This window comes from Bufo gargarizans, chromosome 4, assembly GCF_014858855.1.
Source record: "Bufo gargarizans isolate SCDJY-AF-19 chromosome 4, ASM1485885v1, whole genome shotgun sequence".
Taxonomy (NCBI): domain Eukaryota; kingdom Metazoa; phylum Chordata; class Amphibia; order Anura; family Bufonidae; genus Bufo; species Bufo gargarizans.
Window position 1 is genome coordinate 392,741,891 of NC_058083.1, and position 576,716 is coordinate 393,318,606.

The 576,716-nt window shown below is 42.5% G+C and overlaps 1 protein-coding gene across 2 annotated transcripts; it reads left to right on the plus strand.

Annotated features, from left to right (window-relative positions):
• The first annotated feature begins 62,472 nt into the window (after window positions 1-62,472).
• On the plus strand, window positions 62,473-432,652 carry TTC27 (tetratricopeptide repeat domain 27). 2 transcript variants are annotated; one of them, XM_044290186.1, is made up of 22 exons: window positions 63,096-63,114; window positions 63,797-63,899; window positions 64,579-64,756; window positions 76,708-76,879; window positions 92,763-92,892; window positions 117,034-117,174; window positions 125,174-125,276; window positions 150,952-151,116; window positions 174,026-174,159; window positions 179,270-179,382; window positions 262,880-262,946; window positions 312,070-312,183; window positions 357,363-357,458; window positions 359,251-359,373; window positions 359,546-359,773; window positions 373,652-373,750; window positions 381,337-381,389; window positions 392,748-392,913; window positions 399,274-399,471; window positions 400,514-400,625; window positions 412,659-412,759; window positions 432,476-432,652. In XM_044290186.1, the coding sequence occupies exons 3-22, from the start codon at window positions 64,672-64,674 to the stop codon at window positions 432,596-432,598; spliced, it is 2,523 nt and encodes an 840-aa protein (XP_044146121.1). In that variant the 5' UTR covers window positions 63,096-63,114; window positions 63,797-63,899; window positions 64,579-64,671; the 3' UTR covers window positions 432,599-432,652. The 2 variants fall into 2 exon arrangements, with proteins under 2 accessions (XP_044146119.1, XP_044146121.1); XM_044290184.1 differs by lacking the exon at window positions 63,797-63,899 and having other exon boundaries at window positions 62,473-63,114.
• The last annotated feature ends 144,064 nt before the right edge of the window (window positions 432,653-576,716 follow it).

Below are 576,716 nucleotides of genomic sequence, written 5' to 3' on the forward strand. Positions count from 1 at the left end.
CTAGCTGTGTTTATGGTTCTTGCTCTTGTGCTTATTTGAATTGTTTGCGCTTTTGATCCTGTCTTGTCTTTTGACCACTCTCTGTTTCGTTTGGTACTGCGTAGTCTGTCTGGTTCTGACCTTAGCTTGTCTTCTAAGAACTCTTTGTCTCTCGTTGGTACTGGTGGTACTTTGTCTCTCGTGGTACTGCGCAGCCTGACTGGTTTTGATGCATTTACATACTACTCTGTATTGCGTTTGTCTGTAGTCCGTCTCGGCACTTATATAGCCTTGGGACTGTCAACCATTTGGGGGCTAGCTATTTTAGGGCTTGTACTGCAAGTAGATGGGGAAAGTGCTGGGTACTATCCTTAGGGCTCACTGTCCTTGTCAGTCCCTACCTACAGTCGATACAGGTGATCTGTAGTTTTTATTGGGGTATGTATGACTTTTTAATACATTTTTATAAAATTTTCTTTGGCAGGTAAAGCGACCATAAAACGGAAAAATTGCCATTTTGATTTATTTTTTCCATTACGCCTTTTCTTGTACGGGATACATACCTTTATACACTAAAGTCTTAAGGACCTAGCAATTCCCATATTTGCATTTTTGTTGTTTACGTCCTGCCTTTCCAGAGCCATAATTCTTTTTTAGTCTTCTGTTCATATTGTCTTTTGAGGGCTTGTTTTTTTTTTTTGTAAGAAAAGTTGTATTTTCTAATGGCTCCATCTTATATTCCATACAAATTAGTGTAAAGCTGGACAAAAAAAATAAAAAAATTGGTGAAATTGGAAAAAAATGATGTTAGGTTCATTCTATGGATCAGTAGGATTACAGTGATTACACATTTTTGATAGTTTTACTTGTTTTTAAAAACTGAAAATAATTATTCTTATGTCTGAGCTGTGTGAGGGATAATTTTATGCAGGGTCATCTGTAGTTTTTATTGAAGTTTGTGGGACTTTCTGATCACTTTTTATTGACTTTCTTTGGGAGGTGAAGCAATGAAAAAACTGTGAATCGATTTTTTTTTTCATTACAGTATTCAATGTACGGGGTGAATATGTTTAGATTTTAATAGCTTGAGTATTTTGGGATGTGGCGATGCCTATGATCTTTATATTTCCGTTGCTTATTTTTTTAAATTGGGAAAAGTGGGTGATTAGTTTTTTCCCCCATAAGTTTAAAAACTTTTTTTTTTTTTTTTTTTTTTAACCCCCTAGGGGACTTGAACATGCGATCATCTGATTGCTTGTCCCATAGACTTAAAGGAATTCTCATTGAAGTCTATGGGAGAACATCTCTGGATGTTCCTAGGTTGAAGGTATCATGAAAGAAGGTTAACCACATACCTTCTGTGAACAGCCCCCTTCACCCCCACCAGAAAGATTCAAGATTATTAATTTAAGGTCAGATTCAATAAGACAAACTGCTTTGTTAAAAGAAACATTGGATGTTAAACAAAACAGTTCTGACCTCAATGCCACAGGGAGAGATAGAGAAGGGAGTTTTTTCCAACCTCTTTCTTGTGACAGTTGAATGGCACCTTCTGCAGTATTATAAATCTCAAAGAGCTCAACAGCTTCCTATCATAATATAAATTTTGCATAGAGTTGACAGGTTCCACCATGCAGTACATGCCTATTATCATGTCCCGGGTAATCCTTAGTGCCAGAAATTTCCATGGTGGCAGTCCATACAGGGCAAGCCATCATTCATCTACAATATCAGGGATATTCCATCAGGGAGTCTCAAAGGCTCCTAGGGTTTTTATGAACATAGTGGCAGAGGTTATGGCACACGAGAAGACTTTCTTTTGGTGGATCAGACAACAGCTGTGGGAGGATTTGCAGATTCTAGAAGAGTTAGGATAATAGGTAAATTGGGAAAAGTTTTCTCTGTCTCTAAATTACTGATGCACTGCTTTTTTCCAGAGGTGAAGAGGAAATCGACTCCCCCATACACATCCACTCAGTTTGGCCAAATGTGTATGTGTATTCATTGAGGAGAAAGCCACTCCCAGACACTTCTGCTGGAGGCTTATCTCCCATGAGAATAAAAAGATCAGGCAAAAATATTTGCTTCAGCCGATATTTCTCTCCCTCGACATCATCACACACAAAAACTGTCAGCCGACAATACCCTAAAGTGTATGACGACCTTTAGTTCTGTGACTAGCCGTGGATTATATGATTTGTCAAAATGGCAGGGCGATTAAAGCGATCTCTTCAAGCCTACTTTTCTGTTCCAATTAAGTTCAGCAATTTTGTTGGCAAGCGTATTGGCTAGGAGGGAAGAGGAGATTTCAGCCTTTTCTAAAACAACACCCCCCCATATATACTCTGGTTTTGGAAGACAGGGTCAACTAAAGGTTGTATCAGATTTCCATAGTTCTCAGGAAATTGTTCTTCCCTCTTTCTTTTAGGACCTGTGGAATAAGATGGATGAGAAATTTCACAGGTTAGTTGTAATAAGATCCCTGGTTAGATACCTTCAGGTTGCTAGGGATTGAAGGATATCTTCTCAGATGTTTGTGCAATTTCAGGGGTGTAGGTTTTGCGATACAAAAATTTTGATTCAATTTCGATACCATAAAAAAGTATTGCGATACTCGATACCATTCGCTACCACGCAAATAAAATAAAATGCCAAAAAAGCCACGTGCATTCTGCATTTAAAAAAATGGCGAATCGCCCAGTTTTTATTAATTTTTTTATATTCCAGCGTTCACCGCATAGGAGATTGTTTTTAGATTTTAATAGTTTGGACTTTCGGACGTGGCAATGTGTGATATGTTTATTTATTTATTTTATATGTTAAATTGGGAAAAATTGATACTTAATATTTTGGTTTTCTTTTTTACTTTTCTTTTTTACTTTTTATTTAATAACTATTTTCCCCCCTAGGGCCTTGAACCTGGGATCTTTTCATCCCTTGTCCTATTCACCCTAATAGAGCTCTATTAGGGTGAATAGGATCTCACAATCTCCCTGCTGCCCTGTGCATAGTACAGTCATGGCCAAAAGTTTTGAGAATGACACAAATATTAGTTTTCACAAAGTTTGCTGCTAAACTGCTTTTAGATCTTTGTTTCATTTGTTTCTGTGATGTAGTGAAATATAATTATACGCACTTCATACGTTTCAAAGGCTTTTATCGACAATGACATGACATTTATGCAAAGAGTCAGTATTTGCAGTGTTGGCCCTTCTTTTTCAGGACCTCTGCAATTCGACTGGGCATGCTCTCAATCAACTTCTGGGCCAATTCCTGACTGATAGCAACTCATTCTTTCATAATCACTTCTTGGAGTTTGTCAGAATTAGTGGGTTTTTGTTTGTCCACCCGCCTCTTGAGGATTGACCACAAGTTCTCAATGGGATTAAGATCTGGGGAGTTTCCAGGCCATGGACCCAAAATGTCAACGTTTTGGTCCCCGAGCCACTTAGTTATCACTTTTGCCTTATGGCACGGTGCTCCATTGTGCTGGAAAATGCATTGTTCTTCACCAAACTGTTGTTGGATTGTTGGAAGAAGTTGCTGTTGGAGGGTGTTTTGGTACCATTTTTTATTCATGGCTGTGTTTTTGGGCAAAATTGTGAGTGAGCCCACTCCCTTGGATGAGAAGCAACCCCACACATGAATGGTCTCAGGATGCTTTACTGTTGGCATGACACAGGACTGATGGTAGCGCTCACCTTTTCTTCTCTGGACAAGCCTTTTTCTTAATGCCCAAACAATCAGAAAGAGGCTTCATCGGAGAATATGACTTTGCCCCAGTCCTCAGCAGTCCATTCACCATATTTTCTGCAGAAGATCAATCTGGCCCTGATGTTTTTTTAGGGGGGAAGTGGCTTCTTTGCTGCCCTTCTTGACACCAGGCCATCTTCCAAAAGTCTTCGCCTCACTGTGCGTGCAGATGCGCTCACACCAAGCTCTGCATTGGTGGCACTCTGATCCCACAGCTGAATCCTCTTTAGGAGATGATCCTGGCGCTTGCTGGACTTTCTTGGACACCCTGAAGCCTTCTTAACAAGAATTGACCCTCTTTCCTTGAAGTTCTTGATGATCCTATAAATTGTTGATGAGGTGCAATCTTAGTAGCCACAATATCCTTGCTTGTGAAGCCATTTTTATGCAACGCAATGATGGCTGCACTCGTTTCTTTGCAGGTCACCATGGTTAACAATGGAAGAACAATTATTTCAAGCATCACCCTCCTTTTAACAGGTCAAGTCTGCAATTTTAACCCAATCAGCCTGACATAATGATCTCCAGCCTTGTGCTCGTCAACATTCTCACCTGAATTAACAACACGATTACTGAAATGATCTCAGCAGGTCCTTTAATGACAGCAATGAAATGCAGTGGAAAGGTTTTTTGGGGATTAAGTTAATTTTCATGGCAAAGAAGGACTATGCAATTCCTCTGATCACTCTTCATAACATTCTGGAGTATATGCAAATTGCTATTATAAAAACTTAAGCAGCAACTTTTCCAATTTCCAATATTTATGTAATTCTCAAAACTTTTGGCCATGAGTGTACACACAGCAGCAGGGAGGTTACCATGGCAGCCAGGGCTCCAGTAGTGTCATGGTAACCGATCGGAGCCCCATGATTACACTGCTGGTGCTCAGATCAGAAGCTGCCACTGCCACCAATGAAGAGGAGGGGAGGGCACCCTGTGGCCACTGCCACCAATGTTTTTAATACTCGGAGGTTGGGGGGGGCACCACCAATTATTTTAAAACTGGGGGGGCGAGCGCACTGCGCCACCAATGATAATTAACCTTTAATACAGGAGGCGGGTGCCAGCAGAGCAGTGACATTTAACCCCTCAGGTGCCACACAGATCGTAGCTTCCTGTCAGAGGCAGGGTGTCGCCTATGTGATTCTGCTGCCAGCACCTGCCTCCTGTATTAAAGGTTAAAGATGACCTTTCATGGGTCCAAACATTGTAAACTAACTATCAGGATATGAAGAGCGGCACCCAGGGATCGCACTGCACTTAGTAATATTCCTGGGCGCTTCTCCGTTCGCCCACTGTGGCCCCCGGTATATTCTCCCGCTCTGTATGCTAATTGCTAGCATCGGAGCGATGGGGAGGAGACTGCCTTTTTTCTGAATGGGCATTCCGTCTTGCTGGCTGTAGCGCTGTCCAATCAATGCGCAGAGCGTCACAGCCAGGGAGAAGGTGAGTTTTTTTTCTCCCTCTACGCTTTGATTGGAGAGCGCTACAGCCAGGGAGAAGGAACGCCCATTGAGAAAAAGGGCAGTCTCCTCCCCATTGCTCCGATGCTAGTAATTAGCATACAGAGCAGGAGAATATACCGGGGGCTATAGCCGGCGAACGGAGCGGCGCTCAGGAATAATAATAAGTGCAGTGAGATCCCCAGGTGCCGCTCTACATATCCTGATAGTTAGTTTACAATGTTTGGACCCATGAGAGGTCCTCTACTATTATTGAGGGCGCAGTGCGCCTGCCCCTCCTCCGCCCCTCTCTCTTCTTATGGGCAGCAGTGGCGGCACAGGGGGGAAGGAGAGAGTGACTCCTTCTCCCCTGTGCTGCTGAGGGAACATGAGCGCGTTGACAGCAGTGCACTCCATGTTCTCTGATGCTAGGCTGTGCAGTAGGGCAGCCTAGTATCGATAAATGTCAAATCCCAAGTATTGATTGGGTATCGATATTTCCATACCCGCAACAACCCTAGGTGTAGGTTACCAGTAGGACTACTGTTAGGACAGTAGTTCAAGGGAAAAAAAATCTATAAAATATATATATATATATATATATATATATCTATATATAAATATATATATATACACAAACCGGATTCCCAAAAAGTTGGGACACTAGTTGTGAATAAAAACTGAATGCAATGATTTGGAGATGGCAAATGTCAGTATTTTATTTGTAATAGAACGTAGATGACAGATCAAACTTTTAATCCGAGTAAATGTATCATTTTAAAGGAAAAATACATTGATTCAAATTTTCACGGTGTCAACAAATCCCCAAAAAGTTGGGACAAGTAGCAATAAGAGGCTGGAAAAAGTAAATTTGAGCATAACGAAGAGCTGGAAGACCAATTAACACTAATAAGGTCAATTGGCAACATGATGAGCTTCTCAGAGTGGCAGTGTCTCTCAGAAGCCAAGATAGGTAGAGGATCACCAATTCCCACAATGTTGTGCAGAAAGATAGTGGAGCAATATCAGAAAGGTGTTACCCAGCAAAAAATTGCAAAGACTTTGCATCTATCATCATCAACTGTGCATAACATCATCTGAAGATTCAGAGAATCTGGAACAATCTTTGTGCGTAAGGGTCAAGGCCGTAAAACCATACTGGATGCCCGTGATCTCCAGGCCCTTAAACGACACTGCACCAGGAATGCTACTGTAAAGGAAATCACAGAATGGCCTCAGGAATACTTTCAGAAACCATTGTCAGTAAACACAATCCACCATGCCATCCGCCGTTGCCAGCTGAAACTCTACATTGCAAAGAAGAAGCCGTTTCTAAGCAAGATCCACAAGCTCAGGCATTTTCACTGGGCCAGGGATCATTTAAAATGGAGTGTGGCAAAATGGAAGACTGTTCTGTGGTCAGACAAGTCATGATTCGAAGTTCTTTTTGGAAATCTGGGACGCCATGTCATCTGGACCAAAGAGGACAAGGACAACCCAAGTTGTTATCAACGCTCAGTTCAGAAGCCTGCATCTCTGATGGTATGGGGTTGCAAGAGTGCGTGTGGCATGGGCAGCTTGCATGTCTGGAAAGGCACCATCAATGCAGAAAAATATATTCAGGTTCTAGAACAACATATGCTCCCATCCAGACGTCATCTCTTTCAGGGAAGACCCTGCATTTTTCAACAAGATAATGCCAGACCACATTCTGCATCAATCACAACATCATGGCTGCGTAGGAGAAGGATCTGGGTACTGAAATGGCCAGTCTGCAGTCCAGATCTTTCACCTATAGAGAACATTTGGCGCATCATAAAGAGGGAGGTGCAACAAAGAAGGCCCAAGACGATTGAACAGTTAGAGGCCTGTATTAGACAAGAATAGGAGAGCATTCCTATTTCTAAACTTGAGAAACTGGTCTCCTCGGTCCCCAGACGTCTGTTGAGTGTTGTAAGAAGAAGGGGAGATGCCACACAGTGGTGAAAATGGCCTTGTCCCAACTTGTGGGGGATTTGTTGACACCATGAAATTCTGATTCAACATATTTTTCCCTTAAAATGGTACATTTTCTCAGTTTAAACTTTTGTTCCGTGATTTATGTTCTATTCTGAATAAAATATTAGAAGTTGGCACCTCCACATCATTGCATTCAGTTTTTATTCACGATTTGTATAGTGTCCCAACTTTTTGGGAATCCGGTTTGTATATATATATATATATATATATATATATATAAAAAGATGGACAGCACTCCAAGGTAATAAAATATACGAAAATGTATTAACCCATGTGGAAAAAAATAGCAGCAGCGACGTTTCGGCTCATCCATAGAGCCTTCCTCAAGCAAATAACACATGTGCCTATTGACATATATATAGGCAAATCAATAAAAAAAAAAAACACAAGTGCATAAGTGATGATAATGACAAGCAATATAGTAAAATTACATCAAAAACATGATTAGAGACATATATTTAAACAGTGATCACATGATTCTATCATAGAGAATACCTTAATACATAAAAATATATCCATATTAAAAATATAATGCATCATAGTGTTTATTTAATGTGTATCGTAATAAGTGCTCAATTAATACCAGGTGATGTGAATCCGTATCATGGTGTGACACATCGGAGCGTGGGAGTGGAGTACATACCATTTAGGTGTGGAGGCGACCCCATGCATACATGATGTCGAAATCTCGGCGTGCTGTAACACGTACTGCGCCTGCGCCGAACTCCGCTAGAGTGCAAACAGGAAACGGTCATGCAGGTTCCTCCCTGAGCCTGCGCACTCGAGCCATGAGCCAGCAGGCGCCATGTTGGTAGTGGTATTCAAGTGCTTATGAGCCAGCACATGCGTATATACATACTGATCCACACAGTGCCATCTTGGTAAAGGTACCTGTCACTAAACTCCTCCTTAGACAGGGATATATGTACATCTTATGGTGTAAAAAGGAGCAGGAAGGAGGTGACATCCTATTGGAGATATCAACCCTCTCCCCTATTGGACCATATATGCATGGGGGCGCACAACACCTCAGTATCGAGCGCGCATACCGTTTGGTCCCATAATTGGCTCCATCACAAAATCTTTGAGGGTTCTCCTCATATTACAGACCACTAACAACATCCATTATTATACTATTGGCACACTTGCAGTACAATGTAAATCATAATAAATTGTATACACGAAGGTCGCAATCCAACCAGAATTAATCCATACATGACGACCACCACCTCCCCACTCTGGTCCACCACAGCATCTATAAGTGAAAGAAAAAGGAAAAATGAGAACAAAAACAAACTTACTTATTTGTTCTACTCATTCAATATAAAATGTGTTATTCTGCATATCACCATATATACAAGAGGTTGGTGGAGCGAAATAAAACAGGGGGTGACGGCAAGCCAACCCTCATACAAACACTGGATTATACTCAACATTAAGACCAATAGGTTTGAAACTGTTGAGTGTATAAATCCAGTGCATCTCCCTTTTTTTTTTTTTTTTTTTAAGTGTTGTTCTATTGCCCCCTCTCCTAGGGAGGGGAACATGGTCAATAATCCAACACTTCAAATCTTTCTCTACATGATTACAGTCAGTGAAATGCTTTGGTACAGGTAAGTCACACCGTTTCTTACGTATGGACAACCGATGGTTACTTAATCGAGTTTTGAGATCTGTGGAAGTCTCCCCCACATAGAGCAGATCAATGTGTCCTTTCTGTCAATATTAGATACCTTCTCTCTGTGTTTTTAATAAATTGTATGGGTATCCCCTCTTCCAAAATCTTTCAGTCATAGTATCTAGTGTGGTATCAAGTATGTTGTCATTGGAAACGATACGCTTTGCCCTCAGAAACTGTGAAAAAGGAAGATGTTTGATCGTGTCCCTGGGATGATTGCTATCAAAGCGTATGATTGTATTTTTGTCCGTAGGTTTGGTATATAAACTTGTATGTAGTCTTCCTTCCTGGTACCTCACAGCGGTATCTAGAAATTTTATCTCCACTTCTGAGTGTACCAATGTGAATTGAAAATCCACATTGACACTGTTTAGTGCCGTGTGGAACTCCAGCAATTGCTTGGAATCACCAGTCCTTATGAGAAAGATGTCGTCGATATATATCACCACCACCCCAGAACATGTCTGAAGTGGTGGGACAGATAGACGACATCCTCCTCGAATACCCTCATTAAGATATTGGCGTACGTTGGGGCCACATGGTACCCCACCGCCACATCTCATTCCTGCTTGTAATAACTGTCCTGAAACAGGAAATAGATATATCTCAAAATGATGTCAAGCAATCTGAGAATAAAGTCTCTTGCCATAGTGAAAAGTGTGGACATATCTAACATACGTTTTACTGCTGTGAGACCCAGGTCATAATCTATGGAGGTGTATAACGATGTAACATCAAACGAGGCTAGAGTAATGCACTGTGCATCAGGTATCTCAATAGCCTCCAGTTTGCATAAAAAGTCAGTGGTGTCCTGTATATATGATTCACCCCCTATAGAAAAAGTATGTAAAAGCATGTCCAAGAATATAGCCAAGTGACTAAAGATGGAGTCAGACGCCGAAACTATAGGACGGCCGGGGGAATCAACAAGGGAATTGTGCACCTTAGGCAGTACATATATCACAGGTGTGACAGGATGGGGCACTGTAAGATATTCACATAGACCCTCATCGATGACCCCCGCCCCCACAGCATCGTTCAGACAGTCTTTGATGACCTTGGCTATAATGAACTTGGGATCAGAGTCAATACTCTGATAGACATTGGTATCACCTAGTTGTCTTATAATCTCAGCAATATATTTGGAAGTATCCATGATGACCACCGCACCCCCCTTATCAGCTGGCTTAACTCTAAGGAGGGGGTCGTGTCTTAATGAATCCAACGCTTCCACCTCCAGCCTAGTGAGATTGGGGTGTTGAAATCCCTTGTTGTCACGAGTGGACTTCAAGACCTGCAATTTCCGTTTTCACAGGGGTATAAAAGCTTCAACAGCAGGTTCACATACGACAGGTGTGAACCCACTCTTGATGGACAGATCAAACATTTTTAAGGAAAGTTCACTGGATTGTGGAATATTAACCTTTGATTTATCGCTAAACCAAACCTTAAGCTTAATATTGCGAAAAAAAGCATTCAAGTCAGCATCCACATCAAACAAATCTACCAAACTGTTAGGACAGAAAGAAAGTCCCTTGCCCAGGACACTCACTTGCGCAGTTGTGAGGACCCTCGAAGACAGATTGATCACGGTCATCTCCTCCTGGATATCTGTGTTTTGTTGACCGCGATGTGTGTTTTGTTCCTCAATCTTCCAAGCTCTGTAGTGTCGGCAGGGCCGGTTCTAGGTGAAATGGGGCCCTAGGGTGGAAAACAATAAGGGCCCCCCCCCACATGGCACACAATAGAATTATATATATATAGTAGTAGCTGTGGCCGGTGCTGGGGGCCCCTAAGGAGTCGGGGGCCCGGGGGCAATTGCCCCCCTTGACTCTATGGTAGCACCGGCCCTGAGTGTCGGCGACCACCCAGTCTTGTCCGGGGTTGTCTGTAGTGTTCTTGTCGAACTTCCATTATATGGATTCACATCACCTGGTATTAATTGAGCACTTATTACGATACATATTAAATAAAAATTATGATGCATTATATTTTTAATATGTTTACCAAACCAAAGCTAGACTCAGAACAGCGTAGTTTAAACAAGTACAAAAGCTTTTATTGGACATACATTTGTTAAAACATACATATCCATATATATGAATAAGCAGCACAAAGCTACACAGGATAATACTAACGGATCTGTTGTAAGAAAGGTAACAATGAATAATCCCAGACTGTGCAGAGTGTATCCAGACACAGCCCACAATCAATACAGTACAAAGTGCATAGTGCTTATTGTAAACAATGATCAAGGGAAAATACATAAATAAATACAGACCAAGTCCTCCCGGATCCCTACACGTGTTTCGCGTTTTGCTTCCTCGGGGGATACTGATGGTGTGTGTTGCCTGTTCCTATATAGTCTGCCAATTGATTGGAATAAAGATCACCTGGGCTTCAGGTAAAAACCGGAGACCGGAAGTGAGGTGCGTTCCACACTGGAACGCACCATCACTTCCGGTTTGGTCGGTGTCCGGACACCCGATTTCTACATAAATAATCAATGCGTTCATAATGTAGCCCATCCTAGCATCTGAACATGAGAGTCGAAGCGCTGGACAATCGGAATGTAGGAGGAGGCGGCAGGCAGGGGCACGAGGAAGACCGCTCCACATGCAGGAACCGGATGTCTAGCATGCGGTCCACAGTGGAACGCATCGCCCATATCGTGCCGGCACAGCCGCCTCCCACAACTCCGCCCAGAATGATGTCACATCCCATGGGTTGCTCAAACCTGCAATGCGTTTCACCCTGGAACGCAAATGGCATTTCCCCTTCCTAGACTGTACGGGGATCGATTCAGTGGTCAATTCATTCACTCTGGGGTCCAGATAGAATATATGGGGGTGAATCTATATAAATATTCAGCTCACAATGGATGTATATTTAGGAGACTTACCCAAGTATAACAACAGGGCAGTATAAAATACATTTCATTATATCTTTAAAAATCGATATACAAGTGCTATACATTACATAACAATTCATGAATATATATCACATCGATCGGGGAAGAGATCCAATATTCACTAAAAGACTATAATCAGTGACCAAAAAAGTGAAAACAATTAAAAGAAAGGGGGGAATAGAAAAGTGATATATAAATATATTTAATGAAAATAAAAAGTGCTATAGTGATCAGTGAAAAAGGGTGAATAAAGTGAGTGAAAGTGAAAAAGAAGAAAAATGTATTATCATGAACATACATATATAATTAAGATGCTTCTAATTCATAATATATATCACAAATGTGAACACCCCTATTAAAATGAGAGCAAATTAATAGCTCCACATTGGACGCTGCAAAAATCATTAACCATTTTCTGTGATTGTCGGAGCCCTTCCTGTACTCCATGTATATAATGTCCATATTAATACTTCTTGTTAAGACGTTCTCCAATGGGCCAAGTTATCCACACCTCCACAGATGTTGATATCTACTGTGCGTGCATATATCATGACAGACAGCCTCACGAAAAAACGACCAAATAAAGTTAACCTATCAATGCAGAAAAAAACAATTTTAAAAAACATGTGTTAAAAAGGTCAGAGGGATACTGTGGGAGAGAAACATCTTCTTGACGGATCCGGTAAAGCATATTGAGAAAGTTCATATGTGGAGCCGATATATTGATGACGTCCTTATGATCTGGCAGGGCAACATGGATGATCTACAAGAGTTCATGACACTCCTGAATACAAATGATGTAAATATCCATCTTACTTATAAGATGGGGAGAATGCAAATGGCCTTCTTGGATGTGGCCCTGAGTGTTGACAGTGATGGTTTTATCCACACAGATTTGTTCCGGAAGCCGACCTCTGTGAACAGTCTCCTCCGTGCCGACTCCTATCACCCAAACAAATTACTTGATGGTATACCAGTGGGACAGTTTTTGAGGCTGAAAAGAATCTGTTCTAGAGATGAGGATTTTGAAAAACGATCAACGGACCTAGCCAAACGATTTAAAGACCGTGGATACAGTGATCGCTCGGTGAGGAAGGCGTACCTGCGAGCTAAGTACAGCAAAAGATCGAAATTATTGGAGGATCGGGTAAAACAGGAAAATGGAAGTAAAGTGGTGAGGTTTATAACATCATACAATTCTGGACATGAAGAACTCACTTCTGTTTTGCGGAAACATTGGAATATATTAAGATTGGACCATACTTTACGGAGTTATGTACCACATCATCCCTCCTTAACCTTCAGACGTGAAAAGAACCTAAAGGACATTTTAGTCCATAGTCATTACGAGGGTAAGATCACAGGGAATCTTTTTGGCTCTAAGGGCCCCAAATGGGGTTGTCGTCCGTGTGGAAAATGTGTGGCATGTCCCAACATTTTGTGTACGAATGCTTTCACAGATTCCACCGGACGCAAAAAATATGAGATCACACATACGATCTCATGTATAACATTGGGGGTGATCTATGTTGCCACCTGTCCCTGTAATCTATCCTACGTAGGAATGACGTCGAGACAATTTAGACGAAGGACACGAGAACATGTGCTTGGAATTCTGGGAGCAAAGGAGGAAGATGATGTTCTGAACCTGAAAACGGTCCCCCGACACTTCAAGACCCATCACAATTGTGATGCCTCCCTTTTAAAGGTAAGAGGCATTGATAGGGTATTGATAGGTGGGAGGGGGGGTAATTGGAAGAAAGTCCTTGCCCAAAAGGAGGTCAAATGGATCTTTGAGTTGAACACCGTCATACCATTTGGTCTAAATGAGGCCCTAAGTTTTTCGCCATTTTTAGGCTAATTCCATAATGTATATTATTAAATGTATATTATTAATCTCTCTTGTGAAATCCTCTGTAGGTCTAAGTGGTGTGTATCCCTCTGACCTTTTTAACACATGTTATTTAAAATTGTTCTTTTCTGCATTGATAGGTTAACTTTATTTGGTCGTTTTTTCGTGAGGCTGTCTGTCATGATATATGCACGCACGGTAGATATCAACATCTGTGGAGGTGTGGATAACTTGGCCCATTGGAGAACGTCTTAACAAGAAGTATTAATATGGACATTATATACATGGAGTACAGGAAGGGCTCCGACAATCACAGAAAATGGTTAATGATTTTTGCAGCGTCCAATGTGGAGCTATTAATTTGCTCTCATTTTAATAGGGGTGTTCACATTTGTGATATATATTATGAATTAGAAGCATCTTAATTATATATGTATGTTCATGATAATAAATTTTTCTTCTTTTTCACTTTCACTCACTTTATTCACCCTTTTTCACTGATCACTATAGCACTTTTTATTTTCATTAAATATATTTATATATCACTTTTCTATTCCCCCCTTTCTTTTAATTGTTTTCACTTTTTTGGTCACTGATTATAGTCTTTTAGTGAATATTGGATCTCTTCCCCGATCGATGTGATATATATTCATGAATTGTTATGTAATGTATAGCACTTGTATATCGATTTTTAAAGATATAATGAAATGTATTTTATACTGCCCTGTTGTTATACTTGGGTAAGTCTCCTAAATATACATCCATTGTGAGCTGAATATTTATATAGATTCACCCCCATATATTCTATCTGGACCCCAGAGTGAATGAATTGACCACTGAATCGATCCCCGTACAGTCTAGGAAGGGGAAATGCCATTTGCGTTCCAGGGTGAAACGCATTGCAGGTTTGAGCAACCCATGGGATGTGACATCATTCTGGGCGGAGTTGTGGGAGGCGGCTGTGCCGGCACGATATGGGCGATGCGTTCCACTGTGGACCGCATGCTAGACATCCGGTTCCTGCATGTGGAGCGGTCTTCCTCGTGCCCCTGCCTGCCGCCTCCTCCTACATTCCGATTGTCCAGCGCTTCGACTCTCATGTTCAGATGCTAGGATGGGCTACATTATGAACGCATTGATTATTTATGTAGAAATCGGGTGTCCGGACACCGACCAAACCGGAAGTGATGGTGCGTTCCAGTGTGGAACGCACCTCACTTCCGGTCTCCGGTTTTTACCTGAAGCCCAGGTGATCTTTATTCCAATCAATTGGCAGACTATATAGGAACAGGCAACACACACCATCAGTATCCCCCGAGGAAGCAAAACGCGAAACACGTGTAGGGATCCGGGAGGACTTGGTCTGTATTTATTTATGTATTTTCCCTTGATCATTGTTTACAATAAGCACTATGCACTTTGTACTGTATTGATTGTGGGCTGTGTCTGGATACACTCTGCACAGTCTGGGATTATTCATTGTTACCTTTCTTACAACAGATCCGTTAGTATTATCCTGTGTAGCTTTGTGCTGCTTATTCATATATATGGATATGTATGTTTTAACAAATGTATGTCCAATAAAAGCTTTTGTACTTGTTTAAACTACGCTGTTCTGAGTCTAGCTTTGGTTTGGTAAACGTAATTGTTCTAGGACAGCGACAATATCAGGGCGTTTGTTTCGCTCTGCGCTTATTTGGGACTATATTTTTAATATGGATATATTTTTATGTATTAAGGTATTCTCTATGATGGAACCATGTGATCACTGTTTAAATATATGTCTCTAATCATGTTTTTGATGTAATTTTACTATATTGCTTGTCATTATCATCACTTATGGATCTATGGATGAGCCGAAACGTCGCTGCTACTATTTTGTTCCACATGGGTGAATATATTTTTGTATATTTTATTACCTTGGAGTGCTGTCCATCTTTCCATTTATATATTGAGCTATCAGCCTATGCCCCAGGACATAGCACCTGTCCAGTTTTTAATATTCTATTTTTCGGTGCTGCCAATTTTTTCCTTATATGTACACACTGCCTGTCCAAAAAAAATGAATCGCCACCAAAAATGTTTTGTTGGACTCCCTTTAGCTTTGATTACGGCACGCATTCGCTGTGGAATTGTTTCGATAAGCTTCTGCAATGTTACAAGATTTTTTTCCATCCAGTGTTACAGTAATTTTTCACCAAGATCTTGCAGTGATGATGGTAGAGTTTGACTGCTGTGCAAAGCCTTCTCCAGCACATCCAAAAGATTCTCAATGGGGTTAAGGTCTAGACTCTGTGGTGGCCAATACATGTGTGAAAATGATGTCTCATGCTCCCTGAACAACTCTTTCAAAATTTGAGCCCGATGAATCCTGGCATTGTCATCTTGGAATATGCCCATGCCATCAGGGAAGAAAAAATCCATTGATGGAATAACCTGGTCATTCGGAATGTTCAGGTAGTCAGCTGACCTAATTCTTGGAGCACATACTGTTGCTGAACCTAGACCTGACCAACTGCAGCAACCCCAGATCATAGCACTGCCCCCACAGGCTTGTACAGTAGGCACTAGGCATGATGGGTGCATCACTTCATCGGCCTCTCTTCTTGCCCATCACTCTGGACCAGGGTAAATCTGGACTCATCAGTCCACATGACCTTCTTCCATTGCTCCAGAGTCTAATCTTTATGCTCCCTAGCAAATTGAAGCCTTTTTTTCTGGTTTGCCTCATTGATTAGTGGTTTTCTTACGGCTACACAGCTGTTCAGTCCCAATCCCTTGAGTTCCCTTCGCATTGTGCGTGTGGAAATGCTCTTACTTTCACCATTAAACAGAGCCCTGAGTTCTACTGTTGTTTTTCTTCAATTTGATTTCAAACATTTAAGTAATCGCCAATCACGATCATTGAGGATTTTTTTCCCCTGCCACATTTCTTCCTCGAATACGATGGGTCCCCAATCTCCTTCCAGTTTTTAATAATGCGTTGGACACTTCTTAACCCAATTTTAGTAGTTTCTGCAATCTCCTTAGATGTTTTTTCTGCTTGATGCATGCCAATGATTTGACCCTTCTCAAACAGACAAACATCTTTTCCACGACCACGAGATGTGTCTTTCGTCATGGTTGTTTAAGAAAGCAGAAGCAACTCATTGCACCAGTTGGGGTTAAATAACTTATTGCCAGCTGAAAGATAATCGCCCATGCAGTAATTATCCAATAGGAGGCTCATTACAATTTGCTTAGTTAAATCCAGGTGGCGACTTTTTTTGGGGACAGGCAGTATGTATATATATATATATATATATATATATATATATACACATATAGCAATAGGCAGCACTCTCAAATGGAAAAAAATAATTCACCCATGCAGGACGCAACGTTTCGGCTCTATACTGGAGCCTTTCTTTTTTTTTTTTTGCATTTGAGAGTGTTGTCTTTTTGCTATTTTTGTTTATTTGGGCAATAGTCTTGCACTCCGTTTTGCCTTCTTTTATTTTTATGACTATGAAAATTGTAGATTCACACTGAAGGCATCAAAACTATGAATTAACACATGTGGAATTATATACATAACAAAAAAGTGTGAAACAACTGAAAATATGTCATATTCTAGGTTCTTCAAAGTAGCCACCTTTTGCTTTGATTACTGCTTTGCACACTCTTGGCATTCTCTTGATGAGCTTCAAGAGGTAGTCACCTGAAATGGTTTTCACTTCACAGGTGTGCCCTGTCAGGTTTAATAAGTGGGATTTCTTGCCTTATAAATGGGGTTGGGACCATCAGTTGCGTTGTGGAGAAGTCAGGTGGATACACAACTGATAGTCCTACTGAATAGACTGTTAGAATTTGTATTATGGAAAGAAAAAAGCAGCTAAGTAAAGAAAAATGAGTGGCCATCATTACTTTAAGAAATGAATGTCAGTCAGTCTGAAAAATTGGGAAAACTTTGAAAGTGTCCCCAAGTGCAGTCACAAAAACCATCAAGCGCTACAAAGAAACTGGCTCACATGCGGACCGCCCCAGGAAAGAAAGACCAAGAGTCACCTCTGCTGCGGAGGATAAGTTCATCCGAGTCACCAGCCTCAGAAATCACAGGTTAACAGCAGCTCAGATTAGAGACCAGGTCAATGCCACACAGAATTCTAGCAGCAGACACATCTCTAGAACAACTATTAAGAGGAGACTGTGTCAATCAGGCCTTCATGGTAGAATATCTGCTAGGAAACCACTGCTAAGGACAGGCAACAAGCAGAAGAGACTTGTTTTGGGCTAAAGAACACAAGGAATGGACATTAGACCAGTGGAAATCTGTGCTTTGGTCTGATGAGTCCAAATTTGAGATCTTTGGTTCCAACCACCGAGTCTTTGTGCGACGCAGAAAAGGTGAACGGATGGACTCTACATGCCTGGTTCCCACCGTGAAGCATGGAGGAGGAGGTGTGATGGTGTGGGGGTGCTTTGCTGGTGACACTGTTGGGGATTTATTCAAAATTGAAGGCATACTGAACCAGCATGGCTACCACAGCATCTTGCAGCGGCATGCTATTCCTTCCGGTTTGCGTTTAGTTGGACCATCGTTTATTTTTCAACAGGACAATGACCCCAAACACACCTCCAGGCTGTGTAAGGGCTATTTGACCATGAAGGAGAGTGATGGGGTGCTGCGCCAGATGACCTGGCCTCCACAGTCACCGGATCTGAACCCAATCGAGATGGTTTGGGGTGAGCTGGACCGCAGAGTGAAGGCAAAAGGGTCAACAAGTGCTAAGCATCTCTGGGAACTCCTTCAAGACTGTTGGAAGACCATTTTAGGTGACTACCTCTTGAAGCTCATCAAGAGAATGCCAAGAGTGTGCAAAGCAGTAATCAAAGCAAAAGGTGGCTACTTTGAAGAACCTAGAATATGACATATTTTTAGTTGTTTCACACTTTTTTGTTATGTATATAATTCCACATATGTTAATTCATAGTTTTGATGCCTTCAGTGTGAATCTACAATTTTCATAGTCATGAAAATAAAGAAAACTCTTTGAATGAAAAGGTGTGTTCAAACTTTTGGTCTGTACTGTATATATATATATATATATATATATATATATATAATCGAAGAAATAGGACTGCACTCCAGATATTGGCGAAATCAAGTGGTTTTATTCACCCATATTGTGGCAAATCTTGCGACGTTTCAGCTCTTGCGAGCCTTTCTCAAGCATAGAGTAAGTGAAAGTGAACACATATAAAGCGTTACAAAAAGTGTTACACCCATCGGGGTGTGGTTACAATCAACTTAATTACAGACATGTGTTACAATTTTAAAGTGCATGTTTAACATAGTAACTAGTGGAATACATTTTTCCATATCAGGATATAGTTCCTTTACACACAGAATAAAAATATATCCAGGACCAGTGTTCCAATTAGAATCATAAAGTGTTATAAACATACTGAATAGGGATCCCAGGAGAAGACTCAGCAAGCCATGGAGCCCACATATACCATCACGTATCTTTAGCGTCTCGATCTCATCAATGCGCATGCCCAGTGTGACGACATCATGTGAGTCGCCATATAAGATTGGTGCGCATGCGTTCTACCCAGTAACATCTCGCCGCACCATCTTGGTTAATGGAAAATGGCCCCGAGTTACACTATCAAACAGATATTCTTTGGACTATATTTTACTTAACATTGAGTTTCTACAATTGGAGGTTTCCTCACTTATGGATGAATTGTTGGATGTTGAAGGTGCTTTGCAAGCACAGTTATCTGCTGATGAAATTACACAATATAAAGAGGAGAGTAAAGATCAACTCGGTAAATTGCAAATGGAGTTGGAGGAGGGAAAGAGGAACAAATGGGTCCGTGATACAGACGACTACAAACGAGGCGATATATATACATGGCAATCGGATACACCATCTATGGGCTCTAACCGCAATAAAAAAAGTCGGAGATTTATGCAACCACCCCCAGATGAGAATAAATCTTTTTTAGGGGACATTCTGGATATAAAGGAGGGAAAGGATCAAGGACAAGGCGAGGAGGCCGCAGGTATAAACGGAAAAGGGAAGCAGCGATACAACCGGACCAGACTACAATCGACGAAAGTACCACCCCAGAGAAAGAGACAATAGTCTTCAATTTGTCTTCGGCTGAACTGACTGTAGCCCAACATAGTGTCCTCTCTAAAGGGCTTACATTTTGCCCAAGATCCAAGGTAAATTGGTTCGATCTAGAAATGGATCTAAATGATTTCTTTCGATCTATTAAACTGAAGGTTTTCTTTAAGCATCATACTGTTGACACACTGACACATACAAGTGAATTTTCACTCAAGAAATTGGGTTTAATGAATAAAAGTAATTTTCTTCCTTATGTAGATGAACCTGCTGTTGAGGCCTATATTGCCGCAGTCAAAAGGGATGTCAGGGAGTTAAAATCCCGTTTTGGTGATATAGAAAAATTAAATAAACCTAACCTGACGACTGCGGAAGTAGAGGCCCTATCCCAACTTAGAAGCAACCCCCAATTAACTATTAAACCCGCCGATAAGGGGGGTGGGGTGGTTGTTCTTGATACATGCAATTATGTTAAGGAAATTGAACGTCAACTCCGTGATACAGATGTGTATGGTTTGTTACAGCATGACCCTAAATTTCAGATTATGAATATTATCAAAAATATTTTGTCCGATGCTGTGGCCGGGGGCATTATTGATGAAGGGCTAAGGGAATATTTAACCGTGTCTTCTCCCATTACTCCGGTTTTATATATCTTGCCCAAAGTCCACAAAACTCTTGTGGACCCCCCCGGCCGCCCCATCGTCTCTGGTACGGACTCTGTGTTTAGTAAAATCGCTATGTTTCTTGATAGGATTTTGCGAGAATTCTCGACGGCCGGTAAATCATATATTCAGGACACTGGGCATTTCTTACAGCAACTGAGAGCAGTTGATACAGCTGAGTTGCAGACTGCTACTCTCGTGTCCTTTGACGTTGTATCTTTATACACGTCAATAGGACACGAGAAGGGCATATCTGCTGTGAATAAATATCTGGATGGATCGTCTATTACACAACAGTCCAAATGTTTTATTAATATCCTGCTGAGACTTATTCTGGAAAATAATTATTTTCTTTTCCAGGATACCTTTTTTAATCAAAAACGTGGCGTTGCGATGGGGTCCAACGTGGCCCCCACGTACGCAAATATTTACATGCGGCACATGGAGGAGGACTTCATCTATGTATCCCACCACTTTCAGTATGTTATTGGGTGGTGGCGGTACATAGATGACGTCTTCCTCCTGTGGTCAGGCTCAGAAGTGCAGCTGACTGAGTTTCATGCATATTTAAATAGCATTGATTCTGACCTCCAGTACACGGTGTCTTACTCCAAGATTGAACTATCCTTCCTTGATACCAATGTCAGATTGGTTGATGGTTCGATCAATACAGGCCTTTATGTGAAGCCAACTGACAGGAATACCACTTTAAGATACGAAAGTAGTCATCCTCGTAGTTTAATTAAACATCTTCCACATTCACAATTTCTACGTGCTAAACGCATAGTGTCGGAGCAGACTGAGCTAATATCCACATTGGATATGATGGTGGATAAATTTAAGAGAAGGGGTTATCCCCACCGATTGCTATCTGCCCAAAAAAATGATGTTTTACAGAATAGCCCTGAGAAAATTACCTCTAGCCTACAGAGGACCCGCAGAATACCTTTCATGTCCACATATTCTGAGTGCAGTGTGGAGATGGGACGTATTCTAAAGGATAATTGGAACATCCTCAGTAGGTCCATAAAAGATATACCTGAATTGAATTCCCCTCCTCTCCTATCATACCGAAAAAGTAAAAATATTAAGGACCATTTGGTTAGAGCGGATGTAGGCCCTAAAAAAATCTGCATACAACGGACATTGTCTAAATCGGGACATGGTTGTTATCCATGTCTCAATTGTGTTAACTGTCGCTATATATGCAAATCTAGATCCTTTACACATCCTACCACACATAAAGAATATCCCATTAGGTTTCACCTTAATTGTTCATCTTCTTATGTGATTTACGTGTTAGCATGTCCATGTAATTTAATTTATATCGGTGAAACGTCTACAGAACTAAAACTAAGATTGAATAACCATAGGAATTCAATAAGAAAAAAACGTGCCGATTTACCGGTCTCCAGGCATTTTACGTCCCTTGGGCATTCCGAGCGGGACTTGAGATGCTGGATACTAGACCATGTTGAGCAGTGGCGTACCTACCATATAGGCAGACCACGCAGCTGCTATGGGGCCCGTGAGGAAGAGGGGCCCGCAGTGGAGGAGAGGCCCCGCCCCCGTCTATCTTCCTGTCTCCCGTCCGCTAGCCCCGCCTCCTAGCCCCGCCTCCCGTCGGCTAGCTCCGCCTCCCGCCTGTTAGCTCCATTATGCCTGATTCCTCTCTGGATTGCCACTACCCCACCAGTAATGAAGTAAGTGACCACTCAGCTTTCCCAGGCTATTCCTCTGCACATATGTCATTCAGAACAGGAGGAAAGCTGGGTGCTATTATGTAATGTTCAGCTTTCCTGATGTCCTGCATGGCACAAGTGCAGAGGCATGAGAAGATATGGGGGTAGGTGGGAGTTGTGTCACCCAGCTTTCTCAGACTATTCTCATGTCTCTCCACATGTGCCTTGCAGGACAGCAGAAAAGCTGGATGCTATTACATCATGCAATGTCCCTCAGATTTCCTGTTATCCTGCAAGGCATAAATGCAGATAAGAACACGGAAAGGCAGGGGGGAGGGGTTCACCCAGCTTTCCCAGAGACTCCTGTCTGCACATGTGTCCTGCAGGATAGCGAGTAATGACAGTGTCTCCCAGCTGTCCTGCATGACACAGAGGATATGGGAAGGGGGGCACTCACTTCCTCAAACTTTTCTCATGTCTATGCGCATGTGCATGTGCCATGCTGGACAGCAGGAAAGTTGGGTGGTATTACATCATGTAACGCCCCAGATTCTTGTCAATATATGCTGAACACCTGACCTATCAGATCCCATTCTCTATAAGGCGACTTTCACACTTGCGGCAGGACGGATCCGACAGGCTGTTCACCATGTCGGATCCGTCCTGTGGCTATTTCGCGCGACCGCCGCTCCGTCCCCATTGACTATAACGGGGGCGGAGGTCTGGCGCAGCATGGCGGTGCACGCGAAACCCGCCGGACTAAAAGGTACTGCATGTCTGACTTTTTAGTCCGGCGACTTTCGCCGTGCACCATATAGTCAATGGGGACGGAGCGGCGGGACTAGGAACGGGCATGGGGGCCCAATCTAAATTCTTGCTATGGGGCCCAATGATTTCTGTGTACGCCCCTGATGTTGAGCTCCCAAGGAGAGGTGGAGACCGTTTGGCAATTCTCAAGAAAAGAGAACTGAGGTGGATTTATGATTTAGATACTCTGCACCCCAGAGGATTAAATGTGGAGTTTAGATAGGTGTCTGTTGATCTGTCGCCTGCCCGTCCTTTCCACGCATGTATGTGTTGCGCCTTTTCCACGTATGTAATAGGTGCATCAGAATTGTGAAAGTAATATATGCAATTGCACAACTGACAGATTTGGAAATTAATACATATTCTTTTCTTGCCTTTTAGAATTTTTAACCCTCACAGTGCTGGGTACGGACCCCTGGATTTTGACTCAATGGAAGCGGTGCAGCCCAGTACCAACTACAGCGTCCTATTGTGTATGCGCTACTCCAGATATATCATTAAGCTCCAGTATGTTTTTACTCTTTGTAAGGGTGAGGGATTATCCCTCCCAGACTGCTTTATTTCCAGCAAGAGGGCCAGACACGTCGGTGGGGTGCATGGAGATGTCCCCCCCTGACGTGTACGACCCCACGGTCCGGTGTCCTTCCCGAGAGGTGGGGACCCCGGTACTGAGGCTGGTTTCTGTAGGAGATCCCTGCTGCGGTCTGCAACACTCTTTATGAATCTCATTTTATAGTTATGGCTCCTAAAATATATTGGGAGGATATTTACTCAGTTTAGTTACCATCTATATGATGGGCGCAGAGCTGTAACTCGGGGCCATTTTCCATTAACCAAGATGGTGCGGCGAGATGTTACTGGGTAGAACGCATGCGCACCAATCTTATATGGCGACTCACATGATGTCGTCACACTGGGCATGCGCATTGATGAGATCGAGACGCTAAAGATACGTGATGGTATATGTGGGCTCCATGGCTTGCTGAGTCTTCTCCTGGGATCCCTATTCAGTATGTTTATAACACTTTATGATTCTAATTGGAACACTGGTCCTGGATATATTTTTATTCTGTGTGTAAAGGAACTATATCCTGATATGGAAAAATGTATTCCACTAGTTACTATGTTAAACATGCACTTTAAAATTGTAACACATGTCTGTAATTAAGTTGATTGTAACCACACCCCGATGGGTGTAACACTTTTTGTAACGCTTTATATGTGTTCACTTTCACTTACTCTATGCTTGAGAAAGGCTCGCAAGAGCTGAAACGTCGCAAGATTTGCCACAATATGGGTGAATAAAACCACTTGATTTCGCCAATATCTGGAGTGCAGTCCTATTTCTTCGATTATATTATTGGGGACTGCCGTTATCCCCCTTGGATTTTGCACCCATTTTTTATGGTTGGTGCTCCCGCTGGACTTTCTTTTTCTATATATATATATATATATATATATCAATCAGAGTCTGCCTTGGCTGACTGCAAGTATAGAGATCCCTACTATATATATATATATATATATATATATATATATATATATACATACAGTGGGATGTGAAAGTTTGGGCAACCTTGTTAATCGTCATGATTTTCCTGTATAAATCGTTGGTTGTTATGATAAAAAATGTCAGTTAAATATATCATATAGGAGACACACACAGTGATATTTGAGAAGTGAAATGAAGTTTATTGGATTTACAGAAAGTGTGCTATAATTGTTTAAACAAAACTAGGCAGGTGCATAAATTTGGGCACTGTTGTCATTTTATTGATTCCAAAACCTTTAGAACTAATTATTGGAACTCAAATTGGCTTGGTAAGCTCAGTGACCCCTGACCTACATACACAGGTGAATACAATTATGAGGAAGAGTATTTAAGGGGGTCAATTGTAAGTTTCCCTCCTCTTTAAATTTTCTCTGAAGAGTAGCAACATGGGGTCTCAAAACAACTCTCAAATGACCTGAAGACAAAGATTGTTCACTATCATGGTTTAGGGGAAGGATACAGAAAGCTGTCTCAAAGATTTCAGCTGTCTGTTTCCACAGTTAGAAACATATTGAGGAAATGGAAGACCACAGGCTCAGTTCAAGTTAAGGCTCGAAGTGGCAGACCAAGAAAAATCTCGGCTAGACAGAAGCGGAAAATGGTGAGAACAGTCAGAGTCAACCCACAGACCAGCACCAAAGACCTACAACATCATCTTGCTGCAGATGGAGTCACTGTGCATCGTTCGTTGTATGCGAGAGTGATGCAGAGGAAGCCTTTTCTCCACCCACAGCACAAAAAGTGCCGCTTGAGGTGGGTTAAAGCACATTTGGACAAGCCAGCTTCATTTTGGAATAAGGTGCTGTGGACTGATGAAACTAAAATTGAGTTATTTGGCCATAACAAGGGGCGTTATGCATGGAGGAAAAAGAAAAAAGAACACAGCATTCCAAGAAAAACACCTGCTACCTACAGTAAAATATGGTGGTGGTTCCATCATGCTGTGGGGCTGTGTGGCCAGTGCAGGGACTGGGAATCTTGTCAAAGTTAAGGGACCCATGGATTCCACTCAGTATCAGCAGATTCTGGAGACCAATGTCCAGGAATCAGTGACAAAGCTGAAGCTGCGCCGGGGCTGGATCTTTCAACAATACAACGACCCTAAACACTGCTCAAAATCCACTAAGGCATTTATGCAGAGGAACAAGAACAACGTTCTGGAATGGCCATCTCAGTCCCCAGACCTGAATATAATTGAAAATCTGTGGTGTGACTTAAAGAGAGCTGTCCATGCTCGGAAGCCATCAAACCTGAATGAACTAAAGATGTTTTGTAAAGAGGAATGGTCCAAAATACCTTCAGCCAGAATCCAGACTCTCATTGGAACCTACAGGAGGCGTTTAGAGGCTATAATTTCTGCAAAAGGAGGATCTACTAAATATTGATTTCATTTATTTTTTTGTGGTGCCCAAATTTATGCACCTGCCTAATTTTGTTTAAACAATTATAGCACACTTTTTGTAAATCCAATAAACTTCATTTCACTTCTCAAATATCACTGTGTGTGTCTCCTATATGATATATTTAACTGACATTTTTTATCGTAACAACGAACGATTTATACAGGAAAATCATGACGATTAACAAGGTTGCCCAAACTTTCGCATCCCACTGTATATATATATATATATATATATATATATATATAGTAGGGATCTCTATACTTGCAGTCAGCCAAGGCAGACTCTGATATATATACAGTACAGACCAAAAGTTTGGACACACCTTCTCATTCAAAGAGTTTTCTTTATTGTCATGATTATGAAAATTGTAGATTCACACACTGAAGGCATCAAAACTATGAATTAATACATGTGGAATTATATACATAACAAAAAAGTGTGAAACAACTGAAAATATGTCATATTCTAGGTTCTTCAAAGTAGCCACCTTTTGCTTTGATTATTGCTTTGCACACTTTTGGCATTCTCTTGATGAGCTTCAAGAGGTAGTCACCTGAAATGGTTTTCACTTCACAGGTGTGCCCTGTCAGGTTTAATAAGTGGGATTTCTTGTCTTATAAATGGGGTTGGGACCATCAGTTGTGTTGAGGAGAAGTCAGGTGGATACACAGCTGATAGTCCTACTGAATAGACTGTTAGAATTTGTATTATGGAAAGAAAAAAGCAGCTAAGTAAAGAAAAACGAGTGGCCATCATTACTTTAAGAAATGAAGGTCAGTCAGTCAGCCGAAAAATTGGGAAAACTTTGAAAGTAAGGGCTATTTGACCATGAAGGAGAGTGATGGGGTGCTGCGCCAGATGACCTGGCCTCCACAATCACCGGACCTGAACCCAATTGAGATGGTTTGGGGTGAGCTGGACCGCAGAGTGAAGGCAAAAGGGCCAACAAGTGCTAAGCATCTCTGGGAACTCCTTCAAGACTGTTGGAAGACCATTTCAGGTGACTACCTCTTGAAGCTCATCAAGAGAATGCCAAGAGTGTGCAAAGCAGTAATCAAAGCAAAAGGTAGCTACTTTGAAGAACCTGGAATATGACATTTTCAGTTGTTTCACACTTGTTTGTTATGTATATAATTCCACATGTGTTAATTCATAGTTTTAATGCCTTCATAGTCATGAAAATAAAGAAAACTCTTTGAATGAGAAGGTGTATCCAAACTTTTGGTCTGTACTGTATATATATATAAAAATCCAGAAAAACGAGCGGCACTCCAATGGATAACCTTTTATTCACCCGGGTGGTGCAACGTTTCGGCTCTAAACTTGAGCCTTTTTCAAGCAAAGATACAACTCAAGCAACAGCATTATATACAGGTGAATCAATTTACATATCAGACATGTGATCACACTCCACCCAGTGGGTGTGTTAAAAATTGTGACAATGATGTATTAAAGCAATACAGACATATAATATTAAAAGTGTTAACATATAATGATAAAAGTGCAAATCAAGAAGAGAGGGAGAAGAAACATGAATCATACATGTCATGTGTGTTATAAACATAGTGAACAAAAAATTGTCGATCAGAAACACAAAGCTGATCGATCGGTATATCAGATCCTTATATAACTTACAGGGGGAAAAAGCAGAGAGGTGAGGCGATCGCACAGACATACCTAAAGAGCAGGGAGACCCATTTCATGCCGTTACCTAGCGTTGTTTACTTCTCATTGCGCAGGCGTAGCGCAGCACCAATTGGGGATGTAGACAAGAGGGAGGCATCCAGCGTCATCGGACTAGGCCGGCGCTCCGACGTCACCTCAGCGTCATCTTACCAAGCCTGGATGTCTCTCTCCAGGCGCATGCTCAGTAAGAAAAACTTACTCTCAGCGCCATCTTGCTCTCTGGAGAGTTACCCATGTCCCGTATAGCTCAGTGTTCCGCATCCAACCCACATTAAGTCAGATATGTACAAATCAGAGAGGCAGTGAGCTCCCTTAAAAACAGGGTGTCCACATACACTATCCAGGCGAAAACCTGCTACAACCACGAGAACCGCGGTTCATGCAAAGATATCACCAAAGTCACTGAGTCGCCATATCACCCGAGAGGGATCTCCTCTTGTGGTACACAGATGCCACAGAGTACAGGTAGCATGTTGAGAAATTACCATTACCATCACCAAGGCTGTTATGTCGAAATAAACTAATCCCACGGTGCTCACCAGACCAGGCAAAATAAATATGAAAAAGATACAGTAAAAAATAAAAACAAAATACAGAGCATGTAGAATGACCCCCTCATGAACGGTATGCTGCGACCACTCCATCCAAACTTGCAATTCCTCCTGATGTTAAATGTGTGTGATCTATGTGAAGAAAGACAGAGAGAAAATTATTAATAAAGCAAGAAAAAATTAGAAAATTGAGCTGTATAACTCTCCTAGTGTATACACGGAACACTGAGTTACATCCAGCCTAACAAAGGAGGCAAGCCAACCCTCACAGAACATCACCAAAATTATATTCTACATTTAAACCATGAGGTTTCAAGCTGTCCAACTTGTGGATCCAGCTGAGTTCTCTACGCTTCAGTATCCTTGACCTATCCCCACCTCGCCTGGGTTGAGGTGTATTGTCGACTATCCAACACCTCAAATCACCTTCCTTGTGTTTGGCTTCTGTAAAATGCTTGGATACCGGTAGATCCATCCGTTTTTTCCGGATACTCAATCAATGATTATTAAGGCGGGTCTTAAGCTCAGTCGTCGTCTCGCCTATATACAATAAATTACACGGGCAGGATAGCACATAGACGACATAGCTGGAATCACATGTTAGATGAAATAGAATACCAAAGGATTCACCAATACTAGGGTGCATAAAATTCCTCCCTTTGCGGATGTATTTGCAGTTAACGCAATTCAGGCAAAGGAAACAGCCCAAACCAGATTGCGTTAACGTGGTCTGTCTCAAGAGCCCTTTTGAGCCAATATCGGATTTAACTAGCTGATCCTTCAAGTTTCTGGATCGACGGTAGGAGAGCAGTGGTGGACATTGAAATTCTGGGATTTCTTTGAAGCATGAGCCTAATAGACCCCAATGTTTCCTCAGAATCCTATTTATTGAGGAGCTATGCTCACTGTACACTGAAATAAACGGAATTCTATCCACCTTACGGACAGCTTTCCGTTTTGTCAGTAATTCGGCCCTGTCCAGACTGTGAACCCTATCAATATGCTCTTTTAGCAACCGTTTGGGATAACCCCTATCCTGAAATTTAAGGGCCATAGAATCCAGGGTCACATCTAATTTAGTCTCCTCCGACACTACACGCTTAACCCTAAGGAACTGGGAGGAGGGTAATGATTAAAGAATTTTCCTTGGGTGAGAGCTATTGAAGCACAGAAAAGTGTTAGTATCAGTGGGTTTCGTATATAGCTCAGTATGTAACACTCCTTCTTTTAACACCACTTTAGTGTCCAGAAACTGGATCTCAGTTTTGGAATGAATGAGAGTAAACTGTAGATCCGGATCATGGCTCTTGAGAAAGCCATGAAAATCAGCCAGATCAGCCTCGGAGCCTGTCCATATGAGGAAGATGTCGTCGATGTATCTCCACCACCTCAGCACATGTCTGAAGTGGTGGGATAAATAGACGACATCTTCCTCATAGCAACGCATAAAAATATTTGTGTACGTGGGGGCCACGTGAGACCCCATGGCCACACCACGTTGTTGCAAGTAAAATGTATCTTTGAATAGAAAGTAGTTATATTGAAGCACAATTTTGAGCAGATCAATGATAAACTCGGAAGCATGCGAGGTAAATGAGGACATCATTAACATTTTCTCCACTGCCTGGATACCCCTCTCATGTACTATTGAGGTATATAATGACGTGACATCGAATGATGCGAGTAACACTGAAGGTACCTGTGATAAATCAATGCCCTGGAGCTTAACAAGAAAATCAGATGTGTCTTGTATATAAGAAATCTTGCAGGACTTTGTCAAGAAAGATAGTTATTCCGCTAAAGATCGAATCGTGCCCGAGACGTACCCCGGGGATCGATGAGGGTCTTGTGAATCTTGGGCAGCACATATACACGATAGGCCGTCCGGGGATCGATGAGGGTCTTGTGAATCTTGGGCAGCACATATATCACAGGAGTGACTGGATGTGCTACCTCAAGAAATCACAAAGACCCCCATCGATAATGCCAGCGGTCATAGCCTCCCTCAGACATCTGCGTATGGATATCAGCTATCATAAATTTGGGGTCAGAGTCAAGGGCCCTAGTACACTTGTGGATCTCCCAGTTGTCGCATAATCTCATGTACATACTTATCGGTATCCATTACCACGACCGCACCCCCCTTATCCGCTGGTTTCAAAGTGAGGGTGGAGTCGGATCTGAGGGATTTTAAAGCCTCAGTCTCAGTGGTAGTCAGATTAGGGTGTCTGAAGTCCAGGTCCCCCTTAGAGGAGGACCGGAGCTCAGAAATCTCCCGTCGGACAGCACTGATATAGGCTTCCACTGCAGGTTCATTGATAGCTAGTACAAAATTGCTCTTTTGGAATAAGTTGAGAGAACCCAGAGTAAACTCACTGGTCTGGGGTTTCGCAACTCCATCCTTTTTGTGAAACCATATTATAAGTTTAATACGACCAAAAAAAGAAAATAAATTAGATTCCAATTCAAACCAATTTTCGTGTGAACTGGGACAGAATGAAAATCCCTTTGACAGGACACTCACTTGAGCGGAGGTTAATTCTTTGGAGGATAAGTTGACTACAGTAATTTTCTCCTCCCTGCACTCATCTTGGTTGTCGTGGGTCGATTCTTGTTGCTTCTTGCCTGGGCCTTCCGTGTCTGCGACCACCTCTCCTGATACGTCGCCGTGTCTCTCCGGCATTTGTGGAATTTTGTCTAAAAAAGACTGCTCATCACTTGGAGGTGCCCGAGTTGTTTTCCTCCGCCTTCTCACGTCCCTCTGTTGGGTATTGTGCTGTCTCTCAGTCTGCCAATTATAAACATTGCCTTTTTTTGTAATCATCTGTGTCCCTACACCACTTTGTTCTTTTGTTCTCCTCCGATTCCAAATGGAACTGCTTCATTTGAGTAGATATTTGATCCATATATTTAGTAAAGTCCTCAGGGGATAAAAGAGACTGCAAATTGGACTCTATGTCCCCTATTTCACAGTGCAAAATTGACAGTTCATGTTGCAAATACTCAATGTTGAGCAAAATAAAGTCCAAAGAATATCGATTAGATAGAGCTTCAAACTTCTTGCAAAACACCGGATTACTGTAAAAAAGGTTTGGTCGAATATTAGATTGCATCCCTCTGGGGATCCTCTGTGTTCTGTGGTATTCCCCAAGTGTAAACGAAGGGATACTATGCGTTTGGAGATGTTCTCAGACTTCCGTTTTAACTCTTTAGTAGAAGGGGTGTTGAGGAAGGTGGCATCTCCTCCTATGTCACGCAAAATGCGCTCAGCACAACCACTAGGTGAAGCAGGTTCAAAAGTAGACATAATGAAAAAGTTGAATGTATGAAAAAATGTATAAACACCGTGCTCTGCCAATAGGCCACAAATAGTTGAAGAAAAATGGCGGCACTGGTTAAAAAAAACACAAAGTTTAGGTGCACGTCCCAAGGGGAATAGGCTTCTTACCCCAATGATTTGCACTTTTATCATTATATGTTAACACTTTTAATATTATATGTCTGTATTGCTTTAATACATCATTGTCACAATTTGTAACACACCCACTGGGTGGAGTGTGATCACATGTCTGATATGTAAATTGATTCACCTGTATATAATGCTGTTGCTTGAGTTGTATCTTTGCTTGAAAAAGGCTCAAGTTTAGAGCCGAAACGTTGCACCACCTGGGTGAATAAAAGGTTCACTTACTTTTATCCATTGGAGTGCCGCTCGTTTTTCCAGATTCGTTCATTGGGGTAAGAAGCCTATTCCCCTTGGGACGTGCACCCAAACTTTGTGGGGGTTTTTTCAACCAGTGCAGCCATTTTTCTTGAACTATATATATACGTTTGGACACACCTTCTAATTCAAAGAGTTTTCTTTATTTTCATGAATATGAAAATTGTAGATTCACACTGAAGGCATCAAAACTATGAATTAACACATGTGGAATTATATACATAACAAAAAAGTGTGAAACAACAGAAAATATGTCATATTCTAGATTCTTCAAAGTAGCCACCTTTTGCTTTGATTACTGCTTTGCACACTCTTGGCATTCTCTTGATGAGCTTCAAGAGGTAGTCACCTGAAATGGTCCTCCAACAGTCTTGAAGGAGTTCCCAGAGATGATTAGCACTTGTTGGCCAGCTCACCCCGAACCATCTAGATTGGGTTCAGGTCCGGTGACTGTGGAGGCCAGGTCATCTGGCGCAGCACCCCATCACTCTCCTTCATGGTCAAATAGCCCTTACACAGCCTGGAGGTGTGTTTGGGGTCATTGTCCTGTTTAAAAATAAGTGATGGTCCAACTAAACGCAAACCAGATGGAATAGCATGCCGCTGCAAGATGCTGTGGTAGCCATGCTGGTTCAGTATGCCTTCAATTTTGAATAAATCCCCAACAGTGTCACCAGCAAAGTACCCCCACACCATCTCCTCCATGCTTCACGGTGGGAACCAGGCATGTAGAGTCCATCCATTCACCTTGGATGGACTTCACGGTGGTTGGAACCAAAGATCTCAAATTTGGACTCATCAGACCAAAGCACACATTTCCACTTTAATGTCCATTCCTTGTGTTCTTTAGCCCAAAACAAGTCTCTTCTGCTTGTTGCCTGTCCTTAGCAGTGGTTTCCTAGCAGATATTCTACCATGAAGACCTGATTCACACAGTCTCCTCTTAACAGTTGTTCTAGAGATGTGTCTGCTGCTAGAACTCTGTGTGGCATTGACCTGGTCTCTAATCTGAGCTGCTGTTAACCTGCGATTTCTGAGGATAGTGACTCGGATGAACTTATCCTCAGCAGCAGAGGTGACTCTTGGTCTTCATTTCCTGGGGCGGTCTGCATGTGAGCCAGTTTCTTTGTAGCGCTTGATGGTTTTTGTGACCATTCAGTAGGACTATCAGCTGTGTATCCACCTGACTTCTCCACAACGCAACTGATGGTCCCAACCCCATTTATAAGGCAAGAAATCCCACTTATTAAACCTGACAGAGCACACCTGTGAAGTGAAAACCATTTCAGGTGACTACCTCTTGAAGCTCATCAAGAGAATGCCAAGAGTGTGCAAAGCAGTAATCAAAGCAAAAGGTGGCTACTTTGAAGAACCTAGAATATGACATATTTTCAGTTGTTTCACACTTTTTTGTTATGCATGTGTTAATTCATAGTTTTGATGCCTTCAGTGTGAATCTACAATTTTCATAGTCATGAAAATAAAGAAAACTCTTTGAATGAGAAGGTGTGTCCAAACTTTTGGTCTGTACTATATATATATATATATATATATATATATATATACACCCTGTTCCAAATTATTATGGAAATATTTTTTCATTTACCTAAATAATTGATGTAAATAACAGTCAGCATAATTCTTATGTTATCAACTATTAAGAGTGCAATTCAAATTTTATTGACCAAACCTCCTAGTGAAAACAGTAATTTTTTTAAACATAAAAAACTTACAATGCACTGTTCCAAATGATTACTTACATTAAGTTTCAAAACACTTTATATGTGTATATATAACGCTATTTCAATCAAACTTTTAACTTTTTAAATATTTTAACAGTTCACGTTAAATTTTAACATAGGACCCCATACTTTATAGCAGCTTCACAAGTCTTGCATCCATTGAACTTGTGAGTTTTTGGACAGTTTCTGCTTGAATTTGTTTGCAAGATGTCAGATGGGCCTCCCAGAGCTGCTGTTTGAATGTAAACTGCCTCCTACCCTCATAGATCTTTTGTTTGAGGATGCTCCAAAGGTTCCAATAGGATTGAGGTCAGGGGAGGATTGAGGCCACATCGTGACTCTCTCCTTTTATCCCCATAGCAGCCATTGATGCAGTGGTATTCTTTGCAGCATGAGATGGTGCATTGTCATGCATGAAGATGATTTTATTACGGAAAGCATAGTTCTTCCTTCTGTACCAGGGAAGAAAGTGGTCAGTCAGAAACTCCACATACTTTGCAGAGGTAATCTTTACACCTTCAGGGACCCTAAAGGGGCCGACCAGCTCTCTTCCCATAATTCCGGCCCAAAACATGACTCCACCACCGCCTTGCTGACGTCGCAGCCTTGTTGGAACAGGGTGGCCGTTCACCAACCATCCGCTACTCCATCCATCTGGACCATCCAGGGTTGCACGGCACTCAGTGAACAGGACTGTTTGAAAAATTAGTCTTCATGTATTTTTCCGCCCAATGCAGCCATTTCTGCTTGTTAGCATTGGTTTGTGGTGGCCGAATAGAAGGTTTATGCACAGTTGCAAGACTCTGGAGGACCCTACACCTTGATGTCCGTGGGACTCCAGAGGCACCAGCAGCTTCAAATATCTGTTTGCTGCTATGTAATGGTATTTTAGCAGCTGCTCTCTTGAATCAATGCATGGATCTGGCAGAAATCTTCCTCAATGTGCCTTTATCTGCATGAACCCATTTGTGCTCTGAATCAGCCACAAATCTCTTAATAGTGCGATGATCACGCTTACGTTTTTGTGAAATATCTAATGTTTTCATACCTCGTCCAAGGCATTGAACTATTTCACTCTTTTTGGCAGCAGAGAGATCCTTTTTCTTCCCCATATTGCTTGAAAATGGTGCTCTGCTTAATAATGTGGAACACCCTCCTTTAGTAGTTTTTTCTTTAAATTGGGCTCACCTGCCACTCTAATTATCACAGGTGTGTGAGATTATTTTCAGTGATCAAAAGAGCCCTGAGACACAATGCCATCCATGAGTTAAACTGAAAAACTAAATGGTTAATCTTTGTGACACTTAAATAGAATTTGCATAATTTGGAACAGGGTATATATATATATATATATATATATATATATTTACACACACTCACCTAAATAATTATTAGGAACACCATACTAATACGGTGTTGGACCCCCTTTTGCCTTCAGAACTGCCTTAATTCTACGTGGAATTGATTCAACAAGGTGCTGATAGCATTCTTTAGAAATGTTGGCCCATATTGATAGGATAGCATCTTGCAGTTGATGGAGATTTGAGGGATGCACATCCAGGGCACGAAGCTCCCGTTCCACCACATCCCAAAGATGCTCTATTGGGTTGAGATCTGGTGACTGTGGGGGCCATTTTAGTACAGTGAACTCATTCTCATGTTCAAGAAACCAATTTGAAATGATTCAAGCTTTGTGACATGGTGCATTATGTTGCTGGAAGTAGCCATCAGAGGATGGATACATGGTGGTCATGAAGGGATGGACATGGTCAGAAACAATGCTCAGGTAGCCCGTGGCATTTAAACGATGGCCAATTGGCACTAAGGGGCCTAAAGTGTGCCCAGAAAACATCCCCCACACCATTACACCACCACCACCAGCCTGCACAGTGGTAACAAGGCATGATGGATACATGTTCTCATTCTGTTTACGCCAAATTCGGACTCTACCATTTGAATGTCTCAACAGAAATCGAGACTCGTCAGACCAGGCAACATTTTTCCAGTCTTCAACAGTCCAATTTTGGTGAGCTTGTGCAAACTGTAGCCTCTTCTTCTTATTTGTAGCGGAGATAAGTGGTACCCGGTGGGGTCTTCTGCTGTTGTAGCCCACCTATCTTTCCCATTCTGACATTCAGTTTGGGGTTCAGGAGATTATCTTGACCAGGACCACAACCCTACATGCATTGAAGCAACTGCCATGCGATTGGTTGACTAGATAATCGCCTTAATGAGAAATAGAACAGGTGTTCCTAATAATTCTTTAGGTGAGTGTGTGTATAAATATATATATATATATATATATATATATATATATATATATATATATATATATATTGGGAAGTTGCTCTGGAAGGCAGAGTGAGTGGACACAGTACAGAGGCACAAAAAAAGTTCTTTACCATAATTCAGTGTTTATTCCCACTTGGCAGGTTTCAGAGAGCAGAAAACAACTTCCCATTAGTTTTAAGTCCTGGTGTTCAGTTCACACTGTGCTGTGGGTACAGCACATAGAGATCAAGTTCTGGTGTTCAGTCCACACCGTCTTGCAGGTACTGCGTATAGTGGTCGTCAGATCTGCTTAAAAGGTTAAAGACAGGTTGCAAACATGCATCCAGGCACAAGCACCTTAACACAGACAGGCTTACTGCACTCCAGTTGGCTTTTAAGACAGGCATCCGCAAAGCCTGGATCGGCACACGAGATCCGGTCCGGTGCTTGACCTCGCCTGCCTGTCAATCAGTCTCAGCAGCTTGTGATTCTGGTGTTCGTTCACACCATGCAGCAAAGAAGAAGTCCTTGGACAAAGCAGAATCCACCTGCTTTCACACCAACAAGGTAGCAGGCCTTAATCCAGGCCCAAACTCCCATGTCCCAACACAGAGACTGACAGAGATCTATTGTCAGAGAGGAGTAATCCACACCACCTGACAGTGCTGCCTGTGTTTTGTAGCCCAAAACCAAGACCCGGCCTGAAACGTGGGGAGTAGTCACCCACCCAGCACTTTGCCTACTCCCAGTAACAGTCGTCCTGGATCAGCTATACAGCCATACTAAAATAGTAAAAAGTGTCAATCAGCATTAGCTGCCGCTGACACCTGAAAGTATCGGCTCTTACTTCACTGAGGCCAGAAACCTTGGTAATACATACCTTGCGCCTTCCTACAATATATACACATACTCAGTGACATGCAAAAAATTGGGCACCCCTATTCAAAATTACTGTTACTATGAAAAGTTAAACAAGTCTTTAAACTCTTGTTTGAGGGATTTTCAACTTCCTTGCAAAAGTCTTCCAGTTCGTTGAGATTCCCAGGCCGTCTTGCATGCACTGCAATCCACAGATTTTCAATAATGTTCAGATCAGGGGACTGTGAGGGCCAAGGTAAAATCTTCAGCTTTGGTATTTTGAGGTAGTCTATTGTGGATTTTGAGGTATGTTATCATTATCCATTTGTAGTAGCCATCCTCTTTTCAACTTCCCTTTTTTTTTAAGTTTGTGTTATGTTTGCTTTCAGAATTTTTCCAGAAATTTCATTTAATCCATTCTTCCCTCTACCCTTGAAATGTATCCTGTGCCATTGGCTGCAACACAACCCCAAAAGCATGACTGATCCACCCTCATGCTTAATGGGTGAAGAGGTGTTCTTTTCATTAAATTCTGTGCCCTTTTTTTCTACAAACATACCCTTGCTCATTGTGGCCAAAGAGTCCACAGGACTTGTTCCAAAATGCATCAGACTTGTTTCGATGTTCTTTTGCAAACTTCTGATGCTGAATTTTGTGGTGAGAACTCAGGAATAGAGATGGCCTTGCAGTTCGCCCGGCGGTCGTTTCGCGGGCGAACATATGGCGATATTCGTGCCCGCCATATTCTTTTACATTGTGAAGAACTTTGACCCATGACACATCCATCAGGTGGTACAGGACAGCCAATTGAGACATTTCAGCACATGGACATACCCCCTACGTTATAAATAAACCTGATCTGGCCACCATTTTACATTCAGTCTTTTGCCAGTATAGGAAGAGGTTGATGTGTGGAGCAGGGACAGACTGTTAGGGACACCAAACACTAGCTAATAGAGCCACAAAAGTCCTTTTAAGGACTAGTATAGGTGTGCTATCGATAGTTAAGACTTACTGAGTGGTGTAATATACTTATAATATACTTTCTAACATATAAAGTATATTATAGTGCAATTGTGTTGTGCAGCAGTTGTGTGCGGTTCTGCTGCGATACTGCAGCCACAGAGTGCCAAACGCTATTGGAACAAATAATTTCTACTGGTGTGATTTACCAGTTGTCCCCCCAAAACCACTGATTGAAGCAGGGGTGTTATATAGCAATTATATCCTTTCTATACAGTGCATTTTGGTAGTGCAGCATTTGTTTGCGGTTTAGCTGCGTTACCTCAGGTACACAGAGTGACAAACGCCATTGGAACAAATAATTTCTACTAGTGTGGGGCTTTTAAAAAAAATAAAAAAATTTTTAAATACATACGCACTGCTGGTGAAAGCGTAAAGTGGCCTATTTCAATCCACCCAAAAAAAGGTAACATTTTCAGTTCACTTCTGCAGTTATTTCTGTTAAAAGCGTATAGTGGCCTATTTGAATCCAACAAGAAATATATATTCCCAGGTCACTTCTGCAGTTATTTCTGTTAAAAGCGTATAGTGGCCTATTTGAATCCAACAAGAAATATATATTCCCAGGTCACTTCTGCAGTTATTTCTGGTAAAAGCGTATGGGGGTGTATTTCAGTACTACAAGAAAAATATATTCTCAGCTCACTGTTGCAGTTATATCTGGTAAAGCCTTTACTGGCGTATAGCAGTAGAAAAATAAATATACATTCGCTGCTGCACTTATATCTTGAAAAACATTTATTGACGTATATAAGTAAAAAAATTAAAATAAATTCAGCTTTTACTGTTGAAGTTATATGAGGTAAAGCCTTTAGTGGCGTATTTCTATACAAAAATCAAGATATATTTAGCGTTCAGCGCTGCAGTTATTTGTGGGAAAGTCCTTTTTGCGGTATGGACTGAATTACGTTGTGTTAACATTTAGTATTTACGTTTCACACACTGCGCACTTACGTTAAGACGTCCATAAGAGCGGCGCACCAATACAGGTTAACACACTAACCCTGCACAAAATGGAAATAATTCACACCAGCCCGCATCTATCTACGGTATTGCTTACTGGACACTACAGGGACTTTTCTGCAGCTCAGAAACCGCATGAAAAAACTTGCATACTTATATGCAGTAAAATCTTTTGTGAATTATTTCGGTGGAAATAAAAATTTCCACATCCTCCATTAACCCCTTAAGGACACGGCCCTATTTCACCTTAAGGACCAGGCCATTTATTGCAAATCTGACCAGTGTCATTTTAAGTGCTGATAACTTTAAAACACTTTGACTTATCCAGGCCATTCTGAGATTGTTTTTTCGTCACATATTGTACTTCATGACACTGGTAAAATAAAGTCAAAATATTTTATTTTTTTGCATAATAAAATACCTAATTTACCAAAAATTTTTAAAAATTAGCAAATTTCAAAGTTTCAGTTTCTCTACTTCTGTAATACATAGTAATACCCAACAAAATTGTGATGACTTAACATTCCCCATATGTCTACTTTATGTTTGAATTATTTTGGGAATGATATTTTTTTTTTTGGGGGATGTTACAAGTTTAGAAGCAAATCTTCAAAAACCCAATTTTTAGGGACCACTACAGCTCTGAAGTCACTTTGCGAGGCTTACATAATAGAAACCGCCCAAAAATGACCCCATTCTATAAACTACACCCTCAAGGTATTCAAAACTGATTTTAACCCCTTAAGGACATAGGACGTACCGGTACGCCCTATTTCCCGAGTCCTTAAGGACCAAGGACGTACCGGTACGTCCTGACTTTAAAATCGGCATTCCGGCGCCGCAGGGGTTAATTTGAACAGGATGCCGGCTGAAATCATTCAGCCGGCATCCTGTTAAAACGCCAGGGGGGGTCATGTGACCCCCCGTGTCGGCGATCGCAGCAAACCGCAGGTCAATTCAGACCTGCGGTTTGCTGCGCTTTTTGCAGTTTCTGATCCCCGCGGTCCCTGACCGCGGGGATCAGAAACTTTAGAGTGCCTAAAATCAATATAGTACACCCCCCCCTGCACCCCTGCATGATTTGATGGCGGCGGGTGGTGCAGGGGGGGTGTCGCAGGCGGTGGGGGCGTTGCGGGAGGCGGGCGGTGCGGCAGGCGGGATCGCGATCCCCCGCCCGCCTCCTATTGCGTAATCGGTGGTGTACAGTGGGTATACCAGGGTGCCAGCACAGTGCTGGCACCCTGGTATAAACGGCTGACATCGTTGATGCGATGTCAGCCGTTTAACCCTTTCCATACAGCGGTCCGTACGGACCGCTGTATGGAAAGAGTTAACAGTAAGAAGGAGCTCCCTCCCTCTCCGATCGGGGGGCTGCTGTGCCTTTGCAGCCCCCCCGATGGGAGAGGGAGAGAGCCCCCAGGCAGCCCCCCGAAGCCCCGTCCTCACCCTTCCCCGTCTGCGAAGTTGTGGCAGACGGGGAAGGTTCCCATGGCAACAGGACGCCTGCTCAGGCGTCCTGCTGTCCATGGTGCTGAACAGATCTGTGCTGAAAGCATAGATCTGTTCAGTGTAAGTAAAATACAGTACAGAAACCTATATAGGTTCTGTACTGTATTTTACAGACATCAGACCCACTGGATCTTCAAGAACCAAGTGGGTCTGGGTCAAAAAAAAAATAAAAAAAAGTGAAAAAAGTTAAGATAAAAAAAAAACATTTATTACTGAATAAAAATTAAAAAAATAAAATAAACTACACATATTAGGTATCGCCGCGTCCGTAACGACCTGATCTATAAAACGGTCATGTTACTTTCCCCGCACAGTGAACGCCATAAAAATAAAAAAATAAAAACTATGAGAAAATTGAAATTTTGCCCACCTTACTTCCCAAAAAAGGTAATAAAAGTGATCAAAAAAGTCGCATGTACGCCAAAATAGTACCAATCAAACCGTCATCTCATCCCGCAGAAATGAGACCCTACTCAAGATAATCGGCCAAAAACTGAAAAAACTATGGCTCTTAGACTATGGAAACACTAAAACATCATTTTTTTTGTTTCAAAAATAAAATCATTGTGTAAAACCTACATAAATAAAAATAAAGTATACATATTAGGTATTGCCGCGTCCGTATCGACCGGCTCTATATAAATATCACATGACTTAACCCCTCAGGTGACCACCGTAAAAAAAAAAAAAAAAACTGTGTAAAAAAAGCAATTTTTTGACATCTTACGTCACAAAAAGTGTAATAGCAAGCGATCAAAAAGTCATATGCACCCCAAAATAGTTCCAATCAAACTGTCATCTCATCCCGCAAAAAATTAGACCCTACTCAAGATAATCGCCCAAAAACTGAAAAAACTATGGCTCTCAGACTATGGAGACACTAAACAATTTTTTGATTTTAAAAATGAAGTTATTGTATAAAACTTACATAAATAAAAAAAATTGTATACATATTAGGTATCGCTGCGTCCGTGACAACCTGCTCTATAAAATTACCACATGATCTAACCTGTCAGATGAATGTTGTAAATAACAAAAAAAAAAACGTGCCAAAAAAGCTATTTCTTGTTACCTTGCCGCACAAAAAGTGTAATATAGAGCAACCAAAAATCATATGTACCCTAAACTAGTACCAACAATACTGCCACCCTATTCCGTACTTTCTAAAATGGGGTCACTTTTTTGGAGTTTCTACTCTAAGGGTGCATCAGGGGGGCTTCAAATGGGACATGGTGTCAAAAAACCAGTCCAGCAAAATCTGCCTTCCAAAAACCGTATGGAATTCCTTTCCTTCTGCGCCCTGCCGTGTGACCGTACAGCGGTCTACAACCACATATGAGGTGTTTCTGTAAACTAAAGAATCAGGGCCATAAATAATGAGTTTTGTTTGGCTGTTAACCCTTGCGTTGTAACTGGAAAAAAAAAATTAAAATGGAAAATCTGCCAAAAAAGTGAAATTTTGAAATTGTATCTCTATTTTCCATTAAATCTTGTGCAACACCTAAAGGGTTAACAAAGTTTGTAAAATCAGTTTTGAATACCTTGAGGGGTGTAGTTTCTTAGATGGGGTCACTTTTATGGAGTTTCTACTCTAGGGGTGCATCAGGGGGGCTTCAAATGGGACATGGTGTCAAAAAACCAGTCCAGCAAAATCTCTGGCTTCCAAAAACCATACGGCGCACCTTTCACTCTACGCCCCGCTGTGTGGCCGTACAGTAGTTTACGGCCACATATGGGGTGTTTCTGTAAACGGCAGAGTCAGGGCAATAAAGATACAGTCTTGTTTGGCTGTTAACCCTTGCTTTGTTAGTGGAAAAAATGGGTTAAAATGGAAAATTAGGCAAAAAAATGAAATTCTCAAATTTCATCCCCATTTGCCAATAACTCTTGTGCAACACCTAAAGGGTTAACGAAGTTTGTAAAATCAGTTTTGAATACCTTGAGGGGTGTAGTTTCTTAGATGGGGTCACTTTTATGGAGTTTCTACTCTAGGGGTGCATCAGGGGGGCTTCAAATGGGACATGGTGTCAAAAAAACTGTCCAGCAAAATCTGGCTTCCAAAAACCATACGGCGCACCTTTCACTCTACGCCCCGCTGTGTGGCCGTACAGTGGTTTACGGCCACATATGGGGTGTTTCTGTAAACGGCAGAGTCAGGGCAATAAAGATACAGTCTTGTTTGGCTGTTAACCCTTGCTTTGTTAGTGGAAAAAATGGGTTAAAATGGAAAATTAGGCAAAAAAATGAAATTCTCAAATTTCATCCCCATTTGCCAATAACTCTTGTGCAACACCTAAAGGGTTAACGGAGTTTGTAAAATCAGTTTTGAATACCTTGAGGGGTGTAGTTTATAGAATGGGGTCATTTTTGGGCGGTTTCTATTATGTAAGCCTCGCAAAGTGACTTCAGAGCTGTAGTGGTCCCTAAAAATTGGGTTTTTGTAAATTTCTGAAAAATTTCAAGATTTGCTTCTAAACTTCTAAGCCTTGTAACATCCCCAAAAAATAAAATATCATTCCCAAAATAATTCAAACATGAAGTAGACATATGGGGAATGTTAAGTCATCACAATTTTTGGGGGTATTACTATGTATTACAGAAGTAGAGAAACTGAATCTTTGAAATTTGCTAATTTTTCCAAATTTTTGGTAAATTAGGTATTTTATTATGCAAAAAAATTAATTTTTTTGACTTTATTTTACCAGTGTCATGAAGTACAATATGTGACGAAAAAACAATCTCAGAATGGCCTGTATAAGTAAAAGCGTTTTAAAGTTATCAGCACTTAAAGTGACACTGGTCAGATTTGCAAAAAATGGCCTGGTCCTTAAGGTGAAAATGAGCCTGGTCCTTAAGGGGTTAAAAACTTTGTTAACCCTTTAGGTGTTGCACAAGAGTTATTGGCAAATGGGGATGAATTGAGAATTTCATTTTTTTGCCTAATTTGCCATTTTAACCCATTTTTTCCACTAACAAAGCAAGGGTTAACAGCCAAACAAGACTGTATCTTTATTGCCCTGACTCTGCTGTTTACAGAAACACCCCATATGTGGCCGTAAACTACTGTACGGCCACACAGCGGGGCGTAGAGTGAAAGGTGCGCCGTATGGTTTTTGGAAGCCAGATTTTGCTGGACTGTTTTTTTGACACCATGTCCCATTTGAAGCCCCCTGATGCACCCCTAGAGTAGAAACTCCATAAAAGTGACCCCATCTAAGAAACTACACCCCTCAAGGTATTCAAAACTGATTTTACAAACTTTGTCAACCCTTTAGGTGTTGCACAAGATTTAATGGAAAATAGAGATACAATTTCAAAATTTCACTTTTTTGGCAGATTTTCCAATTTAATATTTTTTTTCCAGTTACAACGCAAGGGTTAACAGCCAAACAAAACTCATTATTTATGGCCCTGATTCTGTAGTTTACATAAACACCCACATATGTGGTCGTAAACTGCTGTACGGGCACACGGCAGGGCGCAGAAGGAAAGGAATTCATTTTTAAAACCAAAAAACTTGTTTAGTGTCTCCATAGTCTAAGAGCCATAGTTTTTTCAGTTTTTGGGCGATTATCTTGAGTAGGGTCTAATTTTTTGCGGGATGAGATGACGGTTTGATTGGCACTATTTTGGGGTGCATATGACTTTTTGATCGCTTGCTATTACACTTTTTGTGACGTAAGATGGCAAAAAATGGCTTTTTTTACACCGTTTTTATTTTTTACGGTGGTCACCTGAGGGGTTAGGTCATGTGATATTTTTATAGAGCTGGTCGATACGGACGCGGCGATACCTAATATGTATACTTTATTTTTATTTATGTAAGTTTTACACAATGATTTTATTTTTGAAACAAAAAAAAAAAATCATGTTTTAGTGTTTCCATAGTCTAAGAGCCATAGTTTTTTTCAGTTTTTGGGCGATTATCTTGAGTAGGGTCTCATTTTTTGCGGGACGAGATGACGGTTTGATTGGTACTATTTTGGCGTACATGCGACTTTTTTGATCACTTTTATTAACTTTTTTGGGAAATAAGGTGGGCAAAATTTCAATTTTCTCATAGTTTTTATTTTTTTATTTTTATGGCGTTCACCGTGCGGGGAAAGTAACATGACCGTTTTATAGATCTGGTCGTTACGGACGCGGCGATACCTAATATGTGTAGTGTATTTTTTATTTTATTTTTATTCAGTGATAAATGTTTTTTTTTATCTTAACTTTTTTCACTTTTTTTTTTTTTTTTTACCCAGACCCACTTGGTTCTTGAAGATCCAGTGGGTCTGATGTCTGCATAATACAGTACAGAACCCTATATAGGTTTCTGTACTGTATTTTACTTACACTGAACAGATCTGTTCAGCACCATGGACAGCAGGCGTCCTGTTGCCATGGGAACCTTCCCCGTCTGCCACAACTTTGCAGACGGGGAAGGGTGAGGACGGGGCTTTGGGGGGCTGCCTGGGGGCTCTCTCCCTCTCCATCGGGGGGCTGCAAAGGCACAGCAGCCCCCCGATCGGAGAGGGAGGGAGGTCCCTGACCGATGACAGTTAACCTTTTCCATACAGCGGTCTGCACAGATGTCAGCCATTTATACCAGGGTGCCAGCAATGTGCTGGCACCCTGGTATAACCCACTAGACGCCAATGATTATTCAAGGGGAGGTGGGCGGGGGATCGCGATCCTGCCTGCCGCAGCGCCCGCCTCCCGCAGCGCCCCGACCGCCTGCGACCCCCCCTGCACCACCCGCCGCCATCAAATCGTGCAGGGGTGCAGGGGGGGGGGGGGTGAAAATCTAATTTAGGCACTCAAAAGTTTCTGATCCCCGCGGTCAGGGACCGCGGGGATCAGAAACTGCAAAAAGCGCGACAAACCGCAGGTCTGAATTGACCTGCGGTTTGCTGCGATCGCCGACACGGGGGGTCAAATGACCCCCCCCCCTGCATTGTTACGGTATGCCAGCTGAATGATTTCAGCCGGCGTCCCGTTCCGATTAACCCCCGTGGCGCCGGAATCCCGATTTTAAGTCAGGACGTACCGGTACGTCCTGTGTCCTTAAGGACTCGGGAAACAGGGCGTACCGGTACGTCCTATGTCCTTAAGGGGTTAAGGCTACTTTCACACTAGCGTTCTGGGCTCCGCTCGTGAGTTCCATTTGAAGGCTCTCACAAGCGGCCCGGCACTCATCAGTACTACCCCAATGCATTCTGAGTGGATGCGGATCCGCTCAGAATGCATCAGTCTGGCACCGTTTGGCCTCCGCTCAGCAGGCGGACAACTGAATGCTGCTTGCAGCGTTCGGGTGTCCGCCTGGCCGTGCGGAGGCAAACAGATCCGTCCAGACTTACAATGTAAGTCAATGGGGACGGATCCGTTTGAAGTTGACACAATAGGGCTCAATTTCTAATGGATCTGTCCCCCATTGACTTTCAATGTAAAGTCTGGACGGATCCCATGGTCTGCTTCATAGGAGCGGATCAGTCTGTGCAGACACAAGACGGATCCGTTCCGAACGCAAGTGTGAAAGTAGCCTTACTTACTCTTCTCTTCATTAACATGGGACACACTAACTTTACCCCCCCTCCTATATATCTGTTAAAGGAAACTTTAGCATGATACCACAATACACTTGATATGACATTTAGCAAGAGTTTAAAGGGAACCAGTCACCAGGATTTTGTGTATAGAGCTGAGGACATGGGTTGCTAGATGGCCGCTAGCACATCCGCAATACCCAGTCCCCATAGCTCTGTGTGCTTTTATTGTGTAAATAAACCGATTTGATACATATGCAAATTAACCTGAGATGAGTCCTGTATGTGAGATGAATCAGGGACAGGACTCATCTCAGGTTAATTTGCATATGTATCAAATCGGTTTATTTACACAATAGAAGCACACAGAGCTATGGGGACTGGATATTGCAGATGTGCTAGCGGCGATCTAGCAGCCCATGTCCTCAGCTCTTTGCACAAAATCCCGGTGACAGGTTCCCTTTAAAGTGCCCACATATAGCACATAGTGGGACACTGCATCAAGATGTGGATCAGCCAGGATTTCAACACACCAATGCAGGGGTGGCCAACCTTACAGACACAAAGAGCCCCCCCCCCCCCCCAAAAAAAAGAGGAGCCACAAGCTATACATTTACACACAAGTCACCATATTTTTCACCCTACAAGATGCACCTAGGTTTTAACAAAGAAAAATAAGAGAAAAAATAATATTTTTAATCTGATCTGAAGGTCTGATAAAAAATATTTTTTTCTTATTTTTCATTAGCAGAGAAAAAAATATATTTTTCATCAGACCTCAGATCAGACTCCTAAATCAGATCCCCAATTCTCATCTGACCTAAAATAAGATCCCCAAACCTCATCAGACCTCCAAATCAGACCCCTAATGCTCGGATCAGACAAAAAATCTGATCCCCATTGCTCATATCAGCTCCCCATTGCCCAGACCAGGACCCCCCCATGCTCAGATCAGAACCTCCTATGCTTAGATCAGACCCCCATGCTCAGTTCTATGATTTAAAAAAATCTCTTCCCTAGCCTGATCAGGCACTAGGCTCCTGCTTGGGAACCTGCTACTCTGCAGGTCTGACACGCTCTCAACTGTGACCCGATGAGCACGTCAGGTTATAGTGCGTGTCCCCACGTACTACGTTCTCACACTGTGTGCATCAGGAACAACTGGAGAGTGAACCGGAGCTGCAAAGTAGCAACAGTGCCCGATCAGGAAAAGAGATGAGCATGGGGTGGAGAGTGAGCCGGCCTGACTGCTTCCCGGCTCCACAGCTGGAGCTGTGGAATAAGCAAAGAGCCGCATGCGGCTCAAGAGCCACAGGTTGGCCAACCCTGCATCAATGCCTGATGCATCAGACTAGATCATCCATGGTGCCACACCAACATTTTGACAAAAGAGACCGTTTTTTTCTGGCTACCTGCCTCAGCTACTATACTAATGCTGTTACCCGCCTGATGCCAAGTGCTCCTTCTTTCACACACCACCTCCACACTGTCAGCTTGCCTCTCTGTGGCCTACTGATGCTGCCATGTCCACACTATGTCACCTTGCCACTCTGTGGCCTCCTGGTACTGCCATGTCTACACCATGTCACCGTGCCACTCTGTTATATCATGCTGCTGCCATCTCTACACTATGTAACCTGGCCACTCGCTGGCCTCCACATACATACTTTGCGATTGTGCCACTCGGTGGCCTCCTCATACTGCTGCCACCTCCACACTGTCATTGTGCCACTCTATGGCCTTCTGATGCTGCCGCCACCTCCAGACTTTGTCATTGGGCCACTGTGTGGTCTCATGCTGCTTCCACCTCACCACTCTGTCATAGGGAACCTCTGTGGACTTCACATGCTGTTCGCACCCTCCCCACTTCATGACTGGGCCACTATTTTGGCTTTCGGCCTGGTTGACATCATCATTTATCTGACCTTTCTTCTGATCTTTCATAAGGAAGGAAAAATGAGACGCACAACGGATCCTGTCTGTGTAGCAGCTGTACGGCCTGTATGGTCCCATCAGATTGGCTTATGATTTGGTAGACAAAAGCAGGAGTGGGTACAAAACACAGAAGACATGCAAATAATCCATTCACGTGTCACCTCGGTTTTAGATCCAGATTTCATTGGCATTAGCAATACTGAGCAAATGCTGACCGAGTGAAGGCGCATGCTCCAAAGACAGGATCCGTTTTTTGTGGGTTATTGTTTTGACGGATCAGAGAAAGGGCAAATTAGTCAGTGACGTCAACACAAACTTACTGCTGACACCCTCTCCACTCTGTTAGGGGGGCTCTACTTGTATAAACGTTTAATAGAACAGGTTCTGATAACATCTATGTGGAATCAGCTGACGAGGGTGTAAAATAGACACTAACATCAATGCTAGCATGAGAGCGTCTGACGTAGGACGCTAGGGCTCCGCCTCCGCTTCCTCCCCTGCCTCTGCATGCTGACAGCCCGTACCGACGGAACAGCCGAACAGCTGATGGGCCGGGAGTCCGAGACGCCGTAATGCTGAGGCCGCCCTGTTTTTTGATGCCGGTGTTGGTATCCTGACCCTCGCTCCGCGATGCAAGGAGTCGCCAGGTGGTGAGTCGCCATAGCGGCTGTGTTGTGGAAGAGAATTATGAGTGGAGGAGCTGGCGTGCTGAAAAAAGGCACTCGGGATGCTGCCGTTGGAGTCTGCTGTTGAGCCTGGGGTTTTGCCTGTTATGGATCCCTGTTGTCCTTATGGGAGAGTTTGACCTGGATTGTACTATCTGACCGCAGTGTCGAACGACAGGTCCTTTAAACTTGGACACAGGACCATCAGGGGTGATTAACTCGGGGGGTACAGTTTGTATTGCCTCCTACTGCAACCCATGCTCAATTTTTGCCCTTAGGTCTGCCCCCACTGTGAAGGCGTATAAGTAATAGGGGTGATATCTCCGGTGATGGCAGCTGATAGAGGGTCTGTTTTCCACGGTGACTGTGGTTGTGAGGATGGGTGTGCAGTCTGAGGCTACTGCGGACTGAAGGAAAAACGATATACAACCCTGTCTTCCCCCAGGTTTCATAATTAATGACATTGTGTCTCCCCGACCTACTGAACTAACTATTTGTACCCTTCGATACGTCTGGACCTTATGCCCTGTGTTACAACTCCGTAAGGAATCCACCTCTCCCGGTTAAAAGTCCTGATTAACATTACTAACATCACTAACTTTTCCCCCTATGAACTGATTGTCTCACTATTGGATTGATTTTGAACTGATCTTCTCACTATTGGATTGACTTTTCATGTTCAAATATGGAAATAATTTATTGTTTATATTCTGATTGTGATTAATTTAAGAAGGGGGTTATATCTGTTTCCTTCGGGCTTTTAAACTGCCCTGGTATTGAGAGAGGGGGGAGGGGGGAAAAAAAGAGGGGGGAGGGGGGAAAAAAGAGGGGGGAGGGGGGAAAAAAAGAGGGGGAATAGGGAGGAAAAAAAAAAGAGAAAGAAGGGAGAAGAGGGAGGAAGTGAAGGAGAAAGGAGGGAAAGAGGGGGAAAAAGGGAAAAAAAAAAAAAAAAAAGTGGAGAATTGAAATGCCGTCTAAGAAAAGGGAGGAACCGCGTGGCCCTGCGGGAAGCACTGCTAGGAGATCAGCCGTAGGTTTGGAAAGTGGGTCTAAACAATCGGGCCTAAATAAATACCTGGTTCCGAACTCACCAGGGCTAAGATCCCCACAAAAAGAAAAAACTGTGGATTCTAGACCGCAGGGTCTAACACATGAGACGTCAGTTGAAGGGGGAGAGGGAGAGAGGGGAACCCCAGTGACATATACAGAAACAGATGTAAAAATGGTGCAGGATATACTCGGTACGGTTTCACGGATGGAAAATTTAATGGGTAATCTGGTAACCCAGCTTGGGGCAGTACAGACAGATGTTATGGTTATACGAGCGGAGATGGAAAAAGTAAGGCAGCGGTTGCAAGAGATGGAAAAAAAGATTCCCTCCTTAGAGAAATCCGTTCAGAAATTAGAGAAGGAAGTGACATCTTTAAAACAGATAAACGCTAAGATGGAACAAAAATTGGTAGACCAGGAGGATAGATCAAGAAGGTCAAATATAAGATGTGTGGGGATTCCAGAGCGAGCGGAGGGAGAAAACTGTACTGAATTTATGGAGAGATGGTTAAGGGAAAATAGTAGAGAAGGTACTCTTTCTCCCCTGTTTTCCATTGAAAGAGCACATAGGGTCCCCACAAAAAATAGGGTGCCAGGAGATTATCCTAGACCGATACTGGTGAAATGCCTACTATCCAAGGACCGAGACGGAATATTAGCCGACGCTAGAACCTCAGAAAGATACTATATACAGGGGGTAAAGATTAAACTTTTTCCAGATTATTCATTTAGTACTAATGCACAAAGAAGAGAGTTTATATCGGTTAAAAAAAGATTAAGGGAGGCAGGTATAAAGTATAGTTTATTATTTCCAGCAAAACTAAGGGTGGAATATAATGGCAAGCTCGTTTTCTTTCGGACTCCGGAGGAAGTTAGCGAATGGGCGGACGGGGAGGGTCTTTGAGGCCGGGGGGGGGGGGGGGGGGGGGGAGGTGATAGGAGCCAATATGCTAAGATATGGAGTCGCCCGGACTGCCGACCAGCAGAAGGGGGGACTACTTGGATGGGAGGGTATATGGAGGGTTTGGGGGGGCGGGGCGTGGAGAGAGAATTTTTTTTTTTTTTCCCCCCTTCCTGGATAGATGGTTAGGGTCCTTTCATTGAATGTGAGAGGGCTCCGTGAGAGGGTTAAAAGGTTTGCTATCCTTGAGTGGATCAAGAGGTTTCTGCCAGCCGTCGTCTGCCTCCAGGAGACACATTTAGATAAAGAATCAGTAAGGTGGTTGGAGAGGAGATGGATGGTGGCGGGATATCATTCGGTATATACTACCTATTCTAGAGGGGTTTCGATTTTGATACATAACAAGATTAAATTTGAGGCTCTGGCATGTGAGGCCGACGATTGTGGCAGGTACCTCTTTCTACATTGTTATGTAGAGGGGGAAAAAAACGTACTCGCAAATATATATATTCCACCACCATATAAATCAGATGTTTTGTATCAATTGTATAGATTTATGTTGAATAAACAGGAATGTATGTTGATTGCGGTTGGCGACTATAACGCGGTTATGGATCCACTCAGGGATAGGATGTCTAGTAGAAGGGGAGGAGCACAAAATGTAGAGTTATGTAAATTAGTATATGCATTTAATTGGGTAGATGTCTGGCGGGTGCAGAACCCGGATGAAATTATTTATTCTTGCTACTCAAAAACACACCAAACCTGGTCGAGAATAGATATGATTCTGGGAAATAAAAATCTAATATCCCAAAATAGGATTAGGATAAAGTATATACCTATGGCTTTATCGGACCATAGTGCAATGGTAATGGAATTGGATCTGAATAAAAATAATACCTTGCCGTTGTTTAAGTTTAACCCCCATTGGCTATTATTAATCTCAGATAAAGAGAGTATAATGGAAGAGTTAAAACTTTTTTTCATGGAAAATAATGGTTCTGCCGGTAGACTTGTGGTTTGGGACACTTCTAAGGGGATTACTGTTCAAAAAAGTAAACTATTGGAAAAAAAATACTAGAGAGAACGGGAAGGTATTGGAAAAAAAACTACAAGAGGCTGGAATGGTATGTATGAGATACCCTACCGTACTTAATAAGAGAGTTTGGGAGGAAGAACAAGAAAAGTTGAGGTTATATCAATTAGAAAAAAGTAGGAAAGAATTGCTCCTTCAGGGGATTAAGTTGGCCTCGGAGGGTGAAAAGGTCGGTAAAATATTAGCAAATATAGTGAGAAATCAAAAAGGGAAATCATGGATCGGCGAGATTAAAAATAAAAAACGGGAAAATTACTCACCGTACCTGAAGATATTAAAAAAGTGTTTGGGGACTATTTCCAAGAGCTATATAAGTCCAGGGTACAATACTCAAAACAAGAGTTCGATTCCTATTTAGATAAGATTGCTTTTAATAGGATATCTGAGGTCCAAAAATAATTTTTGGAAAAAGAAATAACGGTGGCAGATATAAATTTAGCTCTGGGTAAGGTTAAACTTGAGAAACACCAGGTGGAGATGGGCTCCCCTTTGAAATATATAAAACCTTCTCACAGGTATTAGTTCCAGAATTAAAAATAACACTGGACGAGGCTCGAAAATTAGGTGACTTACAGAGTTCTATGAAGGAAGCAATTATTACACTAATCTTAAAAAAGGGGAAGGAACAAACAGACCCCGGCTCATATAGGCCTATATCCCTTTTGAATACGGATGCGAAAATTTGGGCAAAAGTATTAGCAGATAGGCTCTCTAGGGTTATTAAAGAAATAATAAATAAAGATCAGACAGGTTTTATACCGGGTAGAACAATATACTCTAATATAAGAAGGCTATTCCTTAACATTGAAGCTAATAGATCAGATGCAGGGGAAAAAGCGATACTCTCATTGGATGCCCAAAAGGCATTTGATTGCATTGAATGGGAGTATCTATGGGCAGTATTAAGGAGATTTGGCATAGGGGAAGGATTTATAGGGTGGATTCAGTTAATTTATCGTAACCCTAGGGCTAGAGTGGTTGTGGATGGGAGCCTATCCCCCCCCCGTTTGCCCTATCACGTGGCACAAGGCAGGGATGCCCTCTCTCCCCATTGTTATTTGCAATTGCAATTGAACCCTTGGCAAATATAATAAGAAACGATATGGAGATTAAAAGTTTTACATATGTGGGTGGAGAAGAAAAATTGTTGATGTATGCAGATGATATTTTACTTTTTTTGCAAAATACTGGGGAACAGTTTAACAAAGTAGTAGAGATAATAGATAAGTTTGGGTTTTTTTCCGGTCTAAACATTAATTGGGGTAAATCACACATGTTATTATTAGGAGAGGGGCAATTACAGAGAGACACACGGGTGCACGTTTTAAAAAGACACGAAAATTTCAAATATCTCGGTATACAAATCTCCGGAAACATAGAAGAATATGAAAAATTAAATGTTCTCCCCTTAATAAAAGAATTAAGAACTAAAATACACATATGGAAAAGATTACCATTGTCAATGCAGGGCAGGGTAAATTTAATAAAAATGGTCTTTCTCCCAAAGATACTTTATGTACTGCAAAATGCCCCAGTAAGAATACCACAAAATATTTTTAAACTATTTGATAGACTAATGGGGGACTTTATTTGGAAGGGTGCGATTCCTCGGATAAAGAAGGAAGTCCTTCAGCTCCCAGTGCAAGAAGGAGGACTAGCGCTTCCCAATCTATTTTTTTACTACTTAATAACACAATACGGGAATATAAAGGATAGTTTAGATAGTCAGATGGGTAGACAAGAATTAAATAGATGGGGATGGAAAGAAGAATTTAATCACTTAGAGGTGTTGGAGTCAGGTTTTTTTGGGAAAAAAAATACTAGTAATAGGATATTTAATTTGCTAGAATACGTATGGGGGGAAATTAAGAAGATATTGGAGATTAAAGGGTTTTTGAAGTATACACCGATATGGAAAAAATCTTAATTTAAAGGAATTGGAAACAATAAGAGATTATATAGATTGGGAAAAAAAAGGAGTGAAATATCTAGAACAGATTTTCGAGGGAGATAAGCTGAAGGACTTTAATATAATGGTGTCGGAATTTGGGATCCCCCATAGTGACATGTATAAATATTTCCAGCTCAGGAATGCATTGCGGATAGTGGTACAGGAGGATAGGTACCGAAGGGAAACATCAGATATGTTGGACAAGTTTATTGTAGCAGGGGAAGGAGGTGGAATAACTGCAAAGAGATAAAGGATCTTGATGGAGGAAAAAAGAAAAACAATTACAATGCTTGCCGTGAAGAAATGGGAGAAAGATCTAGATTCCTTTACAGAGGAAAAATGGAGAGATGCCCTTAGAAATTATGCGACAATTTCGGATAGGGGTTCGCATAAGATCTCACAATTCTTTATAATACATAGATTACATCGATCTCCATGGATGCTAAAAAGAATGGGGGTAAGACCAACAGATAAATGTCCAAAATGTTGGGAGGAGAGAGCTGATTTGATGCACTGCTTTTGGAGGTGTCCCAAGCTTCATAGATATTGGACAGAAATTATGGAAACTGTGTTTTTGTTATTGAAGGTCCGATTGCCAAATGACCCAGTAATTTGTATTTTAGGGGCAACTGAACATTTGAAATTAAATAAAAATATACGATTGGTTTTGAACAAAGTATTATTTCAGGCTAGAATCCTTATACTTAGGAAATGGATAAAGGTAGATCCACCGACGGTGGGACAGTGGAGGAAAACAATAGATAATTTAATTAAAGAAGAACGTGGGACGAAGAATTATACCAAAAAGTCATCAAATCTCGACCAGGTCTGGAAAAATTGGGTACTTTAGTTTTTACTTTTATTTTTTTTTCTCTCTCTACGCCTGGGGGTGGGAGGGAAATGGGAGGGCGGGTGATGGGAGGTGGTTGGGAAAGGGGAGAAAGAAAGAAAAAGATGAACAGTAATTATCATCTGTCAATAATTTTTTCACGTATTGTTGGGGTAATGTTTTTCTAAAAAAAAAAAAAAAAAAAAAAAAAAAAAAAACATCAACCTATAAGACAGAGTTCATACTTATGAAGGACAGATTTGTCAAATTTAAGTATACTTTCTTAGAATTTTAATCAAGTTTTAGTTTAATAAAATGAATGTTAAAATATTTAATAATAAAAATGTAATGTTGCGTAAGACAGGAGAGAATCGGCCAGTCTTCTGTTTATTCAACGACGTGGTGTTGTGATGGAGAAAGCATTTCAACAATTAAATTACTCTCCACCTGGAGCCGAATCCTGTCAAGATTGATGCAAGTGCGGTATTGGCTGCTCATCCAGCAAGATAATTCTTGGGGAACCTGCTTGCCAGGCTTAGGCCTCTACTAGCGACAGACAATGAGAAGAAGACAAAGCTTCAAGATTGCTTGGAGCCCGTAAGAGTTGCGAATTTAATTAAGATTCAAACCAACCAGGGCCCAGTCACTTCGTCAGAGGTTCCCAGTCATCATGGAATGGAAAGGAGGGATTCCTTATTATATTTAATAATAAAATGTTTAATAAATATTATAATAAAAATTAAATTTTTCCTATCACAGGAGGAGGAGGACATCCTGTGGTGCAAGGAGATGGAGATGGTCTTCGGATTCCCACACAGATGTCTCAGAAATGAACCGCGGCTCCCAAAAGCAGCTCCTGGGAAGATCATGGAGCGTCTCGATCATCCGTTATCTATTCGCCCCACTTTACTTTGGACGTGTGTAGAACTCGTATGGGCCCCCAATGCTGCAGATTGATCATGGAGACACAGAATTTTATAATATATATGGCATCAATTTCATAATAAAATGTTTAATAAATGTAATAATAACTTTACATTTTTTTCTTAGGAGAGAATCGGCCAGTCTTCAGTTTATTCAACGATGTGGAGGGTGTTGCGATGGAGAAAGCATTCCAAAAAAACTATTCCTCTACACCTTGAGCCGAATCCTGTCAAGATTGATGCAAGTGCGGTATTGGCTGCTCATCCAGCAAGATACTTCTGGGGGAACCTGCCTGCCATTCTTAGGCCTCTAAAAGCGACAGACAATGAGAAGAAGACAAAGCTTTTTCTTTTCTGTACATTGAATGAATAATTTGTATTGCCTGTACTCCACTGGCCTGCAGTAAAATTGATATCTAAAGATCGCCTAATATACCTCCAGCCACATAATCACTTGATGCTTTCTATCCGGTGAATGCCTAATGTTTGGGACCTGTAATCCCATTGCTTAAAATAAAAAAATTCTAGGCTCCAGCAGAGCACATTTTTGAGAGTTTCAATTTAAGACGCATAAAAAGGGCCTCTGATTAAAATACATATTTTTTTTTGTGGGAATTTTTGCCATTGAACCCCCTCTGGTATGTCACTGTCCATGTTGTGGGACGATTTGTCCACTTCTTGTAATTATTTGGTGGCTGCAAATATGAGCTGAAGGTTTTTCTGGTTTGGCTGCCATTAAAGTGAATGGGGCCCGCTGCGAACTTGCGGTTCGCGAACATTTGATCGCGTTCGCGAACCGTCCCAGCCGATGTTCGTCCATCATTACCAAGGAAAGGTTTTCTTCTGGTGACTCTTCCTTAAAGGCCATATTTGTGTCGGCAAACAGTAGAACAATGTATAAAAAAGGTCAAAGGTTTGAGCAGCTCTCACCTGCCGAGGATTCCACTGTGTAGCACGGAACAACTCCTTCACCCGAATCAGGAGAAATACGAAGTATGAAGAAAAAAGGGGATTTTGTCCAGCTTGTAGTTGTGGTAATCCAAAGGCTTTTATTCAATAATCACGTAAGTATAAAATCCAGGTACAAGAAAGCAGGTCTACATGTTTCGGGCACAATTCAATTTTAGCCCTTACTCATGACGAAGCCTTTGGATTACCACAACTACAAGCTGGACAAAATCCCCTTTTTTCTTCAGTAGAACAATGTACAACTCCAGAGTCTGCTAAATCTTCATGTAGGTCTTTTGCAGTCAAGTGGGGGTTCTGATTAGCCTTTTTAGCAAATCTAATCTCAGAAAATTTTCTTGGTCTTCCAGATCTTCTCTTGACCTCCACTGTTCCTGCTAACCGCCATTTCTCAATTACATTTTGAAATGAGGAAATGGGAACCAGAAAATGCTTTGCTTTCTTCTTATAGCCTTCTCCTGCTTTGTGGCCTTAATTTTAATTTTCAGTTTGGCATGTTGGGCATCTGCTTAAAAGCCCATGGCTGCTGTTTGAGGACACGATTAGAGGAATCTGGTATTTATAAAGCTTTGAAATTTGCATTACCTGACCTTTCCCAACGATGATTGTGAACAAGCCTTAAAGGGACACTGTCGCCTAGATTTCACTTACTGACCTATTAACATCACCCCATCAGTCTCTACGATTTATAGTAAAATATACTAGTATTACTGCCCTGTGTCTTGTAATTGGTCTATAAAAATCGCTTTTATTAATATTCTAATTACCTCAATAAGGAGCCCAAGGGGCTGTCCCTCCGGCCATTGGAGCCCAGCACTGCCCCACTGCTAATTTATTCACTGCTCATTGCCGACATAATGTGTTTGTTGTGACCGAAATCTCGCGCATGCACCGTGGATATTCATGCCAGCGCCCGCGCGGTGTCGTGGCATCGGCCTCACAGAACAAAGTGCGCATGCGCCAGCTTTGATCGACCTGGAATTGCGCGAGATTTCAGGCGCAACAAACACATTACGTCGGTGATGAGCAGTGAATAAATTAGCAGTGGGGCGGTATAACACGCTGCCTGCAGATTACTTCACATTTCCATGGTGCCAGGTTCCCTTTAACCTCTTATGGACACAGGGCGTACGTGTACGCCCTGCTGTCCTGGTACTTAAGGACACAGGGCGTACTTGTATTTCCGATCGGAACTGGGTGCCTGATGAAATCAATCAGCAGGCACCCTGGGTCAATGCCGAGGGGGGTCCTGTGAACCCCCGTATCGGCGATCGCTGCAAACCGCAGGTCAATTCAGACCTGCGGTTTTCAGCGATTTCGGATGTTTCTGATCCCCTCGGTCCATGACCAACCGCCCACCCTCCCTCGCATTTTCAGGATGGCCGAGCTTGTAAAGCAGAGTATCAGCACATTGCTGACACTCTGCTTGAAACGGCTGACATGATCACACAGATGTCAGCCATTTAACCCCTTCCCTGCCACTTCCGAAAGCGCTGCAAACCACATGTCTGAATTGACCTGCGGTTTGCAGCGATCGCCCATACGGCATTGACCCAGGGTGACATTAAGTACCAGGACATCAGGGCGCTGTATGGAAGAGGGATGCTGTGCCTTTTCAGCCCCCGATTCTTGACGGGATCATGGGGGGGCCCCCCACATCACCCGCTGCTCTGTTGAGGCAGTGGGTGATGGTTACCATGGCAACCGGACGCCCTCACAAGCTTCCAGCTTTCCATGGTGCTGATCAGACCCACTGGATCTTCAAGAACAAAAAAAAAACATTTATCACTGATTAAAAATTTTAAAAATAAAATTCCTTACACATGTTTGATATCACCGCGTCCGTAACGACCTGATCTATAAAACGGTCATGTTACTTTCCCCGCACGGTGAACACCATACATATTTTTTTTAAATAAAAACTATGATGAAATTTAAATTTTGCACACCTTCCTTCCCAAAAAAGGTAATAAAAGTGATCAAAAAATTCGTATGTACACCAAAATAGTACCAGTCACCTTATCCCCCCAAAAATGGCTCTCAGACTAAAACATGATTTTTTTGTTTCATATTAGGTATCGCCGCGTCCGTAATAACCTGCTCTATAAAAATACCACATCACCTCAAACCTGAGATGAACACCGAAAAAAAAAAAGGTCAAAAGCCATTTTTTTGTTTCCAAAATAATATTATTGTGTAAATCTTTAAAAAATAAAAAAAGTATATATATTAGATATCGCCACGTCTGTAACGACCAGCTCTATAAAAATATCATATGACATAACCCCTCAGGTGAACACTGTTGAAAATGTAATAAAAACTGTGCTAAAAAAACATTTGTTTTGCCACCTTACATCACTAAAAGTGCAAGTGCAACACCAAGCGCTCAAAAAGGCGTATTCCCCCCACAATGGGGCCAATCTAACAGTCACCTCATCCCGCAAAAAATGATACCCTACATAAGACAATCGCCCAAAAAATAAAAAAAACTATGGCTCTCAGACTATGGAGACACAAACTTTTTTTTTTGTTTAAAAAAATATTATTTTGTAAAACCTAAATAAACAAAAAGGTATACATATTAAGTATTGCCACGTCCGTAAGAACCTGCTCTATAAAAATACAACATGACCTAACCGCTCAGATGAACACTGTAAAAAAAAAAAAAAAACGATGTCAAAAAAGCTATTTTTTTGTTACCTTACATCACAAAAAGTGTAATAGCAAGCGACCAATAAGTCATATGCACCCTGAAATAGTGCCAAACAGTCATTTCATCCCTCAAAAATGATACCCAATCACCTAAAAACTGAAAAAACTATGGCTCTCAGACTATGGAGACACTAAAACATGATTTTTTTTGTTTCAAAAATGATATTATTGTGTAAAACCTAAATTTAAAAAAAAGGTATACATATTAGGTATCGCCACGTCCAGAAGAACCTGCTCTATAAAAATAGCACATGATCTAACCTGTCAGATGAACGTTGTAAATAATAAAAACGGTGCCAAAAGAGCTATTTTTTTGGGGCAAATTTTCCATTTTAATCCATTTTTTCCAGTAACAAAGCAAGGGTTAACAGCCAAACAAAACTCTATATTTATTGCCCTGATTCTGTAGTTTACAGAAATGCCCCGTATATGGTGGTAAACTGCTGTATGGCCACACGGCAGGAATGCCATATGGTTTTTGTAAGGCAGTTTTTGCTGGACTGTTTTTTGACGCCATGTCCCATTTGAAGCCCCCCCCCCTGTAGAAACTCCAAACAGTGACCCCATTTAAGAAACTACACCCCTTAAAGGGAGTCTGTCACCTCCATATGGCCATATACAGCGCTTACATGGCTCTGTAGCACATCTATACAGGATTGTAACGGTACCTTTGTTCTTTTCTTTAGACTTGCACCAGCAGGAAAAACTAAGTTTAATTCATATGCAAATGAGCACTCGCAAGTGCCCAGGGGCGGCGTTCAGTGTGTAGGTGCCCAGGCTGCCCTGCCTTCTTTTCACTTTACTCCTCCCCAGCCTCTGCCTTTGCCCGCCCTCCAAGTCTCTTTCCTCATCGATAGGGCAGAGGCTGGGGAGGAGTAAAGTGAAAAGAAGGCAGAGCAGCCTGGGCACCTACACACTGAACGCCGCCCCTGGGCACTTGCGACTGCTCATTTGCATATGAATTAAACTTCGTTTTTCCTGCTGGTGCAAGTCTAAAGAAAAGAACAAAGGTACCGTTACAATCCTGTATAGGTGTGCTACAGAGCCATGTAAGCGCTGTATATGCCATATGGAGGTGACAGACTCCCTTTAAGGTATTCAAAACTGATTTTACAAACTTTGTTAACCCTTCAAGTGTTCCACAAGAGTTAATGGCAAATGGAGATGAAATTTCTGAATTTCTATTTTTTGTTACTTTGCCTCACAAAAAGTGTAATATAGAGCAACCAAAAATCATATGTACCCTAAAATAGTACCAACAAAACTGCCACCTTATCCCGTAGTTTCCAAAATGGGGTCACTTTTATCGAATTTCTACTCTAGGGGTGCATCAGGGGGCTTCAAATGGGACATGGGGTCTAAAATCCAATCCAGCAAAATCTGCCTTCAAAAAAACCAAATGGCGTTCCTTTCCTTCTGCGCCCTGCCGTGTGCCCGTACAGCAGTTTACGACAACATATGGGGTGTTTCTGTAAACTGCAGAATCAGAGTATTAAATGTTGAGTTTTGTTTGGCTGTTAACCCTTGCTTTGTTAGTGAAAAAAATATAAAAAATTTAAATGGAAAATCTTCCAAAAAAGTTAAATTCTTAAATTTTATTTTTATTTCATTTCCCATTAAATCTTATGGAACGCCTAAAGGGTTAATAAAGCTTGTAAAATCAGTTTTGAATACCTTGAGGGGTGTAGTTTCTTAGATGTGGTCACTTTTATGGAATTTCTACTTTAGGGGTGCATCAAGGGTTCTTCAAATGGGACATGGTGTAAAAAAAAAAAAAAAAAAGGGCCATCAAAATCTGCCTTCCAGAAACCATATGGCGTTCCTTTCCTTCTGCTCCCTGCTGTTTGGTCATACAGCAGTTTACGACCCCATATGGGGTGTTTCTATAAACTACAGAATCAGGGCAATAAATATTGAGTTTTGTTGGCTGTTAACCCTTACTTTGTTACTGGAAAAAATTGAAAATTTGCCCAAAAATTTAAATTATGACATTTTATCTCCATTTGCCAATAACTTTTGTGGAACACCTAGAGTTTGTAAAATCCGTTCTGAATACCTTGGAGTAGTGTAGTTTCCAAAATGGGGTCATTTTTGGGTGGTTTCTATAATGTAAGCCTCACAAAGTGACTTCAGACCTGAACTGGTCCTTAAAAAGTTAGTTTTGGAACATTTCAGAAAAATTTCAAGAGTTGCTTCTAAACTTCTATGCCTTGTATCTAGGGATCGACCGATTATTGGTTTTACCGATATTATCGGCTGATATTCAGGATTTTGAACGTTATCGGTATCTATTTTGCCGATATACCGATAACGTATGGGGAACAAGGATCGTGTGATCCGTGCTCCCTCAGCAGCACAGGGGAGAAGGAAGCAGGGTCTCCCCCCCCCCCTGTGCCGCTGCTGCCACCAATGAGAGGAGGGAGGACAAGAGGAGGGGCTGTGGCCACTGCGCCACCAATGAAGATAACTCTCTCATTCATTCATATACAGGAGGCGGGAGCTGGCTGCAAAATCACATAGCCGTATTCCGACCTCCATGACAAGTAGCTGCGATCCGTGGCAGTTAACCCCTCAGGTTGCGCCCCCCCCCCCCCAGTATTAAAACATTGGTGGCGTAATGCGCCCCCCACCACCCAAGCCCAGTATTAAAAACATTGGTGGCCCAGTGGGACACTGGTGACCTCTCCCCCCAACCCCAGTATTAAAGACATTGGTGGCACAGTGCGCCCCCCCACCCAAGCCCCCCAGTATTAATCATTGGTGGCAGTGGCCACAGGGTCCCCTCTCCCCTCAGTGGCAGTTCTGATCGGAGCCCCAGCAGTGTAATCCTGGGGCTCCGATCGGTTACCATGGCAGCCAGGACGCTACTGAAGCCCTGGCTGCCATAGTCAGCTACCTGCTGTTGTGTGCACAGGGCAGCTGGGAGAGTGTGAAGTCCTATTCACCCTTATAGAGATCTAACAGGGTGAATAGGGCAAGGGTTCTAGTCCCTAAGGGGGCTAAAAGTAGTAAAAAAATAAAAATAAAATAATAATAAATAAATAAAAATAAAAACACACCAAAATATTAAGAATAAATGAAAAAAGAAAGATTTACAAAAAAAACTACACAGCAGATTTGTGTAGGAATTTTTTTTTCTTCAAAAATGAAAATTCACAGAATATCGGTAGAAATTATCGGCTATCGGCCTAAAAGTTCCCAGAATATCGGTATCGGCTCTAAAAAAAAATCAATATCGGTCAATCCCTACTTGTAACGTCCCCAAAAAATAAAATGGCATTCCCAAAATGATCCAAACATAAAGTAAACATATGGGGAATGTAAAGTAATAACTATTTTTGGAAGTATTACCATGTATTATAGAAGTAGAGAATTTTTTTCTTAAATCTGTTATTTTGTTTTATAAATAAAAATGTTTTGGTTTTTTTACTCCATTTTAGTGTCATGAAGTAAAATATGTGACGAAAAAAACAAACAATCTCAGAACGGCCTGGATAAGTCAAAGCGTTTTAAAGTTATCACCACATAAAGTGACACTGGTCAGATTTGGAAAAAATGGCCTAGGCAAAAAGGTGAAAATGAGCCTGGTCCATAAGGGGTTAAGCTAGATAAAAAAAAATAAAGAAGTTCTTGATCTAACCGCACATATCACTGGAGTGGTTGTGGGGGGACTTACCTACAGTACCAACATTGGGGCTCATGACCGTATGTATTTGCAGTCCGCCAAAAATATGGATGATGTCCGCGTGACAATGTAACAATGCCTGTGCTTGTCTGCAAAACAGACAAGAATAGGACATGTTCTATCTTCTTTGCAGGGACACGGAGCGGTTGGACGGATGTGGACAACACACGGTGTGCTTTCCTCATTTTTGGAGGACCTATTGAAATTAATGGGTCTGCACCCTATCTGCAAAACAAAAAACACGGAAATGACTCGGAAACAAAATACGTTGGTGTCCACGAGCCCATAGTCACAGCGCTGACCACTTAGGACACAGGGACCCCCCCTGACCCAAACCGACTGCATTGTCAGCTGCTTTATATACAGAGGTCTATTGCACTGTAGTCTCATCACCATGAGGCGGTCCATGAGATGCAGCTGACAACCGGATGGAACCGGTTCCCTTCACCAGAGCTTGTATAGTGGACGGCTGACGCTGTACTGAGTCATTTAGCGTCCTTTTGGAGGAGTAGTTGTTCAGTAACTACACATCCCATCTTCCACGCGGTACGCAGGAGTACTCTGTCAAAAGAGTACACATCCGCAGCGCGTCCTCTCCTCGGGTCACGTGACCGCTCCCAGCGTGCTCCGCGGCAGTGTCATGGCGGCGCGCTGAAGGAGGAAAGCAGCACATGTGTACAGGTGAGAGCGGCTGCCCTGTCAGGTGTAGGAGCTGTGTCAGCGCGGCCTGTCAGCTCTGTCCAGTCTCTGATGCCGGACCTAATAACCCTGGCGTGGGCAGCAGGAACTGAACGTGTCTTACAGGCTGCGTGAACACATCTCTCTGGATCCCCAGCTGATCGTACTGAGTCCTCCCCTTGGTCCTGGATACTGGTCCCAGGAGTCTTGTTTGGGAGTGTAAGAAATGCTGAAGTTCAGTCCCTTTCCTGATATATGAGGCAGGGGTGATGCCAGCCTATACCATAGGTCCAGTGACCCGTCTGGTGGTAGCATGCCCTTCCTCAGATAAAGATGACTAAACAATAACTCTGCATTACATTAAGGCTACTTTCACACTCGCTTTTGGTGCGGATCCGTCTTGCATCTGCAAGGACAGATCCACACCAATAATGCAAACGCTTGTATCCGTTCAGAATGGATCGGTTTGCGTTATTCAGTTATTCAGGTTTGCTAAGTCAAAACGTATTGCAGCTCTGATTGTGCCTAGGCCATAGGACCAATGAATGTAACCTCGCTGGCCTAGGGAAAGGATCCCGCTGATCGGCGGAGGTCCCATTTGTTGGACCCCCACGATCGGATACTGATGACCTTTGCATAGGATTACTATTGGCTTGGTCAGACCTAGCGTACATTGTTTCCATAGGGAGGGAAGTCTTCAGCTCAGGCTGTGTTGGGGGAGAAAAAAAAAGGTGCGAAAGCGCAGCACGTTACGCTTTTCCGGCCCACAGAGTCCATTAAAAATAAATGTACGGTAAACGTATTAATTCTTTTTTATTTTTTACAATGAAATTCTGCTGACGTCTGAGGCATTCGTTTAACATATACACTTTTTGTATACATTAAAGGGGTTTTTAGGGATTTTAATATTGATGACCTATCCTCAGGATCATCGGGGATCTGACACCTGGCGCCCCCACTGTTCAGCTGGTTGAAGAGAAGGCGCGCGCTGTTCAAGCTCTGCCGCCTCTCCATTGTTTACCTGCTTGCTGTAGACATCACAGTGGTGAGCCGGTGTAATTACAAGCCGTCCCATTCACTTAGATGGGACGTCTCCTTCTTATTTAAGTGTCCTGGAATGAGCCGTCCCATAGAAGTGAATAGGATGGCTTTTTGTAATTGCACCGGCTCACAAGCAGGTAAACAATGAAGAAAAGGCAGCGCTCAAATGGCGGGCGCCTTCTCTTCAACCAGCTATTCAGCGGGGGTGCCAGGTATTGGATTCCCACAGATCTGATATTGATGACCAATTCTGAGGTTAGTTCATCAATATTAAAATCCCAGAAAATCCCTTTAAGACATAAACGTGATGTGAAACCAGCCAGACGTTGTCTTGTGTAAACTGTGGTCTGTGAAAGCGCAGCAGCTTCAGGACGCTTTATTTCCATGATTCTGTTATGTACATGAATCCAGTTATATGTGTTGCAGGCATCTGAGAATTCCCATCGAGACGTCATCAACACTTCTACTGCCCCCATCGGAAGTCTTCGCACCTGTGTCGTTCTTCACTCTTCTTTCTGAATGTCGACTGATCTGGAACTAGATGTGCTCAGGGGCTTTCAACCCTCACGACAAAATCATCCATATGAGACGGAAGGAAATGCCGGTAAGAAATATAGCAAAACGGCTCTAATTGGTAAAAGTCAGAAAAGGAGACTCGCCAGAAGAGGAAAAACCGGGATGAGTTGAAAGAAGTGAATTGATATCTTGCATTTCCATATGTTCCCCCGCCTTGCGAATATACAGTCGGATTCACTCTTGCAGCTGTTCAGCTTTTTTTTGCACACCACAAATCTGTACCTAAGATATAAGGGGAGAACACAGTGCAGACATCTCTGAGCATTCAGTATAAAAACACATGGCATTCTGATTCCTAGCTTTCACCTTTCATTGGTTTCTTGCAGGGCATAGTCAGCATGTCTTCATGTCAGAGACAGCCAAACGGCCATACAGAAGGCAGAGATGGTTTATTACCATCCCTGTACAGGGTTTAGCAAGCAGCCATTACCGTTCCTTCTCCAGTCACAACGATCATGTGATTGTGGGAAGCTGCAGGAGTTGAGATCAACTCTGTAGTGTTCCTCCAGAGTCTGCATTTTCCATTCAACTGAGCAGCCATGGTCACAGGGGAAATCGGCAATGGAAAAAAAAATTGCTGAGGTCCTTTTCTCAAATATGTTTGATGGGCTTGATTTTATTTTTTTATTTTATTTTTTTATGGACTGGCAGGTATATTTAGTAGTAGGACTTGCCATTCCCTCCCCACTCCAGTCCATTTTCCTCTAGGAAAGGGAAAAAGGGAAAATAATAGCATTTTTAATACAGAATACATAGTACAATAGGGCTGGAGGGGTTAATAAAAAATAATAAACTCACCTCATCCACTTGTTTGCACAGCCAGGCTTGTCTTCTTTCTTATTCTTTGATGACCTGGGAGGAAAAGGACCTTTGGTGACATCACTGCGCTCATCACATGGTCTGTCACATGGTCCATCACCATGTTGATGGACCATGTGATGAGTGCAGTGACTTCACCAAAGGTCATTTTCCTCCCAGGTCATCAAGGAAGAAGAAAGAAGACAAGCCGGGCTGCGCGAACAAGTGGATGAGGTCAGTTTGATTTTCTTTTTTTTTTAACCCCTCCATCCCTAATTTACCTAGCATTCTGTATTAAGAATGCTATTATAATAATAATAATAATGATCGGGTCCCATTCATGCAGCCCCATTCACTTCTATGGGGCCTGCGTTGCATGAAAAACACACAATATAGAGCATGCTGCGATTTTCACACAACGCACAAGTGATGCGTGAAAATCACCGCTCATGTGCACAGCCCCATAGAATTGAATGGGTCCGTATTCAGTGCGGGTGCAATGCGTTCACCTCGCGCATTGCATCTACGCGGAAAACTTGCCCGTGTTAAAGGGGCCTTGGAAGCCTCTGCCTGATGTCATTGCCAACCCTGTCCACACGTGCTCATCCTGACAAATAATTATGTGTTTGTATATATTTGGGGGGAACAGTATGTACAGTAAATAAATGAAAAAAATAAAGCAAAGTTAAAAAAAATAAACACTGCTAGCCCAAACCACAAGGACCCAAAACATTATGTCCCATATACAACTACCGTAATGAAAAAGGGGACACAATTTAATGAGGTTATCTGACGAAATAAAAAAATCAATAATCAAGCCCTTGATTATTGTAAAATAAAAAAAAATAATACTATCCTTTTTTTGGGCTTTGTTCTCTCTGCCACCTGTACGGTTCTCTTTCTGCTGCAGGTCACTGAGGACAGTAATTGGCTGCAGCAGTCACATGCCATACACCTGCACGTCACCATTGCAGTCTTTGAACAAGCAGAAGAAGAAGGATCGGAATTGGAGTATAGCATACTTTTTTATTTTATAATAATTGGGGGTAGAGTTGCATCGGGTATTGAAGTATCGATACCCACTCAATACTTTTAGACCCAGATCAATACAATACTGGGTTTTACTATTTAATGATACTAGCGCGTGCCATGTTCTCTTCAGCAGCACAGTGGAGAAGTCCCTCCCCACTGTGCCACTGCCACCAATGGAGGAGGAGGGGAGGGGCTGTGGCCACCGTGCCACCAATGAATGTAATTACCACAGTAATTCAAGTGTAGGCAGCGAGTGCCGGCGGCGATATCGCATACCCGGCCTCAGGGCACAGCGATCCCTCGAACCGTGGCAATTAACCCCTCAGGTGCCGCACCTGAGGGGTTAATTGACGGGGATTGCAGTGCCCTGTCATAGAGGCCGGGTGCCAGGTATATGATATCGCCGCTGGCACCCGCTGCCTACACTTAAATTAATGGGTTAATCATATTCATTGGTGGCGCCGTGGGCCCCCAACCCCAGTATTATAAATTATAATCATTGGTGGCAGTGGCCACAGGGTCCCCTCTTCATTCCTCCCCTCTTTATTGGTGGCAGTTCTGATCGGAGCCCCAGCAGTGTAATCGTGGGGCTTCGATTGGTTACCATGGCAGCCAGGACGCTACTGAAGCCTTGGCTGCCATGGTAAGCTCCCTGCTGCTGTGTGTACAAAGCCCCAGGCAGCAGGGACAGTGTGAGATCCTATTCACCATAATAGACTCTATTAAGGTGAATAGGACAAGGGTTCTAGCCCCTAAGGGGAATAATAGTAAGTAAAAAAACAAACAAACAAAAAAAAAAAGTTTAAATCACCCCCTTTCCCAGGTTTATATATCAGTCAGTCTAAACAAACTGCATCAGTCTAAACAAACTGCAGAGCCCCTTTAAAGCAAGGTACTTACCAATATATTGTGATTGTCCATATTGTCTCCTTTGCTGGCTGGATTCATTTTTCCATCACACTATGCACTGCTTGTTTCCATAGTTACGACCACCCTGCAATCTAGCAACGGTGGCTGTGCTTGCATACTGTAGGAAAACTCTATAGTGTGCAAGCACAACCACTGCTGTTGAATTGCAGGATGGTCGTAACCATGGAAGCTGCATATAATGCGATGGAAAAATGAATCAAGCCAACAAAGGAGGCAATGTGGACACTCACAATACATTCTCTCAAGTAATTGTGGCTGAAATACAGCCTGTGGAGATATACCACATAGCTGATCTGGACCTGCAAAGGCCCAGTAGCTACTGCAGCTTCCTGGGACCTGGTAGTCACATGACCTCTGGGACTGGAGAAGAAATTGCTACCAGCTATAGTCATTGGGCTGGAGAAAGAGTTAGAATGGTATGAAGGATATTCACCTCAGTGATCTTTTGCTACTCCTCTTCCAGTGCTTACTGGGTCCTAGATGGTCTCTGCCTATTGGTTCTATTGACTTCTATTTCTATCGCATTAATCTCCTGCGTTCTATGGAGAAAACGTTTTTTTAACTTAACTTACACTCAGAGCTGAACCCGGACATATCCCCTTTTTCGCCTAGGCAGCTCCTCTGAGTGGAGCATTGGAGCATTTCATGCTCCGATGCTCTCCCTTGCCCTGCGCTGTATCGTGCAGGGCAAGGGCTTTTTTGTTTACATGTTACACTGCTAGGTGGAGGCTTCCGTCTAGCAGTGTTGCCGGTGACGTCACCGGTACTAATGGGTGGGCTTTAGCGATGCCTTAGCCTGTAAAACCCGGTCAACCCCTCTGTTATAATGCTACATTCCATTCAGGCTTGTCGGGGGGAAAAAAAATCTCCAAAGAATGCAGGAAGTGAGTGTGATGGCAATTGAAGTCATTCTTACCATTTTTCTCCCCTGATGCTTCCAGCCTAGCGTTTTGGTCTTGCAGCGCTGTATTCACCTTCCTGGCTGCAGCAGTGACGTGCACACCGGGTCACGTTTATGGGACGTCGCCGCTTCAGCCAGGCAATTAAACTAGAGTAAACTTTTATATTAGACCAGTGGTCCCCATCCTTTTTTTTTTTTTTTTGCCAGGGACCGGTTTCACACAACTATTTTCTCATAGACCGAAGTAGGGGCTGTGGTAATTGAAAAAACAGTAATTAATAAACCCGTATAGGCCCCCAGTCAGTGACTTACAAATCAAGCGATGCCTCCTATGACTGGAGTTCTTCTCTTTCCTTTTTCCATAACTTCTTTCTGTATAACTAAACAAACAGAACACAGATATATTTAGTATTATTGCCTCCTTTTATGCCCCTACTTAGTAATCATCCCCATTTAGACCCCAGTAGATATATGCCCCCTCTCAGTAGTGCCGTATGTACATTTGACGCCCCCAGTAGTGCCTCTTTATATATACAGTGGATATAAGTCTACACACCCCGGTTAAAATGTCAGGTTTCTGTGATGTAAAAAAATTTGACAAAGATAAATCATTTCAGAACTTTTTCCACCTTTAATGTGACCTATAAACTATACCACTCAATTGATAAACAAACTGAAATCTTTTAGGTAGAGGGAAGAAAAAATATAAAAATAAAATATGATTGAATAAGTGTGCACACCCTTAAAGTAATACTTTGTTGAAGCACCTTTTGATTTTATTACAGCACTCAGTCTTTTTGGGTATGAGTCTATCAGCACGGCACATTTTGACTTTGCAAAAACACTCCAAATCTGTCAGGTTGCGAGGGCATCTCCCGTGCACAGCCCTCTTTAGATCACCCCACAGATTTTAAATCGGATTCAGGTCTGGGCTCTGGCTGGGCCATTCCAAAACTTTAATCTTCTTCTGGTGAAGCCATTCCTTTGTTGATTTGGATGTATGCTTTGGGTCGTTGTCATGCTGAAAGATGAAGTTCCTCTTCATGTTCAGCTTTCTAGCAGAAACCTGAAGGTTTTGTGCCAATATTGACTGGTATTTGGAACTGTTCATAATTCGCTCTAGCTTAAAGGGAACCTGTCACCGGGATTTTGTGTATAGAGCTGAGGACATGGGTTGCTAGATGGCCGCTAGCACATCCGCAATATCCAGTCCCCATAGCTCTGTGTGCATTTATTGTGTAAAAAAAAACACTATTTGATACATATGCAAATTCACCTGAGATGAGTCCTGTTCCTGACTCATCTCACGTACAGGACTCATCTCAGGTTAATTTGCATATGTATCAAATCGGTTTTTTTTACACAATAAAAGCACACAGAGCTATGGGGACTGGGTATTGCGGATGTGCTAGCGGTCATCTAGCAACCCATGTCCTCAGCTCTATACACAAAATCCCGGTGACAGGTTCCCTTTAACTAAAGCCCCAGTTCCAGCTGAAGAAACAGTCCCAAAGCATGATGCTGCCACCACCATACTTCATTGTGGGTATTGTGTTCTTTTGGTGATGTGCAGTGTTGTTTTGGGGCCAAACATATCTTTTGGAATTTTGGCCAAAAAGTTCAACCTTGGTTTCATCAGACCATAACACCTTTTCCCACATGCTTTTGGGAGACTTCAGATGTGTTTTTGCTAAATGTAGCCTGTCTTGGATGTTTTTCTTTGTAAGAAAAGGCTTTCGTCTTGCCACCCTACCCCATAGCCCAGACATATGAAGAATACGGGAGATTGTTGTCACATGTACCACACAGCCAGAACTTGCCAGTTTTCTTCTCGTCTTTTCATCAATTTTGGAGGGACGTCCAGTTCTTGGTAATGTCACTGTTGTGCCATATTTTCTCCACTTGATGATGACTGTCGTCACTGTGTTTCATGGTATATCTAATGCCTTGGAAATTCTTTTGTACCCTTCTCCTGACTGATACCTTTTAACAATGAGATCCCTCTGATGCTTTGGAAGCTCTCTGTGGACCATGGCTTTTGCTGTGGGATGCGAAAGAAAATTTCAGGAAAGACCAACTAAAGCAGCTGAATTTTATTTGGGGTTAATCAGAGGCACTGTAAATGATGGCAGGTGTATACTGACTCCTATTTAACATGATTTCAAATGTGATTGCTAAATTCTGAACACAGCTACATCCCCACATTATTTTTATTTTTTTTGTTTTCTTCCCTCCACCTAAAAGATTTCAGTTTGTTTTTCAATTGAATGGTACAGTTTATAGGTCACATTAAAGGTGGAAAAAGTTCTGAAATGATTAATCTTTGTCTAATTTTTTTACAGCACAGAAACCTGCCATTTTAACAGGGGTGTGTAGTCTTTTTTTATATCAACTGTATATAGTGCCTCCCGTGGACCAGTACCAGATGAGTCACGGCCCAGTACTGGTCTGCGGCCCATTGGTTGGGGACCTCTGTATTTGACGAGAACTCATTTTAATTTCATTTTTCTGTTCTTCCTCCTTGTTCCTTGTGATTGCTAGATCTTTTGTTGCTAAAAGGCTTCTAAACAAGGAATGTAAAATAAATAAATTGCACAAAGTGACTACGGTGACAGACATTTTTCTAAATGACCTGTCAGTAAACCTGTAGACTACGGACAGCATCTCATTAGCCTTAAATGGTTGCTTACAATTAGTATATAACTTTTTATAAATATAGACGTATAGACTTAATGGAGTGGGGGACTTAAATCTTAAAGCGGGCCTGGAAAAAAACTAAAAGTGGCCCTATGTTGTAGGTTGGTCTGAAACTGAAAGCAGGGAAAGCAATGCCATATTGCGACACAAAATACGACCCCAGCAAAGCCACATAATACAATACAGCACAATATACTTCCCCAGCAGAACCAAATACCACAGTGCATCACAACATAATGCCCTATCAGCACTTAACACCATCCAAGGATATGCCACGTTCAATCCTCCTACTTCAGTAGCCTTAGGATGGCAATAAGTCAGGAGGGCACCTGCTACTGCCGGCCAAGTGCATAAGTTCTTGACGCTCCCAGCATAAATTAACAGTGGGAGCATCAGACCATTACTTCTGGCTGTGAGGAGGAGTCAGGCTGAACCCTGGGCATTGGCCCACTGGGAAGCTTTCCTGTATGTTCTAGGACCATCCTACCCCAGGTTGTTCAATAAAAAAAAAAAGTAGAACAACTGCAAGTGTTATAAAACAAAGAAAGGAACTGTACTCGCCTCTTTTTTCCCTATGGCAAACCAGCACTGAACGGGCACCCGTTACGATCTTTGTTTACAAGTGTCTAGTATGTGACCATTGTAGACAATCTCTAGCTGCAGTAGTCATGTACCCTACATTTACTGGCATCACCTGCCTCAGCACTGTGCAATAAACATGTCATCACAAATGACTGCCAGAGCTCTGGATCGGTGAGAGATGTAGAGATGATTGCTGTTTTTCTTTTTTTTTTCTCTAATAATTTTAATAAGTTTATTCCGTCTACATGTTTAGTTGATGTTGCCCCATTTTTCTTTCTTTCCTTAGAAGCATCTTTAGGTCATCTTACGTTTTCCGTAGTCTCGTGTCACCGGCTGCTTTAAATCCATCCATTACATCTATGCATATGAATAAATGCATCTTTTGATATTTTAAAATAAGTGCGTTCATTTCTGCTTGGCTTTCTTCCAGTTTGCTTGCTTTAAAACCATTTTCTGCTTGAGAAGCTCAGGCAACATAGACATTAGAGATCTGACAATGGTTTTGCAGGTCTTCTTTTTTCCATAGAGAAAATGCTTGATTGCACACTTAAAGCTCTGAAGCGTGTGCTTAGCAAGCAGGCAAGTACTGTATAGTGACAGCATGGAAGAGTCCTTAAAGGGGTTCTCCGGGAATTAAGAAAATGAAAATACTTAACTATTACTTTATTATAAATATATTTCTAAATACCTTTCATTAGTTTTAATGGCTTGTTTTGTCTGGGGAGCAATCATCAGTGGAAATAAAATGGCCGCCATCCTATTAGTACACACAAAACCTGTCCTAATCACACAGGAGGACAAGTTACTTCACAACACTGAGGTAAAGTGCTGTCTCATCCTCCTCTCTGCTCGTCGGGGATAATGATCCTTGAAACATCTGCTAAGAACTTCAGCTGAATCTCTGTTCCAGTGGAGTTCATGAGGAGACATAAAGTACAGAGGATGGACAGGACAGACTGTAGTAATGTAGGGCTGTGGTAATGGAGACTGCATACAAGTGCTGCTGCTCATTACCCACACCCCCACCATCCTCTCCGAACTTCGTGTCTCCTCATGAACTCCATTCCTACAGAGATGCAGCTAATGTTCTTATCAGCTATATTCAGGATCATAATCCCTGACAAGTAAGAGAGGAGAATGAAAACAGCTCTGTAGCTCAGTATTCTGAAGTAACTGTCCATCTGTGTGATTGGGACAGATTTTGCGTGGACTTATAGGACGGTGGGGCTGATTTATTTCTCCTAATGATTGCTCCCTAGACAAAATGAGCCATTATACACAATGAAAGTTATTTGGGAATATATTTATAATAAAGTAATATTTAAGTATTTTAATTTTCTTAATTCTCGGAGAACCCCTTTAAGTCACCTCCAATTATTTAATAAGAACATTAGATTTAGAAGGAAATGAGATAAACATGTATAACCTTGACCAGAAGTTGATACCGGTATATGTATGAGGAGTGGAATATGCTTCCTCGTATTGACTACCTCCATGATAGTCAGGAATGTGAGTGGCCAGGACCAATTAAACACTTTCACTTTAATCGTATTCTATCTACTGTAGTATATTCATAAGGGACTGCTGTAACAAAAGATGGAAAATCCATTATGTATTTTATTGAGTCCAGATCTGGAGATAGGTATTATAGATGGGCATTGTTAAAAGTAGAAATATGTTTTAAAGATGAATGGAAAGTAAATAGCAATTATGAGTAGAACATTGTAGATACTGATACATTGGTTAGTCCATAGACATGTTGATGTTTTTAAAGGGGTATTCTAAAGGCTAAATATAAACCATAGTCCTCACCCGTCTACATCATCATTAAGTACAACTCAAGGTTATCACAGCTGTGCCATAGTACTCAGGATATAGTGCTCTTTGAGTTCAAGGTTCTCCAAGCTCTACAGATTGCAGGCAGGAATATCTTCAGCAGTTATGCTGGTTCCAGTAATACTTCTCAAGAAGACATGTTTGGTTTACAGGAGTCTTGAATTTGGGATCCTCAGACACAACCCAGTACAGTGTAATTCTGCAACTTCTTATGGCCCAATGACAGGTTTCTTGATTCTCATAATTGGTAAAATAAAACAATCTCATCAATTAAAAATATCTGCCCAACCTTGAGTTTTTTCCACCTTGCGTTTCTTCCACTTGGACCGCAGTTGGTGTGGGAACTAGCAGTTGGACCCCCACTGATGTAGCAATCATCACCTATCCAGCGGATAGCAGACTTATGCTTCAGGATGAAATATGCCTTTCATTTTTTATGTGGTACTAAAAAGAAAACACAGCAACTGGTGCTTTGAGTTCTTGGAAGGTCATGTCAGTGCAATGCGAAAATTCATACCTCCACTAAATTCATAAATCACAGAATGTCTGAACCTCTTTGGTGCGACTAAGCGATTTCTGACACAATGTTCTTAAAGGGGTTGTCCCACTAAAGGGGTTCTCTGGGCCTCATGATAGGTCATCAATATCAGATCGGATGGGGGCTGACACCCCACACCCCCGCCTATCAGCTGTATGAAGGGAAGGCGTGTGCAGTGTGCACATGTCTTCTCCCTTCTCTCTTCCTGCTCACTGCTGCTATGTCTATGGCAAAGCAGTAGCGAGCTGGAAGAAAGACGGCAAGTGCACACTGCGTGCGTTTCTCCTTATACACTTGATCGGGGGTGTCGGGTGTTGGACCCATGCCGATCTGATGTTGATGACCTATCCTGTGAATAAGTCATTAAGTTTAATAGCCCAGAGAACCCCTTTAAGGCATCCACAGAATAGGGCATAAGTGTCACGGATGTAGTAGGGGAGAACACCAAAAGACGACAAGAAGGAAGGGAAAAGACACTAGGCCTCACTGCTAGGGAAGAAAAAGGGTCACCACCTATAAAACCCTGCTCCTGGCCCTAACTCCTATACGTATGGGCACCTCTCGATGGTAGAGATGCCCAAACATGTGAACCTAGAAAACCCTGGTGGCCCTCGGATGCCCTAATGGTAATGACAGGGCAGAGACAACCCACTCCTTCCCTGGTGAAGGAACCAGCGTCTCGCTGAGGCCTAGTAAACAACAAAGGTGTGTGTGTGGGGGGGGGGGGGGATACAAAATGCAACAAGCGGAACACTTAACTTCTGAGGATGATGGATGAGCAGGACTTCAACTAGAACCACACTCCAGCTCTTCCAAAAACCAAATAAAGGTATCCAGAGCAAGGAATGATGGGTAAAGTCAGACTAAATAGGGGGAGGTAAAGGTCACATGATCCACACCTGAACAGGAGGTGTGGACATACAAGCAACACACAAAGTGAAACCAAAAAACAAAAGAGGTTGTCAGATCACTAATGTTTAGATAATCTTTCAGACCTTCTAAAACTTGTCACCAGTGTGACAATAAGTGTCTGATTGGTGGAGGTCCAACTTCTGGGGTCCTGCTGGTCATGTGAAGGGGGCTTGTGCTCCCTGTTTGAATGGAGTGGTGGGCACATGCATGACTGCCGCTCCATTCAACCTAGGGAGCACAGGACTTATTCTCTTGATTATCAGAGAACCAGGGGTCAGACCCTTGCAGATGGGATACCTACATGCAGCAATCTCCTCCACAATATAGGGGGGAGCGATTTTTATTCCATCACTATTCCCTATACTGGCCAGCAGCGGATCAGGATTAGACGCCACGATCTGCCACTTGCAAACAGGTATTTTTTAACCTGTCAAAAGATTTGGATTGCCCAAAGAACATACGTTTGCTCGTTCTTCAGGCAATTGGCGGCAGTGTTACAATGCCAGATGATTGCTAATGAGCGTTACTATAAACGCTTGTTAGCGATCATCTGTTGAAATATCGGGAGGTATAATACAGGCTTTAGGGGAGCTAAGGATTGTGCATATTGGATTTCATCTGACTGATCCTTTTGTTCCCGAGGGGATAAGCTGCTGTCTCTGAACATTGTTAGTAGTAGAAATGTATCTACAGCTCTACATGTTATGCCCATAGAGCAGGATATATGGACATGTAAAGAATCGGTGCCGTCCCTGCTGCTGCAGGCCCTGAGATCAGAGCTAGACAGTATGTGTCTTGTGATGCCATTTTATACTTTGTGATTTTCCCATTTTTGCATTGCAGACATGCTGTATTGCTTTAACTGGCTGCTAGATACCAGTGTTACGTATAACCAATGTATTTGGTCACGGGGGTAATGGTCAGGAATTATCTAAAATATAAATATTTTTCTGCGAACAATTTTCCAGCACCTCTCCGTACTAAACAGCCACAGTAAAACTTGTGATCCTTACTCACTCACATTTCAGATAAGACCGCCGTTCATCATTATCGTAAATTGCTCCCAGACATTCTTCCTTTATAGGGCTATTTTTCAGAGCGTTCGACTCTAGCAGCGGTCCAGCAGGTGGATGTGAATTATGGCTGCACATTATTCCAGGGCTCTTGAGTTTGTCATAATGTTAGATTTTCTTTACTGACCCAGATTTTTTGTGATAAAGTCTTCCCTTGGGCAGTGGCTATAACTGCCCCAAATTGATCGCTATTGTTATCAGACTGCAGCGTTATCGACTAATTCTAGTTTTATTTGACTTATTAGTGCTAATGAGGCTCTTTCCTCCCCTGCCGAGTTATCAGTGGATAAATCCCAGCAGCCATTACTCTTTCAGAGAGATCCTCTGACAAATAAGTTTTTTGGGGTTATTTTTTTTATGCTTTAAGAAAATGGACACCTTTTGGTGTATTTTTTTTTTTTATTTATTTTTGAATTTTGCTCATTTTTAGCTGAAATCATTTTTCAATTGGCCTTTATTAAACATTTTCTGTGTTTTTTCCTCTACTGCTTTCATTACACCTACAGACTAGTGCTGCCTGCCTCCTGCTGAATCCGTCAGGCAGCTGCTGTGACTGCTCAGTCTGTAGTCCTTACCGCTGAACTTCTGACAGCTCCTAGGCTCATTATAAAGCTTGGCTTTGTTTAAACGCTGTTGAAAAGTGTAGTCAACTACAATTCATTTTTCTTTTTTCCCCCCAGAAATCATTGCACTATTTAATTTGCTATTTGAAGGTAATTATGAGGGTATAGTGCTGAGTCCATTGATGCAGAAGATTTTCGAAACACCAGAACCAGATGAAAAGCTAGACTCGTATCTAGAAAGACAGATTTCTGCCTTCCTGGACTCACCGGCAGAGCTGAACACTGACAGGTATTTCATCAGCCATTACATTGTTAATACATTTTATCTGTATTCATATTTTTATACTTTTGTTTTATGCCATTACATAATACTTGTCACCCCCATTCTCTGGATGGATTATAAATGTTATTTGGGTTCAAGGTATACATTTTTTTTCAAATGACTAGCATTGCCTCAGCAAATGGCATTTATTATGTAGAGAAAGTTACTAAAGTATTGTGATTGTCCATACTGCCTCCTTTGCTGTCCGCATTCATTTTTCCATCACATTATACACTGCTTGTTTCCATGGTTACGACCACCCTGCAATTTAGCAGCGGTGGTTGTGCTTGTACACTGTAGGAAAAAACGTCAGCCTCTTTGGTGGCCAGGAGCGCACATAGGCACGCATGCGCAGCAGCTCCCATCACCTTGTGTCTGTGCTGTAGTGGAAACAAGCAGTGTATAATGTGATGGGGAAAAATCAATCAAGCCAGCAAAGGAGGCAATATGGACAATCACAATACTAGTGCCTTGTATTAACTTTCTCTACATGATAAATGCCATTGATAAAGTGAGACAGGCCGTTTAACCTAAAAAAAAAGCAAACACCAATCCATTTAATCCCCCATACTTCAGCACTGTTGGTTGTCCATGCCATTTACTGGCCTCAGCAGTCTTGTCTGTAGTGATTGACTGAAGCGGTGACGTGTTTAAAGGGAACCGGTCACCGTGAAATTGGGGTGTGATCTATATATTTATCTGATATACAGTTTTATGGGGAAACATTCATTGTAAGTTGTGAACCCTCATAACCTATATATTTCCTGTAAGTAGACAAACTGATGATGGCGCTTACCTTGATGTACTGTTGTGCACCTTGTCCACCTTCAGGTAACCTTCTGGCAAACAGGAATTATAAAAAAAAAAAAAATGTATTAAAACAAACAATTGGGCCTAAAATGTACATCCAAGCAGAAGTTTACACATAAACATGATGTAAATGTAATGTATTATAGGGGTGCAAATCTGATATACCGCAGGGTTTACATCAATAGGAACTTAAGCTCTTAGAAACACAGGAACAGAGGCCATGTGATTATATGGTCATCTTCCATATGTGTTAAAAATGTATACTGTACTTGTCAAACCGCTACAAGGTTACCAAAATCTATAAAACATACTGTGTGTATATATGTGTGTGTATAATACACAAAACCACCTTTATGCAACATTACAGCAAACAATGATTATTAGCAAAAATTATACCAAAACTTCTAATTTGTAAATAAAATTGTATCTGCTCCAAACTGTAAGATATGAGGAGCTCATACATACCATGCATGTCTATGTTCAATGCTGCATGTATTAAAGGGTTTCTGTCACCAGAAATGCCTAAATTAAACTTGCTGACATTAGCGATGTGCTAAGGAAGTCGGCAGCTATTGAGCGCCCTTATTTTACTAAGCCTGCGCCGAACGCGGCGCAGGCGCGTCATTTACCATGCACTCAGGGCCGGCAGGTGGATGCGAACGCTGCCTGGCCCTGTCAATCAAGACTTGGAGGGAGGTGATAGAGGTGGGAGAATGGAGCCTCTAGGAGCAGGAGCTTCTAGAGGCTAATTTGAAGATTATAAAAGTTACATTTATGGAGTAACGGGGGAATGGATAAAACTAGGAATAGGCTAGTTAGGTTCAGCTGACATTAGCACATCGCTAATGTCAGCCAGTTTAGTTTAGGTATTTCTGGGGACAGAAACCCTTTAAAGACATGCAAAAACTGCAGGAAAGCAGCAACCAACTTTTGCATACAAGTATTGGGAATTATGACGCATATAATTTTTCCATCCCTCTAAACAAACTGTAATCCTAAATAAATTTCTGTTATGGACTCGGCACCTGAACCTCCTATGAACTATGGGAGGTCCAGGTGTTGCATCCGTCATATAGTCATAGACACAGCCCCTGGATTACACCTGTCTGAAAAGCAGAATATTGTTTAAAAGAAAAAATAAATGACTTTTCTGATTAATGAAAATGTTTTCCATCTGTCAGAAATATATTAGGTATTCCTCTCTAGTGTGACTGTGTAATGGGTATTGCTAGAGAAGTGGACTGTCTATTTTATTGTTATAGATTGGGTATGGACAGGATAGGTACTGTGTAAAATGTAAGCTGAATTGATGTTCGTGTTGTGTTTTGTGCAACTTATTTGGCACCGTTATCTAGACACTGGTAAATGTCTGGGTCATGGCGTCAATAGATGGCCTAATTAGGTGCAAAGGACGATTAGATGAGTAAGCGCTAAGAAAGTATGCGACTTCCGGTTCCGGCAACAGCATGGTGAGACGCATCTAGAAGCAGCTCTGTGGGGTCAAAACTCTACACCCTAAATTCCCGATACCACCAGGTTGGTGGTCACATATGGAACGATTCCTTTTAAATATGGGGAGCAGGAACAAATCAAAAGGTCAAAATAAGCTGACAAAGACCGTAGTGCGGGAAACAGAAATGGCGGAGGAAGAATCAATACTCTCACTGACACAAACACCTAGCATTAGAGAAGACCTTGCATACAAAGACCGAGAATCTGGGAGAAGAATCGCAAATAGATTATAAACAACTGGCAATTGAAGTAGCATATATTACCAGATTTACAGGAATCTCTGGCTAGCACAGTGGGGTCAACACTTCAAACCCTCCAAGTCACTGCAGCAGAGCATGGAGTCAGAATAGAAAGCATTGCGCACAGAGTCCAAACATTGGAAGACTCCTGCTCTAACATGAAGTCACACCTTGAGACAGCTCTACGTGACAACAAAGCATTAAAATAAAAAGTAGATGACCCCTCAGGAACAATCTGCGATTCCCGACCAAGACCTTATACACATCTGCAAACATGACATACCAGCGGCGCAGGGAGTACCAGGGCGGTGCAAGGTAGAAAGGGCGCACAGAAAAGACCCAGATCTGAGATCTGGAAAAGATAAAAACCTAAAGGCTCCAAGGGCATTAACAAGGCGCCCCAGACCAGTGATCGTAAAATACCTGGACTTCACCGATAAAACAGCAATTCTACATTCTTAAAAGCAAAATAGGACCGCGCTCGAGATCAAAGGCCAGAGAATGCTAATTTCTGGAGACTATTCATCAAAAGTGCAAAGGAGAAGAAGGGAATTCTCAACCTTGTGCTCAGAATTATATGTAAGACATACTAGATTTGCCCTTCTATACCCAGCACTCCTAGAAGTCTTTCATGCAGACGGAACCTCCACTACCTACACTTCTATTAAAGAAGCACAAAGCAGTCTGGGTATAAATATCCCAGAGCAACAGCATCGAGGAACACCATCAATGCGGAGGGAAAGACCATTCGCTGGAGTATATACAGTCAAGCCAGCTACCTTGGAAGACGCATCACACCACTAAGACGAGGCATTCAGATTGGATAAAGTAAGACAGACCACCAGTTGGCCCCCAGAATCGACATGAAAGATCCCAGGCAAGCGGGCAACGACTATCAAAAAGCTGCTGCAGCCAGATATAATAGATGTATTCTTCAGATGCGAGTCATTACACACAGAGTATTGCGGGGGTAAGATAATAGGGAAGAGATGTCGAAACTATGGGAGGGGGCTATACAGTGTACAGTAAGTTACTACGCCATGTTGGAAAAAGGAGTCTCCAACAGTCAGACAAGATGGCTGCCCTCCAAATGTAAGGTGGCCACATCAGGCTATGTTTTACATGTACCGAAGATAATTTTTAACCTTTTATGTTTTTATGTTTTGTTATGCAACATGTTCTAATATTTCTAGGGAAGTGGTATAGTTGGGGAAATTCACAGCAGATGATGTGGCTGATAAACAGTAAACCATATGGGGGCTAATCTAACAGAAGATTACAAGATATATTATGCGGGTAGTGACATGAAACGTGAAGGGGTTGAAATCCCCGCAAAAAAAGGATGATGGTGCTACGCCACTTAAAAAGATTAAGGGCAGACGTGGCTTTACTCCAGGAGACACATCTGAGTGAGGTAGACAGTGTCAGAATGCAGAAATTGTGGGTGGGAAAAGTCATTTGCTCCCCATCCATAAGTTCCAAAGCAGGTGTACTGAAGGACTGCTATAAAGATGAGGAAGGGAGAATGCTACAGGTATGTTTACCCTCTCCATCTGATGACATTAGTATCTATAATGTGTATGGGCCTAATGATTCTAATTGTTTGTTTTGCGCAGTTAGGACAGACTCTTTTAAAAGATACCTGCAAAAAACAAATAATAGCAGGGGACATGAATGCAGTATATAATCACTCTGAGGACCGAAGCCAGTCTCAAGGCAAACGGGTTATTCCGAGAGGCAGGGACACCTCGCTTCTGTCAAACCCACTCCCTATGTGATATATGGAGAACTATACACCCTGAGGGAAGGGAATACACCCACTATTCTAATGCCCACGACTCCTGGTCTAGAGTAGACTATATCCTCTTATCAGCTACCCTATTGAATAGAAGCAAAGCAGTATCAAAAGAGGATGTGGTAATTTCAGACCATGCCCCAGTTCAAATTACCTTAGCAGACACGATATTGAGAGGTTCCGACTACATATGGAGACTCCCTACCGCCTTGGGCCGTAATAGAGATTTTGATATGGCATAAAAAAATTGGTGGGAAGAATATATCCGCTTTAAGGCTCCATTTACACGTCCGCAAATGGGTCTGCATCCGTTGCAATTTTGCGGAATAGGTGCGGACCCATTTATTCTCTATGGGGACGGAATGGATGCGGACAGCACACAGTGTGCATCCGCATTTGCGGAGCGTGGCCCCGATCTTCTGGTCCGCAGCTCCTCAAAAGATACAACATGTCCTATTCTTGTCCGCAGCTGTGGACAAGAATAGGCATTTCTATAGTGTGTGCCGGCCGGGATGGTTGCGTATCCACAATTTGCAGGTCCGCAGCACATCACGGACGTGTGACTGGACCCTTAATGTATAAACGAAAAACTCAGTTACTATAGGAGACAGGAAAAGTGTTTATGCGGGGTAAAATAATAGCATATGTATCAAACATCAAAAAGCAAACAACTGAGAATCTAAAGAAATGTAGCCAATCCCTTAAGAACACTTACACAAATTATCAAAACCCTCAAACTAAAGATAAGTGGATCAAAGCAAAAACAGAGTATGAACAATGGGTGCACAAAAAGGAATCTATTTTTCAGACACAAAACGAAGCCCAATTACAGTTGCAAGAAAAAGTATGTGAACCCTTTGGAATTATATGGATTTCTGCACAAATTGGTCATAAAATGTGATCTGATCTTAATCTAAGTCGCAACAATATAATTGTGCTGAGTGTACCTATATTATAGTTACTTTAAAACATAACTTTTATTTTATCAATATTTTAGAATATATGACACTTATAGTGAAACAATGTTTCTGTCACACTGCTTCTTTGAGGATAGTGTCAGGCGTGACCAGAGGATACCGATATTTCTTTGGGCAGCGGTTTGCTTAAACTAATAACACACAAAGAATTAAATGTTACCATGTTTTTATTGAACACACCATGTAAACATTCACAGTGCAGGTGGAAAAGTATGTGAACCCCTAGACTAATGACATCTCCAAGAGCTAATTGGAGTGAGGTGTCAGCCAACTGGAGTCCAATCAATGAGATGAGATTGGAGGTGTTGGTTACAGCTGCCCTGCCCTATAAAAAACACACACCAGTTCTGGGTTTACTTTTCACAAGAAGCATTGCCTGATGTGAATGATGCCTCGCACAAAAGAGCTCTCAGAAGACCTACGATTAAGAATTGTTGACTTGCATGAAGCTGGAAAGGGTTATAAAAGTATCTCCAAAAGCCTTGCTGTTTATCAGTCCACGGTAAGACAAATTGTCTATAAATGGAGAAAGTTCAGCACTGCTGCTACTCTCCCTAGGAGTGGCCATCCTGTAAAGATGACTGCAAGAGCACAGCGCAGACTGCTCAATGAGGTGAAGAAGAATCCTAGAGTGTCAGCAAAAGACTTACAAAAGTCTCTGGCATATGCTAACATCCCTATTAGCGAATCTACGATACGTAAAACACTAAACAATAATGGATTTCATAGGAGAATACCACAGAGGAAGACACTGCTGTCCAAAAAAAACATTGCTGCACATTTACAGTTTGCACAAGAGCACCTGGATGGTCCACAGCAGTACTGGTTAAAGTTATTGCTGCCAAAGGAGGTTCAACCATTTATTAAAACCAAGGTGTTCACATACTTTTTCCACCTGCACTGTGAATGTGTACATGGTGTGTTCAATAAAAACATGGTAACATTTAATTCTTTGTGTGTTATTAGTTTAAGGAGACTGTGATTGTCTATTGTTGTGACTTAGATGAAGATCAGATCACATTTTTTGACCAATTTGTTCAGAAATCCATAAAATTCCAAAGGGTTCACATACTTTTTCTTGCAACTGTATTTAAATATGGGAAAAAATATAATACCGCCCCAATTTTATCTCTAAAAAAGACAAAGAACAAAGGATGTACTCACACGAAACCTCCCAAAATAAAGTATTAAAGGATTTCTACTCCAAACTGTATTCAGGACAAATGGATCATCCAGAAGAAGCAAATAAATGGCTCCAGAATAATGCTCTACCCAAAATAAATCCAGCAGACTTGATCACTTTAAAGACTCCAATTACACTGGAAGAAGTGGTGGGAGGTCTAGCAACAGGAAAGGCTCCAGTCCCTGATGGATATACAGGGGAATTTTATAAAATACTGAAAGACACTATTTCACCTTTACTAACATCTATGTACAATGACTATATGTCAGGACAGGAGCTATCGGACCTAGCACGCACTGCGTATATCAAGGTGCTTCCAAAACCTGGGAAAGATCCCCTGATGGAAGCCTCTTACAGGCCAATATCCCTCATAAACGTGGACATAAAAATGTCCAAAATTTTGGCTACCAGACTAGCTAAATGAATGCCTGGACTCTTGTCACCAGCACAGGCAGGATTTACGCAAAAAAGCAGTAGTAACAAATATTAGAAAGATATTAGCGGTCCTAGATGAGATTAAAATGCTACCGAGAGTAGGACAGACCCCGGCCATACTGGCTATCGATGCATTTGATAACGTGGCCTGAAACTGGCTAAACAAAGTGCTGGACACCTATGGCACAAGTATACACCCCTGGCCATTTATCCCCCAGATTTGTACTACTCAAGGGCACCCGACAAGGATGCCCTTTATCCCCCCCTGCTCTTCAATCTGGCCATTGAACCACTATCTATCGCCATTGCTACTAATAAGGAAATATGAGGAATTAAAGTAGGTAAAGCTGAAGTCGAACATGCATTATTTGCAGATGACTTATTAGTAGTGTTCCTGGCTTATCCGCAAGCGGACCTGGTAAAATTATTTGGAATGCTTACCCTTTTTGGCTCATTCTCTGGCTTTAAAGTGAACATCTCGAAACGTTATGTCTGTCGCAAATAAAAAATCCCAAGTCATGGAAATCACTACCAGTACAGATAGGGCAAAACCCCTGAATCCTTATCACCTAAACTATCCTGAACTAATCAAACGTATTACATCAGACTTAGACGGAAGCATCTCCCCCTATCATTACTAGGAAAATGTCATTTAACTAAAATGATTTGCTTCACAAAACTATTGTATCAGTTACAGACCATACCATTACTCTTGAAACACACAGACATAAACGCTCTCCAAACAACTTTTCGTCACTTTATATGGGAAGGGAGAAGACCAAAAATCACATTGGCGACACTGATGCTCAACAGGGGGAGGGAGGAACAGGATTCCCTGACATACGACACTACAAGCTTATTGAGACATTGATTCGACTGGATTAAAAAGAACCTCCCAGTTTTCTAACTTTGACGTGGAATCACAATTGTCACAACCATGGAGTCTTAGTGCACTATTACACACTAGAAACTCAGCCTTCCCTTTAGAACTCAAGAAGAGCATATTACTTAAAGACACAGTGGCAGCATGGAAAGCTACGAGAAAAATGTATCATCTACCCTTACTTATCACAAAATACCTTCCCCCATGGAGTCATCCGGAATTTCGAGCAGGCTCATTAAACAAGCAGTTTCTGGAATGGCAAGTTAATGGTGTCCTAACTGTAAATGATATGTGGGACAAGCAAATGTTCCAATATTACACATTTCCAGATTTATGTACCCTATACAAACTAGATTCAAAACCTTATCTAGCTTACCACCAAATATTGGGATTTTTAAAAGGGAGACTAATAAACAATTCAGTGGAATTCTCTCTGAATGAATTTGATGACATAATTTTTCCCAAACACACCACAATCTCCATCGCCTTCATATATAGGGAACTCAGGAAGCGCCATTCTGAAAATGTGAGAAACACTCTTTTTTTTTTTTTTTAAAAAGCTGGGGCCAGAATCTAAAAACACAGAAGATATGTTGAGAGGGTGGAAAAATGTGTGTCACGTGAAATATGGAGGGAAACACATTTTAAGCTCTTACACAAAGCAATATATGGATTCAACATAAAAATTAACAAAAACATATCTAGCAAGGAAAGACGAACATCTTGCCCCAAATGTAAACTCCCGGAAGCAGATCTATATCACTGTACCTGGGAATGCCCACAAATAGCAGGTTTATGGGAAAGAGTGGTACAGGAATTAAACAAAAAACTCCGGACAAACTTGGTAAAAACTCCTGAGGAACTCCTTTTACACATAACTGCTTTCCAAACTCCTTTAGTGATGCATGTGATCTTGATGGCCACTAAAAGATGCATTCTTAAACGCTGGTTAACACCTGCGATACCAACAATGAAGGCGATCATAGATCATACTAAACTATGTCTTTTAGCAGATAAGTGGGAAACAGACCGAAGCGGAGACAAAGCATAGAGAGCATACCACACAAAATGGTTAGAATATATTCAAGCATTTTATTCCACCGAGCAAGCAAATGAGCTGATATAAACAAAAACTATTAGGGGATTTAAGCATAAAACATACAGAGCATCACCAACACTTCCATTAAGTAGATGACCATTTGATAATAGATACAAATAAGATTCAAATTGAGCACTCGTAAACATAAATAAAAACTTAGAAAAGGAAAATTCAAGCTGCATCATAGTTTGGGGGAGGGCTGGAGAGGTAGGGGTATATTAATGTTTTGTGTATTGCTCTTATGCACTTTGTAAACAAGGAATATATGTTTTGTTACTGATCTGAAATATACAATTGAATGTAATGTGAAAATTGTTTGAAATATATATATATATATATATACACATACATACAGTCAGGTCCATAAATATTGGGACATCGACACAATTGTAACATTTTTGGCTCTATTCACCACCAAAATGGATTTGAAATGAAACAAACAAGATGTGCTTTAACTGCAGACTGTCTGCTTTAATTTGAGGGTATTTACATCCAAATCAGGTGAATGGTGTAGGAACAGTTTGCATATGTGCCTCCCACTTGTTAAGGAACCAGAAGTAATGGAACAATTGGCTTCTCAGCCGTTCCATGGCCAGGTGTGTGTTATTCCCTCATTATCCCAATTACAATGAGCAGCTAAAAGGTCCAGAGTTCATTTCAAGTGTGCTATTTGCATTTGGAATCTGTTGCTGTCAACTCTCAAGATGAGATCCAAAGGGCTGTCGCTATCAGTGAAGCAAGCCATCACTAGGCTGAAAAAACAAAACAAAACCATCAGAGAGATAGCAAAAACATTAGGCGTGGCCAAAACAACTGTTTCGAATATTCTTAAATAGAAGGAATGCATCGGTGAGCTCATCAACACCAAAAGACCTGGAAGACCACGGAAAACAACTGTGGTGGATGACTGAAGAATTCTTTCCCTGGGAATGAAAATGCCCTTCACAACAGTTGGCCAGATCAAGAACACTCTCCAGGAGGTAGTTGTATGTGTGTCAAAGTCAACAATCAAGAGAAGACTTCACCAGAGTAAATACAGAGGGTTCACCACAAGATGTAAACCATTGTTGAGCCTCAAAAACAGGAAGGCCAGATTAGAGTTTGCCAAACAACATCTAAAAAAGCCTTCACAGTTCTGGAACAAGATCCTATGGACAGATGAGACCAAGATCAACTTGTACCAGAGTGATGGGAAGAGAAGAGTATGGAGAAGGAAAGGAACTGCTCATGATCCTAAGCATACCACCTCATCAGTGAAGCATGGTGGTGGTAGTGTCATGGCGTGGGCATGTATGGCTGCCAATGGAACTGGTTCTCTTGTATTTATTGATGATGTGACTGCTGACAAAAGCAGCAGGATGAATTCTGAAGTGTTTCGGGCAATATTATCTGCTCATATTTAGCCAAATGCTTCAGAACTCATTGGACGGCGCTTCACAGTGCAGATGGACAATGACCCAAAGCATACTGCAAAAAACAACCAAAGTTTTCTTTAAGGGAAAGAAGTGGAATGTTATGCAATGGCCAAGTCAATCACCTGACCTGAATCTAATTGAGCATGCATTTCACTCGCTGAAGACAAAACTGAAGGGAAAATGCCTCAAGAACAAGCAGGAACTGAAGACAGTTGGAGTAGAGGCCTGGCAGAGCATCACTAGGGATGAAACCTAGCGTCTGGTGAGGGCTATGCGTTCCAGACTTCAGGCTGTAATTGACTGCAATGGCTTTGCAACCAATTATTAAAAAGTGAAAGTTTGATTTATGATCATTATTCTGTCCCATTACTTTTGGTCCCTTAATAAGTGGGAGGCACATATGCAAACTTGTAATTCCTACATCGTTCACCTGATTTGGATGTAAATACCCTCAAATTAAAGCTGACAGTCTGCAGTTAAAGCACATCTTGTTAGTTTCATTTCAAATCCATTGTGGTGGTGTATAGAGCCAAAAATGTTAGAATTGTGCCAATGTCCCAATATTTATGGACCTGACTGTGTGTATGTGTGTATATACACTCGCCTTAAGAATTATTAGGAACACCTGTTCTATTTCTCATTAATGCGATTATCTAGTCAACCAATCACATGGCAGTTGCTTCAATGCATGTAGGGTTGTGGTCCTGGTCAAGACAATCTCCTGAACTCCAAACTGAATGTCAGAATGGGAAAGAAAGGTGATTTAAGCAATTTTGAGCGTGGCATGGTTGTTGGTGCCAGACGGGCCGGTCTGAGTATTTCACAATCTGCTCAGTTACTGGGATTTTCACGCACAACCATTTCTAGGGTGTACAAAATATGGTGTGAAAAGGGAAAAACATCCAGTATGCGGCAGTCCTGTGGGCGAAAATGCCTTGTTGATGCTAGAGGTCAGAGGAGAATGGGCCGACTGATTCAAGCTGATAGAAGAGCAACGTTGACTGAAATAACCACTCGTTACAACCGAGGTATGCAGCAAAGCATTTGTGAAACCACAACACGCACAACCTTGAGGCGGATGGGCTAAAACAGCAGAAGACCCCACCGGGTACCTCTCATCTCCACTACAAATAGGAAAAAGAGGCTACAATTTGCACAAGCTCACCAAAATTGGACTGTTGAAGACTGGCAAAATGTTGCCTTGTCTGATGAGTCTCGATTTCTGTTGAGACATTCAAATGGTAGAGTCCGAATTTGGCGTAAACAGAATGAGAACATGTATCCATCATGCCTTGTTACCACTGTGCAGGCTGGTGGTGGTGGTGTAATGGTGTGGGGGATGTTTTCTGGGCACACCTTAGGCCCCTTAGTGCCAATTGGCCATCGTTTAAATGCCACAGGCTACCTGAGCATTGTTTCTGACCATGTCCATCCCTTCATGACCACCATGTACCCATCCACTGATGGCTACTTCCAGCAGGATAATGCACCATGTCACAAAGCTCGAATCATTTCAAATTGGTTTCTTGAACATGACAATGAGTTCACTGTACTAAAATGGCCCCATACAGTCACCAGATCTCAACCCAATAGAGCATCTTTGGGATGTGGTGGAACGGGAGCTTCGTACCCTGGATGTGCATCCCTCAAATCTCCATCAACTGCAAGATGCTATCCTAACAATATGGGCCAACATTTCTAAAGAATGCTATCAGCACCTTGTTGAATCAATGCCATGTAGAATTAAGGCAGTTCTGAATGCAAAAGGGGGTCCAACACCGTATAAGTATGGTGTTCCTAATAATTCTTTAGGTGAGTGTATACTATGTGTGTGTGTGTGTGTGTATGTATATGTGTATATATATATATATATATATATATATATATATATATATATTATATGATCTGATTGATGGGGGGGGGGGGAGGGGTGCATGCTATCCAGCTGACTTACTGGTCATGGAGATAGCAGTCACTTATTCTGGAGTTGGAGAAATATGTAATGACTGGAAATAAAAGGGAGCAGAAAGCCTGAACAGTATAAAAGGAGGGGGACACATGTAAATCCCAAGTGATAGTTCATTTTTAAAGGGAACCTGTCAGCGGCAAAAGCCAACCCAAACAGCCAGCAGTACCTTCAAGTAGCCGGCAGTGAGTTTCGAATGATGATTTTCTTACTGCATTCTGATGAGACAGAAGTATAAAAAACGGTTTTAGCCTCCGTCCGCGCTATTTTCCAGTCAGGCTTGAAGTCATTGGGGCAGCAGCCTCCTTGCTTCAAGTCAAGGTAACCGCACCCCCTTCCCTGCCTCTTCGCTGTGACTGACCGCGCTTATGCCGACAGCCGGCAGTCAGTCACAGAAGAAGTGACCGGGAAGGAGGAGCGGTTACCTTGACTTGACGCAAGGAGGCTGCTGCCCCATTGACCTCAAGCAAGCCTGACTGGAAAATAGAGCGGACGGAGGCTAAAAGAACGTGTGTGTTTTTTTTTTTTTTTTTTTTTTTTTTTATATATATACTTCTGCCTCATCAGAATGCAGTAAGAAAATCATCATTCGAAACTCTCTGCCGGCTACTTGAAGGTACTGCTGGCGGTTTGGGATGGCTTTTGCCGCTGACAGGTTCCATTTAAGTGGGGTGGTCCTTTTAATGAATAAATTATACTATAGTTTGAAATGATAGTCAGCACAAAAAGAACTGTAGCATGCATAACAAGTTGGTGTGTATCAGACCATATTCTACCCCAGAGCCGTTTAAGGCCACCAACAAGGAGATACAGCATAACATACGACGCACAATGTGAACAGCAGCATGGCGTGCAAAATGCTTCTGTATTGCAGTCTGTAAAGCAAGCAGTGGAGTCCATCAATTAACGACCACCACCCTGCCTATCTTCTCTAACCTTATAGGACCTGATCATCCCTGATAATCCATCTTTGAGTCATGTCCGACAGCCTGGTTGCTATGGAAACCCTGTCTAGAAACCGTGGTCTTTTTAATGGGGTTTTGAGGCAGTATGTCCCCAGCAGTCGCATGAGTGTAGAGAGGCCAGAGACTTGGGCACCATTCTGACTTTGGTTACTGTTATGGTCGTGTTTTTCTAAAACAAGCATAGACGGGGAACTTCTTTAAATAATGGCATACTGCAGTCCGGGGCCTGGCTGATATTATATCCATTATAAGTCTTCTGTGCGCAAGCACATTATTAAATCGAGGATTTCCATGTATAATGCATTTCACAAGATGTGTGCAGCTACCATATGGCCTGCATGGAAAGTCCTTGGGTCAGAGCGGTCCTGATTCCTCCTGGGGTCTTGAATTATTTAGCAGGTTTGGTCTTTTCATTTGTTTTGCATTGATTCTTAAGAATGCCTTGAGGAATATAGATTTTTATGCTGCATTTGGATTCCTTGCACTCTGTGTTATCTCCATAATTTCAATATTTGGACTTTATATCTATTAAACTTAGTATAATATAATATTCTGCAAACCTATATGTCCAAAAAGAGGTTTTAACCTCTAGCATTTCTTTTATGCTCTTGGTCTTTTACCTTTGTAACCCATGTATCCATTCCCTGTTTACCGTTCTCCCACTATGTCATACTTACCAACGTGTAAAATGTCAATATCGGGAGACTTATGCCCGGAAATATCACCTCTAAACACCCACTTTTGGGTGGAGTTTGCATAAGCTTGCCCCTTTTACGGTCTGGATCATGGCATCGTCCTGATAAAATCAGGAGTGTTGGTGAGTTTGTCACAGAATGACAGATTGCCCCCAATGTTTTTCTTACAAAGAAACTTTCAGTTAAAGGGATGTGAATTGCAGTGTACAATTTTGTTTCAAAATATTTTTTTTTGCACCTGTATGTATAGCAACCTTTAAAGGGGTATTACGATACATACATACATGTTATTCCCTAGCCACAGGATGGAGGATAACTATCAGATCAGTGGGGTCCTTCTGCTGAGACCCCCACCGACCATAACGGGGCCCCGTACCCCCTGCAGACCCCTTGCTGCTCCCTTAAAATGACTGGAACAGCCGTTCGCACATGTGCACGGCCGCTCCGTTCATTTCTATGAGTACAGCACTTGGCTATCTCTGGAACTCCCATAGAAATTAATGGGGTGGCTCTTCGCATGTGTGTCCGGCCTCCCCGGGCATTTTAGGGGAGCAGCAAGGGGCCAGCAGAGGGTACGGGGCCCCGTTATCGTGATCAGTGGGGGTCTCAGCAGTAGGAACCCCAACAATCTGATAATTATCCCCTATCCTGTGAATAGCGGATAACTTGTACTTACCGAAATACCCCGAAGTCACAGTAAACTTAGAAAATGCACAAAAAAATGCCCCAGCCAGTCTCTACTAGACTGTTTGGCAAGTTGATCTCCTGCCTTTAGTGGGAGCAGTGCTGCAGTGATGAGCGCTGTTGCAGTGTGATTCCGGTGCTGATTTCTGTTGATGGAGCTACACAGAACAGCTGAATGGCGGGGCTATAAGGTGTTGGACCCCAGCCAATCCTGAGAATATAAAGTCTACACTACCCCTTTAACTTTTACAGTATGTGACACAGTTAGGGGTTGTGTCTGGCAAGGCAGGTATTTTCCTCCTAGCATGGGCGGCTCGGCTGGTTTCCAGCCAGGTGAGGGCAAATATCGGACCGGAGTTTAAAGGGAACCTGTCACCAGGATTTTGTGCATAGAGCTGGGGACATGGGCCGCTAGATGGCCACTAGCACATCTGCAATACCCAGTCCCCATAGCTCTCTGCGCTTTTATTGTTTTAAAAAACAGTTTTGATCCATATGCAAATGGGGACTGGGTATTGCAGATGTGCTAGTGGCCATCTAGCAGCCCATGTCCCCAGCTCTATGGCCAAAATCCTGGTGACAGGTTCCCTTTAAGTGTCGGTCCGGGTTTGGCAGCACCTGGCTGTCCTTAAATAGGCAGCTGGGCTCAGCAGAAATGTCTCTGTTTTGGGGATCTGAGGCTTTGTGCCATGCTGGAGGGCTGAGACCCGCACGCTGGGGAAATAGGTCCCCTAAAGCCTGCTGTGGACTACTGGAGGCAGAACTTGCCAGCAATGTGACTTGTGTTATGTGAACTTTCCATTGTGTCTGAATTAACACCAAGACTGCAAAGTTACGTGCTGTTTTGTGCAATTGCCTCAAGTGTGAAAAAACACTGACGTTTTGAGTTAAGAACTTGTATTTTGCCTCTGTACTGCGCCCGCTTACCCTATCTACCAGAGCGAAACCCCACAAGTATAATTCGTTTCTGGTCTAGAACGGGTTCTAGATATATTGCAGTCAGGGACGAAATAATAATCTACGTATGTTCAGAGTTTTGTCAGGGTTTAAACTCCTCTATGTCTAGAGCCAAATCACAATATATCATATAGTAGCCCCCTGGGTGGCACATTTTAGGTTTGTAATTGTGGACTGAATATTATAGGAGTGCAAAGGGGTAAACAGTGATATTTTTTTTATTTTTTTTTTGTAGACAACTGCTGGTGTTCCTTTTGGGCGTTAGCAGCCTTCATCTCTTTGTGCAGAGCAATTGGACTGGACCCCCTGTGCTTTCAGAGCCTCACGATTTTTTGCCCGCACTTCTGCTGGAACGCTTTACAGAGGTATAATATAACGACGTCTACATTTTAGAATGTACTTTTTATTTTATTTGATCATACTAATGTTGCATCTACATGTGTATGCTGGCATAATAGATGGATATTACACATGCAAATGAAGTAATATTTCATGCGCTATAAAGGTTAAGTTGGCTTCTTATTATTGGTTTTCTCCGCAATTTCAAGAAAGATGAGAGCAGAGATTAGCTTCTGCTCTTCTCACTAGTGTTACTTAGCTTATACAAGATTATTACAGTGAAATCATTAAAGAAGCAGTCCAGCATGTCATCTGAGCAGGCTTTAGGGAGATGACGTGTTATGATGCATTGCTCGCCTATATTAAAGGGTTTACCAAATATTAAAGGGGTTGTCTCACTTCAGCAAATTGCATTTATCATGTAGAGAAAGTTAATACCAGGCACTTACTATTGTATTGTAATTGTCCATATTGCCTTCTTTTTTGGCTGGATTCATTTTTCTATCACATTATACTCTGCTCGTTACTACCACCTGTAATCCATCGGTGGTGGCCGTGCTTTTACAATTTAGGGAAAAGCACTGGCTTCTCTGGTGGCTGGGTCCATGGGAGCTTACATAGGCACACATGCGCAGCAGCTCCTGACCCCTGCAAACGAGAAGTATATAATGCGATGGAAAATGAATGAATCCAGCAAAGGAGGCAATATGGACAATTACAATACATTAGTAAGTGCCTTGTATTAACTTTCTCTAATGATAAATATGCCATTTGCTTAAGTGAGACAACCCTTTAAGTGGCTACAATATTATTGAAGACACCTGTATCAACTTATTTGGACTTCCTATTCCAGGACCATGGGTCTTAATTTGAAGATGGTGCTGTCCATTCCATTTCATCCCAAATTTGGATGGGGTTAAACTCAGGGCTCTGATCAGGACACTTAAATTTCTTCACACCAAACTCTCTGATCATGTCTTTATTGACCTTGCTTTGTGCAAAGGGAGCACAGTCATGCTAGGACAGAAAAGTGCTTTTCCCAAACTGTTGTCATAAAGTTGGAAGCATGCAGTTGTCTAAAAGTGAAATTTTTGTGGACTCTCCTGTAAAATCTCTTTCTCGCTCGTATTATTGGGGGACACAGGACCGTGGGTATAGCTTCTGCTGCCACTAGGAGGCAACACACTAGGCTAAAAAGTGTTAGCTACTCCTGTCGGCTATACCCCCTCCAGCCTGGAGAGAGCATATCAGTTTGTGCACAAGCAGTAGGAGTAAAAGAAAACGGGAATGAAAAAACAGAACAATAACCAGTGGGTCCGAACCCAGAACTGAGGACCCCACCAGTCAACCAACCGCCGTCACCTGCGGCAAAATTAGAGTAGAAACAATTCTCAGTGAGAAAGATTTTACAGGCGTGTCCAAAAAAAATCTTGTTTTCTCGCTTGTATCATTGGGGAACACAGGACCGTGGAGGTTCCAAAGCAGTCCACAGGTAGGGAAGAAGCCACACGCCCATGGAAGTCAGTCGCAGGGGCCTAAGACTCCGCAGCCCGCAAGACCTTGCGGCCCAGAGCAGCATCCGCCGATGCAAAGGTATGCGCCTGGTGGAACTTGGTGAACGTGTGCAGGGAAGACCAGGTTGCTGCCTTACACAGCTGCAAAGATGAAGCCTGGTGGAAACTAGCCCAAGAAGCGCCCACTGCCCTGGTCGAGTGAGCCGTGATACGGAGGGGCGGTGCCTTTCCCCGGGAGCGGTATGTCTCGGCAATAGCCAAGCAAATCCACCTGGCAATCATCATCTTGGAGGCTGACAGACCCTTGCGAGGACCCTCAAGAATAATGAACAGAGAGTCTGCATGGTGAAACGACTCCGAAGCGGATAAGTAAATCCGCAGGGCACGAACCACGTCTAGCTAAAAACTGATATGCTCTCTCCAGGCTGGGGGGGGGGGGGGTATAGCTGGCAGGAGGAGCTAACACTTTTTAGCCTAGTGTCGCCTCCTAGTGGAAGCAGCAGCAGCTATACATTCGGTTCTGTGTCCCCCAATGATACGAGCAAGAAAAGTATTTTTAGATTGTCTTGTTTGGGGGCATACACCAAACCCAGCTTTTTCCTTCAGACTTGCAAATAAAGAAATGGGGTTCATCACTTCAAAGAACACATCTACTGCTCTTAAGTCCAGTGGTGGTCTGCTGGAAACCACTATAACCAAAGTTTGGCAGCCAAGTAAGTGTGCCTCGTTATTGCCAGTTCTCCTATCAACAGCAGTGAAGAGTGACTGCACATATGCCAACATTTCTATGCCAAGAAAGAAGGGAGGTTGCACTCCTATTCTTGGGATTTTTTTTGAGCCTTTATTGCATTTACACGTCTTTCTTGAGAAACGCATTAAAGAAGGGAAAAAACCCTGTAAAATAAAAAATAACATCTAAAGGGTTTCTGTCATCAGACACATGGACTTAATCCAACTCACCTGGGACTTGAGCCCTTGACAGCTGAAGCTCATGGTATTGGTCCTATCATCCTTCGTTCCCACATTCCCAAGAAAATTGCACTTTTGTAATATGCAAATTGGCCTCTAGGAGCAACAAAGGTTGGTGCCGTTGTGTCATCTTGCTCCTAGAGGCTCTGCTTGGTCAATCCCCATCTCTTTACTGCGTATGTGCCAGACACACTGATGCAAGACTTCAGGGGCAGGCATGAATATGTTTTCACTGCCTGGCCTGTCAGTCTTAGCAGTGTGGGCACAGCTTGAAGAGGAGTGAACAGTACCACCCTTGTTGCTCCTAGAGGCTTATTTTCTGGGAACAGAGGCTGATGGGACAAAGATCATGATCTTCAGCTGTGAAGGGCTCATGTCTCAGGTTTTAGGTCCATGTTTCTGATGACTAAGCCCTTTAATATTAGGTGTTGACTGCTCACATTACCCTTTACATTTTCTTTTTGTTGTTTGAATGACAGCTTTATTTTTTGTCTGCACTGGTGCACATTTTTGGGAGAGGGCACCACTTCATAAGCACCTGACAGCACATACCAGAGGGCTGATACAAATCTTCATATCATAGATCAAGGTTGCACACTATGTGCCAATCCTAAAAGCTCTTGATGACAAGAGACCTGATATATAGGAAATGCTTTTTTTTCCTCCTCTGCTGGCTTGGATAGATACAGCCTTTGGTCATTAATAGTCCAAACACATAGCCGCCTGGTAACCACATAGCTGAGTGGTAGTAGAAGAATGATATAGAACCGAAAGGCAACGATAAGTATATTTGATGACTTGTTTGTTCAGAGAGATAGGACGTCCTAGCACACAAGCAAGGCTCACAGGGTCTTGAACCATGACGTGCGATTTCCATATGAGCCCAGCTGGAATAAAACTGAATTAACCTTATCTGGAAAGTGAATAATCTCGTTTTTTTGATGAACGCTCAGTGCTTTTGATTATACTTAATTGAAACTTTGTATTAGTGAAATGAAAAAGATTTATCACTTTGCTCTTGTTCGTATCCACAAGGTCTCTCTTGTCTAATTTATTCTGAGCCAGTTCTATCTCCATACTTTGTTTGCCAAGAGTGGCGAGTCCCCCCATGAATAAACTGTTGATAATAAGCTGTAAAAATGTCTGGTGGATTAAAAATTAGGCTTTGGGCTGGAGACAAGGTGGATCTAATCAGCTGTACTGGAAATAGAACATTTAGGTAATCACACTTGCAGGACAAAGGGCTATATGTTTTGCAAGCATAGATCATTATTTTTTCATTTCTTCCCTGCTGGTTAGATGACTCCGCCACGTGCTAAGAATATCTTATCCTTGTATATGAACGCGAGTGTTACAGCTGTAATAAATGTAGTGTTCTTATAATATGTTTTATGCAGTTTACATTATCACCAAATTCAATTACATTCCATGCTACAGAAACTAGAAAATGTAGTCTACCTGGAAATCTATGGATTGTAGCAGGTTAACTCACCCTGGTGGTCCAAGGTCCCCTAGCCCATATAGCCATATAAATTATGTCTGTCCCTCCATCCTGTGTAGCATATGTCGTTGTGAATTAGTAAGTGAGTCGTTTTCTTGAGTCTTGGCACTATTATTGTCCGATAATAGAGATTGCCAAAGGCCAAAGTTTGGGCTTCACTATTGAGCTAAATTTAAAGATAACATTTCTGCGTCTAATTTTCATATGGTCCAGTGTTCTGTATCGATTTCTTTTAAAGGGAACCTGTCATCAACTTTATGCTGACCGTACTGAGGGCAGTATAAAGTAGTGACAGAAATGCTGATTTCAGTGGCATGTCACCCATCAGATAAAAGTAGGTGGTTGCTGAAAACCAGCATCATAATCATTGCAGCCCAGGCCTGGAAAAGAGTCAAATCTACCCGAGAAGAGTCATGGTCATTCATAATCTCCTGCTCTCCCTGACAGTCTTCTACCTAGTTTTCTCCCTTTCTCTCTAGGAGAGCACTGCCAATCGTCAGCAGATGGGCGAGGAGAGCAGGAGATTAGGAATAACCATGACTCTTCTTGGGTAGATTTTACTCTTTTCCAGGCCTGGGCTGCAATGATTAAGATGCTGGTTCTCAGCAACCACTTACTTTTAGCTGATGTGTGACACACCGCTGAAATCAGCATTTCTGTCACTATTTTATACTGCCCTCAGTGAGGTTAGCATAAAGTTGATGACAGGTTCCCTTTAAATTAAAAATTAAAATCCAGTTACATGCAACAGTCATTAAAGAGGACCTGTCACCAATCCAGAAAAGTGAGATACTTATGTATTCTATTTGACCATGCTTACTTGGCATGCTTCCACTTATGATTATGTGCCCAGCGCAGCGGCCTTCTCCTGGTTTACCGTCGGCCCAGTGACTTCACGACTAGTATCAACTAGCGTGGGCAGGGCTAAGCTCTGTTCACTTGAATGGAGCTTAGCCCTGCCCACTCTAGTTGATACTAGTCATCACGTCAGTGGGCCGGCGGTAAACAGTGAGAAGGCTGCGGCTCTACTGGAGCGCTGCTGCCTTCTCAAACAGCTGATCGGCGGGGCTCCCGGGTGTCAGACCCCCGCCGATCAGAAGCTGATGATCTATCCAGAGGATAGATTATCAGTTAAAACAAAGTGCAGAACACCTTTAAGAGAATGATTAAACAGCTCATATATTCCTTCTTCCTTTCCATTTGTTCTTTTTTTTATCTTACAGTTAAAACTGAGACATAAGAAATGTTTTCTCTGTGTTCCAGGCCAAGCACTTAGCGACCCCCCCCCCTTTCTTTCTTCTCACTGCCATGTGTCTGGCTGGAGCAGGAGCCTCCCTGCTGTGTTAGATTGTTAAACCATGCCCTTTTGCTTATCTTCACCCCTTCAGTCTTCCACATCTGACGATGAAAGAGATCATGAAGAGATTAAACAGTTAGCCATTATCTACTTATGGATGGGAAGCTCACAGTAGGCTCTCCAGTCCTAACATGGCTGCTGATGAAGGGGCATGTGACAGACCTGTACATCATCAGCCTCCACTGCGTAACGCTGTGCAAAACAATTTACAGATTTAATCAGGGTAGATTATTCATGTCTATCTATTCATAAACTTTTGTAAAGATGCTCCAGATTCGGAATTTCACGTGGAATACAGTTATTTACTAAAATGTGACAGGTCCTCTTTAAGGCCCTTGGACCACCGGTCAACCCACCACTGCACTTGACTTTATTGACATCAATTTATAGTCATTGGCACTGTTTATGGAGGGGTTTTAGGCTATCTCTCCCCCTTATGTATATTTAAGGAAGCCGTAGCCCTGACCATTATTGCCCTGTCTATTACTCTAATGGCAATAGCGGCGATTAGCTGTTTGTTCGATTTGTAAAGATGTGAAACGGCAAATCTGAGCTGAAGGTTCGTATTCAGTAAGATATATTGAACATCACATTTGTTCTACATGGTTTATTTTTATTTTGTCAGCAATAATATGTTCTAACCAAAGGATTACATTATATTGTACTGGTAAAAAGGAATATCACTGGAAATGATAAAACCGGTAAATGGTATTTGACATATGCCCCCTTATTCATAATTCAGAGCTTCACTGTGTGAATACAGACATATCATTAGGTCTTTCTGTTAGTTTTCTGTTAACATGATTTAACATGTAACATTCCTTATGTGCATTAATTCTATTTGCGTATGCCCTAAAAATTGCCCTTTTCCACATTATTTAAATGACTCTCCATCTTGTAATTGAAGAACTTGTCTGTTGGTCTTCCATGGTGTTAACGCTGCTAAGGCTTCTTTCACACTAGCGTTAGGCTCATTCGGCAGGGGTACAGCCTGGCGGATCTGTACTAACGCTTGCACACATGTGCTGCTGGAAGCCCGGCCCCATTACTATAATGTGGACAGGCGGGAGATGCGGTCGCAGCATGCTGCAGTATTTGTCCGGTCGCCTCTTGGTATGTTTGCCGTGCTGCTGCTGCTGCATCTCCCGCCCGTGTGCAAGCGTTAGTACGGATCTGGCAGGCTGTTCCCCTACCGGATGAGCCTAACACTAGTGTGAAAGAAGCCTAACATGACTGGTGTATTTTATGTATTATATAATGATTTTACTTGTTAAGTGTTCTTGCATGGCAAGACCACTTACTGTTATCTCACATATATATTCTTATTATAGCCAAATTTACCACCCTAACTCCTCCCACAGTTTTACACTACATAGACAGTAATATACCGGATGTGGATTGTTCCCGATTGGTGTCCTATTACTTTATGGAACATTTCGCCGAATGGTTCACAAAATATTGGCATTTTTGTGGTGAAATTGGTCCCATAGGAATGAATGGCGGAATGTTCAAAACTAGAGTGTGAGCTGAAAAATCAGGACATGACTTAAACTGCCACCACTCCCTCATTTTCAAGCCCACCTACACAAATCTTATATGTATATAAACTTTCAGCTATCCCTGCTACCACTAAAAATGTCAACGGCTAAGGGTACTTTCACACTTGCGTTGTTGGATTCCGGCAGGCACTTCCGTTGCCTGAACTGCTTGCCTGATCGGGCAAACTGTATGCAAACGCATGTCATTTTTTCTGACTGATCAGGCATTTTTCAGACTGATCAGGATCCTGATCAATCTGAAAAATGCCTCATCAGTCAGAAAAATGCATTGCAATACCGGATCAGTTTTTCCGGTGTCATCAGGCAAAACGGATCCGGTATTTATTTTTTTTCTCATTTTTAAAGGTCTGTGCATGCTACGGTTTTCTCTTTTTTGCGTGATCAGTCAAAATGACTGAACTGAAGACATCCTGATGCATCCTGAATAGATTGCTCTCCATTCAGAATGCATGGGGATATGCCTGATCAGTTATTTTCCGGTATAGAGCCCCTGTGACAGAATTCTACGCCGGAAAAGAAAAACGCTAGTGTGAAAGTAGCCTAAGCCATTGTCCTGATAGTTTTCAAAATATGAACATTTGTTTCCAACTCACGCCGCCCATTGACATTCATTGAAACTCCACTCTAGCCACCTCACGTTTGAAGGGCAATTTCTTAACTGCGACTGTGCCTTCATTTTTAATATTTCAGAGACCTACTATGCATCACAATGTAGGTCTGGGTCTTGTGATTCTCTTCGCTGTAGGATTTATAATTTTTAAACTGCAACCGTTTGAAGATGACAACCGCCAGTGAAGGGACCTCTCTTTACTGGTGGGACTGGGGTGTACTTTCTATTGCTGTGTCTGTACAGAAGTCTGAGGGGCTCTTGTCTCTATAGGAACAGATGTGGGCGGGGATGTCATGTGACTGCTCCTCTGAAGATGCTTGCTGCAATGCATGCTGGTTACTCTGCCCACTCCATAAAGTTACTCTGCCCAGTCCAGCCTTTCCACAGTTACTCCAGCCACTCCAACCACACAACAGTTACTCAAGCCACTCCGCCCACTCCAGTTGTAGACTACTGGTGGAGGCAAGAACACTTCACACGTTTTCCCCAGAAATTTTAGCTTTTCTAGTTTCAAAAGATACTTAATCAAGTATACTCATGGGTTTTAATGTAGTGTTGGACGAGAACATGTGTACATTAATAATATGTGTCACAGTGTTATGAATTTTCTTGTGTATTCTGCTCCATCTCGGGCATTTGTGTGGCTTTGACTTCAATAAGGAAAATGTGATTAGTAAATCACAGCTTTAGCTCAGAATGGAATAATTAACCGAATAATACTCACTTCTCCGCTGCCCTACTGCTCCTGTGCCGCTGCTTCCTCGGTCCCCTGCCGGTCTCAGTCCTTTCTTCTAATTATAATGTTTTGACATGGACACGTGTTTCTCTTTCAGTCAATCACAGGCTTCAGTGGTGTCTGCTGCAGAGGTGACATTTCCATGTTAAAGTGGAGGCTAGTATACAGAGATGGGACACTCCCTTTAAGACAACCATTTACGTTAAATAAAATCTGGCAGAAAGCCCCCAACTTTGGCAGTATCAGCCAACCATTTAATATGTGGGTCTCTTGATTATTCTCCAATAGTATATGTCGTAGGAAAAAGCATCAGTCATTTTTTTTTTTTGCCCCGTCCATTGTTTCTGCAGGGCATAAGCCACAGGTTATAAGCAAAGAAAGCACGCATTTATGGCAGAATATGGAGGAATAGTTGATGGGGAGTATTAAAATTTCAATTTTTTTCGGTTTTTGTAAATATTTAAACACTTTTTTTTTTTTTTTTTTTTTAAACTTGTACTTACATGGCTTCTTTGAGCCATGAAGGCCCTTGGGGATGATTTGATGAGCTTTTCTGATTCAATGCCTAACTGAAAAGTGAATCCTCTGGGTTGCCATGGATGGAGATCAGTGCCTCTGGTGTGGAATACATGGCTGGTGATTAAAAACCGGTTCATAGCAGCAAAATCAGGAGTCGGAAATTCCTAATCCATCAGAAATAATGCTTATACTGGTCATGTGTTAAAGCTTAGATTGCCAGCTTTTAAACAAGACCAGGCCAGGCCCATATCTCCATCTTCTACAGAGCCCAAGATATGAAGGCTGAAAGCACCCCTCCCCACCTTGCTGCAGCTTAACTGTTAGGTCCTTTTTCCAAAGCCCGAGCAGAGCTTGGGCAAAACTGTTAGTGGGTTAAATTGTGACATCTGTATTAAAGAGTGGCTGAGGTATAGTACAGTCAGAAGAGGATATGTAACCTACAGTCGGACACTTGGAAAGACTTCATAAGATTACGATTCTTTGCTGTGTGGAAAACAGAGTTCTACAATCTCGGCTCAAGCAGTGATTAGGATATATTTGCGGGGCAACATAAGCAAAGGCTTAGTAACTTGATTATTGTTTGCTTTAGTGGCAGTGTTGATTTTATGAAGGCTGAAGGCACCGAGACTGCACACACATTCAGCATAATGCAAGTGTGTGCTGTTGTATTATGCTCTGTGGCAGCTTGTCAGTCCTTATCATTTTCATTTGGCTTCTTTTGTTCACAAAATACCCTACAATCTGCAAAATGAACAGATTCCAATGATTAAGTATAAGGGATGTACTCCAAGAATTTTGTAAAACTTCTCTGCTATTTATTCCATTAATGTCGATGTCTTTATACACCATGTGAGGGCCATTATAATAATAAAGAGGACTGTATAATAATCTGCCAAATTTGAATGTGGCATACCTCCAGCCTTAAGTGAAGACTTGACTGTGGCCCTAAATCTCAAATGTACTTTGTATGTAGTTGTTAGGCAGTAGGGATAGAGCTGTAGCTATGGGGCTAATATCTTTCTCCTGATCATCCAAGGACTCCTCACCTCCTCCATCTCTCAGCTCTTTCCAGCAGTCAGTAAGTACTGATGCAGAATACTGACCCAAAAATGGCTACATGAAAATGTCCTGAAACGCACACCTACAGCCGACAGCTATCTCTTCTGACTTCCGCATAAACATGTACACTCACTCTCGCTGTACAGTAGGGTTCCACTGGGTATCGAACTTTCGATACCCAATTGATACTTTTGTACCCGGATCTAGTCTAGTATCTTTTGGAGAACATGGTGCGCGCCGCCCTCTCATCAGCTGGCACAGTGACGCGGCCACCACTGCCACTGATTAAAAAATCAAGGGGAGGGGACTGTGAAGCTGTCGCTGGCCACCAATGAATATAATACTGAGGAAGGGGGGGGGGGGCACTGCACCACCAATTAATATAATTAACTCCTAAATACAAATGTACGCGGCAGGTGCTGTACGAGGCGATCCGGTCAAAATCGCGCCAATTAACCCCTCAGGGGCTGACTATCACTCAGCCGGCACCTGCAGCGTACATTTGTATTGAGGGTTTAATTATATTCATTGGTGCCGCAGTGGCGAACAGGCCCCACAGCCTCCTCAGTATTATATTCATTGGTGGTGCAGTGGCCACAGGGCCCCCACCCTAAGTATTTTCATTGGTGGCTCAGTGTCAGCTTCCACTCGGAGCCCCTGCAGTAGGGCTCCGATCGGTTACCATGGACTAGAGATGAGCTAAGAAATTCTACATAATTATTTTGTCCAATCAGCAGGACTGTTAGAAACATTTTGTCCAATCATCAGTGCTTCCTTATTTGCATAGCCCTGCTGATAGGACAAAATGATTCTGTAGACTTTTATCTCATCTCCAGATAGGGCGGTTCTAGAATGGGCCAGACGTTCCATAAAATGTGGAATGCACGCAGCTTTTTTGGTGTTTTATTTCTCTTTCGCGTGGTATCGAATTGTATCGAGTATTTCAATACTTTTTTTATGGTATCGAAATCGAATCAATGCTTGATAGTATTTTAAAGAGGTCACTATGTTGCCTTCCAGTATGAAACCTCAATCAATTATAATTTATATTTATATACATACTGTGCAAAGGTTTTAGGCAGGCGTGGGGAAAAATTCTGCAAAGAAAGAATGCTTTAAAAAATATAAGTGTTGATGGTTTATTTTTATCAGTTAACAAAATGCACTTTTGATTGAACAAGACAAATCTTGGAGAACTAACCACAGATCTGTGGCTGTAGACTTGCTCAAATCCTTCTGTCGCTTCATGTAATTCCACACAGGCTCGATGATGATGAGATCAGGGCTCTGTGGAGGCCGTATCATCACTGCCAGGACTCCTTGTTCTTCTTTACCCTGAAGATAATTCTTGATAACATTGCCTGTATGTTTGGGGTTGTTGTCCTGCCGCAGAATAAATATAAATTTAAAGGGAGAAAGCCGGAGTGAAGCATGATGTTGATGATGGGAGGAAACATTGTAATCTTAGGGGTGGAACTCAGCAAGGTAAAGGGGAGCAGTGCAGGGGAGCACTTTGAAAACCCAAGCCTCCCCCTCTGGGCACTTTGGAGCCATTAAAACTACTTTTTCCCGACAATCCAGACATTGTCAGAAGAGTGAAAGGTCTGTCTATAATGCATCTGCCAGCCAGTACATGTGGTTTAATAGGTAAAACATACGGTAGGTGACACTCCCTTAAAATTATTAATATTTCTATTTTTGAAAGCATTCTTACACTGCAGCATTTTTCTGCAGTGTATGGGACTCCAATGAGGCCAGTGTAGAAGTAAAGCCTGATTTACATGTCCTGTTCTTGACATAATGTACGTCCGCATTACTCTGATGTGTCATGTCCTGAATGCGGTCAGAGTAATACGAACTTAAAATATGTCCAGAACATGAACATGGGAATCTTGGCAGCACACTGAACCTACAGGCATAAACAGGAACCAAAGACCCCTACTGCCCGCCACAATGGGAACACCATGTATATATGAAAGGTTTGAAAAGGCTTTTTGCGTTACACATGATGGGAGCCAATCCTATTTTTGCCTCTAAATGTTAGTATTGTGGCTGTCTAAAGGAAATGTTTTTTTAATAATGAAAAATAAATGAATTTCATATTCCCCATAATGAGATCTCCTCTGCAACTATCATTTACTGCAGATGTTTTACGCATTTCCTGTATTTGGTGGATATTTTATATTTGCCAGTAAAGTGTTAAACCGTATAACCTTGCTTTATCTTGTATTACCATGTAGACTACATAACATCAGGTCAGCTCAATCAAGCCTTATTAAAAAATAAAAGTCAGGAAACCCCGGGGTTGAACGCTTGTTAATATTTTATCCTTTTCACTGGCGCTCAGCCTGTCTAATGCAAAACCCATTAACTGCTTTTATTCGCTGCAATGCATTGCAAGTCCCTTATGCCAGATAAAGGGTTGAACTAGCTGCAAAAACACATTGATTTCCTCACTAAAAAGGAAATATGACATTTTTATTCTCTCAGTTGGTAGAAGTAGAGCAGGTGTGTGTATTTTTTCATACACTGCTAGAAATGTACTTTTATGTCGTAATTTCTGCCATTGCTATTCACATTGTTATTAAAAAGAAACATACTTTGTTTTATGGCACAATTTCTTCCTTTGCTATTCACATTATTAAGCCATTTTTAATCCAATTTCATTTTTGTAGCAGCAATACCTTAGAGGTTGTGAAGCAATGTATATTTTACCGATACTGTATGAATAAAATACTGTACGAGCACTCTTACTCTTGCCATAACTCAGACTCTGCTCACACTCTCATTATATTTGGTTCCAATCTACATAATCTGTAACCTATCGATATAACTTCCCCATTAAGGGATCCCTTTTATTAAGGTCTAGTTGGCTAGTTTACATGGTGGATTTTGCAGTGGCAAAATCTGTCTCCTATTCTACAGCAAACCCCCCCCCCCCCCCCACACACACAATTTCCCCATTTTTTGCCACACTTTTGCCTTACGCAGTTTTTCCTTTTGAACACTGTAGACCAACTTGCGGGTTAGCCTCACTGAATAGAGCTAAACAGCAGGCGGACACTTGGTTTCCATTGGTCTCTGTGTCCGACGTGTCCTTTCTTGGTGCGATTGCGGCAGCGTGAAGTACAGTGCAGCCTCCCATTGAAAATAATTGGAGGATTCTGTGCGGTTGTCGGTGGCTTGAATCCATTCCAAACTCCTCTTGCAAAAAAACTCAGTTTGAATCTATCCTTATGATAACAGATTTATCTACTGTGCAGAATAATGCTGTGATTACATCAATCATAGTTGACTGCATTTAGTGCCATACATCTGTCTAAACATCATATATTGTCTAGTCCAGGGGTAGGAAACCTTTTTGCTGCCGAGGGCCATTTGGAAATTGAAGAGAAGCGCCGTAATCTCTCCCAGGCGCACTGGCAGATGCATCGAAGTGCGCATGCACCATCTTCCTGGCCTCTGCCAGTGCGCCTGTGCGAGATTACAGCCCTACTGAAGGGGGGGGGGGGATATCTGTGGACGACACTGAAGGGGGGCGTATCTGTGTATGACACTAAAGGGGGGGATATCTGTGTATGACACTAAAGGGGGGGATATCTGTGTATGACACTAAAGGGGGGGATATCTGTGGACGACACTGAAGGGGGGGGATATCTGTGGACGACACTGAAGGGGGGGGGGATATCTGTGGACGACACTTAGGAGGATCTAGGGAGGGGTGGGAGGTCCTGGAGGGGTGTTTGAGTGGGAGCTCTGGAAGGGGTGGGAGGTCCGATAGGTATGTGGGGGTGGGAGATCCGGGAGGGGGGGGCCCATAATTATTATTTTTTTTTGCTATGGGGCTCAGTCATTTTTAGCTACGCCCCTGATTGTTAAGATTGGGCAGGCACTGGAGCAATAGAAAGCCCTGCTGTAGGAGAAGCCGGCGGGTGATGAAAGGAGGAGGGGCCTGCTCCTGGTAGTGTCGGGCACACGGCGCAAGCATGGCGGTGGAGGATCTGACTGAAGCCTAAAGACCAGACATCAAGGTAGACCTGCAGAAGAAGGTGACAGCGCAGTATGTGATGTATACATGTGTGTAATGTATGTAGTGCAGTGTGTGATCGTCACATACTGCACTACATACATTACACACATGTATACATCACATGCCCCCTCACAGTAATAATGCCAAGATATGTGCCCTCTTCACAGATGTAATGCTCACACATGCCCCCTCACAGTAGTTATTCCCAGATATGTTTCCCCTCACAGTAATAATGCCAAGATAAGTGCCCTCTTCAGTCGTAATGCTCACACATGCCCCCTCACAGTAGTTATGCCCAGATATGTGCCCCCTCACAGTAATAATGCCCAGATATGTGCCCTCTTTACAGTAGTTATTCCCGGATATGTGCCCTCCTCACAGTAGTTATACCAGATATGTGCCCTCTTCACAGTAGTAATGCTCACTCGTGCTCCCTCACAGTAGTTATGCCCTGATATGTGCCCTCCTCACAGCAGTTATACCCTGATATGTGCCCTCCTCACAGTAGTTATACCCTGATATGTGCCCTCCTCACAGTAGTTATACCCTGATATGTGCCCTCCTCACAGTAGATGTGCCCCCTCACAGTAGTTATGCCAGATATGTGCCCTCTTCACAGTAGTAATGCTCACACGTGCCCCCTCACAGCGTTTGCATTTCTTTTTGGCAAAGCTACCTGGTTCTGGCCCGCAAAATTTATACCAAGTCTAGTGCGGCCCTCAGACGAAAAATGGTGGGGCACCACTGCTCTAGAAGGATTGTGTTTTTCAGGTTCTTAAGACAAAGCGCTGGCCTTTTTCCTAGGCTTTTGTGTCTAAAGGCACAACAGAAATCTTTTACTAAGAAGTTTAAAGTTTGTCTGGACAGCACTTGTTTATATGCAAGGACCCTAATAATATACTGGTCGCTAGGGCATGCAGTGACCCAGATGTTCAGCTGTTACTTTTAAGGAAATAGAAATCGCCTTTTACACAGCACCCATTGAAATCAGGGTGCCATTCATGTAAGACATCAGCAAGGTCCTCAGAGGTGGAAACACTCTTTGCTCATTTGTGAACCTTATTAATGAATGCATATAACCAGCCTGCAGGTGTCTGTGACTATTTTATCTTGTGGATTCACTTTACTGACTAAACTTTCAAAGAACTGTCGAACTCTTGTGTTCTACCTTCAGGAAGGAACCATGCAGAGAAATTGTTGGCAAAAGGGATAGGTAAATATACTTAATCAGGCCTGCAATTGAATTTCGTAAAATAGATTCACATCCTGTGGCTTTTAAAATTGAAAAGAATGACCAGCTGTGCGTCAGATAGAAGAACTTCTATATTCACAAGACGGCTGGCAGTAGAATTTTTCAGCTTCCATGGATTTCTTTTTTTTGTATATTGGATTTCTTTTGTGGGCAAAAACCTATTATCGTGCTGCTGATGTCACAGAGCAACTGCTTAACTTCCCAGGAATATTATTTATATTCGAACGTGAGATTTTCTTTGTAGGTGGGTTGTATGTGCTTTTGGTGGGTTTGAACTGATGGCGGTCTGTGCATGACACTATTATGGGGGATCAGTGGATGATGCACTGTTATGGGGTGGGGGATCTGTGGATGGCATGATGGTGGGGGGGGATCTGTGGATGGCATTATGATGGGGATGATCTGTGGATGGCACTGTTATGTGGTGGTGGATCTGTGGATGACACTGCTATATGTGTCATCCACAGATCTCCCCCCCCCCCCCCATAACAGTCCCATCCACAGATCCCCCCCATCATAATGCCGTCCAGAGACCCCCTCCCCTCCATCATTATCCCATTCAGATTCCTAGGTGTCAAGGAACCATGAACCAGACGTACAACAAGAGATAAGTGGAAAATAAGAAGGCTTTATTGAAAATCAAGCCGTAAGCAAAAGTCCAAACGGATGGCTAAACCGAAGCAGGGTCTTGCGTAGACAGAGGTCAGGAACCAGAAGGGTAGTCAGACGAAGCCTGGATCAGGAACCAGCAGGGTAGTCAGACGAAGCCAGGATCAGGAACCAACGGGGTAGTCAGACGAAGCCAGGATCAGGAACCAACGGGGTAGTCAGACGAAGCCAGGATCAGGAACCAACGGGGTAGTCAGACGAGGCCAGGATCAGGAACCAGAAGCAGCAGCAGTCTTAGAAGCATGTGAACACAGGAGGACCAAGCAAGGAACTGAAGCCACAGACCTCCTATATATATGAGCTAGGCATCCAGCTCCTCCCAGTGGGAAGGAGAAGCCGCAGGGTGGGAGGCTACAAGAAACCCAGAAACCAAGATGGCCGCCAGCACATGTCAAACGAAGGAGAACAGTGAGAAGGTAAGACCATGACACTAGGGAGGCACTGTAGTAGGCCGGGAGAGCGGCGGGGCCGTGCATGCACTGTACTCTGGCCCTGCAGCTCAGTATGTACTGTATTATACGTTGGGTTAATCATCAGATCTAAACTGAATAATGATGCGCTTCCCCTGCTCCCCATGTGTACCGTACTTACATGTCATGCTCCTGTAGTAAGCACTAGCAGGCAGGCCGGGCGGCCGTAACTCACGGAGGTCACGTGCCTGCTCCGCCTACTTTATGAATGAAGTAGGCGTAGCAGGCACGTGACTACTACAGTCCCTCCTCCCTCCTCACTAATACATCGCAGTCTGCGATGCTACAGCAGCGCAGACTGCGATGTAAATTGCCAGCATTCGCCCCATAAGACGCAGGGGCACTTCCCCCCCCACTTTTGGAGGGGAAAAAGTGCATCTTATGGGGCGAAAAATACGGTAGATTAAGGGATTTTAACAAATCTTGGTTCCTTAAGCCTTAATGAATAGTGGGACTTGCACTATTTGTTAGGGCACTCAAGTTCACACTGTGACAGATCCTTATGGCTGTCACTGATATGAGAACACTGGCTTTTATTACAGGGAAGTGGTAATTTACATGCACCCCACTAGTAGTCACTATAAATGTTTCTACAAATAGATTGAGATCTATGACTGGATGTATTCCGCAGCGTTTGCCTGTGTCTCTAAATCCTTTTGTGCAGTAGATTTTTGCCTAGTGTTCTTAGATTGTGCTTCTGCTGTGAGTTTTTGTTTGACAGCTACCTTTGTTAACCATATTATCTGACATCAGGCTGTTTGTTACCCTTATCCAATTGTCTAGAGAGTCCTCCTCTAAGCTTTTTTTTTGGCAGTAAAAAATTGTGGAGAATTAATGTGGCATTCCTGGAAAGTATTTAGATCAAACCTTGGGGCCAACTTGGGTCTTACACCGTAGTCCTGATGTGGCCCACACCTTGGCATTTGGATTTGGCTGAGTATTATGTTACGTAATTTTTGATTTCACCTCAACCTATATAGCTGTAATGTTGTATTTATTCAAATTCCATTTGTATCCATGGACTCTCAATCAGGATGGACTTCTGCGATTGAACATGTCTCCCCTTATGTGTGAGGCCTTTCATCCTCCCTCTTATGTGTTACCCTTGTTAAGCTTGCATTTTTGTGGTGTCATCATTGGCCACATACTATTGATTACAATACTTTGTATGAGTTTATGATGCCTGTATTTTCTTCTAGTATGTAAATTGTTGAGAATTGAGATAATTATTCACAGGGCTGGACTAAAAAGCACAAACCTTACCAGCCCACATACAATAAGCTAACCCTCAGTATCTAAACTGAAGCCAAACCATGCATAAAGAAAGTCATGTCTGAAGGCACCCCTTAGGCTACCCTCACACCAGCGGTAGCTAAAATCTGGCTGGCTGTTTCGGCAGGCAAGCAGAGGATCGGCCATACTCCAACTGCAGCATACAGCGGTTTGTGTCCGTTGGGTTCTCCGCTTGCCAGCCGGATGTGGACAGAATGTCCGCTGGAGCCATTATTCTTAATGGAGCCAGCGGACATTCCGTCTGCATCCAGCAGTGCTGGATCCGGTGAATTCCGTCAGGCTTTTTTCTGCTGAAACAGTCTGCTGGAATTCACACCGCTAGTGTGAAACTACCCGTAGTGTTCCCTTATGCTTACAGGTTTAGGAATAACATAACAAACAGTTAAACACTGATATGTTAACATTGTTATGACTCATTAAACATTCAAAGCTTACCTGATCCATATACAGGTGCATCTCAATAAATTAGATTATCATCGAAAGGTTAATATGTTTCAGTAGTTCAGTTCAAAAAGTAAAACTCTTATATTACATGGATTCATTACATATTTCAAGTGTTTATTTCTTTTGATGTTGATGACTATGGCTTATATCTAAATAAAACCCCAAAGTCAGTATCTCAGAAAATTAGAATATTTTGAAAAAGTTTGATATTGTGGACTCATGGTGTCACACTTTAATCAACACAAAATACCTGCAGAGGTTTTCTAAGCCTTTAAATGGTCCCTCGGTCTGATTCAGTAGGCTACATGATTATGAGGAAGACTGCTGACTTAACAGTTGTCCAGAAGATAGTCAATGACACCCACCACAAGGAGTGTAAGCCACAAAAGGTCATTGCTAAAGAATCTGGCTGTTGACACAGTGCTATATCCAAACATACTAATGGTAAGTTGGGTGGGAAGAAAAAGTGTGGTAGAAAAAGGTCCACAAGCAACAGGGATAGCGCCAGCCCTGAAAAGATTGTCAAGAAAAGACCATTCAAGAATTGGGGGAGATTTACATGGCAAATGCAGACATATCCAGGACATGGGCTACAACTGTCGCATTCATTCTAGTACCAATACCTGGTTTATTAATTATGGTATCACAGTGCTTGATTGACCAGCAAACTTGCCTGACCTAAACCCCATTTAGAATCTGTGGGGTATTGTCGAGAGGAACATGAGAGACACTAGACCCAACAATGCGGACAAGCGGAAAACTGCTATCAAAGCAACCTGGGCTTCCATGACACCTCAACACTGCCACAGGGTGATCACCCCCATGCCTTGCTCCTTTGATGCAGTAATTTATGCAAAAGGATCCCCAACCAAGTATTGAATGCATATACTGGACATACTTTTCAGTAGGCTATATTTCTATATTAAAAATTATTTTTTTAATTGGTTTTATTTTAATATTCTAGTTCTAATATCTTAAGATACTAACTTTTGAGTTTTCATTAGCTATAAGCCATAATCATCAACATTAAAAGAAGTAAACTCGTGAAATCTATCTAATATATGTTTTACTTTTTGAACTGAATTACTAAATTAACTTTTCGATGATGTTCTAATTTATTGAGATGTACCAGACCTCTGATTTAATTCACATGCCAGACCCCTAAAAAAATTCATACCCCTTAATTGTAGGCACCAGATCCTTAAATCGAGACCCAGAATAAAAAGAAAATGTTAAATTGTTCAGTTCTTAGACCAGACCTCTCCATATAGTTGCCCTCCACACTCCTGGGCTTTTCGGCTGCAAACAAGTTTCTGATGGTGGATGGTAGCTCTCAGAGCTGAATAGGGGCCCAGATAAGAGCTGATTTTATGAGCAGCCCGCCGATTCTTTATCACATTCCTCTTGCTGTGCAGAACCGTGGAATATACGCCTTTTAGAGCAAGGGTGCACTTCTTGTGCCCCAGGTTCCACATGAGGCTTGCCATGCCATTTTGTGTAGCTCTATCCATCTGGTCACTTTGGTCCTTTACAGATCCTCTTTTCTCTGACATTTTTTGTCAGACAGACGAAAGGTGTCACATAACAGGTAACAGAACTAATGGTGCACTCTACGCCTTAGTGTGGCCATCTTAATTGTTGTTTTATAGGAGTGGTGAAACACTCAAGTGTTTCACCAACTCATATAAACTACAATGGAAAGAGCTTTATGCATGCATGATTTCTTTCTTTATATAGTGCGAACGGGAGAGATGGAGACCCCCATTCTCCAATGGGAGAAAACTAGGAAGTAGAACTGGCACCTATGAGACATTTATGGACCGTACTTTCAATATGCCAAAAATCTCTCAAATGAAAATACTCCTTAATCACGGCCTTTGGTATTTGGTTAATGTAAGTAGCAGCATGGCCTTTGGACCAGAATAAGTTTTGTATCCCTGCTGTGGAGTGTGCACCTTGACTTGTCCAGCAGGGAAGTATGTGTCATCTTGGGTAGGTTTTGGACCCTTTAACGGGCTCAATCTATAATATTGAATTATTTCATATTTATTCTTTTAGGCGGATATAAGTTGTGGTTAAGCACTTTTATTTGAAACTGTAGTCATTGCTTACCAATTACATTCAGCTGGTTATTTTGACCATTTTTTGTGATTTTGGCTTATTTGGTTCATCTGATACACTTTCTAGTCCCACTGTTAGTCTCTTACATGGACACGCTCAGTACCCCCAGAGCTCCTACCCCATGTAAAAGGTTTATATATAACTGCTCTGTCTTGATAGAGAAAGTATTATTAGCATGATCTTGAAAAAACTACTAAACATGTAAATGTGATTTTAAATAGAGCAAACCAATCTGGGAGCACATTTCATGTCCTGAGTCTGCATTGTTATTTCTGGTGTGTGCTTTCTTTCTCTGTAATGTTTCTGTGTGCTATAAATTCAGGACATCGCTAGAGGCATCACTCATATTTTATAGGATGAGACAACCAGAGCTGGGTCTTCCCTCTGAAAACCTATTTTTATTTGGCTGTGTTGATGCCGCAAGGCAATCGGCTGGGAAAAGAGAGGAGAGATGGCTTTAGGAAAGCTGAGTACAGAGAAGTCTTAATACTCTCCAGTTGTTTTCAGATTAAAAAACAGTACTGCTTTCCAGTGATTCCGCTAGCATTCTCATTCTGAAATGTGGCCGGCCTTTCCTAGAGAAACCAATCACACTAGTTTTTCTATCATTTTACCACATTTCACGCTTGTTTCAGATTCACGGAAAATAAAGAAAAGCACATATATGCTTAATAAATAAACATCTGCAGATTACACTACCTTCATGGTAATCCTCCATCAATTTGAAGACACTATCCAGTTTCTTGACTGTGCAGCCAAGGTAGGACTGGTGGGAGCTAAATACCCCTTTTCCCTTCGGCATATGTTCTGATTCACTGCTTCAGAGTGGATTCGGAAGAAGTGGAGTAAAGTAACATTGGAAGGAGCGCATACATTGCATATGTCTCATGGTCTTCACCATCTTGGGACCTACGTTGCCTCCAGCATCCACCTTCTGGCTCCTTGCATCTTCATTCACCTAGTCATCCTCTTTCAACATAGGTTGCCCGCCCAGGCCAGTTACTCACTTGCCATATAGGCTGTTTATGCACTGCTCATTTCTGCAACTCGAACGCTTGGAAAAATAGGGGTCCTGTGAGTCGGCATTCCTATACATCCAAAGAGAGGGTTTCAGGCATGTGGTTCTCTCAGTTGAAGGAGTTATTGATTTTGCTGGCTATAAATTTCTATTAGACTCCAGTGGACATGGCCACCTGTATGTGCTGCCTTCTTTCCTGTTTGGTTGTGATGAGGTTATGTGAGAGTTTGGTTACCTAACACATTTTTCCCAGAAGCCACCACCCTGGTGAGGACCGGGTAAAGAGCCCTCTGGTTCAAAAATCACATTTGGGGTCTATTCACACATCCGTAGTGTATTGCGGATCAGCAAATTGAAGATCTGCAAAACACCCGGCCGGCACCCCCGTAGAACTGCCTATTCTTGTCCGCAATTGCGGACAAGAATAGGACATGTTCTATTTTGTTCCGGAGCCGCAGAGCGAAAGTTCGGGGCTGCGCTCCAGAAATGCGGATGCGGACAGCACATGGAACTGAGCATGTGTATCCACCTCATTGAGGTGGACAGAGAAATATGGAAAAGAACAAACGGCAGATGGCAATATACAGATACATTTTATTGAATAACTTAGGGCTCTTTCACACTTGCGTTCTTTTGTTCCGGCATAGAGTTCCTTAGTTGGGGCTCTATGCTGGAAGAATCCTGATCAGTTTTATCCTAATGCATTCTGAATGGAGAGAAATCCTTCAGTTCAGGACCGGAACGTTTTTTGGCCGGAGAAAATACCGCAGCTTGCTGCGCTTTTTGCTCCGGCCAAAAATCCTGAACACTTGCCGAAAAGCCGGATCCGGAATTAATGCCCATTGAAAGGCATTAATCCGGATCCAGCCTTAAGCTAAACGTCGTTTCGGCGCATTACCGGATCCGACGTTTAGCTTTTTCTGAATGGTTACCATGGCTGCCAGGACGCTAAAGTCCTGGCAGCCATGGTAAAGTGTAGTGGGGAGCAGGGGAGCAGTATACTTACCGTCCGTGCGGCTCCCGGGGCGCCCCACGCGCATGGATGATGTGATCGCATGGACACGTCATCCATGCGCATGGGGCGCTCTGACGTCATTCTGGAGCGCCCCGGGAGCCGCACGGACGGTAAGTATACTGCTCCCCTGCTCCCCACTACTACTATGGCAACCATGACTTTAATAGCGGTCCTGGCTGCCATAGTAACACTGAACACATTTTGAAGACGGATCAGTCTTCAAATGCTTTCAGTTCACTTGCGGTGTTACGGATCCGGCGTGTAATTCCGGCAAATGGAGTACACGACAGATCCGGACAACGCAAGTGTGAAAGAGGCCTTAGCGGTAATGCAAAATTTTGAATTACATGCAATTATATTTTAAAAAAATAAGATCCAGGTGCGGTTTGAAAAATTTAGAATATTTTTTCGTGGGACAACCTTTAATGTGACTTTTTTTCTTAAACTGGAGGGTCCTCGCTTTTCATATAGACTGGCTTGATGTTTTGTTTTTTTCATGCGTTTTAGGCCTCATGCACACGACCGTTCCGTTTTTTGCGATCCGGAATTGAACGGGTGACGGCAATATAAATGCCTATTCTTGTCCGCAAAGCGCGGACAAGAATAGGACAGGTTATATTTTTTGTGTGGAACGGAGCCACGGATGCGGACCGCACACGGAGTGCTGTCCGCATCTTTTGCGGCCCCATTGAAGTGAATGGGTCCGCATCCGAGCCGCCAAAACGCCAGCTCGGATGCGGACCCAAACAACGGTTGTGTGCATGAGGCCTTATGCTGCTTCTTTAACCCAAATTGCCACTTGTGGGATGCTGCAGTCTGAAAATGCCAATGGCATATATTGCTATGAATACTGCCAGGATTGCAGTAACTAACAGCCGCTACTAGAGTGCAAATAATGAACTGTTCCTTTTTGGTATTGTATTTAAAATGCGTATCTGGCTGTGGTCTTTAAAATTATAGGTGCCCATCAGTTATTAAAGAGGACCTTTCACGGGTCCTAACATTACAATATTTTTGCCTGACAGGGCTTTATTAGGAGATGTCCGAGCACTTTTTCTTTTTCACATTGGCTGTTCCGTTCCCCCGCTGTGTCCCCCATTCACTTTTGCCACCCTGTATGCTAATTAGCAGCATTGGTACAGGGAGGAGGAGACGGCCGGGTTTCTCAATGGGCGTCTCCTTCTACCTGGCTATGACTATCTCCACTGCAATTGGGCAGCTCAGAGCCAGGGAGAAGGAGACGCCCCTTGAGAAAAGCTGCCGTCTCCTCTTTAAGCTTTTCGCTGTAGATTTATTTTTTTATTTTTTTCAGATTAGCAGCTGTGTATGTGTACTAGTCCATTATGGACTTTGTACATGGAGGTCACACATATCAAAGAACAGTGAAAAAAGGGGACATCCTAGAGGTCTACTTTAACTGTCATTGTGCATGGAAGTATAGATTTCATTGTTAAAAGGGTTGTCCAAATTTAAATAAAATGTAAAAAATTGTGAAGGTATTAAAAAAAATAAAAATAAACTATACTCACTATTTCGGACCCCTTTGCTCCTGTGCCTCCCCTGGCGGTCCAGAGCGGTCAGTTTACCCTCTGTGTTAGGATAGTTTCACACTAGCGGCAAGGAACTCTAGCAAGCTGTTCCGACGAGTGAACAGCCTGTCGGATCCGTGCTGCCGCTAGTGCACGCGTGCCCTCGGGCTACCGCTCCGGCCCCATTAACCATAATGTCATGTCGTAGTTTTATTCCGGCCGCCTCTCTGCATGTTTTCCGCGCTGCCGCCGAAACGCCGGCCCGCCCCCATTATAGTCAATACTGCCGGCACGGTAGTCCGGGGGAACGCCGTACTAGCGGGAGCACGGATCCGGCAGGCTGTTCACTCGCCGGAACAGCCTGCCGGAGTTCCTTGCTGCTAGTGTGAAAGTACCCTTACATGTATGATCTTGAAGCAATATCTAAATTCTTCACCAGAAGGTTTTTTTGCTGGGTTAATGTTCACATTCTTTAATCCTATGTATTAATGTTGTTTTCCAGGATAAAGCTCTGAGAGCTGCAATTCTGGGCACGCTTGTTCTTGATGGAGAATCAGTCTACAGCTTGACAGCCAATCCAATCTTCTTACTTCTGGCCAGAGTAATCCTTGTGAACCTCAGGAACAAGCTCATAGCATTCCAGGTAAGAAATGATCTGCGTCTGCTGATGTGCTCAGCATGGACACTTTCCTGTCACCTGTCCTTTCAGACATTCATCTAGCACGCCTACTATATCCTTCCTGCATATTGACTAATACATTTTGTTTTGTCTATATGAAGAAAATGTAAGACGTTTGCAAATATATTTGAGTTATTATGCCTATATCGTTACTGAAATTGAATCTGTCATGACCTGTAAGTAAAGGGCTAGATATCCGTACAGACGTAGTCCTACAGAGAGTTCTCCTGTCCTGAAACAAAACCGTTGGCAGCTACTGAATACTTTTTACTGTACAAATGTTATTATTCTTATGTGCTCTGTAAGGGAGAAGAACATCTAGGAGGTGTACATTTTAGGCACTATGATTAGCACTGGTACATAGGGTGTTATAGGTGAACTTTAGTTGGCACATTTACACCATCATTAATTTAGGGAAGCTGTGAATGACCTTATTGTATTACCACTTTGGATGATGGTTTGGCCACCACCAGTATAAGTGCACTGTCATTGACAATATTACTGCCCCTTGTGGCTATATCTCTATAAAGCAGGATTATAGATTCTATGTGGCTGGTACTATTACAGGGGTACATTGGGATTAAAATGGGGTCAACGAAACTATTGTGTGTGGACGTGGCTGACACCATTACATGGACATGGAACCGCCAGTTCTAATTTGGTTGGTATTATCTTGTACTGTTAGTTGCTATAATTTTAGTACTGTATAGCACGTTATGGTTTGTACCATATGATTACATTGTTTGAAACATTGCTAGATACTCTTTGATAGTGTTATTTGGTTATGATAAAAGGCTACGTACACCTTTTTGGAAGCAATTTTTTATGACTGCATGTTACACTTTTTTTTTTTTTTTTTATTGGCTTTTTTTTTTTTATATCGACCTGTTTTATCTCTAAACTATTGAGAAGTCATAAACACTTATTTCAGCCACATTCCTATCAGTAAGATAAGAACTGACCTATAATGAGTGTTTATAAGGTCAGAGAGCAGAGATAAGGAGTCAGTCTGCTCCTCAGATGACGGAATATAAAGAAAATCTAAAGCGTTCTACTAGAGCATGTCAGCTCTATACAGAAAAAAAGGACACCATATTTTTTATAAAAAACAATTAACCAAATTTTTTTTTTAGCTCAAAATGAGTACAAGGCAATAATAAAACGAATTGCCCCCCAAAGGTGTACGTAGCCATTAAGAGGATTCTGTATAGCATTGCTTCTAGAGGAGAAAAGCTCTGTACTTACATTGTCCTACCACAATTGTTTCAAAGAACTGACAGAGAACAGTCATTGCATGCTCCTTCCCTATATGCCATGTTATGAAATCGGAGGTGTATAGAGGGTTCAGTAAACCCCATTATATTCTTCCCCTTTTAAAAAACTAAGCTGTTATATGGTCATGTCTACGAGACCACAAGGTGAGCTTTTCTTCCTGTAGGAGAAAAAAATAAAATAAAGGAGAGAAAAAAAGACGTTCAAATTATTAATTACTTGTAGAAACAGTAAAGAAAAATAAATGATATGATATTTTGGCCAAATTGGTTTCTACTTGTACTACTAACCTAATAAAAGTAAATGCATTTTTCACTGTTGTATTACTGTGGGCATTACCTAAGTATTCGTAACGGTGAAATTTTTTGATCTTGGATCATTGTGGCCGTGTAAGAAACGTTCTAATGGGTGTAGCCATACGTGTAGTACAGTCCATTTAACACGGAAGCAATGTCTTGCTTTTACTTAAAAGTAAAATCACAAAGACCAAGAAAGCGGCAAACGAGCTTGAATCTTGTGATGACAGATTTCCATTTTCATTCATCTGTTCACAGACCAGCCATTTGTATCAAACAGCAGGGAAATAATCTTTATTTAATGTGGAAAAAGGCTTGCTTACTAAGGTGCAAAATCCCTCATGAGCCTGGCACATTCTGTATTTAAAGGGAACCTGTCACCTCCGGCAAGCCCTATAAAGTTTAGTAATACAAATCATTGGTATGGATCTGTACATGTATGTTGATACACCCCCCCCCGTCCCCACGCTGTGCATGTGCAAACCGGCCATGGAATGCATTGAGAGGACTCCTGTGCATGAGCACATAATGGAGAGGACTCCAGGAGAAGTCTTCTGTATGCAGTCCACAGCCAGTTTGTTGGTGTGTGGGGAGTATCAACATATAAATGACCTGGAGTCAGGTGATCTATACTGATCACTGTACTTTGTAGGGTGTGTCCCTTTAAAATGCCGCCACTGGAGAGTTTCTCTTCTCTTCATTAGAGTATATCTGCTGCAAACTGCTGAAATAAAACAATGCGTTTTAAAAGATGGAAAGTTAAGATTTTGGACGCGCTTTTAAGCTATTTATAAAGAAAAGAACTGACCCTTTTTTTCAAGGGGGTGTCCGCCCCTGGTTAGAATTGCTTACTTTCACCTCACGTTCTTGCCCTACGTTTAACATATAATTTGGGGGGGGGAAAAAGGATGCAAATGCATAGTACACAGATTTTTTTTTTATACTAGAACTCTATAGTGACAGATGCCTTTGTATGTAATCCCTCTGAGGCATCCGTTTAACATATACGTGAATTGTAAGATAAAAACGTGATGTGGATCCAGCCTTAGAATGGCAGCAGGATCAACTCTATTAAAGGGATTACCCTTGAAAAGATATGTCTGACGTTTCCTCAGGGTAGGTCATTAATATCAGATCTGCGGGGTTGCGACACCCGGGGCCCCCGCAGATCGGCTGTTAGAAGAGGCCTTGCGCACTGCAGCCTCTTTACTGTAAATCGGTCACATGGCCTAATTGCTACTCAGCCCCATTCAAGTCAATAGGGCTAATCTGTAATGCCAAACATTAACACTGTACAATGTACGGCACTGTCCTTGGAAAGCTGCCGGATGCCTGCATCATAGATTACACTGTCAGTGCCTAAACAGTACGGGCTCATTCACATAACCGTAGGCCATCCGTGCCTTTATTGCGAACCACAAACAGCAGTTGACTTGAATGGATCCGCAGTCCACAAGATATGGTGCGGGACGGAGGCATGGATTGGAAGTCTACAGAAGCACTATGAAGTGCTTGGCTTTGTTTGGGTGGAAATTTACATCATTGGCACGTTCAAATAAAAGAAAGCATATGCTCCTCTCTGATCCCCAGCCACTCCCTTTTCAACACTATGTGGGTCCCCCGCCAGTCTCTACTTTTTATTCCCTATAGACACAGAAAATGCAACCTCACAACTAATTGTGTCCAGAGGGACCGGGAAGTAGAGGCAGGCGGGGGACTTGGAAGCTTTTGGAATGGAAGTGACAGGGGATTAATGAGGTGAGTATGACGTCTTATAATTTTTAAGCAATTATAGTCCTTTTTTTTTTTTTTTTAAACTTATCAGAGGACCACTTTATATGTGATAATTAAGCCGAAGGTAACAATCGAGGTTTCTATAGCAGTGCTTAAAAGAAGTGTGTCCGCAGTTTGAACGCTATGACCTCACAGCAAAATGGGTCTCCAAACACCTTTTAATCAAAGAAGGAAAACATAAGAACATAAATGGTTCTTATGATTGGATGAATGAATCTTTAGAGCTCATGTGACGTTCACACAGGTACAGGACTGATTACGTGTACTGTGCAGGTAACAGAGTTGTCTTGTAATGGGCCGTACACCCATGTATCCATCACATTACCAGGACTAGTGTTAAGCGAACTTGTGTTTTAAGTTCGGCGTCTAAAGTTCGAGTTCAGGTTATCGAAGTATCCCGTTATGGATTCTAAATTCCGTTATGGTCCGTGGTAGCGGAATCCATAATGGGATACTTTGATAACCTGAACCCGAACTTTAGACGCCGAACTTAACACACAAGTTCGCTCAACACTATCCAGGACGTATTGAATGACAGCAAGCAAAGGTCTTGAAAACCATAAAGAGGTGATACAGAATGCTGGAACTTTTCATTATACATAGAATAACCGTTGTTTGCTAAAAATGTATTACCCCTTTAAGTGTTTTTTTTATAGTTTGGGCAGCTGTGAAGGCCTTTAGATTCCTTGCTTGATGGGTTTGATGATTGTCATTTTCTCATGAATTGGTATTCGGATATAAAAAAAATTCTGCCAACTTGTGCTCTTAAGCTGACCTAGAGATTAGATCTCAGATTGTCCGATATTTTGTCATTTTGAGTTCATTGGCTACCAGTTTTATATTCCCAAAGGCCATACAGTAAAGCAGCAGCATGCAAGGATCCGAGTGATACTGGTAGCCCATCATATTAAACGCCTATCTCTTGTCACTTCCATCACGCCTTGTCAGAGTGGTATCACCACACCTTGTAATATCCGTTTGTTGTGACACCGCTCTCTTGTGTGTTGACCTGCTTTAAGTAAAGAGTGTCAGCTTGTAATTTTGTGATTTTCCCTTCAAACCAAAATCCCTCTGTCTACTGTCCTTGGAGTACTCCAGGAGAATACCAATGATTGTCTGCTCGTATTGAGCATTTTCAAACACTTTAATTTTCTGCTCATGACTGTGTGGCCTCAGGCAAGTCTAAAAAATAATAAAAAAATATGAATATAAAAGATTCTCTGTTGTTTAAAGTGTAAATTGCATTTTGGGAGTGTTGGTCTTTGTAGAATGCCGGCTGGATTTCTTCAAATTGTGATATACTGTTTAAATAATGCGGCTAGAGAAGAAAGGCTATAATCTAATGGATTGTACTTTATTTCACACTAATACATAGTTTACTTCTTGTATTCATGTGCAATTTATATGCATTTACTTGATGTGATTATCTTTGATCTGCTAAATGACACTGCTTATTTTTCTTGTATTATTTTTATAGAGTAAGGCCTCATGCACACAACTGTGGTGTGTTTTGCAGTCCGCAAAACACGGAAGCCGCCCGTGTGCCTTCGGTAATTTGATGAACGGAACAGACGGCCCATTGTAGAAATGCCTATTCTTGTCCGCAAAACGTACAAGAATAGGACAGGTTATATATTTTTTTTTTTTGCGGGGCTACAGAACGAAGCAACGGACACGGACAGCACATTGTCTGTGAATGGGTCCGCATCCGAGCCGCAAAAACTGCGGCTTGGATGCGGACTAAAACAACGGTCGTGTGCATGAGCCCTAAGTCCAGATATAGGGCCAGATTTATCATTACACTTACATCTTACTCCACTTTTACATATAATGGTCCTTTAATACTGTGATAAATGTGGTTTGACGGTAGAGGTTTATCCTTCAGTAAGCGGCTTTACAAAAGTCGCATGTCTTTACGAAAAAGTTGCATATTCTATTAAAAAGTCGCATAAGATAAGCATGGTCCTCACTGGAGTGAAATCGCACAATTTTTTGCGACTTTTTAAAATTGTTGCAATAGTAAATCTGTCTAGAGATTCATTTGCATAAGAAAACACGCCCACTTTCAGAAAACTGGCGAGCATAGCGCAGAGCCAATAAAAGTTGCAAATGTTTGCGCAGTTTTAGCGATTGCGCAAAAATTTGCGATTTTTTTCACTCTATTATTTTGACTTGAGCTAATGATAAAGCTGGCCCATAATTTTTTCCTACTTGTCCCTGTAGTCTTTTTAAGATGTCCCTGTACAATTGGCACATTGAGTTTCGGCAACTTTGTTGGATTGACTATTTGTACTGCCATATATGCTCTGCCCCATGCATAAGTCTTAAGGATATGTGAAATCTGAATCCATAGTCTTGTGTTTCTACTGTAAATTACTGTTTCACATTAAGCAGGCAATATAGTTTATCAAATATGGCACAAGTTCGATACCACTAAGTAACTATCATATTTGATGGAAAAAATAGCGCTGCATGTAAGCAGTGACCGACACCTCAATTGGTCCCAACGGACCCCATTATAGGTTAGTGAGATCTGTCAGTCACTGTTAGTGTTTGTCGCGTGATGGATCTGGCACTGCATCATTGTTCTCACCTGATGTGGTGTAGTTTGCGCAGTGGGGCAGGTTTTGAGAGGTATTGTCCATTGGCATTGGTGCAGCAGAGAAAGAAAGACAGATGGAGTAGGGTTATAGAGCTAGTGCAGCAGAGTTAGGCTACTTTCACCCTGCCGTTTCTGGGTCCGCCTGTGAGATCCGTTTCAAGGCTCTCACAAGCGGCCCTAAACGGATCAGTTTAGCCCCAATGCATTCTGAATGGATAAGGATCCGTTCAGAATGCATCAGTTTGCCTCCATTCAGCCTCCATTCCGCTCTGGAGGCGGACACCAAAACGCTGCTTGCAGCGTTTTGATGTCCGTCTGACAAAACGGAGCCAAACGGATCCGTCCTGACTTACAATGTAAGTCAATGGGGATGGATCCGTTTTTACTGACACAATATGGTGCAATTGAAAACTGATCCGCCTCCCATTGACTTTCAATATAAGTCAAAACTGATCCGTTTGCATTTTTTGTTCATTGTAATGCAAACGGATACAAGCGTTTGCATTATAGGTGTGGATCAGTCTGTGCAGATACCAGACGGATCTGCACCTAACGCAGGTGTGAAAGTAGCCTTAGAGAACAAGTTTAGTGGAGTGGGTGTTCCGGTATAGAGGAATTGTGGAGCCGATGCAGCAGGGCTGGAGATCCTATGGTGTTGAGTTGTACGGAAGACAGATTCCAGAGTTGTAGCAGAGTAAAACTGTCTGTTGATATAGCAGGCTTGTAGCAGAGTAGAACTGGTGGCCGGTGTATAGCAGAGAAAACCTGATGGCTGGTCTAGCAGCATTGTAGTAGTGAAAAATTGTTGGCCAGCGTAATGGAGTTGTAGCAGTGTACAAATGATGACCAGTGTAGCAGGAGTATCTTGAGGCTGTTCTTACAGAGTGGTAGCAGAGTTGAGGAGGCTGTACTGCCGCCTGATAAGTGGTGGAGCTGCTGGATACTATGAAGAGCATGTTGTGTATCTTAGGCAGTTTGTGGGTAGCTACTATCTTGTTGTAAACCCACATCTCCAAACTGAGTAAAGAAAAGGTAGTAAGACTAGTTTCCATATGTCCTGGTTGGTCAACGTTTCCTCCATGTATTCCAGACAGGAACGGCCATTGTAGCTAATGGCGCCCTACACCATGACACCTGGTGTCTTCGTAGTATGCACAATGCCAGTAGACGCTCTCCAGCCCTTCTGTGAACTCTGATTCGGCATCATTAGTACCAAGGCAGAACCTGCTTTCATCACTGAACACTGCTGTTTGCCATTCATGCCTCCAATGGACACGGCACATGTGCAGACACTCTTGAAAAAGATGAAAGGTCAGTGACAAACGAGCTAGTGGAGAGCGTGAATGCAGTCCTGCTTTGAGTACTCAGTTTCTTCTGGTCGGGGTGATCATTGCAGGGGCTATTACAGAGGCAGTTTGTGGTAATGTGGCTGTCCTTACAGCAGCTCTTCTATCTTGCTATCCATCTGTCTATCTTGACATCCAGAACCCTCTCTATATGTGTGAGTGCCCTCCTCTGACCACTGTTGTCACCAGTGGTGTGCTACGAAAAATTCTCGTCCAACTCTTTCTGAGATTTGACGGATGGACCCGTTTCATAATCTGTTAATTGCACAAATGCCTTCGTCTGGCAAGCATTGTGAACATTTTAACAACACCCAAGCAACAGTTCTGTAAGAGAGAAGACTGAACATAGTGCTGTCAGAAAAACAGTGATACCAGACAAAAATAGTCTTTGGAGCATCTATACAGTATGTAAATTATGGATCTTGGAACTGTGAACACTACATGTGACACCCTACAGCATACACCCTACGGCTTTTTATCTTAACTTTCTCTAGGTGTTCTTTTTCCATTTTCTGGTACTGTATTTACCATCTGTCATTGTACCTGTCTTTATATGCACATATATTTTATTACTACAGCTTTTTTTCTTGTTATGCCCTTACATTTTGCACATTTTGGGTCATCATTAACAATGCATCCATCTCTCCTTTCAGATGTTACCTTGGTGGACCCTAAGATGTGTGAATATTCACCAACAGCTGTTGGAGGAGCGTTCTCCTGAGTTGTTCTCCATTGCACAGACCAGCATGGATGGAGGTTAGTACTTTGCCTGGCACTCCATATGATTGCCAAAGGATGACATAAGTTTTTTATTTAAGCTTGAAACCTAGTGTAACTCTTTTCTATTTTACAAAAATGCAGACAAAATAGTTGGTTCAACCAGTTATTTACTCATATTTATGCTTCACAAATATGAGGATATAGCACTTTCTAAATAATCTGTATGCTGGATGCATGTTACTGTTGAGGCAGAATCAATTCTCTGTATGAACTCTCACCAGTAGAACAAGTAGCAATATCAGGGCTTCCAAGATCCGATGCAAAAAAAAATGGCTTTATTCCTTATATGTGTGAAACATTTTGGCTCTGCAATGAGCTTTTCTCAAGATTCAGTTTAGGTGTATGTATTGTATACATACAACATTTCTCATGTGTCACATAGTAACATTTGTGGATCCGTGCTCTGTTGTCTTCCACTACCTATAAAAATACTGAATTATCTGATCTAGCCATAGTATTAGCTTGAATTTGGAGCTCAGTCAAATACATTTTAGTTTTTCATTTAAAGAGGACCTTTCATAGTTTATTAATTGAGATACATACCTTTACTTACTGATGCTGCCACCCTGCCTGATTTATTTATTTATTTTAAATATCGCTCCTGCACCCCGCTGTGTTCCCCGTAGTTTTCCTGTTTAGTATGCTAATACTAAGCATCAATACAGGGAGGAGGAGACGCCATTTTTTTTATTTTTTTTTATGGGCGTCTCCTTCTCCCTGGCTGTGCCTCGTTCCAATCACAGCGGAGAGCGTCACAGCCAATGAGAAGGAGACGCCCATTGAGAAACCCTGGAGTCTACTCCTCACTGTACCGATGCTCAGTATTTGCATACTGAGCGGGAAAACTACGGGGGAACACAGCGGGGCGCGGTAGCGATATTTTAAAATATCAGGCAGGGTGGCAGCAAGTAAAGGTATTTAGCTCAATTAATAAAAAACAATGAAAGGTCCTCTTTAAATAAAGCTTAAAGTTGTTTACCCACTTAGCACATTGATATTATATCACCAGCTTATGACATTACTGTCACAGTGGGGAGTGGGGGGAAACTCCACACCGTACAATGTAGGTTGGCGGGATATGCCACGAGGCCTGGAAACAGGAATAAAGAGAGCAGGTCACATTCTAACACATCCCTAAATCCTAGCCCTGACCTCTTAAAGGGGTTGTCCGGGTTCAGAGCTGAACCCGGACATACCCTTATTTTCACCCTGGCAGCCCTCCTGAGCCTGGCATCGGAGCATCTCATGCTCCGATGCGCTCCCGTGCCCTGCGCTAGATCGCGCAGGGCACAGGCTCTTGTGTTTTCAATAACACACTGCCGGGCGGTAACTTCCGCCCAGCAGTGTGTTCGGTGACGTCACCGGCTCTGAGGGGTGGGCTTTAGCTCTGCCCTAGCCGTTTTACTGGCTAGGGCAGAGCCAAATCCCGCCCATCAGTGCCGGTGACGTCACCGGGCTGCCTGTCAGCCCCATAGAGAGCCCGGTATGTCACCGGAACTCAGAAAAATGCCTTTGCCCTGCGCGATTTAGCGCAGGGCAAAGGAGAGCATCGGAGCATGGTAAAGGTATTTAGCTCAATTAATAAAAAACAATGAAAGGTCCTCTTTAAATAAAGCTTAAAGTTGTTTACCCACTTAGCACATTGATATTATATCACCAGCTTATGACATTACTGTCACAGTGGGGAGTGGGGGGAAACTCCACACCGTACAATGTAGGTTGGCGGGATATGCCACGAGGCCTGGAAACAGGAATAAAGAGAGCAGGTCACATTCTAACACATCCCTAAATCCTAGCCCTGACCTCTTAAAGGGGTTGTCCGGGTTCAGAGCTGAACCCGGACATACCCTTATTTTCACCCTGGCAGCCCTCCTGAGCCTGGCATCGGCGCATCTCATGCTCCGATGCGCTCCCGTGCCCTGCGCTAGATCGCGCAGGGCACAGGCTCTTGTGTTTTCAATAACACACTGCCGGGCGGTAACTTCCGCCCAGCAGTGTGTTCGGTGACGTCACCGGCTCTGAGGGGTGGGCTTTAGCTCTGCCCTAGCCGTTTTACTGGCTAGGGCAGAGCCAAATCCCGCCCATCAGTGCCGGTGACGTCACCGGGCTGCCTGTCAGCCCCATAGAGAGCCCGGTATGTCACCGGAACTCAGAAAAATGCCTTTGCCCTGCGCGATTTAGCGCAGGGCAAAGGAGAGCATCGGAGCATGAACTGCTCCGATGCTCATGTCAGGAGGGCTGCCGGGGTGAAAATGGAGGGATGTCCAGGTTCAGCTCTGAACCTGGACAACCCCTTTAACTGTATGAGCGAACCCTAATGGTGGGAGGGCTCATACCCGGAACCTCGGGCCCTACTAACTCTAGAGATCCCTGGTAATAATGTCATAGCTAGGAAACGACCTGTTTATCCAGGAGTCTCCAGCAGGCCTAGCAACAAGGAAAGGGACAGACAGTAGCATAAACCAGATTGGCAGGTAAGCACCCAGCGCAAACAACACACACTGGAACAACAGCACTTACCTGCCACAACAACTGCTACTGACTAGTGGTTTCCCCTTCGGGAAACCCTGGAGCCCACTTCCGCATGCAGGTGGTCAATGCGATTCCCCCTCCAAGGAACCCAGGAGTCCCCTCACAGGACGCACAACACACAGGGAAACGCCTTGCATACATGCTGGACGAACAACACCAAAAGAACAGACATGAAACAACAGCAAGACGTACACCACACCCTGAACATAAACCCACACCAAACATCAACACAGGTAAGGTAGGGAAAATGGAGGATACGTAAAGGATGACAATCTATGTCCAGCAAGGTGGCCCTAAAACTGGAAAGATGGTAAGGTCCAGGATGGCAGCATAACTCCAGCTCCAAGAAGCTGAAGTCCCACTAACCTCAGGCGCAAAGCCCAATTACTATAAGAACCCACACCCAGCTCCATCTTGCTCACATTTTAACCGCATGCCCACTCGAATGGGAAGGGACAACCACCTTAAAGGGGAAGTGTGGAAACATGCTAAAAACTACACGTAGCCACTGGCAACAAGCATGCACAGCTAAAGTGTCACGGTCCACTATCACCAGATCATGACACAGCCGTGACAATTATAGATTTTTTGGTGGGTTTCTGAGACTCCTGCTGATTGCTGGAGCTAAAGACAGTGGCATTGGCTTTTTTTAGATGCCATAGGTCTATTGTCTCACTACTTTATTTTTTAAATGGCCATGAGTCCTTATCTCAAGGTAATCCCTTTTAAAAAGGTTGGTATATGGATTACACATCCTCAGGATAGGTCACCAATATCAGAACAGCAGGGTGCTCGGAATCGGCTGTTTTGAAGAGAACACAGCACAGTTACACTCCGGCTGTTCCTTCTCATTGAAGTGAATGGGGACTGAGGAGCTGAAATTACTGTTGCTTGCCACTGTTATGTTGACGGCGAGTAAGGCTCTCACAATCGGTCCAAAACGGATCAGTTTTGCCCTAATGCATTCTGAATGGAAAAGAATCCGCTCAAAATGCATCAGTTTGCCTCCGTTCCGCCTTCATTCCGCTTTGGAGGCGGACACCAAAACGCTAAGTCAATGGCGACAGATCCATTTTCTATGACACAATCTGGCACAATAGAAAACGGATCCGTCCTCCATTGACTTTTAGTGGTGTTCAAGACGTCTTGGCTATGTTAAAGATAATACAAACGTATCCGTTCTGAACGCGAGTGTGAAAGTAGCCTAAGTAAAAAGTGAAGAATGCTGCATTCTCTTCAAACAGCTGATCGGTGGAGTTGTCGGGAGTTCAGACCCCAGCCAATCTGATGTCATGACATATCCCGAGGATAGGTAATCAACACAGGAAACCGGCCAACCCCTGTAAATTCGCACCTGTCTCTAGTTTTATATCTTGCTTACCATCAAGTTAGATTACTGTTATGTGAAGGTAAGTTTTTACATAAGTTTTCAACAAAATGGCGTCATAGAAAACTGAAGATATTTTGTGAACAAGCTATTTAAATTTGTGAATGAACTTGTAGCTTGACGCCTTTAGCTGTCTACTTAGAGGCCACCTGAAGATAATATCTAGAGGTGTCTTAAAAAGCCTTATTTATATTGAGAGCTGGAATTGCTGTTCTTGTCTGATAGGTGGTGAATGATGGAACTGTCTTTTTTGATGATGATAAAATGAGGTTGTATTCTGAATGCTAATTGTAATGTGATAACGTGAGGATGCAGTACTTATTGCAGTAATATCCATTTATAACAGTCTAGGCAAACAAAGTAAGAAAAGCCAAAGAGGGGGAATTTGTCATTAAAATATGCCAGTTTTCTGGTGTTAATTCTTTTTTCAAACTTCGCATTTACAAATTTCTCCATTCCACTTTTAATAAAAATTTTGTGCTAGTGCCGTCTCTCCGCCCTCCTCACTACTTTTCTGACGTAGAAGAGCACTGAAATCTACGCCAGCCAATGTATATATATCGTACTGTGCAAAGTGTTAATAGTTTAATGAACTTAATGAACAAAAGAGAATTGTAAATCCAATCTGTATTTGGTATGACCACTCTTTGCCCTCAAAACAGCATAAATTCTTCTAGGTACACTTGTACACATCTTGGATAACTAACCACGGATCTTGCTCAAATCCTACTGTCTCTTCATGTTATCCCAGACAGACTTGGTTTTAGTTGAGATCAGGGCTTTGTGAGGCCATATCATCCTTTCCAGGACTCTTCTTTACGCTGAAGATAGTTCTTAATGACATTGGCTGTATATTTGGAGTAGATGTCCTGCTGCAGAATATATTTGGAGCCAATCGGACACCTCCTTGATGTTATTGCATGATGGATAAGTATTTGCCTGTATTTCTTAGCATTGAGGACACTATTAATCCTGGCCACGTTGAGGACACTATTAATCTAGTAGTCAGCCAAGAAAACTTAGTGCAGCAGATGAAAGATGCATCATGCTTACTTTCATTTTATATGGGAAGAGTTAAATTATAAAAAAATCTTTTAGTTGATCTAGTTTGCTTTGGAAATTTCCTGGGACGCATTATTTTATCCTAAGTTAGTTAGAGTTCTCCAGATTGCAGGTGTAGGCACAGTGATAGGAATACCTCTTTACATGTTATAAGTTGTCCTGTTACCTAGCTTGGAATACCAATATTTTTTCCTATGGTCTGTGCAAATTAACTACAAAGCTGCTAATTCTAAAAGGTAGAGAGCATTTAAAGGGGTTGTATAACTACATATAGTTTTTTAAATATCCCCACTCAGTGGGACCTGTTTAGGGACATTTGGTTCCAGCTCTGTGGATCTACCACTGTCTTCACAGCACTTCTGTCTCCACATGTAAACCACACTGCATACTGGAAGTTTATTTGTGGGGCAACAAAGCACAGTGGTCTTCACAGTAGTTCCACAGAGTTGGAACTCAGCATCAGGTAGCAGTTAAGTTTGCTTCCCTCCATAGCCTCCACTCAAAACTATATGAAGTTAGACAACACCTTTAAGGATACCAAGAAAAGAATGCAAAACCACCCTATATCGAAAGATACAGAAGATACTGTCTCTCCAGTGACACTTCTCCTGTCAACCATTGACCTGAGTCGTCGTTAAAAGCTCTTTATCCTCCAAACCAAAAGTACCAGTTTAGGGATAGTACTGTTTGGGAGTTGTTGCTCCTCATCAGTACAGAAAGGGGTTCTGATTGCTCACTATTTGCCAGGCATTCCCCTGTACCATGTAGCTGATCTTTTCCAATACAGTCATCCATCTCATTGCTTGCATAGGAGATCTCTCTCTTCAGACCTGAGACCTGATAATTTTTTTGAGAAACCCGATTATCATATGTTTATCTATCTCCCTCTATCTCTCTCAGCAGTCCCACATGTAAAGAGCACTTTACTTATCACATTCTTTTTACACACGCATTTTATAGTTCTGATTTTATTTTTATACATTTTTCTACCATGTAGTATCTGCTAATAAAACCTCCCGTCAGATGTGTAGAAATGTTTTATTTTTAGCCTTCTGGTTGACTTTTACAAGAAACTCTAGGGTGTATAAGATTAGAGATTTGTACATGGAAGAATAATGTGGGCAAAGGAGTGGATAGGAAGCAAGCAGTGTTACAAAACATGATTAAATTCCAATGAGGGAGTTTAGGTTTTCCTAAAACATTGTTGCGCTTTGAAGTTTAGGTGATAGGAATAAGAAGAATGCTCCAAAGTGTTTGTGTAGGTGGAGGGAGAGCAGACAAGGTTGGGTGATGAAAAACATAAGTCCTTGGTAGACGAAGGATTTATAGAGACAAGAAAGAGGAAATAATATGATCCAGCATTCTTGAAAGTGATTTTAATCATAACTTTAATTCAAATGCTGGAAAACAGACAGTTCTATTGTTATAGGGTTACAGTTATAAATACAGATAGTACTTAATTGTGTGTTTCATCCAACATCTCTCATGCGCTGTGCACACAATGAAACCGGAGAGGCGAATAGCCTCGTGTTGTCTGACTTTCCTCCTGGGATGTTATATGGATAAATGGAGAATATGTGCAGATAGATATCAAGTGAAGAGATGGTTACAAATACAAGGTTGTGTCTGCATGGAGAGCTCCGAGAGCATTTATCATAAAGGCTTTGCTCGCCTTCCTAGAACAGTGTTGGGTGATGACATTGACCATTCTGAAGATTACACTTGAATTACTTTTGTCCCATTTTTATTTTCTTTGAGATAATTATATTTGGAGAAACTTTTGAGATTTATTGTGCTGCTTTTTATTCCCTAGCATGTTTTCTTACTGTTTATCTATTTAGAATACGTTACCTTTCTATAGGTCATCCATCTTTCTAGAAAGTATTTGTGAGATGTGTTAATAAACTTTAAAGGTGTAGCAAATCCTACGTGGTGCAATAAGATATCCTGTTGTTCCTGCTCAGATTCATTGGCTGTTTCTTACATTGTCTTCCCTACCATAGTTGACACTCTGTGCAATGGGATTTGGACATCGGTGGCAACTACAAGGTATACAGTACTGTTGTGTGTATCTCTGCCCAACACTTTTGGGCTATGTTCACATCTGCAAGTTTTTTTGTTTTTTTTGTTCTAGGAACAGAAAAAGAAAAAACCTGAATGTTGGAACTGTCATATAACAAACTGAGCCCGATGGACCCCATTGTCCCCATTAGGATACTTCAGGATTCTATCGGGGAACCCAACAATTTACCAGACAAAACAGTGCAGCATGCTGCTCCTTTTTTTCATACTTTTTTAGTCTGCAAGAGAGGTCATGGATCCTCAACATGGATATATACACTGCGTAATGTGAACCTGTATGAACAATTTTTGGTTGTTCATTCCATTCATTCGAAAGAGCTTAGAGTGGGATAAGAAAGTAAAAGACAGGATATTCATCTCATGGATCCACCGTTACCTCTGATCCGACTGTTACCGATCCCCTCTGATCACTGCTTCCTGGTCCTGTCTTAATATGCGGGAAATGCATGACGGTGCCTGCTCAGCCAATTATTGGTTGTCATGCCAGCCCTGCAGCATTCCCAAACATGCTGTTCCTGGAATCCAGCATACTCCAAACTATGTATCCTGTCATGGAGTCTGGTTAATTATTGCCTTCTATTGTAACTTGTGACCCCATCGGTATTGGGTGACTTTAGACTTACCCTACACTCACTGTTCTTTTTTTTCCATTCCTGTTTTTTTAACTTGCCTGTTCCTCCTTATGAGTACTTCTTGGTATCGTGAATCATGGTGGTTTCTTGACTATCAAATTATGGACTTGTCTACAGATAGAACTTTGTTGGGTTGCTTGCTATTTTCTTTTGCACCTCTACTTTGCATTGATGACAAAATACATTCAGATGATTCAGAGACTCGCCATAATAGCATCAACACTGGTTGCCCTCTCTTGCTGAAAGAGATATTGAGGCTGTTGATGTATCTACACAATGACTTCTTCTAAATGAGGATTGATTCCAGACGAAAGTTAAAATCAAACTATTTCAGAATGGGGAATCTAGAAGTTGAGAATAAGCAGATTGTTGACAGTAGAATGTACTAAATGATATATGTATACGCTTGTAAAATGAAGGTCAACTCCCTTCCTGTTAGAGATTCTCCCACAACCTATTTAAAAGGAAATTTATCAGTCTTTCCAACCTTGCTCTGTTCTCACAGTGCTTTATTTTTTATTTTTAATACTTTTAGGGGAAATTCACATATATGGGTATCATAAAACTAACTTTTCACAGTGTGCTGGTTAGACTCTGTGTGTCCTCTAGGGTAAGTGCAAACAGCCGCACACATCATGATCAGACCATCTCCACCCTCTATAGCCAATGGAGACACAATTAATCCATGGGCTTGGTCAGCAGCAGCGTGGCTGGGCCAGTTTGGCCTTACTGGTAATGTATTGTCTCATGAAGAAGTGGGCAGGTGCCTCTCTAATGGGTGCTACACAAACAGCATAGCCATGGGAGTCATGAAATCAGCAGAGTGCTGCTCGATCGGCCATTTCCGTAAACATGACCCCCGCCCACCACCCTTGTCTGCAGACTTGGCCTGAGAAAAATCCAGGGTATATTGAAGAAACACAATGTCAGGGAGAGAGAGAGCAGCAAATTGTCCTCAGCTGTGAACTGTAAACTGCTTCCTATCTCTAAAGCATTATGTAATCTGCAAACCATTGGAAACATATTTCTTTTGAAATCAGGAATGATATATACTCTGGCAGTTATACAAGTTGCAGTGGACCATAAGTCTCTGAAGTTGAGGTCTGACAGCCTTGATAAAGAAAAGTACATGAAATACATTCACCACTGCACTTTCTGTTCACAATATGTGTTTGTGATGATTTTGTAGACAACGCATTTGTGAACTTTTTTTAGGCTGGGTTTATTGAGTTGAACTTGCTTTGTTAGATGTTTACAAGATATAATTCACACTGCAGATTTTTGTATTTATTTTTTTACTTCATTTTAAATTGGTACTATCTTTAGAAAGGTATTCATTTTGTATGTATTTACTGATTTGTGCATTATTAGCAGTTTTAAAGTGGTGGTCCAGAATTTTGATTTTAATCGCCTATTTTCAGGACAGTATGAAGAGGATGTGGCTCCCTGTGAGCGCTTAGGCCTCTTTTTTTTTAGGCCATGTAACATCGCATTCATTGGTCACATGTTACAAATGGATAGTGCAAGGCGTTGTAAGCTGCGAGAAGGCCACAGTCTCCTGAAGCTTGCCAGAAGTCAAATCCCTACCGATCTGATACTGATGACCTATCCTTGAGGATAGGCCATCAATATGAAAATCCCTTTAAAATTCATTTATTTGGCTCCTCCCCACTTATGATGGCATTGGCCTAAGGTGGCGCTGAGACAAACTGTCACCAAGATATATGTTTATTAGTTCTGATTCATATGCACATTTAGTTGGGCAGGCCTTTGGCAAGAGGAAACAAAAAAAAATGGACAAGAAAAATCCATCATTCTCTGAGTCTATTTTAAATTAGTCAATTATTTCTCTGCATCCCATGTTACATTTCATTGAGTGTAGTACTGTCTACATCGCCACGTTGTACGTTTTGGCCTGCATGGTGCGACTGTTCCTCTGTAAAAATAAATAATATGAATGGATTGGGGCGCATCAGTTGGACCCCCACTATTCAAACATTTATGACCTATTTTATTCTGGAAACTCCCTTTAAAGTGAAAGTATTGTCAGAAATGAAACCCAGGGCTTTTATGAAAGTTATGCACTGGCTGCTCTTATGGTATGTTGGCACATTAATACAAGTTTGAATCGTATCCTAGAAAAGCATGTGTCTCTATTTAATTAGATAAATCTACAGAGCCAATAATTAGAACAAATTCCTTTGATCCCATCCTTTTATCAGGCATCTGTAGGCTTAAGTATTCCTGCTCCAAACATGACTGTTGGCAGCCCTCACTTGAGAGGTTTGTGGTTACTTGGATTTCTAGTTGGCCTTATGTGATGGTGACATCATTAAAATGGCACTAGGCTTCTACATCCTTGTCTTTCTATGTTATTGTAAGTTTATATCCCAAGGAACCCAGCTAGTCTGCCTCAGTAGAAAGTAATTAAGGTGACTGCCACTCACTTCATATTTCCAGGTCAGCAAGTACAAAACATTCTCCCTTAAGGTAGCTTCAAAATAGTTTCTTATTTTTTCACTTTATTTAACTCTCTTCCCCTGGTTTCAAATGCATTACTGTCTTATTATTCAATCTTATCTGGAATACCTAGGGCAATCCTAGTCTTAAATAGTATGACTGTGTAGATTACCTTGAGTTCTCATCTCTTGAAACATATTAATCTATACTGTAGCCTAGTCCAAAGGATAAAGATTGATTAGTCTGTCTGTCTAATCAGATACTTGGCATGGTGGCAGTCTGAAAATCTTGGCTAGAATATTGAATTATTTAGGGAAGAGGTGGTAGTATCACCAAGAAGTCTGTCTCTTAATGTATCCCAACACGGGTCATAACTATATGGACACAAGTATTGAGACACTTAAACCCAGAAGAACTTTTATAGCAACCTATTCTAAATCCATAGGTTTTAGTATGAAATGAATCCACCTTTACAGCTAAAACAACTTCCACTTTTTTGGGAATGGTCATACAATGATGTTGGACAAAAGGGCCTGCTTTGCATTCCCCGTTGTGGTTCATCCCAGATTTGTTCGATGGGGTTGAGGTTAGGGCTCTGTGTGGGCCAGTTAAGTTCTTCCACTCCAAACTTCACCCAACCACACCTTTTATGGACCTTGCTTTGTGTTCTGGGACAAAGTCATGCTGCAACAGAGAAGAGTCTTCCCCATACTGTTTCTATAAATTTCTTAAAGGGACTCTGTCACCAGTTTCTAACCCCCCCTTTTAAAACTATTGTTCTCTCCATGGTGCCCTTGTCATTACAAAGCTGTTGTTATAAGATAAATCCGCCGTCTAGTTTTGATAAAAATCGCTTTTATCTAACCTGTCAATCTTCTGGATAAGGTGCCCAGGGCGTTTCTGAAGGTCTGAATCTGCCGCTCTCCGCCGCCGCCGTTGGTGCCCAGCTCCTCCCATGATCCTTTCAGCGCCACCTGGATGTAATGAAATCCGCCTCCGGCTCTCCTCAGTGCCCCCTCCTCCTTTTCAAAGATCCCGCGCGTGCGCACAGGCCTGTGCCTGATGCGCCCGTGCGCACTTTTAGATTCTGCCTCGTTGAGCGAAGCGCGCGCGCGTTCGCGCGCGTGCGCACTTCGCTCAACGAAGCAGAATCAAAAAGTCCGCATGGGCGCATCAGGCACAGGCCTGTGCGCACGCGCGGGATCTTTGAAAAGGAGGAGGGGGCACTGAGGAGAGCCGGAGGCGGATTTCATTACATCCAGGTGGCGCTGAAAGTATCATGGGAGGAGCTGGGCACCAACGGCGGCGGCAGATTTAGACCTTCAGAAACGCCCTGGGCACCTTATCCAGAAGATTGACAGGTTAGATAAAAGCGATTTTTATCAAAACTAGACGGCAGATTTATCTTATAACAACAGCTTTGTAATGACAAGGGCACCATGGAGAGAACAATAGTTTTAAAAGGGGGGGTTAGAAACTGGTGACAGAGTCCCTTTAAGCCTTCAATTATTCAAAACCTGTTATTATGCTCAAGCATTAAGATGTCCCTTCAGTGGAACTAAGGTACTTATGCCAACCACTGAAAACAACCCAATAGTATTTCCCCCCTGCCACCAAACTTTACGGTTGGAACAGTGCAGTCAGGCATGTATTATTCTCCTGGCATTCACCAACCCATCAGGCTACCAGATAGAGAACCGTGATTCGTCGCTCCACAGAATGTTGTCACTGTGCTGTGTCCAGTAGTTGGATTCTTTATTCTACTCCATCTTACACTTGCATTGTGCATAGTGTTGTAAGGCTTGATGCAACTGCTCAGCTCTGGAAGTGGAAACCCATGTCATGGAGCTCCAGGTGTGCAATTTTTGTGCTGCTGTTAATGCCAGAGGAGGTTTGGATCTCTGGAGTTGACTACTTTTATGCACTACGCGCCTCGGCGCTTGGCGACCCCACTCTGTTACGTTACCACTTCGTGGGTTACTGTGGTTCCTAAATGCTTCCACTTTGTAATAATAGCACTCACAGTAAATTTCATGAACTGTCTTGTTTCTATGGTGGCATCCTATTACGTTTCCACATTCAAATTCGGTTAGCTCTTTAACGCAACCCATTATGTTTGTAAAATATTTGTAAAGCTAGACTGCATAGCTAGGTGCTGGATTTTATAAAACTGTGGCATTGGGACTGAATAATAACCTGAATTCAGTGATTAAGAGATGTGTCTAAATACTTTTATCTATATAATATTTTTCTTGAGTCTAAAGGACTACTAAGCCTTTTTAGAAAATGGCCCCAAGTGTCTAACTGAGATGGCAGACGTCAAATATATGTTTTGGTCCATTGGTTCTCTCAGTGGCCTTTGAGGGAAGTAAGGGATTTAGTGCATTGAATATTTGGTGTTTTTGGGTTCCAAGGGAACCAAAAGTGGGATTGTTAGGCAATGGTAAGGCATCTGCTGAGAGATGCAGTGGAAAGACTAGCATTTGCTATAATTCTATATCAAGAGAGTTATTGCCAAATATTGGCTTCAGGCTGATCCACCCATTATGGAAAAAAAAATGTTTTTTAAATAACGATGTTCTTAAGGAATTTGAAAAACAGTAGGGCAAGTGGATAGATTCTTTAGGGCTTCTAGCTTTGGTAGGAGTAGAATCTTCAACTTAGTTTCGAGGTCACCCTCTCTGAGGAAACATATTGTTCACTATAGTCGGAGTACAGTCAGTCATCTTTTGACCGTTACATACGTTTTTAAAAATAAGTGATACAAAATAATAGCACACTATGCTTTTCCATCGTGCAGAGTCCAGTAAAAAAACGTATACCCTGAACCCGAGTTCGGGAAACGTTTTTTTTTGTTATAGTATGATTCAATTTCTGAAGTTATTATCCAAAGTCTCACGAGACTTCGCGAAGTAATAACTTCTGCTCATCGGAGCCAATACATTCTAACAGTATTGAAACAAAGTTTTATGCGAATCGACTTTGGATGTTTCATTCGAAATAGATTCGCTTATCCTTAGTCAAGATTATCAAGGAGGGATGGCTGTTTATTAGGAAATTGACTATTTGGTTAGATTGGCCTTAGAAATAAATGAATGTTATTTTCCTGACAGATCCCACATTGCTGCTTTGTTTCTCCCAACTAGGCTGTGTTTACCCAACTGTAGTAGTGATATCTTGTCGACAGCATGTGACCACTGCAGCCAATCACTGGTATCGGCTATATACCGACGAGGCCAGAGATTGGCTGCTGTTATAATGCATATTTGACGTGATGTCACCGCCCCAGCCAAATAAGCAGAGTATGTTGTCGCTAGGTCAAAATGATGGAAATCTGTAAGTACCAGTTAGGGGTTTAGAAGTGGTATAAATTTAGTGTTAATTTTGAAGGTCTTCACTTCACATTACAGCTGCTGTGGCTATGTGTGTCTGGCTCGCTGCGCCGCTGGCATAATCTTTGCACACATTAAGTTTGCAGGAGTGCGACCCCCCAATCAGGGGCAGAACTACCACCATAGCAGCTGTAGTGGCTGCTGTGAAGCCTGCAGCAGTATGGGGGGCCCAGGCTATAATAGATGTCTGCCATCCATTACAGCCCAGGCCTCATTCCCTGACTGACTGTGCTATCCCCAGCATGTCCGATGCAGTAGCATCATCATGCCTGCTGGGCTAAGTAGAAGAACAGAACCAAAACAGGCCTCAATAAACCAACATTACATCAAGGCATAAATGCAATAACCAACATATACCTACAATATTGTTCACTCGCAAACAACGACACATGCCCAAAATAGTCATAAAAATATTAATCCATTTTATTGCATGAAAAGTCCATATACATAGCATATCACAATATAAAAATAAGAATGAAGAGGAAACAGACGTATAAATGTGCCAGAATCACCTAACCTATGCTGCTACTACCCTCAAACAGATGTTACACATGTCCAGTTTTCATTATTTTTTTTCTGTTTTCACTTGTTTTTGTTGTTTTCTTGGTGTCTTATTTTTTTGCTTTCTCTTTCATCCTCCCCACCTCATTACTATATATAATTTTTTGTTTCCCTTGCTGAATAATTGCTTTGGGTCAGCATCACTTATTAGTGTTATTACACATTCCCTAGCTATGTACTTTGTATGGGGATATACCTATATTCTGGGACATACCCATGTGGTATAATAGGCTGGCCACTATGTGATATTTATGCTTTATAGTGCACATATCTATATCTTGATTACGCTAGACATATGCTATGTATATGGACTTTTTATGCAATAAAATGTATTTATATTTTTTTTGAATATTTTGGGCATGTGTCGTTTGTGAGTGAACAACATTGTAGGTATATACAAGTAGAAGAACAGACCTGCAGAATCCAGATGTCATCTATTAGCTACATCCACTAGAAGTCAGAGGCTTCTGTGCTGTAATTCGTTGACCAAGGAAGAATTCTCGCCATGTCACCAGCTGCTTGGTTGCCGTGGCAACAGAGCTCTGATCTAGATCTGATAGCGGAAGAGCGGCAGCAGGTAAAGTTTAGGACTTTGGATGTAAAGTTTATCATGATCTCCTAGTAATAATTCCAGGGTGACATCAGTCAGATTACCCACAATATATGTTAAACTTACCAGCCTAAAGTTTCCAGAATGTGTTTTTGACCTCTTTTTGTATATTGGCACCTCATTTGCTAAGCGCCAATCCTGTGGAACAGGCCCTGTCAATATAGAGTCATTCTCTATCAATTCTCTTAGGATATGGGGGTGTGTGCCATCTGGACCCAGTGATTTTTCTGTTTTAATCTTCTTAAAGGGAACCGGTCACCTAAAAAAAACGCATATAAAACTGCCAGCATTACCTCATAGTAACCCCCAGTCTGTTAATAATCATATGCTTGATCGGTTAGTCTGATGCTCCATAGGTTCAAAAAACAATGTTTTAAGCGCCATCAGCGCTATCTTGCCGGTAAGTTTGAAGTCAAGGGGGCAGCGGCTTCCTTGGTTCAAGTCAAGTTAAGCACGCCCCCTAACCGTTCCCTCTTTTATTAGATTGACAGCCTGCAGTGCGGCCAGGAACGCATTAAATCTCGCGCGTGCGCAGTGCGCTCCGTGATAAGATGTGATTCGGTGTACGGCTGCCGCTGTTAGCCGGGTTCCAGCAGCGCACTGCGCCAGCGTGAGAATTGTGCGATCCCGGCCGCACTGCAGGCTGTCAATGTAACAAAAGAGGGACGGTTAGGGAGCGTGCTTACCTTGATGTGAAGCAAGGAAGCTGCTGCCCCCTTGACTTCAAGCCGACCGGCAAGATAGCGCTGATGGCGCTTAAAACATTGTGTTTTGAACCCATAGACCATCAAACATATGATTATTAACAGACTAGGGGCTACTATGAGGTAATGCTGGCAGTTTTATATGCGTTTTTTAGGTGACAGGTTCCCTTTAAGATGCTGCTACACTTCTGTTCTGGTCAGAAAAGCCACATTTAATTGAGAGTTTACTTTAACACCCTCATTTCAGCTGACATTTCAGTTTCCTCAGTGAATACAGTGAAGAAAAATCATTGAATTAATTTTTGTCTTCATGGCTGTCTACAACACTCTTTAAAGGGCCAACACTTTCAGGTTTAACGTTTTCACCATTTATATAACCAATAACGTTTTAGGGATAGTTTTGCTCTCTTTGGCAATAAGCATCTCTGTCTCCAGCTTAGTTGTCTTTATCCATTTTTACATCGCTTTCTTTTTGTTATTTATTGTCCTCTTTACATTTCTATTTATCCACATTGTTTTTTTCTGTACTTGACCCTTACATTCCTATATGGTATGTATCTATTACAATGATAATTTAGGATGCTTTGAAAATGTTCCCATTTTGTGGCTGTATTTTCATTTTTGAGGACTTTGTCTTAGTAAAATTTTGCTTTTCGGAAGTTCAATGTTCTTGTGCCTCCCTGAAAAAAACAACCTTTTTAATGAGAACTGGATGTTTATCCTATTATGATATCTACATGGGACGTTGCGCACCGCCACTCTGTTTCCCGCATTACCGAGCTATACATTGTGTACGTTTATCCTATTATGGTCATTATTTCCCAGGTGTCTCCATCCTTCACCTCTGTTCTAGGTCTGTTGGTTAATAGATACCTGTAGTATAGTATGGTTAAGTACTGTGGGCCATCCTTCTATTTAGATCTTGTACCCTATAAGTTAACCGCTCCGGTGATCATAGCCATCATGCAGCCATATCTCAGTTATTTCCACTATGTCAAAGTTCTCTTCAGACATTGCCAATTCCATTTCACCAATTTTATTAGTTAGGCTTCTGGCTCTAGTATACATACAATGAAAAGGTTTTTGGACGTTTTTGTACCCTACATCTTTCCCTTTGAACTGCTCTAGTCCCACCCTAGTTCCATTACCTTGCCTGAGGTCACTATCTGCACTTCCCCTCCTATAATGTAATTACCCCCCCTTTCCCGATCCCTAGTTTAAACACTTTCAACCTTCTAGCCGTCTTCTCCCCAAAACAGCAGTACTTTTCCCATTGAGGTGCAGCCCATCCCTACTGTAGAGCCTTTAGCTGACAGAGAAGTCACCCCAGTTCTCCAGGAACCCTTAGTGTGGGGGCACTAAGGGGGCATGACTTCAGTGTGGGGGCACTACAGGGGCATAACTGCAGTGTGGGGGCAATAAGGAGGCATAACTACACTGTATAAGTATTGTGAAGGGGGCATAAATACTAAGTGGGTGGGGGGCTGTATGGGTGGTCTTGAACAATTCAATTAAAATGTGAAAAGCTTTAGAACATAGTAACTATAGCAATTATCCAGATGACTTGTGGTACACTATCCGCCACATTGACTTGCCTGTTATGCCTTGGGCCCAGCATCAAGCAAACATCCATTCCTTTCATATAAAACTTTGTTCAGCAGTGAGAAGCAAGCTGTGTGACATGCCAAGCAGAGCTGCCTAATGTAAAATATCCTTTTGCCGCAGATTGTAATCTTTAATTTTCAACTTTTTTATTGATATGCCAACTTCAATACTCGTCAGAAAGCAAAAGGTAATTGAAGGTTCTTATCCAGAAATCACAAAATCTCTCTCAAGGAGAATTTTGTTACAGGGCTTTTCTGCAGCTTCGTTCTCGAGATGTGGTGCCCTTCATTTCATGGTTTTTAAAGTGTTCCTGCCACGAAAACATTCAAATGAATCTATCACCTAAAATGAACCTAGTCTTTTTATACAGTATGTGTAAATGGCTTGTTAAAGCTTTGGGGTTTATATTTTTATGCATTTGGTGATGGTGTAGCATACATGTGTTTTCAATGTATTTATTTATTTTTCCTCTGATGGACTCCCCCCATTTAAGTTCACAAAGAAAAATATATAGGGGAGATTTATAAAAAAAAAAAAAAAACTGATGTAAAGGAAAACCCATAGCAACCAATCAGATTTAATTTTTCAGAGCTCCTTTGGAAAATAAAAGGTGGAATCTGATTGGTTGCTATGAGCAACTAAGCCAGTTCTACTTTACACCAGTTTTGAAAAATCTCCCCCATAGTCTCTACCAGTTTTCACAAAGTTAAAGATTTTACTAAACAATTGTCAAACCTGACATATCTTAGTATAATATTTTAATGGAACCAGTAATTGCCCTCCGGGTACTGTTGTGAAGATCCAGTAGAACCTATGATGCCCTCCATTCCTCCAGTGCTCACTGGTTGTAGCTGACACACTAGCCCTTCATCCTGTGCACCAGATACAACTTGAAAAGGATTGTATACTGAAATGTCGTCATATATTATCTGGGTTACATTACTCTATGCTGGAAGGACCAGAATTTGTACATTTACTTTATCACTTGATGTCACAGAAAAAAAATATTTTGCTCACTATTAGACAAGGAGCGTGCCCTAGAATTTCTTGCCCTGCAGGTACTGCCAGCTCAGTGCAGGAGCCAGGTTACAGCAGCCTGTATTCTGTAAGTGAAGTGCTGAAAGAGGCTGCTTTGGTGTGTCAAATTACATTGACGATTGCTAATTTTTAACAGCACTAACCATAACTTTTTAGAAACAGGAGTAAATTTCCCCCTATGGCTTTCCTCATGCCGACATTAAGCACTAATCATGATCTGTAGAGCTGCTACAGAATAATCAGCGTTAAAGGGGTTATCCAAGACTCCTAGAGTGGCCGACCCACGGTGGTGATCATACTTACCTGGTCCCCGCTGCTGGGTTTGGTCTCCATCTCTGCACGGCCAGCGGGCCGGCCACTCTGGTGGGTTTGTTACAGTCTTGGATAACCCCTTCAATCTTGATTAGAACAGCTCTACAGAACTTGATTAGTACTTGATACTCGCATACCAATAGGGAAACCCATAGGGGGAAATGTATTAAAGTGTAACCATCATGTTTTCATAAAAAAATCTATTTTGGCATATGTTACTGCTGCTGCAACATTATGCTTGAAGCAATCTTTAGTTTCTTCACATACCACTGTTTTCCTTTAGTTTTTCGCTGAGTTATGGCTGTTTTAACCTCTGCAATATGAGGATCTTCTCAAGATGGCTTCTCTGCCAGTTCTCTGAGGCCAAAACTGCCTTCTCTCACTTCCCATACACACTTGTTGTAGCCAGCATCTTCCTGCCAGCCAATCAGATTGGATTACTGAGAGACACGCCTCCTCTTTCTGAAGCCTAATGTTCCTCTGTCTTCTGTTTATACTAAAGGCAAGACAGACAAGCCATAGCAATGGTCTTTTAAGGGAACAGGGGATGTTAAAATGGTTGTCCGAGTTATTTTTTTGTTCTTTGTATGTTTCTAACTAATCAAATGTCAGGGGTTTACAATTCACTTACTTCATCTGCAGTGGCTCCTTTCTCAGATTTCACTGAGGGTAACATGACCTGTGATGTCAGCTTCTCTCCCTGCTCTGATGATGTCTGTTACACAACCCTTCAGAATGCAGGTCTGTGTCTGTGCACAAGACGTCGCTGTGATGGCCACGCCCCCCCCCCCCCCTCACTGGCCTAGCTGCTCCTGTCTGCCCTGTGTCTCCCTCCCACTAGATTCTTCAAGAAAGTTTAACCCCTTTCTACCATCACAGCACAGACTCAGGGCTGGAGGCTTTGCTGAGCAGCTGCAGGCAGTGAAGAGACACAGGATCTGCCCTACTCATTCTGCAGACACAGAGCTGACAGACTGGAGGAGATTTGCAGAGTATTGCACAAAAACAGGTAGGGAGATGATCTTGTGTGTATCAGCAGTGTCATTATACAGCTGGCGCTTGTAGGATTACACATACAACATGTTGCTGAGTATCCCAGCAGTCAGACGTTTCTCTCAGGGCAGCACTTTTATTCTCTCCCTTTGCAGAGCGCGGGGAGGGGCACCCATATTCATGAGGAAAACCTCAGAGATTGTTGTTGTTGCAGATAAACAAAGGGCCAGAGGAGAACTAGGGAAATGAGGAAATATATATTTTTTCTTGCCTAAAACTTGCTTAGCTTAGTTATGTATTGCTGACCATCAGATTTACAGTGCTATATATTTTTTACATAAAAAAATATATAGCACAATAACAGCTTACATTTTATAACATCTTACATTTTATTGAAAGCTGTTATTATAAGGTAATTACAGATCTTTTGACAATTATTTACAGACTAACGCAGAAAACTGGTGCAAATTACACCAGAAATCTACTTCTGCTCCTGGCTAGAATAGATTTAATTTCTTGTACACTGACAGTGAAAAATACGCCAAATTTATTAAGAGGCATCACGGCGTACACAAGGGTGGCCTTAATAATTCTCCCATAGTGTCAAAAGTTTTTTTTATTTTATTTTGTTTAGTGCTGTACTAAGCCTGTTCATCTTTGAAGTCTTGTTTAGGATTTCAATATTAATGACTGACTCTCATAATGGGTCATCAATATCTGATCGATGGGAAGTCCAACTCTTGTTGTGGCCTCTTCTTCCTATCTTTAGAATAGGTCATCAATATTTCACTCCCTGAAAAACCCTCCAGTTCCAGGTACAATTTAGCATCCCAATCTAGCATCAGATGTGGAGAAGTGCACGCCAGCTGGTACAATGCTGAGGCAACCAAAGGTTAAGAGCTTGTTGCACATATCATTATGGTTCTAGGGTGCAATTGGGAAGAAAAGTCCTGATTTACTCAAGCACGTACATTCATTGGTAAGATTCCAGCTGTACACATACAATATAAAACATGTTATGACTGGGGTTTGTCTTGCATGCAATTCAGTACAAAACTTTACCTTTATAATATATATATATATATATATATATATATATATATATATATATATATAAAAAAAAAATTGGTTCAGTATGTCTGCATCGACCTCACCATGCTCTACTCTGGAGACTGGAAATACATATTTCTTTTTTCCTTCCTTTTTAAGAGGTTAACTGATTTAGAAGTATACCTCAAGGCTTTATAAAACTGTGTGAGAACATCAGGCATGCTCTACTTTACAAGTCTTTAGTCCTAAAATATATTCTGCAAGAACAGCAAAGCATCTACACATGAAGGCAGCATACCATGAAATCACCAGTAAGGCTACTTTCACACTAGCGTTCGGGCGGATCCGTTCTGAACGGATCCGCTCATAATAATGCAGACGGAGGCTCCGTTCAGAACGGATCCGTCTGCATTATTTTTAGCATAGAACAGCTAAGTGTGAAAATAGCCTAGTACGGATCCGTCCAGACTTTCAATGTAAAGTCAATGGGGGACGGATCCGCTTGAAGATTGAGCCACATTGTGGCATCTTCAAACGGATCCGTCCCCATTGACTTACATTGAAAGTCTGGACGGATCCGCACAGGATCCGCACGCCTCCGAACGGCCAGGCGGACACCCGAACGCTGCAAGCAGCGTTCAGCTGTCCGCCTGTCCGTGCGGAGGCGAGCGGAGCGGAGGCTGAACGCCGCCAGACTGATGCAGTCTGAGCGGATCCGCCTCCATTCAGACTGCATCAGGGCTGGACGGCTGCGTTCGGGTCCGCTCGTGAGCTCCTTCAAACGGAGCTCACGAGCGGACCAGCGAACGCTAGTGTGAAAGCAGCCTAAGCCTGGACTTATCATTCATAGATGTGTGTTAGTTTACCGGCTCATCTTATTTAAGGAACAGCTCTCAAGGGTCCACCTGGCCGGTTGTTGGAGCAAAAATAAATTCCAGTAACTGCACATTAGGTCACTATAATAAATAAGTAATGCCAGTTGTGTCAGACGTTAGAGATTGCAGGTTATCTGTAGGTCACATTTATAGTATAGACTCTACAGTAGTATTCTCATGGAAATCTCAGGTTTGACGATTTCTAACCCGTGAAGCCCTTACAAGAGCCGTATAATAAGAGTGGACAGTATTAAATCATGTGAAGCAGACCTCAACAGCATTGTATATCTCTATTGCTACCCTGTAGTTAGAGGTGCTGTCAGCTCTCCTGATTTGTCTGTTTTAGTAATTAATTAGATTTCCCATAATAAAACAATTCCTGAGGAGCATCTTATTATTTTTTTTATTTATTCTGCTTTGTGCTTATGAATACATTTCCAACTGGGTGTTACCATTTGGGGTTGTGCTCCTGACCAATTTTTCCACTCTCCAGTCAGTGCTGCTTGTGTGAGACTATGTTGAGACCTGCCCCGTTGAAACGGGGAATGGTAGCAGCCAGTTGTCAATTTATCCATACATTACTACACAACACAGTTACAAGAAATGATGCCCCAAAATAGTTATTTAAGGGTACTTTCACACTAGCATTTTTCTTTTCCGGCATTGAGTTCTGTCAAAAGAGCTCAATGCCGGAAAAGAACTGATCAGGTATATCCCCAGGCATTCTGAATGGAGAGTAATCTGTTCAGAATGCATAAGGATGTCTTCAGTTCAGTCATTTTGACTGATCAGGCAAAAGAGAAAACCGTAGCTTGCTGAAGACTTGCCTGAATGCCTTTTTCCATAAGAATGTATTAGTGCCGGATCGGGCATTCAAAATACCGGAATGCCGGATCCGTCCTTCCGGTCTGTGCATGAGCAGACAGAAAAAAAGGTGAAAAAAATAAATGTCGGATCCGTTTTGCCGGATGCGGCAGGCAGTTCTGGCGACGGAACTGCTTGCCGGATCACTCTGCCGCAAGTGTGAAAGTAGCCTAATGCGGAATACGAGAACACCTGTATGCCTCCATGCCCAACCATATGTCATCTTTTATCCAGGCTAGAGGCGCTCCAACAGGGTACTAGAGCCTTCTTTCAGTTGGACAGTTTTCCCAAAATAAACTTACAGTATCCTTTCGCTCTAATACCGTAATCTCCTACAAGTATCATCATTAAATTAACACATAGAAAGTTTCATTTGATTCTAACAACTGCTTTTTGGTACGTGATTTTAATTATTTTTTTTGTCATTGAGTATATTTACTAAAACAGGCATGTCGGGAGTGGTGACAGGCCCACTTTAAAATGGTTCTCCGGGAATTAGGAAAATGAAGATGCTTGTATATTACTTTATTATAAATATATTCCCAAATGCCTTTCATTAGTTATAATAGCTCATTCTGTCTGGGGAGCAATCATTAGGAGAAATAAAATGGGTGCCGTCCTATTAGTACACACAAAACCGGTCCTAATCACACAGCAGGACAAGTTACTTCACAACACTGAGCTAAAGAGCTGCCTCGTCCTCCTCTCTGCTCCGCTTGTCAGGGATTATGATCCTGAATACAGCTGACAAGAACTTTAGCTGAATCTCTGAAGGAAATTGAGTTCATGAGGAGGCCTGCTGGCAGCTCCCTTTGCAATTGCTTACCATTGATGTCTCAGATGTGCTCATTGAGAGACAAGTCTGGAGATGCTGCACACCGTAGTAAGCAGACGTTTTTTCTAGACTGTTGCTGTATACTCTTTATACTGTACAGTAAGATGTATTGGACTATGACCTGCGCCCTATCTTAGACTACTGATAATAATGAATCAATAATATTTCCTCGTAATTTTTGACTTCCCTGGTGGTCTAGGGTATTGATGTGCCAGATTCGGCTGTGCTGTTCTGCTCTGCACTGAACATACTGTACAAACTGGGCCAGAGGACTATGTGGCTGTCACTGAATTGTAATAGTTTTTGCAGCTATCTTCTTGATAAGTATGTATAATATGCATGGTTGAGTTGTGTATTTGCTCAGGATCACTAATTTGATTAAAATTTAATAATTTGGAGGAAACCAGACACTTGTCTGTTTTCGTCCTAATGATTCTGACCGCAAAGAATAGGTGTAAGCATGTATAACAGCAAAATGAAATCCTTGCCTGTCAGGCGCTCACTGTACATCAGCCATCCCTGTCTGACAGCTGGAGAGCTTCTGTCTGCCAGCTTACCAAATCCATACTTCAGCAGCCTTTCTCAAAGACTTGTCCACTAAGCTCTCGCACAGCTCTCCTTTCTTTGTCCCCAGCCAGAGACCTGCTTCTGACTGCTACACACCTAACTTTAAAGGGCATCTGTCAGCAGATGTGTGAAACTGGCTGACCTGTTGCATGTGCACTTGGTAGCTAAAGGCATTTGTGTTAGTCCCATGTTAATCTTATATGCTTGCATTGCTGAGAAAAATGATGTTTTAATATGTGCAAATTACACACACACACATATATATATATATATATATATATATATATATATATATATATATATATTACAGTACAGACCAAAAGTTTGGACACACCTTCTCATTCAAAGAGTTTTCTTTATTTTCATGACTATGAAAATTGTAGATTCACACTGAAGGCATCAAAACTATGAATTAACACATGTGGAATTATATACATAACAAAAAAGTGTGAAACAACTGAAAATGTCGTATTCTAGGTTCTTCAAAGTAGCCACCTTTTGCTTTGATTACTGCTTTGCACACTCTTGGCATTCTCTTGATGAGCTTCAAGAGGTAGTCACCTGAAATGGTTTACACTTCACAGGTGTGCCCTGTCAGGTTTAATAAGTGGGATTTCTTGCCATACAAATGGGGTTGGGACCATCAGTTGCCTTGTGGAGAAGTCAGGTGGATACACAGCTGATAGTCCTACTGAATAGACTGTTAGAATTTGTATTATGGCAAGAAAAAAGCAGCTAAGTAAAGAAAAAACGAATGGCCATCATTACTTTAAGAAATGAAGTTCAGTCAGTCCGAAAAATTGGGAAAACTTTGAAAGTGTCCCCAAGTGCAGTCACAAAAACCATCAAGCGCTACAAAGAAACTGGCTCACATGCGGACCGCCCCAGGAAAGGAAGACCAAGAGTCACCTCTGCTGCGGAGGATAAGTTCATCCGAGTCACCAGTCTCAGAAATTGCAGGTTAACAGCAGCAAAGATTAGAGACCAGGTCAATGCCACACAGAGTTCTAGCAGCAGACACATCTCTAGAACAACTGTTAAGAGGAGACTGTGTGAATCAGGCCTTCATGGTAGAATATCTGCTAGGAAACCACTGCTAAGGACAGGCAACAAGCAGAAGAGACTTGTCTGGGCTAAAGAACACAAGGAATGGACATTAGACAAGTGGAAATCTGTGCTTTGGTCTGATGAGTCCAAATTTGAGATCTTTGGTTCCAACCACCGTGTCTTTGTGCGACGCAGAAAAGGTGAACAGATGGACTTCATGCCTGGTTCCCACCGTGAAGCATGGAGGAGGAGGTGTGATGGTTTGGGGGTGCTTTGCTGGTGACACTGTTGGGGATTTATTCAAAATTGAAGGCATACTGAACCAGCATGGCTACCACAGCATCTTGCAGCAGCATGCTATTCCATCCGGTTTGCGTTTTAGTTGGACCATCATTTATTTTTCAACAGGACAATGACCCTAAACACACCTCCAGGCTGTGTAAGGGCTAGTTAACCATGAAGGAGAGTGATGGGGGTGCTGCGCCAGATGACCTGGCCTCCACAGTCACCGGACCTAAACCCAATCGAGATGGTTTGGGGTGAGCTGGACCACAGAGTGAAGGCAAAAGGGCCAACAAGTGCTAAGCATCTCTGGGAACTCCTTCAAGACTGTTGGAAGACCATTTCAGGTGACTACCTCTTGAAGTTCATCAAGAGAATGCAAAGAGTGTGCAAAGCAGTAATCAAAGCAAAAGGTGGCTACTTTGAAGAACCTAGAATAGGACATATTTTTAGTTGTTTCACACTTTTTTATGTATATAATTCCACATGTGTTAATTCATATTTTTGATGCCTTCAGTGTGAATCTACAATTTTCATAGTCATGAAAATAAAGAAAACTCTTTGAATGAGAAGGTGTGTCCAAACTTTTGGACTGTACTGTATATGCCCGAGACATAACTGCATGCTGAGTTTTGCAGCTATCTGATATTTCTGTCTGGATGAGTTATCTTTATTTTTTTGTCGATGAGTGTATATACCATGTTTTCTCACATTTTTGCTCCTATTCATCAAATAATACATTTATTTTTATTTTTTTTAAGTCCCAAAAATTGAAGACCTGTTTTTGGAAAAAGGAGGTCAAGACTTGCTTGTGCAGCTACATCTTGAGTGTGGATATGTATGTCTCTATTTCTATGAATACAAGAAAGCGAAGGAGCACCTTAACCGAGCAAGGAACGTGGCCAAGCTTCAAGTTAATTTGACTGGTAAGAGTCAGATGTCCCATATTGGAGGCACTCTGGTTGTTCAATCTAGTCTAATGTATGAAACTAGACATCTATTGGACAGAAAGAAAATGCTCATGAGTTATAAAGGTGTGGTCCAGATGACCGTTATTTCCATCCATGGGCTATCCAGATTTTATCCGCTCACAAGCACATCAAAGTAAGTAGTACTGTTCACACTCCAGTTTTCTTCAGTTAAGAATCAGCATCCACTATTCTTGTTTGTTATCCTTCAAAGACCAATTCATTTAAATGAATGGGTCCACACAAAAAACCACACAATGGAAATCATAATGAATACTTGGATCTGGCTAAGAGACAAAAGTCTGCATTTACTGGTAATACAAAGGACATAGAGGGAGATTTATCAAGACTCCCATTTCCGACGCCAGTCTTGATCTCCTGGGTGCTTGAGTGAGATGCCCCTAATTTATTATGAAGCACAGACCTCGTAATAAGTTTGGCACATCTATAGCTCCCAGTGTGCCAGAAACTCAAAACTACGCCAGCTAGGTGGTCATAAGTGCACACTACCACCTCCATGATGTACGGGCCAGCCCTTTTAGTTGTTCTTAAAGTAAATAGAAATATTAAAATTAGGATATGCATTTTTTGTAGCAATTTGTTTGTGCCAACCTTTACTACATTCCTAAAATAAAATGTTTCTATGTGTTAGCACATATCGAGAGACCATCTGAAATGTTCAAACACGAATTCATTGTGTAGGAGCAAATACGTATGCAGATACTGAATATCACTGAGAAGTTATGCCCCTTAGTGCCCCCACACAGAGGTCATGTCCCCATAGTGCCCCCACACAGTAGTTATGCCTCCTTAGAGCCCGCACACAGTAGTTATGCCTCCTTAGAGCCCGCACACAGTAGTTATGCCTCCTTAGAACCCCCAACTCAGTAAAATGCCTGCTTAGTGCCCCCACAGTGGCCATGTACCCTTTCTGCCTCCACACAGTAGAATTGCCCCTTAATGTCTCTACACAGTAGTTTTGCTCCTGTAGTGCTGGCCCCTTAGTGCCCTCTTACAGAAGTGCTTCCCATGTAGTACCCCTTAAAGTAGTGCTGCCCTGTAGCGCTATTCAATTATAAAATACTAATAATTAACTAGTATTAATTCCCCTAGCCCTGTTCCCTCGATGAATGGAGCACATCTCGCTCTCCCCAGCATGCACAATGCAGTGACGTCAACGTGCCTTCAGGGCTCAGTAGGAGAGTGCACAGGCCCTGAGGATGATCCTTGTCTGTGCACTCAGCTCAGCATGCACGATCATGTCACTGTATCGCGCTTGCTGTAGAGAGCACATCCGAGGAATGAGGCATGGGTCTTCATGGATGTCAGACACAGCAGTGCGTGAGTCCTGCTATGTCCATTATGGCCCAGAACTCGTTGGCAAGTACACACACAGTGATCTGTGTGTACTAACAGGATAGACCTGAGCCCACCTACCACTGCAGCCCCTTAAGCAGCCGCTGTGGTGGTAGTTCTGCCACTGCTGAAGCACTTGATATGTTAGGGATGGATGAAAAGGGCCCAATTAACATATTGTATTGAATAGAAAGGAAAGTTGCTAAATTAAGTATAGGACATGAACAATGTAATAAAATTCCTATAAAAAGATACATAAGCTAAGAAAAATGTGAACAGTTGTATAATATCATCAAAGTCTTCATCATTTCTTTTAAGATGAGGCTCCTAGTTCTTGGTGAATTCTTCTTTGCTCAGCTAGTGCCAGTTGAAGGATGGAACTGAGCATGTGCATTCATCTCAGTGAGCGGGGCAGAGTAATTAGAAAAAGAGCAAACAGCAGGTGGCTCTATACAGATAGATTTAATTGATTATCTCCGTGGCTATAATACATTTTTAATTACATGCAAAGAAAACGGAAACAGAGATTTAACCCCTTCCGGACACATCACGTACTATTACGTTATGGAAGCCACTGCGTTCCTGCAATTTGATGTAATAGTATGTCATGGTGACCGGGCTGGCACCGGAGCGGTGCGCACGCGATCCCTGGTAGCCGGACCCCTGCTGTATCCGCCGGCATCTTTGTAAAAGCAGATGCCGGCGGATTAACCCCTTCTATGCAGCAGTCCGAACTGACCGGGACGTAGAAGGGGTTTGTGTCGAGTGAGGGAGCACATCAAGTTCCTCGATGTGTAAGAAGGCAACCCAATGCCGTGCAGAGGCTGCCCATTGCCTTGCACGGCATCGGGGACCTGCCTTCTATGGTTGCCGAGGAGATCCAGCCTCAGGCTGAGTCTCCAAGGCAACCTGTTAGTGTATTACTCACTGTAGCACACAAACAGGTAATGCATTACAATATTGATGTATTGTAATGCATTGCAGAGGGGATCAGACCCCCAAAAGTGAAAATCAGAAATAAAGTAAAGAAAAAAAAGTTTTTAAGTTAAAAAAAATAAAAATAAATGCCCCTTTCCCCTTATTTTATAATAAAAAACGGAAGAAAAAACCCCCACAAACATATTCGGTATCACCGTGTCCTTAATGACCAGCTCCTCTATAAATATATCACATGATCCACCCTGTCAGATAAACACCATAATTTTTTTTAAAAAGGTGTAAAAAAAAAAAAGCCTTTTTTGTCACTTACATCACAAAAAGTGCAACACCAAGCAATCAAAAATCGTATGTCGTACAAAATGGTATCGATAAAATTGTCACCTCATCCGGCAAAAAATGTGCCCCTAACTAAAACAATGGCCCCCCCAAAAAAAAAACTATAGCTCTCAGAACACTGACATCATTTTTTTGTTTCAAAACTGCTAAAGTGAAATACATTAAAAAAATATATACATATTAGGTATCGCCATATCCGTAACAACCAGCTCTATAAATATATCACATGACCTAACCACTCAGGTGAACACCGTAAAAAAAAAAAAAAAAAGTGTAAAATTTCTCCTTGCATCACAAAAATTGTTGCAAGCGATCAAAAAGGCGTATGCCCCCCAAAATAGTACCAATAAAACCGTCACCTCATTCCACAAAAATCATACCCTGTCTAAGACAATCAGTCAAAAAAAATAAAAAAGGCTATCACTCTCAGACAATGGAGAAACTAAAATATGATTTATTTATTTTTGCTTCAAAACTGCTATTATTGTGTTAAAGTGAAATAAATAAAAGTAGACATATTAGGTATCGCCATGTCCGTAACAACCTGCTCTATAAAAATATCACATGACCTAACCCCTCATGTAAACACGGTAAAAAAAAATAAATAAAATTAAATAAAATAAAAAAGGCATATACCCGCCAAAATGCTACCGATCAGTCACCTCATCCCGCAAAAAATTTGATGTTACCTGAGACAATCGGTCAAAAAATAAAAAAGCTATGGCTCTCAGACTATGGATACACTAAAACATCATTATTTTGGTTTCAAAAATGCTATTATTGTGTAAAACTTAAATAAATAAGAAAAAGTAGACATATTAGGTATTGCCCTGTCTGTAATGATGTGCTCTATAAAAAAAGTCACATGACCTAATCTCTTAGGTAAACGCTGTCAAATAAATAAATAAAAACTGCGCCAAAACAACAAATTTTTGGGGTCACCTTACCCCATAAACTGTAATAATGAATGATAAAAAATCATATGTACCCAAAAATGGTACCAATAAAAACAAATTCTTCCTGCTAAAAACAAGCCCCTGCACAAGACAATCGGCAGAAAAATATAAAAAATTGTGCGTTCAGACAATGGAGATACAAAAACCTAATTTTTGTAAAACTGATGCTTTATTATGTAAAACTGAAACAAACATTGTAGAAAGTAGACATATTTGATATTATTGCGTTCGTAACAACCTGCTTTATAAAAATAGCGCATGAGCTAACCTGTCAGATGAATGTTGTTAAAAATAAAAAATAAAACTGTGCCAACGTAATATAGAGCTATTAAAAATCTTATGTACTCCAAAATAGTACTAATAAAACTGGCACCGGTAGTTTCCAAAATGTGGTAACTTTTTTGAGTTTCTACTCCATCAGGGGGGCTTCAAATGGGACATGGCATCTAAAATCCAGTTCAGCTAAATCTGCCTTCCAAAAACCATATGTCGTTCCTTTCCTACTGCGCCCTGCCATGTGGCTATACAGCAGTCTACGACCACATATGGGGTGTTTTTGGAATCCGCAGAATCAGGGTAATAAATATTGAGTTTTGTTTGGCTGTTAAACCTTGCTCTTGTACTGGAAAAAATTGATTAAAATATAAAATCTGCCCAAAAAGTGAAGTTCTGAAATTTCATCTCCATTTTCCATTAATTCTTGTGGAACACCTAAAGGGTTAACGCAATTTGTAAAATCAGTTTTGAATACTTTGAGGGGTGTAGTTTCTAAAATGGGGTCATTTTTGGGTGGTTTCTATTATGTAAGCCCCACAAAGTGACTTCAGACCTGAACTGGTCCTTAAAAAGTGGGTTTTGGAAATTTTCTAAAAATTTCAAGATTTTCTTCTAAACTTCTAACGTTCCTTATAAATTAAATGTAATTTTCAAAATGATCCAAACATGAAGTAGACATATGGGAAATGTAAAGTAATAACGACTATATAAGGTATCACTATCTATTATAAAAGTAGAGAATTTGAAAATTTGGCAGTTTTTCTAACTTTTTGGTAAATTTGGGATTTTTTCACAAATAAAGGTGAAATATATTGACTCAAGGTTGTGACTATCATGAAGTACAATATGTCACAAGAAAACTGTCTCAGAATGGCTTGGATACGTAAAAGTGTTCCAAAGCTTTTCAGGGGGTGGGGGGGGGGGGTATGGGGCCCCCATTCTCGTGATTGGAGAGGGTCGCAACGGTAGGACCCGCACCGATCCAATAGTTATGCAGGGGCTAACTTGAAACAACCAGTATACCCCTTTAAATTCTTATAACAGCAGATTAGCCCTGAAGCCTTAATGCATCTATGGAAGACTTCTTACTGACAATGCTGGAAGACTTCTGGATACCGGCTGCTGTCTGGTGGAGATGCAGGGCGCAGCCTGTACATGTTTGAGGACTTGTCACATATCCGGATATGTATGTTTTTAGTAATAAAATTTTTGGAGCATTTTATAACTGTATGTTGTGCCATTCCTCTATTATTTCTGCTAGAAGTTTATGAATAAATTGGCAGCAATCTGGTCTGCAATAAAGGTTCAACTGGGTTTTACCAGTTGGGGAGGAACTTTATTTCAGGCTGCTCACAATTTTTTTTCATAAGCGTCTAGGACCAATATCAGCTGATCTTGGGAGTGATGGGTGTCAGACCCTCATCAGTTTGTCTCGAGCAGCTTCATACGCTGTGTTGTAGCCATATTGCGTTACTGCAGCATCCCATTCAGATGAGAATAAAGAAGAAAACGCATACCGTACCTTTATAAGATGGTGTATAAATTTTTTGAGCCTCATTCACACTACTGTATGTATTTTGCGGTGTGCAAATTGCGGATCCACAAAATATAGTTGTTGTCCGTGTTTTTTGCTGACCTATTGACTTAAGTAGGTCTGTGGCCTGCATTTTTCAGCCAAGTATAGGACATAGGGTTGTTGCGGGCATTGAAATTTCGATACCCAATCGATAATTTTGTCCCGGTATCGTATCGGGATTTCGATTTTTTCGATACTGGGCTGCGCAGTCTAGTATCACAGAACATGATTCCCTCAGCGACACAGAGGAGAAGGAAGCAGTCTCTCCCTCTCCCTGTGCCGCCGCTGCCACCAATGAGTGGAGAGGGGCGGGTGCCACCATTGATAGCAGGACTTTAAATGGGTCCGGACTTTTTTAAGTAGCAGGCTACATAGAGTGGCGCCCAGGGATCTTCCTGCACTTGCTATTATTCCTGGGCGCCGCTCCGTTTGCCCGCTGTGGCCCCCATTACTGTCTCCTGCTCTGTATGCTAATTACTACTGTCGGAGCAATGGGCAGGAGACCTCTGCTTCTCTCCTGGGCGTTCCTTCTCCCTGCTGTAGCACTGTCCAATCGCAGCGCAGAATGTCACAGCCAGGGAGAAGGAACGCCCAGGAGAGGAGCTGATGTCTCCTGCCCATTGCTCCGATAGTAGTAATTAGCATACAGAGCAGGAGACGGTAATGGGGTCCTCAGCGGGCGAACGGAGCGGCGCCCAGGAATAATAGTAAGTGCAGGGAGATCCCTGGGCGCCGATCTATGTAGCCTGCTCATGAAAGGTCGTCTTTAACTTTTAATACAGGAGGCAGGTCCCGGCAGCAGAATCGCATAGCTGGCACCCTGCCTCTGACAGGGAGCTGCGATCACCTGAGGGGTTAACTGCCGCTAATCTGCTGCCGGCACCCGCCTCCTGTATTAAAGGTTAATTATCATTGGTGATGCAGTGCGCCCACCCCCCTCAATCCCCCCAGATTTAAAATTATTGGTGGCAGTGGCCAGGCCATAGGGTCCCCTCCCCCTCATTGGTGGCAGTGGCAGCTTCTGATCGGAGCCCGAACAGTGTAATCCTGGGGCTCCGATCGGTTACCATGGCAGCCAGGACGCTACTGAAACCCTGGCTGCCATAGTCAGCTACCTGCTGCTGTGTGTACTATGCACAGGGCAGCAGGGAGAGTGTGAGGTCCTAATAGAGCTCTATCAGGGTGAATAGGACAAGGGATTAAAAGACCCCAGGTTTCAGCCCATAAGGGAGGGAAATAATTATTAAATAAACTGTAAAAAAAAAAAATGTTTTACATATAAAATATAAACGGTAAATAAATAAAAATATCACATGTCCCCACGTCCAGAAAGTCCAAACTATTAAAATATTTTTAAAAAATCTACGCGGTGAACGCCGGAAAAGAACAAAATAAAATTAAAACTTTTTGGTGTTTTATTTTTTTCCACGTGGTATCGAATGGTATCGTGTATCGCAATATTTTTTTTATGGTATCGAAATCGAATCTAAAATTTGGTATCGCAACATCTCTAATAGGACATGTTCTCTCTTTTTGCAGAACGGACATACGGATGTTGAAAGCTCACAAGCCAATGGGTCCACAAAATAAATGCAGATGGCACACGGACCGCATCTGCATTTTGCGGATTTGTGGTTTGTGAACCTTAAGGCCAGTTTAAAGGGAACCTGTCACCGGCATTTTGTGTATAGAGCTGAGGCCATGGGTTGCAATAGCCAGTCCCCATAGCTCAGTGTGCTTTTATTGTGTAAAAAAAACTATTTGATACATATGCAAATGAACCTGAGATGAGTCCTGTCCCTGACTCATCTCATGTACAGGACTCATCTCAGGTTAATTTGCATATGTATCAAATCGTTTTTTTTTACACAATAAAAGCACACAGAGCTATGGGGACTGGGTATTGCGGATGTGCTAGCGGCCATCTAGCAGCCCATGCCATCAGCTCTATACCCAAAATCCCGGTGACAGGTTCCCTTTAACACTGCATTGCACACAGCGGTGTTTGTCTGGCCGCTTCTCAGCATGTTTGCCGTGCTGCGGCTGGATCTCCGGCTGGTCCCCATTATAGCGAATGGGGCCAGGCGGACTTCCGGCAGCACACGTGTGCAAACGGTAGTGCGGATCCAGCAGGCCGTTGCCCTGCTGGACAAGCTTAACGCCAGTGTGAAACTGGGCTAAAACAGCCATGATCGTGTTCATGAGACCTAAGGTTTACTTCTGAATTCATCAGCAATGAATGATGATATCAGTATTTGTGGCGGTATTTTTGTTGTAGCTATAATTTTATGATTTTGTCTTAGTATTTGCCAGAGTCGTGGTGCAAGTTATATAGTAGGTAGGATTGCGGCAGATATTATGTGTTATTATCATATCATTTATGGATAAAGATGGCGTAAATTGTCTTTTGGATGTGTTTCTGAATTCTGCAGTTAGAATGTGTATCCACAGCAAAACCAGAACTGCAGCCAAGACACGGTGGTCGGTCCTGTAATGTTTTGAATTAATTCAACGTGGCAAATGACAGAGGAATGTTCTGGCATTGGAATATTTAATGGAGCAATGTACAGAAATGCCAGAATCTCGTCAGTGGTGTTCTTCATAGAGGCCTCTAGACAAGTGGTTGGGAGAATATTGCATTATACTTTACAAGAATTTATGATAGTTCTTAAGTATATAAAAATGTTACTCTGTATTTAGGTGTTTAATTTGTATAACCCCCGCACTCCAGCTTCTGTGAAACCACAACTCCCAGCATGCACATGGACATGGCTGTTCTTATAACACCCATAGAAGTGAAAGGAGGATTCTGGGAGTTGTAGTTTCAGAACAGCTAGAGTGCCGGAGGATGCTGATCCCTGCGATAGAGGATAACAAACTCGAGAGTCCTATTTCCTCGAGCTGATAGAGCGGCATTCATTCTCTGAGACCGCCGGAAATAATTGAGCACTGTACTCTACAAGGAGCATATTGGACCTGCCACTCCATCAGATCGGGGGAATGAGACACCTGTTCTCTGATCCCTACCAGTCAGTTAGTTATAACTGATCACTTCAAAACTTGGCACAACCCCTTTATCCTAAAAAAAAAAAAACAGCACAAGAGATACCATTTTTATATGAGCCCTCATATTACCACTAACCCATACCCATGGCAGAACGCGTTATAGTCAAATGGCTACCGTATATGAAAATGTACATGTAGTATATGGGAATTATATAAATGAAATGCCTAAATACAGAGTAACTTGGCATTTTTTGGGTCTCCTCTTCCCTGCACTAGAGCCAGTGGCGTTATTTTGGCTGCAGTGGTGATGTCCTGCACAATACTGCATCTGCTCACTGGCCTCATCGGTCTTGTGTCATACACTTGTGCTCTAGGCTCGCACCTCTGCAGCCAAAACAAGGAAAAGGAGAAGCCACACTGGATTGGAGTGGGCTGGGACGGTGAGTTTAAAGGGGTTTTCCAGTTTGCATCAACATCCTTTAAAATAATCATTTATGAAGGTAGCTGTAATTTTGTAATATATTTCTTTTATATTTGTTGCTCCCATCCTCTGTTCTGGGCTGTGGTCACATGATCATGTCCGTGCATCTCTTTAATATTTCCAGTGATAATATGTCCATGAGCATGTCAAAGCAGCAACAGGGGCAGTGATAGGGGAGTGTCTATGTAACTAACTGGGTGGGAGGAGCTATAAACTAGCTGGGCGTGGTTAGGATTGGTGCTGGAGCTGTGGGTTTGGTTGGATACCACAACAGGAGGTTTTACATAAAGGATGCAAACAAACCAGAGTGAAAACAGTTCAGCTGAGTCCATGTACATGTTGTAAGCAACTAGATGAGCATATCTATTAAAAAACCATAGTAATTCTGGAAAATCCCCTAACAGTCACATCAAAATTGGAAAAACACCCCCCAAAATTTTTATTGTAGATTTTGATTGATGGGTTAAGGGGGATTTGTAACATGCATAGAAGTCCATGTCATTTGTTCCTGGGATATCTACAGGTAAAACAGGTAGACAGGATCTTTTTTTAATTTCATCTCCTCCTGTAGCCTGTCAGCACTCCCTCACTGCACCCACCCTCCTCCAGGCTGGCTGTGATCACAGCCAAATGAAAAGGGGGCTAATTTAACCCATTATATCTCGAGCTTAGTAGCACCTACAGATGTGCTCCTGATCTAAGTTTTAAAAGACCAAGATCACAAATTCTAGGTGAGATACAGCTATTAAAAATTATAGCTAGGTATATATAGCTTTCACTGTGACCCATTTTTAACAGCTGTAATTTGTAGTAACTTGTTTAAATGTTTAGATTATCAACATTAAAACAAGACCAAAATTGTGGCTGTAGCTCAATGACAGACTAAGCAATAGCCTTCAGAAATGCCTCCCTTTTGGAGCAACACAGCTCCCGAACAGTGTTCAAAACAGTATTCTCCTTTCCTGCAAGTGCTTTTTTTTTATGAGGTCCCTAGCAGTTTATAAAAATATCTTGAACATCCCCTTTAATGATAAAGGTACATTTTTGTTTTATGCATTTTTTTATTACATTGTTGTCATCTAAAGAATTTTAATTTATATTTTTATTTCACCCCTTTCTATGTGTTTAGATATGAAAACATTACCTCAGTCCCAATTAGTCCTTAAGAGATTTCTGACCATAAAGAATAATGTTTAGTCATGTGTTACTGTTGCTTGAAATTTATGCTATAGTTATTCAAGTTGTGCTATATGTGATGTTTCACCGAGAAAAGAGAGTTAAGAGTCAGATTTCTTTTTGTGGTATATACAGTACCATGTATCCACATATGTCCGGTTATCCCCTTCTAGCACATTGATGTATTCCATGTTGTATTTAGAGCTTTAGTATTTGTATATTGCTTGAACTTTACATGTATATTGTAGCTGCCATCTGTTATTGTTAATTACTGATAAAACAAGAACACTAGGGGTCGCCATCGGGCTTTTGTCTCCCATCTGTGTAGTCAAGGCCATCATTTAGTAATCAAAATTTCTTAGCATTTACTTTACTCTTTTGTGGGCAATAGCTACATATCCACCTTGGTTGCTTACTTGTATATTCATTCAGTAGTTAGGATACTTACAATACCTTTAATGGGGATTACTGTGGTTTTTAACAGATATGCTCATATACATCTTCCCCATGATTTTTTTTTTCAATTTGGGCTCTACTGAACCATTTCCTCCATGTAAACAAATCACTTTGGTTACATCCTGTATGTAGTTCCTGTTGCTGTTTACAGGCATTCCCATGATGCACTTCACTGTCAGAAACCACAGCCAAATTCAAGAATTCCAACAGTCTTTTTTTAAATACTTTGGTGGGTAAGAAGCCAGGGTTACCCCTACGTTCTTCACCAGAGCCCACCACAAGGCCAAATGGGCTTGGATGCTAAGGACCCAGGTTATGTCTGCAAAGTATTTATAAGAAAATTGATGCAAGCTAGCTCGAAGCAGACCTACTAGAATACGTGGTTTGCAAATAGTTGTAGCGAAACAGGGTCTGAACCAGGAGAAATGGATAATGCCAAAACAGCAGACAAGAGGTTAATCCAGAAACAAGAATGGGACTAATTGCGGCATTGTTGGGATGGAATGACCAAATATAGTAATTGATAACTTTATTGATGTAATGGCAATGCATTTCAGGATTGAAAAGATCCCTTTGTCTTGCCTGATGAAAGCATCTGTTGGATTCCAAAATGCCTTGTCATGCTATATCACCAGTTTTATAGTGGCTAGATTCTGGTCTTGTTTTAAAGCTTAGCTTGACTGATTTCAAACAAAACCAAGCTCACATTTCATATTTAGAGTTAAAGCAACTATTCCCCCTTCATCTGGCTGTGATCTTGGTCAACGTAGAGGAGGAAATGGGACCGGTGGGAAACTGCTGACAGGCTACAGTTAGTAGTTAGAGAGAAGAAATATCCTCTCTCTCTGTGTTACTGTACATGACCCCAAGGGGAGGATAACGTGGACTATGAACAAAGATGAAGGAAGGTCACACAGCTCACCATTGTACTACTTTGCAAGGTCTAAAGCCCGGGAAAATGTGACTGTGCACAGAGAAGCTGCTCCGGAGACAGTCCAATATTGATAAGAAAAATCGAGCACTGCATCTCAATAAAATGATTCTTTATTCGTCACTTCTTAAAAAGATCCATTATGTGCGAATTCACATGCTACGCGTTTGTCGTCCTTCATCATGGTATAAGAAGTGAGAAGATGAGCACTTGCTCATCTAGTCACCCTCTGCGCCAAATTTTGATGCCATGACCCAGACATTTACCATCATCTAGATCGTAGTGTCAAACACTTAAAACCCCACACACATAATAAACTGTCCATTTTACACTGTCTGTATCCTGGCTATACCAGATCTTTATCTTACAGTAATAGTCATAATGATTATCACTACAGAGAAATCTAAGATATTTCCTTTTATATATGTATGACAAAGATTTCTGACAGTCCCCCTACTGTCCCCAAGAAGCTATCGTTTTCATTTACTTTTACACAACAAACCAGATTTGCTGAGCTCCTGAACATGGAGGCAGGACTGAAATACGTGTAGAGTATTTTTCCTGATTTGATTCTCTGTAAGAGTTCTTTTTTTTTTTTTGCTCCATTATTATTTTTAAAATGACAGATTTTTTTTTTTTCTTTTTGAAAACAAACAAGAATGCTGCAAAACTCAGTATGAACAAGCCACTGGTGTCAATTAACACCCCGTGTTAAGCCACAACTCCTTTTTTTACCCGTCATCTAGGGTGGTATATTTTATTGGAAAAGGTGGCTACTCTCGATACACTGCATTTGTAACAACTCGTCCTATGAAATTAAAGGGATTCTGTCACCAAGTTTTGGGCTATAGAGCTGCGGACATGCTAGCGGCAATATATCTGTCCTATAGGGCTGTGTGGTTTTTATTTCTTTAAAAAAGGATTTTATAGATATGTAAATGAGTCTTGTATGTGTCCAAGGGGCTGTACGAACCTTACTTGTGCCCAGCCGTGCCCAGCCACGCCCGCCTGTGAAGGAGCCCAGCACCGCCTATGTCCTCCGAATCTCCTCCTTTCATCTACTATAGATTGCCGTAATCTCGCGATGCGCGAGCTCGCACATGCGTGGCATCAGCCTCGGGGAAAGAACCGCGCATGCGCTATTTCGGCAATCTATAGTTGATGAAAGGAGGAGATTTGGAGGACATAGGCGGTGCTGGGCTCCTTCACAGGCGGGCGTGGCTGGGCACGGCTGGGCTCCAGGAAGGTTAGTACAGCCCCTTGGACACTTACAAGACTAATTTACATATCTATAAAATCTTTTTTTATAGGACAGATATATTGCCGCTAGATCGCTGCTAGCATGTCCGCAGCTCTATAGCCCAAAACTTGGTGACAGAATCCCTTTGACATTAATGGGTCACAGAAAACACAGTAAAAAAAATAAAAAATTACCAAAATTGTGTTTTCTAGTCATCTCATCAGTGAAAAATAGAATAAAACGCAATCAAGAATGATACCAATTAAAACTACAATCCATCCAACTTAAAAAAGCAAGCCCTTTTGAATGATTTAGACAAATATTGCCCTGTGTAAAAGGCCCTAAGTATTCAATCTTGATTCCCAAAAGAGATAAGCAGCTCTAATTGATACTGCATACCCCACTTTCCTCATTGCAGTAGCCATTCATTCAGGCAATTAGTTGTGTGGATTCCTATATTTGACCATAAAAAACATTTAGCAGGGTTGTTCAGTATTTTATATTGGTGGCCCCTGCTTAGGATATCTGATCTCATCAATATTTAATTGGCTGACACCTCGCACCACCACATATCAACTTCATCATCGTTGTGGAACTACACAGCTTTGTCCATTTTGTAGCAGATGGAACCACTACACAGCGGATGGACTTATGTTGTTATGGCACCAGATCTACTGTGGAACAGCTGTTCAGTAGGGGTGCAGGGCGTTGGACCCTGCCAATTAGATATTTATGACCTATCCTGAGGATAGTCTATCAATATAGAAATACTTGACAGCCCATTTAAATGAAGTTATGCCCATTTAAAAAATGAAAGTCAGACATAATATAGTACATGACAATGTCCTTCTAACAAAACTAGAACCAATACCTCACATGGATCCAGAGATCTTATTGTCCTGTTGACTCTGGTCAATTATCTTGGTGGAGCAATGTGAGAGAATACCTGCTTTTCATGTAGATCTGTCATTCGGCATCTCCAAGGTAAATCACTGCAATGTTGGATGGTTAAGTGCAATGTGGCAAGCAGGGACTTCCTTATATTGTTTGCCCCCTACTGACCAATGTGTCTGATTGAAAGCTTTGCGTAACATCCATGAACTTCACAAATGGTCATGCTATGTGGGTACATCTAGTGACTATTACCTTCAAGGGCGTAGTTATGGAGGGTGCCGAGATAGCAGTTTCTACCGAGCCTAGGAGCCTGAGGTGCCCAAAGACCCTTGTGCCACATAAGAAGGCACCAGTATTATAGAAAGTGCATGCTGGGAAGGTTCTGTCATAGATTTTGCACCTCTGGCTAGAGGGTAGGGGTTAGGTCTGTGATGGATAACCTTCGGCACTCCAGCTGTGGTAAAACTACAACTCCTAAAATGCACATTTGCTTGTCTGTTCTCAGAACACCACAGAAATGAATGGAGCATGCTGGTAGTTGGGTAGATCAAGGGGAGCCATTTCAATTTTTCCCTCAGACAGAAGGAAGGCTATGTGCTCCCCTGCCGCTTGCCACAAAGCACTGAGGGAAGGGGGCCCAAGTGAACTATTGCACCAGAACTGATGAGCCTTTAGCTACGCCCCTGATTACTTTAAAGGGGTTATCTCAACAAGACAACCATTTTTTAAAACCAAGCTGTCCCATCAGCTTATTTTTATGTATATATTTATGGTGCAACTGTCTCATGAAAAATTAACTTTGAGCAAGGAAGAAACTTTTTCCCCCTTTTTTTATTGTGGTGGAAAACGTCTGTTTTGCTTTTGTTTTGTAGTTTGAGTTGTTATGCACAGTAATACAGATAAATGCTTCTTTATCCATTTAATGATCATCTACTTATCCCTTCCAGTCATACATTCATAGCTAAGTGATACATTGTTTAACGACTGTCATATTTCCCAACTGGCATAAATTTCTATTGACAAGTTTATTTTATAAAACTTTGACCCTTGAAGTAAAAAAATAAATAAATCTCCAGCTAACAGAAAACTATGTTTTAGCTACAAAGTCATCCTCCTTATTCTCCACACCTTGCTTAGTAGAGTAAAATCAAACTAAAATCAAAGTCTTGCTTGTGATTCACCACTGAAGTCTTCAAGGCAGTTGATGTTTAAAATCACTATAATTGATTGTATATAATGGATAGCGGACAGGTCTGCCTCAAACAGAAAAATTGACAGGCTTGGGTCAGGAGAAACAATCGGTCAGGCTTAGTGTTTGAGTAAGTGCTAATCCTAAAAGCCTCCATGGAGGAATGGTTGCCATTGGCATGTTTTGCCCTCAAACATGTTAATCTTGTCATCTAATCCTCTTCTAAGAAAGAATCTGTGTTGCATTCTATGTCATCTCCTATTATTTGGTATTCTGTGCATCAGACTGTTCTTCTCTGTGCAAAAAACAAAGTTAGACCAGCACCTCCAAAAATGTTAAATAAATAAATAAAGGGGTTCAGGTGCACGCTACCATAGCTGCAGTGTAATGGCAAACAAGGACTACAAGTAGCAGCACACTGCCATGCGCTAAGACGCATGCAAACATAGGAACATGAATAAATGTAAATTGCATCACTGCTATGCCATACGGTCAAAATCAGACAGTCAAAATTGTGTCCGGCCCATCTACCAGCGACAAGGTGGCTTCTAACAGAAGGGACCTACTCTATCAAACTTGCCTCGCCTGGGCTAATCAGAGTATAATTTAGCAGGATTTTACATTGCCCTGAATTTTGTAGGCCTGCTGGCCTGTCCCTTTCCCTGCCCACGCCATGCCCACTTTTTTAGACCTGGAGTAAGTAGGGAGAAGTTGACTGACTGTTGCGCCGAAATCTTCACCTGAAATATGCCTCATATAGACGTATTTCAGTATAATAAATGACCCAGGCTTCTGTTTACTCTGTTTCAGGTGGTTGTTCAGCTTTCAAGTGATTTTTAAAGAGGACCTTTCACCACTCCTGACATGTCTGTTTTAATAGTTTCATGCATTCCCCATGTAATAACAACAATTCTGGAACATCTATTATTATGGCTCTTTGTTGTGCCGTTCCTGTATTATTTCTACTAGAAGTTATGAATGAATTGCTATTAGCCTTCAGTAAAGGTACAGAGGGGAGGTAACAAGTTGGAGGTGTGTACCTGCACAGTCTGAAAATGACAGCACTGATTGGATAGAGTGAGTCTGTGCACGCACACGCCACCAACTTGTTACCACCCCTCTGTACCTTTACTGAAGGCTAATAACAATGTATTCATAACTTCTAGTACAAATAATAAAGGAATAGCACAACATAGAGCCATAAGAATAGAGGCTCCAGAATTGGTATTACACGGGGAACGCATAAAACTATTAAAACAGACATGTCAGGAGTGGTAAAAGGTCGTCTTTAAATAACCCTCCAATCGTAGTAGGTAAATATGTTTAATTTGACATATTCTGCTTGGTGGGATTTTAAAAAAGAACTGAAAGCTGGGCGGCCATTTTAAGGCCGACACCACACTATATTTCTTCAATATCACTGTGGGTGATGGATCAGTAACCTCCGGCACTCCAGCTGTTCTGAAACTACGACTCCCAGAATCCGCCATTCAATTCTATGGGAGTTTCAGGAACAGCCGAGCAAGTGTGCATGCTGGGAGTGCCAAAGGTTGCGGATCCCTGCTGTAGGTCATGGAATCATGCCACCGTTTCAGTGGCTAAGTTGCCTCTTAGTGCTCCCGTAACCTGTCTCCATGATTTGGAGACCTGTCGTTCTCATAGGCTGGCAGTCTAAAAAGTTGCAGTACAGATGCCCATGTGTGACAGATCAAAGAGTCGAGTACAGATCAAACTGTCACGTAACAGATAACTTTGAAAGAAAACTGTGGTCTGTGGTTTAGTGGACACCAACACTGGCTGGGGTTTCCAGGTTCTAATGCAGGCTTAGTTTAGCATCTGACCTTTGAACTGGTTTTTAACTCGATAAGGGTAGAAGAAATTTGTCCAAATCAGCGTCACAGACCACCTTTTTAATGCCATTAATTAGACACAACTGTCACAGCATCCAACAATTGGCAAAGCATTGTGGCAAATTGTGTCCTCTAATCTACTTGATCGGATATAGTCTACAAACACTGTCTGGTTGTTGTAGTTTATTCTAGTATATGTGGATCTTAAGTTTTTAATATGTGGTTCCTTGACATCATAATAAAGACATTGTTATTTATGTATGTTGTGAGTAAAAGTGGAAAAAATTATCATTTCAGCACACAAAGAGGTCTTTGCAGCCAAGGGATGAGTGAGTACAGTGCTGGCTCTGAAGTTGGTATTTCTCAGGTCAGAACTTTCCGGTCTGTGAGGAATGGCTTTAAAATGTTTCTCTTTTTGTTAATTAGAAATGTTTTTTAGAGATAGATAAAATATATTACTTAGTAACTTGAAGAACAGGGCACTGCTATGACCATAGAGCAGGTCTCACATGCGTGATGGCTATGGGATCAGTGCTTGGCTATTTTTGTAAGTCTCATATCACTGAATGGAGGTGTGACTGTGCATGCTTAGGAATACACTTTAAGCCATTATATATTTTGTGGACATCTATTATGAGAAAGATATACCAATCAACCATAGCATTAAAACCATATGCCTATTATTTAGTAGTTTCCACTTGTACCACCAAAACAGAAGATCCTAAAAGTTCTATAAAGTGGTTTGTGGGAACTCCATGGATCAAACTTGTTTTTCAAGCACAGCCCACTGATGCTTAAACTGACTGAGAAATAAATTAAAGGCTAAGTTAATGCGTAATAAAGGGGTTGTCCAGGACTAGAAAAAAAGATGTCTGTTTCCTTCCAAAGACGGAACTAGAACTGTCCACAGGTTGAGTGTGACATTACAGCTCAGCTGAGCTGCCATACCAGGCACAATCCATGGACAGGTGTGAGGCTGTTTGGAAAGCAGCCATATTTTTCTAATTCTGGACAACCCCTTTAAACTCTGTCATGTCCCTCAAACCATTCCTGAACAAGTTTTACAGTGTCAGAGGGTGCATTATCCTGCTGAAAGAGGACACTGTTATTTGGGAATAATGCTGCCATGAAGGGGTATGCTTGCTCTTCAGTAATGTTTAAGTAGGTTATATGTGTCAGGGTATGAGCCACATGTATACCAGGACCTAATTTCTTCAACCAGAGCATTGCCCAGGGCATCACACTGCCTCCACCACCGTCTTGTCTTCTTCCCAACCTAGTGCAACCTTGTGCTATCTCTTCCCTAGGTAAGCATCACATGGTGTAGAGAAATAGATAATTAGTCAGACCACCTTCTTCCATTCTCTATGTTCAATTTCTGATGTTTATTGCACATACTAGGTGCCTTCATTAGTGGATAGGGCTGCAGCTATTGATTATTTTAGTAATTAAGTATTCTATCGAATAATTGAGTACTCTAATGAGAAAAAACTAATTGAAAGAACATTTTTCTTTATAAAAACTCATTAGCCCCCCGTGCCATCAGTCCTCAGCGCCATCAGCCCTTCAGGTCTTCAGTCCTCTGTGCCATCAGCCCCTCCGTGCCATCATGTCCCCCACTCCCCCATTGCCATCAACCCCTCCGTGCCATCATGTCCCCCACTCCCCAGTGCCATCAGCCTCTCGTGCCATCATGTCCCCCACTCCCCCAGTGCCATCAGCCCCTCCATGCCATCATGTCCCCCAGTGCCATCAGCCCCTCCATGCCATCATGTCCCCCAGTGCCATTAGCCTCTCCATGTCATCATGTCCCCCACTGCCATCAGCCTCTCCATGCCATAAATTCCCCCACTGCCATCAGCCCCTGCATGCTGTCATGTCCCCCACTCCCCCGGTGCCATCAGCCTATCCATGCCATCATGTCCCCCACTCCCCAGTACCATCATGTCCCTCAGTGCCATCCCCCTAAATGCCATCATGTCCCCCAGTGCCATCAGCCTCTCCATGCCATGTCCTCCCAACATGCACTGAGACCTGACATCACAAAGCGTCAGGCAGCACACGCTGACGATGTGTGGACGCCAGGTCCAGGACAGTGCAGCGTGGTGCTGATGGGAGACCACGGAGCGGTGAGTGAAAGGCTTCACTTCACTCACGCTCTGTGGTCACATAATCAAAATGAATCCTCGATGCAGGAAAACTGCATCGAGGATTTTTTTGTGTCAATTAAATTGAGTAATCGTTGCAGCCCTATTAGTGGACATGGTTCAGTGTAGGCATTTTACCAGCTCTGTAGTTACACAACTACAAACTTTAACAAGCTCTAATGCACTGGATGTTCTAGCACATTTCTGTTATAGCCTGCTTTGACTTTTTGTTCTGTATTAGCTCTTTTGTGTATTTGGAATAGATGGGCTAGCTTTCACTCCCACTTGACCATTGAGTCTTGTATGCTAATGACCCTGTCGCAAGTTCAACAACTGTCTTTCCTTGGGCCACTTTTGGTAGATACAAACCACTGCTTTGAAGATGTTCTGACCCAGTGGCCCCTCCCATAACAATTTGGCCCATTTCAGAGTAGCTCAGGTCCTGACGCTTGCCTGTTTTAACTGATTCCAACTTAAATAACTGACGGTTCATTCGTTTGGTACTTTATCCCTCCAATTTATGGTTGTTATTGTCATAATGAAATTTTTCCTGAATATATTTTACCTTTTTTCCCGTTCATCACGCTACTAACGTAAATACAATATTCCACAATGCTGAACATTCCATGGTACTGCTGTACATATTTGTATATGAATTTATCTTTCTGTCATTATTGCAACATTCTACAGTCATCAGGTTATGCCAACTAGGGCCCGAGGCACATTTTCATAAGGGACGTCTTGAACTGCTCTAATTCTAAAAAGTCTTTCCCGTTATGAAGCCTCTAAGCTGGTTAAAAAAATTCTCTTTAAGATACACAACAGATCATAAAGATAGTTCTTTCATTTCATTAGGCACGACAGGAGGTTAACTACCAGTATATATGCTGTTGTGGAACATGCTTTCCTGTATTCTAAAGCGAGATCTTTCTAGAAAGCGTGAGTCTTGTGATGGTCACATGCGTCTGATAATGCAGCTGCTGCACATTTCCCTGTCTGAAGGTATTTGCACCTGGTGACAATAATTAGGCCAGACATCTGAGCACTTTATGCTTATTATGTTTTTTTTTTTTTTTTACTGAGGATGGAGTAAGATTTATAGATTTTATTAAAGAATAATAAATGTGTCAGGGCATATGTCACTGGCTTCCTTTGATGAGATTTTCTTTAATATTAGGATATTGCAGATACTATTTGATAATTCCAGCTCTAGAGTAGAAGCAATTATGTGGGCAATGGGCACCCAAACATCAAATCCAAATAGTCTTGTGGAACTGATTACAAAAGCAAGGACATTAAAGGAGTATTCCAGGTACAACAAGAAATTCCATATCCACTTGATAAGGGTTTTTACTGTCAAAGGGGTTATCCAGCCTTTTTTTATTTTTAAACTTACACCCCAGCCTTTATTACCTATTCCCCACTGCTCTAGTATAGTTTCCAGGCTGTCTTGACTGGTCTTCTCATGTGTAAATCTCTGGATGTACATTGTCTTGTGTGCCGCAGCAGCTGTCTGGCTTCAGCTGTGATGTATCCTCAAGCAGCACATGACCCAGTAGTGACATGCCACTTGGGGACACGTGACCACTGAGGTCAGTCATTGGCTGCAGCGGTGCACGTGACCCATTCCATCCAGAAGACCAGTAAAGAGAGTGGGGGAGCTGTAATGGAATGGTGTGGAACAGATGAGTATGCATTTTTCACAGGTATCACAGGCTGGGTGGAAATTTTAAAAAAATCCCCCAAAAATCTGAATTTATTAAGGGTTTACTGCTGGTACCAGCATTGGACACAAGAACTGTGGTTCCATGTTCCCCTTTGAATTTAGTGTCATGCAAACATGTGCACTGAGGCTCCATTCAAACTTATGCAACTGGCTGAGATGGTCGAGTAGAGTGCTTGATTCTTTTTGGCAGTACCATTTAGTACCATGAATGGAATGGCAGAATGCATGCTCTACTGCCGCACCTCCGTAGTAGAGACAGGAGTCTCCTGTTCTCCAGATCTGAAGTTGTCCCAGCATTCAGATCTCCACTGATATTTAGCGGTATGGCCTGGGTTGACATTGGCATTAGTGCAGTGAGGTTGAAGCCAAGCCAATGCCGTAAATTGTTCTGCACCAACCTTGGTTTCCTCAAAACCAAGAGACTGTGTTGGTCTACTGGATGTCACTAGAGCTGACTTGCAACTCAGGACTCATGACCACTACTTATACTTGTACCACCCACTTATCTATTTACAGAGGTATAAATGCCATTTTATAATTTAATTTTTGTCTATTATCTTAAAAGTGGCATTTCAGAGAATAAATGTTTTACAAACCCATAACGATCCTCTACAATAGCATGGCGGTGGTTTAGAAGCCTCATATGTAATGACGTAACCTTTAAATGCTTTATTCTGGTCAGTACACAGTCATTTTTCATTTAATAATGTAGATATTTTATGCATAGGAGCTAGTGGAGCCCTATTCTTTTTTCTGTTATTTTTTTTATTGCCTTAAGTTCTCTTAGAGCATGGCAGCATGCATTCATTACAGTGGCGGTCCACGGCCACTGATGTTCTACTCAATAGTTCAGGGTTTTCTATATCCCAGCTCCGCAGATCCTACCTCCTCCTCTCCTCTTCCAAGCAGACCCGGCTGCCAGAGTTGCTCTGTCCCTCTACCAGGCTGTGGCTTGCTTACCAGCACGGCCTCTCTTTGTCTGCCTCTAGGGTGTGCTCTCCCTCCAGCTCTTAAACGGACAGCATGCACATACTCTAATCTGCTCCAGCCTATGGCTGGCTACCTTGGGGTATCTAAGGCACCTTCACTTGTGAAAAGGTGCCTAAGCAATAGGTTCCTAACTTGCTAGTATTCTGCAAAGGTGTGCTATATTCATTGTATGCCTGTTTCCTGGATTGTGACACTCTGCTTCCTGACCTGACCTGTGCCTGTCCTCCATATTTACCATTCGCTGCCCACCATAACATCCACATATTCCGCCTATCCTGACCTTGGCTTGTCCCTGACTCTAGTTTTGCCTGACCCCTCAGTGTCCTGCACTGGAGTCACTTGACCCCCGTGGGTCAGTTGTCAGTCGTACAGAGTGCTTCAGGTGGTAGCAGCCCTGCAGAGAAGTCCAGAAGTACAGGGCTTAATGGGTGGAAACCAGGGGACTTGCCCAGGATAATGCCCTGAGGAATACCCCAAAGTGAAAACTGTTAGGTTGACTCGGTGGTTTGATACTCACTGCCATAACAGCGGCAGCATATGTATATTTGCACCATTTAATTAAACCTTTTGCTTCTGGCTGCCTATACACCTTGTGTGCCTGTCAATTGCTTGTATCATGTATTTATGTCTTTAGGTTGTAAGTATCGGTGTGCATGATCCAAGGATCTATATAATGATAGCAGGACTCCCCTCTGTTCAGTGAAATAGCTGCAGATGTGCCCTGTTATGTACCTCTTGTATTACACGTACCATGTGTTTGCTGCAATTAAAAATTGATTTTTGTCTGAGCAATAACAAATTCCAGAACAGATAATATAGAATCACACGAGCAAGGCACTTCCTCGCCGTCATAGCCATTTATTTTTAGCTTCCATCAGCACCTTTATTACAGACGCCGCACAGAAATAAAGCGTTCTATACACAGGAGAGCTGCCGTCATAAGACCATTATTATTTTTCAATTAAAATCCAGTATTTCGTAGGGAGCAGACTGGTAACATTTGTAATTATTCTTTATGTCAGACACATTCAGAACAAAGGACTGCGCGATCTGGCATGTCTCATTGTGCTGTGTGGGAGAGTCCCCGTGGAATGATTAGGTGTGAGCGGTATAGAAAGATTACAATGCTGCACAGTGACTAAGTAACAGACCTGGTCACTTGTCACCTGCAGCGTCCGTGGATGCGGGCACCTGGCACACTCCTCTCTTTCCGCACTGGAAGAGTTAACTGTCTCAATGGCGGCATTTTCTTTCTCCTGTAAAGCAAAAGGCAGAAAGAGGAACTGGGACCGTTGCCTGACAGGCAGTAAATTGATGTGAATTGTGTCTTCATTTCCTGCAGGTGCTTTGGGAAAACGGACCCGGTTTCAGGAAAACGACTTGGCTCAACTTGTTTTAGATGTTCAAAGGGAAGGAGATTCCTTGTTACGCAATGGACTGACGCCCGCTCCAACCCCTGTAGACAACCTGCCAAAGGTATGGAAAGCAAAACGATCACTTGTGCTTGCATCTTGAATAACCAGTTAATGACCACAGTGCAGTCCCTTCAACCCTTTCCATTCTTTTTCTTCTGTGACTGTAACGGAGGCTGCTGAACGTTGTCAGAGACCAGTGTGATATTTTGTGTTCCGCAACTGTCGCCCAGTATTGCTGGCAGCATGCTACCAGTATATTGCTTATATTGGTTATTAAGACACAAAGTTCTGAAATAGTTTTAATAATCAAACTAATAGCTACATTTTGTGCTTGGTGACTATTAAATGTAGGAGGGTCATCTAGACTGTATCAGTCGCAGGTGTATGTTCGCTGGGGAAGGGGTTTACATAGATGGTACATTATTTCACATCTTTAAGTGTATAGTGTTTTATCAAAATCCATACTCTTCCTTCTTTCATTGTCCTTTAAGTGACAAAGTCTGTTCCATGCATGGTAGGACATTTATTATCTATCTATCTATCGCTCATATATCTATCTATCATCTTTGTCTGTCTATATATATTGTAAAGGAGGTACACCCAATAAATTTATATATATATCACCCTTGGTGTCCCATAATCATATTGAAATTGATCTGCCAATTGTCAGACATGTTGGTACATTAAATCATTGTTGTTATCCTGTATATGTGCAGGTCCTTCTGAATGAGGTCTATTTACTTGTCTTTATCTACACGATGGCCAATGTTTAAAATAATAGTAGAGAGAAATGTGGCCCTTTTGTCATGAGCAGATCACATGTGGTAAAGTGTAGTATTCTCAGCAGGGCCGGTGCAAGGATTTTTGCTAACACAAGCGAAGCTACAATTTGGCACCCCCCCCCCCCCCGTCACATCCCCCCGTTACATCACCCCCGTCCCCATGTCAGATTTCACCGCATCAATGTCTCATTTCTCCCCCTCTATGTCACATCACTCCCTTTTTTTTACATCACCCTCTTCGTGTCACATCAGCCACTATGTGTCACATTTCTTCCCCCTCCATGGCACATCATCCCCCCATGTCACATTTCTTCCCCTCCATCGTGATTTATTTAAAGAGGACCTTTCATGGGTCTAAACATTGTAAGATATCTATCTGTATATGTAGTGCGCCACCCAGGGATCTCCCTGCACTTCCTGGGCGCCGCTCCGTTAGCCCACTGTGACCCCCGTTACCGTCTCCGCCGCTGTAAGATAATTACGACTATCGGAGAAATGGGGATGAGACATCAGCTTCTCTCCTGGGCGTTCCTTCTCCCTGGCTGTAGCGCTGACCTATCGCAATGCAGTGCATCACAGCTACAGCCAGGGAGAAGGTGAGTTTTTTTTTTCCTTCTCCCTGGCTTTGACGCTCTGCGCTGCGATTGGACAGCGCTAAAGCCAGGGAGAAGGAACGCCCAGGAGAGAAGCTGATGTCTCCTCCCTGTTGCGAAGTTGGTAGTAATTGGCATACACCGCTGGAGACAGTAACAGGGGCCACAGCGGGGCAAACGGAGCGGCGCCCAGCGATATTAGTAAGTGCAGTGAGATCCCTGGGCACCTCGCTACATATACAGATATATTTTTAAAAAAGTCCCCTGCAACCTAAGGCAGCCGCTTGGTCTGCCTTATTATAGCGCCGGGCCTGATTCTCAGGATGACTAAGGCTACAGGCACATGACAGTAAAAAACTGCTGCATGAAGACCGTTCTCAGAACCATTGCCGGCTATGAGACTATTCACATGGCCGTCAAAAAATAGAACATGTCCTATTTTTTGTCTGTTTTTATAGCCACATGAACCCCATTGAAATCAATAGGATCGTTTTTAACTGCTGCTTAGACAGGAGGGCACCCATCTAACGTCCATTAAAAACTGGTACACTAGGACAATATGGCCTTTAAGGGGTTAAAAAAAATTACTCACCTCATCCACTTGCACCCGCAGAGGCATTGCTCCTCCCTTTATTGAAAAGGACCTGCGTTCAGCGTGATGACGTCACCACTCGCTCATGCTGAGCACAGGTCCTTCGGCAGGTCCTTTTCAATTAAAAGAGGAGCGGCTACTATGGGAGACATTATTACTGCTGGAGCCACTATGTGGCTCATTATTACAGATGGGGACCACCATGGGGACATTATTGTCCGCAATTGCGAACAAGAATAGGACATGCTCTGTCATTTTTGTGGGGCCGCGGAACAGAACTACAGCATGTGCTGTCCGCATCTTTTGCGGCCCCATTGAAATAAATGGTTCCGCAAAATTGCAGAAAGGATGCGGACTCATTCATGTGGTCGTCTGAACGAGCGCTAAAGTTGTATTTGCACTTAGTGGTTGAAGTGTGGTTAAAAACGCATCAAAACCACCTCCAGTTTTACTGTGATTTGACACAGGTTTGTGATGCGGTAAATGACTAGGTAGTGTTTACAGGTGAAACATGCTGAAATATGTGTGTCATTGGGAATGCTGAAGACGATGCAGTGTGGTCTGCATGTGGATCACTGCTAATTGTTGGTCCGCACCTGTACATACTATTTGTCCAGGCAGCGTAAAAGATGGGAATAACCATATCATTGAATTGAAAAATGGCCTTCAGTATTAATGGGTTTTTATCCACAATACAAACTTATACCCTACTCACAGGATAGGAGAAAGGTATATGATTAGTGGGTGTCCGACTGCTGGGACACCGGGCAATCACAGAAATAAAGGTCTCATGTCCCCATAGGAATGAAGTGGCCTGTTTAGCGCGCACGCTACTGCTGCATCCACTCTTCATGGGACTGCCAGAAATAGCCATTTGCTGTGCTCTGTGATCCCCAGAGGTCCTTTAGGGAATGAATGTATAAGCAGTGCACAAGCTCGACCTGTTGCTCTATTCATACATGGACATGAGATCCCCCTTCTCATGATCAGTGAGGGTCTGCCAGAGTATGTGGCACTCTTTGTGGGCTTACATTTTGGCTCACAGAGGGTTGTCCCAAGCGGGAAACTCCTCTATGAGGTCTATAAAGGTCTACAGGTATGGATTGTCTTAGTGAGATTAAACATTTAGTAACATATAACATAGTACATAAGGACGAAAAAAGACATTTGTCCATCCAGTTCGGCCTGTCATCCTGCAAGTTGATCCAGAGGAAGGCAAAAAAACCCTGTGAGGTAGAAGCCAATTTTCCTCACTTTAGGGGAATAAAAATTCCTTCCCGACTCCAATCAGGCAATTGGAATAAATCCCTGGATCAACGACCCCTCTCTAGTAGCTATAGCCTGTAATATTATTACACTCCAGAAATACATCCAGGCCCCTCTTGAATTCCTCTATTGTACTCACCATCACCACCTCCTCAGGCAGAGTTCCATAGTCTCACTGCTCTTACCGTAAAGAATCCTCTTCTATGTTTGTGTTCAAACCTTCTTTCCTCCAGACGCAGAGGATGTCCCCTCGTCACAGTCCTGGGAATGAATAGATGATGGGATAGATCTCTGTACTGTCCCCTGATATATTTATACATATTAATTAGATCTCCTCTCAGTCGTCTTTTTTTCTAAAGTGAATAACCCTAATTTTGATAATCTTTCAGGGTACTGTAGTTGCCCCCATTCCAGTTATTACTTTAGTTGCCCTCCTCTGGACCCTCTCCAGCTCTGCTATGTCTGCTTTGTTCACTGGAGCCCAGAACTGTACACAGTACTCCATGTGTGGTCTGACTAATGATTTGTAAAGTGGTAGGACTATGTTCTCATCACGGGCATCTATGCCCCTTTTGATGCAACCCATTATCTTATTGGCCTTGGCAGCAGCTGCCTGACACTGTTTTTTGCAGCTTAGTTTGCTGTTTATTAAAATTCCTAGATCCTTTTCCATGTCAGTGTTACCGAGTGTTTTACCATTTAATAAGTACGGGTGACTTACATTATTCCTTCCCATGTGCATAACTTTACATTTGTCAGTGTTAAACCTTATCTGCCCAAGCCTCCAATCTATCCAGATCGTAGGTTCATTTAACAGAAGGACACCTGGTTCTCAAAGGCTAGGGCTGGCAAAGAACGATGTTCAGACACATAGCTCTTGTCCATATACACAGGATATATATACATTGCCAACTCACATTTCAAGCTTATAAGTGAATGTGACCTATGCAGCCGATTTTAGTATTAACAAAGTATAAACCGGTGTGAAAATCTATGGTCATGATCATGGCCCCTCAGTATCTTCAAACTACCTGTGAAATTGGTCCATATATAGGGACTGATAGGAGATGGGACAAGCATCCAGTGTATACAAAAAACTTATCCTTGGGGCTTTATTCACCCAGTGGAGGCCAAAAGAATGTGCTTTTGGCCTCTGTAGGGCTTGTTTATTAGGTCCCTTTATAAAACAATGTAGTACAAAAAAAGCAAACAAACATGTAAAGTGTGGTATACTTTTCGTGTACAATGGGAACCTGTCTGTATGTCTATACATTGGGATGGATCTCAGCCTTCCGTGAGTGGTATACTTTGGTAGAACTTCTGACGTAAGCTCTCAACGTGATGTGACCAGAGGTTACAGTAGATATTGGAGACCTCTCACAGTAATATTTGTTTTGATGTAATATGATTTATGGAAGGCACAAAAAGTCACTCTACATAAAGATTGCAATAAAGAGTAACTTGTGGCATAATCCTAATATTTAGGCTGTTTTCCAGTGTAGTTCTACATCTTTGAGTTCATTATTCCGACACTTCCATATTTCCTTCTGCATTCATACGCTGCTGTTTGATCCCCTTGATCCCTGTATTTTTTTGCATCAGGATAGGCAAATTGCACTATTCTTGCCTTCAGATATAATGGAGCCCTTTACAGAAATGGGAAAGCAATAGCATGAATAGAGCTTAGTTGAGCAATATCTGTGAAGAAAGCCATAGATCCCAGGGTAATATTTTTTGTCTGCAAGCAAGAATTACTAGCTGCATGAGACGCTTTCAGACAGTTTTGTATCTGTATTATCTATCCGCATTTTAGTTTTAGGGCAAGAAGGTCAGGCTTTATTCAGTTATCTGTAACCAGACCAAATTTTTGCAAGAATAGTTTTGTGATGTTGCAGTATCTTACATTTATGGTTTTAATTATGATCTTTTCACTGACAGAACCATGAGTTACAGGATGACACGGTCCTTAATAAAATCAAGTTAGCAGATCCAGATCAGTTCCAGATGCCTGATCTGTGTGCGGAAGAGCTGGCTCTGATTCTTGGGGTTTGGTAAGTGGTTAATGATTTTATTTTCATTTTTATTTTGAACAAAATTCTTTACTTGTATGAATGTAATGACGTCTGTAAGTACTAAAACACTTTTATATGTAGGTGTCCTATTTAAGCCACGGGGGAATTGGGAATGAACCAAGAAGATGAAATGATAAGACTTCCAAACATATCTCCCCTGTCTGTAGGATACACTGCTACAGTACATTTGGCAGTGCAGGACAGTATTTTTCTGCAATTATGATGACATTATAGATGACAATACAACAGGGGAAAAAAAAAAAAAGATGTAGATAGATGCGGCTACTATGCTACATGAGTTGTGTGACCCGTCTTGCTCACGATTCCGAGTTCAAGTCACCTTGAAGTTGGGTTCATACAGGATTGTCCCTGTTGTGCCCCTGAGGCTGCCCTTGTGTACAAGCAGAGCACGTGCCCCGAAAGGAGCGGCCCTACCTCTCAGTGGCTAAACCCTCTACTGTCGCCTATGTGGTCCTGAAGATTCTTCAACAACTCTCCCTAAAGTTACAACCCGTTTCCCCAGTTCAGATAAATTGTTCTTCAGGGGAGCAAAGTTTGAATGCGATCATAAAGACGTGTATAATGATGGTATCTTGATAAAATGGAGCGCACCACCACTTGCTTTTACTCTAGTTCTTAAGCTACAGTATATAAAGGTGTTCTTGATTAAAGTAAGCAGCTTACCTTGTCTAAAGGGCGGTGAAGTTGCTCCTTAGAGTCATGGTACTCAGGCTATAAACATACCTGCTTGATTAATACCTCTGTGGACAGCATATGTCATCGGAAGCCTGTTCTAAATCCTGCACACGTATCGTTGTCCTCTGGTTCCAGCACATGCACAGTAAAGCCCTGTGCACTTGCATCAGCTTTTTCAGTGCACTGCATATGCGTCACAAGCTGCTAGCCTGTCAGAAAAGGATTTCTGGTGAAAGCACACCCAGCCTTTCATGCGCATGCACTGGAACTAGAAGACAACCTCTCGTTTGCATGACTTCAAACTGACTTGAGATGATGTATCCCGTCCTCAGGGATGTCAGTTCAGCTAGATTGGGTCTGTTTAGAGCCTGGCCACCCTGACACTTCTGCTGAGTGACTCCAACTCCATAACTCCTGTAAGTTAAAGGGTTATTCCCATCCCAGACATTGGGGGGCATATGGCTAGGCTATGCCTCCAATGTCTGATAGGTGCGGGTCCCACCGCACCTATGCTTAGAACGTAGCCCACAAAGTCCCCGAGGACGCACCGCTCATGTGCGCCCTCTATTCATTCCTATGAGAGCACTGAAAATAGCAGAGTGCTGGCTCAGATTTTTCCGTCAGGCCCCATAGAAGTAAATGGAGCGGTGGCTACTCCTCCCATTTATTTCAATGGGACTTTTGAAAATTCCTGAGCATGAATGGAGGGCGGCCGCGTATGCGCGGTGCTTCCTCCGGGACTTTGTGGGCTTCGTTCTATGCATAGGTGTAGGTCCAAGAAGTGGGACCTGCACCTATCAGACATTTGGGGCATATCCTAGCGATATGCTCCCAATGTCTGAGATGGGAATAACCCTTTAATTCATATATGCACATGCAGCTACTAGGGCTGCACGATATATCGCAAAATTAATCGAATCGCGATAATCGGCAAATGCGATATGCCGATTTGGCCGACCCGAAAATGCCGCGATTATATATGAAGGGGCCCTGCGCACATAACTGGCTCTGTGTGTAAAGTATTTTACTAGTGTGTGAAACAATCTCTCTCCTATTGATAACAGGTCCAGCCTCTGTAATGCTCACTGTCACGATGAATGCACTGCAGCGAACAGCAGCGAGCGGGAAGGCCGGCGCGTGACTGACGTCACTTAGTAACGCTCCTGCTTCCTGAAGTGGGAGGAGCGTTACTAAGTGACGTCAGTCACGCGCCAGCCGGCCAGCTCGCTGCAGTGCATTCATAGTGACAGTGACTACAGAGGCCGGACCTGTTATCAATAGGAGAGAGATTGTTTTACACACTAGTAAAATACTTTACACACAAAGCCAGTTATGTGCGCAGTTTTGGACACAAAGAGCCATGAGGGGGACCAGCATAAGATGCTATATGTCTTATGCTGGCCCCCCTCATGGCCCTGTGTGTCATAGTACACATCCCCTATAACAGCGCCCTCCACAGATCCACCCCATAACGGCGCGTCCTCCACAGATCCACCCCATAACGGTGCGTCCTCCACAGATCCACCCCATAACAGCGCGTCCCCCACAGATCCACCCCATAACGGCACCCTCCACAGATCTACCCCATAACGGCGCCCTCCACAGATCCACCGCATAACGGCGCCCTCCACAGATCCACCGCATAACGGCGCCCTCCACAGATCCACCGCATAACGGCGCCCTCCACAGATCCACCGCATAACGGCGCCCTCCACAGATCCACCGCATAACGGCGCCCTCCACAGATCCACCGCATAACGGCGCCCTCCACAGATCCACCGCATAACGGCGCCCTCCACAGATCCACCGCATAACGGCGCCCTCCACAGATCCACCGCATAACGGCGCCCTCCACAGATCCACCGCATAACGGCGCCCTCCACAGATCCACCGCATAACGGCGCCCTCCACAGATCCACCCCATAACGGCGCCCTCCACAGATCCACCGCATAACGGCGCCCTCCACAGATCCACCGCATAACGGCGCCCTCCACAGATCCACCGCATAACGGCGCCCTCCACAGATCCACCGCATAACGGCGCCCTCCACAGATCCACCGCATAACGGCGCCCTCCACAGATTTTTTTGGAATAAAACCCTTTTTTATTTTCAAAGAAAAACATTTTTTTGCATTATCCCTTCCCAAGACCCATAACTTTATTTTTCTTTCTATGGAGTTGTGTGAGGGCTTGATTTTTGTGGGACATGTTCTATTTTTTTGCGGAACGGAAATATGGAAACAGAGTGCACATGGAGTACCTTCCATTTTTTTGCGGACCCATTGAAGTGAATGGTTCCGTATACGGTCCGCAAAAAAAGGAATGGACATGGAATGAAAATACGTTCATGTGCAAGAGGCCTTATCCTGAGGAAACTACACAGGGTATGGAGCCTTTTGTTTCCAGTTCTGTCTATTATATAATTTCTGACACTGGGCAAAGCCGCTAGGTGTCTGACCTTGACAGATCTGATATTGATGACAGTCAGGATCACGGACTTAAATTCAGGATGGGAGGCTGCAGGGTCACGCTGGACCTCCCTTTTCAGCACTCCGTCATCCAAAACTAATCAATCTTGGCTGCCACCACTTGTCATATCAGGCTGAAGTTTTAAGTAACGTCCAAGTACACTCTACAACTGCTAACATTCACAGGTTAATACCACATATAGGTAAGGCTACTTTCACACTAGCGTTCTGCTGTCCGCTCGTGAGCTCCGTTTGAAGGAGCTCACGAGCGGAGCAGAACGCTTCCGTCCAGCCCTGATGCAGTCTGAATGGATGCGGATCCACTCAGACTGCATCAGTCTGGCGGCGTTCAGCCTCCGCACGGCCAGGCGGACAGCTGAACGCTGCTTGCAGCGTTCGGGTGTCCGCCTGGCCGTGCGGAGGCGTGCGGATCCGTCCAGACTTACAATGTAAGTCAATGGGAACGGATCCGCTTGAAGATGACACCATATGGCTCAATCTTCAAGTGGATCCGTCCCCCATTGACTTTACATTGAAAGTCTGAGCGGATCCGCTCAGGCTACTCTCGCACTTAGAAATTTTTCTAAGTTATTAATGCAGACGGATCCGTACTGAACGGAGCCTCCGTCTGCATTAATATGATCGGATCCGTTCAGAACGGATCCGATCAAGCGCAAGTGTGAAAGTAGCCTAACTCTTCTTCTAAGGTCATGGAATTGTTAGAACACAAGAAGGCTCTTATTAAAGTGAATTTTTAATATAAAAGGACAATGTGTGCAAACAATGGGGTTATCAAATACAACATAAAATATACAGATAATGCAAAATAACAGTTTGGGAAATAAAAGCGAGATAAAAACAGAACTTAATATGTTATGCAACGGGTAAGTCAGGTTGTCTGGGGAAGCACAAATATCGGTCAGTCCATCATTCTAGTGATCCCTAAAGAAATAACAGGTTAAAAGGTCTGTAGATTCCCCCCACAACCCTCCGCGGCCTATGATGTAAGAGGAGGCCAGTGAGTATGATAATGACCTTTTATGACCTTTGCGGCCCATCAGGTCTGCCTCAAAATCTTTGTATTGAAATATGTTTTCGAGCATGCATCCTAGCAATTTCATATTATCTCTATCTACTCCGTCCTAATGTCCCACACATATGCGTACCAAGCATGGCGAAGGTAATGGCAGGACAGCTGGAGTTATCTAATTGCTCCCTGTTACTGATCTGGGATCAATTAGATTTTTATACCGTAGAAGCATATTCATGGCCTGAGTTCTCATGTGGCCCAAATATGGATTAGTCCATATATTTCTTTGATGTATATCGCAAGATAGGGGTTTCATGTGTGACCTCGGCTGGAGAGGACGCTAGCCTGACCCCTTTAACTGTTCTGGTCTTTGTAAAGCTTGTACTTGACCCTCACGCTATATTCACGTTTTATGATAGGGGTCTCTGGTCTCTGTGAAGGGGTTCCATCTTACTGTTTTTATGGCTACAATCTCTTGAGCTGGCTTTGGGAAGGGAACATGGATGCGATTATGACCCAATCCTGGAATGTAAAGGGAAGGTTTGCCTACTCCTAACAATACTTTTTTATACCTGAGGATAGGTCAACCATTTCTAGGTCCTGGAAAACACTTTTAAGGTCCACATATTCCTCCTTCTCCCACAGTTGTTCCAGCAGTGTCCTGTTTTCTTCCCTACCCATGACTAACAGCAGTGTCCCCGCTAATAATCACAGCAGTGTATTTTACCCTTTCCCCGACATGCGTACCGCACACATGCTCCTATAGTGTGCCATCTGCTTTATGGCAGTTACATATGGGCAGACTGCTGCTTCGTGTAGCTCCTGTTTCCTGTAGCAGTCTCCTTGCTTGCTTTATGTCTGGCAGAAGCAGATTGTGACTCCATTTACTGGGAATGATAGAGACTGATGAAGCAAAACTTCATCCATTCTTCTGTAGGTGGAAGTGTGCCGGATGCTCATAGGGTTGGGAATGGGGTCTGGTCGCTACGGCAGAGTGGCAGCAGAGTTTTATCTGGCTCTGGGCTAAACACATTTTTTCTTTTTCCCTTTTTGCTGTCATCCATGTTTATACTCCAGTAATTATCATAAGGATCTGTTATGAGAATATAATAACATTGCAGCATGTTTGTACAAAATGCAGTGTTGCAGCAAGTAATCAAGGAAGTAGTCCAATCCAATCTGATGTACACGAATTTAATGAAAACGCAAATCAACTGATCAAAAATAAAGTCTTCCCCAGTGGCTCACTTCAAAAGATTGCTTCCGACTGCATTAGAATTTAATCTTTAATTCAATTTCACACCTGTAGCAACTCATTGCCAGTTTACTGAAACTGTATGCCAAAGCAATGTGAATAGCCCCGAAAAACTCAGTAACAGAATTGTTAGTCACATTAAAAAAAAAACTCCAACTAGTATTCAAAAATTAAATCACATCTCTGATGGAGAATTTATGATGAGAGGAATTTTTTAAGTCAGTTTTTCAGGAGTCTACGTTGCTGTGCAAGGGCCTGTTAACATCTCCATTGGGGGCTCAGTTCAGGACCTTCATCGCAGATTCTATAAAAAAAAAACAGCAGGAAGAAACCCCTATGCACAAAAAAGCAGGATCCCAAATGGAAACCTAACAGACTATTATAGTCAGTGGGATCTGTTTGTCTCCATTCGGGTCAGTTATGTGCCGAACCTGCACATCTGTTATTTTCATTGTTCTGCTCCTCTAATGGACCAGAACAATGGAAATAGATAATGGTGGTGTGAGCTCACCATAATTTTCTCAGAACTTAGCAAATGTCAAATAGTATTTGATATGTTTGCTGCATCTTTAAAGAATTGTCCGGGAATAAATAATGCCCATAGCCTGTCGCCTCCAGGGCAAGGAACATGCTTACTTGCTCCCCTCCACTCTGATCATGTACGCTGGTTCCCTCATGTCCATCTTCTGGTCCGTGACTTGTTTATTTTCTCCCGGGCATAGGCATGGTCACCTGCCCGCCACAGCCAACCACTGGCTTCAGTGGTTATGTGTCGCTTCTGAAACGTCTACGCTGAAGCCAGCGGTTGGCTGTAGCAGAGCAGGTGACTATGCCCATGGTGGGGAGGAATTAAACAAGTCACAGACTGAAGATAGGCACACCAGAGCCATCCCGCAGGAGTACAGTGGTGGGGAGCAGGTGAATGATTCTTTCCCTAGCAGAAGCAGGCTGCAGGCATCTGGGAAAAATTTAATCCTGGACAACCCGTTTAAGTCTATCACTTCTGTCTGAGATGTTACTCCTCTTTCTAGGCCATCTCTTTACTGGAATAAGATTGCAACAGTTTTTGAGACTTAAAAATTCACAATTGATAAATCATGTCGACAGGCTAACCACACATACTTTCACATCCACTTTACAAGACTGATGTGAGTGGAGTAAAAATGCAAAATGGTGTGACTTTTTTGACCAACTAAACCCAAAAAATGGACAGTGCTTTGTTTTGCAACTTTATAAATCCAGAATTATGGAATGCATGGATTAACCACTTCCCATCTGGGCCATTTACCCTCTTCCTGACCAGGCCTAATTTTGCAAATCTGACATATCTCACTTTATGTGGTAATAACTTTGGAACGCTTTTACTTATCCAAGTCATTCAGAGATTGTTTTCTTGTGACACATTGTACTTCATGCTAGTCATAAATTTTAGTCAATATATTTCACCTTTATTTATGAAATAATCCCAAATTTACCAAAAATTTGGAAAAACTTCTCTGCTTTTAAAACAGAAAGTGATACCTCATAAAATATTTATTACTTAACATCCTCTATATGTCTACTTTATGTTGGCATCATTTTGGAAATGTAATTTTATTTTTTGGGGACTTTACAAGGCTTAGAAGTTTTGAAGCAATTCTTTAAAAAATTTTGAAACGTGCCAAAACCCACTTTTTAAGGACCAGTTCAGGTCTGAAGTCACTTTGTGGGGCCTACATACTGGATACCCCCATAAATGACCCCATTGTAGAAACTACACCCCTTAAGTTACTTAAAACCGATTTTATAAACTTTGTCAACCCTTTAGGCGTTCCACAAGAATTAAAGGAAAATGGAGATCAAATTTTAACTTTTTGGCAGATTTTCCATTTTAATCCAGTTTTTTCTTTAACACATCGATGGTTAGCAGCCAAACAAAACTCAATATTTATTACCCAGATTCTGCGGTTTACAGAAACACCCCACATGTGGTCATAAACTGCTGTATGGGCACATGGCAGGGCGCAGAAGAAAAGGAGCGCCACATTGTTTTTAGATGCCATGTCCCATTTGAAGCCCCCCCTGAAACTACCAAGAAGTGACCCTATTATGGAAACTATGGGATAAGGTGCCAGTTTTATTGGTACTATTTTTGGGTACATATGATTTTTTTGATCGTTCATTATAACACTTTATGGGGCAAGGTGACCCAAAAATTTGTGGTTTTAGCACAGTTATTATTTATTTATTTATTTTTACAGCGTTCACCTGAAGGGTTCGGTCAAGTGACATTTTTATAGAGCAGATTGTTACGGACGTGACAATACCTTATATGTATATTTTTTCTTATTTATTTAAGTTTTACACAATAATAGCATTTTTTAAACAAAACAATTATGTTTTAATGTGTCCATGTTCTGAGAGCTATAGTTTTTTAAAAATTTTTGAGCGATTTTCTTATGTTGGGGCTAATTTTTTCCGGTATGAGGTGACAGGTTTTATTGGTACTATTTTGCGGGACATATGCCTTTTTGATCACTTGGTGTTGCACTTTTTGTGATGAGGTGACAAAAATGGCTTTTTTTTTTTTTTTTAAATGGTGCTTATCGGACTGGGTCGATCATGTGATATATTTATAGAGCAGCCCGTTATGGACGTGGAAATACCAAATATTTTTTTTTTTCCTATTTTTAACTTTTTTTTTTATTCCTTACTTTTTTTTTATTCCTTCCTTAACTTTTTTTTTTTTTTTTTAACTGTTGATTTCTCCTGTAACTGGGGCTGACCTAGTAGCCCCAGTTACAGGAGAAATACACCCCCCCCAGAGAGGCTGTACAGCCTTGGTGCAGGGCTGATCGAGGTCTGTGAAATACTTTACAGCTCCGACACTCACCCGGCTTCGGCGGTCACATAACCACTGGGCTGGAACAGGAAGCGCATAGCGCTGTGTATGCAGCGATCTAGAAGGCAGGGACACCTGGGAACTGTCCCTGTCTTCTCTAAGGGTTGCCCTGCTGTCACTGACAGCTGGCAACCCGTTTAGCAGCTGCATGATTAGCCTGCAGCTGCAGTCTCTGAATGGACATTTTAAAACGTCCATTCAGAGATGGAGAACCACCTCCCGGACGTTTATATTCGGACGGGAGGTGGTTAATAAAGCCCTATATTTAGAGTGAGCAGATCCCAAGCTTAAGCTGGTGTAAGAGACTTTGCTGGTATACGAGCTAGGGCTGCAGCTATCGACTATTTTTGTAATCAAGTATTCTATTGATTAATCGAGTACTCTAATAAAAACTAATTGAAGAAACGTTTTTCTTTATAAAACTAATCATCCCCCCCCCCCCCCGTGCCACCAGTTGCTTCCCCCCATGCCATCAGGTTCTCCCTTAGTGCCATCAGCTGCTCCTAGTGCCAGCGGCTGCCCCCTCAGTGCCACCAGCTTGCCCCCCAGTGCCACCATCTCCCCCTCCTAGCCATGTTCTCAGTGCCAGTACTTACCTTTCCTGTAGGGGTGTCGCTCCACAGCTCCTCCATCTTCTTCTCGTAAGTAATAGCAAGCGCTTCACTCCCGCCTCCGTGGTTACATGGCACAAACTAATCCTCAAGGATTTTTTTTGTCAAATTGCTCTATTCAATCGAGTAATCTTTTCAGCCCTAGTTTGAGCCTATAATATAATATCATACTAATGTTTTTGTTTCATACACTGTGGCCCAGAATTGTGTCTCTGTGCCACAAATCTGTCTAAACAAAGTGGTGGGATCTATTGTGGCATGGTTTCATGGGAAAAGGGGTAGGGCCTAATATACATAATTTTGCACCACAACTCTGGCATAAAAATCTTTCTCTAAGTAGGCCAACCAATAGTTGGTATACAGTCAGAGAAAAGTGTCTATTCCGTACCAAATTCATCATCCAGTCTGAGCCTCTGTGATAAATCTGGTGCAGCCCTAGGCACTCTAAGGCTAATTTCACACTGGTGTTTTTACTGCATCCGGCATGGTTCAGTAAAAACTCTTACGTTACTTATAATACAACCATCTGCATTAGTTATGAACGGATCCGGTTGTATTATCTTTAACATAGCCAGGACGGATCCATCATGAACTCCACTGAAAGTCAATGGAGGACGGATCCGTTTTCTATTGTGGCAGAGAAAATTGATTTGTCCCTATTGACTTGTATTGGGGGTCATGCCGGATCCGTCTTGCTCTGCATCCCAGGACGGAAAGCCAACTACAACATGTTGTGGTTTGCTCTCCAGTATGGGAACGCAACTAAACGGAACGGAATGCATTTTGGAGCATTCCGTTCTGTCCAGTTTTATCTCCATTGACAATGAATGGGGACAAAACGGAAGCGTTTTTTCTCCCGGTATTGAGCCCCTATGACGGATCTCAATACCGGAACACTAAAACCCTAGTGTGAAAGTAGCCTAAGGCTACTTTCACACTATCGTTTAAATCCGGCGTTCAATTCCGACACCGGAACTGCCCGCTGGATCCGGAAAAAACGCGTGAAAACGGATTACATTTGAATCCTGATCAGGACTTTGATCACAATAAAAAAATGCATTGGAAAAAGCAGATCCGCCATTTATGGACTTCACATTTTTCGGGTTTAACATGCATAAGCCGGATCGAAACACACGGCGCCGGATCCGGTGTTAATGCAAGGGAATGGGAAAAAGGCCTGATCCGGCGTTCAGTCAAAGTGTTCAGGATTTTTGGCCGGAGGTAAAAATACAGCATGCTACGGTTTTCTGAAAAGCCTGATCAGTCAAAAAGACTGAACTGAAGACATCCTGATGCATCCTGAACGGATTACTCTCCATTCAGAATGCATTAGGATAAAACTGATCAGTTCTTTTCCGGATTTGAGCCCCTAGGACGGAACTCGGCGCCGGAAAAGAAAAACGCTAGTGTGAAAGTACCCTAAGACAGTCCGCAGCTGATAAATACAGTAAATTTGTAACTTATGTAATTACCAAATGGTCCTCTGTATGTTGCTTAATGCTCTAATTTAAAGTACATCTCTACTCACAAAGAACGCTAAATCTGTAGTTCGAAATTTAGGGCTGATACCAGAAGATGATATAGAAGAGGTAGGTCAGGCTGTTGGATGATAAAGTCTTACTATTAAAGCCCCTAAGCAGATGAGGCTTTGTAATTTCTCTGACAAATTAGTTGTTTTACTATTGAAATCCTGAAGATGCTACACTATCATTTTACTACGATGTACACTGCAAAACCAGGATGCTTGCTACTTAAATAACTTTCTCTGGCAGATTATTATTACCTATTTTAAAAAAGAACCTCTCAGAACATAATTTAAAAAACTAAATGTAAAGTTAATGTTAACCTTACCGATCCCCACCACTCCCATTTTGATGCTTAGTGGTCTCTCACCGTATCTACTTCCTGGTCTTTCTCGACACAGGAAATAATTGCTTAGCCAATCATTGGCACTGTGCAGGCATTCCTTTATGTTGAGAAGGACCAGAAAGTTGAGACCAGTGGGGGAAGAGAAAAAGACAGTATTGGAGCAGTGGGGCATTAGTAACAATGAGCATGACTTCTTTTACTACTTTACATCTTCCTATGCCTTAAAAAAATAAAATAAAATTCATTGACAGACAGCCCCTTTAAAATAATTGAACCCTTTTGCTTATTACAACCCAAGACAGGAATTTTATGCATTAACATGTACTTTCCATGTGTCCAGCTGCACGCTTCCTCAGGCATTTATGACTATGAAGTGTTACGTGAAAGGGAAAAGTCTCTCTACCCTGGGCAAGACTTGCCTTTTCTGTTTGGAGTTCCCTTTGATAAGGAGATTTCCATGGAGTAATCTGTGGTTTGGCAGCATGCTAGGTGGGGATTGGATGCCTTTGCCTCAGGTTTCCCAACCCTTTCATTACCACAGTAACAGCAAAACAAACTATTTCCCTACTACAGAGTTTTTGAGTCACTCATCCTAGTAATTTACAGGATCGGGCTCTTCCGTTTCATATTCTCGCTGTGCCAAAGTTAACATGTCAAGCTGTATACCTAAATAAATAAAGTTATATGAAAGAACGTTCACCACTTCCCCCTTCCAAATGTCCCCATTACTGCTTATTGTGACCGCGAATGATCCCGGATCCTTAGACATCCATCCAGGTGTCCCCTATTCGCATATTGTAAGAAGGGGTTGCCCGAAGCTGGACATGCTGTACAAGAAAGATGGTACCTTTAACGCAGCTGCCATCCTTGCCAGACCAGTGCCATGAATGACGCCTGACCGTAGTGAATGCGAAAGTGAGTACTACATTAACCATCGTACTTCTCCTTCCTTTAGTATCCACTCCTGTTTTGAGAAAAAAACAACAACCACCCAATAAAAATAATACGCTCGAATCCAGCCCTACTTTAAGTCCCAGGTTCTGTATCTAAAGATGTTTATTATATTATGCTCTCACTCCATCAAAAACAGATTAAAAATAAACCTTTAGGTTCTTTTAAGTAGTCTAATTATTATCATATATATAGTTACTTAGGTTTTAAAAAGAACTTGGTCCATCAGTTTCAACCTTTCGGCATTAATTGTACGTTCTTAATTGCTGGATTCATTAGAACCCTAATGATTGTCAACTATAGGCAATTGTCTGCCACTGTATAACCAGCATACACTTTAGGTGGTAAGACAGCTGTGACTTCTGTATCTGAAATATTCTTTGGGGAAGAATAAATTTTTATTATGGAGGGCTTTTTTTTAATTATTATTATGGATATTTTTTACCCGGAAGTATCAGCTCCCGAAGCCGAATGTAAGCTTTGGCAGAGGTGCAGTCATGAGGTTGACAAGGCTGGACAGGATGTCCCGCCTGTCAGTCATATGGCAGGCTGGATATCCTCCCTCAGGTGAAGAAGGCTGGCTAATGAGCTGAATACAAACCGAGATACAGGGCAGAACTGTGCGTTCTGTGGCTTCGCAAAAATATAGAACATGTCCTATTCTTGTCCGTTTTGCGGACAAGCATAGGACATTGTTACAGAAGTTGAAAAATATGGTGGCATGCACACAGCAGGGATACGTGATTAGCTGACCACATAACACTTAGTACATTTCATGGATTTTTGTTTAAAAGCAAAAAAAAAAAAGTGCATAAACAAATACCAGGATAAGAACCATAAGACAGTTAAAATGTGTAAACTAGTCCAATGGCAATGGGAACATCTGTGCTTACAATGCATTCAAAAAGTCTTCAGACCCTTTCACTTTTTGCACATTTATGTTGCGGCCTTGTGCTAAAATACAAAAATACGTTTTCTCCCCATCATTCTGCACTCAATATCCCATAATGACAAAGTCAAAACAGAATGTTCGAAATCTTTGCTAATTAAATGAAAAATCATTAAGTATTGCATCGATATACATATTAGGATCCTTTACTCAGTACTTAGTTGAAGGAACTTTTATTACAGCCTCCGGTCTTCTTGGGTATGATGCCACAAGGTTTGCACATCTGGATTTGGGGATTTTCTTCTTTCAAGCTCTGTCAAGCTGTTGGTGGACAGCCATTTTCAGGTTTCTCCAGAGATGTTCGATTGGGTTCAAGTCAGGGTTCTTGCTGGTCCACTCAAGGACATTCACAGACGTGCGCCTAAGCCACTCGTGTGTTGTCTCGGCTGTGTGCTTAGGGTCTCTGTCTTGTTGGAAGGTGAACCGTAAGCCCAGTGAGGTTGCTCCATACAACACCTTAACACCAATCATGTACATGTACATGATTATGCGTTAAGAGGTTAAATACGTCTTCTCATAAAGACAATCTCTGTGAATGTGCCTATTAACCCTAACTACAGAAGTTTCCAACGTTAATAGCACAACTATTTGCCTAGGTCAGATCTTGCAGGTGAGAAATTTCATAAGCGGACTGGTATCCTAAGGCCTCGTTCACACTTCAGTGTTTGGTCAGTGATTTCCATCAGTGATTTGTGAGCCAAAACCAGAAGTGGAGCCTCCACAGACATGAGGTAGAAGGGAAAGATCTGCTCCTGTTCTGTGTTTAGAGTTGCACCTGGTTTTGGCTCACAAATCACTGATGGAAATCACTGACTAAACACTGAAGTGTGAACGAGGCCTAAGAGTGCCACTTTAAAAGTCACTAAGCTCTTTGCTAAAACTCATACTACTACTCGTGTTTGTCTTACTAAGATGACATGGCTGTGTGTTGGATTTTATGCACTAGGTATTTCTGAAACACCTGAACTCGGTTATTAGAAGGGGGCTCCACATACTATGGTGATATTACAGGAATGGACGATGCCAGTAAATGGCCTCTGTGCAAGAAGTGTGTCTGGACCACACATATCAAAGCACATATCACACTGTATCCATAGCACAAACCGTGTGGACTCATACTGCATACACCATGCACACAATGGGCATGCACTGCACATATCACACAGACTGCACACACGGCGCACATATGACTTGCCCACTGAACATATGCCACACACCCCATACACATTTTGCAAACACCATTCACGTGCTGTACATACTTGCACTCTGGAGACATTCACACACCCCACTAAAGCACTGGACAAATGGTGCAACAACCACTTACACACTGGACACATGCCACACATCAGTCACACGCTGGACTCAAGACAAACAGAGATGCCACTAATAAATTAGACATGCTGCATACAGCTACTCATACAGTGCTGCTAAAACTTTGTGAAGCCCTCATAATTTTCTGTATTCCTGCATAAAGTTGACCTAAAACTACAACAGATTTTCACATGAGTTCTAAAAGTAGATAAAAATAACCAGATTAACCTCCTAACAGTCACTTTAAAATTTGAAAACCCACCCAAAAATGTCACTTTTTTATTGTAGATTTTTACAATGTGTGTCACCACCAGACATCTGAGAAGCTCTGACAGACGTCCTTCAGAACCTCCTCCTTGAGGTTCCTTTTTGTTTTGCTTTCATTTTCTCATCTCGTTAGCCTCTCTCAGCTGTCATGTAGTTGCACTGATTGCATCCCTTTTAAATCCCTCCCCATACTGCATCACTTTGCGGTTTATAAAAATTTATAAAGATAGACCAGGCACTCTATATATGTAGCCAACCAGTGAGATATTTATTATATAAAATCAATTATTAAAACAATAAGATAAAAAATAGCATAAGATAGCAGCAGCACAATATATAGCAATAAATAGCAACAATATGGTAGCAACAGACCATAGTGTAGCAGCAATTGGCAATAGTATCAGTAGAAAATGGTGTAGCAGCAATTAGCAATAATATCATTCAATAGCAGCAATTTATAGCAAGGATCATCGTGGGTTAAAGTCCATTCAAATAAACCGCAAGTATAATTCAGGAGCTCCTTTAAACTGGGCCCTTCCTCGTGGACCACTGAGTAAGGGGCCACGTCCCCGAAACGCGTCTGGGCTATACCTTATGTCGGCATGCTGATAGAAAGTCTCCCCTGGATTTAAACCGAAGTTCCTGGAACTAATAAACTCCGGCGGCACTCGAGTCCAACGAGCGCTAGATTCGCTGACGAGACGGAATACAGAGCCAGCTGAGACCAACGAGCCGGTATTGAAAGACGGGAGTAAGACAAGAACAAGGTAACAGTGAATAAGCCTATATAACTGTGTGTGGGACGCCACATTGCGGTATACACTGTACCCTCTAGTCTCTCCCGCTATACCGTGAATTAACCAGGAGTGGAATTTTAACATAAGACCTTGACCACTGAGGAAGGAGCAAGTCTGTGCTCCGAAACATGTTTGGGTGAACAAGCATATGAAGGTTTAAAATTATACTGCTGGAGCGCTCCATGAGGAATCGAACTCACGATAACTGACTAAAACGGAACCCCGACAGCTGAAATAACTAAGAGGCGATCCGAATATTGAAGGGGTGGAACTGATATTTAACAGAGACGCCGCCATAACATGTGGCACGCCGACGTTCTGAACAAGCTGTGACCGGAGGTTCCGCAATACAAAGGTCAGTCTGTTTTCATATCAGGAGCGGGACGCCGCACCAGAGAACAGCTGAACTGTGAGTAATCCAAGCACTGAATTGTGCACCAACGGAACATTCCCTATCTTCACATATATTAAACAAGTGAGACTATACCTGAATGTCTTGTCCACATAAAGAGAAAGATATTTAGCGACTAACTGCTGGCAAGTAAATAGCAAAGCTACAACTGCTACAATTGCTATAATAACATTGTTGCTATATTGCTGCTACATCGCTGAGTTATCTAAACAGTGGAATATGCCATATGGGGACTGATACATGGAACCATTGCCACTAATCCAAGTTTTAAAAATGTTCCTGCATTTTACTTATACATATATTCATTGTTGTAATATTGCTATTATCTTGTAATTGTTATTGCCATTATTGTTATTTACTATTGTCATATTGCTATTGCTGTTAAAACTAATCCCACATTTAATCATTTTTTATATGAGTATTGTGATTGTTTTATGTCAATATTTTAAATATTTAATAAATTGTCCTCCATGAACCCATAAATAGAGTGCCTGCTCATTAACATTTTTAACATAAGACATTGCCTTGACCCAACATTTGGGTAATTTATTTGAAAGAAAGACATTGGCATTACTGCAGTTTAAAGGAGCTCCTGAATTATACTTGCGGTTTATTTGAATGGACTTTAACCCACGATGATCCTTGCTATAAATTGCTGCTATTGAATGATATTATTGCTAATTGCTGCTACACCATTTTCTACTGATACTATTGCCAATTGCTGCTACACTATTGTCTGTTGCTACCATATTGTTGCTATTTATTGCTATATATTGTGCTGCTGCTATCTTATGCTATTTTTTATCTTATTGTTTTAATAATTGATTTTATATAATAAATATCTCACTGGTTGGCTACATATATAGAGTGCCTGGTCTATCTTTATAAATTTTTACAACCCCCTTGTGGCTGGGTGGGCCACTGAGACCAAGAGCACCTGTTCCGCATTGTCTAATTGGAGTGATCCACAGATTTTCTTTTCTACTTTGCGGTTTATATTACTTCCTGGAGTGTGTGCATGCTGATGCTACTACTCAGTCTTCTACAGATTATAAGTTTTGTTCGTTCATTTGTGTTTTCCTGTTTGCTGGATCCCAGGTGACCCTGACTTCCTCCGTATCAAGTGTAGGGAGCCGGTGGTCGTGTCCCCTCACTATTATAGGGTGTTCAGGTGTTATACAGTCGAGGTACGAGGATATGCGATCATCTACCATTGGGATTTTCACATAGGCTGAGCAGTTAGGGAGAGAGCCAGGTCTGATGCAGGGCTCTCCCTTTTGTTCCTTAGTTTTGGATCCAGTCAGTCGGATCTTCATTTTGTGTCTTCTAGTTTCCTGTACACCTTCTGTGACATTATAAACCGCCAAAACCATCTGAAGCATGGATCCGGTTTCACTTTTGACTGAACACATGCAGGGTCTTTCATTGGAGGTAGCAGATCTCCGTAAGACTCTTTCTCAGTTTCAGGTGACCGGTTCAGCTTGCGTTCATGGAGTTTGTTCTGAGCCTAAGATCTTGCTCCCGGATACGTTCTCCGGGGTTAGTGAGAATTCTGTTCGTTTTAGAGAGGCTTGCAAACTCCATTTTCGCCTACTTCCCCATTCCTCTGGTGATGAGGAGCGGAGGGGGGGGATCATCATATCGCTGCTCAGGGATGACGCTCAGTCCTGGGCCTTTTCGCTGCCGGTGGGGGCACGGCCCCTCTGTTCAGTGGATGAATTCTTTTTAGCCCTGGGTCAGATATATGATGATCCGGATCGTATTGCTCTGGCTGAGTCTAGACTACGTCTTTTATGCCAGGGTAAACAGTCCGCAGAGATATACTGTTCAGAATTTTGGAGATGGGCAGCTGATACTGGTTGGAATGATGCTGCACTCCGAAGTCAATTTTGCCATGGTCTTTCAGAGGGATTGAAAGATGCATTTGCCTTTCATGAGAGACCTACCTCCTTGGACTGTGCCATGTCTCGGGCCGTTCGTATTGACAGGCGTCTTAGAGAGAGAGGAGAGATCACTCCTTCCTGTCATACTCAGTCCAAGGACAGTGCGGCGGTCTCATTCAGTGCACAGGGGTCTCAGTCGCAGGAGCCCATGCAGCTGGGTTTGATTGCCTCTGACAATAGAAGATTCAGCCCTCATAGGAAGGTTTGTTTCTGTTGTGGGGGTATAAATCATTTGGCAAATGTTTGTCCCTCTAGGAGATTCAGGCAGTTTTTTGAGAGTAATAAAGTAACAAAAAGAAAAAAAATCCCCTAAAAACGTTCCATCTGTTCCACTATTGGCAAGGTTGATGCAGAAATTGAAGGTTTTCCGTTTGCTTGTAGTTCCTGTTTTGTCCTACCTGCCAGGTTGGCGCTAGAGAGCAAGAACATTTTTTGTGAGATTTTTGTAGATAGTGGAGCAGCTGTCAATCTCATTGATGATCAATTTGCTATAACTCATGGTTTCCAGGTATGCACTTTGGGAAAGGATATACCTGTTTTTGCTATTGATTCCTTTCCACTTTCTCAGAAATCGTTAAAGGGTATAGTTTACAATATCCGTTTGATTGTGAGTGATACTCATGTTGAGGATGTCATGTTTCGTCCTAAGCGGGTTGCCTACTCCTCTAGTGTTGGGGCTACCCTGGCTCACTAAACATAACCCCACCATTGATTGGCAAGCGAGGCAAATAAATGGTTGGAGTGACTTCTGCAGAGAGAATTGCCTCACGACATCTGTTTCTGAGGTTTATACTAAGACTGTACCATCTTTTCTCTCTGAATTTTCGGATGTGTTCTCTGAGAGTGGTGTTCAGGACTTGCCCCTGCACAGGGAGTACGATTGCCCTATTAATCTCACCCCAGGCGCCAAGCTGCCTAAATCTCGTTTATACAATCTCTCCCAACCTGAAATGGTCGCTATGCGTGCTTATATCTCTGAGAGTCTGAGAAAGGGACACATACGACCCTCGAAGTCACCTGTTGCCACTGGTTTTTCTTTGTTAAGAAAAAAGATGGTTCTTTAAGACCATGTCTGGATTTCAGGGAGCTGAACAGTATCACAATTCGCGACCCTTATCCGCTTCCTCTGATCCCGGACCTGTTTAACCAGATTGTTGGGGCTAAAGTTTTTTCCAAGTTGGATCTAAGAGGGGAATACAACCAGTTCAGGGTCAGAGAAGGAGACGAATGGAAGACGGCCTTCAATACCCCTGAGGGCCATTTTGAGAATTTGGTTATGCCTTTTGGTTTGATGAATGCTCCAGCCGTCTTTCAGCATTTTGTGAGCAGCATTTTTTTTTATCATTTAATGGGGAAATTTGTATTAGTGTATCTAGATGACATTTTAATTTTTTCTCCTGATTTCAAAACTCATAAGGAACACTTACTGTATGTCAGGTCTTGCTCATCCTGCGGGAGAATAAATTGTACGCTAAACTGGAAAAATGTGTGTTTGCGGTTCCAGAAATTCAATTTCTGGTGTTTCTTCTCTCCGCTTCTGGTTTTCGCATGGACCCCGAGAAGGTCCGCGCTGTGCTTGAGTGGGAGCTTCTTGAGAATCAGAAGGCGCTGATGCGTTTTTTGGGTTTTGCCAATTATTACAGGAAGTTTATTTTGAATTATTCCTCTGTTGTTAAACCACTCACTGATATGACTAGAAAGGGGGTAGATTTTTCCTCCTGGTCGGTAGAGGCGCGTGAGGCCTTTTCTAATATCAAGGAGAGTTTTGCTTCTGCTCCCATCTTGGTACAACCTGATATTTCTCTACCCTTCATAGTTGAGGTTGATGCTTTTGAGGTGGGTGTGGGTGCGGTCTTGTTTCAGGGTCCTTCTCCTGCCAAATAGCGACCGTGTGCCTTTTTCTCGAAGAAACTCTCCTTCGCAGAGAGAAATTACGATGTGGGAGATAGGGAGTTGTTGGCCATCAAGTTGGCTTTTGAGGAATGGCGCCATTGGCTAGAGGGAGCCAGACACCCTATTACCGTGTTTACTGACCGTAAGAATCTGGCCTACTTGGAGTCAGCCAAGCGTCTGAACCCGAGACAGGCCAGATGGTCTTTGTTTTTTTCAAGGTTTAATTTTGTTGTCACGCTCCGCCCTGGGGTTAAGAATGTAAAGGTGGATGCCCTGTCACATTGTTTTCCGGGAGGTGGGAATTTTGAAGACTCGGGTCCCATTTTGGCTGAAGGTGTGGTGGTCTCTGCTCTTTAACCTGAATTGGAGGCAGAGGTTCAGGTAGCCCAGTCAGAGGCTCCTGATCTTTGTCCTTCTGGGAGGTTGTTTGTGCCTCTCGCTTTAAGACACAAGATTTTTAAGGAACATCACGATACTGTCCTTGCTGGGCACCCGGGGGCAAGAGCCACAGTGGATCTCATCGCTCGGAGATTCTGGTGGCCGCCCCTTCGTAAGTCGGTTGAGGGTTTTGTGGCAGCCTGCGAGACCTGCGCTCGTGCCAAAGTCCCTCATTCACGGCCATCAGGTCCTCTCCTTCCCTTACCCATTCCTTCCCGTCCTTGGACACATCTGTCCATGGACTTCATTACGGACCTGCCTCATTCCTCGGGGAAGACTGTGATTCTGGTGGTGGTGGACAGTTTTAGCAAAATGGTGCATTTCATTCCTTTTCCTGGCTTGCCCAATGCTAAGACGCTGGCGCAGGCATTTATTGATCACATTGTCAAATTGCATGGTATTCCTTCAGACATAGTCTCTGATAGGGGCACACAGTTTGTTTCCAGATTCTGGAAGGCTTTCTGTTCTCGCTTGAGGGTTCGGTTGTCATTCTCTTCTGCTTTCCACCCGCAGTCGAATGGTCAGACAGAGCGCGTCAATCAGAATCTGGAGACATATCTGCGCTGTTTTGTGGCGGAGAATCAGGAGGATTGGTGTTTTTTTGTCCCTTGCTGAGTTTGCTTTAAATAACCGTCGTCAGGAGTCCTCTGATAAGTCACCATTTTTTGGCACATATGGGTTTCATCCGCAGTTTGGGACATTCTCTGGAGAGGGGTCTTCTGGTTTTCCTAATGAGGACAGATTCTCCTCGTCTTTGTCATTTATTTGGCAAAAGATTCAGGATAATTTAAAGAGCATGAGTGAGAGATATAAGCGTGTGGCGGATAAGAGACGTGTGCCTGGTCCGGACCTGAATGTTGGTGATCTGGTGTGGTTGTCTACTAAGAATTTCAAATTGAAGGTTCCCTCCTGGAAGTTGGGTCCTAAGTTTATTGGGCCTTACAAAATCTTGTCCGTCATCAATCCTGTTGCCTACCGTCTTGATCTTCCTCAGACTTGGAAGATCCATAATGTTTTTCATAAGTCCTTATTAAAACCTTATGTCCAACCCATTGTACCCTCGTCTTTGCCTCCTCCTCCGATTGTGGTTGATGGTAATCTTGAATTTCAGGTATCTAGGATTGTGGATTCTCGTGTTGTCCGCGGTTCTCTCCAGTACCTCGTTTATTGGGAGGGTTATGGTCCTGAGGAGAGGATGTGGGTCCCAGTGACGGACATTAAGGCCACTCGTCTCATCAGGGCTTTCCATAGGTCCCATCCTGAGAAGGTGGGCTCTGAGTGTCTGGAGTCCGCTCATAGAAGGAGGGGTACTGTCACCACCAGACATCTGAGAAGCTCTGACAGACGTCCTTCAGAACCTCCTCCTTGAGGTTCCTTTTGTTTTGCTTTTATTTCCTCATCTCGTTAGCCTCTCTCAGCTGTCATGTAGTTGCACTGATTGCATCCCTTTAAATCCCTCCCCATACTGCATCACTTTGCGGTTTATATTATTTCCTGGAGTGTGTGCATGCTGATGCTACTACTCAGTCTTCTACAGATAAGTTTTGTTCGTTCATTTGTGTTTTCCTGTTTGCTGGATCCCAGGTGACCCTGACTCCCTCCGTATCAAGTGTAGGGAGCCGGTGGTCGTGTCCCCTTACTATTATAGGGTGTTCAGATGTTATACAGTCGAGGTACGAGGATATGCGATCATCTACCATTGGGATTTTCGCATAAGCTGAGCAGTTAGGGAGAGAGCCAGGTCTGATGCAGGGCTCTCCCTTTTGTGCCTTAGTTTTGGATCCAGTCAGTCATATCTTCATTTTGTGTCTTCTAGTTTTCTGTACACCTTCCGTGACATTGTTTCTGCTGTAAATCGGCAACTCAAAAGAAACAATTGCATTTTTAAACCCTTAGTGACATACAAACCGGATTCCAAAAAAGCTGGGACACTATACAAATCGTGAATAAAAACTGAATGCAATGATGTGGAGGTGCCAACTTCTAATATTTTATTCAGAACAGAACATAAATCACGGAACAAAAGTTTAAACTGAGAAAATGTACAATTTTAAGGCAAAAATATGTTGAATCAGAATTTCATGGTGTCAACAAATCCCCAAAAAGTTGGGACAAGGCCATTTTCACCACTGTGTGGCATCTCCCCTTCTTCTTACAACACTCAACAGACGTCTGGGGACCGAGTAGACCAGTTTCTCAAGTTTAGAAAGAGGAATGCTCTCCCATTCTTGTCTAATACAGGCCTCTAACTGTTCAATCGTCTTGGGCCTTCTTTGTTGCACCTTCCTCTTTATGATGCGCCAAATGTTCTCTATAGGTGAAAGATCTGGACTGCAGACTGGCCATTTCAGTACCCGGATCCTTCTCCTACGCAGCCATGATGTTGTGATTGATGCAGAATGTGGTCTGGCATTATCTTGTTGAAAAATGCAGGGTCTTCCCTGAAAGAGATGACGTCTGAATGGGAGCATATGTTGTTCTAGAACATGAATATATTTTTCTGCATTGATGGTGCCTTTCCAGACATGCAAGCTGCCCATGCCACACGCACTCATGCAACCCCATACCATAAGAGATGCAGGCTTCTGAACTGAGCGTTGATAACAACTTGGGTTGTCCTTGTCCTCTTTGGTCCGGATGACATGGCGTCCCAGATTTCCAAAAAGAACTTCGAATCGTGACTCGTCTGACCACAAAACATCCTTCCATTTTGCCACACTCCATTTTAAATGATCCCTGGCCCAGTGAAAACGCCTGAGCTTGTGGATCTTGCTTAGAAATGGCTTCTTCTTTGCACTGTAGAGTTTCTGCTGGCAACGGCGGATGGCACGGTGGATTGTGTTCACTGACAATGGTTTCTGGAAGTATTCCTGAGCCCATTCTGTGATTTCCTTTACAGTAGCATTCCTGTTTGTGGTGCAGTGTCGTTTAAGGGCCCGGAGATCACGGGCATCCAGTATGGTTTTGCGGCCTTGACCCTTACGCACAGAGATTGTTCCAGATTCTCTGTATCTTCGGATTATGTTATGCATAGTTGATGATGATAGATGCAAAGTCTTTGCAATTTTTCGCTGGGTAACACCTTTCTGATATTGCTCCACTATCTTTCTGCACAACATTGTGGGAATTGGTGATCCTCTACCCATCTTGGCTTCTGAGAGACACTGCCACTCTGAGAAGCTCTTTTTATACCATCATATACTTTTTATACAATCATGTTGCCAATTGACCTAATTAGTGTTAATTGGTCTTCCAGCTCTTCGTTATGCTCAAATTTACTTTTTCCAGCCTCTTATTGCTACTTGTCCCAACTTTTTGGGGATTTGTTGACACCGTGAAAATTTAAATCAACGTATTTTTCCTTTAAAATGATACATTTACTCGGATTAAACGTTTGATCTGTCATCTACGTTCTATTACAAATAAAATATTGAGATTTGCCATCTCCACATCATTGCATTCAGTTTTTATTCACAATTTGTTTAGTGTCCCAACTTTTTTGGAATCCGGTTTGTAATAAATTTTAGCCTTAATGACCAATAATATTTTCCAGCAGTCATAACTTTTAAATTTTTTCTTCTAAATTCTTTTTTTTATTTTGCAGGATTAGTTGTAGGTTTTTTTAGGAACTTTTATTATTTTATGGAAATATTAAAAAGCTACAATTTTTACATTATTTTGTGAATTTTTTATAATGCGTTCATTGTGTGGTAAAAATAACAACATTTTTTTATTATGTGGGTCACTACAATGAAATGATAATGCCACATTTCTATATATTTTTACTATTTTTCATTTCCTCCTGCAGGCTGTTAGCTCTGAAACTGCTCCCCCTCCTCCTCTACACTGAAGGGGAGGAGGGGCTGCTTCAGCTGCTCATATCTCTGGTTTGGTAGCAGGTAGAGATATGGGTTTTGTATTGTTTGAAAGCTGGCATTAGAATGAGAGCATTATCTTCACTACATAGGAAGATATCACGGTTAGAATTTCCGATGCAGTGAATACAATTGAAAGTGACAGTAAAAGCAGGTTTTACCCGCGATGATTCCCCTTTCCACTTCTACCCTAGCTAAACAGTTAAGTACTTTTCTCACAGCCCGAGCTGAGCTTGGGCAAAACAGTTAGGTGGTTAAACAGATGGGTAAAAATATTAGATTTGGTAATTTATTTATTGAGGAAAATGATCTAATATCACATGTGTGTGAGTGGTGAAAATATGTGCTTTCTGTATCTTGTCTGACTCCCTTGTGTAGCAATAACTGCAACTTAACAGTGAGGTTTTTATGCTTGAACAGTCTATATGCTGGAATAGCTTTCTGGCTCTTCCTGTTGACCTTTACCAAACTGCAGATGGGGAGCATTATTTTTTTTGGAGAGCAGTGGCCATGCACATTAGCTAATATGAGAAAGACCTTTAGTTGCTTAGCGGTTACATTGGGTACCTTTGAGACCTCGTGGGCTATTAGACTCCTTACTCTTGTCGTGGTATTTTTTGGTTGACCACTCTTGAGTAGGGTAATAATGGTCTTGAATGGTCCTCCTTTTGTACCCAATCCATCTGACTGGTGATTGGTGGAGTCCAAACTCTTTAGAGACGGGTTTGTAATCTTTCGCAGCCTGATGAGCATCAACAACACTTCTTCTGATGTCCTCAGAAATCTCCTTTGTTCATGCTATAATACACTTCCACAGACGTTTTGTGATCCGACTTTGCTAGATCACTGTTGGTTAACTAAAACAGGTTGCCCACTCACACCTGATTGTCATCCCATTGAAAATACCTGATTCTAATTTAACCTTCAAATTATCTGCTAATCCTAAAGGTTCACACACTTTTGCCGCTCACTGACGTGATATTGAATAATTTTCCTCAATAAAGTCATATGTTTGATTTGGTTATCTTTATCTACTTTTAGCACTTGTGTGAAAATATCTTGTAGTTTTAAGTAAAATTTATACATAAATATAGAAAATTTTGAAGGGTTCACCACTGTACATTTAACATTACACACCTATCACTCGCGCTGCAAACATCAATCACAACAGATACTATAAGTCCGAGAGCTGTGCATACCAGCTTTCTTTTGTGGCCTGCTGAATCTTTCGGAAGACATCCATATTGTACCCTCCACGCCTTACTACCAGGACTGAAACCCAAACGTCTAACTGCTCCTGCTGTCTTGGTGGGCCCACCTTCAGGGCCCAATGCCCATAAGCATAGGCAGTATGTCCACCCCTGCTATATGGTGTACATTTGTAATAATTTTCTTTTCTATTGTACAAATTAATTTTCAAAAATCCTCTCTTTCTATGGAGCTTATAACAGTATAAACAGAGAGCTCCATTTGTGTCGTTAACAAGCCACCTTTGACCTCAATGATGACATTAAATAGGTGGATGTATTATTTTCCTTTAACCTCTGTACTACAATAGACCTCTGTGTTGTAGGTCATTTCCTTTAATCCCCTGAGCTGTCTGTGTAATTTGATGATCGTTTTTGATCTCTAGAGTATGAAGTATTTTTTGAGACTGAGCACTTTGATATTCCTGAAACTAAAGATATCCAGGTTCACAAGCTGACCACGGATGGATTTATGAATGTCTGGGCCACTCTGCAATCTTGCACAGTATTTCTTGTCTCTTCCAAGTAATGTTCCCATACATTCCTGCGAGGTGAAATAAAGGGGATGCCTTGTTTTTTCATATTGATGACCTATCCTGGGGATAGGTTATCAATATCAGATTGGTGGTGCTCCGACTCCCAGCATCTGCAGCGATCAGCTGTTTGAAGAGAACTCATGTGAGCTTTTAATTCTCTTCACTGTTTACATGGTCACTGTTGGCATTGCAGCAATCAGCAGGTATAACTACAATTGCCCTGTACCATCCAAGTGAATGGGACCCCGGAGCCTCAGTGTCGACAGCGTGCAGGTAAACGGTGAAAAGAACGCAACGCTTGTATTAGTGCTGCTTTCTCTTCAAATAGGTGATTGGCGATGGTGACGTGAGTCGGACCCTCGCTGATCTGATATTGATGACCGATGTCCTATGGGATCAAAGATGGATTAGTCATTTTTGACATGAAAATTGTGTTTTGTCATTTATATAGAAACCATGCATTTAATATACTATGTGATTTTGTTGAACAGCTGTACATTGGTAACAATGCGTGGTTCATTTGATTCATCATAGATTGTGCTAATTCAGCGCAGTTTTAGTGGTTATAGTTATTTTAATTGGCGTATTCATTACTATTACATTCTTAGTACGTTATGATAGAACTGTAGAACCCCGCCTGCAAACTTCACAATAACTTCTTTCAAATGGGTCACTACACACTGCATGGCTACTGCACCCAATGGGGAGGACCCACCAGCCGTACAACACCCCCTGGCTCTGGGCCACACCCAGTGAGCTTATGCAGATTGATGAAAATGCATACTAACAAGCTTGTGTTTTTCTGCATTTCTGGTGTTTTTTTTTTTTTTCAACTTACCGGTACTTTTTTTCAAATCTCATGTAGTTTATCTAATCCACAAATTATACAGTAAATTAAGACTTTAGTAATATCAAAAAGATGCAGATATAATATATTTTTACAATAATTGCGTGTCCCCGGCCCTCCAAACTGTTCCAGCTATCATTGTGTGCTTAGAGTATTTCCACTGAAAACCCAGAATGGCCTTGAATTAGGGCTCATGCACATGAACGTATTTGCTTTCCGTGTCCTTTCCTTTTTTTTTGCGGACCGTATGCAGAACCATTAATTTCAATGGGTCAGCAAAAAAAATTGAATTTACTACATGTCCTATTATTCTCTGCATTACGGACAAGGATAGGACTGTTCTATTAGGGGCCAGCTGTTCCGTTCCGGAAAAATGGAATGCACACGGACATCATCTGTATTTTTTGTGGATCGTTGTTTTGCGGAACACAAAGTACATTCGGTCGTGTGCATGAGCCCTTAGTAACATACAAGATAGCCAACTTCATGAAATAAAAAAAAACTGGCATATGTCTACTGTATTCTGCTTTGCCCCCAATTTTTGCAAATGTATTAATTTTCTCAATTTATGAATTACCACTTTTCAATTAGCTTTTCAGACAATGCTGACATGCTGACCATTTCTCAACATGGTGTTGCGTACGTAATATACCGTATTTGAGATAACAACATTTCCACGGAGTTCAGTCAAGGGAGTGTATGGGAAAACAGGCAACTTCATTTACCTTTATTGATCCAGGGGAAGGTGGGAAAAACACTATATGGTATAAGCCAATCTCCCCTAAAAGGTTACGTACATTAAAGTTTAGTTTTCATATTTTAGAGCCTGCTGAAATCTGGATTTACTAACAAAAAGGATGAGCACTCATTGAGTCCATTCTTTCCTGGTTTCCAGATCAAAAAGAATAAAAGTACATGTATATTTAATACACATCACTGTGGACCATAAAACTGTTGTAATTTAAAGTCTTGAAAAAGTATATATAATTGTCAAATCATTATATAGGTCAGGAGCTTAATGAGGGATAGGAACAAGTCCTTAGAGACATGTCAATTGCCCAAAATATCACGAGATAAAACACAGGTCTTATGAAAATCTGGCAAAGAAACAGGGATCCTACATCTGCTTGAAGGAAATATGTAAATTGAAAATTACCTACTGTTTAAAGCAAGTTTTTATTTGAATCATTATTTTAAAAAAATTGTGGTTTTATTTTAGCCATTTCACAATCTATATAAAAAACAATCTCAATCTTGCAGCCTTCATATATCAAGGGGAGAAAAATAGAACTGGATCGCACATCCACAATGCTATGCTTAGATCTAATTAAACTCGCTCCTCAGTGCAATATTAAAGTGTAACTGTGAGGAATATGGATTATTATTTAATGCCAGCCATGTTCTCACACCAGCCCTCTGCTGTCTGATAGCAGAGGGAGGAGCACCGCAGGGGGTCCTGGCTTCAAACAAGCCACTCGCTTACACATAGCACCTACTCCAGCCAGCCAGGAACCCAGCTAATTGAACAGAAAAACCTCTCTGCAGGGAATCTAAGCCATTCACCACTTCAATCAAAAATTATCAGACATCATGGAATCAGCGATTCATAAGGAATTATGAATCGCACGGCCATCACAGGCATAAACCAGATATATATTTGCGATCCTGTGACCAAGACGGTCAGGCTCCTGCTCTTGGTTTGGTAATAGGATGCCAAGGAGGGGAGATATACATATCTCCCCACAGAGACCAAATAACCGTACCAGGTTTGGACTCAACTTGTACCTGGAACCCAGGCCGTTCCTTTAGTCCTAGAACCATCTCCCTGTGACCTTCTTGTCTAGAGCTATGAGCCCTAATGGGTTTTGGGGGTCGTTGGGCTGCTCGGACCAGCAGGGAGGGGAGGGGCCGACTACAGTTGAAAAATTACCAGGCAAGCAAAATCCAGAGTCTTTTCTCTGAAGGGGGGGGGGGGGGGGGGGTCACATCGTGCCATGTGTTTAGAGGAACCTGCAAACTGTTGACATCACTGCCTCCCATGTGACTAGAGCTAAGAACTCATCACAACCCAAAGGACTTATCCATCTGGTAAACTGACTTTTTGCTTTGTTTAATCCTGTTTGTACCATATTACCTGTATTTGCAACCTCAGACCACTGTATATATTCTTTGTGTGTATAGTGTTATTTTTAGTGAGCCCTTAAGGCATTTAAATGTATAATTTAATCTTGTATCTCGAATCGCGAATCCCCACGTCCGTGTTTCGGCCTAGTTATATGCTACTGCGTGTTGGTTTCTCACCCTATATAATCCTGTTAGCGGACCGGGCTTATATTAAACGAGAAACTGGTGGCAGTATACCTGGGCTGAGGAAGCGCTGTGGGGCAGTGAAAAGGCTCCCTCAGCTTGTTGCCTCTCTGTGCCCGTGTGCACAGGAGGTGTCTGTGAACACTGTACCAAGCTGACCTTACCTGCTCCTCAGGGACGGCGTAACGTCACGCCTTGGTAACCAGTGACTATACTGTATCTCTCTTGCTTTATGTATTTGACGTCCGGCAGCAGCGAGGTGCGATATTCGTCACAGTACCACCCCCTATACTGCATGCTGTACATTTTGATAAAAAGGCATAAGCCCACTCACCACGTCAAGGTTGCCTCTTTGACTGGGACCTACTCTGACAAAAAGGAGCAGCAGAATGCGGTGACAAAGCGGCACTGCCCTAGTAGGCGGCAGGACCCAGGAGTCAAACAGCAACCCTGCTGTCTGACAATGCCACCCATGGCACTGGGTCCCACCAGCACGGCGCCACAAAAACAAAGGCCACCACGCAGTACTGCACCATGTGAACAGTTGTCTAACACAACATGTCCATTGATCTTGCAGCCTTCATACTGACTACTGAACCTCATAATAGGCTGACACTTTCGTTTCTATAGAGGTCACATCTTATCACAGACAGGATTACATCATATGGGTAGCACAGGATCACACCGTTCACTATAGGTGATGGTCGCAGCTCACCTACTTCTGCTTTATATGCAGTGACCTCTGCATAGAACATGTCCACTCTACAGAATTCTTTTGTTACATACATTCTCATGTTACTGTGTTCTCCATGCTTTTTTTTTTACCAGTACAGTGGTTAATTCTTTCTTGTGATTAACTCTGCTACTACTCGGCCTGAAAGAGCTTATCAGTCCTGCTAAGAAAAGTAAGGCCAGATTCACACTTCAGTCTGTCATGTTTTCATGTGCGTCAGGGTCCAAAAGCTGGTTTATCACTTCCGAAGTCACAGCATCATAGATACCTAGGATGCTGTGAGTTTGGGTCAGTTAAACTTGTGGTTGGGCCATTATACAAATGATAAATCTCACCAGATAACATGTTTGGCATACACATTTGTGAATCCAGCCCAAGTCATATCTTTCATTTACTGCCTGAAGATAATTCCTTGCCAGTCTAACTACCCATTTGTTTTGGGGTGTGATTCATATCCAGTGTCTGACCTTGGCTTGTCTTTGACACTCCTGTTTATGCCCTTCTATGCTTGGTTCTTTTTGTATGTCTCTGGTTGTTAACCTTTCCTTATATTTATTGCTACCTTTCTTACGATGGCTCCTAGCTAGCCAGTGACTACATATAGCTGTTATGCTACTTTACCACTACCAATGGCAGACTACTGTGATTTGAGGGTTGCCTGCATTGAAGTTAAGATCTCTGCATTAATACCGTGGAATCCATTAAAGGGGTTGACCACGATATACATTTTTTGAATGTCCTCTTAATGGGACATTGAAGAGACCTTACCAGCTCCTTGACGCTCCATTAAGGCTGCCTGGCTCCAAAGCTGTCTTTACCAGACCTCCAAGTCCTTACCTATAAATGTCCTGCACAGACTGGTCACATGCTCCAGTGCAACCAATTGCTGGCTATGAATATGGCACATGAACCAGCGGTGAAGTATCCCAAATCATCACATGACCCAGCATTAGGGACATGTCACGGCTGAAGCCAATTATTGACTACAGTGGCGATTGTGACCCAGTGGATCTGAACTGGAATACCAGAGACAACCAATGGACAGATGAAACACTGATTATGAAAGAAAGCAGCCATGTTTTTCTAATCCAGCACCACCCTTTTAAGTCTGTTAAGGGCATTGTCTGCAATGTTTTCAAGACATGAAGACTTACATTGAGATTATATTTAGTAACATTGTTATCGTTGGCACCAACTAGAACTGTGGATGCTTTAACGTTATGGTAATGATTTGTACTGGCCTCTGTTCAAAGCAGATAGGTGTTGGATATGAAATATATAACTGGTTTTTGTACACTGTGAGATTAAGGACTCAAAAACCTTGAGTTGAAATTGGCTTGTAAACAAAACTTCTAGTCAAAATCAGAAATGTCTGTATTTTATGAGATTATCAGAACTGAAGATAATTGTGATTTAGACCAAGATAAATGTGTATTAAAAGTAACCAGTGTACAGATTTCTCATTAGATTACTATGTACTGTATTTTTTGGTTTTTAAGACGCATCTAGGTTTCAGAGGAGGAAAATGGGAAAAAATGGGGTGCTTTTTCCTTCAGTGGAACAATAGAGCTTTAGGAAGTGCAGGGGCGTCAAACGGCCGCTGGCTATGTCCAGATGTTGCAGAGACCATTCCTCATGACTGAGGGCCCTCGTCTGTGCGGTAACGACTGGGTTTTTCAACAGGACACCGCTACAGTACTCAAGGCCCACAGGACAAGGGACTTCTTCCAGGAGAATAACCTCACTCTTTTGGCACATCCTGCGTGTCCCCTGATCTAAATCCAATTGAGAACCTTTGGGGATGGATGGCAAGGGAAGTTTACAAAAATGGACAACAGTTCCAGACAGTAGATGGCCTTCGTGCGGCCGTCTTCACCACTTGGAGAAATGTTCCCACTCACCTCATGGAAACGCTTGCATCAAGCATGCCGAAACGAATTTTGGAAGTGATGAACAATAACGGCGGAGCTACTCATTATTGAGTTCATGTTTGGAAGTTGGATTAAAATTTTTTTTTTTTGTGGGGGTGTTTAGTTTTTTTTTTTTGAAGGTGTGATCCTAAACTTTTGAACAGCTGAAAAACAGCCTGTTTCAGTTTATTCATTGTTTTCATTAAATTGAATGTTCAAAAAATGTCTCGCTCCCATTTCTTCTTGTTGCATGTTGAAGCTCTACTTGGAACCTTGATTTTTTTTGGGCATTTTTAAAGTAGTCTTAAACTTTGGATCAGGACATAGAGATATCTATCTATCTATCTATCTATCTATCTATCTATCTATCTATCTATATGTATATAACCTGGAAAGCCCCTTAAGGGTCCATTCACACGTCCGTTGTTTTTCCTGATCTGTTCCGTTTTTTGCTGAACAGATCTGGACGCATTCATTTTCAATGGGTCCTGAAAAAAATCGGACAGCACAATGTCATATTTATTTTTTATTTTTTTCAGGACCCATTGAAAATGAATGGGTACAGATTTGGTCCAGATCTGTTCAGCAAAAAACGGAACAGATCAGGAAAGAAACAACGGACGTGTGAATGGACCTTAAGGGTTCTCATTTCTGTTTATTTGATGCAAAGACTGCACTGTTAAATATATGTATCTGTGGCAGTCCCAATATCGGTTATCAGTATCGGAAACCAGACAATCCCTTTAACTTGTTTCTTTTCCTTTCTCTGTCCCCTTGTTTCTGCCTATTTCAAAAAATTATAATAAACACAGAGATAAAATAAAAAGACGCAGAAATGGACTTTAGCTATAGCATTCAACTCTCCCAAGTCCTATATACAGGTACATAGTGGATGAATGACTGTTAGCAATAGAGAACTGCAGCTACCTGAGTTCAAGTTAACAAACCAGTCTGCACAACATCATACAAATCACAAACACTGCAAGAAATACACAGAAAACACTCTAGACCTTAACACGATACAGTCATGGAACTTCAGATCCCAGAATACACAACAAAGTCCAAACTATCTGGAATGGAATTCTCCTAGCGCACACTATACCTGACAACCAGAGGAACCTGAATATATATAAAGACTCAACAGTCAAAAACTCCACCGTAATCAACTAGATATGTAGAAAGAAAACCATAGGGAGTCCAGCTTCCAAAAAAGTGTTGTACTTTATTCCAAAAATATATTAAAATCCAACATGGCAACCCGGTCTACGCGTTTCGGATCTGCTAATATCGATCCTTACTCATGACAGGTTGCAAACACAAAAGCTAGGGCTTTTATAGCTGAAGTTACTAATCACAGACAATTGGGATCAGCAAACAGAACACACCCCCATTGATATCACATTAAAAAGTTGGAGATACCACATTAGTGTAGAGACATATCTTTAAAATAAACATATATATAACGCCTCAAAACAAATACAGATATAATAAGAAAAATCAATAGTGCAGAATCAAATCAGGCTATGTCAGGCTTTAGCAGAGTTGGCATGGCTCAATATGTTTGCGAGCACAGCAAGTGCAGTGCAGGGGCCCGCATAGAGTTGTTGCGATTACAAATTTTTGACTCTATTTCGATACCATTCGATACCACGTGAAAAAAATAAAACGCCAAAAAAGCCACGTGCATTCCGCATTTAAAAAAATGTCAAATCGTACAGTTTTTATTTATTCTTTTTTTACATTTTAATAGTTTGGACTTTTCGGAAGTGGCGATATGTGATATGTTTATTTATTCATTGTTTATATATTTTATATGTAAAATTGAGAAAGGGGAAAGGAGGTGATTTATTTTTATAGTTTATTTAATAACTATTTCCCCCCTTATGGGCTGGAACCTGAGATCTTTAATTCCCTTGTCCTATTCACCCTGATAGAGCTCTATTAGGGTGAATAGGACTTCACACTCTCCCTGCTGCCCTGTGCACGGTACACACAGCAGCAGGGACCTGACTATGGCAGCCAGGGCAGACTAGCAGACTATGGCAACCATGGCAGCGTCATTAATGCCATGGTAACCAATCGGAGCCCCAGGATTACACTGTTGGGGCTCCGATCAGAAGCTGCCACTGCCACCAATGAGGGGGAGGGGACCCTGTGGCCTCTGCCACCAATGATTTTAATACTGGGGGGGTTGAGGGGGGCGCATTGCGCCACCAATGATAATTAACCTTTAATACAGGAGGCGGGTACTGGTAGCAGATCAGCGGCAGTTAACCCCTCAGGTGCCACACCTGAGGGTTTAACTGCCGCTGATCGCAGCTTCCTGTCAGAGGAGGCAGGGTGCTGGCTATGCAATTCTGCTGCCGTCACCTGCCTCCTGTATTAAAAGTTTAAAGAAGACCTTTTCGTGAGCAGGCTACATAGATCGGCGCCCAGGGATCTCCCTGCACTTACTATTATTCCTGGGCGCCGCTCCTATTGCTACTATCGGAGACATCAGCTTCTCTTGTGGGCGTTCCTTCTCCCTGGCTGTGACGCTCTGCGCTGCGATTGGACAGCGCTACAGACAGGGAGAAGGAACGCCCAGGAGAGAAGCAGATGTCTCCTGCCCATTGCTCCGATAGTAGTAATTAGCATACGGAGCAGCAGACGGTAACTGGGCCACAGTGGGTGAATGGAGCGGCGCCCAGGAATAATAATAAGTGCAGGGAGATCTCTGGGCACCGCTTTATGTAGCCTGGTAACTTAATGTCCAGACCCATTTAAAGTCCTGCTATCATTGCTGGCGCAGTGCGCCCTCCCCTCTCTACTCATTGGTGGCAGCAGCGGCACAGGGGGAGGGAGAGACTGCTTCCTTCTCCCCTGTGCTGCTGAGGAAAACACGGAGCGTGCTGACAGCAGTGCGCTCCATGCTCTGTGATACTAGACTGCGCAGCCCAGTATTGAAAAATGGAAATCCCGGTATCGTATCGATACGGGACAAAAGTATTGATTGGATATCGAAATTTCAACAACCCTAGGCCCGCATACACATTGCTCCACCTGGCTGTGCCCACTTTGCTAAAGCCTGACATCCCCCCCATATCGAAACTCTTTTTGCTGCCGATGCTTAGTGTGCCCCAGCACCCCCACCCCCGATCCCACAGTTCATGGGCACACTATCCTGTATATGAGCATCAACAGCAAGCAGAGTTCATGGGGTGGGGGAAGGCTGAAGCACACTGTCCTTAACCTGATAATCCTTAAGTTAAATACAGAACACAGTGCCCCCTTCCCCCAGGAACTCTGCTTGCTGCTGCAGCAGGTCCCCCTCTTCCCAAACTTTTTTTCTACATAGAGGCACAGCACTGAACTCAACTTTGTGCAGGCAGTGGCAGTGCCACACAGGGGCAGGCAATGCTGGGGGCTGCTGGACTTTGGAGGCTAGCTGAAAGCTGAAGTAGGCATTGCCAGGTCCCACCCACTCGGTTCTGTCTGCTGGTGCGAGCGATAAACTAGCCAATCAGCAGCAGGAACTTACCCTGCTAAATGCTGATTGGCCAGTGCAGCGCCCAGCAGAAAGAATAGAGCGAGCCCTAGCCGGGCTGCAGTGCTGGCATGGACATCGTTGCTGGCACTTGCACTGTGTGTGCACACAATGGGGAAGGGGCTGGGGGGCCTAAGAAGAGGGGAAGCAGGGCCCACTGGATCTGCATCATACATAATGTCTGCAGACATTGTAGGGGGCGGGGCCTTACATGTACTCTGAGCCCGCCTGCCACGAGCCCCATAGCGGTTGCGTGGTATGCCGCTATTGGCGGTGCGCCAATTGTGCTAGACCAATGAACATCCAGCACCAAAATTAAAATGACATATATTCAGAACTTAAGAATTAACTTTTTTATCTTCCTAATTTAGCGATGGTCTAAAATATTTCCCTGTTGGACATTTAAGTTTCTTTACACTTTAAACGTTCAGCAATCCCTCTTGGACCACAAACCATGTGGAGAAAGGAGTGACAGAATCTAACCAGGTTTAAGATATTTTAATTATTTCTGCAACATGAGGAAAATGTGAACTTTCAACCCTTTCAGTGAACTTTCTCAGGTATAAATTGTAAAAATAATTCTATACATATAAAATACTTAACTTGTGATTTCAAGTGAATTACATGTGACAAAATTCTTATTTTTTTTTATTTATTCATTATCCAAATCATTTGATTTTTTTAATTATTTAATATTTAGCATACAGTATATGAGTGAATCTTTATAGATCTATTGAAGAGATTGTGTCTTCCCCTGTACATTTGTTTCTGACATAAAAGCTAAAGGAAATATTTAGGGGGACATTTATGAATACCGGCGATTTAGACGCTGGCCTTCTGCCCACCTGTGCTGGCGGTTCATCTGCCTAAGTTATGTAGAGGCAGCGTCCTCTACATAACTTAAGCCAATGATGGCTAACCTCCGGCACTCTAGCTGTGGTGAAACTACGACTCCCAGCGTGCTCCATTCATTTCTATGGTGTTCTGAGAACAGTCAAACAAGTGTACATCTTGGGAGTTGTAGTGTTACCACACTTGGAGTGCCGGAGGTTAGCCATTCCAGACTTAGGCAGACTTTACACTTGTCTAAATCTGAACGGATCCTTATCCATTCAGAATACATTAGGGCAAAACTGATCCGTTTTGGACCGCTAGTGAGAGCCCTGAACGAATCTCACAAACGGAAAGCCAAGACACGAGTGTGAAAGTAGCTTTAAAGAGGAAAATGTCACGGATTGCGGAGCAGTCTGCAACGGATATACGCCAAAAAGTGGCATATATCTGTTCGTAAGTGACCCCCTTAATCTTTTAATATCTCATTCAGTTTTTTTTTTTTTTTAAAGGAATAAGCAGGAAGGGCGTTGAACCTGCTCTTAGAAGCTTCATTTGCCCACCTCTTTTCACGCCCTTCTTCTCTTGATTGACAGCGCCAGGCAGCGCTGCTCTCCTCCCACCGGCCGTGTCTGCAGTGTAAATCACTGTGCAGGCGCAGTGAGGGAAGGACGCTCTCCCTGCCTAACTGCTGATGATTGACAGTCTTCTACCTAGTTTTGTCCCTTTCTCTCTAGGAGAGAACTGTCAATCATAAGCAGATGGGTGAGAGAGCAGGAGATTATGTATAACCATAAATCTTCTCAAGTAGATTTGACTCTTTTCAAGGCCTGGGCTGCAATGATTATTATGCTGGTTCTCAGCAACCATTTACTTTCAGCTCATGAGTGACACACTGCTGACATCAGCATTTCTGTCACTAATTCATGCTGCCCTAAGTGAGGTCAGCATAAAGTTGATGAAAGGTTCCCTTTAAAGTAGGGAAGGGTTAACCCTCCCTGTTCCATCGGTTTATAGAGATATTCCAGTTATAGCCTAACCTGCTTTCTTCCCCATAGTAACTCGTTAATAATTATCTCAATTAACTTAAAGAACTTATCTCATTCTGAAACCTACAGTTACTATCTATACAAACGCGATGTGGAGCAGCACAGCACAGTTGGACTCCCACCAATCAGATACTGATGACCTACCGTATCCTGAGGATAGGTCATAAGTTAAAATACAGTTAGGTCCATAAATATTTGGGACATTGGCACAATTCTAACATTTTTGGCTCTATACACCACCCTAATGGATTTGAAATGAAACGAACAAGATCTGCTTTAACTGCAGACTGGCAGCTTTAATTTGAGGGTATTTACATCCAAATCAGGTGAACGGTGTAGGAATTACAACAGTTTACATATGTGCCTCCCACTTGTTAAGGGACCAAAAGTAATGGGACAGAATAATAATCCTAAATCAAACTTTCACTTTTTAATACTTGGTTGCAAATCCTTTGCAGTCAATTACAGCCTGAAGTCTGGAACGCATAGACCTCACCAGACACTGGGTTTCATCCCTGGTGATGCTCTGCCAGGCCTCTACTGCAACTGTCTTCAGTTCCTGCTTGTTCTTGGGGCATTTTCCCTTCAGTTTTGTCTTCAGCAAATGAAATGCATGCTCAATCGGATTCAGGTCAGGTGATTGACTTGGCCATTGCATAACATTCCACTTATTTCCCTTAAAAAACTCTTTGGTTGCTTTTGCAGTATGCTTTGGGTCATTGTCCATCTGCACTGTGAAACGCCATCCAAAGAGTTCTGAAGCATTTGGCTGAATATGAGCAGATAATATAGCCCGAAACACTTCAGAATTCATCCTGCTGCTTTTGTCAGCAGTCACATCATCAATAAATACAAGAGAACCAGTTCCATGGGCAGCCATACATGCCCACGCCATGACACTATATGATGATGTTCCAGAACTGTGAAGGCTTTTTAAGGCTACTTTCACACTTGCGTTCAGAGCGGAACCGTCTGAGACGGATCTGCTCATATAATGCAGACGGTGGATCCGTTCAGAACGGATCCGTCTGCATTATATTGTAAAAAAAATTCTAAGTGTCAAAGTAGCCTCAGACGGATCCGTCCAGACTTTACATTGAAAGTCAATGGGGGACGGATCCGTTTGAAAATTGAGCCATAGTGTGTCATATTCAAACGGATCTGCCCCTATTGACTTACATTGTAAGTCTGTACGGATTCGTTTGCCTCCGCACGGCCAGGCGGACACCCGAACGCTGCAAGCAGAGTTCAGATGTCCGCCTGCTGAGCGGAGGCTGAACGCTGCCAGACTGATGCATTCTGAGCGGATCCGCATCCACTCAGAATGCATTAGGGCTGGACGAAAGCGTTCGGGGCCGCTTGTGAGAGCCTTTGAACGGAACTCACAAGCAGAGCCCCGAACGCTAGTGTGAAAGTAGCCTTAGATGTCGTTTGGCAAACTTTAATCTGACCTTCCTGTTTTTGAGGCTCACCAAATCTTGTGGTGAAGCCTCTATATTCATTCTGGTGATGTCTTCTCTTGATTGTTGACTTTGACACACATACACCTACCTCCTGGAGAGTGTTCTCGATCTGGCCAACTGTTGTGAAGGGTGTTTTCTTCACCAGGGAAAGAATTCTTCGGTCATCCACCACAGTTGTTTTCCGTGGTCTTCCGGGTCTTTTGGTGATGCTGAGCTCACCGATGCGTTCTTTCTTTTTAAGAATGTTCCAAACAGTTGTTTTGGCCATGCCTAATGTTTTTGCTATCTCTGATGGGTTTTTTTTTTTTTTTTCAGCCTAATGATGGCTTGCTTCACTGATGGTGACATCTCTTTGGATCTCATCTTGAGAGTTAACAGCAACAGATTCCAAATACAAATAGCACACTTGAAATGAACTCTGGACCTTTTATCTGCTCATTGTAATTGGGATAATGAGGGAATAACACACACCTGGCCATGGAACGGCTGAGAAGCCAATTGTCCCATTAATTTTGGTTCCTTTAACAAGTGGGTGGCACATATGCAAACCGTTGTAATTCCTACACCGTTCACCTGATTTAGATGTAAATACTCTCAAATTAAAGCTTATAGTCTGCAATTGAAGCACATCTTGTTTGTTTCATTTCAAATCCATTGTGGTAGAGCCAAAAATGTTAGAATTGTGTTGATGTCCCAATATTTATGGACCTGACTGTTCCTCCAAAACCCCTTTAATCAGTTTGGGTGAAAATCTGAAAAGGCTGGACAAAAGCCTTCTCTAGTGAAACCTTAAATATCAAACAGAGCAGCACTCCAAAATATCTTCACAGAAACATTGTTTATTCACCAAATGTTCAGGAATATTTTTCTCCCTCTATGTGTGAGAACGTTTCTATAGGGGGACTGAAACGTTGCTGATTATTGGGTGAGTAGACCACGTTTTGAAGTGCTGCTGTTTTTACTATTTTGGATTTTTGCATTTTTGTCTAGATGTTTGCATTTTTTTGCAATGGAAATTCCATGAAGATTTAACTAAGGCTACTTTCACACTTGCGGCAGTGTGATCCGGCGGCCAGTTCCGTCGTCGGAACTGGCCGCCGGATCCGCCGATCTGCCGCTGACTGAAAGCATTTGTGAGACGCATCCGGAGGCGGATCCGTCTCACAAATGCATTGCAAGGACGGATCCGTCTCTCCGCTTGTCATGCGGACAGACGGATCCGTCTTGTACATTTTTTCACATTTTTGCCGATATGCGCATGCCGGAACGACGGATCCGGCATTCCGGTATTCTGAATGCCGGATCCGGCGCTAATACATTGCTATGGGAAAAAATGCCGGATCCGGCGTTCAGGCATGTATTCAGTTTTTTGGGCCGGAGAGAAAACTGTAGCATGCTGCGGTTTTATCTTTTGCCTGATCAGTCAAAACGACTGAACTGAAGACATCCTGATGCAAACTGAACGGATTACTCTCCATTGGGATATACCCGATCAGTTCTTTTCCGGTATAGAGCCCCTGTGACGGAACTCTATGCCGGAAAAGAAAAACGCTAGTGTGAAAGTACCCTAAGTAAACTACTTTTATTCTTGACCTTCGTAGGTCAATCTGAAGATGATAGGTCAAAAGATGAGAAAAAGATAGTTACACTTTTGTGTAGTTGATACTTATCTATATGCAATGATTTGTGTCTTTTTGGTGTTTAGAAGTAAGTTAGAAGTGCTCAGTTGTGATTTATTAGCTGGTAGATATCTAGTACATCATTGAAGACCTCAGTAGTATGCAATTAGAGTTTAGGATATGGCCCTTCAAGTCAGTCATGCTCATATTTTACTTTCTAATAGTCCCAGAGAACGAATATACAATGTATACCACCTGGAGATTATAAAATGCCATGTATTTATTGTTTAATTTCCACAAGCCTGAATATGAGTTGTATACGTTAGCCTAGTTTAGGTTGCATTTAACAGAGTGACAAGCAGCTTAGGTAGATTTCAAATAAAGCATGTCAACAAGCACAGTCAGATCACACATATGCTCTTGTCCATTTTTATTTAAATATGTTATGACATTAAAAATAATCAGAATTTTTCTAAGGTGCAGTCATGTCTCTTTTTCCATTATATCACTGGACTAATATTAGAGTGTAACAAGACGAGGATAAACACAAGAGAAAACTATGGGTCGATTTATCAACAGGGGACAATTTGACGTTTGTACTCCAATTTGTCTATTTGTGTAAAGGTTATGGTCTGTGAGCCTAATTTATTAAAGTGTCGCACAACACATTGAATTTAGCACAGGCTAAACTGTCACATTCTGACTTATTTTCACCTACCACGGGTGATGCAGGTCAGGAGTGGAGAGCAGTTGAAACAATATTTTGAGACAATACCTATGCTAAATAAGGAAAATGTATTCCACATTAACTCCCACAGACACAAATTTCTAAACAACTTTGGCCTGTCACAGACTATTAATACATTTCTTAGAAATAAAACAATTTACTACAAAATAAAGACCAGTCCAGTTTGATACATCAAGGCCTATGTCTATCCCATAGTGCTTAGAAGTGAACGTTATATTTGGCCTTAGGCTATTTTCACACTTGCGGCAGAGTGATCCGGCAAGCAGTTCCGTTGTCGGAACTGCCTGCCGGATCCGGCAAAACGTATGCCAGCGCTAGTGTGAAAGTACCCTTATAATATTGCATGTCAGTAGCAGTCAAGTAGATTACAGTCTACTAGTAGACCTCTGAGAGTCACCTAGTAGATCCTTATGTCAGACTAAAAACTTTCCTAACATGGTTTCCAAGTTGTGTTTTTCTTTTTTATTTCCAGGGTGTTACTGAATGTACTGTTTGATTTTCTCAAATTAAAAGGGTTTTCTGATATTTTAATATTGATTACCTATCCTAAGCATAGGTCATCAATATCAGATTTCGTGAGGGTCCCACGTTCGGGACCCCAGCCAATCAGCTGGCTGAAGAGAATGCCCCGCTCTGTGCAATCGCAGCCTTTCCTTCATTGTTTACCTGCTCTCAGTCGACATTTCAGGAAAGGGCAGGTGTAATTACATGACGTCCCATTCACTTCCTATTCAAGTGCAAGGTGACGGCAAGCAGGTAAACAGTGAAGGGAATGCTGCGCTCACATGGAGCACAGCATTCTCCACAACCAGCTGATAGGTGGGGGTCCTAGTTGTCGGACCCCGCCAATTCTATATTAATGACCTATCCTGCTGATAGGTTAATATTACAATCCTGGAAAACCTTAAATTATTTGTTATATCAGCTACCCATAATGGCACAAAAATAGATCCCACACTGAAAAAGTCTGACCACCCCGTCTGCAAACACACAGCTATGCAGTCTCCATAAACAAACACTGCTGTAATATGGTCCATGCTGAATAGCTCAGTGACTTTAAAGGGGCTGACCTCCAAGCCTAAATAAATTCAAGGGGTTCTCGGGCAATTCAAGACAATGAAAATACTTAAATTTGACTTTATTATAAATATATTCCACAATGCCTTTTAATAGTTATAATTGCTCATTTTGTCTAGAAAGCAATCGTAAGGAAAATTAAAATGGGTGCCGTCCTATTAGTATTATTTGATTTGATTATTTTATGCACTTATATAGCGCTACTATATGCCGCAGCGCTTTACAGACATTAGCATCACACTGTCCCCCATGGGGCTCACAATCTAAGGCCCCTATCAGTACCCAGAGGAAACCCACGCAAACACTGGGAGAACATACAAACTCCATGCAGATGTTGCCCTTGGTCGGGTTCGAACCTAGGACCCCAGCTCTGCAAGGCACCAGTGCCAACCACTGAACAACTGAGCACACAAAACCTGTCCTAATCACACAGGAGGACAAGTTACTTCAGAATACTGATCTATAGAGCTGCCTCATCCTCCTCTCTGATCTACTTATCAGGGATTATGATCCTGAATACAGTTTAATATGATCTTCAGCTGAATCTGTAGTAATGGAGTTCATGAGGACACATGAAGTACACCGAGGACAGACTGTGGTAATGTGGGAATTGGTAATGTCTCCTCATGAACTCCATTCCTACAGAGATACATAAACTGTATTCAGAATCATAATCCTGACAAGTACAGCAGAGAAGTGGATGAGGCTGCTCTTTAGCTCAGTGATGTGAACTAACTTGTCCTCCTGTGTGATTAGGACAGGTTTTGTGTGTACTGATAGGAAAGCGGACACTTTATTTCTCCTAATGATCGCTCCCCGGACAAAATTAGCCATTATAACTAATGAAAGGCATTTGGGAAAACATTTAGAATAAAGTAATACTTAAAGGGAACCGGTCACCTGGATTTTGGGTATAGAGCTGAGGACATGGGTTGCTAGATGGCCACTAGCACATTCGCAATACCCAGTCCCCATAGCTCTGTGTGCTTTTATTGTGTAACAATCCCGATTTGATACATATGCAAATTAACATAAGAGTCATATCTTACTTGTGTGACCAGAGAAGAGTCATATTTTCAAGCTCTGACTCATCTCAGGTTGATTTGCATATGTATCAAATCGTTTTTTATACACAATAAAAGCACACAGAGCTATGGGGACTGGATATTGCGGATGTGCTAGCGGCCATCTAGAAACCCATGTCCTCAGCTTTATACCCAAAATCCTGGTGACAGGTTCCCTTTAAGTATTTTCATTTTCTTAATACCCAGAGAACCCCTTTAAGGACTGGAATGTGTTTGAAAAAAGAAAGCCACTCAACTATTCACCATTGCTTAATTCTTTATTTCTCGTCCTCTGTGAACTCATAGTGTTGGTCACGTGCACCACCGCAGCTATTCAGTGGTGACGTGTCCCCAAGCAACACATGACCACTAAGCCTCTGCAGTCACCTGCCGCTTAGGGACACATCACTGCTGAGGCCAGTGAGTGACCTCTTATGGGACATCAGGCTTCCAGGGACAGGACCCTCAGTGTTGGAATGTAGAAGTGACAAATAGGTGAATGTGGTAGACCACAAAGACTCTCAGAGCTGATCACCAATCCTCTGTTGCATCACTTGCAAAGTTACTGGCTGCCTCTAGTCATAAAATCAACATAAGAACTTAGTATTGGGAGCTGCATGAAATGAGTTTCCATGGTTGAGCAGCTGCAGACTAGCATAAGATCACATGCCCAGCATGTATGGGATTTGGTCTACTTAACCCTGGGTTCACACCTGAGCGTTCCTCAAACGCACGTTTTACGCGTGTTTTTGTCGCGCGTTTTTATGCGCGTTTTTTGTAATAGTAAACGCGCGTTTGACGCGCGTTTGTGTCATTGACTGCAGTGTCCTATGGCCACAAACGCGCGTCAAAACGCCCCAAAGAAGCTCAAGTACTTGTTTGAGCGTCGGGCGTTTTACAGCGCGTTCGTACGCGCTGTAAAACGCTCAGGTGTGAACCCAGGGTAAAGGTTTTCACAGTGGATGTCTTGTGTAACGATTTTTCTGTATTCCATTTCCCTTTGCACATTGTAGGGTAAGACTTTTTTTATGATTTTATTTTTTTGTAGATAAATATTGAAAAGCTTATTCCACCTCCATTGCATATTGCTTTTTTATGCTTTTTCTGTAAGAGTAAAATGCTTTTAACGTAATGATCGCTATCAGGATATACTGCTCTGTACTATTCAGCAAGCTCCCTATTAAATTAGCCATTTGACTTGCCTCTCTATGTTCATCTGCTAGCAGTACCACAATGCCTACTAATGTATTCAACAAATACATTTGTACACCAGATTTGGCCCCAAGTTTATTTTTACTATGGGATTTTAGAGATTTCCTTACAGAAAGCAGGACCATGCAAGTGGCTTTGATTACAACTTGCAGAGTTTTATATTACCAGTCGGAACTTCCTAATTTAACATAAATGAGAGTGCTTGAGATAGAAATGAAATGTTGCATTTCGGGAATTAAGTCTCATTTATGGGATAACTTGAAGTTTGTGTCGGTGAAGGTGCTTTAATATGAATCCAAGTCTTTGTCTAAAGAGAACATTTAAAATAACTCGCTATTTTAGGCATTTTTTCAGCAGGTCAAGTTCAAGCAAAATTCCCTTTAATATAGGCTCAAATGAAGAAAACACCTTTGCAGATGTGTGATATTTGTTTACATTGCCATGTTAACATATGAATCGCCATTGTTAAAATATATTTACTTCTTCCCGACATGTGCCGCACATGTATTGCGCAGTGGAAAGTGAGTTCCTGACACGTGCGATACATGTATTGAATGATGATCCCCGGTACATGCGCTTAGTTAATCAGCGGCAGGGATCCAGCTGGCGGATTAACCCCTTAGATGTAGCAGTCAATGCTGACCACCGCATCTAAGGGGTTTGCAGATGGAGGAGGATCCTTCTCTCACCTTTTCAGCTCCCTGGATATGCGATTGCAGGGTGCCAATGGCAGCCCCAGGTCTTGCAAATTCCTTGGAGCCTGCCATCTATGAAAGCCTATGAGGCCCAGCTCCAAGGCAACCCCAAAAATAAAATACCATTTTTCAAATTATGCAAACATAAAATAGACATATGATGAATGTTCATCAATAACTATTTTATGAGGTATCACTATCCGTATTAAAAACAAAGAAATTTAAAATTTTGCAGTTTAAAAAAATTAATAAAGGTGAAACATATTGACTCAAACTCATCACTAGCATGAAGTACAATGTGTCAGGAGAAAACAGGCTCAGAATCGGTTGGATAAGTAAAAGCATTCCAGTGTTATCACCGCATAAAGTGACACGTCAGATTTGCTAAATTTTCCCACATCAGGAAGATGAAAAATTGCTGTGTTCTGAAGGAGTTAAAAAAAATTCACAGTGGATTTACCTTTTTTTTCGGAATTCCAGTGTATATGTCCCTTTTTATTTCAATGTTTTCCTTTGCTTAATTTCAATAAACGTCTTCTTCCTACATATTGTTTTCTTTTTTAACTTTTTTTATTTTTATTTAGATGATTACTGTTTATCCATTTTCCTATACATCCTTCTCAACCTTTGTTCCTCGACCCCTGTCCTACTTAGTGAGGTGACTGCCGCATCCAGGAGGAGAGAGAATGGACTGGTGGGCATTCACTTCTGTGGAAGTTGAGAAAAAAAGTCAAGGTTAAACAGGTTGTCTAAGATTTTAATATTGATGGCCTGTCCTCAGGATAGGTCATCAATATCAGATCTGCAGTGGTCCGACATTCCACACCGATCATCTGTCCGAAATGCTCACGGCTCTTTGGTGAGCTCTTTCTTCATCTTCCTGAGCCAGTGATGTTACGTTCATGGTTCTCATGGCGTATGTGCAGCTTAGTCCCATTCAAGTGAATAGGCCTTTGCCCCAATACCAAGTACAGCCGCTATACAATGGATGACACTGTGCTCGGTAATCTTCAAGGAGGCAGTGGGGCTCTGCCTCAAACAGCTGATTGGCAGGTATAGCTGATCCTCAGGATAGGTTGTGAATATCAGATCAGCGGAGATCTGACAACCAGCACTCGGGCCATTCTGATATTGACCACCCATCCTGAGGATAGGTCATCAATATTAAACACCCATAAAACCCTTTTAAGTTAGGTGTTTTGGGAGGAGTTGCTAGATTTGTATATTCATAAATATATACAGTTGCAAGAAAAAGTATGTGAACGCTTTGTAATGATATGGATTTCTCCACAACTTGGTCATAAAATGTGATCTGATCTTCATCTAAGTCTCAACAATAGACCATCACAATCTGCTTAAACTAATAACACACATATAATTCAATGTTACCATGTTTTTATTGAACACACCATGTAAACATTCACAGTGCAGGTGGAAAAAGTATGTGAACCCCTAGACTAATGACATCTCCAAGAGCTAATTGGAGAGAGGTGTCAGCCAACTGGAGTCCAATCAAAGAGATGAGATTGGAGGTGTTGGTTACAGCTGCCCTGTCCTATAAAAAACACACACCATTTCTGGGTTTGCTTTTCACAAGAAGCATTGCCTGATGTGAATGATGCCTCGCACAAAAGAGCGCTCAGAAGACCTACAATTAAGAATTGTTGACTTGCATAAAGCTGGAAAGGGTTATAAAAGTATCTCCAAAAGCCTTGCTGTTCATCAGTCCACGGTAAGACAAATTGTCCATAAATGGAGAAAGTTCACCACTGCTGCTACTCTCCCTAGGAGTGGCCGTCCTGTAAAGATGACTGCAAGAGCACAGCGCAGACTGCTCAATGAGGTGAAGAAGAATCCTAGAGTGTCAGCTAAAGACTTACAAAAGTCTTTGGGATATGCTAACATCCCTGTTAGCGAATCTACTATACATAAAACACTAAACAAGAATGAATTTCATGGGAGGATAGCACAGAGGAAGCCACTGCTGTCCAAAAAAACCATTGCTGCACGTTTACAGTTTGCGCAAGAGCATCTGGATGTTCCACAGCAGTAGTGGCAAAATATTCTGTGGACAGATGAAACCAAAGTTGAGTTGTTTGGAAGAAACACACAACACTATGTGTGGAGAAAAAGAGGCACAGCACACCAACATAAAAACCTCATCCCAACTGTGAAGTATGGTGGTGGGGGCATCATGGTTTGGGTCTGCTTTACTGCATCAGGGCCTGGACAGATTGCTATCATCGAAGGAAAAATGAATTCTCAAGTTTATCGAGACATTTTGCAGGAGAACTGAAGGCCATCTGTCCACCAGCTAAAGCTCAACAGAAGATGGGTGTTGCAACAGGGCAACGACCCAAAACATAGAAGTAAATCAACAATAGAATGGCTTAAACAGAAGAAAATACACCTTCTGGAGTGGCCCAGTCAGACCCCTGACCTCAACCTGATTGAGATGCTGTGGCATGACCTCAAGAAAGCGATTCACACCAGACACCCCAAGAATATTGCTGAACTGAAACCGTTCTGTAAAGTGGAATGGTCAAGAATTACTCCTGACCGTTGTGCACGTCTGATCTGCAACTACAGGAAACGTTTGGTTGAGGTTATTGCTGCCAAAAGAGGTTCAACCAGTTATTAAATCCAAGGGTTCACATACTTTTTCCACCTGCACTGTGAATGTTTACATGGTGTGTTCAATAAAAACATGGTAACATTTAATTCTTTGTGTGTTATTAGTTTAAGCAGACTGTGATTGTCTATTGTTGTCACTTAGATGAAGATCAGATCACATTTTATGACCAATTTGTGCAGAAATCAATATCCTTCCAAAGGGTTCACATACTTGTTCTTGCAACTGTATATCGTGTGTGTGATTTTTTATTTTTTTTTGTGTTTTTTGTTCCTCTGTCTTATAGTATGCCGTCTTAAATTTCATCCAAGCTCAATAGCATTGTTTAACGACTGCTGAATATTCTTTGCTGATCACGATCTGTTGTTTTATACCAGCACACTGGCTAGTGTTGTGTACAGAGGCTATATTTTAAATGTGTATGTCCAAAAAAGAAATGTAAACTCAGAATGATGCAAGTGCTAGACCTTGACCACAGACATGATAGTCTCATGTATGATTAGAAGAAAGTGTCCCAGAAGTGAACAGAGGAAACGCAAGGAAAACTGACTTTTTGTAGATGTTACCCAGGTTGGGTTTACCCTGGACAAAATGTTGTTCATATATATTTTAGTGGTTGCATTTGTTTTTAAATCTTTTTATTTATTTATTTTTTTACAGTTTTGGATTCCATTGTGAGTTTTGGTTTTAATGTTACATTTCTAATACTGTGATGTAGCTTGAGTTTGTTTTAATTGGCAATGCATACTGTTAAAAAGGGTCCAAGAGCAGTGATTTGCCTACAGATTGATCCAGCACAGTAATATGCAGCTTTCTGGCAGCTGCACCTCTTAGTACTAACATAATCTATTACTGTCACATCAATCTTTAAGATGGAAGTCCTGTGAGATCTGATCAGTGTGATAGTGATCCCTGACATTCCCAAGTGATGATGACAGCTTTTCCAGACACTGATTGCAGCCAGAACCTGATTGTAATGAATTGGCTAAAGACTGAAAGCTGTTTTAACATATGAACAAGATAAGCAAATGTGACATGTCCTTGAAGTTGAAAAATGAGTGGTATTGCTTGAGGAAAGTTCGATTTATTTTGATGGGGCTGGACACAGCACCATTACCTCATTATTTATTTTGTCTTCTACTACTGTAAAATCATTTGTGTATTACTCAAGTATTTAACCCCTGTTTTAAGCAAATACATTATGGAATTCAACTGCTTGATACTACATAACGGGGCTGAAGCTTTCTTGTTTTAGGTTATAGTATTGTATGAGCGCTTTGGGTATTGGGATCTGGTACCCCAGTCATTTATTGGTGAGCTTCAATAGGTGGTTACAATGCTTGACTGATATATTATAGAAGTGTTATATAAGAACTGCTGTTGACAGTCATTTTGAGTTTATTTCTACTAAAGGAAAGGTATCTCATACATTTTTAACTAATTAAATCCAGATACTACTAAATATTATTTTTTAAAGGCTAGGTTCACCTTCGGGGACAGTTTTTTTTATGATTGCATTTTATTTATTTTGGTCTAAAAATCTTTTTTTTCAATTGGTCTTTATAAAAAATATTGAGCCATTCTGTTACAAAGGGTTAACTGTTTTTCTAGCTGTATGACTGGTACTTTCACTTATCTAATAATCCTTATCTCTAAATTACTAAAAGGTCATAAACACTTATTTAAGCCACATTCTTATCTGTAAGGTAAGAATTAAGCTTTAAAGGGGTTATCCGAGACTAACAAATGCTCCCCCATATGCTGGGCCCCTCACACTGAATCTACTCACCTGGCTCCCCGCACCTCTCCTGGTCCCGCCAGCCCCTCTGCTGCTTCTCCCCGTGCGCGGATGAAAACATCAGGTGTCGGGGGGAGCCAATGGCAGGCTGTGACGGGGGGGGAAGCCTCCCTAGCATCGCTGGTGACTCTGGGGAGGCTCTTCCCCATCACCGCCTGCCATTGGCTGCTCCCCCCGACACTGGATGTTTTCATCCGTGCACGGGGAGAAGCTGCTGCTGCGGTGCGGGGAGCCAAATAAGTAGATTCAGCGTGAGGGGCCTGGCATATGGGGTAGAATTTGTTAATCTCGCATAACCCCTTTTAATGAGTGTTTATGTCAGAGAGCAGTGATAAGGAGCCTGTCAGCTCCCTGCCTGACAGAAAAGAGAGAAAATACAGATCCTGCTAGTAGGTAAACTCAAAGCTGTGCTAATCATTTTTGTTAAAAACCAATTGGAATAATGATTTTTATCTCAAGATGAGTACAATGCAATAATAAAAAAATTGCCACCAACGGTATACATAAGTTCTTAATATTTTTTTATTTTTTTATTTTCTATACATAATTATGTCCATTGATGGCGCCTGTGCTGCAGTTCACAGCATTCAGAACCACCTGTATTCTAGAGATGTTCATGTGATTCTTTTCAGTATATTCCTGGCTGCTGTATCCTCTTCACAGTGAAATCTGATCTGTAGCCCTTATCTCTATGCTTCAGAAAGCACATAAACTCTACTTTAAATCTAACTTCACATTTGCGGCAAAGCTATCGGCAGGCTGTTCTGGCATAGAATAGGGTGCTGGTGTTATCTGGATCAGGCATAGCTGGATAGTGCTGTGTGCCCTCTGGACCCGCTTGTCTATAATGGGACCAAATAGAAATCTCTGCACGCAAAAAAAAATTCGGGCCACATCCCGGCAATTATGCTGGGGAGCTGCAAGATCCCAGTATATTCAATGAGGTCCGGAGGGTGCATGGCACTATCTGGCTTTGTCAGATCTGGAGAACACTGGCAGGCTGTTTTAGCAGAGAACAGCCTGCCAGATAGCTTAGGCAAACTTCACACATGTGAAGTTATTAACAAATTGATAAGAATTCAGCTTGAATGACTGTTTATGAGCTTCCAGGATAAGAGAACTGAGGGTTACTGACTGTCAAACAGCTCCTGTGAAGGACTTCAGTGTGAAGTGGACAGAACAGCCTGAAATATACGTGAAAAGTTGCAGGCTGCAGAGGACACACAGTGCAAACTTCTTTCTCCAAATACCATGCAGTAAAAAATATGTCTTTAAATGTGTCCGTAGCCTTTAAGAGGCCACAGAGAACAATAGACACTTTAATACTTCATATGTCTCATTGTTGTGCTGTAACCTCTGTTAGAAAATTAGTTTTGTTTGTGCAATTGCAGTTGTCCTGAAAGATGCCCTTATTTTAAAGTGGGTGCCCTGATGACAGCTTTACTATAATCAATCAGGGAAAATATTGATTATGGGCTGTCCTCATGGCTTTTTATGTTTTTCTTTGGGACTACTATACTGCCATTTTAAGGTATAATATACCTGAGATTGATTCTGTAAAAAAATAAAATAAAAAATCTAAAGATTGATATGATTCTGCATTTCGCCTCTACACTAAGATTAGTCAGTATTTTCTGCCACATTAATAATTTCTCTTTCAGCCTTAATGACAAATGAATTATAGCTTCAGATATCCGGGGCCAGAAGTTATGCATATGTTATCTCAATAACAATTAATTAAGGATGTCTATTTGTCATGATCTATGTATACTAGTCAATTAGATTTTCCGAGTTCCTGCAGTAAAGTCATTTATGTAAACATACGCCGTATCCCATAACAGAAATGACTTGCTCTAAATGCACTAAAAGCGATTTAATAAACCATCTACTCCTCCAAATAATGTCATTATATTTGTTTTTATAAAATGGCATACAAATCCATAAATATATTCAATGCTGCAGTCACGGTCCCTTTAATTGCAGTAATATGGGGCCCTCGTGTAAATAACAATAGTATAAATATTATCTATTAGAGAGTCTTTCTTGAAAGAAACAATAATTCCTCTGTAGCTTCTAGTTGATATGTATATGTCCTCTTTACTAAAATCTGAAAGACTAATCATTTATAGTTATCAAGATTATATATTGATGTTTCACTTGTTTATAACTTTCTACTTTCCAATGTGGTATTTAACCACTTCAGCCCCGCTAGCTGAAACACCCTTAATGACCAGGCCACTTTTTACACTTCTGCACTACACTACTTTCACCGTTTATCGCTCGGTCATGCAACTTAACACCCAAATGAATTTTACCTCCTTTTCTTCTCACTAATGGAGCTTTCATTTGGTGGTATTTTATTGCTGCTGACATTTTTTGTTGTTAATCAAAATGTAACGATTTTTTTGCAAAAAAAGGACATTTTTCACTTTCAGCTGTAAAATTTTGCAAAAAAACGACATCCATATATAAATTTTTCGCCAAATTTATTGTTCTACATGTCTTTGATAAAAAAAAAATGTTTGGGCAAAAAAAAAATGGTTTGGGTAAAAGTTATAGCGTTTACAAACTATGGTACAAAAATGTGAATTTCCGCTTTTTGAAACAGCTCTGATTTTCTGAGCACCTGTCATGTTTCCTGAGGTTCTACAATGCCCAAACAGTAGAAAAACCCCACAAATGACCCCATTTCGGAAAGTAGACACCCTAAGGTATTCGCTGATGGGCATAGTGAGTTCATAGAACTTTTTATTTTTTGTCACAAGTTAGCGGAAAATGATGATGATTTATTATTATTTTTTTTTCTTACAAAGTCTCATATTCCACTAACTTGCGACAAAAAATAAAAAATTCTAGGAACTCACCATGCCCCTCACAGAATACCTTGGGGTGTCTTCTTTCCAAAATGGGGTCACTTGTGGGGTAGTTATACTGCCCTGGCAATTTAGGGGTCCAAATGTGTGAGAAGAACTTTGCAATCAAAATGTGTAAAAAATGACCGGTGAAATCCGAAAGGTGCACTTTGGAATATGTGCCCCTTTGCCCACCTTGGCAGCAAAAAAGTGTCACACATCTGGTATCGCCGTACTCAGGAGAAGTTGGGGAATGTGTTTTGGGGTGTCATTTTACATATACCCATGCTGGGTGAGAAAAATATCTTGGCAAAAGACAACTTTTCCCATTTTTTTATACAAAGTTGGCATTTGACCAAGATATTTTTCTCACCCAGCATAGGTATATGTAAAATGACACCCCAAAACACATTCCCCAACTTCTCCTGAGTACGGCGATACCAGATGTGTCACACTTTTTTGCTGCCAAGGTGGGCAAAGGGGCACATATTCCAAAGTGCACCTTTCGGATTTTGCAGGCCATTTTTTTACACATTTTGATTGCAAAGTACTTCTCACACATATGGGCCCCTAAATTGCCAGGGCAGTATAACTACCCCACAAATGACCCCATTTTGGAAAGAAGACACCCCAAGGTATTCCGTGAGGGGCATGGCGACTTCCTAGAATTTTTTATTTTTTGTCGCAAGTTAGTGGAATATGAGACTTTAAGGAAAAAAGAGAAAAAAAAAGAAAATCATCATTTTCCGCTAACTTGTGACAAAAAAAATAAAATTCTAGGAACTCGCAGTGCCCCTCACGGAATACCTTGGGGTGTCTTCTTTCCAAAATGGGGTCATTTGTGGGGTAGTTATACTGCCCTGGCAATTTAGGGGCCCATATGTGTGAGAAGTACTTTGCAATCAAAATGTGTAAAAAAATGGCCTGCAAAATCCGAAAGGTGCACTTTGGAATATGTGCCCCTTTGCCCACCTTGGCAGCAAAAAAGTGTGACACATCTGGTATCGCCGTACTCAGGAGAAGTTGGGGAATGTGTTTTGGGGTGCCATTTTACATATACCCATGCTGGGTGAGTGAAATATCTTGGCAAAAGACAACTTTTCCCATTATTTTATACAAAGTTGGCATTTGACCAAGATATTTATCTCACCCAGCATGGGTATATGTAAAATTACACCCCAAAACACATTCCCCAACTTCTCCTGAGTACGGCGATACCAGATGTGTCACACTTTTTTGCAGCCTAGATGCGCAAAGGTGCCCAAATTCCTTTTAGGAGGGCATTTTTAGACATTTGGATCCCAGACTTCTTCTCACGCTTTAGGGCCCCTAAAAAGCCAGGGCAGTATAAATACCCCACATGTGACCCCACTTTGGAAAGAAGACACCCCAAGGTATCCAATGAGGGGCCTGGCAAGTTCATAGAATTTTTTATTTTTTTTTGCAAAAGTTAGCGGAAATTGATTTTTTTTTTTGTTTTTTCTCACAAAGTCTCACTTTCCGCTAACTTAGGACAAAAATTTCAATCTTTCATGGACTCAATATGCCCCTCAGCAAATACCTTGGGGTGTCTTCTTTCCAAAATGGGGTCAGTTGTGGGGTGTTTGTACTGCCCTGGCATTTGAGGGTCTCCGCAATCATTACATGTATGGCCAGCATTAGGAGTTTCTGCTATTCTCCTTATATTGAGCATACAGGTAATGAGATTTTTTTTTCCGTTCAGCCTCTGGGCTGAAAGAAAAAAATGAACGGCACAGATTTCTTCATTTGCATTGATCAATGCGGATGAAAAAATCTCTGCCAAAAAAAAAAAATGGAGGGGAAAGGCGTCTGCCAGGACATAGGAGCTCCGCCCTACATCCATACCCACTTAGCTCGTATGCCCTGGCAAACCAGATTTCTCCATTCGCATCAATCGATGTGGATGAATAAATCATTGCCGGGATTTATTTTTGTTTATTTTTTTTTATATATATATATATATATATATATACAAAGTGTTTGCCAAAGCATAGGAACGCCGCCTCCTCCTCAGCTCGTATGCCTCGGCAAACGTATCTGTCACTGCAGAGGAGAAAATCCCGTCTTGCAGCGCCGCATACACCGACTTGCGTGTAATCTGACAGCAGCGCAATGCTTCTGTCAGAATGCACATCGGTGCTGCAGCTGGTCGATCGGTTGGTCCACCTGGAAGGTAAAAAGACAAAAAAAAAAAAAAAGAAAAAACCAGGCCGCAACGCAATAATTTTATTAACTTTGCAACAGAACATGTAACTTTAACTTTTTGAACTGAACATTAACGTGTTTGCTTACTGGTGTGTTTTTTTTTTTTACCTTTATAGAACAAACCTCTCCTTCCCCATGGGTCAATGTGCAAAGCGCAAATCGCCCAAAGATGTGGCGAAGTGCGTTATGCACTTTGTCCCATGTGAAAGGAGACGTTTGCAGCAGCAGTGAGTGAATGGGCCCTAATAGCCCTGTGTGCCTGTCCTGGTGAGATGATCCCTATGCTAATAGTGTACCTGTGAGTGGTACTTCCGGAAACACTCTCCAAAGCATAGGGCAGGGTGGTCCGGACAGTCAGGACAGAAATAGCGGGTGTCACGCCTTATTCCACTCCTGCTACAGACACGACATCTTTTTCGGGGTGACTGTTGGGTTGAGGTACCAGGAACGACATTGGGGAAATGTCGCTCGTGTAGACGGCTAACTACACTGGTGGTTGGGGCCACGGAACCTCCTGGATACAGGAGGTTCTCGATGATCTCTTCCTGAAATTTGAGGAAGGATCCAGTTCTCCCAGCCTTACTGTAGAGAACAAAACTATTGTACAGAGCCAATTGAATTAAATATACAGACACCTTCTTATACCAGCGTCTGGTGCGTCGGGAAACTAAATACGGAGACAACATCTGGTCATTGAAGTCGACCCCTCCCATGTGGAGGTTATAGTCGTGGACTGAGAGGGGCTTTTCAATGACACGGGTTGCTCGCTCAATTTGTATTGTCGTGTCTGCGTGAATGGAGGAGAGCATGTAAACGTCACGCTTGTCTCTCCATTTCACCGCGAGCAGTTCTTCGTTACACAGTGCGGCCCTCTGCCCCCTTGCAAGACGGGTGGTAACGAGCCGTTGGGGGAAGCCCGCGCGACTAGTTCGCGCGGTACCACAGGCGCCAATCCGTTCTAGAAACAAATGCCTAAAGAGGGCCACACTTGTGTAAAAATTGTCCACATAAAGATGGTACCCCTTGCCGAATAAGGGTGACACCAAGTCCCAAACTGTCTTCCCACTGCTCCCCAGGTAGTCAGGGCAACCGACCGGCTCCAGGGTCTGATCTTTTCCCTCATAGACCCGAAATTTGTGGGTATAGCCTGTGGCCCTTTCACAGAGCTTATACAATTTGACCCCATACCGGGCGCGCTTGCTTGGGATGTATTGTTTGAAGCCAAGGCGCCCGGTAAAATGTATTAGGGACTCGTCTATGCAGATGTTTTGCTCTGGGGTATAAATATCTGCAAATTTCAGGTTGAAATGGTCTATGAGGGGCCGAATTTTGTGGAGCCGGTCAAAAGCAGGGTGGCCCCTGGGACGGGAGGCGGTGTTGTCACTAAAGTGCAGGAAACGCAGGATGACCTCAAATCGTGTCCTGGACATAGCAGCAGAGAACATGAGCATGTGATGAATCGGGTTCGTGGACCAATATGACCGCAATTCATGCTTTTTTGTCAGGCCCATGTTGAGGAGGAGGCCCAGAAAAGTTTTAATTTCGGAAACTTGGACTGGTTTCCACCGGAAAGGCTGGGCATAATAGCTTCCCGGGTTAGCGGTTATAAATTGTGTGGCATACCGATTTGTTTCTGCCACAACTAAGTCTAAAAGCTCCGCAGTCAAGAACAGCTCAAAAAATCCCAGGGCCGAACCGATCTGAGCTGTCTCAACCCGAACTCCAGACTGGGCGGTGAAAGGGAAAACTACAGGTGCGGCTGAAGTTGGGGACTGCCAATCAGGGTTTGCCAGCACCTCTGGGATTCTAGGGGCTCTACGGGCACGTCTTTGCGGTGGCTGCGACGGGGTCACTACTGCACGTGCCACCGTACCAGCTTCAACTGCCCTTCTGGTGCTCGCTACTTCACCAGGTTGTACGGCAGTGCTGGTACTAGGTCCAGGAAGGGCTGGGCTGCTGGTGTATGCCTCACCACGTAATCCGACAGCACCAGCCCCACTCTGCTGCTCTTGAAGCGGATCCAGCGCAACCTGCGGTCTAGCGACACGGGGCCGGGTACGCCTGGTTCTATCAGGGACCTCAGCCTCCTCGTCCGAACTTTGGGTCAGAGAGCCACTGCTTTCTACAGGTTCGTATTCTGACCCGCTGGATTCATCAGATGAGGGTTCCCACTCCTCATCCGACTGGGTCAGAAGCCTGTAGGCCTCTTCAGAAGAATACCCCCTGTTAGACATGTGGGCAACTAAATTTAGGGGTATTCCCTGAGACTACCCAAGAAAAAAAAGCAAGCCTGTCTTACAAAGGGGAGCCTAGCGAAGTACCGGAGGCCGCTGCGGTTGATAAAAAATATCAAAACTGATTTTTTTATCGCCGCAGTGCGTGTAAATTGAATGTGCAGCGATCAAAAAAAAATATTTTTTTTGTCACTGCGGTGGGGCGGGTGTGGGCGAGCGATCAGGCCTGATCGGGCAAACACTGCGTTTTGGGTGGAGGGAGAACTAAAGTGACACTAGTACTATTATAGATCTGACCGTGATCAGTTTTGATCACTTCCAGATACTATAAAAGTACAAATGCTGATTAGCGATACTCTAATCAGCGAATAACGGACTGCGGTGCGGTGGGCTGGGCGCTAACCGATCTCTAAACTACCTAACCAAGGGGCCCAAACTATACTGAAACCTAACGGTCAATACCAGTGAAAAAAAAAAGTGACAGTTTGCACTGATCACTTTTTTCTTTTCACTTGTGATTGAAAGGGGTGATCAAAGGGTTAATTGGGGTGCAGGGGGGTGATCTGGGGCTAAAGTGTGATGTTTGGTGTACTCACTGTGAAGCCTGCTCCTCTGCTGGATCCAACCGACGAAAAGAACCAGCAGAGGAGCAGGCAGCCATATAACAGATCATATTTACAAATATGATCTGCTATCTGGCACTTTGATTGGATTTTTTAAAAATCAGCAACCTGCCAGCCAATGATCACGGCTGGCAGGTTGCTGACGAAATACTCCTGTGCGAAATGCCGGCGCGAACTGCGCATGCGCGCGCGCATATTCGCGTCGTCTCGCGAGATGACGCGTATATGCGTGACTCTGCGCAGCGCTGCCTCCTCCGGACCGCACATCTGCGTTAGGCGGTCCGGAGGTGGTTAAAGGGAATCTGTCAGCTCCAAAACACCCCCTCAAATTAGAGTAAATGATGTGTAGTGTAATTTGTGTTATGTCATTTTTATCTTCATACTCACTTGCATTCTGACGCTGGTGCTCCAACAAACCAGAAGTAAAATGCTTTGATAGGACTTCTCTTTGAGTCCTCTCCATTATGTGCATGTGCACAGGAGTCCTCTCAATACATTCTACTGCTGGTTTGTTGGCGCACAGCATCAGAATTAAAGTGAGTACGCCGATAAAAATGACATAAATGGACCCTGTGTCGCTTACCCTATACACTGCTTAATCTAGTTTATGGGGTGTTTTGGAGCTGACAGAGTCCCTTTAACACGTCTCACCTCCTTTCCTTGAGGGAGTGCTTTAGTCAATATAATGTGTCCTTTGCTTTAAATTATAAATCCCACATTAATATGTGGCATTGATGACAGTCTTATATATATTATACAAACAAAAGCATCGGGCTTCATAGCATGTCTCGCCCTCTCCTTGTTTAGCAGAGGTGACTTTGCACTACTGATCACCGATCTCGGCTCCTCAACAACACTTCTCTGTCGGGGTATAATTATAGGATTTTCTAATAATATGATGCTGTCTAGATATTAATATACTTTACAATAAGGCTAACGGGTACATGGCAGACTGTGCACTGGTGGCTAACCACCATGTTTGCATTGTTTGTGAGCAGTCTCCGGCATTTTATATACACAGTATCCCAGACACTTTTTGTTAACAGCCAGGACTAGCATTGCTATTAGAGTAGGATATGTGCCATATATTTGAAGTATGAATATTGAATATATAGTATGGTATTCATACCTCATTCATATCAGCAGCATACCAGGCCTGGGGCTTTGCAGGTATTGCAGCACAGCCCTTTTACTTAAAAGAGCAGTCCCATCTAGACATTTATGGCATATCCATGGAATATGCCATAAATTCCCGATATGTGTGATTGACATCTCTGGGACCCACTCCTATCCTGAGAACAGAGACCCATCTCCTGCTGCAGGGAATGGAGCAGGTGATGGGGCCTGTGCTACAGATTTAAGCGGTCCCAGAGGTGGGACCTGCACCTTTTGGCCATTTATGGCATATCATGTGGATATGCCTTAAATGTCCAGAAGGCACAACCCCTTTAAAGGGAACCTGTCATCAACCCATACTAATGGTGGCATAAATGAGACACAGGTGAGTTGATTTCAGCGGTCTGTCATTTATAAGTTAAAAGTAAGTGGTTGCCGAGAACCAACTTCACAATCATTGCAGACTGGGCCGGGAAAAGAGTCCCGGCCACCTGAGAAGAGTCCCGGTTATTCATGAATTCCTGCTCTCCTGCCCACCTGCTGATGACTGGTAGTCTTCTACCTAGTTTTCTCCCTTTCTCTCTAGGAGAGAACTGCCAGTCATCAGCAGGTGGGCAGGAGATTATGAATAACCAGGACTCTTCTCCGGTAGATTTGACTCTTCGAGGCCTGGGCTGCAATGATTATGATGCCGGTTCTCGGCAACCACTTACTTTTAGCTGATGTGTGACACACCGCTGAAATCAGCATTTCTGTCACAATTTTATGCTGCCCTCAGTGAGGTCAGCATGGTACCAGTGGTCATATTGCCATGAATCAGTGAGTTATGACATATCCCAGAAATAACCTGCTCTAGTGGTGATTTTAATAAGACTGAATTATGACTGGTAGAGATGGAAGCTGGCATGACTTGACTCTGCCTTGTATTTGTAATGTATATACAGCAGATCGGCAGCAAATTCTCATGAGGATAGCTATTTAAAGGGGTAATCCGCGCAGTTTCAATTCATAACAAATGACATGCCACTTGTTTCTTTTGCAATTTTTTTTACACCATGCAGTCGGAAATATGTGCAGACATTTTCTGATGTCTGTGAATGGGAGTGCATAAACAGCATTCACTTGAATGGGATGCAGATCTCTTGCAGATTTTTGTGCTGAAATCCCCATGTACTCCAACATGTGTGAACATACCCTATATCCCGCAACCACCGCATGCTAACCTGTAGTAACAGGAGAGTGAGACACCTAATGATGTATATAGTTGCCTGGTCTGATGTAGTCCCAGTAATTCCATCTTAGCGTACTTTCACACTAGCGTTTACGTTTTCCGGTATTGAATTCCGTCATAGGGGCTTAGTACTGGAAAAAAATGCTTCAGTTTTGTCCCCATTTATTGTCAATGGGGACAAAACTGAACAGAACGGTTCAGTTTAGTTGCGTTCCCAGACCGGAGAGCAAACCGCAGCATGACCCCACATGCAAGTCAATGGGGACGGATCCGTTTTCTCTGCCACAATAGAAAACAGATCCGTCCCCCTTTGACTTTCAGTGGAGTTAATGACGGATCCGTCTTGGCAACGTTAAAGATAATACAACCGGATCCGTTCATAACGGATGCCGATAGTTGTATTATCAGTAACGGAAGCGTATTTGCTGAAACCTGCCGAATCCAGTAAAAACGCTAGTGTGAAAGTAGCCTTACTAACATGTATTTTTTTTTAATTGCACATTCATGTTTCACTCCACGCTGTGATCAGTGAATGATGAACATCGAAAGTGGAAGGGCTGGCATATTTTAAAAATTAAACTGCAATCAATTACAATCACTTTGGAGTAGTCTGGCCAAAAGTGTGTTCTTCATTTCTAAATGTATAGTCTAATAAGTGTAGAATCCGCTATGTGCCAAGCTTAAGGAAATGCTCACTTTTCCCTCCAGGACAAATTATTGTGGAATGTAGCATTATAGACGTATGAAAGTGGTATGCACATTAATCGTAACTAGACCTAATTTATGTGCACAAGAAATTGGATTTGGCAAACTGACTCGTAGCCAGAGTTTCCTTTATTTAATACGCTTGCTCTCTCACTAAGCCATTTAATTGCCCAACGAACATATTTTTTGTGTCAGCTGCAAAGGGTATTCTTGGTGAGAGCTTGCTTTTTTTTTTTTTTTTTTTTTTTTATCCAGCGTGTTTATTCTGTACGTGCCATACATTCCATATTTTCATAAAATTACACTTTAAAATTACTTCATTGCCTTGGTAGCTGAAAGAATATGTAAAATAAGGGTTTATTTAATTAGATTGTATTTATCAGTATGGTTTCAGAGGGTCAGGTCTCAGGGGTAGATGTTAAAGCAGTCACACATCATTCCTTCCAAATCCCCTATAAACATACAGTCAGGTCCATAAATATTGGCACATCAACACAATTCTAAAATTTTTGGCTCTATACACCACCACAATGGATTTGAAACGAAACGAGCAAGATGTGCTTTAACTGCAGATTGTCAGCTTTAGTTTGAGGGTATTTACATCCAAATCAGGTGAATGGTGTAGGAATTATAACAGTTTGCATATGTGCCTCCCACTTGTTGAGGGACTAAAAGCTTCTCAGCTCTTCCATGGCCATGGTCATTTCAAGTGTGCTATTTGCATTTGGAATCTGTTGCTGTCAACTCTCAAGATGAGATCCAAAGAGCTGTCACTATCAGTGAAGCAAGCCATCATTAGGCTGAAAAAACTAAGCAAACCCATCAGAGAGATAGCAAAAACATTAGGCATGGCCAAAACAACTGTTTTTAAGAATGTTCCAAAGAAGGAACGCATCGGTGAGCTCAGCAACACCAAAAGACCCGGAAGACCACGGAAAACAACTGTGGTGGATGACCGAAGAATTCTTTCCCTGGTGAAGAAAACACCCTTCACAACAGTTGGCCAGATCAAGAACACTCTCCTGGAGGTAGGGGTATGTGTGTCAAAGTCAATAATCAAGAGAAGACTTCACCAGAGTGAATACAGAGGGTTCACCACAAGATGTAAACCATTGGTGAGCCTCACAAACAGGAAGGCCAGATTAGATTTTGCCAAACAACATCTAAAAAAGCCTTCACAGTTCTGGAACAGCATCCTATGGACAGATGAGACCAAGATCAACTTGTACCAGAGTGATGGGAAGAGAAGAGTATGGAGAAGGAAAGGAACTGCTCAGAATCCTAAGCATACCACCTCATCAGTGAAGCATGGTGGTGGTAGTGTCATGGCGTGGGCATGTATGGCTGCCAATGGAACTGGTTCTCTTGTATTTATTGATGATGTGACTGCTGACAAAAGCAGCAGGATGAATTCTGAAGTGTTTCAGGCTATATTATCTGCTCATATTCAGCCAAATGCTTCAGAACTCATTGGACGGCGCTTCACAGTGCAGATGGACAATGGTCAAAACCATACTGCAAAAGCAACCAAAGAGTTTAAGGAAAAGAAGTGGAATGTTATGCAATGGCCAAGTCAATCACCTGACCTGAATCCGATTGAGCATGCATTTCACTTGCTGAAGACAAAACTGAAGGGAAAATGCCCCAAGAACAAGCAGGAACTGAAGACAGTTGCAGTAGAGGCCTGGCAGAGCATCACCAGGGATGAAACCCAGCGCCTGGTGATGTCTATGCGTTCCAGACTTCAGGCTGTAATTCACATGAAGACACACCCCCTTACCCCCCGGCGTTGTGACAGGATGCCCGCTGAATGATTTCAGAGGGCATCCTGTCACAATTAACCCCCGCTGCACCGCAATCTACTTTTAAACTTAGGACGTACCGGTACGCCCTAAGTCCCTAAGGGGTTAAAAAGTGAAAGTTTGATTTATGATTATTATTCTGTCCCATTACTTTTGATCCCTTAACAAGTGGGAGGCACATATGCAAACTGTTGTAATTCCTACACCGTTGACCTGATTTGGATGTAAATACCCTCAAATTAAAGCTGACAGCTAAAGCACATCTTGTTTGTTTCATTTCAAATCCATTGTGGTGGTGTATGGAGCCAAAAATGTTAGAATTGTGTTGATGTCCCAATATTTATGGACCTGACTATATGCATAGCTGGGCCGAACGCAGAAGTTATTTTCAGTGGGCAGGGGAAACAAGCCAGTGCCAAACTCCTCTGGGAGTGACTTACCGTATCTACCATGGAAACATAGGATTGGATCCTAATGTACACCATTTTTCTGTCCCCCAATATCTGCCATCGAAGGGGAGTCTGGATACCTACATATACATTAGTCAGCCAGTCCCACTGAATTTGGTGGTTCTGGACAACGTACAGCTAATGTAAATGGAGACCTTTAGCCTTCTGCTGTCCGTATAAGGTGCCCTAGAGCCGAAATCAGTTGAAGGCAATTCAAGGTGCTTTCCACGTGGTATTAACTGTGAACTTTAGCATGTCTTTTTTAGAATCATTTTTTATTTTTATTTTTTTTAAATGAATGAGATCACTAGAAAGACTTGTGTGAGCAAGATTTTGAAACTGCTTGTGAGTTGAAGTGAGCAACTTTTTGATACGCAATTCATCGGCCATTGAGTTATTTGTGCAATTCATGTTTCATCCGAAGTCGATTCGCTCATCCCTAATTTAAATCCCAATCTACCTACACCTATTGTTGTGTCAAACATTTTTGGTTTATGGAGTAAGGGACCTAGTGACTATTGATGTGCTGAACTTGTTGAGAGAAGAAATAACTTCAGTGCACTTTAATGAATTAATGTATGATAGGAGTTTTGAAGTAGGATTCAAAGAACATGCACATTCATTAGAACAATATGATTAGGACAATACCTATTATGATATCATAATCTTTTTAATATGTCCTAAAACCAATGAACGGGAAGATTTAACTCTTCTTGCAAAGCTGTCTCCAAAGGTTTTGGGTGTAGCTGGTTATATATAGCTGTCCCTTCTATGACTCCTAACAATTCAGCTGTGTTAAGGCTCATGCACACGATTGTTGCCTGTTTTGCATACCGGCCATGTGCATTCCGCATTTTGGGGAACTTAATGGCCAGTCCCTAATAGAACAGCCCATATCCTAGTCCGTAATGCGGTCAAGAATAGGACATGTTCTATAATTTTGCATATGGCATGAAACAGTGCTGTGTGCTGTCCACATCTTTTGCGGCCCCAAAATATGTGGAGGAGGGCAGTCACTTTAAATTGGCCAGTGCATTTGTCATTTCTCTAAATGCTTTTATGTGTGCTTACAGCATTTATGACAGATTGTGCCTACAGCACTTTCACATGTACCAACTTGAACAATATGAATGACCTGGGCCAGTAGTAAGCACATCCACCAGATTGGTAACATTATCTTTAGTACATGTGAAGGAGCCTTCATTTAGAATTAGCGCTGGGATTAAAGCTCCTGCAATCTAGCAGGAGCAAGTCGGGTCCCAGCTGAAAGACACAACAGGACCCTGAGGAGAAGATAGGAACGGTTTATTACCGCTTCTGTCTTCTCCTGTGTCGGCAGGAGAGCGCTGAACGAGCGCATGGTGGAGGAAGCAGGAAGCGGAAGAGCCCCCTCCTCTGTTAGTCCCGTCGGTCACATGACCGCCGAGGGTGTCTGGAGCAGGGGCAGGAGCAGAGCTGCAGGGTCTAAGGAGACTCCGATCAGCTCTTCCTGTGTGTCATGCCCCAAAAGGCGGCTGTTTTCCCCTGTAACTGGGGCTCCTGTGGATGCCCCAGTTACAGTGGAAACTGTGAAAAAAAAAAAAGTCAGTGTCCTCTGGAGGTCTTTTAATGACCTCCTGGGGGACATATTATGTGCCTAAAGAATAAAAATATAAAAAAATGCAGTCGCTAACAGAAACCGTCACCATAGTCGCCTCGTTCTCTCAAACCTATACATGTTATATATGAAAACGATCATCCCAAAATAGGGAACCCATTGCAATTATTAATTTTTGTGTCAGTTTTAATATTTAAGAAATAAAAAGCTATAATTAAAAAAAAAAAACTTTTTAATAATAATTAGCGGTTTTCCTCCAAATGAAACCTAAAAAAACACATTCTGATAAAAAGTCCTAAGTCCTAATTTCAAAGCAAATGAAACCTAAAAAACTCAGTGCAAAGTTGTTGTTAGCCTTAGAATTGCAGGCGGAAAACCTGCAGTATGTTATAGTATCAGAAAAGTGAATGAGATTTTACAAAATCTCATCTACACACTGCAGGAAAGAAAATCTGCAGTACAGATGATTTAGCAAATTTTAAATCAACAGCATGTCAATTTATGCAGTGGACTTCAAGCAGGTATTTCAAACTTTGCAATACATAACGTGAAATCTGCAGAAAACCCACATCAGGATCCACAACAAAATTGCATTGTCTTCAGAATTACTGCAAAATCCTCAGCAGAAAACCTGTCCCATCCATACCGAAGAAAAAGTGGCGAAAAGGGACTTTCTAACATGTTCGTTGAGCATAGTCAATACACTGGTGTTCTAGTCTTTTTGAACCTCCGTTTCAAATTTTTCTATCCTAGATGCGTTATTTATCAGGGGATTAGGCAACAAGCTTATCCTTGATTACCTTTTCAATTTCATAGTAACCCACTTGGACAGCTTTATGATCTCCAGAGCATGTGAAAGAATTAGCAAATTGTCAAGATTTCTGCCACACATGAAAACTGTAAAATATTCTACTAAAGTTTCAGCAAAAAGCACAAAGACAGGTCATTGTAAGTTCTGAAAGTTAGTCCTCAGCTGGTGCACGCTACCTTCTCCTGGTGGTTATGTCCTCCAACGTGAGGCTGACACTGCTGTCCTCTGGCCATCCTTGCTTTCTAAATTTAGCTGGTAGATTGTTTTAGAACATTGGAACCACATAGTCCTTGAAATGTTTCATAACTCATAGGCAGATGTGGAGTATATATTAAAACCCTCGGATTATGCTTTTAACCCATAAATCACAATTTGTTATAGCTTTTCAAATAATTTCTGTTCCTGTTGAGTCTTTTTGCCCAAATAATCTTTATTTTGCTTATTTGGACCTATAAATAGCTGTTGGTAGCAATGTATGATCAATAAAACTATGGGGTTATCCAGGATTGTCTTGGTTTTTAAGTCCCCCCCCCCCCCCAACCCACCAGACCTATGAATGGAAGCATACATGCGTACCGCCCACTGCTCAGTTTTGGCTCCATGTGTCCCGGGTGTCTGCACTTCAATTCCGGCATGTAAACTTCTGTCACAGAGGGGGGCTGAAGTGCAATGAAGACCGTCTGGGACCCACGGAGCTGGAACCGAGCAGGGTTGGAATTTAAAAATTATCGATCCTGGAGAACCCCTTTAACAAACATTTTTAGTGCATAGGCAGATCCTTGGGTTATCCTTGGGATAAATAGATGATGGGATAGATCTCTGTACTGACCCCTGATATATGTATACATAGTTATTAGATCTCCCCTCAGTTGTCTTTTTTATAAAGTGAATAACGCTAATGTTGATAATCTTTCAGGGTACTGTAGTCCCCCCATTCCAGTTATTACTTTAGTTGCCCTCCTCTGAACCCTCCCCAACTCTGCTATGTCTGTCTTGTTCACAGGAGCCCAGAACTGTACACAGTACTCCATGTGTGGTCTGACTATTGATTTGTAAAGTGGTAGGACTATGTTCTCATCACGGGCATCTATGCCCCTTTTGATGCAACCCATTATCTTATTGGCCTTGGCAGGAGCTGCCTGACACTAGTTTTTACAGCTTAGTTTGCTGTTCACTAAAATTCCTAGGTCCTTTTCCAGTCAGTGTTACCAAGTGTTTTACCATTTAGTATGTTTGGGTGACTTGCATTATTCCTTCCCATGTGCAAACCTTACATTTGTCAGTTTTAAACCTCATCTGCCACTTATCTGCCCAAGCCTCCAATCTATCCAGATCCCTCTGTAGCTGTATATTGTCCTCTTCCGTGTTAATTACTTTACACATTTTAGTGTCCTCTGCAAAAATGTATATTTTACTGTGCAAGCCTTCTACAAGATCATTAATAAATATATTGAAGAGAATAGGGCCCAATACTGACCCCTGAGGTACCCCACTAGTGACAGTGACCCAATCTGAGTGTGTACCGTTAATAACCACCCTCTGTTTTCTATCACTGAGCCAGTTACTTACCCACTTACAGATGTTTTCTCCCAGTCCAACCTTTCTCATTTTATATACTAACCTTTCATGTGGTACAGAGTCAAATGCTTTGGAGAAGTCCAGATATACGACATCCATTGATTCGCCGCTGTCAAGTCTAGACCTTACCTCCTCATAGAAACTGATTGAATTAGTTTGACATGGCCGATCCCTCATGAAGCCATGCTGATTTGGCGTTATTTGCTTATTTTCATTGAGGGTACTCCAAGATTGCATCTCTTAGAAAACCTTCAAACAGTTTACCCACAACAGATGTTAAACTGAGGCTACTTTCACACTGGCGTTTTGGTTTCCGTTTGTGAGATCCGTTTCAGGGCTCTCACAAGCTGTCCAAAACGGATCAGTTTTTCCCTAATGCATTCTGAATGGATAAGGATCCGTTCAGAATGCATCAGTTTGCCTCAGTTCCGCATCCATTCCGCTCTGGATGCAATTGTGCCTAGACTTTGTCTTAAAATGGGCCAAAATTTGGCACATTTCTGTTGCATGTTGTCATATTAAGTTTTTGACCTCTTTATGAATCAAATGTGCCACAAATAATAATCCACTGTGCCTATCTTGCCTGGTTAAGTGGTGTGGCTTAGCAGAAATGACACGGCATAAAGGGGTATCTTCTGAGGGTAGTTGCCTTGGCAGTCGGACGCTGCTGTGTTCCATCAAAATTAGTGGGTTTGATGATGTACATCTAATTTGTATGGCCAGCTTAAGTTCACATTTTAAAAATGATTAATAAATCTGCCCCAAAGTGTACGGGAAAACTAAAAAGTAGGAGATGCCATTACCTGTTGTGAAAAGCGGCAGCTCCCTTGGCATTGGTAGATAGTAGTATTGTGCTACAGAGTGATGCTATTACAGAGCCAATCGGCACCATCACTTCAGTAATGCAGAGGCAATTGTAACCCTAGGTGACACAATATGGGCTTTATTATTTTGATGGGCTTTATTATTTTCTTAAAAAAGACGCAGTGAAAATAAATCAGGCTTTAATGTTAAAGGAGTTGTCCCATCTCATTGTTTCTATGGTGAGATGGGGCGAAGTGCTGGCGCTGGTGGCCATGCCTATGAAAACAACCGAGCAGGCAGGTTTCGATGGCACGATCTGCTGCCGGCAAGCGATGATTTAGGTGACTGTACCAACGATCTTATTACCCGATCAACGAGCGTTTTACTTGTTCATCGGGTAATTCACGGCAATGTTACACATGCAAATTGTCACTAATGAGTGTCTGTACAAATGCTCATTAGCAGTAATCTGCCCAAACATCAGACCGTGTAAAGGGCCCTTAACTCCCGAGTTACTGAAGCAACGTAACCTGTTCTGCTACGCTGTTGCATAGCCCCCATTCACTACGATGGGAGTTACGGAAACAGCAAAGTTTCCGTTCACTCAACTGTTTAGGTGAGCCCAGCCACCTGGTGCTAACTCTTAGTCCCATCTTGCCATGGAAACAGTAAGTTGGGACAACCCCTTTTAATAGATAAAGTCAAAGATACAAATAGGATATAAGTCCCAAAGAAATTAATTTTTCAATGTGCCACATTTCATTTCAACAGAACATAGTGGAAAGTTCTGTTCCAAGCTATAATTTCTTTTTATTTTTGTCCTTTTGTATTTAACGTTCAGCAGCTAAAAAATTGGTCTTCCAGATCTACACCAAATGTTTCTGGTCTTCAGAGATTAGAACATGTCTTATCTCCATAGCATTCAGCTCCAGTCCTTGGCTCTAATGATTAGACTTGACTTATGAAGTGGTTGTAAATGACAATGACAGACGTTACATTTTAAATAGACTCTAAAATCTGAATTTCAAGCATTTGCATATCAGGGGATTTATGCTAGTAAAACTATGTTAAGTTTCTGGGGAATGATTCTTATGAACAGCCCATGAATAATTCAAAGAATGAGATTGAAGAAATTTAAGTTTACCTTCATTTTTTGGTGTCAACATATTGTTACTGAAGAGTTAGGCATGAGCTAAGTATCATTGACATTGGTGTTGGCATACATGGGGACGTGTTCATATTCGAGTGGTAAACAGCCTGTCCTAGTTAATGCATGACGTCAATGCTTTACTTTGTTTTTGCCATTTCTTTATATCACCATCACTTTACACATTATTCAGGGCCCTTGAGACACGGTTTAAGATGAGTGTGATGGTTCAGTGATGATGGGATGTGCTTATAAAGTGCTATAAAAAAAAAAGTCACATTCTACATTTTTTAAATTTTTACACAATGTAAAACTAATCATTGCGGACATGCGCAGTGGGCCCATGGAGATGCCGACAGGTATGGCCATTATGGTGATGCAGCGAGAGGTTGCCTAATGAATAACAGGTACACTTGACTTTGAAGCAACATTCTCATTGGTAGCAGTGACTGTTTGAATTAACACACAGGTGATATTAAGTAGGATGTTTTGCTTATTGGCTATATTTTGTCACATGGGGGGCTTATTACGGTATTTATATGTTTAATGAATTTTGTACCAGTATACTTGAGAAAGTCTACTGCGTAGCCAAAATGTTGTGTATTTGTGTGTGCACAATTGGTCCCCAATAAAAGTCACACTGGATATGCTGCTGTGAAACCTTTTTCTTATCTACTTGCATACTTGAGTGGATGATCATTTAGGTCAGGGATGCTCAACCTACTGCCCTCCACTTGTTGCAAAACTGCAACTTCCAGCATGCCCTAATAGCTGTAGGCTGTCAGGCATGCTGGGAATTGTAGTTTGGCAACAGCTGGAGGGCCGCAGGTTGGGCGTCCCTGATTGAGGTGATTGACACAATCAAATTTTGAGATTTAAAGCCTATGACAGACCAGCATTATTATGCAGCGAATATTTGTACAAATTAATTTGCATGTGATAATTTACTCACTATTATTACATCGTTCACCTCATCGAAAGATCACACGATGTACCTTTACGATACCACAATCTAATAATGACAAACGATAATTTAAAGTATTTTTTGGACTATAAGACGGGGAAAATGGCTGTGCATCTTATGGTGCGAATACTAATGATAGCTTAATCAGTTTGCAGGAGGAGCTGTGAGAGTAACCCTGTGCTGGCTGTTCTCACCTCTCCCTCTTCACCTTCTGGGTGCCGCACTGCACGTGTCCTGACTGTGTACAGGTCACAGTGCAGTGCAAGACTGACAGAAGACTAGGTGGTGGTATCAGTGCAGGAGAGGTAAGTTCGCTTGGGGGTCTGATCTGAGGTCTGATGGAACTTGAGTGTCTTATCTGAGGTCTGAGAAGGAATGGGGTCTGATGGGATTCTGATCTGAGGTCTAAAAAGGAATGGCGGTCTGATAGAGCTTGGTGGATGAAGCTTTTTTGGTCTCCTCTGGGTTCTGAGGAAAAAAATATTTTTTTTTCTTATTTTCCTTCTCTATATCCTAGGTACGTCTTACGGTTCGGTGCATATTACGCCGCAAAAAATACGGGATTTGTTTGCATACATTATTTTAAAAACGTTTTTGTATAATCTGGTCATTTTCCACCATGAATTATTAGCATTCATATATTAACAATAACTATCTGAATGTGTCATAACCGTTTTTTAAATATTACTGAATTTTTTAGGTGTCTGGTCCTTGATTGTTTTTTTCTTATCTGACCTTTAATGAAATGGCACTTTTTGTTTCAATACAATTCAGTATGGTTTCAACAGTTAGCTTTTTTTTTTTCCAGCATTAGAAGTGATAGCATACTGCTAGGGTAGGCCAACGTTTTTTCAGGTGATGGAAGCCAAGTTTTACAATATGTGTCACCAGCCATATTTGCGTTGTACAAACTAAGGCCTCATGCACACGACCGTTGTGTGCATCCGTGGCCGTTGTGCCGTTTTCCGTTTTTTTTCACGGACCCATTGACTTTCAATGGGTCCGTGGAAAAATCGGAAAATGCACCGTTTGGCAGCCGCATCCGTGAGCCGTGTTTCCTGGCCGTGAAAAAAATATGACCTGTCCTATTTTTTTCACGGCCAACGGTTCACGGGCCCATTCAAGTCAATGGGTCCGTGAAAGAACACGGATGCACACAAGATTGGCATCCGTGTCCGTGATCCGTGGCCGTAGGTTTTAGTTTCATACAGACGGATCCGAAGATCCGTCTGCATAAAAGCTTTTTCAGAGCTGAGTTTTCACTTCGTGAAAACTCAGATCCGACAGTATATTCTAACACAGAGGCGTTCCCATGGTGATGGGACGCTTCTAGTTAGAATACAGTACAAACTGTGTACAAGACTGCCCCCTGCTGCCTGGCAGCACCCGATCTCTTACAGGGGGATATGATAGTACAATTAACCCCATCAGGTGCGGGGTTAATTGTACTATCATATCCCCCTGTAAGAGATCAGGGCTGCCAGGCAGCAGGGGGCAGACCCCCCTCCCCAGTTTGAATATCATTGTGCGGCCCCCCCCTCCCCTGTTGTTAACTCGTTGGTGGCCAGTGTGCGCACCCCCCTCCCTCCCTCCCTCTATTGTTTTAATACATTGGGGCCAGTGTGCGCGCCCCCCCCCCAACCCCCCCCCTCCCTCCCTCTATTGTTTTAATACATTGGGGCCAGTGTGCGCACCCCCCCCCCCCTCCCTCCCTCTATTGTAATAATAGCATTGGGGCCAGTGTGCGCACCCCCCCCCCCCCGCGATCATCGGTGGCAGCGGAGTAGAAGATTTTCATACTTACCTGGCTGCTGGCTGCTGCGATGTCTGCGTCCGGCCGGGAGCTCCTCCTACTGGTAAGTGACAGCAATGCGCCGCACAGACCTGTCACTTACCAGTAGGAGGAGCTCCCGGCCGGACACAGAGATCGCAGCAGCCAGCAGCCAGGTAAGTATGAATCTTCTACTCCGCTGCCACCGATGATCGGGGGGGGGGGTTGGCGCACACTGGCCCCAATGCTATTATTACAATAGAGGGAGGGAGGGGGGGGGGTTGGGGGGGCGCGCACACTGGCCCCAATGCTATTATTACAATAGAGGGAGGGAGGGAGGGGGGTGCGCACACTGGCCACCAACGAGTTAACAACAGGGGAGGGGGGGCCCACTGGCCACCAATGAGTTAAAAACAGGGGGGGGGGTCTGCCCCCTGCTGCCTGGCAGCACCTGCCAGGCAGCAGGGGACAGTCATGTACACAGTTTTTTTGTATATTCTAACCTGAAGCGTCTCCATCACCATGGGAACGCCTCTGTGTTAGAATATACTGTCGGAAATGAGTTTCACGATGTAGCTCATATCCGACAGTATATTCTAACATAGAGGCGTTCCCATGGTGATGGGGACGCTACAAGTTAAAATATACCATCGGATTGGAGAAAACTCCAATCCGATGGTATAACAGAACTCCAGACTTTACATTGAAAGTCAATGGGGACGGATCCGTTTGAAATGGCACCATATTGTGTCAACGTCAAACGATCCGTCCCCATTGACTTGCATTGTAATTCAGGACGGATCCGTTTGGCTCCGCACGGCCAGGCGGACACCAAAACGACTTTTTTTTCATGTCCGTGGATCCTCCAAAAATCAAGGAAGACCCACGGACGGAAAAACGGTCACGGATCACGGACCCACGGACCCCGTTTTTGCGGGCCGTGAAAAAAAACTGTCGTGTGCATGAGGCCTAATACTGATCTTTTATTGTCACCTAAATGTCAGCCATATACCGTATACTTTTTTGGGTTGATTTACTTCTTATTAAAGGACAACAGAAAGAAAACCTAGTTACATAGCTAATACGGTTGAAAAAAGACTTAGGTCCATGAAGTTCATCCAAGGGACAGATGGGGATGTGAATGTGAATTTTAGAGAAGGTGTGTAAGACCCAGATTTCTACACATTTTCATAACCATTAATGTCATTTTACATGTGACAGCTTTTCTCCATATTTTCTGTACAGTCCAGTTATATATTTGTATAGGTTAAAGGGGTTTTCCGAGATTTTAATGCCTCCATTCACACATCAGTGTTTTGGTCAGTGATTCTGAGACAGAACCAGGTGCGCCTCTAAACACAGAACAGGTGCAGATCTTTCCCGTATATCTTATGTCTGTGAAGACTCCAATCCTGGTTTTGTCTTACAATCACTGATGGAAATCACTAGCCAAAACTGACGTGTGAATGAAGCTTAATACTGATGACCTGTGCTCTTGAAAGGTCATCAATTATCTGATCGCAGCCCTTCTCAAACAGTTGATGGGTGGGGGTCTCAGAAATCACTTTGAATCATTTCCCCCTTTTCCTCATAACTAAGACCCTCCATGCCCCTTATCAGTTTAGTTGCTCTCCTTTGTACTTTTCCAGCTCCAGGGCATTCTTTCTATGGACTGGTGCCCAGAACTGAACTGTATATTCCAGATAAAGCCATACCAAAGTTTTGTAAAATGGTTTTATTATATCCCTGCCCCATGAGTCCATGCCTCGTTTAAGCATGACAATATCCTGCTAGCCTTAGAAGCAGCTGATTGACATTGTATGTGGTTATTTAATCCATTATCTACAAGTCCAACCAACTCTTTCTCTACAAGTGACTCTCCCAGTGTTACTTCCACTAGGAAATATGATGCACAGAGATTATTACTGCCCAGATGCATAACTTTACATTTATCCACATTGAACCTCATTTGCCAAGTTGATGCCCAAACACTCAGAGTGTACAAGTCAGCTTTAGTTTTTGGACATCTTCCTTAGAATGCACAGTACTACATAGCTTGGTGTTATCTACATAAATAGAAACTGTGCTATTAAACCTATAATCTATATAATTATATAATTCAGCAATGAATGTTGGCATATACCATTTATAACCGAGGAACATTCAGAATAGGAATCATTGACCATAAGTCTCTGGACACAATGCTGTAACTAGTTTTCAATACAATTGCAAACTTACTGGTCTATAATTACTTGTGGAAGATCTAGAGCCCTTTTTGAATATGAGCACCACATTGTCCGTGCTGTGGAATATGTAAAGCACTGCAGAATATGTTGATGCTATATAAATAAATATTATTATTGTTATTATTTGCCTTGCACCAGTGACTTGGCACTGTACCAATCCCTAGAGAATTATGAACAGGCACAGAAAAAACTGAACTGAGTTCTTTTGGGTGTAATCCATCTCTACCTGGAACCTTATTTACCGTTACCTTTTTTTTAAACTAAGCTTAGACCATAGCTACAGTTAGGCAATTGACTATATTACTGGAAGTACAACAGCCCTGGCACCACCAATATCATCTCTTTTCTCCTCTTTTGCATATACAGAGCTAAAAAATAAATAAATTAGTAACTCTCTTTTCCTTATCTTAAGTGACCATTCCCCCTTTTTTAGGGAACCTACCTGCTCCGACCTTGTTTTTTTTAGCATTTATATATTTAAAGAATTTTTGGAGATTTGTTTTGCTGTCTTTCGTCACCTGCAGTTCATTTTGTATTTTTGTAAATGTTATCTCTTTTTTACAGATTCTATTAAGCCTCTTGTAAATTCCAAAGGATACAGCTCATCCCTCAGATTTGTGTTTTTAAATGCCTTTTTTTTTGTCATTTATTGCCCTTTTTACAGTAGCTATAAGCCACGTAGGGATTAATTTTAGCCGTTTATCTTGACCTACAGGAATACATTTTACAGCGTAATTACCCAAGGTGGATTTAAAGCTCTCTCATTTATCCTCTGTACTGTTATGTGACAATAGATACTCCAAGTCTATGCCCTGATATGGTGCCTTCAACCCAGGGAAATTGGTATTTTCAAAATTCAGTGTTTATGCTCTCCCAGTCAGAGTTTGCTTTTCAGAGTTCAGGGGGAATATTGTGATCACTATTACCTAGTGTTTCACTAAGGGCTCATGCACACAACCGTATGCCCTCTGAGACATATGGTCTGTGAGCGAGCTATATGTCCCGAAGCAGCATACATCGTGCGCACGGGAGCGCACAGCATCATAGGTTACTATGATACTTAGTGCATCGGGCTGTCCGTGGGACTTTTGTCCTGCACTCATATGATATGTGCACAGTATCATAGTAACCTATGATGCTGTGAGCTCCTGTGCGCACGATGTATGCCGCTCCGGGACATATGGCTCGCTCACGGAACATATTTCTCGGAGGGCATACGGTTATGTGCAAGATCCCTAATGGTAACATTTTCAACTTCTATATCCTCTGTGATGTTAGGGGGTCTGTAGTTTACACCAAGTATTGTTTTTTCAGAGTTCATTTCCTCTTTGTAATGCCATCCATAAGGTTTCAACATCCTCACCCAAAATTGCCTTTATTTCACTCCTCACAGACAGGCACACCTGCTTTTCTGTTGGCCCTGTCTTTCCTAAAGAGTTTAAAACCCTCAATATCAACAGCCCAGTTATGTAACTGACATTCATTTTTTTTACTTGCAGTACTGTATACATTTTTATCGGTCTAATATATAGTGGTCTAATATGTGGAATGTTTTGGCATCCAAGTTCTCCAATTTGTTAGACTTAAAAATTTTGCTAATCCATAGCATCCATGTAAAATTTTATTTACCTTTTCCCAGAAGCAATGTACTTTTTTTTACACATTAACTTTTTTGTTTTAATATGTCATTCTATGAGAAAGAAAACAGAGTCAGCGCCTCTAGTATAATAGCCTAAAGGGTTTCTTCAATATAGGTAAATGAATTTTTCCGGACGCTCACTTTATATCATTAAGAAGTCACAACTGCTTATTGTGCAAGTGGTTTACGGACCTCCGCCACCTACTAGTCTCCTGTGCTGTTGCATCAGTCTTCCCCGACTAGCAGTGGACACAGAATTCACAGTGATGCTTGTAGAGAAGAAAAAGAGAACTTCTGAGGAACAGTGCAGTCACAGAGCATAGGGGACCACCAGGAAAATGAAGTCAATCATATACTTTATTTATGGAACTATAATGACGCGTTTCAGAGGCTTAAATACCTCCTTCATCAGACAATTGTCTCCGAAACACATTGTTATAGTTTCATAAATAAAGTGTATGATCGACTTCATCTTCCTGGCTGTCCTCTATGACCTGTGACAGCCTCGTTCCTCAGAAGTCCTTTTTTAATTCTTCACAAACATCATTATATCCTTCTATGGGAGATTGTAAGGAAAGTCATATGACGTCTTACGAATTGGCCTTGTACTGTCTACTATGAGAAAATTGGAAAATTAACATCTGTAATTGTAATACAAGCAGGGGCGTAGCTAAAAACGACATTACAAGAGAACATGAAGTACCTAATCTTTTGAAATATTTATGGTATTTAAGTCTTATCCACGTGACATCATTCTTTAGTTAAAGTTACATTGACTGTATAACATCACCAAGAGTGCTAACAGTGCTTTAGACAAAAAAAAATAAAATAAAAGGAGCCATTGGCTTTTAAACTGAAAAATTTAGGAGCCAAATTACATTTTTAGTCTCCAAATTGAAAATATATATAATTATAATTTAACCACTTTGCATCTGGGCCATTTCCCCCTTCCTGACAGAACCTAATCTGAAAATCTGACATGTCACTTTATGTGGTAATAACACTTTTACTTATCCAAGCCATTCTGAGATTGTTTTCTCGTGACAAATTGTACTTCATGATAGTTGTAAATTTGAGTCAATATATTTCACCTTTATTTATAAAATTATCCAAAATTTAGAAAAAATTTAGAAAAATTAGAAATTTAGAAAATTTCTATTTCTCTGCTTTTAAAATATAAAGTGATACCTTATAAAATATTTATTACTTAACATTCCCCATATGTCTACTGTCCATTTCTTCTTTTTTTTTTTTTTTTTCTCCGGACGTTAGAAGGCTTCGAATTTTAGAAGCAATTCTGAACTCACGTTGTGAGGCTTGCATAGTGGTAACCCCCCACAAATGACCCCATTGTAGAAACTACACCCCTCAAGTTACTTAAAACTGATTTTACAAACTTTGTTAACCCTTTAGGTGTTCAACAAGAATGAAAGGAAAATGGAGATGACATTTCTAAATTTAACTTTTTGGGCAGATTTTCTATTTGAATCCATTTTTTTTCTTTGACACATCGAGGGTTAGCAGCCAAACACAACTCAATATTTATTACCCTAATTCTGTGGTTTACAGAAACGCCCCATATGTGGTCGTAAACTGATGAAAGGGCACACGGCAGGGCGCAGAAGAAAAGGAATGCCGTATGGTTTTTGGAAGGCAGATTTTGCTGAACTGGTTTTTAGATGGCACGTCCCATTTGAAGCCCCGCTGATGTACCCTTACAATAGAAACTCGCAAAAAATGACCCCATTTTGGAAACTAGGGGATAAGGTGCCAGTTTTATTGGTACTATTTGGGGAACATATGATTTTTAATTGCTCTATATAAATTTTTTGTGTTTTGGCAATGTTTTTATCTTTTATTTTTACAACATTCATCTGACAGGGTAGATCAAGTTGTTACGGATGCAATGATATCAAATATGTCTACTTGCTTTGTTTTAGTTTTACATAATAAAGCATTTTTTATTTATTATGTTTGTGTGTGTTTTTTTTTTTTTCCTGCCGATCGTCTTGTGCAGGGCTCGTTTTTTGCAGAAAGAGTTGGCGTTTTTATTGGTACCATTTTTGGGTATATATGATTTTTTGATCATTCATTATTACACTTTATGGTGCAAGGTGACCAAAAGATTTGTTGTTTTAGCACAGTTTTAATATTATTATTTTTTAGGTCATATGACATTTTTATAGAGCAGATCGTTACGGACGTGGCAATACCTAATATGTATACTTTTTCTTATTTATTTATGGCCAGTAATGTCCCCCTAGTGGCCCCCTTATGGGCAGTATTATTGGCACTTAGAAAAAAAAAAAAAGCTGAAATCTTATACTCACCTGTGTCGTTTCGCTGGCACTCACTAGCTGCTGGTACAGCCCGGGATGGTGCGACGCAGACGTGCACACCTCACTGCTGTGTGTCCCGGCACAGGCGGGCGTGATGATGTCATCACACCTGCCTGCGCTAGGATTTTATTACCAAATAGACCTCAGGCCTGTAGAGTCGTTGATCTGCGGCGGGGCAAGGAATTTTTGGCTCCAATGCCCCTCCGCAATATTCAGCTACAGCACAGCAGCCCTGTCGCAAATGGCGACATGGCTAAAAAGTCTTGTTGTCATCTGCAAATTTCAAGGCGCTTTGGGGACCATTTTGGTCGCCACCTGGAGCGCTGGCTAATAATATACCATTCTTTTAATTGTTAACATTTTTTTGAAAATAGATGAATTTAGAAAGAGTATTACAAAATTGTCCTATCATAGAAATTCACTAATGTTACACATACTAATTTCAAATTCAACATCCCATTTACAGGGGTGTGGATTTTTTTTTTTTTAACTACTTGTCGAGAGGCTAAAGCAGGGGTTCAATCTAATTGTCCCTCATGACAATCTACTTGTCCTGATACAAAAAATAATTTAAAATAAAAACCATATTTCAATGCACCGCCATGCTTCCTTATGCAGGGAGGTGGCTGGCTTGCGTTCCAGTCTTTGTGGTGTGAAATGACTCTAAGTTTAGTCCTCGTTCACACTAGATGATTCTGTCCAGAATGCACTACATATCAAGCGATCGGATGCACGGGATCGCAAGGCACAATTATGCTTGAGGTCCGGTCAAAATGCTGCTTGCAGCATTTTGTTTGGACTGGACCGCAGGCATAATGTGCCTTGCGATCCTGTGCAGCCGATCGCCTGAGATGTAGTGCATTCTGGACAGAATCATCTGGTGTGAATGAGGACTAAACTTAGAGTCATTGGGCATGGTTCAACAGGTTGGGCATGGTTATGGTGCCAATCACTTCAACAGACCACTACGCCCTCTCCTGCCCCACAGTATAGTTAGCCGGCTACAATGCGGTGCAGTGCATTCTGGACAGAATCGGGCCGGAACGCACTGCCTGGTGTGAACGAGGCCTTAATGTGATCACAGATCCCTGTCAGATGTCGAGTGCTGGGAATGTTTCTACAATGTTTGCCTTGGTGGGCAGTGTGCCCTCCCCAGTATTAAAATCATTGGTGGGCAGTGCGCCCCCCCGGTATTAAAATCATTGGTGTGCAGTGCGCCCTCCCCCCTCCATCATTCGTGGCAGCGGCAGTTCCGATCCATTACACTGCTGGGACTCCAATCGGAACTGCCGCTGCCACCAATGATGGAGGGGGGAGGGCGCACTGCCCACCAATGATTTTAATCCCGCAGCAGGGCTGAGCTACCTGCCCGGCGCCCGGAATTGCATGTCCCGGGCGTCTGGCGATACGATTTTCACACCCCTGATTTAGCATTATTATGCAGTATTTTATTCTGCTAAAGGAATTGTGTTATGATCATGTACCTGAAAGTAGATCCTATACTCTGCAAATAATGTGATGCATTGGTTACGGAGTCTAAGGAATCTCATGGTCTTTACACTAACCCCTGAAAAAATTTGAACTTACAGATGCAGCCAAGCTAAATTTGATTGTTAAAGCGTTAAGTAAAGAATGGCAAGAAAAAGATAACTAACTTTTCAATGAATTTCTATGGCTTTTGTCACGGTTTAGCTCGGCTGCATCTGTAGCTGCGGGAAGATTCTCAGGTCGCAGTCCCGGTTTGTAAGCGGTAGCACTGATGGAGCTGTGGTGTGGTCCACTACAGAATCATGGGTCCTCACCAGGAGGTCAGTCAGAACATGGCAAACCAGAGGAATGAGAACAGTCCGATATTCTACTTTATGTGTTGACCTGTCCTGCTCCATACCAATGGTAGCTGGCAAACCACTGATTAGAGCAGCTCTAAAATTACTTCTGTCTTGTATTAGAAATGCTCTGCATATTTTCTTGCAGTGTCAGCTGCAGCATTCCTTGGGTGCCCGTGTTGCTACTATGACCTCATTGTTAATATTTCGTAGATGAGTATTTCTATGTCTGTCAGTATATAACTGTGCACACACATAAATGCAGCTGTTTGCGTGTAGAGATTTTAGAAAGTAACATAAACACTGTTGTCTGACCTCAGAGTCAATCACATCTCACACAAGTTCTTATCATGCGATATAGTTGCTTTTTTTCAGTCTTATGTAGGCTCAGTTAATTCCATATCTACGCTGTAAAAATCGCTCAATGTATGCACCAGATTTGTTGCACCAATACATTGACCTGTATCCCATACAGTTGTGTTAGGGAGTCCATGGTACAAGCTTTTTGTTTTGAAAAGCGTGGCTATTTCCAGGTAAAAAGCGTGTGGCAAGTCCCACACTTGGCATATTGCATTTCTATTAAAGGCCATGAAAAGATTTAAGGTATACATTTTAAGATTTCCTGGAGTAGACCGAATATGCAGCTGGTGGGGACTTAGTCCTATTCTTTTGAAATAAAGTAATATTTATAGAGCATCACAAGATTGTGCTGTCAATGGCTTCAGAGGGCTAGAAAAGAGGTGGATGTGCATGAAGGTTGTCATGCCATTTCTTTTGCTGCACAATTTTGGAATTTTTGAACATGTGGGTTACTTTACTCTGAAGGGTAAAAGGAGTTGTTTCATGGAGACAAAGCATGACCATTGTGTAATGTCTGATATTGGTTGTGCTGCAGAATACAGTATATTGGTACAGTATAAATATATATATATGCTGTATATATTAATATACAGTATAATTAATATATTATCCCGCCATATTCAAGCAATCAAATCAAAATCATATAGGGGGTCATAGCCAGGTCTGCGGCAATTGGTGTCTGTATTTGTGCAGTTACTTGTGGTTGTTTGTCACTGAAATCAGGATACAGCTATGTATTATAACATAGTTGTCACCTTGTAAACACCTGGAATAACACAGTTGTCACCTAGAAAAACGTTTAAATCTGCCTTTTCCCCTCTGTAGCCCGTTGTTCACAGATGATCTGGGTGGTGGTTCTGCTGCCTGATATCATATAATGGCCGTGTATAACCATGGGTGATGTCCCTGGTATTCAGCACTCAATGCGGAGTGATCTTCACTGCTCTGATTCTGTTTGCACTGATTGGACAACGTTAGAGGACCATCCACTTGTCTCAATTTAGTCACCTTTGTATATCGTGTGCCAGAACTATCGGTCACAGTTGTTCAAGAATGGAAGGAGGGAGGAAGGGAAATAGTAATCAGATTAAGCAAATATGACAGGTTTCATTTAAAGGGAATCTGTTGGCAATAAATCACCCCCCAAACTAGAGTAAGATGTGTATACTGTAAGTGATGCAGAGTCCGGTTATGTAATTTTTATCTTCATACTAACTTGGATTCCAACACTGTGCTCCCACAAACCAACAGTAAAATGCATTGAGAGGATTCCTTCTTGAGTCCTCTCCATTATGTGCATGAGCTCAGGAGTCCTCTCAATGCATTTTACTGCTGGTTTGTGGGAGCACAGCGTCAGAATGTAAGTGATTATGAAGACACAATTCTAGTGCGGTCTGGCATATTTCTGATAGGTTCTCTCCCCTTTACCGTATAGAGAGACTGTTATACTCAGTGTCCCTTTCCACTTTGAGAGATGGAAAAATGTAAAACATAAATTTCAGATTTCATATATTATTATTCTTTATGTGTGTTACTCGCTGTACTGTAGAAGGGGTCGTGGAGTGTTCTGACCACTTCCAATGTTTTATTGTCATTTTATGTAACCTGCAGAATAAAATTGGCTGGCTCACATTAAGTTATTTGTGACTTTTATTAAATCCCCCTATACATACAAAAGTCTATAAGTTCTAAAAATGTCTACACAAGGAATACTGTACAATTAATATATTCTTAAAACCTTATATATAACATTTAATACATTAGATGATCCAGGTCCCTGAATGCAGAGATCTCGCATGGGGGGCTTAGCCGGTCCCGGTTTTTTTTGTAAGTCAGTCAGTGAGTGAATGGCCACATCGCTACATCCGTATCCTGCAGTAACTTTAACTTTAAATCGGCGCTCATCTCTTTACTACCTTACACTGAGCTGCATTAACAGGCAGTGCGGGCGGCACTCACTCACTCACTGACATTACGCGCCTGCTCCTCCCACTAGGCCGCGCAGGCTCGTGACGTCAGTGAGTGAGCGCTGCTGCCCACACTGCCTGTTACTGGAGCTGAGTTTAAGGTAATAAAGAGATGAGCGCTGATTTAAAGTTAAAGTTACTGCAGGATACGGAATAAAGTATATAAATGTGGACTCCTGTGAGCGGCGGGGAGGGGGATCTGAGGATGGCGGCACTGTTATAGGGAGGGGGACCTCCATAACAGTGTCATCCACAGATCCCCCTCCATAACAGTGTCATCCACAGATCCCCCTCCATAACAGTGTCATCCACAGATCCCCCTCCATAACAGTGTCATCCACAGATCCCCCTCCATAACAGTGTCATCCACAGATCCCCCTCCATAACAGTGTCATCCACAGATCCCCCTCCATAACAGTGTCATCCACAGATCCCCCTCCATAACAGTGTCATCCACAGATCCCCCTCCATAACAGTGTCATCCACAGATCCCCCATAACAGTGACTGGAGCAGACCTGCTGATAAACACACCTAGGCCACCACCAGTCAAGGTAAAAACTTACAGTTGTCAATAATGTAATGTAGTGTAGGGGGTCATGTGATGTTTTGAGGCCAAAATGGCACAGATGACCACTAAGAATATCTAGAATATCTCAAATTAGCTGGTCAAGTAAAATGTTGCATGCAACAATCATTAAATAGGTAGCCGATAAAAAAAAGGGGCTGGTCAAAGGGCATGATCAAATAAAATAAAACTACAAGCGGCTATAAAGTTAGTGGGATATTTCCTTGTGAACAGAGTTCTGCTTATATAGTTCAAATATACTGTATACCTTTTCAGATATGCTAGACAGAATCCCATCGCTATAAATGGCTCAGAGCCCGTATATTCTACACCTGTGCTTCAGCGCTCTGTGTGCTGACTGTAACGTCTGTCCACATATAGTGAAATGGTAGACGCTAAGTTGGAAACGCACTAGATTAGTGTCAGAAACACAGTGGATTATTGCCGTATTATCCTCTCAGTAGTTTGCAGTCCATGAGTGCGATATCTGACCGCCGCACCTCCAGCAAAATTCATGTGCTTCTTCAGATATATTGTGATCAAGGTGTAAGTGATAGTCTGTCCACATATGCTGAAGTACTGAAGACTGAGCTACATACACACTGGGTGGGTGCCAAATGTAATCCTTTTGTTATTACTCACGGACGTTTTGTTTGTTTCAGTTGCTTACAGCCCGTGGTAGCGATATCCAACCGCAGCAGCTCCAGTAAAGTTCATGCAGTTCCTAGATGCACTCAGTGTTCCAATAGGATAAGCAGAATAGATCCACATAAAAGTTCATAAATGGGTTGCTGTTCACTGTATCCACAATTTGCCGCCACCAGACGCGTTTCGGAACAGTGTTCCTTCCTCAGTGGTATAAAACAAATAGATGTAATACGGCACTAATTCACTGTGTCTCTGAGACTAATCCAGCGTCTACCATTTCACTATATGTGGACAGACGTTATAGTCAGCACACAGAGCGCTGAAGCACAGGTGTAGCTAAATATTCGGGCTCTGGGGATTCTGTCTAGCATATCTGCAAAGGTATATATTTGAAATACGGTATATAAGCAAAACTCTGTTCACAAGGAAATATCCCACTAACTTTATAGCCGCTTGTAGTTTTATTTTATTTTTTAGGGTACTTTCACACTAGCGGCAGGATGGATCCGACAGGCTGTTCACCCATCCTGCCGCTATTTCGCCGTACCGGCGCTCCGTCCCTATTGACTATAATGGGTACGGGGGCGGAGCTCTGGCGCAGCATGGCAGTTCGCGGTGAGAGGCCGCCGGACCAAAAAGTCAGACATGCAGTACTTTTAGTCCGGCGGCCTTTCGCCATGCTGCGCAGGAGCTCCGTCCTCATTATAGTCAATGGGGAGGGAGCGGCGGCATGGCGAAATAGCAGCAGAATGGATTCGTCCTGCCGCTAGTGTAAAAGTAGCTTTACGAGAGCTCTGCGTTTAGGGACCTGGATCATCTACAGTACAGTATTCCTTGTGTAGAAATGTTTAGAACTTATAGACTTTTGTATGTATAGGGGGGACTAAATAAAAGTCACAAATAAATTACCGGGAGCCAGCCAATTTTATTTTGCAAATTGCAAATTATATTTCAGCTGAGGAGTGATCAGCGGGCTGGGCATCCTCAAGTCCGGTGTTTCTATCTAATAGTGATCATTTGAATTCTCTTCACAGCATTGATTTACAGAAGAATAACCCAGTGCACAAGCTAACAGAAGAAGAGCTGCTCGCCTTCACGGCAGTAAGTGCTTGTTTTACTTTACATTTCTTCTGTGGATAAAAAGTGTAATATATATGGAAATCAGAAACAATATTCTAATTCTGGTTCTAATGTTTGATGATTTATACATTCAGCAATGTAATAATTGAGTTTGGCAAGTTTTTAGTCGTGGAAGAAACTATTGGACACATTTATTATGACTAGTGTTTTAGATGCCGGTCTTAATAAATCCCATAGCTGGACCAGGGTCCGCCGAAGTTGGGAGGAAGTGCCGGCCTCTCCACAACTTCGGCGCATCCAGCTCCAGTTCTGAATGTAAGAAAGCTTCCTAGATGTCTTACATTTAGACTATTTTCTACACCTAAACCAGGCATAGAAAATGATGAATGAGACGGCTGGCCCGTCCCCTTCCCCGCCCACATCACGCCCACAATTTTAGACCTGGCATGAGCGGGGAGAAGTTGCAGATAGCGTCGCAACTAACCGTTGTGCTGCCATCTGCTCCTGGAATACGCCTAATATAGGCGTATTTCAGTATAATAAATGACCCCTTTTATGTTCTCACCTCTCTTAGGCCTCTTTCACATTTGCGTTTCAGAGCTCTCTGGCAGGCTGTTCCAGCAGAGAATAGCTCGCTGGCGCTCTCTGGGTGTTACCACATGCCCACTGGCCCCATTGACTGTAATGGGATCTGGAGGAGATCCAGCTGCTACCCAACAAATATTCCAGGTTTCGAACGGACAAAAGAACGTTGGGATTTGCGGAACAAAAACAGCTGCATGCATTATAGTCAATAGGCACCAGCGGGCATGCGGTAACATATGGCCATGCAGGATCCAGAGACCTCTTATTGCTAGTGTGAAAATAACATTACTTATCTCAGACATTATGGTCTTAAAAGGCAAGGCTTCTTTTACACCTGTAGCAGGTCTGGCAGACAATGCTAGGAGTCGATCACGCATATTTGCCGGGTAGCGGTCAGATCCTGCAAAGCACCCTTTTAGTTTATGGGGTCTGGAAGGAAGACGGTAGTATCTGGCAATGCCGGATCCTGTGCATAGGGGATAGCTTTTACCAACTGGAATACCCCTTTAAGGGCCATCATTATTGTTAGGTGTCACTAAAAGGGCATTTTTACTCTATGGGGGGGCACTAAGGGGGCACTATTAGTGTAAGGTCGTCAGAATGGGGATTAGAGGTATGGTTTAGGGGATAACTATTACCTACCGGAATACCCCTTTAAGTGCCCCCTTAAAGCAGGGTTATTCCTTACTTCCACCAAACAGTATGATGCTCCTTTAATACCCCTGACACAGTTTGATACCTCCACACAGTATGATGCCCCTAAATGCACCCTACCAGCAGGATGATCCCTTAAGTGACTTCCACACTGTATGATATCTCCTTAAAGGGGTTGTCTCACTTCGGTAAGTGGCATTTATCGCGTAGAGAAAGTTAATACAAGCAACTTACTAATATACTGTTATTATCCATATTGTTTGTTTTGCTGTCTGGATTCATTTTTCCATCACATTATAGACTGCTGATTTCCATGGTTACAGACCACCCTGCAATCCACCATCAGTGGCCGTGCTTGCATAATATAGGAAAAAGAACTAGCCTATGTGCACTCCCATGGTCCCGGCCACCAGAGAAGCTGACGCTTTTTCCTATAGTGTGCAAGCACAACCACCACTGATGGATTTGAGGGTGGTCTGTAAACATGGAAACGAGCAGTGTATAATGTGATGGGAAAATGACAGCAAAGGAAGCAAGATGGATAATAATACATTAGTAAGGGGCTTGTATTAACTTTCTCTACGTGATAAATGCCACTTGCTGAAGTAAGACAACCCCTTTAAGTGGCCCCCAGAGTGATGCCCTCTAAGTGGCCTCAAACATTATGATGCACCGTTAAATGATGTCACTACAGTGCTGCCCCACACAGAGTGATGCCCCCCCCCCCCACCCCCCTAATAGCATAAAGGTCTCTTAAGTTGCCCCACACAGAGTGATGCCCCATTAGATTTCCCACCACACAGGTATGGCTCCATTATAGGCACTCCCCTTTTAGTGGCCTCCCAGAGTGATGCCCCCTAAGTGGCCTCACACATTATGAAGCACAGTTAAATGATGTTCCCACAGTGCAGCCCCACACAAAGTGATGCCCTCTTAAGTGGCCCCCTTAAGGAAAGTTCCCTTAAGTTGCCCACCCACACAGAGTAATGCCCACTCATATTGTTATGCCTCATTACAGGGAGTGCAGAATTATTAGGCAAATGAGTATTTTGACCACATCATCCCCTTTATGCATGTTGTCTTACTCCAAGCTGTATAGGCTCGAAAGCCTACTACCAATTAAGCATATTAGGTGATGTGCATCTCTGTAATGAGAAGGGGTGTGGTCTAATGACATCAACACCCTATATCAGGTGTGCATAATTATTAGGCAACTTCCTTTCCTTTGGCAAAATGGGTCAAAAGAAGGACTTGACAGGCTCAGAAAAGTCAAAAATAGTGAGATATCTTGCAGAGGGATGCAGCACTTTTAAAATTGCAAAGCTTCTGAAGCGTGATCATCGAACAATCAAGCGTTTCATTCAAAATAGTCAACAGGGTCGCAAGAAGCGTGTGGAAAAACCAAGGCGCAAAATAACTGCCCATGAACTGAGAAAAGTCAAGCGTGCAGCTGCCAAGATGCCACTTGCCACCAGTTTGGCCATATTTCAGAGCTGCAACATCACTGGAGTGCCCAAAAGCACAAGGTGTGCAATACTCAGAGACATGGCCAAGGTAAGAAAGGCTGAAAGACGACCACCACTGAACAAGACACACAAGCTGAAACGTCAAGACTGGGCCAAGAAATATCTCAAGACTGATTTTTCTAAGGTTTTATGGACTGATGAAATGAGAGCGAGTCTTGATGGGCCAGATGGATGGGCCCGTGGCTGGATTGGTAAAGGGCAGAGAGCTCCAGTCCGACTCAGACGCCAGCAAGGTGGAGGTGGAGTACTGGTTTGGGCTGGTATCATCAAAGATGAGCTTGTGGGGCCTTTTTGGGTTGAGGATGGAGTCGAGCTCAACTCCCAGTCCTACTGCCAGTTTCTGGAAGACACCTTCTTCAAGCAGTGGTACAGGAAGAAGTCTGCATCCTTCAAGAAAAACATGATTTTCATGCAGGACAATGCTCCATCACACGCGTCCAAGTACTCCACAGCGTGGCTGGCAAGAAAGGGTATAAAAGAAGAAAATCTAATGACATGGCCTCCTTATTCACCTGATCTGAACCCCATTGAGAACCTGTGGTCCATCATCAAATGTGAGATTTACAAGGAGGGAAAACAGTACACCTCTCTGAACAGTGTCTGGGAGGCTGTTGTTGCTGCTGCACGCAATGTTGATGGTGAACAGATCAAAACACTGACAGAATCCATGGATAGCAGGCTTTTGAGTGTCCTTGCAAAGAAAGGTGGCTATATTGGTCACTGATTTGTTTTTGTTTTGAATGTCAGAAATGTATATTTGTGAATGTTGAGATGTTATATTGGTTTCACTGGTAAAAATAAATAATTGAAATGGGTATATATTTGTTTTTTGTTAAGTTGCCTAATAATTATGCACAGTAATAGTCACCTGCACACACAGATATCCCCCTAAAATAGCTAAAACTAAAAACAAACTAAAAACTACTTCCAAAAATATTCAGCTTTGATATTAATGAGTTTTTTGGGTTCATTGAGAACATGGTTGTTGTTCAATAATAAAATTAATCCTCAAAAATACAACTTGCCTAATAATTCTGCACTCCCTGTAGATTGCCTACCACACAGTGATGCCCCCATCATAGGTACGCCCCTTTTAGTGACCCCACACAATATTATTCCTCCTTTAGTGGCCCCTCACACAAAGTGATGCCCTCTTTAGTGCCCCCCATCACACAGTTATAGCCTTACCTTCCCTGTCACAGACTTATGCCCCCTTAAGTGCCTCCAGTTAAAATAATCCCCTACACCACATTCTCCTGACGAACAGAGCAAAGCATGTCTGTGTGTATGTTCTGCTGTCTATAGCTCAGCGCAGCAAGCGTGATGACATCACCACGTTGCACCAGCCATCACTGAACCATGGAGAGCAGAAGAACAGTGAAGCAGGTTGCTATCGGCTCCCTGCTTCACCATTGTATTCAACTTTATCTGCATACTGAGGATGCAGATACAGTTGAAGAAGGGACACATAGAGGTCCAGACAGCTGGCAACCACGGTCGGTCCACCAGTTTAGTACCCCTGTTCTAGGAAATGGTAATCCAAATCTCAAGCCTAAGGCTGAATTTCCATATTCAGGTTTTTCACCAAGTTTTTGAAGCCAAAGCCATGAATGGATCATAAACAGATGATACGTATGAAGCATGGACTGAGTCTTTTCTTCCTTTTGAATCCACTCCTGGTTTCAAACACCAATACCTGAATGTGAAAACCTGGCTTAAAATATCATCTACATATTTTATAAATATTGGCTTCATAAGCTTTAAGCAATTCACTTTCAGGGTCCATTTATTGAGGATAGCAAACAGCAGATAATTCAGTGTTTTGAGTAATGGCAGGTGCTGATTCTCCTTGTGGAGATTCTGCTGGTAGGGAGACAGGGCAGTGCTTCTTTGGAAGAAGTATGCAGAATAAGTTTCCCCCAGAAGGAAAACACTGTCTCTGCAGTGCCACCTACAAATGCCCCCTATATATAAAGTTTGAACATTTACAATTACAAGGTGGCACTACAGCTCTCTTTTTTCTGAAGAAGAGTTCTCCTGAATACTTTTCTTCCTTCTGAAGGCGAGTTCTCCTGAATACTTTTCTTCCTTCTGAAGGCGAGTTCTCCAGAATACTTTTCTTCCTTCTGAAGGCGAGTTCTCCTGAATACTTTTCTTCCTTCTGAAGGCGAGTTCTCCTGAATACTTTTCTTCCTTCTGAAGGCGAGTTCTCCTGAATACTTTTCTTCCTTCTGAAGGCAAGTTCTCCAGAATACTTTTCTTCCTTCTGAAGGCAAGTTCCCCAGAATACTTTTCTTCCTTCTGAAGAAGAGTTCTTCTGAATACTTTTCCTTCTGAAGGCGAGTTCTCCTGAGTACTTTTCCTTCTGAAGGCGAGTTCTCCTGAATACTTTTCTTCCTTCTGAAGGCAAGTTCTTCTGAATACTTTTCTTCCTTCTGAAGAAGAGTTCTTCTGAGTACTTTTATTCCTTCTGAAGGTGAATTCTTCTGAATACTTTTCCTTCTGAAGACGAGTTCTTCTGCATACTTTTCTTCCTTCTGAAGGAGAGCTATTATGCATCGTATTTGAATAATTAATGAACTTGACTCCACATATATCCTTTTGCTGCCTTACTTGTGTTATAAGCTGTTATTTTCAGCATTGAGAGCCAATCCTTTTATGTCAACAGGCTTATCAGTATTTTCTAACTAATCACTTGTGTTATCTAGCTGCCGACATATGCATGTTTAATGTACTATACATTTCCATCATTGTTAAGGGAAACACATTTCCATTAGGGCACAGTGAATGCCGTACTTGGCCCCATTTTCTTCCATAGTTCTTAAAAGCATAGGAAATGCTTCTGCAGAAAATATTCTTTGTTTAAGGGTGTTAGCTTTGCCCTAATTCTCAGAGGCCAGTGGGCATCGGAATATTAATACTGGTACTCCCATAACCAGGTCCTTGCAGTAGCTCAATCTCTTCAGTGATAAGGCCCAGTGTGTTTCAAGCCATATCAGGAAACTGAATGAATCATTGTAAAAATACTCTATATTGTTTTATATCGGCACCCTGCCTTTTAACTCTGCTCTACAGCCTGTATCAGTGCACCTATCTGCGTCGTTTCCCTACAGGTCAGCCAAATCTATCCCACTTCCCAGTCATTTTAATTTCCCATCATTGTTACCCATGTGCACTTTTTTCCTCTAATACAGGTGTTTGTTTCATGTTTCACTTAAAGGCTCATTTGGATAATTTGATGCTGACCAGGCAATGTTCCCATTTTATTCTAAGATTACTCTTCAGCTGCTCCATGGCACATTTTTTTTGTTTTTTTTGTTTAGTTTAATTCTTTTTATTTCAATTTTATAAAAACATATACATTTATACACGGATCACAACAATTCGACAATGAGAAAATCCATAGCACATTTTATAATCCACTGATTTTGATATCTTAGGTATAGGTTTAGTATTGCTGAAATTTGCTACATGCCATTTCAACTGATGGCAACTAATCACAGTGTAGCTTTTACTTGGTCGCACAGGGCAGTTTTTCTTCATTTATTTGTTTATTTTTAGACCTTTTTGATAAACGAAACCCAAAGGATTTTCCTGAACCTACTCTTGTATGGTTTTGTGTGTCATTTACAGTCACTGACCACTTTCTTAAAAGGGTTGTTTCATCTCCAAAACTGGGCTCCCAAAGTGAAGGACAGCACACTGCACATGTGTGGCATGCTTTCTATCAATCTCTTTGGGAACTGCACTGCTGTTTACGGAAGTCCCACAGCAATGAATGGAGAGCACACTGCACAAGCATGGCCACCCTTTGAGGATAGCCGAGTGTTGCCTTGGCTATTTCTGGCAGCCCCATAGCAGCAGTGAATGGACAGGTGGCCATGCATGCGCAGTGTGTTCTTCATTCATTGCTGTGGGACTTACGTAAACAGCAGTTCCCATAGAGATTGTTACAGAGCATGCCACGCACTGTGCTGTCCTTCACTGAGGGGCCCCGTTCTGGAGGTGGGACCCAGACTTATCTGACTTTGAAGGCATAATCTAGCAATATGCCTTCAATGCATCAGATGAGTCAACCCCTTTAAGTAGTAAAAGGGGTTTCTGAGACATTTTTTTTTCTATTTTCTCTTGTTCTAAACATTCCAGATAAATGCACTTTGTAATGTACTTACGTTTCAAAATCTACTATTCGTAGTGTATCTTGTGAGTTATGGGATCACGACTTCAGTGTTTATCACTTTCATGATGACGTCCCATGGCTGGTTGCTTGAAATCCACTCAGCCAGTGTAAGGGTCGTCATCATGATGTCCTATATAGAGGGCTAAATCGCTAAATGCCTATAATAAAGGGAGGTTAAAGCAACTATGGGGGAGAAATGTGCAGAGCAGACTGACTCTGTGGTGTTTGATGACGTAAACTGTAGGTTTTAGTGCCACGTCCCACAACTGGAACAAAACTCTGAAAACAAAGCTTTGGTGATAAAAAAAATTGTGAGGCCTTGATTATTGGAATCCCCAGTGATCTCAAGAATGAAGGATCCCCGAATCATATGTGAATGGAGCGATTGTACGCATGTTGGTCCACTGCTTTATTCACTTCTATGGGACTGACAGGGCACCGTCTACCTCAGGCCCATGGAGGTGAATGGAGAAGTAGACTGACATGTGTACTACTGATCCTTTCAGAGAGGACACTCAGGACCCTTCATACTCTAGATCACTGGGGGTCCCAGTATTCAGATCACCTATCCTGGCTTTAGATAATAAATACTATTCGTGGAATAGCCCTTTATTATAAAAATTTCTAATCAGATGATAATATGGTAACAACTCAGTGCATCAAATCATGCAAAAATGGTCAAACAATTCAGTTGTAATTCTAATAAAAACCACCGATCAGAACAGAACGAAGAAGAAATGTGATCTGTACGAGTTGCAGAATGATTTGTAACATCTCAGAAATTGCTCAGCTGCAGAACAGACTCTATCGACAGAACTTCTGTCCCACATGGAAAGTAGATTTTAGATGTCTGGTCTATTTTAGTCACCTGGTGTTAGAAATCATATCTGCTGCATCCCTTTGAGGGTAGGATCAGATTTGGCATAAACTATATCCATGGATCCAATATATATGTTGGCTATGTCAGCAGTTTAAGCTTAATGGTAGGGAGTCAGAATGTTTCCAGGACACTTTATAATCCATGTCACCCTAGTAAAAAGATGCACCTAATAGCATGGTACTAAAATACATTTATTTTTTCAGCGTTTCCCTTTTTTAAAGGGGTTATCCAACCCCTCATATGCCCGGGCCCCTCACACACAATGTACTTACCTCGCTCCCCGGCACCTGCATCGCTTCTGATCCCCACACGCCCACCGCGCAGATGAAAACATCCGGCGGCGGGGGTGGGGTTGGACAGGCAATAGCAGGCCGTGACAGGAATGAGCCTCCCTAATGTCACCCGCGATGCTAGGGAGTCTCGTCCCCGCCTGCTACATTGTGTGTGAGGGGCCCGGGCATTACAGGGGTTGGATAACGCCTTTAAAGGGGTTGTCTGAACATTTGTTATTGATGGCTTGTTCTCAGAATAGGTCATCAATATCTGATCAGTGGGGGTCTGACGCCCAGCATCCCCGTCGATCAGCTGTTTCAAGTGACCATGGCGCTCTTGTAAGCGATGCGTCACGTTCACATGACCTATGTGAAGCCAAGTCCTATGCATGTGAATGGGCCTGAGCTCTAATACCCGGCACAGCCGCTGTATAATGTACAGCTTCAGCGCTCACTGGAGCTCTGTGGTTAGAAGTGCTGTTTTCCATGTTTGTGTGGTTTCCTCCCACGCTCCAATACATATACTAATAGGTTAATTTAGATTTTGAGCCCTAATGGGGACAGAGACTGAAGCTGCTGATGACAAGCTCTGTACAGCTCTGTGGAAATGTTGATGCTCGGTATGTAAATTAATAAAGTAATAATACATTGCAAAATTATTATCATAAATACGAGGAACAGAGTGAAACGACTGTCTGATTCCCATACCAGATGGGAGAGTTTACAGATATGCTGTGCCTCTAGCTTTTCAAGTTTTATGCTGTACATTGCAAGTTGATTATAGGATGTATTACTGTATGTGGACTAATACTTATATGTATATTATATGTACATACATCATTGAACAGATTGTTAAATATCTTTTGGTTAAATTGCGTGAATTGTCCCATAATACAGGGCCATATGGAAGTACCATACAATGGCGCACACAAAATGCCTAGTCAGCAGTCCGTAGTCCAGGGACTTCTTGTGCCTCAGTGCAGGCTATATTCACACTACTCATTTATGAGGCTTCACTGATGATAACCTGTTGATCCAGGGATCTGTTTCCAGTGATCTGAGTGCTTAGACCCCCACTGATCACTAGAACGAGGAGAGTCACATAACATGCTCTCTCTCCTTTCTGCCGGAGGGGGGCACAATAGAAAGTCTATGGTCCCATCTAATTTCCATCCTCTGCAGTCAGGAGAGACAGCGTGATATGCGAGCACTTCTCTTTCCTCATTCTAGCGATCGGTGAAACCCCCACTATTTAAAAGCTTTGATCGGTCCCTCAGACGTTTCAAAAGCTATTTGAAAGCTCTGTGTTAAAGGGGTTCAGAGCTGAACCCGGACATATCCCCTTCTTCCCCCACTCAGCCCCTCTGACATGACATTTCATGCTCTGATGCTCTCCCTTGCCCTGTGCTATATCGCATAGGGCAAGGGCTTTTTTAAAAAAATATTTTTACACTGGTAGATGGAGGCTTCAGCCTAGCAGTGAGCCCAGTGACTTCACTGGCACTGATCGGGGGGCTTTATCGCTGCCCTTGCCGTTTTACTGCCCATTAGTGCCGGTGACGTCAAGGTGCTCACTGCTAGGCGGTAGCCTCTGTCTAGCTTACCCATGGAGAGCCCGGGACGTCACCAGATTTCCAGAAAAAGCCCTTGCCCTGTGCGATTTAACGCAGGGGAAGGGAGAGCATCGGAGCATGAAATTCGCCGCTGCTCATGTCAAAGGGGCTGAGTGGAGGAAGAAGGGGATATGTCCAGGTTCTGCTCTGAACCCAGACACCCCCTGCAAATGAATAGATCCAGTATTCATTCAGCAGGTCTATTTTTCTGATACTTTGCTCCAAATGCCCTGTATATACGTTACCTTTCCCTGGATAGAACAGGATGTGTGCATGCTGTGAATTCTGCCATGCTTAATGTCTTATAGTTTCAGCCATGTGCAGCAATCCTTGTGAAGCTGTGTGTGTGTGAGCAGGCATCTTCTCAGCCTACATGTAGATTGCCAGATCTGCAGGCTGGTTAGATGGTTGTCATACATTCATCTGAAATCTACTTAAATTTACAATCCTCTTAGATCCTCTCTTCTAAACATTTGTTTTTGACATGGACGACTGCTAAATTGTTGTTGTTGTGTAGATTCAATTAGATGGTGTTTTGGGTCATTATCTATGTCGAAGGCAATGCTCAGTGCACTGTGAGCAATCAAAAAGCAATATTGTCTACATAAAAAAATGTTTTATTGTAGAAAGAAAATTGTAAACGTATTGAAATTTTTCATTTAAAATTGTAATTGTTCAACTGTATTAACTGTTTCATATATACAGTTCATTTCATATTTTTTACCATGTTGAGTAAAATGAAATTTTTACCTAAGGAGTTGAAACGGGCAGTCCACTAAGGTAAAATGGTTTATCTAAATGGAAGGATGGGTTAAAAAAAGAAGCATTACTCACCTCACCAGTCCCCTGCTGCCACTGCTCTGACACTTGCCTGCTTCCAACTGTTCTCCATTTCCTGGTTCCCGCTTGACACACAGTAGTAGGTGACCCATCTCAACCAGTGATCGGCAGAGCAGGTATCTCCAGGCATTTCCTGCATGTCAATAAAGGGACAGCCCCTTTAAAGACCATATCTTTTAGATACATAAAGTCTCTTTAGAAGACATTGTACATGGAAACTGTACATTTTAACATTCAATTTTTAAAGGCACATTTACTGAAAATGCCTTAATCCAGTTTTTGGAAAAACCACAGTGATGAGTGTGATCAGGGGACCAGCAGTAATGCCCTGGGGCCCTATTACTTCTTTTCAAAAATATTCAAACATCATCTTGTTCATTCTATCAGTTTATATACAGTATATGAAAATGCTACCCGTAGGTGGGTCTCAAGATAACCAAAATGCACCACATGCAAGGAAGAAAGATTTTGAATTGTTAACTTCACATCCAACCTATCCAGTTTCAGGGTCTAAAATAATGCTTGGCAATCCAGCTGTCCTCTGTCTGATATGAGAAGGCCTAAATAGTACAGTATATTTCTGAATCCTGCTCATCTTAGTTAATTAAAAGTGCAGAATGTTCTATATATGCAATAAAAATGAGATGTGTTCCCCATTCTATTTTTAATATATTCTACAATTAGGCAGAGTGTAGAAGTATACACTTATGTCAGCAAGTACTTTTCAAAGGCTTGACAATCAGAAAACACATAAATGACTTTTATAATTTACTAAGGTGTTTGTTTTGTGTATAATGTTTAATTTTCTTGTTTAATGGGAATATTAAATCTTATATTCAGTATCTTCTTACATTTCATTAAACTGGCTGTCCCACAAACTTAAAACTTTTTTTATTCACTTATCTGGAAGAGTTTCTTCCTTTTCTGTGGTTGGTCAGCAGCTCACATGAGACATTCAAGCACTGGTAGGCAGGATGCTTTGCAGAAAGCTCTTGTTAACACCTTTCTTCACTTGCATGAAAGATAGTTCCTCACATATAGCCACAGAGATACATATGGTAGGTAACTCCCTATAATTTCCTCATCCACTATCTGTATACTTCTATGAATTTAGAAGTAGGGATGAATGAGGAAAGGTGTCTGTAACACTTCACCTTCTTCTCTATGAGATCACTACGGGGAGGGGAAGGGAGCAGGCAGTCTACTGATTGTGTTAGTCCACCACTGAATATAGGAGACAGTGGACCACAAGGATAGACAACATAGGGCACTAACAGAGGGGAAAATGTAATGTACTGTATTTTTCGCCCTATAGGACGCACCTACCCATAAGATGCACCTAGGTTTTAGAGGAGGAGGAGAATAAGAAAAAATATATTTTTCATTAGACCTCAGATCCGACCCCCAGTTTTAATCAGACCTCAGCTCCCGCTCCAATGTTAATAGGACCCCAATAACACCTCAGATCAGACCCCCAATCAGACCTCAGCTCAGACCCCAATGTGAATGACCCCCAGAGCTCAGATAACAGCCCTATTCAGACTTCAGGTCAGACCCCCAATGTAAATGACCCCCAGACCTCAGATAACAGCCCCATTCAGACCTCAGATCAGAACCCCCCACCCACCCCCCAATGTAAATAACCCCCAAACCTTAGTACAAACCCCCTGGCTCAGAGCAATTAACATAAATAAATACACTTGCCTCTCCTGCTCCGGACGCCGCTGCCTCCGCTCTTAGGATCAAGCTCTCTTCTTCTTGCCACGGATTCTGCTGTGACCTGACACGCACACGCTGACATCCTCACGTTGTGCACAGTCACAGTACAGCTGACGGCAGAGGACCAGGAAGTGGAGAGTACAGAGACCAGGGAGCGCTGCATTCACCACTTTCCGGTCCTCCGGTACTAATAAGCTCTTCCGTAATGGAAGCGCTCATTAGTATTCATCTCATAAGATGCATTGACGTTTTCTCCACGTTTTGGGAGGAAAAAAGGTGTGTCTTATGGGGTGAAAAATAAAGTAATTTTTATTGTATATAATAAAACATTATTAGAAATATCTATACATTGCATACATACGCTATTTGTGAGAGAACCTCTTTAAAGGGAACCTGTCCCCGGGGATTTTGTGTATAGAGCTGAGGACATGGGTTGCTAGATGGCCGCTAGCCCATCCGCAATACCCAGTCCCCATAGCTCTGTGTGCTTTTATTGTGTAAAAAAAAACAATTTGATACATATGCAAATTAACCTGAGAGGAGTCCTGTCCCTGACTCATCTCACCTACAGGACTCATCTCAGGTTAATTTGCATATGTATCAAATCGTTTTTACACAATAAAAGCACACAGAGCTATGGGGACTGAGTATTGCGGATGTGCTAGCGGCAATCTAGCAACCCATGTCCTCAGCTCTATATACAAAATCCCGGTGACAGGTTCCCTTTAAGCCATGTCAACAGCTATGCTCTTTTGGCTTTTGGCTGCCTTTTCCCCAACCTTTTTCTATTGAAATCAGGGAGTATTGCATATGTCCCATAGTAAATTTCAAAATGTGACCCTTCCAGCAAGAAAAACATACACATGCTGGGACAATATTGCCAAGGTCAGACTGGCACACCAGAGTAACAAATTCACCTGCATACCAATGCTCGGTCACAATAATAGACTCCAAAGTTTTCTCAGAAGACAATCCAATTTCTAATGCGACTTTGGAGCTTATTTCTGAATAGTTGATACACAAATAATTTATGAGACCTTTTCACTGATGTGATAACATGTATGGACTTTATTAAAAGTAGACATACACTTAATCTGTATAGTTGAGGGATGACCTTCTTTGAATCAATTCCTCTGGTGGTTACAAGGAGCACCAGTTGACTTAGTAAATTGTATGATCTCATTGTTGGAACATATACTGTAAAGCACAATATACTAGGCTGCCTCCCTGTAATAATGGTCATAATAAATCAGTGGTAGCCTCTAACATGATTTTTCATTTAGCGTATGTACGTGTTACTCTATTTATTGAGGTTTGGCATGAGAACCAGACTTTTTTATTTATTTTTTAATATAAGTGATGTAATACCAGTGACATTTTTAATAAATTGTTAATAATTTTTAAGCAGTGGATTACTAGCAAGAGCGTAACTGTAGATTGTGCAGGGGTTGCAGTCCAATTCAAGCTCTGGAGTCTGATACGGCCCAAAATGTCTCACTGTTTGATAAGAAGACACCAGTACTATAAATGGTTGATAATGGGGAAAGGGGGGGGGGGGGATGTTTCATATTTTGTATTAGATGTAAAAAGCTCGTTATGGAGCCAACAGTTGGCCATTTCTTTTCCTTTGTATGTGTACTTGATATACTTGTTGTATCATTCATTTTTATGCTTCAATAAAATAATGATTGAACCGTAGATGTAAAAAGCTCATACTGTTGCTAGACTGTTCCAACAACCCATGACTCCACACTAGAGCTGAGCCAATAATGGAAAAAACAAAACAAAAACACCAGCCTGATTAACCGACGGTGCTTTTTTTGTTTGTTTGCACGGTTGCACAGTGGAGAAGGAGGGAAAATGTCCCTCCTCACTATGACGCAACGTCCACTGCCACCAATGAAAAAGCCCAGTGTCCCGTTGGGGAAGTGTCTGGGAGGGAAGGAGGGGGGAAGATTAGGAAGGCAGGAGAGAGGGAAACTCAGTGTCCTCACGGTGCTAAATGCTGATAAAGTAAAGGTTCTTTAATAATGTCATTGCCATGTGACCAATAACATCATCCTGTTAGTGATCTCATGGCAATGACATAATCAAAGGTCCTATAACTTGCAGCAAGATCTTCTTGGATTCTGATAAGGTAAAGGCCCTTTCTTGCTGTCATTGACTTGTTACTAGTCACATGGTGATGACATCATCAAAGGTCCTTTAACTTAACAGCATCCAGGAAGATCTTGCTGCAGTAGGCTTCCTGCAGTTTTACAGGTATGTGCTTTATGCTGTGTGCATGTATTAATGCGAGGCACATGGTTTTATTACATTAGTGCCTCCACATCCCTCATATTAATAGCAAGTGACCCCATCATGTCCTCATATAATGGGCTACATGGGGTTAATAATGGTGTCACTTACTACTCACACCAAATCCTGTCATTTAACTCCTCAGATGCCGCATTCAACAGCGATCGCGACATCTAGTAACCTTAAGGCACAGCTCAGCAGGGAACAATTCAGAATCACATTCACCCTAATACATCTCTATTATGGTGAATGGCACAAGTGATAAACAGATCCCAGGTTCTAGCCCCCTAAAAGTTATAAAGTTAAAAAAAAAAAAAAGCACAAAAATATTAAAGTTTAAATCACCCCCTTCCCCAATTTTAAATCAAAAAAATACTAAACATATCAGGTATCGCTATGTCCAAAAATACGATAAAAAAACACAATTCAACTTTTTTTCTGTCAACTTGTCTGCCCCAAAAAAGCTGAATAGCAGTGATCAAAAAGTCATACGTACACTAAAAATGGTACCAATAAAAACTTCAGTTTGTCTTGCAAAAAACAAACCCTCATACAGCTCTTAAAAAAAAAAAAAAAAAAAAAAAAAGTTATGGCTACCAGAAAACGGTGATGCAAAGAAAGATCCCCTATAGAGAAAAAACTTGTCTTAAAAAAAAAACAAAAAAAAAAAACTCAGAACTAAAAACAATTATGAAACCATTGGCGGTATAACACCCTGCGCTAAACCACGCCCCCAAATAATCTTTCAATAATCAAAATTAGAGTTACATGTTCAATTAATTGCAATTTTCATCATAATCACCCAGCCCTACTCCACACCCAAGCTAGTGTACTATTATAAACCCCTGCTTTAGCTTTGTATTTTGCAAAAAAATTCACTGTGTTCCCATCTAAACTTTTCATCTTAGCATTGTGTGTAACATCTAGTACACAAGTACATACACAAACAGAAGATAAACTGAGACTAAAACGGGTATAGTAGCAAAATATAAATATACCTTATTGAGTGATGCATAAAAAAATAATTATACATAATGAAATGCATCCTTTAAAAAAGGTGGACTACACCTGAGGGGACATAACGTAGTCACACAAAAATAGGGGAAAAGGGCAGTGAAGCAACCAAAAAATGAAGACATATATCGAGCACCCTGACACATAAGGATATCACATCTATTCGGCATAAATGTCAAAAAAGACAGTACAACTATAGATCTCCAGGCATACATATGCATATAAAAGACCTATCCAATGTGTCTAGAAATGTCACAAATGTCTAGATCTTATTAGTATGCACTTACATGTTTCCACATGGACATAAAAAGCTGCCTGTGCACTATAAACAAAATCCCACGTGAAGACATGCATGTGAATAACAGTCAATCACTTTAATGGTCCCATGCATGTGAATAACAGTCAATCACTTTAATGGTCCCATACACATAGTATCATCCGTCTCATATATAGAGAACCAGATCCTATAGACATGTGTGAGCATGCACATCAGTATCATAAGGCAAATAGGGCTGTTGCCAGTGCTTTAAGTAGAGCCATATATGAATGTAGCGGGGATTAATCACCTAGATGCCCGCATCCACTCAGAGATCAACCCCTGCAGCATGCACAAAGTAGCTAATTATGCCACAAGAAAAGTGATAGTTGCAACAAAAGGTAGCCTCACACTATAAGGTTACATACCCATAGGAATAGAGACCTATCCAACTCAGGAGAGCCACGTACCCCGACGCGCGATACGGCTGCGATGCCTTCTTCTGGGGGATTTTTATCTGATGCATTACATTATGTCTGATTGATTTTTTTATGTATCACTCAATAAAGTATATTTCATATTTTGCTACTATACCCGTTTTAGTCTTAGTTGTTTATCTTCTGTTTGTGTATGTTTATGTACAGTGAGTGGGTACGTTATTATAGGGTACTCTTATCACATAGGATCGCTATTAGTGAACACAAATCTATGTGTATTCTGTGACTGTTGTATTTTACACAGGTACATATGTTAACTACCCTCCTGCTATACTGTATGTTAGGATTTTGGGGATACTGTATCTCCATATGGAGAGCACTTATAGGCCATACATGCTCCTCTGAAATTCTGGGAGGGAAGGGATGCAAATGAGTTGTTAGCAAGCTCTGCCTCTAATGCCACCAGATGTAAGGCATCTACCCCTCCATCCTTGATTGATGTCCCATAGCCAGCTCCACGGGCAGGGTATAACGTATCCTAGGCAGTGGGATGTCATCTGAGCCAGGAGGGGCATGGCACTGCATAACGCTTTAGGTAAACAGCACCTTCCAGTCTTGATGGGTATTTGTGGACTAAATGGAGCCTTGTACAGATTTACAACACCCATGGGAAAGGATAAATGGGCTGAATTAAAGTGGGATGTCGTCTTTAACATAGCATTTACACGAGCACTACGCAACCCAGTATATGCAAGTCTTAGATCATACGACCTATATTTCTACTCTACACATACAAATGAGACATATGAATATTTTTACAATTTATTTGATATTTTCAGAATATATTATGCAAGAGCCATTAAAGGGGTTGAGTCACTTTAGCAAATGGCATTTATTATGTGGAGAAAGTTAATCCAAGGTACTTACTAATGTATTGTGATTGTCCACATTGCCTCCTTTGCTGGCTGGATTCATTTTTTCATCACATTATACACTGCTCATTTCCATGGTTACGACCACTTGTAATCCATCAGTGGTGGCCGTGCTTGCACACTAGTCGGTAGCACGGTCCCAGCCACCACACAAGCACGACCGCTGCTGATGGATTACAGCAGGGTTCCCCAACTTCAGGCCTCAGGGCCCACTTGACTGTCAGGATTTAGGAGTATCCCACAGAATGAATACCTGTGGTAAATCCTGATGGATGGAAACAGCTGTCCTATACTAAGGAAATCCTGAAAACATGACCGGCAGGTGGGCCCTGAGGACTGGAGTTGAGGACCACTGGATTACAGGGTTGTCCTAACTATGGAAATGAGCAGTGTGTAATGTAATGGAAAAATGAATCCAGACAGCAAAGCAAGCAATATGGACAATCACAATACATTAGTAAGTGCCTTGTATTGACTTTCTCTACATAATCAATTCCATTTGCTAAAGTGACACAACGCCTTTAAGTGATTTATCTTAAATGAGTGGACGAGCTCAGAGCTGCTGTATAATGTGACATTAAATCAAGCTGTAGAGGAAACATCATCTTCATTCCTACTTTAGTTGTAGATCTTGCCCAGCATATTGATGTAACCTGTGCTCCTGCCAAGAGGTGCGTTCACAAATTTGGCTGACCTCCTTCGCAGACCGGGAAAACTCCCAATGGCACTAAAGATGTATGCATTAGCTTGAATGTTTCATTCACCAGCCAGACTTGGATCTTGGGACTCCCAGCTTATAGCATATTTCAGACACTGTTTATTTTCCATGTAGCTGGCTGTACATTGTAGTAGTTCACTTTCTTGGGTTTGTGTATTATGTTAACTAATTGCACCATTATACGTAGTCGTAGATCTGCATCCGTAGTAGTTCTAATCCTGGACACGTACTCTGCCAGTTCCTACATTAACATCCTGAACCATAAACCATTTATGTGTAACGTATCGGATAACAATGTAGGATGATCACTGTCATCATTTGTATTTCAGTAAAAGGGGTACTCCCATCTCACACATGGATGGCATATCACTAGAATATGCCAACAATGTCAAATAGGTGTGGGTCCCACCTCTGGGATCCGCTCCTGTCTCCATAATGGGCCCCCCAAAGTGAAGGAGAGCTCACCACGCAAGCATGGTCACCCTTTATTCCCAGCTATGGGACTTACGAAAATAGCCAAGCACGCTCACTCGCTATTTTCAGAACTCCTGCACATTCGCCGTGTGCTCTCCTTCACATGGAAGGCCCCGTTCTGGAGATAGGAGCAACGATATGCCACCAATGTCTGAAATGGGTATAACCCTTTAACGATTACATAAATGGTTTATATAGATGGCTACATTATTTAGGCACTTTAAGTAAAGGAGTTGGCCCATATCCGACCTTGATGGCATATTGGTAGGATACGCCATCATTGTCAGATACCAGATGGGACCTGCATCTATCTCCAGAATGGAGCCCTGAAGTGAACGGAGAGCAGCATGCATGGACACCCTCTGTATACCGTTATGGGCTCGACTATTTCTGGCAGTCACATAGCAGTGTTTGGAGTGGTGGCTGTGCTAGCGTGGTGCACTCGCCATTCAATGTTATGGGACCAGTGAACACAGCCCAGCTCGCTCACTCAACTACTTGCTGAACTCTCTTAGCAATGAATGGAAAATAAGCCACACTTATGTGCTCTCCTTTTACTTCGGGGCCGTATTCTGGAGATAGGTGCCGGTCCCACCTCTGGACCCTGCTCCTGTCTGACCTTAATGGCATATCCTAGTGATATGCCGTCAATGTCTGAGATGGGACAGCCCCTTTAGCAGTTTACAGGCCCAGGTCCATTAGGATAGAGCTTTAGCTACAGTCCCTTTAGGTAGTCTGAAACCCACCTGCTATCACATCATTGGTTCAGGCTGCTGCGCGCTCCCTCCCCGCTGCAGCTCTGCTTCTGTTTCTTCCAGTGGCAGACTTTTAAAAATGTATTTAAAAGTATCACTATATTTACAGATTTGAGTGCCCCACTTTTACACTAGATCATTGAGAGGAACTTGCCAGACCAAACTTATACTGTGTTAGTGTGCCATAGAAAAGTTTAGAATGGGCCCACACCATAGAAGATGTCCATTATGTGTCGTCTTTAACCTGACATTCTTTTCTGTCACTTCTAAGGCCTCATGCGGCCATGGGCGTATTGTGGCCCGCAAAGGGGGGTCGGCAATCTACGTCCGCTGGCCGTGTGCACCACGCATCACGGATGCGGACCCATTAACTTGAATGGGTCAGCAATTCCAGAGATGTGGAACGGAACACCGGAAGCACTACAGAGTGCTACCGTGGTGTTTCTTTCCGTCGTTCTGCACCGCAAATAAATATGACGTGTCATATTTTTTTGCGCTGCAGACAGACCAAGGACCCTTTCAAGTTGAATGGGTCCAGCCCGCTGCACGGATGTTGCCCGTGCGATGGGGACCGCAATTGCCGTGTGCATGAGGCCTAATAGTGACCGACTGTTGCCAAGAGGGCTTCTTAAAATTGGCCAAATATAATATTTTATAATTAATTCATGCTAATAAACTGCCATAAATATATTAATAAATTGTATTAAGTGAGCACCAAATAAACTGATTCATTGCATATAGTGAATTATAAAGCTCTGACTGCCTGCAGCCACCACCAGGGGGAGCTCAGTGCTTATGAATTCATACAAGTGCTATAAAACTCAATAGCAGCTGTAAAGACCTCTATGCAGGAGTCAGACAGCAAGAGAAGCCTTTCAGTGCCTTGCCTACCATGCACCACAGGCCCCATAGCAATGCTGTGATCTGCCTCCATGGAATTTGCTCTAATGCCAATTGGACAGTGTCAGAGTATGCAGAAAGAGGGACCCTAACTAGAATTCCTAGAGCCCTATAGCAAAATAAGATGGGGCCCCCACCACCTAGTGTAGGAAATTTAAAGCAGCATAATTAGCAATAATTAAAAGTATGAATAATAGCCTGTATATCTGAAAACCCACATGATTGCAAAAAGCCACCATATTATTATTTCCCACAAAAAGGTACAATGTTCTTGCACTTGATTCCACCAACTTCTGAGCCCCATAGTGAGTGCTATGGCTGTAGTTACGTCCATGTTCAAAAGCATACCCAATCGACAAGTAGAAGGGTATTTATTTATACAATTCTAGGAGGATTAACAGAGGAACAGCACAATGCAACCTGGTTATCCTTTTTCGCACTGCAGCTATTTTTTTATTTTTTATTTCCCCTGTATGTATACTTGATGACGGATCACAATGTTTAGAACAGGCACGTCATTTATTCACTCTGGATGCAGTTATGTAACATCATCGTTTCCCTACCACTGCATGTTCTTTATATATCTTCTAGCTGTGATTACCCCACCAAGACTGGGCATGTGAGGGGACAACTAATCACTGGCACGCTGTGTAGCTTCATGGGCATGGTGCCCTATTACCATGCTTTCCTGCGTGGCATGAGGACAACTTTCCTCTGCGCACGCTGAGCTCACACCTGTTGTGGGGAAATTTGATTACTCTAATAAACTGACATAAACTTCTGCCGTATGCTGCTCTGAAAAATGGATTCCCAGACACAACATGCTGTGAATAGTGCGCGGTCAGATGTGGTGCTGATCGTACAGGGTCATAGGGAGCCGTTTAGTACTCCCTGGACTTGCTCATTTACCAGCTATTAACACTGTACTGTGCCCTTACAATTTGCTGCTGCATTCGTAGTTCCTGCCGTGTTCACGGTCGGCATCATGGATTATGTTTTAAGGCTTGGGCTACACTGCGACATTTGTCTCCGCACGGGGGAGGATTTTAGTGCCTGTCATGTCGCAGTCGCATGTCGCATGTCGCAGTACGTCACCATAGACTAGTATTATAAAGTATGTTGTGCGATATGAATGTTGCAGTGTGGTTGCACCCTATATGTCGCCGTGTAGCCCTAGCCATCTGATAGATCCATTATAATCAGCAATGATGCGGTTGACGGATCTGTTACAATTCTTTATGATCCTTTTTGCATTTTTCCCCCCATTAGCCTTTACAGTGTTTTACCATGCATTATAAATAAAATGATAACTTTGTTACGCAGGTCCTTATGATAAGGGCAATACCAAATTTGTGTATTTTCTTGTTTTACTGCTTTTACGCACTAAAAACACCTTTTTTTTTCGGAAGATAACAGTAATTATTTTTTTGTGGCTCCACATTCTTAAATATAGCCTTATGATGGCTTGCCTTTATACATTATAGGCCTCATGCACACGACAGTTGTCTATTCCGTCATTTTTCACAGTTTAGCGGAGGTCCCATTCATTTCTATGGAGCTGTGAAAAAAAACTGATGGTCCTCCATTTTTTCTCCGCGTCCGTGATTCCAGTCCGTCAGATATAACCTGTCCTATTCTTGTCAGTGGAAAATGGAGGAAGGACCCATTCAGGTCAATGGGTCTGTAAAAAAAAAAAAACGGATGCACAACTGGTATGTCATCCGTGTCCACGTCTGTCCGTTTTCTTTCTGTGCTCCGGGGGCCTAAGCTCCGCCCCATGCAGCGATCGGGGGAGCTGTTCGTTGTATGTAAAAGCCCTGGTCTCTTTGAAGTAACCAAAGCTTTTATAGCTGTAGTTCATATGGAGCCCTGCAGGTGGCAGGATCAATAAGGACATAGCGAATCTGCAATGAATTGCATTGGCAGTGCATTGCAACGTGTTGAAGAAGCAATCTAACAATTGCATCTTATAGGCACCTAGGGTGACTTAAAAAAAAATTGTTTTTAAAAATAAATGTGCAAAATATAAAAATTTCAAATCTCCATAATAAAAATAAACAATAAAACTTAAACATCATAGGCATCTCTGCATCCCAAAAAGCCCCAACTATTAAAATACAGTATAAAGTTATTTATCCCGTACAGTGAACACAGTAACAGAGAAAAAGTCAAAATAGCCGATTCATTATTTTTTCATTGCTTAACCTCCTGAAAAAATGTAATAAAAAGTTATCAAAAAGTCATAAACACTCCAAAATGCTACCAGTAAACTCTACAAATTGCCCTGCAAAAAAATGAACCCCCACAAAGCTCCATAGACATAACAAAAAAAAAAAAAAAAAGTTATAGGGGTCAGGATATTGCGATGAAAAGTTTTATTTTTTTCAGTAATAAAACACAAGAAAAACAATATAAATGTAGTATCGTAATTGCACTGATCCAGAGAATGAAGCTAAAGGATCTGTTTCATAGGGAACGCTTTAAAAACTAAACCCATAAAACTGGCAGAATAGATTTATTTTTTTCCAATTTCACCCCATTTCGAATTCTTTTTTCCAGGTTCCCACTACATTGTGTGCGATATTACATGATGTCCTAAAATAAAAATATTAAACTTGTCCTACAAAAAGAAAAAACAATCCCTCATACGACTATGTGAATAGAAAAGTTTATTAGTTCAGAGCTTCCGCCTAGCAGTGATCCTGGTGACGACAGCGGCACTAATGGGCAGTCTTTAGTGCTGCTAGGCAGAAACCTCTGCAGAGCATGCCCATCAGAAGCCCGGTACATCACTGGATCTGAAAAAGCTCTTGCACTGCGCTATACAGCATAGGGCAAGGAGGAGCATCGGAGCGTTCCCCTCATAGTTGCTGAATGGCAGAAGAAGGGGTTATATCCCGGGTTCAACTCTGAACCTGTACAACTCCATTGAATTGAATATATTTTTAGAGTGTTAGTCCAGTCCCCCAAGATGACTTGAACAGACATCCTGTTTAAGACCATTTTTAGGCCCCCTGCAGTACCACCTATCCTATGATTGCCATTGACAGTGGCTTCTGAACTTTTAGGGCTATTTCACATAGGCCAGTTTGCGTCCGGATGTGATACGTGCAGCAGAAGCTTAACATCTGGATTGAATCCTGACCCATTCATTTCAATGGGTCTGTGTACACACATCATCTCTGCAGTCAGGAAAAATCACAGCATGTTCTATACTGTACGTTTTTCATGCAGCTCTAGCTCCATAGAAGTGAATAGGGCTTGGGTTAAAAACAGAAGGCATCCAGATCCAATGCGTTTTTCACTGATGGTTGCTAGTAGATGTAGATTGTTATTCAGTTTTTCTTCATGTGTGTGAAAAACACATGCAGTTCGGATATAATCCAAACACAAAAACGTACACACTGAACGCCATCCAATTCCATTTTTCAAGTCCTCATATGGCCGTGTAAAAGGAAACATAAAAATGTTATGACTCTAGGAAGGCAGGGAGTGAAAAACTGAAAATCACAAGGTCCTCTAAGGCCCCTTTCAATTCCGCGCGGGTGCAATGCGTGATATGAACGCATTGCACCCGCACTGAATCTGGACCAATTAATTTTTATGGGGCTGTGCACACGAGCGGTGATTTTCACGCATCACTTGTGCGTTGCGTGAAAATCGCAGCATGTTCTATATTGTGCGTTTTCCACACAACGCAGGCCCCATAGAAGTGAATGGGGCTGCGTGAAAATCGCGAGCATCCGCGATTTTCATGCACGGTTGCTAGGAGACTATCGGGATGGAGACCCGATCATTTTATTATTTTCCCTTATAACATGGTTATAAGGGAAAATAATAGCATTCTGAATACAGAATGCATAGTACAATAGTGCTGGAGGGGTTAAAAAAAAAATATTAAAAATAATTTGACCGGCATCGCTTCTGTCTCTTTCTTTGCTGATTGTAGTTAAAGGACCTGTGGTGATGTCACTCCGGTCATCACATGAATCCATCACCATGGTAAAAGATCATTTGACGCACCATGTGATGAGCGCAGTGACGTCACCACAGGTCCTTTGACTGCAATCAGCAAAAAAAGATACAGAAGAGATGCCGTCTGCGCGAGCAAGTGGTTTAAGGTGAGTTAAATGTATTTATTTCTTTAACCCTTCCAGCACTATTATACTAAGCATTCTGTAGTCAGAATGCTATTATTTTCCCTTATAACCATGTTATCAGGGAAAATAATACAATCTTCAGAACATCAATCCCAAGCCCGAACTTCTGTGAAGTTCGGGTTTGGGTACCAAACATGCCGATTTTATTCACGCGTGTACAAAACGCATTACAATGTTTTGCACTCGTGCGGAAAAATCGTGCATGTTCCCGCAACGCACCCGCACCTTTTTCCGCAATGCCCGTGTGAAACCAGCCTAAGTGTTAAAGCAATTTTTCAGCACTTTAATATCGATTGCCTACCACAGGCATGCTCAACGTTACGGCCCTCCAGCTGTTGTAAAACTACAACTCCCACAATTCCTTGCTGTAGGCTGTTCGGGCATGCTGGGAGTTGTAGTTTTACAACAGCTGGAGGGCCGCAGGTTGAGCATGCCTGGCCTACCACACTCCCACCATCTGTTGTATTGTGCTGTTGCTTTGCCTTTATTTTTCCTTTGGTTTGAAGTTGAATTTGGACTCTTTGCACCTTTCTGCTTTCTTATTGCTTGAACTTGCTGACAGATTGCCAGTGTTTCATCAGCTCCTTAGAATTGAAAAACAATATGGCTGCGCTTCCACAACACAGAACGTTGCAAAGATCTTGAAAAATAGGTATCTTGTTAACGTCAGTTTTATGGCAATTTTTACATTCTATTATGCTTTCTTTTATTAAAGAAAAGAGTATAAAAAGCAAAAGGTTTGTAAACCAGAACATGGTCCGTACCTCACCTTCGGTACCCAATAGAATAACATGATTTTCTCAATCTGATGGGCTGTGATTTCATGAACTGCATTACACAGGATTATGTTATGCTTTACGTTAAGACATGTTTACGCTACACACTTTGTTTGTAGTGTGTAACCATGGAAACACATACGTCTACAGAAGAGCTGTAAACACAAAAACATCAGGATATACAGTGTTTATAACTTTTTTTATGTTCATTACATCCGCTCAATAAAAAAAAAAACCTTAATGCAAAAGTGTACAAAGCCTTGGAATTTATAATTTTGGGGGGGGGGAAAAATCTGTATGGTAACCTAAAAATTGTCAGTGTGTACTGTATTTCATCATGGATTGAGGAGTTTAGTGTTTAGTTTAGAACCGGCTACAGGAAAAGTATCAGTGCGGCGCGGGGGCTGCATCTGTTTTGTGTCACTATCACAACTTGCTTGTTACTTTTAATATCATGTTACAGTGTTACGTGGTTTAGCTCCACTAATCCATTAACTCTTCTCTGTATACAGTATATGCCACTTTGATTTCTCTAGAGATACAGTGCTGCGTAGGTATTCATAGTGATTCAATTATTCTACGCTCCTATTTCTTGGAATATTGAAAATGGCGAGATATAGAATGCGATCTCTCAAATATATGGCACAATTATTACATTTCAGCTTTCTTGTTATCTCATCCTGCAGCCATGCAGAACAGAATACTAGTGGCTCTGGGTTTTATTGAAGTATAGATTTTACGAATACCGGACAGTAAAGCAGAGGTTGGAGTAGAGTGGGATTTCAGGATCTAGCCCTGAGATTCCTACTTATATAGGCTTTTATTATTCTTTATTGGTTGCACCAAATACAAAAAGCAGAGCTTTATGTACTGCAATTTGCTGTGACTGTAAGGGTACTTTCACACTTGCGTTTTCTGGTATTGAGTTCCGTCCTAGGTGCTCAATACCAGAAAAAAACGGATCAGTTTTATCCTAATGCATTCTGAATGGAGAGCGGATTGTTCAGGATGCATCAGTTCAGTCCCTCTTGCAGAGCATGCTGCAGTTTTCTCTCCGACCAAAAATCCTGAACACATGCCGGATCCGGCATTAATTTACATTGAAGTGTATTAGTGCCGGATCCGGCATTAAGTGTTCCAGCAAAACGGATCATTATGCGCAGACCTTTAAAAATGCAAAGAAATTGACACCGGAGAGACGGATCCGGTATTGCAATGCATTTGTGAGACGGATCCGGATCCATCTCACAAATGCATCCGTTTGCGTCCGGGTTGCTGGATCCTCTGCCGCGAGTGTGAAAGTACCCTTATAGGGCTGTGTTCACATATCTCATTTGGGACATATATTCGGCATACACATTTAAGTGGGCCACAGCATATTTTTACTCAAGTATATGGCATGTTGGTGTGTATGTTAGAAACTGCGTTTGGCGTTTCTGTTTCTTCCATGCGAGTGCAATCAGTTTTGGATACAATCTACATCTCTTAGCAACCATCAGTGAAAAACGCATTGCATCCAGATGCCTTCCGTTTTTTCATGCAAGCCCCATTCACTTCTATGGAACTAGATCTGCGTGAAAAATGAATGGGTCAGGAATCGGTCCGGATGCTATGCGTTTGCTTCACGCATCGCAGCCAGATGGAAAACTCGCTCGTGTGAAAGAGTTCTTATGGAGTGATGACATATCCGAGTAAATGACAGCAATGGCCATCAGAATTTCTATATCCTGAGTGAATGGATTGTTTTAGTCATTAATTATGAACTGGGCATTAATACAGAAACAGTCATGTTCTACAATATGTCTTGATTGTCCAGGCGTTGTCATACTAGAGCTATATAGTCTAAGGCAGTATTAGTGGGAGTCAGGGCTGGGAACACTAGGGGGCTCTGGATACAACATGTTTGACAGCGGCCAGCACTGAGCTGTTTGAAGTCTGGATGGAATTTTCTTTCCTCTCCATTGAAGACATTAGACGAGCCATACGGCCTGGTCTGATATATGGCCTTTTGATCTTGTATGTTTAAATGTCACTCAACGCTCAGGCCTTGAGTCTCTGAACACATGTGAACTTGACCATTGGTGTCACTTCCTGGGGCGCCCGATAATGTTCGTCAATGTTAGTTTTCTGTTTGGTGTCCTCTCTAAACACTAACAGAGTAATAAATTGCTGCCTTTCTTCTGCAGAGGCTCGCATTCTCTTCAGAAGCCTTTGGCAAAGTTGTATAACACTATAGTGTCACACTACATTGTACGTCACACAATTTTGAAGAGGTTAAAAAGGACCTGTAGCCTCTCCAGACATGTCTCGCTTTAGTAATTAACTTGCATTCTTCATTTAAAATTCAGGAGCATTGTTTCATATAGCTGTATGTTGTGTCATTCCTCTATTATTCCTTCATGAAGTTCATAAATGAATCCTCAACTACTGTCAAACTGCAAGTCTCCCCCCCCCCCCCCCCCCCCCCCAATGATAACACCCAGATATAGATTTGTTTGGAAAAATAGAGGTATGGCACAACATACTATGCAAAAAATATCCTTCACGTAGAATGCAATTATTTACTAAATCTGACGTCAGGAGAAGTGACAGGTCCTCTTTAAAATGCTGATGTAGATGCACTTCAATATAGCGTCTGCTGCCCAGGCAAACATATTTGATCTTCTGATGATATCATTGACTGCTTATCATTTACCAGACAATATACAGGTGTGTTTACAGGTGACACAGTGTCATCTGCAAGAAATCAGGGATGGGCTGGATTGTCATGTATCGGCGCCTGTGCAGTGGCTGCTCCAAGGCTGAACCAGAGCTTCTGCCCTTGCTCTGCTAATTGGGAAAGCAGCACAGGCAGGAAATTGTCAGGGTGGGCTAAATCCCCGGCCTTGTCAATCTCTGAGGCAAGTGGGCACTTCACCTGAAGAAGCTCTGGTGATGAGATGAATCGATTAGATCAGCTCTACTTCAAACCCTCGCTTCTTTTTTTTTTTTTTTTTTTCACATTCTGTGATGTTGCAGCCTTGTGCCAAAATAAAATTTTAAAAAAATCAAGTTTTTCTCATCATTCTGCACTAAGTACCTCATAATGGTAAAGTGAAATGTTTTTGAAATCTTTGCTAATCTATTGAAAAGGAAAATAAAAAATATTACACGGACAAGTATTCAAAGCCACCTTCTCTTCAGATCCTCTCAAGTTCTGTCGGGTTTGATGAGGACTGTTGATGGACAACCATGTTCAGGTTTCTCCAGAGATGTTCAATTCGGTTCAAGTCAGGGTTCTAGGATATTCACAGAGTTGTCTGTAAGCCACTCCTGTGTTGTCTTGTGTGTGTGCTTAGGATCATTGTCTTGTTGGAAGGAGAACCTTTGGCTCAGTCTGAGGTCCAGAGCACTCTGGATCAGAGGTATTCTTATTTTTGTTAAGAATATATCTGTTCTTTTTTCCATTCAGCTTTCCCTAACTGTGATCACTCCACTGTAAAACACCCCCGTAACATGATGCTGCCATCACCATGCTTCACTGTAGGGATGATATTGGGCAGGTGATGAGCAGTGCCTGGTTTACTCAAAACACAATGCTTAGAAGTAATCCCAAAAGTTCATTTTTGGATTCATCAGACCATAGAATCTTGTTTCTCAAAGTCAGAGTTTTTGCAAACTCTAGGCAGGCTTTAATGTCTTTTACTGAGGAGAGGCTTATTTCTGACCACTCTGCCATAAATCCCAGATTGGTTAAATGATGCAGTGATCGTTGACCTTGTGGAAATTTCTTCAATCTGCACACAGGATCTTTGAAGCTCAGCAAAAGAGACCATTAGGTCTTTTGCCAGGGCCCTTCTCTCCAAATTACTTAGTTTGGCGGGGCCGCAATCTCTCAGAAGAGTACTAGTTGTTCCAAACTTCTTCCATTTAAGAACTGGTCTTGCCCTTCTCCCAGTTTCTGCCTCCACACAATCGTGTATCTGAGTTGTACAGGCAGTAGAGCCTCATGGCTTGGTTTTATGTTCTGGCATTATTAGCTGTGAGACAATATACCATATTTTTCAAATTATAAGACGTAAAGGTCAGATCAGACTCCATTCTTCATCGAACCTCAGATCAAATCCCCAAACTCCATCAGACCCCCAGACTCCATCAGCCTCAGATCAGACCCCCCTTCCCCCAGCCTCAGACCAGACCCCTATCAGACCTGCAGATCCAGCACTCACCCTCCCTGCTCTTCTTCTGGCCTGTGCTGCACTGTGACCTGACACGCACAGCATCAGGTTATAGTGCGCACCTACATGCAATAAGTCTTGATGCTGTACGTAGTCAGCATACAGTGCTGAGTAGGGTCCGGAAGAAGACCTTGAAGGGTCCCTCACTGCTCCCCGCGCCTCCTGCATGCTGATGTCTGCTTCCATTATGTCATAAGCTTTCAGACTATAAGACGCACTGCAATTTTTCCCCAATTTTTGGTGGGGAGAAAAAGTGCATATTATAGTCCGAACAATATGGTATGTAGACAGTGGTGTGTCTTTCCAAATCATGTCCAATCAACTGAATTTACCACAGGGAGACTCCAGTCAAGATATAGAAACATCTATAGGATGATCAAGATAAATGAGAGGCCCCAGATCTAAATTTCAAGCGTCATCACAAAGGGTTTAAATAATTGTCCATGCAAATGTTTAATTTATTTTTTTCTAATAAATTTGCAAAACAATTTTAAATACCGTTTTTCCTTTCTCATTATTGGGTACTGGTGCAGATTAATGAGGAAAAACTAGATTTTTTAAAATTTTAGCACAAGGCCACAACATAACAAAATGTGAAAAAAGTTAATCTGAAGACTGCATTTAATAAGTTTTAGGCCATAACAATGCTGCAAAGAATACTTTCAAAAATAGAAGTGTTAATAGTTTGTTTTTATCAATTAACAAAATAAAACATGAATGAACAAAAAAGAAACAACACAATGGGGGACATTTAGGAAGCCCTATACGCCAAGTGTGGCTTTATAAAGTTGTACGTTAAGGTCCCTTTCACACGAGCGAGTTTTCCGCGAGGGTGCAATGTGTGACGTGAACGCATTGCACCCGCACTGAATCCTGACCCATTCATTTCAATGGGGCTGTGTACATGAGCGTTGTTTTTCACGCATCACTTCTGCGTTGCGTGAAAATCGCAGCATGTTCTATATTCTGCGTTTTTCACGCAGCCATGGCCCCATAGAAGTGAATGGGGCTGCGTGAAAAACGCATTGCATCTGCAAGCAAGCTAAGAGATGTTGTTTGTAAACGCATCAAAACGCATTGCACCTGCGTGGAAAAAACTGAACAACTGCACGCAATCGCAGACAAAACCGACTGAACTTGCTTGTAAAATGGTGCGAGTTTCACTGAACGCACCCTGAACGCATCCGGAGCCAATCCGTCACGCTCGTGTGAAAGGGGCCTAAGGCGCACAGCACCTTAGTTTGCGACTTTTTGAGCTTCTCTGCACTTTTCTAAAGTGCCGCGGAAGGGGGCGGGCTTGGCTTCGTGCTGCATTTACTATAACTTTTGCCAGAAAGTGGCGGACGTTATAGCTGAAGTCTATGCCAGCCTATAGCTGTTGTAGACTTGACTTTTTGGTGCACAGCAGGTGAGGGGTGTGCCTGATTTATTAAGAAGCTTCTGCCTCTTAATAAATTAGGCACATCTCACGCCAGTGCAGGAGGATCAAGTCTGGCGGATGGATCCGCCAGTCTTGATATATCTCCCCCTTTGTGTACAAAATGGCATCAGTTCTGGGTACACCTGGAGAACCAACCACAGATCTTCTGTGGATGTAGGCTTGCTCAAATCCTTTTCTCTCTTGAGCGCTCCGTACAGTATTAAAATGTATTGGCTCCGATAAGACAAAGTTATTACTTAGTGAACTCTTGCGAGACTTTAGGCAATAACTTCAGAAATTAATTTTTAATGTAAAAAACCTTTGTACCAAACTCTGGTTCGGTTCCAGGTGGTACCTTGGAACCTAACCCGAATTCGGTACCAAGGTTTTTTACAGTAGAAATTAATTTACGAGTTATTACCCACATAAGAGAAGATTGTTGCATGTAAATGCAAGTATCCTCTCTGCTCAACAATCAGGAAATTTCCAGGAACGAACAGTTTGTTCCCAATCATTGTCTGTGCATTGACATGAGTAAAGGGGCTTTTATTATGCCACAACCAAGATATGATCTCCCAATGAATGAGCATTTGCTTGTCCAACGTGTGACTGCTGGCACGTTTACACAGGGATTTCTTTGGAAACAAGCTCTCCTAGAAACATTCCATTCCTACACCTGCCCCTGTTCATCCTTCTTCCTGTCCACGACATGTTTTCTTCTGCCCAGGTATGGACATGGTTATGTGTGCCACTGCAGCCAATGACTGGCTTCAGCAGTCATGTGTCCATATGCGGCATGTCACCATAGAAACCAGGCATTGGCTTTAGTAAGACCATGTCCATACAAGCCAAAAGAAAAAAAAGCTGGTGATCGGAAGGTGGAGGACAGGAGACAACATGCAAGACCGGAGCGGGAGAGAGCAGGTAAGTAAAAATCCTTCAATAGTGCATGCAGGCTACCAGGACATGGGTAAAATGAATATAATTATCGGAAAAACGCTTTAAGAAATAACTGAACGTGCAGTGCTCGGTTAGTTTCTGTGTAATTTAGATGCGTCATGAAACGAACCACTATAGATAAGGCCTGATTTTTGCCTCACTTTATTTGGATTATATCGGTGACGTCATTTGAACTTTTCAACTGTGTAGACAAGTAGTTATTATGAGCTCGTGTCATCCCTCTCTCCTGAAATATGTAGTTGTGATTCATCATATAGCTCAACAATAAAGATGAAGCTGTGTCATTCTGGGTATGTAGCTAGCTTCAGTGAAAAAGCCCCCTGGCCACTTATGGCAGCACCTGCGTGCCAAGAGCCTTACGAAATACCGTATCCACTTACACACTTAGTTATGATTCCTTAAATGCAGTTGAAGTTGGTCATTCTCCCCTATAATTACTTTTTAGCATTCAGGAAGGTTTGATGTGTAGAAGAATATGTTGTGAAATATTAAACATTTTCATGTAAAATCATTAAGGCAGCAGATAATGCCGAAACTTGCTTTGTGCGAATTCTAGCAGTTACTGTACATAAGGTTTAGTAAAACCACAGCGTCTTTGCCACAGTTTTTTTTTTTTATTGCATCAAAAACATGAAACGGTACATACACTACTTGTGAACACTGCCTAAAGCTCATTTCACACATGCTTAAGGGCTCATTCACATGACTGTATGGTCGCCATGTCCGTGAGGCGGACTGCTATTTGCAGGCTCTGGCCGTGTGACCTCCATGCTGCGGATGCAGACCTATAGTCTTGAATTGTCCCTCTATCCGCAATATACAGAAAAAGATAGGACATGTCCTATCTTTTGCGAATCGGAAGCCCTCGAAAGCACTTGTGCGTGCTTTGGATCCGTGACTTCACACCACAAATGATAGGACGTGTCCTGTCTTTTTGCCATATCTTGTGTATCGTGGATCCATTCAAGTCACATGGCTGGTGCCCGTGTTTTGTGGACTACAGCACGGGGACGGTGAACATATGGTCGTGTGAATGAGCCCTAAAGAGAGTTTGTCATCAGAACTTGGCCTTTTGCATAAAGCAGGTTTTTATACTTTAGGCCTAGTGGCCAGTGTGAAAACTGCAGGATCTTAGGAGTCCAAAAATTATATAGGTATGGACATGGAAAATAAAATAAAAAATCACTACAGGTTCCACTACAGGAATTGAAAAAAAGTCCGTTTTCAGTGCACTATGGGCAAAGCTGATCTGTTAGGTGCACCATCACTTTGCCAATAATGCCACCCAGCACCTCCTCCTCTTCTTTGATTGACAGTCCTTGAAATTTCAGAGGCAGTAGCATTGATCCAGGTGAAGCAAAGTGCACCGAACAGAGCTGCTCAGCCCACAGTGCACTAAAAACCTTATTTGCATAAAAATTGTTTCTCAGAAACAGAGGACCAGATTTGAAAGAGGACCTTTCACCACTCCTGACATGTCTGTTTTAATATCTTCATGCATTCACCGTGTAATAACAATTCTGGAGCCTCTATTCTTATGGCTCTATGTTGTGTTATTCCTTTGTTATTTCTGCTAGAAGTTATGGAAGAATTGCTAGCAGTCTTCAGTAAGGGTACAGAGGGAGGTAACCAGTTGGGGGGGTATACCTGCACAGTCTGACTCTATCCAGTAAGTGCTGCCATTGTCAAACTGTGCAGGTACACCCCCCTCCAATTAGTAAACACTATCGGTGCCCTTACTGCAGACTGCTAGCAATTAATTCATAACTTCTAGTAGAAATAATAAAGGAATGGTACAACATAGAGACATAAGAAAAGAGGCTCCAGAACTGTTATTACATGGGGAAAGCATGAAGCGATTAAAACAGGCATATTAGGAGTGGTGAACGGTCCCCTTTTTAACCAGAAAGGTTGGGACATATACCCTGTATGGTGGCATGCTTACTTTAAAGACTCCCTTTAAGGGATTTGTCAGGATTAGGTCTGGTTTTGCATCCTATCTAAGTTTAAAGGATAAGGCTGAGTTCACACGGGCGAGATTTCCGTGCGGGTGCAATGCGGGAGGTGAACGCATTGCACCCGCACTGAATCCGGCACCATTCATTTCAATGGGGCTGTGCACATGAGCGTTTTTTTTCATGCATCACTTCTGCAATGCTTTAAAATCGCAGCATGTTCTATATTCTGCGTTTTTCACGCAGCCCTGGCCCCATAGAAGTGAATGAGGCTGCGTGAAAAACACATTGCATCTGCAAGCAAGTGCGGGTGCGATGCGTTTTGCACTAATGGTTGCTAAGAGATGTTGTTTGTAAACCTTCAGTTTTTTATCACGCGTGTGAAAAACGCTTCAAAACGCATTGCACCCGCGCTGAAAAAACAGAACAACTAAACGCAATTGCAGACAAAACTGACTGAACTTGCTTGCAAAACAGTGCAAATTTCACTGAACGCATCCTGAGCCAATCCGTCACGTCCGTGTGAACCCAGCCTAACTGTCGTATTTATATATATATTTTTTGGAGTATTGGATTGTGGTGATTAATATCTCCTTGGTGGCCCCATTTCAACTTTTCACTGTGTATTCAATTATCCCTTAATTCCACAGTTTTGTTCCCTGTACTGCCTACTTTTACCTGTGCTTAAAATAGTGTTGCTATGCATGGTCCTATCTGTTGATAGACGGAGCACGCAGAGTGCACGGTCAGATTACTGACAGCCAGGGACTGTAAGTAAATTATTAAAGCCAGGTCCTCCCCAGCAGCTGATAACAGTGCCTGGGCTGTGTGCACTTCTCCCTGTCCCTGCGCTTGGCAGACGCTCCCTCACTCAGCAGAGCTGGAGAAGGCAGAGTTGGAGCAGCGCAGACCAGAGAAGGGAGATCTGCCATCTGCTCAGTGTATAAATGAAAGCAACATGTGGTAAGAGGACCCCTTTGTGCTGCAGGAGATTAACCCTTTAGGGGGGGAGGGCTCTGGTTACTGACACTTTTTTTTTTTTTTGGGGGGGGGGGACTATTGTTACTGGCTAGTGCATGTGAGGAGCTCAATGCATTGTGGGTAGTGAGGGCAGGCGGGATTAGCCTCAGGGTGAGGGCAGTGGCGGCCATCTTAACTGAATAGTAAAATTGCAGTTTTATGCAGACTGGTTGCTAAGGGCTGAATCTTATTACATATGGGGTAAGTCAGTCTAATAGTAACTGATTCTGGAATATCATGTTATTAGTAACTACATATATGAAAATTGAAATTAGGGTCTAAATGTAACAGTTATCCTTTAAAGCCTCATGCACTTGACAGTATCCTCTTTGCAGACTGCAAAATATGGATGCGATATGTGTTCTATTTGCATTTTTGCAGAACAGACATATGGACGAGGAAAGCACACGGATGATCCATGTGCTTTCCGCATCTGTGTGTGCATTAAACAAAAAGATAGAACATGTCCTATACTTGGTGCCAAAATGTGGACTACAGACCTATTGGAGCCAATGTGCCTGCAAAATATGCAGATGCAATATGGACGGTAGCCACAATTTGTGGACCGCAAAATACATATGGTCTTGTGGATGAGGCCTAAGGGGACAATCTACAATACCAGTCTCATCAAGACCTGTGTACTTTTTCACTTTGCTGCAACTTGTATGAATGAAGTGAATCGTAGCTGCTTTGACTTTGTGTTACAACTTCAGTTTGCCTAACGATCTCCAGTATTGGAGATGGCATCTACGGAAGCCAAAATGCAATTAATGAGCGTTGGCTCCGGCTATGAGTGTGTGTGGCGCGTCCAATTTCATGTCTCTTTACAAAAGACACAGCTTTTAACCTTTAGTTTTTTATTCAGTGCTTGATACCAAAGGGAAAAAACAATTAATGTGAATAGAACAACGCTTGCGCTGGTTAATGGATGTTCTCTGCATTGTCAGTGTTAAACCAAGGGAATTTGCTGGAATCACAAACTCGGAGGCAATTTGTATAGCTCTTGCAAACAAGGAACTCATCAGCTGAACTTCTCAATGCCGTGGTGTGTCCTTGGGAACACTTAGTCCTGTCAAAATGAGGCGGTATAAAATAGTGACTGTAGTTATGCAGTAAGACTGTACTATTTTGAGATGATACTATTACATTGAATTCACATATCTGGTGCTTCATTCAACTCTATGGAGCTTCTGGACATGGGGGAATACCAGTGCTTGGCTATCTCCGGCTGTCCCGTATGGTTGAATGAAGCCGCAGACTCGCATATGTTCCTGCCGCTCCATGCAGACAGGGAACACGTGCCCCACATCCTAGTGATCGGCAAGAGCCCCAGCAGTCAGACCCCACTAATCAAACACTGTGAATAGGGGATACATTGTCATCAAGAACAACTCCTATAAAGCATAATTGCAGCCAATAATGAAAGCCTAACTATCATCCTTAAAGCGAATGTCTATGCACAATTGCATAGTTAGCGACAAACTTTGAAATCCCTTTTATACACATGGGGGGGGGGGGGATTTATGTTGTAGAACAGTTGCAAATGACTGATCCGTGCTGCCATAGATTTCATTCCGCTGCACAGAGAGACGGAGGAGGCAGGAAATTTATGACTAGGCCTGTGGCTTATCATAAATGACATGCCTCCTCCATCAGCTTAGGCCCTAGAACTCAGTGCCATAGAGTTAAAAGAGATTGTCCATTCTGGGCTTCTTAGTTCTCCGCTGGTCACCTCCATTTGGTGTCTCTGTTGCTTGCTGTGCCAAACATATGAAGTATATTCACCTCAATTCTCTTTCATTTACGACATGCTAGACACAAGTATTTGTTTGTTTTTGCACCAGATTTTGGTTTTGCACTTACTTTGTACCAGTTTTTAAAACCGGTTTAGGACATAAAATTATACCAGCTCCAAGGTGGTTTATAAAGTGGTGTAACAGTCTGACAGTATAAAGCCCTGTGGCACATTGTGTCCCGAATAGGGATTTTTGTGCCGCATTGTGTCGTTTCTTTACCACTTTCTAAAACAACATCACAGATTTAGACACATCTCACAATCCAAAGGATACATTTGGTACGGGCACAATATTAAATTGCTAAATCTTAATATATCTTCTCTGTTGTATGGGCTACATTCATTAAAGGGATTGTGTCACCTCTTTTTACCCTATAGAGATGCGGACATGCACAACTAGATCGCCGCTAGCATGTCCGCAATATACCTGTCCCATATCTCTGTGTGGTTTTATTGAGTGTAAAAAATGATTTATATATATATGTAAATCAGCCTGGTAAGGAGCCCAAGGGGCTGTACTAACCGTTCTGGAGCCCAGCACCGCCTGTATCCACAAATCTCCTCCTTGCTCACGAAGTCAAATCATCGTAATCTCGCAATGCGCAGTTACTTCCCTGAGGCTGATGCAAGCACTGTGCATCGCGAGATTACGGCGATCTGAGTTTGTGAGCAAGAAGGAGATTCCTGGATACAGGCGGTGCTGGGCTCCTTCGCAGGGGGCGTGGCTGGGCTCCAGAACGGTTAGTACAGCCCCTTGGGCTCCTTACCAGGCTGATTTACATATATATAAAATCTTTTTTTACACTCAATAAAACCACTCAGAGATATGGGACCGGTATATTGCGGACATGCTAGCGGCGATCTAGTCGTGCATGTCCGCATCACTATAGGGTGAAAAAGAGGTGACAGAATCCCTTTAACATTTCATAGGCTTGATGTACAGCAGTGATGGTCAGTTCTCAGTGTTCGCCAGCTAACACATACGGGCTGCCATCTTTAGTAAGGTAGACTCACCTGTCTGGCGATGTACAGGTAAGCCCATACCTGTGCCGCGAGCCGGTCTGAAATCAAATGCGGTCACCGGGAACAGGCAGTTCTGAGAACAGCCGCCGGGGGCCTTCATCGGGCTGTTCTCGGAACTGCCTGCTCCCGGTCACCGCATTTGATTTTTAGACCGGCTCGCGGCACAGGTAAGGGCTTACCTGTGCATCGCCGGACGGGTGAGTCTACCTTACTAAAGATGGCAGCCCGCATGTGTTCACTGACTAACACTGCAAACTGACCATCACTAATGAACAGTTCGGTACACCCTAAAGACATGTTCTAGGTAGTACCTGGTATGTTCACTTTTTATAAAGCAAAAAAAGAGGAGAGAACATTAGTAAATCAGTTGCTTTCAATGTCCAACGTTCTGAGTGTTACCCAGCTTTCTACAGACAAATTGTCCTTCTTATATAGGGTCACATCTACACCTGCTCAATCTCTCCAACCATTCTACCCATGTAAGGGCTATGGTTCATTCTATCCATGAACTGGACAATCCTGATGAGCAGAGCTGTAGGTTGCTTTCAAATATGGAGCCACTGCACTGTTTCATACTTGCACATCTATTTCAACAGTCCTTAAACGTGGTCAAAATGTTGTTCAAAACCTCAATACACAATGATTGTGGGGAATTCTTTATTATATAGGTCTTAGAAGGATGATAAAGTAATGCCAAGAAATTGTAGATGCTTTCTTTTGTAAGGAAAATATGTTTTGTAGTAGCTCCACAATGGTATGAAGAAGGTTGGCCTTTGACTTTTTGCCTTTTAATGGCTGATCTACAATTTGCAGGTTTCAATTCTGAAATGCCCAAAGAGCCTTGCAACTGTTAAGGAATGAATGGGAGATGTTAATGAGTGGCAGATGAAGGACGTAGCTTCTCTTTCACCGGGTGGTATACACAGTCTCAACTGATGTATCCTCAATGGAAAGAATAGGGAAGGGCTGTGAATTTTCATGAGTTATGGCCGCCGTTTCACTATTCAATTGACATGTGTCAGGATGTGGGAGGAGACGATGCTTTGTGAGTCAAATCCTGTCTTGCCATCATGGAAATAAGTCTGGAAGTGCCATTGTGTTATCCCATGTAATAAATGACTGTACATCACGTAAGAGCAATGAGAGCAGCATTGTAATCACCTCCCGGTAACCACTGTATATTTATAGGCAAATCAATACAAATCACCTCCTAGTGCAGGCCACCTCCAACGTGTGAATACAAGTTCCTGGAGAACCAGGTTTTTTTTGTGTCTTACATGTTCATAGGTTTTTGTATGCAAGATGATCATCTGAAAGACCGGTGAGAAATCAGTAATTATTGGTGTTTCAGTTACAAAGAAAATGACAGTGTAATTCAGAAATAGATCTGCTGGTGCCACTGATTGACTATGGTATGAAGTTTCTGGCACACAGTGAGTAATGGAGGAGATATTCTCTAGAAGCATTTGTATGGAGGGGTTGTTCACCCCTAGGGCTTTTTTCTACAGACCTCCCAGTGATGGTAATCATACTTACCGGAACAACCTCCTTACTACTGGGTTCCAGCTCCATCGCTGCCCCGAAGGTTCTGCAGGTCCCAGATCTCCCAGCGTCAGCATCCGTTTTGGATCGGGTCATGTGACTGCTGTAGCCAATGATTCATTTAACCTATTAAACAGGGATTCACATATATAGCCCTAAAGGAAAGCCTTGCAGAAGGCTATAACGCCATGTGAATGCAAGCTTAGAAGGTTCTCATAAACCTGCACAATAGTTTTAAAAACACGCTGGAGATGTATAAAAGAGTCCAGAAACAGGGAGAAGAGTCCACTGTGTGGCTTCTCCCTGCTCTGCTCAGCTTGGTTTGCATACAGGAACTTGTCAATGGAGGGAGCCCTGAATATCAAGCTAAGCAGTTTATGAAACCAGGTGGTGGACTCTTCTCCGTATGTCAAGCTGATTTCTAAAACTATGGGAGAGGTTTATGAATCTGTCTAGGGGGGGGGGGGGGGGGGAATTGATGTTGCCTATAGCAACCAAATCATAGCAAGCTCTCAATTTACATGAGCACCATCGGAAATGAAAGCTGTACTGTGATTGGTTTTCTTCTAGTGTCGCACATCTCGGTGCACGATTTCTAAGAAACGATGCATCATGGCTCTTTGTATAGAGGGAGCCTGTGGTGATTTCATGCTACCTATAGTTCTGGCAGCATAGACCTGATGACAGGTTCCCTTGAAATGGTGTGAATTAAGCTCTTTAGAGTCATCAGTCAGACAGGGTATGAAGGTGGTGACTTGTCTGACATCGTGGACCCCCGCTGTTTAGAGAATGAAGGGCACCAAGTCCCTGTTCTGAACCAGAAATCAGGACAGACATGCACCATCACTCTCTGCAGAGATTAATGGGAGCGTCAGAGCTGGTTGAACAAGCTGGTTTCCGACTGCCCCATTTACCTCTGTAAAAAGGGCAGCACATACACACACTGCTGATAACTGGGTCTTAGGGACGCTTTTTCTCATCAGATTTTAAATACTGACCGATTGGTTCTAAAACTAAATAAGGAGTTCACGTGGAACAAACCTTTTGATTTGGTTCTCAGCTTTAAAATTTTAGTTCATGATATTAGTATTAAGGGAAGAAAATCACCAGTGACCACCAAGCTCCCTTTACATCGGAAGAGCATATTTGTGAGACATATGAAGCGGATCTGCACTAAACAATTCCTCATATCTTAGCTTGTGGGTGTGCCGTGGGTGAATGTTGAAATTTCAGCTTTGGAGTCTGGTTATAATTTAACCCCTTAAGGACTCAGCCCTATTTCACCTTAAGGACTTGGCCATTTTTTGCAAATCTGACCAGTGTCCCTTTAAGTGCTCATAACTTTAAAACGCTTTGACTTACCCAGGCCGTTCTGAGATTGTTTTTTCGTCACATATTGTACTTCATGACACTGCTAAAATTGGGTCAAAAAAGTTAATTTTTTTGCACAAAAAAATAAAATTTTTACAATTTTTTTTGAAAAATTAGCAAATTTCAAAGTTTCAGTTTCTCTACTTCTGTAATACATAGTAATACCCCCAAAAATTGTGATGGCTTTACATTCCCCATATGTCTACTTCATGTGTGTAGCATTTTGGGAATGATATTTTATTTTTTGGGGATGTTACAAGGCTTAGAAGTTTAGAAGCAAATTTTGAAATTTTTCAGAAATCTTCAAAATCCCACTTTTTATGGACCAGTTCAGGTTTGCAGTCATATTGTGAGGCTTAGATAATAGAAACCTCCCAAAAATGACCCCATTCTAGAAACTACACCCCTCAAGGTATTCAAAACAGTTTTTTCAAACTTTATTAACCCTTTAGGTCTTCCACAAGAGTTAATGGCAGATGGAGAAACAATTTAGAAATTTCTATTTTTGGGAAAATTTTCCAATATAATCAATTTTTTCCAGGAGTAAAACAAGGGTTAACTGCCAAACAAAACTCAAAATGGGTTGCCCTGATTCTGTAGTTTGCAGAAACACCCCATATGTGGTCGTAAACTACTGTTTGGCCAAACGGCAGGACATAGAAGGAGGGGAACACCATATGGGTTTTGGAAGGCAGATTTTGCAGGACTGGTTTTGTTTATACCATGTCCCATTTGAAGCCCCCTGTTGCACCCCTAGAATAGAAATTTCAAAAAAGTGACTCCATCTAAGAAAGTACACCCCTCAAGGTATTCAAAACTGGGTTTACAAACTTTGTTAACCCTTTAGGTGTTCCACAAGAGTTAATGGCAGATGGAGAAACAATTTAGAAATTTCTATTTTTTGGAAAATTTTCCAATATAATCAATTTTTTCCAGGAGTAAAACAAGGGTTAACTGCCAAACAAAACTCAAAATGGGTTGCCCTGATTCTGTAGTTTGCAGAAACACCCCATATGTGGTCGTAAACTACTGTTTGGCCAAACGGGAGGACATAGAAGGAGGGGAACGCCATATGGGTTTTGGAAGGCAGATTTTGCAGGACTGGTTTTGTTTATACCATGTCCCATTTGAAGCCCCCTGTTGCACCCCTAGAATAGAAATTTCAAAAAAGTGACTCCATCTAAGAAAGTACACCCCTCAAGGTATTCAAAACTGGGTTTACAAACTTTGTTAACCCTTTAGGTGTTCCACAAGAGTTAATGGCAGATGGAGAAACAATTTAGAAATTTCTATTTTTTGGAAAATTTTCCAATATAATCAATTTTTTCCAGGAGTAAAACAAGGGTTAACTGCCAAACAAAACTCAAAATGGGTTGCCCTGATTCTGTAGTTTGCAGAAACACCCCATATGTGGTCGTAAACTACTGTTTGGCCAAACGGGAGGACATAGAAGGAGGGGAACACCATATGGGTTTTGGAAGGCACATTTTGCAGGACTGGTTTTGTTTATACCATGTCCCATTTGAAGCCCCCTGTTGCACCCCTAGAATAGAAATTTCAAAAAAGTGACTCCATCTAAGAAAGTACACCCCTCAAGGTATTCAAAACTGGGTTTACAAACTTTGTTAACCCTTTAGGTGTTCCACAAGAGTTAATGGCAGATGGAGAAACAATTTAGAAATTTCTATTTTTTGGAAAATTTTCCAATATAATCAATTTTTTCCAGGAGTAAAACAAGGGTTAACTGCCAAACAAAACTCAAAATGGGTTGCCCTGATTCTGTAGTTTGCAGAAACACCCCATATGTGGTCGTAAACTACTGTTTGGCCAAACGGGAGGACATAGAAGGAGGGGAACACCATATGGGTTTTGGAAGGCAGATTTTGCAGGACTGGTTTTGTTTATACCATGTCCCATTTGAAGCCCCCTGTTGCACCCCTAGAATAGAAATTTCAAAAAAGTGACTCCATCTAAGAAAGTACACCCCTCAAGGTATTCAAAACTGGGTTTACAAACTTTGTTAACCCTTTAGGTGTTCCACAAGAGTTAATGGCAGATGGAGAAACAATTTAGAAATTTCTATTTTTTGGAAAATTTTCCAATATAATCAATTTTTTCCAGGAGTAAAACAAGGGTTAACTGCCAAACAAAACTCAAAATGGGTTGCCCTGATTCTGTAGTTTGCAGAAACACCCCATATGTGGTCGTAAACTACTGTTTGGCCAAACGGCAGGACATAGAAGGAGGGGAACGTCATATGGTTTTTGGAAGGCAGATTTTGCTGGACTGGTTTATTTACACCATGTACCCTTTCAAGCCCCCTGATGCACCCCTAGAGTAGAAACTCCATAAAAGTGACCCCATCTAGGAAACTACAGGATAAGGTGGTTGTTGTTTTGGGACTATTTTAGGGGTAAATATGATTTTTGGTTGCTCTATATTACTCTTTTTTGAGGCAATGTAACAAAAAAATTTAATTCTAAAAAATGTTCTACATTCGCTATTTAGTTTTGTGGAACACCTAAAGGGTTAACATAGTTTGTAAAGTAACTTTTGAATACCTTGAGGGGTGTAGTTTCTTAGATGGGGTCACTTTTTTGGAGTTTCTAGTCTAGGCTACATCAGGGGGGGCTTCTAATGGGACATGGTGTCAAAAAAAAAAACTGTCCATCAAAATCTGCCTTCCAGAAACCGTATGGAGTTCCCTTCGTTCTATGCCCTGCCGTGCGGCTATATAGCCATTTACGACCACATATGGGGTGTTTCTGCAAACTACAGAATCAGGGCCATAAATATTGAGTTTTGTTTGGCTGTTAACCCTTGCTTTATTACCGGCAAAAGGGATTCAAATTGAAATTTTGCCCAAAAATGGGTGTTTTGGCACCGTTTTTGTTTTATATTTTTAACACCGTTCATTCGAGGCGTTTGGTCAAATGTTATTTTTATAGCGACGACTTTTACGCACGCGACGATGCCCAATATGTATGGCTCTCAGACTTTGGAGACACTAAGCAGGCATCCTAAAAACTGCGGCCCTCCAGATGTTGTAAAACTACAATTCCCACCATGCCCTGCTGATGGCTGTAGGTTGTCTGGGCATGCTGGGAGTTATAGTTTTACAACATCTGGAGGGCCGCAGTTTGAGGATGCCTGCTCTAAAACTAATATTTTTTTGGGGAAAAAAAATTGTTTCTGTGTCTCCAAAGTCTAAGAGCCATAGTGTTTTATGTTCTCTAGTGGACTGTTGGGGATTATAAAAATTTAGTACTCCATGGAAGTGTGATACTCCCTGAAGCAATCGATAACGCAGAGGCCCGGATGATCGGGGCACGTGTCACATTGAGTGGTGGTGTCCTTCCGTATCCCCCTCTTGTGACACACTCTGCATCTTTTTTGGGTTCGTCCCTTCTTTCCAGTATGGGGGACCACACCTGGAAAGTGTTGGCCAGGGACGATCCGGGCGCCTCCAGTTCCCGAGGTACTCCGGCCTGCTCTTTCCCGGTCCGAAAAGATCAGGTCTTTGAGGACTGCCTCATAGAATTGGAGGAATGTCCCTGTGCTGCCAGCGCTTCGGGATAGTACAAAAGAGTTGTACATGGCAACCTGCACCATGTAGACCGTAACTTTTTTGTACCATGCCCGGGTTTTGCGCATGGCATTATATGGCGTGAGGACTTGATCAGAGAGATCAACTCCTCCCATATACCGATTGTAGTCGACGATACAATCGGGCTTGAGGACCGTTGCCGCGGTACCTCGCACAGGGACTGGGGTGGTGCTGTTACCGTGGATTGTGGACAGCATAAGGACATCCCTCTTGTCCTTATACCTGACCAGCAACAGGTTTCCACTGGTAAGGGCACGGGTCTCACCCCTGGGGATAGGTACCTGGAGGGGGTGGGCAGGGAGGCCGCGCTGATTTTTCCGCACGGTCCCACAAGCGAACGTGGATCTGGCGGCAAGGGACCTGAACAAGGGAATGCTGGTATAAAAGTTATCCACGTACAAGTGGTAACCCTTATCCAGCAGTGGGTGCATAAGGTCCCACACGAGTTTCCCGCTAACACCCAGAGTGGGGGGACATTCTGGGGGTTGAATACGGGAATCTCGCCCCTCGTACACACGAAATTTGTAAGTGTACCCTGAGGTACTCTCACAAATTTTGTATAGCTTCACGCCATACCTCGCCCGCTTTGTGGGAATGTATTGGCGGAAACTGAGTCTCCCCTTGAACGCAACGAGAGACTCATCAACCGCGACCTCCCTTCCAGGTACGTAGGCCTGCTGAAATGTGGCCCCAAAGTGATCGATGACCGGCCGTATCTTATACAGCCGGTCATAGGCAGGATCACCTCGGGGTGGACATGCTGCATTATCGGAATAATGCAGACATTTCCGGATGGCCTCAAACCGGGGACGTGTCATGACCATACTGTACAGTGGGGTCTGGTATAGGACGTCCCCACTCCAGTATTGCCTGACACTGGGTTTTTGGACTAGACCCATATGCAGCACGAGGCCCCAAAATGTCCTCGTTTCGGCTGCACTGACCGGCGTCCAGCCACCGGGTCTAGCCAAAAATGAGCCTGGGTTTTGAGCGACGAACTGTTGGGCGTACAGATTCGTCTGCTCCACCATCAAATTCACCAGTGGGTTACTGAAAAAAAAACTAAAAAAGTCTATTTCAGTAAACCCCACTGTGGGAATCTGGATTCCAGGATTGCCAGCGAAATCCGGAATCTCAGGCTCAAAGTCCACTGGGGGACACCAGCTAAGTTCATCGGCAGGGGGCTCCGGTGAACTTATTTGGTGGGCCGGGAAACCAGTACGAACCCCAGGGCGGCTCGTACTAGGGTGGGCCACAGGATCCCTAGCATGTGTGGCCCCTGGCTCCGCCTGGCGGCGTCTCCGCCGCCTTGGTGGCTCATCGTCATCCGATGATGATGAGGAGGATGCGGATGACAGAAGGAATGTGGGGTCATCCTCATCCTCACTGGGGCTCTCGGAGTCGGAGGCAATCTGGGCGTATGCCTCCTCGGCCGAGAACACCCGGCGGGCCATGGGTGTGTGTGCGTGTAGGTGTGCGTGTGTGGAAACCTTTATTATATGTGCGTGTGTGTGGGGGCAACGGGTGTTCGCGTACTAAAAAAAGGAAAATAAAGGGGCAAGTGTTAGGAAAAAAAAAAAAAAAAGTTCAAAGTTGCTGATCAGCGGTACAACGCTGATCAGCGGTGGGGCAGGCGATGCGCTAACAGTGGACGGACGCTAAAGTGCCGACCAGTCAGCGAACGCAGAAAAATAAAAAAAAAGTGGTGGTAAGGGGGCTAGTGGTGAGGGGGGGGGGCTGGGGGAGGGCTGGTGGGGGGATGGGTGGGGGGGGGGTGGGGGGGGCTGGTGGTGGTGGGGGGCTGGTAGGGGGGGGCAAGTGGCAGGGGGGGCTCTGGGGTCTGATAGATGGATCAAAAAAGTTTTGTGTAAAAGTTCTTTTTTTTTTTTTTTTTTCCTAACTAACTTTTCCCTTCTTTCCCTTCCTAATGGTGCCTCTCCCTCACTGACCCTAACCTACCTGAGTGGCGATGGGTGCAGGAGGGTGATGGATGCCGATTAGGGGGACACAGGAGCTGGTGCTGGACGATGCTGCACGGTCAGGGTGCTGGACAGGAAGAGGAGGGGAGAGAGGAGCGCAGGAAGTTTGAATCTCGCGCCTCTCTCCCCTGCACCAATCAGCACCCTGGACAGCAGTGTTCAGCACCAGGGCCAGCACCGCCTCCTCAAATCCTCGGACTGCGATTGGTGGTGTAAAATTACGCCACCGATCGCAGTCTTTTTCCGGTTCATCGGGTCACAGCACACCCGAATGGACCGGAAACGCAGAAAACCGCAGGTCTGAATGGACCTGCGGTTTTCTGCGATCGTCTATACGGGGGGGTCAAATGACCCCCCCCTGCGTTGTTACGGGATGCCGGCTGAATGATTTCAGCCGGCATCCCGTTCCGATTAACCCCCGCGGCGCCGGAATCGCGAATTAAAGCCATGACGTACCGGTACGTCATGGGTCCTTAAGGATTCGGGAAACATGCCGTACCGATACGTCATGGGTCCCTAAGGGGTTAAAGGAGTTTTCTGACCCCAAAATTATGACCATGAAGTGAGCAGTACACGGGTCATTAATAACCCTCTGTTCCTGTACCAAAGCTGGCCGGACCCCACCGCTGTCTACTTTCTGGTCCAGCGATAATGCTTCAACACAGAGGGGACATGTGACTACTGCAGCCAATCACAAGCTGCAGAGTTGACCTGCCACAGCTGGTGATTGGCTGCATTTGTCACATGCTCCTGTGTTGCCACTTAATTGCTGAATCAGGAAGGAGAGATCAACCATCGATCTGACAGCATCAGTATGGGACCGGTAGAGGAACCCATGAGGTAAGTATTATTATTTGTATTTTTTTAAACACCACTATTAGTAGTTTTGAAAGTAATTTTTTTCCGGCTGGAAATCCCCTTTCAATCAGCGGTACTGTTATATTATAAAACAGAAGTCCCATGCAATGCTGCTGAATTGGATTCTCCTACTACAAAGTCAGCAGATACTCTTTCCGTATTGCATCCTTTTACACTGCTGCCACATTTGAGGGTTTTTTTATGTAAGCACTTTTACTTTTTATGGTGAGTAATACTCTAACATTATGTTCTGCTGGTGGATGACTTTTTGTCCCATGAGCATTTCTGTAGTAAAAAGCTGTTGACACCCTAGGAAGGGCAGTGGATATCCCTGAGCAGAAAACACCCACTGAACAGGAACACAAGTGCTGCTATCATTTCCTAGCCTCTCGCATGAATCTGATAAACTTTTATTATGTATTGGATCTTAACTATGTGTTCACCATTATATTTTATGCCTTAATGGGGTTGTGCCATGAAAAATAATATACTATTATATTTTTCAAACCTGGAGCTGAATACTTTTGTAATTGCATGTAATAAAAAATGCGGTATAGCCGGTGAGCTATTCAATGAAACGTGTCTGGGTAGTGCCACCTGTTTCTTCAGTTCTTTATTTCTTGTGCACCTCACTAAGGTTTAAATCGTCACCTGTCACCAGCAATATGTACTATTGGAAGCTGTGGCAGTTACAGGGAGAGAACTGGAGCAGAAAGGACACGTCCCTGGGCTGTCAGCCTGAAATAAATCTAGCAGAACAATTAAAGCAATAAATGGGGATATCCCTGGACCCATGTGAGGTACAGGGCTGGTTCTAGCTTTGTTAGAAAAATATATGATGTCCGATTTTCATTTTTTACATCAATCATACCATAACCCCATCTGAAAATGTATGGAATAACGATAGGACAGTGATGGTGAACCTTTTACAGACCGAGTGCCTAAACTGCAACATAACCCACTTATTTATCGCAAAGTGCCAACACAGCAATTTACCTTGAATACTACAGTCCAATATAGTATATCTTCCATGTACTTTATCATTTATCAACAATATCCTGCCTACATTCAGTGCACTGCACGTGCTGTTCATGGTGCGCCCTGCGCTAATGACTGACAGGAGAAGTCTAAGGCGTATTGGTACAACATAGACGTTTTCCAGGGTGTGGGTGCCCACAGAGAGGGCTCTGAGTGCCGCCTCTGGCACCCGTGCCATAGGTTCGCCATCACTGCGATAGGATATGCCATAAATATCTGATGGGTGTGGGTCCCACTTCTCAGGAAGAAGGCCCCACATTGAATGGAGAGCACGCAGCACAAGCATCACTATGGGACTTCTGAAAAATTAAATTTTCTGAAGTCTCATAACAATAAATGGAGATAGCAGCTCATGCATAGCTTGATCTCCATTCTCAGTGGGGCCCCATTGTTAAGATAGGAACAGGTCCAGATGGGACAACCCCTTTAATAACCAGACACCTTTACCTTTATCTCTATCGTGGCTGCAGATCCTGTCCTGACCAGGGGTCTAACGATCAGATCTAACAGTGTAAGCACCACTCATAAGACCCACAGTTGGGCTGGGGTTTGTGTCTGCAGCAGTACCCGTGGCTTTATTTAGGTCTTTTCACACTACTTTATTGGCTTCTGTTCAACGTTTATGCTGTGAAAAACTCCCAGCGTTAAATTGTGCAGTGCCATCTAACTTCTAGACTATTGTGAAATCCATTTAATGCATACATTTTTAAAGGATGTGTCTGGATGGAATGGTGCAGTCTGCTCTGCTATTCCATCCAGCAAAAAAAGACAACAACAGTTTATACAAGCCAAATAGAGGCCAAAAGCCTCTGTCTGGTGAGTGAGGGCCTATGGGTTTGTTTAACGTATGTGCCAAGAATAGTGCTGAGCGAACTTTGTGTTTCAAGTTTGGTGTACAAGGTTTGGGTTATCTAGGAATTCCGTTATGGATTCCGCTACTATGGACCATAACTTATGTGGCCCGTGGAACACAAAGTTCGCTCATCCCTAGCGAAGAACCTTTGTTAACATTTGCTAACACTCTTCAAACACTCGTATGAAACTGGCCTTGGATAAATGGAATCAAGCTACAAAAAAAACACCTTCCACTCTGCAGTACTCAGAACATGCTTGCATGTCCGTACCAGTATCGACACACCCTGTGATCGGATTGTGGGCAAGTTCTTTTATTAAATTGAATGTATGCACATTTTGTGCTAATTTATGCATGAAATGCATCTTTGGTTGTTTGTATAGAGAATGAAACCCATAGGATGGCATATTATCTAGTACTGTATATACAAGCTGTTGAATTTCTCATAATATATATTTTTTCAGCATAATTATTGTCTTGCTAATATCACATATGTAATTATCTCCTCCAATTTCAGTGTTTACTGTCGCAACCCAAATTTTGGGCCATCCAGACCTCTGCATTAATTTTGAGGACCAAATTAGAGAAGGGAAGTTCTCGACGAGTGGAACGAGCAATGATGCAGACGCAGGTAAGAGCAGTCATCTATAGTATATATCAAAACCTTTTCCTGATCTAAAGAGTATCATATTCAAATTGACCGTATCGATCCCTGGCTATAAAATACCAATATTGGTTTTGCAGCTCTTTATCAAGCCCTACGACTTCTTTCTATCATTGGTGGTGGACGATTAGCAGAGCTGTCTATTTATGCAAGAAAAAGTGTAGGATTATTTTACCTATCTCCTGATCATTTATACACACAATATTTAAAGCATATATCTACCTTTGGACTAGGGGTGCACCGAAATGAAAATTCTGGTCCGAAACCGAAAATTCAGGATACCCCTTGACCGAAACCGAAACTGCCTTTTTGCCCAAATACTTTTAAAAGACCCCCCACCCCATAACAGTGCCATCCACAGACCCCCACCCACCCCATAACAGTGCCATCCACAGACCCCCACCCACCCCATAACAGTGCCATCCACAGACCCCCCCACCTCATAACAGTGCCATCCACAGACCCCCACCCACCCCATAACAGTGCCATCCACAGACCCCCACCCACCCCATAACAGTGCCATCCACAGACCCCCACCCACCCCATAACAGTGCCATCCACAGACCCCCCCCACCTCATAACAGTGCCATCCACAGACCCCCACCCACCCCATAACAGTGCCATCCACAGACCCCCCCCCCCACCTCATAACAGTGCCATCCACAGACCCCCACCCACCCCATAACAGTGCCATCCACAGACCCCCCCATTGTACAATTAATAGAAAATAGCGGGGAGGGACTGGGAGGAGGAGCTGGGGTCCGGTGCGTTCACTGTGCTCCGGCCCCCAGCTCCAGTAGTTATAAAAAGTGTGCAATTACTACGGATTCTATTCATGAGGCCCCCTCTACGCACATCCTACTCACAGGGCTGTTATCTTAATGCTGGCCGGCCGGGCAGACGAGCGGCAGCGTCACGACTGACGTCACATGCCTGCGCCGCCTCCTTCATTCAGAAAGTAGGCCGGGCACATGACGTCCGTCGTGACGCTGCCGCTCGTCTGCCCGGCCGGCCAGCACAGCCCTGTGAGTAGGATGTGCGTAGAGGGGGCCTCATGAATAGAATCCGTATTAATTGCACACTTTTTATAACTACTGGAGCTGGGGGCCGGAGCACAGTGAACGCACCGGCCCCCAGCCCCTCCTCCCAGTCCCTCCCCGCTATTTTCTGCCGATACGTACAAATATCGGCCGAAATGGATTAGGTGCATTTTCGGCCGATATTTTCGGCTGCCGGAATTTCTGTGCACCCCTACTTTGGACATCATTGTACTGTACTGTAGCAGTTTAAAATAAAAAAACATTACTCTTCCATCTCTGAAGATGCTTTCATGATATATTAAACCTCCACAAATTTGTGGAACTCAGTATTCTATAAAAATAATAAGCTGTATTAAATATTACATGCTTTATAAAATATTAAAATCAACATTATACAGTTTTTTATGGATCCTCAGTAAATTATCAACAATGTAGATACTCAGAAAAAAAGGGAAATCTACCCACGTAATTAACTACATGAGAATATTGGTTGCAAAAAATGAAGTGAACAGTCTACCAGCAACTGAGAATCAATCCTTACCATGATATCATACCAAAATGTAAGAAGATATAAGTAACTCCATGATTAAGCAAATAACTCCACCCTGCAAGGGACAGGGTGCCTTGTCCCCAAAACACGAGTGACTTCATCAGCAGTGGCTTCTGAAAAAAGCAGCGGTGGAACAAATGAGAAGCTGAGATCTAGGTCTAGCCCCCATAAAAGATTGGGGTCAGTTTACTAGTGTGATTGTATATAGACACAATTGCACCAAAATGGTCACATTTCTGGGGTATAAGGTCACATCAGGTTTATTTATGAAACAAATGGGCCAAAAGGAATAATCCTCGGTGCTTAGCTTGCATCTTTCAGTTTTCCAGCTCGACAGGGTGAAGGGGGCCTACTGGAAAGGGGATGTGGCCTAGCAGAAACCAGGCATGGCTTAAAGTGCAATAACATACGCCAAGAAAGACCATCAATAGTTGTTATAAAGTTAGAAAACATGATCTATCCATTAATCAGATTTATCATACGTATGAGCCATTGTGATAGACTTGACTGATCTTTAGACTGTCTAGTCTACATATACACTGTCTACATTTTAAACAGAATTAGTACATTTGCCTCATTGTTTAAAGGAGTTGTCTCATCTCAGACAATGAGGGCATATCTGTAGGATATGCCCTCATTGTCTGATAGGTGCGAGACCCGCACCTATATTGAGAACGGAGTCCGAAAGTGGTAGAGGTAGTGGGGAGAGCGCTTTGTAGGGGCCAGACCGGAGTCCTCCAGCCACCACTTTGCAGGGCTCCATTTCTGATATGGGTGCAGGTCCCAGCAGTGGTAACCGCACCTATAAGACAATGGGGGTATATTTTAGCGATATGCCCCCATTGTCCGAGATGAGACAACCCCTACATACCTGTAGGAGGACAGATATAAACTGGATTTATAGAGTAATATCACTAGTATTGTTGAGCGAACTTTGTGTTTCAAGTTCAGCGTGGAAAGTTCGGGTGCAGGTTATCTAAGAATAACTTATGGTTCGTGGTAGTAGAATCCAAGACTGAATTCTTAGATTAACCGAACTTTGTATGCCGAACTTTAAACACAAAGTTCGCTCAAAACTAATCACTACATTTTCTTCATCGAAAACATGTGATTATCATCAATAAGCAGTTTTGACTTAAAAGTTATGGCAGCAGATTGTGAACCAGCATGCACTGAATTACTATTTGCACCTAATATTTAACTTGTAGGCATTGAGCTTGGAGTGCAGCTTTGTATTGTTTAGCTGATGTCCATTTTACTTCGGCATACACCCTGTTTTTAATTTTCTTAAAGTATTTTGTTTTGTCTGGACATATCATTCCTGGCAAGCGAGCTTGGCTCTGAGTATAATAATATAATGCCTATTCATTGCACTGTTGTGTAGATCGTATATTAGAAAGACTTGGCTCGGGTTCAGCGCACTTTGAAAGCATTACATTGTTCCTAGATTTGTTTTCAAGTCCTTTTCTTTTGTCAGTTCAGTGCCAGGGTCTATGCATTACTGCTCGCTGTCTCTGCATGCACAAGCCAGCCGCTTTTTGTCTTGCTTACAGTGGAAACAAATGACTCCTCCCTGTAATTATTGGATGTAATCATATTATTTTCATGAATTTGACAGGTGGAATTTCTGAGGCATTGTCATTACATGTGCAGTACAGAGGAGAAACGTTTAAGCTCATTTAACTAATGCTGACAGTATAGATGGATGTCCATGGAAGTTATTTCTCTGTCGACACTTCCTCCTATACTAGGAGAATGAGAAAATTATTGGTTTTAGTGACCAATCTATACAAATCTCTGTCCATTATTTGTAACCGAAAATACAGTTATGGCTATGTTCAGTAGTGATGGTTTTCCTGTACAGAATCCGCACCAAAATTTCAGTTTTAAAGAACATCTCTTTCACAAGTTTTTTTTTAAATAAAAGCAGTTTTAAAATAAAATAAAGTTGCAATTACCCTAGTAAAGGAAAATGTTATGAAATCCCAGAAACATTTCTCTCTCTTGTTCAAAGCGTAAGATGCCTATGTTTAAAGTAATATTAACCACTTCAGCCCCGCTAGGTGAAACCCCCTTCATGACCAGAGCACTTTTTACACTTCGGCACTACACTACTTTCACCGTTTATCGCTCGGTCATGCAACTTACCACCCAAATGAATTTTACCTCCTTTTCTTCTCACTAATGGAGCTTTCATTTGGTGGTATTTTATTGCTGCTGACATTTTTACTTTTTTTGTTATTAATCAAAATGTAACGATTTTTTTGCAAAAAAATGACATTTTTCACTTTCAGCTGTAAAATTTTGCAAAAAAAAACAACATCCATATATAAATTTTTCGCCAAATTTATTGTTCTACATGTCTTTGATAAAAAAAAAATGTTTGGGCAAAAAAAAAATGGTTTGGGTAAAAGTTATAGCATTTACAAACTATGGTACAAAAATGTGAATTTCCGCTTTTTGAAACAGCTCTGACTTTCTGAGCACCTGTCATGATTCCTGAGGTTCTACAATGCCCAAACAGTAGAAAACCCCCACAAATGACCCCATTTCGGAAAGTAGACACCCTAAGGTATTCGCTGATGGGCATAGTGAGTTCATAGAACTTTTTATTTTTTGTCACAAGTTAGCGGAAAATGATGATGATTTTATTTTTTTTATTTTTTCTTACAAAGTCTCATATTCCACTAACTTGCGACAAAAAATAAAAAATTCTAGGAACTCGCCATGCCCCTCACGGAATACCTTGGGGTGTCTTCTTTCCAAAATGGGGTCACTTGTGGGGTAGTTATACTGCCCTGGCAATTTAGGGGCCCAAATGTGTGAGAAGAACTTTGCAATCAAAATGTGTAAAAAATGACCGGTGAAATCCAAAAGGTGCACTTTGGAATATGTGCCCCTTTGCCCACCTTGGCAGCAAAAAAGTGTGACACATCTGGTATCGCCGTACTCAGGAGAAGTTGGGGAATGTGTTTTGGGGTGTCATTTTACATATACCCATGCTGGGTGAGAAAAATATCTTGGTCAAATGCCAACTTTGTATAAAAAAATGGGAAAAGTTGTCTTTTGCCAAGATATTTCTCTCATCCAGCATGGGTATATGTAAAATGACACCCCAAAACACATTCCCCAACTTCTCCTGAGTACGGCGATACCAGATGTGTCACACTTTTTTGCTGCCAAGGTGGGCAAAGGGGCACATATTCCAAAGTGCACCTTTCAGATTTTGCAGGCCATTTTTTACACATTTTGATTGCAAGGTACTTCTCACACATTTGGGCCCCTAAATTGCCAGGGCAGTATAACTACGCCACAAGTGACCCCATTTTGGAAAGAAGACACCCCAAGGTATTCCGTGAGGGGCACTGCGAGTTCCTAGAATTTTTTATTTTTTGTCACAAGTTAGCGGAAAATGATGATTTTTTTTTTCTCTTTTTTCCTTACAAAGTCTCATATTCCACTAACTTGCGACAAAAAATAAAAAATTCTAGGAACTCGCCATGCCCCTCACGGAATACCTTGGGGTGTCTTCTTTCCAAAATGGGGTCACTTGTGGCGTAGTTATACTGCCCTGGCAATTTAGGGGCCCATATGTGTGAGAAGTACTTTGCAATCAAAATCTGTAAAAAATGACCGGTGAAATCCGAAAGGTGCACTTTGGAATATGTGCCCCTTTGCCCACCTTGGCATCAAAAAAGTGTCACACATCTGGTATCGCCGTACTCAGGAGTAGTTGGGGAATGTGTTTTGGGGTGTCATTTTACATATACCCATGCTGGGTGAGAGAAATATCTTGGCAAAAGACAACTTTTCCCATTTTTTTATACAAAGTTGGCATTTGACCAAGATATTTTTCTCACCCAGCATGGGTATATGTAAAATGACACCCCAAAACACATTCCCCAACTTCTCCTGAGTACGGAGATACCAGATGTGTGACACTTTTTTGCAGCCTAGATGCGCAAAGGGGCCCAAATTCCTTTTAGGAGGGCATTTTTAGACATTTGGATCCCAGACTTCTTCTCACGCTTTAGGGCCCCTAAAAAGCCAGGGCAGTATAAATACCCCACATGTGACCCCACTTTGGAAAGAAGACACCCCAAGGTATCCAATGAGGGGCCTGGCAAGTTCATAGAATTTTTTTTTTTTTGCATAAGTTAGCGGAAATTGATTATTTTTTTTTTTCTCACAAAGTCTCACTTTCCGCTAACTTAGGACAAAAATTTTAATCTTTCATGGACTCAATATGCCCCTCAGCAAATACCTTGGGGTGTCTTCTTTCCAAAATGGGGTCAGTTGTGGGGTGTTTGTACTGCCCTGGCATTTGAGGGTCTCCGCAATCATTACATGTATGGCCAGCATTAGGAGTTTCTGCTATTCTCCTTATATTGAGCATACAGGTAATGAGATTTTTTTTTCCGTTCAGCCTCTGGGCTGAAAGAAAAAAATGAACGCCACAGATTTCTTCATTCGCATCGATCAATGTGGATGAAAAAATCTGTGCCAAAAAAAAAAAATGGAGGGGAAAGGCGTCTGCCAGGACATAGGAGCTCCGCCCTACATCCATACCCACTTAGCTCGTATGCCCTGGCAAACCAGATTTCTCCATTCACATCAATCGATGTGGATGAATAAATCATTGCCGGGATTTATTTTTTTATTTTTATATATATATATATACAAAGTGCTTGCCAAAGCATAGGAACGCCGCCTCCTCCTCAGCTCGTATGCCTCGGCAAACGTATCTGTCACTGCAGAGGAGAAAATCCCGTCTTGCAGCGCCGCATACACCGACTTGCGTGTAATCTGACAGCAGCGCAATGCTTCTGTCAGAATGCACATCGGTGCTGCAGCTAGTCAATCGGTTGGTCCACCTGGAAGGTAAAAAAAAGAAAAAACCAGGCCGCAACGCAAAAATTTTATTAACTTTGCAACAGAACATATAAACTTTAACTTTTTTAACTGAACATTAACGTGTTTGCTTACTGGTGTGTTTTTTTTTTTTTTTACCTTTATAGAACAAACCTCTCCTTCCCCATGGGTCAATGTGCAAAGCGCAAATCGCCCAAAGATGTGGCGAAGTGCGTTATGCACTTTGTCCCATGTGAAAGGAGACGTTTGCAGCAGCAGTGAGTGAATGGGCCCTAATAGCCCTGTGTGCCTGTCCTGGTGAGATGATTCCTATGCTAATAGTGTACCTGTGAGTGGTACTTCCGGAAACACTCTCCAAAGCATAGGGCAGGGTGGTCCGGACAGTCAGGACAGAAATAGCGGGTGTCACGCCTTATTCCACTCCTGCTACAGACACGACATCTTTTTCGGGATGACTGTTGGGTTGAGGTACCAGGAACGACATTGGGGAAATGTCGCTCGTGTAGACGGCTAACTACACTGGTGGTTGGGGCCACGGAACCTCCTGGATACAGGAGGTTCTCGATGATCTCTTCCTGAAATTTGAGGAAGGATCCAGTTCTCCCAGCCTTACTGTAGAGAACAAAACTATTGTACAGAGCCAATTGAATTAAATATACAGACACCTTCTTATACCAGCGTCTGGTGCGTCGGGAAACTAAATACGGAGACAACATCTGGTCATTGAAGTCGACCCCTCCCATGTGGAGGTTATAGTCGTGGACTGAGAGGGGCTTTTCAATGACACGGGTTGCTCGCTCAATTTGTATTGTCGTGTCTGCGTGAATGGAGGAGAGCATGTAAACGTCACGCTTGTCTCTCCATTTCACCGCGAGCAGTTCTTCGTTACACAGTGCGGCCCTCTGCCCCCTTGCAAGACGGGTGGTAACGAGCCGTTGGGGGAAGCCCGCGCGACTAGTTCGCGCGGTACCACAGGCGCCAATCCGTTCTAGAAACAAATGCCTAAAGAGGGCCACACTTGTGTAAAAATTGTCCACATAAAGATGGTACCCCTTGCCGAATAAGGGTGACACCAAGTCCCAAACTGTCTTCCCACTGCTCCCCAGGTAGTCAGGGCAACCGACCGGCTCCAGGGTCTGATCTTTTCCCTCATAGACCCGAAATTTGTGGGTATAGCCTGTGGCCCTTTCACAGAGCTTATACAATTTGACCCCATACCGGGCGCGCTTGCTTGGGATGTATTGTTTGAAGCCAAGGCGCCCGGTAAAATGTATCAGGGACTCGTCTATGCAGATGTTTTGCTCTGGGGTATAAATATCTGCAAATTTCTGGTTGAAATGGTCTATGAGGGGCCGAATTTTGTGGCGCCGGTCAAAAGCAGGGTGGCCCCTGGGACGGGAGGCGGTGTTGTCACTAAAGTGCAGGAACCGCAGGATGGCCTCAAAACGTGCCCTGGACATGGCAGCAGAGAACATGGGCATGTGATGAATCGGGTTCGTGGACCAATATGACCGCAATTCATGCTTTTTTGTCAGGCCCATGTTGAGGAGGAGGCCCAGAAAAGTTTTAAGTTTGGAAACTTGGACTGGTTTCCACCGGAAAGGCTGGGCATAAAAGCTTCCCGGGTTAGCGGTGATAAATTGTGTGGCATACCTGTTTGTTTCGGCCACAACTATGTCTAAAAGCTCCGCAGTCAAGAACAGCTCAAAAAATCCCAGGGCCGAACAGATCTGAGCCGTCTCAACCCGAACTCCAGACTGGGCAGTGAAAGGGAAAACTACAGGTGCGGCTGAAGTTGGGGACTGCCAATCAAGGTTTGCCAGCACCTCTGGGATTCTAGGGGCTCTACGGGCACGTCTTTGCGGTGGCTGCGACGGGGTCACTACTGCACGTGCCACCGTACCAGCTTCAACTGCCCTTCTGGTGCTCGCTACTTCACCAGGTTGTACGGCAGTGCTGGTACTAGGTCCAGGGAGGGCTGGGCTGCTGGTGTATGCCTCACCACGTAATCCGACAGCACCAGCCCCACTCTGCTGCTCTTGAAGCGGATCCTGCGCAACCTGCGGTCTAGCGACACGGGGCCGGGTACGCCTGGTGGTATCAGGGACCTCAGCCTCCTCGTCCGAACTTTGGGTCAGAGAGCCACTGCTTTCTACAGGTTCGTATTCTGACCCGCTGGATTCATCAAATGAGGGTTCCCACTCCTCATCCGACTGGGTCAGAAGCCTGTAGGCCTCTTCAGAGGAATACCCCCTGTTAGACATGTGGGCAACTAAATTTAGGGGTATTCCCTGAGACTACCCAAGAAAAAAAAAGCAAGCCTGTCTTACAAAGGGGAGGCTAGCGAAGTACCGGAGGCCGCTGCGGTTGATAAAAAATATCAAAACTGATTTTTTTATCGCCGCAGTGCGTGTAAAGTGAATGTGCAGTGATCAAAAAAAAAATTTTTTTTGTCACTGCGGTGGGGCGGGTGTGGGCGAACGCACGTGTGGGCGACCGATCAGGCCTGATCGGGCAAACACTGCGTTTTGGGTGGAGGGCGAACTAAAGTGACACTAATACAATTATAGATCTGACCGTGATCAGTTTTGATCACTTCCAGATACTATAAAAGTACAAATGCTGATTAGCGATACGCTAATCAGCGAATAACGGACTGCGGTGCGGTGGGCTGGGCGCTAACTGATCGCTAACTACCTAACCAAGGGACCTAAACTATACCTAAAACCTAACGGTCAATAACAGTGAAAAAAAAAGTGACAGTTTGCACTGATCACTTTTTTCTTTTCACTTGTGATTGACAGGGGTGATCAAAGGGGTGATCAAAGGGTTAATTGGGGTTCAGGGGGGGTGTTCAGGGGCTAAAGTGTAGTGTTTGGTGTACTCACTGTGAAGCCTGCTCCTCTGCTGGATCCAACCGACGAAAAGAACCAGCAGAGGAGCAGGCAGCCATATAACAGATCATATTTACGAATATGATCTGCTATCTGGCACTTTGATTGGATTTTTTAAAAATCAGCAACCTGCCAGCCACGATCATTGGCTGGCAGGTTGCTGACGAAATACTGCTGTGTGAAATGCCGGCGCGAACTGCGCATGCGCGCGCGCATATTCGCGTCATCTCGCGTCTTATTCGCGTCATCTCGCGTCTCGCGAGATGACGCGTATATGCGTGACTGTGCGCAGCGCTGCCACCTCCGGAACGCACATGTGCGTTAGGCGGTCCGGAGGTGGTTAAAGGGGTTGTCCAAGTTAAAAAAAAACTACTTTCCCAGCAGTGTTAAATGGAATAAAATAACAAAGCCATACTTTTCTCTCCTGCCACTTCCTACGCCGCGCTCCAGTCCTCTCCTCTAGGGTTTGTTTTCCTGGCTGAAGCGGTGGCATCCCGTACATGCCTCATCACTGTGCAGCCAATCACTGGGCGCAACATGTGACTAGTAAGGCCAGCGATTGGCTGCAGTGGTGACGTCAGTGCTGCAGGACCATAGTGCATTGCTGGAACTGTCAGAGAAGAAAAGATGTGAGTATGACTTTCTTATTTTATTACATTTACTGCTGTTGGGGAAATATGTATTTTAAGGCTATGTACACCTTTTTATTATTGCATTGTACTTATTTTGAGCTAAAAAATTTTTTTTTTTAAATATTGAATCCTTTTTTGTCTACAGAGCTGAGATGCTGTAGTAGCTGCCTGTCGATTTTCAGTCATCTGGGGAGCAGACGGACTCCTTATCTTTGCTCTCACATTATAATCACTCATTAAAGCTCAGTCCTTATCTTAATGATAAGAATCTGGCTTGAATAAGTGTTTATGACCTCTCAGTCGTTTAGAGATGTCTTATTAGATGACCGGCACTAAGTGAAAGTACCAGTCACACAGTTAGAAAAACAATTAACCCTTTGTGACAGAATGGCTCAATATTTTTAATAAAGGCCAATGGAAAATATGATTTTTAGTCAAAAATGAGTAAAATGCAGTCATAAACAAAAATTGCCTCCAAATGTGTACTTAAAAAAAAAAAAAAACTTTAACACAGAAATTGTAGACCAAATGAGACAAAAGAAATAAAGGTAAGCCTATCTTTGAGGAGTGTTTATTACAAGCTCTAGAAGTGCCACTACAGTAAAGTCTTATAAACTGTTGAACGTTTGAAGGGTTATGTAAGAAAATCTAGTTGGCAGTGAAACAGATATAAGCCCATGATAGGAGGAGGAAGAATTGTGTTGGGATAAGGTTTAGAATAAGAGGGTAGTTCGGCTGCTATTGTATCTTCTATTTGCATGATACAATCAGATTCTACAAATCAGTGGTCTCAGGAGGAGGATTGCTCTGACTTTCAGGTACCCGGGATTAGTCAGGTAGCTGTAAGAAAGTGGTGGAGCGTGGTGGGTGTCCTTTATGCCTTGTTGTTGGTATAAAAAGTCACAAAATGTGGCACAAATGACATTTTGTGCAAATATTTTTCAACTTGTTATATTTAAAGCCATTCTTGCCATGAGGTTTTTAAATGGGCAGAGCTTAATTAAAGGGATTTGGGCCATCGTGGTTAAATAATTTACAGAAAACTGTGATGAATTATAGCTGGGCTAGATTACTGTTTCTGCCACACAAACAGCAGAAGATGCAACAAATGTATTGAAAGGCATACACCTTGTAATAAATTGCTCAGATTTTCCTCTAGTGGGCCTTTCACAAAGACTGGTGTATGAAACGCCAGTCTTTAGTAAATGAGTCCTATTGTTTTTAATCATAGAAACATAGAATGTGTCGGCAGATAAGAACCATTTGGCCCATCTAGTCTGCCCAATATATCTGAATCCTATGAATAGTCCCTGGCCCTATCTTATATGAAGGATAGCCTTATGCCTATCCCATGCATGCTTAAACTCCTTCACTGTATTTGCCGCTACCACTTTTGCAGGAAGGCTATTCCATGCATCCACTACTCTCTCAGTAAAGTAATACTTCCTTATATTACTTTTAAACCTTTGCCCCTCTAATTTAAAACTGTGTCCTCTTGTGGTAGTTTTTCTTCTTTTAAATATGCTCTCCTCCTTTACCGAGTTGATTCCCTTTATGTATTTAAAAGTTTCTATCATATACCCTCGGTCTCTTCTTTCTTCCAAGCTATACATATTAAGGTCTTTTAACCTTTCCTGGTAAGTTTTATCCTGCAATCCATGGACCAGTTTAGTAGCTCTTCTCTGAACTCTCTCTAGAGTATCTATATCCTTCTGGAGATATGGCCTCCAGTACTGCGCACAATACTCCAAGTGAGGTCTCACCAGTGATCTGTACAGCGGCATAAGCACTTCACTCTTTCTACTGCTTATACCTCTCCCTATACATCCAAGCATTCTGCTGGCATTTCGTGCTGCTTTATTACATTGTCTTCCCACCTTTAAGTCTTCTGAAATAATTACTCCTAAATCCCTTTCCTCAGATACTGAGGTCAGGACTGTGTCAAATATTCTATATTCTGCCCTTGGGTTTTTACGCCCCAGGTGCATTATCTTGCACTTATCCACATTAAATTTCAGTTGCCAGAGTTCTGACCATTCTTCTAGTTTTCCTAAATCCTTTTCCATTTGGCGTTTCCCTCCAGGGACATCAACCCTGTTACATATCTTTGTGTCATCAGCAAATAGACAAACCTTACCATTGAGGCCTTTTGCAATATCACTTATGAAGATATTAAACAAAATTGGTCCCAGTACAGATCCCTGTGGAATCCCACTGGTAACATGACCTTGTTTTGAATGTTCTCCATTGACTACAACCCTCTGTTGTCTGTCACTCAGCCACTGCCTAATCCACTCAACAATATGGGAGTCCATGCTCAATGACTGCAGTTTATTGATAAGTCTTCTATGTGGGACAGTGTCAAAAGCCTTACTAAAATCTAGATATGCGATGTGTACTGCACCTCCACCGTCTATTATTTTAGTCACCCAGTCAAAAAAATCTATAAGATTTGTTTGACATGATCTCCCTGAAGTAAACCCATGCTGTTTTTCATCTTGCAATCCATGGGATTTTAGATGTTCCACAATCCTATCCTTTAATAGGGTTTCCATTAATTTGCCTACTATTGATGTCAGACTCACTGGTCTATAGTTGCTCGATTCCTCCTTACTACCTTTCTTGTGAATGGGCACGACATTTGCCAATTTCCAATCTTCCGGGACGACTCCTGTTACTAATGATTGGTTAAATAAATCTGTTAACGGTTTTGCCAGCTCACCACTAAGCTCTTTTAATAATTTTGGGTGTATCTCATCAGGCCCCTACTTTAATAGGACTTGATATAGTAGACAAGAATGCCATCTCCAGTGTGAATTGTACATGTACACAATAAATATAATTATATAGAAACCTCAGATCGTCCAGCAGTGGCCTTAGACCACCACCACAAAATGTTTTCCATAGAACATCTATCAGTCCCTCCGCCCTGGCAAAGATCCGAGTGGGAGGGAAAAATGGAGTGAAACTAAACTGGCATCTTACACCATCTGGCAAGTATTTTATAACTATTTTCCTTTATCTTGCATGAGATGAATAGTCCATGATTCAATAAGAAAGCTATCCAAATCTGTTGTGGACAAAGTCCTCCCCAACTCCCGTTTCCAGCATGCAATATATGAAGCAGGAATGTTTGTCTCCTCCCCAAGTAAAAGGCTGGAGGTTACTGAAGATAACACTCATTCACATTTTTTAAATGTCTTTCTACTGAAGGTTTGAGGGCGTATTGTTGATTTGCTGTGGATTTTGACAATACTTTTCACCCTTTGCAATGTAAAGGGTGAAATCTGGGATAAAGTTGCAGCGAGATCTACCTTACATGGATTTTCTGCAGCTCTTGAATGTGCCCTTATACGTTGTGTTGGGGTATTGAATTTGCTCCAAGGTTACATGTTATTTATGCGGTCATGTGTGTTTCCACCCATGGACCAGAAGAAAAGCAAGTTAAAAGTAAAGCACACCTACAGTTTTCTCAGACAATAAGTAAAAGAAAATATTAAATTGCAATAAAGAAACCAGGTTTCTGTAACCCTCTACTCTACTCCGCAGTGCATGGAGAGAAGGCCAATGCTAATGATTTACATCTCCAGCTCCTGCCTCCTCCATAGATGAGATAGTAATGATATCTATTAGGGATCGACCGATATTGATTTTTTAGGGCCGATACCGATAATTTGTGAACTTTCAGGCCGATAGCCGATAATTTATACCGATATTGTGGGAATTTTCATTTTTGAAAATAAAAATAAAAATTCCCACAAATCTGCTGAAAATTAATGTTTATTGTTAATGTGTATTTTTTTTGTAAATCTTTCTTTTTCATTTATATCTAATATTTTGGTGTTTTTATTTTTGTAACTTTTTTTTTTTTTTTTAACTAACTTTTAGCCCCCTTAGGGACTAGAACCCTTGTCCTATTCATCCTGATAGAGATCTATCAGGGTGAATAGGAGCTCACACTGTCCCTGCTGCTGTGTGCTTTGTGCTGTGTGCACACAGCAGCATGGAGCTTATCATGGCAGCCAGGCTTCAGTAGCGTCCTGGCTGCCATGGTAACCGATCGGAGCCCCAGCATTACACTGCTGGGGCTCCGATCGGAGGAGCAGGGGAGAGGGGATCCTGTGGGGGGGCGCACTGCGACTGGGGTGGGGGGGCCCTATGCGCCACCACTGGTTAATACTGGGGGGGAGAGGGGGCGCACTGCGCCACCAATGCTTAATACTGGGGGGTGCTTGGGGGGGGAGGCGCACTGCGCCACCAATGCTTAATACTGGGGGGGGGGGGGGGAGGGGCGGCGCACTGCGCCACCAATAAAGCTTAATCTCTAATTTATTCATATACAGGAGGCGGGAGCTGGCTGCAGGATCGCATAGCCGGCTCCCGACCTCTATGAGCAGTAGCTGCGATCCGCGGCACCTGAGGAGTTAACTACCGCAGATCGCAGCTACAGCTCATAGAGGTCGGGAGCCGGCTATGTGATTCTGCAGCTCCCGCCTCTTGTATATGAATAAGTGAGAGATTAAGCTTCATTGGTGGCGCCGTGGCCATAGCTCCTCCCCTCCTCTTGTCCCCTGTCCTTTCATTGGCGGCAGCAGCAGCAGCACAGGGGGAGGAGACACTGCTTCCTTCTCCCCTGTGCTGCTGCTGAGGGAACACGGAAAGCGCTGTCAGCAGCGCGATCTGTGTTCCCCATACGCTATCGGAATATTGGCAAAATAAATGCCGATAGCGTTCAAAATCCTGAATATCGGCCGATAATATAGGTAAATACGATAATCGGTCGATCCCTAATATCTATTATTTGACATTTTTAGATAAAGTTTCAGACTGCAGTTTCTACCTATACCATAGGAAAAAGCATTACCATAGTTAGTTGTTTTGGACACATCTTTAACACTGTTAGCCCATGTTCACACATAGTTGTAGTCCTACACAGTGGTATTCAATACAAGTCAAAAGTTTGGACACACCTTTTCATTCCATGATTTTTATTGTTTTTTTCCCACATTATAGACTCATACCAAAGACATGAAAATGAAGAAGGAACACATAAGGAATTAAGTAGTAAACAAAAGTGTAAAACAAACCAGAATATGTATTATATTTTAGATTCTTCAAAGTAGCCTCCTTTTGCTTTGATGGCAGCTTTGCAAACTCTTGGCATTTTCTCAATCAGCTTCATGAGTTACTCGGCTGAAATGTTTTTCCACTAGTCTTCAAGGAGTTCCCAGAGATGCTGAGCACTTGTTTGTTGGCTGCTTTTGCTTAAAGTATAACTGTTGTGTGTGTGTGTGTATATATATATATATATATATATATAATATATTTTTTTAATTTTTTTTGAGTATTGGATTGTGGTGATTAATATCACTTTGGTGGCCCTATTTCAACTTTTCACTGTGTATTCAATTACCCCTTAATTCCACATTTTTGTTCCCTGTACTGCCTACTTTTACTTGTGCTTAAAATAGTGTTGCTAGGCAGGGTCCGTCTATCTGTTGAAGGACGGAGGATGCAGCGTGCAAGGGCAGATTACAGACAGCCAGGGACTGTAAGTAAATGATTAAAGCCAGGTCCTCCCCAGCAGCTGATAACAGTGCCTGGGCTGTGTGCACTTCTCCCTGTCCCTGCGCTTGGTAGACGCTCCCTCACTCAGCAGAGCTGGAGAATGCAGAGTTGGAGCAGCGCAGACCAGGGAAGGGAGATCTGCCATCTGCTCAGTGTATAAATGAAAGCAACATGTGGTAATAGGACCCCTTTGTGCTGCAGGAGATTAACCCTTTAGGGGGGAAAACTCTGGTTGCTGACACTTTTGGGGGGCTATTGTTACTGGCTAGTGAGGGCAGGCGGGATTAGCCTCAGGGTGCGGGCAGTGGCGCCATCTTAACTGAATAGTGAAATTGCAGTTTTATGCAGACTGGTTGCTAAGGGCTGAATCTTATTAAATATGGGCTAAGTCAGTCTAATAGTAACTGATTCTGGAATATCCTGTTATTAGTAACTACAAATATGAAAATTGAAATTAGGGTCTAAATGTGACAGTTATCCTTTAACAGTCTGGTCCAGCTCATCCCAAACTATCCCAGTTGGGTCAAAGTCTGGTTATTGTGGAGGCCACGTCAGTTGATGAAATTTTTTTTTAATGAAAGTGTGTCCAACATTTTGGCTGGTACTGTATGCCCAAATACCCCAAATTGGTATTCAGAAGTGTCCCATGATGAATTACTTTAATAGGTGAAACTGAAACAATTCATTTTTGGATTCCATTTGACTTGTTTTCCATTCTTTTCCATCAATTTTTTTATATACATAATAGATTGGCAAATAGTGTGGTAGACTGCACACACATTCAAACTTTATGGGAGAGCTGTAATCGCTTATCTTCGGGAATCCCATAGACTTTGAATGGAACAGTGGTGTGCATGCACGACCACCACCCAATTCAAACAGAGAACACAGGGCCCCTGTTCATGTCCCTTTTGAATAAGGGGACAACCTGTTATTGGAATTTCCCTTCAAAAATTGTTCACATATGCAAACTATAGCCTGTCTCACCGTTTGTATGCTGTAAAACAGCAGTGGGGGCATACATAGAGAATCAGCTCCTCTTTTCAAAGTGTCTTCAGCATATAATCTCTACCCAGAGCCCCAAAGCACTAGATATGGAAAACCCAAGGTAATGTTATGAAAAGGTTTTGCTCATAAGATCCATCAACAGCAATCCTTATTGATTGTTGATAGTTCCCGGCAGTAAAATATATTTATTTACACTTTGTTGGTAGATTATAAAATTTGCAAATGAAACAATGAATTCAATCCACTTTCCAGAGTTGCTAGATTGTACGTTTCGCAGAGCTTTACCTTTAGCATACTGCTAAATGTATAATTTTGGCATGCCAACACTTGCAGATTTCCCTTTGCACATCTTATCTGGCTTGCCAAAGTCTGTGTCTATTTATAATGTATTTTTTCCATCAGGTAGATTTTGTTTTAAGCATGGTTTGATTTAGTTTCCTTTACAAAACCATAATGGTTTTAGACCTAAGAACATCCTGTCGGACACCGATTTATAAGGCCATGCTGGCATGAAGATAGTATTGTCAGAGAAGATTAGGTTTCTTTCTCTGGTAGAGACATACGAGGCATGCCCTGTTAACCTGCTCCATAATGCTAATGCTAAGTCCCAATAAACACAGTTATTGGTTGCCCATCGTTTTGCCCATTGCCATGTGTTCCACCATCCATTAAGAGATGCCCCAAACTCCACAAGGCTTTTTTCACTGACTGTCTGAAAGACGGTGCTGTAAGAAATACTTTACTGTTACACACTTCTGGCTCTATATAGTTGAAAACATTTCAACACTGATTTGTGGTAAAACCATAAAGTATCCGATTGTTGCATAAAGGTTTGGAACATGTTAAAATACATTTTTTGGCTGCTGCCAGACAGGGTATTGTTTTGCCTTCACTCTGGGCTCAATCTTCATCTTAAATTGAAGTAAAAAGGCAGTTCAGTTACATTTAGGTAATCTAAGGACGTGAATTTACTCAAGAGGTTATAAAGTGCTCAGGAATGTAGCAGGAACAAAAATACCACTAGATATGTTGGCTGAATATCTGTCAGTTTGTAAAACCTGCTAGGTTATAACCAGTGGTCAAGTAACTAAGGGCAAGCCTAGTCTACAAACATCTTTTAGTGTATTTATTAACATCATTATTGACTGTGCAAAAATGGCAGGGGATTTACAGGATTAGAAGAGCACTTCTGCTTTTACCCGAAAATAGTGTCATGCAAGTAGTGCATGTATTGCAGTTTAGCGCCATTCAATTGAAATGAGATGAGCTGCAGTGCCAGAAAGAACCAATCAGGGTTATTGCTGTCTTGAGAAGAAAGCAGCCATGTTTTCTAATCCAATACAACCCCATGAATTAGTTGTTCAGCTTTTGTTTTCAACTTGTACCCTGTCCTGGAATACCTATGAAAAAAAAATCTCTCCTCTTCCCCACTGCTCCATTCCAGCTCCCTGCCTCTATTTACTGGTCTTCAAGTCCCTTACTGGTAACTTCTGCACAGATGGGTGGTGATGTGTTCCAAAGTGGAATGTGAGCCGTCAGTGATGTGCCACATGGGGACACGTCACTGTGTAGACCAGTCATTGGTTGCAGCGGTGCATGTGCTCTTGTCCGTGCGGAAGTTGACAGATGGGTACTTGAAGACCAGTAAAGAAAGGCAGGAAACAGAGTGGTGGAGAGCAGGTGAGTATGGATTTTTTATTAGGCACTGCAGACTAGGGTGCAAAGTAATACAATTTTGTATTTTGCACTTTAAAGAGGATCTCTTGCTTCTCCTGACTACTTGCATTCCCCGTGCATTAACAATTCTTATAACTGCTAAGTCAGAGAGGAGCACGTAAATGGTCCATAAAGCAGTTGTCGGGGCAGTACCAATTATTTACAAAATCCTCAGAATGATCTAAAAATCACCTCACTGATCCCCGCCAATGCTGCTTACTTGGGTCTTTGCTGATCTCCACTTTTTGGTCCAGCCTTAACAAGCAAGAAATACCCACTCAGCCAATAACAGGCAACCCATTGAGGTCACCCACCTCAGTTTTCCTTCACCATTCATAGGCTTTTGTAAGTATTGCGCCCCCAGTACCCAACTGTTACTGTAAATTTTGTAAATGGAAGTTTTCCTCTTGAATTAAAAGTGCCCGATAACTTTGAAAACATACATTATCTCACAAAAGTGAGTAAACCCCTCACATTTTTTTAAATATTTTATTATATCTTTTTATGGAACAACATTGAAGATATGTTGCAAAAAAGACCGGCACTTCGCAGTAGATATCTTTTAGTATGGTGAATTTATTGGTCGCATATTACAGCATAGTGACGTGTTTCAGCACCAACGTGCTTTCATCAGACTGTGTATATACATCTTAACATTGATTCTTTAACTAGACGACTGAAATACAGAGGAACTGATGACATAGGGCTCCTCCCCTTATGCAAATAGAAGAATAAAAAAAAAAATCTAAAGCTCAGCGCTGTAGTAATGGTATGCAATAATATATAGAGTGTGGAAAAAGGATATAATCCAATTCATCAGATCGTTCAATTCCACTGGAAGAAAAAGAAATAGCTTACAATCTGTATACTCAAGAACTACAATTAAGATACAGGATACATCAAAGAAAACAAGACACATTGTATTCACGATTAAGGCCTCTGGGTTCCATCGTTTGCAACCAAAGGATCCAATGTGCCTCTCTCTTCAGTAGTAATCTATTTCTGTCACCACCACGATGGGGTAACGGGACACTCTCAATGATTTGGTAGAGCAATTGTGCTATGTTATGTTTCTGTTGGTGAACGTGGAAGGGAAAAGGAAGTAATAAATTGCCTTTACTGATGGTAGATTTATGTTTACTCAGTCTATCCTTCATTCTCATTGAGGTTTCCCCCACATATAGCAAACAGCATGGACACTTGAGAATGTAAACCACAAATCTACTATTGCAATGTGCCCCGTATTTGGATACTTTCACCCGATTGTGGGTGAGAAAAATGCGAGCCCTTGATAACACTGGAACAGTTAACACAGTTAAGGCAAGGGAATGTACCTTGTCTAGGAGAGGATTATGTACTCTGTCTCATTTCCATTTTATTGCTACCCACATCGGCCCTGACTATTTTATCTCTGATGTTGTCAGCCCGTTTGTAACACATCATGGGCGGTCTTTGAAATTCACCTATCTGTGGGTAGTATTTGGATATAATTTGGCAATGTTTATTAACAATTGCCTTCAGACGTTGGGTCCAAGGGTGGTATTTAACCACTAAAGAAATGCGTGAATCCTTTTTATCTCTGGCTACCTGTGTATTCTCTTTATTTTGCATAGTACCTGCCTCCAATTCAGCCTTGGGAAGCGCAAGAGAACACCCATCTGTGCTGTTGACATCACCATGCCCACTGTTAGGCAGAAGTCTCCGCTTAGCACAGTAATGAGAAGCTTGTTCCATCACCACCACAAGCAAACAGATCCTTAAAGGGGTTGTCCAAGTTATATTTATTGATAACCTATCCCGAGGATAGGTCATCAATATCGGATCGGCGGGGGTCCGGCACCCCCGCCGATCAGCTGTTTGAAGAGGAGGCGCGCTCCGTGCTAGTGCTGCCTCCTCTTGATTGTTTACCTTCTAGCCGTTACATCTGCATTGGTGAGCAGGTGTAATTACACCCAAGCCGTCCCATTGAAATGAATGGGACGGTTAGGTGTAATTACACCTGCTCACCACTGCAGATGCAATGGCGAGAAGGTAAACAGTGAAGAGGAGGCAGCGCTAGCACGGCGCGCGCCTCCTCTTCAAACAGCTGATCGGCGGGGGTGCCGGGTGTCGGTCATCAATAAATATAACTCGGACAAGCACCAAGCCTAAAAGAGCAGTATTTTTACCAGTTAAAGTCATGTAAAGAATGGGATTTAGAGTGTTCCTATATCTGATCTGTGCTATCCTATATATAGCTACACCTGTAATGCTGGACCTCCTGCAGAGAGTAGCAGATATGTCCTTCAGAAAACAGTTTTCCATTATTTTAAGCTGGTCTTCGACCAAAAAAAAAAGAAAGCAATATTTCTTTTTTTCAATTGACTCAACTAGATAAGTATGAAAAATGACTTCACAGGTTATTGACTTTTGTTGAAGAGGCAGAACTGCAACGTAAAATGTGTAAATGTCCAACGGCCATGTTAATGATTTGTTTACCACTATTAGTATGAGGAAAAGAAGCTACATCCTCTACAAGTATATTAGGAAAGCTTCACACACAATTTTTTGGAGGTTTTGAGGCAGATTTCTAGCCAAAACCAAAAGTGGATCCAGCAGTAAGGAGAAGTATAAGTCCTATCTTTACATTTCTGATTTCTTTCGAATCTACTTCTGGCTCCATGTGAACCCACCCTCAGTCTAATTGATGAATTCATTTATAAATTAATTCTTTGTTTTATTGCAACTAAGGACTTTTTTCAGATAGCTCCAGCAGTCAGACCCCACCAATAGGGAATAACTTGAAATAACCAGAATACCCCTTTAACAATTTCCCCACCCAAATTGATTGATAATGTCCCAAGGCAAGTTTACACAGTGCAATGTACAGCCGATTGTCGGGAAGGAAGCGTTCCTTCCCGACAGTCGGCTGCCCATTCAGTGAAGGACAATGCTGCATTTACATGCAACGATTTCCTTCAATGTGTGAAGAGGAGCTCTCACTTTTGTGATACATCCCCATACATAATCATTGTTGCTGGGCAGTAGATCGCCGTTCAGACCACACGATCTGCTACCCAAAAGCTATGCCTGCACAAACGACGGGATCACCCTATGAAAGAGCGTTTTGCTAGTTTATCGGGCGATCAAAGGCACATTTTCACAGGCAGTTTGTCAGGAACTCCTCTTTCACACGGGCGTTGTGGGAAAATGTGCGGGTGCGTTGTAGGAACACTCGCGATTTTTCCGCGCGAGTGCAAAACTTTGTAATGTGCTTTGCACTCGTGTGATAAAAATCGCGCATGTTTGGTACCCAAACTTCTTCACAGAAGTTCGGGCTTGGGATCGGTGTTCTGTAGATTGTATTATTTCCCTTATAACATGGTTATAAGGGAAAATAATAGCATTCTGAATACAGAATGCATAGTGAAATAGCGCTGGAGGGGGTAAAAATTTTTTTTTAACTCGCTTTAGTCCACTTGATCGCGAAGCTGGCATCTCCTTCTGTCTTCATCTTAGCTGTGTGGAGGAACAGGACCTGTGGTGACGTCACTCCAGTCATCACATGATCTTTTACCATAGTGATGGATCATGTGATGACTGGAGTGACGTCACCACAGGTCCTGTTCCTCCACACAGCACAAAAGACAGACAGAAGAGATGCCGGGCTGTGCGATCAAGTGGATTAAGGTGAGCAAAATTATTATTATTTTTATTTTTTAACCCCGCCAGCGCTATTGTACTATGCATTCTGTATTCAGAATGCTATTATCTTCCCTTATAACCATGTTATAAGGGAAAATAATAATGATTGGGTCTCCATCCCGATCGTCTCCTAGCAACCGTGCGTGAAAATCGCACCGCATCCGCACTTGCTTGCGGATGCTTGCGATTTTCACACAACCCCATTCATTTCTATGGGGCCTGCGTTACGTGAAAAACGCACAAAATAGAGCATGCTGCGATTTTCACGCAACGCATAAGTGATGAGTGAAAATCAACGCTCATGTGAACAACCCCATAGAAATTAATGGGTTGGGATTCAGTGCGGGTGCAATGCGTTCAACTCACGCATTGCACCCGGGCGGAATACTCGCCCGTGTGAAAGGGGCCTAAGTCACTCCTCAAACCACAAATTGTTCAGCAATTTATGACAATAATGAAAGTTTTTTCCCCAAATCTGTTAACGCTTATCTTCCGATAAATAAGGTTTCCGTTCTTATTTGTTTACTATTGAAGTATCTTGATCTTTGGATTATATTTAAAAAATTCCATGATGTTGGGATTCTCAGTTCTACTAGATAAATGTAATCCTTTTAAACAGCATAAGGGCCTCTGCTGAGCTTCTCCTTTTTGTGCTCATTGCCTTACTACTTTCTCAGGTTAAGACACCTATTATCTACGTATGATTGTCTATTAAATGCCAGATTGGTATGATTTACGGCAGCTCTAAATTCATTCCAGGAACAATTTTGTTTTTATCAGTAATATCTCTGGGGAATCTAATGCAAGGATGAAGTGGAGACCTTTTTGTGGCCGCAATGCAGTGCCCTGAAGATCCAGTTTAACTTGTCTCTATCAATTTACCTTTCCCAAATCAGCTGTACATTCATAAGGACTGCACAGCATACATACACAATTCCTTTTTTTTTCTGCCATAAGATTTTCTAATAAAATATAAAACAAATGGAATAAAAAGTTAGAATAGTGAATTTTTTTGTGTTGATGTCAGACTCATGAAAGATGTCATAGTCAGTAAAATGTAGAATATAAAGCCATGAAAAGTGTAGAGATGGGATTTAATTTTTTTAAATAATTGCTATATAATAGTCAACAGTATTTCTTAAAGGGCACCTGTCATCATGATCAACTCTATTAAACCAGGCATAATGCCAGATAGGGTTGATCATGCAGTTTTGCCATCATTGATCTAAAAAATTAAAATCATACATACAGTGCTGCCCATAATTATTCATACCCCTGGTAAATTTTGACTTAAAGTTACTTTTATTCAACCAGCAAGTAATTTTTTGATGGGAAATGACATAGGTGTCTCCCAAAAGATAATAAGACGATGTACAAGAGGCATTATTGTGGGGGAAAAAAAACATTTGAGCAAAAAGTGTCCAGTCCAAAATTATTCATACCCTTCACAAACTGTCACAGTCTGTGGGAAAATCAAAAGTTCTATACCATTCCAAATAGTCCAACCTGTTCTAAAGCATCCTAATTACCCTGATTCATTGGGAACAGCTGTTTTAATCAACTCAACAGGTGAAAAACAGCAGCTCTCTGCAGTTGGTTTGTGGACAGTCATGGCTAAGACAAAGGAGCTCAGTGAGGACCTGCGGCTGCGCATTGTGGCTGCTCACAAGTCAGGAAAGGGCTACAAGGCTATTTCTAAATGTTTTCAAGTTCCAATGGCTACAGTGCAAAGTATTATAAAAAAAAATACAAGATGTTCCGCACTGTGGAAAATCTCAGAGGAAGTGGTCGGAAGCCATAAGTGACACCTGTGCTGGCCAGGAGGATAGTTAGAGAGGTGAAAAAGAATCCAAGGATCACCACCAGGGCCATCCTGGTGAATCTGGGCTCTACTGGTGGCAATGTCTCAAGGCAGACAATCCAACGGACACTGCACACTGCTGGGTTCCACGGGTGCAGACAAAGGAGGATGCCACTTCTCCAGATAAGACACACAAAAGCTTGCTTGGCCTTTGCAAAAGCTCATCTGGACAAAGAAGGCGACTTCTGGTCTTCTGTGTTATGGTGGGATGAAACAAAAATTGAATTGTTTGGTCACAATGATGTTTTCTTCATTTGGCGTACAAAAGGAGAACCCAAAGAACACCATCCCCACTGTCAAACATGGTGGTTGTTTTTCAGCCAATGCACCAGGGAACCTAATCACAGTAAATGGCACCATAAAAAAAGAGCAAAACATGAGGATTCTCAACGACAACATCAGGCAGTCTGCAGAGAAACTTGGCCTTGGGCACCAGTGGACATTTCAGCATGACAATGACCCAAAGCACACAGCAAATGTGGTGAAGAAATGGTTAGCAGACAACAACATTAACGTTTTGGAGTGGCCCAACCAGAGTCCAGACTTGAATCCAATTGAGAATCTGTGGAGGGAGCTAAAGATCAGGGTGATGGCAAGAAGACCCTCCAACCTGAAAGATTTGGAGCTCATTGCTAAAGATGAATGGGCAAAAATACCTGTGGAGACATGCAAAAAGCTGGTCTGCAATTATAGGAAGCGTTTGATTGCTGTAATAGACAATAAAGGCTTTTCTATTGATTATTAAGAAGGGTATGAAAAATTTTGGACTGGACACTTTTTGCTCAAATGTAAATCAAAAGCTGAGAAATGTTTTTTTTTTTTCCACAATAATGCCTCTTGTACATCGTCTTATTATCTTTTGGGAGACACCTATGTCATTTCCCATCAAAAATTACTTGCTGGTTGAATAAAAGTAACTTTAAGTCAAAATTTGCCAGGGGTATGAATAATTATGGGCAGCACTGTAGGTAGTACATGACAAGATATAAGAGGCGTGAGAAGTGTAGTGATGTCATCTTTAATATTAATAGTAATTATGTCATATCATTAAAAGAGTGGCTGTCATGTTTTATATTCAGTAGTGATATAATAGCCGTGAAAATTGGAGATTAATTATACTGGTTTCGTATTTAGTAGTGATGTCATAACCCAGAGTTATATAGTGCAATGATAGGATTAATAGGTTTATTAATGTAGTCACAGGCATGAACTATGTACTCCGGCGATGTCATCCCCAAAGGAGAAACTAAACTTTAGTGTAATCATAATATATAAAATGTCTAATCATACATGTTTCTTGTTAAAGGATCTGAGAGCATGAATCTTGGCTACCTATGCCAAAATATCGGCTTCGGGAGATCCTTTTTTTTTTTTTTAAATCAAATAAAAGGTGTTTTTGGTTACTAATTGCTATAGAGCACTGCTGTGAAATGTACCGAGGCTTAAAGAAAATATGGTACTTAGTTGCTGTTTTATTCCATGTCGTGTCAGTTTTGACATCCCCTCCCCCCCCATTGTGCCTTTAATCTTGATCAAAGGAAGCTCGTTTTAGTATTTGGTAAATAATTTCCCTTGTTTGGGTTATATTAGATCTGAAGAATGTAATTATACTCATTAGCTATTAAAAGGATTGGCACCACTGCGCCTTAGAAGTTTTATTCTTTCGAAAACCTCAGTGGAATTTTACTATAAGTGAGAAATAATAAAGTATAAGTATATATACGTATAAAAGTTTTGCTATTCTAACTTTGAGTTCTAAGACATTTATTAAATGTGTTTATAGAAATTCATGTCGGTTTTAAGTTTCCTGTTATTAATTTGCCTCATTCACCAGGGATTGACCCTAAATGTATAGACCACCTCTTCAATGGAAAGGGGAAACGGGATCTACTTGTTTTTTGGTGGTGGCCCCTGCTACCATTATAGACCTTATGATGCTGCCAACTCCTATTCAGTTGCTATATAAATATATAGATGGCTGCAAATTCCCATGTTCACAGCTTATTGTCAGGAGTTTCAATATCCAAACCAGAGTTTATTAGATGATCTCTACGCCAACTTCCTTTCCAAAAGGGATTGTAGTCTACCCCTTTCATTTTATGGCTGCCCATACACTTTAGATAGCTGTAGGCCACCTGACACCCCTCTAAGCCATGCAGACTTGCACTCTTTTGAGAAGCTGGTTGTTTGGTCTAAGCATGGCTGTCTGGTCTACTTTTCTAGGGAAAGAAAAAATGGAATTTGGAGCTCTGTAACAGAAAAAAACAGAGCTCTGACCCATTTAGGTAAGAATAAATCACGATCATTTCTGTAGTATTTACCCCTCCATTGAGCCCCCAATTCTGCTACCCCCACTGCACTCATGTGACCATGTGGACTGGCTGCAGTTTCTTCTGCTGAGGTCCCGAATGGGTGTGCTCCTGGGTCTTCCTGTTCAGCATTTACATTATGTGGCTGAATTTGGTACCCTTGGACTCAGTATTGCAGTACCCAAACAGGGATACAGTGTCTTAGTATACCCATTCTGCCTCTTAATCATTGACTGTGACCAATCAATAGCTAGTAATGTGCATGCCTCTCCTATATAAAAATATAATACTCCTCTCCTGGTACACTTCATTCGCCCCCCCTCCCAAGTTCATACAATTTCATTATAACTTTTTCAGATTATTCATGGCGAAGCGGCATGCTCTACCTTGCCGAGTTAAATGTGGAGTATTTTCTTTATGCTGCTTCCAGTGTGTTTTTTATTTTATAGTTTTAATCTGAGGAAACAATAAGAAAAAAAAAATCATTTTAAAATGGATAAAATATTATACATATTATTTGTATGAATGATTGTAACTGAAATGTTTTTAAGTTGTTACTCAGTGGTGGAGTTTTTGTTTAATGCAAAAAGTCTGATATGTTTGAGACTTAAATGTTTTTCCACTACACACCACATTTCCACTGGCACATATTTTTAAGTATATAATGTTCTTGTGCCTGTATCCTGCCAGGATATAGAGAACAATACTTTGCTTATCAGCATTTAAAATGTTGTTCTTGCATGAAAAAATTATTTATTCCACATCATATTCTGTATTGTTGCTAGCCTCAGATTTTTCATTATTATTATTCAAAGCATCTCTGGCCGTAATAAACTTAGGGCTTGAATACTTTTTGCCTCGTAAGCCAAAATGAGCAGGCTGTGTAATAGTTTATGAATTTAGTCTAATATTTAATAAGCTTAGAAATCACAAAGGAGAAAGCAGAACCCTCGTCAAACAGCTATTCTCTCCTGTAGACTTAGAGAACAGATGTTCCTTGGACATTTAGAATTTTTTAAATTGAAAATGTTTAAAAGCTATTAAGATCGAGCCACATCTTTAACCTATACCTATATTACTAAACATACTGAGAAAGCACACTATTTTTGGAATTCTTATAGAGGTGAATGTTGAGAGTGGTGCATAAGAGGCCATCTTTGGATTCATTGCCACCACAAGATGATCTCCATTCTTGAGATAGATATGATGACCTATCAGACATTTATAACATACAGTGGTAATTGAAGGTTTGTGCTTAAATTTTAACTAAAACCACATCAGATTTTCACAAAGGTGCTAAAAGTAAATTTAAAATAAACCTATCAAACAATTGAGTCAAAATAGTAGACTTGGTCATTCATTTATTGAGGAAAATTATCCAATATCACATCAGTGAGTGGCAAAAGTAAGTTAACCTTTAGGATTAGCAGATAATTTAAGGTGAATACATCTGAGCGAAGCGCACTGCCGATCATTCTCGCAAGACTTCGGTGAAGAAATTCGACATTTGATTTTACTATTTGAAAACAGTTTTAAAACTGCAATCTGAAGTTTGCTTCGGTACCGGCTGTGTCGGATTGCACTTTTAAAATCGAATTCTGAATTTCTGGGGACTTAACAAATTTCACCTCAGCGGAGCCCATACATTTGAATGCTGTACAGGTTTTCATCCAGCATTCAAATGAAGTTTGAATCCTAAAGGTGAAATTAAAGTCATATCCTTTAAATCAATGGAATGGCAATCAGGTGTGGGCAATGTGTTTAAATAACAGGTGCATATGACTTTTTGTGATGTAAGGTGACAAAAAAATGGCACAGTTTTAATTTTTTGGGGTGTTCATCTGAGGGGTTTGGTGTTTGGTCATGTGGTATTTTTATAGAGACAGTTGATACAGACGTGGCGATATCTAATATGTCTACTTTTTTTCCCTATGCTTTACCTTTTTTTTTTACTTTATTTTGGGAAAAAGATGCTTTTTTCCCCCCTTGAAACGTAAAATTTTTTTTTGTTAAACTTTATTTTATAAAAATTGTTTTCACTTAATTTTTTGTCCCACTCTGGGACTTCAACTTTTGGGGGTCTGATCTCTTTTACAATGCATTAGAATAGTTCTGTATTATAATGCATTGGCTGTAAGTCTATGACCAGGGTAATACACTTACAGCTCCCTGTCTTTTATGACACAGCACTAGGGAAGGGGTATGGGCGTCTGAACTAAGTGCAGCTGATGGGGTTAACTGCTGCAGCTAAGGGGGAAGGGCAGGCACAGCTCACTGGTTACACGGCTCCCCAAACATCAGTGAGCACTAAAGAAGGGGTATGGATGTGTGAGGGGGACTAAAGGGGTTAACTGCAGCTGAGGGGGAAGGGCAGGCTAACTCACAGTTCCAATCTCATCAGCACTGGAGAAGCAGAATTGCAAGCAGCTCCGTTCCCATCAGCTGTGTGTTTACTCACAGTGACAGTTTAACTGCAGGATGAGAATGTTCCTCCTGGTGCCTGAAGTACCTGCAAGTTAGGACGAGTATTCTCGTCCCAGCTCCTAAAGGTGTTAAAAGACCGTTGCTATGGCTTGTCTGTCTCTGGCTAAGAAGACAGGAAGATGGAGGGGCGGTCCGTCACACTGCATGCCTGCATTAGGCTTCAGAGTGAGGAGGCGTGTCTCTCAGTAATCCAATCTGATTGGCTGGCAGGGAGCTGCTGGCTACAGCAAGTGTGTATGGGAAGTGAGGGAAAGCGGTTTGGGCTTCATAGAACTGGCAGAGGAGCCATCTTGAGAAGGTCCTTATATTGTAAATGTTTAAACAGCCGTAACTAAGGGAAAAACTCAAGGAAAACAGTGGTATGTGAAGAAACTAAAGATTGCTTTATGCATAATGCTGCTGCAGCAGTAACATATGCTAAATTATTTTTATTTTTTATGAAAACATGACAGTTACCCTTTAAATAAAAGTAATGCTTCTTTCACGCCAACGTTATGAGTTATATATATGAGCCCTCTGGATCTGGCATTGCTGGATCTTAACGCAATGCCCGCCAGCTCCACTGACTATAGTGGGATCTGGCAGAGAGTCAGCCTCTGCCCGGCAAATATGCCGGGATTCAGCCGTACAAAAAACGCTGCGCGTTGAATTCTTCCTCTTCAAGATTACACTGTGGGTGATCTCAGAAGTCTTGTCAGCGCAGTGTAATTAAAAGTGCTTGTTCCATTCAGGGTCATTCATTAAGCCTTGTTTAATAAGGTTGATCCTGCTGATGCATTTTAACTTGTTTTAGTCAATGGTGCTGGAGTGCTGTATTAGAAAAAACAGGGCTCTGCCCGCTATTAATATATAATAAGGAATTCATCGGTGCAAAATGTTGGACCTTAAATCGCATGATGTTAAATAGTGGACATTCACTTAAAGGGATCCTGAGGGCTGCATGGTGTCGTGACCGACCCACTGATTTCAGCAGACTGTCACTTCTTACCTACAAGAACATTCAGTATTTTTTAAGTACTGACAGGCCGAACCTTGCAAGATGAGTCCAATGAGACTCGTGGGCCCACCCTCCCCTGCCTTCTGTCCATGACTGGCAGGTTTCTTTCCTATGCATAACAGTAAAGAAACCTGCCAGTTATGGTGAGGAGGGCATGGCCACCAGTCTCATCAGACTCATCTACCTCAAGATGCACTGTGAAATTCGGACTGTAAAAGTGCGGAATGCTAGCCCACATCAGTATGCTATGCTGCCTTTAACAGGTTCCCTTTAAAGGTAAAATTATAAATGAATGTCGTTTGGAACTGCCAGAAGAACCTCTGCAATATCTGAATGTAATGAGAAAATTTATTTGGCCAAGCTTATATGCAACATTAAATTGTCTGTTAAGAAAAATAATCTATAGCTGGATATATGGTATTTGATGTATCTTAATTGTATGTTGTATGCCAAATTGAATGGACTCAGAAAAGTTAATAACTTTGTCATTTACGTTGCTAAACTTCATAACATATACGAATGACTGCCAAATTCATTAACCAAAATTACTTATCAAGAAATATTTTTAAGTTGATGCAAATCTTTATCTCCCTTACCACTCAAGTATAGGAGTTTATAGGGCATTCACACTTTAAGCACTGGAAGTTTCTTCTGCATCATGAAGCTTTTGACAGACTTTCAAATTTGCTGAAATATATTGTGTTATATTAACGTTAGGCAATACACTGTTACCGGTGCCATAAATTAAGTTTTAACAGGTAGTAAAGGACATGTCGGGATGCATGGATTGCTAATCCTTATCAGTGCCTGGGTAGCAATGACATGAACTAGTTCTATATGCATGATATGCCTTGTGGAAGGCCATGCTCTCTTATCTTGGTCTAGGCCAGGGATGTCAAACACGAGGCCCTTCAGCTGTTGCAAAACTACAACTCCCAGCATGCCCTAATATCTGTAGGCAGTCCGGGCATGATGGAAGTTGTAGTTTGGTCCAGGCTAATCTGCATTCCCTATATATTGGCTCTAATCTCCTCAGATGTTCTCTCAAAAGTTTGTAAATGTTACCTGGATACTCCCAGTGTATACCCAACCACATGCTGTATATGTTCTATTGGAAGAGTTCCTATATTCTTTTATATAGACCAGGTTCTGTATGGGCACCGCAGCTCCACTCTGTTCACTTGAATGGGGCAGTCTTGCTGTTCTCTGCTAAGCACCTGGTATGTTGCAGAACTGTCCAGAGAAAGTCTTATACGGGCAGCACCGCCTTTTGTCCTACTCTGATTGGGACTTCTGGATACCTCGGTGGCCCAAATTTTCTAATGTGTTTGCATCTAGAATCTGTTTAAAAATGGGCGTAATTTGGCTTAACTAGAGCTTCTACATTGTTTTCGAACTTGCTCACTAAAGTGGGTGGGGCTTAAGATGCAACATTTTGCGCCACAATTTTAGTGTAAAAGTCCATCTCAAAAGTAGGCCAACTAATAGTTGCTATAGTGTTAAACAAAAATGTCCATCCCTGCACCAGATTCATCATCCAGCCTGAGCCTGAGTCCTGCAGGTCAGCTCCTCTTTGAAAACAAGGCGCCTTGTAATGATTTGTTATACTAATTGAGATGGTTTGTTGTCACATAGCTATGTTATTCAAACCTGGCTGGCCCTTTAACATCCGTTCCCCAGGTTGGACCTATACCATGAGAATGGCAGGTGGTTTATGTTGAAATTTGGATATTATTCCCTTTCTCATTTATTATTAGAGCGCAGTTATGTACATGACTAGTTCTATAACAAATGAGTCTGATAAACCTACAGCAGTGGCGTCTCTAGCTTTCAAATTTTGGGGGGGCACACTGGGGGCCAGGACAAAAGTAGGGGGGGCAGCTATAACAATGATACATTTACATAAGTATGCTTATAAATGCTGCGATACTTTACCCAATACCTAAAACCGCAATAGGGAAGAAAAACCCCAATCACTCAGATTTTAACATGTCCTAGCTGCCTGGGGATCTGTGGATGACACTTATGGAGGGGGATCTGTGGATGACACATACCGTTTATAGCATCTGATGCTATGTGTCATCCACAGATCCACCTCATATCAGTGTCATATCGGGATCCCTCTCCCTATAAGGCCCCATTCACACATCCGAAATTTGCGTAACGGAATTGCGGACCCATTCATTTCTATAGGGCAGCACGATGTGCAGCCGGATACGGAAAGGCGGTCCCGCACTTCCGGGTCCGCAATTCCGTTCCCGAAAAAAAAATGCGGACCCGCACATTGCCGCTGTTACGGACGTCTGAAGGGAGCCTAACAGTGTCATGGCACAGATCCCCCCCCCCCCCCCCCCCCGGTAACAGTGTCATGACATCCAAAGACCCCCGATCCCCCTCCCTATAACACTATAAGAGTATAATCTATAGATCCCTCCCCCCCTATAACAGTGTAATGACTCATGACATCCACAGACCACAGATCACCCTCCCACCGCTCACATTTGAACATGATTTCTCTAAACGGTAAACACTGTAATCATCCAGGCTGCTCTGACAGTAACTTTAAAGGGGTTCTGCACTTTCATTTAACTGAGATGATCTATACTCTGGATAGATCTTCAGCTTCTGATCGGCAGGGGTCAGACACCCGGGACCCCCGCCGATCAGCTGTTTGAGAAGGCAGCAGCGATCGAGAAGCACCGCAGCCTTCTCACTGTTTACCGCCAGCCCACTGACTGACATCACGACTAGTATCAACTAGCCTGAGCGCGGCTAAGCTCTGTCACTTGAATGGAGCTTAGCCGCGTCCACGCTAGTTGATACTAGCCGTAACTCGTGACATCACTGGGCCGGCAGTAAACAGTGAAAAGGCCGCGGCGCTACTGGAGCGCCGGTGCCTTCTTAAGCAGCTGATCGGCGGGGGTCCCGGGTGTCTGACCCCCGCCGATCAGAAGCTGAAGATCTATCCATAGTATAGATCATCAGTTAAATTAAAGTGCAGAACCCCTTTAACTTTTAAATCAGGAAGATTCAGGGGCAGCCGCCAGCCAGCTCTCCTCTCAGACTCAGTCAGATCTAATCTCTCTAGTTAGAATAGAAAGACACTTAGTCAGTCCACTCAGTCACTAGTCACTACTTGTATGTTGTACCTTATTATTATTAAGTTAACCTGCTACACACCGTCTCCACTAGGTCAGGCTCAGTCCAGTCTGTTCGGTATCGGTAGGGCCACGCCACGCCACACACTGTCTGTTCTCTAGTCTGGGCCTGGCTGGCTTAAAGGGCTTCTGTCACCCCACTAAAGTCATATATATTTTTTTGGCAACTTAAATTTTTTATAATGCGATATATTAATATATAGTGCTCTTACTCATTTTTCTTAAAAAAACAGACTTGTATAATATGTAAATGAGCTCTCTACCAGCAAGTAGGTAGCAGCCGCATCTTCCTTTCATAAAGACGCCCCCTTCTCATGTTGATTGACAGGGCCAGCGAACGCGCTCGTCCTCTGGCTGGCCCTGTCTGCGTTCAAAATCTGGCTCCTGCGCTGTACCAGTCTTCAGTTGGCGCAGGCGCACTGAGAGGAGGACCATCGCTCGGCCGCTCCTTCCTCAGTGCGCCTGCAACGGGTGTAGATGTAACGTCATCGGCGCAGGCGCATTGAGGATGGAGCGGCCGAGCGAGCGTCCTCCTCTCAGTGTGCCTGCGCCAACTGAAGACCGGTACGGCGCAGGCACCAAATTTTGAACGCAGACAGGGCCAGCCAGAGTACGAGCGCGTTCGCTGGCCCTGTCAATCAACATGAGGAGGGGGCGTCTTGCTGGTAGGGAGCTCATTTACATATTATAAAAGTCCGTTTTTTGAAGAAACTACCCAACCAAAATGAGTAAGAGCACTATATAATAATATATCGCATTATAAGGAATTTAAGTTGCCCAAAAAAAAAATATGACTTTAAGCAGCTGCTGCCAGTAGATGAATGAATCGGAATCAGCTCGTCTCACTGCCACTGAGTCTGACTCAACTGGTCAGGTCCTGGAGCTGGGGGCGGAGCCGGGGGCGGCGCGGCGGCGGTGGGTGGAGACTAGAGAGTGAGACCGCAACTGCACGAGTCCGAGACAGATCATCAGATGTGAAGAAGATGTCTGGTAGGGCTGCCAAGTGCCTACACAGTGCACAGCAGCGCAGCACAGACCATCCACCACCAAAATGAATGGGGGACATTTTAGTTGGGGGGGCACAGCTTGATGTAGGGGGGGCCGTGGCCCCCTCTGGCCCCCCCCCCCCCCCCCCGGCGACGCCACTGACCTACAGTAATAACTCAGCCATCATTAGTATAATGCAGATGACGCAGTGGTATCTAGAAATACACATTAAGCTTGTATGAAATCACTAATACTCATTTTAAAAGTGAGGGGGACTTGGCATGGTTTGCCTTGACGTCCATAATTATCCTGACTCATCTTCCATTTATTAAATTATCCTATTCTGTGCTCATCTCTGGAAAAGAGTGATTTATGAGAGTGAGTTAACCCCTAATTGAGTTCCTTGACTTTCAACCTTGTGTATAAAGTTACCTTTTTTGGTTTTTTTGCAGCTTGTGCTTGTAGCCTGTGTGCGCTGTATCTGCCAGACCCTCCCTTTCTTTCGCTCGCTCTACATTTATCTGCTTCATTCTATCGGTCAGGAAAATTCATTAAAATAACACAAACATTTTAGTGTTTGTAGCAAGGTCAGAAGTAAGGAAATTCCCATTTATACGGTAACAGCTTTCCACCATAAGTCACTCGTCTGCCTGGTAGAAATATGTGTTATTCTGCTGGAACTCTGCTCATGAAAGAATTTGTGACTTCTGAGTACAGTAGAAAGTGCCCTGGAATCTGAGCCTACTGCGTTAATGGAACAGGTACAAATGTAACATTGCTTTTTTAAGATTACCTGTCTGTGACTATAATATGATCTACACTTAATGTTAATAATTTTCGATGCCTATGTAATAATGGAGAGAATCTGATAATCCTGCACCTCTCCGAAGACCATGGAGAGCATATGTTAATGCAGTTGCACCAGTTTTACAGCACAGTTGAATAGTGTTCAGGCTCATCGTCATATTTATTATTGTAGTTAAGTTTCGTCAATCAAACATGTACTGTGTTAGTAAAATAGAATACAAGTATATACTGACATACCACTCCGGTATGCCGATATTAGTAGATATGCTTCACTGTGACTTTTAGTATTGACAGTTCTCCATAAGGGAAGGAAAAGACCGGCACTCACTTTATCTTCAAAAAGTTTTTCTCTTTATTCGCCACGCATAAAATGTTCAGTGACGCGCGTTTCGGCTCTGCTGCGAGCCTTTCTCAAACCAATGGCATATAACAGAGTCACACAATATAGGTGATTTAAATAGACCGCCACAGCGGAAATGACATCATGTAGTCATGGTAATTTAGATAAACAAAATGGAGTGAAAAGAAAAAAAGAGAGAAAGCAAAGGGGGAGGGAACAAAAGGAAAAAGGGAAAAACGAAGTAACAATTTAAATAATCAGATACACGTGAGAAACAGCCCAATCGCAACAACATCAATGAAAATGGTAGTAATCATGGATTCTTATGAAATTCTCTAAATAATCGTAGTAGCTTGCAATTCAGATGATGCGGTTGGGGAGTTCCTCACGTTTTCTGTAAAAATACAAGAAAACAAAATATAAGCTTAACATACATTTAAAGAAAACAAACATCTACAGGAAGCTATGGAGATCATACTCCCGGTTTAACCCCATGGGTTCCAGTGTCTGAAGTGTATGAATCCAATAGGATTCACGCTTCTTTAACATTTTTAAACGATTACCGCCTCTTCGAGGTTGTTGTACCTGCTCAATGATTTGAAAGCGCAATTGCGCAATATTGTGCTTACAGCGATCAAAATGGTGAGGGACTGGTAGAAGTAAATTGTTTTTTCTAATAGTGGACTTGTGCTTGGAGAAGCGGTCCTTCATTCGCATGGATGTTTCACCTATATATAACAGTCCACAAGGGCACTTGAGTAAATATATGATAAAACTGCTATTACATGTGAAAAGGCCTCGAACTGGAAAGCGCTTGCCTGTATGGGGATGCGTAAAATATTCCCCTTTAATTACACTTGAACAGTGTATACACCCTAGGCAAGGGAATGTGCCCTTTCTAGGAGTAGATAGAGTCTTCTGACGCTTCTCAGTTTGAGCACTGCCCACATCTGCCCTCACTACCATATCGCGGATGTTTTTATTACGTTTATAACATAATAATGGAGGATTTTTAAACTCCTCAATAGAGGGATAAGCTCTGGACAAAATGTTCCAATGCTTAGAAAAAATAAAGCGACACCTGTTAACCCATGGGTGGAACTTAGTGACAAACGGTATACGTGACCCCCTGGACTCCTGTTTAGGGGTCAAGGAGGTGACCCTACTTCTCTCACTATCCAGCAGTGCTGTGGGATACCCTCTATTCTCAAATCTCATAGACATTTCATCAAGACGTTTTTCTTTCACTTCAGTATTGGAAACAATCCTACGTACCCTTTGAAATTGGGAATGGGGTAATGCTTTTTTTACTGTGGGAGGATGATAGCTTGAGAAATGGAGAAGAGAATTTTTGTCGGTATTTTTGATATACAAATCAGTCACAATTGACCCACCTGCACCCTTAATGACCAGGGTGTCCAAAAAATTAATCTCATGATCACTATAATGCAGAGTAAACTGCAGCTCGGGCCAAATCGAATTAAAAAAATCTGAAAAGGCACGAAGGGATCGAATGCCGCCCCGCCATACACAAAACACGTCATCGACGAATCTTCGCCAAAAAATACAATGGATTTTAAACAGATCATTGATGTAAATATACTTGTCTTCAAACCATGACATGTATGAATTTGCATATGGCGGTGCGGCATTCGAGCCCATCGCGGTCCCACAGCACTGCTGGTAGTAGGTGTCCTGAAATAAAAAATAATTTTCAGTTAAAATAATTTCAAGAAGTTTCAGGAAAAATTCTTTAGCACCTTCACTGTGAGAGGAGAAGGATAGAAGCCACTCTACAGCCCGTATACCCTTCCAGTGAACAATAGAAGTGTACAGAGAACAAACATCGAAGGTTACTAATAAATCATCATCCTGTAACACCAGGGTCCCAACCTCACGCAAAAATTGATTCGTGTCAAGCAGGAAAGACGGCATATTTTTGGTCAGGGGTGTCATAACCTTTTCAAGTAAAATAGCTGGTGGAGACAAAATAGAGTCAGTCAAGGCCACAATAGGCCGACCCGGTGGCTGAGACAAAGATTTGTGCACTTTGGGCAGTGTATAGAACACCGGTGTTACAGGATGATGATTAATCAGATATTCTCCCAATTTGGGGTCAATAATCTGCTGTGAAATAAATAAATCAACCAAAGTACACAATTTCTTTTTTATAATGTATACCGGATCGCCATCCAGTGGACGATATACATCGGTATTGGCCAGCTGGCCCAAGATCTCATTAACATAGTACTCCTTGTCCATAAGGACAAGAGCACCCCCCTTGTCAGCAGGCTTGAAAATCAGGCTATCGTCCCCCAAAAGCGCAAGTACAGCAACGACCAGTGACACTTGCTTATCATTGAAGGACTTTGGACTGAGAACCAAGAGTCATTTTCAACCACCTAAGTGCTATCATCCTGTTGAAACGTTTATTTTATTGGTCCAACGTGACATGTCAAAATCTTTGCAGGAGATACGGCAGAGTGGATTCCATGTAAACCACAACTTGTCGCGCCTTGAAAAGCAGGCTATCGATAACCTATTGGGGGACGATAGCCTGATTTTCAAGCCTGCTGACAAGGGGGGTGCTCTTGTCCTTATGGACAAGGAGTACTATGTTAATGAGATCTTGGGCCAGCTGGCCAATACCGATGTATATCGTCCACTGGATGGCGATCCGGTATACATTATAAAAAAGAAATTGTGTACTTTGGTTGATTTATTTATTTCACAGCAGATTATTGACCCCAAATTGGGAGAATATCTGATTAATCATCATCCTGTAACACCGGTGTTCTATACACTGCCCAAAGTGCACAAATCTTTGTCTCAGCCACCGGGTCGGCCTATTGTGGCCTTGACTGACTCTATTTTGTCTCCACCAGCTATTTTACTTGAAAAGGTTATGACACCCCTGACCAAAAATATGCCGTCTTTCCTGCTTGACACGAATCAATTTTTGCGTGAGGTTGGGACCCTGGTGTTACAGGATGATGATTTATTAGTAACCTTCGATGTTTGTTCTCTGTACACTTCTATTGTTCACTGGAAGGGTATACGGGCTGTAGAGTGGCTTCTATCCTTCTTCTCTCACAGTGAAGGTGCTAAAGAATTTTTCCTGAAACTTCTTGAAATTATTTTAACTGAAAATTATTTTTTATTTCAGGACACCTACTACCAGCAGTGCTGTGGGACCGCGATGGGCTTGAATGCCGCACCGCCATATGCAAATTCATACATGTCATGGTTTGAAGACAAGTATATTTACATCAATGATCTGTTTAAAATCCATTGTATTTTTTGGCGAAGATTCGTCGATGACGTGTTTTGTGTATGGCGGGGCGGCATTCGATCCCTTCGTGCCTTTTCAGATTTTTTAAATTCGATTTGGCCCGAGCTGCAGTTTACTCTGCATTATAGTGATCATGAGATTAATTTTTTGGACACCCTGGTCATTAAGGGTGCAGGTGGGTCAATTGTGACTGATTTGTATATCAAAAATACCGACAAAAATTCTCTTCTCCATTTCTCAAGCTATCATCCTCCCACAGTAAAAAAAGCATTACCCCATTCCCAATTTCAAAGGGTACGTAGGATTGTTTCCAATACTGAAGTGAAAGAAAAACGTCTTGATGAAATGTCTATGAGATTTGAGAATAGAGGGTATCCCACAGCACTGCTGGATAGTGAGAGAAGTAGGGTCACCTCCTTGACCCCTAAACAGGAGTCCAGGGGGTCACGTATACCGTTTGTCACTAAGTTCCACCCATGGGTTAACAGGTGTCGCTTTATTTTTTCTAAGCATTGGAACATTTTGTCCAGAGCTTATCCCTCTATTGAGGAGTTTAAAAATCCTCCATTATTATGTTATAAACGTAATAAAAACATCCGCGATATGGTAGTGAGGGCAGATGTGGGCAGTGCTCAAACTGAGAAGCGTCAGAAGACTCTATCTACTCCTAGAAAGGGCACATTCCCTTGCCTAGGGTGTATACACTGTTCAAGTGTAATTAAAGGGGAATATTTTACGCATCCCTATACAGGCAAGCGCTTTCCAGTTCGAGGCCTTTTCACATGTAATAGCAGTTTTATTATATATTTACTCAAGTGCCCTTGTGGACTGTTATATATAGGTGAAACATCCATGCGAATGAAGGACCGCTTCTCCAAGCACAAGTCCACTATTAGAAAAAACAATTTACTTCTACCAGTCCCTCACCATTTTGATCGCTGTAAGCACAATATTGCGCAATTGCGCTTTCAAATCATTGAGCAGGTACAACAACCTCGAAGAGGCGGTAATCGTTTAAAAATGTTAAAGAAGCGTGAATCCTATTGGATTCATACACTTCAGACACTGGAACCCATGGGGTTAAACCGGGAGTATGATCTCCATAGCTTCCTGTAGATGTTTGTTTTCTTTAAATGTATGTTAAGCTTATATTTTGTTTTCTTGTATTTTTACAGAAAACGTGAGGAACTCCCCAACCGCATCATCTGAATTGCAAGCTACTACGATTATTTAGAGAATTTCATAAGAATCCATGATTACTACCATTTTCATTGATGTTGTTGCGATTGGGCTGTTTCTCACGTGTATCTGATTATTTAAATTGTTACTTCGTTTTTCCCTTTTTCCTTTTGTTCCCTCCCCCTTTGCTTTCTCTCTTTTTTTCTTTTCACTCCATTTTGTTTATCTAAATTACCATGACTACATGATGTCATTTCCGCTGTGGCGGTCTATTTAAATCACCTATATTATGTGACTCTGTTATATGCCATTGGTTTGAGAAAGGCTCGCAGCAGAGCCGAAACGCGCGTCACTGAACATTTTATGCGTGGCGAATAAAGAGAAAAACTTTTTGAAGATAAAGTGAGTGCCGGTCTTTTCCTTCACTTGTACTTGGACTTCGGCCCTGGACTCGTGCACCACGCCTACAAACGGAGTGCCGGCTGACCCTTGTTGTAATACTTCAGTTCTCCATAAGGATCGGCCATTACTAGCAGGTTGTTCTCCAACACTCTTGAGCACTGCGCCCTGTTCCCGAGCCTACAGTTCTGTGGCTACTTCTGATGAAATAGCAAAGGGTTTTGATCAGAGGCGTAGCTATAGGAGAAGCCTCTGGATTGGGTCCCGAACTCAGAAGGGGCCCATACAGGAGGAGGACTAGAAGATTGTATTGTCTGGGCACCCTCAACTGTATTGGCAGTGTGTTAAGTGACCTCACCGGCTCAGATGGGCGTGCTTCAGCACTGGCCTAGCCATTTTACTGGCTAGGGCAGCGCTAAAGCCCACCCATCAGTGCCGGTGACGTCACCGGGCTTCCTGGCAGCTCCATGGAGAGCCCGGTTCGTCACCGGAACTCCTGAAAATGCTGTTGCACGATTTACCGCAGGGCAAAGGAGAGCATCGGGGCATGAACTGCTCCGATGCTCAAGTCAGGGGGCTGCCTGGGTGAAAATGGAGGTATGTCCGGGATCAGCTCTGAAACCGGATAACCCCTTTAGTTTTCAGCATCAGTTGATAGGTAACAACACTTTATGACTTACTAATTGTGATTATCTGTAATGCCCTGTTTTTCTGCACTCCACCGAGATCATGTGATATTGTCTGCTGTGTTGGATCTTTGACGCTCAAGCTGGGAAGGAGAGGTAGGGACCTGATACTATAGATGCTCTCCATGAATCTTGCGCCAGGATGTAAACACAGGGTATGGCTTACTGATCGCAGTTATGCTGGAGGAGTCAAAATTCACTCAGAACTTTATCATCCGACTGACTTTATGCAGTAAGTAACCATAAAACCCAGTTAGGCCACATTAGCGTTTTCAATTCCGCTATGGAGATCCGTCATAGACTATTTAAGACATAATACAATCGGATCCGTTCATGACAGATGCATGCGGTTGTATTATTATAACTAGGGATGAGCGAATCGACTTCGGATGAAACATGTGAAGTCGATTCTCATAAAACTTTGTTCTAATTCTGTACGGAGCAGGAGCTCCGCACAGTATTAGAATGTATTGGCTCCGATGAGCCAAAGTTATTGCTTTGCAAAGTCACGCAATAACTTCATAAATTCATTTGTACTGTAAAAACCATTTCCCGAACTCTGGTTCGATTCAGAGGTACCAAGTCGATTTGCTCATCCCTAATTGTAGCAGAAGCTTTTTTACAGATCCATGATGGCTCTGCAAAAAATGCTAATGTGAAAGTAGCCTTAAGTGTATTTCCTATTTTATATAATTTCACAGGTGAAAAGTACATACAATTTTTAGTAACTTCGCAAATACTTTATCTTGATTTTGGGAAAATTTCTACTGCATATCACTGTTTTTGAGTCGCATACTATTTTAGTTCCTATGTATAGCTTTTAGATTTTACCTTTTCTAAATTTTACATTAAGCAACAAAGAGTCTGCATTTCACTGTCATACTCATAAGTCAGCTTTAAGTGCCCTGATTTCCTACTGAGCGTGTGGTAAGCTTGTGCTTATAGAGAGCAGCCAGTCTGAAGAAGCAGAACTGCAGTATACAGAATGAATAAAAGTGGTGACTGATCATAGAAGTGCTTAGGCGCAGTCAGAAGCACAACCTAGGCAGCAGACTACTATCAAAAATAAATGTGCATTGGCAGATTTTTAGGGATTTGCAAACGGGGGTCAGATAATATTTGCATGTTTCTGGACAGTGGGCCGCCAGAATTAATTTTACTGCTCGGCCCAGTCTGACACTAGAGGTGGAAATAGCCACAATAAATAATGGCTAAGAATTATTTAAAGGTACTTTGTATAATTTTTAAGCTCATACCAAAAATTTGCATCTACTTGAAATAACAGAAATGGATTCTAAGGTGTGTCAGTGACATGACCAAGCAAGCCAGTTCGTATTTCCTGAGGTTTACTAGCTTAAGTATAAGAATATACAGCCTGCATTAAAAAATTTCATGTTCGTCTGTTAAATGTTATCCTTAGTTTGAAAAAATTCTCCTTGCAAATTGCTTGAGGCTTTCCCGTTAAGGTTTTACTACCTGAAGTGTGGAACCGGTAGTGATTAGAATAATGCCTTGGTTGTGTGCGCGTTGTTTTAGCACATAATAAACAGCACAGGGCTGGTTTATAGAGCGGGAAATACATCTAATTTACTCAGCACAGTTCTAGATATATTGCCCTAACAACGGCACATTTTTCCCGTTTGAGTTAGACAATTAAAGTTTTGCTTATACATTACCTTTCAGAGCCGGCTCCATGATGACTTTTTAATTGCTTTTATGTGGTATATTACAAACATATGGTATCACTCAAAGATTTGTTCAAAGGTGGGGGAAAATGTGGCAAAGTCAAGCAACCTCCCTTTAATTAGTGTCAGATTCCTGTGAAGTAACGCCAGACTGTACAAGCACTACTCCAATCACTTTGTTACTTAGCAGTCCAGTTATACCTCAATTTGTACTGACTGGCTGGGTTTTGGGGGCTCTCAATTTGATGAAGAGCTTATGTCAAAAACATTTTCCTCCTTTCACCAGAATGGAGACACTCCTTTTTGGAAGGAGGACCACAAGAGTGTTCCAGAAGGTGTACATTTTCCTTCGATTAAGAAATAATTAATGGAAAACAAGAGAAATCCAAGTAATTCACAATGTCAAAACAGTGTAAGGATTTCTCGCTCTGTCCTCCTCTCCTAAAAGTTTGACTTAAGTTTATAATAAAAGCTCATTTCTTTGGGCATTGTTCATAGCCAAACATATTTAGGTGTCTCTTTCAGTGCATGATGTATTTTGTATATTTTTTCGGAAGCAGAGCATCTACCTGACCTAGTATGCATGCATTTGCAAGAGCCAAAAATTTAATTTCAATAGTATTTTTAGAAGCAAAAAATGATAGGATTATGAAACTATATAAATTGAAATCTCCAGCTCTATGAACCACTGGTGATTACTTAATTGGAAGGGTTCAAAGTTTTAACAAAAGAAAATGTAAATATTCAGTGTGTCCTGAAAAGTTCTGCAACTTCAATTTAAGTTCCCCACCACTCAACATCTCTGCTCTTGCAAGTTGACAAACAAACCTATTCACCTGAATGGAGCCACTCTGTTCCAGGGAACAGCAGTGAAGGGGTACAACACTAAACCAGAGCTGTTTATCCTTCATTCTTTGGATTGGTGGGGGTTTTAAAGGTCAGACTCCAGCGGTCATAAAGTGATAGCTTCCCAGCGATGTGCCTGCCGCAATGGGTGGGATTTCCACTGTGGATTGTGTTGGTTATTTTGTCCTCTGTATTGCAAGGGAGAAATGTGTGATGAAAATCAGTTGCATAACTTGCAACATACTGTGGATTTAAAACCTGAACTGCAGGTCAATTTACGCTGCAGATTTTTTCTTTCTGATGTATGTATAGGAGATTTCTAAAATTCACATCCATTTGTCACGGGTAATTGGAAAGGGAAAACCACTAGATACACACAAAAGGAAATGGACAACAGTCTAGGCCTCAAAAGCTAAAGAAGAAGGATGGTGACCTCCTAGTAATCCCTAGGCCTTTCCCTAAGGCTGGGTTCACACCTGAGCGTTTTACAGCGTGTTCCTACGCGCTGTAAAACGCTCAACAGGCAAAAACCAATGTTTCCCTATGGGCCTGGTTATCATCTGAGCGTTTTACAGCGCGTACGAACACGCTGTAAACCGCCCTATGCCCCAAGAAATACAGGAGCTTCTTTGGGGCGTATTGTCGCGTGTATTGTGGCATTTTTTCATTGAATGCCTCTGTGGTTAATCACACACATGCGTGTACTGCGCACGTTTCCAAAATACAAAAACGCCCCAAAATACGCCTCAAAACACCTGATAAAAGCGCTAATCGAATACGCTCAGGTGTGAACCCAGCTTTACTCCTGCCAGTATGAGCAGATCCTGATGGTGGAAATTCTTATATGCCGGATACCTATGCCCTGCTAAAATTGATGAGCCCTAGGATAGGTAGCGCGAGTTGAGACCGCTGGTTCCTTCCCAGATGAAGGAACCCGCGTCTCCCTAAGGCCTAGAACCAAAACACAGCAGAGAACAACAAACAGACAAGGCAAATAGTACTTAGCTTTTAGATGTATGGAGAAGCAGGAGATCCAAGACCAACAAGCTCTAGCAACTCCAAGAGAAAATATCAACCGCATGGTCAGCAGTGTGAGGCAGACCTAAATAGAGCCTCATCACTGATAACAAGCAGAACCTGAGGAGAGGTGAGATCCTGCCAAACAACAACATACAAAGAGGAAAACAGAGAGACCTGTCAGATAGCCTCACGTGCAGCAAGTCTATCCGATCTTCTCACCTCTGTCACGGGAGGGACCGTGACACATTATGCAGCTACTGTGGAACACTGCAAATTTGCCAAGTAATTAGGCTGCGTTCACATCTCAGTTAGAGATGATTGGGCAGCCCAGTCTGTCTGGCTATGTGAGGGGCAAAAAATGCCGAATCCTGGCATTTACCTGGCCAGATCCCAGTCAATAAGTATCTGGCGGTGAACTGTTGAATGCGGCAATGCTGGATCCGGTGAACGCTGGCAGGCTGTTCACTTCCAAAACAGCCTGCCAGAAACGTTCACCGAAGATGTGATTGTAGCCTTACCTGGAACCATAATTTCTACATTAAGACAACATAGGACGACATAGGGTTGGTTGTGAGTTGCTCAGCTCCCCCACTGATTCCCTATGGAAAAATATTGTAAACCACTTTGTAACCAATGTTAGAAAAATTTAAAGAATGTATTGGATGTTTTGGTTTGGTTAAGGAGATCCAGAGATAGATGCCATGGAGCCCAATTCTTAATAAGAAATAGCTTAAGCGGTTACTACGTTTCCTAAGGTATTTCTCATCTTGGGAAAACAATTATAGTATGTATTACATGTCTTGCTTTGGAGATTCTGTGAGAGTACACTAAGGAAGGTGTCAATTGCAGACATCATTATTTTTAGTTTAACCTCATAACATTCTTTTTGGGTTATTGATTTCAGCTAACTATAAATTACAGATAGTGTTGAGCAAACTTGTGTTTTCAAGTTTGGTGTACAAGGTTCGGGATATCTAAGAATTCTGTTATGGATTCCGCTACCACGGACCATAAGTTATGGTATCCATAAAGGAATTCTTAGATAAGCCGAACCTTGTACGCCGAACTTGAAAACACTAATTTGGTCATCCCTAATTACAGAGTCTAATAGTTTTTCTTCTGCTATTATCAGGCTTTAGCCGACCAGTTTGAAGAAAAGAGCCCTCCAGTCACTGAGCGCATGAAAGTTTTCTTTTGCTCTAACATGCCCCCAATCTGGGATATTCAAGTAGGTGAAATGTTGGATTTTGTGTGAAATTGGTTTGAATTCTCTATCGTTTTATTGTTCTTGTCACTCCTGATTAGAAAGGTAGTTCTACCCAGAATAAAATGATGTGTAGAGTGCCTTCCTCTTGCAGACCTACATATATCCCACGTCATAGATTGAAGAAGAGGGCACATAGATTTCTCATTCCTACTGCTATTAATAACTACACAGATTGCATAGATATTGTATTTGATTGCGGCACTTTTTAAAAGATCTGCCTTGTGTAAGTCACCAGCATACAAGTCACTTATTTTCATATTCACATATAGCTGTTTACATTTTAAAAGTAATTTTCCAGAAAATGACCTAGTCTAGTTTTATTTATTATTGCCCCAGGCTAGTTTCTGTTATAAAAAAAAATGCTAACTTCATGTTTGCGACTTTTTAAATGCCATTTTGCCTATATCTAGGCCTAACTGGAGTTTATAGGCCAGTGGGCTTGGCACATTTATTAGCTCTGAGCTGCCGTAGATTTCAGTCTAGGCGCCTGGACTGGTGGTATCATAAATTAGGGGCATCCTCTGGCAGTGCAGGGGATTTAATAGACCATCATAGATCTTATGATAAATTCCCCTCACAGTGTTTAAATAATGTTGAGTACATTTTTTTTGTTGGTTGTTTTATGATCATATCACTATATGAAAAAAAAAATCTTGAATTATTATAGATTCCACACTGAGCACTCACAGTAGGCTAACACTTTGTTGTTTTCCCCTGTAGATTAAAAGCCCTATTACACCAATAGATAATCGCTAAGATGATCACTAATAGAGATGAGCGAACTTCTGTTTTAAGTTCGGCGTCTAAAGTTCGGGTTTGGATTAGCGGAGAATCCCGATCTGGAACCGGATATGGATTCCGACTTCCGTTGTGGTCCGTGGTAGCGGAATCAATAATGGCCGATTATTGATTCCGCTACCACGGACCACAACGGAAGTCGGAATCCATATCCGGTTCCAGATCGGGATTCTCCGCTAATCCAAACCCGAACTTTAGACGCCGAACTTAAAACAGAAGTTCGCTCATCTCTAATCACTAATGAGCATTTGTATGCGATCATCTGGCAGTTTAATACTTCCGCTGATTACCCGATGGACGAGCAAACGCTCATTTATTGGGTAATCAGGATCTCTAAAAATCTTTGTTTGCTGGCGGAAGATCATGCCGTGTAATAGGCGCTTTGCTGCTGGCAAACAATGATAAGTATAGGGACAAGAGATTGCATTAATGATCGCTCATCTCTATATGGAGGAGGAGGTCACCGCATGTAATAGCAGCAGTCTCCTCCTCTAGCGAGCAGGTGATTGACGGGAGAGAAGGCTTCTCTCCCGACAATCACCTGGCTGATTTCAGTGTAATAGTATCTTAACTTTTTAAAGTCATCTCTAGGGATAAGAGAAGCGAGCTTCAGATCCTAGATCTGAAGTCACTTTGCTCAAAACTTCAGAATAACACTGTACGGAGATCTGTCTCCATACAGCATTAAAATGTATGGCCTCCAAGACTTCGGTGAATAACTTCAGTGCTTGATTTTTAAACTGGAAAACCATTTTAAAACTTGCATTCGAACTCCGCTTCAGTTCTGAGGTACCAGTAAATTTGGGCCATTACCTTGCTAATCTTTCACGCTTATTGTTTGTGGGTATCCAGGCTCTATCCTCTGATCACTGCTTTACTGTGATCTACTTTTTGGCTACAATTCCCTATAAAAGGTGAAATATTAAATATGTGTTTGTTTTTGTCCACTTTAAAGCGACAACTTGCAGGTTTACTATTTGAACTGGGATGCACCAATTCTGCTCTGCAAATTTTTGAGAAGCTGGAAATGTGGGAAGATGTTGTTATTTGTTATGAACGAAGTGGACAACATGGAAAGGTAAGAAAGCAACCAATTGGACCAAGAGTCATAATAAACTGAATAAATCAGAAATAACATTAATCAAATGTAAATGTTTTAGCAAGATCACCCTCATCACTATGCTTTGACATTTGATCTCATCAGTAACATGTTTATCTTCTCTAACATTTTTTATCTTTATTTTTACTAGTCTGAGCAAATTGTGAGACAGGAATTAGAAAAAGAGGAGACACCACACCTTTACTGCCTCCTTGGAGATGTTCTGCGGGACCATCAGTATTATGACAGAGCATGGGAAATGTCAAAACATCGCAGTGCCCGTGCTCAACGATCCAAAGGACTTCTCCATCTGCGGAATCGCGAATTCCAGCAGTGTATAGAATGCTTTGAAAAATCTGTGGCAGTTAACCCAATGCAGGTAAAGTTGAAAAATGGCAATCACTTTGTGTTAATACAACCCCAATTCCAAAAAAGTTGGGAGGCTGTTAAAATGTAAATAAATGTAAATGAAAGCCTTATGGCAGCAACTTATCTAAAAAAAAAAGTTGGGACAGGGCCATGTTCTTCTTGCCAGATTTTTCTTTTCAGGATGAGCCAAATGTTTTCTATTGTTGAAAGCTCTTGATTTTTCTTCTGCGATGGATGCAGTGTGTGGTTTAGCATTGTCTTGCTGAAATATGCAAGGCCTTCCCTGAAAGGGACGTTATCTGGATGGAAGCATATGTTGCTCTAAAACCTCTTTTACTGTTTAAAATTGATAGTGCCTTTCCACATATGTAAGCTGCCCACACCATATGCACTAATGCAACCCCATACTATCAGAGATACAGGCTTTTAAACTGCATGTTGATAAAAGGCTGGATGGTCCCTCTCCTCTTGACTCTGCAGAACACAGCATCTGTGGTTTCCAAAAATAATTTAGAATTTTGATTCAGCTGACCACAGAATGGTTTTCCATTTTGCCTCAGTCAAACTTAAATGAGTTCTAGTGTAGAGAAGATTGCGTTTCTGGATCATATCGACAAATGGCTTCTTTTTTATATGATACATGTTTAACTTGGATTTGTGGATTGCACATCAAACCAAGGGGGGTTCTGTAATCCATATCCAATGTGCATACTATATCTTATTTGTGATCTTATTTATCTAACCAGACTAATAATGGTCAACCAAAATTATTGTAAGGGCGTCAAATGTAGCTTATTCATGGGGCCACACAATCACCTTTAGCCATGTTTGAGTCATATGGTAGGAGCACACCTAAATAAAGTTCCAAATCTGAGTTTCTGGCATCTGTTGTTGTTTTTGGTAAATGCAAAAGGAGGAAACATAGACCAGAAGCACATAAACATACACACAACTCAACTTTTGCAGATGGGAAAGATGCCATGGTGCCCCCATATTGGGAGGAGAGCAGAGTAGCTCATCTGGTTTTTATGCTTAAGAGCACTCAGTATACTCAGTATCAAATGAATTTGGCAGCACAGCAAAGCCAAATGTGAAATGCCTGAATAATACTAGAGACAATTACTTATTTAATCTTTTATTTGACTTAAGTTGACTATGCCTTTAAATAGCATTGAAAATTCCAGAAATTGATGTAATGGCATTAGACGCCTCTGATAAGATAACGGACATCATTTTAGTTAATTGGAGGTTTACCTGTGGCGGTATTGTAAGGCCTACCTTCAAGCCCTACTTGCCTCTGTGCTTGACATCATAGGAAAATCAAAAGAAATCGACAAACATAAAATGCTTTGTTGAGCTCTACAAGTCATATACCTCATTGGGAGCAATTTCCAAACACCTAAAGGTACCATGTTCCTCTGTTCAAATAATAATTTGCAAGTTTATTCTCCATGAAACCACACAGCCATCACACCGTTCAAGAAGGAGACACATTCTCCTAGAGATGAACGTTCTTTGGTGCGAAAATGCAAATCAATCCAAGAACAGCTAACGACCTTGTGAAGATGCTGGAGGAAACACATGCACAAGTATTGATATCAACAGAAAAATGTGTCCTGTATTGATATGACCTAAAAGGCTGCTCAGCGATAAAGAATCCAGTGCTCCAAAACTGTCATAAAAAGCCAGGTAGCCATTTGAATCTGGGAACAAAGATATCACTTTTTGATGATCGTAATGTCTGGAGAAAATGTGGGGAGGCTTGCAAGCCAAAGAACACTATCCCAACCGTGAAACATGGTGGTGGTAGCACCATGTTGTGGGAGTGCTTTACTGCAGGAAGGATTGGTGGACTTCACAGACTAGGTAACATCATAACTACAGCTGAGCTAATAATTTTGTATGAATCAAATATGTTAAAAAAAATCTTCCTCCTTGATCAGTGAGGGGCTGGCCATGCTGCTCAAGAGACTTCCTTCTCCCCCTTGATTGATAGGGCCAGACATCTCCCATGGCCCTGTCAGTCTTGTGCCTGCACCATTACTCTAGTTGGTATCACACTATCTTAATAGCACTCATGCCAACTGTGCATGCACCTTGATGTGAGCAGCTCATGTGCAGTCTGAGTCTACACTGGTCAGATAGCAGCAGCAGAGCCTCTGCACTTGTGCCACTACTTGGAGCAATGGCGCAGGGGTGAGATTGGACCAGGTGAGATGTCAGGCTTCGTCAGTTGGGGTTTGGGGGAGGGAGTCTCTCAAGCAGAAGAGCCAGCACCTTGCTGCTCAGGGAGGCCAATTATACGAATTGATCCACTCATCACTATTTATAAGGAAAGACAAGATAGATGAAAGAAATTAAAGCTTGTGCATAAATGTGTCTTCCTGTCCATAGAACATTTATGGGCAGTATTGAAAAAAGTGTGTGTGAGCAACAAGGCTTACAAGTCTAAATCAGTTATACAAGTTCCGTCAGGAGGAATTGGGCTACAATTCCAGCAACTTCTTGTGATAGTCTTGTGGAAGGCTACCTAAAACTTTTGAATACTAACCACATGTATGTAGACTTCTGAGACACTGGGAATGTGATGAAATAAAACCTAGAATAAATCATTGGCTAGTATTATTCTGACATTTTACATTCTTAACATATAGTAGTGCTCCTAAGTATTCTAAGACAGGGAATGTGCATTAGGATTAAATGTCAGGAACTGTGAAAAACTGTTGAATGCATGTGGCTAAAGTGTATGTAAACTTATAACTTCAGTTGTATGTATGTGTACATATAGATTTTTGTTCCTTTCTCTTGGATTTGAGAAAAATAATAATCACATCATCTGAACTTACAGTTTAAACATGGTTTCACATAGCATGGTAGACTTAGAATAACACTATTGACTGGCAATGTCTCCTGGAATTTTGGTCATTTGAGTGACAAAGTATGAGTTCCAGTTTATATAAGGGTATGCATTATCATTGAATCGTAAGAGGATTTTCCAAAGGTAAAGAGTTCAGTTGTATATTCCATTTTCATAAAATGTCAGTAGGTAAAGTTTGTGTTACTTAAGACCAATAACAGTTGGATTAGAATTTGTTTGAAATTTAAAAGAGTAGCCTGATAAAACATAACAAGCAGCATGGCCCTTTTTCTGAAGAGCCCTACAAGTCGGATAGCCAAGGTAAACTTTGATATATAGTTAAATAGATAAAACCACATAGCATTAAAGGTTCACTGAGTTTTTCCCAAATTTTTTATATGTCATGGTAACAGTGTTTTAAACGGTGGGGGTCTGAGTGCTGAGACCCCAACTGATTGTTAGAACGAGGAGAGAGAAGTGTTCGCATAGCACACTCTCCATCTCTCTCAGCAGTGCAGAAGATGGAATCAGGATGGACCCATAGACTTTCTATTGGGTCTGCCTCGCTTCCTCTTCTGCAGCGTTTAGAGAGAGTGTGATATGTGAGCACCTCTCTCTTTTTGTTCTACTGATTGTGGGAGTCTCAGCTCTCAGACCCCCACCAATCAAGACCTTTGATATGTCACTATGGCAAAGCAAAAGTTTTGTTAAAGCCAAGTGACCATTTAATTTTTAGGACTACATCAATATGCTTACTCTCACTCTCTCAATAATAGGAATTGTGTGGTATCTACAACATACTCTCATTGAGAAAAAAAATAACCCCCAGCTATACTGTAAATGTGGGATTGCTGCAAAACTCTGCATGCAGTTATGTCTCAGGCAGATATGTAAATGTTTCAAGTGCGGTCCAATTAGACACTGGGTCTTGCCCCGAGTGCGTAAAAGTGTTTTCCCCACTGGCCTATAAAAAAAAAGCTCTCAGAGACTGGTTTTACACAAGCTAGTTCAACGCGTTAAACCCGCAGTGTGTGTCTGCTGAAGCTCCCACACTGACCTCCCTAGCACTGTCGGGGTCACATAATACTGACATAATGTTGTCAGTGTTATACAATACGTTCCAGAACTCTAAGGGTTACATAGAATCATAAATCAATATAATGCTGTGCGACCCCGTCAGTGTTAGGGAAGTCAATACAGGAGCTTCTGCAGACACACACTGCGAGTTCAATGCATTGAACTCGCTCATGTGAAACGAGCCAGAGACTACTTTTGGGTAGTGTACCTCTTGGCAAGAGATTCTTGAATGTTAGACATGCCTCTATGACACACTCAAATATTTTGCCTAGTTCACAGAATTTGAGAGGGGGCACATCAGTGGACTGGGAAAAGCTGGATGGGCGCTTCAATGAATTGCCACCATCTGGACCATTCTGAGCTAGCTATTAGGAGGTATTTGGAGCAGTGGTAAAGTGAGGGCAAGCAGGCTCTGGACATCCCTGACAGACTACCAGTAGAGAAGATCGTTTTCATCTGCCGGCAAATGTGAACATTTCCCACAGTTTCATTGTATGCTATGCAAACACAGGTGGCTCCTTCATTACACACCCCTGTCTCTGCCCAGATCATTTCCACGTGGTCATCAGAAGGAAATTTGGTGTCATGGCCCCCATTACGTTTGTCCTTCTATTGAGAGCCAGCCACTTTCACCTTTGTTTGAAGTGGTGTCATGAACGAGAAACCTAAACTGCTATGGACTAGAATCTTATCTTTTTTAGCAATGAATTCAGGTTTTGTTTGGGATTCCAGGAGGGACAAGTTTGAGTAGGGAGGTTCTCATGGTTAACGCTTCAATCCTGCCTTTGCTATGGAGTGACCCACTGCCCCAGCTGCTGGTGTAATGATCAGGGCAGCCGTCAAATACAGAAGTCGGTCACCAGTAGTAGAAATACGAGGGACACAATAGCTCAGCCATATTTGCAGGACATCCTGTGTCCATGTGTTGCCACTGATGGCAGGACTTCCAGCTGGCATTTTTCAGTAGGATAATTCTCGCACATGCATAGCAAGGGTTTCCCAGGAATGTCTCTACCAGGTAGCAACACTTCCTTGGCCGCTGTTGGGTTGCCAGATTTATCAACAATTGAGCATGCGAGCTTTGGCAACCTACGAATGTGCAGGTTCTACAGGCCCAGCTGCTTTCTTGGCAAATGTGCTGCAGGATAAAATATGGAACCTGTATGCCTCCATGCCCTACCACAGGGCTGGCCAACCTGAGGCTCTCCAGCTGTTGCAAAACTACAACTCCCAGCATGCCCAGTCTGCCTACAGCTATCAGTCTACAGCACGGCATGGTGGGAGTTGTAGTTTTACAACAGCTGGAGAGCCGCAGGTTGGCCAGCCCTGCCCTACCATATCTCATCATGTATCCAGGCTAGAGGCGGCTCAACGGTGTACTAGAGCCTCCTTTTAATTGTACAGTTTCCCACAATAAACGTATCCTTTCGCTCTAATATCACTTACATACACTCACCTAAAGAATTATTAGGAACACCATACTAATACGGTGTTCGACCCCTTTTTGCCTTCAGAACTGCCTTAATTCTGTGTGGCATTGATTCAACAAGGTGCTGATCGCATTCTTTAGAAATGTTGGCCCATATTGATAGGATAGCATTTTGCAGTTGATGGAGATTTGAGGGATGCACATCCAGGGCACGAAGCTCCACCACATCCCAAAGATGCTCTATTGGGTTGAGATCTGGTGACTGTGGGGGCCATTTTAGTACAGTGAACTCATTGTCATGTTCAAGAAACCAATTTGAAATGATTCGAGCTTTGTGACATGGTGCATTATCCTGCTGGAATTAGCCATCAGAGGATGAGTACATGGTGGTCGTGAAGGGATGGACATGGTCAGAAACCATGCTCAGGTAGCCCTTGGCATTTAAACGATGGCCAATTGGCACTAAGGGGCCTAAAGTGTGCCCAGAAAACATCCCCCACACCATTACACCACCACCACCAGCCTGCACAGTGGTAACAAGGCATGATGGATACATGTTCTCATTCTGTTTACGCCAAATTCAGACTCTACCATTTGAATGTCTCAACAGAAATCGAGACTCATCAGACCAGGCAACATTTTTCCAGTCTTCAACAGTCCAATTTTGGTGAGCTCGTGCAAATTGTAGCCTCTTTTTCCTATTTGGTGGAGATGAGTGATACCCGGTGGGGTCTTCTGCTGTTGTAGCCCATCCGCCTCAAGGTTGTGCATGTTGTGGCTTCACAAATGCTTTGCTGCATACCTCGGTTGTAACGAGTGGTTATTTCAGTCAACGTTGCTCTTCTATCAGCTTGAATCAGTCGGCCCATGCTCCTCTGACCTCTAGCATCAACAAGGCGTTTCCGCCCACAGGACGTTTTTCCCTTTTCACACCATTCTTTGTAAACCCTAGAAATGGTTGTGCGTGAAAATCCCAGTAACTGAGCAGATTGTGAAATACTCAGACCGGCCCGTCTGGCACCAACAACCATGTCACGCTCAAAATTGCTTAAATCACCTTTCTTTCCCATTCTGACATTCAGTTTGGAGATCAGGAGATTGTCTTGACCAGGACCACAACCCTACATGCATTGAAGCAACTGCCATGTGATTGGTTGACTAGATAATCGCATTAATGAGAAATAGAACAGGGTGTTCCTAATAATTCTTTAGGTGAGTGTATATCATCATTACATTCACACGTATAAAGTTGCATTTGATTCCAAACATCTCCTTTTTAGTGCTCTTTTTTTTTCTTTTTTTTTGCAATGAGTGTGTATATTTATGTGTGATTAGTGTAGGATTGATGCTGGTGCCACTGCGTGGGATGTGCGTAGGATTTCAGATCATCCACTTTTAACTGTTAGAAAAAAATATCAGCAATCTGTAGCTCAATGGAGACATGCAGAGATAGAAGGGAAAACTTAAAATGTCCCTGGTTTATAATTAACTGTACACTGTTTTAGAGATATGATACAATCGTTCAACCAGAATGGAAAATGGTGTCGCAATGGTATCACAAGAGTCGATATGCATCCGATCACTTTCTGTAATCAATCATACAGCATTTGCAGGCAGATTTCAAATCTATCTGCTGCCCATGTATTTATACAGTTCCAGATTCCTGCATTTAACATGAGGACAGACACATCTCAACTTTTAAATTATAGGAAATTAATTCTGTGTATTCACAAAGGTTCAAAGTAATTTTAGAAATACAAAACACATAGCAGAGTATAGGCCAAGACGGAATTTCATCTTTTTATGGCTTTTTAGGGGCACCACTTCATAACATAGTAGGTTTACTGCAGTCATACAGTATGTAAAATATTGCAGTGATCTATGCCGAGTGATGAGCTTAGACCTACAGATGGATTTGTGTTCATTTCGAAAGCTGTATACACAGTATGTGTGCTACCTTCACCGTCAGATCAGCCGCTGTGCAGTCAGAAATAACAGCATGTGTCTCTCTAAAGTTGATTTATTTTACGTGTTTGTCTTGCACACGTGTTCTGTCAGCTGCTGTACGTGTTAAGATCTTATCTCAATAGATCTGACTACCTGTTTATCTAAGGAGCCTTGTGCAAAGGCTTTTCTTTTGTCCTATAGCTCCACGTGTATGTCGCTTCAAAATGTCTGTATGCTTGTACGTTAGCGTATTACATTGGTATGTTGTTGTTATTTTATCACGATCTTGCTTGTCATTTAACCATTTGTTAATTGTTGCTTTTGGGTCATGTCTTGTATTATATGCAGTCAGAAGGTTTTATTATTTGGTCTGTAACATTCTAAGGCTAAGTTCACATCGTAGGCTCCTTTAGCGACCTCTGTCACAGATTCCATTAAAAATGCTGCACTATTTTATCCGGTAAAATGCTGGGCTCCCTAATGAAAACCCGACCGTTACCATTATAGTTAATGGGGACTATCGGGTGCTGTTTGTTTCGGTCAGTTGACAGAAATGCCTCTTCTGTTCCTTTTGTTCTGCTTCTGTAACGGATCGGAACCACGAAAATGACGAGCGGAGATGTCAGCTGTTGCTTTTCATATACAGTCACACACAGTTTCTGTAGAAATAGACATAGGGGGTCATTTATAAAAGAATGGCACTACCGGAAGATGCACCTAATTTATGACGAGATGCCTAGCTCGAAATCTGCCTGGAGTAGATTTGAATTGTCATTTACGCCAGGAAACTGGTATGTTAGTGAGTCTGCCGAAGCTGATGGCTCTGCCACACCACCCCGCCACATAGAACGAAGCAAAAAGTAGAATGAAAGCTATAAAAGTGTAGCTCCACTTGTATTGAAACTTGAGACACAAGCATTTTACATTTCGGTAACTACCTTGGCAACAAACTAAAATCTGCTCCTTTTTAATGATCAGTGAATGCTTTTAAAGTGGGAATTTGTAGTGTGTAGCTAATGTGTAGGCACATAATAGGCACATTAGTGCCCTTTACTAACTGCCAATATTCAAGTAAGTGCATTGATTATGTCTATATTCAGGTAAGTACGCTGAGAGGGTTGGGATTTGGATCCACAAAATTTTCCTATAATAAAACTGATTTGGGAATGAATATGTGATGTATGCAGACATAAGTGATCCTAAAAGGTTTGCAGACATTTTAGCCCCTTGTGCCTACAGTTGTATTGCATATACGCAGTCAGTACGAGGAGGGGCATGTATTAAAGAGGATCTGTCCCTTCTCCTGGGATGTTTTGTTTAGTAAGGCTACTTGCATCCCCCATGCAATGCTAGTTCTGGAGCATTTTCACATAATTCTTTGTTATGTCATCTGTTATACTTTCTAGAGGTTTATGAATGGATTGCCAGCAGTCTGCAATAAAAGTCCAACTGGGTGTTACCAGTTGGTGAGGTGTGTGCCCCTCACAGTCTGATACCATCCAATAAATTTTGCCAGTATCAAATAGTGCAAGCACCCCCTCCAACTGGTAACAGGTATGCAGACTGGTAACTTTTACTGCAGACTGCGGCAAACATTCTGTTTTAAATGGGATGATCTGCTGCCCTGAAACAGTGATTTTAGGTGACTGCCACAAATGCTAAAAATGCTTATCCATGAAATTGACTCCTCTGAATGTTAGTTAATGTAGTGCTGGCATTCCGTGCCCACTGCTGCACCATTTGCAGGCAGGGGCGCCATGCTACTCGCCCAAGCGGCCTTTCCATTCTGATGGTGGTCCAGTCCCACTCTAGCCAGCGGTGCTTAAAGTGTCTTCTGCAGACTGTGGCCTGCATACTGTTTCTAAGGCCTCCAGACTTATACTATGGGGCGTGCTCGCTCACTTTCCTCCTCTTAAACGGCCAGCACGTGCATCAAAATTGTTCCCCAGTCTATGGCAGGCCATCTCTGGGTATACTAGGAACCGTCCCTGAGCTTTGCCTGAGCTTAGGTTCCTAGTTTCTAATTTACCAGCGAAGGTGCATGCTACTGTCTGATTGCCCATGTACTGAACTTCTGTCTGACATTTGACCCTGATTCTCCACTGTATGCCCTGACCTTAGCCTGTTTCTCATATTGACCCATTGCCACCTGTCCTGACCTCAGCCTGTCTCCTGACTACAACAATTACCTGACCCCTCAGTGGTTCGCAACAGTGTCTCTGACCAGCATGGGTCAGCCACCAACTACACTGGGACTATCTCAAGAGGTGGCAGCCTTTTGGCTCCCCTGCATCGAAGACCATATGCCTGTATAAGGGGTTAAAGGGTGAAAACCAGTGGACTACCAGAATAACACCTTTAGAATTAGCTGAAAGTCAAACTGGTTAGTTGGTATAGTTGGTTTATCCAAGTCGGATATTTTTGAGACTGTCACAGTCGCAGCATGTTGAATTTCATCACCATTGACTATCATTGCAAAATACAATACAGTACAGAAACCTTTGTTTGCAATTAGAGAGGTCAGACGTTTCCTGTAGTTCTTGACCAAGTTTGCACACACTGCAGCAGGGATTTTGGCCCACTCCTCCATACATATCTTCTCCAGGTCTTTCAGGTTTCTGGGCTACATTGAGTTTCAGCTCCCGCCAAAGATTTTCGATTGGGTTCAGGTCTGGTGATTAGCTAGGCCACTCTAGGACCTTGAAATGCTTCTTATTGAGCCACTCCTTAGTTGCCCTGGCTGTGTGTTTCGGGTCATTGTTATGTTGAAAGACCCAGCCATGACCCATCTTCATTGCTCTTACTGAGGGAAGGAGGTTGTTTCGATACATGGCCTCATCCATCCTCTCTTTAATACGGTGCAGTCGCCCTGTCCCCTTAGCAGAAAAGCACCCCCAAAATATGATGTTTCCACCCCCATGCTTCACTGTTGGGACGGTGTTCTAGGGGTTGTACTCATTCTTCTTTATCCAAACACGGCGAGTGGAGTTGATACCAAAAAGTTCTATTTTGGTCCTATCTGATCACATGACCTTCTCCCATGCCTCTTCTGGATCATACAGATGGTCATTGACGAACTTCAAACGGGTCTGGACATGTGCTGGCGTGAGCAGGGGGACCTTGCGTGTCCTGTAGGATTTTATTCCATGACGGCATAGTGTGTTAAGGTAATCTCTGTGGTTCCAGCTCTCTTCAGGTCATTAACCAGGTTCTCCCGTGTAGTTCTGGGCTGATTCATGACCTTTCTCAGAATCATCCTTACCCCACGAGGCGAGATCTTGCATGGAGCCCCAGACCGAGGAAGATTGGCAGTCATCTTGTGTTTCTTCCATTTTCGAATACTTGCACCAACAGTTGTTGCCTTCTCACTAAGCTGCTTGGTTATTGTCCTGTATCCCATCCCAACCTTGTTCAGGTCTACAATTTTGACCGTGGTGTCCTTAGATAGCTCTTTAAACTTGGCCATGATGGAGAGGTTGGAGTGTAATTCATTGATTGAGTGTGTGGACATGTGTCTTTTATACAGGTAAAGAGTTCAAACAGGTGCAATTAATACAGGTAATGAGTGCAGAGTAGGAGGACTTCTTAAAGAAAAACAGGTCTGGGAGAGCCAGAATTCTTGCAGAATTCTGGTAGGTGATCAAATTCTTTTTTTATGCAATAAAATTCTAATAAATTATGTAAAAATCATACAATGTTACTTTCAGATTTATTTTCTATATTTTTTTATTTTTATTCTGTCTCTCACAGTTGAAATATACCTACGATAAAAATTACAGACCTCTTCATTCTTTGTAGGTGTGAAAACTTGCAAAATCACCAGTGTATTGAATACTTATTTCCCCCACTGTAGCTGTAGCCTTTTTGTTGCGCAACACGTCACCATGTAGCTGGACCCTTAACGTGTACTTAATCTTTTTCTCTTTTTTTAATTAAGTTATTCTAAATTGTCCATAATTTATATTTGTAATGCACTTTATGTACTTATTTTACCACGTTTTAGTGACCAAATAGGCACCTGAAGTTCGCTGCCATGTCCTAAACTTTAGATGGCTAGATCACTAAAGTAGTAACATAGGTAAATAAGCAACGTTTTTAATCAAAAATTGTTCAGGTTAGGTACACTTTATACATAAATGGAATACAGGAGTAAATCCACCTGCAAAACTAAATTTATAGATGCCAGATGTGTAAAGAGATGCTTATAGTCTACTGCTGGTTGTACAGAGTAGATGTATAGACATTCTGGATAGTTCTGTGTGTTGGTAACACATAATTTTATTAATAAATGTGTGTTTTAGCAAAACTGTAATATATTATTTAGCACTGCCTTTATTATTTTACCAGAGAGGTCCACTTGTGAAAGGAGATATCCACTAAATTTGGAGGTGGTTCCATGCTGCAAAATATCCACTTGAATATTTTTAAACTTTCATCTTAAGTAGCAATAGTTAATGATGAAAACGCATTAGTGTTGTGCATTCTGCACGCTTGTGGAATCAGAGAGTTTCTGCTTCTAACACATGACTGTGAGCTCTTGTAATGACTTATTGCTGGAATTGAAACTTACAGTTTCATAATAAATAGCTGCAGTAGGTTCCCACTTAATCCAGCAGTCAGTGTGTTGGAGCAATCATGGTTGAGCTCACTGCTATAAATCCTGACAACTCCTCATTCACTTGAAGTCTTTTCAATGACTGAGCATGACCTCTGAAGAGTTTATTGCAAAGTAGATGTTCTTCTAGTTTGCCTATCTGTTTTCACCAATATGTAATCTTGGACTGGCACGTACAGTAGCTGTGACCTCAGGAAGTATCTTGAGGCCTCAGATCTCCAGATTTCACTATGCTGTGAATGTGTCAATTGCTTCTAGACTTTCTTTTGAATGTGTTGTCCCATTTCTATTTATATATCAAACAATTTATTTGAAATGATGCTCACTACTCTGTGTAATCTGAATCATAGTAATGTATAAAGTAGTAACTGTTGTTCTGACTTGATTGAAACTTTAACCTGCTTTAGTAGGACCCCTTATGTCCTCCGTGGTCTAGTTTTATATAGTTTTAAGATATGTACAGTAAGGGCACATTTTTATTTTACTCAGTTCCCTGTTTTATGTCAAAGATTTGCAATACACAGTTGAATGGAGGACACATCCTTTCTTCCCTCAGGACACACTCTGGTATTGGGGCTCCTGCCTGGTGGTAGTTGGGGTCCCCTTGATGGTAGATAATTGTCAGAGTGCAAGGCAGGAGGGCAGGTGCAGTGGGCCAGCAGATGGTGGAGGCAATGACAAGTCGATTTTAGTGATAACAAAGAACAGTCTCTTTACTGAGGATAATCAGAGTTGCAGTACAAACAGAAGCAACACGCACTGTTCTAAAGTATATCACTGTTTAGTCTTCTCCCAATAGCTGTTCATGGGCAGCAACAATAACTTTGCTATTCTTCCAAACTGACCACAGGCATGCAAAACTCTCACAATCAGTACTGCAGTTCCTACGTTGGGGTGCAGGTCCTCAAACAGATGGCCGATCTGTTATATGTGTGGTGGGCGCTCTCAACACATACCCTCTCCACAAACAAAGTATTTTGGCATAAATGAGCATACCTTTACTAACATACACAGACCCTTGTGATCCTAAATAGTCTGCACGTATTTATTTTATTTCTCCCAGGAGTTTGACACTTGCGCTCAGCATAGAGGGATGGAGAATCCTGATAGGAAACTGCCCAGGCACATGCAGTTCCTCTCACTAAGGCTTCTTAGGCCAGACTAATTGGCTGATGCTATAAATTATCCATCTCCTCCCTCAAAGTGTGTGTCTGGGGGTGGGAGGTCAAACCTTCCTCCCTATGAGTAGGGCACAATAAACTAAATAGTGCTATCCATACACAACCCTTGGGATCACATCAAAGTACAGAAGAAACACATTGCCGGAATGTTAAACCTTTGTAGAGTTCCTCTGGGGTACATCTGATAAATTTGACACAAAGTATGCCATCTCAGAGTTGAGGAAAACTGGCTTCAGATATTACCCTCATGATAAATTCTCTCCAAAAACTTTAGAAACTATTTCAACATCTGAGCTTTACACAGACCATGACATTAGTTACCAATCATAAACTAATTTCCCAATATATAAAATGGATGTAGCTGTAAACCACAAATACATATATAGAATGTCCTTCATGTCTCATCTTTATTGTTAAAGGGGTTTTCCAAGTTATTTTTAAAAAAAAAGTTGCCCAAAGCAGGGGAGATGTTCTAAAATAATAAAACAGACTGGAGGTGAGGACTGGATAGGCAGTACTGGTGAGTATATGTTATTTTATTATTCAGAACATCTCCCCCTTTAGACCACTTTTTTACAAATTGGAAAACCCCTTTTAAAGGGGTTGTCTTAGAATAGAACCTGTACCTAACTAGCTTACCAACAAACCAATACAATGTAGTATTTTGGGGCATTCAATGAGAACCTTGCATTTTGGTTAAAAGTATTTGACCATGGGGTACAATGAGGTTTAGGCAAGATTGTGAGAATACCCCTTTAATGTATCCTGTTTTGAATTTACAGCTTGGAGTTTGGTTTTCACTGGGCTGCGCCTATATCACCCTACAAGGATACGAAGGGGCTGCAAGAGCTTTTCAACGTTGTGTTACCCTGGAGCCTGATGTAAGTGACATTCAACCAAATTGACCTGACCTAACACATCATAAAGACATGTCAGAAGATCACATTGGTGGTCCTATGAAGCTTGGCCTCCAATTTGGGCAGTCTTTAGAAATTTGTGTCCAATGAGATGACATAACATTATAACCAAGGAGCTTTTCAAAATCAATATGCAGAAATCTGCAAACTATTCCTGAGACATTTGGGCACTCTGAAGAGCACCATAACCTACCTTGCCTAAAAATTGTTGTTCCAAACGCAGTGACATGTGAGATCATTTTTTAAATGGGTTCACTGTACTATAATTCCTTTGTATCTTCCCTCCCTTACTAGTTTAGTTACAAACTGCTGAAACACTAGGTGGCATTATGGTAAAAGACTAGGTGACGTTATCGTGAAACACTAGGGGACGTTATGGTAAACACACCATACATCATGGTGTCTTACATTCTAGTATTGTCTTGAGTATGAGTGATTTTCCCAAGATAAAGAATTTCTCATTCTTCACGTTGCTGTAGCTGATTGTTTGTAATTAAGTCTAGGGAAAAGGTGTTACTGTCCAGTTGGCTTTGGTTTCTTCCAGATAGACAGATATTTGGCCTAATGTCGCAGCAAATCAGTGTCTTTGACTAAAGTCTTGTTCAGAGCCAGAAATTGGAACTGCTACTTTCTTGCAGTTGAATCGAGATACTGAAATTTTCTGTTAGATTTCTCCACAATGTGAATGCCTTATGCACATGATACTTGATTAAAAGTTAAAAATGTAATTTAAAATCTAACTTTTTATGGTACTCAGGACCTGATCAGGCCCATCTGTATATATTCAGATCTATACCTTTGGCTGAGATGCTTACATCGCATATTTGTTTCTCAATTATCTTTTTTATTAAATATCAAGAAAGAAGAGGATACATCAAAGATAATCCATTAATGTAGCTATAAGAAGAAATACAAAACATCATATCCTCAAAACCCACATTTAATCTACCGCACCATGAACCCTCCCTCCCTCTGGTCTGTTGTGCATCCTTTCCCCTTTAATTATTACATCCTTGGTTTCGGGAAAGCAACCAGGGTCATGATATATTTAGGTAATTCATCCCCCTTCATACTCAGTGAGGAGACTTCCCCCAGAATCTTACATATTGTTTTATTTTCTCGGTCTCATCACTCCTACTAAATGACCCGAATTCTACCATTTCTCAATTAGGGGGCTCCATTTTTAACCAGTTACATAATACGATCTTTTTAGTAACCACTAACACTGTATGAATCAAAGACGCTGCTGAATTTTCTGGTCCATTAAATAAAAGCACACATCCAATATAACTCTCGTTTTGATTAATACACCTATAAAGTGAATAATATCTTGCCATCTATATATATATAAAGAAGGACGTATGTATGTATGTTCCGCGATCACTCAAAAACGCAACCATCGATTTCAACTAAACTTGGTATACACATCCCTTGCTACCTGGAAATAAATCTTGTGGGGGTCACAGCTCTCTAGGACGTACCGTTCCTGATATATTACCAAAAAATGACCTGCATTAACCAATACAAGCCTGCAAGTCTTTCTCTTCATATCCTAACTGCGATACACACGGTCACATGTCCCTTATCAGCCAGTAGAAGCTTGCACGCCCTTAGTCTCCACATACGCACAGTTTTACTCCAGGTTTCCATAACAACCCAGCCATTTTTCTTCACTGCTGTGGGTCAGCTTTAGGCTAGGGCTACACGACGACATGTGCTGCACGACAATAAGTCGCACGACACATATGGCACAACTACACTGCTACTTGTGTTGCGCTACATTGATGTCGCACCAATGTCGCGCGCCAATTTTTATAATGCTATGGTGTTGCACAGCGACATGCTGCGACTGAGATGCGACAGTCGCAGAAAAATATATCTGGATGGATGTTTTGCAACTGTTGTGTCGCAGCATGTCACATGTCGCAGTGCGACACCATAGCCTATCATTATAAAAATTGTTCAGACAAAATGTCACACGACACATGTCGTTGTGTAGCCCTAGCATTAAAGGGGCAGGGCGCTGTGGGGGTCACTGTTATAGGGACGAACACTGCGGAGGTCACTGTTGAAGAGGCGTTCACTGTGGATGTTACTGTTAAGGGGGCAGGGGCCACTATTAAAGGGACAACTGTTGTGGCTGTCACTATTAAGGCAGCAGGGTACTGTGAGGTCATTGTTAAGGGGGCGGGCCCCTGAGGAGGTCACTGTCAAGGGAGTGGGGTGCTGTGAAACTCACTGTTAAAGGGGCAGGCTGCTGTGAAACTCACTGTTAAAGGGGGCAGGCTGCTGTGAAGGTCAAAGTTAAGGTGATGGGCTGCTGTGGAGGTCCCATTTTAAAGTGGCGGGGGCACTGGGGGGGTCAGTGTTAAGGGGTGGGGGACTGTGGAGTTCACTGTTAAAGGGGCGGGGTGCTGTAGAGGTCACTGTTATGGGGGATACTGTTGATATCTTTTAACGACACACACGAACATTAAATGAAATATACCCGTGCCCAGCCGGGTCCTTCTGCAAGTAATCTAATAAAAGGCCCACATTCCCCAAAACAATGATACAATGTCTCTTGCGGTTTATTGCATTTGGGACAAGATTGTGTATAGTCCTGAAAAAATCTCTCTATTAGGATAGTAGTCAAAATATACCCGATAAACAATCTTATAATGCATTTCCCTCATTGTTTTATAACACTGTTCAAACATCTTTGCGTAATCTATCATTGATGGATTCTATAGGAGTTGAAAGATTCATCTCCTTCTTCCATGCTGCTGCATGGGTAAATTCTCCTTTCATTAAGTTTTAAAACCCTATAAATCTAGGTCATGGATAAAGATAGTTTACCAGCCAAGAAGGTATCAAACTGGGAATTGTATTTTGAGATAATCTGCTTTTCTTAGGGCTCTTTCACATCTGCGTTCTTTTCTTCCGGCATAGAGTTCCGTCGTTGGGGCTCTATGCCGGAAGAATCCTGATCAGTTTTATCCTAATGCATTCTGAATGGAGAGAAATCCGTTCAGGATGCATCAGGATGTCTTCAGTTCAGGACCGGAATGTTTTTTGGCCGGAGAAAATACCACAGCATGCTGCGCTTTTTGCTCCGGCCAAAAATCCTGAACACTTGCCGCAAGGCCGGATCCGGAATTAATGCCCATTGAAAGGCATTGATCCGGATCCGGCCTTAAACTAAACGGCATTTTGGCGCATTGCCGGATCCGACGTTTAGCTTTTTCTGAATGGTTACCATGGCTGCCGGGACGCTAAAGTCCTGGCAGCCATGGTAAAGTGTAGTGGGGAGCAGTATACTTACCGTCCGTGCGGCTCCCGGGGCGCTCCAGAGTGACGTCAGGGCAACCCACGCACATGGATGACGTGATCGCATGGCACGTGATCCATGCGCATGGGGCGCTCTGACGTCATTCTGGAGCTCCCCGGGAGCCGCACGGACTGTAAGTATACTGCTCCCCCGCTCCCCACTACTACTATGGCAACCAGGACTTTAATAGCGTCCTGGCTGCCATAGTAACACTGAACGCATTTTGAAGACGGATCAGTCTTCAAATGCTTTCAGTTCACTTGCGGTGTTACAGATCCGGCGGGCACTTCCGGCAAATAGAGTACACGACGGATCCGGACAACGCAAGTGTGAAAGAGCCCTTAGACATATCCGTCTTCAAATGCTTTCAGTTCACTTGTGTTTTTCCGGATCCGGCGTGTAATTCCGGCAAGTGGAGTACACGCCGGATCCGGACAACGCAAGTGTGAAAGAGGCCTAAACCTGCTTCTATAAAACTCTTTTAATTGCTTGTACGTGAAGTAATTTCGACTTGGTATCCCATATTTTGGTGTCAGTTTTTCAAAACGTATAATACGCCCCTTGGTCAATAATGTCCCTTGCCCATGTTAATCCTTTCTGTTCCCACTGTTGAATGACCGCAGGAATAATTTTTCTAGCAATGCTCAAATATTTACTGATCTTCAGTTTTTCAGATGCATCATAAGGTAAATTACAATATTTCCTTATCGGTATCTATGTCTTCCTGGTGTCAGATGTCGATAACATATTTTATAGGGGCTTATCTCTTTCTTGTTTCCATGTAGAACAGTGTTCCTCAACTCCAGTCCTCAGGGCCCACCTGACGGTCATGTTTTCAGGAGTTCCTTAGAATTGAGCAGATGATTTTGAAAGCATCAGGACTGGTCCATAAAATCATTCTCAAAAGATGTTCATCCAAAGTTGACATAAAGTTAATACTTGTCTGATCTGAAATCTCAAATGTTTCTCTGGAAATTTTACTTATGTTTGCCTTTTAAAAGTACTGTATCTAGAGTTGACATTTACCTGGCTGTTTATTGTCCTCTCTTGCCACATCTTTTAGAGGTCTCCCCATGGTTTTGAGTAGTCGATGGGCACACATGTTTTGTGTAATAATTCAAGTCGTTTTTTTAATGCAAAACTTAAGAAATAGTTACAGTATGTTCCTTTTTCTGCCCTTTTCCTTTAATAACTTTGAGTAGTGTCCCATAAATCTACACCTATTAAATATAATTCCATTGCCAATTTTTATCTGTGTGCGATGCTTGGCAGAAAATGTTTGGGTGACTTGCAGGACCACAACAAGATAAATAAGGCATTACATGGTGCCTGTCCTCTGAAATTAATGGCCTGTACATGTAAGTTTGTGACATCCAGAATAAGACATGTTTGTACGTGATCTCTGCTCCCACTAATAGATGGAGGTCACAAATGACTCAAAATGCCCTAATAGGTATTTAAACCAGACAACTACCTCCTTCCCGGCCGTCCCACTTAAATTTACGTCGATCGACGCTTGCTGCATAGTTGTCAGATGCCTATTGTTTTGAACAGCAGGCACCCAGGACTAATGTATGCAATTGACTATAACATTTAACCCCTCAGATGCTGTGGTCAAATTTACCACGACATTTAGAAGGGTAAAGACCAGGAGCGCGCGCTCCTGGTGACGATCGGGGGAGCCGGATGCAGTGTGTGGCAGGAGTGGTAGAGGGCTGCCACACATTAGTTCCTATTGAGAGCCTGGCAGGGCTCCATAGGAACACGGTGTAATCCCATAGCAGTCTAATGATTGCTTGCTATAGTTCCCTTGGGAAACTACTAAAAAGTGTGGGGGGAAAAAAAGTTTTAAGAAACTACAAAAATTCAAAACACTTCCCTAAAATTAAAATAGAAATGCATAAATAATTTTAAAAAATTTACATCATGGGCATCACCACATGTGAAAACACCTGTACTATTAAAATATAAAAATATTTATCCCCCTATGGCAAGCGACAAAACAGAAAAAAAAAAATGGCCTATTCGCCGTTTTTTGGTCACTTCACCTCCCACGAAAAATGTAATAAAAAGTGATTAAAAAGTCATACACACCCTCCAGAATGGTATCAATGAAATATATAGATTGTCCCACACAATTTAGCCCTCACACCGCTCCGTAGACAAAAAATTTCAAAAGTTATGGGGTCAGAATATGGCAATGCAAAGTTTTACATTTTTTTCAGTATTAAAGCACAAGTAAAACTATACATATGTGCCATCGCTGTAATCGCACTCACCTGGAAAATAAAAGTAACTGGTCAGGTTTACCACATAAGAAACGGTGTAAAAAAAAAAACCCATAAAAACTGTGGCATGTTTTCTTTATAATTCCACCCCATTTGGAATTTTTTTCCCACTACATGGTATGCAACCATAAATGTGCCATTAGAAAGTGTGTCTTGTCTGCAAAAAACAAGTCCCCATTTGTGAATGAAAAAAGTTATGGCTTTGGGATGGCTGGGAATAAAAAATCAAGAGAAAAAAAAAACTGAAAATCACCTGTCCCTGAAAGGCGATTTATTGCTGTTTCAAATCTTGTGGTAATTCCATACACTGAACAGTAATGGCCTCCTTCCTCTAAGACCGCCACAAGGCGCTGCCTCTCAGTGACAGCAAGTTTGGAGCTGAACCTACCATGAGCTGTCACTCAAATGAAATGGTTTGTCTGTGATGAGACATCCCCTTTAACTCCTTCAAGACTCTGATTTTCTGATATTTGCATTTTAGTTTTTTCTCCCAGGAGCCATAAGTTTTTATTTTTCCATTCACATAGCCATATGAAGGCTTGTTTTTTGCAGGAAAAGTTGTGCTTTCTAATGGCACCATTTCATAATGCATACGATATAGTGGGAAGCTGGGGAAAAAAAATCCAAATGGGTGAAATTGGAAAACAAAATGCAATTTCACCAGTTTTATGGGATTCTTTTCTACGGCATTCACTATTTGCTAAAACTAACCTGTTACCTGCATTCTCTTTGTCAGTACAGTTATGGCGATACCACATTTATATTGTTTTCATAGTGTTTTAATACTGGGAAAAAATAAAAATGTTGGGAAAAAAAATTCTCTGCTTTGCCATATTCTGATTCCCAAAACTTCTTTATAGTTATGTCTACATGAGTGAAGGCATATTTTTTGCGAGGCAATCTGTAGTTTTTATTGATTCCTTTTTGGAGTGTGTATGATTTATTTATTTTTTTATTCTAAAAATCAACAAATCGGCATTTAGATTTTTTCCCCCTGTTATGGCCATATGGGATAAACATATTTATATTTTAATAGTACGTGCATTTATCTTATTTTTATTATGAGGAAAGGGGGTGATTTAACATTTTTAGATTTTTTTTTTAAACTTTTTTTTTTTACTAGTTTTTTTTATCCTTAGGGGACTTGAATATGCGATCTTCAGATCACTTCTCCCTTTTACTGCAATGAATTGCCATTGCAGTTTATGGGAGATTCATTATGTTGCTATGGAGCCCTGCCACCTGCAGGCCTCTAAAAGATCTACAGCTCAGTTACTTCAGAGAGTAAGAGGCTATTACATAGTACGAACGACTTTCCCCAGGTGCCGTGGTCACAATTAACCATGGCATCTGAGGCGTTAAATGTCTGCGGTCACAATTAACCAAGGCATCTGAGGCATTAAATGTCTGCGGTCTTCAATCACAGGTGGTAGCCCCAGGTGTCTGCTGTGTAAGGCGGGCACCATGTTTAAAGACCCATGGTCGGGAAGAGGGTAAAGAATATTTAAGCAATTTGAAATTATGCATTTAGCGTGGAAGGTATATGTGTGTGTGCAAGTGTCACTATTGTACGTCAGGCAGGGTTGGGTCAGATTTATGCAGAAATGCGTTATCTTGCACTTATTTTACATGGGGTTTGTACATATGTATTTCGGGTGTTTTGTGTAGACATAATATAGAGGTTCACAGTCACCATTTCTATTTAATAAGTCTTTAAATGTTCCACAGCTGCCAGAAGGCAGCGCTATCTGCTGAACTTTTCACACATCCCATGGGAGAAATGCATGAAATTTCAGGTTTTGACTGTACATATGAATGATTTAGAGGCTTCCTATAAGATAGGTGTGATATTTTATGCCATTTGGGTCACGTTCAGAGGGATAAAAAGAGATACTTATCATAACAGATTGTTTCTTGGATTTTATATGTTCTTTTTATTTATTTTGTTTCAGAATGCTGAAGCCTGGAACAATTTGTCGTCTGCATACATCAGATTAAGACAGAAGTAAGTATCTTACTGTATAACTTTTCTAAAGATACAACAATACCGTTGTATATTTGAGGGTTGGAGCTTTTTTCTTATACGCAACACCCGTGTATTCAATAGTGGATTTATATAACTTTGCTAAAATCAAAAAGTCTAACTAGAGTTTTTCTGATCATGCATTTAGCAAACTTACAAACTATGAATATTTTGTCTATTTGTGTATCTTTCTATTTGAGATAACAAAAAAATGTCTTGCGAGGTAAAGAGGCAGTGTTAGAATCTGCTATGAGCTACCACTGGAGACCTGGTCCCTGTAGTCCAGGAAGAAAAATAAAATACAAATAAAATCAATGTCCCAGGGCTCTTTGTATAACAAAATGACATGGTTATAAAAGTTCTCACCACTCCTTTAGATGTCTCATAGTCTATGCAGTATCACAGGTTGCGTACTCTTCTAGTGTTTTGTAGAGGTGGTCATCCTTCTTATGTGTCCTTCTACTGAAACACAATGGGAATTGTTTGGCGAGCTCTAGTAGTGCCACACAACTTCTTCCTCCTCTGTTGTTCTGAACTCTCTTTGTTCAGCACAGTCTCGGGTCTTTGGTTCCACCCAAATCTGCACTGGGAGATCAAGGACAAAGGCACTTTGAGTAGCACCTTTTGATAAAATTCAACACATTTTAATGGCCCTGCGTACTTTAGAATAAGCCCACAACATGTATTGGGCTGAGGAAGCTTAAAAGTTGATCAAACATTAAAATGGACTGTCTCCTCTCGACTAGTTTCCCTGTACCAGCTTCATTAACGGATTCCTTTGAATCCTTTAATGCTCTGTATAATTAAAATGTACCGTAGTTCCCCTATTTTGTAGTGGTCTTCGCAATGGATCCTTCGGAACAGATTTTATTGTATTATCTAGATTGGAAAAGATTTTTCTTTTGCTTTGGATGGTGACTGCTTATATAAAGTAATACGTTTTCTAATATACAGTTAAATCATGGTGGCCCTGATTTGCTTATAATATAGATTACATAAATTTAGACAGGCTGTCTAGACCCGCACCAGATGTATCACAGGGGCTCAGGCTGGATGCAGGGATGGACACTTTTGACTAACTCTATACAAACTGTTTGTTAGTTTACTTTGAGACAGAACTTTACATCAGAATTATGGCACAGTTTTGGCACAGAATAGAGCATCTTAGGCCTGCTGTTTTAACCAGAAGCTCTGCACCAGTCCAATAAGCCCTGTCCTGTCTAAAGCAAGTCGGAAAAGTATGTGGAAACCCTAGTTGAGCAAATTTGCTCCTTTTTTAGACAAATTTTAGGTACAGACACATTAGTAAATCAGGACCTTTGTGTTTAGCTTCACCATTTCGGCTATCTCTTAGAACATCTCACCATGTGGGCAGCATGGTGGCTCAGTGGTTAGCATTGGTGCCTTGCAGTGCTGGGGTCCTAGGTTCGAATCTGACCTAAGACAATATCTGCATGGAGTTTGTATGTTCTCCCCATGTTTGCGTGGGTTTCCTCCGGGTACTCCGGTTTCCTCCCACACTCCAAAGACATACTGATAGGGACCTTAGATTGTGAGCCCCATTGGGGACAGTGTGATATAAGTGCATAAAATAAATAAATAAAAAATGAATCATACATTTGAAATGCCTCCATACATTTGTCAGAAATATGAAAGCGCTTTGCACTTTAGTAATGTATAACAGCTGTTGCATATGAGTAATGGACAGCATACTCTCACTTTATTCACTTTAAGAGCAAAGATCAGACAAAGGGTTAAGGTCTAGTTTAACTTATTGATTGAACAAATTTGTGATTCATTATCATCAGTCCATTTCCCAGGTCTCTGTTCACACCACCATTATTTCTGCTGGTAAATTCTTCATAGCACACATTACGTGCTAATGAACATGACCTCAGGCTTGTCTCCTGCCATGGATGTTGATAGGTTGGCTTTTTGCACTTGCATTTTCTTTAGCACAATCTATCATTGTGTTTTAAAAATATGCCATAATGTTAAATCTGAGAAATGGAAGGATTGAGGTCTCCTTATTTCATAGCTTTTACTCGCCAGCCATAAAAATGATCGATGATGTTGTGAAGCGGCTTTCAAAACTTGGTTAAGTTCTCTCTTCAGATCTGGAGCAGGGAGTAGCTATGTAATGTAAGGCACCCCTGTGTAATGTGTTGGTTCATGAAAAGTACAATACAATGGATATTGGTTGCTCCTAGTAGCTGTTGAAAGTTCTGTGCAAACATGTGCTCCATATTTTCCTCTACGGGCTTAACATGTTACGTCCATGATGCATAACAGGTTTAGCGCAGAAGAGAGGTGCCCAAATTGCCATTTACCAGGTTATGTGAGAGACTCTATATGAATGCTGGTCGACTTGTATATTGTGGATTGCCACTCGTTATTGGCTTGTGTAACCGGACCCTTATTAAAACCAAGAGTTGACCCCTGTTGTAGCAAACTGCATTTCCACTTTCAAGTCTAAATCATGCAATAAATCTTGCAGAAACGATGGGACCATTACCTCATTTTTGTCTGGTCTGGCTTAAAAGTAAGAGTGTTTCTCTTTATCCTGTCAGTGCCCACACTCATGGGGAACATTTCAAAGAGGCAGAGCGTAAAGAATGTCAATTAGGCATGTAGACGACAGTTAAACAGTGAGCATTCTCTGAACTTCCAGGAAACTTGCTTCAACATGAAACAATGGCTTCTGATTAGACTAAATACAGCAATACTCTGATATCAAAGTACGAGCCGACCTTAAACACAAAAACTTCCTGGCTCATTCAGAACAACGATATTTTGTTACAGCCCATGTTCCTACAATCATGGTCGCATTCTTAAATTTTGCGAAGAAAAATGGGGGTCAATTACTAACAGAAATTTGCCCATTTTCGGTGTATTTCTGGTGTAGATTGAGGTACAGAGCAGATAGGGCATGTGCTTTGAATCTTTGTCAGGGGAGGCACCGACAAGCCTCTCTGCTTTGGCCAGGCTAAAAAAAATAGAGTGCTAGGGCAGCCTGCTGGACCTGTGTACCAGGTGAAGCTTACAGTATATGCAGGTAAAATCTATACTCATTTACCACTGATCCCAACTCATCTCTAGTATTGTGCCCCAGAGCTGCATTCATACTTCTGCTGCTCATCACTGGAAATATTTCACAAGCTGTTTGACATGCACAACTTTAATATCTTAGCTGATCAAATGGCATTTATTATATCATCTGTACATCTCCTGGTATAAAGACTACACTTCCCAGAATGCAACTTAGTTAAACAAGCTCTATTGAGATGCTGAACAAGCCGCTTGGGTTGGAGGATAAGCCCTACTGCCAGCAGAATAGGTAATTCAAAAACTATAATACAGCCTTGGATCCATCCAGTGTATAATGCAATATATATAATAGTATACTTAAAAGTTACTCAACTTTTTATGTAGAGTCATTTTACTGTACACTATATGTGAACTCTAAAATGGTATTTGTTTTGTGAACAATTTGGGCTTTTTACTATGTGGGGACTTTCTCTCTATTTGGTTTCCTTCTCCCAAGTGTTAGAATTTTTTAACTTATTCTTCTAAAGCTACATTTGTTTTGGCTCTTGTTTCAATCATGATCGGCCATAAAAAGATGAAATAATAAGAATGAATTATTGTTTACTGCTATCTCACTTTGAAGTTACTCAAAAGATAAGATAGTGTAATAGGTAGACTGACGTAAGAAAAATGGAATGAAGCCCTACCTCTGATAGCAGTAACGCTGAGTAATAATGTGTTTGGGGTTTAACAGTTGTTTTTGTTGCATTATGTTTATTACACCTCTAAGCTAAGCTATTGAGTAACTTTGACGTTGGGATTGAATCCCACTGCATATAGGGATTATACAAGTGAGGACCTATCCTCAGGCCATCACTGTCAGATCGTTGAGGTCCAATACTACCCCCAGGTGAGTTGTCCTGATGCCAGAACTACACAGCTCCTTCTGCTGTATAGTGAACAGAGCTGGTTACTGAAGTGCTGCTTCCATTCACTTCAGTGGGAACAGCGTTGTAGTAATCTCCTCCTTCCAGTACAAAGTAGATGGAGCTCTGTAGTTCTGGCGCCAGAGCTACTGCAAAACAGCTGATCGGCGGGGGTGCGGGGTGTTGGACCACACCTATCAAATAGTGATACTGTAGGTCATATCTTGTAAAATGCTGGACATCCTGTTTTAAGATGTAAAAATCAAATGTTATGTGGTGCTGTCTTAAGTTTCATATATGTTGGGCTAAAAAAAATTAAGAATCTAGTGGGGGGTGGATATGATGATTCTTGCTAATCCAATAAGTGTAATCTGGGGAAGTAGGATGAGAATGAAAGGAAGGAAGGAGGAAGAGAGTGCTTGCAGGATTAAGAGCAATGCAAGTAGCAACAAGAATCATTACCAAGAAATGGAAGTTGAGTTTTGAAGCTTAGGTCTGTGGCACAAATTTCTTGGTAGTGTTTGAAAAACAATTTAATGAAAATAAGTCCCAATTGAATATATTTTTTGTGGTATGGCCCTACTGGGAAGAGAAATATGTCAAACATTTTATATAAAAACAATTTATTTTTCCTTTTTTATTTCATCATGTAAAGGGCTTATTACAGCCCCGGAAATTAACGGGTTTCTGCACTTTCATTTAACTGATTATCTATCCTCTGGATAGATCATCAGCTTCTGATCGGCAGGAATACGACACCCGGGACCCCCGCCGATCAGCTGTTTGAGAAGGCAGCGGTCCTCCAGCAGCGCTGCGGCCTTCTCAAACTGCTGATCGGCAGGGGTCCCGGGTGTCGGACCCCCGCCGATCAGAAGCTGATGATCTATCCAGAGGATAGATCATCAGTTAAATGAAAGTGTAGAACCCCTTTAAAGGTATTGAGCCACATCATTATAGTACAGAACATCAGTTTTTGATAAGTAGGCATCTGACCTTAAACATCAGCTGCACTCCCTATATTAGTTGTACATAATAATGTAGCTTGCCCCATTCAAGTGAATGGGACTGAGCTGCAGTACCAAGCACAGCCACGTTATGTATATGGTGCTCTGCCTCTGTAAGCAATGAAAAGGTCCCTTTGTTATGCTGATCATGGGGTTCCGAGCTTTGGAACCACATATCAGACATTTCTGGCCTGTTATGGAGAAATCTTTAAAATGACAAGTTGCATTGATATTGTGCTGTTGTAAGTGCAGTTTCAGTGCATATTGTGGTGATGCCAAAGTCAGAGCAAAGGTACCTTGGGTAACTTTCTGCATTAGAATCCACTAACTCAGCCGTCTGTTTTGCATTAACCCTTTTGCGACCAAACCTTCCCAAAGCCATAACGTTTTTGACGCTTGGGGGACATATCACTGTAGTGGGCGGTCATTGGCTGCAGTGGCCACATGACCCATGTCAAACCGGATGTTGACGCATGGAGACCCAGACCTGCAGCGACAGTGAGGGAGGAAAGGAGCCGGAACCCAGCAGCAGTGATTAGGTAAGTATGATTCCCTTAGCAGGTATGGCAATGCTGGAAGCGTTTGCCCGAAAGTCCAAAGTACAGAATGTGAAAAGTGATACTAACTCTCCACAATATCCCGCCAGTTTGTGAAAGTGCACAATGTTCTTATTATTAGATTGACCAGTCATCACTCGAGGTGCTTGTTGATGATATGGCCCTAAGACTTGACATAACACATAAGAATTACTGTTACCATAAGGTCTTTTAATATAGGTTTGTTTTACAAATTGCAATGCATGTTTCATCAAGAAGTCAAGGTCAGTAACATCCAGGGACACTAATCTACTAGTCTGAAACGACATTACGCCATCAGATATTTCATCATCTGCAATTAACATGTTACATAATATTAGTTTATTTTATTTGTAATGCCTGTAGTAACCCATAGTGTTTTCTTTCTCTAATTAGCTCAATTTACCAAGCTTAATCAAATAGTGAAGTCATACTGAACCTTGAATAAGCTTTTTCGAATTTGTAGATGACACCATCATAATTACAGACTATTTTCTTTCTATTTGTTAAATCAGTGGCTAAAATAAATCACAGCAAATACACTTTTATTATGTCAGTGTTTATGACATTCACATACCGAGCACCTTCCATCACATACGGGCCAAATTTATACATAACCCGTAGCAACATACCTTGAAGCTAACAGACAGCCTAGTTGCTTCAGTTTGTTCTTCCAGTTTTATTCAATGGCCCTTTCCCTGTCACATTGTGCCACATCTATTAACATACAAAGATGGCATCTCCTCACAAGCTGAGCGGGCCCCATAGCTGCCGGAAGCCTGCTGTTTTACACAGCAGACACCTGGAACCATTTACAATGATCAGCGATAATACCGATTACAGACTTTTAACCCCTCAGATTAATTGTGACCATGGCTTCTGAGAGGTGAAACTCAGGAGGTCGAGGGAACCCTTTGGTTGCTATGTTAGTCTTGGTCCTTTCGAAGGCTCTGAGGTGTACCCCAAAGTGGCAGGGTTCCATAGGAACACAGTTAATTTCCCGAAGCCTGCAATTTAAAATCATTGCTGTCTATGGAAGAAGCGATCACATGGTAAAGCCCCCTAGAGGGACTTAATGAGTGTTAATCCCCCCCTTCTCCATATAATAAAAAATTAAATGGGCAGTTTGCAGGTTTTTTTGGGGTTGCTATACCTCCCCAAATTTTTTTAATAAAAAGTGATCAAAGTCATTCACACTCCATAATGGTATCAGTAAAAATTTTGATTGCCTTGCAAAAAATGAGCCCTCATTTTGCTTCATGAGGTTAAGTATACAAAGTTATGAGTCACAATATGACAAGGAAAAGATCAGTTTTTTTGAACGTTTTTTCTTTCTTTCTTTTTTTTATACACAAGAAAAACTATATAAATGTGGTATTGCTGTAATCATATTGACCTACAGAATGAAGGTAACAGGTCCAGGTCAGTTTTACCGCATAGGAGACAATGTACAAATGAAACCCATAAAACTATGGCGGAATTGCATTTTTTTTTCCATTTTCCCACTGCAACCTATGTAATAAAATGATGCCATTAAAAAAAAAAAAAAACCTTTCCCACAAAAAAAACTGAAAATTGCTTGGTCCTTTAAGGAGTTGATTGATAAGTTCAATGCAATGCTGTAGGCTGCTCTTCCACTCTTCACTCGAAGAGCATACACGTGCTTTCTCTGGCTCTTAAAAGGCCAGGGTCCATCCACCTCAGTCTTTCCAAGCCAATTTCTGGCCACCTTAGGGTACTTGAGGCACCTTCCTTTGTAGGAAGGTGCCTTAGCAATAGATTCTAGTTGTCCAGTACCTTGCTAAGGTGCACAATTGTCTTGTTTTGCCTGTCTGTGTACCGACCTCTGCCTGTTTTTCATACTGACCTTATGCTGCCTGCCCTGACCCTCGGACTGACTTTAGATTGCATGAACTCTGTCTGTCCTAACCTCGGGTTGGTTTTACCTGATCCCTTGCAGGGATGGCCAATCTGCGGCTCTCTAGCTGTTGTAAAACTACAACTCCCACCATGCCCTGCTGCAGGCTGATAGTTCTGAGCATGCTGGGAGTTGTAGTTTTGCAACAGCTGAAGAGTTTCAGGTTGGCCATCCGTGCTTTGCAGTGGTGTCACCCTTTGGGTCAGCAGCCTCTGAACTGAGACTACTACCGGCCTGGTGGTTCCACTGCAGCAGAGTACAGATCTCTTTATAGAAGTTAAAGGGTTAGGACTAATAAGGCTTGCTGGAAAAGGTGCAGGTGCATTGCGGGAACAGGCGCGATTTTTCCGCGCGAGTGCCAAACATTGTAATGCGTTTTGCATGCGCGTGAGAAAAATCAGCATGTTTGGTACCCAAATCCGAACTTTACCCAAACCCGAACTTCTTCACAGAAGTTCGGGTTTGGGATCGGGGTTGTGTAGATTGTATTAGGGAAAATTATAGCATTCTTAATACAGAATGCTTAATACAATAGCGCTGGAGGGGTTTAAAAAAAATAATAATATGGAACTCTCCTTAATCCACTGGCTCGCGCAGCCGGCATCTCTTCTGTCTTCTTCTTTGCTGTGTACAGGAATAGGACCTTTTGATGACGTCACTCCAGTCATCACATGGTCCATCACATGTTCTTTTACCATGGTCACCGGAGTGACGTCACCACAGGTCCTTTTCCTGTACACAGCTAAGATGAAGACAGAAGAGATGCCGGCTGTGCAAGCAAGTGGATTAAAGTGAGTTAAATTATTTTTTATTTTTTAACCCCTCCAGCGCTATTGTACTATGCATTTTGTATTAAGAATGCTATTATTTTCCCTTATAACCATTATTTTCCCTTATAACCACTTGCTTGCAGTTGCTTGCGATTTTCACTCAGCCCCATTCACGCGTTGCCTGATAAACGCACAATATAGAGCACGCTGCAATTTTCACGCAGCGCATAAGTGATGCGTGAAAATCACAGCTCATGTGCACAGCCCCATAGAAATGAGTGGGTCCGGATTCAGTGCGGGTGCAATGCGTTCACCTCCTGCATTGCACCCGTGCGGAAATCTCGCCCGTGTGAACTCAGCCTAAGGCTGCCAAGATAACGCCCTTAAGAGTAGCCTAAGTCAAATAAGTTAACAATGCACAACGGATCCACATCTGGTTCTGTAACAACAGTTTGATCAAAATTGTTACGTTTATTTGATGTGAATGCAGTAGTGAGGTATATTTTCTCCACATATAGTGGAAGTGCACAGGACTCTGCCAGGATTGAATATGGGTAGACTACCCCATTTTAACAATCTCTAATATTAATTTATGCAGTTCTCTATGGACAAATACCAAGTTCTAGACATTCCTACGGATATATTTCTATTACTTTTCTGCTAAAAATACCCATAGCACACTCCTAGAAGAAACCATCATTGATTATAGATCTGGTTAAACTAAATTAAACTGGATTATGGTCAAAGATTGGAAATTGCCCAGTATCCTTCTGGATCATTAACTTTCTAACAAACATGGTATCAGTATTTCCAAACCATAAGACTGTAAATTGCTCTGATTTACTTTAAGGAGGTGTGAAAGTCTAGAGCAGCTGACTTTTTTCTTTTTCATCTTCTGCCCTGGTAAGCAGTTTGTAGGCCCATAGGTTAACTTTATGTATGTGTGGGTGGACATTCTCACCCTTTACCCTACCTCATGTTGCCCATTTATGGTATACCGTATGTCTTTCTCTCTGTTTTGTCTTTATTCTATGTTAATGTTTCCAGGGGAGCTTGAAGTTCTGCCTTGACTGGACCCTACTTCATCTCCTTTTTACCTGTAACCCTACAAGATAACAGGGGAACTTTTGGTCCTATATGTGTGTATGCATAAGCAGGGCTACCTGTTTGTTTTTATGTGTGTGTGTGGGGGGGGGGGGGGTGTTTATGGGTATGGGATGGGATGTAATAAACATCATGTTTCACCACTTTATGCCTTTATGTAAACTGATTTCTTAAAGGGAACCTGTCATCAACTTTATACTGACCTCACGGAAGACAGCATAAAATATTGACAGAAATACTGATTTCAGAGGTGTCACTCATGAGCTAAAAGTAAGTGGTTGCTGAGAACCAGCATCATAATCATTGCAGCCCAGGCCTGGAAAAGAGTCAAATCTACTTGAGAAGAGTCATGGTCATTCATAATCTCCTCGGGAGAAAACTACAGGTGAAACCCAAAAAATTAGAATATCGTGCAAAAGTCCATTTATTTCAGTAATGCAAATTAAAAGGAATTACATTAATGCAGCTTAAAATTAGAATTTTGTGAAAAGGTTCAATATTCTAGGCAGGGATCAGCAACCTTCGGCACTCCAGCTGTGGTGAAACTACGACTCCCAGCATGCACACTTGCTTAGCTATTTTCAGAACTCCCATAAAAGTGAATGGAGCATGCTGGGAGTCGTAGTTTCAACACATCTGGAGTGCTGAAGGTTGCTGACTGCTGTTCTAGGCTCATAGTGTCACACTCTAGTCAGCTAATTAATCCATTTCCCCTGAGCAAAGGGTACCTCAAAATTGTGACTTTGGTGTTTCATAAGCTGTAAGCCATAATCATCCAAATTATAACAAATAAAGGCTTAAAAATATCTCACTTTGCATGTATAGAGTCTATCTCTTATGTTAGTTTCACCTTTTAAGTTGGTTTACTGAAATAAATGAACTTTGCACGATATTCTAATTTTTCGAGTTTCACCTGTAGGAAGAAGACTGTCAGTCATCAGCAGGTGGGCAGGGAGAGCAGGAATCCATGAATAACCAGGACTCTTCTCAGGTGGCCATGACTCTTTTCCAGGCCCAGTTTGCAATGATTGCTATGTTGGTTCTCGGCAATCACTTACTTTTAACTTTTAAATGACAGATCGCTGAAATCAACTCACCTGTCTCTACTTTATACTGCCATTAGTATGGACAGCATAAAGTTGATGACAGGTTCCCTTTAACCATTAATGCTTTATGTATTGCTTTCTCCGAAAAAAGCTTAATGTTTATGATTATTTTATCCCAAAATTTCCAGTGAGTCAATGTTATGATGGGATTAATACTTATCTATCCTTCATTTTCCCATGACTATCCTTCTAGCTTTCCGTGTCAGAATGGAGACGTGAGAAGTGATTGCCTTCACTATTGACTTAGACTGTGCTGACGTTTGGTGAGGTGTCAGTACAGTCTTAAACTACCACTTTCCCCAAATTAGCCCTGGTAAGAAGCAAAATCTGTCAAAATTGTACTAGTGGTGATCATGTTAAAGAGAGGATGCCAGGGGGGAACATAGGTCTCCTTCCATTTAAGTCACCATGATTCTGGATTATTATCTGCAGTGATGCATGAGTAGCACTGAACATAAGGAGTCCAAATTGCCCTGTTTTATTTTCCTAATGCACCTGTTCCCCCACTGTCAGTACTCAAATCTTCCCTGAAATACACAGTCAGGACTGCTGTGCTGTTCTAACATAATGGAGAGGACTTCTGTGTGCATGCACTGCAGTCTCCACAATGTATTTCAGCGCAGCGTTAAACACTGACAGCGGGGAACAGTGGGCAGTAGGAAAATAAGAAGTCACAATCTGGACTCCTCATCTGCAGTGCTACTCATGTATTACAGCAGATAATAGTCCAATATCATGGTGACAGATGCCCTTTAAATTCATAATGCTCAATCTGAAGTACAAGGTGCATTTGTTACGTTTCTTTTCATTATGGTGGTGCAGAGAGTTGGGTGGAAGGCTGGTCAGGAATAGGAAAGTGGTTTGTATGGTGTTCTAATAATTAAGAAATTGCCTTCTCTTGTTTTCTTAGGCACAAGGCTTTCCGAACACTTCAGGAAGCCATCAAGTGCAACTTTGAGCATTGGCAGATATGGGAGAACTTTCTGTTAACCAGCACAGATGTGGGAGAGTTTGCAGAAGCAATTAAAGCTTACCATAGACTAATGGACCTTCGAGACAAATATAAAGATGTGCAGGTTGGTAATTTATCACACGTTACTGCATCTTATGGCACTTGAGGTTATGGAGCCATTTTAAATGTTATATATATATATATATATATATATATTATTGGTAGATTTGTAAGCTTTTGTGGGCAGCATTCTCTGACACTCCGTAGCAGTCATTGTACTTATTTTTTAATTATATGATAGACATTTTGCATATGCATAGCACCCTGGAATTAATAGCATTTCAATAAAAGAAAATGAGCTATTTTTTTTTGTCACCTTACATCACAAAAAGTGTAATACCAAGCGATCAAAAAGTCATATGCACCTTAAAATAGTGCCAATAAAAACAACATCTCATACCGAAAATGAGCCACTACATAAGACTGTTGTCCAAAAAATAAAAAAAATATGGCTTTCAGAATATGGAGACACAAAAAATATTGAAAAAAAAAATGTCTTTTATGTAAAACTGAAACAAACAACCCCAAAAAGTTGTCATATTTGGTATTGTCGGGTCTGTAACAACCTGCTCTATAAAAAAATACCACATGATATAACCTGTCAGATGAACATTGTAAATAACAAAAAATAAAAACTGTGCCAAAACAGCTATTTTTTGTTACCTTGCCTCACAAAAAGTGTAATATAGAGCAACCAAAAATCATATGTACCCTAAAATAGTACCAACAAAACTGCCACCTTACCCATTAGTTTCCAAAATGGGGTAACTTTTTGGAGTTTCTACTTTAAGGGTGCATCAGGGGGTCTTCAAATATGACGGGGCAAGTTAAAATTATCCCAGTAAAATCTGCCTTCCAAAAACCATATGGCGTTCCTTTCCTTCTGCGCCCTGCCATGTGCCTGTACAGCAGTTTAGGACCACATATGGGGTGTTTCTGTAAACGACATAATCAGGCTAATAAATATTGAGTTTGTTTGGCTGTTAACCCTTGCTTTGTTACTGGAAAAAAATGGATTAAAATGGAAAATCTGCCAAAAAAGTTAAATTCTGAAATTTCATCTACATTTTTCTTTAATTCTTGTGGAACACCTAAAGGGTTAACAAAGTTTGTAAAATCAGTTTTGAATACCTTGAGGTGTGTAGTTTCCAAAATGGGGCCATTTATCTTGGTTTCTATTATGTAAGCCTCACAAAGTAACTTTGACCTGAACTTAAAAAGTTGGTTTTGGAAATTTTCTGAAACATTTTTATTGTCGATAAAAGCCTTTGAAACGTATGAAGTGCGTGTAATTATATTTCTCTACATCACAGAAACAACTGAAACAAAGATCTAAAAGCAGTTTAGCAGCAACCTTTGTGAAAACTAATATTTGTGTCATTCTCAAAACTTTTGGCCACGACTGTAGACTTAACACCAGTCTGCATTATCAAATTACCGTGAAAATGTAGCGTCCTAGTGTAACGCCTGGCATGCTGACACCCTATACCTGCAGTGCCTTGACACTTCCTTCAGAACAAGGCTGAACAGATTTCTACCATATAACTGTTCGCTGCACTTTAGGTTAGCGGTATGATAATGGCCACATGTTCAATATTTTGGGAACAGATTATTTCCATCAATGTGTTATCTAATATTTAAAGTAATAAAAAGGTTTGCCGTTTTTATAATCATTTTGTACATTTTTTGCAATGCCTCCAAAATTAAAATGAATCAGATTTGCCTATAGTCCTACAGAAATATAGTTACAGTCTCCAAACACATCCTGTGTGTAATCATGTAGCCATAGTATACACCTTTCCATCTGTTTTGCTAACCTAAAAACAGTAGAAGAGGAGGTACCGGTAGATCGAAGAGAGACATCAGACTACACAGAGGTTTGTTTGTAGTCTGTAATCTTAGAGGCACACCCTCTGGCAATACGTGACGTAGACTGAAATCTGTGCCAGCGTTGGCGCTGTCTACACAGATAGTGGCATATTAATCAACTGTTTGCAGAGTTGCTTCATTACATCCCTTCAAATAATGCCAACCGGCCTTCCACTTTATATGAGTATGGGATTTCTTTAATTTCTTTATAAGCAAAATAACCCTTAAACGTTCTTTAAGATATCTGTTGGAATAAGGGTACTTTTACACTTGCGTTTTTCTTTTCCAGCATAGAGTTCCATCACAGGGGCTCTATACCGGAAAAGAACTGATCAGGCATATCCCCATCCCCATGCATTCTGAATGCATTCTGAATGGAGAGTAATCCGTTCAGGATGCATCAGGATGTCTTCTTCAGTTCAGTCATTTTGACTGATCAGGCAAAAGAGAAAACCGTAGCATGCTACGGTTTTATCTCCGGCAAAAAAACTGAAGACTTGCCGGAATGCCGGATCCGGCATTTTTCCCCATAGGATTGTATTAGTGCCGGATCCGGCATTCAAAATACCAGAAGGCCGAATCTGTCGCAGAGAGGTAAAAATGTGAAAAAAGATACAAGACTGATCCGTCTGTCCGCATGACAAGCAGAGAGACGGATCCGTTCTTGCAATGCATTTGTGAGACGGATCCGCATCCGGATGCGTCTCACAAATGCTTTCAGTCACATCCAGATCGGCGGATCCGGTGAGCAGTTCCGACGATGGAACTGCTTGCCGGATCACACTGCCGCAAGTGTGAAACTAGCCTAAGACTCTATTCCTGCATGGTAAGAAGCAGAATGCTTGGTTCACAGCTGAATCATAAACACATAACATATTCAGCTATGTATTGATTGATGCAGACCAGTTTTTATTTAAATGCCCCATGAATTATTGATCATTATTTGATATAGTTTATTACTCATGCTAAAAAAGTTGAGCTATTTTATTAGTGTAATTATTCATTGAGTCTGTAATTATTGCACTGCTGTCGTGGTAAAGGTTTTCTCCCATCTAGTGTTGCAAATTGATTTATTATGTGCAAAATTCAGTCCTGAATGTTGATCTTGAGGACTGCAGCTGCAGGCGCATTGTACTCCTGTGATCAGTTATCTAAGTCTATTTGTATAGATTCAACATATCCATGGAGATTCCTGTATGGAACTGAAGCTGGGCTTACAAATGCATTATCTGTTGGCCAAACACTTGTTTATAGCAATAGGCAGTTGGGAACAAGCCACTGCCCTCTCCCGCCGGAACAAAAGGTTAGGCATGTTGACAATAAACTTGGTGACTTCTTCTTACCCCATCATCTAGTGCTGATGGAAGTAGGGAGGAACCCATACACAGTAGACCATCTTCAAAGTTTGGTTCTGGGGCAGCTGAATGTTAAATGATGAATATTAAATGGTCAATGACCACAGTGAGGAGGTGTTTGAATGGAGTGTTTGTTGAGCATGTATGCGGCCACTCCATTCAAGGTCTATATGACTGACGGAGATATCTGAGCGATTGTCAGTCACATTGACTGTGAATGGAGCAGCATGTGTTACTGCCACTTCATTAATTACTGTAGCAAGGAGGAATTTAGGGGATAACACCCCCCGCACACACATTTTAGTGAGGCACCCAATAATAAGACTGAGGATCGGTGATAATTGTGAATTGTGGAACAACCCCTGTAATACAAAGAGGAAAATTTATCATAAGCCAGTGTTTGACACCAGTCTTAGATCGCCCCAGTGCTGCTGCAGCATGCGCTTAATTTGTTATTAGGCACATCCTCTGGCAATCCGTGACCTAGACTGAAATCTATGTCACGTTATAGTTGCCACAGATTTCAGTGATCATTTATACCAAACGACTGGTGTATATGATGATAAATCTGATAGGCCAGAAAGCCAAGCCCACCCTACCTTTTCCGAAAGTGGTGAGGGCAGTGTAGAGACACCACTTGGGCCTAACTTTAGGTGCAGTAATATTTAAAAAAGTCGAAAATCCAGGGTTAGTTAACAGAGACGACCCTTCTTACAACGCAGCCCTGGCAGATGGCTGACTTTGTCAGGAGAACCCTTGTTTGACCATATATTTCCCCCGATAAATACATGGCTATTCATGTAATGCACAAATGGCTCAGGTTCACCAGAGCAGCTCTGGATTCCTAAGCAGGAGAGCCAGCACTATGGTGTGCATTTACTATAATTGGGCATGAGGACAAGGCACACACTGGGCAATTGGACAATTATAGGGAAGGAATCTTTCCTTCCTGATAAGTGCCTGCTCGTCATTGGAGAAAAGAGCTGTGTTTACATGGGGACAAGCGATGGCCACCACTCATCCTCATACAGATTCCTTGTTTCTGACCAGCAGATCACTGTTTGTGCAGCACGATCCGCTGTCAAGAAATGATTATTTAATGTGCTGCATAAAAGATTTTTTCACTCGATGAATGAGCAACACGCAGCAAATTTACACTGGCCTTTGACCGGAAATGAGCATTTGTGTCAGCCCAACAATTGTGCTGTGTAAATCCACCTTAACAGTTCTTATAATCAGGGCTGTGGAGTCGGTAGATAAATGCTCCGACTCCGACTCCTCAGTTTTTTGTACTTCCGACTCCGACCCCGACTCCGACTCCTCTGTATTTAATATGCAAATGTATTTTATACATTCCTTGAAGGAAAGAAAGAAGTTCTTCTAAGCTCTTCTAGCACAGAGAGGTAGTTGGGCAGAAGCTGCTGCCTTCTCCTTTGTGTGCTGATCTTCTGCTGAAGATAGGGCAGTGGGAGGATCCAAGAAGGGACATTTATTTTAAAACATGATTTCCCTAGAAGAATCCCATAGTCATGTTTAAAGTTTAAGATAACATTCTGAGTTTACACGTTTTATAGCCTTAGCTGAATGACAGCAGTTTTTCCAATGGTTTACAGCAGGGATGTCAAACTCGTGGCCCTCCAGCTGTTGCAAAACTACAACTCCCATCATGCCTGGGCATACTACAGCTATCAGGGAATGATGGGAGTTGTAGTTTTGCAACATCTGGAGGGCCATGAGTTTGACATCCATGGTTTACAGCTTCAGTCTTGAACTATTGACCCTCCATTCCCTTCACTTATACAAGTGTCTCTAGTCTTGCAAAACACATATTTACTTAATCCCTTATCAGTGAGAGGCTAGGTAAACCATGGGCATTGTGTTCCCTGTAACATCAGAACACAACACAATGGAAAGTATATGTATTGCCACTCCTAATTGTGCATTGCGTGCCATATAGTGAAGCATATGAAAAGCATGCTTCTTCACATCACTGAACGCGTTTGTTTTGCGGTTACGTGAGGCACTGCATGCATTGGCCTTTATTCTTACAGTAGAGAAGTCATTAATTATAACTGTTTATGAATTCGGACATTTAAACTTGCTTTTTTATTTTTTTATTCCAATTTAAATTTAGTAGGAGTCGGAGTCGGTTCATTTTTTGCCGACTCCGACTCCAGGTACCCAAAATTGACTCCGACTCCGACTCCGACTCCACAGCCCTGCTTATAATGTCACCAAACAACCAGAATAATAATCTTTATTATAGCACCAACATAGACAGTAGCATTGTACAGCTGGGGATATGACACACAAATGAAATGACACATGAACAAGCAATGAAACTAAAGGGAGAAATTAGTCCTCCCATGAGAGCTTAAAGAGGACCTTTCATGGGTCCAGACATTATGAAATAACTAGCAGGTTATGTAGGGCATAGTGCAGGGATGTAAGATCGCTTACTAGTTTGTCTGGGCACCGCTCAGTTCGCCCGCTGTGCCCCCCGTTCACTTTTCCTGCCTGGTATGCTAATGAATAGCATCAGTACAGGGAGGAGGAGACTGCCCTGTTTCTCAATGGGCGTCTCTTTCTCACTGGCTGTAGCGCTGTCCAATCACAGCAGAGAGCGTTAAATCCAGGGAGAATGTGAGCTTTTTTTTCTCCCTGGCTTTGATGCTCTCCACAACAATTGGACAGCGCTACAGCCAGGTGGAAGGAGACACCCATTGAGAAACAGGGCAGTCTCCTCCTCCCTGTACTGATGCTATTCATTAGCATACCAGGTGGGAAAAGTGAACGGGGGCGGAGCGGCGCCCAGACAAACTAGTAAATGATCTTACATCCCTGCACTATGCCCTACATAACCTGCTAGTTATTTCATAATGTCTGGACCCATGAAAGGTCCTCTTTAAATAGGCTGTCTCACCTGGAACATTGGTGGCATATCGCTATGATATGCCACCAATGTCAGAAAGGCGCGGTCCCAGTCTTTAGAACAAAGCTTCCAAAGAGCATACTGCGCATGCGCAGGCTACCTCCTTTCATTTTTATAGGTATCCCAAAAATAGCTGTGTGTGGGACCTGCACCTATCTGTGGCATTCGTGAGGACAACCCCTTTAAAATCTAAATGATCGTTCCAAGATTTTTAATTTATCCTTAAACCACCTAGAAAAAACACAATTGGTATGTTCATTTTTGGTAGGTCCTGAGGATATTGGTAAGAGCAGTAGTGGAAGGAACTGAGGATCGTAAAGGGGAATCCACAAGTAACCTGAAGACCAAGTTACAGGAACTGTTTGGAAGAATAACAGCACGGGACTCTAGTGATGCTGATATTTGGAAAGCATATGCCAAACTGTATGGGAATGGGGAAAGTGAAAAAGCTGAAGAGAATGAAAAGGTAATGTTCAGTGTTACGTACATATTTCACATTGACATTAAATTGGGATTTTTTTTTCCCTGTCTAGTAAAATCTGTTTTCTGAGGATCATCACTGGCAATGTATCGCTATTGTCCAGACTGCAGAATTGGAAACATAATTGGGGCTTAAGCTGGTGCCTAGTGTTTGTCTGGATGAGCTGCACTATGACATTTATGTCTGTTTTCCATCTCCCAAGTTGCTGTCTTTTACATTTAATTCCATGGTTTGGATATTCTAGTTTTTGACCGATCCATATTCTGTATGTAGAAGTGTTCTGCTTAGCTGTAATTGTTAAGTAACATGGATGATATCTTACTGTCTAGACTATTTTTTTTTTTTTTTCAGAAGCACACTTATAATCCTTTCTCTGTTGAGCGTATACATTTAACATCTGTCGTACAGCTGTAGAACGCAATTTCTGTTTAACTCTGCTCTAGTCATATATTTTTCATAGGCTTTGTGATATATAAAAGCTGAAAGCCATTAAACGCACAAAGAGCCAAATCAAAATCCTGATCTAGACAATGTTAAATCGTAATCAGGACATGTGCTTCACATGAAGAATACCGTATATTTCTAAATTTAACACAGAACTACAAAACATTTTTTGTGTTGGGTCTAGCCTAAGGGCTTTTGGGAATGGGTTATGGGCTGGTTTTGGCTATTGTGTATCAGTTCTGTACAATTCCCTAATAATGTTGAAATGGTGGCCACCCACAAACAGCCCCTTTAAAATGAGATCAGCTGATCACTGCAGGTCTGAGTTGCTGTTGATTGCTCATTTCTGCTGCAGCAGCACCTACAGGCGAAAGGGAGTATTGCATGTTGACCATTCAAATGAATTGCTATGTATGTAATAGAGATGCTGCTCCCGAGTATTCAGAATGGTTTCTGTTAAATTGTGTCCAGAAAGGGGTGTTGGTGGGTGGATTCTTTTATGGAAAATAATTGTTCTCTATATAAATCATTATAGATGATGAGGAGATGCCATAGTGTCTACTGATTTCTTTCATTTCTTTAGGCTTTACAGTTCCTAACAAAGGCTCATAAATGTGATACTCAGAAAAGTGGCTGGGAAAATGACATTTCAGCATTCAAGGAAATAATTAGAGGGGCAATTGACCTTGCTCATGGTAAGTTTGTGTTAATATGAAAGGGATTGCATGGGATTTTAAAAGAATGGCTTCATGCAACAAACAAAAACAAAAAGTAACCAATATTCATCTGTTTGATCCACACAGCTTCAGGGGCGCTGCATCGGTAGTCCCTGCCAGTCTCTTTTTCCTTCCCTGCTTTGGTGACATGTCATGCCATACATCCATGGGACCGCTGCTGTCCCTATATAGCACAAGACTGCTGAGGCCAATGATTAGCTGCAGCTGTCGTATGGATGTATGTGACGTCATCACTGAGGGCAAGAAAACAAAGACAAAGGGGAGGGGTTTAGTTTTCTTTATTTTGTCACATTTCCTGTCCTGCATGTTTTTTTTTTAAATCTTGAACAGCCCTTTAATACAAGTACTTGACTTGATTTCTGGTGTGCTTCTCTGTTGTGTTTGTGTCCATCCTAAAGATTATTCTCCAGCCTAGAAAGGTTCATTTAACATTGCCAAATGCCAACACCTGATAACTTGGTAGTAGAGATAAGTGACGTTTTTAAATATTCGATTCAGCTGCTTCGCCAAATTTTACAAAAAATGTGCTTCCTTTTTTTGTAAGTAGCGGATGCAATGACAGGGAGCTGCAATAGTGCCGCTCTCCATCATTGTACCCCTCAGATGCTGCGCTCATACATGATCGCAGCATCTTAGAGTAATAATACAGTGTAAAATTAACATTAAAAAAATGAAATCATACTTACAATACCGCCTCTATTTGCTCTGATGGGCCGGCCCCTGCCATCTTGCTTGAAGATCTTGCGTGAAATCTCGCACGGCCCGAGATGACATTCACAGCGGCCGGCCCGTCGCGAGCAAATGGAGGAGACAACTATGAATTGTTTTTGTTTTTTACACTATTTCAGGTTAAATCGATTTGTTATATATTACAACAAAAATGGGTGACCTTGTTAAAGGTTAACTTTTAATAAACACTAGATATAAAATAATGGCCTATAAGTACAATAATAGACAAGAATATGTGCTGCACGAATGTGCCTAAATCACCAGTGCTCAGTAAAAGAGGAACAGTCTTAACACAGTCTTTCAAAGTGGTGCCACCACTGGGGTCTCCATGATTGCAGTGCTGGGTCTCTGACCCCCTTATCTTATTCTAGTTGACCTGGGCTTATACCTGTCAGAGGAGCACCATAATCACCCTATTGAGGGTGACTTCAGTGTATAAATAAAACTCACCTATCTGGGTATCCCTACCAATTCCCCTATGCAGCCTAGTGACTGCCCAGCTTCGTCAATAGAGGTGGGGGGAGACCCCAGTGTCGGACCTGTTCGCCCCTACGCGTTTCACTGGCCGTCGTCAGATCACCAGGGGACCATCAATCCAGGCTGTGTTTAAGTAGTAAGAGCATCAGACGTATAGTGCAGGATTTGGAAGCTGGCACCATACATAGGTTCGCCTGGTGTCACTAGCACGAAGCACGAGGAAATTCTGCTTCATAACAAACTGATTTTATCCTGAAATTCAGATCGAATTCCACTTTGTTGGATTCGATTTGCTCATCTCTACTTGGTGGGAAGCCAGGGTCTACCAGCACGGTCAATGGGCTTCCATATTTAAAGTGCATGTTTACTGAGCTCATAAGCTGAGCTTATGAGGAAAGAATTGAAAAACTGAAAATGCGCATTTCAACATGAGAAGGCACATGCCATTATTCTGGAGGTCTTCATAAGTGTCTCATTCACCATATGGCTGCATGTTGAGGTCCCAAGCAGCATTTCTCTGCACCTCATTATCCCAATAAAATATGGAATGGTTCTCATAACTGTCTGCTATAACCTGACAATAAATTGTGGTGATTTGTTGTAATGCACTATTGATGAGCAGAAAGTAAATATCAAATAAAATTGGCACTTTGGTTTCGGTTTTAAGAAGATGCATTATTATAATTCACTTTAGAAGGTATATTCACAAATGTTAAAAATAAAAGCCTGCCTTGCAGATTATACGATATTGTATTTTCTAAAACAACATTTTTAAGAACATTTGTCAAAATAAGTTTAATATTACATAAATCAACAAAATCACTCTAGATGCCCAGGTGAAAAACAAAAGAATGCAAAAAAAATAAAAATACCAGGGATGAGTATTGTACGGTGGGAATAATGAAGTAACACACATGGAAATTTGAAATTTTCTATTTGGAACCATCTAACTAAGACCTCATGCACACGACTGTTGTTTCATTCCGTGTCCGTTGTTCCGTTTTTCATGATTTTCTGCGGACCCATTGACTTTCAATGGGTCTGTTGAAAACTCGGCTAATGCACCGTTTGTCATCCGCGTCCGTGATCCATGGTTCCAGTCCGTCAAAAAAATATAACCTGTCCTATTTTTTTCACGAAAAATGGTTCGCAGACCCATTCAAGTCAATGGGACTGTGAAAAAGCGCGAAGGCACACAAGATTGTCATCCGCATCCGTTTTTTTCCTATCATTTGCATGGCAAACCTGACTTTTTTACTTTCCTTCATGTCTGGTGATCCTCCAAAAATAAAGGAAGATGCACTGAAACAAAAACGTATCACGGAACAACGGAACCCCATTTTGCGGAAGGTAACACGACAACGGCCGTGTGCATGAGGCCTTAAAGGGACTAGCCAATCTCTACCTATAATTGTAAACTTCCCATAACCAGTAATGTTTTATGTATGCAGGCATAGGCCTGTTCTATACTCCCCCAATATCAGCAACATCAGCACCGCAGCTCTGAATTATCTACATCCATAGGACACAAGATTGTGGTGACCACATGCATGAACGCTTTCTTAAATTGGGTGCAGCGCTAAGCTGTGTGCAAAGATATATAAAAAGGGAAAGAAGAAAAAATATGGAGTTACCAAGCATCTAACAAAAAGTAAGGGAGCACATAAACCTGTCCTAAGTAGTCTATAGATACATTCAAACTCACAGCTGGTATTAGAACCAAAACATCTTTGTGATGCAAGATTATTATTTTTTTAAGGGTTTTCCTTCTACACACATTGATGGCATGTCCGTAGAAAGTGGCATCATTCTCCGATAGGTCCATATTTATACATTAAGTATCTGAAACACACTTGGTTTTCATATACAGGTATACATGCGTGCTGGTTGTTGGGATCACAGGCAGGAAAATTGTCTATAAAAGCATCAATTGAACATATTATTCAAACTGTAAATTCCTTAAAGCTAATGGAAATCACAATCCAGTATTATGATTGATATCGCAAGTGTAATCCCCAGACCTGATACTACAACAGACTAATAAATGATGCTGAGAAGTCTACGCTCTGGAAAACTTTCCAGCCATATGCTGCCAGATTGTGCCTGACAAAGTGGATTTGCTGCTTGATATGTAATTAGATTGAGGAGCAGGAAAAGTAACCCATATGTTTTTGTTTTACTTACATGTTATTGTCATCTTAACCAGATGTACATATAAAATACCCCAAAGGTCTAAGCATACATCATGATTTAGGTTCACATGATGCAGCAGGGCCTACATATTAAAGCAGGATTAGATGTGTTTTATTAATACCGACCTCTTATGAAGTCTTAATATCAGATGTGATGAAGAGGACCTTTTACCTCTCCTGACATGTCTGTTGTAGTAAATAATTGTGTTCCCCATGTAATAACAATTGTGGAGCATCTTTTCTTAGGAACCTACATTGCATCGTTCCTGTAGCATTCCTGTTAGAGATTTATGAATGCATTGACAGCTAAGTGTTACCAGTGGTGGGCAAGACCCTGCACAGTGTGATGAACGCAGCCAGTGTCAGACTGTGGAGAGACACCCCTATGCTGAAGGGAAAGGTAACACCCAGGTGTCAATTTATTCATAAATTTTTAGAAGGACCAAAAGGGACCACACAACACAGAGTTCCGAGGCGAGATCCTCCAGTGTTGTTAGCTCATGGAGGACTCAAGTGTTAACTAAAACAGACATGGCAGGAGAAGTGGCGGGTTATCTTTAAAGTATAATATGTTCTTCTCCTTTTCAGCTGCATTTATTTACTTCATTTTTATTTTTATGTGACATTCACCTTAAATGGCTGTTCCAGAAGGATACATTTTTTTCAGTATGGAGCAGAATAAGTTAAAAACATGAAGCATTACTTGCAGGGGCGGATTAAGTGCATGATAGGCCCAACTTCCCCCCCCCCCCCCCCCCTCCATTTTAGTTTATTTTTATTTATTTTTGTATGAAGAGGCTGCAGTGCTTTATGAGCGCCACAGTCTCTTCTTAGGCCACATGACATCTTCAGACAAAAAAAAACACCCCAAATTGGGTCCTAAATTGAAAAATTTGGTTGTCAAATTTAAAATACATATAATTGTAATAAAAAAGACATGGAGGAGAATACAGCACCACATACCTGTTACATCCAGTGACATCTCCTGTCATGTAGACCTTCTATTTCCTCTTCTCCTCCATTTGACCCAGACCACCATGGCAAATTCTTTTAGCCACATCTCGTCTCTACAGTTTGTAACACAGACACGTTAGATTTCTCAATTTTTCCATCAACCTCCTCATCCTGGTGTCCCCACAGTGTCATCCTGCCACCCCCAATACTGTGCCCGTTGTGCTCCCCAATGCCCCAGGAACTATACTGCTGAAAAAATAGTGACCCTGATAGATATAATTGGGGTAATTTATCAAACTGGTGTAAAGTAGAACTGGATTTCCAAAAGAGCTGTCAAATATGAAAAGTGGAATCTGATTGGCTGCTATGGGCAACTAAGCCAGTTCTGCATTACACCAGTTTGATAAATTACCCCAAATGTCCCTATAGTGTCCACAGCAGCTATAATGTCCCCTAGAGACCCCCAGTAATAATACCACCCTCTATTGTGCTCCAGGCAATAATCCCTGTATAGTGTCCCCAGAAATAATAGAATTGCCCCTATAGTGCCTCCCCAATAGCAAGACCCCCATATAGTAATTTCCACCACACTGCCCCCACATAGTAATCCCCCCATAGTAATTTGCTCCCACACAGTAATTTACCCCAAACTGCCCCCATATAGTAGTTTGCCCCCACACAGTAATTTGCCCCACACTGCCCCCATATAGTAGTTTGCCCCCACACAGTAATTTGCCCCACATAGTAATTTGCCCCACACTGCCCCACATAGTAATTTCTTCCACACTGCCCCCACATGGTAATTTCCTCCACACTGCCCCCACACAGTAATTTCCTCCACACTGCCCCCACACAGTAATTTCCTCCACACTGCCCCCACATAGTAATTTCCTCCACACTGCCCCCACATAGTAATTTCCTCCACACTGCCCCCACATAGTAATTTCCTCCACACTGCCCCCACATAGTAATTTCCTCCACACTGCCCCCACATAGTAATTTCCTCCACACTGCCCCCACATAGTAATTTCCTCCACACTGCCCCCACATAGTAATTTCCTCCACACTGCCCCCACATAGTAATTTCCGCCACACTGCCCCCACATAGTAATTTCCTCCATACTGCCCCCACATAGTAATTTCCTCCACACTGCCCCCACATAGTAATTTCCTCCACACTGCCCCCACATAGTAATTTCCTCCACACTGCCCCCACATAGTAATTTCCTCCACACTGCCCCCACATAGTAATTTCCTCCACACTGCCCCTACATAGTAATTTCCTCCACACTGCCCCCACATAGTAATTTCCTCCACACTGCCCCCACATAGTAATTTCCACCACACTGCCCCCACATAGTATTTTGCCCCCACATAGCAATTACCCCACACTGTCCCCACATAGAAATTACCCCACACTGTCCCCACATTGCAATTTCCCCCACACAATAGTTTCCCCCACATAGTAATTTGCCCCCACACTGCCCCATATAGTAATTTGTCCCCACATAGCAATTTCCCCACACTGCCCCCACATAGCAATTTGCCCCCACACTGCCCCATCTAGTAATTTGCCCCCACACTGCCCCATCTAGTAATTTGCCCCCACATAGTAGTCCCTCTCATAATAATTTGCCCCCACATAGTAGTCCCTCTCATAATAATTTGCCCCCACATAGTAATTTGTCCCCACATAGTATTCCCTCTCATAATAATTTGCCCCCACACAATAGTTTTCCCCACACTGCCCCTACATAGTAATTTGCCCCCACATAGTAATTTGCCCCCACATAGCAATTTCCCCACACTGTCCCCACATAGAAATTACCCCACACTGTCCCCACATAGAAATTACCCCACACTGTCCCCATATAGCAATTACCCCACACTGTCCCCACATAGCAATTACCCCACACTGTCCCCACATGGCAATTTCCCCCACACTGCCCCCACACAATAGTTTCCCCCACATAGTAATTTTCCCCCACATAGCAATTACCGCCACACAATAGTTTCCCCCACACTACCCCCAGATAGAAATTTGCCCCCACATAGTAGTCCCTCCCATAATAATTTGCCCCCACATAGTAGTCCCTCCCATAATAATTTGCCCCCACACAATAGTTTCCCCCACACTGCCCCATCTAGTAATTTGCCCCCACATAATAGTCCCTCTCATAATAATTTGCCCCCACATAGTAATTTGCCCCCACATAGTAATTTGCCCCACATAGTATTCCCTCATAATAATTTGCCCCCACACTGCCCCATCTAGTAATTTGCCCCCACATAGTATTCCCTCCCATAATAATTTGGCCCCATACAGCCCCCACATAATCGATTTATCTTCCCTAATAGGTCCTCCTGTGTCCCCCCCAAGTAGGCAAATGAAATAAAAAAATAAAAAATGAACAAAAAATGAAAAAATAAATACTCACCTATGTCCAGGGCCAGGCGCTTGCTCGCAGAGGAAGGCGGGCAGGATGAGTCAGGCGCGTCACAGTGCTGCTTCCCGGCACAGGCGTGCGATGACGTCATCACGCACGCCTGCGCCGGGATTTCACTACCGCATAGGCCTCAGGCCCACAAGGCCTATGCGGTGAAAGCCGGTGATCAGCGACGGGACAGGGAGCTATGCGCTCCCGTGCCCCGCAGCAGTATGTGGGCGTTCGGGTCAGCGTTGGGCCCCCCCAGCGGTGCTGGGCCCGGGGCTGCCGACCCGAACGTCCCTATTGTAATCCGCCACTGATTACTTGTCCTCACTGATCCTGCTCAGCCAATCATTGGCTAGGTGGTAACCCATCTCAGTCAGGCTTCTTCAGCCATTTTGTCTGTTTTGAGCCAGAACCAGGAAGTGGAAATCAGTGGGACTCACCAGAGTGACTTCCAGACCAGCTTCGGCAGGTGATCAGTGAGGTTAAGCAATGCTTTAGTTCAGATAAGTCCTTTCTATTATAATTAATAGTATAAAAAAAAGTATTGATAACAAACCATGTTAGAAAGTTGGGAATTTAGAAAGGAATTTAGCGTGAGTGATTTATACAGGAGCAAAGAAATTGTATGTTAGGGATTAGGAGGCGCTTCTGTCAGCATTGCAATAATCTTTAGGATTTAGGCTAAGAAGATCTAATAGATTCTAGCATATTTTTCTTGACAGAATAAATGGGCTCTAGGCTCTGCTTCAGGGACTTTGTTACATTTAATTTCCTTACAAATCCAGCCCAGTGACCTCACTTTATACTAATATACATCACATATTAGTTTAGATTTTTGTATTATAGAGGGAAACCCCTAAATGGAATTGAACATAAGAGTGTAGTGTACTTCAAAGAAATAGGCATTGGTTAGCTTAAACTGCTGCCATTACCTTTGCTTTAGGAAAAATGTCAAAAATACCTAAGGGGATCCTAGGCTTGAGTGCATCTCATAAAATATAAAGCACGTGGTGCGCATGTGGTCTGCATTAATCATACTTTATTAAGATGTAAGGAGCGGGAACTAGAAACAGTTATACAATTGACTTCTCTCTTTCATTTGGCCATTGACCCACTTGAAAGGACAGAGATCTGTTCTTTGTTCTTCTGATTAATTTGGACCATTCTTTTGATCCACATAAATACATCTCCACGATCTTCTGAACCACTTTTTGTCTTAACAAACATACAGTTCTTGCAGAGTTGTGACCCATTAACACATATAGTTTTCATACTATCTTAAGGACAACCAAAATGTATCATCTACTCCAAGAAATCGTTTAGCTAATGAATATATTTGGAGGTCTAGCTTGGAGGACCTAAAGTAGCTATGAGAATACTTTGTCCTGCAGACATTATTGGGCATCTTTCAGCAGATTTGTACCTATGAAACTAGCTAACCTGTTACATGTGCGCTTGGCAGCTGAAGGCATATGTGTTGGTTCTGTGTTCATAATTACCTGCATTGCTGTGGAAAATTAGGTTTTAATATATGCTAATGAGTCTCTAGGAGCAACTGGAACATTGCTGTTATGCCATAACATGATTGACAGGAAAAGGTGTGATGATGGTTTCCTTATCAAATTGGAGAGGGTTCAAGCAGTTGCCGATATATCTGAGTCTTTAGGTATAACAGCAATGCCCCCGTTTCTCCTAGAGGCTCATTTGCATATATTAAAACTTTAGTTTTCTCAGCAATGCGGGCATATGTGAATATCGAATCAACACAGATGCCTTCAGCTGCCAAGTGCTCATGCAACAGGTCAGCCATTTTTATAGGTACATATGTTGACAGATGCCCTTTAAGAGATTTGCAGGTCCATTATTGTGTTACAATGGTATGGCCAAATTTTTTTCAAATGACATTGTCATTAGAAATAAGTAAAGGATTCATAATGTAATTGAATTGCTAAAATAGACTAATATACGACAATATAAATTCCGAATATGTGCAGTCAGTGTCTGCTGAGGGAATTGAGCTAAATGTTTTTTGGACAGATTTCCATTAGATACTACCAAAAGTACAAAGAAATGCAACAAATATACAGATATGTTCACATACAATCCTACAACTGATATTTATATTAGTACAAGTGAAATCAACATCCATAGTACAGCATTTAATAATGCATGATAATAGGAAATGGATTTAGATGTGAGAATGTGGTTACTCCCAAAACTGAGAAACTTTGATTAGAAAAAAAAAAACTGCCCAGGAACCCTAACTGTCTGAACTGAATTCTTCCTATTGTCTGATCAGATTATGAACGAAAAATAGGATATTTACAATATATTTATAATTATAGTAAAAAGTCATGTTCTTAATGGTCCTTGTCAATAACAGCAAGGTCATGATTTCCAAGAATTTATGTCTTCTCAAACTAGTTATGAAATGTTATCTACTCTTTCCATCTTGATTATCAGTCAAATCCTCTGCCAAACATGTGCCCCTGTCAACATCCATCGACCTACTACATTTGACTTTTAGAAAGTAAAAAAATACTTCTGAAGAAAGTCCACTTTCAGACACTCTTTCTATCATTCCAAAACAGCAGTGTATATATATATATATATATATATATTGAGGAAAATAGGGACTTTGCAACTTTTGTGACTTTTTGAATTTTAGCTATGATTATCTGTGTCGAGGAGTTTCACTCCAGATTTATGACTGGGATGTTTTAAAAAGTTGCAAAAAAGACACAAACTCAATCCAATAGGGGGATGGAGTAGCAAAACTGAATTAGCATTTCTAGACCACGTAGTTAAACAGGCACCAAATTTAACAAAGAACGTGTGACATTTGACATGCAAAGTTGGCCAGCACAGTCAGAAGAACTGACTTCATTGTGTGTGCTGTAGTAGTGAGCTCTCTCCACTGCAATGTAGACAGTGCTGCTCCAACACCAACGTTTAGTGACGGAGCTATATCGAACATCTATAGAAAAGTTTCAGAAAACATGATTTTTTGTCACCATGCAGTTTTCCTATTATGGGCAACATATCCACTGTTTAAAAAGGGAGATGTGCTGCTGAGAAACAAGCAACATATGTTCTCATTCATGATCTGATCAACCGAAAAATTAGAGCTTGCTCGTGTAATGGGCGATTGGCCATACCTTCACATGGAGCAATGAACAGGGAAGAGTGTTGTTTGTTCCTGATCATTGGCCAATGTAAAATAGCCCTTAGCTAATTAAAGCAACCCCTTGGTTCAAGAAAAATAATTCACATTCAGGGAACTAGCAAAATATGTACTTGTTACCTCCCTTTTATCTTTTCAGCTGCAGATCTGCCATTTCTCGGGCTCCTCCAAGATGGCCGCACCACTTCTCAATCTGTTTGATGCGCACTGACACTTCCTGCTGCCCTCAGATCGGCCAGCACTGCTTTTATGAGAGCAGGACCAGACAAGAAGGAGGAGTTTTGGACTACCAAATGCACAGTGTACATCAGGTAGTCTGAGTAGCAGTGTGGCCAACTTGGATGGCCGAAGAGGAGCCCAGAAATAGATGAAAAGATAAGAGAGTTGATGGAAATGTATTTTTCTTGAAATTTATTTTTCTTCACTTTAATGGTGAATGGTTGGTCAGGTTCAGTTTGTCTAGCATTACAATTTCTTCAATCCCTTAAGGGTACTATCACACTAGCGTTTTTCTTTTCCGGTGTTGAGTTCCGTCACAGGAAAATAACTGATCAGTTTTATCCTAATGCATTTTAAATGGAGAGCATTCTGTTCAGTATGCATCAGTTCAGTCCCTTTTACGTTTTTTGGCCAGAGAAAATACCGCAGCATGCTGCAGTTTTCGCGCCGGCCAAAAATCCTGAACACTTGCCGGATCTGTCCTTAATTTCCATTAAAATGTATGTGTCTTAAGTGCATTAAGTGTTCCATGCGCAGACCTTTAAAAATGCGAAAGAAAAAAATATTCCGGATCCGTTTTTCAGGATGAGATCGGAGAGACGGATCTGGTATTTCAATGCATTTGTCAGATGGATCCGGATCCGTCTGACAAATGCCATCCATTTGCGTCAGGATTGCCAGATCTGGCAGGCAGTTACAGCAACGGAACTGCCTGCCGGAATCCTCTGCCACAAGTGTAAAAGTACCCTAACACATTTGGACGTACAATTTCTCACAGACGTAAAAATTCTAACAGCCCTGGCAGAAAGTTAAATCTGTTCATTTTTTGTGTTCTCTTCCCTTTAATGTGGTTTTCAAAGGGAATGTTCACAAGGTTTCCGTTGTGGATTTCTCTCTCTCGAGATTTGTCTTTCTTAATTGGTTCATTAAAACTGCTACCAGGCATCCTGTAATTAGTTTTTGTCTTACAGTTACTTCCTGCCGCCAGTTCACTGTGTCAACCACATCAGAAAATATGCACAGCTCTGACTACAGCCGTGTATCACATATTTCACTGACCTGTGTTTCTGTAACCTGTCATCAGCAGAATCTGCAATAGCTAATTACTTCATCCATTATAAACGTGTAACAGGCCCACAGTGCAGCTTCTATGCATACACTCAATATGTCATGACTGTGCATATGATTCATATATTACCACACTCCCGGGATGGGAGTCCTGATGCAGTTTATTTGTCTGATGAACTAAGGCTTTCTCAACACTTTGCTTTGTGGACACGTATGATTCTAAGCATGCAGATGTGTTTCTCCATACAGTGCAGGTTTACAGGTCTCTGCAAAAAGTCGAAACCTAAGAAATTGGAAATGAAAATTCTCATTGGCCATCCTAAATTTTGTTCGGATGGTCTTGATGTTCTGCTTCCTCTTAGGTCAACTGTACTATAGTAATTCTGTAGACTAGTTTGACATGAGGTCTAAAAGTTCCTCCAAAGGACTTCACCCTTATTCAATCTAAAATATCCAAAACTAGTGAGTAGCCAAACACTCTAATCCCCCAATGTCAATGGAGACTTAGGATTTTCTTCATGTTGTACAGGTATAATTTTCTCAGGAAATGTGCTAGATAATGTCTTGACATACCTAGAACCTTAACTTTGCTACATTCTAAGCTCTTTCTATGCTTCTTCTAGTTTTCAGTGTTGCTTTTAAAATACAATGCCGAATACACTCCCTCTTTTTATAAAATATTCTTTCTTCTATATTTTTAATTATTTTTATTTTTTTCTACTTTATTTTTCAGTGGCAATAAAATGCAGCAAAAATAAGTCTAACCCACAGGAAGCTGTGCAAATGTTGTCCTCAGCTCGTCTTAATCTACGTGGGCTGTCTTCAAAAGCAAAGGTTAGTCCTCATTTAAGTCTTTGCTAGCTTATAAAAGTTCCAGCCATGAGTTCTCCAGTTGACTCCAACCACACAGTGCCACCAACACAATGACGATCATAGATCCGAAGTAGATTTGTTCAAATCCATACAGCATTATATGTATTGTCTCCGTGGAGCCAAAGTTCGTCTCGGCCGAAGTTGCATGAGAGTTCGGTGAATTACTACTCTATTCATGTCTGCATCTTTAAAAGCAATTTAAAATAGCAATCTGAACTGGGCTTTGGTAGAGGCTGGTACTTCGATACCAAAGCCCACTTCGGATTGCTATTTTAAATTGTTTTTAAAGACACAGATATGAATACAGTAGTAATTCACCGAAGTTTCGCGTGACTTTCATAGAGCTAATACATTTTAATGCTGTACGGAAACGGCATTAAAGTCAAGGTATTTGAATGTATCAACTTCAAATCTGTGATCCAAAGGTCGATTCACTCAAGCCTAACGATGACCCATAAACAGTACCAGCCATGCATTGCAGCTCCCAGTGGTTTCATCTGCACACTGCTGAGTGTTGCTCCTCTACTCTCTGATATGACTGGTACAGTCATGTGAGCAGCTAATCGGTGGTGTTTACATGTATCTTTAACCCTTTAGTGATTAGCCTTTTTTGTGGCTTAAAGGAAATCTGTCATCAACTTTATGCTGATCTCACTGGGGGCAACATAAATTAGTGACAGAAATGCTGATTTCAGCGGTGTGTCACTCATGAGCCAGTAGTAAGTAGTTGCCGAGAACCAGCATCATAATCATTGCAGCCCAGGCCTGGAAAAGAGTCAAATCTACTTGAGAAGAGTCATGGTTATTCATAATCTCCTGCTCTCCCGTCCATCTGCTGATGACTGGCAGTTCCCTCCTAGACAGAAAGGGAGAAAACTACGTAGAAGACTGTCAGTCCTCAGCAGGTGGGCAGGAGAGCAGGAATCCAGGAATAACCATGACTCTTCTCAGGTGGCTGTGACTCTATTCCAGGCCCAGTCTGCAATGTTTGTGATGTTGGTTCTCGGCAACCACTTACTTTTAACTTATAAATTACAGACCGCTTAAATCAACTCATCTGTCTCTACTTTATTCTGCCGTTAGTATGGGCAGCATAAAGTTGATGACAAGTTCCCTTTAATGATCAAGCAATCTTTTTCATTTTTTCATTGTCTGCTTCCAAGACCTATCACATTTTTATTTTTCCATCAAGTTAGCCATATAGGGCTTGTTTTTGTAGGATTCTTGCAAAATAAAATAAAAAATTTAAAATGTTTTTTATCGCCATATGCCTAGCCCCATAACTTTTTATTTATCTTTCTATGGAGCTGTGTGAAGGCTTAATTTTTTCAAGATAACCTGGAGTTTTCATTGGTACCATTTTAAGGTACAGATTTTGATCACTTTTTATCTTTTTCGGCAGAGAATAAGCAAAAAAACTGTAGTTCTGGTATTGGTTTTTTTATTTTGCAGCGTTCACCTTGTAGAAAAACGTTGCATATAAATTATGTAGTTACAGACACAGTTATACCAAATATGTGGAGTTCTTAATGTGGAGTTACAATTTTTCCATTGAAAAGCACTGTTGTATTTTTTTTAGCTTTTTTTTTTTTTTGTTTCATAAAACTTTATATCTTATTTTTACCATAAGGGGACTTTGACAGACAATTTTCTGATTGCTTACATAGTACACTGTACTACTTACTATATACTGTTACTGACACTGGTGCAGCCTGATAATCATACACTGCAAGCAGACCTGGGGGCCTTCATGTGAGAGCTGAGCTCTTGGACCAGTGCAGTGCTTAGACTAGGGCAGCATAAAGCCTAAGGCATGAAGCGCCGTAAAAAAGCATATTGGTGGTCATTAGTGTTGAGCGAACTTGTGGTTTCAAGTTCGGCGTACAAAGTTCGGGTTATCTAAGAATTCCGTTATGGATTCCGCTACCAGAGACCATAACTTATGGTCCGTGGTAGCGGAATCCATAACAGAATTCTTAGATAACCCAAACCTTGTACGCCAAACTTGAAACCACAAATTCACTGTACACTAGTGGTCACTAATGGGTTAAAGACTTTTGCTGAGATTTCTGAGTCGTGCAGAAAGAGAGAATATAGCTGCCATCAAATTATGACAATCTAAACTCAGTGTGCTTTCACATACATGTCTTTCTGAACAAGCATGTGTCCATATGGTTGGGTGCTCATGTTTCTATAGCCACAGGCTATATTAATTCTGTTTATACTATATACTATAGAGACATCTCCAGTGAATTGATATCTCTAGCAAAATAAATACTGCTAAGAGGGGATGATTGATCTATTTACAACAGACAATAATGTTGCAAAAGGAGAACTAATTGATAGACAAAGTGTTCTAAAAAATAAACAAAGTCAATGGAGCTTCCAGGAGATTTACTAGTAAAATTAGGATATCCCTTTGAGATTATAATTAGAGTTGAGCGGACACCTGGATGTTCGGGTTCGGCAGGTCCGGCCGAACTTGAAAAAAAAAATTGGGTTCGGAATCCGAACTTGAACCCGAACCCCATTGAAGTCAATGGGGACCCGAACTTTTGAGCACTAAAATCGCTGTTAAAATGTCGTGGAAAGAGCTAGAGGGCTGCAAAATGTGCTTAAGAGCATGGCAAATGCTCTGCAAACAAATGTGGATAGGGAAATGAATAAAAAAAAACATAAAAGACCTTAAAAAAAATAAAAATTAGGAATGATGTAGGAGGAAGAGGTTGAGGAGGCGGTGGATGTGGCGGTCTAGGTGGAAGCGGCAGCGAAGGAGGTATAGGTAGCCAACACAGATGTGTGTTATTTTGCATTTTTACATAGGGGTATCCCTCAAAATATTGGGACATATAAAAATAAAAAAAAGGAATAAGTGCACTTGAGTACAAGGATGGATGGTTGAGGCTGTTAGAACTGTCTATTCTGAACAAGGTACAGACAAGTCCTGAGGGATCCAAGCCTGGTTCATTTTAATGAACGTGAGCTTGTCCACGTTGGCTGTGGACAGGCGGCTGCGTCTGTCTGTAATGACGCCTCCTGCCGTGCTAAATACACGTTCAGAGAGTACACTGGCTGCAGGGCAGGCCAGCAACTCCAAGGCATACAGGGCAAGCTCTGGCCATGTGGACAATTTGGAGACCCAGAAGTTGAATGGGGCAGAACCATCAGTCAGTACGTGTAGGCGTGTGCACAGGTACTGTTCCACCATGTTATTCAAGTGCTGCCTTCTGCTAACACGCTCCATATCAGCAGTTGGGGCCGGTTGTTGCGGCGAGGTGACAAAGCTTTTCCACATGGCAGCCATGCTAACCCTGCCTTCTGAGGTGTTGGCGCTGACACAGCTGCGTTGGCGACCTCTTCCTCCTCCCCTGCCTTCGCCTTGTGCTTCCACTTGTCCCCCGGCGTCAGTCGGGAATGCTCTCAGAAGCGTGTCTACGAGCGTGCGCCTGTAGTCGCGTATCTTCCGATCACTCTCCAGTGAGGGAATTAAGGACGGCACATTGTCTTTGTAACGGGGATCCAGCAGGGTGGCCACCCAGTAGTCAGCACACGTTAAAATGTGGGCAACTCTGCTGTCGTTGCTCAGGCACTGCAGCATGTAGTCGCTCATGTGTGCCAGGCTGTCCTCTGTGGACAAGCTGTCCTCTGTGGGAGGCGTATCGTCTGCGTCCTCTGTATCCCCCCAGCCACGCACCAGTGAGATAACCCCTCTTCCTCCTCGTCGTCCTGGGCCACATCCTCTTTCATCATCCCCCTAAGTGTTTTCTCAAGGAGACATAGAAGTGGTATTGTAGCGCTGATAATGGCGTCATCGCCACTGGCCATGTTGGTGGAGTACTCGAAACAGCGCAACAGGGCACACGGGTTTCGCATGGAGGCCCAGTCATTGGTGGTGAAGTGGTGCTGTTCCGCAGTGTGACTCACCCGTGCGTGCTGCAGCTGAAACTTCACTATGGCCTGCTGCTGCTCGCACAGTCTCTCCAGCATGTGCAAGGTGGAGTTCCACCTGGTGGGCACGTTGCATATGAGGCGGTGAGCAGGAAGGCTGAAGTTACGCTGTAGAGCAGACAGCCGAGCGGCGGCAGGATGAGCACGCCGGAAGCGTGCACAGACGCTTCGCACTTTATGCAGCAGCTCTGACATGTCAGGGTAGTTGTGAATGAATTTCTGCACCACCAAATTCAGCACATGCGCCAAGCAAGGGATGTGCGTCAAACCGGCTAGTCCCAGAGCTGCAACGAGATTTCGCCCATTATCGCACACCACCAGGCCGGGTTTGAGGCTCACTGGCAGCAACCACTCGTCGGTCTGTTGTTCTATACCCCGCCACAACTCCTGCGTGGTGTGGGGCCTGTCCCCCAAATACATCAGTTTCAGAACGGCCTGCTGACGTTTACCCCTGGCTGTGCTGAAGTTGGTGGTTAAGGTCTGACGCTGACCGCATGAGGAGGTGGTAGAAGAGGAGAAGGAAGCAGAGTAGGAAGAGGAGGCAACAGGAGGCAAAGAATGATGCCCTGCGATCCTTGCCGACAGAAGGACGTGCGCCAAACAGCTCTCTGCCTGGGGCCTAGCCGCCACTACATTTAACCAGAGTGCAGTTAGGGAGATATAGCGTCCCTGGCCGTGCTTACTGGTCCACGTATCTGTGGTTAGGTGGACCTTGCCACAGATGGCTTTGCGCAGTGCACGCTGGATTTTATCCGATACTTGGTTGTGCAGGGAGGGCACCGCTCTCCTGGAGAAGTAGTGGCGGCTGGGAACGACGTACTGTGGGACAGCAAGCGACATGAGCTGTTTGAAGCTGTCCGTCTCCACCAGCCTGGGTGACAGCATTTCAGAGGCCAATAGTTTAGAAATGCTGGCATTTAGGGCCAGGGATCGAGGGTGGCTAGGTGGGAATTTACGCTTTCTCTCAAAGGTTTGTGAGATGTTGAGCTGAACGCTTCTGTGTGACATGGTGGAGATGCTTGGTGACGGAGGTGTTGGTGGCACATCCTCTGTTTGCTGGGCGACAGGTGCCAACGTTCCTCCAGAGGCGGAGGAAGAGGTCGAGGCAGCAGAAGAAGAGGGAGCAGGAGGGGCCTGAGCCCTTTCTTGGTTTTGAAGGTGCTTACTCCACTGCAGCCCGTGTCTCGCATGTAGATGCCTGGTCATGCAGGTTGTGCTAAAGATCAGAATGTTAATGCCTCGCTTCAGGCTCTGATGGCACAGCGTGCAAACCACTCGGGTCTTGTCGTCAGCACATTGTGTGAAGAAGTGCCATGCCAGGGAACTCCTTGAAGCTGCCTTTGGTGTGCTCGGTCCTTAGTGACGGTGGCCAGTAGCAGGCAAATGGTTTTGGCGATGGCTGCTCTGCTTTTGCACCCTGCTCCCGTTTTTGCTACGCTGTTGGCTCGGTCTCACCATTGCCTCTTCCTCCGAATTCTGAAAGTCAGTGGCACGACCTTCATTCCATGTGGGGTCTCGGACCTCATCGTCCCCTGCATCGTCTTCCACCCAGTCTTCCTCCCTGACCTCCTTTTCGGTCTGCACACTGCAGAAAGATGCAGCAGTTGGCACCTGTGTTTCGTCATCATCAGAGACGTGCTGAGGTGGTATTCCCATGTCTTCATCAGGAAACATAAGTGGTTGTGCGTCAGTGCATTCTATGTCTTCCACCCCTGGGGAAGGGCTTGGTGGATGCCCTTGGGAAACCCTGCCAGCAGGGTCTTTAAACAGCATAAGAGACTGCTGCATGACTTGAGGCTCAGACAGGTTCCCCGATATGCACGGGGGTGATGTGGCAGACTTGTGGGCATGGGTTTCAGGTGCCACCTGTGCGCTTTCTGCAGAAGACTGGGTTGGAGATAATGTGAACATGCTGGATCCACTGTCGGCCATCCAATTGACTAGCGCCTGTACTTGCTCAGGCCTTACCATCCTTAGAATGGCATTAGGATCGACAAATATCGCTGTAGATTCTGGCAGCTACTGGGACCTGAGGTAGTAGTTTCAGTAGGATGTGTAGCTGTGGCAGAATGGCCACGTCCTCTCCCTGGACCAGAGGCTCCACCAACACCACCACCACGACCGCGTCCCTTATTAGATGTTTGCCTCATAGTTAGCGTTCACAAAGCAAAGTAAAAAGTGGTTAAGTCTGTTAAAAATAATTAACCGCCAATAAAAACCCTGATGTAGGGTATTGCACTCAATTTTTTTTAAACTCTATATGACAGCGGTATTAGTGGCCTAAATTTTACAGTAACTTATGCACGTCTAATACCAGATGTGCAGTATATCGGAGGGTTTTTTCACCCCAGTAAGCACAAAGCCGTATTTCCGGCCTAAATGTGACAGTCACTTATGCATGTCTAATCCCAGATGTGCAGTATATATCAGAAGGTTTTTTCACTCCAGTAACCAAAAAGCCGTATTTCTGGCCTAAATGTGACAGTCACTTATGCATGTCTAATCCCAGATGTGCAGTATATTAGAGGGTTTTTTCACCCCAGTAAGCAAATAGATGTATTTCTGGCCTAAATGTGACACTCACTTATGCACGTCTAATCCCAGATGTGCAGTATATCAGAGTTTTTTTCACCCCAGTAAGCACAAAGCCGTATTTCTGGCCTAAATGTGACACTCACTTATGCCAGTCTGATCCCAGATGTGCAGTATATTAGAAGCTTTTTTTCACCCCAGTAAGCACAAAGCCATATTTCTGGCCTAAATGTGACACTCACTTATGCACGTCTAATCCCAGATGTGCAGTATATTAGATGTTTTTTTGATGTTGATATTGACAAACTGAAGTAAAAAAAAAAGTTCGTTTTCAGCAGTAGTTGGCTCAGGGCAGGCTTAAAAAAAATTGTGCACTGCACCCACAAAACACATATGCTGTAGACCTCTGAGTAAAAAAAGCAGTTCTTGATAAGATTTCTCCCTGATCTCTCCCTCACAGCAGCCTCTCCCTACACTAATACGAGCAGAGTGACGGGCGGCGCTACGTGACTCCAGCTTAAATAGAGGCTGGGTCACATGCTGCAGTTGGCCAATCACAGCCATGCCAATAGTAGGCATGTCTGTGATGGCCTTTTGGGGCAAGTAGTATGACGCTTGTTGAACTTTTACGTAAATAACAGATTAAAAATCTGTAGAAAAATAATAGATGTGATTTGAAAAGAGGACATAGCTTACTGTACATACACAGAATATATATATATACCACTATCTCAAACATTCAGAAAAATTAAAAGGATAAAATAAAAACAAAAACACATATGAGCTTGGAATATTTTAATGTCACATTTAAGGATTTTTTGAAACATTAACACAATTTTTTTTGTTTATTAGTACTTTTAAAGTTAAAAATAAAGGTTACATTTTAGACAATAGGCCATAAACAGAATTAATATAGCCTATGGCTATTGAAACACGAGCATTTAAGATATTCTGGGCCAAAAAATGGGTCGTTTTTTCAAGAACATATGGTTGGGTGCTGCATAGGAAAGAACTGCGTGCCTCAGGATGTGCACCCCTGTTCTTAGTGAGCAGTGACTAATGGGATGTATAGAAGTACTGTACATTACATTACGGAATGTTGATCTACTTGGAACTGTGCGCTGCATTTGGTTAAGCGTCCCTGGTCGTAACAAAGTGAAAGTTTGATTAGCTGGTGTGGGTTAATGAGGTAGTGGCGCCTCTCCAAGTGACTGCTCTGTATGATTTTAGTATTACCCTGAACACCAACTAAACCCTCTAATTATAAGAGAAAACAGGAAATTCCATTCTGTTGACCATTCTCGGTCTTGTTTCCTAATTATGATCTTAAAAGCTGGGAGGTGCTCTTATAGACGATGCAAAATTGCATGTTTTTTATCATGGTTCTTGGTTTGCTTTTTAGAAACTTCACAATCTGTTCAGGTGATTTACTAATGATTGATTGTAGAGAAGACTCTATAAACTCTGAAATATCGGCACTTGGGGAAAGAATTAGCTATTTTGGTTCATACTGATTGTCAATTCATTTGCTTTCTAATTGGGGTAATTCCCCTATAGTGCCATTGTTTAGAAAAATGATCCCAGTAATGCCCCCTATAGTGTGCTTCCCAAGTGGATAAGTAAAACAAATATCTAATACTCTTTTAAGTCCCATTCCATGCCAGTGACTGCTGTACAGGACACAGTCGTCTTCTGGCCTGCAGTCTGAGATGCCTTTATCCCCACGCAGGTGGTCGCAATGACATCATCTCTTTGTGACCGCCAGCACCGTTCATACACTGCCTCATAGGCTTCATGCCTAGTGGCCTGAGGCCTATGAGCCATCAGCTCCTGTGCCCTACCGCAGTATTTAACTGTATCACTGATCTGAGCAAGGCAATTAATGCTAGAAGCATCAGGTTGTTATGTACCTAGCTGTCGTCCCTGAGGCGGGCCTGGGAGTCCTCTTAGGCATTGGCGCAGGAAAATAAAATAATGATGAAACTCACAGAGAAAGAGAAGAAACTGTGGAAATGCCTCTTGGAAAGAGGCAACGAGTACGACTTTACTGAATTTGCTGCCAAGAAGAAGTGGCACTGATATTTCAAGCATTAAGCCCATCATAAATATTAACAGAAAGTCCTTTTGATTATGCTGGAAATCAGCTGAACCTATAATTAGATTAGATACAATAAGCTGTCATGCCCTGGTTCTGCAGCTTCTCGGTGGCCATAGATTTCAATAGGCTTGCAGGGGTATGGAAATTTTTAAGAAAACTACTTGTCGAAGGACTAAAGCGGTGGCTCGATCTACTTGTCCATCATGACAATCTACTTGTCCTGATACAAAAAATAATTTTAAATCAAAAACCTATTTCAATGCACCGCCACGCTTCCTTATGCAAGGAGGTGGCTGGCTTGCGTTCCAGCAGAGTTGAGCATTCTATCAATGCCCCTGGCTTTGTAAGGGCTCTGTCACTTCTCCTCCCCCCGAGCCGGAGACGTGACAGAATCTTTAAGTGCTCCACCCCTCCAGCTCTGTCATTTCTTCTTCCCTACGCTGTCACTACACCAAAACCCCCCCGCTCTGTCACCGCGGCTGCGTCACTGCTCTACGCCCACTGCTCGGTCACCGCTAGTTTTCGGGACCTGAACTTGACCCCGAACCCGGACCCCATTAAAGTCAATGGGGACCCGAACTTCACTTTATTTATTATTTTCCGTTATAACATGATTATATAACGGAAAATAATACTATTAGCTTTTTCAGATCTGAGTTTTTACGATCGTGAAAACTCAGATCCGATGGTATATTCTAACACAGAGGCGTTCCCATGGAACGCTTGAAGTTAAAATATACCATCGGATTAAAGAAAACTCCGACTTGATGGTATATTCTAAACCCGAGGCGTTCCCATTGTGATAGGGACGCAACTCTGACAGGGCGCTGCCATCCGCGGCACCTGAGGGGTTAATTGCGCGGACGGCAGCTCCCTGTCAGAGATCGGGTGCTGGGAATGTTTCTACAATGTTTGCATTGGTGAGCAGTGCAGCATTGTAACTCGTTTGTGCGGCGCGTTGCTTATGCTTATAGCAATGCGCCGCACAGACCTGTGAGTTAGAAGAAGAAGGAGCGCCGGGCGGCCACAGCGCATGTAAGTATAGTGCTGCTGAGTAACTAACCATGGCAGACAGGACTTCAGTAGCGTCCTGGCTGCCATTACACTGCTGGGACTCCGATCGGAACTGCCGCTGCCACTAATGATGGAGGGGGGAGGGCGCACTGCCCACTTATGATTTTAATACCGGGGAGGGAGGGCGCACGGCCCACTAATGCAAACATTGTAGAAACATTCCCGAAACCCGACCTCTGACAGGGAGCTGCCGTCCGTGCAATTAACCCCTCAGGTGCCGCAGATGGCAGCGCCCTGTCAGAGGTGCGTCCCCATCACCATGGAAACACCTAGGGTTTAGAATATACTAGGGTGGATTTGATTTAAATCATAGTTTTCTACATAAAGACTAATTCTTGCTGGTATAACTTATAATATGCAAGGAGATGAAGATTTTTTGAATAACAACTTTTCATATTAGTTTGATTAGGTTGATTCTGTATTCATAGGTTTGTAGAAGTTAGGATTAAAGGGGTTCTGCACTTTGTTTTAACTGATGATCTATCCTCTGGATAGATCATCAGCTTCTGATTGGAAGGGGTCCGACACCCGGAACCCCCGCCGATCAGCTGTTTGAGAAGGCAGCGGCGCTCCAGTAGCTCCGCAGCCTTCTCACTGTTTACCGCCGCCCAACGACGTCACGACTAGTATCAACTAGCGTGGGTGGAGCTAAGCTCTGTTCACTTGAATGGAGCTTAGCCGCGCCCACGCTAGTTGATACTAGTCGTGACGTCAGTGGGCCGGCGGTAAACAGTGAGAAGGCCGTGGGGCCGCTGCCTTCTCAAACAGCTGATCGGGTGTCGGACCCCCGCCGATCAGAAGCTGATGATCTATCCAGAGGATAGATCATCAGTTTAAACTAAGTGCAGAACCCCTTTTTCTCAACTCTGTTCATGTTCTAACATTTTTGCTGTGAAGAAGAGGCATGTGAACTCTGCTGAGTCAAATTCAGTTTTGAGAACTGCAAAAGTAAACCAAGCATCTGTGATAATATCTTGTAGGCAGAGAAACTGCCCAATAATCTTACAAAAACCTCTGGAAGAGCATGACATTGTGAATGGATTAATGGATTTTTTTTACCCAAAAAATTAAACATATACAGCCTTATTGTACATAATTAAAAAACTAATCTTTATTTTATGATGGAATAACCTTTAGATGGTAATATATTTTCCTCAAAAAGCATTTTATATAAAAAAAAATCTGAATAAAATTTAAAAAAAATCTGATATTATTATTATATATATTTTTTTTTAAATCATTGATTTTTATCCACCCTGGAATAGACCATCGGATCGGAGTTTTCTCCAATCCGAAGGTATATTTTAACTTCAAGCGTCCCCATCACCATGGGAACACCTCTTCATGCCCAGCTCGTCGCCGATGCACTGCTCTGGTAAACAAAGCCATCTCAGCCCTGCTACTTGCCCACAGCAGAGTTAAGCTACTGAACAAACTACCTGCCCGGCGCCCGGAACTGCATGTCTCGGGCGATACGATTTCCACACCCCTGGCTTGGCCTTTGGGTATGATCTTAAAGTGTACCTGGCGTTTCATTTCTTATTCCCTAATGGTATAGTACAGTGATGGGCAAACTGCGGCTCTCCAGCTGTTGTAAAACTACAAATCCCATCATGCCCTGCTGTAGGCAGACTGGGCATACTGGGAGTTGTAGTTTTACAACAGCTGGAGAGCCGCAGTTTGCCCATCCCTGGTATAGTACACCCTGCTGTATAAGTGCTGTTGTGCTTTAAAATTAGATAATTTTCAGTTTTACCTGCTAATAACTCCCACAAATGCATGTTACTATCCTATTCAGCAGCCTCTTCTCACAGCGTTGCCATGTGCAGTCCGTCTTCTCAGTAATAGGGTCCATTCACACGTCCGTTGTTTCTTTCCTGATCTGTTCCTTCGGGAATAATCGCGGGTAAAATCTGCTTTTACTTCCAGCTTCTTTCACAGCATCCTGATTTCTATCATTGATATCTTCCCCTGTACTGAACAGATTTATGCCATTCTGGTATTGTCAGAAAGCTTGGAATGTCAGCTTTCAGACAATACAAAGTCCATACCAGCTCCCCCCTCCCTGTCAGTCTGGAAGAGAATGAGGGACAACTGGCTATTAGGAGGTTAAAAGAAATGCTTACTGATTTAATGTAATTGCAGGGCTTGTCTCTGGTTAGCTGTATGTGAGGATACACACTGCTCTGGGTACTGTGGGAAGTTTTCTGCAATCTGATTGGTCCTGAAATAGTAAGTGCTTATGGGAAGTGAGGAAAATACAGGATGGCCTCAAGGAAGGGCAAAGATCATCACAGGAAGTGCAGCAGAAACTATCTTAGGAAGTTGCTAAAATAGAGGCACAGAGAAATATGGTTGCTAAGGGCTGAATACAGACATCAGAAAGGTAAAATTAGCTGATAAATGCAGCTTCATGAATATCTTCCCTTCAGCATCACATATGTTAGGAATTTCATTTTTGGTAGTGAAATGGCAGTTACACTTTAAAACCCTTGAGAATCAAAGTTGATGGAAATAATTTAGTGTGTTATACAGTAAATGAGGGATATATTTCTGCAGTTGTTTAGAACCAAAAAAGGAGTTTGGGAACAGTTAGTGATTATACATTGAGTACCTTGCACCTATACTCTTCTGTATCAGTTTTACCTGGAAATATATAATTACATCAGCAAAGGACTTATTATCAAGACATATTTATGTCTGTCTTTGTTGTACTCCATAACAAGGGAAGGAAGAAGGAAGACATCCACAGCAGTCAGGCTCCTTAGAGCCAGACGTTACTTCCTAAATGAGTTTGTCTTTAGCTAAACTAAAACTTTAGTGAAGACTTTCATGCTCCTCATAATGATAGACACACTTCCTCTTTTGAATATGATACCAGGAATATCTTGTGACATACTATTTCTTGACTTTATTGTTAATAAGTTGTCCCGCAATAGTTGTCACCTTCTTAAAAGGAAGCTCTGGTTTGGAGCTACTGTTGTATTAGTCAGTGGACCATTGCCCCTAATCTTAAATTGTTAGTCGGTTACTTCTCTCTTGCAATATTGTCTCCTTCTAGCTGGTTTGCAAAGAAGAAGACTTTTGATTTTGAACAGCTAAAACAAGGAGACCATGATGTGATAGGTTGCACTGTATGTCCCTATAAGGACATAAGTTTAAAGGGGTTCTCCAGCCGATAGTTTTTACTAACCTGCCGAACAAAGATTTTTAAGATACTTCATACCCATCCCTCACTGCGTGATGCCGCTGTCTCCGCTGCACTTGCGCGGGCTGCAAGCTTTTCCGCCTAGCTCCAAGCCAGATGTGGCCACTTTTTTTGCCCTTTCAGCAGTAAATATCAGCTGAACAAGAAAATAATCACTGACATCCGGTCAGGACCTTGTGAGTGAAATGCACAATGACGTGCCAGGATACAGCACCAGTGGTCACATGCTGCAGTTGTCACATGCTGTATCCAGGCATGTCACCACTTTCCTTTGTAAACAAACAAAGAACCGGACAAACGCCTAAGACAGGGACCAGCAACCTTCGGCGCTCCAGCTGCTGTGAAGCTACAACTCCCAGCATGCAAACATCCTCAGCTACTCTTCTAACTCCCATAGTATTCTGGGAGTTGTAGCTTCTGAACAGCTGGAGTGCCGGAGGTTGCTGATCCCTGGCATAAGAGAATGGCATATAACATGTTTTTTTTCTATTTTAGACTTGAGTGGACACCTGGATGTTCTGGTTCGGCCAAACTTCACAATAAAGTTCAAGTTCGGGACCCGTGCTCTACAAACAAATGTGGATAGGGAAATGACTTAAAATAACATAAAATATGTAAAAATAGAAAATAATACTCTCGATCTAAGAGGAGGATGTCCATATGGAGTAGGAGGTTGAGGAGGTGGGGGATGTGGTGGTGTAGGTGGAAGCGGCAGAGGAGGAGGTAGCCAACCCAGTTTTTTTGTTTAAATTTTTTATTTTTTTTGTTTAAATTAGGGTACACCTCAAAACATTGGGAAATATAACCTGTGATAACCTGTGATAACAAACGTTCAGATAATACACTGGCTGCAGGGCAGGCCAGCACCTCCAAGGAGTAAAGGGCAAGCTCAGGCCATGTGCCCAATTTGGAGACCCAGAAGTTGAAGGTGGCAGACCCATCAGTCAGTACATGTAGCTGTGTGCACACATACTGCTCAACCATGTTGCACGTCCCCGTGACATCCACGATTCAATTGGATATCTTCTCTACCAACTTTCAATGTTCTTTTCTGCGCCTACCATGGTGATCACGGATAGCGGGGAATCAGGGTTCCACGCCGGAGAGGTAGCGTGAGAAAGGGATAACACATCCAAGGGAGGTCAATGGCTGAAATGTGATCGACTGGAAATGTGGGACAAGTTGTTAAAGCGGAAGGATCGAATGAAAGGAGGGGGTGCTCGTCTATTAAAGACTTTTTAGAAATTTAAGTCCCTGTCATCTATGCAGAGCAAGGGTTTTTCATCAGACGATTTTTAAAAATTTAGGTCCCTGTCAACTAGGCAGAGCAGGGGTTTGTTCACGGCAAAACTGGGTTCATGTCACCCACCAATTGAACAGACTATTTTGCAAAAATTAGGTCCCTGTCACCTATGCAGAGCAGGGGTTTATATATACGGCAAAAATGGTAAAATGTCACCCAAGAATGTAATAGACACTTTTGCACCTTGCTCCCTCTTTTGCTGTGCTGGTGCCTCTGTGCAACCACCGCCTCTTCCTCCGAACTAGACAGGTCACTTGCATGACCTTGATTCCATGTGAGTTTTAGTACCTCATCATCCTCCACATCATCTTCCACCCACTCTTTACCCCTCCTTGTCGGTCTGCAGGCTGCAGAAGGCCGCAGCAGTTGGTACCTGTTTTTCGTCATCATCCGAGACGTGCTGCGGTGGTCCTCCCATGTACTCATCCTGAAACATAAGTGGTTGGGCATCAGTGCACTCAATCTCTTCCACTTCTGGAGCAGGGCTATGTGGATGGGAAACCCTGCTAGCAGAGTCATCGAAAAGCAGAAGAGACTGACTTGGCTGTCTCAGACTGCTCGGCTGATTTGCAAGGGGGGGGCTGAAAGACTGATATCCATGGGCTGCAGGTGCCAACTCTGATCTTTCAGCAGGAGACTGGGTGGGAGACAATGTAAAGGAACTGGAGGCACTGTCAGCCACCCAATCTACTATCGCCTGTACTTGTTCTGGACTCGTAGAGCCGCATTCAGCCCTACCAAATAACGCTGAAGGTTCTGTCGCCTACTCGCACCTGAGGAAGGTGTTTCACTTGTGCCTGTGTAACTGGCACAGATCGACCACGTCCTCTCCCTGCAACAGGAGCTCCACCAGCAGCACCATGACCGGGGCCATGTCCCTTATTTGACGCTCTCCTCATTCTTTGCGTTCACCCACCAAACTAACAGATGGTTTATGTCAGGCGACAATGTAACCTCCAATAGTCAACAATTAAGTTCACTGAGAGTAAGGCAGTGCCGGTGTCATTAAGAGGAAACATTTCTTGAGGTGACACAACAGTGTGACAGGCGAATTTAATACAATTACCGTATTTTTCACCACATAAGACGCTACCCCCCCAAAAGTGGGGGGGAAAATGCCCCTGCGTCTTAGGCTACTTTCACACTTGCGCTTGATCGGATCCGTTCTGAACGGATCCGATCATATTAATGCAGACGGAGGCTCCGTTCAGTACGGATCCGTCTGCATTAATAACTTAGAAAAATTTCTAAGTGCGAGAGTAGCCTGAGCGGATCCGTTCAGACTTTCAATGTAAAGTCAATGGGGGACGGATCCGCTTGAAGATTGAGCCATATGGTGTCATCTTCAAGCGGATCCGTTCCCATTGACTTACATTGTAAGTCTGGACGGATCCGCACGGCCAGGCGGACATCCGAACGCTGCAAGCAGCGTTCAGCTGTCCGCCTGGCCGTGCGGAGGCGAGCGGAGCGGAGGCTGAACGCCGCCAGACTGATGCAGTCTGAGCGGATCCGCATCCATTCAGACTGCATCAGGACTGGACGGAAGCGTTCTGCTCCGCTCGTGAGCTCCTTCAAACGGAGCTCACGAGCGGACAGCAGAACGCTAGTGTGAAAGTAGCCTTATGGGGCGAATGCTGCCATTTTACACCGCAGTCTGCAATGCTGCAGCATCACAGACTGCGATGTATTAGCGGGGAGGGAGGAAGGGCTGGACTCCGGGAACTTGCGGCAGGGCCCAGTACAGTCACTGTACTCTTACACCGGGCCCCGCTGCTCACAGCAGTATTTCTAAATCGTAATTCTTAACCTCTTAATAACTTTAACTGAAGTTGCCCTCTCCCCTGTATCAGCACTTACTAACGAGCATCCGGAGCAGGCAGAGCATCTGGCAGCATTACGTCACTCACTGACGTTGGGCGCCTGCTCCTCCCACTTTATGAATGAAGCAGGCGGAGCGGAAGCATGACGTCAGTGAGTGACGTTATGCTGCCAGCCGCTCTGCCTGCTCCGGATGCTCGTTAGTAAGTGCTGATACAGGGGAGAGCACAATTTTAGTTAAAGTTATTAAGAGGTTAAGATTTACGGTTTAGAAAATACTGATGTGAGCGGGCCCGGTGTATTGGGGGACAATGTTATGGCGGGGGAATCTGTGGATGACACATATATAGCATTTAGTAAAGGTTTGAAACCGCGCTGCTTCAGATTCAGTCATACGATGCACAAGTGTATGAATCAGGGTATTGGCCTTCGTCCTCCTCTCCCAAAGGGTTCGATCCTCCTCAGATCGCCTCCTCTGTAGGATTAAATGACCGGCATATAGTGAAGTACCCTCTTAGTTGTTGGTAAAAACGGTTTTATTCTACTCACAGACAATGGTAGATAACAGGCATGTCACAATAATAAAATCGATTTCGCTCTCTGGCTTCCTCAGGGGCGACAACTGCGCATGTCCACAGCTGGGCCCTTTAAATAGCCCAATCTCCCATTCTCTAGCTATGGGAGCCATAGCCCAATCAAAGCATTTAAAATACATCAGTGAAATACTATACTTTTTACATATCCTTAATAGGGAAATTCATCTCGCCACAAAACAATATCAGCCGCACGCCAAATATGTCCAACAAAGAAATTGATTAAAAATCTTTTACTTATACACTATACTTTTCACTATCATGTTACCGCAGCCTTGTAATATATATAAACCTCATTAATACATTCTATTGTCCCTTTCATCTAGACCGCATTTGCGTATTGCATACACCCTCTTTTTCACAGCTTTTATTCTGCATTCTCAAAAGACCTCTCAGTTTGTAAACCGTTCGTACTTTTTACAATTCATCACGCCCTCACCTCATTTTCTCTCCACCCACTGTTAGTCACTTTACTCCAAAAGGACTCGACTCCACCTCTTTCCCATTCATGACGCTCATATCACATGATCCAACCGCCCAATCAACAGTCACTCCTTATGACGTTTCTTGAAAAGGTCCTCTGTACAAGGTAAAACCTTTATGGATTAATTCCCCGTGAACAAAACTTTTTATTCTATACTAAACACGGCTTCAGATCGAACTCTATGTTCAGACCACTCGGTTGCAAGGTCCCCAGTTGGTAGATCCATTGTACTTCTTTTCGGTTAATTTGTAACAGCTAATCACCTCCTCGCCAGTGTGGTTTAACCACTTCCACTCCAGCAAACTTCAGGCCCCGCGGGTTCTTACCATGCATGAGCTTGAAGTGAGCTGACACACTGTGGCTCATCAGTCCTCTCTTAATATTCCCTATATGTTCCTGGATCCTCACTTTCAATTTCCTCACTGTTCTGCCTACGTACAACCTTTACTATATGACATTTCAGTGTGAATTACCCACCACACTACACCGGAACCAGCAGCGCAAGTAATTGTCCGTGTTCTGGGACACAGGACTGACATTTTCTATTTTATTTTATACATATATAGCATTGTCATCCACAGATCTCCCCCATAACAGTGTCATCCACAGATCCTCCACCCCATAATAGTGCCATCCACAGATGCCCCTCCCCATATAAAAGGGCCATCCACAGACACCCCCATAACAGTGCCATCGACAGATCCCCCTATAACAGTGCGTCATCCACAGATCCCCCATAATAGTGTCATGCACAGACCACCATTAGTTCAAAAGCACACCTTTTGGTTAAAAATATTTATTTTCTTACTTTTCTCCTCAAAAACGTAGGTGCATCTTTAAGGGTGAAAAATACGGTACTTCACAGTCACAAAAAATGTTAATTTGTCAACCAACAATGTAACTGCAGTATTGACTGGTTGTATTTGACTGTGACAAATGCAGCAAAGGACCCAGATGTAGGGTCTTGCACAAAATGGGTATTTTTTTAAACCCAGAATATAACTGCAGTATTTAAGGCTTGTATTGGACTGTAAGAAATGCACCAAAGGCCCGAAAAGTAGTGTATTGCACAAAATGGGTGTTTTTTTTTAAACTCAGAATATACAGCAGTATTTAAAGTTTGTATTTGACTGTCACAAATGAATCAAAGGCCCCAGATGTAGAGTCTTGCAAAAAGTGGGTGTTTTTTTTAAACCCTGAATATAACTGCAGTATTTAAAGTTTGTATTTGATTGTCACAAATTCAGCAAAGGACCCAAAATGTATTATCTTGCAAAAAATGGATGTTTTTTAAACCCTGAATATAGCTGCAGTATTTAAAGCTTGTATTTGACTGTCACAAATGCAGCAAAGGCCCCAAATGTAGGGTCTTGCAAAAAATTTGTGTTTTTTTTTAAACCCTGAATATAACTGCAGTATTTAAACCTTGTATTTGACTGTCACAAATGCACATATGCTGTGCTGGCTCACTGAACTTGCACAAAATGGCCCCCAACGCCAACCTAACTAACAGTCGGATAAAAAGCAATTTTTCTGTATCACTGGGCTCAGGGGCAGGGTAGAAAAATGGTGCACTGCACCCACAAAACAAAATCGCTGTAGATCGCAGAGTTAACAAGCATTTCTGATAACAGATTCTTTCCTATCCTGTTCCTCACAGCAGCAGCATCCTATCCCTACACTGATCAGAGCAGAGTGACATGCAGCGCTACGTGACTGCAGCTTATATAGAGCCTGGGTCACATGCTACACTGGCCAATCACAGCCATGCCATTAGTAGGAATGGCTGTGATGGCTTCTAAGGGTACAAGAGTTAAACACTTGCTGATTGGCTGCTCTGCAGCCTTTCAAAAAGCGCCATTAAATCGGCGAACAACAAACTCGAACCTTTACAGTTCGGGTTTGCTCAACCCTATTTTAGACTATTGTAGAGGTTGTCTAAGATTTTTTATAATCTCACACAATCCCTTCCACAAAAACACTACAAGACACAGTAGGGATTCTTTGGAGGATTCTGTCACCTTTGATGACAAGAATGGCACAGCAGGCAGCAATACTCTTGCCATCAAGAAACACCAACATTATAAGTCAGTGGAGTCCATTGAGCACCATTTGGATCTGTCATATGTAAGATCTGACAAACAGAAAATATGAATAGAGCCTGAATTATTTAGAATATAAGTCTTGTATGTCATTAAGTTTCACTGCAGTGAACCTTCATGGTCTAGTTATGGATGACAAGAGATATTATATCAGTAGAGGTTACAAGTTCAACAATCATCCATTAACAGTTCTTGGACTGTGATCTCAGATTGGACTGCTCATAAGCACTGCACTTATACTTGCCAATCTTGGGCCAGTTTTACAGTGCTCACATGTCATGCCCATGCAAGCTACAAGTTTTGGTCCAGTCTAGAACATTTATCATTTGGTATGAAATACCTTTAAACTACACAATTTTATTTCTATAACATAAATTGTCCTTTTGCCATGATGTCATTATGATTATTATTAGTTTTATTATTATTATAGTTTTATTATTATAAAGACTTAGAAGTCATCTGTCTGCATTGACCTCTAAATCCTGACTTTATTATTATCTTTCCAATTTCTTGCTAGCAACTTTTCACAGATGTGGCAACTGGTGAAGTATCTTCAGAATTAGCAGATGACGTGAAAGCGATGGACGGTCTTATCACAGAGATGCAAGAGAGCAGCAATCAGCTGCGGAATCAATACTGAGCGAGATTCAGGACAAGGAAACCTATTGTAGAATAAATGTTTTCTTTATAAGAACCATGGTATTTCTGCTTCTTATTCTCACACTGGTTTGTAATCTGCTTGAGAGTCATGTGTTTGGCCTATATGTAATAGTTTTGGACACCCTGGAATGACTACAATTTTATTATTTATAAGGCACTTATTTGGGATTAGTTTTACATGAGTGCATCAAGTAATTGGCGAGGTCCACCGAAAGAAACTGCTGATAGCTGGGAAAGCTTCAAATGTCCTTTCTATGTGACAGGAAAAGACACGATTTCGAATTTGACTGTTTAAATTTAAAACATGTTTAAAGCACCAGAATGTTTTCTATAATTATGGTATTATTGTACTTTATTTGTGTTTGCAGAGTGCTGTTGCATTGTCTTTTTTTCCTGTATGTTTCTAGCCATGCAGCGTGCACCTGCACATTGGGATGTGCTGACTGACCCCCTTTTTTTTTTGCAGTTGTACTAGAGCTGGAGGTTGACTCCTGTTGGTCTTGCACCCCTGACTAGCCTGTGTGTAGCCTGCTCTCATTGTATTTATTGGAAGACATTTAGCACCAGGAGAAGTATAGAGTGGGCTTAGCATTCACGCTGGTACCTGCATCCCTGGATTTAATGGAGGCCGTTATGGCACCAAAAATGGTAAAAAGCAAAGTGGACCCATCATGCATGTGGAACCTGCACTCCCAGAATCTTTTTTTTTTTTTTTATTAACTAGGGCTTTAATGCTTTAAATAAAATATAGTATTTACATAGTGGTAAAAAGAATATATCCTATATATTCTACAATGTTTTGCAAGTAGGAAGTGCAGGTGCGATTTTTTTTTTTTTTTTTTTTTTTTAAGATAAAAAAAAAAACACACTTCTTCTGTCTCTTCTGACAGTATCAGGAGCTCAGGCTGCTGCTTTCTGTCCCTTGTCCCTCCCCGTGCTTTACACTTAATTGCTTCACACTGGCTACTGTATATTAGCAGTGGTTCAGTAGGATGTCAGTGCATTGAGTGCTGATTTCAATTGCAATAAGGATACAATAATTACACACTTCAAGCAGTGAAGCCAACAGTGAGAAACAGATCAGGTAATTGCCACGCATACACTGAGTGCTGGAACTTTCTAAATTACATAACACTGTAGTTTCTAGTCTCAAAGAAACCCTTTAAATCACTTTTCTATCAACCATTGGCACTGGTCCATTCTGTTTTCAAGTACTTTCCCGCTGGGTGCCATCTTCATCAACACTTTCACCATGTAGAATTCATACCATCTATAAACTTTGGGACTTTCCAGCTCACTGGTTGACATGCTGTTGTTTTGCTTTTCAGTAGTCATTAGCAGGAGTTTTAGGGTTGAAATGTACTGTTTGTGAAACCAGAGTAAGAAGTCCTGCATAGGATGATGCTAATTTTTAGCATGCATCTATTTTTGCTGTCTCAGTTCACCTACAATAGTGATATCCGCCACAGATAGTTGTTGTAACATGTCCGTAGCTATGGCCATGTGGCTAGATGATATTAGTCATTACATAGCTAATAGTACTGCACCAAATTCACAAATTCTTATGAGATATGCCAATGAGCATTTACTAACAAAGGTAAGGTGACTGAAACATGAACCTGCAAGGAGTCATTTTCCTGCTACTGTGTTGAAGCAAGAAAAAGAGCTTGTTGACCTTACATCAAGTTCTTCTGGTCCCTACTCTGAAGTCTACTGGTACATCTACTGTTTGCCCCTCACTGTTATATACTGTAGACTGTACCAGTCATTTTTCCGATTCCTGGAAAGAAGGTATGCAAATAATCTATTAACAATCTCTATCTCTAATGCTACCAGATGTAAGGTAGCTATCGTATAAGTCAATGATCGACCCTTTAAATAGGTCTTGAGTCATGACTTGGATAATAATTGAAGGGGCTATCCCATGACTAATGTAAAAAAATAAATATTAGACATCATATAGGACATGACAACCTCTTTCTAACATAGCTAGAACCAGCCCTGTACCTGACCGGGATCGATATCAAGCTGAAAGCTCAAGGGCAGTGTCTTTTCTGCTGCAGTTAAGGGGGCGTTTCTCAGCTCTCCCTATCAGAACTTAGGAGACCGTTGAAGGATGAAGCTAAGCATGTGCGGCCTTCTCAGTGAGCAGATCAAAGAAATAAGAAAACACAAACTGCAGAGGACGCTATGCAGATGCATTTTATTGAATAACTCATTGACTATGCTAAATGTTCAATTACATTCAATTACAAACATATTCAGATCCAGGTGCTGGCTTCAAAACTAGAATATTTTTCATGGGGCAATGCCTTTAAAACATCATCTCATTTGCAGACAGTTGTTTCAGGGAGATTGCCCCTCATCAGAGCAGAGAACGCGCTCCATAAGGAGAAACTGTAATCAACAAATTCTGATTCCTTGCATGCTGGTCTATCAACAGAAACTTGTGATGTATTTGTTTTTACAAATATATCTGAGTTCATAGGTCAGTCTTCATTATTCGTAGACTACATGAGTAGTCTATCAATATCATTTTAGTGCTTCAGACTTCAAAGGGTTTTCCCACGAACAGCATTTATCAACTATACACGGGGTGAAATGATAAATGAAATGGTAGTGTGTCTGAAGTGTAGACAGCAGTTTACCTACATGTACACAACAACTCCATTCAGACAGAAGACTCATGGAACCACATTCTCAAAATCACTGGAAGTTCCAGTGGTAAGACCCACAGCAATCTCACATTTATAACCAAACCTGTGGATAGGTGAAAAATGCTCTTGGGATAACCCCTTCAATTTCATTTTGATACCCCTGTATCTGCTGGTGGTCTTATTTTTCACTTCAAGTTGCAAAAAAAAAAATCTAAACTTAAAATGTTTCCAAGATCTGAAGGTGGAAGCGTGGTCACCACAGTGGTTAATTGAACCATCATTTCTACATTTACCACATTATATCCTTACATATAACTGTAGAAGATGATCTTGCTATAATAATGATCAGCCACAGGTTTCCTAGAAAGTGTCTGCTGAACAGAAGTCTGGAGAGCCGAATAAAGTACATTCTAAAAGCTTACGCTAGTACTAATCTCCTTAGATAAATCTTCCTAATTGACTAGGAAAATACAGCATAAAGGTCTTACTGTAATGGCTGCCAGATGAATAGGTCTTCAGTAGACAGTTTCAGTTTACATTTCTGTATAACTACCACAGTACTTCAGAGTTAAAAAAGTAACATTTTGCAAACATAAGATGACTTGGGCTACTTTCACACTTGCGTTGTTTTCCGGCATTCAGCAGAGGATCTCAATACCGGAAAAAAACGTTTCCGTTTAGTCCTCATGCATTCTGAATGGAAGGAGATCCATTCAGGATACATCAGGATGTCTTCTGTTCCAGTAGCCTTCCATTTTAAGACCAGATGCAAAACCACTGCAAGCTACGGTTTTGTCTGGTTATAAAGATGGAAACAAAACAGATCCAGCACTGAAAACAATGTAAGTCAATAGTGACAGATTTGGTTTTTTAGGAGCCTAAAAAACTGGATCCATCACCCATTGATTTTCAATGAATTTAATGACAGATCCGTTAGTTTCCATTTTGATTTCACACAACCGCATCCTGATGTACAAAATCAAAACAGATCAGTTTAATTCAAGTGCTGAGTTCCTCTGCCAGATTTCAGTATCTAAATTAACATCGCAAGTGTGAAAGTAAGCTTACCCACTATTTTCAATGAATTTAAATGTTTTTGATTTATCCTTCACCCATGCGAATAGGTATCTTCATCCACTAGCATTAGGAAACACATTACAGTGATAATTCCACAAAATCGCTGAAGTAAAATACAGTGCCATTATAGGGCTATTGAACCTGTGACCAGCTAAAATTTAAATTTTTGCCTCTCTGGATTTCAGCAACCATAACTTTTATAATTTGTTTTCATTGTTGTGGTTGTATATGCCCTTGTTTGATGCAGATTTTTATTTTTTTTTTACTTTTTTGGGATACATCTACAGAAGTGCTTGCAAGTTTGTGAACCCTTCAGAACTTTCTGTATTTTTTTATACATTTACTTTCTGTATTTCAGTCCTAAAATAGATAAATATAAATCTGTCCATGGGCTGAGTCTCAAGAGAACGTGTGTCATGCAGTAAGACAACAAGCATACAAGTTGTTCTACCAAAGAATAGTTAAAGAATCATTAAGTTAAAATTTTGGAACAGCCAAGTCAAAATCCTGACTTTAATCCAATAAAAATGTTGTGGAAGGACCTGCAGTGGGCATGGGAGGAAACCCAACTACTTAACAGAGTTAAATCTGTTATGTACAGAGGAATGGGCTAAAATGCTTCCAAGCCAATGTGCAGGACTAATCAGCAATTACAGTTGCAGTTATGGCTGCACAAGGGGGTCACACCAGATACTGAAAGCAAAGGTTCACGTACTTTTGCCGCTCACAGACGTGATATTGTATCATTTTTCTTAATAATTAAATGACCAAGTCTATTATGTTTGACAGATTTGTTTGATGTGGTTAGCTTTATCTACTTTTAGGACTGAAAATATGAAGCAATTTAGGTCAAATATATGCAGAAATATAAAACATTTGAAGGGTTCACAAACTTTCAAGCGCTGCTGTGGGAGTTGATACATAATCTTAACCGACTGTGTGTTAAGGTTTATTTTATTTTTGGTACGTTTCTGTTAAAGGGTAAACTTTGGGCTAGCCATCAGTAGTTTGTCCTACACTCCCCGGTCAGGGCTTTCCTAGGGTCCCCAGAAGGTTCCTGATACGGTATCGCCCCTATCGGGGCGGCCATTCCGTTGTAGGCAGGGCATATAGAAGAATAGGGTCATTGATAGGGAAAGACTATTCAAGTACTACCTACCCTATGAGATCCTGATTCTACATTGTCCACTAGGAGCATTGATTTTGCATTAACTTTTTTCCTCCTTTTTGTGTATGATGTTTGTTTTTTGCTAACATGGTCTATTTGGGGAAATTTTATTTGTTTAACATGAATAAAGGCAAAGTTTTAAGTTGTAGGCTGGTTTCCTGTGAATATGTTTGAATTGAAAATGGATAGACCAGGCACTCAATATATATTTCTATAATGAGATATTTATTTCACACATTGATAAAATGGTAAAATTTATAATCCACCTAAATGATAAAATATATACTGTGGCAGCAACAACAATAACAATTATGGCAGCAATAATACATGCAACAGTGTATCACAAGTAGCAAAAGAGTGATAAATCGGTAGCGATGTTTGGATCCAAAATAAATCGCATGTGTGTCTATAGAATTAGGTTGATAGCAAAAATCGCAGCATGAATGGCAGCATAAATAGTTCCTTATAGAGAACCATAAGGTGAACTCAGAATCCAGGAAATTTGAATAAAGACAGTTCCGCTCCTACCTCATAGGGCTATAGAAAAGGTTAGTAGTTCACGGATCCTTTCGGTCTTTGCAAACTGACCCCAGGTACAAGACAGTAAGCGCTCGTGGTGGTGTCCCACTCACTTGCACAATATTACCTTGGTCTAGTCGCTTTGTTCCTCTGAGGTATTAGTGAGTATGTCCGATCAGTGAGTAAGTCCGTAACAGCTGACTCTGAGTGCAGTCTCGTCAGCGTACTTGGTACAATCGGGTGCGGTATTTGCGAGGCTTCAGAGGTCTATTTACTTCAGCAGGCTGTTCTGAAACTCTTATGTTTGGGGCAAAGATCCTACACCGCGCAGGATCTTTGCCCCAAACATATGAGTTTCAGAACAGCCTGCTGTTGTTTCTTCCTGGCTGTGCTGAAGTTGGTGGTGCAGGTGTTGCGCTGACGTGATGAGGAGGTGGTAAAGGAGGAAGCAGAGTAGGAGGAGGAGGCACAGCGAAACGTCCAGCAATCCTCGGTGGTGAGAACAGCTTTTCCTATGAACACTGGTGGAAAGAGTCAGGAGTCATCTTCTCCTCAGCAGACGGGTTTAAAGGTATTCTTTTCACAAACGACCGACATCTCCTCACAAGAGGGCAGTAGACACAGTTTCCACACGGGATGTTCGTCTGTGCGCCCTTCTCGCATAGTTCCACCAGCTGGAAAAATCTCCCCTGGATCCGAATAGACCTCTGAAGTAAAAGCCTCGCAAATACCGCACCCGATTGTACCAAGTACGCTGACGAGACTGCACTCAGAGTCAGCTGTTACGGACTTACTCACTGATCGGACCTACTCACTAATACCTCAGAGGAACAAAGCAACTAGACCAAGGTAATATTGCGCAAGTGAGTGGGACGCCACCACGAGCGCTTACTGTCTTGTACCTGGGGTCAGTTAGCAAAGACCTAAAGGATCGGTGAACTACTAACCTTTTCTATAGCCCTATGAGGTAGGAGCGGAACTGTCTTTATTCAAATTTCCTGGATTCTGAGTTCACCTTATGGTTCTCTATAAGGAACTATTTATGCTGCCATTCATGCTGCGATTTTTGCTATCAACCTAATTCTATAGACACACATGCGATTTATTTTGGATCCAAACATCACTACCGATTGCGATTTATAACTCTTTTGCTACTTGTGATACACTGTTGCATGTATTATTGCTGCCATAATTGTTATTGCTGCTATAATTATTGTTGCTGCCACAGTATATATTTTATCATTTAGGTGGATTTGTCATGGTCTTACCTCCTTGCTGTTCTCCTTCGTTTGACATGTGCTGGCGGCCATCTTGGTTTCTGGGTTTCTTGTAGCCTCCCACCCTGCGGCTCCTCCTTCCCACTGGGAGGAGCTGGATGCCTAGCTCATATATATATAGGAGGTCTGTGGCTTCAGTTCCCTGCTTGGTCCTCCTGTGCTCACATGCTTCTAAGACTGCTGCTGCTTCTGGTTCCTGATCCTGGCTTCGTCTGACTACCCTGCTGATTCCTGATCCTGGCTTCGTCTGACTACCCTGTTGGTTCCTGATCCTGGCTTCATCTGACTACCCTTCTGGTTCCTGATCTCTGGTTTCGCAAGACCCTGCTTCGGTTTAGCCATCCGTTTGGACTTTTGCCTTACAGCTTTATTTTCAATAAAGCCTTCTTATTTCCACTCATCTCTTGTTGTACGTCTGGTTCATGGTTCCATGACAGGATTATAAATTTTACCATTTTATCACTGTGTGAAATAAATATCTCATTATAGTAATATATATTGAGTGCCTGGTCTATCCATTTTTTACTATATATTACTTGATTGTGGCTGGGTGGGCCACCTAGACCAAGAGCACCTACTCCATCTTGTCCAGCTGAAGTGATCCACAGATAATTTACTGCTATATTTGAATTGAAGACCATCACGAAATATATTAACTGCCGACGGGTTATAGTCGGTACTGTGAATGTAAGTCTAATATGTGTAGGTTTTTATGTAATGTGTGCCCTATCAAATGTATTTTAGTAATGGATTTTTTTGCCAACCTTTTCCTTAATATTTTATTACAATTTTACATGTTTATTTATTTATTTATTTTTTTTATAAATCTTTTTATTATATTTGAAGATAAAACAGAAGTATTGCAAAACATAAGACCCAGATATTCACAGCATATATAAAGGTCCCATAAGTAAACAATAGAACGTCTCCCAACAGTAGGGTTTATAATCAAGTCATATAAGTGCGGTATATTACAGTATCTTGATTAACACTGGCATGAAAATTAGAAATATAGCTATAACAAGCAATTATACATAGCAGTAGTGGCGTTAAATCACCTATGATGTACATAATATGAAGGAACTTTTAAGTTCTAGGGTTTATAAGGATTAAATAGCAGCACTCATAGGCACTTAAAGAGCAGACACATTTTAGTAAAATATAGTTTGATAAGCTTTGGAGTACGTTTATTTTTAACTTATATACTAACATACTCCAGTTTGCTAATACACTATATTCTAGACCAGTGATGGCGAACCTATGGCACAGGTGCCAGAGGCGGCACTCGGAGCCCTCTCTGTGGGCACCCGCACTCTGGAAAAAGTCTATGGTGTACCAATAAGCCTTATACTTTTCCTGCCATTTATCAGCGAAGGGCGTGCTATGAACGACAGTCAGAGCACTGAATGTAGGCAGTTATTATAGCTAAATGATAAAGTAAAGTTCCAGCATAGAAAAAGACCCCTAAAATCACGATTTTAATGATATACCTTAAAAAGATCCCGATTGGACCTACTATACAAAACGCAAAAAAGAAAAAATACATACAGGGTATGTGACCGATAAATAGCATCCAGAGACCAGATAATCACCTGGGGTACGGGAATAATTGTCCCTATATCTACCCCTATCCTACAACCTCAGCCCAGGGAAGGCTCCTGATGGTGGGGGCCCACCGTCCGCGTGCCTAGACTACTATCCCTCAAAGGTCTCTAAAAGGGTATATACAGAGATTGTTCTAGCGTGTCCCAGGTATGAGGTTAGTCTAATAAAGTACCATTGGTACACCAATTAACTGGATGAAAAAGAAAACAAAAAGTACAGACACATACAAAACATATAGATAATCAGGGTTGACCTTATAGTCATACACCTGGGTTACCTTGACGCGTTTCCCCCTAGGCGATGCTATGGGATCATCAGGAGGTATAATAGAACACTGTTAGTCCATACAATGTTAATGCAACAAGATAAGTGCTAGCTTATAGCCAGGTCACAAAGACAAAATCAGATAGTCGCTCTACATATAATTAATGTCTCCTTGCAAGTATTGAAGTGGAGCCCCTTTATAGTTCTATACCACATGACAAAGGGCTCTGTGCAGTGGAATATTTTTTAAAGACTAGGGGGATACACTGCAAGACACAATGGCTTTATTCTGAGGCTTCTTGAGTTCATACTGACCCACAATTTCTTTCTATTCAATGGGCGTTTCTTCCAACAGCTCAGGGGGACGGCAATGGGGAGCCCCTGTGCCCCTTCCTATGCCAATCTCTTCCTGGGCTGGTAGGAGGACATCTACATCTTTCCAGACCAGAATATGTGGTGGACAGACAAAATCATAGTCTGGACACGTTATATCTATAATGTTTTTCTGGTCTGGAAAGGTGGGTCAGATGAATTCAACAGGTTTGTTACCGAGCTTAATGAAAATAATATTGGTCTTCGATTTACATCTGAGATTAACCCTAAGACGATCGACTTCCTAGATGTCCGCGTCACGATGACTGGTGACAAACTGACTGCTGATAAATATAGAAAGGCGACCGCCACCAATTCCCTCTTGCACTGGAATAGCCACCACCCGGTTCCCCTCAAACGAGGGATACCAAGGGGGCAGTATCTCCGTGCACGACGGAATTGCTCGGACAATCAAGCCTTCTTTAAGGAAGCGAGGAAATTGCTAACGAGATTTAGAGAGAGGGGATACCCTCAGAAACATCTTAATGAAGCCTTCAAAAATGCAGTAATCCAGGATCGAACTAGTCTGTTGGTCCCGAAACGGAGAGACCAGGATAAGATCCAACCACCTTGCATTATTTCAACCTATGACTCAGCCAATCAGGATGTCATGAAGATACTCAATAGATATTGGCCCATATTGTGAATGGACCACGATCTATGTGGCATCCTGACGGAAAAACCATGCGTCAGCTATAGGCGGGGCAAGAGCCTCAAGGACCGTCTCGTCCACAGCCATTATACTCCCCCTGTCAGGGAGGGCACTTGGCTGGACCGTAAGCCGGTAGGAATGTTCAAGTGCGGAGCATGCAAGGCATGCAAATATATCAACCGCCAAAACAATAACATGCACGGTCACTGGACAAGTTTTTAACATCAGGGATTTTTGTAGCTTCCGCAGTAAAGGGGCAATATATATTTGTCAGTGTCCCTGCCCAAAGGACTACATAGGGAAAACGATCAGGGAGGTACGGAGACGAGTATGTGAGCACGTTAACGATGTCATAAAAAAAAACGTTACTCCGGTAGCCTCACATGTTAATGAAGTGCATGGGGGGGACCCTCGATGCCTTAAATTCTCTGTATTGGAACTGGTCTAACCGTCACCCAGAGGGCAGGGGCGTACACAGAAATCATTGGGCCCCATAGCAAGAATTTAAATTGGGCCCCCATGCCCGTTCCTAGTCCCTCCTACTATGCGCCCTGGCTCCTCTCACTACCCTCCCTAACTTCTCCCCTGCCCCACCTCATGCAGAAGTATTTTGTTCTACAAAATGGCAGTACTCATGCCGGAACCCAACAGACCCATTAGGCTACTTTCACACTTGCGGCAGGACGGATCCGACAGGCTGTTCACTATTTCGGATCCATCCTGCGGCTATTTCGCAGTGCCGTCGGACCGCCGCTCCGTCCCTATTGACTATAATGGGGGCGGGGGTGGAGCTCCGGCGCAGCACGGCGGTGCACGGCGAAAGTCGCCGGACTAAAAAGTCAGACATGCAGTACCTTTTAGTCCGGCGGCTTTTGCCGTGCACCGCCATACTGCGCCAGAGCTCCGCCCCCGTTATAGTCAATGGGGACGGAGCGGCGGCACGGTGAAATAGCCGCAGGACGGATCCGACATGGTGAACAGCCTGTCGGATCCGTCCTGCCGCAAGTGTGAAAGTAGCCTTATAGAGAATGGGATCTGATAGGTCCCGGCGGTGTTCAGCATATATTGACAAGAATCTGGGGCGTTACATGATGTAATACCACCCAACTTTCCTGCTGTCCAGCATTGCACATGCGCATAGACATGAGAAAAGTTTGAGGAAGCGAGTGCCCCCCTTCCCCCATCCTCTGTGTCATGCAGGACAGCTGGGAGACACTGTCATTACTCGCTATCCTGCATGACACATGTGCAGAGACAGGAGTCTCTGGGAAAACCCCTCCCCCCTGCCTTTCCATGTTCTTATTATCTGCATTTATGCCTTGCAGGATAGCAGGAAATCTGAGTGACATTACATGATGTAATCGCACCCAGCTTTTCTGCTGTCCTGCATGGCACATGTGGAGAGACATGAGAATAGTCTGAGAACGCTGAGTAACACAACTCCCACCTACCCTCATATCTTCTCCTGCCTCTGCAATTGTGCCATGCAGGACATCAGGAAAGCTGAGTCACATTACATAATAGCACCCAGCTTTCCTCCTGTTCTGAATGGCATATGTGCAGAGGAATAGCCTGGGAAAGCTGAGTGACACACACACACACCTCTGCACTGTCCTCACCTAAAAGTGGTCACTTACTTCATTACTGGTGGGGTAGTGGCAATCCAGAGGAAATAGGAATCAGGCATACTGGAGCTAACAGGTGGGAGGCGGAGCTAGCCGACGGGAGGCGGGGCTAGCAGACGGGAGGCAGGAAGATAGATGGGGGCGGGGACTCTCCTCCACTGCGGGCCCCCCTTCCTCACGGGCCCCATAGCAGCTGCGTGGTCTGCCTATATGGTAGGTATGGGACTGGGACAAGAAAATATTACAGAAGGAATGTGTATGGATCCATCGATTTAGATCCCAGGCCCAGGTTGACGTTCACCTGTTTCTTATGAGTGTGACTATTTCTGGGATGTCCTTATCCTTTCAAAAGCCAAGCTTTGTGTGATTTTTTTCAGTGTGCTGAAAATTAGGCCACATGCGTAAAGCATGAAATAATATGAAATATCATTATGGACATTAGTGACCCGTTATCAAGTCATTGTCTTGAGATGACCACAGACTGTGGACATTCCCCTCGAAATTATATATAATCGGGATAACTGTGATTCAAATATAGCTGTAATGTATTTAACGCATCCTGTGATCCTGCATGGAATTCTTGTTCACATGATTGCTGCTACATTATACCGTTTAATGCCCATTATCCTGTGACTTCTCCCCCCTCCCCCCCAAAATTATGTCCCCCCTTCCATCATTCTCCTACTTAACCTGTCATCAAAAATAGGTGGTATCCACTATACTTGATTATGGCAGATGTGGCTATATTTTTTCAGGATTATATATATGAAGTAGGATAAACTAAACACCAAACTTCATTGTATGGACAGGGACATATTATAAACAGTATAAACTAAAATAAAATCTCATTGCATTGATTGTAACCTATAGGACCGACATGCACTGATAACCTACAGAAATGATCCATTGGGGGTGGAATTGCTGTATGGAACGCATTTGCGTTCCAAAGATCGTAGACACAGGAACCAGAAACAGTATCCCTGGACCGGAAGTTACCTCCTGGAACGCACTTGCGTTCCAAAGACCGGACTGTAGTGCATCTGCACTGACCGGATTAAACTGTTGGACTTGAGGAACCGGAACAGCCACTTGGTGGAATGCATATGCGTTCCAACAACAGGAAGTGGGGCCAGTCCGGAAACAGTGTGATTTACCAATGAGGCGAGTGGCGCTAATGGGCAGCGCTTTAAATACAGCTGCAGCATGAGCAATAGATCGCCTACCAGGTGGAGCGGTGACTGAGGGGAGGCCTTCATGATGTAAGTTTAATCTATCTCGGACTGTGTAATCATAGTTCCTTGATGTATTGGTGTGACTCTGGTGTAGCATCTGTGGTGATTATATCCTCTGATTTCAGTGTGGGTCTTACTAAGACTCTCTCACAGTGAGACAACAGGGATGATGTCCTGCTGGGGTGTATCATAGCTTCTAAACTGAGTTTACACTAAACAATAACGGACTCTGCTTATATTAGTCATGGATAATGTACTGATTTGGGTGTATGATTATTTCTTGCCCAACAGGATGCGGAACACACTTCTGGTCTCAAGAAGCTTGACCCTGGCACCATAACCACACATGATATTGTCTGTCCGTGACTGGCATGGAATCGTGCCACAATGCATGTGTATTGGCCCTGGAACAGCCCCCTGTATCAATTATATGTAGAGCAACTATCTGCTTTTGTCTTTGTGACCTGGCTATAAGCTAGCAGTTATCTTGTTGCATTAACATTGTATAGACTAACAGTGTTCTATTATACCTCCTGATGATCCCATAGCATCGCCTAGGGGGAAACGCATCGAGGTAACCCAGGTGTATGACTATAAGGTCAACCCTGATTATCTATATGTTTTGTATGTGTCTGTACTTTTTGTTTTCTTTTTCATCCAGTTAATTGGTGTACCAATGGTACTTTATTAGCCTCACCTCATACCTGGGGCACTCTAGGACAATCCCTGTATATACCCTTTTAGGGACCTTTGAGGGATAGTAGTCTAAGCACGCGGACAGGGAGCTTCCACCATCAGGAGCCTTCCCTGGGCTGAGGTTGTAGGATAGGGGTAGATATAGGGACAATTATTCCAGTACCCCAGGTGATTATCTAGTCTCTGGAAGCTATTTATTGGTCACATACCCTGTATGTAATTTTTCTTTTTTGTGTTTTGTATAGTAGGTCCAATTGGGATCTTTTTAAGGTATATCATTAAAATCGTGATTTTAGGGGTCTTTTTCTATGCTGGAACTTAGATATCACGGGGTAGAGAGAGAGTATATATCAATGTTTATTGATTTTGCTGGAATGATAAAGTACATGGAAGATACACTATATTGGTATTCAGGTTAAATTGCCGTGTTGGCACTTTGTGATAAATAAGTGGGTTTAGGTTGCAGTTTGGGCACTCGGTCTCTAAAAGGTTCGCCATCACTGTTCTAGACTGAGCACCTGCACTGCCTGCTGCCAAAAAAGTGGGCTGTTGTTTATATACATATATATTTTTATATGAATGCTTGTTTTTCTATTATTTTTATAATGTAACTTTATAGCAGCTGGAGTTTTCTTTTTCTAAAACTGAGCTCCAAATCCAATGCATAGAGCTAGAGAAGAGAAGAGAGAACACCGAAGAGGAAAACAATATAGGGTTAAAAATATTAGCTTTATAGCACATCATAAGTAAAAATCACACATATTTGGTACACACAAAAACACCATGTAACATACGGGAACCTCAATGTCACGTGACCCGGGTTGTGACTTCTAAGGGTCTATCTATTCTACATACTCAATCTCTCACCCCCAACACACAGGCCTCAGATTGAACCTAGATCACACCCCGACGCAGCCTTTGATGCACTCCAACACGCTGCCACCATCTATGCCTTTTTAATTAATACACCAATTAATTAGGGGCTCATAGAAAACCCCACAGTGCCCCACTCGCAAGCAGGCTCACAGTAGCAAAGACCACACTTACAGAAAATACAAGGTGACACAGACTGCACTCATACACTTAAAAAGGAGGTTACTGGGCTCATTCAGGGCACAAGGCAAAACCATTAAAGATGTGCTCTAATGTACTAAAGATACAGTACTTTTATACAAATTACAAGAAATAAGAAACATACATAAATGTGCACAAAACTGTTTATTTATAAAAATAAAAGCTTAAAAACAAAGGTTTCTACTACTCTGTCCTCCTGAGGGAGCAGCGCAAAACACGTGTTGGGGCTGATGTTTGCGGTGCCTACTGGGTCTCTATATCTGTATTACTCCATTGTGGCCTTATTACTTATGCTACCTGCATTTTATGACATATCTGCATTGTATGATGTATCTGCATTGGTCCAACTGTGTTAATTTTGACCCTTGTAGGTGTCTTGTCACGTGGTGTTTTTTTGTCATGGCCGTATGTTGCTTTACACATCTGATCCACAATTTTGCAGATTAGATGCGGACCCATTTATTTCAATGAGAGCCTTTTCTTCTGTTGCATGGCTATGCAAAACAAATAACACATGTCTTATACTTGTCAGTGAAAATCAGGACATGGCTCCATTGAAGTCTATGGGTCCACAAAAATGCGGAAGACAATCCATTTTTTGCAGACATGCTGAACTGTCTGCAAAAAGAACGGATCCACATTTTTGCGTACAGCATACGGCTGTCTAAATGAGCCCTAACTGATATTGTTTAATAAGAGTTTAATGTATGAAAAGAATGCAGCAATTCCATCTAGTGGTGACTGAAGGTAGCCAGAATTTTCTCATTAATTATTTATTAGCAGTGCTGCATGAGAAAACCATAATTTTGACTACTATAAAAATTTTGTAAGAAATCGATTGCAAATTTGGACCCTTTAAAAAAAAAAAAAAAAAGACATTCGAAGGGAGGACTTTGGCATTAAATAAAATGTAAAAACACAAATGCAATCACACTCTGCAACCAGCACTCTGCTCTGCCTCTATGCTGGATGTTGAATGAGGCATTAGTGTACATTTTGGCCAAAGTAGTATATGTAGTATATATTGGAGGCGTGGCGATCTCCATGCAGTCATGCACACCTGACCAGTTGGTCTGCCCTGGAGACTGGTTTTAAAGTCTGTATAAAACTGAGTCTGCTTTTATAGCGCCTACCAGTAGCCATTTGGCTCCAGGAGAAGTATATAGTGGGCTCAGCATGCATGTTGGTACTTGCATCCCTGGATCCGATGGAAGCTGTTATGGCACCGGACAGGGTTAAAAGCAGAGTGTGTCTGGCGTGCATGCTGTACCTGCGCTCCCTGGACTTTGTGTGGCTGTCATGGCCCATAACAGGTAGGAACTAGTGTTAGGGACCACTCATAGAGGCGACCTTGACATGGTGAGTGGCTTATTACGCTTTGGCCAAAATGTACACTAATGCCTCATTCAACATCCAGCATAGAGGCAGGGCAGAGTGCTGGTTGCAGAGTGCGATTGCATTTGTGTTTTTGCGTTTGTATGTGTATTTCGCCATAGCAATGTGCACCTGCATACAGGGTTATGCTGATTGAACCCCCCACATTAAATAAAATGTGATGTCATACAATGTGATATCATACATTTGAATTATTACAGCATCTATTGCACTCCTATCACTCAGTTGAAAACTTTAAGGCCCTTTCACACGGACGAGTATTCCGCGCGGATGCGTTGCGTGAGTTGAATGCATTGCAGCCGCACTGAATCCTGACCCATTTATTTCTATGGGGCTGTGCACACGAGCAGTGATTTTCACGCATCACTTGTGCGTTGCGTGAAAATCGCAGCATGCTCCTCTTTGTGCGTTTTTCACGTAACGCAGGCCCCATAGAAATTATTGGGGTTGCGTGAAAATCGCAAGCATCTGCAAGCAAGTGCGGATGCGGTGCGATTTTCACGCACGGTTGCTAGGAGACTATCGGGATGGAGACCCGATTATTATTATTTTCCCTTATAACATGGTTATAAGGAAAAATAATAGCATTCTGAATACAGAATGCATAGTAGAATAGCGCTGGAGGGGTTAAAAAATAATTAAACTCACCTTAATCCACTTGATCGCGCAGCCCAGCTTCTCTTCTGTCTTCTTTTGTGCGATGTGCAGGAAAAGGACCTGTGGTGACGTCACTCGATCATCACATGGTCCGTCACATGATCTTTTACCATGGTGATGGATCATGTGATGGCCCATGTGATGAACCGAGTGACGTCACCACAGGTCTTTTTCCTGCACACAGCAAAAAAGAAGACAGGAGAGAAGCCGGGCTGCGCAATCAAGTGGATTAAGGTCAGTTTAATTATGTATTCAGAATGCTATTATTTTCCCTTATAACCATGTTATAAGGGAAAATAATACAATCTACAGAAGACTGATCCCAAGCCCGAACTTCTGTGAAGAAGTTCGGGTTTGGGTACCAAACATGCCGATTTTTCTCACGTGCGTGAAAAACGCATTACAATGTTTTGCACTCGCGCGGAAAAATCGTGCATGTTCCAGCAACGCCTGACAGAGGCCTAATACATTTGTCCCTCAGTCTCCTTGCTAATCAAATGTAGACTTATAAATTATAGTTCTGATGCCTTTTCTGGGCTAATTTAACATTGCTTATCTCCCAGGAATTCCATTTTTTATTTTTTTTTGCAGCACTTTGCATCTGTAAGCATTAATGTAGGTTTATAAAAATGCTGCATTACAGGAATAGGGGACATGCGATGGAAATCTACTTAATTCACAGTATCCCACATTACATTCTTTCATGATTCACTAAAATGCCTTTCTCATAAATGGTCTACTGCTGAAAGATTATTCTAGCCTGTGAGCAAATATACTAACTGCATTCATTGTGTAAATGGTTTACATAATCACAAAGCTACAGAGTTGGAAGTATAATCTTTTAGTGTAGTGGTAAAGTGAGGTTTTCTTTGAATGCAATAACAGTATCGAATGGTAGAGATAACGGTTGCTAGATTATGCAAGGCTTTCATGACCTACAGCTAAAAGATCCTTAACTACGCTGAACCTCGCTTCTATGAAAGAGCAAAGTGCCCAGAAAAGCAGAAATATTGTTTGAAAGGGAGGGTTGGGATGGGCTCTTTAGACAATAACTTTCTGTTAGATGGGTTCCTTATAGGATATGCCCACCTTAGCAACAAAATGTTGTAGTTCATAATGCACAGTATGTAAATGAACAGCAAAGCAACTTTGCAAAGTCTTGAATAAAAGTTTCCTAACATTTTGTTTCTACAGTTCCTATACAGATCTATGACCCTCCATGGTAACAGAGAGCAAACACGGCAAAGTCTTCTCTTTCAGTCATGCTTAGGGTGCTTTTACACTTGCGTTTTTCTTTTCCGGCATAGAGTTCCGTCCTAGGGGCTCTATACCGGAAAAGAACTGATCAGTTTTATCCTAATGCAGGCATGTCCAAACTGTGGCCCTCCAGCTGTTGCAAAACTACAACTCCCAGCATGCCTGGATAGCTTACAGCTATTAGGGCATGCTGGGAGTTGTAGTTTTGCAACAGCTGGAGGGCCGCAGTTTGGACAAGCCCGTCCTAATGCATTCGGAATGGAGAGCAATCCATTCAGGATGTCTTTTGTCAGTCTTTTTGACTTTTTAGGACGGTGATAATACCGCAGTTTGCTGCAGTTTTAACTCCGGCCACACTTGCCTTTTTTTCCATAGGAATGTATTAGTACCGGATCCGGCATTCAAATTCCCGCATTGACGGATCCGGTATTCCGGTCTGCGCATGCACAGAAATTTAAAAATGTGAAAAAAATAAATACCGGATCCGTTTTGCCGGATGACACTGGAAAAAACGATCCGGTATTGCAATGCATTTTTCTGACTGATCAGGCATTTTTCTGACTGATCAGGATCCTGATAGGTCTGAAAAATGCCTGATCAGTCAGAAAAAATTACATGTGTTTGCATACAAATTGCCTGATCAGGCAGGCAGTTCAAACAATGCAAGTGTGAAAGTACCCTTACTTTCATCCAGCCTCTACTTCTTGCTAATATACATTCCATAGATTAGAGAGACATAGGGGCCAAATGAAGGAGAGTAAGACTGCAAGATTACATCTTAGATTTTGTTGCCTGTTACTATGCAAATGCATAGATCTACATAGGAGCTGTGCTGTATGCACCAAATGAGACCAAACCTTTTATCAGAAAATATTTTGCAAAGTGTGTGTATTTTTGATTTTTAAAGAGGTAAGTATTGTTGCAAAGATGGACATAGTGTTTGACAACTAAATGATCACAGGGTGTTCACACCAGGGTTCAGATGGTAGTCTGCAGGTTAATGTGAGATGCCAGGTCCATTAGACCTGAAACCACATTCAAATTTGTACCCTTAAGTACAGGGGGTTGTCCCGTTACAAGAACTTGGATCGTGGAAGTGTCTGATCAACAGAAGTACGACTGCTGGGGTCCCTGCAGATCAGAAGAATGGGGGTATGTGTTCCCTCAATATACTGGAGCTCCAGACACGCATGCATGTCTTCTGATCCAATCAACTCTTTGGGACTCCTAGAGATAGTTGAATGCTTATACTTGCCTATCTGTGGCAGTCCCATAGAGTCGAATGGAGTGGCAGCGAGCATGCTTGTATGCCGCTCCAGTCAAACATGGGAACACAGGCCCCTGTTCTCATCATTGGCTGGGGACCCAGCAGTTGAATCTATGCTGATCAGACTCTTATTTCCAAGCGTAGTAATGTGAGAATCCCCTAATTAAATGTTTTATCAACTAGACAACCACTTTAACTTGGTTGAACTTGATGAAGGCGTTGTTACGATTGTTGATTGTTAGTGAGGCTATTTATCCCTCCTTCCCCCAGTGGCCTGTGCGGGTTATAGTTCTTTCCTGTGAGCTCTGGATGTGTAGTGGATCGTCTGCTCCAGCTCTGCTCTAGATAAGTCCTCTCCGTTATTTTCCTTTGTGTCTTTTATCTAGGCCTCTAGGGAGACGCTTGCTTCCTCCGGGTTTGAAGAAGCAGGTTGCCTCTTCCCTTTTCCCTACTGCTTAGCGTTTGCCCAGGGTGTATAGGTTTAGGCACGAGAGCATGTGCATATCCACCATTAGGGTATGCACATGGGCACAGAAGTTTAGGGAAAACTAGGAGGTGACCCTTTTCTCCCTAGCTTTTGGCCCTAGTCATTTATTCTGTTTGTTTTTCTGTGTTTGGTTATTTCCCCGCTTACCTACTTATCGTGACAGGTGACTTGAATACATGCCTAGTGCCAGGGGTGTAGCTGGAAGGGGGGCCCATGCTGAACTCTTGTACCAGTGCCCATGAGCTTTTAGCTACGCCCCTGCCTAGTGCAATGCCTGGGAACGCACTGGAAGACACAGGGATTTTAAACCAGTGCAGGTCAGAAGTCGGGCACCACCTCTTCAGGACCTAGGCATGACATAGTGTGACACATTTACCTGCAGGGTTCTTCTAAATACAGTGCTATGCATAGACTGGTAAAATGTTTTAAGCAACAGAAAAAATAATATTCATTAAGTACATAGATGGTCAGACCAACACTTCTGTACAAACTATGCGCAATTTGGCCATGACTTCCAACACTGGGAATGGTTTCTACGTCAAGGAGCTGAATATTTTTCATTTTCCAGAAGCTTGCCAGAGACCATATGGCAAGTAGACATTTCTCCTGCCTATAGCAATTCTGCCATAAGCTGTTTTGTGGGAGAGGATGAGGATATTCCCTAAAACTAAATACACACCATGATGTTACAAACCCTATGTAGAAAGTGTTGATGTATGTGACAGAATCGCTGTGAGTCATGTTGGCATATCTGCCTTTGAAGAGAAAAGTAGCTTTTTTATTTTGTTTAAAAGGGTTGTCCAGGACTTTCCTTTTAATGGTAATGATGGGTAGCAAAGGCCATCAATAATTGATCAACAGGAGTCTGACAACCCACAGCGCTCTCAATCAGCTGTTTTAAGTAGCTCTAGCATCGGAATAAATAAAAAAAATCTCCCATCCATTTAGTAGTGGACATAGCTGGTAACTGCAGCTCTGTCAGCCATTGAAGGGAATGGGAGCAGCACTGCAGTTACCAGCTCCATCCACTACACAATGAACGGAGCTATTTTAAAACTGCTGGTTATCAAGGTTAAGGGAAGTGGAGGACCCCAACTATCACTTAGCAATGGACCATACTTGGGGTAAAGCCATCAGTTGTAAAAACCTGGACATTCACTTTAAGGATTTATTCACATTTGCAATGGAGCCTCTGTTGCAAATTCCACCAGATTTAATGGGAATAAATGTACTATAAACATTGCAAGTTGATGGAATCCGCCAGGCATCTGGTATCCGTTGTAGCAGCAGAGTGCAGTGGCTTCTATTTGGAATGAAATTCACAATTCAAGCGTCATTGTGACCTAAAAAATTGTCCAGGGTGAAAAAAAAATGGCTTCTCTTGTCCCAAAAACAGTGCCGCTCTTGTCCCATGGACTACAGTTGTGGTACTGTTAAAGTTCAGTGAATTAAATTTTTACTTGAAGTCGTATTTTATTATAAAATTAATGATTTCAGTATCACAACAATGCTGCACATGTTCGTGTTTTTGACTGATGGCATTACAGTCATATATGGTACAGCTGTGCTCAAAAAGGGTCAACTGCACAAATAAAACTGATACAATGTCTGAATAGCCATGAATCGTCCTTCTGTAACTTCGGACTAACACCAGTCACCAGACAAAACATCCCAAATGGCAGCCATGCTGGAAGACCAATATCAATTGCTGTAGGGAAGGGGTTATTTAACCAGGATTGGAGTTTTATCTGATCTTGGACACTAGTGCATGAGCATAGCTTATAATCACAGCTTCCCTCCCACGGTTTTTCATGTAGGCACTGTCATGCATGCGTACATTGCATTGTGGGACAGAGTGCTGTCCTTGACAGCAATATTATCGCTCTGGCATGAAGATGATACGACTGTGCCATTAGTCTAAACAACTCTAATCTATTTGAAAAAGACACCCCTGAACTAAATCAGGATTTTGCAACAGATTTTCATTTCGTGTATTTGTGTAACACTCCGTTAGAACACAATTATTTTATGTAATTTTGTGTTGCCGTCTCAAACAGATTTCACTGTACAGGCAGACCTTTAAAAAGACCCATGGTAAAATGTTTAGCTGTCTTCTAAATCCTTGGATGTGTCTATAGCGAATCCGAACATACAGTAGATATATCCAGCAGTGCCTAGACATGCTCTAGGCACGGTTCTAGAGGTAAGTGCAAATCCCAGAGTGGGACCCTCATCTACAGTATAAGACATTATGGCGTATCTACATGTTTGAGATGGGAACATCCCTTTAATGAAGATCTTCTATAATCAAAATGCTGCCAGAAAGTGTAGCAAAAAATACCAATGAAAAAATTATATGATTTGATTGAAGCCATGTCATTTGTAGGATCACATAAGCTTATTCCATTGATAAATATAGTGCTACTAGCAGAAGGACCCGGTTTCGCACGGGTATATTTCATCTATTTAAAAGATATCGACAGTATCCCCCATAAGAGTGACCTCTACAGCACCCTGCCCCTTTAAAATGGGACCACCACAGCAGCTCATCCCCTTAAATTTGACCTTCACAGCAGCCCGCCCCTTTAACTGTGAGTTTCACAGCACGCCACTGCCTTGACAGGGACCTCCTCAGGGGCCCGTCCACTTAACAGTGACCTCCACATTACCCCGCTGCCTTAAGTGACCTTACAGTACCCTGCTACCTTTTAACAGTGACCTCCACAGCAGTTGCCCCTTTAATAGTGGCCCCTGCCCCCTTAACAGTGACCTCCACAGCGCTCTGCCCCTTTAACAGTGACCTTCACAGCGGCCTGCCCTCTTAACATTAGCATCAACAGTGAACTCCCCTTTAACAGTGACCTCCACAGCGCCCTGCCCCTTTAATGCTAGGGCTACGTAACGACATGTGTCACGCGACATTTTGTCTCAACAATTTTTTATAATGATAGGCTATGGTGTCGCACTGCAACATGTGACATGCTGCGACACAACAGGTTCAAAATATCCATCTAAGATGGATTTTTCTGCGACTGTCGCAGTCGCCACATGTCACAGTGCAACACCATAGACTATCATTATAAAAATTGTCGTGCGACATCAATGTCGCAGTGTAGTTGTGCCCTATGTGTCGTGAGACTTATTGTCGTCGTGTAGCCCTAGCATAAAGCTGACCTACAGCAGTGAAGAAACATGGCTGGGTTGTTATGGAAACCTGGAGTAAAGCTGTGTGTATGTGGAGACTAAAGGCCTGTGAGCTTCTATTGGCTGATAAAGGAACATGTGACCGTGTGTATGGCAGTTGGGATATGAAGAGAAAAGACTTGCAGGCTTGTATTGGCTAATGCAGGTCATTTTTTGGGAATATCTCAGGAACAGTAAGTCCTAGAGAGCTGTGACCCCCCCACAAGATTTATTTCCAGGTAGCAAGGGATGTGTATACCAAGTTTAGTTGAAATCAATGGTTGCGTGTTTGAGTCATCGCGCAACATACACACACATATATATATATATATATATATATATATATATATATACATACATACATCCTATATACACTGTCTACGGAAAAAGTACACTGGATGTCACTGATATTTTTTGGGATGCGCACACTTTAAACAGTAGATTAGGCGCGGATAATTTAACTGTCCGCAGTGGACACCATCTACGGAAAAAGTACATATATAGATTAAAATATTGCCTTTCAGCTTGGTATGATGGCTATTCTATATTATCATTTGGCTACTTGGCCTGGTGATGTTGCTGGATATTTGCTGTTTTTATATTGCTAAAGTCTACAGAGCTCATTAGGATTCTTGTCTTTTGTAACATTCAATTATTTAATTTACCCGTGTCCAATACAAATGATCTTCTCTGTAGACCTGTTAGGCTAGGTCTACACAACGACATTTGTCACGCGACAATAAGGGCACAACTACACTGCAACATTTGTAGAGCAACATTTTGTTGCACCAATGTCGCGCTACAATTTTTATAATGGCAGTCTATGGTGTCGCACTGCAACATGCTGTGACTGCGACGTAACATGTTGCAGTGCGACACCATAGACTGCCATTAAAAAAATTGTTTCGCGACATTAGTGCAACAAAATGTCGCGTGACAAATGTCGTTGTGTAGACCTAGCCTAAAAGATATGGCCTGACTGATTAAAAAAACCTTGTAGTCAGGACTCATGTGACTATGTATAAGTAGCTTGTGGTTGGGAGTCTGTATTTGTTTTTAAAATGATCTCACAGAAACTCCCTATAATAAATTGGAAAAGTGCTTGAGAATTCCCAGAGGAAAGCAACAAAACTCTGTTTACTGTATGACCTACCACAAGTGCCTGCTCCTCTGTAATTTGTTTGACTTGTCAAGAAAACACTGGGGAAATTTTTCCTTTTGAGCAATTCTATATTTGTGAACCTAATGAGGGCTTAGTGTCTGGGAACCTATGACTGCTAATCTGTCAAGTCATTAGTCAATGTTAGATTATGAGCTGTAGAACATGTTGAGAAATGTTACACCACCTTCCAAAAATAAAAAAATATTTCCCTTTTAATATTTTTATAATATATATAAAAATCACAACAGCTTTCAAACATTACCCCAAAAAGTCAAGTAACCCAAATTACCCCCCCCCCCCTCCAAAAAAAAACAACTGGGCTGTGGAGTCGGTAGATAAATGCTCTGATTCTTCAGTTTTTGGTACTCCCGACTCCTCTGTATTTAATATGCAAATGTATTTTATACATTCCTTGAAGGAAAGAAAGGCAACATACAGCTGTTCCACCAAGTTCTTCTAAGCTCTTATAGCAGAGAGAGGTAGTTGGGCAGAAGCTGCTGCCTTCTCCTTTGTGTGCTGATCTTCTGCTGAAGATAGGGCAGTGGGAGGATCCAGGAAGGGGCATTTATTTTAAAACATGATTTCCCTAGTAGAATCCCATAGTCATGTTTAAAGTTTAAGCTAACAATCTGAGTTTGCAAGTTTTTATAGACTAAAGCCGCATGCACATGACTGTGGTGTGTTTTGCGGTCCACAAATCGCAGATCCGCAAAACACACATGGCGCCCGTGCGCGTTGCGCAATTTGCGAAACAGAACGGACAGCCTTCAATAAAATGCCTCTTGCTTCTTTTAATTTTAATGTAGTCGGAGTCGGTTCATTTTTGCAGACTCCAGGTACCCAAAATTGCCTCAACTCCTCGATTCCGACTCCACAGCCCTGAAAAAAACCTCTCAAGTTATACAAGATGAGATCCAACATTTTATCGAATGGTTGAAAAACATGATTGGACCATATACTTGGATGACTGAACTAGTCATTGGCTATTTAGATCCAGATCATCAGCAGGCATTAAAGTGGCCATACACACATATATATGTGTAATTATTATTAATGTTGAGTGAAGCGAAACATTCAAAGTGAAATTCAGTCCAAAGTTTAGGAAAGCTTTGATGCTAAACGAATCTGAATCTCCTCGCGATTCGTGGTAGCAAATCAGTTTAACTAAAATGACCGCTGCATATGTGAAAGTAAAAGTAGAGGAGACAAGCCTGGGGACACGACTTCACCCATAATGCCGTGCAGCCAGCCAGATGTCAAACCCTAATCCCGCGCAGTCTCCAGACATGGCAAGCCCTCGTGCGCTAGGGACAAATAGTTTTAAAGAACAGTATTGGAGAAGGAGACTGCAGGGAGAGTGTATTGCCGTGTACATCACTGTGCAGTGCACCAACATTCATAGTTAATCCGTTCTGTTAGTGATCCAGTTACTGTGCCTCAGTATTAAAGGCAGGTGGAATATATCGCCATGTGCATCACTGTCAAGTGCACTGACATTCATAGTTAAAGGGGTTATCCAACCTTATAAATCCCCCCTCTGTCATGCTCGTGTGTGGGAGGAAAACACCACACAGAGCATAGGAGAGGATACCAGAATAAGGCCTGGAAACTAGGGAAGAAAGATGGACACCTCCTAGAAAAAATCCTTATTCCAGTCCTGACAGCCTAACAGTATGAACAGGCCCCAAAGATAGGCAAGTTCATACACCGAATACCTAGAACCCTATCTCACCCTATAGGCTCTGGAACTAATGTCCGGACTGAGTCTACATGTTACTCCAAAGGGAAGAACGAACAGAAGTCTCCCTCACAGGCTCGGACTGGCCCACATGGGTACAGGTGAATCCCCCAGTGGGCCCCTAGTCTCACACCCCCTGCGCAAGTGGCACATAACACAGTAGACTTACTGCACTACAGACATACAGTTGCAAGAAAAGTATGTGAACCCTTTGAAAAGATATGGATTTCTGCACAAATTGATCATAAAATGTGATCTGATCTTCATCTAAGTCACAGCAATAGACAATCACAGTCTGCTTAAACTAATAACACACAAAGAATTAAATGTTACCATGTTTTTATTGAACACACCATGTAAACATTCACAGTGCAGGTGGAAAAAGTATATGAACCCCTAGACTATTGACATCTCCAAGAGCTGATTGAAGTGAGGTGTCAGCCAACTGGAGTCCAATCAATGAGATTGGCGGTGTTGGTTACAGCTGCCCTGCCCATTAAAAAACACACACCAGTTTTGGGTTTGCTTTTCACAAAAAAGCATTGCCTGATGTGAATGATGCCTCGCACAAAAGAGCTCCCAGAAGAACTACAATTAAGAATTGTTGACTTGCATAAAGCTGGAAAGGGTTATAAAAGTATCTCCAAAAGCCTTACTGTTCATCAGCCCACGGGAAGACAAATTGTCTATAAATGGAGAAAGTTCAGCACTGCTGCTACTCTCCCTAGGAGTGGCCGTCCTGTAAAGATGACTGCAAGAGCACAGCACAGACTGCTCAATGAGGTGAAGAAGAGTCCTAGAGTGTCAGCTAAAGACTTACAAAGGTCTCTGGCATATGCTAACATCCCTGTTAGCTAATCTTCGATACGTAAAACACTCAACAAGAATGGATTTCATGGGAGGATACCACAGAGGAAGCCACTGCTGTCCTGCATGTTTACAGTTTGCACAAGAGCACCTGGATGTTCCAGCAGTACTGGCAAAATATTCTGTGGACAGATTAAACCAAAGTTGAGTTGTTTGGAAGAAACACACAACACTATGTGTGGAGAAAAAGAGGCACAGCACACCAACATCAAAACTTCATCCCAACTGTGAAGTATGGTGGTGGGGGCATCATGGTTTGAGGCTGCTTTGCTGCGTCAGGGCCTGGAGGGATTGCTATCATCGAAGGAAAAATGAATTCCCAAGTTTATCAAGACATTTTGCAGGAGAACTTAATGCCACCTGTCCACCAGCTGAAGCTCAACAAAAGATGGGTGTTGCAACAGGACAATGACCCAAAGCATAGAAGTAAATCAACAACAGAATGGCTTAAACAGAAGAAAATACGCCTTCTGGAGTTGCCCAGTCAGAGTCCTGACCTCAACCCGATTGGGATGCTGTGGCATGACCTCAAGAAAGCGATTCACACCAGACATCCCAAGAATATTGCTGAACTGAAACAGTTCTGTAAAGAGGAATGGTCAAGAATTACTCCTGACCGTTGTGCACGTCTGATCTGCAACTAAAGGAAACGTTTGGTTGAAGTTATTGCTGCCAAAGGAGATTCAACCAGTTATTAAATCCAAGGGTTCACATATTTTTTCCACCTGCACTGTGAATGTTTACATGGTGTGTTCAATAAAAACATGGTAACATTTAATTCTTTGTGTGTTATTAGTTTAAGCAGACTGTGATTGTCTATTGTTGTGACTTAGATGAAGATCAGATCACATTTTATAACCAATTTGTGCAGAAATCCATATCATTCCAAAGGGTTTACACATACTTTTTCTTGCAACTGTATATTCAGTGTACAGCACCTCAACCAGCCTATGTTCATATAAAAAAAGTAATACATTATTAAAGAAACTCCCCAGCTTATTATAATAGACATGATCAGAGTTTAGATGATTTCTAGGTATAGAAGAAAGCTACCAGTGTCCTCTTCTCCCCAGGACCTACCTTCTCAAAGTTGCTGCAGGGACCCCCATATTCAATCATCGGGTAGCATCTTGCTTCTGTGTGAGCAGGTAATATTTGAATGTATCTGTACGGTGGGCCCCCAAAATAAATGTTACTGGTGGGCCCTAGGCACCCCAGTCAGACATTGCTCCCTCAGGCGTAATAACAAACAACAGGGAAAGGCAACACACACATCTAATAAACAAAATACAAAAGGGAAAGGAAAAAATGATCTTCAATGAAGCTTGGGTAGCACCAAGAACTCAGCCGGGAATCGAACACAAGCTTACCACAAGTCCAACAGAAGCTATAATGAGACGTCCGGTTCCGGCGCGCGCATGGCCAGCCGCTAGTGAGAAGCGCTCCGCTCGGTCAGCCCGAAATCAGTGAAACCGCCGCTTATCGCGACTGATGGGCTTGGTTTTCAGGCGCCATCTGTGCGCTTTCTGCAGAAGACTGGGTGGGAGATGCTGCTTCCGTTAATGCAGAATACGGGACTGCACGACGCATGGCGGTACTACCACCCGGAAGACCGCGAATATACCCATTTCTCTCATGCCCAGGGGTCATGGTCCAGGATTGACTATCTTTTAACATCAACGAACTTGCTATCTAGAGTGAAAGCGGTAGAAATTACCGATCTGTTAATCTCGGACCATGCCCCAGTGGTTATGGAGCTCATGGACACAGTCCCTAGGGGACAGGACTTTACCTGGAGGATGCCACAGCATCTGTCAAAAGACAAGGAGTTCACTGACAAATTAAAAGGATGGTGGTGGGAGTATGCGCAGGATAATGCAGAACATGCAGCAAATCAGGGCTTATTCTGGGACGCGGCTAAGGCTGTACTGAGAGGCCGGATAATGTCATACACGATAGGCAAGAAACGCGAGGCGAGAGAAAAGTATGACCAGATTTTTGCAAAATCCCACAGACCCCAATAAATTGACCTGGGTGACGGCTAAACATAATTTCGATTATTGCCAGGAAACACGGGAAAAATGGTTTGGGGACTACCAAAGGGTGAAATTTTTCCGCTTCGGTAATAAGGCGGGTCGTTTACTAGCCAACTTAACACGCCCCTTCGCCGCGCAATCTATGCTGCATCCCCTGAAAGATAGAGCAGGAAAGTTATGCACCCAGCCGAAAGAGATGGTGGATATCCTGGGAGAATTTTATCAGGCCCTATATTCTAGTGATCCATTTGATCCTGCGGAAGCAAGGAATATTCTAGATAAAATTGACCTACCACGATTGCCAGAGGAACGGTTAGAGGCCCTAAATGGGGAAATAAAGGAAGAGGAGGTCAGGGCGACCATAAAATCCCTCTCAAACTGTAAAGCACCGGGTCCAGACGGGTTTCCCGCAGAATTTTATAAATCAATGAGCCAAGAATTGGTCCCGACTCTGACCAAATGGTTTAATAGCGTTATGCTGGGGGGGAGCCTGCCTGAAACGGGAAAGATGGCCTATATTAAGGTCCTCCCGAAACCAGGGAGGGACCTGACCCAGCCGAGTGCGTATAGGCCTATCTCTTTAATTAATCAGGATGTCAAGATCCTGTCCAAACTTTTAGCCAATAGGTTGGCAAATTGCGTACCTGAACTGATTGGCCCTCATCAAGTGGGGTTCATGAAGGGCAGATCAGCGGTTACAAATATCCGCAAAGTCTTAGCCAGTCTACACACGCATGGGGAGGTGAAAACTGTGCCGTGTCCAGCGTTGCTTGCTATTGATGTCGAAAAGGCTTTTGACAATGTCAACTGGCAATGGCTGGACATGGTGCTTGACAGGTTCAATGTTACGGGTCATTTTAGAAATTACCTGAGGGCGCTGTATGAGGATCCCCAGGCGAGAGTAAACATACCAGGCTTCCTATCCAAGTCTATTGTACTGGGCAAGGGAACCCGTCAAGGCTGCCCCTTGTCCCCGTTACTCTTTAGGAGGAAGGCAGGCTGAGGATGGGAGGGGAGAAAAGTTAAAAATGATGTGGAATGTTGATTTTGAGAGATGATCAAAGATATCTGCTTGTGCAACGTTACCTACCAAGACTGTCATCAATCTCTGTATGGTCATATGTATTGTATGCACTCTTCCACTTCAATAAAAAGAAGTAAAAAAAAAAAATAAGCTATAAACTGCATAGTGGGAGAAACAGCAATAAATAGAGAGGGATAAATGACCACAATAGCCACACCTGCGGAAAGAAGGCGTGGCAAGCACCAGAAACAACACAGACGTCATTTGATCCAAAAGGAAAACATGTCAGATAAAACCACGTGTTGCCAGTCTTACAGATCTCTTGCCACCTGTCACGAGAACATCCGTATGTCTTGGTACATTTGTGACACCCTCCTCTAGCACATACTTACCTGCTCCCTGGCACCTCCATCCCTGCACGGCCACCACTGAATCTCCCTGTTGCGCGGATCAAAACATCTGGCGACTGGGGAAGAGCAGCCAATAGTAGGCCACGACGGTGACCAGCATTTCTAGCTTAATGGGAGACGCTGGCTGGTCACTGCTGCAGCCTGCTGTTGGCTGCTGCCCCCGTCGCCAGATGTTCTGATCAGCGTGACGGGGAGATGCAGCGGTGGCCGTGCAGGGGTCCCGAAGAACATGGGTGCCGGGGAGCAGGTAAGTATGCTCTAGTGGAGAGGCCCGGGCATTCTAGGGGTCATTATAAGGATTGGATAAACCCTTTAATCCTTTCTGTTACTAATACAGTTACTGTGCCTCAGTATTAATGGCAGAAGTAATATATTGCCGTGTGCATCACTGTCAAGTGCACCGATATTCATAGTTAATCCATTAGCGATATAGTTGTTATACACTATGGCCAACAGACAGTTGCCTTGCCCCTCCAAAGGAACGAGCAGTGGCAAAAATTATGCTGTACCCGACGCATATAGCAGCAGAAGAGGGGGTGATAGTAACCACAGCAACAGGCCAGAGCTGTTACTATCATTAGAGATGAGCGAATCGAAGTTGACGAAGTGGAATTTGATCCAAATTTCTGGAAAAATTTGATTCGTACCAAATCCGAATTTCCTTGCGCTTCGTGGTACCGAATCTAATTTTTGCCTAAAATGGCTGCTGCACATGTGAGGACATGGAGCAAGGAACTCTGGGAACTCGGGATCACCTATAATGCCATGCATGCAGCCAATCAGCAGCCAGCCCTATGATGTCACAGCCCTATAAATAGCCTCAGCCATCTTGGATTCTGCCATTTTCCATTGTACTTAGTGCAGGGAGAGACGCAGGTGCTATTTACAAGTTCAGGGAAAGATTATTCAAGGTGTAGGGAAAGGAAAGGGAGGAATCAATCCATAGCATTTATGTAGAACAGTGTTCAGTAGGGGAGGTTACAGCCTGGGCTTCTAATACTCATGTGTGCTCCTGAGTTATACCTTGCTCCTGGATTCTGCTACTCGTCTGATCCCTGTCTGCTTGCCTTGACTCTCCTGTTGCCGACCCGGATTGCCTGACCTTTTGCCTGTCTGACTACTCCACTGCCTCATCCTTCGATCCTGCGCTGTTGCTCCTGGTAACGACCCTGTCTGCCTGACTAAGCTTGATCTTCTGGTACCTTCTCAGGTACCTCCTGGTCCACCTGGACCAGCTACCTCGTGTGCCTACCCTCCTCAAGAGGTAGTGAGTGCGACCTGGTGGTCTATCCCCACCATCAGAGATACTGTGAAGAATCGAGGGGAACACTTAGACAATGCCCTTAAAGGAGGTGGGACACGTGGCACAGTGGGTTCACACCCGTTGGTTCGAGACAGGTGCAAGTGCTGTTTGATACAGCCATTAACGGGGTATATTATAAGGAAATATTTCTATGTCTTATTTGCACTTCTGCGGTGCAGTTATATGTTCTAAAGCATATTTTGTGGCTTGTATTAGTGAGGAAAAAAAGGGCTTATTAGACGTTGTGTGGTGAAGTGCAAAAATGACTGCCCTTTTTGGCGTGTATTAGTGGCACCAAAAAAATGTTTTATTTGCAGTTGAGTGGTGCTGTTATATGTTCTAAAGCACTATCTGTCATATATTAGTGACAAAAGAAAAATATATTTGCTGTTCAGCAGTGCAGTTATATGTTCTAAAGCCCTTTTTGTAGTGTATTACTGGAAAAAGAAAAATATATTTTCCGTTCAGCGGTGCAGTTATATGTTCTAAAGCCTTTTGTGGAGTGTATAAGTGGAAAAAATAAGAGCCTATTTGCCGTTCAGCAGTGCAGTTATATGTTCTAAGGCTTTTTGTGGAGTGTAATAAATTATATGTTCTAAAGACTTTTGTAGAGTGCCTATTTGCCGTTCAGCAGTGCAGTTATATGTTCTAAAGCCCTTTTTGTTTTGTATAAGTGGCAAAAGAAAAATATATTTGCCGTTTAGCGGTGCAGTTATATGTTCTAAAGCCCTTTTTGTTGTGTATTAGTGGCAAAAGAAAAGTATATTTGCCGTTCAGCGGTGCAGTTAGAGGTTCTAAAGCCTTTTGTGAAGTGTATAAGTGATAAAAAATAAGGGCCTATATGCTGTCCAGCGGTGCAGTAATATGTTCTAAAGCCCCTTTTTGCGAGGGGCGGAGCTTGGCAGCAGAGCGAGACACACATGCCGCTGTGAGTTCTGCTCTGGGTCCTGTGAAAACGAGTTTCTATTGAGCGTTTACAAGCCAGAAGACACTCTGGGACCGAACAAACCCGACACCGGGCACGGGGAAATTGACAATTTGTCCGCAAACAGAGCGTGGCAGGAGGCAAGCAGGCTTCCAAGATGGCGCCGAGAGCGGAAACCCCAGCAGCGTCGGAGGTTTCGGCAGACTCCGACAGAGAAAGCGACCATGAGCAGGAGCTGGAAGGAGAAAATCTGCTGATATCGCAGAGGTTTATGAAGGAACTCCTGGCAGACACTATTTCCCCCCTCCGTAAAGACCTGCAGGACTTTAAGCGTGATCTCAGGCAAGTGAAGGAGAAGGTGGAAGGGGTGGAAAGTCAGCAAGAAGCTATTATATTGCACAGCGCGGCGGTGGCTGGCAGCCTAGACAGAACACAGGCGCACATTAATCACCTGTATGAGATGGTGGAGGATCAGGACAATCGCGGTCGCCGCAATAATCTCAGGCTGAAAGGCCTGCCGGAAGACATAGGGCCTGAGGCTTTGAGGGGTGCGGTGACTGAAATGTTCACAGCACTGGTGGGCCCCGATTCTGTGGGGGATCTCACCATGGATAGAATACATAGGGCCTTGTGCCCTCCTCCGAAACAGGGAGAACCTCCAAGAGACGTGATATGCCGGCTATCCAGCTTCTTATCTAAAGACCAGATAATGAGGGCGGCCAGATCCAAGAAATCTATTCCTTTTGGAGATGCAGAGGTGCAGATCTTTCAGGACTTATCCCCGATCACCCTTCAGAAAAGAAGGATGTTGAAACCGCTCCTGGATGTTCTAAGAGGCAAGAGCATTACTTATCGCTGGCTCCATCCTTTCGGATTACTGTTTAATGCGCCAGGCCAAAAGTTAACTGTGCGTTCTCTGGCAGACATTCCATTAGTATTCAATGTTTTGGGAGTGGACTCTATGGACATCCCTAATTGGCACTCAGCGAGAGACCTGACCGATTTACTGGACTTACCGGGAGTGGAACCGTTGATCCCTGTGAGCCGTCCGAAAGATCGCCGCAGGGGGAGGAGATCGGGAGACCCCATGGTGGCTGCACCATGAATGGATATCGAGTGACGAGTCTTGCTATGTTCCTCACCTGATGTGGGACTTTCTTAAGGGCTTGACAGAGCCTGTATCTGTGCCTGAGAGCCCGTGAGTTGTCTGTCACTATGGACAGTTGGGAGTTAAGTTTTCTATGCATAATCCTTCTTAGTTGGTTATGTTCATGTTCCCTGTGCTGCGATAGTATCAGCATTGCCCCCTGGGGGTTTCTTTCAACTTGCTGCAGGTTGAATTCACTATTGATTCTGTGATGTTATAGATGTGAATTTATAGATGTGTCTTACCATTTACATTTCTATACTCGTTCTTCACATTTAGGACCCGTTCTCTGGTCCTCTCTACCCCCTCTTGATGACCACAGTAGCATTTCAGGTTTTCAAATGCGCTGTTAGAATCAGACAGCGGGTCATTGAGGCTTTATCTTTGGTAATCTTAATGAGGTTTATATGTTTCATATGTTTTGTACCTTTTTCCCCCTTTTTCCTTTTCCTTCTTCCTTTTCCTTCCCCTCCTTCCTACTTCTGAGGCAATATCCCGACGGTATATTGGTAAAATGTATTATGGGCATGTAATGATTACTATAACTACAGTATGGCCGAGTTAAAACTGTGTACTTATAATGTGAGAGGATTGATTGCACCACCCAAGCGTACTCAAATTTGCCAGCTTCTCTTGCAGGAGACCCATTTCAAGAGAGAACATGTTCCGCGTCTATCACACATGGTATACAACCAGTGGTTCCACAGTACTCATTCTTCTGGGGCCTCGAAAGGGGTTTCTATAGCGATTCATAAAAATGTTCCGCTGGTGGTGCATTCAACCCTCCGAGATGAAGAAGGCCGTTACCTGTTTTTGAAGGGGACCTTAGGTAACCAGAAAATTACAATAGGCAATCTGTATACTCCTAATGTGGCCCAGGCAGTGTGGATGGAAAAAACTTTAGCAAAGCTGCAGGATTTTGCTGAAGGTATCGTAGTAGTAGGGGGTGACATCAATGCAGGATTGAATCCGCAGCTAGATACATCAATGGGCTCCTCGTCATTATCCCAGGTCACTATTAGGAGAATTAAGAAAAAATTAGCTGATTTGGGACTAGTGGATGTCTGGAGGGCTATGAACCCAACCTCGAAAGATTACACATACTATTCAGTGGCGCATGTTTCATACCAGAGGCTAGACTACTTGTTTGTCCCCCCCCCCAGGGTCTCTGGGCGATTGCTCTCAAGCGTCAATAGGTAGTATTCTATTGTCAGATCATGCCCCTGTATACTTGACGATTAGGGTTAGGTCTCTCCCCAGAACGCAGTTTACCTGAAGATTAGATGAGACTTTGCTGAGCAAACATGACTATGTGATAGGTATACGTAAGCATCTTGAGGAATACGTCAGTCTCAACGAGACGAAGGATATGTCGCCGGGTCTGGTCTGGGAAGCTCACAAGGCGGTTGTGAGAGGGCATTTTATTGCGCTGAATTCACATATTAAAAAGAAAAGGGAAGCCTTTATTGTGTTGTTGCAGGACCAGATACAAGCATTGGAATTATTGCACAAAAAACAGATTTCGCCAGAAGTATTGGATAGATTGAATAGGTTGAGGGCGGAGCTTAAGAACATACTGAATAACCGGATGGCCAAACTTTATTTGTCAGCGCAATTTAAATACTATGAGCATGGGGATAAGTGTCATGGAACCATGAACCAGACGTACAACAAGAGATAAGTGGAAATAAGAAGGCTTTATTGAAAATCAAGCTGTAAGGCAAAAGTCCAAACGGATGGCTAAACCGAAGCAGGGTCTTGCGAAGCCAGAGGTCAGGAACCAGAAGGGTAGTCAGACGAAGCCTGGATCAGGAACCAGCAGGGTAGTCAGACGAAGCCTGGATCAGGAACCAGCAGGGTAGTCAGACGAAGCCTGGATCAGGAACCAGCAGGGTAGTCAGACGAAGCCAGGATCAGGAACCAGAAGCAGCAGCAGTCTTAGAAGCATGTGAACACAGGAGGACCAAGCAAGGAACTGAAGCCACAGACCTCCTATATATATGAGCTAGGCATCCAGCTCCTCCCAGTGGGAAGGAGAAGCCGCAGGGTGGGAGGCTACAAGAAACCCAGAAACCAAGATGGCCGCCAGCACATGTCAAACGAAGGAGAACAGCAAGAAGGTAAGACCATGACAGTACCTCCCCCTCAAGGGCCCCTCCTCCGCGGAGTAAAGAACGGTTTCTGAGGGAAGCGTGCGTGGAAGGCTCGGAGCAAGGCAGGAGCATGGACATCTGCGGAGGGAACCCAGGAACGCTCCTCTGGACCATAACCACGCCAATGGACCAAAAACTGCACCCGACCGCGGACCAGGCGTGAGTCCAGGATATTGCTCACCTCATACTCCTCACGATTGCCCACTTGGACCGGACGAGGCCGAGGAACCGAGGAAGTGAAACGATTACACACCAGTGGCTTCAACAGGGAGACATGAAACACGTTGGAGATCCGCATGCCAGGAGGAAGCGCAAGGGCATAGGCTACCGGGTTTACCCTGCGAAGCACTCGGAAGGGACCAACAAAGCGAGGCGCCAGCTTGGGAGTGGGCACACGAAGGTTGAGGTTGCGGGTGGACAACCATACGCGGTCTCCGACCTGGTAGGAAGGAGCGGGCGCTCGTCTGCGATCAGCCTGGAGTCTCTGGCGCTGCGCAGAGACCTCAAGGGACCTCTGGATCTGTACCCAAGAAGCACGTAGGACGGAAAGGTGATCCTCCACAGCCGGAATATCCTGGGGAGAGAATACCTCCGGTAACACGGCAGGTTGGAACCCATAATTGGCCATGAAGGGAGACGTCCCAGAGGAAGAGTTCACCGCCGTGTTCCTGGCAAACTCAGCCCAAGGCAGGAGGTCAACCCAATTGTCTTGGTGATCGGAGACATAGCAACGAAGGAATTGCTCCAAGGCCTGATTGGATCGTTCTGCGGCCCCATTGGACTGAGGGTGGTAGGCCGAGGAGAAAGAGAGATGAATCCCCAACTGGGAGCAAAAGGCGCGCCAGAACCTGGACACAAACTGACTCCCCCGATCCGACACAATCTCCTTGGGCAAACCGTGCAACCGGAAGACCTCCCTGGCAAAAATCGAGGCCAACTCTTGTGCAGAGGGTAACTTCTTGAGAGGAACACAGTGGCACATTTTGGAAAACCGATCCACAATCATGAGAATGACCGTATGGCCTCGGGATGCAGGGAGGTCCACAATGAAATCCATCCCCAGGTGTGACCATAGACGCTCCCCGGTGGCTATGGGTTGCAAAAGGCCCAACGGAAGGTGCCGAGGGGACTTACTCTGGGCACAAGCGGAGCATGCCGCTACATATGCGGCGATGTCGGAACATAGAGAAGGCCACCAGAACAGACGTGAAACAGCCCAGGACAGCTGATTCTTTCCAGGATGCCCCGCGGCCTTGGAGTTATGGTAGGTTCGCAACAACCGAGTGCGCAACTCCTCAGGCACAAAACATCTGCCGTTGGGTCTCCCAGAGGGAGCACCAGATTGAGCCGCCAAAATCTGCTCACCCAGGGGAGAGGTCAGGCTGGTGCGAATAGCGGCCAGGATCTGATTCGGAGGTATGACCGAAGTCGGAATCGACTCCTCCCCGGACAGCTCGGAGTACTGCCGTGATAAGGCATCCGCTCTGATGTTCTTGGAACCGGGTAGGTAGGAGACCACGTAATTAAAACGTGACAAGAACAGAGCCCATCTGGCCTGACGTGGTGTCAATCTCTTGGCCTCAGAGAGGTAGGTCAGATTCTTGTGGTCCGTCAGGATGAGAACCGGAACCACCGAGCCCTCGAGCAAGTGCCTCCATTCTTTAAGGGCCTGCACGATGGCCAATAACTCCCTGTCACCAATCTGATAGTTGCACTCCGCGGAAGACAGTTTCCGGGAGTAAAACCCACAAGGAAGCAGAGGACCCTCTGGTGTTCTACGCTGAGACAGAAGGGCGCCTACTCCCGTCTCAGACGCGTCCACCTCGAGGACAAAAGGCAACCCAGGGTTGGGATGCGACAGAATCGGAGCCGACACAAAGGCGGACTTTAGAGCCTCAAAAGCTCGGATGGCCTCGAGCGGCCAGACCTGGGGATTACTGCCCTTCCTGGTCAGATCCGTGAGAGGCTTGGCTAGCATGGAAAAGTCCCTGATGAACTTCCGATAATAATTGGCGAAGCCCAAAAAGCGCTGCAGGGCACGAAGACCACTGGGCTGGGGCCACTGTAAGACAGCCGAAACCTTCTCAGGATCCATGGAGAACCCCTCAGCGGAAATGATGTAACCTAAGAAGGTTATCTGGGATCGGTGAAATTCGCATTTCTCAAGCTTACCGAACAGCTTGTTCTCTCGTAACCGTTGCAACACTCATCTGACATCCAGAATGTGGGCCTCCATGGATTCAGAATATACCAAGATGTCATCCAAATAGACCACCACACACTGCTGCAACAGGTCACGGAAAACATCGTTGATGAATTCCTGGAAGACTGCGGGCGCATTGCACAACCCAAAGGGCATAACCAAGGATTCATAATGACCGGTCCTGGTGTTAAACGCGGTCTTCCACTCATCGCCCGCCTTGATCCTTACCAGGTTATATGCCGCCCTCAGGTCGAGTTTGGTAAAGACCGTGGCCCCTTTGAGGCGATCGAACAGCTCGGAAATCAAGGGTATCGGGTAAGCGTTCTTGATCGTGATGCGATTGAGACCCCTGTAATCGATGCAAGGCATCAACTCACCGCCCTTCTTTTTCACAAAGAAAAATCCAGCCCCTGCCGGGGACGAGGATTTGCGAATGGGTCCGCGTGAAAGCGCCTCCCTCACGTACTCCTCCATGGCCTCATTCTCCGCTACCGACAGTGGATAGACTTTGCCACGAGGAGGAACGGCACCAGATTGTAACTATGGCACAATCGTATGGGCGGTGCGGAGGTAGGGCAACCGCACGCACCTTATCGAATACATCCCGGTACTCCTCGTATTCAGGAGGCAACAGAGAGTCCGAGGAAGTACACAGCAACTTGACAGGCCCATGGATGCAACTAGCCCCACACTGCGGTGACCACGAGAGGATCTCGGCCTATCTCCAATCGAAAGTCGGATTATGCTTCTGGAGCCAGGGGTACCCCAAGACCACCGAGTAGTGTGGAGACGAAATAACCTGGAGACAGACCGACTCTCTGTGAACGGCACCAATGGCCATCCCCACTGGAAGGGTCTCCTGAGTCACGTGTGGCGGCAGAAGGGGTCTGCCGTCTATCGCCTCAAGAGCCAGTGGGGAACCTCGAGGCTGCAGAGGAATGGAATTGGCGGCAGCGAACACACTATCAATGAACAAACCACCAGCACCAGAGTCCACCAACGCCTGGGTCGTCACCGAGCCCCCGACCCAGGAGAGGACAACAGTAATCAGTGGTTTGTCAACACGGGAAACCGGGGACGAGGAGACTCCACCCAAGATCTGCCCCCGACAGGATCTCAGGTGCGAGCGTTTCCCGGACGGTTCGGGCATGCCAACCGAAAATGCCCACCGAGACCACAGTACATGCATCGGCCCTCGCGTCTCCGGAGTACCCTCTCCCCCTCGGACAGGCGAGCAAACCCCAGCTGCATGGGTTCACCCCCAGACAAGTCATCCCCAGGAGGCGTGGGAGGAGAGGGAGGCACGGGTGGGACAGCAAACGTAGGCGCCAATCTGTTAGAAGACCTCCGCAGGCTCTCCTTAAAGGAAGGTCTCTCCCTGAGTCTGGTGTCAATCAAAATCAGGAAAGAAATAAGGGACTCGAGCTCCACTGGTAGGTCCTTAGCTGCAACCTCATCCTTCAAGGCATCCGAGAGACCATGAGAGAAAGCAGCGACCAGAGTCTCATTATTCCAGCCCACCTCTGCTGCCAGGGTACGAAACTCAATGGCGTATTCAGCTACGGATCGTGAACCCTGTCTGATGGACATAAGGAGCTTCGCAGCAGAGGCAGCACGAGCCGGCACATCGAATACCTTCCGAAGAGAAGCAATAAAACCGGAAAACTCGGCAACCACCGGATTGTTGTTCTCCCATAAAGGGCTGGCCCAGGCCAAGGCCTTGTCCGAGAGCAGCGAGATCAAGAAGCCCACCTTTGATCTCTCAGTAGGAAAGGCATGTGGCAGCAACTCGAAATAAATGCCCACCTGGTTAAGGAAACCTCGGCACTGAGTTGGCTCTCCCCCAAAGCGCTGTGGAAGGGGGGCAGAACCGATCATACCCCGAAACACCGCAGGCGCAGCAACAGGTGTCGGGGTAGACTCTGGCGCAACAACCGGAGCGGCAGTAGGAGCGGGCCCAGGAGCGACAACCGACCCATCGGCAACGGAAGCTAAATGAGCCGTGCGTTCAAGCAGGGTTTGCAACGCCACAGCGAACCGACCCAACAGGTGATCCTGCTGATCAAGTCTGGCAACCAGCGTAGGTAGCGAGGATGGCCCTGTACCGTCAGAATTCATGGCTTGGTCCTAATGTCATGGAACCATGAACCAGACGTACAACAAGAGATAAGTGGAAATAAGAAGGCTTTATTGAAAATCAAGCTGTAAGGCAAATGTCCAAACGGATGGCTAAACCGAAGCAGGGTCTTGCGAAGCCAGAGGTCAGGAACCAGAAGGGTAGTCAGACGAAGCCTGGATCAGGAACCAGCAGGGTAGTCAGACGAAGCCTGGATCAGGAACCAGCAGGGTTGTCAGACGAAGCCTGGATCAGGAACCAGCAGGGTAGTCAGACGAAGCCAGGATCAGGAACCAGAAGCAGCAGCAGTCTTAGAAGCATGTGAACACAGGAGGACCAATCAAGGAACTGAAGCCACAGACCTCCTATATATATGAGCTAGGCATCCAGCTCCTCCCAGTGGGAAGGAGAAGCCGCAGGGTGGGAGGCTACAAGAAACCCAGAAACCAAGATGGCCGCCAGCACATGTCAAACGAAGGAGAACAGCAAGAAGGTAAGACCATGACAATAAGGCATCGAAGTTCATGATGTCCAGTCTGAAAAAACGTAGAGTCAAGTCTTATATACACTCTATTCAGGATGCATCTGCTAGATCACTTATGTCAACTGACCTTATTGCAAAGCAATTCTGTACCTATTACAGCTCGCTATATAACCTTAGGGAGAATGGTAGTGCGACGGAAATTGGAATAAGGTCAGAGGATATTAAAAAGTGGCTTTCAGGTTTGCGCCTCCCGGTTATTTTCCAGGATCAAGCTCAGTCCCTTGCTAAGGCCTCTTTCACACTTGCGTTGTGCGGATCCGGCGTGTACTCCACTTGCTGGAATTACACGCCGGATCCAGAAAAACGCAAGTGTACTGAAAGCATTTGAAGACGGATCCGTCTTCAAAATGCTTTCAGTGTTACTATGGCAGCCAGGACGCTATTAAAGTCCTGGTTGCCATAGTAGGAGCGGGGAGCGGTATACTTACCATCCGTGCGGCTCCCGGGGCGCTCCAGAATGACGTCAGGGCGCCCCAGGCGCATGGATGACGTGCCATGCGATCACGTCATCCATGCGCTTGGGGCGCCCTGACGTCACTCTGGAGCGCCCCGGGAGCCACACGGACGGTAAGTATACTGCTCCCCCGCTCCCCACTGCACTTTACCATGGCTGTCAGGACTTTAGCGTCCCGGCAGCCATGGTAACCACTGTAAAAAAGCTAAACGTCGTATCCGGCAATGCGCCGAAACGACGTTTAGCTTAAGGCCGGATCCGGATCAATGCCTTTCAATGGGCATTGATTCCGGATCCGGCCTTGCGGCAAGTCTTCAGTTTTTTTGGCCGGAGCAAAAAGCGCAGCATGCTGCGCTATTTGCTGCGGCCAAAAAACGTTCCGTTCCGGAACTGAAGACATCCTGATGCATCCTGAACGGATTTCACTCCATTCAGAATGCATTAGGATAAAACTGATCAGGATTCTTCCGGCATAGAGCCCCGGCGACGGAACTCTATGCCGGAAGACAATAACGCAGGTGTGAAAGAGCCCTAAGCCGTTTTCGTTGCAAGAATTGAACAAGGCGTTAAGCACAGTCCCTAGACATAAGTGTCCCGGGCCAGATGGATTAACCGCGGGATATTATACCACCTTTTCCTCAATACTGTTACCCAGAATGCTTAAAGTATATAATGAGGTGTATAAGGGTAACCCGCTACTGACACAAATGTTGTCTGCCCTAATTACTATCCTGCCGAAGGAGGTTAAGGATCCTTCATCCTGTGCCAGCTACCGGCCTATTTCGCTTTTGAATGCAGACCTGAAGTTGTATGCCAAAATGCTTGCTCTTAGGTTACAACCCTTTTTATCCAGACTGATCAATTCGGAACAGGTGGGATTTGTGGCTGGCAGGGAGGGAAGGATGAATACTGCTAGGATAGTCAATATTATACACCATGCTAGGGAAAAATCCATTCCTCTAGTCCTCCTAGGGACAGACACAGAGAAAGCGTTTGACCGCATAGACTGGCTTTTTATGTGTCTGGCCCTGTCTAAGTTCGGGATTCCGCCCCAGTTCATTAGTGCTACAATGGCTATGTATGCTTCCCCCACGGCCAGAGTAATGGTAAATGGCACTCTATCTCCTAGCTTTAATATTGGCAATGGTACAAGGCAGGGTTGCCCCCTGTCCCCCCTGCTCTTTATCCTTGTGGTAGAGTGCTTGTTTCAAGCGATACGTCAGGAGGATAAAGTCCAGGGATTGAGGGTGGGAAGCACCTATCACCAGTTGGCGGCTTTCGCCGATGATCTTTTGGTTATCATAACCAATCCAGCGGAGGCGTTTCCTGCTATACAGGACCAGTTCCAGAAGTTTGGGACCATGTCCAACTTTCTTATTAACCCCACGAAATCCCAAGCTTTAAATGTCATGTCCGGTAGGGAATTGCAGTCGACCTTGGAGACGCAATATGGATATGGCTGGACAACGCGCTCCATTAAGTTTTTAGGGGTAAACATAACCTCAGATCCAAGTGATCTATTTGAGGACAATTTCCGCCACTATCGACTCGTGGAGCATCCCCTTCACCTCGTGGTTTGGAAGGCGTACATTGATTAAGTCCGTATTAGTGCCCAAAATACTGTACTACATGTCGGTATTGCCTGTCCACCTGCCAAAATCCTTTTTTGCCCAACTGAGACAATGTTTTTCTAGATTTCTCTGGAAAAAATCCAGACCCTGTATCCCGCACTCAACAATGATACAGCCAAATAGGCTAGGGGGGATGGGTCCTTCTGATGTGGCAGAGTATTATAGGGCTATTCAGGGGACGAGATGTCTGGAATGGATTAGGAGCTCAGAGAACAGATTTGACATTCTGACAGAATCTGGTGATACGAGGCTCCCTCTGAGATCATTCCTTCTTTCGCCCCCTAGAGATATGTTTGCACCTCTGATTGTATGATATGTGTAACAAGTACCCTGTTGTGGGGTTGATGTATCTTTTGTATTTTCTGCTCATGAATCAGAATAAAGTATTTAAAAAAAAAAAATAATAATAATATATTGTATAAGTGGCAAAAGAAAAATATATTTGCCGTTCAGGGGTGCAGTTATTTGTTCTAAAGCCCTTTTTGTCGTGTATTAGTGGCAAAAGAAAAGTATATTTGCCATTCAGCTGTGCAGTTATATGTTCTAAATCCTTTTGTGTAGTGTATAAGTGGAAAAAGAAAAATATATTTGACGTTCAGCGGTGCAGTTATATGTTCTAAAGCCCTTTTTTATGTGTATTAGTGGCACAAAAAATGTATTTACCGTTGTGTGGTGAAGTGAGAAAATTACAGCCATTTTTGGCCTGTATTAATGGGGGGAAAAAAGGGCTCATTAGCCATTGTGTGGTGAAGTGAGAAAATTGCTGACTTTTTTGGGGTGTTTTTAATTTCCTTTTTATTTATTTATCTGATCTAACAGTATGTCAGAAAGACAAGTGCCAGGCCCTGCACAGGGGAGTGGCGGAGGCCTAAATGTTTCTGGTGCAGGCACAGGCCGCAGCAGAGTAAGGGGGCATGGCAGCAGGAGTTGCAGCGAGAGGCCAGATCGCCTGGTGTCATCTAGAGGTCGTGTCTTGACCAGCAACCCAGAGGTTCTTGAATGGTTGACTCAGTCATCCACTTCGTCCCAAGTGACATCAGACACCCCTAACCAAGAGTCGGTGGGTTTGTCCCACAACCCTTAGTTGGCATGCCCCTGGAGCAGGCCCTGTGCCCTCACCTGTCCTAAACCTGCCACTGTCCTTTTCTGTTTCCTCAGCCAGAGAAGTATTATATGCTGTTGGCTCAACCCCACTATACAGCGAGGACGAGCTACTAGAGGACAGTCAGCAGCTACTGGACAGCCAAGATGGGGAGGAGACATCCGTCGCTTCCTCCACTAGGTGGGCAAGTTGTGATGAGGAGATTGGCGTTGGAGCTGGTGTTGCGAGCGGCCAGGCTCCTGACCCAGAGACCATTGATGAGGACATCAGTGACGTGCAGACAGTACTCAATGATGATAATGTAGTTGATCGCACTTGGGAGCCGGGTGAATTAGGGGCTTCATCATCATCGGGAGAAGAGGGTGGCAGCTTGCCCGTGAGGCAGCGGCGGAACCAGCAAGTCACTAGTGTGGCCTACCTGCCCGGAAAGTAGTGGTGCACGGGTTCACGGAAGCAGCGGTGGTAACAGTTAGTCAGCGCGTAGTGTTTGGGGGTAAAATCACCTACTCGGCAGTGTGGCAGTTTTTTGTTAAGCCGCTGGAGGAGGTGAACATGGCCATATGTAGAATCTGTGGGCATAAGGTGAAGCGTGGCCAGAGTGCCAATGTTGGCACGACGGCCGTGCATCAACATATGCACTGTTACCATAAAGTGGCCCGGGAGATGCAAATATTTCCATTTGGATCCTGGTTTTGGCTTACAAGTACTGATGCAAAATACTGACCAAATACTGACCATGTGAAAGAGGCCTCAAAATACAGGATTATTTTTTTGTTTTGTTTTTTCGGTTCTTCTGACAGATCAAAAATAAACGGTGATGTGAACATAACCTTACTACCACTGTTCCCACTCTGTCATGGGGCCACTATTGTCACTGATACTGCCACTGCTGCTGCTCACACCCTCCCCACTCAGTCTTGGGGCCACTACTGTCAGTGCTACTGCTGCCACCCTCCCCACTCTGTCATGGGGCCACTACTGTCACTGCTATTGCTGCTGCTGAAACCCTCCCCACTCTGTCATGGGGCCACTATTGTCACTTCTGCCACCCTCCCCACTCTGTTATGGAGCCACTACTGCCATCCTTCTAACTCTATAATGGGGCCACTACTGTCACTGCTACTGCCACTGCTGCAACCCAACCCCAATCTGTCTCGGGGCCACTATTGTCACTGCTACTGCTGCTGCTGAAACCCTACCCACTCTGTCATGGAGCCACTACTTCTGAATCTTGGTGCACTGCACAGTTATGTACAGGACGATAAATTAGACCCGATGGTAACATTGTCCTGTAATACGGACGCACAGTAATTCAACAGCTAACAGAAGGGATTAAAAACCATGTGTTTGGACTGCCACATGGATTAAAAGAACCTTTTTTTTTTCATCACTACTTGATTGGCGCTTCCTCCATTTCTTTATTTTCTTCCACTAAGATGCCATTTGAACATAGCTCCTGCAGGGGCACGCACAATTTTTTTTGCTTTACTAAAGGGTGATGTATGCATTTATTTTTGTTTTAACAGAACAGATTAGCTATGAATCTTGGTGCACACTGTTACTGCCACTGCTACTGACAACTTGAATCTTAGTGCACTGCACAGTTAAGTCCACGACAATAAATTAGACCTGACGGTAACATTGACCTGTAGTACTAACGTACAGTACTACAGTGTGCACTGCACACTGATGTACACAGCGATGCACTCTCTTTGTAGTCTCCCTGCACTCTCCCTGCAGTTTCACTTCCAAGCCTTCACTCTGAGAGTGGGCCATCAAGTAGGAAGAATATGATTAGGCAAACTCGACTGGGTATACCAGATTTTTTGCAATTTGTGACAAATTAAATTGGAATGAATCTAATTTTTGGGACAAACTTTGGCGAAGCGGCCGAATTGAATTTTTTTAAACTTTGCTCATTCCTAATTATTATTATAAGTCTTGAAAAAGTATTCATACCCCTTGAACTTCTCCACTTTTTTTCATGTTACACCCACAAATTTAAATGCATTTTATTTGGACAAAGTAGCAAGTATATGTGAAGTGAAAAGAAAATGAGACATGGTTTTCAAATATTTTAATAAATAAAAATCTAGAAAGTGTGGCATGCATTTGTATTCAGCCCCCCTGAGCTAATACTCTGTAGGACCTCCTTTCACTGCAATTACAGCTGCAAGTCTTTCGGTGTGTCTCTACCAGCTAGAGACTGAAATTTTTGCTCATTCTTCTTTGCAAAATAGCTCAAGCTCAGTCCGGCTTGAGATAAACTGCAAACAGGACTTCATATGGGTTGCTTTAATAAAATGGCTTTCCTCTTACCACTCTTCTAAAAGGGTCAGATTTGTGGAGTACATGAATAATAGTTGTCCTGTGGATCTCTGCAGCTCCTCCAGAGTGACCATGGGCCTCTTGGCTGCTTCCCTAATTAGTGCTCTCCTTGCCTGGGCTGTCAGTTTAGGTGGACAGACATGTCTTGTTAGGTTTGCAGTTGTACTGTACTCGGTTCATTTATGGATGATGGATTGAACAGTGTGTGAGATGTTCAGAGCTTGGGATATTTATTTAGAACTTAACCCTACTTTATATTTCTCCACAACTTTATCCCTGACCTGCCTGGTGTGTTCTTGGTTTTCATTATGTTGTTTGATCACTAATGTTCTCTAGCAAACCTCTGGGGCCTTCAGAGCACAGCTGTAGTTATGCTGAGAATGCATTACACACAGGTGGACTCTGTTTACTAATTAGGTGACTTCTGAAGACAATTGGTCACACTGGATTTTATTTAGGGGTATCAGAGTACAGGGAGCTAAATACAAATGCACACCACATTTTTAAGATTTTTATTTATTAAAAAAGTTGCAAACCTTGTATCATTTTCTTTTTATTTTAGACATATTTGCTACTTTGTGTTGGTCTATTACATAAAATTTCACAGTCACACATAATGTGCTGACTGATGCAACTAATGATATTCCCTCTCCAGGTTCTCCTCACTCAGGTTGTCAATTTTAGAATGTTGTGTGCTGTGGTGGGTGCCATCACAGGGTTGAATCTATCTGTTCAGCTGTAGTAACTGGAAGGAAAGAGCCCTCATTGCAATGAGTGTACTCCCTGGGCACCAGCAGCTGTACTGAGATGCGCCACACATACAAAGCCAGAGCCCAGAAAGGTCAGTTGTGGTTCCAATAATTCAGCTGGCCAAAAAGCAGGTCCAGCAGCATGGCATCTCCTTACTCATTGGCCATCTGTATCTGTCACTCACACACACAGGGAGGATTAATAAGGAAGCCATCAGTGCCCAGCAGCATATGATAATCCTAGTTGATCACAGCACTCTGTCTAATCTGGCTGGTGTGGGTGCTGGTCTGCCTCCATTGACAGAACGCCACAGCATAGGGATGCATTGATGGTCAGGTTATGGGTATTTTTTTTAACTCTATGTCAGCAGTATTAGGCAGAGGGGTCACTTTCAATTCAAACGCAACCTTTTATTTAAAGAGTTTGGCCCATCTCAGACATTGATGGCATATCACCTCCGCTCTTATCTCCAAAATGAGGCCCCCATAGTGAAGGAGAGCACACCACTCCATTCACTGCTATGGGAGTTCATAAAATAACCAAGCAAGCATGTTCTGCTATTTTCAGAAGTCCTATAGCGGTGAATTGTAAGCACACAGCACATGCACAGCTGCCTCTCCATTTACCACTATGGGACTGCTGGACATAGCTAAACCAGCACTTGGCTATTTTTGGAGTTCCAATAGTGGCAAATGGAGGGTGGGAATGTTTCTGCAGTGTGCTCTCCTTCACTTTGGGGTGGCCGTTCTGGAGATAGTAGTGGATCCCAGAGGTTGGACCTGCACCTATCTGACTTTGATGGCATATCCTAAATCTCATATAGTGAACATAAACAAATGAAGAATCAGCTCTGCCTCCAAAAAATGATAATGTAGGCTTGAGAAATGACTAATGTAATCTCATAGATGTCAAGAAAACAATATGAGAATGAGATCAAGGATACCTCTCCACCTGGATGACCTGTCTCCTCTGTGCAGCATAAAATGCTTGATTTAATTTGCAGGAATGGGGACCTGCTGGTGGCCTCCCTCAGTGATAACTACAGGGTTTTAGGGGACCCTCGCTGTGGTAAGTCGTGGTCCAAAGAGAAAAAATGTAGCACCCCTTATATAACAAAATCTCACTGGCAACCCGGTTATACTCTTTGGAATATCTGATATGAACTGTATGAGTTGAAGGTTCCCTGGTGGGGTGAGAGCTACAACATCCTAGTCTTTCTAGTATAGTGGTCTACAATGTGCTAGATCTGCTTCATGATGCCACAAAGTTTATGCATCTGTAAACCCTATGTTCATTATAAAAGGCCTGCTTACTTTCTAGGATTTTGTACAGTTTTACAGAAAATGGACGCAAAAAATCACAGCAAACAATCTCCCTTGAAAAATGTCCAAATCAGGTTACCCGCCAGCCAAAATCACCAGCACCTGCAACTAATTATGGATCAACTCGAGAGAAGATTGTCGAGCTGTCTGAGATATTCATGCTGTTGACAGAATAGCAATGTGATGTCCCAGAGAAATGCATGAAGGCTCGGCAGCTAATGGAGGCCACACATTTTAACTGAAGACTATGTTTGAAGTTACTGTGTTCTTTAACTTTTACATAATAACCAAGTGGAGAATTCCTATTCTTCTTTGTGAGTGCTCTCCAATATCCAGCCTATACACAGATCTCTACAGCCTTAGGCCTCATGCTGCACACGACCGTATGTATTTTGCAGTCCGCAAAAAATACGGATGACATTCGTGTACATTCCGTATTTTGCAGAATGGAACAGCCAGCCCCTAATAGAACAGTACTATCCTTGTCTGTAATGCGGACAATAATCGGACATGTTCTATTTTTTTGCGCAATGGAAATATGGACATATGGAAACGGAATGCACATGGAGTACCTTACGTTTTTTTGCGGACCCATTGAAATGAATGATTCCATATATAGTCCGCAAAAAAACCCGGAACACACACGAAAAGAAAATACGTTTATGTGCATGAGCCCTTAGTTGGTCAAATATACTTGGTCATGTTTGCTGCATTATCAGATCTTGACTGCAATGTTATTGCATGCCTCATTTTATATTTGCTAAGGAGTCCCCATTACCCCTCCCGTTTGTGATATTGCAACTCGGCCCCAAGGTGAACTGTAATACCATACAAAGAGTTGTCCTGTTTCTGGGAAAAAGTGGAACATTTTTTTCTAAATCTGGACAGCCCTTTCAAATTCTGTTATGTAATACATGCTCCAAAAGGAAAATGATTTTTTTAGTTTGTGTGCAGTCATTTTGTTTGTACGTAGGATAATCAGCTTCTGCTCTTTGCAAGCATTTTTTGTGGTTATTTAATTAGAAGCAAAATCCACAAATCAAGCAAGAACATCTGCTCTTGAAGTATTTTCCCCCTGACAATATTGTACATTTATTTTATATTTCTCTCGCCTTGCTGTTCTTTTGCTATGAATATGCTAGAGCGTAATAACGCCAGTCAATCATTATTTCAAGTGGAATGATTGCATTTATTCCTGCAGGTATCTAATTACATTGCTGTTCCATTTAAAAGGCTGTATCACTGATCTGATTTAAAAAATAAAAAAAAGGCTGTATCACAAATATCAGAAGTAACAAATGTGGTTTAAAGAACATAATTGCAGTATTGTACAATTAAAGGATTAGTTCCTGACAGTGAATGATTCTGGAGCAAGAGAACATTTGTACAGGGAGGAGGCAAGCCACTCATGATACATTATTCATGCTAAAACAAATAAGTTACAAAAAGAGAGTTGTGAAGCATATTTACCAATGGTAAAGAAATCAACAACCCTAATTTGGCATATTCTAATATCTATCTATCTATATGCAGTTTAGATGAGACTAATCATCTGTTGCATACAAAACGAATAAAAGCTGTGGCACATTCAAATAAAGTGAAAAAAGTAGTGTTCACCCGAGTAGCAACGTTTTAGTCCTCTTACTGGGACTATTATCAAGCTATCTGTCTTTATTTGCTTGTCTATCATCTACCTGTCTGTCTATGTATCTATATGTATCTATGTATATTTGTCTATTTATCCAAAGTATTAAAATATCATGGTATTTATCACATTAGGTGAATGCTGTAAAAAAAAAAAAAAAAAAATCTAATAGCAGAATTATTGTTTTCTGGTCAGCTTTCCCCCAAAAATTTTTTCAAAGAAAACTATCCCATTTAGGGCTCACGCACACAAACGTATTTTCTTTCCGTGTCCGTTTTTTTTTTGCTAACCATATGCGGAGCCATTCATTTCAATGGGTCTGCCCAAAAAAAAAAAAAAAAAGTTACTCTGTGTGCTTTCCGTTTCCGTATGTTCGTTGCACAAAGAATAGAACATGTCCTATTATTGTCTGCATTACGGATATGGCTAGAACTGTTTTATTAGGGGCCAGCTGTTCCATTATGCAAAATACGCAATGCACACGGGCGTCATCCGTATTTTTGGCAGATCCATTTTTGCGGACCGCAAAATACATATGGACGTGTGCATGAGCCCTTAAGCAAATATGGTATCAGTAAAAACTACTGCTTACCCTGCAAAAAATAGCCTCCATAGAGCTCAATCAGTAAAACAAAATCCAAGTTACAGATGTCAATTTATGTGGTACAAATCCATTTTTTAAAGAAAAAGGATACTGAAACATAACAAAAACTAATTTTGTTATTGCAGTTATCAGACCCACTAAATAATATTAACATGTCACTTTTATCTCATCGTGAAGGCCATAAAAAAGAAACACCCCCAAAAATGATGAAACTGATTTTGTTTTCCATTTCCACCCCACAAATAATTTTGTTTACAGTTTCCCAATACATTATATAAACCATTAATTGTTCCCATTAAACAGTACAACTTATCCTGCATAACATAAGCCCTCATATGACTATGCTAATGAAAAATGGAAACAGTTATGGCTTATTGTATGCTTGGTCCTTAACCCCTTAAGGACTCAGTCCTATTTCACCTTAAGGACTTGGCCATTTTTTGCAAATCTGACCAGTGTCACTTTAAGTGCTCATAACTTTAAAACGCTTTGACTTACCCAGGCCGTTCTGAGATTGTTTCTTCGTCACATATTGTACTTCATGACACTGCTAAAATTGGGTCAAAAAAGTTAATTTTTTTGCATTAAGAAAATAATATTTTTACCAAAGATTTTGAAAAATTACAAATTTCAAAGTTTCAGTTTCTCTACTTCTGTAATACATAGTAATACCCCCAAAAATTGTGATGACTTTACATTCCCCATATGTCTACTTCATGTTTGTAGCATTTTGGGAATGATATTTTATTTTTTGGGGATGTTACAAGGCTTAGAAGTTTAGAAGCAAATTTTGACATTTTTCAGAAATCTTCATTTTTATGGACCAGTTCAGGTTTGAAGTCATATTGTGAGGCTTAGATAATAGAAACCTCCCAAAAATGACCCCATTCTAGAAACTACACCCCTCAAGGTATTCAAAACTGTTTTTTCAAACTTTATTAACCCTTTAGGTCTTCCACAAGAGTTAATGGCAGATTGAGAAACAATTTCGAAATTTCTATTTTTTGGAAAATTTTCCAATATAATCATTTTTTTCCAGGAGTAAAACGAGGGTTAACTGCCAAACAAAACTCAAAATGGGTTGCCCTGATTCTGTAGTTTTCAAAAACACCCCATATGTGGTTGTAAACTACTGTTTGGCCAAACGGGAGCACATAGAAGGAGGGGAACACCATATGGGTTTTGGAAGGCAGATTTTGCAGGACTGGTTTTGTTTATACCATGTCCCATTTGAAGCCCCCTGTTGTACCACTAGAATAGAAATTTCAAAAAAGTGACTCCATCTAAGAAAGTACACCCCTCAAGGTATTCAAAACTGGGTTTACAAACTTTGTTAACCCTTTAGGTGTTCCACAAGAGTTAATGGCAGATGGAGAAACAATTTCGAAATTTAAATTTTTTGGGAACATTTTCCAATATAATCAATTTTTTCCAGGAGTAAAACAAGGGTTAACTGCCAAACAAAACTCAATATGGGTTGCCCTGATTCTGTAGTTTGCAGAAACACCCCATATGTGGTCGTAAACTACTATTTGGCTAAACGTCATATGGTTTTTGGAAGGCAGATTTTGCTGGACTGGTTTATTTACACCATGTACCCTTTCAAGCCCCCTGATGCACCCCTAGAGTAGAAACTCCATAAAAGTGACCCCATCTAGGAAACTACAGGATAAGGTGGTTGTTGTTTTGGGACTATTTTAGGGGTAAATATGATTTTTGGTTTCTCTATATTACTCTTTTTTGAGGCAATGTAACAAAAAAATTAAATTCCAAAATTGTTTCTACATTCGCTATTTAGTTTTGTGGAACACCTAAAGGGTTAACATAGTTTGTAAAGTAACTTTTGAATACCTTGAGGGGTGTAGTTTCTTAGATGGGGTCACTTTTTTGGAGTTTCTAGTCTAGGCTACATCAGGGGGGGGGCTTCTAATGGGACATGGTGTCAAAAAAAAACTGTCTATGAAAATCTGCCTTCCAGAAACCATATGTAGTTCCCTTCGTTCTATGCCCTGCCGTGCGGCTATATAGCCATTTACGACCACATATGGGGTGTTTCTGCAAACTACAGAATCAGGGCCATAAATAATGAGTTTTGTTTGGCTGTTAACGTATAAGGTAATAGATACAAGGCGGCACTGCCTTCGCTGATGTAGCCTTCAATAATAGGAAACCGATGATGTGGTTAGGTGTACTCCGCTACGTGGTGCTCAGCGACACAGAAGTTAGATCAATAGTTCATGATATGGAGAGAGACAATGAAAAAGATCGTGGCATTCACCGGAGTAGAAATAATGTTGCTGCTTTATTGAGACACTTCCTTAGAAGATTGTGCATAGAGGATCCTGGGGCGGACACACTGTAGCAAGCGGCGACGGACGTTTCGCACGCGGGATCGCACTTCCTCTGGCCGCTGTGCACGTCATCGCCCAGACCTGCGCTTTATAGGGGCGGACTCAGAGCAGCCGGCACCATCAGCTACAGCTGTGCGCCCGTGGATCTGTGATGTGAGTTAAAAACATGACCAGCATGGACAAGTACAGATACAAATACTGGAAGACACACTAGGGAGTATAATAAAGTACAAATTGTGCAGCAATGCCCATGATGTTAGGCGCATGGCTACAAACTCTTGCACAAATGACAGGGGAGGTTGGCTATAGCGATGCAGATTCAAATGCAATTATGTATGCTGTAATCTATATACAAGTCACATTCGAGCTAAAATTCATGCAGAGTGCAAGTATTGGAGGCCATATTACAGCTACTCACCCCTCTAAAATGAACGCATCCCATTTACAAAAACACTGACATGTCGTTTGGCTGTTAACCCTTGCTTTATTACCAGCAAAAAGGATTCAAATGGAAATTTTGCCCAAAAATGGGTGTTTTGGCACCATTTTTATTTTATATTTTTAACACCGTTCATCCGAGGCGTTTGGTCAAAAGTTATTTTTATAGCGACGACTTTTACGCACGCGACGATGCCCAATATGTATGGCTCTCAGACTTTGGAGACAGGCATCCTAAAAACTGCGGCCCTCCAGATGTTGTAAAACTACAATTCCCACCATGCCCTGCTGATGGCTGTAGGTTGTCTGGACATGCTGGGAGTTATAATTTTACAACATCTGGACGGCCGCAGTTTGAGGATGCCTGCTCTAAAACTAATATTTTTTTTGGGGAAAAAAAAATTGTTTCCATGTCTCCAAGGTCTGAGAGCCATAGTTTTTTATGTTCTCTAGTGGACTGTTGGGGATTATAAAAATTTTGTACTCCATGGAAGTGTGATACTCCCTGAAGCAATCGATAACGCAGAGGCCCGGATGATCGGGGCATGTGTCACACTGAGTGGTGGTGTCCTTCCGTATCCCATTTTTGTAACACACTCTGCATCTTTTTTGGGTTCGTCCCTTCTTTCTAGTATGGGGGACCACACCTGAAAAGTGTTGGCCAGGGACGATCCCGAGGTACTCCGGCCTGCTCTTTCCCGGTCCGAAAAGATCAGGTCTTTGAGGACTGCCTTATAGAACTGGAGGAATGTCCCTGTGCTGCTAGCGCTTCGGGATAGTACAAAAGAGTTGTACATGGCAACCTGTACCAAGTAGACCGCAACTTTTTGTACCATGCCCGGGTTTTGCGCATGGCATTATATGGCTTGAGGACTTGATCAGAGAGATCAACTCCTCCCATATACCGATTGTAGTCGACGATCCAATCGGGCTTGAGGACCGTTGCCGCGGTACCTCGCACAGGGACAGGGGTGGTGCTGTTACCGTGGATTGTGGACAGCATAAGGACATCCCTCTGGGAATAGGTACCTGGAGGGGGTGGGCAGGGAGGCCGCGTTGATTTTTCCGCACGGTCCCACAAGCGAACGTGGATCTGGCGGCAAGGGACCTGAACAAGGGAATGCTGGTATAAAAGTTATCCACTTACAAGTGGTAACCGTTATCCAGCAGTGGGTACATAAGGTCCCAGACAAGTTTCCCGCTAACACCCAGAGTGGGGGGACATTCTGGGGTTTGAATACGGGAATCTCGCCCCTCGTACACATGAAATTTGTAAGTGTACCCTGAGGTACTCTCACATATTTTGTATAGCTTCACGCCATACCTCGCCCGCTTTGTGGGAATATATTGGCGGAAACTGAGTCTCCCCTTGAACGCAACGAGAGACTCATCAACCGCGACCTCCCTTCCAGGTACGTAGGCCTATTCAAATTTGGCCCCAAAGTGATCGATGACCGGCCGTATCTTATACAGCCGGTCATAGGCAGGATGACCTCGGGGGGGACATGCTGCATTATCGGAATAATGCAGACATTTCCGGATGGCCTCAAACCGGGGACGTGTCATGGCCATACTGTACAGTGGGGTCTGGTATAGGACGTCCCCACTCCAGTATTGCCTGACACTGGGTTTTTGGACTAGACCCATATGCAGCACGAGGCCCCAAAATGTCCTCATCTTGGCTGCACTGACCGGCATCCAGCCACCGGGTCTAGCCAAAAATGAGCCTGGGGTTTGAGCGACGAACTGTTGGGCGTACAGATTCGTCTGCTCCACCATCAGATTCACCAGTGGGTTACTGAAAAATAAACTAAAATAGTCAATTTCAGTAAACCCCACTGTGGGAATCTGGATTCCAGGATTGCCAGCAAATGTGGCAGGGGGGGGGGGGGGGGGGGGGGGGTCTGGGGTCTGATAGATGGATCAAAGAAAGTTTAGTGTAAAAGTTATTTATTTATTTTTTTTCCTAACTAACTTTTCCCTTCTTTCCCTTCCTAATGGTGCCTCTCCCTCACTGACCCTAACCTACCTGGGTGGCGATGGGTGCAGGAGGGTGATGGATAATGATTAGGGGGATGCAGGAGCTGGTGCTGCACGGTGAGGGTGCTGGACAGGAAGAGGAGGGGAGAGAGGAGAGCAGGAAGTTTGAATCTCACGCCTCTCTCCCCTGCACCAATCAGCACCCTGGACAGCAGTGTTCAGCACCAGGGCCAGCACCGCCTCTTTAAATCTTCGTACTGCGATTGGTGGTGTGTAATCACGCCAGCGATTGCAGCCTTTTTCTGGTTCATCGGGTCACAGGACACCCGAATGGACCGGAAACGCAGAAAACCGCAGGTCTGAACTGACCAGCGGTTTTCTGCGATCGTTGATACGAGGGGGTCAATTGACCCCCCCTGCGTTGTTTCGGGATGCCGGCTGAATGATTTCAGCCGGCATCCCGTTCCGATTAACCCCCGCGGCACCGGAATCGCAAATTAAAGCCATGACGTACCGGTACGTCATGGGTCCTTAAGGATTCGGGATCCATGCCGTACCGGTACGTCATGGGTCCCTAAGGGGTTAAAGAGGACCTTTCATGGGTCCAGACATTATAAACGAAGTATCAGGATACGTAGGGCATAGTGCATGGATCTAACTGCACTTACTATTTTTTCTGGGCGCCGCTCCGTTCGCCCGCTGTAGCCCCCATTGTATTCTCCCACCTGGTATTCTAATTTTAGCATCGGTACAGGGAGGAGGAGTCTGCCCTGTTTCTCAATGGGCATCTCCTTCTCCCTTGGCTGTAGCATGGTGCAATCACAGCAGAGAGCGTGGTGCAATCGCAGCCAGGGAAAAGATGAGTTTCTTTTTCTCCCTGGCTGTGACGCTCTCTGCTGCGACTGGACAGCTCACAGCCAGGGAGAAGGAGATGCCTATTGAGAAACAGGGAAATCTCCTCTACCTTGTTCCGAATCTAAAATTAGCATACCAGGTGGGAGAATATAACGGGGGCCACAGCGGGCGAACGTAGCAGCGCCCAGTAAAAATAGTAAGTGCAGTTAGATCCCGGCACTATGCCCTACATATCCTGATACTTAGTGTATAATGTTTGGACCCATGAAAGGTCCTCTTTAAGGTTTTAAAAAAATCTTAAACCATATATATAAAAAATGGACAGCCTGGCAAGACTTGGTAGACCATCAAGAAGGTCCCTCTCTATAAGATAAATCAAACTTCAGGTTTTAATACAGTGGGAGAAGATCAACTGTAATGATCCCATTGCACAGTGCTCGTATGGGGACATTTATAAACCCCAACTTGTGCATTAGTAAGACTCAGGAAACACTACCAGTCAGCACAAAATAATAAAAGAAAGGTGCATAACCAAAATCATAGCCGTGGCCCCCATTTCATTAGTGAAAAACTAAAAAAGAGCAGCATAAAATATCACTTGAACAGTAACTAAATGATGAAGAATGTGTCATATCTCAGATGTTCTGCACAAGACAGCAGAAAGCTGCCCTGATATTTCTCCTCCCAGGAGGAACAATCTCTAATCCTCAGTGGGTCTCCAGCCTCTAGTCGACATAACAGTTCACTTTTGAGTGGCTTAAAGCAGAAGAAATAAGCCATTGGGAAGGTCTAAGAAGTTGGAGTAGCCATTGGCCTTATAGTGACTCAGAAACACATAAAGGAATTGCTTTCAATGGATTTAAACAGAAAAAATAAAGCACTCCATTTGTCACCAGTTCCTATCAAAATTTTTTTGCACCTAATTTTCCTACTACTTATTGACATTACATTGATGTTTCCATATATTTTTTATTTATTGTTTTCACATCTTAATTAGAGGAATATACCGTAGGTTTTATGGCTATTTTTACATGTATTCCACATTTTACATTATTAATTCAGGTGCATACATGGTTCACTTTTTAGCACCTCTTCTTGGGTAGGCAAGGGCTACATGGCAATAATGGTCTTACTGGCACATTATGGGGGGCTCCATGGGGAAGAGGAGCACTATACGGGTATTTGGAAGCTCTAAAGGTTTTTTTTTTTTATTATTGGCACATTATGGGGGGCACTAAAGGGGAGAGCGGCACTATGGGGCATCTGGTGTCACTATAGGGGCATTATTTAGGGGCACTATGGGGAAGTAGGGGCTCTAAAGGGGCCTTTTTTATTGGCACATTATGGGTGGCACTATGGCATCTGGGGGCACTAAATAATGCCCTTATAGTGACACCAGAGGCCCCATAGTGCTGCTCTCCCCTTTAGTGCCCCCCATAATGTGCCAATAATAAAAAAAAGGCCCTTTAGAGCTCCTAGATACCCCCATAGTGCTCCTCTCCCCCATGGTGCCCCCCCATAATGTGCCAGTAAGAAATGCCTCTCCCCAATAGTGCCCCCCAAATAATTGGGCAAGAAATAAATGCCCCCAGAATGCCCCCCCCCCAAAAAATGAGGCTGCAAGAAATGCCAGCCTTCCCCATAGTGCCAGCCCCCCCCCCCCCCATAGTGCCAGCTCCCCCCGCAAAGAAAAAATATCACTAATACTTACCTCCATCAGCAGCGATGCGATGCAGGCCTCTTCTGGCCTGTGTCCTGCGCTGTATGCTGCCTGGCTCACGCCACCTGAGCCAGCCTCTGATAGGTTGCAGGCATTAGTGCCTGCGGCCTATCAGAAGAACAGGGGAGGGAGACAGCTCTCCCTCCCCTGCCCAACAGCACAGGCATCTGTATCGCTGTCCTGAGGACGGCAATACAGATGAATATGGAGATGAGCGCTTCCACAATGGAAGAGCTCATCTCCCACTGCCTGCTTCCACCACTGTATTTTTCGCCCTTTAAGGATGCACCGGCCCATAAGATGCACCTAGGTTTTTGAGGAGGAAAATAACAAACAATATATTTTGAACCAAAAGGTGTGCTTTTGGTGGATTTTGAACTAATGGTGGTCTGTGGATGACACTATTATGGGAGCATATGTGGATGGCACTGTTATGGGGGATCATTGTGGGGGCATCTGTGGATGACACATATATATATAGGCAGGAGGCCGGGCGGGCACTCGCAGCGTGACTCACTACATCATGCACCTGTGCTGCCTACTTCATTCATAAAGTGGGCAGAGCAGGTGCGTACGCTACGAGCATAACCCCCCCTCCGCGCCTCCTGACTGCCAAGAAGTTAGTAGTAAGTAGTACAAGAGCTGGATTTCAGATAATTTGAATACTTTAACAATACCCACAAGTTAGATATGATTATACTACAGTGAGCGGGGCCCGGTGTAGTGGAATACAGTGACTGCACCGGGCCCCGCTGCCATTACAGAACCAGATGGAAAGGAAAATTCTCCAGCATCCGTCAGTATTGGTCGTCTTTATTGTAGATTGGCATAACAGTACATGCTTCAATCTTCACCACCCTCCACCACAGGTTAACATGTTTAAAACTTGAAAGTTCTTAATCATAACCGGTTATGATTATTTCCTATATTTCTCTGATTGTACAAGGGACGGGTCCGAACGCTTATGGTGAGCTGGATAAACTTTCTTTTTTGATTACTGGCTTGCACCATGCAGTGAACCCTCTGTATTTACTTTCATGCAGTCTTCTCTATATGGTAGATTTGAATATTGATACGCCTTTATCCTGGAGAAGGTTGTTCACTTGGTTGGCTGTTGTGCAGGGGTTTCTCTTCACTATGGTAATTATTCTGCCATCATCCAGATTTTGCCACTCCTAATAGTGTAGCAATTTCTCAGATGTTTTTTTTCTGTTTTCGTATATATATATATATATATATATATATATATATATATATATATATTTCCTCATTTCCCTGGCTCTTTTCTGGCCCTTTGTTTACATGCAATAAAAACTATCCCCTGCTCTGCTAAGGGAGTGAATACAAGAGCTGCCCTGAGTGACATGTCTGCCTGCCGGGAGACTCAGCAGCATGTTGTATGTGTAGGACTACAAGTCCCAGCTGTACAATGACACTGCTAAGGGAGTGGATACAAGAGCTGTCCTGAGTGCTGGGAGACTCTGCAGCATGTTGCATGTGTAGGACTACATGTCCCACCTGTATAATGACACTGCTAATACACACAGGATCTTCCCCCTACCTTCTTGTGCAATGTTCTCTCTAGTATGTCAGCTCCAGTGCCCAGCATTGTCTCCTCACTGCCTGCAGAGCTGTGCAGCTGAAGGGGTTAAGTATCCCAGCAGAGAGTAGACGGCTCACGGCAGTGAAGGGGACAGGGGGGCGTGGCCAGCACAGTGACATCTCGCTTACAGGCTTGTAAACGACCTTTATCAGCACAGGGAGAGAAGCTGACATCACAGGTCATGTGACCCTCAGTGAAATCTGAGAAACCAGCCCCTGGAGATAAAGGGAGTGAATTGGAAAGCTGTTACATTTGCTCAGTTAGGAACATAGAAAGAATAAAAAAAATAACTCGGATAACCCCTTTAAGTGTGCGCTAAAAACACATCTTTTCAGGGTGGCCTATCACCTCCCTTGATCTAACCTCCTATAGCCCATTTATCATTCCCTGAAGCTGAACCTCCACTGCACCCAGAAGCACTTTGTATATTGGCTGCTGACCGGCTTAAGTGGCTTTATATCTGCTCCCCTATTCTCCCAAGATGGCTGGACTATCGTACATAACAAGCACTTCTACCTTCTGAGTCACCCCTCATAGATTGTAAGCTCTTGCGAGCAGGGCCCTCATTCCTCTTGTAATAATCGACTTGTCTGTTGCTATGTAATTTATGACTGTTTGTACATGAACCCCTGAATTGTAAGGCGCTGCGGAATATGTTGGCGCTATATAAATAAAGATTATTATGATATATATATATATATATATATATATATATACAGGTCCTTCTAAAAAAATTAGCATATTGTGATAAAGTTCATTATTTTCTGTAATGTACTGATAAACATTAGACTTTCATATATTTTAGATTCATTACACACCAACTGAAGTAGTTCAAGCCTTTTATTGTTTTAATATTGATGATTTTGGCATACAGCTCATGAAAACCCAAATTTCCTATCTAAAAAAATTAGCATATTTCATCCGACCAATAAAAGAAAAGTGTTTTTAATACAAAAAAAAGTCAACCTTCAAATAATTATGTTCAGTTATGCACTCAATACTTGGTCGGGAATCCTTTTGCAGAAATGACTGCTTCAATGCGGCGTGGCATGGAGGCAATCAGCCTGTGGCACTGCTGAGGTGTTATGGAGGCCCAGGATGCTTTGATAGCGGCCTTAAGCTCATCCAGAGTGTTGGGTCTTGCGTCTCTCAACTTTCTCTTCCCAATATCCCACAGATTCTCTATGGGGTTCAGGTCAGGAGAGTTGGCAGGCCAATTGAGCACAGTAATACCATGGTCAGTAAACCATTTACCAGTGGTTTTGGCACTGTGAGCAGGTGCCAGGTCGTGCTGAAAAATGAAATCTTCATCTCCATAAAGCTTTTCAGCAGATGGAAGCATGAAGTGCTCCAAAATCTCCTGATAGCTAGCTGCATTGACCCTGCCCTTGATAAAACACAGTGGACCAACACCAGCAGCTGACATGGCACCCCAGACCATCACTGACTGTGGGTACTTGACACTGGACTTCAGGCATTTTGGCATTTCCCTCTCCCCAGTCTTCCTCCAGACTCTGGCACCTTGATTTCCGAATGACATGCAACAGTCCAGTGCTGCTTCTCTGTAGTCCAGGTCAGGCGCTTCTGCCGCTGTTTCTGGTTCAAAAGTGGCTTGACCTGGGGAATGCGGCACCTGTAGCCCATTTCCTGCACACGCCTGTACACGGTGGCTCTGGATGTTTCTACTCCAGACTCAGTCCACTGCTTCCGCAGGTTCCCCAAGGTCTGGAATTGGTCCTTCTCCACAATCTTCCTCAGGGTCCGGTCACCGCTTCTCGTTGTGCAGCGTTTTCTGCCACACTTTTTCCTTCCCACAGACTTCCCCCTGAGGTGCCTTGATACAGCACTCTGGGAACAGCCTATTCGTTCAGAAATTTCTTTCTGTGTCTTACCCTCTTGCTTGAGGGTGTCAATGATGGCCTTCTGGACAGCAGTCAGGTCGGCAGTCTTACCCATGATTGCGGTTTTGAGTAATGAACCAGGCTGGGAGTTTTTAAAAGCCTCAGGAATCTTTTGCAGGTATTTAGAGTTAATTAGTTGATTCAGATGATTAGGTTAATAGCTCGTTTAGAGAACCTTTTCATGATATGCTAATTTTTTGAGATGGTAATTCTGGGTTTTCATGAGCTGTATGCCAAAATCATCAATATTAAAACAATAAAAGGCTTGAACTACTTCAGTTGTGTGTAATGAATCTAAAATATATGAAAGTCTAATGTTTATCAGTACATTACAGAAAATAATGAACTTTATCATAATATGCTAATTTTTTTAGAAGGACCTGTATATACTTATTGTTTTCTATTGAATATCCAGTAGTTTTGGAGTCCTACTATTCCCTATATTCTATCCCCGCCTCCTCCACTTTTCCTCCTTCTATTTGTTCTTTGTGCTGCTTACATCACTTTCCAGCGCTGGGGGTGCAGTTGCACTTGATGCAGGGGCACACATGTCTGCTCTCCCTCAGTTGTCAACTTGTTCCTATGTTTCCAGGAGGAATAACAAGAATGGCACACCACAGAGTTCTAAAAAAGATGCTCCAGAATTATTATTATTATTTTTTTCATTATTTTTTTTATAGAGATGCATATAATCAAATAGAAAAAACTTGTTGCATGCTCCAATACATCCAGAACTCTGGGGAATACGCTAATATATGCATTATATTCTGGAGTTGTTCTCTACAAGATGCATTGCTTGGGATGGGAAGTATTACAGTTTATTTTCTGCCAAATTTGTATGGCAAAACCACTGCATGATTTACTGCAAAAAATGCAAGTGATACGCAACTGACAATACTAGCTAATTCCTCAGGCCGATGTTAAAAGCGGAGAACTTTGCCAATATCTTCCAGCCAGGAACATATCGGAGCCCCTCATGCACTACGTCACGGTGTCTCAGCACCCATGGGGTCCTACCACTAAACCGCCTGTGGTGTGTGAACAGGGTCTGAACAATGCTAGAAACCAGCTCACAGCCAGGCTCTCGCATGCCTCCATAGTGGTATCACCAGTGCACTGTGAGGTAGGATAAAGCTGTGAGCTGCACCCACAACAGACCATGTGGCACAGAAGCTACCAGGTGCGAAAGAAGGTTACCAACAAAATGAAGTGGCACATTCCATACACATAAGGACAAAAACTCACTGAAAAAACTGGCCTAAACGGGTGAAAATGCTCCAAACCCAGACACTGTAGCACGTCTATAACCGGGGGAACAATTCCTCTGCATGTGGTCCGCAGACAACGGCAATCCCCAGCAAAAAATGCGTACAATGGAGGATGCCGGGGCGGACCGCATGCTCCACAAGGACATCTTACACACAATGATATATTGTGCAGATAAAAAAATATACATACCCTATTCACTGCAAAAAATGCACCAAAACGATACGCAACTGACAATACTAGCTAATTCCTCAGGCCGATGAGGCAATCAAATCACTGCAAGTAATAAACCCCTCATTAAAATACTGTATATTCCTACACTGTATTAATTTATACTCTTAAAACGCCCAAAACAACTGCAAATAGTTCATACACAGTAAGGGGTGGACTGGGAACTTAATGTGGCCCCATGTTGTAGGTGGGTCGAAACTGACATATGGTGGGGCAACACAAATGGGAAAGGGCCAATACATATAGGCAGGGACAACAAAAGTAGGCAGGGACAGCAATACCATAGTACTGCCCCAGAAGAACTAAATACCACAGTGCAGCACAAAATACTGCCTCCACAGTATTCACCTGTATCAATGCCCTGAGGATGGCTACACAGTTGAATTCAGGAGGGCAGCTGTGGCCACTGGCCAGGGGCATACATGCCTGATGCTCCTATATTAATTAAAGAGGATCTGTCACCACTCCTGATATGTCTGCTTTAATAGCTGCATGCATTCCCCGTGTAATAACAGTTCTGGAGCCTCTATTCTTATGACTCTATGTTGTGTCATTCCTTTATTATTTCAACTAAAAGTTATGAATGAATTGCTAGCCGTCTGCAGTAAGGGTACAGAGGGGTAGTAACCATTTGGGGGTGTCTACCTGCGCAGACTCTCTCTATCCAGTCAGTGCTGCCATTGTCAGACTGTGCAGGTACACCCCCCCAACTGGTTACCTCCCCTCTGTGCCCTTACTGCAGACTGCTAGCAATTCATTCATAACTTCTAGTAGAAATAATACAGGAATAGCACAACATAGAGTCCAGAGTAGATGCTCCAGAATTGTTATTACATGGGGAAAGCATGAAACTATTAAAACAGGCATGTCAGGAGAGGTGACAGGTCCTCTTTAATGTTGAAAACATCAGATCTTCATGTACCTGGCTAGTGGCCAAGAGGAGGGCTTGAATGGCCCCCTGGGCATCTGCCCACCAGGCAATTTCCCTGTAGGGTCTATGGCCAGTCTGCCCCTATACACAGGGACTTCAAATTATCCTTGATGTAGCAGATAAATGCAGCCGGTCACTTGCGATGTGCAGAGATCATTCAGTAAAATGGGATCCTTATAACCCAAAATGTCCACTTGATCCTTGTGACTTGATAGGTGAATAGGTGAAAAACCCAGGTATCATTACTGTAATTGTCCTTAAACTCACCCTGCACTCCTCCAATCTCAACGATGGCTTTCTTCCATACATGTACCTGCTTGTTTCCTCCCTAGTTATATTCATCAAGGGTTCGTCAGGGCCTAGGGATATATGAAAACTGAACAATACAAATATAACATTAAAGGTGTTTTCCAGGCTTTTAATATTGATGACCTATCCTCAAGATAGGTCATCAATATCAGATCAGCAAGGCTCCGACACCAGGCACCTCCGCCGATCAGCTGTATGAAAAGAAGACGTGCAGTGTGTACGTGCCGTCTCACTGCACGTACCATCATACAGCTGACCGATCTGATATTGATGACCTACCCTGAGGATAGGTCATCAATATAAAAATGTATATTAAAATTAATATTAAAAGCAGAGCAATGAATTGAAAGATCTCTGAATCCATGTGAGGTACCTGGCTGGTTCTAAGCTTGTTAGAAAGAGATTGTCATGTACTATATGATGTCTTTCAAAGATGATTATTAGGATTTTTCAATGTAAACTTACATTTAAAACATTAAAGCATTTCTATGCAAATACAAGCAATAAAGAATAATTTTGTAAACGTTTCCAGTTACATCAAAGCAATAGTAGTATGGTTTGAATATAGCAAGAATTTATACATTTTCATCTTTCAATATGCTACGAAGTGGGATTCAACATAGAACATCAAACATAAAAATAAGGTATAACTCAGGTTGAGCCTCAAAGTGTTATTTTATTAGCAGTAGAATGATCAGGATCGGCTCAGCTAACATATACAAATTCCTCCTCGGCTTCACAGGTGTTACCTAGGGTAAAAGATAAGTTTTGTATTGTGTAGATGTGCTGATGAAGACCTAGAGCATGTTCCTAATTTTTTGGGGGAAAGTGTGTTAACCAACAGTTCCAGCCCTTCATGCATTTTTAGCCATTTCCAATATGCCAAGCAAACGCTTGTTCTGCAATATAATTGCTCGATACTGTGGAGATTATTTAGTTTATCTCTGGGATTTTTTGCTGATTTCCAGGATTTGGCTAATAGAAGTCTAGTAGCAATTGTTATGTGGCAAATTGGAAATCTCCAGTCTATTGGTAAGTTTTCTGGTCCTATATTTAATAGGATTCATTCTGGAGTAAGAATATTCATTTTTCCTGTCAATAAGAACAGGAGGCTTTCCAGGTCTTTGCCCAGTTTTTTCAGTTTGGGACAAGACCAGAAAATGTGTTTAATCGTTCCTACACCACCGCAATTCCTTCAGCACTGGTCAGAATGATCAGGACATATATTGTGGAGTTCTTTTGATGTGTAATACCATCTGGAATGCATTTTAAATATTTGCTCTCTGTGTGAGATGCATTTAGTTGCTTTGTGAATAATGTTACACGCTGCCACCCACTCTTTAGGATGGATAGTCTTCCCAAGATCAATTTCCCATTTGCTGTGTGAGTGCAAAACAGTAAATTGGAAGTCATTATTGTAAATGTCATATAGTTCTTTAGTGTTGCCCTTCTTATTTAGGCTTGGTTTTGTAATTAGATGGGAGATATTGCTGGGAAACCAAGTTTCTTGCATAGGGAACTTGTTAAGATGCTTAGAGAGTTTTTTTCTACTTCTGGGTTTAAATTATATTGGTCTCTTAAGAAGCTAAAGCTTTTTATTCTCCTAATGTCCATAATGTTATGTATGAATGTCATTCCCTTTTCTGACCAAACTGAGAGAGAGTTTATTCCAGTATAGGGGTGTAGTAATGTAAGGGGAATTTTTTGAGCAATCATTTGTCTTTGGTCAATGTGGTAAAATTCTTTTGTTTTCCAGATCTCAAGTGCTGCTTTTACAGTTGGGGTGAAGGAGTGGAGTTTACATCTAGCTCTGTTATCATTAATGATTACATAGTACCAGTTCACCACTTTATTTAGTTCAGCTTCAATCTTGACCCATTGTTTTTGGTTATCTATAGGTTTGAACCATTCTGCTGATTGTTTCAACAGATTTGCTTTGTAATATGCTAGGGTGTTTGGAAGGGTAATACCTCCATTGATCATTTTTTTCTGAAGCATATATGCGGCAATTCTCTGCCTTTTGTTGTTCCATATGAATTTTGACATTTGAGATTAGAACTTAAGTAGATACGTTTTAGGTATGGAAATTGGCAGCACCCTAAGGTAGTAGGACAGTTTCGGTAGGGTGAACATTTTATACAGTGTCAGTCTACCAAACCAACTCCAATTAGATTTTTAGAAAGTTGTCTAGTTCTTTTTTAATATTCTCTAATATTTTAGGAAAGTTTTCAGAAATGATAGTTCTGTTTTCACATGCTAGCTCTACCCCAAGTATGTGATTGATATGTTATTCCATGTATATGGAAAAGTTTGTTTTAATCTTTCCCTTACTCGTACAGGAATATTTATTCCATAAATGTGTGACTTTGAGGAGTTGACTTTGTAGTATGATATTCTGCTGAATTTTCCAAGTTCTGTTTTTGGAGATTGGGCAAAGATGTCTCAGGTTTGGTAAGCGTCATTTATACGTCATCCGCAAACAGATTTATTTTGTTTTCATGCCCTGCAGAGATTATGCCTGCGATGCCCTCATTTTTCCTTATTTGTTCTGCCAATGGTTTTATGGTAAACACAAATAACAGGGGTAACAAGGGACACGTTGGTTATGTCGAATTGTTCTGAGAGCACATCGTTGCATAAAACCCTGGCTGAAGGAGCTGAGTACATAGAGAGAATTGCACTGATAAAGGGGTCAGGCAATTAAAATTTTTGTAGTACTTCTTTCATGCATACACAGTTTGCCCAGTTAAACGCCTTCTCTGCATCCAAGGATAAAAGCAGAGAAGGCGTTTCTGGTACCATCTTGTGCCTATCTCTCGGTTATAAACCCAATTTGATCTTGATTTATCAGGCTTGGCATTATATTTTTTCAATCTTTCTGCTAGTATTTTAACATATATTTTAATATCCTTGTTGAGTAAGGAGATGGGACGTAGGTTACCTGGGCAATCATGGTCTTTCCCGGGTTTTGGGAGAGTTATAATATTTGCGGTAAGCATTTCTTTTGTAAATTTGCCTGTCGTAAATACTTTATTGAAGGCTAGTGTAATGTTGGGTGTTAATGTTTCCTTAAATAGTTGGTAAAATGGTCTGTTTGTCCTCTAGTTCTGTAATTGGTTCTGCCAGTCTAGCTTTATTGGTAGGATCTACATAGGGTAATGTGCAGTTACCTAAATATTTTTTTTATCTCTTCCAAAGACGGATGTAAAGCTTTCCGCAAGTTGTAAAGAGATTCGTAGTATTCGGCAATTTCGCTAGCAATCTCTATTGGGTTGGAGGTAATTTGTTTTTAGGTGGTGCATTCTATTTTTTGTTCTTATTCCCCTGCTTTAATGGTCATTAATCTAGTGGGCTTATTGAATTCTGTGTAGTAGTTAATTTAAATTTTATTGGTCTGTTTTATAAACTGTCCAACTAAGAGTTCGGGCAATTTCAGCTTCTCTTCTCTTAGTGGCAATTGTAGGGCAAGTGATGTGTTCAGTTTGTGTTGCTTTTCAAAAATTTTTATGTTTTCTATGGTGTGTTTTAAATCTTGTTTTTTTTGCCTGTTATATTTCGCTGATTGTTGAATTTAAATGCCTCTGATATAGGCTTTTGCTGAAGTCCAAGTAATCCGTGGGTTATCTACCAAGGGGTTGTTTATTGTGAAAAACTCCTGGATTTAGTCTTTAATTTTTTTTATTAATCTATGCGTGTGACATTATAAACGTGTTGTTCCTCCAACTATATTTATTAGTTGGGTAAAGGGGATTTATTATTGTTAGTGTCACCGGAGCATGGTCCGACCAGGTTAAGTTTCCTCATGAGCACGAGATAATGTCTCGCAGAATCAAAGCCTGTGTAATGAACATATCAATGCGTGAATATGAGTACCTGAGTAGTAGGAATAATCTTTTTCTTGATTGTGGAAGTAACGCCATAAATCATATAGCTCTATCTCTTGATCCTATTTTTTCTAGGATGGTTGGTTGCATCTATACATGCATCGTTCACTGCATTGATATCTCTGCAGATAACCAGCGTACTTTTTTTTAACTTTAGCTAGTTGTTTGGTAATTTTTTTGAGAAAGCTGATCTGCCCTACATTGGATGCATATAGGTTAGCTATTGTGAAGGTTTTCTTGTTAAGCTCACAAACTGTGATAATATATCTCCCTTACTTATCAGTAATTAAATCGAAAAGCTTGAACGTTACTGAATTTTTTATAGCGGTTAAAAGACCTGCAGTTTTTTCTCATTTATTGCTAGAAATATTTGTGAGAAGTTTGGGATTTTTAAATCGGGGTGTTTATCTTTCTTAAAATGCGTCTCTTGAATGCAGATTACGTCTGGATTTATTGATTTTATTAAATTTTTCAGGAAAGATCTTTTATGTGGACTGTTTAGTCCTCGCACATTTAGGCTAGTGAAGGTGAGAAACATGTTCTTTCCTTACGTCTCAACGCGAACCCAAATATTTTAGTTAGCAATGGGACAGGTGGAAATTTATGTTATGGGTCTGTGTGTAGGTAGTTTTGTAAGCTCTTACAGTCTAGGGTGGTTGGATGAATTGTCTGAAGTTGAAGCTGAGGAGGAGTGAGGATCACTGTTGTACTCTATAGGCAAAGAATAAAATTTACAGTTTAACAAAACTAAAAAAGAAAACACAATACAGTTACAAGATGAAGTGAAGTATAGATTCTTTAGAGGTGTAGCTCAGCTCTACCTAAACTGGGGGGTGGGGGGTAGGTTTGGAGGGGATTAGGGATGGTGAGAGGGATAAAGGGTTAGAGAGGAAGAGGATGAGAATTTGGTTTTAGATGCACAGGACAGGGTCACTCAGTACATCAAGTCCTAATCATATGTACTCTAAAATAGTACCAAGAAAACTGCCACCTTTTCCTGTAGTTTCCAAAATGGGGTCATTTTTTTGAGTTTCTACTCTAGGGGTGCAATGTGACATGGCCCTCCAAAAACCACATGGCATTCTTTTCCTCCTGCACCCTGCCGTGTGCCCGTACAGCAGTTTATGATCACAAATGGGGTGTTTCTGTAATCTACAGAATCAGGTTAATAAATATTGAGTTTTGTTTGGCTGTTTACCCTTGCTTTGTTACTGGAAAAAATAGAGTGAAATTGAAAATCTGCCCAAAATTTGAAATTCTGAAATTTCATCTCCATTTTCCTTTAATTCTTGTGGAACACCTAAAGCGTTAACCACTTCATGACCACCCATAGACTATAAACGTCCTATGAGTGGTTATTTATCTCTGAATGGATGTTTTAGAATGTCCATTCAGAAATGGCAGCTGCAAGCTAATCCTGCAGCTGTAGAGTAGAGGGCCCGCTGTCAGTAACAGCAGGGCACCCCAAAGAGAAGGCAGGGACAGTTCCCAGGTGTGCCTGCCGTCTAGATCGCTGTATGCGGGCGCTGTGTATACAGATCAGGAAGCGCTTCCTGTCCCTGGCCGATGGTCATGTGACCGCCGGGGTCGGAAGAGTGCAGGAGCTGACTGGTCTTCCATAGACCACGATCAGCCCGGCACTGAGGCTGTACAGCATAGTATTATGCTGTACAGCCTCTCTGGGGGAGGGGTGTATTTTCCCTGCAACTGGGGCTAGTATGCCAGCCCCAGTTACAGGAGAAATCAATAGTGAAAAAAAAGGTCTTATTTTACTCAAAGTGTAAAATATTTTTTTTTTTATAATGTGTTTTATAAAAATAAAAAATAAACATTTGTCACATTACATTACAAAAAGTGCAACACCAAGTGATCAAAAAGGCATATGTCCCATAAAATGGTACCAATAAAACTGTCACCTCATACCGCAAAAAATTAGCACCTACATAAGAAAATTGCTCAAAAAATAAAACTATAGCTCTCAGAACATGGAGACATTAAAACATAATTTTTTAGTTTAAAAAATTATATTATTGTGTTAAAGTTAAATAAAATAAAAAGTATACCTATTATGTATTTCCGCATCTATAACAACCAGCTCTATAAAAATATCACATGACCTAACCCCTCAGATGAACACCGTAAAAAAATTAAAATAAAAACAGTGCCAAAAAAAGCCTTTTTTTTTCACCTTACATCACAAAATTTGCAACACCAAGCGATCAAAAAGGCATATGCCCCCCAATATAGTACCAATCAAACTGTCACCTCATCCCGCAAAAAATGAGATGCTAACTAAGACAATCGGTCAAAAAATAAAAAAGCTATGGCTCTCAGACTATGGAGACACTAAAACATCATATTATTGTGTAAAACAGTATAAAAGTGTAAAAAAAAAGTATATATATTAGGTATTTCCACGTCCATAACGATCTGCTCTATAAAAATATCACATGACCTAATCCCTCAGGTGAACGCTGTAAAAATAAATAAAATGTACCCAAAAATTGTACCAATAAAAACGTCACCTCTTCCTGCAAAAAACAAGCCACGGCACAAGACGATCGGCAGAAAAATAAAAAAATATATGGCGTTCAGAATATGGAGACACAAAAACATAATAAAAAAAATAAAAATCTTTATTATGTAAAACTGAAACAAACAAAGTAAAGTAGACATATTTGATATCATTGCATCTGTAACAACCTGCACATGATTTCACCCTGTCAGATGAATGTTGTAAAAAATTTAAAATAAAAACTGTGCCATAACAGACATTTTTTTGTAACCTTGCCTCACAAAAAACATAATATAGAACAATTAAAAATCATATGTACCCCAAGATAGTACCAATAAAACTGGCACCTTATCCCCTAGTTTCCAAAATGGGGTCACTTTTTGGGAGTTCCTACTGTAAGGGTGCATCAGTGGGACTTCAAATGGCACATGTCATCTAAAAACAGTTCAGCAAAATCTGCCTTCCAAAAACAATATTTTCTTCTGTGCCCTGCCGTGTGCCCTTACATCAGTTTACAACCACATGTGCAGTGTTTCTGTAAACCGCAGAATCAGGGTAATAAATATTGAGTTTTGTTTGGCTGTTAACCTCGATGTGTTGATTAAAATGGAAAATCTGCCAAAAAAGTGTAATTTAGAAATTTGATCTCCATTTTCCTTTAATTCTTGTGGAACACCAAAAGGGTTAACAAAGTTTGTAAAAATAGTTTTGAGTAACTTGAGGGGTTTAGTTTCTACAATGGTGTCATTTATGAGGGGTTTCCACTATGTAAGCTCCACAAAGTGACTTCAGACCTGAACTGGTCCTTAAAAAGGGGGTTTTGAAAATTTTCTTAAAAATTTTAAGATTTGCTTCTATAATTCTAAGCCTTCTAACGTCCTAAAAAAATAAAATGACATTTACAAAATGATGCTAACTAGTGTTGGGCAAGCATGCTAGGCCGAACACTAATTTTACTCGAGCATCGCGATGCTCGGCACATCTCAGTGTTCGACTGACTATCGTGGTTTCTCTGCACGTTTGTTGGCTGCTATGCAGCCAATAAGCATGCAGGTAAGTACTACCATCCACTGTACTGCGGTAGCCATGTTGGCTACTTGCGTTACAGTGATTGGCTGGCCAGAACGAGTCATCGGGTGCTATGTAGCACCTGATGACACGTGTTCGGCTCAGTCTTAGTCATGGAGAGCTGGAGAGCAGAAGGGAAAGATAGTGTAGGGAGTGAAATAGGAATATTTTAGTTTTTATACTTATATAATTTTAAGGACTATTGTTGTGCGTGGCAGCAATATATATTTTTAGCGCAACCTGCGCTAAATAGCTTGCAATTGTTTGGCCGCTGCAGACAGCAACATTGTCTGCGCTACATCTCCTGTGTAACATGTGCGCATCCTAAAAATATCTGTGACTTCCAGTGTACAGTTGCGGACAGTTACATTACCTGCGCTACATCTCCTGTATAACAGATAGCCCCTAAAAATACACTACACAGCAATTGATAATAGAAAAAACGTTTATTCTACAATTACCAAATATAATAAAATACATATAGAGGTGGCTTATACAGACACAGGACAAAACACAGACTACATATACTTTGTCAATAAATAGTTGCAGATAATCCTAAACATTCCCAAAATAACAGCAAGAAAAAATTTCACTAGTCAAATATATAAAGTGCAAGTGCATAGAGGAAAGAGTAACCAAGGGAGAGTCAACTGCCAATTGTACAGTCGTGGCCAAAAGTTTTGAGAATGACACAAATATTAGTTTTCACAAAGTTTGCTGCTAAACTGCTTTTAGATCTTTGTTTCAGTTGTTTCTGTGATGTAGTGAAATATAATTACACGCACTTGATAGGTTTCAAAGGCTTTTATCGAAATTACATGACATTTATGCAAAGAGTCAGTATTTGCAGTGTTGGCCCTTCTTTTTCAGGACCTCTGCAATTCGACTGGGCATGCTCTCAATCAAATTCTGGGCCAATTCCTGACTGATAGCAACCCATTCTTTCATAATCACTTCTTGGAGTTTGTCAGAATTAGTGGGTTTTTGTTTGTCCACCTGCCTCTTGAGGATTGACCACAAGTTCTCAATGGGATTAAGATCTGGGGAGTTTCCAGTCCATGGACCCAAAATGTCGACGTTTTGGACCCCGAGTCACTTAGTTATCACTTTTGGCTTATGGCACGGTGCTCCGTCATGCTGGAAAATGCATTGTTCTTCACCAAACTGTTGTTGGATTGTTGGAAGAAGTTGCTGTTGGAGGGTGTTTTGGTACCATTCTTTATTCATGGCTGTGTTTTTGGGCAAAATTGTGAGTGAGCCCACTTCCTTGGATGAGAAGCAACCCCACACATGAATGGTCTCAGGATGCTTTACTGTTGGCATGACACAGGACTGATGGTAGCGCTCACCTTTTCTTCTCCGGACAAGCCTTTTTCCTGATGCCCCAAAATGATGCCCCATCGGAAAGAGGCTTCATCTGAGAATATGACTTTGCCCCAGTCCTCAGCAGTCCATTCACCATATTTTCTGCAGAAGATCAATCTGTCCCTGATGGGTTTTTTTTGGAGAGAAGTGGCTTCTTTGCTGCCCTTCTTGACACCAGGCCATCTACCAAAAGTCTTCGCCTTACTGTGCGTGCAGTTGTGCTCACACCTGCCTGCTGCCATTTCTGAGCAAGCTCTGCACTGGTGGCACTCCGATCCCGCAGCTGAATCCTCTTTAGGAGACAATCCTGGCGCTTGCTGGACTTTCTTGGACGCCCTGAAGCCTTCTTAACAAGAATTGAACCTCTTTCCTTGAAGTTCTTGATGATCCTATAAATTGTTGATTGAGGTGCAATCTTAGTAGCCACAATATCCTTGCCTGTGAAGCCATTTTTATGCAACGCAATGATGGCTGCACGTGTTTCTTTGCAGGTCACCATGGTTAACAATGGAAGAACAATGATTTCAAGCATAACCCTCCTTTTAACAGGTCAGGTCTGCCATTTTAACACAATCAGCCTGACATAATGATCTCCAGACTTGTGCTCGTCAACATTCTCACCTGAGTTAACAAGACGATTACTGAAATTATCTCAGCAGGTCCTTTAATGACAGCAATGAAATGCAGTGGAAAGTTTTTTTTGGGGATTAAGTAAATTTTCATGGCAAAGAAGGACTATGCAATTCATCTGATCACTCTTCATAACATTCTGGAGTATATGCAAATTGCTATTATAAAAACTTAAGCAGCAACTTTTCCAATTTCCAATATTTATGTAATTCTCAAAACTTTTGGCCACGACTGTATACAGACCAATGTAGTCCAGGCCCCGACACGCCTTTCACTATTGCTTCCTCATGGAATAAAGATACACTGTGCTCTGTGGTCTTAAAACCCCCAATGATTAGGGGAATAAATACTAAACACCTGAGTGGAGAAGGCTGCAGACCAAATAAATAAGAGCTGGCATAATTGACAAGTATTACTCTGTGGCATATGATGTCACATCCTGTCATGATGTGTGCCGCCCACAGTACTATACTAGTGCAAACACCCATCACATAAATAAATGATCCAGTCCCATAATCAAAAGAAAGTGACAAGTGCCACATTAATGCGCAAATAAAGGGGTTTAATCCAGAGTGAATATAGGGGGAGGAGTCGGAGCCGCGCGTATTAATGGCGGAGCGCCTTCTTCACAAAAACATGTGACTCGCTTGCAGCCAAAGACCGCCCACTCTAGTTCTGCCCCCATCACATGGTGAACTAGTCAAACCACTATTGGTCGAAAAGTGACACGTGATAAGATCATGTGATCCAAAAGGTCCTAAAAGTAAGTGACAAAAACAAAAACCCTGAGACATAAATGATGTGTAAGGGCAATATTGACATAAAAATAATAATAATAAATAAACCATGTCACAAAATAGAATAAAATAATGAAAGAACAAACAAGACAGAAAGTGAGCACGCAAAGTGACTGTGTAACGTGCAAAGTGCAGGGTGTGAAATAGGAGTGCAAAGCGAAAAACATATTGCAGTAGATACATAAAAAAATATATCTATTAATTAATAAATGAGAATATACAACGTATATATTTATGTGATGGATGGCAGAGCACTTCAGAGATACATATACCGTAAGACAATGATAAAATAGCCAGCTAGAATATTATTATGGCACAAGGGTATAACTTAGTCCAGACAAACAGGTAAGTATGTGTAAATTCTGCAGCCATCAATCAATAAATCTTGGCTTAGGATCTAGAAACAAAAAAAGATAAATAAAGAAATAAGGAAGTTATATATGTGGCAATGTGCTCCTGTAACCTTCTTTATGTAGGTATGACTTCAAAGGAGGTGAAAAAACGTACCCGCGAACATGTCCTAGGGATCAATGCATCTAAGGATAAAGATGACCTATCGAACTTGAAGACAATTCAAGATCCATCATGGCAGTGATGGAACTCTTTTGAAGCTAACAGGCATTGATAGGATTCTAATTGGAGAGAGGGGAGGGAATTGGAAGTGATTACTAGCTCAGAGAGAAGCTAAATAGATCTTTAGGTTAAATACAGTAACCCCCCTGGACCTTAACGTGGGTCTTAGTTTTGCCCCTTTTTTGAACACCTAAGTACTTGCGTTTGTGTAATTTTTCCTTGTTGCAATTCTTGTATATCTCTATATTCCTGGTCGTTCTTGATTTATACTTACATTTATGTGCATCTAGTTTTGTGATGTGCTCTATTTTTTATCTTCTTTTAACAGGTTTGGTCTTTGTTATCTAGGATGATGTTTTTGTTATATATCTTATGTTGTATTGTCTTATTGTTTTTTAGTGTATTGTAGCTTCCTTATTTATTTATTTACTTATCTTTTTTTGTTTCTAGATCCTGAGCCGAGATTTATTGATTGAGTTATACCCTTGTGCCATAATAATTTTATTCTATATGGTTTTGATTATTGCTGACTAACTGTCTTATATATGTATATCTGAAGTGCTCTGCCATCCACCACACAAATATATACGTTGTATATTCTCATTTATAACGTTTTTTTAAATGTATCTACTGCAATATGTTTGTTCTTCGCTTTGCACTCCTATTTCGCACCCTGCACTTTGCAGGTTACACAGTCAATTTGTATGCTCGTTATTTCATTATTTTATTCTGTTATTTTGTGATATGGTTTATTTATTATTATTTTTATGGCAATATTGCCCTTACACATCATTTATGTCTCAGGGTTTTTGTTTTTGTCACTTGTTATTATTATTATTATATTATAGCAGTTATCTGTTTAGGTTGACTACTTACTTTTAGGACCTTTTGGATCACATGATCTCACATGATCTTATCACGTGTCACTTTTCAACCAATAGTGGTTTGACTAGTTCACCATGTGATGGGGGGCGGAACTAGAGTGGGTGGACTTTGGCTGCGGGCGCGTCACGTGTTTTTGTGAAGAAGGCGCTCCACTATGACTAAACGCAGCTCCGACTCCTCCCCCTATATACACTCTGGGTTAAACCCCTTTATTTGCGCATTAATGTGGCACTTGTTGTCACTTTCTTTTGATTATGGAACTGGATCATTTATTTATGTGATGGGTGTTTGCACTAGTATAGTACTGTGGGCGGCACACATCATGACAGGATGTGACATCATACGCCACAGAGTAATACTTGTCAATTGTGTCAGCTCTTATTTATTTGGTTTGCAGCCTTCTCCACTCAGGTGTCTAGTATTCCCCTAATCATTGGGGTTTTTAAGGCTAGGTCTACATTTTGTTGGGGTTTTTAAGGCTAGGTCTACACGACGACATTTGTCGCGCGACAATAAGTCGCGTGACAGATAGGGCACAACAACACTGCAACATTTGTAGCGCAACATTTTGTTGCACCAATGTTGCAAGACAATTTTTATAATGGCAGTCTATAGTGTCGATATGCAACATGCTGCGACTGCGACGCAACAGTCGCAGAAAAATCCATCTCGAATGGATTTTCTGCGACTGTTGCGTTGCAGTCGCAGCATGTTGCATGTTGCAGTGCAACACCATAGACTGCCATTATAAAAATTGTTTCGCAACATTGGTGCAACCAAATGTTGCGCTACAAATGTTGCAGTGTTGTTGTGCCCTATCTTTCACGCGACTTATTGTCGCGCGACAAATGTCGTCGCGTAGACCTAGCCTTAAAAACCCCAACAAAATGTCGCGTGACAAATGTCGTTGTGTAGACCTAGCCTTAGACTACAGGGCACAGTTTATCTTTATCCCCTGAGGAAGCGATAGTGAAATGTGCATCGGGGGCCTGGACTACATTGGTTTGTATACAATTGGCAGTTGACTCTCCCTTTGTTACTCTCTCCTTTATGCACTTGCACTCTACCACGGACTCCATGCTGGCGGTGCTGCCTCCTCTTCCTTCTTCATCTTGCCCCACACAGAATGTCCTGATGCAGCTGTGTCAAGACAAAGGGAACACTGTGGGCATGGTGATAGTGACACACACACGGGGACAGACACACACACACACGGGGCCAGAGACACACACACACACGGGGCCAGAGACACACACACACACACACACTGGGACAGACACACACACACACACACACACACACGGGGACAGACACACGCACACGGGGACAGACACACGCACACGGGGACAGACACACGCACACAGGGACAGACACACACACACACGGGGACAGACACATACACACACGGGGACAGACACACACACACACGGGACAGACACACACACACACGGGGACAGACACACATGGGGACAGACACACATACACGGGGACAGACACACACACACGGGGACACACACACACACGGGGACAGACACACACACACACCAGGACAGACACACACACGGGGACAGACACACACACACACACACACACGGGGACAGACACACATACACGGGGACAGACACACACACACACAGGGACAGACACACACACACACACGGGACAGACACACACACACACACACGGGACAGACACACGGGGACAGACAGACTAACGCACACACGGGGACAGACACATACACACGGGGACAGACACACACACACGGGGACAGACACACGGGGACAGACACACACACAGGGACAGACACACACATGGGGGCAGACAGACACACGTGGACAGACACACACACGGGGACAGACACACACACGGGGGCAGACACACACACGGGGACAGACACACACGGAGACAGACACACACACGGGGACAGACACCTGTGCGATCATCAATCACCTTCTATCTAATGTGTGGCCACCTTAAGGGGGCATTAAAAGGGAATTCCACCTTTAGTTATGCTCCAACCTTTTGTTACCTTTATAATATGACTCCCACTGATTCCCAGTACTGAGGGGACATAGACTGGAGTTTAAAAGGGAATTATCAACATGTACAAAAAGGTGGTCTAAACCGTAGCCCATTAGGCACTGGCTAGACTGTGGGATGGAGTCTAAGCAATGCCTCAGGCCTCATGCACACTGCTGTTATGCGTCCGTTCCGTGCATTGGGGACCACGATTTGTGGTCCCCAATGCACTGGCAACGTCCGTGCGGTGGCCGGGACAGATTGAGACCCATTCAACCTGAATGGGTCCATGATCCGTCCACACCGCACAAAAAATAGAACATGTTCTATTTTTTTGCAGTGCGGAGGCATGGACAGAAACACCACGGAAGCACTCCATAGTACTTCCCATTGAGCGATTGAGGACCCATTCAAGTGAATAGGCCGGTGATGCACACAGCCGGTGCGCATGAGGCCATAGACACAGAAAGGGGCTCACACACAGGGACAGACAGACAGACTGAAACACACAGGGACAGACTGACACACACACGGACAGACAGACTGACGCACACACATCATGGTCCTCAGAATACACCCGGATCTGTATGATAAACCCCCTTAATTGCACCAGATTCCATTCCACTTGAACCCCACTGCCCCCTCATATTTGTGCTCCACCTGCCCACTCATATATGAGCTCCATATGCTGCCCCTTATAAAGTTCTGGTTCTCCAGCAGCACATCCTACCTCACTCTGCATCTTGCAGGCACACACAGCCCCTCCTCCTTCAACAAGCTGCTGCTGCTGCTGCTGGGGGGTTTGTCATGTGATCATGAAGGAGCATGTGACCAGTGATGTCACAGACCTCCTTCTAACAACTACATTCTAGCATATGATCGATCTACCGAAACTCCATCTACCCTGTTCTGAGTTCTGGGGCCGCTTACCCCAGCAGTGCACATGGCGAAAATTGTCTGCATTGCTGGGGTAAGCTTGCCTAGAATTCAAAAAGGGCAGGACACAGCTGCAGGAATGAGCGGGCACAGTGGGCCCCCCCAGGAGCAGGGGGCCCAGGCACTTGCCCGGGTTTGCCGGGTGGTGGCGTCGGCCCTGAAGCCACTTCTATATGTATTTTTATTATATTTGGTAATCTATTATCAATTGCTGTGTAGTCTATTTTTAGGGGTTATCTGCTTTGTAGCTACCTCACAGCTATTACTTTAGGGCTAGTGCTCTTATATTGGTGTTATATCTCCTGTATAACGTTTGGGTATCCAAAATATCAGTGACATTCAGTCAAATTTTATTCGCCGCTGGTGACAGCGACATGATCTGCGCTACATCTCCTGTGTAACGTGTGCACAGCCTAAAAATATCTGTGACATCCAGTGTACTTTTTCTGTTGACGGTGTCTGCTGTGGACAGTTACATTACCTGCGCTGCATCTCCTGTATAACGCTTGTGTATCCAAAATATCAGTCACATTCAGTCAAATTTTTTGCTGCTGGTAGCAGCGACATTACCAGCACTACATCTCCTGTATAAAGTTTGCCCTTCCTAAATATCAGTGACATTAATTCAGTGTAATTTTTAAATAGGCAGTGGTGACAGCGACATGACTTGCGCTATATCTCTTGTTTAACGTGTGCGCATCCTAAAAATATCTGACATTCTGTGTACTTTATTTGTGCATTTACTCACTTAAAAACCTGTACGTGTAATATACTTGCAAGCATATATACAATTTAATATGCGCAAGGCGAGCAGTAAGGGACGGGGAAGTGGCCGTGCTGTTGATGGTGCACGTAGAGGCCGTGGCCCTGGGCACGGTGAAACTGTGCCTGCTGCCAGAGCACAAAAAAGACACTCATCCACGATACCTAGCTTCATGTCCTAGTTTGCAGGGTGGCGCAGGACACCACTCTCGAAGTCAGACCAGTATGACCAGGTGGTCGGTTGGATTGCAGCAGATAATGCTTCCAGTCAGATAAGCACCACCCTGTCTTCCACAAAGTCCAGTCTCAGTAGCCAAGAGTCTGGTCAACAGAATCCTCACCCTGATACTCCTTCCACCATCCAAGGAGAGTCTTGGCAAACAAGTGATCCCACACTCGGATATTCCGAGGAGCTGTTTTCATCGCCATTCCTATTTTGGGCCTCTCACCAAGCCCGCTTGAAGAGGGACATGAGGAGATCTTGTGCCCTGATTCCTAAACTCTGGAGCAGATTATGGTGGGGAACGGCAATTAGTGTTTCATGAGGTGGATGATGATGATAAGACACAGTTGCCAACAATAAGTCAACCGCAATTAGTGTCTCAAGAGGTTGATGATGAGGATGACACACAGTTGTCAATAACTGAGGCTGTTGTTAGGTCAACAAGTCAGGAGGATGACCAGAGTGAGGAAGTGGAAAAGGAGGTGCTGGACGATGAAATCACTGACCCAACCTGGGAAGGTGGCAAGCCGTGCGAGGACAGAAGTACAGAGGCGGAGGGATCTGCAGCACTGCAACACGCTGGAAGAGGCAGTGGGGTGGCAAAAGGGAGAAGGCGAAACAGGCCCGCAACTGTTCCCCGGAGCACCCCCTTGAGGCAATCTCCCTTGCCAAGGGGTAGGTGTTCCGCTGTATGGCCCTTTTTTTAAGGGAAGTGTGGACCATAAAAGAATTGTCATTTGCAGCCTGTGCCGTACCAAAATGAGCAGGGGCGTAAACATTAGCAACCTCACCACCACCAGCATGATCCGCCACATGGCATCAAAGCACCCTAATAGGTGGGCCGAATTCCTGGGTCCACAACCAGTGTCTGTGGGTCACACCACTGCCTCTTCTTCCCTTCTGTTATGTGCTGGCCACATTATGTCTATACCCCAGGCCTTTGAACAAAAGCACAAATACCCAGCCACCCAGCCACCCACCCACCCACAGACCATAGAACTAAATACTCACCTTTCCAAATTGCTGGCCCTGGAAATGCTGCCATTTAGGCTTGTGGACACTGAGGCTTTCTGCAGCCTGATGGTGGTGGGCTGTCCCGCGTTACTCTGTCCCCAGCCACCAATATTTTTCACAGTGTGCAGTCCCAGCCTTACACCAGCATGTATCCCGTAACATCACCCGTGCCCTGACCAAGGCAGGCATTGGGAAGGTCCACTTAACGACTGACACGTTGACAAGTGCTTTTGGCCAGGGACGCTACATTTTTCCTGACGGCACACTGGGTGAACGTTGTGGAGGCTGGGAGCGAGTCATACCCTGGTATGGCATAGGTGCTACCAATGCCAAGGATTGCGGGCCCTACTTCCATCAGGGTTTCTGCTGCCACCTACGTTAGTGGCTGAAACACCCCTTCTCCGCCGCCTCCTCCTCCACTTCCACCTCTGAATTATCATCTTGCAGCACCAGTCAGCCATCAGTCAGTAGCTGGAAGCAGTGTAACACTGCAGTGGGGAAGCGGCAACAGGCCGTTCTTAACCCCTTAAGGACCAGGCTCATTTTCACCTTAAGGACCAGGCCATTTTTTGCAAATCTGACCAGTGTCACTTTAAGTGCTGATAACTTTAAAACGCTTTTACTTATACAGGCCATTCTGAGATTGTTTTTTCGTCACATATTGTACTTCATGACACTGGTAAAATAAAGTCAAAAAAATTAATTTTTTTGCATAATAAAATACCTAATTTACCAAAAATTTGGAAAAATTTGCAAATTTCAAAGTTTCAGTTTCTCTACTTCTGTAATACATAGTAATACCCCCAAAAATTGTGATGACTTAACATTCCCCATATGTCTACTTCATGTTTGAATTATTTTGGGAATGATATTTTATTTTTTGGGGATGTTACAAGGCTTAGAAGTTTAGAAGCAAATCTTGAAATTTTTCAGAAATTTACAAAAACCCAATTTTTAGGGACCACTACAGCTCTGAAGTCACTTTGCGAGGCTTACATAATAGAAACCGCCCAAAAATGACCCCATTCTATAAACTACACCCCTCAAGGTATTCAAAACTGATTTTACAAACTCCGTTAACCCTTTAGGTGTTGCACAAGAGTTATTGGCAAATGGGGATGAAATTTGAGAATTTCATTTTTTTGCCTAATTTTCCATTTTAACCCATTTTTTCCACTAACAAAGCAAGGGTTAACAGCCAAACAAGACTGTATCTTTATTGCCCTGACTCTGCCGTTTACAGAAACACCCCATATGTGGCCGTAAACTACTGTACGGCCACACAGCGGGGCGTAGAGGGAAAGGTGCGCCGTTTGGTTTTTGGAAGCCAGATTTTGCTGGACAGTTTTTTTGACACCATGTCCCATTTGAAGCCCCCTGATGCACCCCTAGAGTAGAAACTCCATAAAAGTGACCCCATCTAAGAAACTACACCCCTCAAGGTATTCAAAACTGATTTTACAAACTTCGTTAACCCTTTAGGTGTTGCACAAGAGTTATTGGCAAATGGGGATGAAATTTGAGAATTTCATTTTTTTGCCTAATTTTCAATTTTAACCCATTTTTTCCACTAACAAAGCAAGGGTTAACAGCCAAACAAGACTGTATCTTTATTGCCCTGATTCTGCCGTTTACAGAAACACCCCATATGTGGCCGTAAACTACTGTACGGCCACACAGCGGGGCGTAGAGGGAAAGGTGCGCCGTTTGGTTTTTGGAAGCCAGATTTTGCTGGACAGTTTTTTTGACACCATGTCCCATTTGAAGCCCCCTGATGCACCCCTAGAGTAGAAACTCCATAAAAGTGACCCCATCTAAGAAACTACACCCCTCAAGGTATTCAAAACTGATTTTACAAACTTTGTTAACCCTTTAGGTGTTGCACAAGATTTAATGGAAAATAGAGATACAATTTCAAAATTTCACTTTTTTGGCAGATTTTCCATTTTTATATTTTTTTTCCAGTTACAAAGCAAGGGTTAACAGCCAAACAAAACTCATTATTTATGGCCCTGATTCTGTAGTTTACAGAAACACCTCATATGTGGTTGTAGACCGCTGTACGGGCAAACGGCAGGGCGCAGAAGGAAAGGAATGCCACATGGTTTTTGGAAGGCAGGTTTTGCTGGACTGGTTTTTTGACACCATGTCCCATTTGAAGCCCCCCTGATGCACCCCTAGAGTAGAAACTCCAAAAAAGTGACCCCATTTTAGAAAGTACGGGATAGGATGGCAGTATTGTTGGTACTAGTTCAGGGTAGATATGATTTTTGGTTGCTCTATATTACACTTTTTGTGCGGCAAGGTAACAAGAAATAGCTTTTTTGGCACTTTTTTTTTTTGTTATTTACAACATTCATCTGACAGGTTAGATCACGTGGTAATTTTATAGAGCAGGTTGTCACGGACGCGGCGATACCGAATATGTATACAATTTTTTTTTATTTATGTAAGTTTTATACAATAACTTCATTTTTAAAACCAAAAAATTGTTTAGTGTCTCCATAGTCTGAGAGCCATAGTTTTTTCAGTTTTTGGGCGATTATCTTGAGTAGGGTCTAATTTTTTGCGGGATGAGATGACAGTTTGATTGGCACTATTTTGGGGTGCATATGACTTTTTGATCGCTTGCTATTACACTTTTTGTGACGTAAGATGGCAAAAAATAGCTTTTTTTACACCGTTTTTTTTTTTTTGTTTTACGGTGGTCATCTGAGGGGTTAGGTCATGTGATATTTATATAGAGCCGGTCGATACGGACGCGGCAATACCTAATATGTATACTTTATTTTTATTTATGTAGGTTTTACACAATGATTTTATTTTTGAAACAAAAAAAATGATGTTTTAGTGTTTCCATAGTCTAAGAGCCATAGTTTTTTCAGTTTTTGGGCGATTATCTTGAGTAGGGTCTCATTTTTTGCGGGATGAGATGACGGTTTGATTGGTACTATTTTGGCGTACATGCGACTTTTTTGATCACTTTTATTACCTTTTTTGGGAAGTAAGGTGGACAAAATTTCAATTTTCTCATAGTTTTTATTTTTTTATTTTTATGGCGTTCACTGTGCGGGGAAAGTAACATGGCCGTTTTATAGATCAGGTCGTTACGGACGCGGCGATACCTAATATGTGTAGTTTATTTTATTTTTTTAATTTTTATTCAGTGATAAATGTTTTTTTTTTTATCTTAACTTTTTTCACTTATTCTTTTTATTTTTTGACCCAGACCCACTTGGTTCTTGAAGATCCAGTGGGTCTGATGTCTGTAAAATACAGTACTGTACTCTATATAGGGTACTGCACTGTATTTTACTTACACTGAACAGATCTATGCTTTCAGCACAGATCTGTTCAGCACCATGGACAGCAGGACGCCTGAGCAGGCGTCCTGTTGCCATGGGAACCTTCCCCGTCTGCTCAGTTATGGTCAGAACTTCGCAGACGGGGAAGGGTGAGGACGGGGCTTCGGGGGGCTCTCTGGGGGCTCTCTCCCTCTCCATCGGGGGGCTGCAAAGGCACAGCAGCCCCCCGATGGGAGAGGGAGGGAGCTCCCTCTTACTGTTAACCTTTTCCATACAGCGGTCCGTACGGACCGCTGTATGGAAAGGGTTAAACGGCTGACATCGCATCAACGATGTCAGCCGTTTATACCAGGGTGCCAGCAATGTGCTGGCACCCTGGTATACCCACTGTACACCAACGATTACGCAATAGGAGGCGGGCGGGGGATCGCGATCCCGCCTGCCGCACCGCCCGCCTCCCGCAACGCCCCCCACCGCCTGCGACACCCCCCCTGCACCACCCGCCGCCATCAACTCATGCAGGGGTGCAGGGGGGGGTGTACTATATTGATTTTAGGCACTCTAAAGTTTCTGATCCCCGCGGTCAGGGACCGCGGGGATCAGAAACTGCAAAAAGCGCAGCAAACCGCAGGTCTGAATTGACCTGCGGTTTGCTGCGATCGCCGACACGGGGGGGTCACATGACCCCCCCTGGCGTTTTAACAGGATGCCGGCTGAATGATTTCAGCCGGCATCCTGTTCAAATTAACCCCTGCGGCGCCGGAATGCCGATTTTAAAGTCAGGACGTACCGGTACGTCCTTGGTCCTTAAGGACTCGGGAAATAGGGCGTACCGGTACGTCCTATGTCCTTAAGGGGTTAAACTGATTTGCTTAGGTGACAAACAGCACACCTCCGCAGAGCTGTGGCAGGGGATAAGGGACCAAACTAAGCTGTGGCTCTCGCCACTCAACCTACAACCAGGCATGGTTGTGTCTGATAATGGCCGGCAAGCTCACACACATACTATGCCTAGCCCACGTGTTCAACCTAGTGGTTCAGCGGTTTCTCAAAACCTATCCCAATTTGCCTGAGGAGGAGACGGTTGACTCTGCCACAGAGGGTAGTACCCATGGAAGTTTTATTCCATCTGTTCAGCGTGGATGGGTAGAAGAGAAGGAAGAGGATGAGGAGATTGAGAGTCATCCTCCTGATAAGGACAGTGAAGGCTTGTCTGTTGGGACTCTGGCACACATGGCTGACTTTTCCTGTGACCCTCGCGTTGTACGCCTTTTGGGCAACACTTATTACTGGTTGTTCACCCTTCTCGACCCCTGCTACAAATAGAACTTCTCATCTCTCATTCCTGTCGTGGAGAGGACGAGCAAAATGGTGCAATACCATAGGTCTTTGTGGAAAAATTGCTCCAAAAATTTCTAGCTGACAACGCTCGCTGCAGAGTACGTAGTTCTTTGTCCAACTGAAGAGGGTAGACGAGGTGAACACAGTTCCAACAGAGGCAGGGCAACACTCTCCAAGGCTTGGGACAGTTTTAGGACTCCCCACCAGCACCCTGATGCGCGGCCTAGTGTCACAAGGAATAAAACATTTTGGAAGATGGTGAAGGAGTATGTAGCAGACCGTGTAAATGTCCTTAGTGATCCCTGTGTGCCTTACAACTATTGGATGTCCAAACTGGACACGTGGCAATAACTGGCGCTCTACGCCTTGGAGGTGCTGGTCTGCCCCGCTGCCAGCCTTTTGTCAGAGCGTGTATTTAGTGCTGCTGGGGGCGTAACTGATAAGCGCATCCGCCTGTCAAATTTTTTTAGATGGTCAGCTTGACAGCAGGCCCTCGCCCACAAAAATTTTTAGATGGTCAGCTCGGCAGCAGGCCATCGCCCACAATTTTTTTTAGATGGTCAGCTCAGCAGCAGGCCCTCACCCACAACATTTTTTGAATGGTCAGCTGGGCAGCAAGCCCACGCCCACAAAATTTTTTAGATGGTCAGCTCAGCAGCAGGCCCTCGCCCACAAAAAATTTTAGATGGTCAGCTCGGCAGCAGGCCCTCTCCCACAATTTTTTTTTAGATGGTCAGCTCGGCAGTAGGCGCTCACCCATAATGTTTTAGATGGTCAGCTCGGCTGCAGGCCCTCGCCCACAACATTTTTTTGATGGTTAGCTCGGCAGCAGGCCCTCACCTACAAATTTTTGGGGTATCGTCAGCTTAGCAGCAGGCCCTCGCACACTAATTTTTTAGATGGTCAGCTCGGCAGTAAGCCCTCACCCACAAAATTGGTTAGATGGTCAGCTCAGCAGCAGGCCCTCACCCCTAATGTTTGAGAGGGTCACCAGCAGGCCATCAATCATAATTTTTCAAGGATGTGTATGATGCCCTCCTTTATGTGTAATAAAGGGTGTATTGGAGTGCCTGTTCCTTTCTATTTTTGGCAGCTCTTTCTCTTAGTGCATAGGCTTTATGAGTGTAGGAGTCCCACTACCTGAACAATTGTACCACAATGTGAATGAGGCCCTCCTTTATGTGATATACAGGTTGTATCGGAGTGCCTCTCATTTCTAATTTTTGGCAACACTTGCACTTTATATACAAGTAAATATATATGAAAGAATGTTTCCTAAAATTTTTACCTCTAAATCGATTTTATCTTCAGTTTTGTGTGGATTATTGTCAGTGTGTAAAAGTGGCGTACTACTCAGACAACATCGTTCCCAGCAGCGAGTCCAAGATGCATCCAGACATCATGCCCATGCTGTTCCCGAACCATTTCAGTGGTGTTTCCATCAATTTCTGACCTTTTCCTATGAATCAGGCACCCTTCCGTCTTCAGAGCAGGGGGTTCCTGGTTTAATGCTCGGGTTCTCTCATTGACTTCTATTATGCTCAGTAGAACACCCAAGCATCCCGAGGAATTCTACTCAAGCACCCGAGCACTTTGGTGCTTGACCAACACTAATGCCAACATAAAGTAGACATATGGGGAATGTTAAGTAATAAATATTTTATGAGGTATCACTTTCTGTTTTAAAAGCAGAGAAATTGAAAATTGGTAAATTTTGGGTAAATTTGGGATTTTTTCATAAATAAAGGTGAAATTTATTGACTAAAATTTGACTATCCTGAAGTACAATGTGTCACGAGAAAACCGTCTCAGAATGACTTGGATAAATAAAAGTGTCCCAAAGCTATTACCACCTAATGTGACACATGTCAGATTTGTAAAATTAGGCTCTGTCAGGAAGGGGGTAAATGGAACGGTCTGGAAGTAGTTAAGTAGAGTAATGATTTTGTGCAGGAACAACTTACAGATGACTAACTTAAACATTACATTACTAGGGAAAACCTGGAAAATATAGTGTAGTGGAAGGAAATAGCAATGACACCACGCTGACCAGTGTCGTAGCGTGTGGGGGGGGGGGGGCAGGGGGGCCGTTGTCCCGGGTTCCAGACTGCAGGGGGCGCTGGCCGCTGGCGCCAAATGTGAACTGACTTTGAATTCTGCTCTGCTGCACTGCACAGAGTGAGGAGCAGTTTCAGCAGAAGAAGCATACCCGCCCGTATGAATCACCAGGGCGCGCACGGCAGTCCTTGCACTCCAGTCCTGTCCTACCCAGTCACTGATAGGCTCTGACCTCCTTCCAAGTGAGAAAGGCACTGCGGAGCAAGAAGAAGAAGATGGCTGCAGCTTCAGGACTCAATTATGCAGCTTGGGTGTGTGAGTGTGACAGTGACTAACACAGTGTGACTGACAGTCACTGACCAAGTGCAAGTCCCGCTGAGGCTCAGGGCCTGAGCAACTGAGCTCAGGCACAATTTCAATAAAGTAAAGTAAACAGTGCCTGCTGCATCACTCAGACTAGTTAGGGAGTGGAGTGCACTGCTAGCTAGTACTGCTCAGAGAAGTATTCTTCAGTTAAGACCCGGGCTTGCTGCCCAGAGGGGTAATTTTTGTGGGTAAAATGGGTGTATTTGCCAATTGCATGATTCAATGTTTTTAGCGCTCCTAAAAAAATTAGCAAAAAAATTATGTCCCCCCCTATAATAAAAATAAAAGCTTCCCAGTGACCCCACAAAAAACAGCACTCACACAGCTCATAGAGGGGGTCATCATACTATTAATACAGAAAAGGCCATTATACTTATAATACAGAGGGGGCCATAATAATAACAATACAGAGGGGGGATATTATATATAATAATAATAATCATACAGAAGGGACACTGCGACGGGTCTTTATAAATACTTGGTCCACTGTATGAGGTATTATAACTACTGCATACACTATAGGGGACTTTATTACTACTGTGGGCTCTATAGAGCTACCTTATAGAGAGACCTTGCTACTGCTGGGGACACTATAGGAGGCCTTATTTCTACTAGGGGCCCTATGGGGGTGCTGAGGGGGATTTATAATTGAGCGCAATATGGAGGATATTACTACTGATGGGGTTGCTATTGAGGGTGATGCAACACCATTAGTAGTGGGGTTGAACACTATTACTATTGAGGACAGTTTGGGAGTGTATTATTATGGGGGACTTTCTGTATGGCACTAGCACAATATTGGGGGTAGTAGCAGGATGACAGCTGTGTTGAGGCGCCAGGAGGAAGAGGACGATAGTAAAGTGAGGAATCTAAAATATTTTTCTGTGATAAACTGCAGAGACGAGACACGGCCGAATGAAGATGTTGAGGAGACGTGTCTGGATGTAAGAGGTATGTGCTGCTGTATTCTACTGTATTTTGTGTACCAATATATGTAATTTCCATCCACATATTTCTTTCATGGTAGGGTTAGGGGAGAGGACTTTAGGCGACACTGTGCGTGTTCTGAATTCTAGGGCCTCCCATCCATCTATTAGATTATCTGTATTTAGAAAGTTATCACTGTGTTACGTGTGGTGTTACATAGGACTGCACTTGACATCTACTGCATTATCTGTAAAAAAAAAGTGCGTGTCGACAGGTTTTGTGGGGCGCAATAATTGGCTTGCCCCGTGTGCTGCCAACCCACGCTACGCCACTGACATTCAATTTCTAAGACATTTGTATCCTACTTGTTGTCTGGCAGCACAAGTACTTACACAAGGAGCCAGCGCTGAGCTTACAAGTAACACATCTGCTAGAACATGAAGTCACTTTGTTCCCAGATGTACAGTGTTTATAGAGCTAGATGTTCACAAACATAGACGTAATACGCCTTTTGGTAGTAAAAGTCCAATATCCATCTAAAAGAACACATTGTGGTAATATATTTATATTAATAGTATATTGATCCTCGCAGAACTAAAAACATTGTCGCAAACCCCCAGCTGTGAACAGTGCAGTGCTCGCATTCTGATGACCTGGCGAGGTCCAGGGTGTTGCATCTGTAATATACTGTAAGCACAAAAAAGTACCCGCATTATGGCTGCCTGAATTGGCCATAGGCTTTAAGCACATGGTAGAGCCCTGTGCAAGATTCTCTATAGTCAGGGTCAGACTAGGGTTCCTTGGGCACACCAGAGGAAATTATTCTCAGGGCCTAACCTTCCATACCATAAATAAAGTCTAATAGGTTTTTATTCAAAGAACTAGACCCTAGACCCTAATGTATAAGAGTCTGGGCCCACCGGAGGATCCCCTGGTGGGCCAGTCCGACACAATCTATAGTGGCACACAAAGTCCCCCATGGCTTAAGCTACTTTCACACTAGCATTGTTAGAATCCGGCAGGCAGTTCCATTGTTGATCCGGCAAACAGTATGCAAACTAACATCTTGTTAGAATGCCGGACCCCGTAAGTGCGGTATTGTTCTGGGATTTTGTCCAGTCAAATACCGTACAAGGGACGGAATGGAAAACATCCTCATGCATACTGAACAGATTGCCTTCCATTCAGAATACATTAGGACAAAACTGATGCGTTTTTGACATTATTGAGACCCTTTACTGGATTTCAATATCGGAAAAGAATAATGCTAGTGTGAAAGTGCCCTAAGTTGCGATCCATGTTCTGCCATATGATGTTCTGCTGATTGTGAGCTACAGGCGGGAGCTACAGAATCAAAGTAGCACAGCAAGCTATGCTGTTTCCTACATTCAGGAGCAATCATTTTAATTATTATTATTAGTATTCTGACTCTGATTGTTGTGATAGTAATCCATACCTTGTAAGACCTCTATGCCTGGCCTGTATAAGCATAGAGAAAAAAAAATAAGACAATGCAACAACACCCTGCATACCAAATAAAGTACAATAATGCCATAGTCACAAAAAATATTATAGTGCTAATGCTACGCTTATTTATAAAGTGAGATGCTTGGCAAATGCATTTTGTACGAAACCATCTGAGCCCGTCTGCAGAGCGTCAAGGTGATCTCTGTAAGACAGGTCCTAACACAAAATACTACCTGTTATGCGCCATAATGGCCACCATAAAGTTCAGGAAGTGTTGGATCCACATGCATGCTGGGTCCACTTTGCCTTCTACCATTTTTGTTGCCATAATGGCCATTACTTACAAGGGATGCAGGTACCAACATGCATGCCGAGCCCACTCCATACCTTTCCTTGTGCCAGACAGCTTCCAATGAATGTAGTAAGAGCAGGCAACAGCTTTTTACTGAGACTAATTAAAGTTAGCCTATGGGGCAGACAGGCTAATCAGGAGTGCACGACTCGTTGGAGTGCCACATCTCCAGCACTGTAAATCTGCAAAGAAAAGGGGGTTAGTCAGCACATCCCAATGCGCAGGTGCACGCTGCCATGGCTCAAAACATAGTATGTTTTTAGCCATGGCAGCGTGCACCTGCGCATTGGAATGTGCTGACTAACCCCCTTTTCTAGCCCTGTATAAGCAGATATAATCACTGCGGACAATCCATATCAGATAGTTTAACTCACCAATACCGTGTTCATCCACAAGTTGCTTTATTCTGTATATCAGATAACAGGATACAGCAGAATGAATGGATCTCAGTATTATGCAGTCAAAAGATGATACTTTCTTTAGCGTACCATGAAGACTATATGTGTCCCTGTTACATCTGTTAGCTGCATCCATGATACAGGAAGTGCTGTACTCCAGAAGAAGGGTGGAGCATTAAAAAGGAAATTAGTCATAGATCTCAGGGAAGGGAACATGAAAAACAAGTTCAGCATATAACTAACCATAGAAATATCCATAGAACATGGTACAAAAGAATAAACTATATAAATTCCCATCTACATTACTGTAAATATTAACTGTGTAACAGCATAGTCCCCGTCCGGCATTGTAAATGTCAATATTTATACCATAACGGTAGTTATACAAATGCAAATAAACAACAGTGCAATTTGCTTTGATGTCTTGAAGACCTGAAAGACATAAAAGAGAACATGCATATAATGCAACAACTATAATGTAAGGTTTCAAGTTGTATAAATTAAAGTTCAAGACACTTCCTTCTTGAAGTCACAGGTAAGATCCAGCAGCATACGCAAGCAAGTTATTCTACAAAGGGCAAGAGCAGAATAAGTTCTGTGATAGGTCTGATGAAAGTGTTTACAGTCCCTTGTCTTGCAACTTTCACCTCCACCTGGCGTACCTTACCATCATCAATAGGAACGCTCTTTACAATAGGTCCCATAGGCCACTCGATTCTTTCGGCTTGCTGGTCCTTGGGCAGAACGAGATCTCCAACTTGTATGTTAGGGTTCAGGCATTGCCATTTCCTGCGTCCTTGCAGAGTGCAAAGATACTCCATCTTTCAACGATTCCAGAAGCAGTTGGCAAGGTGTTGTACTCGCTTCCACCGGTCGTAGCACAGATTTCCTGCTTTAAAGTCTCCAGGTGGAACAGAAATGGACCCAAGCTTCTGGGTAAGCAGGGTAGCTGGGGTAAGGATAGTTGTGGTCTCTGGATCTGTAAACACTGGCATGGTGGCATGATCTGCAGGATTAATTTCAGTACCCAGTGGATCATATAGGCTGTTCACCACTGACAGAACACCACGCTTGGTAAATGGTTTGTCTGCAGAGCTGACTTGAAAGCCGAATAAGTTCCACTGTAGGCCCAGACTTCTCTGTACAGGTGGCATGTCCATTCCAAGATTTAAATCTTTAAACCCTGTGGCATGATCGCCAGGTTGAAAGGCTTTCATAGCAGCAACACTATTTGAGGCAATCTTGTGTAGTCTGAGGTTAGCCTCAGAAAGCATACCTTGTGTCCTTTGGAGCAGGTCTATGGCTTCTTCGTCTGTAGGTAAAGACTTAAGTCCATCATCAACATAAAAGTCTCTCTCAACAAAGTGTCGAGCATCCACGCCATACTCCTTTTCTCCATGAAGGGCAGTCCTTTGTAAACCGTATATTGCAACAGTGGGTGAGGGACTATTTCCGAAAACATGTGCCTTCATGCGGTATTCAATAATCTCATTGTCCATGTTGTTGTTACGGTGCCACAGAAACCTTAGGAAGTTCCTATGGTTTTTGCGTACAATGAAGCAGTGAAACATTTGCTTAATCAGCAGTTATGGTAACTGGTTCTCTTCTAAACCTCATAAGTGCACCTACAAGGTTGTTGGTTAGATTCGGGACAGTGAGAAGAACATCGTTTACGGATACGTTTTGATGCTTGGCACTGGAGTCAAATACTACTCTGATTTGTTTTGGCTTACGTGGATGATATACCCCGAAGAAAGGTAGGTACCAGCACTCATCGTGTCTTTGAAGTGGTGGCGCTGGTTCGGCGTGATCATTGTCAAAGATCCATTTCATAAAAGCAATGAAATGGTCCTTCATTTCAGGCCTGTTCTTTAGTGTTCGTTGAAGTGAGTTGAATCTGGATAAAGCCTGTTCACGATTAGTTGGGAGCTTGGCCTCTGCAGCACGAAGAGGTAATGGTGCAACTCAGCTGTTAGACTTATCCTGGAAGAATTCTTTGTCCATTATTTTGATGAACCCTCTGTCTTCAACTGACAAGGTTATTTTGTTGTCATCTCTTGGAGTACAAAACACTGTGGTACCTAGGTTGTCATCACAAAGGACAGAAGTAACATCTGGTACTTCGATGCTGTCATGAGGCTTCTCCTTTACTTCATAATAGTGAGGGCACTGTTTGAAGTCTTGAAGGAGTGTATCTCAGATGATATACGCATCCTGGCCAAGTCTTGAAGAAGTGGATCTCAGATGACATACGCATCCTGGCCAAGCATACATCGCCCACTATTACCCAGCCTAGGTCAAGTATTTGTGCATGAGGGGCATCGTCGGGTCCATCTCACTGGTCGCATACTCAATGTATTCTGAGAATGTCCCTTCCAAGCAGGACTAAGATTTCATCACTCATGTCCATTGCAGGAATCTCATCAACAAGGTGCCTTACCCTCCTCAAGACATAGGGCGTACAGGCACGCCCTTATGTCCTGGTACTTAAGGACACAGGACGTACCTGTACGCTCTGTGTATTTCCGATCCCCACCGCCCGGCGGGCAGTGATCGGAAGCCGGTGCCTGCTCAAATCATTGAGCAGGCACCTCGGCTAAATGCCCGGGGGGGGGGGCATAAAAGCCGCAAACCGCAGGTCTGAATTGACCTGCGGTTTGCGGCAATCGCCGACATGACCCCCCCCATGTCGGCGATTGCCGCAAACCGCAGGTCAATTCAGACCTGCGGTTTGCGGCTTTTATCTATTGCGGCGGTTGCAGTCGACGGTGCCATCGGCTCCCCATGGGGCTGTGGGGGCGACCCAATGGCATGGAAGGAAGCGTGATGTCTGAGGAAGGCATTGCGCTGCCTTTCTGTGACGTGCCGATCCAGCCCCCTGGATCTCACAGGCCCCGGAATCTGTATGAGTAATACACACAGTATTACTCATACAGCCAATGCATTCCAATACAGAAGTATCATACCTTGATGATAATGAGGATGAAGCAGGCAAGTTGGGTTTACTGAAGCTGGGATCGTTTCTCGTCCAGGCTTGATCACTAATGGACCTGCAAAAGTATGAGAATGGAGGTAAGGATACGTTATAGTCTCTTTTGTACCTTCAGTCCTGTTGTGTCCATTTTTCTTGCAGGCCGTGTGGCAGTTTAGACACCACTAGGTTGACACCATGAGCGGCGTCCAGGAAGCTTAGTCCAGGTAGACCTGGGTCTGTCTTTGCCAACTCTAGCTCCAAGAGGAGGTCACTTAGATCTTGGAGCTTGCGATAGTCTTTGTTCCCTATGTTTGGGAAGTTTTGCAGTCTCTGGAATAGAGCGCTTTCTATTGCTTTAAAGCTACCATAGGCTTGCTCAAGTCTGGCCCATGCAGCAACAAGACCTGCATCTGGGTGGTCAACATGTACCATTCTCTGTTTTTTAACCCAATCTGCAGATTCTGGCTCCAGCCACCTTATGAGCAAATTAAGTTCCTCCTTAGCAGTAAGGTTGAGATCAGCAATAGCAGCCTTTAAGGTGGATCTCAAGGCCCTGTAGCTCTCTGGACAGTCGTCAAACCTTGAGAGGCTGGTGTTATTAAGCTCATGGCGTACCATATATCTGGCAAAGTCGTTCAAGTCTGATCTCTCACTCTTTGGTGCCAAAGTAACTTATGGAACCCCTTTGGTGTGAGAGTTCTCTGGTGATATAGGATGAGGTTTACCAGGGTAAAATGATGTTGCATGAGTGTTTAACTGTGGTGTAGTCTCTAAGGCTTGTGCTGGCTGTGGCTTGAGCTGCGGCTTGTCACTGGAAGTGACCTTGTTGTTGGTAGGAGTTGATGTGGTTTGCTGCGTATATGTACTTGTGTTGCAGACTTGAAGAGGCTCAGGCATAGGGAGCTGAGAGGTCTATATGTTGAGAATCAGAACAGTGTTGTTAGTAGGAGGTACAGGAGATGACTCTGTATCTTTGCAAATGTTATGCTTTAGTACGTATTCATTGGTGCGTTCAACTGGATTTTCCAGTTCTGCTTGGATAAGACAGTCTGGATTAGTACATTGTCCCATTGCTTGTTCAAGGACTTTCAGCCTTGCTAAGGAAGCTGCTTCCTCCCCTTTCATTTGCAGAATCTTTATTTGTGAATCTGCCTCTGCTTGTTGAGCAGCCATTTGTGCTTCCATCTCTGCTTGTTGAGCTACTCTTTGAGCTTTCTTCTCTGCTGGTTGAACTACTCTTTGAGCTTCCTCTTGGCTTAGTGAGCTGCCCTTTGAGCTTCCATCTCTGCTTGTTGAGCTACCTTGCGTGCTTCTACCTCTGCTTGCTTTCTGGTAAAAGAGCTTTGCGCCTTTTTTGATTTGGCATCAGCGCGGGCCTCTATTAGTTTGTCGCTTAATGTAGAACTTCTGGATCAAGAGGATCTAGAAGAAAGTGCAGTGCGTTTGGTTGAGGTGGATCTGTGAGATCTGGTCTCCTGCAATTGAGTAATGCGGAGTTCTGCCTTAAGCTTAGCATTTTGCACTGCAAGATCCATTTGTTGGTTAAGTGCTTCAGTCCTGGTCACTTATGCTGAAGAATCCTCTATATTAGAGTCCTGCAAGAAAGCTGAGTAGTTTGCAGACAGCCGCTGGTAGCATTCATACGCAGCAAATAGTCGATTTATAGAGTCTCTTAATTCAGCTGCTTGATCATTAAAGTGTGACAAAACTGACATGCAGTGTGAAGTTCTGTCCCAGAGGTCTGACAGATTACTGGAGAACTCATCTCTAGTGGCTTCATAGTTCTCCCTGAGTTTCTGTGTCGGTTTTATTGTACGCTTGGGTCTTACACTCTGTTCGGTAATATCTGCAGAATCTGCTCCCTGTACGTCTGCCGGTTCAGAGGCATGATGTATCTGTGTTGGTTTGGGCCATAAAGGAGTGTTCAGAACCTTGTCTAGACATTTTTTACGGTTTTACGAAAATTGTACTGTCTCTTTAAGAAGACGAACAGCAGCTTAGACAGGTGAGGTAACACAGTTCAATGTAGAGAAACAGTTTTCAACATTCACGTGAAGTGCAGTAAGCTTGTGCGACCATGTGGTTTCACAGGATGGCGGATGGCACTGAGCTTGATTGCAGATTAGGCACACACATATACACAGCAGGCTGTAGGAATTCTATGCATCTTTTGACTATACTGACTCCAATTGTTGTGATAGCGATCTATCCCTTGTAAGACCTCTATACCTGTCCTGTATAAGCAGACATAATCACTGCGGACAATCCTCATCAGATAGCTGAACTCACCAATACCGTGTTCATCCACAAGTTGCTTTATTCTGATCCAGCCCCCTGGATCTCACAGGCCAGAAGCTGTATGAGTAATACTCACTGTATTACCCATACAGCCAATGCATTCCAATACAGAAGTATTGGAATGCATTGTAAAGAGATTAGACCCCCAAAAGTTCAAGTCCCAAAGTGGGATAAAAAAATTAAGTGAAAAAAAGTTGAAAAAATAAAGTTTTCCCCCCAAAAATTAAAAGTTTCAACAAAAAATAAACAAAAATGTCATTTTCCTCAAATAAAATAAAAAAAATTGGTAAAAAATAGGGGTAAAAAAAAAAGTATACATATTAGATATCGCCGCGTCCGTATTGACTGGCTCTATAAACATATCACATGACCTAACCCCTTAGATGAACACCGTAAAAAATAAAAACTGTGCTAAATAAACAATTTTTTTGTCACCTTACATCACAAAAAGTGTAATAGGAAGCGATCAAAAAGTCACACGCACCCCAAAATAGTGCCAATAAAACCATCATCTCATCCCACAAAAATCATACCCTAGCCAAGGTAATCGCCCAAAAACTAAAAATTATGGCTCTCAGACTATGGAAACACTAAAACATGATTTTTTTTGTATCGCTGCATCTGTGACAACCTGGTCTAGAAAAATACCAGATGAATGTTGTGAATAACAAAAAAATAAAAATGGTGCCAAAACAACTATTTCTTGTTACCTTGCCTCACAAAAAGTGTAATATAGAGCAACCAAAAATCATATGTACCCTAAAGTAGTACCAACAATACTGCCACCCTATCCCATAGTTTCTAAAATGGGGTCACTTTTTTGGAGTTTCTACTCTAGGGGTGCATCAGGGGGGCTTCAAATGGGACATGGTTTTAAAAAAAAAACAAAAGTCCAGCAAAACCTGCCTTCCAAAAACCGTATGGCATTCCTTTCCTTCTGTGCTTTGCCGTGTGCCCGTACAGCAGTTTACAACCACATATGGGGTGTTTCTGTAAACTACAGATTAAGGGCCATAAATATTGATTTTTGTTTGGCTGTTAACCCTTGCTTTGTTACTGGAAAAAATGGATTAAAATGGAAAATTTGCCAAAAAATAGAAATTCTGAAATTTCATCTCCATTTGCCAATAACTCTTGTGGAACACCTAAAGGGTTAACGACGTTTGTAAAATCTGTTTTGAATACCTTGAGGGGTGTAGTTTCTTAGATGGGGTCACTTTATGGAGTTTCTACTCTAGGGTTGCATCAGGGGGACTTCAAATGGGACATGGTGTCAAAAAAACAAACAAACAGCAAAACCTGCCTTCCAAAAACCGTATGGCATTCCTTTCCTTCTGCGCCCTGCCATGTGCCTGTACAGTGGTTTACAACCACATATGGGGTGTTTCTGTAAACTAAAGAATCAGAGCCATAAATATTGAGTTTGGTTTGGCTGTTAACCCTTGCTTTGTAACTGGAAAAAAAATATTAAAATGGAAAATATGCCCAAAAAGTTAAATTTTTAAATTGTATCTCTATTTTCCATTAATTCTTGTGAAACACCTAAAGGGTTAACAAAGTTTGTAAAATCAGTTTTTGGGTTGTTTCTATTATGTAAGCCTCGCAAAGTGACTTCAGACTTGAACTAGTCCCTACAAATTGGGTTTTTGAAAATTTCAGAAAAATTTCAAGATTTGCCTCTAGGCTTCTAAGCCTTGTAACATCCCCCAAAAATAAAATATCATTCCCAAAATGATCCAAACATGAAGTAGACATATGGGGAATGTAAAGTAATAACTATTTTTTGGAGGTATTACTATGTATTATAGAAGTAAAGAAATTGAAACTTGGAAATTTGGTATTTTAAAAAAAAAATTGGTAAATTTGGTATCTTTTTTATAAATAAAAATATTTTTTTAAAATTCATTTTACCAGTGTCATGAAGTACAATATGTGACAAAAAAAAAATCTCAGAATGGCCTGGATAAGTCAAAGCGTTTTAAAGTTATCACCACTTAAAGTGAGACTGGTCAGATTTGCAAAAAATGGCCTGGTCCTTAAGGTGAAATAAGGCTGTGTCCCAAAGGGGTTAAAAATATTAAATTCGCTCATCTCTAATTATTATTATTATTGCATTTTACTCCTTTTGGGTTAAACATCTCTTTTTCAATTGGTCTTTATTAAAAAAAAAATTAACAGCTTTTCCTGTACAGGTTTCTCTTTTGTTTTGAGGCTGACACAGGCCCATCCTCAGAGAATCCGATCAGAGAATTGTTCTGATGCCTAAATCTGTAGCCCTTATCCCTGAACCCCTGACAGCTTTTAAACACTCATCATAGCTAAACCCTTATCAGTTTTATAAGAATTTAGCTTACATATTGTATAGCTGTATATTAGTGTTATTGAGCTGTAAGGAATTCAGAGATAACTGATCCACATGGAGCCATCAGAGCTGCTTTCTGATGGATTCAGTGTGAAACAGAAAGCAGGCCAGTCTACAGATATACTGAAAGTGGAGGCTGTAGAAAAGAAACTGTTGAAATATGTTAATAAAGACCAAATGAAAAAAAATATTTTTAGCCCAAAATGAGTAAAATGCAATGAGGATGAGGAGGAAATGAAATATAAGATTTATGTTCTTATCCTCGGGATGTCATACGTATGTGCTGATTATTATGGCCCCAGGTTGTACTTTTACAGAGGAGATATTTGTTGCAGCTCAGAGGAGCCTGGCGTGGAATGTTTTATGATACCTAGCTCTGTGGAGTTGATGGATGGAGGGGCTGTAATTAAACATGAGATTAAATGTGACAATCAATGTTTATAGCTTTGGAGCAACTCAAGAAATAAGACTGTAGTTACTGCTCCTTGGTTCGTTTTACTAGAAAATTCCTTTGTGTGTCTAGTTAGCTGCTTCTATATGCACTGCACCTGGATTTTACTTATTCCTGCCATAATCTCTTTTCAGAACATAGGTTTAAATATGTCATCATACAGAGATCATAACCAAAAGCTGAAACTGAGTCTAGAGAGGCTCTTGGGCCTGGAAGAAAATTGGATTCCATATTTTAACTGTTACGTTGCAGCTCCTTAGCAAATAGCCAATTTATTTACAAAGCACTAACATATTCTGCGGTGCTGTACTGAGATTGTCATCAGTCAGGCTGGTCCCTGTCCACATTGCAGCTCTCAATCCAAATTCTAAATTAACCTTTTTGAATGTTTTTTGAGTGCCTATACAAGCACCATGCTGATCTTGCCCTTGTTCAGATTTGAACACAGGGCCCCAGTGCTGCAAGGAAAGGTGTTAAAGGGAATCTGTCAGCAGTTTTATGGTGTCCTAAGCACAACATAAACTAGAAAATATTGGGTCACTTTCTTTAATTAACCTAGCTGTTTTACTAAAATCTTGTACTGAACAGCTCCAGCTCATATGTCCTGAATATTAATGAGTTCCTGGCTTTCTCTGCCTTCTGCTGCTAATTCAGATGGAAATAAACTGTCAATCAGTGGCGGGGTATGGAGGAGAAAGCCAGAAGCTCATGAATATCAGGACTTGTTGGCTTGTGCTGGAGCTGTTAGAACCTAGCAGCATAAAACTGCTGACAGATTCCCTTTAAACACTGAGCTATTATGCTGCGCATCAGATTCTTAGGGAGAGTTCACATCACCCTTATGTTTCTGCTCTTCTCCATAAGAACAGAGAAATAAAAATAAAAAAACTGATCCTGTAAAAAAACTAAAACGGATCCTGTGCACATTTGGCATCTGTTTTAGCCATTTTTTCTCCATCTCAAATAACGGATCCCTGATGGAAATAGCTCAAATAGATGCCATATGTGCACAGGATCCATTTTTCTTTTTACAGGATATATATTTTTTCTTTATTCTTCTGTTCTTCTGCTGGATCAGAAGAACGTAAAAAAAATAACGGTGATGTAAACTCTCTCTTAGTAGAGATACAACCCCCTTCCCATTTCTAGACAATCAGGTGTTAGCTTCTGTCAAAGTGAATGCCCACCTTTTTATTTTAATGTAATTTTAAGTTCAAAATTGTTTATTGATTAATTTCTTAGCTTGTCTTTTCAACAGTGAGAGCTAAATTTTTCGGATACAGTCCCAAAACCCCTGCACATATGTACACAGAGCAGTGTTTCCCAACCAGTGTGCCTCCGGCTGTTGCAAAACTACAACTCCCAGCATGCCTTTACAGCCTTTGGCTGTACGGGCATGCTGGGAGTTGTAGTTTTGCAACAGCTGGAGGCACACTGGTTGGGAAACACTGACATAGAGCATACAAAGTTGTGGCAGTCTGCAGTAGCCACTAGAGGGAGCTTTGTGGCTAACTGCATACTGTGTTATTGCGTTAAGGGGGTTTCAACAATGATCATAACCTGTGACCAGTGACGTGCCATTCTAGCACATGTGACAGTTGAGGCTACTGAAAAGCTGCAATGGTTGTGGGGCCAAGCCACTTATGGTCCAGCAGGGAGCAGAAGTTGACAAGAAATGGGTCAGCAGTGTGGGAACAGCGGGTCTGTGCACAGGTGTTTTTTTTTCATTGACCATAGGTTACCACCATTGAGGCTTTCAGCACCTAGGCCTCACAACCCCGTTAACTGTCTAAGTGTATGTACTAGCTACTATGTTCCCTCTAGTGGCTTCTGCAGGTTTTTGGACTGTTAGGTTTTAAATCTATGTCTAGGAAGGGAATAAAGAGCTTTGTATCAGAAAACGAATAAAGATATATTAAGAAACCAATCAGCATAGAATGTTGGAAAAAAAAACCAGGAAATAATATAGCTCACACTTTTTCTCCCCAGGAGCTCAGAATGTTGACCCTAGCGGAAAACAAAAGGTACTTAACAATAAAAATTCTATATACTTAACAATAAAAAAATTGAATTATATTTAACATTAACAATTTAACAATAAAAATGTAACATTAAAAATGATGGGGGTCATTTATTAAGACCGTCATTTTAGACGCCGCTCTTAAAATGGTTCTCCATGAATTAAGAAAATGAAAATACGTAAATATTACTTTATTATAAATAAATTCCCAGATACTTTTGATTAGTTATAATGGCTTGTTTTCTCTAAAGAAGCAATCATTAGGATAAATAAAATGGCCCCCGTCCTATTAGTGACAGGTTACTTCAAAGCACTGACCTAAAGGGCTGCCTCATCCTCCTCTCTGCTCTGTCAGGGGTTATGGTCCGAAATACTGTTTAATATGTTTAATATGATCTTCAGCTGAATCTCTGAAGGAACAGAGTTCATGAGGAGACAAAGTACAGAGAGGAGGTGGGGATGTGGCTGTGTCCTGCTGTGTGATTAGAACAGGTTTTGTGTGCACTAATAGGTTGGCGGCCATTTTATTTATCCTAATGATTGCTCCCCAGACAAAACGAGCCATTATAACTAATGAAAGGCATTTGGGAATATATTTAAAATAAAGTAATAAATAGTAACATAGTACATAAGGCTGAAAAAAGACATCCATTGTCCGTCCAGTTCGGCCTGTCATCCTGAAAGTTGATCTAGAGGAAGGCAAAAAAAAACAACAACTGTGAGGTAGAAGCCAATTTTCCCCACTTTAGGGGAATAAAAAATTCCTTCCCAACTCCAATCAAGCAATCATAATAACTCCCTGGATCAACGACCCCTCTCTAGTAGCTATAGCCTGTAATATTATTACACTCCAGAAATACATCCAGGCCCCTCTTGAATTCCTTTATTGTACTCACCTTCACCACCTCCTCAGGCAGAGCGTTCCATAGTCTCACTGCTCTTACCGTAAAGAATCCTCTTCTATGTTTGTGTACAAACCTTCTTTCCTCCAGACGCAGAGGATGTCCCCTCGTCACATTTACAGTCCTGGGGATAAATAGATGATGGGATAGATCTCTGTACTGACCGCTGATATATTTATACATAGTAATTAGATCTCCCCTCAGTCGTCTTTTTTTCTAAAGTAAATAACCCTAATTTTGATCATCTTTCAGGGTACTGTAGTTGCCCCATTCCAGTTATTACTTTAGTGGCCCTCCTCTGGACCCTCTCCAGCTCTGCTATGTCTGCCTTGTTCACAGGAGCCCAGAACTGTACACAGTAACTCCATGTGTGGTCTGACTAGCGATTTGTAAAGTGGTAGGACTATGTTCTTATCACGGGCATCTATGCCCCTTTTGATGCAACCCATTATGTTATTGGCCTTGGCAGCGGCTGCCTGACACTGGTTTTTGCAGCTTAGTTTGCTGTTTATTAAAATTCCTAGATCCTTTTCCATGTCAGTGTTACCGAGTGTTTTACCATTTAGTATGTACGGGTGACTTGCATTATTCCTTCCCATGTGCATAACTTTACATTTGTCAGTGTTAAACCTCATCTGCCACTTATCTGCCGAAGCCTCCAATCTATCCAGATCCCTCTGTAGTAGTATACTGTCCTCTTCAGTGTTAATTACTTTACACAGTTTAGTGTAATCTGCGAAAATTGATATTTTACTGTGCAAGCCTTCTACAAGATCATTAATAAATATAGGGCCGCAATACTGACCCCTGAGGTACTCCACTAGTGACAGTGACCCAATCTGAGTGTGTACCGTTAATAACCACCCTCTGCTTTCTATCACTCAGCCAGTTACTTACCCACATACAGACATTTTCTCCCAGTCCGAGCATTCTCATTTTATATACTAACCTTTTATGAGGTACCTTTTATGAGGTACAGTGTCAAATGCTTTGGAGAAGTCCAGATATACGACATCCATTGATTCACCGCTGTCAAGTCTAGAACTTACCTCCTCATAGAAACTGATTAAATTAGTTTCACATGACCGATCCCTCATGAAGCCATGATGATATGGCGTTATTTGCTTATTTCCGTTGAGATGCTCTAAGATAGCATCTCTTAGAAAACCTTCAAACAGTTTACCCACAACAGATGTTAAACTTACCGGCCTATAGTTTCCAGGCTCCGTTTTTGGACCCTTTTTGAATATTGGCACAACATTTGCTATGCGCCAATCCTGTGGGACATTCCCTGTCAGTTCAAATATCAGAAATAAGGGTCAGGCTATGACATTACTTAATTCCCTTAGAATACGGGGGTGTATGCCATCCGGTCCTGGTGATTTGTCTATTTTAATCTTTTTAAGTCGCTGTTGTACTTCTTCCTGGGTCAGACAGGACACTTTTAATGGGGAATTTATTTTTACATTCTGCATGTCATCTGACATTTTTTTTTCCTCAGTGAATACATTGGAGAAAATTTTTTTTTACAGTTTTGCTTTCTCCTCATTGCTCTCTGTGACTCCCCACTCATTACTCTTTAAAGTGCCGACACCTTCAGATTTATACTTTTTAACATTTATATAATTGAAAAACATTTTAGGGTTAGTTACTCTTTGGCAATTAATCTCTCGGTCTCTAGTTTGGCCGCTTTTATTTGTTTACAGTTTTATTTGTTTCCTTATCGTTTTTCAGTGCTACCCTCCTGTTGTAGTGATTTATATGCTTTCTTTTAGTCATTTATTGCTTTCTTTACAGTTCTATTTATCCACATTGGTTTATTTTTGTTCTTAACCTTTTATTCCTATACGGTATGTACCTCTCACAATGAGATTTTAGGAGGCTTTTAAAGATATCCCATTTTGTGGCTGTATTTTTATTTTTGAGGACTTTGTCCCAGTTAGTTAGGCCTATGGCCTCTCTTAGTTGGCTAAATTTAGCTTTTTTGAAGTTTGGTATTTTTGTTCCTTCCTGTAGAAACGCTCTTTTGAATGATAATTGGAAGGTTATTGCTTTATGGTCACTATTTCCCAGGTGTCCCCCAACCTGCACGTCTGTTGTTCTGTCAGGCCTATTGGTTAATAGTAAGTCCAGTATGGCCGTCCCGCTAGTCGGGTCCTGAACCAGTTGGGAGAGGTAATTGTCTTTGGTTATTGCCAAGAACCTGTTTCCATTATGAGATATACAAGTTTCAGTTTCCCAGTCTATATCTGGGTAGTTGAAGTCCCCCATAATAACCACCTCATTATGATTTGCCGCCTTGTCTATCTCGTTTAGTAGTAGATTTTCTGTGGACTCTGGTATATTAGGTGGTTTATAGTAAACTCCTATTAGTAATTTATTATTGTTTTTAGCTCCATGTATCTCTACCCACAGTGACTCCACATGTTCATGTCCCTCATTTATATATTCCCGGAGTGTGGGCTTTAGACAGGACTTTACATAAAGGCATACCCCCCTCTCTGGTTTTGACGATCCTTTCTAAACAGACTGTAACCTTGTACATAAACTGCCCAGTCATAGCTATCATCCAGCCATGTTTGCGTTATTCCCACTATGTCATAGTCCTCCTCACACATCACTAATTCCAGTACCCTAGTTTTATTAGTCAGGCTTCTGGCATTAGTATACATATGCTAGCGAGGTTTATGTATATTTTTTACCCTATACCTTGCCTTCTGAACTGTTCTAGTCCCTCCTTCCATTCCTCCCCCAGTCCCACTACCTTGCCCCGGTCTCTATCTGCACTATCTTCCCCTCCTAAAATTTTATTTCCCTTCCCCCAGTCCCTAGTTTAAACACTCCTCCAACCTTCTAGCCATCTTTCTCCCCAGCACAGCTGCCCCTTCCCCATTGAGCTGCAGCCCGTCCCTACAATAGAGCCTGTAGCCGATAGAGAAGTAGGCCCAGTTCTCAAAGAACCCAAACCCCTCCTTCCTACACCAGTTCTTGAGCCACTTGTTAATCTCCCTAATCTCCCGCTGCCTTTCTTGTGTGGTGCGTGGTACAGGTAGTATTTAGGAAAATACTACCTTTGAGGTCCTTGCCCTAAACTTTTGACCTAAATCCCTGAAATCATTTTTAAGGACTCTTCACCTACCTCTAACTTTGTCATTGGTTCCGATATGGACCATGACCGCTGGATTTTCTCCAGCCCATCCCAGTAATCTGTCAACTCGATCCGCGATGTGTCGAACTCTAGCACCAGGAAGACAGCACACTGTTTGGCGATCACGGTCTTTGTGACAGATTGCCTATCTGTTCCCCTAATAGTGGAGCCTCCCACTCCTAGCACCTGTCTGGCCTGCCCTGCTCTCCTGGTTCCCTGCTTACTGGAACTGACATTCCCCTGACTGGCATAGGAAGTGTCCGGCTGCAGCAGTGCTCTCCCTGAACTGACATCTCCCTCATTGGCCAAACGTGCAAACTTGTTGGGGTGTGTCAGATCAGGGCTAGCCTCCCTGGCACTCTTCCCTCTACCCTGCTTTCTAACTGTTACCCAGCTAGCTACCTCACTTTCCTCAGCCTCCTCTCTGTCACCCTCCCCCTCATCTACCCCAAAGAGTGCTTGCTCGGTGAGAAGCAAACTCTTTTGCAAAATGTCAATGCCTCTCAGTGTTGCAACTTGCCCGTTTAGAGACTCGATTTGCGATTCCAAATGGGTAATTTGCTCACATCTTGAACAAAGATATACATCCTTGAACGGCTGTTCCAGGACTGCATACATCAAGCAAGATGTGCACTGGACTGGCTGTCAATTGTGCAACACATACTAAATGGGGATTACACCACAAAAGCGAAAAATACAATATACTGTAGTAATAAGAAACTGGTTAATTGCAGTCCCCCACTGAAGTTCCTGAATCTAAAGGTTAATCTTAAGTCACGCACTTACACAACCACACACTTAATCATCCACGCATTGCGGTCAAACTCACTCATATCTGTTTATATAAATATAAATGAAGCTTACTACACCAGCCTGGTTTGTTTTCCCTCTGGATTCAAAAAAAGGTATTAGGTATTTTAATTTTCCTAATTCAAGGAGAACCCCTTTTAATAACCCCTATATCTGGTGGTGGATCCGCCGAAGTTATGAAGAGGTGCAGTCCTCTACATAACTTCGGTGCATCCAGTGCCAGTCTAAATGTAAGACAGTTTCCTAGCTGGCTTATATTTGCTATTATGCCTAAAGCAGGCATACCCACACCATGCCCACTTTTTTTAGACTTGACGTGAGCGGGAAAGACACAGATTGCAGCAAAACTAACCATTGTAAAGGGGAGTTTCCAGGGAAGTAGAGCCATAGTTGCCAAAAGACCCTAATTTTTAGAGACAATCCTGGCAAATTTGGGCTATCCCAAGTAAAAAATGGGTTAAGCTTATATTAGACCCACCAATATGTGGGTGGTCTTTGGGCTTAAATGCCTCAAATTTTTAAGTAAGAATGTAGGAGACATGCAGAGTGGAGGAGGTAGGGTGCATAGAGTTGCTAGGGCCTTCCCTTGGTGGACTTAAACACTAATTTGCATATTTTAAAAACAAGTATTTCTCCTAAAAATGGCAATGAATTGAGGAAAAAAAGGTTTTTTAATTATCCTGGTAAGCACTACCAGACATTGTGGCTGGTTTGATGGGGTTGGTCCTAGTGACAGAGGCCATGTAAAGGCCAAAATCTTATGTTGACATCATTGTTCTCATCTCTCTAAAATATCGTTTTAATGGCACCCAGCCTATAGCTACTGTACTGATGTCAAAAGCAAAGTTTGAGAACTGGAATACAAATCAGACGGAACAAATGATAGGTATAGACTTTACTTTGTCAGCACTACATGGCAGGGAGATGACAGGTGGTGTTTTTTGCTCTATTCATTTTTACACTGCCAGCTACTAATACGCTGACATTGAAAAGGTCTTCACAGCAAAGCAGAGAAGCATGACACCTAATATAGCTGGACAAGGATGGCAGAGCCCTGTATGTGTCAGGAAGTTAGTACAACACAACATGGCAAATAGCATTTCAAGTATGTGAGTTATATCTTATCATTGGCCTGGTCCTGCCAAGAGAAATCCATTCATGTAATTACTATGTAGCCTTTCTAATGTTGCTGACCTTTTTAACTCAAGCTGATGCTTCAACACTAGCTACTTCTCCCAATAAACATGTACTAAAGGACACAGTAGAATATCGCTATAAAGGTGTTCCCAAAATTGGGGAAATCTATCTAGAAAATGAACATGAATTGTCAAAGATTAAAGGTTCACCCTGGAATACTTTTTTTTAAAAACCTAAATAGTCCCAGAATTCTGTTCTGATTAATATCCAGTATACTTAATATCCATCATGGTTAAATGATTAAATCCTGGCTGCCAGCAGCCGCCACAAGGAGGAGCTCAGAGTGTAACTGTTTTTTATTTATTTTACTGTGTTCCTGTTTATGCTTCTTTGTACAATCATAACTATGAAGGAACTGGTGTTTTTGGGCTTCCTTAAAGTCTCTTTCAGCCATATTATTCCCTGTTTTAGCTGCATAGCTAGATGCATTTTAATCACAAGCTGTGGGTGTCACCCTTCTGTTGAATCTGCCAGTACTATGCACAGTGATCTCACTTCCCTTACTTCCCACTATGTTTGTTTTCTTCTAGGAAGCTCAGAAAGCTGCTAAGGAAGGAGAAATCAGACTTACAAACACACAGGAGCTTCTCTGCTCTTCAGAAGCAGTGTAGCAGCAGGCAATGGACTGAAAATTAGGTGGAAGTGAGACCCCTAGTGGCCACAAGGTTACAGCATTTTCTCAGGTGGATGCAGGCAAATTATTTAAATAAACTGATTTAGAAATTTGCTAGTTACACCAATCTCTATTAAATAAAATTGTTTGAAAGTACAGTGACTCTTTAAATAAAAGTGTAGGTGACTCTTTAAAGGGGTTGTCTCATCTCACCGTTACTTAGGCAAGATGAGACACTGTTCCGACCACCTCCAGGCTGGGAAACAGCAGAGCGCCCCGGAGCTCTGCTGTTTCAGTAGCTCTCATTGCTGTGCATGAGATCTATGGAAACCGCATAGCACAACAATCTATGCTGTATCCCTAACTCAGGAACAGCATAGCTATCATGCACAGCAATGAGAGCTACTGAAACAGCAAAGATCTGGAGCGCTCTGCTGTTTCCCGGCCAAGAGGTGGTCGGAACTGTGTCTCATTTAGCCTTAGTAATGACGAGATGAGACAAGCCCTTTAAATAAAAGTGGGCAGGCAATTTTAGTAGCTGCTGAATACTGGTCCTATACAGACTAGGCCTGTCTGCTACTGCTTAGTACATACTTTTTAGACATTGAACTTAATATTTAAAAGTATGAAGTAAGCTCCCCCTAGTGGTGGATGCGAGCAGTAAGAATTTTATCATTTATTTAGTTTAGAATATGTGTTTATTAAAAAATAAAATTCAATTAATGTCATGATGAACATTTATTTAAGCAAAGTGGTGGTACATCTCTGTTGTTGACTTGATCAAGAAGTTAACCAGCTTTAACAATAGACAGGGGAAAAAACATTTTGATAATATAACATTTGTAACACTTTAATGAGGTAGGGAATAGAAAGGGGAAGGACAAAGGGGTGGAATGGGAACAGTCACATCACCCTGAACATGCTCCCTCTTGCTTGATCTCTAAAAATTATCATTTGAAGCAAAAATCTGTCTGGATCAATTCAGCTAAGTCATCCCCCTCCTTCCTCATCTCTGCTGATACAATGATAGATAGCGGGGCTGAATTAGCTATTGAACTGATCCAGATGTCACCAAAACATAGTTTGGATGGGTCGGATGAGAGGTACAAATCCTAGTGGACAATATAGAAGGGGGCAGAAAAGAGTTACATCAGGGAATGTCATAGGCCTGCTGTCACAATGTAGAGGGAGGGAAGGAACACCAGAATGACAACAGAAGGAAAATGATTAGGAACTAGGCCTCAAGGCTATGGAAAGGGAAATGGTGACCACCTAAGGAAACCCTAAAGCTAGCCCTGACTCCTGTCAGTATGCATAGACCCTGAAGGTGGGAATATTCATACACTGAAAACCTAGGCCCTAGAAACCCTGAAAATCCCTAGGTATAGTGACAGGGTCTGAGACTACTAGTTCCTTCCCAGATAAACAAACCAGCGTCTCCCTGAGGCCTAGTAAACAACAAGCAAATGAGCAACAAAATGCCAAGAGAAGTACATTTATCTTCAAAAGAAAATGGATGAGCAGTAACTCAGATGAGGACAACACACCAGCTCTTCCAACTCCAGGCAGAGAATATCAACCGCATGGTATAAAGTGTGAGCCCAGACTAAATAGAGGAGCAGTAATGACCACAAGCTACACCTGAGACAAGAGGTGTGGTCATTACCAACAACACTGCAACAATTGAAAACAGATAGGCTGTCAGATAACCTAACATGCAGCCAGTCTCTCAGATCTTCTAACCTCTGTCACTGGAGGGACCGTGACACCTGCCTAAAGAGATGTGCTTTTAAGGCAAGCCTAAACTGTGGATATTGGGAATCAATCCGATTGTCTGGGGCAGTGCTTTCCAGAGAACTTGTGAAGCTCATAAAAAGTTTTGTAGACGGGAGCGAGAAGTTCAGATTATGAAGGATGTCAGTCTGATATCATTGGTGGAGCGAAGAGCACAGATAGCATGGTAGACAGAGATCAACGAGGAGATATAGGGTGGTGCAGCATTGTGGAGAGCCTTGCAAGTGATGGTCAGGGGTTTTAATTATATTCGATGTTGAATGGGCGACTGGTGCAGTGACTGGCATAGGGCAAAGGCAACAGTGAGGCGGTTTGATGAGTCTGGTGATTTGATAATTGGAACATACTAGTGCAATACAATAGACCAGTGTTTCCCAACCAGTGTGCCTCCAGCTGTTGCAAAACTACAACTCCCAGCATGCCTGGACAGCCTTTGGCTGTGCGGGCATGCTGGGAGTTGTAGTTTTGCAACAGCTAGAGGCACACTGGTTGGGAAACACTGCAATAGACATATCTGTCTTGCACAAGATAACTCTTCTAATTCTAGGTCTATGAGTAAAGATCTGTATCAGAAGAAACAGAGCACCATCTGTTCAAAAGATATATTAAGGAATTAATCAATACAGAAAACTGTACCTATGAATTGCATTGCAACTCAATCATGGAAACCTCAACATTTGGGGGATTCCGCCCCCCTGCTCATACTTACTAATGGGTGGACTGGCCTTAGACCCTACAGGAATATTTCCCGGTGGATAGATGCCCAGGGGGCCGCCTAAACCCTCCTCATGACTGCCATCTCAGTCACATAATGATCTGATGCTCCATACTGTTGAATACTATGGTGAGGGTGGCAGTATTTTATGCTGCACTATGATATTTGGTTCTGCTGATGCAGTTTTTTACACTGCACTGTGGTATTTGGTTCTGCTGGGGTGGTATTTTGTACTGCAATATGGTATTGCAGGCCATGCCTACTTTTGTCGTCTCTGCCTATTTGTGTTGGCCCTGCCTACTTGTCTTCTGTCAAGTTAGACCCGCCTACAACATGGAGCCACTTTTAGTTTTTTTCCAGGGCTATTCTAAGTTCCCAGTCCGCCCGGTATAACTTCTGTGTTAGTAAGGCGACGGAGTCCCCTGAAATGGCAGGGGAGGAGGCCAAGAAGATGTTGGGTTCGGCATCCTTCACACATTGAAATTTACCCATGTAACCTGTGATTTCGTATGAATTTAAAAGACATGAAGATGCTTCATATATGAGTCATAGGTATGGCATAATGACTCACTAAATAACAGTATCAACTCTCCTTGTGTGGATTTTTTGATAGGTGTGGCTATATTTTGAACTGTGTTCAGCATATAAATTGCATTGTCCTAAAGTATAGATACGAATAATTAATTGTTCTAGCACCTTCCAAACGAACACTAAACACATAGAAAACAGAAAAAGGTTTTGAAAAATTCCAGCACTTGTTCTTTTCCTCTGATCATGTTTTATCTCATATGACAATTACATCAGTAAACTATATAGAGAAATCTCTCTGTGCCCTAGAAGCTCCGGCAAGTCTCCTCCCTCCTCCTCCTAACTGTCCTATGACGCATCCTAAGACAACTGGCTACAGCAGGAGCCTCCCTGCTCTGCCCTGTCTGCAGTAGAGCAAAAAGATTTTACACCCTGTCTCCTTTCATGAGCCCTACCTCCGCAGTTGACTGCTACCCAAAGATGGAAGTGATCAGCAGTAGATTAACCCCTTGGTTCTATGCAATGCATCTACAAGACTGCTTTCTTCATACGCATGTCCATTGATAGAACGGCCACAAATGTGGAAATGTGAACCACGGACCTATTAAAGTCAATGGGTCTGCAAACAAAAAAAATAATGGATGCAGCACAGATGCCACACATGCCCGTATTTTGTGGATCCATGTTTTGCAAAACACAAAATACATACAGTCATGTGCATGAGGCCTAAATCTATTACCTTGATCATATGCATAACTTAATGGTGTTTTATAGCCCTAAATATGTAGGGTAAGGCTTTGTTTAGATTCCGTAGCACAGAAGGCATGACTCTCTTAAAATGTAACTTTTAATAAATACCAATTAAAAAAAACACAATGTGGAAAGTACTGTAACTTAAACCCCAATTAGATGCATACAATAATAATTAGATCAAATCAATGGGTGGGGTAGTGGAGAGAATACATAGGATATGGAGTCTTTCCCTATAGGGTCGCTGAATTCCCCTCATTCCAGAGATGCACCCTAATGGTGGATACACTCTGTCCATGAACCTACCCCTGATCCACCCTAGTACACTCTCGTAGTGGGATGGTGTAGGGTGTACTACTAGGGTGGATCAGGGGAGGTTCGTGGACACAGTGCATCCACCACTAGGGTGCATCTCTGGGCTGAGGGATAGTCAGGGACCCTGTTACCATTCCCCTTGTGTTCTTTTACATTCATGCTCTCAGCACTGATTGGACTGTGTAGGCACTCGACCTTTTAACAAGAGGAAGGTTAACACACAGTTTTCAATTTATTTACACAATTCTAGGAAGAATAGCCGAGCGGTACAACATAGAACGCTAAGAAAAGACACTACAGAATTGAGGGGGGGATGAGGAATTCAATTATATACTAAAACAGACAGGGTTAAGGGGGGGAGGCCCTCTTTAAGGGATCTTATTCTTTATCAGTCTGTGGCCTATCCATTTGTATAACAGATCCCCAGGGAATCCATCAGCTTTCAATTTATTTAGGGCACGAATACATGGCGGTCTTGGTAACACAACAGCTACCGCTCCCAGGGATCGTAGTGCATAGAAAAGCATGGGGTCGCAGCACGACAACTTGCATGTTTGCAGCGACCCCAGAATCGTAAAAAAAATCTGACCAGGTTGGACTTTTTTAATTGTAGGGTCGCAGTCGAAGCAAACGTTTAAGTCGTGCTGCAACCACATTCATTTCTATGGCTGCCCTGCTACACTGCGATCCAGGGGTGCAACGGCTGTCGCATGACCAAGATGTAGACCATGAAGACTTACCTTTAAATAATGGATAGAATAGCATAGCAAAGTACCAATAAACATTGGACTCTCAACAGAAAAATTTCACAAAAGCAATGGGGTTGTTAAAGGAAACCTTGCTGTAAACATGATGGCCACTAGTGTGAACAGAGCGTAACCTGATGTAAAATCATCCCAAATCACTAAATGTATGTCCCAACCACACAAATTCTGAATTTGACATAATATTGTAAAGGAAATGCAAAGTCAGCTTTGGGTCTGTTGTCATATTTCGGACCTGATCGTGGATTGTGCTCAGCCACTGTAAACCATGCAGAACTGCAATTATTATGTGACATGAGGTACAGCGATATAGCTCGCATACCGACAGCTCTTCTCTTGAGCTTCCGGAGATACGTGTATTGCCCACTCCATAGGATACAAAGCCTGAAGATCACTGAACTGGAAAACAATCAAACGCTTCTCCACAGCTTACTAGATGCAGTTTTGTACTGTGAATTCCCAGAGATGACAGCAGAGCAATAATAAGAAGGAAGAAGTGCGAGCGGCAATGCTTTGAGGCTAAGATTCCTGGAAGTCAATCGATACTCTAGGTTTAGAACCTGGTCCAGTGACAGGTGCAAAGCGCAGCAACCAGAGTGTTAAACAGATTGAATCATCGCTATGTGGGCTGAATCGCTGCAGCCTGATGATATAGGACAGCTAAAAATAACAGCGTCTCTCGCCTGCTATCTATGAAATGAGATCATTGCACTTGCTTTTCCATGTTATGCACCTTATTGATCTCAGTCTGTATCACCTTTGCTCCTGTTTTCACCACCAGGACGCACACAGCAATGTCCATTGTAAATTCATATAGTTGGCTGAGCTTTATAACGTGATCCATGCAGAGCAGAATCCGCACAGCATGACTCAAAGTTTTTATGGTGTGCTTCCTGGTGGGAAGAGATGAAGAAATAAGCCCTCTATGCAGAATAAGGTCAATAGACTGAGTATATAGTGACTTGCCCGAGGGAACTGTATTATCTACTTATGGGACGTCTCCACAATTTATTTGCGCATTTCCCAATTTCTGCAGTTTTAGTAATAGATAAGGAGGTTCAGACAGTATCCGCAATGATGAATCTAATGACGAATAGTACAATATAAAATATTTATGTGAGCTTATATATTATATATATTTTTTATATCAATGGAAAGCCTCATGTAATATTTAAAGAAATAGCTGTAAAATAGATAACTGAGAGACGTTACTTAGGGTACTTTCACACTAGCGTTTTTCTTTTCCGGCATAGAGTTCCGTCACAGGGGCTCTATACCGGAAAAGAACTGATCAGTTTTATCCCCATGCATTCTGAATGGAGAGTAAGCCGTTCAGTTTGCATCAGGATGTCTTCAGTTCAGTCGTTTTGACTGATCAGGCAAAAGAGAAAACCGTAGCATGCTACGGTTTTCTCTCCGGCGAAAAAAACTGAAGACATGCCTGAACGCCGGATCCGTCATTTTTCCCCATAGGAATGTATTAGCGCCGGATCCGGCATTCAGAATACCGGAATGCCGGATCCGTCGTTCCGGCATGCGCATGCGCAGATCGGTAAAAATGAGAAAAATGTACAAGACGGATCCGTCAGTCCGCATGACAAGCGGAGAGACGGATCCGTCCTTGCAATGCATTTGGGAGACGGATCCGCATCCGGATCCGTCTCACAAATGCTTTCAGGCAGCAGCAGATCGGCGGATCCGGCGGCCAGTTCCGACGACGGAACTGCCCGCCGGATCACACTGCCGCAAGTGTGAAAGTAGCCTAACTCATCGTAGTGCAAAATGAAAGATATATCTACACGTGTGTGATTTACCACACACATTTCTTTGTATTTGCGGGTGCCTTCCCCAAGGCCCTTAAAGAGCAAAAAGAGTACTTGTTTTGTGACGCCAGTTGCAGTGAAGCAACAAGGGCACAGGGCCTCTTTTAGTGATACTGTGGATGGTGCACCAGGTGTAGGAATGCCAGAGTGGTGTAGAGTAGCCTATAATGTCCCTTAACCCCTTAAAGACTTAGGATGTACCGGTACGCCATGTTTTCCGAGTCCTTAAGGACCCTAAGGAGTCCTAAGTTTAAAACTAGATTGCGGCGCTGCGGGCGGTGATCGGAACAGGATGTCCGCTAAAATCATTCAGCGGACATCCTGTCTCGTGACCCCCCCCCCCCCGTGTCGGCGATCGCCGCAAACCGCAGGTCAATTCAGACCTGCGGTTTGCGGCTTTTACCTTATGCGGCGGCAGTGATCGGAGGTGCCATCAGGTCCCCATGCGGCTGTAGGGGGGATCCGATGGCATGGAAGGCAGCGCGATGCCTTCCTTAGGCATCTGCGCAGGCTTACGGTGACGAGCCTGTGAGATCCAGCCCCCTGGATCTCACAGGCCGGAAGCTGTATGAGTAATACTCACAGTATTACTCATACAGCCAATGCATTCCAATACAGAAGTATTGTAATGCATTGTAAAAGGGATTAGACCCCCAAAAGTTGAAGTCCCAAAGTGGAACAAAAAATAAAGTTTAAAAAATAAAGTCCCCCCCCCAAAATGTAAAGTTTCAAGTAAAAATAAACAAAAACGTAATTTTCCCCAAATAAAGTCCGTATCGACCGGCTCTATAAATAAATCACATGATCTAAACCCTCAGATGAACAGCGTAAAAAATAAAAAATAAAAACTGTGCTAAATAAACAATTTTTGTCACCTTACATCACAAAAAATACAACAGCAAGCAATCAAAAAGGCGTTTGCCCACCAAAATAGTACCAATCTAACTGTCACCTCATCCCGCAAAACATAAGCCCCTACCTGAGACAATCGCCCAAAAAATAAAAAAACTATGGCTCATAATATGGAGACACTAAAATAAAAAAAATTTGTTTCAAAAATGATATTGTATAAAACTTACATAAATAAAAAAAAGTATACATATTCGGTATCACCACGTCCGTATCGACCGGCTCTATAAAAATATCACATGACCTAACCCCTCAGATGAACACCGTAAAAAATAAAAACTGTGCTAAATAAACCATTTTTTGTCACCTTACATCACAAAAAGTGTAATAGCAAGCGATCAAAAAGTCACACGCACCCAAAAATAGTGCCAATAAAACAGTCATCTCATCCCACAAAAATCATACCCTAAATCGCCCAAAAACTGAAAAAATTATGTCTCTCTTAAGTTTTACACAATGATTTCTTTTTTGTTTAAAAAAAAAGAAATCATTGTGTAAAACTTACATAAATAAAAAAAGAGTATACATATTAGGTATCGCCGCATCCATGACAACCTGGTCTATAAAAATATCACATGATCTAACCTGTCAGATGAATGTTGTAAATAACAAAAAATAAAAATGGTGCCAAAACAGCTATTTCTTGTTACCTTGCCTCACAAAAAGTGTAATATAGAGCAACCAAAAATCATATGTACTCTAAACTAGTACCAACAATACTACCACCCTATCCCGTAGTTTCTAAAATGGGGTCACTTTTTTTGGAATTTCTACTCTAGGGGTGCATTAGGGGGGCTTCAAATGGGACATGGTGTAAAAAAAAACAGTCCAGCAGAATCTGCCTTCCAAAAAACGTATGGCATTCCTTTCCTTCTGCGCCCTGCCGTGTGCCCGTACAGCGGTTTACGACCGCATATGGGGTGTTTCTGTAAACTACAGAATCAGGGCCATAAATATAGAGTTTTGTTTGGCTGTTAACCCTTGCTTTGTAACTGGAAAAAAATTATTAAAATGGAAAATTTGCCAAAAAATTGAATTTTTGAAATTGTATCTCTATTTTCCATTAATTCTTGTGGAATGCCTAAAGGGTTAATGACGTTTGTAAAATCAGTTCTGAATACCTTGAGGTGTTGTTTCTTAGATGAGGTCACTTTTATGGAGTTTCTACTCTAGGGGTGCATCAGGGGGGCTTCAAATGGGACATGGTGTCAAAAAAACTAGTCCAGCAAAACCTGCCTTCCAAAAACCGTATGGCATTGCTTTCCTTCTGCGCCCTGCCGTGTGCCCGTACAGCGGTTTACGACCACATATGGGGTGTTTCTGTAAACTACAAAATCAGGGCCATAAATATTGAGTTTGGTTTGGCCCTTGCTTTGTAACTGGAAAAAAATTATTAAAATGGAAAATCTGCCAAAAAAGATACATTTTGAAATTGTATCTCTATTTTCCATTAATTCTTGTGGAATACCTAAAGGGTTAACAAAGTTTGTAAAATCAGTTTTGAATACCTTGAGGGGTGTAGTTTATAGAATGTCATTTTTGGGTGGTTTCTATTATGTAAGCCTCACAAAGTGACTTCAGACCTGAACTGGTCCCTAAAAATTGGGCTTTTGAAAATTTCTGAAAAATTACAAGATTTGCTTCTAAACTTCTAAGCCTTGTAACATCCCCCAAAAATTTAATATCATTCCCAAAATGATCCAAACATGAAGTAGACATATGGGGAATACAAAGTAATAACTATTTTTGGAGGTATTACTATGTATTATAGAAGTAAAGAAATTTAAACTTGAAAATTTGCAATTTTGTTAAAAAAAATTGGTAAATTAGGTATTTTTTTATAAATAAAAATGATTATTTTTTTACTTCATTTTACCAGTGTCATGAAGTACAATATGTGACGAAAAAACAATCTCAGAATGGCCTGGATAAGGCAAAGCGTTTTAAAGTTATCAGCACTTAAAGTGACACTCGTCAGATTTGCAAAAAATGGCCAAGTCCTTAAGGTGAAATAGGGCTAAGTCCTTAACCCCTTAGTGACCAAGCTTGTTTGGGCCTTTATGACCAATCGTTTTTTCTTCCTTTTTTCATGGTCTCATTCCAAGAGCTATAACTTTTTTATTTTTTCGTCTATATAGCTTTATGAGGGCTTGTTTTTTGCGGACAAGTTTTAGTTTTTAATGGCACCATTTTGGGGTACACATAACTTTCTGATTAACTTTTATTAACTCTTTCTGGGAGGGAGATGGGGAAAAATAGCAATACTGCCACTGCGTTTTTACATTATAAATTTTACGGCGTTCATTTTTCGGTACAAATAACATAATATCTTTATTCTCTGAGTCAGTACAATTACAGTGATACTAAATAGTTATAATTTTTTTTTACGTTTTACAACTTTTTTTTTCCAATAAAACCCCTTATATTAACCCAAAAAATGATTTTGCATTGCCACTTCACAAGACCCATAACTTTTTTTTTATTTTTCTATGGAGTTGTGTGAGGGCTTGATTTTTGAGGGACAACTTGTATTTTTTATTGGTATCATTTTGGAGTAACTGGCGCTTTTTGATCGCTTGTAATTATGTTTTTTTCAGTGGAAACTAAGAATAAATTAGAAATTCAGTCTTTTTTATTTTATTTTTTTACGGCGTTCACCATAGCGGATAATTTATGTAATATTTATGTAGTCCGGGTCGTTACAGACGCGGCGATACCAAACATATGGGAGATATTTTCTTTTTGCAATTTTTTTCATTGAAAGCGTATTTTCTATGGGAAAAAAAGCATATTTCTTTATTTTATGGAATATTTTTTTTATAAAATGTGTATTTTTTTCTATTTTTATTACTACTTAAAAGTCCCACAAGGGGACTATAATATACAGTATTTTGATTGCTTTTAAAATGTAATGCATTATCTCTATAAAGCATTACATTTCAATAGCAATGCATTTCAAACATTGACCAGCAGGCTGCGCCAGAGAGGCACAGCCTGCTGGAGATAACAAAAGACAGGCTCGGGGCCCTGAACGGAAGCAAGGTAAGCTTCTGAACATATCAGCACCCCGCGATCGCATTTTTAGGGTGATGATGGGAGACAGAGAGAGTCCGCTTCCTCTGTCACCACTTTACTTGCAGCGGGCGCCATTGCGCCCGGCATGTAAAGGGTTAAACAGCCCGGATCGGCACTTCTGCCGGTCCGGGCTGTTAGAGCATGGCCCCGGCTCTCATGTGAGAGCCTGATCCGCGCTCCCCGCTGCACGGGGGAGCCGTTCAGCGCTTAGACCGGGCCGCCGTAAAAACGCGGCGGCCCAGCCTAAGGCCCCTTAGTGACCGCCGTAAAAACACGTATGGGTGGTCACTAAGGGGTTAAGGGGTAGATGTTGGTACACGTGTCACGGTGCTCCTACATGGATACGCTGGACCCTAGGCGTTGGCTCCAAAGCAATGAAAAGGGGGGTTGTTGATGAAAAGGGTGATGGAATAAATTGAGTCCAGACCTTGTGAGGAAGTTGAAAAGCAGCTTTACTTGAATAAACGTTTCTCCAAACAGTTTACAGGCATTATCTTGGTTCCAGCAGGCGTTAGCATTAACTGTGGCAGGCAAACTCCTCTTTGCTACATCTGTTGCTCTCTGGCTCTGCTGTGCTGACAGGATAGCTGTATCTTTACCGCCATGACCAACTTCACCTGCACCTCCTTCCTGTCCTTCTCCCATATCATGTAGATTGTAAGCCCTCACGGGCAGGGCCCTCTCTCCTTCTGTACCAGTTTGTAACTCCTAACCCTTCCTGCAGCAATTGGGACACGCCCACCACACCACAGAGGGGGTGTTAGAATGGGAGGGAAAGCTCCATTCTCTGTACTTATAGCTCTGCCATGTATGCTGCCACCTGCTGGTGAACCACGCATATTACATTTGAACATAACAGTTGCAAAATAGGAAATGCACATTGTGAAGGACGTGTAAATAATTACACCGGATGACACTAGGTTAACTATAGGCAATAGTAGCGAGGTGCAGAAGTGGTAATGCCACACTGGGGCTTTACATTACCACCCCCGATTTCTAAATGATTTATGAGATATACTCACTAGTTGGTTGCCTACAAACACAACCATACCTTAACCTCGTCAGGACCGTGCCATTTTTCACCTTAAAGGTGTTCTGCACCTTTTTTTTTTTTTTTACTGACGATCTATCGTCTGGATAGATTGTCAGCATCTGATCAGCGGAAGTCAGACACCTGGGACCCCTGCCAATAAGCTATTTGAGAAGGCAGCAGTACTGGCAGTGGTGCCGCAGCCTTCTCCCTGTTTCCAGTAGGCCCAGTGACGTTACGACTAGTATCACTGGCCTGGACACGGCTAAGCCCCATTCACTTGATTGAGGCTTAGTCACGGCCAGGTGAGTGATACTAGTGACGTCACTGAGCCTGAGGTAAACAGCGAGAAGGTCGCGGTGCTACTGCCAGCATCACTACCTTCTCCAACAGATAATTGGCGGGAGCGTGGCATGGAAGGAGTTAAATGGCTGGGATCAGTGCCAACACCGATGTCGGCCATTGCAGAAGAGTGTCAGCTGTATGTTCCAAATGACATTCGCTGCTATGGTTATGGGCCATCCTAAAACAGGACAGGCAGCTGCAGGGGCACATTGGGGACTACAGGACCGGATCAGGGCACAGCAGGTGGCTGTGGGGGGAAGGGGGGCATCTAACCATTTCACCAGGTTCTGACCCTCACAGTTAAGAGCTGTGGGGATCAGAGCTGGCATTACAATCCTCTGATCGGCTAGTACAGACTAGGCAATCAGAGTGATCGCGGGCTCGGGACCACCCTCATTGGTCCCAGGCAAGTTAGTTAGTTTATAGACATGGTGACAGTTTAGTGCCATGACAAACATACTCGTCATTCCTACAGACCTGGCACGCAATCGGCTCTGGGGGCGGCACTTGCAAATCAATCTCTTTAATTTGTTTACATTCTGTATGTGGCACCTCCCGATGCTGCATCCAACCAAACCCATGATGCACTTCACCTTTCTTAGCCACAGTCCCAGCACCCCCAGCTAGTTTATAGTTCCTCCCACCCAGCAAGATGCATAGACACTCCCCTATCAAAAGAAAAAATAATAAATAAATCTTTATTGGTATAACTGCTGATAAAAGACAGAGAATATTTGCAAACAGCAGTGATTATTCTCCAAGTCCCAATGAAAAACCAGCAATGGCGTAGCCACTCTGCACATAATAGATAGCAGTGACTGCAGGGACTGGAGGAAAGAACAAAAGCGTGAGGGTTGAGTCGCCTTTAAAGTATAGGGGTATATTGCCCCAACCAGTTAATCACACACCCTAGTGTATCCAATGCGGGTGTGTGGCGGCAATTCAACTCCACAAGCCAGTGGTGGGGAGAGGGAACCCAGTGATTTGGGTATTTAGTTCCCTCTAAGTGTTGTTGGGTTTTGCTCTGGTAGACAGGCTAGCGGACGCAGTATAGAGGCAATCACAAACTCTTTAACTTGAACAGTTTGGTGTTTATTCACACATAAGGAAAAGTAAAATGACTGTTCACACCATGCAATGTCCAAAGTACAAAATGTTAACCTGGTTAGTTTTCCATCCACAGTCCACAGCAGGCTTTAGGGGCCTGTTTCCTGGCATGCAGCTTCTCAGCACTTTAGCACGGCACAAATTTACAGGTCCCAAAACAGAGACTCCCCAGCTTTTCTGTCAGATGGAGGAAAAAACACACCCAGCTGAGACTGCTGGCTGGGTTTTATATAGGCCAAAAAAGACTCTGCCAGAAATCTCGGTGACATATACCTTCCATCAATGACGGAACCTTGCGCCGTCCTACATACCTTCCCCCTTTGTTCAACCCTGAGGGGGTGAATACCCACCAGACAGTGTACCCGGGACAGTGCATCTGCGTTTCCCTGTAACCTGCCCGCCCTATGTTCCACGGAAAACTTGAAGTTTTGTAAAGATAAGAACCATCTGGTGACCCGAGCATTCCTCTCTTTGGCTTGACTCATCCACTTGAGAAGGGAGTGGTCGGTCACCAGACGGAATTTTCTCCCCAACAGATAATAGCGGAGAGACTCGAGTGCTCACTTGATGGCCAGGCACCCTCTCTCCACTATACTGTACCTGGTCTCGGCTGTGGTAAGTTTGCAGCTCAGGAAAACAACAGGATGTTCCTCCCCATTGATGTCCTGAGAGAGTACAGCTCCGAGGCCTACTTCAGAGGCATCGGTCTGTACCACAAACTTCCTCTTGAAGTCAGGCGTGACCAATATCGGGGACCCACATAGGGCAGTGTAACGGATATCCTGGCACCCCGACCGAGTACCTCCGTCGATAGATGCTCTTAGCGCTTCCCGAGGACTCCAAGCACCAAACACCACTTGACACCGTAAGCGTTGCAGACCCCACGAACCGCCGAAGCTTGGTTGAGGTCTCACCGTCTCCTACCCACCCTGGACCTACGACAAGGCTCCAGGCTCCAGTGGGTGAACCTCTCCTAAATCCAGAGAGCAGGAACAGCTCTTACAAGAGCTAATAGTATAGCCCGGGGAGTATAGCAAATCTTCAGCGTTTAGCAATCCCCAGTGTCGATCAGTTACCCAAACACCAGCCTCAACATGATGAAGGGTAAAATAGGAACTCTTTTTTGAACACAAAAGCATTGACTTATATACATTTTCCAACAAGGTTACCACCCACAGGGTTTTGTAAAAACAACCAATAACCACGTACAATACACTAAGACACTCCCACTCCCTCTGCCTGTGATACAGTTACCCCACACAATGGGTTTATGCAATTGTATCACAGGCAGGAGAATACACAGTGTCTTCTGTCCTGGAGACAACCGAGGAGTAAGTCAATTATCTCTCAGGACAAAGGGAAATCGCCAATACACACGTGGGGACAATAGGACAGACATCACTACTCAAATATACAATGTCCCACCCTTTACAGTACACATAGACATTTAACATATCCCAAAATTGCACGAATTAGACCAGGGGTTCAAACGTTAGTAAAAGTCCTTTGTGAACAAAGGAAGCATGGCTGATGAGAGGGCCCATAATCCTGGGGCAACAGGCTGGCAACCAGGCCTCTCCACCACCCAGTGGCGAGGTTGGTTTCGCCACAGGCAGACTTTAAAGCGGAGAAAGCCTTTTCTGCCTGCTCATTCCACTGAACCCTCACTGACTTGCATCCCTTCAAAAGGCCTGTCAATGGTGCGGCGACTGTAGCAAAATTGAGACAAACCTCATAGTACCCCACCATACCCAGGAACCACTTTACTTGCTAAGTAGTGACAGGTTGGCACCAATTCTTAATTGCCTCAATTTTGTTCCCCTGAGGTTTAATAATTCCACTCCCAATTACATACCCCAGGTACTTGGTCTCGTCTAAACCTATCGTGCACTTTTTTGGGTTAGCGATTAAGCCAGACTTCCTAAGGGAGTCCACTACAGCCTGTACTTTAGGTAGGTGATTTTCCCAGTCGGTGCTGTGGATAACAATATCATCCAGGTACGCCGAAGTATACCGATGATGTGGACGGAGTACAATGTCCATTAGCCTTTGAAACATGGCGGGATCGCCATGTAGACCAAAGGGTAATGCTTTGTACTGATACAGCCCCTCTGGCGTGATGAAAGCTGTTTTTTCCATGGCAGCCTCTATCAAGGGTACCTGCCAGTACCCTTTGGTGAGGTCCAACACAGAAAAATACAGGGCTTGGCCCAACTTCTCAATAAGCTCATCCACTCGGGGCATGGGATATGTGTCAAACTTGGACACCTCATTCAGTTTGCGGAAGTCATTACAGAACTGCAATGTCCCATCCGGCTTGGGTATTAAGACTATCGGACTGGTCCATTCACTTTTTGACTCCTCGATGACACCTAGTTGGAGCATTAACTGCACTACCTCCACGGTGGCTTGTCCCCGAGCCTCGGGTACCCAGTATGGTTTTAACCGGACTTTTGCCTGAGGCTCAGTGATAGTGTCATGTAGGACTATGGAAGTGCGTCAAGGAAGGTCCGAGAACACATCTGTGTTCCGACTAATGAACTCCCTGGCTTCCTGAGCCTGTTTAGAGGAGAGGTTGTCAGCAATTTTCACTGTGGCAGCCGCTTCCCTTGCTTCAGACAGAGGGTCCAAAACCATTTCCTCTAGGAACCCTGGTCGTGGGCTGCATTCCGTACAGGTTTCCCTATCTTTCCAGGGTTTGAGCAGATTCACATGGTACACCTGCTCCGGCTCTCGCCTCCCTGGCTGGTGTACCTTGTAATCTACCTCTCCAATTTTTTCAAGCACCTCAAAGGGCCCCTGCCACCTACCTAGGAACTTGCTGTCTACGGTTGGTACCAGAACCAATACCTGATCACCCGGGTTAAAGGTCCGGACCCGAGCCTGCTGATTATACATCCTACTCTGGGCTCGCTGCGCTGCCTCTAAATACTCCCTAACCAGAGCTAAAACTGTTTCCTTCTGTCCTTGCAACTGGGTGATGTACTCAACAACACTTCTGTGCAGTGTGAGTTGTTGTTCCCACGCCTCTTTGGCTACATCCAACAGACCGCGAGGGTCTCTGCCATTTTGCAGTTCGAAGAACCCAGTAGAGGCCTGGGGCACCTCTCGCACTGCAAACATGAGATAGGGCAGAAGAAGGTCCCAGTCCCTCCCATCCTTAGAGACCACTCTTTTTAGCATAATTTTTAATGTTTGATTAAAACTCTCTACCAGGCCATTAGTTTGCTGAGGATACATGGACGTCCGTAGCTTTTTTTTATGTGGAGCAACTTACAGAGTTCCCTCATAAACGGGGTCCCATGGTCAGTCAGAACCTCCTTAGGCAGACCCACGCGAGAAAACATCTCCATTAACTCCTTAGCTATGCGTTTGACTGATGTATGCCGCAGTGGCACCGTCTCCGGGTACCGAGTGGTGTAGTCGAGGAAAACCAAGATGTGCTGGAGTCCTCTAGCAGACTTTGGTATCGGGCCTACGAGATCCATAGCGATTCGCTCAAACGGGACCTCAATAATCGGGAGGGGTACCAGGGGACTACCGAAATGTGGTTGGGGCTAGTTATCTGGCAGGTTGGGCAAGACTTGGGCAATATTCTTCTACCTCTCTGAACACACTGGGCCAGTAAAACCGCTGTAGAATCCGATCCTTAGTTTTTTCATTCCCAGATGACTCCCAAGAACATGTTGGTGGGCTAACTCTAACACGAGTTTGCGATAAACCTGGGGCACCACCAACTGTTCAATGGATTCACCTCGCAGCTGGTTTACTCATACAACATCTCTTCATGAACCACAAAACGGGTAAACACTGCCTCTGCCCCCGGTTGTTGTGGTTCCCCATCTATTATTTATCCATTTTCCCAGGCTCAGGATAGGGTTGGGTCCCGATGTTGTGCAGTACCAAAATTATCCCCGGAGACATTGAGGTTGACTAGCTCCGGACCTGGCGGCAAGTCCTCCATGTCTCCCACCATAACACTTAGCGGAGTTGTTTCCCCCTCTTCCACCGAAGTGGCGGTCACGCCTACTGCTGGCCCTTCAGACTCAGGTTTTCAGGGTTCTGGTCTCCCCCCTGAGCCAGGCCACTCTGCTAGTGTCACATCTGTCTCACGGGTATCGGTAAATTTCGTGTCGGGACATAGTGCCGGGGTAGTCTCTCCCAATTATTAGTTCATACGGTAATTTTGTGGCGACGGCCACCTCATGAGTCCACCTGCTGGCCAACGCAGAGACCAGGGCGGTGGGCTAGTCCTTTAAGTCCCCATGAATGCACACAATGCTGATCCTTCAGCCAGTTTACTCGACGGCCGCACCAGGGCAGCTCTTACCAGGAACACCAGGCTCCCTGAATCTAGCAGTGCCACCAACAGAGTGTCCCCCACTTCCACCTGGCACAGGTGGCTATCGTCTACAGTCTCAGAGGCACATATGGCACACAGCTTCCTGGCATACAATGAGTGGTGGTAGCCATAGTTGGTATCCATGGGTTCACCCCGATGCGGACAGTCGGCCCTTATGTGTCCAGGCTCGTGACACCACCAGCAAACCACCGGGGCTGGGTCTGCAGGGGATGCGTCCTGGGCGGGTTTGGCTGGCACCGGCCTCTGGGTCTGGGGTGGATATTTCTGGGGTTTGACAGGCTCCTCCCAAAAGAACCCCCCTGCAGATTTCTGGTGGCCTCGTAGCGCTCCACCAGGTCGACCATCTCTAAGGCATTACCAGGGGACACCTAGCCGATCCAGTGCTGGAGAGGGTACGGCAAAGCCCTCCAAAACACATCCGCCAACAGACAGTCCAGCATAGCTGTGGGAGTCAATATGTCAGGCTGCAGCTATTTCTGCAACCGGTGTAGCAGATTATAATATTATGGTCTGGCGGGTTCAGCCTAATTAAATTCCCACTGGTGCACCCACCACTGCTTGTTAGCCTCCCGCTGCTGCAAGTTAGCCTCTACGAGGGCTTTCACGACCGCCTCCATTTTGCCAGGGGACACGGGTCGTAACCTTGCCGGCTTAATGTAGGATATGCACTTGTGGCCGGGAAAAAAACTAAAAAACCTTTTTGGCCTTCATGCCTGCCTCACTGCATTTGCCCGCATCCTCCACCAATTGTGGGGTTTTGCTCTGGTAGACAAGCTAGCGGATGCAGTAGAGAGGCAATTACAAAGTCTTTAACTTAAACAGTTTGGTGTTTATTCCCACATAAGGAAAAACAAAATGACTGTTCACAGTCTTGGTGTTTGTTCACACCATGCAATGTCCATAGAACAAAATCTTCACCTGGTTAGCAGTTTTCTATCCAAAGTCCACAGCAGGCTTTAGGGGCCTGTTTCCTGGCATGCGGCTTCTCAGCCCTTTAGCATGGCACAAATTCACAGGTCCCAAAACCGAGACTCCCCAGCTTCTCTGTCGATGGAGGAAAAACCACACCCAGCTGAGACTGCTGGCTGAGTTTTATATAGACCAAAAAAGACCCGGCCTGGAGCGTGGGGAGAGGCCACCCACCCAGCACTTTGGCTACTCCTAGTAAGAGCCGGCCAAGATTGGCTTTACAGCCATACTAACAACAAAACAGTGTCAGTCAGCACTAGCTGCCGCTGACACTTAAAACTACCAGCTCTTACCTCACCGAGGCCAGGAATCTCGGTGATACATACCTTCCATCAATGATGACCCCTTGCGCCTTCCTACAGCGTGCAGGGACAATGCCCAATGTAAGCCCCACTGGTAGAAGTGTGGTGATGCTTGTTGTGCGTTTGCGCACAGTGCTAAGTACGCACTAAAGCCCACCAAATAATAAAGCACCCCTCCCAGAGTTGGCTACAAGACTACAGCCTAGGGAAAGCTGAAAACCTCCTACTTATAATTACCCCCAGTAGTGCTTGACGCGTTTCTATTGTATATAATTTCATCAGGAGCATAATCCATGGGTAATATAAGGGAGAAATCAGGAGGGAGACCGAAGCACTCGTGGTGTGCAGCGGCATCCTGCGCTATCATGGCAGTGGCACGCATGCATGCCACTCATGTATTTAAGCCAAAGGACACTCTGCCTGAGGAGGGGTCAGGACCCGGAGCGAGAGACCGCACAGAGGGAGGATGGAAATGAGCCTCCATAGTAAATCTACCCCCTCTGCACCCCTCGCTCACTGGTATGCAGCGAAGCCTGGCTCCAGATGGTGCTAGGCACCAAGCGCTGGTACGAGGTAATGATTAGGTGGCTTGAAAATCTGAATTGGTAGGGGAGGCAAAAGGGAACAAGGCAGGCCAATGAGGAAAGAAAAATAAAGTATTAAACTGCAGGAGGAGAAATGAAACAATACCAACCAGGATCAATAAGCCGGTGGTATTAGATGCTATGAATGCCGTGTAGAGACACTTGCGTGATGCAAAGCAGCGGTACCCAGTGAATATAAACTGGAGATGAGCGCTGATGGCGGCACATAGATTTAATAATGGTGCCAATATAAAAATATTGGACACCAAATCTGGGGGAAAGACCAGTTATCCAAGAAGGGGAAGGAGGTGCTGTATGTAGGGGCAAAATGCCCATTGAGAGCAGCAATGTGGGGTAGAATAAAATAAAACACATGTAGCTCAACCGGGGCTGCAAAAATGGGGGTCAAATGAAACACATGTAACTCATTTGGTCATTCAGACCCCAGGGATGTGAAGTCCCCTAGGCCAGTGTTTTTTTTTTTAGATGCAGGGATTGCGTCTCCTGTAAAAATATCGGAACAAACAAAACCTTCTCAGGCTTTGACAGGAACCAGATATTTTTTCCGGTATTGAGCCCCTGTGACGGAACTCTATGCCGGAAAAGAAAAACGCAAGTGTGAAAGTACCCTTAGCGGTGAAAATTATTAGTGCCCCCCACCTTTTTGACTGTGGCATCTTATGTGCCCCCCCTATATATTGTTACTAGAGTCGCTACTGACCTGACTGACTGATTGCAATTTGTACTCAGTGCAGTCACACTCACACACACTGACATCGTACATTTTCATGCAGCACCCGGTCATACCTCTGGGTCCGGCGGCCACTGCCACTTTAAAACAGCAGTGGCCGCCGGGAGGTACGTCCACTGCGCTATGACGTCACTCGTTACCTGACATCTGTAGCGCTGTGGCGGAGCTCGGAAGAGGAGCAAGGCAAGAGGATCAGTCTGCTGGCTAAAGAGGAGTAGAGCGGCGCCCGGAAAGAAGAGCATGCCCTTAGCATCTATTAACAGAGGGGCCTACCCAAACTTTATGGGGGCCCCATATAGTTGTTATAGCAGGCCCCTCTTTGCTGAGAGGGACCTACAACGACTATACGGGGGCAACTATTAACAAAGGGGCATATGCAAACTATGGGGCCTCTATAAAGTTTGGGTAGGCCCCTATGTTAATAGTTGCCCCCATATAGTTTCAGTAGGACCCTCTGTCAATAGTTGCCCGCCCCCATATAGTTTCAGTAGGACCCTCTGTTAATAGTTGCCCCTATAGTTTGTGTAGGACCCGCTCTGTTAATAGTTGCACAAAGCGGGCACTATTACTGTGTGGGGTAATACACATGGGGAGTTTGTAAAGAGGTAGGCATTATTGTGCTGAAGAAAAGAGCCTAAAATGTTTATCTGATAGGTTTTGTGGAAACAGAAGAAATCTGGAAGAAATCTTCATGGCGGTCTGAGCCGAATAGTGAAGAAAAGAAAAAGTGGACAACTCTCATTACAGAAGACACCCCCTGTGATTCGTTTAGAGAAGACATCTCCTGTGAGTCTTTAAACAAAACTATACTGTAATAATTTGTACGGTCTGCAGAGCACTTGTGTACAGTGGTATATACAACTTTATGGTCACTGTAATGGGGGAATATTGGTCTTTGTATTAACATAGAACGTAATGTCTTCATTAAGAAACTGACAGCAGGTCACCCTCCCTAACCGGATGGTACATAGTAATAGTGCATGCAACCCTGATGCTAACATTATAAAGGCTTCTGGGCTGGCTGGCACTCAAATAGATGGACTTACATTTACTGGTTTGTCTTGTAAAATATAGAGCATTTATTGGACATATATATGTAATAACAAAATCTTGAACTATAATAGAACTGATAGTACTTGTGAGTAACCACTCATAGGGGTCACTGTAATGCTTCCAGTGATGAGTCCCCCACTTGCGTGTGTGGTTTCTTCAAGCGCTCCTTTATAGTAAACTTGTGTAAGTTTTATTATTCATGTTCTATTGAATACACATGCATGCGCGTTTATCCAAATGTTTTGCAATGTCAGCACATCTATATACGGTATATCCTTCACACCACCAATTTGAAATGAAATGATAAAAGGCATGGACAAGGATTGTGAAGAACGTTCATTCAGTGAGTTTTTACTCTATGCAAAATCATCAAATGGACGTGAGAAAATAGTGCGGGACTGGCTAAAGTGGAGTACCAGCAAGCACGTTTTGTACTGTGTGACTTGCCTTACATTCTCTTCTGACCGTGGCAAAGCTACTAGTTTTCTTTGTCGGAAAGAGGGATTTAATCCGTCAAAAAACAAGTGGCATTTTCTGTACAATCGATTGCCAGAACATAAGAATTCCATCAATCACAAGCAACACTATTGGAGTTGGAGAAAGCTTCAAACATCTATTGCAGGTCATGGTTTGGACAATGAAACCAAAAAATGTTCTGCTTTATTAGAATGACTTCTGGATGTTACCTTATTTCTGGCATCAAGAAATTTGGCATTTCGTGGAAGCTCTCAAAGAATTGGAGACTTGCACAACGGGAATTTCCTTGGTGTACTGGAATTGATAGCACACTATGATCCAATGCTACATGAACATTTGGAAAAAGTAAAGAGAAGCCAAGAAAGTGGAAGAAAAGTTCATGCTCATTATCTATCTTGGGCAACCCAAAATGAGTTTATAAATATATGTGGGAAACATGTTCTGGACACCATTCTGTCTGAAAGGAGGAATGCAATTTATTTCTCTCTGATGTGTGATGCCACACCTGATATTTCACATACAGAACAAAATGTCATTGTTTTAAGGTATGTGCATAGAAATTCAGAGACTGAAAATTGGGTTATTCAAAAAAGGTTTATTGAGTTTTTTTGATTTTCACCAAAAGACTAGCGAAGAGATAGCAGAAAAGCTGTTATTGAGACTGGCTGAGCATGGAATAAATCTTGATGATTGCAGAGGTCAAGGATTTGACAGAGGTGCAAATATGTCGGGGAAAAACAAAGGCGTTAGAGCACCCATACAAAAGAAGTTTCCAAAGGCTGTATTTTGTCCCTGTGCTTCCCATTCTTTAAACCTTGTTGGTGTACATGCCGCATCCTGCTGCCCTGATGTGATTACGTTTTTTGGATGTGTCAATCATTTATATGTACTGTTTAGTGGAAGTCCACAAAGGTCGAAAATATTGAAGGATGAAATTGGAAGTTCACTGCATGCCTTGAGTGACACCAGCTGGAGTGCTAGAGTGGAAGCTGTTCGCCCAGTTGCTTTAAGACTTCCAGGCATCATTCAAGCCCTCGAAAAAGTAATTTCATCCCAAAGACTTTCAAGTGAGGCTCATTCTGAAGCGATGGGACTGAAAGATTATTTTTTATCTTTTAAGGCTATGATACTTGCGACATTTTGGTTAAAAGTTCTGCAGAGTTTTGAAGAGGGAAACAAGATTCTACAAGCCAGATCTATTTCAATGGATATCGGAGGAGAAAATATTAAATCCCTTTCGGTGGAAATGCAGGCACTTCGTGATAGGTGGACAGATCTACTTTCTGAGGCAAAACTTGTGGCAGAAGAAATGGGAATACCGAAGATCCTGAAAGCACCAAGGCGGCTGAATAGGTCAAGAAAGCAGCAGCCAGATGTATGTATTGAACCAGAAGAAGCTGAAATGGAATTCAAGATCAATGTTTTCTTTGTGGCACTTGATTCTAAAATTAGTGAGTTGAACCAGCGGTTTCAATCAATGGAAAAGGTTTGCTGCCTGTTTACTCCCATTTTGAAATTAAAAACCCTTTCAGATACGGAAATGGTAAGCTCCACAGAAAACCTGATCTCTTACTACTCTGACGATCTCTCAAGCTCTCTAGTAGGCGAACTTCAGCATTTTCGCAAGGTATATGATGCCACATTTACAAGAGACTTAGCCCCTCTTGACTTGTTGAACTCCATACATAAATTACAGCTTGAAGAAATATTTGGAGAAATATCTATTGCTCTCAGAATTTTCACCACAATTCCACTCTCTGTTGCTGAAGGAGAGAGAGCATTTAGCAAGCTATCTTTAATTAAAAACTATCTGCGGGCAACAATGAGTGAGCAATGTCTGAATAGTCTTGCACTTCTCTCCATTGAGCATGAACTTGCACGTAAGCTGAGTTTTAAGTATTTGATTGAAGACTTTGCAAGCCTAAAACTGAGGAGATGGTCAACTTACCATAGTTAAATATTTAACAAATTTATTTATTTTATTTATATATATATATTTATATAGATACTGTGTGAAATGTTTTGTTTGTGGTTTTATTTGTACAACCTGTCACCGGGATTTTTTGTATAGAGCTGAGGACATGGGTTGCTAGATGGCCAGTAGCACATCCGCAATACCCAGTCCCCATAGCTGTGTGTACTTTTATTGTGTAAAAAACCCGATTTGATACATATGCAAATTAACCTGAGATGAGTCCTGTACGTGAGATGAGTCAGGGAAAGGACTCATCTCAGGTTAATTTGCATATGTATCAAATCGTTTTTTTCCCACAATAAAAGCACACAGAGCTATGGGGACTGGGTATTGCGGATGTGCTAGCGGCCATCTAGCAACCTATGTCCTCAGCTCTATACACAAAATCCCGATGACAGGTTCCCTTTAACCCCTTAAGGACACAGGGCGTACAGGTACGCCCTTGTGCCCTGGTACTTAAGGACTCAGGGCGTACATGTACGCCCTGTGCATTTTCGATCACTGCCGTGCGGCTGGCAGTGATCGGAACCCGGTGCCTGCTCAAATCATTGAGCAGGCACCTAGGCTAAATGCGCGGGGGGGTCCCGTGACCCCCCCATGTCGGCGATCGCGGCAAACCGCAGGTCAATTCAGACCTGCGGTTTGCTGCGATATCTGCAGTTTATGATCCCCGCGGTCCCTGACCGCGGGGATCAGAAACTTTAGGATTCAAAACTTTGTCCAGTATTCCTCCCCCTGCACCCCTGAGTTATTTGGGCACGGTGGGAGGTGCAGGGGGAGGGTTGCGGGCGGTGCGGGTGGTGCGGGAGGCGGGCGGTGCGGTAGGCGGGATCGCGATCCCCCGCCCGCCTCCCATTGCGTAATCGTTGGCGTCTAGTGGGTATACCAGGGTGCCAGCACATTGCTGGCACCCTGGTATAAACGGCTGACATCGGTGATGCGATGTCAGCCGTTTAACCCTTTCCATACAGCGGTCCGTACGGACCGCTGTATGGAAAAGGTTAACAGTAAGAGGGAGCTCCCTCCCTCTCCCATCGGGGGGCTGCTGTGCCTTTGCAGTCCCCCGAATGGAGAGGGAGAGAGCTCCCAGGCAGCCCCCCCAAGCCCCGTCCTTACCCTTCCCCGTCTGCGCAGCTCTGGCCACTACTGAGCAGACGGGGAAGGTTCCCATGACAACAGGACGCCTGCTCAGGCGTCCTACTGTCCATGGTGCTGAACAGATCTATGCTGAAAGGCATAGATCTGTTCAGACAAAGTGTAAAATACAGTATAGTACTATATATTGTACTGTACTGTATTATGTAGACATCAGACCCACTGGATCTTCAAGAACCAAGTGGGTCTGGGTCAAAAAAAAAGTGAAAAAAGTGAAAAATAAAGTAAAAATCAAAAAACACATTTATCACTGATTAAAAATGAAAGAAATAAAATTCCCTACACATGTTTGGTATCGCCGCGTCCGTAACGACCTGATCTATAAAACGGTAATGTTACTTTACCCGAACGGTGAACGCCATAAAAATAAAAAATTAAAAACTATGATGAAATTGGAATTTTGCCCACCTTACTTCCCAAAAAAGGTAATAAAAGTGATCAAAAAAGTCGCATCTATGCCAAAATTGTAACAATCAAACCGTTATCTCATCCCGCAAAAAATCATACCCTACCCAAGATAATCGCCCAAAAACTGAAAAAGTTATGGCTCTTACACTATGGAAACACTAAAACATGATTTCTTTTGTTTCAAAAATGAAATCATTGTGTAAAACTTACATAAATAAAAAAAAAGTATACATATTAGGTATCGCCGCTCCGTATTCACCGGCTCTATAAAAATATCACATGACCTAACCCCTCAGATGACCACCGTAAAAAAATAAAAATAAAAACGGTGTAAAAAAAGGCATTTTTTGTCATCTTCCGTCACAAAAAGTGTAATAGCAAGCAATCAAAAAGTCATGTGCACCCCAAAATAGTGCCAATCAAACCGTCATCTCATCCCACGAAAAATGAGACCCTACTTAAGATAATCGCCCAAAAATTTAAAAAACTATGGCTCTTAGACTATGGAGACACTAAAACATTTTTTTTGTTTTAAAAATGAAATTATTGTGTAAAACATACATAAATAAAAAAAATTGTATACATATTGGGTATCACCGCGTCCGTGACAACCTGCTCTATAAAATTACCACAAGATCTAACCTGTCAGATGAATGGTGTAAATAACAAAAAAAAAAAAACGGTGCCAAAAAAGCAATTTCTTGTTACCTTGCCGCACAAAAAGTGTAATATAGAGCAACCAAAAATCATATGTACCCTAAACTTGTACCAACAAAACTGCCACCCTATCCCGTAGTTTCTAAAATGGGGTCACTTTTTTGGAGTTTCTACTCTAGGGGTGCATCAGGGGGCTTCAAATGGGACATGGTGTCAAAAAAACCAGTCCAGCAAAATCTGCCTTCCAAAAACCGTATGGCATTCCTTTCCTTCTGCGCCCTGCCGTGTGCCCGTACAGCAGTTTACGACCACATATGGGGTGTTTCTGTAAACTACAGAATCAGGGCCAGAAATAATGAGTTTTGTTTGGCTGTTAACCCTTGCTTTGTAACTGGAAAAAAAATATTAAAATGGAAAATCTGCCAAAAAAGTGAAATTTTGAAATTGTATCTCTATTTTCTATTAAATCTTGTGCAACACCTAAAGGGTTAACAAAGTTTGTAAAATCAGTTTTGAATACCTTGAGGGGTGTAGTTTCTTAGATGGGGTCACTTTTATGGAGTTTCTACTCTAGGGGTGCATCAGGGGGGCTTCAAATGGGACATGGTGTCAAAAAAACCAGTCCAGCAAAATCTGCCTTCCAAAAACCGTATGGCATTCCTTTCCTTCTGCGCCCTGCCGTGTGCCCGTACAGCAGTTTACAACCACATATGAGGTGTTTCTGTAAACTACAGAATCAGGGCCAGAAATAATGAGTTTTGTTTGGCTGTTAACCCTTGCTTTGTAACTGGAAAAAAAATATTAAAATGGAAAATCTGCCAAAAAAGTGAAATTTTGAAATTGTATCTCTATTTTCTATTAAATCTTGTGCAACACCTAAAGGGTTAACAAAGTTTGTAAAATCAGTTTTGAATACCTTGAGGGGTGTAGTTTCTTAGATGGGGTCACTTTTATGGAGTTTCTACTCTAGGGGTGCATCAGGGGGCTTCAAATGGGACATGGTGTCAAAAAAACTGTCCAGCAAAACATGCCTTCCAAAAACCAAACGGTGCACCTTTCACTCTACGCCCCGCTGTGTGGCCGTACAGTAGTTTACGGGCACATATGGCGTGTTTCTGTAAACGGCAGAGTCCGGGCAATAAAGATACAGTCTTGTTTGGCTGTTAACCCTTGCTTTGTTAGTGGAAAAAATGGGTTAAAATGGAAAATTAGGCAAAAAAATGAAATTCTCAAATTTCATCCCCATTTGCCAATAACTCTTGTGCAACACCTAAAGGGTTAACAAAGTTTGTAAAATCAGTTTTGAATACCTTGAGGGGTGTAGTTTCTTAGATGGGGTCACTTTTATGGAGTTTCTACTCTAGGGGTGCATCAGGGGGCTTCAAATGGGACATGGTGTCAAAAAACCAGTCCAGCAAAATCTGGCTTCCAAAAACCATACGGCGCACCTTTCACTCTACGCCCCGCTGTGTGGCCGTACAGTAGTTTACGGCCACATATGGGGTGTTTCTGTAAACGGCAGAGTCAGGGCAATAAAGATACAGTCTTGTTTGACTGTTAACCCTTGCTTTGTTAGTGGAAAAAATGGGTTAAAATGGAAAATTAGGCAATAAAAGGAAATTCTCAAATTTCATCCCCATTTGCCAATAACTCTTGTGCAACACCTAAAGGGTTAACAAAGTTTGTAAAATCAGTTTTGAATACCTTGAGGGGTGTAGTTTATAGAATGGGGTAATTTTTGGGTGGTTTCTATTATGCAAGCCTCGCAAAGTGACTTCAGACCTGAACTCGTCCCTAAAAATTGGGTTTTTGTAAATTTCTGAAAAATTTCAAGATTTGCTTCTAAACCTCTAAGCCTTGTAACATCCCCAAAAAATAAAATATCATTCCCAAAATAATTCAAACATGAAGTAGACATATGGGGAATGTTAAGTCATCACAATTTTTGGGGGTATTACTATGTATTACAGAAGTAGAGAAACTGAAACTTTGAAATTTGCTAATTTTTTCCCAATTTTTGGTAAATTAGACTTTTTTTTATGCAAAAAAAAATATTTTTTTAACTTTATTTTACCAGTGTCATGAAGTACAATATGTGACGAAAAAACAATCTCAGAATGGCCTGGATAAGTCAAAGCGTTTTAAAGTTATCAGCACTTAAAGTGACACTGGTCAGATTTTCAAAAAATGGCCTGGTCCTAAGGTGTAAAAAGGCTGTGTCCCTAAGGGGTTAAGGTGTTTTTTCTTAAATGTGCCAGGGGAAGATTGCTAGGGCATATTAGAACAGGTAGTGTAGTTAGTGTTAGTGTAGGGTCCTACTTTAAAGAGTCTACCTTGTCGTGGTAGCAGGCTTCATATTATTTGGTTAAAAAATAATTCCTTACTGAAATCACTGATTATCATTTTTTACTCTCTTTGTAGTTATAAAAAATAATGAAATTGGGGGTGGGTCCTTGGGTGTGGAGGGGGCAGGGAGGCGGAGTCAGGAAAGACTCTAAAGGGGCGGGGTAGGAGGGGGGGGCCCAGGCCTTGAGCTGTGTAAGGGGCCCCAAAATTTCTGATGGCAGATAATTTTTGTGCTGATATTTACAGGGGTATTCCAGCATAAGAAATAAAAACTGTCCCAGAAACAGGCCAGATCTCCACCGAGTCTTATTATAGTCAATGGGGCCTGGTGGTGTTGCTGCAGATGCGCCAGATGCGATGAACAATTTAGAGCAGTATAAACTAGCCTTAGCAGTTCAGGGTAAGTTTCTGCTAGTTTTTTTCTCTTACCTACTCTCATCACTCTCCACCTGTATGCCATTGTCATTGCCACACAGTTTCATTGATGAACTCCATCTCCCTCATTCATAGCTATGCTTATTCTCTCCTTTATGATCCCAAGGAATGCAGCTCTTTCAGCCCCACAGGAGGGAAGTGGTTTTGGTGTTGATGTGTCTTATTTTTCCTCTCAACATAGGAGATCATTTATGAAACAGAAATACGCTTATATTAGGCGTATATCTGGCGCAGATTGTGGCTCAAAGGTCCTTTGCTCTGCAATCTGTGACTTCTCCCTGCTAATGCCAGGTCTAAAAAAGTGGGCATGATGGTGGAGGGGACGACTGTTTTATGTGTAGAAAATGTATAAATAAATATTAGGCAGGCACTTTATATCTGGTTATTACACAAATTATATTTATTTATTAGATATAAATTATGTTCAAAATAAAATAAGTATTTTATTTTAATATATTTTAAAATATGTTGAAAAAAGCTAAAAATGAGAAAAAAAGGTTGTGAGGTCAAAAAAGTGAGGCAGAGTCAGGGCAATAAAGATACAGTCTTGTTTGACTGTTAACCCTTGCTTTGTTAGTGGAAAAAATGGGTTAAAATGGAAAATTAGGCAATAAAAGGAAATTCTCAAATTTCATCCCCATTTGCCAATAACTCTTGTGCAACACCTAAAGGGTTAACAAAGTTTGTAAAATCAGTTTTGAATACCTTGAGGGGTGTAGTTTATAGAATGGGGTAATTTTTGGGTGGTTTCTATTATGCAAGCCTCGCAAAGTGACTTCAGACCTGAACTCGTCCCTAAAAATTGGGTTTTTGTAAATTTCTGAAAAATTTCAAGATTTGCTTCTAAACCTCTAAGCCTTGTAACATCCCCAAAAAATAAAATATCATTCCCAAAATAATTCAAACATGAAGTAGACATATGGGGAATGTTAAGTCATCACAATTTTTGGGGGTATTACTATGTATTACAGAAGTAGAGAAACTGAAACTTTGAAATTTGCAAATTTTTTCCCAATTTTTGGTAAATTTGACTTTTTTTTATGCAAAAAAAAATATTTTTTTAACTTTATTTTACCAGTGTCATGAAGTACAATATGTGACGAAAAAACAATCTCAGAATGGCCTGGATAAGTCAAAGCGTTTTAAAGTTATCAGCACTTAAAGTGACACTGGTCAGATTTTCAAAAAATGGCCTGGTCCTAAGGTGTAAAAAGGCTGTGTCCCTAAGGGGTTAAGGTGTTTTTTCTTAAATGTGCCAGGGGAAGATTGCTAGGGCATATTAGAACAGGTAGTGTAGTTAGTGTTAGTGTAGGGTCCTACTTTAAAGAGTCTACCTTGTCGTGGTAGCAGGCTTCATATTATTTGGTTAAAAAATAATTCCTTACTGAAATCACTGATTATCATTTTTTACTCTCTTTGTAGTTATAAAAAATAATGAAATTGGGGGTGGGTCCTTGGGTGTGGAGGGGGCAGGGAGGCGGAGTCAGGAAAGACTCTAAAGGGGCGGGGTAGGAGGGGGGGGCCCAGGCCTTGAGCTGTGTAAGGGGCCCCAAAATTTCTGATGGCAGATAATTTTTGTGCTGATATTTACAGGGGTATTCCAGCATAAGAAATAAAAACTGTCCCAGAAACAGGCCAGATCTCCACCGAGTCTTATTATAGTCAATGGGGCCTGGTGGTGTTGCTGCAGATGCGCCAGATGCGATGAACAATTTAGAGCAGTATAAACTAGCCTTAGCAGTTCAGGGTAAGTTTCTGCTAGTTTTTTTCTCTTACCTACTCTCATCACTCTCCACCTGTATGCCATTGTCATTGCCACACAGTTTCATTGATGAACTCCATCTCCCTCATTCATAGCTATGCTTATTCTCTCCTTTATGATCCCAAGGAATGCAGCTCTTTCAGCCCCACAGGAGGGAAGTGGTTTTGGTGTTGATGTGTCTTATTTTTCCTCTCAACATAGGAGATCATTTATGAAACAGAAATACGCTTATATTAGGCGTATATCTGGCGCAGATTGTGGCTCAAAGGTCCTTTGCTCTGCAATCTGTGACTTCTCCCTGCTAATGCCAGGTCTAAAAAAGTGGGCATGATGGTGGAGGGGACGACTGTTTTATGTGTAGAAAATGTATAAATAAATATTAGGCAGGCACTTTATATCTGGTTATTACACAAATTATATTTATTTATTAGATATAAATTATGTTCAAAATAAAATAAGTATTTTATTTTAATATATTTTAAAATATGTTGAAAAAAGCTAAAAATGAGAAAAAAAGGTTGTGAGGTCAAAAAAGTGAGGAGTAGGGTCTTACGTCTCCGACCCGGCCACACAAGCCGCGCAGCTTACAGCGAGAAGAAGCAGTACGCCGGGGACCATCTCCTAAAACAGAATTGTTATCGCACAGCGACAAGCTTGACCACAGTGTGAGTACCGCTTGACTGCCGCGTGGGACGCCACCGGTAGTAGCAGATATTGAGCCAACGAAAAAAAAAAAATGCGAGTAAATACAAGTCCACAATACCACACACTGTTTTTCCTGGCATAACCATAACTCAGTAAAAAGTGTAGGACGGCTCACCCTTTTCCTGATGATGTATAGGTGCTCCAATCTAGTGCAACACCCTACTCACCAAGTTAATATAATTTGTAAAAGTGAATGAGCACTCTGATATATGGAGTCACATATAGAAATCGGTAAATTACGAAAATGTATTAATATCACACAATGGTTTCAGATGATGGCTGTTAAAAGGACCCTATCTGTACCTGGGTCTTAAATAGCATGCATAATTATATACAGACAGTAAATAAAATACAAATAATACTAGATAAAAGATTGTACAATACATATATATATATAAAAATATATATATAGCTGACAAATTGTTTGCGCAGTGTGGCAGCTGTATCACACAATTTCTGTGAGCAGTATAAACACAGATAACTCCACAGTGTGCGTGGCCTGGTTGTTTTTGTATAGAAAAAGCCTCTATTGCAATAGGACGTCTTATAGGTAATGTCCACAGGTGTGGGATAATATTCAAAAATTCCCAGCAATGTTATATTGTAGGTGATAGCGGTAAAACGAACCCATGAGCAATATCACCTTTACATATATCGTCGGTCTGTTGCGCTGTAGCTGTTGTGCAGCAGAAAGTCACTGTTAAAGCAGTTCAATCAACTCTCAGTGTATGGAGATAGTACTCACGTGTAGTAGCTTCCATTCGTGGCGTCCCACGTGCTGTAACTGAGACGGTAAGTTTACCTACTGCTTTATCCAATACAACGCTGTTTTGTTTGGGTTGTGTATCGGCTCTTTAATCCTCTGCTAGGTTGTAGCAGGTTGGAACTATATCAAGTTGTTACGTTCGCGGTCCCGGTAATTCGGCTCGTTGCACTGTCGCTGGGATTCCTTTGGCGTCCAACGTGTCTAAAAGTCTCTAGAGCCCCAGTGCTTAATGGCTAATTGGCTGTATGCCTCTTCCTATTGGACTCACGGAACCGGGTTTTCCGCTGGTGGATACCTTTTGATGAAGCGCTTCACTTGTGGATAATTAAGTCGGTATTGACCGGCATGTGTCCGACTTTTTCAATCTGATTACCGAGTATCTTGTCTATGCCAGACGCGTTTCGGGGACTATTCCTGTCTCCTTCCTCAGTGGCTCTGCTCGGTCTCTGTGTATAGCCGGGTTTTATACGTGTCCTCTCCAGACTGCCTGGAAACAATGGACTGGATTTCATATTCAATTATTGGAAATTTGTCCTTGCGGTTCTTTTGCGATATAGATGCGTCTTTTGGTGAAATCGTTTGTTTTTTGGTTAAGGATATCTCCATCCCTTATAGAACAGTCTCTATGTATTATTCTTCACTCTGTGTTTTCCGTTAATGTCAAAACGCTACACGTTCATAAATTTCTCATAGAAAGTGTGGTAATAGCAGTATCAGCAGAATGGTTATTAGGACATTAGAAAATATATTTAATATACTGTCTAGATATTTCTCAATAAAAAAAATGGAATGTTATGTGTAGAAAACTATAAAAGTATTTATTTTTTTTCAAGAGGGAATTCGATATTCGCAAATAGTATATTTTCATGTTAGCTTGCATTGTGCAATTTGGCTTGAACTTATAATGATAATAGAAAGGGTTACTAAAGGTCCAATGCAGACGGATCACTCTAATTCAGTAGGAGGTGTCAATCGTTATTATATCTACCTGCATATCATATTCTTCCTATTGGGATATAGGAGTATCTCTAAATCTTGTTGGTACCGATTAGAGGAACAGTGTCTGAATGTTGCCCTTGCGGTTGCCTTGCGGTATGTCTGCGTTTTTATAAGCTCCTGCATTATTTTGGGCCAAGGTGCCTTTATCTCCTGTGATAAGATTACTGTGTTTTTTTTTTCACTGCATATGTTGCATTGGAATCAAACAGCTCCATTTTCTTAGGTGATTGCAAATGTATACCTGTGCAAAATTAAATATAATCATGGTGACAACCAAAAAAGAAAAATACAAATAAAGATTGTGACTAAATTTAAAGTGACCAAGTATCTCTCAATTTGGGGCACTATAGACATCTTTTGAAGATATGTCTTCATCTAGTGTATCTTGTAAAATAACAATATGTGTATAGTGCCAATGTGCTTGATATTGAAATACATAGTATAAATATAAATTGTGTTATTTACAGAAAGTCTCTTAGACTTCAACAAGTGCAAGTAATGGTTGTGTATATCTGGCATTATGTTCATATAGTCAACCATGTGAAGCTTGGGATAACAATTAAAACGCAGTAACATTTAGTAGCACAAGACGGTCCCATGTATGGGGCTTTCAGCTTTGGGTCCTGATATAAAAATTGAGATGGCGAATATGGGATGGGGGCCCGGACCTAAGAGGGGATCCCAGTGCTGGAAAACAGCCTGACTGCGATCCCCCGTCAGACCAGGGCACCCACCCCTTCACAGAAAGCCGAAGATTGTATAGGGCTGAAAGCCCTATACATGGGGCCGTCTTGTGCTACTAAATGTTACTGCGTTTTAATTAGTATCCCAAGCTTCACATGGTCGACTATATGAACATAATGCCAGATATACACAACCACCACTTGCACTTGTTGAAGCTCTTTGTGCACATTTTTGATCAACATTATGTTGGGCCCATCTACCAGAGGAGACCTACATTATCAGACTTGCCTCTCCTGGGCCTAAGCCTACAAAATTAATTGCAATGTAGAATCCTCTGATTAAAAGTCTGATAGTGTAGATCCTGTCTGTTGGAAGCTACCTTGTCGCTGGTAGATGGGCCCAACGCAATTTTGATCAGAAATGTGCAGAAGGAACTTCAAATTTTCATGCAGTAAGTATAGCAGTAATATAATTCAGATTATCCATGTTTCTAGTGTTTCTCTGTGTCTTTGTGCATGGAGCAGTGTGTACTGCATATAGTGTTTGTTTGTTTTTGCATTGCAGCTATGGTAACATACACCTGTACTTTACATATTGTCTGGAGGTGCTGGTCTAACTTAGTTTTTTTTGCAGATTCAGGAACTAGGCAGAAGGCAATGCATTGGCAGACAAATGGAACAGCACACCTTACTAAGGAACTAGCAAGCTAGATCAACTTATTGGTTAGGCACCCCCCCGCTAGGTGGCCAGCCATAGGATGGGGCCTGCATCAGGAGATAAGACACTGAGTTCTGGTGGCCGAGTCCACTGCAGGTGGGCAGAGGAGGGCCAGTAGGTCCAGGCTGCCATATGTATGTATTTGGTTCTTTCACCTCTTTCTGGATTACCCATTATACTCTTTAAGTGATCCTAGGAGAGTAGTAATAGCCCTGCATTTTCTACTTTTGTAGATAATTTGTCTAACTACTACCTGTTAGATACATAGGTCTTTAGCAACACTTTATGGCTTTTTCTAACTTATTACATCTCAATAGAAAAGTCATTAACACAGAGTTTCAGTTGATGTTTCTTTCTGCACTGTGGATGTTTGCAGAATGTGTTGAAGGACATGAAGGGTAAACTATTTGTGTGTTATTAGATCAGTTGTACTGTGTATGTCCATACTGTAACTGTGACAAATAACATTTTATTAGTAAACAATTCAGAAATCTTGGTAATTCCAAAGGGTTCACTTACTTTTCTGAGCAACTGAAATTCTATTTATATTGACATTTATATTCCAGGAATCATCAAATGTTTTGCTAAGCAATATTTCCTCTTATATCCCTTGAGCTTATGACCTTCCAGTTTCCTCAAGCTCTCAATGCCTCTTTCCTTTAAATATACTTCCCTCCAGTACTAGCTAAATTCCTTGGTAAATATGAATTCTTGTATTGTTGACATTTTGATAACTTGGACCAGGTTTAGAAGAATGGCTAATATAAACAGCTGACAATTACACAATAACAATCATAAATAACTGACATGTTTGTATGTGTAGGTTACGTATACATTAGAGCTATGCCTGAACCCTGAACTCTACCTAGGTCTCTTGGGAGAACATATCTCACTCTACCTGTATGAGACTGATAGAAAATATGTAGGAATACATAAAACACTAATACAGTGCCTTGCAAAAGTATTCACCCCCCTTGACTTTTTTTGTATTTTGTTACATTACAGCCTTAAGTTCAATGCTTTGTTAATCTAAGTTTTATGTGATGGATCAGAACACAATAGTCTAAGTTGGTGAAGTGAAATAAAAAAAAAATATAAATAAAACTATTGTTTAGAAATAGAAAACAGAAAATTAACATGTGCGTATGTATTCACCCCCTTTCTTAGGAAGCCCATAAAAAGCTCTGGTGCAACCAATTACCATCAGAAGTCACATAATTAGTGAAATGAAGTCCACCTGTGTGCAATCTAAGGGCTCTTTCACACTTGCGTTCTTTTCTTCCGGCATAGAGTTCCGTCGTCGGGGCTCTATGCCGGAAGAATCCTGATCAGTTTTATCCTAATGCATTCTGAATGGAGAGAAATCCGTTCAGGATGCATCAGGATGTCTTCAGTTCCGGACCGGAATGTTTTTTGGCCGGAGAAAATACCGCAGCATGCTGCGCTTTTTGCTCCGGCCAAAAATCCTGAAGACTTGCCGCAAGGCCGGATCCGGAATTAATGCCCATTGAAAGGCATTGATCCGGATCCGGCCTTAAGCTAAACGTTGTTTCGGAGCATTGCCGGATCCGACGTTTAGCTTTTTCTGAATGGTTACCATGGCTGCCGGGACGCTAAAGTCCTGGCAGCCATGGTAAAGTGTAGTGGGGAGCGGGGGAGCAGCATACTTACCGTCCGTGCGGCTCCCGGGGCGCTCCAGAGTGACGTCAGGGCGCCCCAAGCGCATGGATCACGTGATCGCATGGCACGTCATCCATGCGCATGGGGCGCTCTGACGTCATTCTGGAGCACCCTGGGAGCCGCACGGACTGTAAGTATACCGCTCCCCCGCTCCCCACTACTACTATGGCAACCAGGACTTTAATAGCGTCCTGGCTGCCATAGTAACACTGAAAGCATTTTGAATGCTTTCAGTTCACTTGCGTTTTTCCGGATCCGGCGTGTAATTCCGGCAAGTGGAGTACACGCCGGATCCGGACAATGCAAGTGTGAAAGAGGCCTAAGTGTCACATGGTGATTAAATATACACACCTTTTATGAAAGGCCCCAGGGGCTGCAACAACTAAGCAAGAGGCATCACTAACCAAACACTGCCACGAAGACCAAGGAACTCTCCAAACAAGTAAGGGACAATGTTGTTGAGAAGTACAAGTCACGGTTAGGTTATAAAATAATATCCAAATCTTTGATGATCCCCAGGAGCACCATCAAATCTATCATAACCAAATGAAAAGAACATGGCACAACAGAAAACCAGCCAAGAGACAGCCGCCCACCAAAACTCACGGACCAGGCAAGGAAGGCATTAATCAGAGAAGCAGCACAGAGACCTAAGGTAACCCTGGAGGAGTTGCAGAGTTCCACAGCAGAGACTGGCGTATCTGTACAGAGGATGACAATAAGCCACACACTCCATACAGTTGGGCTTCATGGCAGAGTGGCCAGAAGAAAGCCATTAGTTTCAGCAAAAAACATAAAGGCATGCTGTGAGTTTGCAAGAAGGCATGTGGGAGACTCCCAAAATGTATGGAGGAAGGTGCTCTGGTCAGATGAGACTAAAATTGAACTTTTCGGCCATCAAAGCAAACGCCATGACTGGCGCAAACCCAACACATTACATCACTCAAAGAACACCATCTCCACAGTGAAACATGGTGGTGGC

What these genes read in the sequence shown, in the direction of transcription:
- TTC27 (XM_044290184.1), top strand. Translation starts at nt 64,672, where the DNA reads ATGTCGACTGATCTGGAACTAGATGTGCTCAGGGGCTTTCAACCCTCA. An exon ending in TGAGACGGAAGGAAATGCCG is followed by an intron (nt 64,757 to 76,707) that starts GTAAGAAATATA and finishes TTTTCCCCCCAG; the next exon opens with AAATCATTGCACTATTTAAT. An exon ending in GTGTTACCCTGGAGCCTGAT is followed by an intron (nt 373,751 to 381,336) that starts GTAAGTGACATT and finishes ATTTTGTTTCAG; the next exon opens with AATGCTGAAGCCTGGAACAA.